The 450812-nt window shown below is 40.8% G+C and overlaps 2 protein-coding genes, 1 long non-coding RNA gene, 1 other non-coding gene and 3 pseudogenes across 16 annotated transcripts; 4 read left to right on the top strand and 3 right to left on the bottom strand.

Moving 5' to 3' along the window:
• The first annotated feature begins 3581 nt into the window (after positions 1-3581).
• Positions 3582-103700, top strand: KMT2E (lysine methyltransferase 2E (inactive)). 5 transcript variants are annotated; one of them, XM_055114796.2, is made up of 28 exons: positions 3582-5475; positions 27656-27729; positions 27916-28056; positions 30367-30551; positions 51635-51749; positions 52827-53056; positions 56207-56287; positions 63033-63091; positions 64050-64222; positions 65438-65476; positions 66333-66563; positions 66673-66803; positions 68209-68326; positions 71054-71163; positions 79422-79686; positions 80616-80714; positions 90935-91099; positions 91525-91833; positions 95062-95316; positions 95482-95626; positions 96144-96394; positions 96788-96844; positions 96985-97548; positions 98567-98853; positions 99903-99991; positions 100100-100225; positions 100394-100491; positions 101443-103700. In XM_055114796.2, the coding sequence occupies exons 4-28, from the start codon at positions 30481-30483 to the stop codon at positions 102949-102951; spliced, it is 5577 nt and encodes a 1858-aa protein (XP_054970771.1). In that variant the 5' UTR covers positions 3582-5475; positions 27656-27729; positions 27916-28056; positions 30367-30480; the 3' UTR covers positions 102952-103700. The 5 variants fall into 5 exon arrangements, with proteins under 5 accessions (XP_054970771.1, XP_003811230.1, XP_008961790.1 ...); XM_003811182.6 differs by lacking the exon at positions 27916-28056; XM_008963542.5 differs by lacking the exons at positions 27656-27729; positions 27916-28056.
• Positions 87959-91398, bottom strand: LOC129398195 (uncharacterized). The gene is made up of 2 exons (XR_008625929.1): positions 90489-91398; positions 87959-90424 (listed from the first exon to the last, which is right to left on the bottom strand). It is a non-coding gene; the product is annotated as an uncharacterized LOC129398195 (long non-coding RNA).
• A 2275-nt stretch (positions 103701-105975) lies between the features above and the next one.
• Positions 105976-392526, bottom strand: SRPK2 (SRSF protein kinase 2). 9 transcript variants are annotated; one of them, XM_034964709.2, is made up of 19 exons: positions 392306-392507; positions 382344-382584; positions 381758-381812; positions 260341-260404; positions 195300-195454; positions 160350-160458; positions 159199-159286; positions 158572-158659; positions 151714-151820; positions 136113-136278; positions 134904-134929; positions 132689-132935; positions 131613-132095; positions 122604-122704; positions 122391-122498; positions 116576-116645; positions 115831-115923; positions 115365-115457; positions 105976-107624 (listed from the first exon to the last, which is right to left on the bottom strand). In XM_034964709.2, exons 1-19 carry the CDS (start codon positions 392374-392376, stop codon positions 107440-107442), a joined length of 2550 nt encoding a protein of 849 aa, XP_034820600.2. In that variant the 5' UTR covers positions 392377-392507; the 3' UTR covers positions 105976-107439. The 9 variants fall into 9 exon arrangements, with proteins under 9 accessions (XP_034820600.2, XP_034820601.2, XP_034820603.2 ...); XM_034964710.2 differs by lacking the exon at positions 115365-115457; XM_034964712.2 differs by lacking the exons at positions 115365-115457; positions 260341-260404 and having other exon boundaries at positions 382344-382531.
• LOC106634990 (large ribosomal subunit protein eL36-like) lies at positions 230527-247512 on the top strand (annotated as a pseudogene).
• Positions 287340-307328, top strand: LOC134730813 (RWD domain-containing protein 4-like; annotated as a pseudogene).
• Positions 326055-326161, top strand: LOC112440656 (U6 spliceosomal RNA). The gene has a single exon (XR_003028665.2). It is a non-coding gene; the product is annotated as a U6 spliceosomal RNA (small nuclear RNA).
• On the bottom strand, positions 347360-358610 carry LOC129398205 (small integral membrane protein 12-like; annotated as a pseudogene).
• Positions 392527-450812: the final 58286 nt, after the last annotated feature.

The raw sequence follows: 450812 nt of genomic DNA on the forward strand, positions 1-450812 counted from the left end.
CCTGATGTGGCATTACCTTGCTAATTAAAAAAACAAAAATCCCAAACTCTTGTTATTCCTAAATCCTTACTTCCAACTGTTATTCTTACATCAAACTATACATAAAGAAATGGAAGTAGCATTAAAACTGAGCTAAGTTTAGGCTGGGCACGGTGGCTCACGCCTGTAATCCCAGCACTTTCGGAGGCTGAGGCAGGCAGATCACCTGAGGTCAGGAGTTCAAGACCAGCCCGGCCAACATGGTGAAACCCTGTCTCTACTAAAAATACAAAAATTAGCTGGGCGTGGTGGTGTGCGCCTGTAGTTCCAGCTACTCACGGACTGAAGCAGGAGAATCGCTTGAACCCAGGAGCCGGAGGCTGCAGTGAGCTGAGAACGCACCACTGCACTCCAGCCTGAGTGACAGAGCAAAGCTCCTTCTCAAAACCAAAAAACAAAACTGAGCTAAGCTTAAACTGGTAGAATGAAGTCTGGGAGAAAATAAATTAGTAAGTAAACATTTACTTGCTAAACAACTGTAAGGGAAAAACCAGGATACAGTTTTAAATTTGAGACAAATATTAATCGATATACTTTGAGAGGGGCACTTAAGAAATACTCTTTTCAGGATAAGAAATATTAAGGCGATATATTCTCTAAGAATAAGTTTCTACATAATCTAATCTAGTTTAGGCTTAAGTTGTATGAAATACCGTTTGTATTAGGTTGATAACCAATTTAGTTTATTAGGAATGGTACTATATACAAGATATTTGCTGATTGAAAGCACGTTTGATACCTCAAAAGACAACGCTGACAACGCCACTTTTGCAGTGTGCTTACAAAGGAACAAAAAACAAAACAAACCCCAAAGGCCATTTCTTTTTCAAATAAGAAATACAAATGCAGGATAAACTTCAGTGCTTGCAGCAAAACTAGGCATTAAAGAAAAATGCTATAAAATATATTTCCTTAAAAATATCCAGCTCAGTTTTTTTCTTCTTCCCACCTTTTTGGGGCAGAACTATCTCTGGGCCATCAGCAGTCTTCTGCCTTGCCTGGAGCCTCCCTAACCTTTCATCTCTTATCCAAATTGTTTATCAAAAGAGCTCCTTTAAAAGAGTTTAAAAGCCAGTATTTACAGTTTATAGACTGCACAGTTAATCTTATCAATCTCTAGAAAACCATGTATACCTGAATGCCCATCAAGTGTCAAGCACTAGGCTGGGTTATCAACATAAAGAATGACACATTTACTTGCGAGTAGGGATTTTGCAGTTTCAAGAGGCAAAGAAAAGGTTCAAATTGTATTATCCAGAAGTGAGAAAGACGCACTCCAGGTAGCAGGACAAAAGCACAAAGGTATGAAATGGCATAGCACTTTTGAGATGGTGTGCATTTTAATTTTAACACACCAGAAGATATGCTATGTGAACCTAGTAAGCTTACCGCAATTGCAATGTTCCAAAGTTAAGAGACAATAATTTCAACAAAAACAAGGAAAAGAAGGTTGGGGTGTAATTTACTCAAATAATCTTTGTGAGGGGATGGGGGAAGAAAATTCTTAAAAAACAAGTACCAAGCTTAGTATTTTTATTGAGCTCAGAAAGCCTGTGGTCCCCAGTAAACTTTTACATTGCCTACCTGTGGCACTGAAGCTGGCAGAGCTAAGATGGAGGTGAAAATTGGAGAGATATTGGAACATAATAGGCCCAAATGAAATTGCCCAGGCAGAATATATGAATGTGTGAAGGCAGTCAAAGAAAAGTAATTCCAAGTATGAACAGTATTTAAAATGCCATAGGAAAGTCAAGAAAAATTGAGAGCTCAAGAAGTTCGTGGATTTGGCAATCAGGAACAATGAAGGTACACGCTGATTAAAGGCACAAAACAAGTAAAGGGTGTTTCCATTCGCTTGGAAAATGGCCTTTTTTCCTTATTAAGGCACGGTGAAAGTAGAAACATTCTGAAAATTACCTTAAAATCTACTGACTTCATATTTAGTTCCCTTTTTAAGCAGGAATAAAAACTGCTATGAAGGAAGGGGAGACATCTTACACGTAACAAAGTAACCCCTGAAGACATTCAAGAGTTCTTAATGCTTACTTTCTATTCAGAGTGGACAAATTACATTCTTTGTACTAAATATTTATAGCTCATCCACATTCAGTTGCTTATAACTGAAAAAAGAAATCCACAAAAACTAGTGAGGATTTAAGGATACACAAATGAATTAAAAACCCAATCTTGTTTTCAAACTACCAAGAGCCTACAACTAAGACTTAAAGAAATAGCACAACCTTGACCTCAGGTTCTTCTCAGGTCCAGCAATCATTTTCTCGTAGCACCAAGTATAAGCGCTCTGCCAAGAAGTAGGCCAGATTTTGGCTGCAAATGTGTTTGTTGAATAACTCCCCACCCTCTACACCACCCAAAAGGAGAAGCCCTTTAAAAATTATTTGCTAGTTTTGACTACTTTAACTAGTTTGGCTAAGTGGGAAAAACGAAAAACAAACTTAGTCTACCTTACTGAATATGCCAAAATAGCCCTTAAAACTGCTGGATATTTTCTCCTATCGAGGTTTCAAAAGCTAAAAGTATAGTTTGTACTACTATAAAAGTGCTTCAAATTTCATGATGATGCAGGAACCTTAAGGAATAATATTCACCGGAAGTGCTTATAATTGCATCTTTTATTTTTAAAAACTACAAAAGGGCAACAGAAAGAAAGCAGACTTGAAAGTACTGAAAAGTCTTACAACTTAATACAGTTTAAAACACGGCTTTTATTCCGTATTACTAATGCCCAGTGCCAAAAAAAAAAAAAAAAAAAAAAGCAGGCCCAGCGCGGTGGCTCATGCCTATAATCCCAGCACTTTGGGAAGCTGAGACGGGCGGATCTCGAGAGTTCGAGACCAGCCTGGCCAATGGGGTGAAACCCCGTCTCTACTAAAAATAGAAAAAATTAGCAGGGTGTGGTTGTGGGCGCCTGTAATCCCAGCTACTTGGGAGGCTGAGGCAGGAGACTCGCCTGAACCCGGGGACGCGGAGGTTGCAGTGGGCCGAGATCTCGCCTCTGCACTCCAGCCGGGGCACAAAAGAGCGAATCCCACCGACAAAACTATATTCTTAAGGGATGTACAGACAGAAAACTGGAATAAAGAACAGGAATCACAGGAGGAAGGAAGAGTCTGAAAAGGGCCCTTAAATTCAGATGGCTGCTTGTGCCTTTTCAAAGCAATTAAAAGTGTTCCTGGGTGTTACTTACACCTTTAAATTTGTTTCCAAACTTTGTAAATACTTTTCTATTTCAATCTGAGAAACTGTTTCCTCAGAAAGTAATCGATCCTCCTTGACGTTGTACCCCCAGAAGCTAGTCTACCCCTCGCTAGGCCTCCCAGAGGCCCTCAAGGACTCCTAGTTGATTCCGAGTCCCACGTCAGGGAACTACCACCTTACATAAGTATACTTTGCGGGGAGAAAGGCAGATAAGAAAATAGGGCGCCAAACCTTCTCCACCAACAGCCGTCACACCCCACGAGGAGTGTCCTGCGGGGGCTTTCCCCTGGGAGCCGCAGCTGTTCTGCCGTATGGGGGAGGGGAACGCTTTCCAACAGTCATCTCTTCCTCTTCGGGCCGCCAACGCCGACCGCACCACAGTCTCCTCCGCCCAAGCCCTGTCCCCTCCCCCGCCCCGGCCTGGGTCGGAGCCAAACCCCACAAGAATGCAGCCCGGTCACATGCGCTGCGGCGGTGGACGTGCCTCTCCCCCCGCGCCCCAAGGAGACCCAGCGCCATCTTGCCCTGACGCAGTTACAAAAGTCACGGGAGAAATCCTGTCTCCTCCTCCGCGCCAGCGCCCCAAAGTTTCGCAGAGGCCGAGCCGGGGCCCTCACCTCGCGCAGGGACAGTAGAAAATGGTCAGGGAAGAGCCTTGCGATTCCCTTCGCCACTGCTTGGGTTCCATATCGGCCGCGGCAGCAACGATCACCATCGTCACTTCTCCCTCTCTACCTTTGCAACAGCCTCCCCCTACGGCTTTGGCCCCACCCGCTGCTGCAGGATGAGGTCATCGCCAGCCAACTACGACGCGCCCGACAGGACACATCAGGCGCTGATTGGCTGCCGAGACCGCCTCTGCCTCTCCCCACTCCGCTCCCCCCAGCGCTCTGGGTCGCTGCGGGGCAAGGGGAAGACGGAAACCATTTCGGGGAAAGACCCCCAAAACAAGAGCCGGAATCGCCATGTCATTTTAGTGGGGAAACCCTTCTTTTATTCTTTGGTCTTCCCCTTTTTTCTTCGAGATCACTGTCTGTCCCTCCCTCGTCTAATCACCGCCATATAAAGGAATTCCCACTCCCCTCCCCGCACATTGTCCCACCGGTGGGGAAATCCTTCCCCGAGGCCAAGAGAAGTATAGGAGGCAGCGACGGCAACTGCACCGACGGCAACGGCAGCTTTTTACCCCGAAGCACGGTGGCAGGAAGGCGGCGTTGATGGTGGCTGCATTTTTCCGGCTGCTTCTCCCCCCGACCTCTTCCGTTTCTTGCTCCTCCATCGAGACAACACTAGACTCGCCAGCTCCGCTTTTATCCGGTGCCCGGAGCCTGCGCACTGGAGCCTCCTCAGCCCCTAGTGGGCGTCGAGTGACACCCCAACCGGGTTCACCCAGCGCTGGAGGCCAGACTGGGCTGGGGGAGGAGGGGGAGAGGAACGGGGAGACGGGACTGGGGTTGTTTGGGAGGGGGAGAAGGTGTATCGCTTTCGGACGGTGACGGGAGTTCGTTCCCAAGCCCTGCTGTCCTTGTCCGTGCACCCAATACTGGCATGCCCAAGCTCACCTATATCCAGACTTGAGGGCCACTGGGGGAAAGGGGGAAAGAACCAGTCCCACCGAATACCGACACTTCCTCAAACCTTCGGTGGCTTGTTGAATGCATCTGTTGTCAGAAAGACAGAGATTCCGTCCCCCTCACCGCCTCCAGTTTGCTATCTTCGAGCCTCCGCGGAGAGGCAACGGCGGGCGGCAGCCCACAAGCAAAATGGCGCCGGGCAGCTTCATCCCCTCCCCCTCTGCCCCTGCGGAGCGGGACGGGCGTACCCCGTGCACTTGCCGCCGCCGCCGCCGCCGCCGCGGCCGCCGCCGCCGCCGCCGCCATTTTCCCAGAGCGAGAGGCAGTGACACTGAGCGGGCGCAGGGGGCCGAGTCGGAGACCGTGCCGGAGTTCGGGAGCGGCAACAGAGTGGGCATAGACACTCCGAGCAGCCTCGCCGTCGTCTCTGCGTTCCTGTTGACTGCCTGGCTGCCCCCTCCCCTACTCCTCGGTTCTTGGTGAAGAGGCTGTGCGCTGCTGTTTGGGGAGGGGGTGTGTGGAGCCGGGTCCTGTGTCCGCAGTGGCTGCTGTCGAGGGGTCGCCTGTTCGCGGAGGTGCGGAGAGACTCCTTGGGGGTCGAGCACATAACGGGGTTCGGGTGTCTCGTGTGTGAACATCACAGGTTAGTGCCTGTCGTCTCCATGGGAGTTCCTGGGGCTTGCGGGGTTGGGGGACTTGTGTTTCAAGGGGGAGGGAGGTCTCTCATCTTTATCCTTAAGCTGGGGGAGCCGACGTTGACTCTCAGGTGTCTTTGCCGGCGCAAGACGTTGCTTGCTTAAATCGAATTTATTCTTTCTTCTCCCTGACCCTAGAAATGGAGCATTATGGCGGGTTTTAGGGTTGGGAAAGGGGTAACTGGCAGTTAAACCCCCTTGAGAGTGGGAGTTAGGGAGGGGGCGCACTCCTCATTGGCAGCGGGTTAAGGCCGCTTGAGTGAAGACGGAGGCTTGTGACTGTTAGTAGGGTTTGTGTCGAAGTGGTCCCAGGAGCTGCCAGCGCTCCCTTTTCTCAACCGCGTCTTGTTCAGGTGCTGAAAAGCCATATAGGCCCCATTTTCTTCTTCCATTTCTTGACGGGCAGTCTCTGGTATAATGTGCACATGAATACGAAGGGGGTAAGAAGAACGCCCTGGGCATCTCTCTTTGTGGGAGAGCGAGACAGCTAGCTCCTCATCCTCTCCTGGAGAGGGTAAACCCGCCCCTGAGGTGGTCACCCCAGTACCCAGCCTTCTCAGTCTCCTCCCCCACTCCTTTTGCATTACCGCCGTCCTTTACTGTGCCGGAGCCTTAGGATCTACAATATGGCTCATTTCAGAAAAGCTTATTTTGACCAAGGGATTGGCACAAATTCTATGGCAGCAGACACAGATGAGAAACAAACGGTTCACTGTGCTAAACGGGGTGGGGGTGAGAAAAAACAATCCAGAGTGCTCTCTTCTACTGGCCTTAGTTCCGTATAGATCCGTGCTTGCTGGGCTCTGTCTTAAGAACGATACAATTTAAAGTCAAAGAGGAATCGCTAGAGTCAGCTCTAGAGTAAACCTCGTTTTGCCTATTTTGTTCCCTTTTTAGAGATGTGAATAAGGTAAGGTGTTTGGAGTTCTGGAGACCTTGGAGAGAATTAAGTGAGGTGCATTCAACTCGAGGCTGGAGACATGAACACCTATTTGGAAAATAGTCTGTTTTTTCCTTCAGTTTCTGAGATGGGGAGTAAAAACTGAAATTTCCCTCTTTTGTCCTTTACAGATTCTAAAAATGGCGGCCCCAGGCTGATGTTGTGGTAATCTAATCAGCTCGGGTCCTCCACACCCCATGCAGTGCGTTTGTCTGCAGCATATTACAGGCTTATTATGTTTACATGAAAAGACTGGGCTGTTTTTCCTTCCCCGGGCCAGTTACAAAAATGTGTTGATTTTTTACTGCAAATTACAGTGCTGTGTTTTAGTTGATTAATTTGATTCGTTTTTCCTGAAAGGCAAATAAAATGTCTCCACTTTTGAAAAAAAAAAACAGCCTTGCAAATTTCAGTGGTGATGATGGGTGCGCTTCAACATTAAAAAAAAATTATTTGGGTACCAATAATAGTTTTTGTTTGGTTTAATCCAACCATCTTTTATTCAATATGCCAAAGTAGATTAAAATGTTTAGTAAGTGTATAAGTATCATCTATTTTATATGATTAAATGTTTCAATCTAGAGTAAGACATTTCCCAACCACCTCTTGACCCATTTTGTGGATTTTGGTTTTTGTATTGTGTTTTAGCTTAAATTTTAGGGAGCTGTACAAACAAGCCTAAACCTGTTACTTCATTGGGTGTAGAGATGCCATTATATTTTGCCATCCATTTTTCCCATGTATTTAAGCTTTCCTTAAGAATTTTCAAAGTTTATTGTGTATTTGGTAAAGTGAAGCTTCATGCTGCCTTTAACAATCTTCTTACAGCATACTATCATCATTATGTAAGTTAAAAGTAAGGCTCCGATTCTGGATTTTTTCCCTCTTCAAATATGCCCATTTACCTATTATAGGATTGTGGAATTTAGTCTGTTTTAATAGACCTTAAATAAAAACATTATCATAATAGGGTCTTGAATCCATTTTATGCTATTTTCAGAAACTTATAGACTGAGACTGAAAATTAAATGGTGTCAGGTGTCATTTAACTGAATTTTTTAAAGTGTGAAAGATTAGAATTCACTTTCGTAGTGGGAGTTCTTTTTGGGTTGAACTAAGCAGTGAGATTATGAGTGGGCCATTAATGACATTTAATGACCATTCTGATTGTGGAGCAACGGAAAGATGAGTGCTTTTCAATCCAGTAGTACTTTAAAAGGTTGAAGAGTATACACTGTTTCATGATTCTTTTATTCCATTGTAAATATTTTAGAGCAGCATTTACTTCATATGGTGACTGTATCAACTAGGTTGATAAGGTTCTAGCCTACGAAATAATTAGAGAAATAACTGGCTCAAGGATTTTCTACATACCAGTGAGCTTCATCATGGAAGACTGAGCACACAACCTTACTTAGAATATTTGAAATATTTTATTATAAAGTGAAATGTTGGTGGGTAGTGGGCGAAATTTGTGTAGGGTTTTGGGGTCAGTACTCATTTGTATTTTGATCTGAGCAAGTATTTAAGTCCAGATCATTCACTGCTGTGTAAAGATTGTGCATTTATTTTAAAGGCTGGGTGATTAAGGTCTGTGGTTCAGAAGCTTGGTACTTTAAACTTACTATTCAATATACAAAATCAGTGTATTCTTAAAATTTTGATTTATGTGGCCATAGGAGGGAACACTGCCTGTGCCCGATGGTTTTCTTCATAGAGACCTTGGTCAGGTCTAGACAGACAAAGCAATTGAACTTACTTGGCTTCAAATGAAAAATACCAAGTTAGAAATTATAGGAAAAGCTGTCTTCAGTTTACTAGCTTTCTTCATATTGGCTTGCTTTATTGCTTTAGGTTTTGTTTCTTTTTGGTGGTGGTGGTGGGTGTTTTTTGTTGTTGTTGTTTTTTGTTTTTTGGTGTTTTTTTGGATGTTTTAGTTCCTGTAAAATGAGACTGGCTTTTTTTTTTTTTTAAGTATTGTACCTTATTTTGAATGGTTACTTTATAAATCACGAGGCTATAATTGTTTGTTTTTTGTTAATTTACTATGTGTGTTTTAAGTTAGGATTGTCTAGGCAAATTTATTAGAAGGTTAGGCATGATTTTTGTTCCCAGAGAGTTTTGAAAGAATTTGGTTCCTTGGGGGAAACTAGTCAAATGGTCTTTGTTCTAGGATAGCTGAGTTTGAAGGATTAGTTGTTTATCTGTTTAAGTGGATTTGTAGAGAACTATAATGTAATTGGAGAGTTAATTTTATTTTTAGAGCCTACATTTTGATCATACATCCTTTCGTTGTCAGTGTAAATGAAAGGATCTCTCTGATTTCAGTTTAAGTGTAGAGCCTTGACAGGTCTCCATTTCCCGTCAACTCTGTAAGACTGATAACTGCCCTACAATTTTGGCTTGTCTGACTTCCTCACAGCTTCCAGCGAGAAATCATTGCCATATATGCCCCCAGTAAGCTCTAGGACTTCTTGAGTCTATTGAGGCAGTAGGGAGAAAAGCTAATTAATAGGAGAAAAATTTCCCCTCAGTACATATCTTAGTGGTCTTAGGGAAATTATAATTTCTTAAATTGACTTCTTAATTTCCAAGAATAATGTACTCGTTTTCATTCATCAATCTTCTAAAGAAACCTGTGGTTTAATTTTTAAAGGTGTGTTTTATGTAAACCCTAACAGCTCTGCATTTCTGGAAGCTACTACTACTGGGACTTAAATGTGTACAACCATAGTGTGTTTAAAATGTGTAAAACTAACAGAACTTTGAAGAGCTATCAAAACTGGTTAGGAAATACTAGTATGCAGTTTTCTCAACAGATGCTATTTTATGTTTACTATTTTAAAAATATTTTAATAATGTGTAAAAGCTTTTATCTCCAAAGGATTTGTTTTTAGCAGATGGTAGGTGCTTAATTATTTCTTGGATGTGAATCTTTTGTTGAAGCAAACACATTTACATCTCAAATATGTAGGGTGATCAGGGACTGTTCCCTGTTGTGTGTTAGAATAAATGTTAAATACTTGTATTCTGTGAGACTTGTTTTCCCCAATTTCATGATAGATTATCTATGAGACTTTTTAATATTGAAAATGTAATTATTTTATGGTAAAATTAATTTTTGTGTTGACTGGCAAATTAACGAGTGGAATACTATTTGAAATATTACTCTGTGAATGTTACTGGCTTTTAGGCTGGGTTTAAAATTGAAGTGGCTCGTATTTACTACCTGTTCTGTAATGTGCAGATGTTGGGAGGAGCCTTATTTTTTTCTAGACATTGAAAGAATAATTTTTTGTATTACCTACAAATTTACTTAACATGGAGGAACAGTATTTGTTGTTGAAATTGTTTTCTACACTAAACTGGAAGTGGATGGTATTTAACTAAAAATCTTGCAATTGCTATTAAACAATGAGTATTTTGCATTATATAAAACAAACAGTATTTTACTTTGTATAATATGAGTATTTTACTTTATATAAAATACTCATTGTTTAATAGCAATTGCAATATTTTTAATAGCAATTGCAAGAGATAAGAATTAACCATATTATGATGCAAACAAATTGTTTTTTTGTTATTGTGAACTTCCATGCTAAGTGCTACATTAAAAATCAAATGAAGGTGACCCAGAGTAAGTTAATTAGATTTTAATTCATATCTTTAAGGATAAAAGAAGTTTTTATTAACCATTGGTAACTAGGATGCTTTTTACTTAAATCAGAGTCAGGAAAAGCAGTTGGTCTTATATTTCACGAGATAACATGTTTTCACTTGATATGAAATCAGTTCTTTTTTTCCCTCATGAACAGCTCATAATTGGATTTTATTTTTGGACAGAAAAACTTTTTTTATTGTTAGGTGAATTTTACAGTTTTATTGGAAATCTCGTTTGGTTATTTACCAAAACTATTTAAGCTTTTTGGGATGTTGGACATTTTCAATGCAACAGGTCAACAAAGAATTCTTTTTTGATGTGTTGCATTAAGATGCCATCAAAACAGACACTATGTCTTTTAATGAGTAAATAATTAACCTATAATATAATGTGTAAACTACTTGTTCATCATTTTTAATTAAAATATTTTGTATTTCAAAACTGTTTCAAATATGAAATCTGGGTTTAGAAAGGATCTGCATGCAGGTCAACGTGATAAGCAATGATCTATGTAGCTTTATTTTTACAACAATTGGACAGAGGTAATTTCTTAGCAACTCTTAGGCTGCTTAATTTAGAGTTAATCCAAAGGAAGAAACATTCCTTCAGAAGACTAGGACATATCAGATATTAATTATTAAAAATAGGCTGGGCACGGTGGCTCATACCTGTAATTTCACTATTTTGGGAGGCCGAGGCAGGCGGATCATTTGAGGTCAGGAGTTTGAGACCAGTCTGGCCAACATGGTGAAACCCCATTTCTACTAAAAATTACAAAAATTAGCCGGGCGTGGTGGCAGGTGCCTGCAATCCTACCTACTCAGGAGGGCGAGGCAGGAGAATTGCTTGAACCCAGGAGGCGGAGGTTGCAGTGAGCCGAGATTGTGCCACTGTACTTCAGCCTTGGCGATAGAGTGAGACTCTGTCTCAAAAAAAAAAAAAAAAAAAAGTAAATAAGTAAATTAAAAAAAAAATTCTTGGTCCTGAATTTTAATATTGAGAAAGATGATATTGTGTAATCACACCTGTGTAATAGCCAACTTGGTTGCAGCATTTAAGGTCATGCCTGTCTAGCATACGATAGTGGATTGAGTTAGTTTTGGTTTGTGGTACTTACAACTTTAAAGTTCACTTGGCCTGGCATGGTGGCTCACGCTTGTAATCCCAGCACTTTGGGAGGCTGAGGCAGGTGGATCACCTGAGCTCAGGAGTTCAAGACCAGCCTGGCCAACATGGTGAAACCCCATCTCTGCTACAAAAATTAGCTGGGCTTGGTGGCGGGTGCCTGTAATCCCAGCTACTTGGGAGGCTGAGGCAGGAGAATTGCTTGGACCTGGGAGGCGGAGGTTGCAGTGAGCCGAGATCGTGCCAGTGCACTTCAGCCTGGGCAACGAGCGAAACTGCATCTCTAAAAAAATAAATAAAGTTTATGTAATTATGCTGTCTCATGTTTTATCTGAGACCTAAAATGTTTAAATTTTTTTCATTTCTGTTGACTTTTGTTTTCATAGGGTATTTAAAATAATTTCCATTTAAAGTCTTAAAAATTTACACTTATAAATTATTTTAAACTTATTTGAGTTAAATAAGCTTAAAGATTAAATATCTTTTCCTTACCGTTTGGCCTAAGATGAAGCCTAGTGTCATTGGTTTTTAGTAAAAAGTGAGGAATATGGTGAAAAGAAAAGAATTAACCATTACCACTTAGGATATTGTCAGGGAAACATAGTTTGGGTCTTTCAGAGAATGTGTATGAGAAACATACACTCTTCTAATATTTTTGTTTTCTTATTTCAGAGACTAATATATGTAATCGTTTCTATTTTTGAGTTTACAGAGAGATATCTCCAGTTCCTCTTACCATCTTGCTTTATGTAACATTTAAAGAAAGACAGCGTTCAGGAATTTGAAAACCCCATTTCCTCTTTAATGAAGTGGCTGAGATGGGAAGATTCATGATGTGACTAATTTGAATGATTAGGACTGTGGTCCAGTAGCCATAAATAGGGGTGTCAGATTGGTCTGATACATAGTAACTCTTACCCAGAAAATAAGTCTCTGCTTCTTCTCTTTAAATGAAGTTGCTTAATTGGTTGCCTTGACACAGGCTTATTACATCTTACATCATTAAGCCTTCACTGTAACAATATTTTTGAAGCACAGACAAAAGATGAATTTGAGTAGCTATTATTTTCCTGGCACCACAAATGCAGAGAGAGATGAGACTGTCCCTGCTTTGAGAGAACCCGTAGTTTATTTCACCTTCTTAAAAGCCTGCTGTTTTAGAGTTTTTTGGATGCAAGGAACAGAAATCAGTTCTAGCTAGCTTAAATAAAGGATTTGTTATAAGGCTATAGGGAAATCTCACATAATTTATTTGAAGAAAGTACAGATGGGCCTCACAGGAATTGGCAAGGTGTCAGAGAGCCACTATTCACCATCTTGATCCCCTCTAATTATCTGAGACTAGTTAGAGAGATGGTGGTGGGGTGGGTGTTCATGGTTTGTAGAGTGGCGTTTCTCAGATGTAAAGCAAGAGAAAGACACCTTTAATTCTCCTGAAAACAATTACCTTTTTCCAGGAATGTTCAAAGGTACTTGGGAGGGCTTCCAAAACTAAATAATTGATATATCACACTGATGATTCAATTTTTAATTAAAAAATTGCCACACACACACGATGAGGAATGCTAAAAAACCAAGATATTTTTGGTTTTAACTTAATGTAAAATTTACTGAAAATTTACTTGAATAGTACAAATAACTCTCTTATACTGTGTACCAAGATCACCTGACTTGTGACATTTTGCTGTTTGCTTTATTATTCTCTTTATATATACACCTGATATTTTTCCTGAACCATTTGAGAGTGGGTTTCATTGCCAGTAGTACTAGCCCCCTTACAGCCCTTATTACTGAAGTATGCATTTCCTAAGAACACGCATGTTTTCCTAAGTAACAGAGTAGTTGTCAAATTCAGGAAATTTAACATTGATGTAATACTAAATAGTCCATATTCTAGTTTTATCAGTTGTCCCTATTATGTCCTTTATTAGCATTTTTTTCAGTACCATTAGCCGATCCAAGATCACAGATTGCATTTAGTTTTGTTGTCCCTTAAGTCTCTTTTAATCTGGAACAGTTCCTCCGTCTTTGTCTTTCATGACATTGGAAGGCTTATTATTTATATATTGCTCCTCAGTTTGGCTTGGTCTTAAGGTTTCTTCATTATTCAGATTATACATTTTTGGCTAGAATACTAGATTAGAAATATGTGTTTTTCTATCGTCTGGAGGCATATGATGTTTGTTTGCCCTTTACTATTATGTTCATTTTGATAGCTTAGTTAAGGTGTTGAGTAGTTTCTCTATTGTATAGTTGATGTTTTTTTTTGACATTACTAATTAATTTTTGGGGAAATACTTTGAGATTGTATAAATATCCACTTCCTCATTAAACTTTCCTCTTCAAGATGTAGCGTCTGTTGATGATTCTTGCCTAAATAAAGTTTTTACTGTGTTGGTTGTAAATACACGAAGGTTTTTCTTTTCTTTTGCTTAATTAAAAAAACTAATTTTCTTCTTTTCTTTACTTGGGTACATACATACACATATACACCAGGGTTTTTAACTGATTTGTTTCTGGATAGTTGGGATTGTGGGAGTTTCGTTTTCTTGTTTTTTCTTTTCCAGTTTTTCTGTAAGGCATATGGGCTGCTTTTTAAATCACAACAAATAAAATAAATTTTAAGGAAGAAAAGTATAGATAAGATAGACAGTAGTATATGTATAATATTCCTGTACAGTTTTCCACCGAAATGGGATTTAAATAGTTTCCTGGATGCTGATCTAATTTGAAATCCAGAACACACACACAAAAGATGTGCTTCTAGTTCCTTATTTAGTCTTTAAAACTATTGCTAAATGAGTCTTGAGTTACAGTTGTATTGTTTAGGCTTATGATTTGCTAATGCCAGCAGCTTAATTTCTAAGGGCCAAAAACATCTTCCAATTTTGATACTCCCCTTTCTCCAATAAAAAAATCCATTACCCCGTCTCTACTAAAAATACAAAAAATTAGCTGGGCGTGGTGGCGGGCCCCTGTAATCCCAGCTACTTGGGAGGCTGGGGCAGGACAATCGCTTGAACCTGGGAGGCAGAGGTTGCAGTGAGCTGAGATTGCACCATTGTACTCCAGCCTGGGTGACAAGAGTGAGACTCTGTCTCAAAAAAGAAAAGAAAAGAAAAGAAAAAGACAAAAATTCATTAAGCAGTTTTTTTTTTTTTTGAGATAGAGTGTCGCTCTGTCGCCCAGGCTGGAGTGCAGTGGTGTGATCTCCACCCACTGCAAGCTCCGCCTTCCGGGTTCATCCCATTCTCCTGCCTCAGCCTCCCTAGTAGCAGGGACTACAGGTGCCCACCACCAGGCCTGGCTAATTTTTTTGTATTTTTAGTAGAGATGGGGTTTTACTGTGTTAGGCAAGATGGTCTGGATCTCCTGACCTTGTGATCCACCCACCTTGGCCTTCCACAGTGCTGGGATTACAGGCTTGAGCCACTGTGCCCGGCTCCGTTAAGCAATTTTTAAAAAGTAAAATATTTTTTGGAAAACATTAAGATAGGTTATTTTTCACATACATGCAAATTAATGCTTTTTAAAAGGGGGTTGGTGAGATGGTGTATACACAGATGGTAATACAGCAGAGCATGAAACATCTGTAACTCTAGGGCAAAGCGGTATATGGTTTCTAGAACTTTGTAGTTAAAGAAATATATACTCAGAAAGGTTAAGAAGGACAAGAAAAGGAAAAGAAACAGAAAAACACTTAGACTTTCATTACATTATGATAATACTCATCAGTTTTATGTATTTTCAGTTATAGCAAAATGTTGGTAGTGAATTTGGATGATAATTTAATTTCTTTGGAAATTTTCAGACAGGAGAAGAAAATTTTGAGACTTACAGAGTGCATATTATATTCTCTAAAACTTAAAATTTTCTTCTGAGAAAATTAAGATAATCATATTTCACAACAATGAAGATTAATGAAATACAGTGGATACTTAGCATTTGGTAGGTGCTTTAAAAAATAATTTGAATTGACTGTGTGCCAATATGTCTTAACAGATTGATGGAAGTTCAGTTTGTAGTACTACTAAGTCTTAATTCGGTGTTTAAACAAAAGGTATGGTGGAAGGTACAAAAACAAGCCCCATGATGAACGAAAGGATTTTCTTTCAGGCCAGAACTCCCATCCTGGACTTGTAAAGGAGTACCTTAATTGACTGAAGTTAAGAATCTACATTTAGAATTGACTTAAGAGAACTCTGTTATTTTTTTCTCACTGTGGCTCAAGGACCTCATGTATCAATTATATTAAAATGAACATTCTCAGACCAATCAAGTTTTTAGAGTAGGGCCTTGAATTTGCATTTTAATACTGGCTCCAGCTCATTTTTATATTCCAGTTCTCTGCTTTTATTTTATAAGGAGATTGAGCTCCAGAGAGTTTAAATGATTTTCCCAAGGTTGTAAAGTTACATAGTGGTTAATCAAGGTTTAAAATTTAGGTCCTGATTCTTGGTGCTTTATACTTTTCCAAGAAATCATGCTGGACATTTCTTTTTAAAAGGCAGGCCACTATTTTCAGAGTCTGAAATAAGCAAATACTGGTCTTTGTACAGTGTCAAATGACAGACTCTCTGTCTACTGCTTGTGTATATTCCAGTTCAAGATGATTCATTGGTTTCCAGAACCTATAGGCTATTTGGATAAGGAGCTTGAATTGAAATCACAGCAGTACAAATTGGGATCAAGTTGTGGTTGAGCCTTGAATGCCAGATTAAAATCATATGTACTTAAGAGGAGTGCTACTGAAAAATTTGCACTGGAGAATGACATATGGAACGTGGCTTATTTACCTCCAATTCTTAAGATGTAAAAGTAACATATGTTTATTAAAAGGACTCAAAACAGTACTTCTTTAGAAGCTGTATTGTATAGAGTAGAGATTCCAGAACCATACCACTTTGGTTTGATTGCACTCAAACCAGGTTGTACTTCTTTGGGCAATGTTTTCTACCTCTTTGTGCTTTTGTTTCTTGGTCTGCAAAATGGAGATAATAATAGAGCCTATTTCATAGCGTGGTTTTGATAATTCAGTAAGTTAATTTGGGTAAAATTCTTAGAAGCTCTGTAGCCTTTTCTGTAATAGTTGTTTCTGGAAAAAAGTAAATCTCTGACTTCTGTGTGTAAGGTCTATCATATGCTAAGGTGATCACTATTTATAGTTTATGTATTTTTTTCTAAAATGTTTTATGTAGGTACTATAGATGTTTCCTTAATCTTCATTTAACCAATGTGCAGGATTAATAATTCTTCTTTTAAAAATACTAATGTCCATGTATGTTGAATGAATGTAAACTACTTTCTGCTGCTTCCACCAGTTGAGATGAATGCTCATGGAAGTTATAGGTTTCTTCCCAAATTGGCTAATTCTATTGTACTTGTAATGTGTTTATATTATTCTATTAAGTATTACGTAAACCAATGATAAATGAATGTGAAAAGAGAACTGTTTAAACGCAAACTAAGTTAAATGCTTTGGAAAACTTGATAAAGGCAAATTAATTGCTGAAGAAAATTGTAGTCAGTTTAGGTGTGGGCAAGATGACTAAAAGATTACAGGGAAAAAATAGAAATCTAGAAGGAAGTCTACATTCAGATTGCCCCACAAAGATCTAGGTAACTTATTTTGAAATATGTTGAACCAAAAACTGTGGACAATGCATTATTGATCTGGTTTATGTAGGAACAAGAAACCAGAATTCTAGTCAGGGGAGCTATACTCAAAGAATACATTTTGGCTTGAAACTAAAAAATTGATAAGGATATTTTAAATTACAAGTACAGTATTTAAGATACATGTATTATAATTCTCCATGTTAACTTTGATGAACTCGCAAACATCTAGTCTCCTGTATATATGTAAATTTAGATTTCTGTAATTCAAAAGGGGATGGATCCAATTACATACTGTAACTCTTTTGATCATTTAGTGTCTTGGAAATCTAAAAATGGGACTTCAGGATCTGACTCTGGTTTATCCAGTGGGGTTTATAGGACTCTGCTAGATGAAATAAGAGATTTCAAGTAGTTCTGGAACATATCAAGATCCAAAGACCTTTGTTGTCATGTGAGATTTAAATTCTTTTTTAGGGACCTTTTGAACTCTGATAATACTATAGATTAATTTAGTGGCAGATAGTTGAGTGCCTTCCTATGTAAAAGCATCATAGTAGCTATTAATTTTGTCTTGTTCATCTTGCACATACTGCTTCCTAAGGGAAATAACTGATGATTGTGTTGGTTAACATCGCTGGAGTCAGATTGTGTGGTTTTTTCAAATGTAAGCCTGTAATTGGTGTACAGTAACCTAGTTGCTGTATATTAGTATTAATCGTTAGCTATACAGTAATCTGTCAACCATTTGATCTTTGAATTGTATGTTTAAACTGGCAAATCTCATGGATGTTATATGGTTGTACCAAAAGACAAATGCTGTTTTATTGTGTGATTACTTTGAGAATAATTGTGAGAAACTGGTAATTATCATTTAAATTGATCTACAGTGATAGTGGAAGTTATATGTCAAAGGAGATTTTGTCGACATAGCTTAAAATTTCACTTACAGAAGTTTAAGATTGATACCTCTTACCTCCTAAAGTAAATAGTTCATTAAGGATTTTGGGAAAAGCAATTCTAGTTCAATCCCCAGCTACACACAGCAATTTCCTCATGCTTAAATGGTTTTTATGAGTGGCTGATGAGCTCACTATATGTGGGTTATTTTTCATTTATATATAAAATCCCTTTGCAGAAAGGCCCCGCCCTCTTTTTTTTTTTTTTTTTTTTTTGGAGACAGGGTCTTGCTCTGTCACCCAGACTGGAGGGCAGTGGCATGATTATGGCTCGCTACAGCCTTAATCTCCCAGGCTCAAGTGATCCTCCCACCTCAGCCTCCCAAGTAACTGGGACTACAGGTGCCATGTCACCATGTCTGGCTAATTTAAAACAAATTTTTTTTTGTAGAGATAGGGTCTCACTAAACAGCCCATGCTGGTCTTTAACTCCTGGGATCAAACAGTCCTCCCACCTCAGCCTTACAATGAAGCTGGAAGGTGAAAGTGAGTGTAGTCTGTCTCATAGCAAAGGTACTGGTCCCTTATAGGACTCATTGTATCCACCAACCTCATTCTTGACATTTCATTTTTGCCTGTATTCTAAATTTTTTCAGAGATTGTGTGCTTTTTTTGAAGTTCAAGGCAGGCTACTCTAAAAGCTCATGTGTGTTTGCATAGTGAGTATTTTTCTTATTGGATATGTGGATCTATTAATTCCATAATTCATTTTTGTGTGTAAAGTGCACAGACATTTTCTTTCCTTAAGCTTCAACTCTCTAGTTGTATTATACTAGTCTTCCCATTTCTGGGTTTTTTTTTCTATTTACATTACCGTATGAAGAGGAGGAAGCTGATCTTGGGATATCGTAAGTCTTGGAATTAAAAGACAGGAAAATGCTGTAGAAGTAAAACTGTTTAAACTTGAAAGTATTTACATATATATTTATAATTAATTTTGGTCCCTTACTGATTTTATGGGTTTGGTAAGTACTTAGGAATTAAGCCTACTCTTAGTTTAGTCTTAAGATTTTTATAGTAAATATTTTAAATACATCTGAAATATTAAGATAACTATTCAAATATACTAATAGAGTTGCTGTTCTTTCACCATTTGCTTAGTGGCCAACAGTATTCTGATTGGAATTGATTATTATCATTGGACTGAATAATACAATTTTTCTATATTCTAAGACACAACTAACATTAATAAATAAATATCTACACTGTGTCTACATATCGTACTCTGAGCAAAAAGATAGATATTTTGCTCATTTTTTCCTGAGTGGCATAGAGGAACTGAGACTTTTTTTTTTTTTTGCGAGACAGAGTCTGGCTCTGTCGCCCAGGCTGGAGTGCAGTGGTGTGATCTCAGCTCACTGCAACCTCCGCCTCCTGTGTTCAAGCCATCCTCTCACCTCAGGCTCCCGAGTAGGTGGGACCACAGGCATGGGCCACCATGCCTGACTAATCTTTGAATTTCTTTGGAGACCGGGTTTCCCACATTGGCCTTGCTGGTCTTGAACTCCTGGGCTCAAGTGATCCGCCTGCCTCAGCCTCCCAAAGTGCTGGGATTACAGGCATGAGCCATCAGCCCAGTCGAGACTGAGACATTTCTGTTTTCTTTTTCCTCTTTCTTGCTTTTTTTTGAGGGATGGTCTCATTCACCCAGGCTGGAGTGGATGAGGCATGATTTTAGCTCACTGTAACCTCCACCTCCCAGGCTCAAGCAATTCTCGCACCTCAGCTTCCCTAGCTTACCTCAGGTGTTCAGCTTCATCTGCAGCACCACACCTGGCTAATTTTCATTTTTTGTTTTTTGTAGAGATGGGATTTCACCATGTTGTCCAGGGTGGTCTCTAATTCTTGAGCTCAAGTGATCCCTCCACCTTGGCCTCCCAAAGTGCTGAGATTACAAGTGTGAGCCACCGTGCACGGCCTGAGACTGAGTCATTTCCTAGGGTCACATAGCTAAAGAGTGGCTGTTCAATAATTTGAATTAAAGTCATTTGAAAATTTTTGTAGCTTTCTGTTGATCCTTATAAAGGACTAATTCTTGACAAGGTATTGAGAATAAACAAATCATTAATCAAAGGCAGCTGCTTAAGAAAACTACTCTAAGGCCGGGCACGGTGGCTCATGTCTATAATCCCAGCACTTTGGGAGGCCGAGGTAGGTGGATCACTTGAAGTCAGGAGTTCGAGACTAGCCTGGCCAACATAGGGAAACCCCGTCTCTACTAAAATACAAAAATTAGCCAGTTGTGGTGGTGCACGCCTGTAATCTAGCTACGTGGGAGGCTGAGTCAGAGGAATTGCTTGAACCTGGGAGGCAGAGGTTGCAGTGAGCTGAGATCGTGCCACTGCACTCCAGGAAAAAAAAACACTACTTGAAGGTACCCTTGATTATATTGGATTGCCATAGGTCATTTCAGGTGTCATAAGAGCAATATAATTTTGTTCATTGCCCATTCCCAAGCACCTAGAGCAGTATCTAGAACATAGTATATGTTCAATAAATATGTTAAATGAATGAATTTGATTTGATTTGGTTTTAAAATAGAATAGTTGTACTCTGAGGGAGGAGGGAAATGCTTAAACAATACTAAGAATTCCATTCTTTAGAGACAAATTACTTAGAAGTTGATAGTGACATATTGAAAGGGTTGTTGATTGTTGGATTATTCAGATGATGAAGATGATGGTAGGGGCCATGGCGGCTGAGGGAGAATGAGTCTTAAACACTGAGGAGGCACAAAAGATTGGGTGGCTGGATATAATAGGAAACTGGAACGAAAGAAGGAGAAGAGAATGGCGATACTGATAAAAAATAGAATGAAAGAAGATGTGTGGAAAAGAAAGTTTCACTTTGAAGGCTTGATTTTTGAAGTGATGGCAGATATAGATATACATCCAATAGATGAGTGGGAAAAGTAAATCAAACAGAAATGAAAAATTGAGTCCAAGATTGATGGAAGACTAATAATGGGGAGGACTGAGCCTGGGGGCAACTACATTAGTAACAGTGGCAGGTTTTGTTTTTTCATGTTCATTTAAAGGAAGGAGGAGAGATTTATGTGTTAGAAAAAGGGAAATTGTGGTTTAATCAATAATAATTTAGGTGGGTATCCTAGCCACTGAATTACAGGCTTTGAGGTAATATGGAAATACCTCAGTTCTTGCTATGGAGTCAAATAGATGATCTAATTGTGGAAGCTATACATTTAGCAGCTGTTCTAGAACAATGTCTGTCAAAATATAAACCAGTAGTTAATGTAAGTAGTGCATTCTTTAGGAGGTTAAGACGGGAAGACATTAGTGTAGAACAAGTTTTATAGCTGGAGAAGTCTTTTGAGATAAAGTCTAGTCAAATTGTTATTTACAGATGAGGAAACAGCCCTTAGGAGGTTGATTTGCCAGATATCTTAAAACTATCTAAAAAAATTGGGAAGACTTCAAGGAAGCATTGGTTCTTGAAGGTCTAATATGATTTTTATTGGGTGGAAAAGAAAAGGAAAAGAAAATTAGTGAATTTGAAGAGGAATGAGCAAGGATATGCCAACAATAGCAAAAAAGACTTGTATAATCAAAGGAGTTATAGATTGGATTATTGGTATGGAACAAGATAACCTGATAAAATGTCAACATTAGGAACTTGACTGGAATTACTGTGAACTACACTTTTTTTGAATAGGTCAAAGTTATGAGGAAACTAGTGGCTTTTGAAGTATAATATTCTGTCCAATGTTGTAACCAGTACTAAAATAGAGCACTGGTGTGAATGCCCTTTTAGTTTTTTGATAAGGCATTCAGGCCACATCTCAGACCTACTACATGAGAATCTCTAGGGTAAGGCCTAGGAACCTATCATTTTCTACTCCTATCCCCAGGTATATGAAAAGTAACAGTTGTGGATCTATGTTTGGGAACCAGTGGTTTAAAAGCCACATTAGTATAGGGAAAGAAACTACTTAGGGAAGTATTCATTGCCCAGGTCTGAGATAATAAAATGTAGACAGTATCATCAGAAAGATTTGTTTAAATTCTATTAATTAGATTTTATGCACGTTGTTTTTAGAGAGGGAAAGAAGAAGAATCGCAAGTTTTCTAGTATGAAAGAAATGGATTCAAAATAGTGATAGAAAGCATACTTAGAAGGAGATAGAAGGAGAGTGAGGACACTGTTTTACTTGCGATTAAAGAATGACAGAATAGGCTGGGCACGGTGGCTCATGCCTGTAATCCTAACACCTTGGGAGGCCAAGGTGGGTGGATCGCTTGAGGTCAGGAGATCGAAAACAGCCTGGCCAACATGGTGAAACCCTGTCTCTACTAAAAACATAAAAAATTAGCCAGGCGTGGTGGCAGATGCCTGTGATCGAGGTACTTGGGAGACTGAGGCAGGACAATCGCTTGATCCTGGGAGGTGGAGGTTGCAGTGAGCCAAGATGGCGCCATTGCATTCCAGCCTGGGCAACAAGAGCAAACTCCGTCTTGAGGATTGGGGGGGTGGTGGGAGGGTGGGGAAGAAAGAATGACAGAATAAAATAATTGCCAACTTCGTTTTAATAAAAAACCTGCTCTTATTTGGTTATTTAATGGCTGAAAAAGGTGGGGCACGGTGGCTCATGCCTGTAATCCCATCACTTTGGGAGGCCAAGGTGGGCGGATCACTTGAGGTCAGGAGTTCGAAACCAGCCTGGCCAATATGATGAAGCCATAGGTGAGAGGGTGTACAGGCGTGGACATTCCCCTGGTATTTTTTTAAACCACAGATGTAGCAAACATGAAGTACAAATGCCTACTCTACCCATTGGCAGACATCACTGTGGCATTCTCCCATTATATTTGGCTTTCTTAGTACAGCACTTCAAGTGGACACTAACAATTATTGGTAAAGCACAGGAGATTAAAACTATTTTTTCATGTCACAATCAAAAAGGATGCCTAGATTTCTGTGTTAATATTTCATGTGTAGGAAAATTGCTACCAGTGCTTAAAAAGAGTTTGAAGCCCACAATTTTAATGTCATTTTAAAACATTAAACTTTTAATTTTGTGATAATTATAGAGTTGCATATGGTTGTAAGAAATAATAGAGAAATTCTATGTATTTTTACCCAGTGTCTTAGTCCATTTAGTGTTGCTATAACAGAATATCTGAGACTAGGTAATTAATAGAAGGTTTTTTGTATTTTTGTTTGTTTTGCTTTTTTTTGTTGTTTTTTGTTTTTGCTTTTTTGAGATGGAGTCTTGCTGTGTCGCCCAGGCTGGAGTGCAGTGGCATGATCTCGGCCCACTGCAAGCTCCACCTCCTGGGTTCATGCCATTCTTCGGCCTCAGCCTCCTGCGTAGCTGGGACTACAGACGCCCGCCACCATGCCTGGCTAATTGTTTTGTATTTTTAGTAAAGATGGGGTTTCGCCGTGTTAGCCAGGGTGGTCTCGATCTCCTGACCTCGTGATCCGCCCGCCTCGGCCTCCCAAAGTGCTGGGATTACAGGTGTGAGCTACTGCGCCCGGCCCAAAGGGTTTTTTAGTTCACTGCTCTGCAGGCTGGGAAGTTCAAGAAGCATGGTGGCATCACAACATGGAGGAAAATCAAAAGGGAAATGGGCACGTGTGAAAAAGCAGAACTCAAAGGGTGTTCTGGCTAAAATTTTTAACAACCCACTATCTCAGGAACGAATCTATTCCTCAGAGAACTAATCCAGTCTTGCCAGAGATAATGCTCTCACTACCACAAGAGCCACCCACAGAGTCGGGGCCCTCATGATCCAGACACCTCCTGTTCAAGGCCCTACCTCTTAAAGGCTCCACATCATAACCTTGCTTCTCTAGAAATTAAGGTTTCAACATGAGTTTTGGCAGGGACAAATCTTGTTCAAACCATAGTACGCAGTTTCCCTCAATGGTAAAGTCTTGTAAAATTGTGGTACAAAGTCCTGACTAGTGTGTGTGTGTTTGTTTGTTTGTTTTAAGAGACAGGGTCTCCCTTTGTTGCCCAGGTTGGAGAGTAGTATGATCACAGCTTGCTGTAATCTCAAACTCCTAGGCTCAGACGATCCTCCTACCTCAATCTCCTGAATAGTTAGGACTACAGGCTTGCACCACCATGCCCAGCTAATTTTTTTATTTTTGTGGAGTTTGGGTTACACTCTGTAGCCCAGGCTGTTCTGAAACTCCTGGCCTCACGTGATCCTTCTGCCTCAGCCTCCCAAAGTGCTGAAATTACAGACGTGAGCCAACACACCTGGCCAAGACCAGAATATTGACATTGATACAATCTTCTCCTTTTATTCAGGCTTCCCAGTTGTATTTGCACTCATTTGTTTGTCTAGATTTAGTTCTGTGCATTATGATCACATGTGTGGGTACCTGTACCCACCACCACAGTTAAGGTATAGAACAATTTTATCACCACAAGGATCCTTAATATTGTTCTCCTATGTAACCATACCTATCTTTCTCTACCCCTTCCCTTCTGAATAACCTATCCTCCATTTCTGTAATTTATTACTTTAAGAATGTTATATAAATGGAGTTAAATAGTATGTAACTTTTTGAGGTTGGCTTTTTTTTGGGGGGTGGGGGGGTGGGGGGATGGAGTTTTCGCTTTGTCACCCAGTCTGGAGTGCAGTGGTGCAATCCTGGCTCACTGCAACCTCTTCCTCCCAGGTTCAAGCAATTCTTGTGCCTCAGTCTCCTGATTAGCTGAGATTATAGGTGCCCACCACCACACCTGGCTAATTTTTTTTTTTTTTTTTTTGAGACTGAGTCTTGCTGTGTTGCCCAGGCTGGGGTGCAGTGGCATGATCTCGGCTCACTGCACGCTCCGCCTCCCAGGTTCACGCCATTCTCCTGCCTCAGCCTCCCAAGTAGCTGGGACTACAGGTGCCCACCACCAAGCCTGGCTAATTTTTTTTTTTTTTTTTTTGTATTTTTAGTAGAGACGGGGTTTCACCGTGTTAGCCAGGATGGTCTCGATCTCCTGACCGCGTGATCTGCCTGCCTTGGCCTCCCAAAGTGCTGGGATTACAGGCGTGAGCCACTGCGCCTGGCCTAATTTTTTTTATTGTTAGTAGAGATGGGGTTTCATCATCTTGGCCAGACTGGTCTCGAACTCCTGACCTCAAATTATCCACCTGCCTCAGCCTCCCAAAGTGCTGGGATTACAAGTGTGAGCCACTGTGCCCAGCCAAGATCGGCTTTTTTTTTTTCCACTCAGCATAATTACCTTGGATTCACCCAAGTTGTTGCCTGTATTGACAGTTTGTTCCTTTATATTGCTGAGTAGTGTTCCATTTAATTTTATTTTCTTGCTTTATTTATTTATTTTGAGACAGAGAGTTTTGCTCTTGTCGCCCAGGCTGTGCAGTTCAGGTGATTCTCCTGCCTCAGCCTCCTGAGTAGCCAGGACTACAGGCATGTGCCACCGTGCCCGGCTAATTTTGTATTTCTCGTAGAGGTGGGGTTTCACCATGTTGGCCAGGCTGGTCTCGAACTTCTGACTTCAGGTGATCCACCCACCTTGGCCTCCCAAAGTGCTGGGATTACAGATGTGAGCCACCACACCCGGCCATAAACACAAATTTTAGTCTTTGAGACTGTATTTGCCCACGTTTGTGGTGTTTTAATGCATTGTTACAGATTAAATGTAAGTTTGTTAACTGGATCAGGTTTGAGGGAGGAGCAAGGTCGGTTTTGTTAGTGCAGTTTCATTTAATAATCAGAGGAAATGCAATTCAGATGTTCTGGAGTGAGATACTTAAGTATTTAATTTCCCTTTTTGAGAGAGGCAGCTGTCAATTTTTTCTTCCTTAATTATAAATTCTAGATTATTTATTTTACCTATCATCTGGCAGGGTTTTTTGTTGTTGTTGTTCTTTTGGTTTTTTTTTTTTTTTTTTTTTTGGCAGAGTCTGTCACCCAGGCTGGAGTGCAGTGGAGCAATCTTGGCTCACTGCAACCTCTGTCTCCTGGGTTCAAGCGATTCTCGTGCCTCAGCCTCCCAAGTAGATGGGATTACAGGTGTATCCACACCCAGCTAATTTTTGTATTTTTAGTAGGGACACGGTTACACCATGTTGGCCAGGCTGGTCTTGAATTCCTTACCTCAGGTGACCCACCCGCCTAGGCCTCCCAAAGTGCTGGGATTACAAGTGTGAGCCACAGCTCTCAGCCATCTGGCAGTTTTTAATTTCAGGCATACTGATGTGTAGGCTCTGGAATCAGACCACAAGGGTTCAGATCTTGATTTGGCTATTTATTAGTTATGAACTTTGGACAAGTTTAACCTCTCTACCTCATTGTAAAATGGGGATAATAAATGCACCTATACCATAGGCTTATTGTGGAGATTAAGCATTGTAAGCACTCAGAATTTGCTATCATTATTATTATAACCACTAGTTGGGGAAGTTTGAGTATCAGATAAGTGCTTCTAGAGCACTATCTGGTAGTAATGCTAGCTCAGTTGTAGAAATGCATATTCATTTTGTTATCAAATTTATATTTTATAGTTTTTTAGAATCTAAAATTCTGTCGTTTTGATTATTTGGAATAATCTGTTAATGTAATTGTAAGATCAGCCTAATCAACTTCCATTTATAGTTGAAAGTCAGAGCAGTGAAATGACTTGCCCAAGCATTCATAGGTAGTAACTTGGAATGGATCTGATTGACTAGTATTCTTTTCATTTTTACCTTAGTCAGCTGCTGTAAATTAAATGTTAAATGACTAATAAGGGCTGTTTAATTTCCAGTCTCAGTTACATGTCTCCTCAAAATTTCTTTCAAGTTTCTTTAATTATTTCCATTAGTAATTAAGCCAAAAATTTACCTACTTAGTCTCTTAGTGATACACATCCAAAATATATACATTAATTTAAAATATTTATTGAGCACTGTGCCAGGTGCTTATAAAGGACAGAAATATAATAAATGGCTCTTTCCTCAAAGAGATTGTTATATTGGGCTCTTTTATTTGTAATTTTAGAAAATTATTTTTCCTCATATTTTTTATTCTTTCTGCCTTTTGGGTATCATATTAATCTTTAAAGTGTTACTTTTTGTTTTCTTTTTTTTTTGTTTTTTTTAAGACAGGGTCTCCCTCTGTCAGCCAGGCTGGAGTGCAGTTGTGCAGTCATGGCTCACTGCAGCCTTGACCTCCTGGGCTCAAACAATCCTCCCATCTCAGCCTCCCAAGTAACTGGGACTACAGGTGTGCATCACCACATCCAGCTAGTTTTTGTATTTTTCGTAGGGATAATGTCTCACTATGTTGCCCAGGCTGTTCCTGAACTCCTGGGCTCAAGTAGTCTGCCTGCCTCAGCTGCTCAAAGTGCTGGGATTACAGGTGTGAGCCACTGTGCCCAGCTGTTTTCTGTTTATTTTAACATGGTCTTAAAGGCAGCTTCAGTCTTCCAGTTTTTCTGATAAACTGTTTTCTACTTTAATTGCTTTTTTTGCCTTTTACTTCATTTTTCCTACTTGAGAGTCTTGTTTGTTTTTATTGTTTTTGTTTTGGTATTGTTGCCTTTGCTAAATCTGTTTTTAATATTGTATTAAAATTTAATATTTTTCAGTTATTTTTAAAAATTTTTAAATATTAAATTTAATATTGTATCTCAGTGTTTCTTTTTCCAGTTTGATTTAGTATTTAGCTTTGATTGTTGCCTTTACTTGTGTTTACATTCATTTGTGTAAAAAGGGAAGAGTAAATTTATCCTTTTAAGAATTGGCTGCTTTGTGTGAGTCACTTTGGTTTTAGGTACCATGTTAGTTAGAAGTAATTGTAATTTTATGCCATTTAAAAATAGCTCAAAACTCCTATGTTCACTTGGTTTCTAGGTCTATTCTGGATAAGCAGGTTTTGTGAAGACATTTATTCTTTCTTGGACCTCAGATTTACCAGACATCTCATGGTATTTCCTTTTCTATTATTTCTTTAATGGCTGCCATTTATTCTCAATGTATTTTGTACATATTTTACTTGTCAGCTGGATGACCAGTTTTTTGATTCACACATAAGATGTGAAACATTGTGTTAATTGTTAAGGTTGTGTTAAAAACCTTTTCCCTTTATTTATAACTTTTTTTTTTTTTTTGAGACGGAGTCTCGCTCTGTCACCAGGCTGGAGTGCAGTGGCGCGATCTCAGCTCACTGCAGCCTCTGACTCCCTAGTTCAAGCGATTCTCCTGCCTCAGCGTCCTGAGTAGCTGGGATTACAGGCACATGCCACCAAGCCCAGGTAATTTTTGTATTTTTAATAGAGACAGAGTTTCACCATGTTGGCCAGGATGGTCTCAATCTCCTAACCTCATGATCCACCCGCCTCGGCCTCCCAAAGTGCTGGGATTACAGGCTTGAGCCACCATGCCCGGCCAATTTTTGAATGTTTTTTAAACTCACTGTGTTAAAGGTCACATCTTTTCTGCTTACTACATTGGCTTTCCCTTTTTAAAAAAACTATGATTTGACCCTAACGAATTCATCATTTTATTAAATATCAACAACATTTTTAAGCAATGCGAATTTTCTCATTATAAGATTTTTTATATTAATGAAAATAGTGAAATACTTGCCGTAATGTCTTAATACATATGACCTCTTGTCTTCTGACCTCTTGTGAGTAAATTACTGAGATCTGCTTTTCCTGTTGAATCAAATTCAGAGTCTGCAGTTCTGTTTCAGATGTGATGATGTATCTTTGTCCTGAGGATAAGCTTCAGTGTTTTTAGGGAAAGGCAGTTATGGGGATGTCATGTAGTCGTTTTTAATGACACTTGATTATACAGGGTGATAGTTCATTTAGTTAATTAAGCCAGAGCTGCAGTTTCATCTCAAGTTCTCTAATGCATTCACCAATTCTTTGTAGAATGCTGTTATGTCCCAGGCACTGTGCAGTTTGGAAGACAAGCAGCAATAGCACAAATAGAAGTCATTGTCTGAAGGAGGTTTGTGGCAAGCTCTTTACTGAAGCATCTCAAGTGTGGTGTGTACTGAGGATGGCATATTTATATAAAAAGGGACATACTAGTAAATAAATACCTAAGTAGTTTATTTTAGATTGGAAATATCACTCAGTACTTAAAAGACTTTAATAATGACTTGATTTCCTTTCAATGTTTGCCTCTGGTAAATAAGTATACCACTAAATATAGTATATACCTAAAATACAAGACTTTTGTGAGTCTAACATAAAAAACAGTGTTTCTTCAAGTAGCAATTCTTATATCTGCCTGTAATATTTAGTTACATTTGAAAATATCTATTTAGGTTAATTCCTGTTTCACAGATTATACAGATTGTGAGTTCATACATTATGGGGGAAGATTACCAAAGCGGGTTAATAACATGTTAATAGTGGTTTGAATTCTCCAAGAAAACTAGCCTTGAACTTTTAAACTATGTGTAACTGGGAGAGAGCTACCAGATTACTAATTATTATAAGATAAAAATATACAGTAATAGACAATTGCACACTGCTTTTCAATATTTCAGGTATTACATTACAGAGACAAGGATAATGACTGTTGCTGTTTTCTAATTTATAGGATTATCTATATTGGTTTTGTTCCTGAGTTGCACCTGTATAATTTTTGAAAAGACTTTGAGTAGATATTTTATAAACATACCTGTAGCCACTGTTATGTAGTGAATTTAAATTAGAAAAATTGATGTTGAAGCTAAGTATCTTTTAGTTGCTATTGTAAATTTGTTTAAAAAAAACTTCATTAGTTTTTTCTACTAATTGAATTAGGGAGTATTAACTCTTTAATAACTGAACAGTATTAATGGAAGAAAAAGAGAACTCCTTCAACAGTATACCTAGATTTACCTGTTATAGAAAATGACAACTACTGTACAGTAATCAAATTTTTACAAATAACATAGTTTCCCTTACATACAGATGCAAACAGTAGAGTAGAATTGGTTCAGATCCTGGTTTCATCTCTTAAGTGGAGTAGCCTTGATTAAATTATTTTTAAACCATGTGTTGCTGGAGGAGAGCTACCAGATTACTAATTATTATAATATGAAAATATACAATAATAGACAATTACACAGTGCTTTTCGGTATTAGCCTGTTTTGGTTTTCTTTTCCTCAGTGGTAAAATGGAGATACCTACCTTAGAATTAGGAGGATTAAATAGACCATCCATGTAGAAAGCTGATTATGGTGCTTAGTCCATAGTAAGTACTCAGTATTTGGTAGTATATTGTTAGATCACTCACTGAACAAAGAAGACTTATTTTTGCATACTGGCACTATAAGAAATTACATTTTATCTTTTAAAATGAATAATTTTTGGTTCTTCACTAAATATGCCGTAGTAATCTTCTTGTGGCATTCTAAATTCATTCCCTCAGAAAGATTGTGATTTAGAAACTTTTCTTTTGATCATGATCACATAACTCAATTCCAGAAAAATTAATGAGAGACTCTAAGCAAATTTCAATTTATATTGAGATTTTAATAAAGAATGTTTTCTTCATGTTATTTTACTTACTGTTATAGTGTGACTGTTGCTTTTTTGTCTCCTTTTCTTTTAAACAGGGTTTGTGGATGCACTTAGATGTTTGCAATGAGCACTGTGGCTGGCATGCCCCAGTGTTTTGGATACCAATGCATAGGACTCCATAGTAATCGAATTTACCAGAGGCGAACGTCATGAGCATAGTGATCCCATTGGGGGTTGATACAGCAGAGACGTCATACTTGGAAATGGCTGCAGGTTCAGAGTAAGTATTTAAATTGGTTACATAAGCAAAAAAAAAAAAAAAAACCCTTCTGGAGCTAGAAAGTAGGAAGAAGTATAAGTGGAAAATATTAAATTTCTTCTTTCCTAGCCATTTTTTAAAGTAAAAAAAAAAAAGCGAAGTTACCTTTCTTTCTCAAACACTGAGAACGTGATTGCTAACTTTGTTTTCCTTTTAAATAGCATTACCACTAATATTCATTATTGGATTGAAGTATTGACATGACTTTTTTTGACTCCAAATTTCTGAGAAGCGATACATTTTTTACCAACTGTATTTTCCTATAGTATTTGATATTGTTATTCCAGTGTCACTAGAGCCACCTGCTGACAGGAGTCATTAATTTGTTGGTGCTTGGGTTCCCCCCACCCCCAGCAACAGATGGAGTTTTGCTGTGTCTCCCAGGCTGGAATGCAGTGGCTCTATCTCAGCTCATTGCAACCTCTGCCTCCCGGGTTCAAGCAATTCTCCTGCCTCAGCCTCCCGAGTAGCTGTATTACAGGCGTGTGTCACCACGCCCAGCTAATTTTTGTGCTTTTAGTAGAGATGGGGTTTCATCATTTTGGCTAGGCTGGTCTCGAACTCCTGACCTCGTGTTCCACTCTCCTCGGACTCCCAAAGTGTTAGGATTACAGGCATGAACCACTGCGCTCAGCCGGTGCTCGGGTATTTTTAGTTTGAATTTGTATAATTGAAGATTCTAAAATATTTTGTATATAATGAAACATTTTCAGAAACTTTTTACTTGTTCTTTTTTCACCCAGTGCTTAACATTTTTGCTTGTGATTTCTTGACACTTAATCAACTATGAAGAAACTATTTTTTTTTCTGCTGCTTTTAAAGTGAGTGTTGATTTGTTTGTACTAATTGGAGGTGCTTTCATTTAAGCGTGGCTTTGTTTTTGTATTCAAAAGCCTGCTTTAAAGTACTGTCCTTGCATTGTTTACAACTGTTCTTTTTTTTTTTTTTTTTTTTTTTTTTTTGAGACGGAGTCTCGCTCTGTTGCCCAGGCTGGACTGCAGTGGCGCGATCTCGGCTCACTGCAAGCTCCGCCTCCCGGGTTCACGCCATTCTCCTGCCTCAGCCTCCCGAGTAGCTGGGACTACAGGCGCCCGCTACCACGCCCGGCTAATTTTTTGTATTTTTAGTAGAGACGGGGTTTCACCGTGTTAGCCAGGATGGTCTCGATCTCCTGACCTCGTGATCCGCCCGCCTCGGCCTCCCAAAGTGCTGGGATTACAGGCGTGAGCCACCGCGCCCGGCTACAACTGTTCTTTTTTTGTTGTTTGTTTTGTGGCAGAGTCTCGCTCTGTCATCCAGGCTGGAGTGCAGTAGGGCAGTCTCAGCTCACTGCAACCTCCAGGCTCAAGGGATTCTCATGTCTTAGCCTCCTGAGTAGCTGGGATTACAGGTGCATGCCACCACACCCAGCTAATTTTTGTATTTTTAGTAGAGACAGGGTTTCACCACATTGACCAGGCTGGCCTCGAACTCCTGGGCTCAAACGATCTGCCCACCTTGGCCCCCCAAAGTGCTGGGATTACAGGCATGAACCACCATGCCCAGCCATGTTTACAGCTGTTCTTAGGGTGATGCTGAATTTTTCATTTGTTTCGTACTTAATCATAAACAATTTTTTCTTATAATTTTTTTCACTTGTAATACATACAGAGCTCATTGTATTCATATAATGTTCTGTAAGTGTTAAGCAGCTCCCCTACTTTGAGCAATGTGTTTTATGTAAAATATCTTAATCATCCCAGCAAAAAGGCAGGTATTATTTTCATTTTATAAGAAATGCAGCTCAAGGAGATTAACACATTTGCCTATGGCCACATAATTAATAAAAGGTAGAGTTAGGTTTGAACCCAGAGTTGCTTGGCTCCAGATTCATGCTGCCACATAGGTCAGAAGAGTCACATTTAGTTAATAGAGGAGTAAAATGAAGTGAAATGCCACATGTGATGAACTGAGGACAATTGTCATACCAAACCTCATTTGCTCTTTATTTTTAAATTTCTTACGTATTTTCATACAAATATTTAAAAATAATAGATTGTAAGAGAGAGAAAAGAAATGGACAGATTTTGATCGCAAATCTGAAGGAGTATATTGAGAAGTCATGGAGATTTTTTTACACCTATTAATATAACAATTAGTATAACCTATTCATGTTATGCCTTCAATAACATACACTGGCTATGGTTATATTATTGAAATGTATGTTATCGGAGGTCTTAACACTCAAAGGGAAAATTAGAGGTTTTACCTAAGATCTAAGATGCTGGTATGAGCTTCTCATCAAAACCCACTTGCAGTTTGAGAGTTTTTACAGAGAAGAAATTAAATTTTTAATTGGGAAGAAGAACATCCTTTAAGTCCAGTTTCTGAGGAATTAGAGCTTATTTATTCCATCATTCTAAACTGTTCTTTTTCTCTAAATGCCTCCTCAATTTAATGATTGGCATTTTTCCCTTTTTAGATTTTCAGTTCTAACTTACTTAAATTTCTGCATTAATAATATATGATGTGGCTTAGGTGATAATTTGTGATGGTTTTTTAATGAATAAGGACATTTTGGTATAAAACAAATAAGATTTTAAATTTGTAAAGTGGTTCCAGAAAAATGTGGCAATATCAAATAGATTATTGCAAACAGAGTAGTGGTTGTTCTTCCTTTAAAGTTTTTGATGTTAATTTAGAATTACAACACATTTGGAAATAGCCTTTTTTCATTTTTAAGAATAGAAATATTACATAAATAATTCAGCTCAGTGTGGTGGCTTATACCTGTAATTGCAGTGCTTTGGGAGGCTGAGGCAGGCAGATCGCTTGAGCCCAGCAGTTTGAAACCAGCCTGGGTAATACAATGAGACCCTATCTCTACAAAATAAAAATTTTTTAAAAATTAGCTGGGCATGGCAGCGCATGCCTGTAGTCCCAGCTACTTGGGAGGCTGAGGTGGGAGGATCACTTGAGCCCAGGAGTTCCAGGCTGCAGTGAGCCATGATCACACCACTGCGTTCCAGCCTGGGTGACAGAGCAAGACCCTGTCTCAAAAAAGTAAAACAAAATAATTCTACTTCTGATGACCAAAAATGTTCTCTATATTTGTAAAGTTAGTGAAGCAATGAAAATTAAAGTGGTATAAATTTAGGACTACCAGAATTTAGGCTTTGGGTAACTCTAGTCTAAAATAATATCTAGTACCATTTTGTAATATAGGCTGTTTGCTTCATTAAGTAAATAATCAACAGTCATAAATAGTACTCTGGTAAATTTCACAGGGATAGTAGGGACAATGCAGTTTGATGGGAAAAATGCTAGACCAATTTAAGGACTTTAAGGTAGTTTTTCTTTGCTATTATAATACCATGTTGACTTAGAATTAAGAGTTAGTTTATTTTACAGATATGGGCACTGAGACCCCAGAGTAGTTATGTGGCATGTCCCAAGGATATATAGTGACTTTAGTGGTAGAGGTAGGACTTGGATGTAGGGTTTGTGACACTTAGATCAGTCATCTCCTGGTCTGTAAAACTGGAGATTGGATTATCTGCTCTATAAAATACCTCCTAGGATAGTGCCTGATTATCAGTTTGGAGCAGCAGTGACCCTATTTCCAAGAATAATTCCAGTCCCACGGCACTCAATCCCATACCAGGCATGACACAGTAGCTGATCTACCAGTAGTTTTGTGACAGTGTTGTTGGGGGAGTCAATAAATTGCCCTCTGAAGATCCACTATCACCGATTCTAGGCCAGGAGTATGCTACTTTCAGTCTTTGATATCTCTGAGGGAAAGGAAACCACACCCTGATACTCCGTGGAGCCAGATGCAAACCAGCCTTACCACACTATTTGTTCTACCTGCTTTACTTACCAAGGCTTAGGAGCAGCATTTCACCTTCTCCAGGCTCCCAGTATCACCTGAAGGGGTCAAAGGTAGGGCCTGGGTGACTCATTTGGATTAAGTCTTGACCCTTTGTCAGTTTTATCTGTTCCTCTAATTCCTGTAATTGGGCACGGTCTAAAATGTAGGTCCATTCAGATGTCCAAATCCTTATGGTGTTCTTCCTTTTATTAATTCTTCCACCTGCTATGTATAATTTAGTTATTACAGTGACCATGCTACCATCACATTAAGGCCCATGCCTAGTTCTCAGATCTTCTTACATTGCCCGATCTTGCAGCAGAATTTGATACTATTGACTCTCTTTACCTTTGGCTTTAGTGAAAATATATATTTTTAAGTTGTGGTAAAATAGATACAACATTTATTGTGTTAACCATTTTTAAGTGAACAATTCGGTGGCAGTAAGTACATTCACAGTGTTGTGCAGCCATCACTACTGTTTTCAAACTTTATCATCCCAAATAGAAACTCCGCATTCACTAAATAACTCCTTCTTTCCCCTTCTAGTACCTCATAACCTCTATTGTAGTTTCTATCTTTATTTGCCTATTCTAGATAACCTCATATAAGTGGAATTATAAAATACTTATTCTCTTATGTCTGGCTTATTTTACTTAGCATAATGTTTTCAGGATTCAACCATGTTATAGCATATACCAGAATTCCATTCCTTTTTATGGCTGAATAATAGTCCATTGTATAGATGTACTATATTTTGCTTATCCATTCATCTCTTGACGTACACTTGGGTTGTTCCTACCTTTTGGCTATTGGAAATAGTACTGCTATGAACATTGGTATACAGGTATCTGTTTGACTCCCTGTTTTAAATTCTTTTGGTTTTATAGCTAGGAGTGGAATTGCTAGGTCATAACATAATTCCACATTTAACATTTTGAGGAATCGTCGAACTCTTTTTCCATCTGGTTTTCTTTTTATGGCATGATCTCCTTTTTAAATGTTTCTTCTTTTTCTTAAATATTTGTTTTCTAGGGATCTGTACTTCCTTACTTTTTAAACTGTCCTGGAGATGTCATCTACTTCTATAGCTTTCACTGTTTTTGCATGCTCATGACTTCCAAATCATCCTTACCTAATTCTCTCGTGGGCTCTACTCACATAGCCCTCTGCATTACTAGACCACTTAGATGTTCTGTGAGTAGTTCAAACTTAATAAAATTAGTACTATACTAATTCTCTCTTCTTTCCCTCATCCTCTCTAATAAATTCACACCAAAAAAAGCCGTCTTATTCATATATTCTATTTTTCACTCAAAGACAGCAATACACATAAGCCATAAGTTTTCTAAAAACACATAAGTCATTTAATTTTCCCAGGTTTTTACATCACTGCTTCTTTGTTGCCTTTAAGTCTAAATTCAGACTCCTTCTAATAGTATGCAAAGGCTTTCTTTTTTTCTTCCTTTCTTTCTTCAAACTCCTGTTTGAATGGTTTCATGGTATTCCAGTCTAGAGGTATACCAAAATTAAGTTTTAATCAGTCTCATTGAATATGTACGTTGTTTGAGCCAAATATTGCATTGAAATTAGCATTTTGGCATAATTTTTGTACATGTCTTTAATGATTTACTTAGAATAAATGTGATCTAGAATTACTAGGTCAAATGGAATGCAAGATCTTTTTAAAGGCTACTGATATATGTTGCCAGATTGCATTCCTGAAAGTTTGTGTCTACTCAGAAGAAGTCAGTACCCTGGCAATTTGGGACATTTAGTATAGGAGAAAGTAGGTTTATAGAATTTAACCCTTGAGAGTATCACATTATGATAGCATGTAAATACATCAAAATTTACCTTGCCATCTAATTTTATGTAATATATTCTGAGAAGTTAGGACTATGTACAATACAGTTTAACAAAATTTCCATTAAAATAGTTGTATTTTTAAAGTTGATGTGTCAAATGTGATCCCAAGACCGTCCACAGGCTCAAAGATTTGCTGGAAGGACTCACAGGATCCAGAATGTAGTTGTACTTACGGCTAAGATTTATTACAGCAAAAGAATCCAAAGCGAAATCAGCAAAGGGAAAAGGTACATGGGGTGAAACCTGGAGGAAAGCAGGTGCAAAATTCTATGAGGCTTCTCCCCATTGAGGCACATAGGATGCACTTAATTTCTTCAGCAATTAATTGTGACAACACATGTGAAATGTTGTCTACCAAGGAAGCTCATTAGAGACTCAGTGCCCAAAGTTTTTCTTGAGGGATGGCACGTAGGCATCTGCCTAGAATGTACCAAAATTCCAGATTCCCAGAAAGAAAATAAGTATACAACATAAACCATATTGTTTGTATAAACAGTGTAGGCAGAGTAAGCTGCCCTTATCATTTGAGGAAAGTTTCTTATCAATGTAGGGAACTGTTTACCAGCTAAATTCCCAAATGCCAGCCAAGGGCCACCCTTGTAAGGCGGCCTTTCTGCCCTCTGGTAACTCTTGTCTGCACAGTTGATTTTTGCAGGATTAAGTTGAACTATATGAATGCCATTTTTATAGGTCAGAATTGGTCTGGTATCAGTAATTCTGTATTGTTCAACTTAATAGTAAGAGAAGAAGGAGTGAATTACAATTTGTTGAGCGCTGCTGTGCCAGGTAAATGTTTTACATGTGTTACTGCATTATTTTTATACTGTGAGTCCAATGTTAACTTCTTCTCAAAGATGTGAAAACAAAGGTTCAGAAGGGTTAACTAACTTCCCTGAAGTCACGGATTGTAAGTTATCAGAACTAGGGTGATATTCCTGGTCTATTTTAGATCCATGTCTTGCTTTTTCTCACTAAACCAGTGCTGTTAGCTATTGGCTGAATTTATGACTACCTGTGCTTTTCAAATACTTCTGCAAAAACAAAATATATAAAACAGATAAAAGGAAAACAACTCTGGTTGAAATGGAAGTGAAGGGCTTAGAACACTTTTAACCCTTCTCCTACCATAAACATTCCCAAGGATTCTAAGAGCTAGCACAAGACAATAACTGCTCTTAGGAAAAAGAAAAGGAAATGGAAATACCGTTTGTTTCAGCAGCTATGGTAGACAATTGTGTGAAATCCTTTTTTTGGGGGGGTGGATAGGGACTCAAAAAAGGACCTCAAGGTCGCACAGACTGGAGTACAGTAGTGTGATCATGGGTCACTGAAGCCTCCACCTCCCAGGCCCAAGCAGTCCTCCTACCACAGCACCCCGAGTAGCTGGAACTACAGGTACACACCACCACACTTGGCTAATTTTGTATTTTTTTGCAGAGATAGGGTTTCATCATGTTGTCCAGGCTAGTCTTGAACTCTTGGGCTCAAGTGATCTGTCTGCCTTGACCTCCCAACGTGCTGAGATTATAGGCATGAGCCCCCGTGCCTGGCCAAAATCCTCATTTTTTAATACCAGGAAATCTCATGATAATTTTATTCAGCCAAATGAAGGATTAAATACTGAGTTTTTAAAAAACCCCACTGTGACTTTAAAATTTGATTATTTAAGGGGATAGAGTTTTAAAAACCTGGGTCAACATGTGACATTTAATACTAGATTTTATAGCTAGCTCAGTTTCTCCATACATTTTCTCATTTTTAAATTTAATTTGGTTCCTGATTGTTAAAAAATACGTGTGTGTTATTGAAAATCCTCTTTTACTTGCCTAATTATTTTGGAATTTAGAATTAAATTTAGAGCAAGGATCAGCAGAACTTTCCTGTAAAGGGCTAAAGAATAAATATTTAAGACTTGCAATGATATGGTTTCTGTTGTAACTACTCAGCTCTGGTCTTGCAGCTGTAAAGCAGACTGTATGTGTAAATGAATGGACATGACAGTGTTCCGATAACACTTTGTCTACAGAATCAGGAAACAGGCTGGATTTGACCCAGGGTTCTAGTTTGCCTACCACTTATTTAGAGCAAAGGAATCTTGATAATGTACTGTTTCCAACGAAGAGTACTATTTTTTCTCTGATTTTATTGGCTTAAGCAAGTACTATTTCAATGGTATGACTTTCTTTAAATATAATTAGGTAGAGGGAACAGCAAGTACACAAGCTCCAAGGCAGGAACAAATTTAGATTGTCCTAAAGAACAGGGAAAAAATATCAAACATGGGAGTAATAGACCAAGGGAAGAATATTAAGAAGAGATGAGAGGAGTAGGGCCTAGGGGCCATAAGAAGTTAAGATTTTAAGTGAAATAAGTGCTGGCCAGGCGTGGTGGCTCACACCTGTATTCCTAGCACTTTGGGAGGCTGAGGCTGGCCAGTTGCTTGAGCCCAAGAATTCAAGACTGGCCTTGGCAACATGATGAAACCCCATCTGTACAAAAAAAAAATACCACAGTTAGCCAAGTGTGGTTGCTTGTGCCCGTAGTCCCAGCTACTTGAGCTGAGGCGGGATGATCGCTTGAGCCTGGGAGGTCTAGGCTGCAGTGAGCCGAGATCACACCACTACATTCTAGCCTGGGTGACAAAGTGAGACCCTGTCTCAAAAAAAAAAAAAAAAAAGTTCTAATTCAGTGCTCTAAATTAGTAAATATTTATTGAGGGCTTGTTATATGCCAGCTACTGTTTTGGGTCCTGGGGACACAACTTCAAATCTAAAATTTTGTATTTATATTCAAATTCTGTTTTTTCTCTTACAAAACAGAAAAATGGCCAGGCGCGGTGGCTCACGCCTGTAATCCCAGCACTTTGGGAGGCTGAGGTGGGCAGATCACCTGAGATCAGGAATTCGAGACCAGCCTGCTGAACATGGCAAAACCCCGTGTCTACTAAAAATACAAAAAATTAGCTGGGTGTGGTGGCGGGCGCCTGTAATCCCAGCTACTCGGAGGCAGACGCAGGAGAATTGCTTGAACTCGGGAGGCAGAGGTTGCAGTGAGCTGAGATCATGCCACTGCACTCCAGCCTGGGCGACAAGAGCAAAACTCCGTCTCAAAAAAGATAAAGAAAAAAGAAAAATGTCACTTTAAAAAAAATTAGAGTCCTGTTCCTCCACTTGCCCTCTGGATCTTACCCCTTCTCACCTTTTCAGAATCTTCATTCTTCTCTCTTGCCTGCAGTCATCCCATGTCTCTTGCATCTTCAGTTTCTCTATTAGATCATTCCTATCACATGTAAATATAACAGAATTATTTCCCTTTTTTATTATTTCATTTCTCTAATCCTCTTAAGAGCAAAACTCCTTGAGAAAGCTGTTTGTATTCATTATCAGGTTGCACAACACTACTATAACCTCCTGTGTTGTCAGACTAATTGGTAGTCTTCTATAATTTATATACAATTTTTTCAGATTTGATGTAAATAATCATCCCTTCTCTTTCTTCCTACTAGGAAGGTTCAACTTTGGATTTCTAGGTACCACACTTAACTAACCACTATTGGTCATTTTTTCCTGGCTTATTCTGTTATGCCCAGGTGCTTTAAATGTCTAAGACTCAACTTCAGTCCCCTCTCCTTTTAAAAAACTTGGTTTTTAGGTTATTACCTGGCTTTAAATATAATCTCTATGTGTGGTTACCCTCAATTTTTTATGTCCAGTCATAATCTTCCTAAGCTCCAGACTTGTATACCCAAGTTGACAGCTTCACTTGGAATTCTTGATGTTCTTCTGCCCCCAACTATCTACTTTTGGTTATTGTTTTTTAGGCTCATCTATTTTTTTTCCTTTTCTTTTCTTTTCTCTTTTCTTTTTTCTTTCTTTCTTTCTTCTTTCTTTCTCTTTCTTTCTTTCTTTCTTTCTCTTTCTCTCTCTCTCTTTCTCTCTCTTTCTGTCTGTCTGTCTTTCTGTCTTTCTTTCTTTCGACAGACTCTTGCTCTGTCACCCAGGCTGGAGTGCAATGGCATGATCTCAGCTCACTGCAGTCTCCACCTTCAGGATTCAAGTGAGCCTTGTGCCTCAGCCTCCCGAGTAGCTGAGATTACAGGTGGCCACCAAGCCTGGCTAATTTTTTTATTTTTATTCGAGATGGGATTTCACCATGTTGGCCAGGCTGGTCTCAAACTCCTGGCCTCAAGTGATCCACCTGCCTTGGCCTCCCAAAGTGCTGGATTTACAGGCATGAGTCACAGCACCAGGCCTCATCTATTTCTTTCTTTCCTTCTTTCTTTCTTTTTCTTTCTTTCTTTCTTCTTTTCTTTCTTTTTTCTCTCTCTCTCTTTCTTTCTTCCTTTCCTCCTTTCCTCTCTTCCTCCCTCCCTTCCTTCCTCCCTTCCTTCCTTCCTTCCTTTTTTCCTTCCTTCCTTCCTTTTTTAGATGGAGTTTCGCTCTTGTTGCCCAGGCTGGAGTGCAATGGCACGATCTTGGCTCACTGCAACCTCCGCTTTCGAGGTTCAAGCGATTCTCCTGCCTCAGCTTCCCAAGTAGCTGGGATTACAGGCATGCGCCATCATGCCCAGCTAATTTTGTATGTTTACTAGAGGCGGGGATTCTCCATGTTGGTCAGGCTGGTCTCAAACTCCCGACCTCAGGTGATACGCCCGCCTCGGCCTACCAAAGTGCTGGGATTACAGGTGTGAGCCACTGCCCCCGCATCATCTATTTCTTTAAATGGCTACATCGCTATCCAGTTGCTTAAAACTCTAAGCTGTCAGTCTTGATTGGTCCTTTCCCCTTAACCCCTATGTCTAATTTATTGGTCTGTACTGGGTCCTCCTTCAAAGTATATTTTTGTTTTGTTTTGTTTTGAAATGGAGTCTTGCTCTGTCACCCAGGCTGGAGTGCAGTGGCACGATATTGGTTCACTGCAACCTCTGCCTCCTGGGTTCAAGCAGTTCTCCTGCCTCAGCCTCCAGAGTAGATGGGACTACAGGTGCGTGCCACCACGCCCAGCTAATTTTTATATTTTTAACAGGATTTCATCGTGTTGGCCAGGCTGGTCTCGAACTCCTGACCTCACAAAGTGCTGGGATTATAGGCATGAACCGCCGCGCCTGGCCAAAAGTATATTTTGAATCAGTACACTTTTATCCATTTCTACTGTTGTCCTCATCCAGGCCCTTGTAATCTCTTGACTAGACACTGGAGTGGAATACTCTCCATGTTTCTCTTTTGCCTTCTATCATTTATTCTCTGTAGAAGCTACTATGCTTCTTCTGAAGCATAAACCAGATCATACAGTTCTCCCACTTAAAAAGCTTCCAGTGACTTTCTGTTTTACTTAAAATATTAACTTTTTATGACCATAAAGCCCTCCTTCCCTAATCTCTTCTCACTATTCTCTTATCTCACTATTACTTCCATATTGATTTTTTGTTGTTGTTCTTTTGAATATTTTACATTTGTTTCTGCCTTAGGGACTTTGTACTCGTGAATTCCTCTGCCTGGATCATTCTTATGTTCTTGGCATAATCTTAGCTAAACTCAAATATCACATACTAGTGAGGCCTCCCCTCTTGCATTATCTAAAATAGTATCTGAAATACTTGTTTTATTTCATTGCTGCCATGCTTTATATTTTTACTAAAACATAAGCTTTATGACTATAAACATCTTGTCTGTTTTATCACTAATATCACTGTATCTACAATGGCTAGCACAGGGTTTGGCATATAGTAAGCATTGAGTCATGAATCATATTGCTTGAAGGTCATTTTTTATTTTTATTTATTTTTTATTTTTATTTCTGAGAAGGAGTCTCACTCTGTCGCCCAGGCTAGAGTGCAGTGGCGCAGTTTTGGCTCACTGCAACTTCTGCATCCTGGGTTCAAGCGATTCTCCTGCCTCAGCCTCCCAAGTAAATGGGATTACAACTATGCACCACCACACCCAGCTAATTTTTTTTTTTTTTTGTATTTTTAGTAGAGATGGGGTTTCACTATGTTTGCCAGACTGGTCTCGAACACCCGACCTCAGGTGATCTGCCCACCTTGGCTTCCCAAAGTGCTGAGATTACAGGCATGAGCCACTGCACCCAGCCTGTATTGCTTGAAGATCTAATAGTTAACCCTGAAGTTTATTATATTAAGAAGGATTATTGAATGCCCATATCCTAACTATACTTCAGTTGTTAAGAAGAGATAGAACTACAGCTAAACGTATTTTATAGCCTCTTCATTGTAGAAAGATGTACGAAAATACAGCACCTGACGGTGCTGTATAATTGAATGAAAAGTCCCTCATATATAAATAGTCTTTAAAAATTGGCATGATTTCAGTACATTGAATGCTAAGTTTTTTTAAGTAGCGGTTTTGGTTAATACCTGTTTTGGGAAGCTGGAAATTTTTTTAAAGGCATTAGGAAACTGGCAGAATTAAAATAGTGATGAGAGGGAGATTGAAATTTACTATTAATATCTATGTTATCTAAGTGATTGTTTACTGACCATGATATAATAAATTGAGACATAACGTAGGAAGAGAAGGGATGTAAAGTTATTCAGTATAAAGAATTTTAACAAGTACTGGTATTTTTTGAGTGATAGTATTTTTACTATGAAATTTTTTGCATACTGTTTAATTGATGAAGGATTAAAGATCTATTTTGCAGATCATATAGTTATAAGAATTTACGGACTTAAAATATATAATAATTTTATTCTCTCAACTCTAAAGTCTATATAAAGATTGCTTTTCAGAATTTATAGTAGTGTGCTATAGATCAAAGATAGGCACTTGAAGCTGATTCTTGCTGGGCACACAGTGGCTCATGCCTGTAATCCCAGCACTTTGAGAGATCAAGGTGAGGGGATCTCTTGAGCCCAGGATTTTTGAAACTAGCCTGGGCAACATAGTGAGACCCCTGCTGTCTACAAAAATTTTTTTAAAAATTAGCCAGGCATAGTGGCTCATGACTGTAATCTACTCAGGAGGCTGACATGGGAGGATCACTCAAGCCCCGGAGTTTGATGCTATAGTTAGCTATGCTCACACCACTGCACTCCAGCTTGGGTGACAGAGTAATGCCTTCTCTCTTAAAAAAAAAGAAACAGGCGAGGCATGGTGGCACATGCCTGTAATCTCAGCACTTTGCGAGCCAAGGTGGGCAGATCACCTGCAGTCGGGAGCTTGAGACCAGCCTGGCCAACATGGCAATACCTGGTCTCTACTAAAAATACAAAAACTTACCGGGCATGGTGGCACATGCCTGTAATCCCGGCTACTACGTGGCTGAGACACGAGAATCACTTGAACCCGGGAGGTGGAGCTTGTAGTGAGCTGAGATACATCACTGCACTCCAGCCTGGGTGACAGAGCAAGACTCTGTCTCAAAAAAAAAAAAGGCTGCGAAAAAAAATTTTTTTTTTTTAAAGAAAGGCTGCAGAGAATTAAGAATTACTTTTGTTGATAGTGTAATTGATAGATTCATCAAAGTCTTTTATTTTCACAGGTCATTGTATCAGATGAACCTAATGATGGTTGATGTACCCTGTGTTCTGTACCTCATAAAAAATGAAGGCAAATCATTAAGACACTTGGCTCTGTAGTTGAAGGAACTCAAGGAAAAAAAAAAGGAAAAAATTGGGGAATTATTTGTTGTAAAAGCAAGTTGCTCTGTCTGTCTGTCTGTCTGTCTGTCTGTCTGTCTGTCTATCTATCTATCTATTTGAGATGGAGTTTTGCTCTTGTTGCCCAGGCTGGAGTGCAATGGTGCAGTCGGCTCACTGCAACCTCTGCTTCCTGGGTTCAAGCGATTCTCTTCCCTCAGCCTCCCGACTAGCTGGGATTATAGGCATGCGCCACCATGCCTGGCTAATTTTGTATTTTTAGTAGAGTCAGGGTTTCACCATGTTGGTCAGGCTTGATCTTGAACTCCTGACCTCAGGTGATCCACCTGCCTTGGTCTCCCAAAGTGCTAGGGTTACAGGCGTGAGCTACCACGCCCAGCCCGCAAGTTGCACATTTTAATATCTCTTTGTTAAATAAAAAAGTTACCACTTTGGACTCTGGATGCCATGCAGTCATGAGGATCACTTTGAAACTAGACATAGTGCCAAGTGCTTTTCAGAAAAGTGAAGAATTAGATTGAGCAGAGGAAATTTACCTATTTGTGAGTGAGGATGATGGAAGGAGTCTTGGAGAGGTAGTACTTTTTACCTGCTCTGATCAGTTTCAGGGCTTCTCCTGAGCCTACTGAATCTAGGAGAATTATTTACAGATTACCCAACCTCACATTTGAAGCTCTTAGTTTTATTTTGTCATACTACTACGCCACTTACATCATTAACTTGCTTGGGAGAGAGACAACCCATTAGTGGCTCTGTGTGGTTTTTGTTTTTCTTTTTAGGTTTTTTTTTTTTTTTTTGAGATGGGGTCTCACTATATTGCCCAGGCTAGACTCAAACTCTTGAGCTTAAGTGATCCTCCTGCCTCAGCCTCCCAAAGTGCTGGGATTATAGGCGTGAGCTGTTGTGCCTGGCCCTCTGTATAGTTTTTCAGGATAAGAGATCATATTCATTTCTTAGCTGGATACGCAGGGTTCTTCTTGAACTAGTCCTTGTCTATTCTCATCTCTGGCACATCCTCCACTCCTTTAACTGTTCTGAATTTTAGTAATTCTTTTTCAGTCTGTTCTTCGTAAACTTCAGTGAACATAAAATTGAAGGTGTTTATTAAAATGTAGATTTCTAAGCTCAATCTTTAAACATTCTGGTTCATTACATTTAAGTAGAGCTGTGAAAAGTAACATCTTGCACTACAGGTAATTGTGCTGCTGGTTGTCTGTAGATCATGCTTAGAGAAACGTGCTTAAATGTGTCATGTTGTTGTTATCTCTGACTGCATGTGTGCTTTGTGTCTGGAATACTTTCTCCATCTCTTTGCCTTCTCTATTTCATGGACTTGTTAAATTGCCATTCTTTAAAACTTGCTTAAATGTGACTACTATTATGAAGGCTCCTGTGCATACCTCTGATGGCACTACTGTAATTATTGTTACACTTGTTTGTTTGCCTGTTAGTTTCTTAAGAAGAGGGATCACTTTTTTTTTTTTTATTTCCAGCATTTGGTACAGTATCTCACTGCCTGGTGCTTACTGTGTGCTCAAATGTTTATTGATTGAAAGAAAACTATATTATTGTAAGTTCCTTGAAGGCAGAGACAATGTCTTATCTTTGTATCTCTGATGGTTGCTAGTGAACATTAAGCCCTCAATATTTGTTTAATCAGTGCTATCAAAGTGGTTTAAATGGATGTAGTCTCCAGGGGTCTCTGAGCTTTTTGATGTTTTAAAAATTTGCTATTTAATTTGGAGCTAGGAAAAAAAATTAAGTATATTTAGAATCATTCCGGATGACTACCATTTTATACCAAATGTTGCCATGAGATTTCAGTGCAAGTACTTGAATTTGTGTCAGATGTTTATGTTATAAACACACAGAGAGATACAGTTTATTGTGAAGTTTTTCTAAATCCAAACCTCCAAAGGAAAATCTGGCTCTATCTATTACAGGGGTTTAGACATTACTTGCTTTTGAGAGACTGCTTACATGAATAAACACTATTCCTGAAGTCTGACCTTTACATGCTACTTGAAGATTCCACCTGCCATGTTTTCCTGTCTTTTTGCATATGCATGGGGTATTTGTCTTCCTCCAGCATTACTGGGTTTTTCCTATATATTATTTGTAGTAAATTTCTTTTACTAGGGTAATAGGTTCTGTCTCCTCTAGCAAAATTAGTGATTTATTTAAAACAGGTGTCATTGGGCTTGTACATAGAACCACTCTATTGGAAGTTTGAATTATTGTGAACTAAAGTTATAAAACAATTTTTAAGGAGCTTCAGACAGAGTATTTGTAGTTGTACTTGAGAGCAAATTCTGAACAAGTAAGTAGTGTAATGTATCTGTGTAAGGCATTATAGTTGAGAAAATGCATTTTCACATCCTTTATAACATTTGAACTTCATATTGCTGGGAAGAAGGTAAAGCAAATATCCTTATTCCCACTTTACATATAAAAAACCTCAAGTTCAGAGAGGTCAATATGGCATTCTTTCTACTGGAGAAAATGCCTCGTTATAAAAGAGTTTGGAAGAAAAAATAATAGATGCATGACAGAAGATTGTTAGCAGAGCACAAAAATAATTGTGTGAAAAGTAATAACAATACAGTAAATAAGTGCTTCATGAATCCTAAAATTATGGAGTTGAAGCAGTCAAGAAAGGACTCTTTTAAGAATACTTGAAATAAACCTTGAAAAATGTGTTGAAATTAAGGAGTAAGGGTTAAGAGTTATTCTACAAATAGGGGTTTAGAAATGCCCAGGACATCTTTGTGAGTGGGAGGAAAAGCGATAGACTACTATTCTTGCTGGCACCCAGTGTATAGAGATTCTAAATGTAAGATAAAAATGCTTGGACAACTTTTTTATTTCCACTTTTTAGTATGGAAATGCAGATATATACATGACAGTATGTAAAACAGAATAGTAATCCCAGTTGGCCGTTACTTAGCTTCAACAGTATTCAAAGTTTTGCCAATCTTGTTTCATCTGTCTTTGAGTTGTTTTTTTTGTTTGTTTTTGTTTTGATACAGAGTCTCACTCTGTCAACCCAGGCTGGAGTACAGTGACATGATCATAGCTCACTGCATCTTCAACTTGCCTGTCTCAGGTGATCCTTTTGCTTCAGCCTCCTGAGTAGCTGAAGCCTAGGACTATAGGTGTGAGCCACCATGCCCAGCTAATTTTTTCATTTTTTGATAGAGGTGGGATCTTGCTGTGTTGCCCAGACTGGTCATGAACTTCTGGCCTCAAGTAATCCTCCCTTTTGGCCCCCAAAAGTGCTGTGATCGTAAGCGTGAGCCACTGCGCCCAGCCTCTTAAGTATTTTAAAACAAATTCCCATTTCTCTCATGTATTATTTCACCCATGTATTATTCAGTATCTATCACTAACAGTTGAGGACTTTTTTGTTCTGCTACAGTACTATTATATAACAAAATTAACATAAAATATCCAGTTCATCTTCAAATTTTCTCACTCGTCTCAAAAATCTTTTTGTGATGTGTTCAAATTGGGATCCGATCAAAATTCACACATTGCATTTGCTTGAAATGTCTCTTGAATCTCTCTTCATCTATAACAACCCCCTCTTTTAAAATTTGTTTTCCTTTGTGCTGTAGACCTGGTGAAGAAACTGGAAAATTCAGCCTATGGAAGTTTTAACATTCTGGAGTTGGCTGATTGCCTCCTTCTGGTGTCATGTAATATTCTACTTCCCCCATATTTCTGATAAACTGGTATTTGGATTTAGAGATATAATTAGCTTCGAGTTCTGTTCTTTTCCTTTTTTCTTTTTCTATTTTTCTTTTCAGTATGATATTTTATAGGTGGGACTGTGTGCTTCCTATCACATAGCATTAGGAGAGGCAAATAAAGCTTGGTTGTCTAACTCCTAATGATGATATTAATGATCAACAGATTCAGGTGTTGTCATCTTATCTACCTATCAACCTTTTACCTAAGAGTCTTAGCATCCATGGTTATTTGTTGCCTAGATATATAACCTCTTAAGGGTTGCAGTTTAGTTATTTTTCTAATTTATTTATTCCTTCTGCATTTTTTAGCTGTTGGGGAATTTCTAAAAGAAGCAGTCAGCACCTAAGTATTGGCTTATGTATTAACAACAGAATATACTTACATTTTAGTTTTAGAGCTGAGTTGCATGTTAGAATCCCCTTTTACGCATTTCGGTTGTTCTACTTGTTGGAAACAGAATTCAGAGTTTTGAAAAGGTGACTTCATCTACAAATTTTGGTGGTTTTGACCATACCTTATTGCTTATATATTGGGAATAATTTCATTACCTGCTACTAGGTTGGTGCAAAAGTAATTGCAGTTTATTTTTGACCATTTTGAAAATTTTGAACATTTTGAATTCTTGGAGTATGCAATGAATATCTTTTGGGAAATTTCCCATGGATAAAGAGAAAATCTTTTTTGGATTCAGTGATTTTAGAACATATACATACTTCCTGCTGACAGGCTAAAAGAAAAAAAGAACATACAAAGCAGTATATGAATGAGTATAAACCACTATATAAGCTCTTCACTCTCTAACTGAAGAGTAAGATATCAAAATTATGTATGTGAAATCTCATTTTTCTATAGAATGAACACTGCATCATGGATTATGTTTTGATACATAATTATATAAACACTTCTGTAAATAATTATGAAGTATAACACTTAGAAATGTAACACTTCTGTCCTTACATTTGGGAAGAAGGAAAAAGAAATTCATGCTAGTTTTGCTGTTGGACCTCAAACTGCAAAAGTTATGGCCGCTACTCCAAAATATCCAAGTTTTGCCCACACCTTTTAGTAACATGTTTTGCAGAGTTTGATCTAAATTTTTAAGAGTGAATCTTTGTGCTCTGGCCACAGTTCCTGCATGTTGCTTTAATAATAGTACTGTAAATCGTTGCTAAAACTTCACTTCTTCCTTCTGTGTAATTTTTAAAGAATTTAAAAAGTGTCACTGTTGTAATCAAAGGCAGTTTGGTAGTATCAGTTTTATGTACATTTACCCTTTTGTTCAGCAATTGTACCTACAGGAACTCATGTTATAGAAATACTACCATTTATGCAGAAAAGATAAATGGATGTACATTTGCAGTAATACTTTTAATAGTGACAAATAGAAATAATGTCAATATTTACCCATAGGGGAAATTGTTAAATAAATTTATATTCATATAATGAAATAAGCAATTATTACCAAGAATAAAGTATATATGTTGACATTTAAAGATGGAAAAAGTAAATCATGAATACATATATTTTCAGATTTTAAAAAGCAAAAATTGTGTAGATATAATGATGCATAGAAAAGTTTAGAGAAAGATACATGGCAATATTAACATGAGAATGTTTGGGAGTTGGGTGGAGACATGGTCTTTCATTTTCTTATTACTGCTATATTTAGATTTTCTACAATTAGCATGTATTAATTTTGAAATTAAGAAACATTTCTTTTAAAATAATGAATAAGTGAATTCTTAATGTAACAGCATAGACATTAGCTGAATATTGATTTTCTTGTTTTTTTTTTTTTTTGGAGACAGAGTCTTAACTTTGTTGCCCAGGCTGGAGTGCAGTAGCGCAGTCTGGGCTCACTGCAACCTCTGCCACCTGGGTTCAAGCGATTCTCCTGCCTCAGCCCCCAAGTAGCTGGGATTACAGGTGCCTGCCATCACCCCTGGCTACTTATTGTATTTTTAGTAGAGATGGGGTTTCACCATCTTGGCCAGGCTGGTCTTGAACTCCTGACCTTGTGATCCACCCGCCTCGGCCTCCCAAAGTGCTGGGATTACAGGTGAATATTGGTTTTCAAAGTACAGTCATGCACACATAACAACGTTTCAGTCAACACCAGACCACATAATACAATGGTGGTCCCATAAGATTATATTGGAGGTGCCGTCTACACGTGTACCATTTTTTATCTTTTTTATTGTTTTTTTACTGTACATGTTTTTTTCTCTTTTTAGAGACAGAGTCTCATTCTGTTGCCCAGGCTAGAGTGCAGTGACATGATCATAGCTCACTGTAACCTCAAACTTCTAGGCCCAAACAGTTCTCCCACCTCAACCTCCCAAGTAGCTAGGACTACAGACGTGTGCCAACACGCTTGGCTAGTTTTTTTTTTTAATTTTTAATGTCTGTATAGAAAGTCTTGCTATCTTACCCAAGCTACTCCTGAACTCCAGGCTTCAAGTGACCTTCCTGTCTCAGACTCCCAAAGTGTTGAGATCATAGGCATGAGCCACCACACCCAGCCCTTATTTTCTATGTTTAGATGTGTTTAGATACAGAATACTTAGCATTGTGTTACCTACAATATTCAGTGCATTGTGTTACCTACGATATTCAGCGCATAACATGCTGTATAGGTTTGTAGCCTAGGAGCAATAGTTATGCCATTTAGCCTAGGTGTATAGTAGGCTATACCATCTAGGTTTGTGTAAAGTACACTCTGTCATGTTCACACAACGGTGAAATCACCTAATGATGTATTTCTCAGAATGTATCTCCAATTTTAAGCAAAGCATGACTGTATTCAGAACATAATGGAGACTCTTCACAATCTCCTTTAGAACCATTAGATAACCTCAGTTTATATCTCCTCTTTTTGCTGATTCTGGCACACAGCGCTTACAACAGCAGCCACTGAGAGCTAAATTGAGACTTCGTGAAGGGATGACAGTATATTAAGAAGCAGTTGACTGTAAAAAATGCTTTTTATGCTGCTAGTCTCATGACTAATCAGAATATAACCACTAAATATCCTTAAACTAAATAATAGTGCAAATAGTACTAAGTTCTAATGTAAAGTTTTAATAGGAGGTAGGATAAAGATTGTCATGAAAAATTTTTCAAGTGATGTTATAGTTTTGTAAAATAAAGGCACAGAAACAAATCATGTTATTGAGTATTTGCAAGGGAGAGATTAATTTTAGTGTGAACTGACCTCAGATGTAGGTTCACAACCTTGTTGATCAGTAGGAATTAACCAAGTAGAGCTCAGGAGGATTGGTAAGAGTAAAGAAGTTGGGAAAGTGATGTATGTAAAATGCTAGGCCAGGGAGCTTGTAAGTCAACAACAGTGGGCAAATTGTATCAGTAGTTGATCAGTCTCCATCATCTAAGACCAGAATTGCTCATCTTACAGATAGCTGTTCATGTTTTTTTTCAGGTATAAATCCTGGTTTATTTTGAAACTTCCTATTCCTTAAGTTTACTGACATTTCCAAGGCTTTATTATATTAATATCTGGTCACACTCAACACATGCATATATTTTTGAACACTGAAATGCATACTTCAGTTCCATTTGAGGTCCATATAGATTCTGTGTGTTTTAGTCTTGCTTAAATTATTTCTACTACTTCTTTGCACCCCTTTGCTAGTTTTCTCAGTGCCGTAGGGTTTATTAAATAATAATTGGCCTCTAGTAATTTTTTTTAATGAGAGAGAGGGAAACTATATTTGAACTTGGATTGGGACATTTATTTTACTTAAACATAAGTTTGCTTATGACACATAATCTAGATGGGATATATCTTATCTATAGTGTATCCACCTGCTGTAAGTAGATACTGTATTTGTATAGCCAATATTTTGCTGTAAGTACTTTATCATTTTAATTAAATTGATTAAGAGGAAAAAAAAGAATGGAATTCTCTTTGATGCAACTTTTTCCCCCCAGACCAGAATCCGTAGAAGCTAGCCCTGTGGTAGTTGAGAAATCCAACAGTTATCCCCACCAGTTATATACCAGCAGCTCACATCATTCACACAGTTACATTGGTTTGCCCTATGCGGTAAGTGTTAAACACTTCTTTGAAAAAACATTTTTAAATTTAGAGATTGAAAGTAGATGCATGTGATACTGTGCTTGAAACGGCATGTTTGAAAAGCATGGTTGTTTCATACTATCAAAATAATTAGGCGTTTAATTTTTCATTAACCATTAAGCGATTAAAGTTCTATAAAAGTGAACTGTTTCTCTTATTATTTTGCAATTTATGCTGTTAATAGTTTGATATTATATTTCTTTACTTCCTAAAAGAATGCAGATAAGGTTGTATTGTACTACCTACTATTAATTTTGAATTATATAGTAATTAATTTTGTTTTAATTTTTTGATTTTTAGTTTTTGAATTATATAGTAATTTATATAGTAAATTTTATAGTTACCATTTATTGAGCCCTTGTTATGTGTCAGACATATATTATTTAATCATTAAAAACAACTTCATGAGATGTAGTTTTCATCTTTTATTTCATAGGTGAGAAAATGAAAGCCTATCTAACTTATTAAATATTGCATATCTAGTAAGAGGCAGCATTTAGATTCAAATGTAATTACATAACAACACATTTATGATACTATGAGGTAGAATTATGAGATATTTACTACTTGGACCAGAATAAAAATTACTAAATTTAAAAAACTATACTATATGTTTTATAGTGATAAATATGTCTTGTTTTATTATTCTTTAGGCTCCATATTTCTGAGATGTGTGTTTTTCTTTTTCTTTTTTTTTTTTTTTAACACTTCTATTCTCACATCTTAATACCTTCTTTCATCTTGGAGGTGGAGCTATGTATGTGACCATAGGAATGTGAAGATATCTTATGATTTGGTAGGGAGGGAATGAAATTTGGATGTGAATGTGACCACTCCCACTTTGTAGATAGATATATTCACTTACTGCTGTGGTTTAATAACTGGCTTCACCAAGTCATTTTTTTAATGGTATTAAGGAAGGAATGAGCCAGTCTCATATCTCTTGAGTATTGAAATTAAGGGTTGAATTTTATTTAAGTTGCTTGGTTTATATCATTGTTGAAATTAAATAATATTGTGCTATATTTGTGTTTAATTATTCAGGACCATAATTATGGTGCTCGTCCTCCTCCGACACCTCCGGCTTCCCCTCCTCCATCAGTCCTTATTAGCAAAAATGAAGTAGGCATATTTACCACTCCTAATTTTGATGAAACTTCCAGTGCTACTACAATCAGCACATCTGAGGATGGAAGTTATGGTACTGATGTAACCAGGTGCATATGTGGTTTTACACATGATGATGGATACATGATCTGTTGTGACAAATGCAGGTAAAATATTTTACACCATTATTTTATTTTTCTTGAATGCTGATAACCTTTGGTAATGTTGGAAAAGATAACTAAAGTCACTTTCAAGGCAATTAATGGATACATATTTTAAGTGGGACTTCTACTATTGATGCAGTCCTAGAAAAAGCCTCCTATGTGAAAAAAGAGTTTACTAGAAATCCCTGTTGTTAACTGAGTAATAGACAGTCAGTTCTGAACTTTTTTCATGTAGGATCACATTTTTCTGCTCACTTAGTTCGGTAGTAGTACAAGTACATAAACATAGCAGTAGACAAGATAGAAATGAGAGAATTTAGTCTTTTGTATTTCCTTTGGAATAATTTGTGCTTAGTCAACTGTGATTTTCCAGTTTGCGGAAATTAAACATTTTGATTGATGTTTGTTTGACCTGACTCTCTCACCTCCTTTTGACTTGAACCTTGCAGCACTCTGGAGTCTCCTTGAACCAGAACCACAGTCTCCCCTCCCCCAACCCTGGTTCAGCCACCAAGAAAGGCCTCCTCCCCTAGAGAAGGTGTGATTGGGACAGAAAGTGGGGTTTTGTATCATTTTTTTTTCCTGTTTTTTTTTTTTTTTTTTTTTGACTGGGGGGAAGGATTTGGGGAGGATGAAGAGGGAACAGTAGGATTTCAGCCTGAAAGTTACTGAGTTTATCCCCTGCATAGGGTGGGAAGCGGAGAGTACTTACGCAGTGCATTGTAGAGAGCAAGAAAGTTGGGGAGCTTTACAGAATTTCCTGGGTCTGGTCATTATGGTGTTGCTTAATTATTTGATGTGATGCAGTATGGCATATACCCATATTTGAATGTAAGTATAAAAATGGACCCTAAAGCCAAGTATTACTTTGAATTACTTGTAATATTATCCCCATCTATTAGATTAGGTGATTAGGAGTTGAATATTATTGATACAAACATGCAGTTAGCATTATGTTTCAAAAAGTTTGTTTACTCTTGCCAAAAAATGAGAAATTCAAATATTAAATGGAATGTAAAATTTGATATTTTTATGGAAAGTTGTAATATTAACACTTTGAGTTTATCTTAATAATAAAAACATATTGTAGTACCTTTCGAAATGTAAAAATAAACTTTCATTACCTGTAATACATTCTACCATGAATAATGACTTCAGTAAATTTATTTAGGAGGTAAATTAAAAAACTAAAAATAACTTCAGTGACACTTTGCTTTCCTCATAGTAGAAAATGTCAAATCATATTGTAGCCAGTCATATAGAAAAGCTTTCTCTTGGCTGATTTTGTCTAATGTGATAAATTACATACTTTGGTATGTAATTTTTATTTTAATACATAATCTTAGCAGTGTTCTTCTTTTGATATAATGGCGATGGTCTATATATAAGATACAGTTATCTCTATTAGAGAATAGTAAAATTGTCCTTAGGAGTTTTTATATCCATCTACAAATTATTGAAGGACCAGTTCACAGTTTTTGGATTATTCAAGTTATTTGCTTCTCAGAGAGTACTTTTTGTTATGACTCTAATATTTGTTACTCTGTTTTTCTGTTGCTTAGCCTGTAGTCTCCTGGAAGGCTCTATTCTAACTTTACGTTGGCTCATTATTTTTACATGTTCCTACTACTTATACTCATCTCTTTGAAGTCTGACATCCACAGCTCTGATTATTTATTCATATTCTAGCTTTGTTTCTTCTGTTGTCTGCATGACATCATTACTTGCCCCACAAATTTAATTTAATTTGTTATTCTAACCCTTGTCATTTGTGCTACTTTTCTTTTTCACATCTTTTTTCCACTTTGATGTATATTTCACATTCTGTCAGTTCTTGCCCCAACATTCTCAGTTGAAAAGTAAAGAACAACACAGTAGCAGTTAGTTTGGAACAGTAGTCCCTCCTTTCCCTGGGGTATATGTTCCAAGACGCCCAGTAGATGCCTGAAACTGCAGAGAGTACTGAACCCTACAGTACTTTGTTTTTTCCTATACATAAATACCTATGATAAAGTTTAATTTATAAAGTAGATGCAGTAAGAGCTTAACAACAATTGTAACAGCATACTGTAATAGAAGTAAATGTGGTCTTTGTCTCTCTCCTTCTCTCTCTTTCCTTCTGCCCCCCTCTCTCCCTCTTCCTGAAAATGTCTTAATATTTTCAGACTGTGGTTGAACACAGGTAAATGAAACCACGAAAAGCAAACCATGGATAAGGGGGAAGCTACTGTAGTTATATATTAGAAGTAGTTTATTCTTATGTAAGGAATAACTAAGACTTTTTGGAGTCAGGCATATATATCAACTTTAGACAAATTAGTCTTGGCAATAAAATACAATAGTAACAAATTGAGAAATTTGCCTCAAACTGGTCCATGTATTCTATTAAAAGTAATTAGGTTTAATCTCTGTCCTCATAGAATGCCTCTTACATTCTTTAACTTATTTTTCTCTGGCGTTAATTCTGGTTCTGCCCTCCTTTAACTCAAGTGTGGAATGTTGGAAATGCCTCTTTAGTTGGTCTTTCTGCTTGCAGTTTCTTCTTTGAATTAATAATACCTGCCACCAAAGCACCTGTAAAAAATTGTTACCTGTTGACAGAGGAAATTTACACATGTCTGCACATTCCAAGTCCTAAGTAATCTGACTGTACTTCATTAATCCAATTTTAACCTCCTCCTATTTCTCAAAATGAATATTTCTCTTCATATATGTTGAGTGCCTTGTGGCCACTTTCTCTTCATATCTGATAAATGATATTTGATAAATGTTGCTACACTGATAGCTTACTATTTCCCAAACGAGGTTCGAGTCAAGTTCATTATTCTCCAAGGTGCTTTTCTCATTAATTACAAATAGTGTGGCCATCTTTACATTGTGATTTCTAATAATATTTGTAGAATAAATTATACATTTTATATTTTAAAATTGTATCTGCTTTAAAAATTTATGTATCCTATATTTGTCCTCTTGCTTTTGCATCTCAAAATTTTATCGCCTTGAAGACACGTTTCTATGAATTTCTCAGAGTACCATTTAGGAGTACTAAGCTCAAAGTAGGTGCTTATTAAATGATAGTTAAATGGAATATCAAATCTTAATTTAAGGATGACTTAAATAATATTACATATGTTCTGCTTTTTTTTTTTTAAGCGTTTGGCAACATATTGACTGCATGGGGATTGATAGGCAGCATATTCCTGATACATATCTATGTGAACGTTGTCAGCCTAGGTAAGTTGCACATATCTGATAACATTGCCAGTAATTTTACTGAGGTAATACTAGTTAACAGAAATTCCTTTATGAATTCGAGTTAAAAAATTAATGAATCACAGCCGGGCATGGTGGCTCATGCCTGTAGTGCCAACTACTTGGGAGGCTGAAGCAGGAAGATTGCTTGAGCACAGGAGTTTGAGGCTGCAGTGAGCTTTGATTGTGCCACTGCACTCCAGCCTGGGTGACAGAGTAAAACCCAGTCTCTTTTGAAAAAAAAAAAAAAAAAGAGAAAAAGAAAAAAGGAGAATTAATGGATCACTGTGTTTCATCGATTCTAACATACGCTTTTCCATTATTATGTGTATTCTTACTATTATTTTTGTATTCTGACAACTCTAAAATCAGGAAAATATCTATCAATAGTGTGTCATAGTTTATAGGGTTTTTACTTTATTAATGATGCATAAAATAATAGTGCATCTTCTACCTGATGGCATCTTTTTTAACTGGAATGCGCTATATTAAAGAGTTACTAGATGAATACTCCCTTAGTTAAAGAATTTAGTAGATCTATCATTCTTCCTGTTTGTAATTTTTTTCCCCACATTTCTTTTTTGTTTTTTAAAATCTTTTTATTATGGACATTTCAAACTTACGTAAAAATAAAATAATACATAATAAACTCACATTTCCACCACCCTACCTCAGTAATTATCGACATTCTTGTCCCATCTATACTGCCATGTGTTTCTTCTCCCTTTACATGTTGTTTTAAGGCAACTCCCAGATATCATATTATTTCATCCATGTATATTTCAGTATATATGTATTTGTGTGTATATATATTTCAGAATATGTCTGTCAATTCTTTTTACAAAAATAATTACAAACCGTCTGGGCAAGGTGGCTCAGGCCTGTAATCCCAGCACTTTGGGAGGCCGAGGTAGGTAGATCATGAGAGCCCAGGAGTTCGAGACCAGCTTGGGAAACATGGTGAAACCCTGTCTCTCCTAAAAATACAGAAGATGAGCCAGGCGTGGTGTCACACATCTGTAGTCCTAGCTGCTTGGGAGGCTGAGGTGGGAGGATAGCCTGAGCCTGTGAGCTCGAGGCTGCAGTGAGGCATGATCATGCCACTGTGCCCCGGCTTAGATGACAGAATGAGAGCCTGTTTCAAAAAAACAAAAAACCGCAAAGCCATTATTGTACATGGAACAAAATCTCTGGCTCACCCAGCCATTGTTATGATATTGATTGGTTGATATTCATCTCTCAAGTTTCTAAACCTACTCCTCCCTCCCTACCATCCCTGGTTACCATTACAGTGTGCATGTTTAGGGAACTCAGCTGTTTGTCCTGATGAGTTTTGCCAGTTGTATTCCCATGATTTCACAAGTTTCCCTGTTCTATTTCTGTAAGAAGGTGTTTATGTCTATAGGCTTGATCAGATTTAGGTTCAATTTCTTTTTTTTTTTTTATAAGACTATTTTCATAGTTAGACTGTGTTGTCTTATCAGGTGGCACATGATTTCTGGTTGTCTTATGATGGAAGCCAGTGATAGTCCTTAGATCCACTAATTTATTAGGGGTTGCAAATTAGTGATATGTTAATTCTGTTGTTCATTACTTATCAGCTGGAATATTTTTATTGGAACAAACTTCTCTTTTTTTTTTTAAGACAGGATCTCACATTGTCGAACAGGCTACGTGTGACCACAGCTCACTGCAGCCTCAGCCTCCTGGGTTCAGGTGATTCTCCCATCCTTCCACCTCAGCTTGCCAAGTAGCTGGGACTACAGGCATCGCCACCATGACTGACTAGTTGTGTTTTTTTTTTTTTTTTTTTTTGTAGGCACAGGGTTTCACCATGTTGTCCAGGCTGGTCTAGAACTCTTGGGCTCAAGCAATCTTCCCACCTCGGCCTCCCAAAGTGTTGGGATTACAGGCGAGAGCCACCTTGCCCGGCCATGTCTCTATGTTAACTATTCGGTTCTCTTAAGATATATTTCATTGAGGAAAGGCTGGATAAATGCTTGTTGAGTCTTAGCCTTTATTTACTGGTTTTCAGAATAATGAAAAATTAAGTATCATTATGACCTCATGGATTTAAACCATAGTGGATGTCAGTCTATTGCAGTTATTACCCTTATTGATGCTTAAATTTCATTCCATTTCTGGTCAGTAGGAACCTCTTCAAGCTGGTTATCAAGTCCTTTAAACAATACCCTAGTGGTACTTCATGGCAAAGAAGATATCTGGTGTGACAAGATGTCTCAGGCTTATCCTGCACTTCTGTGCCCCAAATTCAGAGTTGGCTTTCAAGACCAGAATTGGAGAGCTAGTCATGCCCTTTCCTACTAGATTGGTCGCTGTTCCTAGTCTTTTTAGTAGACAAAGCTAGGAAGTATGTTTCATCTGTTTCTTTAAGATAAAATACATGAGTTTATACTGATAATTGTAATTGAAATTTAGGAATACAAGTTTTTATGTAGCTGTTTCATGTTTATCTCCTTTTATTCTAGTTGTCAACAATACAGAGAATAATGTAATTAGAATATCTCACAATTGGTTAACTGTTTAATCCTACACAAGAATATAATAGTCTTGGAGTAACAGCACCAGCAACACTAGCACCAACAATATGATTGTGTAAAACAATTTAGAACTTTCCCCCCATAGGGCATAGTGTACGAGGGTTTTATAGTCAATATTGTGTTTTAAGTCTCTTGAAATAATTGTGTGTTTATAACACCAACTGGATACACACTTATGTTGTTTAGGTCATTAATTTTATTGATTTTTAAAAAATTAAATGTTCTGAGTTGTAGATTCACATGCAGTTGTGAAATAATGTAGAGTGAGCCTAGATATCTTTTACCTATTTTCCCCCAGTGTTAACATCTTGCATAACTATTAATACAATATCACAACTAGGATATTGGCATTAACACAGTCACTTTATAGAACATTTCTGTCACTGCCAGGAGTCATGCTACCCTTTATAGTCATACCCACCTTCTACCCCTGAACTTTGCCAACTGTTATTCTGTAATCGATTTCTGTAATTTTGTCATTTCAAGAATGTTACATAAATGAAGTCATACATTTATGACTTCATTTGACCCAGTATGTCACCTTTTGGCATTGACTTTTTTATCCAGCGTGATTCCCTAGAGAGCCCTCCAATTTGTTGGATGTATCATGATTTTGTTTTTTATTGCTGATAGTATTTCATGGTATATATGTACCATAGTTTCTTTAACCTATTCACCCATTGAAGACCATTTGGGTTGTTTCCACTTTTTTGGCTATTACAAATAAAGTTTCTGTGAACATTTGTTTACAGGTTTTTGTGTGAACCTAAGTTGTTTTTCCCCCTCTGTGGGTTAAATGCCCAAGAGAACAGCAGCTTGATTATATGGTAGTTGCATGTTTAGATATTTATGATATTGTCAGACTATTTTCCGGAATGGCTATTCGATTTTATATTCCTACCAGAAATGTAGAAGTAATCAGTAATTTTTGTTTTTTAAGAATTGTTGGTTGGGCGCAGTGGCTCACAGCTATAATCCTAGCACTTTTGGAGGCTGAGGCGGGTGGATCACTTGAGGTCAGGAGTTTGAGACCAGCCTAGGCAACATGGCAAGGCACCATTGCTACCAAAAAAAATACAAAAATTAGCCAGGCATGGTGGCAGGTGCTTGTAATCCCAGCTACTCAGGAGGCTGAGGCATGAGAATTGCTTGAACCTGGGAGGCAGAGGTTGCAGTGAGCTGAGATCACACAGCTGCACTCCGCCTGTGTGAGAGAGCGGGCCTGTGTCTCAAAAAAAAAAAGCAAAGATTAGCTGGATAAGATGGTATGTGTCTGTGGTCCCAGCTCTTTGGGAGGCTGAGGCAGGAGGATTGCTTGAGCCCGGGAGGTTGAGGCTGCAGTGAGTTATGATTGTGCCACTGCACTCCAGCCTGGGCAACAGAGGGAGACCCTGTCTCAAAAACAGAATTGTTTTTTGTATTTTATTTACCTTTATAATTATATTCTTTATAATTATGTAAGAAGTATTCTATCATTCTAAACTCAAATATAAAGCAAGTTAGACTTGAAGTCAAATATATAAAGGAAAGTATTCTGTCACTCTAAAGTCAAATATGTAAAGCAAGGTAGACAAATATATAAAGCAAGTTAAGTCTAACTCATCCCTGCTTGCTTATTATATGTAGATATGTATCTATATATTTGTATTTCCCTCCTTATTTAGGTAAGCAGTAGCATATTATACAGTCTTCACCACATTTCTTTTCTCTTAAAAATATATGCTGAAGATCACAGTAGTATGTAGACATTGACTGATAGAGCTTCAATGTACTGTATCTTTTTTTGTACTCTATTCAACTAGTTGCCTTTGTATGGACATTAGAGTTGTTTTGGTTCTTTTGTTATTATAGATAGAAGTGAGATTGTTCAGTATAGTGATAAATGTATATATAAAATTTTGTTAGATTGTCAAATTTCCTTCCAGCAGGAGCTGTGCTGTTTTTTTGTTGTTGTTTTTTGTTTTTTGTTTTTTTTGAAATGGAGTGTTGCTGTGTCACCAGGCTGCAGTGCAGTGGTACGATCTCGGCTCACTGCAACCTCCGCCTCCTGAGTTCAAGCCATTGTCATGCCTCAGCCTGCCGAGTAGCTGGACCACAGGCATGAGCCACCACACCCTGCTAATTTGTGTGTGTGTGTGTGTGTGTGTGTATGTGTGTATATATATATAATTTTTTTTTTTTTTTTTTTTAAGTAGAGAACAGGGTTTCACCATCTTGGCCAGGATGTTCTCAATCTCCTGACCTCGTGATCTGCCTGCCTCGGCCTCCCAGAGTGCTGAGATTACAGGCGTGGGCCACCACGCCCGGCCTGCAGTTTTGAATTCCAAACAGTAATGGATAAGCATACCCACTTTCCCAAGCCTCACAACAGAGTGTTTGACAGACTTGCATTTTTGCCAGTTTAATTAGGTGAGAAATGGTAATCTCAGCATAGTTATGGTGTGCATTTCTCTTACGTTGAGTGAGGTGTCTCTATGTGGTTTTGTTTCCCTTTGATAGTAGTCTTTTGCCAGATAATTTTTGATGGGGTAAATATCTGATGATGAATTCAGTAAAAGTTGGTTAAAAAGTTACCATTAGGAGGCCGGGCGCGGTGGCTCACACCTGTAATCCCAGCACTTTGGGGGAGGCCCAGGCGGGTGGATCATGAGGTCAGAAGATTGAGACCATCCTGGCTAACATGGTGAAACCCTGTCTCTACTAAAAATACAAAAACAAGAGTTAGCCAGGTGTGGTGGCGGGCGCCTGTCGTCCCAGCTACTTGGGAGGCTTAGGCGGCAGAATGGCATGAACCTGGGAGTTGGAGCTTGCAGTGAGCCAAGGTCGCACCACTGAACTCCAGCTTGGCAGCCTGGGCAACAGAGCGAGACTCCGTCTCAAAAAACAAAACAAAAAACAAAAAAACTTACCATTAGGAGGGCAGTTAGTTGAGAGAGAGATGTTTATTATTCTGTGATAGCTAGGATAATTATCTGTGATGCTAGAATAAATATATTTCCTGGTAGACATTAAGGCAAGTCTGTAGAAATTCTAATAATCTAGAGCTCTTATTTTCCCACCTGAGAATAATATGTTATCTGACCTCTAAACTATATACAGTGAAAAAGTTGGGGGGGAATGTAAAAGAATTACTATGGATGATGTAGTTCATGGGTAGAGGTAGGGAGTGGGTAATGAAGTATTTCACTTAACTTAAATGCTCATGCCTATAATCCCAGCACTTTGGGAGGCCGAGGTGGGCAGATCACCTTAGGCCAGGAGTTTGAGACCAGCCTGACCAACATGGAGAAACCCCGTCTCTACTATAAATACAAAATTAGCCAGGTGTGGTAGCACATGCCCGGAACCCCAGCTACTTGGGAGGCTGAGGCAGGGAATCGCTTGAACCCAGGAGGCAGAGGTTGCAGTGAGCTGAGATTGCGCCATTGCACTCCAGCCTGGGCAATAAGAGCGAAACTCCATCTCAAAAAAAAAGCAGTATTTATTTCAAAAGTGAAAATAATTAAAGGCAATGGTAATAATGGAATAGATTCAATTCAGTGTCATACATTTGCTTTAAGAAATTTAATTTGTGATTTTAATTACATTGTTAACATGGGTTTGTTTTTTTTTTCAGACTTTTTGCTTTAAATATTCTGTTTGAAAAAAATACTGGTTTCCTAAGTAAATTATTTTCTTGGCCATTCACTGTGGCTCACATCTGTGATCCCAGCTCTTTGGGAGGCAGGGGTGGGAGGATCACTTGATCCAGGAGTTCAAGACCAGCCTGGGTAACCCATCTCTACAAAAAATTAAAAAATTAGCCCAGCATGATGGTGCAGGCCTGTAGTCTCAGCTACTCAGGAGGCTGAGGCAGGAGGATCCCTTGAACCTGGAAGGTTGAGGCTGCAGCAAACTGTGATTGCATCACTGCACTCCAGCCTGGGTGACAGGGTGAGACCCTGTCTGGGGAAAAAAAAAAAAAAAATTAGAGTGAAATGGAGTCATCTATCTGGCATCTACTGCTACTATTAGCTTGTATGTAAACTGTATTGCAAGGGATTTTGTATATATTTTATACTGTTGGTTTTTCACTGAGAACATTAAATAAATTAAAAAGTTTATCACATTTAAGACAGATCTGCTTCATGTATTTGATAAATAATTATGCTAATTTTTAAATGTAGGAATTTGGATAAAGAGAGGGCAGTGCTACTACAACGCCGGAAAAGGGAAAATATGTCAGGTAGGTAAAAAGGACCTACACTAAATTAAAATTCGTGTGATTGAGAGAATAAACGGTTCTCTCAACTTTTAGTTAAATGTAAATATTTTTAGTTAAATGTAAATACTTTGTTGATGAATGTTGATTGTACAGAGAGTATGCAATCTCTGGTATAGATTTCAAGTATTTTTTTTTCATGTATTATAGAATAAATATGTACTTTGGGAAATAAAATGGAAATGAGAGGAAAATAAATAAATCAGCCATAATTTTCCTACACATAGCTAACCTGTTGGTTTAAAAAAGTAAAATATGTTTGTTCTTCAGAAAGATATGATCCATTAGTTTATCATGTAGAATAGTACATCTTTTATTTATAGGAACAGAATTTTCTAACTTCTGTGTAACATATGCCACAATTTTTATTTTATCTTAATCATGTTGATACCAGTACTCCTGGTTTTAAATAATCATAATTTATTCAACTATTCCTCTTTGATGGAGATTTGGATTGTTTTCATTATTTCTGCTTTGTTTTATTTTTGTTATTAAAAACAGTATCCTCAGCAAGACCCTCTTGCATTAAGTCTTTTTGTACTTTTGCTGTTTTATCTTTGGCTAGATCTCTAATAATGAGATGGCTGGGTCAAAAGGTATGTACATGTATAATTTTGCTAGATATGGCTGAATTGCCCTTTGTAGGGAATTTCAAATTTCCACTCGTAGTGTATGAGTGCTGTTTCCCACAGGCACACCACCAGAGTGTGTTATCAGGCTTTTGGATCCTTTCTAGTTTAATGTGTGAGAAATCATATTTGTGCTTTGCATGTAAATGTGTAAGTGAGGTGAGTGAACAAGTTAAAAAATGTGCTTATTTAGAAAGATGGAGATGACAATACTTTGTCATGTGGAATGCTGTTTTATTTCATTGTTTAAAATAGAAGTATTAAATGTGCAATAATTTTTATTTTGTCTGAAGATGGTGATACCAGTGCAACTGAGAGTGGTGATGAGGTTCCTGTGGAATTATATACTGCATTTCAGCATACTCCAACATCAATTACTTTAACTGCTTCAAGAGTTTCCAAAGTTAATGATAAAAGAAGGAAAAAAAGCGGGGAGAAAGAACAACACATTTCAAAATGTAAAAAGGTACGTTTTTGCTTGTTTTTAGGTGAGTGGATAGGATAGCGGATAGGGAACTGAATTTTATAGGAGAGGCAGGAGAGTGAGAATAATCGATGATAGCTAAAAAGGATCTAGCAGAAGTTTTTTATTTTTAAACAATTAAACTTACTTGAACATTTTAACTGTTTTAAAGATTGAAGCAGATTAGAGAAGAAACTTTGCAAACTGCTTTGAAATCATTTAATGAGATTAGTCACTGAAATGCAGAAGCAAAAATAAAATAGAAAGCCTTCATAGTTTTCTGTACTACCAGGATTGTATTCCTTTCACTTGTCTGTCTGACATAATCCACTTAGCTTTTCTTCCCCATGTTTTACATAACGGTTCTTTGCCTCCCTTTTTTTTTTTTTTTTTAAAACCTTGCTCTCTTGTAACGTATTGTCTACACACAAATTTATTTATTTGGATCTATATTGCTAGCTGTAGGTTTATATTTGTTACTCACTCTAAATGGAGTTCACACTTTTTAGGGGGTTGAGGGGGATAGGAATTAAGTCTTAAATACATCCTTCAGATCTGGCAGATGAGTGGGCTCTCGATACATGTTTATTGAGTAAATACAGCTCTGTTTACCACAGTGCATATTACTTAAGGCCCATTATGGGCTCAAATATTACTTGCTAGTTGCTTAGAGAATTAAAGTAATATCATTATTTTACTCCCTCCCAAAACATGTCTTATCACTTCAACAAAATTATGTCTAACACCCTCCCAATTTTTATCAGAAATATTTTTCCACTGTTGTAATATTGAACACAGAGAATATTTGGAAATTTTTGTCTTTGTATTATATACAGATTTTTATATTCTATATAGTCTATATACTTTTTTTTTTAAAGACAGGATCTTGCTATGTTGCCCAGGCTGGAGTGCAGTGGGTATTCGTAGACTGTCATGGTGCACTATGGCCTCCAACTCCTGGGCTCCAGTGATCCTCCTGCCTCAGTCTCCTGAGTAGCTGGGACGACAGGTGCCCGCCACCACTCTCAACCACATTCTGTTTTTATTAGAAAAGTATTTTAATAGATGCCTTTATTAAACATTCTCCTAGTGTCAGCTTTCTTGGTTACCAAATTTTTTGTTATGACACTTCAGTTAAAAGTTTCAATGAACCAATTCTTAAATATTAATTATGTCCAGTTTTTTAGAAAACTAACTAGAATTCCATGTTTATTTTAGGCATTTCGTGAAGGATCTAGGAAGTCATCAAGAGTTAAGGTAAATACATTAATTTTAAGGTGTTGTTATCAACTGTCATTTATTCAGGAGCTACATGCTTGCTTGACCATATCTTTACTTAATGCTCTCTTTATTGTGTGTCATGTCTTTGCCTATTATCTTTACCAGGAGTGGGACCTTAGTTCCAATTGGAGTAATATACTACTCTTGTAGTTAACACTGTTAAAATATTAATCAAAAGGGGGAGGTATATAAGCAATTTCTAATTTTATAATTTTGGGCAATTTGAATTTCCTTTATTACTATAATCCATGTCTCTGATGCCAGTTAGTATTACTATACTGTACTTAGGAATGCAGAATCACATTTGGAACTTGAAAATTTGCTCTTTTGCATAGTTGGGATTCTAGAGAGTTAGTCAAGTCGGTTGTCATACTATAAATTCACCATAGAACAACCATATCAATACAAACCAGTCAGAATGATCGATGGTAGCTAAAAAGTATCTTGAATTAATTAATGTATGTCCTCACTTTTTTAGATGCTAAAATTGCTGAGAGAAGTGAGGCTCCTCGCCTCTGTCTGACCCCAAAACATAAGTTTGTCTGGGGTCACAGAGGTCAGCTGTATGCTGTTACTATAGCTTTCTGGCTTAGGTAGAAAAGGATAACAAATTTCTAAAATTGTCACATTAAATAGGATGTGGGGAGCATGTTACAGTGTATCTTTTGTCCCTGTGGTATTTATTATTCCACATTTCTGGAAAAGAAACCGTTAAACAGCAGTTTCTAGTTTATATTATGTTCTTTTATATAGATTGCCGTTAATTGTGTGTGTGTGTGTGTGTGTGTAAGTCCGTTAAGTCCAGATACTAAAGCTCAGTTTATGATTTTAGGGTTCAGCTCCAGAGATTGATCCTTCATCTGATGGTTCAAGTTTTGGATGGGAGACAAAGATCAAAGCATGGATGGATCGATATGAAGAAGCAAATAACAACCAGTATAGTGAGGGTGTTCAGCGGGAGGCACAAAGAATAGCTCTGAGATTAGGCAATGGAAATGACAAAAAAGAGATGAATAAATCCGATTTGAATACCAACAATTTGCTCTTCAAACCTCCTGTAGAGGTAAATACATCATTTGTCCAAAAATTGTAAAGCAGTTTTATATTGTGAATTTTTAGTTAAACTGAAAACAAGCAAGTTTATTTAATCTCAACATTTACTCTGATTTTAGAGCCATATACAAAAGAATAAGAAAATTCTTAAATCTGCAAAAGATTTGCCTCCTGATGCACTTATCATTGAATACAGAGGGAAGTTTATGCTGAGAGAACAGTTTGAAGCAAATGGGTATTTCTTTAAAAGGTATATTCATTTATTTTCCCATGTTCATTTTCTGTAGGTAAATATTGAACTTTTGGCTGTTTTACCCTAGATGTTGTGATTATATGTACTTTTTTTCCTACATGATCATTTCAGTATTTAAAGCTGTAGTGTGGTTGAACAGTGACTGATGATAATTTTTGAACTACGATAAACTAAAACAACATAAAAAAATGCAAAGATATATTCCGGTCTCTTGCTCATGTCTGTCTTGCTGAAAATCCTAAAACAATCTACTTCAAAGATTAACCAACAGCAATATAGGTTGGATATAGAAGGATATCAGTCAGGAATTCTGATTGATTGAGATTACAAGGAACCCTTTCTATCTGGGACTCATGATAATTCCTCATAACGTAATAGCCGGAACGGAGAAAGACCATGGTAACCATAGGAGAAACCCCTTCCTCTTTATTAGACAGTGTTAGATTGGGTCCTACATTATTGCCACCACTTTCAACACCCACTTTGTTGGTATTGGAATGGTATTGGAGGTCTCTTCTTTGGTTTGAGATTTGTATGCAGAATTAATATGACCCTTTAATAGGCGTTGCTTCCCTGTAGTCTAGAAGTATGTTCATATCTGTAGGAGAACATTCCTAGTCTGTGTCCTACAATTATCAAAAACATTTATTGTTTATAACTTGAATATTTACTTAAGATATGAAAGATACACAGCAATTTCTCCCTATTATGTAGCAGATTTGATCTGAAACGGTATAAGACAGATACTTTTAAATGCACCAGGAAATGTGAACTCTAAAGACATCAAATTAATCTTGTGAATGCAGTAGTCACTCTCTTTTTATCTTTCTTTGTAAATTGGAATTTCTACCTTCCATTAATTGCCTTTGATTTAGGTGAGGTTATGGGGCAGGTAAAAATCTCATTAGCATAAACTAGCATAAGATAAGAGTGAATTGTGGAGTCAGACTGCCTATATTCAAATCTTGGCTTCACTATGTCTTTTAGAAGTTTCTTAGACTCTGTGTTCTTAAGTTTCTTCATCACTTTGCCTCTGAAGAGTAACAGATTATTGTCCTAAAATGTTGACTTTTGTTTGTTTGTTTGTTTTTGAGACAGTCTCGCTCTATCAGTGAGGCATGATCATGGCTCACTGCAGCCTTGATGTCCTGGGCTCAGGTGATCCTCCCACCTCAGCTTCCCAGGTAGCTGGGACTACAGGCACATGCTACCATGCCTGGCCTTTTTTTTTTTTTTTTTTTTTTTGTAAATACGGAGTGTCGCCATGTTGCCCAGGTTGGTCTTGATCTCCTGGACTCAAGCAATCCACCTGCCTTGGCCTCCCAAAGTGCTGGAATTACAGGTGTGAACCAGCATGCCCGGCCTAAAATGTTAATAGCTTATAATGTTTCTTTCTTTGTAGACCATACCCTTTTGTGTTATTCTACTCTAAATTTCATGGGCTAGAAATGTGTGTTGATGCAAGGACTTTTGGGAATGAGGCTCGATTCATCAGGCGGTCTTGTACACCCAATGCAGAGGTAAGCTTATAGAAATTTTTGGGGGAGATGTGGGTGCTGGGGGTGTGTTGGAATCTGAGCAATAAGCACGAAACTCAGGTCACTGACCTAAGACACTTTCCACCTGTTGGTGCATTTTATACTGCCCAGCCTGATTTTTTGTGAAAATTTATGTGATAACTGGCTATGAAGTCTTTTTTTTTTTTTTTTGAGACGGAGTTTCACTCTTGTTGCCCAGGCTGGAATACAATGGCATGATCTCAGCTCATGTAACCTCCGTCTTCCGGGCTCAAGTGATTCTCATGCCTCAGCCTCCCGAATAGGTGGGATTACAGGCACGCACCACCATACCCGGCTATTTTTTTGCATTTTTAGTAGGGACGGGGTTTCACCATTTTGACCAGGCTGGTCTCGAACTCTGGACCTCAGGTGATTTGCCCATCTCAGCCTCCCAAAATGCTGGGATTACGAGTGTAAGCCACCATGCCTGGCCGCTATGAAGTCTTAAAAATTACTTTGCACCTTGAAGAAATGATGATGCTCCTTATAAGAGGAAATATTGGACTTCCTTTTTTTTTTTTTTTTTTTTTTTTGAGGCAGTGTCTCACTGTCTCCCAGGCTGGAGTGTGGTGTCATGAGCACAGCTCACTACAGCCTCCGTGACCTCTCATGCTCAAGTGATCCTCCTGTCTCAGCTTTCTGAGTAGGTGGGACTGCAGGCGTGTGCAACCATGCCCAGCTAATTTTTTAAATTTTTGCAGAGATGGAGTCTCATTTTGCTGCCCAGGCTGGTCTCCAACTCCTGGGCCAAGTGATCCTTCTGCCTTAGCCTCCCAAAGGGCTGGGATTACAGGCATGAGCCTGCCCGGACTTTTAAAATCATTATTATTATTATTATTATTATTATTATTATTATTATTATTGAGGCAGGGTCTTGCCTAGGCTGGAGTGCAGAGGTGCAATCATGGCTCACTGGAGCCTCAACTTCCTGGGCCTTTAGGAGGTAAAGTTATCTTCTCACCTCAGACTTCTGAGTAGCTGGGACCACAGGTGCGTGCCACCATGCCCAACTAATGATTCTTTAATTTTTTGTAGAGTTGGGTTCTCCCTATGTTGTCCAGGCTGGTCTGGAGCTCCTGTGTTCAAGCAATCCTCCTGCCTCGGCCTCCCTAAATGCTAGGATTACAGGCATGAGCCACCAGGTCCAGCCTAATACTGGACGACTTTTCTTCTATCTTGGAAGCTCTATTTATGGCTCAATACATGCGATGATTTAAGTTAGATGACAAAGCTAAAATCTAAAGTAGATTTTGTATGTTCTACTGTAAAATTTTTAATAATGTTATATTTTAGTGTGGAGTAGAAAATCGTGTTGGTTTTGTTTTTTACATGTCAAAATGAAGCTTTTTAGTTTTGTAATTATATAATGTTGCAGCCAAGAATGTAGGTGGTTTTTTTTTTTCCTCTCTTTTCTTTTTTTAAAAGATAGGATCTTGCCATGTTGCCCAGGCTGGCCTGGAACTCCTGGGCTCAAGTGTTTGTTCTGCTTCAGCTGCCAGAGTAGCTGGGATTATAGGCATGCGCTGCTGCACCCAGCTAAGAGTACAGATTTTGGAACCAGACTTAAATTTATTTCTTCTCTGTGACTTACTAGCTTTGTAACCTCAGTTTTATCTGTAAAAAGGTGATATGAAGACTGAAGGAGTTAATACATATAAAGTATATAGAATAGTGTCTTGTCATAGAAAAGTAGCATTTGCTCAACCATTATTGCACTCATCAAACCTAAGAAGGCCAGGCACAGTGGCTCACACCTGTAATCCCAGCACTTTGGGAGGCCAAAGTGGGTGGATCACCTGAGGTCAGGAGTTCAAGACCAGCCTGACCAACATGGTGAAACCCCATCCCTACTAAAAATTAGCCAGGTGTGGTGGCACGCACCTGTAGTCCCAGCTACTCGGGAGGCTGAGACAGGAGAATCACTTGAATCCGAGAGGTTGGGGTTGCAGTGAGCCAAGATTGCATCATTGCACTCCAGCCTGGATGGCAGAGTGAGACTCTGTCTCAAAACAACAACAACAGCAACAACAAAAAACCCTAAGATGCCACCAGTTATAAGACTCCTGATTTCAGAGATGCTAAAAGGTGAAAAAAAAGAATTGATGAGGCTGGGTGCGGTGGCTCACGCCTGTAATCCCAGCACTTGGGGAGGCCGAGGCCGGCATATCATGAGGTCAGGAGATTGAGACCATCCTGGCTAACACGGTGAAAACTCGTCTCTACTAAAAATACAAAAAAAAAATTAGCCGGGCATGGTGGCAGGTGCCTGTAGTCCCAGCTACTCGGGAGGCTGAGGCGGGAGAATGGTGTGAACCTGGGAGGCGGAGCTTGCAGTGAGCCGAGATCGCACCACTGCACTCCAGCCTGGGCGAAAGTGCGAGACTCGTCTCAAAAAAATAAAAATAAGAAGAATTGATGAAATATAGTATTTTATTATTATTATTATTATTATTTTGATGCCACATTGTGGGCTCTAGGGGTTGGGGTGGCAGTGGATAGCAGTATATGATTGAAAAACCTTCCCAGTTGATAACCACCGATAGATAGTTATAAGCCTTGTCATTAATGACATATTTTCCAGGTTGTGTTTGTGAAATAATTTGAAAAGAATAATTTTCAAAATTGTAAGCTGTTGCTTCTGAAGGCAGAAAGTAATTTATGGTAATGTACAATTATTTTAACTTTTAGGTGAGGCATGAAATTCAAGATGGAACCATACATCTTTATATTTATTCTATACACAGTATTCCAAAGGGAACTGAAATTACTATTGCCTTTGATTTTGACTATGGAAATTGGTGAGTTCAAGTCTATAAATGTCATCTGTTGTTTGAAAATAGTTCCATAATGTCCCTGTAATAATTTAGGTATTGTCATTACTTTTATAGCTTTTTATTTTTATCTATCATGAATCAGTTAAAAGTACTTGAAAACCAGAAGTTTAGTATCAGCCTCTATTACAGCATTGCTACTTTTCATTTCTACATTTTCCTTAATTATTATTGTAATGTAAATGTTCACAGTAATTATAACAAGTAACCCTAATTCAGCCATACAACACTGACCTTGTTTATGTGAGAATTTTTTTCTTCTTCTAGGGGATATAATTTTAGTCATACAGTTTATTTGGTTAATCAGTATGAATGAATAATTTGTCTTTTGCCCCTCAAAACAAAAGAAAATTTTCTTTGCAGTATAAATTAAAAGGGTTTGTTGGAGATCCTACAAAGAAACTCTAAGAACTATTTTTCTGAAATACTAGTAAAAAACTAATGATAAATCTCAGTACAGTTGGCCCTTGCACAATGCGGGGTTGGAGCACCAACTGCCTGCACAGTCCACAATCTGCGTATACATTTTGACTCCCCAGAAACTTTACTAATAGCCTACGGTTGACTGGTAGTGTTACCAATGACAATTAACACATATTCTGTATGTCATATACTGTATTCTTACAATAAAGTAAGCTGGAGAAAAAATGTTTTTAAGAAAATCATAAGGAAGATACAATATATTTACTGTTCATTAAGTGGAAGTGGATTATCGTAAAGGTCTTCATCCTCATCTTCATGTTGAGTAGGCTGAGGAGGAAGGGTGGGGGTTGCTCTTGCTGTCTCAGGGGTGACAGAGGGAGAAGGGGTAGTAGAAGGGGAGGCAGGAGAGGGAAGCACATATGGTGTAACTTTGTGAAAACGTATTAGTAATTTCTGCCTGGCTTTTTTGCTTTCTCATTTCTCTAAAAATGTTTCTATATGGTGCCAGTCTTCCGTCATTTGCTTTAGCTTCAGTGCCCATATCATAGAAGAGTCCATATCATAAAAAAGTAAAAATCAGTCTTGAAAACAATGGAGCCCTTCTGCCAGATTGTCTAATGTAAATTTGTTTTTTGGCACTGCTTTTTCTACATCTTCTTTCCCATCATCTGGCACTGGTTTGGAAGCAATCATCTCCATTAGGCATCTTCTGTTAATTTCTCTGGTGTGGTGTCTATTAGCTCTTGAATTTCTCTGAGATCCATATCTGTATTCTTCCTTCATCCCCACCTTTTTTTGTTATATCCACGATCTCTTTCATGATTTTTCTGATTGGCTCTGATGTAAATCCTGTGAAGTCATGCACAACATCTGGACACAGTTCACTCCAGCAGGAATTTATTGTTTTGGGCATGATGGCTTTCACAGCTTTTTCTATAATGATGGCATCTTCGATGGTATAATCCTTCCAGACTTTCATGATGTTCTCTTTCAGGGTTCTGTTCCATAGTGTTGACATTCTTTTCCATAGAGTACTGTGTGTAATGAGCCTTAAAGGCCATTATCACTCCTTGATTTAGAGGCTGAATTAGAGACACTTTGATGCCCTCAGTGTTGAACTCATAGGGTTCTGGGTGGCCAGGGGCATTGCCCAATATCAAAAGACATTTAAAAGGCAATCCCTTCCTAGCTACCTGTTGTCTGACTTGAGGGACAAAGCATCAATGGTACCAATCCAGAAAAAGGGTTCTCCTCCAGGTTTTCTTGTTGTACAACCAAAAGACTGGCAGCTTCCGTTTGTTTTCCCTTCAAGGCTTGGGTTTAGCAGCTTTATAGATAAGGGCAGTCCTGATCATAAACCCAAATGCATTTGCACAAAACAGTAGAGTTAATCTGTCCCTTCCTGCCTTAAATCCTGGTGCTTCCTTCTCTTCCTTACTAATAAATGTCTTTTTATGACTTTTTCCCCCCAGAATAGGACACTTGTGTCTGCATTAAAAGACTTTTCAGGCAGATACTCTTTCTCCTCAGTGATTTTCTTAATGGTGTCTGAGAACTCATCTGCTGTCTCTTATTCAGCAGAAGTGGCTTTACCTGTTAAGCTAGACCTCTTTTTAAAATCATCAAACCATACATTACTGGCATTAAATGCTCCAATTTTAGGTCTTTCATATTCCTTTTGTTTTATGTTATCATTTAATGACTTCACTTTTTCTAGAAACATATTAGGATCTATAGCTATGTCTTTCTTATATAGCACGCATGCACCCACATAAAAGCTTCATTTGCAATACAAGATAAAAAGGTATATTGCAAAAAGTGCATGGTTTTCACATTCTGCGGCCCAGCTGCGGTGATGGCTCCACAAATTTCCTTTTATTATTATTTTTTACAATGGTACTTATGCTGGATTCATTTATCTTGAGATGGTGGAGAACTACAACTGCACACCTCAATCTACCATACATCTTTAGCAATTCAACTTCTTCTTGCAATATGATAACTTCTTTGCTTCTTGGGAGCACTTCCAGCATCACTAGTGGCACTTTGTATAGGTCACATAGGTGTTACTCAAAATTTACTGTATTGGCCAGGTGCGGTGGCTCACACCTGTAATCCCAGCACTTGGGAGGCCAAGGCGGGCGGATTACTTGAGGCCAGGAGTTCAAGACCAGCCTGCAAACATGGTGAAACCCCATCTCTACTAAAAATTTAAAAAATTATCCGGGCGTGGTGGCGGGCCCCTGTAATCCCAGCTACTCGGGAGGCTGAGGCAGAAGAATTGCTTGAACCTGGGAAGTGGAGGTTGCAGTGAGCCAAGATCGGACCACTGCACTCCAGCCTGAGTGACAGAGCAAGACTCTGTCTCAAGAAAAAAAAAAAATTACTGTATTGCACTAAAGACTATGAAGAATTCGTGAGAACCACAAGAGATCACTTTTTATTGCCATACACAATTTACTGAGAGATGAACTGCTCCTGGGCATGTGTCACATGGCATTTTACACAGACACTTCCAACACTTGAGGCACCACAATAGCAACAGGAGGTGGCTACAAAGTTATTATAGTAGTACAGAATGTACTACAGTTAGTTTTAAATAGTTATGATTTAATAATATGTCTTTACATGACTGGAGTGTGAATGGCACCATGTAAGGTCTGTATGTGTGTGCATAGGTTTTGATAAATTTTAACTTTTTATAATTTGTGTATATTTTATGGTAATAAATGATAGAATAGACTACTATCTACATGCATATGCATTCTTGACATACCTTTTTCTTTTTCTTTTTTTAATATTTCTAGGCTATATAGTTCGTCTGTTTTTTCAAATTGTTGGCAATTGTTGCAAATTTCCAAACATTTTTCCAATATATGTATTGAAAAAAATCCATGTATAACTATATGTGCACAGTTCAAACTTGTGTTGTTCAAGGGTCAGCAGTATGGAAACTTGTTTCAGTTTTTAAAAATTTAATAGAAAAATGTAAACAATAATACAAACACCCAGCCAGGTGCAGTGGCTCATGCCTGTAATCCAGGCACACTGGGAGGCTGAGGCGGGTGGATCACCTGAGGTCAGGGGTTCAAAACCAGCCTGGCCAACATGGCGAAACCCCGTCTCTACTAAAAATACAAAATTAGCCGGGCATGGTGGCACATGCCTGTAATCCCAGCTACTTGGGAGGCTGAGTCAGGAGAATCGCTTGAACCTGGGAGATGGAGGTTGCAGTGAGCCGAGATTGTGCCACTACACTCCAGCCTGGGCAACAAGAGCAAAACATCTCGAAAATAAAATAAAATAATAATACAAACACCCATGTACTTCTCAAATTAAGAAATTAAAACATTATCCATTGAAGCCCCTTAATGTTTAGCAGCCACATTGCATCTGTCTTCCTTCCTTCACTAACTGCTATCTTTAATTTGATTTTTTTTTTTTTTTTGGAGACGGAGTCTCGCTCTGTCGCCCAGGATGGAGTGTAGTGGCACGATTTCAGCTCACTGCAAGCTCCGCTTCCCAGGTTCATGCCATTCTCCCGCCTCGGCCTGCCGAGTAGCTGGGAGTATAGGCACCCGCCACCATGCCTGACTAATTTTGTTTTTGTATTTTTAGTAGAGATGGGGTTTCACCGTGTTAGCCAGGATGGTCTCCATCCCCTGACCTCATGGTCCGCCTGCCTCGGCCTCCCAAAGTGTTGAGATTACAGGCATGAGCCACCACCACCGGCCCTTTAATTTGATTTCTTTAACATTTTACTATGTCTGTATTTGTTGGCAAATATTATCTAGAATTTTGTATATTTTTAAACTTTTATGTAAATTGTGACTTGCTGTATTCTTTAGCATTTTTTTCACATTTATTACGTGAGATTAACCTGCATTGTGTGTACCTATACTTCATTTATTTTCACTGCCTATGGTATTTATCCATTTCACTATTGACCTTTATATTGACAAAAGAATGCTCCTAGGGCTTTCTGAACATGTCTGCATGTGTGTACATGTCCTCTCCATGGTAGGAACATAGTATGTACATGTTCTCTCCATGGTAGGGACATAGGAGTGGAATTGCTGGGTTGTAGAATGCGCACAGCATGAGTTTTTGCCAGATGTGAGTGAATGTCTAAGAAGCTCGTACCAGTTTCCTAAGTAATTTATTGCCTTGCTGTACTTCTTTACTCTTAAGACTTTAAAAATATATGGTGGTTGCTGTGACTCACGGCTGTAATCCCAGCACTATGGGAGGCCATGGTGGGCGGATCACTTGAGGTCAGGAGATCGAGACCAGCCTGGCCAACATGATGAAACTCCATCTCTACTAAAAATACAAAAATTAGCCAGGTGTGGTGGCGCACATCTGTAATCCCAGCTACTCAGGAGGCTGAGACAGGAGAATCACTTGAACCTGGGAGGTGGAGGTTGCAGTGAGCCAATATTGCGCCACTGCACTCCAACCTGGGTGACAGAGCGAGACTCCATCTCAAAAAATAAAAAAAAATAAATAAAATAAATTAAAAATATAAATATATATAAAATAAAATAAATATAATATATAAAAATATGAACATTATATATAAAATATATATACCACTCCACATGAGCTAGCATATATAGTATATATAATATATATTAGCATATATATTATAGCATATATATTATATATTATAGATAGCATATATATGCTACATATAAGTATATATAGTATGCTATATGTAATATTAGCATATATATGCTATAATACGCTGTATATGCTATTTGTTGGCAAATATATAGCATATAATATATATTATATATGGCATGTATAATATAGCATATATAATATATAATACATAATATATAGCGTACGTAATATACATTATAGCGTATGTGCTATGTATGTGCTAATGTATATTATATATGCTAGGTCATGCGGAGTGGTATATAATAAAATATATATTAGCATATACATGCTATATATATGCTTATATAATATATATTATATAAGCATATATATAAAGAGATACCATTCAACATGAGCATATATATAATATAATATATAAATATAATATAATATATATAATATATAAAATATATAAATATAATATAAATATAGCATATATAATATATATTAGCATATATTATATATATGCTAGCTCATGTTGAATGGCATCTCTTTATATTAATATTTTTATTTACCATTTTCCTTGATTATTCATGAATGCAGAGGTCTTTTTCTTTTTTTTTTTTTTCTTTTTGAGATGGAGTCTCGCTCTGTCACCCAGGCTGGAGTGCAGTGGCGCGATCTCGGCTCACTGCAACCTCCGCCTCCTGTGTTCAAGCAATTCTCCTGCTTCAGCCTCCTGAGTAGCTGGGACTGCAGGCGCACACTGCCACGCCTAGCTAATTTTTTGTGTTTTAGTAGAGACGGGGTTTCACCGTGTTCCCCAGGCTGGTCTCCAACTCCTGAGCTCAGGCAATCCACCTGCCTCGGCCTCCCAAAGTGCTGGGATTACAAGCGTGAATTACCACGCCCAGCCTCCCAGAGGTCTTTTTCTGTGTTGTCATTTGGATTTCTCTCTTGTGAATTGCCTGATCATATCATCTGTCCATCTTTCTTTTGGGTAGCTGTTTTCTTGCTTTTTTTTTTTTTTTTTTTCCCAGAAGTTCTTTATATATTCTGTAGTCTTTTGGGTTATAAGCAATTCGATTCAGTTCCTCTTATTCTATATATTTTTAAACTTTGTGTGATACTCTTTTTAAATGAAGTTTTTAAAATGTTCATTATGTTTTCTCTTGGTGAAATCCCTTTTCCTTTAGTATCCCTTTCTACTGATTATTGCAGTCAGATTTATCATATCATTTTAGTCCTTTCTCCTCTCGAAGGCAGGAGATTTAGCATAGTTCTTTGCTCAGTGCTTTGTGGGATTACATATCCCATAGAGGTTAAGAATGTAATCTGTCTGGTTTCAAATCCTGGCTTGGTCACTGACTACGTAACCTTGGACCAATTTCTTCATCACTTTGTGCTGCATTACCTCACGTATATGAGAAGAATAATAATACTCACCTAAAGTGCTTAATAAACAAAAGCTGTTGCCATCATAATTGTTTGTAGTTCTCTTGTCCTAAAATCAAACATCTAGAACGAGTTTCAAGCTAGTATCTGTTAATACCTGATTTGGGAGGCAGGAGGTAGGACCATAAATGTTTGAATTCTCTCCCTGGTTCACAGAATTAGGAAGTTGGATTTGAATCTTTCTAGCAGTTTTAAAAGTAAATGAGTTAGGAATATTAGACACTTAATAAGTAAATTGTTCTTATTGTGAACAAACATTCAACTACTTAAAACATGCAAAGTGGGAGATTTGTATTATTGTTTAACTGAGGTTTGGGCATTTGGCCTGTATCATAGAGATGAACTACATCTTAGCAGCTGTGGTAAAGATAAAGTGGTCAGAGTTGAGAAATATTGAAATGAAAAGTACATGCGCCTGAGAGTCATACAGACCTGGATCTAAATGCCGTCCTTTCCACTTATTAACTGTGTAACATTGGACAAGATGCTAATCCTCAGTGAGTTTTAATCTCACTTGTAAAATGGGGGCAATATCCTTACTGTGAAGATGAGACAGAGTGCAGTTATTTCTCAGGCTTCCATTTGAAAGAGGGAACACTTAGTATGGTGAAAAGGAAACATTAAATTTTATCAAGGTAGCTTTTTAAAGAAACCTGGTTGTTGCTATCATTCTTTAAAGGGTAAGACAAATTAGTTGAGGTTTAGTATTTGTTATACCTAATGTTTTTTATGTAGGTCACATTTCAGTTCAGTATTTTATAAAGCACTCTGGGATACTGAAGTAATTATCGTTTCTGCCTTAATGTTTTGTGTAAACCACAGTATCATTTTGCTTTAAAAGACTCAAAGTTTTAATGTGTTTTTTTCTTCTTCTGTAATATATTACATGTTGAGCATCCCTCATGCAAAAATCTGAAATCCAAAATCCTAAACTTTTTTTTTTTTTTTTCTGGATGCAGTCTCACTCTGTCACCCAGGCTGGAATGCAGTGGCACAATCTTGGCTCACTGCAATTTCTGCCTCCTGGGTTCAGGCAATTCTCCTGCCTTAGCCTATCGCGTAGCCAGGATTACAGGTGCCTGCCACCATGGCCAGGTAATTTTTGTATTTTTAGTAGAGACGGGGTTTCACCATGTTGGCCAGGCTGGTCTCAAGTGATCTGCCTGCCTTGGCCTCCCAAAGTTCTGGGATTACAGGCAAGAGCCACTGTGCCTGGCCATCCTAAACTTTTTGAGCACTGACATGATGCCACAAGTAGAAAATTCTACACCTGACCTCATATGACAGGTCACAGTCAAAGTGCAGTCAGAACTTTGTTTCAGGCACAGAATTAGTAAATATATTATATAAAATTACTTTTAGCCTATATGAAACATGAGTGAATTTTGTGTTTAGACCTGAATCCCATTCCCCAAGATATCTCATTATATATATGCAAACATTCCAAAATCCACAACCCTTCTGGTCCTAAGCATTCCAGGTAAGGCATGCTCAACCTGTACCAGTTATACTTATGATTGAAGGCCTAATATCTGGTCAGAAATCAACATCTAATTATTATATTATTTTAATGAAAAAAATTTTTTGTGGTAGTTAACTAGGAATGTAAATTACTAAAAAGGATTGCTTATGATTAATAGTAATTGCATACAATTTTGTGGAGTTGCAGCTTAAAATGGATTAGAAAATTTCCAGTTTTGTTTTATATTTTGAAATAAATATTTAACTGGTTATCTTTCCAGTAAGTACAAGGTGGACTGTGCATGCCTCAAAGAAAACCCAGAGTGCCCTGTTCTAAAACGTAGTTCTGAATCCATGGAAAATATCAATAGTGGTTATGAGACCAGACGGAAAAAAGGAAAAAAAGACAAAGATATTTCAAAAGAAAAAGATACACAAAATCAGAATATTACTTTGGATTGTGAAGGAACGACCAACAAAATGAAGAGCCCAGAAACTAAACAAAGAAAGCTTTCTCCACTGAGACTGTCAGTATCAAATAATCAGGTAATGAACTCTGCTCTCAATGAAATTGAATAAACAAAGGAAAATAATCTGTCATATTTTATCCTCTTCTTTGTTCTTTGTATAATTGTTTAAAGTATTTTTAAGTCCATTCTGTCATTTAATGAAGTATTCATAAGTGTAAAATACAGGTTCTGCTAGAATTTGTACAGTATTTGTTGAATTATTAAGAAACAGCTCAGCAAGCAAATCCTTGCAGAATTGCAGACAAGATTTTCCTAAGACTAGATAACTTTTAAATCTTCTAGATGGCACTTATGTTCATAATAAATGTTCTTATTTAAAGTCTTAAGCTGCAAAATTTTCTTTCTTTAAACATGTGGATGCTGGTAATCTTATAAATTCTATAAGCATGTCACAGTAACAGCAAATAAAATTTTTGAGAGAAAATTCACTAAGAACATATAAGGTAATTTTGGGGGTAAAGTTTGGCCAAAGTCTACCTGCCCCACCAGTAAATATGTCCTCTATAAACAAAAAACAGGAGGGATCATTAAAATGTGAAAATTAAGTAAGGTTTTGCTCATTTCCAGGGGCCTATCTTCTAGAAATGATTTCCCTTAAACTTTCAACTGAACAAACACTTATTGAGCACTGGGTATTTGTGGGTTTTTCTGAAATAATTTATATGTTTATGTTTTGGGAACTCTATATATATAAGGCCATGCTACCATATTTGACCTATATTGATAAAAACTTGATTGGCTAAAATTTAAAAAGCGAAAGTATTTGATTGCATAATTTTGAAAAGTATCTTGAATTAGGAAACCAGTTTTAAATTTCTTAAATAATTTAAATAGGCTGTGTACATGTTGAATTTGTTGTGGTTGAAAGACATTAAAATAGTTTAATGTCACTAGTTGTATAGATGGAATAATAGTTTGTATAAAGAAGTCATTTCCATTTTTCAGGAACCAGATTTTATTGATGATATAGAAGAAAAAACTCCTATTAGTAATGAAGTAGAAATGGAATCAGAGGAGCAGATTGCAGAAAGGAAAAGGAAGATGGTAAGTTGGGAAGCCAGTAGTTTGGGCTTAGTGACAGCTGCTCTGCATATGGTAATTGTTGCTGCCTTTACATGGGCTTTTACATTATTCTTTGAAGTTAGCGAATGATGTGCCATTGAGCATTTTTATTTGGTTTGGTCATTACCATTTAAATAAATTCCACTAATCTTGTATTTTTATTGGTTGTTCATTAGAGATTTAAGAATGTATGACATTTAAGAAATATGAACATTTTGGAAGTAATAACTATTAATATTTTAATAATGCCACACTGAACTATTAATAAATTTTAATGCCACAATTACTGTTCAGAATGTCTTTTATTAGCTAAATGTATCCTCTCATGATTTGAAATATAATAAAAGTACAAATTTAAACCTTACTATAGCACCAAATAAATTGCTTATGCAAAAAAAAAAAAACCTACCACTGGTAGCTATTTCTACAGTCTCACACTGCTATCGTACAATAAGGTTCTCATTAAAATAAATTTAGGATATATATTCCTTGTACTATTTACAAATCTTTTATCTGTATAAAAATTAGGACAGGATATTTTCTTACAAATTATGGTAATTTAGCATTTGATCTGTCAGTGAAGGTAATTTAGCATGTGATATATCAGCCAGTTAAGAAAATATGGTATACTTTCCATGCCCTAAAATTTGAAAATGACTTTACAAACTGACTGATGGCCTTATGATAGGTGCTCCCCATTCCCCTTTACTTTGTATGGTCCTTTGTGTCCTGTTTTCAGGGTTTCTATGTTGTATTCCATGGACTCTCATGTCACATATTTAAGGGTGGGATGTTTGAAAGTTTGGTCATTGTTGGCTGGGAGCGGTGGCTCACACCACTCACTTTGGGAGGCCAAGGTGGGTGGATTACCTGAGGCCAGAAGTTCAAGACCAGCCTGGTCAACATGGCAAAACCACGTCTCTACTAAAAATACAAAAATTAGCCAGGCTTATATTCCCAGCTATTCAAGAGGCTGAGGTGGGAGAATTGCTTGAACCTGGGAGGTGGAGGTTGCAGTGAGCTGAGATCATGCCACTGCACTCCAACCTGGGTGACAGAGCAAGACTCCATCTCCAAAAAAAAAAGTTTGGTCATTGTTGACCTACTTAATATGTGCCTGTTTGTATCACCTTGATAGTTTTCTAATATTGATGAATTATTGATACTCAAAATTCTGAAAACTATAAAGAACTGTTTCAGAGCCTTAGGATTTTAGGAACACTGGTCTGTTGAGACAAGGTAGTATTAGAAGAAAAGCAAATAGAAAATATTAGAGGAGTTTATAAAGGAAGAATTCTTGTACCTAAAGGGATTATCTTGAACCTTTTTTGAGATTCAATTATATATAAGTTATGTGTGCCTTTTCAAGTTACCTATGGCTCTTTATTGAGTATTGATTTTTAGTATTGTTCTGTTTATTCTTCAACTGACACAGCCTTGTGCTGGGAATTTTTAGGAAACCAATTTAGAGTATTACTTATTTCTGTGTGTGGCATGTGTCTGGTGGGAGGAACCTCTTCTGTAACTGGCTTTAAGGGCTGTAGCAACCACTTTGGAGAAAAAATGAAATTAAAAAAAATCATAGGCCAGGCGTGGTAGCTCACACCTGTAATCCCAGCACTTTGGGAGGCTTAGGTGGGAAGATCACTTCAGCCCAGGAGTTAGAGACCCACTATGGGCAATATAGCGAGACCTCATCTGTACAAAAAAATTAGCCAGGTGTGACAGTGCATGCCTGTAGTCCCAGCTATTCAGGATGCTGAAGCGGGAGGATCACTTGAGTCTAGGAGGTCAAGGCTGCACTGAGCTGTGATCCTACCACTGCACTCCAGCCTAGGTGATGACAGAGTGAGATCCTTGTCACAAAACAAACAAACAAAAACAGAAAACCAGTGGGGGTTTGTTCTTTGCCCATAAATACAGTAATTTTATTCAGATTGAATTCTCTTTAAAAACATTTGTATGGGGCTACTTTAAATATATATTCTTCTGTAAATGCTGACAATGTTAGTGGATCTTAGAACATCCTCATTTCCAGATGCCAGAAGAAAATTGGATATTTGCTGGGCGCGGTGGCTCACGCCTGTAATCCCAGCACTTTGGGAGGCCGAGACGGGTGGATCATCTGAGGTCAGGAGTTCGAGACCAGCCTGACCAATATGATGAAACCCCATCTCTACTAAAAATACAAAAAAGTTAGCCAGGCATGGTGACATGTGACTGTAATCCCAGCCACTTGGGAGGCTGAGGCAGGAGAATCACTTGAACCTGGGAGGCGGAGGTTGCAGTGAACTGAGATCACGCCATTGCACTCCAGCCTGGGCAACAAGAGCGAAACTCCATCTCCAAAAAAAAAGAGAATTGTATACTCAATGTTAAACTTGGTGGAACTTAGAAAATATATATGTATATTGGCTTACTTACTTGGAATCCATTTTTGGTCCTGATTTTGCTTATTAGTATGCTATAGTAAGATGAAGAATACTTCAAAGTTTTTATATCCATTTTAATATATTCTGCCATCTGCCACTAAGGTGGATATGAAACTGAGTATTTTTCATGGGAATAAAATGTGGAAAACTTGCAAAGTATAAATGTCTTTAATTTGGTATTTCGAAAGGATATGAAATTAAAATCTAAAAATCCTTGGCTCCTGACCCATAGCTCTCCAAGTTATCGCAATTGTTACTTCTAATTAGTTCATTTGCTTTGATGTTTGCATTACAGAATTTTTTGATGTAGTCAAATAAGCAGAATGAAAAATCATGCATCCTAGGATTCCTAAGCAATTAGTAGAGTTCCCCACCCCCAAGTATTAGTATTATATTTGGTTTTGAAAAGTTTAAAATGAATCACCTTTTATTTTCCTGGTCTTGATTTTTATATTGGTTAGATTAACATCAGTAGTCAGAAAGATAATGTCAAGTCAAAAAGTGACAAAGAGGGACAACTAAAACTAGGTAGAATAAAGATGGTAGCATACTACTCTTGAGAAACTTACGTCAAACTGATTTAAATTTCCACCTGTGACAAAATAGACTTCCAAACCATTATGGAGATACAGGTTGAGTATTACTTTTCCAGGACCAGAAATTTTCCAGGATTAATATTTTGGAATATTTGCATTGCACTTACCAGTTGAACATCCCAAATCCAAAAATCTGAAATGCTCCAATAAGCGTTTCCTTTGAGCACCATGTTGGCCATCAAAAAGTTCTGGATTTCAGAGCATTTCAGATTTAAGATGTTCACCTAGACTCGGTATCATGTATTTATCAGATTGGAATACGACGAGTCAGTAATAACATCCTCCCAGATAAACTCCATGTAATCACCAAATTTAAATGTACAGTAGTCCCTCCTTATCTGCAAGTTTGCTTTCCCAGGTTTCAGTTACCCACTGAGGTTCACAATATTAAGATATTTTGAGAGAGATATCACATTCACATAACTGTCATTACAGTATATGGTTATAATTGTTCCATTTTGTTATAGTTACATATGTATAGCAAAAAACAGCACTGTATATATAGGGTTCAGTACTATCTGCAGTTTCAGGCATGCTTTGGTGGTCTTGAAATGTATCCCTTGTGAATAAGTGGGATCTACTGTACTTCACCCTATCCTTTTGTAGTACAGCTTGAAAAATACAAAATTGGCAATTTTAACCTGTATAATTTCATATGCCACTGATTAAAATCATGCTGAATTTCCAAAAAGTGCACCAGGGTATTTATGTATTTTGGTTGTTGGCTTCATTTTTTTAAATGAGAATGGAAGATAAGGCAGTATCTCTGCTTTTAGAAGTATTCACAAAAATAAATACAACTCAGCAATAAGTGAAGGAAATATAAATATGATACATAGCTTATAGCTGGGGAGAGATCAGATTGTTTCATGAACTCTAGGTAATACATGTTTATATTTATGTATATTTAATATATTTTTGTATTTATATTTATGATGGACCTTTTGAGTAGGGTTTAACCAAATACAGGTTAGCTTATGACAAAGTTTCATGGAATGTATTTTTCCAGGGGGAAATCCTGGAGAGAGCTGTAAATATATTTGGTTGGGATTATAGGCTGTTTTTGGAGGAGGAGAGGGCTACTAGGGAGATAAAGTTGGCTATAGGTCACACAAAATACTCAGGGATGAAGATTTCATGAAAGAATATTTATGTGGCCAAGATGGAAGGCCTTTTCATTTCCAGTTCCATTACCTCTACCCCTTTTGGCCTTTTGGATTTTTCTTTTATGAACATTTTCTTTTTCCATCCATGGTATTTTGTCTTTTTTATCCTTAAGAAGTCGTTACCTGCTTTTACAAAAGCAAATTTGTGGCTAAGTTATATGGAACTGCATGGTTATTGTACGTTAGGAAAATCTTACCATAAGCCCAGTAGACTGAAATACAGTAGACTGTTTATACTCACTAGATTCCAAAAACCAGGGCACTACTGAGTGTCCTCCTAGTATATTTGTGGAGGTGGGGCTAGGTGGCTGTAATCTTCTCATATAAACAGTACATGTGGAAGGGGATTAGATACTGGGGGGTATACCTGTAGCTTAAAGTGATCATTTTAAAAGCAGCAAACTTCTGAAAGATTTAAATACTAAAAGAGACTTGTTGCTGGGCTTGGTGGCTCACGCCTGCAACCCCAGCACTTTGGGAGGCCAAAGTGGGTGGATCATTTGAGTCCACGAGTTCGAGACCAGACTGGGTGACATGGCAAAACTCCATCTCTACTAAAAATAAAAAAATTAGCCAGGCATGGTGGCACATGCCTATAATCCCAGCTACTTGGGAGGCTGAGGCACGAGAACCACTTGAACCCAGAAGAGGAGGCTGCAGTGAGCCAAGATGGCATCACTGCACTCCAGCCTGGGTGACAGTGAAAGGCTCAAAAAAAAAAAAAAAAAAAGACACTTCCTCCCCCATTTATAATGGCATGAAAACTCTCTCCTTTGTAGTTTTAAAATATTTCCAAAATAATTTTTCATAACCCTCATAATGTACTTTGGGAATACAATCTTGGTAATATTTGATGGCCTATATTATCAGATTGCTTAAAATTGAGTCCACAGAAGATGATTCAGTGTGGTCTTCATATTTAAAAGGATGGACATTTGAGAAACGGTGAAAGGGTATGACAAGGAAGTCACGTAGGCAAGAGATTCCTGGACTTGTCAAGCAGGTATTATATTCTAGTCTGGAATTTTTATACCACTACAACATAAACTTCATGAGGGAAAAAACTTTCAGTTTTATTCATTGTTGTAGCCCTAGCTCCTAGGGGAATAAAAAATGGTGGGCAAAAAAGTAGACCATCAATGAATGAGCTAACTGAATGTTTATAACAACCACTTGAGGAAAGATAGACAGACAGATATAGGCCCATGAATGTGAACTGAATGAAGCTTCCCTGTAGTTCAGGTAATGGATGATCTGGAGTCCTTGCCCTGAATTGTGCAGGATTCCCCACAATTTTCTCAGCTTTCATCCTTCACATCAAGTATTCCACGCAAGTATAATTTGAGATGCTTTGTGAAAAAGAGCCGTGACCAGTTTACTGTGATGAGCACTATACTATATTCTTCCTTTTCAGATTCCCAGTGTACATGTGTTTAAAAACTTGACACAATTGTCAGATTTTCCTAAACTTGTATACCCTTGCAGTTTCTTGTGGATAACACCTTTGACCCCCACAGAGTGTTATTCAGTGGAACAGACTCTGTGGGAACACACTACAGAATCCATGCTGTTACTAAATGTCTCTAGGAAAACTTGACTGACTTCATTTAGAAAATCACTTTAGAAGAAGATGCAATGCTTTAATAATAAAATAGGATAAGTTTGTTGCCAGAAAAGTCATCTGGTGACAGGATTTGAGATGTTATCCAACTCCCTGTTCTGTCCTCCGTTGATGCTGATTTTTTTGGTAAGGTCCTGTTTTCTCTAATTGTAGAGACTGGGAATTTTATTTCTAAAGAAAGATAAGTAATTAATGACATTGTGGTGTTAGTGAAAGGGAACCTGTTTATTATTTTTTTCATTTTTTTTGAGACGGAGTCACATTCTTTTGCCAGGCCTGGAGTGCAGTGGCACAATCTTGGCTCACCGCAACCTCTGCCCCCTGGGTTCAAGTGATTCTCCTGCCTCAGCCTCCCAAGTAGCTGGGATTACAGGTGCCCACCACCACGCCTGGCTAATTTTTTGTATCTTTAGTAGAGATGGGGTTTCACCATGTTGGCCAGGCTGGTCTTGAACTCCTGACCTTGTGATGATCCACCCACCTCTGCCTCCCAAAGTGCTGGGATTACACGCGTGAGCCACTGCGCCCAGCCACCTATTTTTATTAGGTACTCAGTTCAAACAAAATGAGGTTAATCAGCTTTAACTGCCTTCTAATAAATTCAAGATTTCCAAAATTGTTGAAATGCTTCCAGTTAGTTACATGTCTTTAAGTAACGTGATACGTGCTTGACATAATGTACACATGGTTCTTACTCATTTAAAAACAATGTGAGTGCTTGCCATTTGAGATATCGGATGAGCAAAGAAGGAAAGGTCACTGCTCTGGAAAAGCTTTCGTAGAGAATGGGGTAGAGGAAATAACAAACAAGTATCAAAATAATAAAGAGTGCCATGAGTATAAATTCCATTATCACATGATAGAGGAAATGGAGACACCACACAAGCCATACGTGTTATTTTGGAATGATTTTTATTAGTAACAAATAATCTTACCCATCTTTTTAGATTTATAAGTTTATCTTTGTTATATAAAAGGGTAACAAGTTTTTTTGAGCAAGGAATCATTTAATTTCTCTATTTCAATACCAAAGAAGAATAGGGTGATTTTGTAGGTGGGCTCTGGCTTTCCTTTTCCTATTTTTTTTTTTTTTTTTTTAGATAAAGACAGGGCCTCACTCTGTTGCCCAAGCTGGAGCGCAGTGGTATGACCAATAGCTTACTGCAGCCTCCAACTCCTGGACTCCTGCCTCAGTGTCTGGAGTAGCCTGAACTACAGGTGCATGCTACCATGTTCCACTAATTTAATTTTTTTTTTTTTTTTCCTGAGACAGAGTCTTGCTTTGTCACCTGGCTGGAGTGCAGTGGCGCAATCTCAGCTCACTGCAACCTCCACCTCCCTGGTTTAAGTGATTCTCCTGCCTCAACCTCCTGAGTAGCTGGGACTACAGGCGCGTGCCACACCTGGCTAATTTTTGTTTTTTTAGTAAAGACAGGGTTTCACCATGTTGGCCAGGATGGTTTTGATCTCTTGACCTCATGATCCACCCTCCTCGGCCTCCCAAAGTGCTGGGATTACAGGCATAATAAACCACTGCGCCCAGCCTAAATTTTTTTGTGGAGATGGGAGTCTTGCTTTGTGATGGGGATATTATTAAGCAGACTGCTTATAGGAAATTACAATGCTCGGTATTTACTCTTGGAAAACCATAAACTAAGACATATGTCATAAAAACAATGTATAGATTTCATGGGAAATCTATCGAGTTTAGATTATATAGCACAGGTGTTAGGGGCTATGGAAAGTCTGCAGGGGTTAATTAGGAATCCTAATTTCTCTATCTCCAGAGTCAGCTCTAACTACCTCAAAGAATAAAACTTATTTTTCAGTTAGAGCTATAAAATGGGAGGCAAATTTTGTCTTTAAATAGGTACCATATACATGGCTGTGTCAAAGAATGTACTGTATGTAATGGTGACTAGAAAAGCTGAATGACCTATGACCTTTAAGAAATTAAAAATAAATGTAGAAAATAAGGCATGTTCCAAAATATTTGTGTATTTTAAGATAAAGCTAGGTTTAAAGCTGTTAGGAAATGTTTAGTGCTTAAGCTTTATTCTTACCCAGCTGTAGTAATGTAGGAAGAGTTTTGCTTTATGTAGCGGCAGTAATTGGAAAGAAGAGTAATACAGAAACCAGGAAACCTGCATAACCTGCATAGTAATTATGGCTCTGCTTTTGAATGAGTCACTTAATACACATGGGCTTTGGTTTCTTCAGCAGTATTGGACCACATTATTTTTTAAGATCCTGATCAACTCTAGAAGATTATGAACCATCTCTAAATACAGGATTTTGCTCTGACTATAAATTAGCTGTAGTGTTTACAGGGGAGTTTGATTTTTTAATTGAATGTTTATATCATATAGTTTTATCTCTGACCAAAACAAGAAAATATTTCTTGTATCCCAAACAAGAAAATATTGGACTGTGTCAGACTCTTCTGGCATAAATTCATATTTACCTTAGAACACCCAGGATAATCATACTACAAAAAATATCTTCCTTGGGTGTCCACCTGTGGGTAGTTTTTTATTTTACACATACAATGATTTTTGCCAAGACAAGTTTGTTTCTTCTGGAAAAATGTACTTTCCCCAAATTTTTTATTTTAAATTTTTTGAAAAGAAATAACCATAGTAATTAATCCCTCCTCTCCAACCAGGTTCATCAGGTAAAGCGCAGTTTGGGAAAATGATCTTTTTAGTTACTCCAAATTTCTCCTCTTCTACATTCAGGGTTTTAGAGAAGCCCTGATAAAAACAGTTTTACAGAGAACCACATGACAAAAAGGGGTAAAGGTAATTTAAAAGCCCCAAAATAAGGAATTTTGTAAGGAAAGAACTCAGCTGTAAAACTTTCAGTGCCAGTGAACAAGTAGAACCATCTTTTGCATGTGCTATTGTAGTGTTTGCCCATCCCAGACTAGGAGAAGTGAGATACAGATACGTAATCCATGAACAAAGAACCTTACCTCTTTGGACCTCAGTTTCCTCAGAGTCATGTTTGCAATATGGAAATTTGCTGTAACAAATTAGAAACTTAGAAGTATTATTAGAGTACTTTTGTTGACATAGTATTTTGTTCCCTTGCTGAGTGTAACAACAACAACAAAAATACAGGAACAGGTAAACAGTAGTTTCCAAAGTGTAGGTATCTTGAGGTTTGAATCTCTGCTGGTAATTACTGGAACTAAAGCTCCAATATTGAGAAGACTGTGGCATCCAGACCTTGAGTTTCTGATCTTTCTTCCTCACATCGATGTGTAATAAAGGAGGAAAGACAAATGGATCTGAGCCTCAGGACCTGGTTCTTTTCATTTTAAGAACTGGACAGTTGATGGATGTGGTTCCTGGTTCTGGTTTAGAGCTGAAGCATCTGTCAAGGCTCTGGGTCTTACTCTTAATGTTCTCTTTGGATGGAGAACTGATGCTCAAAGGAACACTTGGCTGTTTCTCAGTCCCTGTCTTGAATTGTCAGTGAAGACAGGAAGAGCAGAAGGTAGAGGAATACTTTATAAGAATTACAATGGAGGGCAAGAGGGCTAAAGTAGAAATAATAATTAACATACAGAACGCCCACCATTTTCCAACTACTGTTTGAAAACCTCGTATTTTCTGTTGGAACCAAATAACAACTCAGAGAAGTTCATCATAAATGAACTTCTTGCCAGACTTGAAAAGAGAGAAAAGAAGAGAACAAGCTTTGGAAAGGATTTTATTACCCACATCTTACTGTCTCAGAAAGGTTAACTTGCCTGGAGTCACAGAGATATTTACCAAATGAGAATCATAATTTTTAAATGCAAGACTTTACCTCACAACATCCTGCTGCAGTATGCCAATAATATACTCACTCAAGTGCATAGGAATTTTACCTTTTCAACATATCATTACCTTAGGGATTTTGGATCTTTTTTCAAAGGTGCATATGAATTTTACCTTTTCAACATATCATTACCTTAGGGATTTTGGATCTTTTTTCAAAAGTGCATATGAATTTTACTTTTTCAACATATCATTACCTTAGGGATTTTGGATCTTTTTTTAAAAGGCTGATTTCTGTATTATTAAGAGAAAAGATTTTCGGTTTGGTAAAACAAGGTAATTTTTGAGGCTTGTTTTGTTTTACCCTTATCATTAACACTCAGTCATCCAAGTGTTTCCTTCATGAAATATTTGCAATAACAGGGCTTACCAAGATGATGGGAATTCTGAAAGGTCTTCAATGAACAGAAATGTTTTTTCTCCCCATATCCACCAATAATAGAAGTAGTTTGCTAATAGTATCATAGCAATTATTTTTTACATTTATCACAAACATTTGGACTTAATTTTACTTTTGGGCAATGATATTTATGATGTCACTTAAAATTTAAATTTCATAGACAAGAGAAGAAAGAAAAATGGAAGCAATTTTGCAAGCTTTTGCCAGACTTGAAAAGAGAGAGAAAAGAAGAGAACAAGCTTTGGAAAGGATCAGCACAGCCAAAACTGAAGTTAAAACTGAATGTAAAGATACACAGATTGTCAGTGATGCTGAAGTTATTCAGGTATTAGCTTTTTAATAGCATTTTTCAGATCCTATGGGAGTTTCAGCTTGAGATAAAAGACTATATATTATCTCTGTTCTTATATATCAGAATTCAAAAATTCTGCTGGCTAACACAGTGAAACCCCGTCTCTACTAAAAATACAAAAAATTAGCCGGGCGTGGTAGCGGGCGCCTGTAGTCCCAGCTACTCGGGAGGCTGAGGCAGGAGAATGGCGTGAACCCGGGAGGCGGAGCTTGCAGTGAGCCGAGATCGCGCCACTGCACTCCAGCCTGGGTGACAGAGCGAGACTCCGTCTCAAAAAAAAAAAAAAAAAAAAAAAAAAAATTCTGGAAAGTTGGCTTCTGAAGTAGAATAATGCTATTATATTTAAACTTTATATATATGTAGTATAAAAACTTCCATTCGCTTGTATTTTGAATTAGGAACAAGCAAAAGAAGAAAATGCTAGCAAGCCAACCCCTGCCAAAGTAAATAGAACTAAACAGAGAAAAAGTTTTTCTCGGAGTAGGACTCACATTGGACAGCAGCGTCGGAGACACAGAACTGTCAGCATGTGTTCAGATATCCAGCCATCTTCTCCTGATATAGAAGTTACTTCACAACAAAATGATATTGAAAATACTGTACTTACAATAGAACCAGAAACTGAAACTGCACTAGCAGAAATAATTACTGAAACTGAAGTTCCAGCACTTAATAAATGTCCTACAAAGTACCCCAAAACAAAGAAGGTATGATTCTAACGAATGTAAGAACTGTTTTCCTAACAGTTTCTTATATTAATTATATTGGTGTTTTAAAAATTGGATTTTTAAGACCTCATAATAATAAGAGGCAGTTTTTATACTTGCAGATTTTTAAACTAAGAATGAGAATTCCAAAACTGTAAAATTAATATAAGTGTTTGCATTACTGTGAAGATAAAGTTACATTCAGTTTATCAGGACTTTTATGGTATTGCAATTCATGATTTCTTTAAATAAGTTTGTCTACTTTATGTACAAAATATATACTTCTCTGAAACTGGTTTTAGATGTGTTATCCTTTATATTTTTATAAATTTCATTGTATAGGTAGATTATAAGAATTAAATGTGAAGAAATTGATTTCCACAGAATGTACTATGAAAATTTGTAAGAAAGAGTAGTTTTAGGTGTAATTATTAATAAAAATCTCTGAAACACTACTGTCAGACTTAAGCAATTACGGTAAACAACCTGAGCTTTTTCAGATCAGAAATAACAGAACATCCTAATGAAGCTGCTCTTTGTCTCCCACTCTGACTAGAGTACAGCAGATTGGGGCAGAGATACTAAAGTGTGGTAATCCTTATGCTGTTTAGGGGTAGATCATGAATGTATACTTCTCACACACTTTACTTTGAAATTTCATTTATTCTGTCTTTGTTCTTACCTAATTCAGTACAGTTTGTAGGCATGCTGCTAAACCATGACATGTACGTTTAGTAAAATTCTAGTATGAACCCAGGATTATATTTTAATAGCACAAGTTAAATAATTTACTTGCCAAAGTCGCAGGTTTCATTAGAGACAATCTAAACACAGTTGTTTCTAATTAAAAGTCTGTACTCTCCTTACTGCACCGCCATAGCTTAAGCAACCCAATATTTGCCTGTAACAATGGACAAAAAAATTCTAACTTTGTAAAGTGAAAAGAAAAAACCTCAGGCTTAAAAGAAGTGAAACTACTTTCTCAATTACAAATATGACATAATCCCTACCTTTTATTAAACTTTTAACAAAGTTGTGGTACTATAAATTTATTTAAATCCCTGGTCTGAGATGTAGGCTTCTACATCCTATCTGATTCTCTTAAAAAGCCTCTTTTGCCTGCAGATTTTGTTATTTTAAACAACATACTGTTTGACAGAGTACCAAATTATCATGATTTCCCCTAAAGGCCTCATTCAGTTTAATAATACATGTCACTTTTTCTGTGCCAGATACTGTTCTAAGAGTATGTTATTGAACTTTTAATCTTCATAACAATCCTATTTATAGAACTAGGTTCTATCACAACCCTTCTTTTACAGATAAAAATTGAGATATAAAAAAGTTACTTAACTTGCTCATGGTCATAGTGTAAATGGCAAAGCCAGGATTCACCCTCCTGGCAGTCTGGCTCCAGACTCCATGTGTTTCACTACTGCAGTCCTAGGAATGGAGTTCTATATACAGAGAGGGACAGAAAAGATGCTAAAATGTTTACAGTGGTTACCTTTGGAAAAAAGGATGGGTAGATTTTTAAAATGTGTGTGTTTCTGTGTGTGTGTGTGTGTATACATATACATATGCACATTTATATATACTAAGTTCTGTACATTTTCTTTTTCTTTTTTTTTTTTTGAGATGGAGTTTCGCTCTGTTGCCCACGCTGGAGTGCAGTGGTGTGATCTCGGCTCACTGCAAGCTCCGCCTCCCGGGTTCAAGTGCTTCTCCTGCCTCAGCCTCCTGAGTAGCTGGACTACAAGCGCGCACCACCACAACCAGCTAATTTTTTTGTATTTTAGTAGAAACAGGTTTCACCATGTTGGCCAGGATGGTCTCCATCTCCTGACCTTGTGATCCACCTGCCTCAGCCTCCCAAAGTGCTGTGATTACAGGAGTGAGCCACCACACCCGGCCATATTTTCTATAAGTTACATTTACGCTTGGAAATTAAAATATCATTTGCTAACTAGATAACAATATGAATGGTTACTCGTTTTTTTTTAAAGTAGTAATTTATACTTCAGGGTCAGGTATATTCATATAGCCAATAGAGACTGTATTATGTATGTTGTAGATCAGAGAATCAGCAGAATTAATGACTATGAAAAATTTCAAAGCACAAGAACCTTAAGAGATATTCCAAACCCCTTAAATCAGGGATTGTCAATGGTGACTTTTAAATACATATGTATCGTGAGCCAGGTGTGGTGGCTTATGCCTGCAATCCCAACATTTGGAGAGGTTAAGGTGGGAGGATCACTTGAGCCCAGGAGTTCAAAACCAGCCTGGGCAGCATAACGAGACCCTGTCTCAACAGAAAATTAAAAACAAAAAAATTAGCTGGGCATGGTGGTGCACACCTGTAGTCCCAGCTAGTTCGGAGGCTAAGGTGGTAGGATGACTTGAGCCCAGGAGGTCGAGGCTACAGTGAGCCATGATCACGCCACTGCACTCCAGGCTGGGCAACTCACTCTTTCTCAAAAAAAGTACTGTGCACTGTCCTCATCTCCAGGAGATTCTGATGGGCAGCTATTGTAGGAAAACACTGCCTAAAATCAGATTTTTCTAACAGATGGAACATCTTATACCTATAATAGAAGCGGTAGTAAACCTAAATTTAGTGTGTTTAATAAAATGGTACTGACGTGTCTCTAGTTGTAACTATATTAAAAAGCTTGGCTGGGCACGGTGGCTCACACCTGTAAACTCAGCACTTTGCAAGGCTGAGGCGGGAGGACTGCTTGAGCCCAGGGGTTGAGACCAGCCTGGGCAATATAGCGGACCTTGTCTCTACAAAATACTTTAAAAATTAGCCAGGTGTGGTGGTGAGCGCCTTGTCCCAGCTACTCAGGAGGCTGAAGTGGAGGGATCACACCTGGGCCCAGGGGGTGGAGGCTTCAGTAAGCCGAGACTGCACCACTGCACTCCAGCCTGATGACAGAGATATCTTGTCTCAAAAAAAAAGTAATATAAATTTCATGTAATATAAATATTTAAAAAGCAACCATATGTTTTGTTCTACAAAATAATTGGGTAAAAAGTTTCAGAATAACAGTAGATAACTAAGAAATGTGAAAGGACATACTGATATTTTGATCACATATGAATGATTTAAATTACCCAATTTATCATTTTAGATAATACACCAATTTCAAATCTGATATTAGAATATTCAAAGGAGAATTTGGAATTACATATATAATGATCCAATTTTTTTCTTTTCTCTAGCACTTGGTTAATGAATGGTTAAGTGAGAAGAATGAGAAGACAGGAAAACCTTCAGATGGCCTTTCAGAAAGGCCTCTACGCATAACTACAGATCCTGAAGTGTTAGCTACACAACTCAATTCTTTACCAGGTCTCACTTACAGCCCCCATGTATACTCCACTCCTAAGCATTATATTAGATTTACTTCACCATTCCTTTCAGAAAAAAGGAGAAGAAAAGAACCTACTGAAAACATTTCTGGTTCATGCAAGAAGGTAAACTTTTCTTTGGAAGTAAAAATGTAGAATGAGCCAAATGCCAACTCATTCCTTACTACCATCCATGGTAGTGAAATGCTTTTGGAATCGGCTCTGTATTTACAGGCTATATAAACAGCTACAAACTGATTCCTGTTCATTCATGTATTCTGTTTTATTCAGCGATGGTTGAAACAAGCTCTGGAAGAAGAAAATTCAGCAATTTTACATAGATTTAATTCACCCTGTCAAGAAAGATCCAGAAGTCCTGCAGTCAATGGTGAAAATAAAAGTCCACTACTATTAAATGACAGCTGTTCCCTTCCAGGTAGAATTTTTTTTTCAGAGTTTTGGTTTGAGAAATGTGGCAGGGCATACATACAGCTTTATAACAGGCATATTCTAGTTACTGGTATGCACTTTAGAAGAGAAGCACATTGTTGTATAGATTTTCTCTTTTCTGTCCTCTGTATTTTTTGGCTGAAGATACCAGTTCACAATACCACGTATGCTGGGGTTTATGAATATTTAAAGGCTTCTGGACTGGCTGCTTTTCAGACAGACAAGGACTCTTACAAATCAGTTAAAGTAACATCGGTACTTGTAAGATACTTTGAGACCCCTAGGCCTATAATCCCTCCAGGCAAGGTAATGCTTGCTAATTGGGGAGGGAAGGGGGGCACTGCTTCATGTTAGTACCATTTTTTTAAAACCTTGAAATTCAGTTTTGGGGTAAAAGTCATAACTGCCATTGTTTATATTTTATCTTTCCCAGAATGTGACACAAACAGATTTTAACAAATAGCAACAGTGTAATTTCTTACAGATTATTATTTCACCAACAGATTTAACTACACCACTAAAAAAACGAAGATTTTATCAGTTGCTAGATTCGGTTTACTCAGAAACCTCCACACCTACTCCTTCCCCGTATGCTACACCAACTCACACCGATATTACTCCTATGGACCCATCTTTTGCCACGCCTCCACGGATAAAATCAGATGATGAAACTTGTAGAAATGGTTATAAACCCATATATTCACCAGTTACCCCAGTAACTCCTGGTACACCAGGAAATACCATGCACTTTGAGGTGAGAAATTTTAATGGAGAAAAAAAAATTCAACACTTGGGGGGATGGAATTTCTTTTAAGAGCTCTTTCCCCTCCTTTAACAACTAGTGTGCTGAGAATACAAAAAAAAGGTTGTAAGAAACTAAAAATCAGAAAAATTCATTTATATGAATTTAGATGTTTTTATTTTTACTAAAATGAGCATAACTTTCATCTTGTTGATATACACAGTAGACTAAATGTGTGTATCAAATTGATCTTAAAGCAGTCTTATTTGGGGAATGGAAATAAACAGGAAACAAGATCTAAAACTAAAGTCTGTATATTTTTCATTTTGTTTTCATTTCTATAATTATTATGGATATACTTACGTATTTTTAAATTTTCAATTCTAATTCTTTCTTTATATACAGAATATTTCTTCCCCAGAAAGTTCTCCAGAAATAAAGAGACGCACTTATAGTCAAGAGGTAAGAAGTTAACTTAAAAAGGGTGAATTGGTAGTTTTTTTCCTATTACATTGTTTTCCTTAAATTACTGGTAAATTTTGAAATAAACAGTCCCAAGATGTGATTATTTGTGTAATTTTTTTTTTTTAATTTGTAAACAGGGATATGACAGATCTTCAACCATGTTAACATTGGGGCCTTTTAGAAATTCTAATTTAACTGAACTGGGTCTGCAAGAAATAAAGACTATTGGTTATACGAGCCCTAGGAGTAGGACTGAAGTCAACAGGCAGTGTCCTGGAGAAAAGGAACCTGTGTCAGACCTTCAGCTAGGACTCGATGCAGTTGAGCCAACTGCCCTACATAAAACCCTGGAAACGCCTGCACATGACAGGGCTGAGCCCAACAGCCAACTGGACTCGACTCACTCTGGACGGGGCACAATGTATTCTTCCTGGGTAAAGAGCCCTGACAGAACAGGAGTTAACTTCTCAGTGAACTCCAACTTGAGGGACCTGACACCCTCGCATCAGTTGGAGGTTGGAGGAGGCTTCCGAATAAGTGAGTCAAAGTGCCTGATGCAGGATGATACTAGAGGCATGTTTATGGAAACAACTGTGTTTTGTACTTCCGAAGATGGGCTTGTATCTGGTTTCGGACGGACTGTTAATGACAATTTGATCGACGGGAATTGCACACCCCAGAATCCACCACAAAAGAAAAAGGTTACAAATTTAACAATTTATAGTCCTTTTAATAGTTTTTTTTTTTTTCATAATACTACTGAGGGGAATTGTTAGTTAGATGTATTATGTAAGGCATTCTTAATTTAGTTATTAAAGTTACATTTTTAATATTTTTAAACCTTTTGTAAATGCTGGCTTAATTAGAAAATGTTTACAGAAAAGTAAAAAAATTCTAGTAATATGGGAAATCCTTGTAAGCAGCATGGTTTCAGAAAAATCTCAAGATGATTTATTTCACCAAATGAGTATTTTTTAAAACTAGGAACTCCCCAACCAAAAACACAGACTTGAATAATATTTGTGTTATTACCTTTATTGTACATTGAGCAAGCACCCTTGTATAGAGGAAATGCCTCTTTCCTCATCTATAATATCTATAGTATTTAGGCCATGGATGTAAGAGTGTTTTTATTTTACTAATAGTTAATGTATTAAATATTAAGTTAGTTCCCTGATTTCCCATTATTTGGTTGGCAGACATACTGAGATAATTAGAATGCCTTATTTCAAAAGAAACTATAGCACTTATTTTGTTAGTAGGCTTATTGCTTTGCAAGTCCAAGAATTTTCGTGATGTGTGCTTTTAATTTTTATAACAGAGTCCAGTTGGCAACTTTGTGGGAAGCAATGTAGTATAGTGGAAAGAGCACGGGCTTTCAAGTAAGACCTAGGTTCGAATCCCGGCTCCAACACTCACCAGCTGTGTGACCTTGAGTGAGTGAGTTACTCAATTTCCTCATCTATAAAATGGGGATGATAATATACCTATTTCATAGGGTTGTTGTGAGGATAAATGAGATAATGTATGTAAATCATCTAAGTACAATGCCTGGAATATAGTAGGCATTTGGTAATTGTTAATTATTTGTTCAGAATCAATTAAAATAATTTTCCTAATGTAAATATAGTAATTCTCTTTAGACAAAAAAGAATGCATTGGTTCTGACATAAAAAACAAGAATAAAAGATTTGCTTTTTCTCATCTTTCTTGCTTAAGGTTTCTCTATTAGAATACCGTAAGAGACAACGTGAAGCTAGGAAAAGTGGCTCTAAGACAGAGAACTTTCCACTCATTAGTGTATCACCCCATGCAAGTGGAAGCTTGAGCAACAATGGTGATGGCTGTGCCAGCAGTAATGACAATGGGGAGCAGGTGGACCACACTGCTAGCCTACCTTTACCAACACCAGCTACAGTTTATAATGCCACTTCTGAAGAAACTAGCAATAACTGCCCTGTTAAGGATGCTACTGCTAGTGAGAAGAATGAACCAGAAGTTCAATGGTAAGCCCATTCTGAAGTATGCTACTCTGGAAAAAACAAGCTTTTGTTCAAGTATTCTTCCTATTTGTTGTTCTCCCAAGGCTAAGCTGATAGTGCTTTGTGGTCACAATTTTAAAAGATTCTCTCTGCTAATAGGATTTTAAGCCAGCTGTGTATGGCCTGTGTTCTTAAATGTCGATTGTATTTATTCCTTGGTAATTTATTCATACTTTACACACACATATCCTCTCCAAAGAATTTTTATCAGATTCAACAATTCTGCAGACTTCCTTTATAACCCCTACCAGTTACCTTGAAAGAACAACCAGGGTTAGTGCTTCTTCAGAAGGAATAGGAGCAGCTGCATATAGGATGGATCTTGGCAAATGGCAGGCAGCCACACTCACTTTGCTCCTTGGTCCCCTTTCCACCTGAAAGCATGCAATCCTGATAGCAGTTTGTTAGGGGCATGTTTTGGTACCTTTGGTAACCTGAAGTGATATTCTCAATGTCAATATATTATCTTCAACTCCTTGCCTTCTTTTCACCAATAAATTGCTGGAGACAAAGGAATTGAGTCCTTCAAATAAGGATAATAATCTCAGTTCTGGGAGCAGTCAGCAAAATAAGATTAACTTTTTTTTTTTTTTTTGAGCTGGAGTCTTGCTCTGTCGCCCAGTCTGGAGTGCAGTGGCGCAATCTCGGCTCAATGCAAGCTCCACTTCCCAAGTTCAAGCGATTCTCCTGCCTCAGCTTCCCGAGTAGCGCCCGCCACCATGCCTGGCTAATTTTTTTTTGTATTTTTAGTAGAGATGGGGTTTCACCATGCTGGCCAGGCTGGTCTCAGACTCCTGACCTTGTAATCTGCCCACCTTGGCCTCCCAAAGTGCTGGGATTACAGGCGTGAGCCACTGTGCCCTGCCAAGATTAACTATTTTCAAAGGGTAACACCAAAGTATTTTCCCAGTAGATCAAAAGCCTTGGTCTGACAGTACATGTTGACTATGAAGCAACAATGTAACTAGCAGTAGTTTCTTTCAATAGAGGATAATGTGATTTTTCTTTGAAAGGACTGCCTCAACTTCAGTGGAACAAGTCAGAGAAAGGAGTTATCAGAGAGCTTTACTTCTCAGTGATCACCGAAAAGATAAAGATAGTGGTAAGTGAGCTTGTTCCTTCACCAGAAAGTGGAATCAGTTAATCACTCTGCATCCTCGTTCTTTGCAGCTCTAATGTTCTCTTTGGGTCTGCTCTGCTTCATCTCTAGGGGGAGAATCACCATGTGTCTCATGTTCACCGAGTCATGTTCAGTCTTCACCTTCATCTCATTCAAATCACATACCCCAGTTGCAAGCTAAGGGCCCAGTCCCTTCTTTCAGTGAACTTATGGAAGGTCAGTAAGCAGATGACCGATAATGTTATTCTTAACACATTTTAAAATCAGACAAGAGAGCCTTTATAAAAAGTTGGTTTGGATAGTAGAATGTATGTTGCTTTGTGGTGTTAAAACAGTGTTTATTGTGTAATTTTATACTTACTATAGGTTTCTTCTGCTTTATAGACCCTGATCCTGAAAATCCAGAACCCACAACTACGAATGAATGTCCATCCCCAGATACTTCTCAAAATACTTGTAAAAGTCCTCCAAAAATGAGCAAGGTAATATTGACCTTTCGATGGGTTCCAAAGGACTTTAGGTTGAGTGCAGAAAAGCTGATGGTTATAATATGCAGTGTTTTTCTGCTGTATCAAGTATCAATTTGTGACTTCTGGACACTTTTCCTGTCAGAAATACTCAATTGTGTTTACTACTGTTTGTTCTTCTTACTGAACATGTGATGGATAACTCTGACCAAACATTCAAGTTTTCTAAGCACACTTCAACAGCTTACATTTTCTTCAAATGTTCCACCTCTATTCTAGTGGTGTCTAGGAAATTCATAGCCTTGTCATGAAATTCTTAACCGTCCAATTATCTAAAAACAAAAGGTCATTTTATCATTTAAAAGGAATGACATCTTCATCCTGGTTCATGAAGATGTAATAATCTAGGATGGCATGTAAATCATTGGAAACTAAAGACAAGGAATGTGAGATTTATCTTTTTTTGATGATTGACATTTAAAGTCTTATACTTGGTTTATTTATATCTGAACAGTGTACAAGGAAAATGAAAAGGTATTAAAAATCAAAATGGTTTGAGGGAGCAAGTTCATTTACCCAAATCAATTTATCCTTAGGTTGGGTATAGAAATTTCAATTATAAAATTGAAACTTGCTATTGGAGTTCTTCAGAGTGAGGCTCAAAAACAGATTTCATTGCTTAGGGGTAAAAAGGCAGAGTAAAGTTAAAGAAAATTATTTCCTCAACTTGTCTTCAATAAAAATTAACCCAGAGAATTCACTTTAAGCTCACGCTTAGAACTTTTTGGAACAACTGAAAAATATTGGCCTTTTAACATCCCAAGCCTCCATAATTGACGTATCCAGGATGTTATTTCCTGCCCCCCATTAAAATTAATATTTAGGTAGTATTAAATACCAACAAGAATAAACCTCAAGGTACACAAAATGTTCCTTGAATGTATATAATTTGTTTTCTCTTCATAGCCTGGTTCACCTGGATCTGTAATTCCTGCTCAAGCACACGGGAAAATATTCACAAAACCAGATCCCCAATGGGACTCCACAGTTAGTGCATCCGAAGCTGAAAATGGTGTTCACCTAAAAACAGAGCTCCAACAAAAACAGCTATCAAATAACAACCAAGCACTTTCAAAGAATCATCCTCCTCAGACACACGTTCGTAATTCATCTGAGCAACTTTCACAAAAGCTGCCTTCTGCGCCAACAAAGTTGCACTGTCCTCCATCACCTCACCTAGAAAATCCTCCAAAGTCATCCACACCTCACACACCTGTACAGCATGGTTATCTTTCACCAAAGCCTCCTTCACAGCAGTTAGGATCTCCCTACAGGCCTCATCATTCACAGTCACCTCAAGTTGGAACACCTCAGCGAGAGCCTCAAAGAAACTTTTATCCAGCAGCACAGAACCTTCAAGCCAATACTCAGCAGGCAACTTCCGGAACATTATTTACACAGACACCCTCAGGACAATCTTCAGCAACATACAGTCAGTTTAACCAACAGAGTCTGAACAGCACGGCACCACCCCCTCCACCTCCTCCACCTCCTTCTTCGTCTTACTATCAAAACCAGCAGCCCTCTGCAAACTTTCAGAATTATAATCAGCTCAAAGGTAGTCTTTCTCAACAAACTGTGTTTACATCAGGACCAAATCAAGCACTTCCTGGCACCACAAGCCAGCAAACGGTTCCAGGACACCACGTGACTCCAGGGCATTTTTTGCCCTCTCAGAACCCTACCATTCACCATCAAACTGCTGCTGCCGTAATCCCCCCTCCTCCTCCACCACCACCTGCTCCAGGACCGCACCTTGTACAACAGCCGAATTCCCATCAGCAACACTCTGTAGCACATGTAGTAGGGCCTGTTCATGCGGTCACCCCTGGGTCGCATATTCATTCTCAAACTGCTGGACACCACTTACCCCCACCCCCACCCCCTCCTGGTCCTGCCCCTCATCACCATCCACCACCCCATCCATCCACAGGACTCCAAGGTCTACAAGCACAACACCAGCATGTTGTAAATTCAGCACCCCCACCACCCCCTCCGCCGCCACCTTCCAGTGTTTTGGCTTCTGGGCATCATACCACATCAGCTCAAGCCTTACACCACCCACCTCATCAAGGACCTCCACTTTTTCCTTCGAGTGCTCATCCAACTGTACCACCGTATCCCTCACAAGCTACACATCATACCACTTTGGGACCGGGACCCCAGCACCAGCCTTCTGGAACAGGGCCACATTGTCCATTACCTGTCACAGGTCCTCATCTCCAGCCCCAAGGACCAAACAGTATTCCAACACCTACTGCTTCAGGGTTCTGTCCTCATCCTGGCTCTGTGGCCCTGCCACATGGGGTTCAAGGACCTCAGCAGGCATCTCCAGTGCCTGGACAGATTCCAATTCACAGAGCACAGGTGCCACCAACATTTCAAAACAATTACCATGGGTCAGGGTGGCATTAAAATGGACTCCAAAAACATTTTTTTAAATGTTCTGTAAGATAAACTGTATATTTCATATGTACCTGTTAAGGTACTTTTTAAAGCTTGTACATGAACCTTTGTATAAAAAACACCAGTGCTCTTTCGTTGTATTTTTCTCATTTTTGCTTTTTAAAATTCCTTTAAAAAATGTGCTGTTAAGCCAGTATTAGGTATCTTTATTTTGTAAGTGAACATTCCAGCTGTTTTTTTCTGGCAGATCTGATGCTGATTTGATGCTGTATGATCTTATTTTTTTTAGTTAAATTCATTTAGTGAATGTTCTATTATTTTATACATACACATTAAGTACTCAGCTAAGTAATGGCACTATGAGGATTTTTTTTTTCTTTCCTGTCAGCAGCAGTTCTGTGAATGCATCTTAGGTATAAAAATGCAATACAGATTTTTATATTTTGGTGTGGACATGGCTCATTTTGTTTTACCAGTTATTTGCAAGCAAAATGTAATTTAATGTATAGATGATTTCTGATGTCTCCTGACAAACTGTAAATACTGCATTTCTTTTGCGTATATAATTGCTTACAGCTTTTCTCATTTGATATATAGCATTGTACATATGACCAGTCTTTTGCAAAACTGTGTGATCTTTGTGAAAGTAGTACAGTATATGACCTTTAATTTCTTTTTTATTTTAAATATACTGTCACACTGAAGCACTGGTTGGGCATTTTAATTCATGTTAATAAATCACAATTATGTCAGTTTTACCAAACTGTCCTGTACAACTTCTAAGATCGGGATCTGTGTGTTTCTACAGAAGTTCTAGTTTTCAAATATAGATTGTAAGGAGCCTTCAATTTTCTTTAGCGACTACTACCTCAGCAACAGGAGGCAGCAAGGGGCTGTTCCTGTGGTGGTTTCTGTTTGCATTTTTGCAGGAGCCACAGGAAACTACTGAAATGATTGTGCTGGGTAAATTAAGGATCTGGCATCATACAAAATGAAGCCAGACCACTAATGCATTACAGTAGTTCTTGAATACAAGGTACAACAACTGTTTGAAAATATGGGTAGTTTGCCCAAAACAGGAAAATTTGTCTTGGGTGTAAAAACTAAAGAAAAAAGGCATTATTCCTAGATCTCTCAGTGAAATGAAAACGGCCTAAGTGAACGTTTTTATTGCTAAAATATAAAATGCTAGTTATTATTAATCTTCAAAAAATCAAAAATTTCCCAGCCTTTGTCTTCTACCTCTGAGGATTCAGTAAGTACATCCAATAATAATGATACTGTTTATCAATCAATCAACATATTTTTCATCATCCAATTACCTGACATAATTTGGCACAGGATACAAATTCTGTGCATTAGAGAAAGTAAACACTAAAATGACTGCGTGACCTCATTCAGTCATGTTTTTACACTTTGAACTTCTATTTATTTCCTTTTGAAAATTAGCTAATGATGGTACATTAACGCAGCTCACTTAGGGCTCAATCCTAATCACAGCTTCAAATTTTAGAAGAACATATAGGCCAAGTTTGCCATCCTCAATTTGTCCAACAAAATTCTATTTATGGTATTTAGTAAAGAAACATTTGTCTGAGAAGAAATGGTTTTACATCATCTATCCTGATAGTTTCAAACAGAATAAAGGTAACTAGCATGTGAAATAAAAATATTCTTCTTAAAAGGTTTGTCCTTCTAAGCATTTTAAATTCTTCACTGGCTTGAAATGTGCCTACTACAGAAATATGCATACAGAAGCTTTTGTGTGAACTGCAGAATCTTATACATTTTGATTCCTTGATGAAGTATATACTCTAAAATACAGTCTTCTACCAAAATTTCATTCAAGTTATTTAAAAGGGGGAGAAAAAAGGAGAATTTAGGAAATAACCTGAACTACGGATAGAAACTGAAGAAGTTCTCTACTCCAATGGAAAGTTTCCTTACTTTATCCTGGTAACTAGTTATGTATGGTCCAGGTATGAGAAGAAGCAAGTTAGTAAATCGGTTTTCACCTAAGAAGTTTATGACTCTGAAGATCTTATATCCACCTTTTTCTGCCTTTGGGCAGTTCTGTCTGCCAACTTCTAGATAGCCAGCTCCTGTATCTGCTATAAACACATATGTGATCCACTGCTTGTCATTTTCCATGAAGATTTCACATGGACTACAGAAAGGAAAAGATAGGACATTCAATTGAAGTCAGAGAGCTAGTTATAATGTTTAGCATAACCAGTGGTTCTCATTTAGTTTTTGTGCATTCTTTATCAACAAGCCGCCAAGAATCTGATAAAGCCATATTATGCCTAATACAAATGTATATTCCTTCTAGAACAACTGTTTCTGTATTATAAACTAGTTAGGCTGTTTTATCATAAGGGACACACCTGTAAAAATTCATAATCTAGTTTATTTTCCAACATAAGCAAAAACTGCATTAGACAAATTTCATTCAAGTATACTATCACCCTGATAAAAATCCTTTTACACTTAGGGAAGATATAAATTATGCCCTATGGTTCTTGTAAGGATGTTTCTTATAGAAATCACGGATAGTATCACCAGTCTACAGCCACTATCTATCACAGACTTTACATGGAAACCTACAGCCTCATTAGAAAAACTTAGCATGCAAATTTCATAAAGAAATTAATGAATGATCCATTCTACCTCACAGTGGTAATGTGATATAATGGTAATTCCTAAGAGGATTATGTGTCTTGTTTCCTAACAGCAAATGCTGTTTTGTTTTAAATTTGCAATGATCAAACAAATGCAGTTAGTATGTTTTTGATGAACCATGGATGAAAAGGGATCATTGATATTCTAGAGAATCAATCTATACTGTAGCTTTTCTCCTAAATCCCTTCTGCCCTTAAAAAACAATAAATGATTTCCTTATAATACGCCTCAATGCATGTTCTACAACTACATCTGCTGCAACAGGAATGCTGGTATTTAGTTTTAGTGACACTACTCTGATAGCAAATGTTCATTGATTCTATCATTTATAGGGCAATGACCAAGGCAATGTCTGGAAAAAAAAAAACCAAAACACTTTAATTTTTAAGACAACTGCAAGCACCTCAAACAATGGATTATTGTTACAACACTTGTTAGCTTTTCACAATCTAGTTATTGCAAAGGCATATGGATAAATGTTAATGGACAAAGTCAAAAACGAGGCACCTTAATGAATGTAAAATTTAAAATAAAAAGACATTCAATCCACTGACTTCTAAAAGAGGCTAAATATACCTCTATATATTACATTCTAAAATTGTATTGCCTACTATGGTTTGTATCCTGGAGTCTACAATTAATTTTAAGGAAATGCATAAACAAAACTGTGTGCAACCTGCAAAGGGAAAACCATTTTCTCAACTTCGTTTCATGGAAAGACAATGAAAAAGCTAGTAAAATTTGTTGTAGCCACACGTAAAGCTACCTATGGAATGAATGTGATCACTGTTATCTTTGAGCTGTGAGAAGTATTCTGCCCACTGCACTGCAAATTGTATATACCATACCTTGTGTTCTAGACAAGCATGATCATGCTTTTCCAAAAATATATGTATTTTTTCATTCCACACAATTAACACGTTTCTCCAATTTAATCTATGTAGAGCTTAACTTACAGCGCCCAGAGGAGGCAACATGACATGGTACTGAGCCATCACATTTTTAAAGGGAAATTGCTCTTCTTTAAAAGTACTTTTAAAAATATGCAAAATCACAAATGGGAATGCTAAATTATAATGCATATTTTAGAATGAGAAGCATATCTTTTCTTCCTTTAAAGTGCCATATAGAGAATGACATCTTATAACCCAGAGCCACTTTGTTTAAAATCCAATGTGAAAAGACTGTTATGGAATGAAAAGTTTGCACAACTCCTTGGAGCAGTTAAAGTCCGCTACATGCAACATAGGCTACAAAGCACTCAAGACTTGGTAGCTTTTCTGAAATTTGAGTCCCCCTCCCATATTTAATGGAAAGTAACATTTACAGGGTGCATTTACATACACTATAATACAGGAATGATGTCCCTTTGCCAGAAGATAAAATTGTACATTTCCTTGCTATTTCTTGGTTCCAACTTGATAATTTCTTAAGATTGTAAATTATATAGTACTCAGCTAAAATATTTCTTCATAAATAGTTACAAAACCTGCCAAAACACAAAGGGGAAAGTATTTTTCATTCAAAAAAATGACATTTGAATGTCACACAACACAAGAAACAATGCTTAGAGACATGTTATTGTTTCCAGAAGAAAATGGTCAGTAAACTACTTAGCTGAAGACAAAAGACTACCCTTCCCCAGGATCACAGTGCACAAAAAGCAAAATGTCAAACAACAGTACCTCAAAGCAAAATAAAGGTCTGAGGATGAAGCCAGCTCACTTGTAATCCTGTTAAAGAATGAGAGTCACCGTTTAGGTCCAATGTACTGGGAACATTTGCTAGCTCAGAATGCAATATTGGTAGAATTTGCTAAGAATTCAACCAAGGATGCCGAAGGCATTCGCCAGCTGAGGCTCGTTTTTCTGGAACCATTTCTAACATCGGGATCAGGAAATCTGTAAACTGTGCAGCATCTTCATGGGGCCAGCCATACTTTTCCACAAGTACATCAAAGAGGCTCCAGGGCTTCAGCTTGGTGATGTGTCGCAGTTCTCCTACAGGGGAAAAAACAGGCCAATGTCAAGAAAGCTCCAAATCTGCATTCCCCATTGTTGGTCCAGTCAGGTTCTTTTCAATGAAGCGGACAACCACCTGCTCAACACTTGTACAGCAACAACAAAGAACACCAGCTTTTCCCCACTAAGCAATAATCATTACATGTACATATGACCAAGGCATATTTCAAGTAAGCCTGGTGGATCTAAATAGAGGTTAATTAATAGTTCATTCACATTAGTTCTAAGTTTCCTTAAGTAAGTGGAGTGGGCTCAGTTTGCCCAGAGTGTTTTCTTTTCCAAAGGTTGAAGCAAGCCACTCTCATTTCAACCTGGGATCTTTCGTAAAATTTGCAAACTTGAGGCCAACCCAAATCAAACACCATTCATGTCTACGCATTTGTTGTAAGATCTAAGATCCTAGGACATTAATTTGTAAACCTTGAAGTTATACTTCACAAACTGTGCTAGCTGCAGTATGAAAAGTGTGGGTTACAGGCAGCTTTGGTTGACATAACAGAATGACTAACAAGCTAGTAAATGGCCTACGAGCTGTAATGGTCATTTCATAAGAGAAAAAAAAGGTTATTTTTAAGTCAAAACTGCAAAAAAGGGCTGAGGGCAGTGGCTCACACCTGCAATCCTAGCCGTTTGGGAGGCTGAGGCAGGAGGATCCCTTGAGCCCATGAGTTTCAGACCAGCCTGGGTAACATAGACCAGACCCTGTCTCTACTTAAAAAGAAAAAAAGTAGCTGGGCACGGTGGTACATCCCAGCTACTCAGGAGGCTGAGGCAGGAGCATTGCTTGAGTCCAGGAGGTCAAGGCTGCAGTGAGTCAACGTCATGCCACTGCACTCCATCCTGGGACAGAGCAAGCGAAACCCTGTCTCCCCATAACCTTTTCAAAAAGGCAATAAACTGTCAAAAGCTCCAGATAATTTCACTGTGAATTACTCGTTTTCTCTGCCTGTTTGAAGTTTTCATAGGACATCCCACCCCTGCCCATAGACCTCCTTAGGTGCCCCTCAGTGCATCCTGAGCAGCTTCTGCAGAGGAAACACCCCCCTGTGCCCACACCTCAGAGCAGCCAGGTCTCGGTGGGGAGAGAGAGGCATTCAAGCACCTGCAGGGCACACTTCATGCAAGGACTGACTTCTCTCCCCTTTCAACTGTTTTAATTTAAACAAGGTAAATTTTTTTCATGAGATGCACCAATAGATAATCAGTGCTCTGCTCACAAAGGTGCTCTCAGGAGGCTTGTTCTGTTTCACCCATTTATTCAAGTCAATTTGGAAAAGCCCTCCCGTTTAAAAACACAATGAAAAGGAAAGAGCATTACAGAAAAGTATAAGAACAAAAGGGGAAGTAGCCTACAATCCTACCCGCAACTGCTCTTTTGTGTCTATTGTGAAGAGTGTTCTTACACACTAGTATGTCTACAAAGTTGCAATCATGCTGTGCACAGGGTTCCGTATAAAGAATCTTTTAAGAGGGCTGCTTGCTAAAGGGGCTGAGATGTAAAATAAGCTTCTGTTTCCAATATGAGGACTGGAGCTAGAGTAAAGCATCGCATCCAGACTAGACATCAGGTCTGTGTTGATGAAGAAATGAACCTGTAATATTAGAGGCGGGAAAGGGTCTCCTGTTGAAGGAAACACAGTCTCCATAAAAACAAAGTCTGAACAGAGACTGCAGGTTTATCCCTCTAAGCCTGAAATTCCGGCTCTAGGAATCCAGCCCAAGGAGATAAACCCTGGTTGCACCACCCCAAATTCATGCCTAATATATGCTGGCACAAAATTATATGTACTCGCAAAATTACGAAGAGCCAGTAATAGTAAAATGGTGGTTAAAAGAAAACCAAGGTAGATTCACTTAATAGTATTTAATATTACTTAACAACATGGGAGAAGATCATGGTACAACATTAGGCAGTAAAAGAACAGTCAAACTATGTCCTACAGATAATCACAAGATTATTAAAATGCTCATTAAGATGGAAATCAACTGAATCAAAACATCAGCTTTTGTTAGTAGGTTATTTCAATTTCCACATTTTCTGTAATATGACTATATTGATTTAGACTGTTGATCTCACCACAGCAACAGTTAAAGCAAACTAAGAAAGCTCACACGTGACTAAACCAAGTTCTCTGGGAAGGGGAGCGAACTTTTATGACATTAATCTATTCTATCTCAGAAAAAATACTCTCCAGGTTTGCAAATAAAGGTAACTACAGAGAAGCACTGTGTGCTGAGAATAGTAAAGGAACCTATTTCTGAGGCGCCAGGTGTTAAACTAAGATCCATCAACAAGACATCTTTTAAGTACAATCTTCCATGAAAAGAGAAGTTTTACCACTATAAATGCTTAACAGCTGCATAGTAACAGTGAGCAAAACAATATAATAGTGAAAGGCCATGAGAAACTATTCATCCATAACTAGGCATACTATAAACTGGTAAAAATATTCACAAGGAGCAGTAAAATATCTAACTACTTTTAACAAGGTAAAGACTGTGCAAAGAAGCAGTCTATAAACAACAGTATATGCAGGAGAGTCCTAAACACCTATGGTCCTGAGCACAGAGCAGCACTGCAATATAACAAAACACTGAACCGCCTCTAAAAAAAAAAAAATGTGTGGACTTTTTTTGTGGAAAAAGTTTATAATGCAAAGGAAAATCAACTCATCCAGATGCTATAATGATTATGTGTGCAAACCCTTAAGCTCAGCATAAGAAGTAACCCTGCCCTGAAAATAGTTGATAAGGTTACTTAAACACAAAGCCGAAGCCCCCAACTCTGTATCTATTGCTAGGAGACACAAGAGTGGGCTCACTGAATGAGTGAGGGTCTCGAGTCCATGAGCCAGCTCCAGCCCTGCAGATGATGCCCAAGAAATGTAGCCACCTCCATCACTTAGAATGATAATTAAGAATAAGAGGGGAAAGCATATTTTAAAAACACATTTTCACCATTTGCTCTTACTATAAAAGTAGCACCCTAACAAGTTAAAGAAATGTCATCGGCCGGGCGCGGTGGCTCATGACTGTAATTCCAGCACTCTGGGAGGCCAAGGCAGGAAGATCACCTGAGGTCAGGAGTTCGAGACCAACCTGGCCAACATGGTGAAACCCGATCTCTAATAAATACAAAATTGGCCAGGCATGGTGGTGCACACCTGTAATCCCAGCTACTCGGGAGGCTGAGGCACAAGAATCATTTGAACCCAGGAGGCAGAGGTTGCAATGAGCCGAGATAGCATCACTACACTCCAGCCTAGGCAACAGAGTGAGACTCTGTCTCAAAAAAAGGAAAAAAGAAAATATATGAAGATGTAAAAAAAAAAAAAAAAAGAGAGGAAAATACATGAAGATGTGTTTCACTGAAACAAGTTTTGCAAATAACTAGACAACTGTGACAATTTTAGTTTCTTAAAGCTCCATTTCTAGCCTGTCCTCCTTAAAGAATGTGGAATATCACACTTCACCCTTCCTGTGACTATCAGCTGTCAATCTCAGTATCAACTCACACACACACAGACAAACATGAGCCTGGCAGCCAATTGTGTGGTCCCCAAGAGCCCCTTAGGCTTCTGAATTTGCTCTGAGAAACAGCTTGAAAGAGCCAAGGAAAACCAACAGGAAGCAGGCTCTGAGGAAGGGTTCCTCCTGCAGAGTAAAGGCTTTGTGACAGCAACTGTACTGGCCAGTCCTGGACTTGCAGAGTCCTTCTAAGGAAACAGGGAAGTTCTATTATACTTCTCTTGAATCTTAAAGTGGTTTGTGAAGGAAAATACATTATTTTATCCATGAAATTGTCATATTCCAGAATTAAATAAAGAAGCCCATGAGGTTCCACACTACATGTGGGAGGACTCTAAAGGCAAATCCTGGACTATATTTACATGAACACTGGTAGTTACAAAGTGAACCATGATATAAAACTGATGAGCATCAATTGTGTACACGTAGAAAGTAAACCTACCAAGAAATACCAATACAAAGCAAGAGACAATGAAGAGATCTGAATGAATTCTTACACAAGTAGACAACCAAATGTAGGTAAATATTGGAGTTTAAAATGTGTATAAACCCTACCTCACATCCCATACAAAAATCAACTCAAAATAGGTCATATGCCTCAGAGCTAAAACTAAACAATTCCTAGAAAAGTAAATCTTCATGACCTTGAAGTAGGCAATGATTTATTAGATGTGACATCAAAAGCACAAATTATAAAATGTATATAAATTGGACTTCATCAAAATTTAAAAATTTATACTTAAACTTTCACATGTGTATTCAAGAGAAACGGAAACATCTGCCCACACAAACTTGTACATTAATGATCATAGTGGCATCATTCATAATAGCCAAAAAGTGGGGGAAAACCAAACGCCCATCATCTGATGGAGGGATAAACAAGAGGAGTGGCAGTGACAACGCCCAGCCTGTGTAGTTGTCAAATGCCCACGAAAGAGCTTTCTTTGCTCTTTACAGCATCAAAAGAATCTGTTGCTTTTTAGGTATTCAGGAGATAATTTTAAAACACTGTGACAAGTTCAGCTCAGACACTAAATATTAAAAATACAGAATACAGTATCTCTTTTTAAAACTCAGCTCCTGGGTTTTAGCCCTCGGTTCTCACATTTCTCTTGATGTTGTTCCTGACTCGGGGAAACGTGGATTTTATGCTGCTGCACGGAAGCTTCTTGCTTTTGAAATTTTCAATTGTATTTAAGGTCTGTAGTCTGACACACACACATACACACACGTGCGCGCACACATGCACACAATCACTCTCTTTTATCCCAACACACTCGATGCTCTCATCTAGAGACAAGTTTTTTTTTTTTAAGTAAACTGTCTCATTTGATAATCCCATTATCCACGCAGCAATTTTTACTAAAATATGCCTGCTGAATGGTCAGAAAAATTCCTGGTGACCAGCCCAGTGAGGTCTGCTCCTGGCTGCACTGTTTTTCCTACCATGATCTGAGGGCTGGAAAGCTTCTGGGGACCACCCACTTCTTGAAGACAGGACAGGGAAAAAATTCATGGACGTGCTGATTTCTATTGGACCACCTATCAACACACTAGTTTCTTAATGCTTTTTGGTGGCTCATGTCCAGCAAATTAACCTTAAGAGGGTGAGAGCTGTAATTACATTCCCTGACCAAAAATACAGCTCAATTTTTAACTTTCTGGCCAAGGAATGATTCAAACTAGTAATGATCATGACTTCTTAAATTATACGCAAGGAGAGGAGACAAATGAGCTGCATTTGATGTTCAACCTTAACACACAGACCCCACTCTTCTCTGGCTGCGTGGCAAGGATGAAAATCTGCCTCTGACCCAGAGGAGAAAGAGCGGGAAAACCTCCTGGGAAGGCACTCTCCATCAGTAACTGCTTTCAAAAGTGATACGGCATATCAACAGCTGTTTTAAATTTTGTTATCAGTTCTAGCACAAAGTATTTTAGCTATTTTAGGAAAAAAATTTAAATGGATACTTTTAAGATTCCATTATTTCCAAAATTATGGAAATTATGGAATTTCCCCTATATTACTTATGGGAACATGTTTCACGCAGCAAGCCATTCCCCTCATCCTAAGAGACACGGTGAAATCTATTTCCATGACCGGCCCTCATTCCTCATAATGTTATCCTGTGACTTCTGTAAAAACCCTAAATCCCTTCTGATCTCTACTGCCATTAGAAATAATAATCAGGAAAGAACTGAAGTCCCAATTCCCAGTCATTTCAGGGGATTTCTCACCTAGTCACAAACGGTCTCTCATATCCAAAAAAAGGAAAAAAGAACTCGAGGTACCACAGTAACACCAAGTGAAAATATTTTTGGTCTCTCATTAAGAAGGATGCCAAATGCATTTTAACTCTGCAGCTTACCTTCAAATAAGCTGCTCAAAAAGAACTCGATCACGTAAGTCCTAAGTATACGTGGTGATGATGGCAGTAACCTGGAGATACACATCCACAAGCTGTCTCAGGGAGCAAGGTTGCTGACAGGCCCACGTGGAAGCTGCCTTCCAGCCATTTATGGCCACACGCAGGCCGCTCTCACTGAAAGGAACCATCACAGGAGTGACAGCCCAAGAGCAGATGCCTGCACCAGCTCCACGCCTGCAGGCCGCTGACAGGCCCTGCCTTCCAACAACTCAGTGACTTCACTTGATCATTCAAGGCCTCTCTTTCTGTCCCTCTTTCCTTCCTTCCCGCTGTGCACAGTATGGAGTCCTCGATCCCCTCAACAGACGGACGATTAACAAAGACAAATAAATGCACAGCCAGGCGCAGTGGCTCACACCTGTAATCCCAGCAATTGGGAGGCCGAGGTGGGTGGATCACCTTAGGTCAGGAGTTCGAGACCAGCCTGGCCAACATGGTGAAAACCTCTCTCTACTAAAAATACAAAAATTAGCCAGGCGTGGTGGCAGGTGCCTGTAATCCCGGCTACTTGTGAAGTTGAGGCAGGAGAATCACTTGAAACCTCGAGGCGGAAGTTGCAGTGAGCCAAGATTGCACCACTGCACTCCAGCCTGGACAACAAGAGCAAAACTCCATCTTAAAAAAAAAAAAAAAAAAAAAAAAAATCAATATGGTTCTCCAAATTTAGCTAAGTAAGGTAGACAGAGCATCTGGGACTTTCAGAAATTTCTAAAAGTCCATGTCCTACTCACATCAACTTTAAAAGTTCTTTATTAAGGGCTGTCACATCCAAAAAAAAATCTAACCTGAAAAATATGAAGGACCAACTACACTGATCACAAAAAAGTACAGCAGGCTGGGCGCAGTGGCTCATGCCTGTAATCCCAGCACTTTGGAAGGCTAAGGCGGGTGGATCACTTGAGGTCAGGAGTTTGAGACCAGCCTGGCCAACACGGTGAAACCCTGTCTCTACTAAAAATACAAAAATTAGCTGGGCATGGTGGTGTGCCTGTAATCCCAGCTACATGGGAAGCTGCGGCAGGAGAATTGCTTGAACCTGGGAGGCACAGGTTGCAGTGAGCTAAGATTGCGCCACTCCACTCCAGCCTGGGCAACAGAGCAAGACTCCATCTCAAAAAAAAAAAAAAAAAGAATATAGCACTTAGGAGGAGTTCTTTTAAAAATACTCCTAGGGCTCTTGGGTGTTTTTATAAATTACTAACTGGGGACTATACTGGGCAAATAAACAGTTGGAAGATCAGTAAGAACTACAACATGAAAATAATCACCTTAATACAGTGTGACATAACACAATGGGAATGTAGGATGTCATTTTTAAGAATGTGAGGTACGCAGCATTTCACAGGCCTACACCCACTACAGAAATAACCCAGGCAGACCAAAAGCAATGTCCCTGGACGTTCCCTAAGTCCAGTCTCTAGGCCACCTCTGTTCTACTACAGAGAGTCCATGAAATGGAAAGATAAGTCTAGCTGGCTTTTAACAATCACCTAAACTCCTTTTTATAAATAATATACAGATTGGTAACTTGGAGTAAAAGAGAGAAGCAGAGGAGGAAAGAATGCTGTTAGGAAGGCTGTTCTCTTACAGAATTCTTACTCCAGGTATCAGATGGGTCAGGTTTATTTCTTGAGAGCTTTCTTCGGAAGAATTCCCCAGTTGTGAAACTCCAGATCTTTCTCCACTGCCCAATCACGAATGTACAATTTCTCCTTTTGGGAGAAGACTATGCTGAAAATTAGTGTTGCATAAATACCGTTACCTTTTCTGGTGAAAAACTCCTTGGAGTATTTCCCCAACATAGCGTATTTTCGAGGGACTTTCCCCAGCAGTTCAATGATCAATGCTATGTGATCTGCATTGGGAAACATTGCCAGCAAAACAGAAACACACGACAGTTTAATCAGTACACTGCATGCAGACACTACCACCGCCCGCGCAGACAGAAACAGAGCGCAACTTGAATGACCAAAAGTACAGGCCTTCCTCGCGTTGCTGGATTCAGGATCCAGAGCTGGAGGGCACAGGAGAGGGGCTGGTGAACAGGGTGACCGCAGCACAGGGCTAAATGTGGTCTTCCCTGACAATTTTTCTATCAGCATAGGAATTCTGCTGGGTTGCGTTTCGAATTTAGGAGAAATGCCTTTGTCACCATTAATCCTAAAATCAGCAGCTGCTCTTCAGTTTCTGTCTGCATCGTGGCGCTTTTCAAAAAGAAGAGGTACTACCTCTGCGATTGAAGAATTCCCGAGAATATTTTCCAGATAGAGCAAAGTGCCTTGGAATACTGCCTAGCAGCTCTATGATGTGGGCTATGTGGTCTATGGAGGAGAGAAAAAAAGGATATGGGAATGGGAGGGGCAAAGGGAAGGATGGGATAAAAGAAGAGGGAAAAATTGAAATTAGTAAAAAATCAGAAATAGATTCAAATCAACAGTGTCTGCAGCACATCCATGCAGAGGCTTGTGGGAATGGCAGGCCTCAGGCACCACCTGGAGCAGTAACAGTGACTGAGGCCAGCTCACCCCAGGCCACCCCAGCATCGCAAGCAAATAAGCATGGAGATGGTCAGGTTTACAGATGGAATTCAAGCCAGAATTCCTGGGTTTTCAACTCAGCTCCCAAACAGGACAGAGAAATGGGCAGCACATCAATGGTCGAAAGGACCACATAGAGGCTTCAGGTCTGTATCATCTGTCTTCTCTCAGCCAGCTGGGTTCCTGCCCTGTGCAAGGCCAGGAAGAGCCGCTGGTGTAGGGCCCCTGAGGGCTCGCTGGAGTGCTGCCTGTGCTAGGCAGGCTCTGCCCATTCACTGAGACTGAGGGGGCGTCAAACTCAAAGGAAAAGCATCTGAATTTGGTGTCTGAAAACCAAAAACATGGCTCTATTTCAGTACAAAAATACAGTACTCTACAGAAGTTCAGGGCTGGCAGAAGACCTAGACCGAGGTATTCAGCAGGCACCAATACTCACCTTCGTCTCTGGAATAGTCTTCCCCAGAATGTGGTTCAAACAAATAATCTCCCGTTGCCAGCTCAAATGCCTAGGATACAACAGACGACATGCTAAGCACTTCAGAGACTGGCCCCCAAGTCAACAGCTTTTTCTCCTTATAGAAGAGACCGCCACTTTATGAAGATCTGAATCAAACAAAATAGCCTCCTGAAAGTGCTCAATACTAATTTTTTTTCTTCCACATTCAAAGAAGTTTCAGAAGTATTTTTACATTTCTAAGGAAAGATATAAGAGCTATGTATTCTCTTCATTTTGCAGGCAGCAAAACCAAAACGTCAGTGAGTCAGCCGCACCTGCGTGCAGGCCTGGCCAGAGCGCGGTATGCACTCTATAAATGGTAGAACGAGAGTTCAACCCAGGACTCAACAAGGCCCGTCTGACTCCAGCACCTGCCTCAACCACTATAATAGCCTTGGCCTCTGTATAGCAGACACTGCTGCGTCCTTTAGGCAAAGACCTTCATGTTTTAGTAACCAAGGACTATTTTCAGTATCTCATCAACCATTTTCATCATCATTTCATTCATTTCTGATTCAACCAAAGGAAAACCTGGAAACAAAAAAGACCCTCTTTGTTCCCAGGGCCAGAGGAAGCAGATGGTCTTGCAGACCCTTTTGTGGATGTCACGGAGCACTGGCTTCCCAGGTGGCCACTGGCTGTCCCTCAGCATGCCAGCATGTAGGGAAGGCCATTTGTTCCCATTTCCCTTGCTCACAAAAAAATCCTCAAAAACATGAGTTTAAGCTAGTAACAATATACAAAAATGGCAACTGCTACTGCTCTGCTGATCAAAGAGAATGTTTTAAAAGAGAAAAAAGAAATAAGCTAAATCCCATTTCTGGTTTTTCTCATAGCTGCTTCTATTCTGAACGGATCTTGCTGTCCCAAAAGGTGCTCAGAGGCCCAATCACTGATGCCTGTGGATCTGTGACTGCCCTCCCCATTCCCGCCCCAAGGAGCCAATACTGGGGAAACTTCACTGCATCAACCTACCTTCTTTTTCTTTCAATGACCACACAGTGCTGGAAAGGCACCTTTAAGGGAAGGCTCACCTGCCTGGGTGAGGGGCCACCTCTCCTAGCACTGTCTTTAACAAACCAAGAGTGGGTACAGTCAGCCCAGGACCACATCTTTTCACCTTTTTTTAAAAAAAAGACTGCCTGTGAATCAGTTGAAGGAAGGAAGGATGGTGACAAGATGGCTTCCAGCTGCCTGAGCAATAAGCATTAATTTATGAACTCAGGATCGCTGCCCTGAACCTGGCATAGGTCTGAGCAGGACACGGACATGTCACATCTCAGCATGGTGAGCTGGTGGTCCCAGCACTGTGGATGCACGAAGGCACCAGCAGAAAACCCAGGAAAGCCCTCATGTAGGGCCTCTCCTTTCCACCCAATAAACAAAAAAGACAGTTGGGCCAATCCCAGATGAGGGCAGGAAAACCTCATAACTGGCCCCAAATCCAAGTGGAACAACTAGATTACACACTCAATGGCCAGGAGAGTCCTTCTAGCCTGGGAAACAATCAATTCAGTATCTTACAAGCTAAGAGAAAAATCTGAAAACTCTAATGGGACAACGAGGACTTGAAAAGCCTGGATCAAGTTCCAAGCTGCTTTTCAACCCCTGCCTTGAGCCCTATGCTAACTAACTCTTTTAATTAATTTTCAAAACGACTTCAATCTGGTTGCATATATTTCTTTTTCTTTCATATTTTTTAGAGATGGGACCTCGCTATGTTGTCCAGGCTGGACTCAACCTCTTGGGCTCCAGTGATCCTCTCTCAGCCTCCAGAGAAGCTGGGACTACAGGCGCACTACACTGCACCCAGCTTTGTACATATTTCTTACTGCCAAAATATGTCAGGTATGTATTCTTTAAAAAAAATGATCATTTTGATTAGCACCCACATATTCCCAAGAAAACATGTATAGAAGCCAATCAATGAAATAATTTCTTTTTGAGACGGAGTCTCGCTCTGTCGCCCAGGCTGGAGTGCAGTGGCACAATCAATCTCAGCTCACTGCAAGCTCACACCATTCTCCTTGCCTCAGCCTCCTGAGTAGCTGGGACTACACGCGCCCGCCACCACACCCGGCTAATTTTTTGTATTTTTAGTAGAGACGGGATTTCACCATGTTAGCCTGACCTCGTGATCCGCCTGCCTTGGCCTCCCAAAGTGCTGGGATTACAGGCGTGAGCCACCAAGCCCGGCCAAATAATTTTCTTTTTTTTTAAAGGAACAAGGAAGATGAAGGCTGTAATGCTACCCATTTTTGATTATTTGGAGAATGGCAAGATTCTCTTAACAATACAACATGTACAACAGGGCAAATGCACATTACAATGAAAAAACTCTGCCTTCAACTCAGTTACTCCCAGTATAACCTTCTATTGCCCAGGCTGAGTGCAGCGGCACAATTTTGGCTCACTACAACCTCTGCCTCCTGGGTTCAAGCGATTCTCCTGCCTCAGCCACCTGAGTAGCTAGGACTATAGGCACGTGCCACCACGCCCAGCTAATTTTTGTATTTTCAGTAGAGATGGGGTTTTGCCATGTTGGCCAGGCTGGTCTCAAACTCCTGGTGTCAAGTGATCTGCCTGCCTTGGCCTCCCAAAGTGCTGGGATTACAGGTGTGCATCACCTCGCTGGGCCTAAGTATAATCTTTATTATTATTTTTAATACCTGGGAACTCCGGATTCTTCTCTACTTGGTTCAATCCCCTCAAAAGGCTTTTCCCTGGACCTACTTGTTTCCAGATTCTTGGGAGACCAACTACCTCTCTCCTAAAACATTCTCCTATGCTGAAGTATCCCGATTCTGAACAAATAAGATCACCTATTTGTTCTGTAATGTGACCAGTGCCAAAGAAGTCTGGTGAAGTTTGTTGGAATGGCTTTTCTTGTTTCTATGGCACTGACCAGGACTCACCATGGAGTTCATAAAAAGTCCTATCAGAGACTCTAATACATAAATGCAGAGAAAACAATGCTTCAGCCACAAAGAAGTTTCAGATTATATGTACTTACACTGGAAGGTGTAAAGCTCAAAAAAAGGTAAAACTCAAGAAAAGTAAAACAGATCCAAACCCAACATACCCTTGCTGTGGTCCCTCATTCTGTTGTACTTCTCCAGCTGCAGAGCCTAAAGCTGTCCTCGCTGACAATAGCCAATGGCTACCACCCATCAGCTCTCATTCCCAACAGAGTGTCTGTGAGATTTGATGCTATTTATAAAACTCAAAGACAGCCGGGCACAGTGTCACATCCCTGTAATCCCAGCACTATGGGAGACCAGGGTGGGTGGATCACTTGAGCTCAGGAGATCAAGACCAGCCTAGACAACATGACAAACTCCATCTCTACAAAAAATACAAAAATTAGCCAGGCGTGGTGGCATGTGCCTGTAGTCCCAGCTACACCAGAGGCTGAGGTGGGAGGATCACTTGAGCTTGGGAAGTGGAGTCTGCAGTGAACCATAGTCCTGCCACTGCACTTCAGCTTGGGGAACAGAGCAAGACCTTGTCTCCAAACAAACAAACAAACAAAACCCTCAAAGACTATAGGCTTTACCACCAAGAACCATCTGTGGCCTTATGACAGCTTGGTATTATGAGGTCAAATTTAATATATTAAATGTCCTATTTTTACACTACAACAGAACGATGAGGTAAGAAACACTGCCTCATTGCTCCTAGGTTCTCTAGGAGGAACAAAAGAAACCTCTAAAGCCATGACTTTTGTGGGGTGGGGCAAGCAGTGAATGAGGGCCTGCCCCTTTCCAAAAAAAAAAAAAAAACTCCCTTATGACAACCAACTGAAAAAGCAAACCTCATAAGCCGTCCTGACAGCACTGAGGGAGCTTATGCTTAATTCTTGGGAAGGGGGCAGGTGAGAAGACAGAAAGGCTTTTCCTTGGGAATCTGTTATTGATATTTATGCCACTGTTCACAGCAATAGCATTTCAAGAAGTAAGCAGGACAGGGAAATTGTATGGAGGGACAAACGTTCATCTAATGGAAGGCAGGTCAGATAACCTGGTATAAAATTGTGCTGAAAGCTCCATTATCCCACTACATCCGTGACTGCGTCCTATTTTTCTGGTTATATCACCAAACTTAATACCCCAAATTAGAAGCACAGCATTTCAGAGTTCAAAGAGTACTTAGCGCCTAATTCAGGGCAGCCCTGCTGCTAGTGGCCATTGTGGCCTAACCTCCCCACATCCTGAAATGGCCCCTGCTCCCCGACTCCCACTCAGTGTCTCCGCAGCTCCCGTTACACTAACTCCCACGTCTCAGTCTGCCTGCTGGGGTCACACAGAGAGGGTCAAATGCCTCTCCACACAGCACTCTCTAAATTCAAAGTGACCATCATTGGCCACCGGTTCTTTTAACCGTTCTTTTCTATACCTAGCTAAGGCAGGGACTTGGTTTTTGATATGGAAGAACTTTAATACCTTTAATAATTTAAATGTTATTATCTGGTATTATCCTTAAGAGCAACGAGGGAATAGAAAGGCCTGGTGTTTCAGGACCTATCTGGCCATGTGTTGACTCAGATCATGCTGAGTCAAAGTTGAAAGACAGAAAGCACCCTCTTTTTCTCCTATCAGCTGGCACTATCTGCTCAACAATGCTTTTACTTGAGCATTAGAGGAGGTAAAACACAGTAAATTCAAGAGAACTGTTAAATTAACCTCTGAATAACAGAAAATTAATATATTTATTCTGCATTCCTTTTTTCAGTGAGAAGAAAAATGCTAAGCCTTGCACACAATCTTTTCTTTTAAATATTGGAAGAATATGGATAAAAAGCAGTATGGAATAGGAAAAGCATGAAACCCAACAGCAAGCAACCCACCTTTCCCAACACAGAACGCCTAAGTAAATACCACTGAGAAAAAGCTGCTGAATGGGCCAGGAAACAGGGCAGAGGAAGAGAACCAGGAACTGGCTCGCAAACGCAGGGCCCTTTGTGTTCACCAACTCACAGGTTCAGGGTCAATGACCAAACGATGCCAGGCAGGGCCAGGGGAGTTTACAGACAATGCAACTGTGCAGCACAAAACCAGCAGCAAAACAGGCCTGACAGATAGAAGAAGAGGCTTCTGCCACCCTGTGGAAGCCGTCATCTCAACCACTCTGGGAACAGACTCTGTCAGAGGGAGTGGGCGTTGCTGCCACTGTTTCAGAAGGGGCTAGACATCCTAGAATAAGCCAGAATATCTGCTAGCTCTTGCTTTATAAGGGAAGAGAGATTATGCATTGGCATCTGGGGAAATCCCTTCCAGTCTGGAAAGGTGAGGAACCCTGCATGTCTGGTTGACCAGGCAGAGGCTTACCTGTAGGGGCTCCCACCTGCCCGCCTCAGGCAGTCTTCCCCTGGAGATGCTACCTCATCTTCCTCCACAGTGTGAGTGAAGGGAAAAGCTCCCTATACCCTGCACATTTTCAGGGACCACAAGTGAAGTCACTGTGTCACAACAACTGGGTCTGATTCATGGGGCTGTGGGCTGTGCAGGGCCTTAAGAAGAGACCATGTCTCTCTCACAAGCCCACAACCACACCAAACACCCAGGGCCCGCCTGAGGAGGATCCTTCCACTTCTTAAGATGCCCGCGGCAGCAACCTTCCCCTCACCCAGCCCACGGTGGATGACCCTTACAGTCAGAAAAACTGAGGTCGCATGCCTCAGAGAGACTCAGCCCCATCCAGAGTGTGAAAGGAACGAGCCAATTCCCATGGCAGCAAAGGGCAGAGCCGTCCTTACCATACACGCCGTGCTCCAGATGTCCGCAGGGGTGCTGTACCCCGCTCCTATTAAAACCTCTATGGAGCGGTACTGACGCGTCTGGATGTCTTCCGTGAAGTGTTTATGCTGGAAGGGAACAGGCTGCATTACCACGGAGCAACACAGACATTCAAAAAGTGTCTTCGCACACAGAATCAAGACCAAAGGTTTTAGAAAGAAAACTCTACTTACCACCCAACAAGCATTTCCCAGGTCAGCAATTTTTACTCTAATTTTATCTGCATTCCGCGGATCCAGGGGATTCACCAACAAGTCAGCTGCCCGGGTTTTTGCTGGCATGAGCAAACAGCAGGACAGTTAGTGATTGGGATAGGTGGTTTGCATGTGTGAACACAGTGTTTGCCAGGGTCAGTCTCCTTTCCTAAAGAGTAGTGGAATGATCACTTAGGCCTGGAATACTGTAAATTAAACTTGACAGAACTAAAATTGCTTGTTCTCCACCTCTGGAAAATACTCCAGAAAAGAGCAAACTGGGCTGCCCACAGGACGCCAAGGGCACTGCCTTGCCCTTTCTCTTTTTATCCCCAGTTTCTTCGGGTCCAGGTCAGCCCTAGAACAAGCCAGCCTTGCTGTCCCCCTGTCTGCAGCTTTGTGGCGGCTCTTCATGGTGTCAATCCATCCCTTCACGGCCCAGATCGAGCTTGCTGATGCATTATTACAAGGAACATGAAGGTAGAAAGAACACTGCTGTGGGGGCCAATCACTCCCAGTGACACACACTTCCTTGGACGCCACAAGACATCAGGGTCCCTGGCACCGACACCTCACACCCACATCATCCCCTACAGTTCCCACTGCTTGGGCTGAGCACACACAGATCTCAAGGGGTAGATGACTGTTGATTAACAAACACAGATTAAAGGCAGGGACTAAACTATTCTGGTTTTGTTTTAGACAAGGAAGGTCCCAGACAGAGGTCTCCTGAGATGGCCTGGGCCATAAAGGCAACCTCTGAGGTCAGTCAGGAACTTGTCACATACATGAGCAGTCATTCTAAATTCCAGGATGACTCCAGAGAATCTCAAAGGCAGGTATAGGGCCAGCTTCCCAGAGATTCTGGGGCCAGATCTTCTCAAACAAGTTCAGATCATGCCTGTATCAAGCAGAGTTAACCAAGGGGCAAGTGACAAACAAAAATAATCTGGTGAGGCCCAGAAAAATAGTCCTTAAAGTCAGCATCTTCATCACCAAACCTCAGACTGACCTACAAGATCAGATTTCTGGTAAAGATGAAATAAAACCAGGACTTTTATTTACTGTATAAGTAATTTTGAAATGGTATTTAAAAACCAAGCAGAAAAGCCTGTTCAATGTAGAACATTAAACACTGATATGATTCGGGTTTGTGTCCCTGCCCATAACTCATGTCGAATTGTAATCCCTAGTGTTAGAAGAGGGGCCTGGTGAGAGGTGACTGGATCATGGGGGCAGATTTCCACGTTGCTGTTCTCGTGATACTGAGTGAGTTCTCACGAGATCTGGTCGTTTAAAAGTGTGTAGCACGTCCCCCTTCTCTCCTCCTCCTGCTCCAGCCATGTAAGATGCCTGCTTCCCCTTCTACCATATTTGAAAGTTTCCTAAGGCCTCCCCAGCCATGCTTCCTGTACAGCCTGTGGAACCGTGAGCCAATTAAACCTGTTTTCTTTATAAACTACCGGGTTTCCAGTATTTTTTACAGCAATGTGAGAACGGACTAATATAAACACCTACCTAGGAGAGCCCCTTTGTTTCCTTGAAGCTGGGCACTGCTGAAATGAACTAAACCTCTGTTGGGGTACATACGAGCTGTGAAACCAGGGTGCTTGGGGAGGCTCTGATTCTTCAGCAAGCCCCGTAAGAGGAAGGAGGGCCAGCCTTGCAACTTGCCGTAAGGCAGTGAACAGGCAAGGGCCTCAGGACCTAGGGTGCCCACACAGCTCCCTAGGGGGGCTCCAGAGGATGCCAAGAGAATTCTGACCAGTATCTTAACCCTCAAGACCTGTTCCTCTAGCATGTTAATCAAATGAGCCAGCCAGGTACAGATATTCCCTGCTTGCTACCTTCCATATGCCTGTTTCCTTCTTTATAAGGATTCTGATCCACTGCACAGCCTCACCAAAGGCCAGGTATGAGCTCAGGAAAAGAAACACCAGAACTCAGCAAAAATTCAGAAAGAAAGCAGCACAAAGACCAAAAAAGAAGGCAAAATGTATATACACTGATTCACCTGGGGCTGAGAACAGAGGTCCAGGATAAATATAAAAATGCTGACCCAATGGGTAGATGAACAACACTAGACATGACTAGATGAATGCCCCGTATGTCATTTAATCAAGAAGAATCAGCAAGAAGGAAAATGGAATTTGAGGTTTGAAAAATTGGATTCAAATCTAAGTTTCAATATCTACAAGTTGTAAGACTGGCAAATGACTTAAACTCTATGAGGCTTGGTGTTCAGGAAAAGAAGAATCGGAAGGGACCACCCCTTCCCCACCGAAGACACTAAAAACCCAAACACAGGAGAGTCAGGACAGCATCTGGGCGCCTGGCCAGATGCAGGGGCTTCCCTCTGCTGTGACCAGCTAAACCATCGTCTGGGGCAGAAGGCTCCCAACTGGTCAGTGAGGGACCAGAGAGCAGCAGCAGAGGGAAGGGGAGGCCCAAGAGCAAGTTCCGCCCCCACAAACAACTCAAATCATAGGTCTAATGAGAAGAGGGCGAAGCCCTGTTAGACATATTGTGGTCCTCCTGAGCCACAGGACGATGTGATTTCTTTTTCTCCATGAGAACAGTAGCCGAGTTGGCTGTTATCTGAGGGCACTCAAGTGGAAGGAGATGATCTGTAATCTGCCACCACTCTGAGATGTTGTTTTTAAAAACATTTCTCAGGAGCTGCTTAATTCAATCACGCTAGAAGAAATATACTTTCAAAGACCCATCACCTCACATTTAAATGCAGGGAATTTTTTTTTTTTTTTTTTTGAGACAGAGTCTCACTCTGTCGCCTAGGCTGGAGTGCAGTGGCGCGATCTCGGCTCACTGCAGCCTCCACCTCCTAGATTCAAGCAATTCTCCTGCCTCAGCCTCCCGAGTAGCTGGGATTACAGGCACCTGAAACCATGCCCGATTAATTTTTGTATTTTTAGTAGAGACGGGGTTTCACCATGTTGGCCAGGCTGGTCTCGAACTCCTGACATCAAGTGATCTGCCCACCTTGGCCTCCCAAAGTGCCGGGATTATAGGCATAAGCCACCGCACCCGGCCTAAATTCAGGGGTGTTTCTTGTACTTAATATCCCTCATTAAGGTTCACTGAACAGAATCTCTTTGGTGACATGCTGTTATCCTCCTGGTTCGGGTTTGTAAACAGTTACTTAGCTTCTGATGCGTTCCAAATGATGCTAGGTAATGTATCTCAATAACTTAATTGTATAAAAACACAACAGGAGGTAAAAGAGATTTTGCTTTTCTTTCTTTTCTCACTATGATAGTTCCTGAACTAAGGTACCAGACTGCTACATTCCCAAGAAGTCCACTGAAACCCAACTGGAATGCTTTTGTCACACCTCCTCTGACTGAGTCACCACAGTAGTGACCTGTCACACGGTTTCCTTCTTACAGATAATGGTGACACAAAGGACAAACTGGAGCTGTCTTCCTTCCAAAATGAAAAGCTTGCAACTGCACTCTGCTTCCACTAAGAGGGGAATGAGTGGAAAGCTTTCACTTCGGGAAGAACTGGGCCCCTTAAGTCACCTTCTGATACACTAGTCTTTGGGTGACACTGTGGTCACTCATTCCACAAGAAGCTATCCTAGAAACTATTAGATGGTAGCCAACAGTGCCTCAGCATGATGAGACAGCTGCTGTCACACGCACATAACACATGGTGCTAGGCACACACTGACTCTTTACATCGTAAGGGGTCCTTATAAGGACGGCAAGAATATCCCCTCTATATGGAGGAGGTTCACTATGAGGCCCAAGGAAGTAGCGGAACTAAGAGATTTAATGTTGCCACCTCAACCATTCGTGCAACAAATATTTACTGAGTACCTTCTGTGTGCTAAGCATGGTCTTGGTACTGGGAACACTGTAAGAAGAAAACACAAGCTAAATTAGGAAACTCGTGTACTGGTTGAAAATATGGGCAATAAGGCAAATAAACGAGGAATCCACACATCCGGTCAGGTAGCTAAACAGGCTATGAAGAAAAACAAAGCAGAGAAAGGAGATGGATAATGCCAAGGCTGTTCAGGGGAGATCTTTTCTGAGAAGGTGACATTCAGGAGAGGTCTGAACAAAGGCAGGCATGAAAGTAAGAGAAGTTTGAGGCAAAGGACACGGGAAGTACAAAAATCCTAAGGCAGAAACAGGCTTGCAACTTTGAGAAACTTTAGAAAGAAGCCAGTGTGAACGGTGTAGAATGAATTAGGGAAACAGAGAATGGGTCTGGAGCAGGCACCAACAGAGACCTGCCAGGGAACACACTGGAGAGTTTGTCAGCTTCAGTGAAGGACAACTCAGGGCATCACTACTCTACATGGGAAACACAATGGAGATCATTTTGGTGAGGCGGGGGTGGGTAAGGGGGAAGAAGTTAAGCCTTAAACAGTTCTCTCTGGACTGCCAGACAGAGACAGACTGGGGAGCAAAAGCTCAAGTGATAGGAGCACGGAGGCTGCGTTACAGTAGCCTAGCAAGGACTGACAGTGGTGTGGGTCCCCATCGAGTGACACAGAAAGGATTCCAGAAATAGCCCACAGGTAAGACCAAGAAAACCACCCTGTTCCAGGGCCTTTGTCCTTCAGATGTGTTGAGCCAAGATACACACTAAGGCTCTGGCAGCTGATCATCTAAGAGGGACCATCCTCTTCTCAACCTTCAATGGCTGCCAAATTACTCTAGGAAAAAAGTGTACCTTCTTTAGCCTGGCATTTAGGTTTCTTCAAGTTCCTCAGACCGGCCCCAGTCTTTCTTCTACTATGCCCTAACATGTACATTCTGCCCTAAAGTCAGGATCTACACAAACTCTTCATTGTTTCTCTTGCCTCAAATTCACGAAGTACCGTGTGGTCAAGTGCAAGACTCTAGGCTTATACCCCTTCCCATGCAGAAAACAAAACACACCTCCCATGGGGGAGGCTGCTCTTGCTTATCAAATGGCCAAGCTGCGGGCGAAAACTGAGTGCTTCCAAACAAAGGAGATCCTGTCCCTGGTACATCCCTAGAATTTGCCAATATTAAAATGCTCTTCAAGACCTCCAGTTTCTACCTGATGCAACAGGTATTGGGGATGGTATGTGTGTTGGACACAGTAAAATTGTGACTATAAATAGAAAAAAGCGGGAGAAAGGAAAGAGAAGAAGAATGTAAAAAGGTATCACTCATTTGTTTGTTCGTTATTCAATAAATATTTATCTTAGCACTGAATCAGATGCTGAGGATGCAAAGATAAAAACACACTGCACTCTGCAAGAGTTCACATTCTAATGAGAAAACAGACAGTGACAATGAGCACTGCCCATACAACTAAGACAAGCATGGCCAGCAGGAGCAGAGGGGAAAGAGAAGTAAGCCTGCTGGGGATACAGGAAGCCCTCACCCAGGAGGCAGGCTACTGTGTTGGATCATATCCTAGATCAGGAAAATTTAAAAAGAAAATTTTAGAATTATTGAGGAAATTTGAATATGGAATAAATAATAGATGATATTAGGCCAGGTGTGATGGCTCATGCCTTTAATCCCAGCATTTTGGGAAGCCAAGGTAGGCAGATCACTCGAGCCCATGAGTTCAGGACTGGCATGGGCAACATGGTAAAACCCTACTTTCTCTACCAAAAATATAAAAGTTGACCAGACATGGTAGTGCCAACTGTAGTCCCAGCTACTTGGGGGCTGAGGTGGGAGGATCACTTGAGCCAGAAAGCAGAGGTTGCAGTGAACCGAGATCACGCCACTGCACTCCAGCCTGGGCGATAGAGCAAGATCCTGTCTCAAAATAATAATAATATAAAATTAGTGCTATTCTTACACGTTGTAATAGTATTATTGTTACAATGGAGGACGTTCTAATTCATCTCTCAGAAGATGAATGCTTAAGTATTTAGGAGTGAAGTATCCTAATATGTGTAGCATGCAGTGTCTGTGTACACAAAGTATATGCAATGCGTCAAAATGTGAATTGCTCAATCTATGTGGAGGATATACAGTTGTTTATTGTACTATTCTTTCAAAATAAAAAAATACACAGATGCTCTAATAATTCCTTCCTGCACCTTCCTGGATGGTGCTGGTTATGCAGGGATGTACACTCTCCACTGTGGAGACCACTGCTGTAGATGATGGGAAGCTGTGGAAACTGTGAGCAGGGGAATACACTGATCGGGTGAGCATACTGCAAAGACACTCTAGCAGCACCATGGAAGGGCATGCTGAAAGGCAGGTGGGGAGAAAAGCTGGAGAGAACACAAAGCCAAGACACCAGTAAGGAACCTCCGTAATAGGAGAGGCAAGCAATGACACTGCCCACTTTAGGGACAAGGCAAGGGGGACCCCTACTTAGGAGGTACGACTGGCAAAACGAGATGATTTACTGGACATGAGAGAAAAAAAGAAGACATCCTGATGATCAAGTTTCTCACTGGAGCAATAAGAAATGGTGGTAACAAGTGTGGGAAATACAGTATGTGTAGCAGGTTGGCAGGGAAAGTTGTATTCTGGTTTTGGACATGTAAGGTTTGAAGTTTCCTGTGACACAGAGATGGAGCTGTCATGTAAACAATAGGATAAGTCTTATGACTTGCCTGGGCCTCCAATGATGACCATGTGGTAACAAGCAGCAATTCTGCTCCTTTACATGGATTGTGATGACCAAGGCAACTTACATTCCATGGGAAATTTTTCAATATACTATTATTATATGTTATTTATGTACCTTTGCCATTGACCTGTTTTATTTAATTCAGTGCTACTAACAACCTTAGAGGTAGCCATTTCTTTCCTTTGATAGAGGAATGAACCAAGGCTCAGACAGGGTAAGAAACCAAAGTTCCACAGTTATTAAGTTTTGAGCTGGGGTTTAATGTGATATGCAGGTGCCTCTCGGTGTCTGCAGGGGAACTGGTTCCAGGACATCCTGAGGATACCAAAATCCACAGATGCTCAAGTCTCTGATATAAAACGGTGTAGTGTTTGCATATAACCTACATATATCTTCCTATACACTTTAGTTGATCTCTAGTTATTTATAATACCTGCTACAATGTAAATGGTATGTAAATAGTTGTTATACCGTATTGTTTATGGAGTAATGACAAGGGGGGAAAAATCTGTACATGTTCAATAAAGACACAGTTTTTTTTCCCCTCCAACTATTTCCCATCTGAAGTTAGCTGAACACATGGATGGGAAATCCAAAGATGTAAAACCCATGGATACGGAGGGCTGACTGTACCTGAAGCCACTGCAGCCCAAGCTAATACTTGCAAAATAAGTATGAATAAAAAAGGTACTTTGAGCTGGTCATGGTGGCTCACGCTCGTAATCCCAGCACTTTGGGAGGCTGGGGAGGGCAGATCACCTGAGGTCAGGCATTGGAGACCCAGCCTGGCCAACATGGTGAAGCTCTGTCTATACTAAAAATATAAAAATTAGCCGGGCATGGTGACGGGCGCCTGTAATCCCAGCTACTCGGGAGACTGAGGCAGGAGAATTGCTTGAGTTCAGGAGGTGGAGGTTGCAGTGAGCTGAGATTGCACCACTGCACTCCAGCCTGGGCAACTAGAGTGAGACTGTCTCAAAAAATAAATAAATAAATAAATGAATAAAATAGAAATAATTAAAAAGGTACTTTGTAAATTACTTTCTATATGAAACTTCAGCCGGGCGCGGTGGCTCACGCCTGTAATCCCAGCACTTTGGGAAGCTGAGGCGGGTGGATCACGAGGTCAGGAATTTGAGACCAGCCTGACCAACATGGTGAAACCCTGTCTCTACTAAAAATACAAAAATTAGCCGGGCATGGTGGCACGCGCCTATAATCCCAGCTACTCAGGAGGCTGGGGCGGGAGAATCGCTTGAACCCGGGAGGCAGAGGTTGCAGTGAGCCGAGATCACGCCACTGCACTCCAGCCTGGGTGACAGAGCAAGACTCAATCTCATAAAAAAAAAAGAAACTTCAAGTAAGAGAAAAATTGAACTGCAACAGCAACAATAAGTCTGGATAAGTTACCTCTCACTACTGCCCTTTCCCAGAAATTAACCTACATTCTATGTAAGCACCTTCAAACACTCCCTGGAAAGGGGAACAGGAGCTGACCACGTCCAGCCAAGTAAAGAAAGCAAATCCTTAGGAGGATTCATCATAGCCAGTGCGTAACAAAGCCAGCTTACTCGGCGTGCAATTCCAGACTGCTGGAACCAAAGGGGCTGCAGAATGTCGGGCTGTTTGCAGGGCTGGCTCATCAATTTTACTCGCTGTGTGTTAAACAGTCTTGTCAGTAGAGGGAGCAGAGGGAGGTTTCAGAGCTTTTCCCCCATAAGCCAGAATGGAAACCAACTGTGTTACCCAGTTTTCACTTACTAGAGTCACTTGGCATTCACTCCCAAAATAAGGCTTTGAATAAGTCAAGCCTTCTTAGGTAGACAAGAACACAAGAGCCAATCTATAATCTGTCATCACATTTAAATCCATGCCAATTCCTTGAAAATTACAATCCTGGGCCAGTTACCAATAGTAGGGTCCTATAATCAGGAACAACTATCAAAAGACAATATGACACTTCTTTCTCAATAGAGTCAAAGAGGAGGCATAATTTTCTTGAATAGAAACAAAACTAAACTAAACTAAATATAATGACATTAGATGGAAGAAGATACGAATTTTAAACTAAACTACACATTCTAGAAAGGTGTAAGTTGCTAAAACTGGAAGGTTTTTGCAAATGATGCTGCTGACTAAATATATTAAAAATGAAAACTGGTCAGAAATAAGATTTGGTATGCAGAGAGCAAGAGATAGCCTAATGGCATAGAAAATTTATTTAAATCACATTACTTCTTCATGAGTATAAAAGTAATAAAACTGATTAGTGCACACACACAGGGCTTGGCCACTTCCAGCCAATTCCTTCACAGCATGTGTTAAAGGCACGTCCCTGGAGTCAGCGATGGCAGACAGTTGATGGGAAGAAACACTTACCTTTTGGCAAATCCCCAGTACTGGAGGCTGAAACCGTTCTGCTTCTGTCATGGGATGGACTGCTCTCCTCTTGCTCAGTAAGTGGTGATCCCTCAGAAAGCACAGAGCCGCAGGCCACAGGTTCTAAGGATCCAGAGAACAACGAGGTGGAAAACTCTGGGAACTGTGACTCGGGAATTTTATGTCGTCCATTTGGCAATTCACCATTGAATTGTTCATAGGAGCTGCTATATGTGTAATCACTTTCTGCATTTGGCTCATCAAGATTATATTCCTCAGGATTTGGGCAGTCTTCTTCATCATCATCTTCATCGTCCAGTTGCTGCTCCAGTGAGAATGGGCCATTCTCAATATGGCCATTGGTTTTAGGTGATTCTATCCACGTAGGGTCTATGTTCGCAAGTTCCTGATCTACATCATCTTCATCTTTTTCAATGTTTTCTTTCTCAGCATCTTCTTTCTCTTCCTGGTCCTCAGCTTCACCTTAAGAATTTGATGGGTCAAGAATTAGAACTTGTTACTCTCCTTAATACAGCCTCATTAAGTACTTATCTCCATCAATAAAATACATTTTGAATGTGCTTATGTACCACCTGGTAAACACCTCTTGGCTTTTGGGGTAAAACCTTCAGGTTTTCTAAATCTCATTTTTCATTCATTTAGTAATTGGCCTGCTCTTATAAGAAAAAGTTAGCTTTAAGGGAAAATAACTCTTTCTAAATAAAGTTGCACTTCCATTTCTACCCTCTATAATCTTCAGAAACAGACTTGTGGTGCATTACAGTTAGGTAAAAAGTTAATGACAAAATAAAGCACCATCATTAGCATGATAGAAACATGGAATTTCTCAAGTATTTTACATTTTTAAAAACTATTTTGAAATGTTAACATATTTCTGGCATACAGTTCACAAATGGAGTACGAGGCTATTTCCCATATTTCCCAATAGGCAGTTGGAGAGAATCATCCTTGTCATCTGCAGCAGCAGCACAAATCAGCCCCCATGTTGACCTGGCAGAACCCTACTAATGGAACTCTGAGAACCCCATGCAGCCCAGGTTCCAGGCCCCACTGACCATTGTCCTTTGCAGTCTCTGCCTCAGCTGCCTCCTCTAATCCTGTTGTTTTTAGTTTCACCTCTGGGCAGTATTCGCCATCCTGGTCATTGGAAGGTGCAGCTGAGGTGATGTTTTCTTCTATTATTTTCCTTTCAGCTTCTCGCTCCAATTCTTCTATCTCCTGCAGGCGCTTCTCCAATAACTCAGCCTGCCTCTTCTGTTTCTTTTTCAGTTTTTTCTTTTTGTTTTTAGATATTTTTCCTATCTATAACATGTTAAGAAAAGACCACAGGTCAGTTTTCTTCTTTTTAAAGCACCACGATAGTATAACGACTAGCAGCATGGCAAAGAGCAATAAACTCTGCTTTCTCATGCCATATTCTATTAAAATCCCAAACCCAGACAGATCCACTTTGTGGTAAGGCTTACGATAAAATCAAAGGGAAAGCAGTGCTGACTGATATCACGTACTAGGTCTACTACCAGGTGCTGCCCTCAGAGAGATATAGCTTAAATCCAGTAAGTCTTCACCATTCAAACTCTAAGAGAACTGAAGTTCGAAATTCTCTTGGCCTTAAAGGAGAAGCTCCTCTTGCAAGTTTTATTTGCTGCTGTCTATATACAAAGTAACAACATCCCAGCTCCTCAATGCCAAAAATGAAACAGGTGCCCGAGCAGGTGTACGTCACTGTGTGTTTGGGTCTCACATATGAAGCTCTTAGCAGCCAAGACAACATGAACTGTAAGAGATAAGCCTATGCTGCAAAGGGAAAAAAGAAAAAGCTACAGCTTTTGTCTGCCTCCCGTCATGGCTACCTGACTTGCAAAGCACTGGCAATGACAGCCTCCAACCTTTCAATCAATCAGTAAACTCAAGCAGCTCAAGCCAGGGAAGAACTATGGGAAATAACTTGAGCTTCTCAGCAGGCCAGGAAGCTTAATTATTAAAGCTCCCTCTTGTTCCAGAACTTACATTCCAAATCAAGAGTTGTCTCAGTAAAAATAGTGTTTTGTTGTTGTTGTTGTTGTTTTTCTTTGAGACAGAGTCTCTGTTGCCCAGGCTGGAGTGCAGTGGTGTGATCTCAGCTCACTGCAACCTCCACTTCTTGAGTTCAAGTGATTCTCATGCCTCAGCCTCCCATGTAGCTAGGACTACAGGTGCACACCATCATACCCGGCTAATTTTTTTTTTTTTTTTTTTTTGAGATGGAGTCTCACTCTGTCGCCCAGGCTGGAGTGCAGTGGCGTGATCTCAGCTCACTGCAACCTCTACCTCCTGGGCTCAAGTGATTCTACTGCCTTAGCCTCCTGAGTAGCCGGGATTACAGACGTCCACCAGCACACTCAGCTAGTTTTTGCATTTTTGGTAGAGATGGGATTTCACCATGTTGGCCAGGCTGGTCTTGAATTCCTGACTTCAAGTGATCTAGTGGCCTCGGCCTACTAAAGTGCAGGGATTACAGGCGTGAGTCACCACACCCAGTATCTAATAAGGACATAGTGTTTTGACAGGACCACAAAATAGATCAGTCTCTTTCTTATTTAACATCTGGATGGAAAAAATTAGAACAACAGCTTCAGAAAAACAGGTAACTTAGCAGCCAATCAGAAATAATGTAAAGTGGTTTTGAAATAAAAATACTTCAACTCCATCACCTCACATTTCACTAAACTTGGCCACCATAGTCCAGAAAATGCATAAAGAAGACAATCTTTGAAAGGCTCTAACTATCCCAACTCTGCACAGATCATTAAAACTTAACAAGACAGGCTGGGCGTGGTGGCTCACACCTGTAATCCCAGAAATTTGGGAGGCCGAGGTAGGCAGATAACTTGAGGTTAAGAGTTCGAGACCAGTCTGGCCAACATGGTGAAACCCCTCTCTACTAAAAATACAAAAATTAGCTGGGTGTGGTGGCAGGTGCCTGTAATCCCAGCAGTATACTCGGGAGGCTGAGGCACAAGAATCGTTTGAACCAGGGAGGGGGAGGTTGCAGTGAGCCGAGATCGCACCACTTGCACTCCAGCCTGAGCAACAGAGTGAAACTCAGTATTCAAAAAAAAAAAAAAAAAAAAAATTAACAAGACATTAAGTCTTACCTATTTGAGGATACACAGCTTTTATAAATGTGTCTACCCTTTAAATACACAACTTTTTAATAATTTGAACAACTCAATAATAAATGGTCTCTTTTAACATGGTGCATATAAAGTAATATGCATAAGTACTTACAGGTTTCTGCTGTGGAGCCGTACTCACTAAAATAAAATCAAACAAAATCGGTATTTAGCAGAAAACAGACACATGCCTTCATGTAGGTCATTCGAATTGCAAAGTGAAATAATTATTGTCTTTTAATGGCTATCCAACTTCAAAAACTATTAATCAGAGCTTCTTAATCACAAGGATCTAGAGTAAGTTTATGCCACTGAAACAAATGAGTGACTCCTGAAGTCACAGCAGAAGTTACTCATACTGAGCCATTTCTCTTATTTATCTAAAATGAAATACTAATACATCTCAAAAACAGTCAAGCCCAAGCACCAACAGATCACTTAAGAAAATGGAAAAGAATACATATCACAGTCATTAAACCAAATTTGTTTAAAATATAATGAAATGAACAATGTAGATGTACATCGATATTTGAAATCTATTTTGCAAGCTTTCTATAATTTAAATCAAATACTGCAGTTGGTATGCAGCAAATAGTCTAGGAATCACATGATTAAACCCCTACACCGGGTCAAAAGCTTAACAGGCTGGGTCCATGATCTAAACAACACCCTGATGGCAGTAAAGGAGATGTGAAGAGAGCCCCAGGCAGTCCCAGGAGCCTCAGCCCTTTAGTATCCATGCTTGCCTGACAACACACAAAGGCACAGATCATGGTGTCGAAGAGTGAGAAGCACAGTCCACACTTCACTGCACCACCCCGCCGACCCCGCCCCAGAAATAAAGATATCCCAATACTCAGGTCACTTGATCTTCTTCCCCCACCATCAGGCCTTTTCTAACTAACTCCAAATCTGTTGATACAACTCAGATTGACATAGCTATGCTAAATGGACAACAAGAATTTATGTACACAAAATTGAAGCCAGAAAAATATTCTCATGACTAAAGGTCAGCTACAGGAAAGCTGTTTCTATGTTCTCCTCTGCAGAGAAGCTGGCAACAGAAAAAACTGTTCAAATATAGATGAAGCAGCAACTACAAATTTAAATGGCCTTTTAAAGGGGGACAAAAGTAAATACTTCGAATATTAAAATATAATGTAGCTGGGGCATTTTCCATTTCAAGGATGCAGTTATTTCCAGCAATTTAACTTTTCCAAAATCTTCCTTATGTGTAACGTTTGATTCAGATACCTTCAACAACTGCAACTTTGCAAGCTCCCAATGCCCCCAAACTGAAATGAAGCTGGCTCAGCTCCCTCACCTGCAGACCCTGAAGGAGGAGGAGCACCTGCTTTCTGCCACTCAGTGGCCTCAGCTGCCATTCTTCTCACATATGCATCATCCACACACATCAAGATATTTTCCGGCTTTATGTCAGTATGAATGATCTTGCACTTACTGTGTAAGTAATCTAACCCTTGAAGAACCTGGATATAGTAAAATCAAGAGAGAAGATAAGCTATTAATATCTCATTATATAACTTTTATTTATTTGAAAAACATGTAATACAATGCCAGGGTACAAAGTTTGATAAACACAAAAGGATATTTAGTAACAATCTCCCTCCCATGCCTACCCACATTGGAATCCAGCTCTCCTTTCCATAAGCAACCAGTGTGTATAATTTCAGAGATTATTTATGCTCGTGGAAGCAAATGCATCTACATACAGTTGAACCTTGAACAACACAGGTTTGAACTCCATGGGTTCCCTTATACACAGATTGTCTTCCACCTCTGCCACTCCTGAGACAGCAAGACCAACCCCTCAGCCTACTCAATGCGAAGATAATGAGGATGAAGACCTTTATGATCATCTACTTCATATGATCTATCCACTTAATGAATAGTAAGTATATTTTCTCTTCCTTATGATTGTCTTAACATTTTCTTTTCTCTAGCTTACTTTGTTGTAAAAATATGCTATATAACACACATACAAAATACATGTTAATTGGTCAAGTGATCATTAAGGATTCTCATCAACAGCAGGCTAGTAATTCATGTATCATACAATTGACCCCTTTAGGTATACAATTCAATGGATTTTAGATGTGCGACTATCATTACTATTTATTTTTTAAATTATTTATTTATTTATTTTTTGAGACAGAGTCTCGCTCTGTCACCCAGGCTGGAGTGCAGTGGCGCAATCTTGGCTCACTGCAACCTCCGCCTCCCGGGTTCAAGCAATTCTCCTGCCTCAGCCTCCCAAGCAGCTGGGATTACAGGCATATGCCACCACGCCTGGCTAATTTTTTTTGTATTTTTAGTAGAAACGGGGTTTCACCATATTGGCCAGTGGTCTCGAACTCCTGACCTTGTGATCCACCTGTCTCGACCTCCCAAAGTACTGGGATTACAGGCGTGAGCCACCACACACGGCAACTACCACCACTATTTAAATGACAACATTTTCATTGCTCCAAAAAGAAACAACATATTCATCAGCATTCACTTCCCATCTCTCTCCTACCCCTTCTAACCCTTAGCAACCACTAATCTACTTGCTGATTCTGGACATTTCCTATAAATGGAATCATATAAAGTATTTTTTTGTAACTGGCATAATGTTTTCAAGTTTGACTCTTGTGCAGCATGTATTAGTACTTCGCTTATTCTTATTGGCAAACAGTATTCCACTGTATGGAGATACAACATTGTGTTTATCCCTTCACCTCATGAACATTTGGGTTATTTTCACTTTAGGGGCTATAAAAATAATACTGCTATTCACACTCGTGTATACATTTTTGTGTGAACATACTTTTTTTGAGGGGAGGTATATACCTAGGAGTTACCGTACTTAGGTCATATGGTGCCTCTATATTTAGCTTTTTGATGAACTGCCAAAGTGTCTTCCACAGTGGCTGCACCATTTTACATTCCTATCACCAATGTATGAGGGTTCCAATTCTTCGCCCTGAACAACACTTACTATCGTTTTTTACTTTATCCACCCAAGTGGATATGAAGTATCTCGTTGTAGTTTTGATCTACATTTCTCTGATGGCTAATGATGTCCATACATTTTTAACACTGCAAGAGAAGGGGGGCTTGATTTAAATAGAAAATAGCCTTGGTATCTAGACAACCCTACAGCATTATACTAAAAGAAAGTGATGAACCAAGATATTCATATTTATCATATTAAAACAATCAAAAATTTACAGTGTCAGTGACCTAAATACAAGGTCAGTGTTTTTCTATAATTATTTCCACTGGAGAATAATTTTTTCAATTATTTCCATAAACAAAATTTATTTTTACAAAACAGATCATGTTCTCATATAAGCATTAGAAATTCCAAATGTTAAGCAAATATTACATCAATGACCATTCAAACAATGAATTGAATAGGCATTTTGTTCACAAGAGACAGGAAGTGTTATATGTTTCACATCATCCAATGTAGGGAAAAGAAAGAGAGATCCGACTGTTACTGTGTCTATGTAGAAAGGAAAGACATAAGAGACTCCATTTTGAAAAAGACCTGTACTTTAAACAACTGCTTTGCTGAGATGTTGTTAATTTGTAGCTTTGCCTCAGCCACTTTGCTCCAGCCACTTTGACCCAACCTGGAGCTCACAAAAACATGTGTTGTATGAAATCAAGGTTTAAGGGATCCAGGGCTGTGCAGGACGTGCCTTGTTAACAAAATGTTTACAAGCAGTATACTTGGTAAAAGTCATCGCCATTCTCTAGTCTCAATAAACCAGGGGCACAATGCACTGTGGAAAGCTGCAGGGACCTCTGCCCTTGAAAGCTGGGTATTGTCCAAGGTTTCTCCCCATGTAATAGTCTGAAATATGGCCTCGTGGGATGAGAAAGACCTGACCGTCCCCCAGCCCAACACCCATAAAGGGTCTGTGCTGAGATGGATTAGTAAAAGAGGAAAGCCTCTTGCAGTTGAGATAGAGGAAGGCCACTGTCTCCTGCCTGCCCCTGGGAACTGAATGTCTCGGTATAAAACCCGATTATACATTTGTTCAATTCTCAGATGAGAGAAAAACCGCCCTATGGTGGGAGGTGAGACATGTTTGCAGTAATGCTGCCTTGTTCTTCTTTACTCCACTGAGATGTTTGGGTGGAGAGAAACATAAATCTGGTGTACGTGCACGTCCAGTCATAGTACCTTCCCTTGAACTTAATTATGACATAGATTCTATTGCTCACGTGTTTGTTGCTGACCTTCTCCTTATTATCACCCTGCCCTCCTACTACATTCCTTTTTGCTGAAATAATGAAGATAATAATCAATAAAAACTGAGGGAACTCAGAGACTGGTGCCGGTGCAGGTCCTTGGTATGCTGAGCGCCAGTCCCCTGGGCCCACTGTTGTTTCTCTATACTTTGTCTCTGTGTCTTATTTCTTTTCTCAGTCTCTCGTCCCACCCGACTAGAAATACCCACAGGTGTGGAGGGGCAGGCCACCCCTTCAATCCAACACTGAAATATTCCCAGTTTAATCGACAGTGGAAGGCATCTGATCAACAGTAAGCTATTAGTAGTTAGCCTACTGTTAGTAGAAGTTTAAAGTAGCCTTATGAAGTGAGAGGGAACAAAGATTTTACAAGGAAAATGAAAACAGGAATACCTCTTAAAAACGATCAAAATCCCTCCAAACATTTAAAACAACTTTACCTTACAGAGTATTTTTACATAAATTCACTGAATGTGCATCGCCTGAGCTCCTATCACATGCCATTATTCCAGGTGTTTGATATATAAAAGCTCCCAGGCTTCATGTTGCTTACAGTCCTCATATCCTCACAGAGCTTACCAATTCAGGACAGGAAATGAGTATGACAGGTAGGGTAATTGGCCAAAAAAAAAAAACCAAGATGAATCATGGGCATGGCAAATATGATTTAATAAGATACTGACAAGTTCCTAGTAAGTACCAGTAAAGTAGATAAAACTAGGATAAGATTTTAAGACATTTTTTGCCTTAGAATATTTACTATTTTGGATAATACTGCAATTAGGATATGTTTAAATTACATTTAAAATGTCAAGGCCGGGCTCAGCCTTGCCTTGTAATCCCAGCCCTTCGGGAAGCCGAGGCAGGCAGATCACTTGAGGCCAGGAGTGCGAGACCAGCCTGGCCAACATGGCGAAACCCTGTCTCTACTAAAAACACAAAAAAACTGCACAGGCATAGTGGCACAGGCAAGGTAGCACACGCCTGTAATCCCAGCTACTCAAGAGGCTGAGGCACAAGGCGGAGGTCACAGTGAGCTGAGATCATGGCACTGCACTCCAACCTAGGCGACAGAATAAAACTCTGTCTAAAAGGAAAAAAGAAAAAAAGCAAATAAAATGTCAAAGCACCAACAGTAAGAAAGATAACATGATGTAAAATATTTCCATGGAGAACATGGTTATACTTCTGAAGGAAACACAATCCAATGGGCTCATGTTATTCAACGACATTCATGCATCTTCCTGGTGCAAACTGAATAATATGTGGAGTTCTATATCTGAACAACAAAAGAGATTCTGAAAAGTACAAGAAATTAATGGATAGGCACATTGATGATGTCCAGCCCATAGAGGTCAAAGGAATACGATTTTTGAAAAATCGTTTTCCAACTAAAATTGTATTTCGGTATCAAATACTATCTCAAGGTAAAAATGTCAGTATCTTTCTTTCCTAAAATATCTTTGACCATTTTCTCATGCACGAGAGTTGTCCTATCTTTCCACCTTGGCTTCTTTCACAGTTCAAAGGTTGATTCACTGTGCGGGAGGCTGCACAGTTAAGAGTTAATGTGCCTCAGTGTGCAAATGTGTTCACATGAGGTCCCAATGACAATGATGCACCTCATGACAAGCAAGAAGTGATCTCAGTAAAAACTTAAAGTTCCAGATTTTTTTTTTTTTAATTGGCTATTGCACTCAACTGGGCTAACTTTCCTAAAACAGCAATGGGCAATAAACACAAGAAAAATACTTTGCCACTGGGACAAATAAAGTTAGTTAAGATAATTGAAACCATTAAAGGAAATGGCAACAGGGCAGCGTTAAAAACATGACCTTGGACTCAGACTGCTCTTAAATTACTGCTCAACCATTTACTCATTGTGTTACCCCTGGGCAAGCTGTTTAAGCTGTTTGAGCTTTCATTCTCATCTATGGGAGGGGGAAACACCTGTTACACACAAATGTAGCAATAAGTATTAGAAATAATCTATGGAAAACTCACAAAAACAAAGTCTAGCACACAAGAAACTTAAATGGTAAAACGTATCTAAGCCAGAAGACTTGTACTGATATTGACTTATTGAATTATGATTTTTCATCACTTTTTAAAAATTAATTTCTTTTTAGAGATGGGATCCTGCTATGTTCCCAGGCTGGAGTGCAGTGGCTATTCAGAGGAGTAAGGAAAGCACACTGAAGCCTCAAGCTTCTGGCCTCAAGTGATCCTCTTGCTTCGGCCTCCCAAGTGGCTGGGATTACAGGTGTGAGCCACCACATCCAGCTTCCTAAGTCACTTATTAAAGTTCTCTGGGTTGGCTGGCACGATGGCTCACACCTGTAATCCCAGCACTTTGGGAGGTCAAGGCAGGTGGATCACCTGAGGTCTGGAGTTCAAGACCAGCCTGGCCAACACGGTGAAACCCCCTCTCTACTAAAAATACAAAAATAAGCCAGGCATGGTGGCGCATGCCTGTAATCGCTGCTACTCAGGAGGTTGAGGCAGGAGAATCACTTGAACCCAGAAAGCAGTGGTTGCAGTGAGCTGAGATCGTGTCACCACACTCCAGTATGGGCAACAGAGTGAGGTTCTGTCTCAAAAAAAAAAAAAAAAATTATCTGGGTCTCAGTTGTTTCCATTTCTAATATAAAAGGGCTATACTTGATAACCCGTATGGTATATCCCAGCAACAAAACTTTGATTCCATAATCTAATTTTGAACTACTTTTTTCTTTTTTTGAGATGGAGTCTCACTCTATCACCCAGGCTGGAGTGCAGTGGCACGATCTTGGCTCACTGCAACCTCCACCTACTGGGTTCAAGCAATTCTCCTGCCTCAGCCTCCCTAGTAGCTGGGATTACAGGCACATGTCACCATGCCCAGCTACTTTTTGTATTTTAGTAGAGACAGGGTTTTCACCATGTTGGCCAGGCTGGTCTCAAACTCCTGACCTCAGGTGATCCACCCATTTTGGCCTCCCAAAGTGCTAGGATTACAGGCGTGAGCCACCATGCCTGGCCAGAACTACTATTTTTAAATGGTTTTATTTTCAAAAATAACATTTGTCTTTCCAGTGAAGTTTTAAGTAATAATGCACCCCAGAATCAACCAACATTGATGGGCACTCCTACAATTATTTATACAGGATAACTGTGACAATGGGAAAAACAAAAACACAAACCAAAAGGAATCATGTTTCATCCCCATGAATAGATCTCCCCTTGCAAAATCTGACAGAGTTAAGTCTTTACTAATTCTTTCCTCTGTTGCTTTTACTTGTCAAATCACAGTATGTTCATCTTTCTTGCCTAAAAACCTTAATACGGCTGGGGGCAGTGACTCATGCCTGTAATCCCAGCACTTTGGGAGGCCGAAATGGGCGGATCACAAGGTCAGGAGATCCAGACCATCCTGGCCAACATGGTGAAACCCCATCTCTACTAAAAATACAAAAATTAGCTGGGTGTGGTGGTGCATGCCTGTAATCCCAGCTATTCAGGAGTCTGAGGCACAAGAATTGCTTGAACTCAGGAGGCGGAGGTTGCAGTGAGCCGAGATCGCGCCACTGCACTCCAGCCTGGTGACAGAGCAAGATTCCGTCTCAAAAACAAACAAAAAACCTTAATACTTGGTGCTAGCAGCAGGAGGCAGCAGAGATCCTTTGGCTGCCAGGGAAGCTGAGATCAACCTAAGCCCAGAGGAGCCAGGGACGTGACTCTCAATCATCCCACTCAGGAAGCCATTTCACACACATGAGGAACAAGTGCCAGGTTTCTCTGGGTAAAGTCAGACTTTGAGTTCAGGAGCAGTGCGGAAAAGAAGGCTAAGTCTAGGGCTGGGAGCTAGAAGCCCCGAGTCCCATTCCAAATTAACTAGCTACAGGTTCAGAGAAAGTTCCTTCTATTCCTTGAACCTCAAATTCATCTTCAAAATAAGGGGCTTGGTTAAAATGGTCTCAAAGCTTTCTTTCTGTACATCAACATTTGTGTCAGATACCATCTATTACTGGTCTTCACAACACAAATCTGCTCCTCTCCACCACAACTTGATTGAAATAGGTCCTGTAATCTTGTAGATAAGTCGGGGAACAGTCAAGCATAATGTGGAGACTCCTCTAAAGACTGTCTCCCTGGCCTTGCTCACAGCCCAGAGTGCAAAGCTTCCCCCAAAATTCTGAACTGTAAAAAGAAATAGAATGAGAGCAACTTTCTGAATTATGCTCTGCTACTGGTGATAAGCGGGGGACTTTCTTCCTCCCACACCTGAATAAAGGACACAGGGCAGGGAGACTCTGTCTCCTCCTACTCTGTGGGTAACAGAACCTAATGAAGCACCCAGAGAAACCCACGTGGGCAGCCAGATGGGCTGGCAGAGGAAGGAGGCGACCCCAAGCAGGAGTTCTTCATTGAGAATATTAATTACTTGTGGGCGTGCGGGACACCAGAGGGGTTCTCCGCAAGGCTAGAAGTTTCCTGCTGGAAACACTGAGGGTTCCACTAGATTTCCCTTCCACAGTAAAACAGACAAGGCAGGTCCCACCAACTGCCTGTGAAAACCAAGATGTTAAACTCAATGGAGGAGCTTGGAAATACCTGCTAACAATAAAAGAGGACAAGAGCCAGAGACATGCTCAAACCAAAAATCCAGGGGACGGCGTCCTTACCCACATCGTCCTGAAATAGCCTCTGCTCCTTTTTCTTTCATCTCTAACTGGTGAGAATTAATGAGAAAAGCCAGCAGCTATACTTCTGAATGTCATCAGGAAGAAAGTTAAAGCTGCTGTGCCCAGCACTGGGACTGCACAAAGCAATGGGTCAGGAAAGCAGCTTAGTCCCTTGAAACGGAGCCACCTCACCACATTTCCTGAGTCAAGGGCTCAACATCCTGAGGAGAATTCCAAGTCAATACAGCATCGTGTGCACTACCATGCTGAACAAACCCAGTAATATCAAAATGTTTACCAAATTGACATGAAAGCTTCTGGTCTGAACTTGAACAATACTGGTTCAGTCATAACAAAATTTACTGATAAACAGGGCCACTGAAAGAATTACAATGGTAAATAAATACTAAGTGTAGAGAGACAAAATCAGCCAATGATACAGGTGAGAGGACCTGCGAGGCACCACCGTGGCTCTCGGCATACTAGAGGGTTGCACCCCAAAGGGAGAAGTCTGGAAAAACATTGGGTTTTAAAGGTCTCATCTGGTTACATACTATAATATCTACTTCATAAAATCTAATGGCTATACTTTTTTTGTTTGTTTGGAGACAGAGTCTGTCACCCAGGCTGAAGAGCAGCAGTGACACAATCTCGGCTCACTGCAACCTCCGTATCCTGGGTTCAAGCAATTCCTGCCTCAGCCTCCCGAGTAGCTAGGACTATGGGCACGTGCCGCCACGCCCAGCTAAGTTTTTGTATTTTAGTAGAGACAAGGTTTCACTGTGTTGCCCCAGCTGGTCTCGAACTCTAGAGCTCAGGCAATCCGCCCGCCTTGGCCTCCCAAAGTGCTGGGATTACAGGCACGAGCCACCACGCCTGGCCTAATGGCTGTACTTTTAAACAATCTGATTACTAGCTCTACTATTAAGGCACAAGGAAACCATTTACCACGGAGACAAAAATGCACACTTTTTACCGACATATTACAATTTAAAATCATCTCAATCTTTCTATGTAGAACATTTTACACTCCCTGCAGTTAAGAGCATGGATTCTGGAACTACACCATCTGGATTCAAATCCTGGATCCACCACAATGACTATGGGACTCTGAGGAAGATTCGTATCCCCACTGTGCAACGCCTTAGGTAGAGTGAAAATAGTAACACCACTGGCCTCATAAGGTCGTGGTGAGGACTAAATAGCATGATACAAATAAAGAACTTAAAACAATCAGTGCCTGAAAGAACACAGTAAGTGCTAGTTACAATCATGATAACAGAAAGAGTAACAATATAATTTTAAAATCCAGGGCTACAGCTATAATTGCTAGTTTTTTCACCAATGTAGCAAAATCATCAAAATGTGAGCCTGGCCCTTGGCAAGCTTCATTTAACTAATGGTAACCAGCCATGTTCTTACAAGGTTTCTGTAAAGAGCAATGAACTAAACCACAAACTCTTTAAGTAAAACGCCAGCTGCCTTTTCAATTACACAAGAAAGTCAAAGCCACTTTGAAGAGTGCCAAATAATTTTAAAGAAACCCTCACCTGAGGTCCATCTTTTAATGTACTACAAATAATGACAAAACAAACATTTCTTTTTTCAGTGTTAGAAAAAAATAAGAGGAAGACATAAAATAGACCTCAATAAAGTGACTTAAAAAAAATACTAAGGTGCACAAACAGTCACAGGACTCTATGGGTAAGGCCAGAGAAGTAGCCACTAGGCAGGCCTGGGAGTGGGCTGCACACGGCACTCTAGGGCCATCACCAGAAACCACCAGGATGGCCTCCTTCTGCCACGGCACAGTCACCACAGCTACATGGGGACAGCTAAGAACTGATCAGTGGATTGACAATAACGTATAGAAAACCCAGAAAAAGCAATGGATCCAATTCTATCATTACTTTCGAAAAATAAACAAGTGGTAGTGTTTATGTCAGCCCTTTAAATCACAGAAAGATCAGCCATTTTCTAAAGAATAAGGGAAACATGCTTTTTCCTTCATTTAAGGAAAGACAATTAACCAAGATACTTCTTGGCCACCTAATATATGAAGGAAGATACAAAGAGATGTGAAACTCACGATAGGTGATCCTGGAGTTTAGGAGACATGATGGCTACTTTGTGTTACTATGATGTCCACACTTTTTTTTTTTTTTTGGAGACAGAGTCTCACTGTGTCACCTAGGCTGGAGTGCAGTGGTGTGATTGTGATCTTAGGTCACTGCAACCTCCGCCTCCTGGGTTCAAGTAATTCTCCTGCCACAGCCTCCCAAGTAGCTGGGACTACAAGCACGTGCCACCACACCCAGCTAATTTTTGTATTTTTAGTAGAGATGCGTTTCACCATATTGGTCAGGCTGGTCTAGAACTCCTGACCTCATGATCTGCCCACCTTGGCCTCCCAAAGTGCTGGGATTACAGGTGTGAGCCACCGCACCTGGCCCACCCTTATTCTTGTTTGTCTGTTTGAGTCAGAATTTCACTATTGTCACCCAGGCTGGAGTGCAATGGCACGATCTCGGCTCACTGCAGCCTCCGCCTCCCAGGTCCAAGTGATTCTCTTGCCGCAGCCTCCCAAGTAGCTGGAACTATATGTACGTGCCACCACTCCCAGCTAATTTTTTATATTTTTAGTAGAGACAAGGTTTCACTATGTTGGCCAGGCTGGTCTTGAACTCCTGACTTCAGGTGATACACCCACCTCAACCTCCCAAAGTGCAGGGATTACAGGCGTGAGCGACTGCACCCAGCCCCCTTATTCTTAATCTCCACAATCAAACTACAAATTATGCATTACTATTTCGAGTTTACAAATGAGGAAACAGACTCACAGAGGCTAAGTAACTTGATCAGGAGTACAAGATAGAAGTGCCAAAGCTATGATGTTAAATCAAGTCTGTCACCAAAGCACAATACACCTTACACTTTCTCTTATCCCAGTGGTTCTCAATGAGAGGAAAACTGGCAAAGTTCAGAGATATTTTTAATTGCCACAATCAGGGATGGTGATAGCTGATACTGGCATCTGAGGGGTAGATGCCAGGGACACTGCTAAACATCCTATCTGGTCTGAAGTGTCAGCAGCCCTAGGGTTGAGATGGGGCCTACACGTAGTTATGGGACCAAATGTGAGCTGAAGGCATTTCAAGAAGGGAAGGCATATCCCCCTCTTAATTGGGTACTGTGAGAAGCCTTTGTCACAATGGTGGGATTTTGGTTGAGTCTTAAAAATGTGGGTAGACAAGGATGGCATTTCTGGCAGCCTAGAACAAAAGAGATGATCAAAGATGTGGAGATAAAAAACAGAAAGGTGCCCTTAGGGGTCAAGATGATTACCAATGAGTACTTTCTCTAAACTACCTACAAAATAAAACCAGTAAACATTCATGAATGAAAATTCTGGTAAATCTGCACATTATAAATGTTTGGGACATCTTTGAACATTCATAAAAAACGTAAGCTGGTAGATTCGAGAGGGAAATAGGGTACCTGAGGGACATCACTTTTTGTCTGCAAGGGGAAATACAGGCTGACACCAGATGACAGAAAATCTTAAACAGGTTCCCAGAAAGTGACTTAACTTCTACTGGACATAGGCCCAGTACAATTCCAAACTTATTACAGGCTCATAATAAGTTTATTATATAAAACCCATTATATAACGGCCAAAATGGTAAACCCATGAGCTCTGAAGCCAGACTATCTGGGTTTGAATTCCTGCTTCACCACTTAGCACTTTTTAAGCGACTTCTTAACTAGGGGCAAGTTACTTAACCTCTCTGGGCTTCTGTTTCCTCTTGATGAAATCAGGAAAGTAATAATACCCATTTCACAGGGTTATTGTGAGGAACTCAACTATGCAAAGTACTCAAATTATACCTGGCACATAGTAAGCACTGAATTAACTATTTGCTACTATTAGCATTACTATCTCTCATTACATCTTTACAATAAACTAATGAGGAAGGTATCATTTTTGTTTGTTTTTTGTTTTTAAAGAGACAGTCTTGTTCTGTCACACAGGCTAGAGTGCAGTGGCACCATCATGGCTCACTGCAGCCTTGACCCCTTGGGCTCAAGTGATCCTCCGACCTCAGCCTCCCAGGTAGCTGGGACCACAGGTGCATGCCATCATACCTGGCTAATTTTTAAATTTTGTTTGGTAGAGACACGGTCTTGCGATGTTGCCCAGGTTGGTCTTGAACTCCTGGTCTCAAGAAATCCTCCCACCTCAACCTTCCAAAGTGCTGGGATTACAGGCATGAGCCACCACGCCTGGCTGGTATCATTATTTTCCCCACTTTTATTGATGATGAAATTGTGGTTTGCAGAAGTTAGGTAACTTGGCCAAAGCCCTTTGGTGAAAGTAGGGTATATCTGATGCCAAACCCAAGCTCTTAATAACTCCATATATTGCTTCATGAAGGCCAAGAACATAAAGCTTTAGCAAACAGGCAATGGGAAGCCACTAAAGAATTCTAAATGGGAATATGAGTCATTAAAGCAAGGTTTTACTTGCAATAGAAAGGAGAATAAACTGGAAAAGGGACCGGGAATTGGATGGGCTGTATGCACAGAGAGCCAAGAGAAGCCTGTGAAAAGGTACTAGCTGGAGGTGATAAGGGCCTGAACTAAAGAGGACAGCAACAGAAATACAAAGAACATCAAGAGTAAAAGACATGGCAAAGGAGAGTTCAACAGGCGGGTTCCTGGGGAAGCACAGCAAGTGATAGAGTAAGGAGAATGACTGGAACATGGTCGGTTATCCATGACTCTTAAGAAGAAGGTCTACAGTGAAAGGATACTAAGAAAATACTAAGAAAATTGGTCTGCTCTGGCTTGTTCTGGGAAATGATATAACTGTGTCAGTCTGCAATAAAAAATCTTCCTAGTATTACCCGGGAGAAAGAAATACTGAAAACATAGGCTGAATCAAAGGGGTTGAAGGGAAATCTCAGGTAAGTAGATTATTAACTGGAATACGTAATTTCTTGAACAACTTACTACACTGAAAGTTCTGTGTAAGCTTAGGGGGAAAAAATCCAGATTCCATGATAATATTTTTCTTAAAGAAAGATGGGTTCACACACACAAAACCAAAACCAAACCAAAATTCCATTAACACTGCATATAAGAACAAAGTGCAGACCACATGACACAATCAAATTTTCAGCATGAATTTCTCTGAACTAAAGAAATAATATAAGAGCTCTTTCTAAGTTTCCACCAAAAACAGGGTACATGAATTACAGTGAGGATAACACATGCATTGGCCAGGTGTGGTATAATCCTAGCAACTTTGGGAGGCTGAGGTGGGAAGACTGCTTGAGTCCAGGAGACCAAGAGACCAGCCTGAGCAACACAGTGAGACCCCGTCTCTACAAAAAAATAAAAATTAGCTAGCATGGTGGTGTATGCCTGCAGTCCCAGCTACTAGGGAGGCTGAGGTGGGAGGATCACTAGAGCCCAGGAGGCCAAGGCTGCAGTGAGCTGTGACTGACCAGTGCACTCCAGCCTGGGTAACAGAGGAAGACCCTGTCTCAAAAAACAAAAACAAAATGAAGAACACAGGTTAACTTATTTAATCTTCGGTTCATTCAACAAGGATGCACTGAGGTTCCACTGAACCTCAGATTTTTGTCTTTCAACTTACAGACTCCTTCAACTTGCTAAGGCTATATTTTCTTCTCTAGAAGATAAAATAAATGTCAATGGCTCATCTGTGAATTCACCTTTTTTTTTTTCCCTGAGATGGAGTCTTGTTCTGTTGCCCAGGCTGGAGTGCAGTGGCATGATCTCGGCTCACTGCAACCTCCACCTCCCGGGTTCAAGTAATTCTCCTGCCTCAGCTGGCAGAGTAGCTGGGATTACAGGCGTGTGCCACCACGCCTGGCTAATTTTTGTGTTTTTAGTAGAGATGGGGTTTCACCATGCTGGCCAGGCTGGTCTCAATCTCCTGACCTCGTGATCCACCCGCCTTGGCTGCTCAAAGTGCTGGGATTACAAGCGTGAGCCACTGCGCCTGGCCAAATTCACCTTCTTACACACTAAGCCTAAAGGGTGGTGGTGTGGTCAGTCACTTAAGGCAACAGCAGGCCCCTCTGAAAGCATGAGGTTCTGGGAAATGATGGAGCCTGCGGGAAATACATGCAGGCAGCTATTTCTGAAATTATTCAGTATTTGTTAGAATGTGTAATTCCTTTAATATTTTCAAGATTTATCAAAAATAATTAGGAGATTCTTCCCAAGTTTTAACAATATGGTTTTGTTTTTTGGTGTTTTTTTGTGTTTTTTTTTTTTTTTTAAGACTTTAGAGTTGCTGCTAAATGTTACAAATAATACACTAGTCTTATTTGGGGATCAAATAATTCCACTTAACATACTAATTTCTGCCCTCACCACATAACCTCTTCTACATTAAAGTTGTTCATTTGAGATATCAGCCTGTCGAAATAATGAATAAAAATGCTACTATTTGAAAGCTAAGGGCAAACAGATACAGTACTGAACAAAAGTTAGCCATAAATCTAGGCCCACATGTATACCTAGCATAATACTACATAGAAACAACTCAATTCAACTGATATAGAAGACAATGTAGTGAACTTTTCCCTCTCCAGCCCCTCTTCTCAAGTAACATCTGTCATGTTACAGAATAAGCTGCCAATTTTCCATACAAGGCTGGGTGCGGTGGTTCATACCTGTAATCCCAGCACTTTGGAAGGCAGAGGCAGGCAGACTGCCTGAGCTTAGGAGTTTGAGACCACCCTGGGCAACATGGTGAAACCCTGTCTCTACTAAAAATACAAAAATTAGCTGGGTGTGGTACCAAGCACCTATAGTCCCAGCTACTCAGGAGGCTGCAATGAGCTGAGATTGCACCACTTCACTCCAGCCTGGGTGACAGAGCGAGACTCCGTCTCCAAAAAAAAAAAAAAAAAAACCGTACAAAAGGAAGAAGTAAAGAGATGAACACACAGGCAGGCTAAACAAAGTTATCTGCACACAAATTCAACAGAAATATCAAAGATGCTTTTACTACACAAATTTAAACTTCAAACTTTTTACGGGCAATGAGTAGAATACATACTGATTCCATGAAGAACACTGGAATGGGCAAACACTGCTAATTAGGAGGAGTTCTTCCATCTACGCATACTTTCATTCTACAGATGTTTACTAGAGCATCATCTCTAAGCCTGACCCTAGCTGAGGGTTTTCTTCTGGCAGGGAAACTGAACAAAACACACATCTAATACAGTAATTTCTATATGAGTTAAACATTTCCATTTTTTCCCCAGCTTTACTGAGGTACAACTGACAATAAAAACGGAATATATTAGTAGTGTACATGTCTTGAAATATGTGTACACTGTGAAATGATTAGCACGAAACAGCTAATTAACCTAACCCAGTATGACATATAGACTCTGTGTGTGTGTACATGATGAGAACATTCAAGTCTACTCTGTTAACAAATTCCAAGTATACAATACAGTAATGTTAACTATAGTCATCATGCTGTCTATTAGATCTGCAGAATTTAACCACGTTATAACTGAAACTTTGTACACAACTCTTCAATTATCTATTATTTAATCTCCATCCAAGGATACTTAGTAAATAAACCCAGTAAGTTATTTCTTCTAAATTACTTCCTAATGAACTAAGTGGGATGTTTTATAGTAGATACTGAACAAAAACAATGTAATTGTACCATGTCACATACCTTAAAAAAAAAAATGACAGGCAAAAAACGTATGCCTGACAATTACATGTTGTTCCCTTCACAACACAAAATATCATTAAATACTGACTTAATAAGAGTTCAAAATGTTATGCACTGATACATATGTAACATACATAACATATATATATTATGCACTGATACATATGTAATACATATACATATTTGTAAACAGCATTCATGTTGAAAGCCTAACCAATTAGGTACTAGGGCCTAGGGGCTGCCGTCAAAAGTCTCACCTGTCGAATGATACTCTTCACACAACGTACTGGGAGGCCTTGATAGTTGGATTTGATGATCCACTTGAGGAGATGGTGGCCAAGCACTTCGAAGACCATGCAGACATCTGGGACACAGTTAAGGATCATTTGTGGATGCACTGCCTGGAGTGAGGCAGTTATTGAAAGCAGCACCATTGTGTCACTTGCAAAGCACTTATTACTTTATAAAATACAACATCAACCCTATCAGTAATACCAAAAGTGAGAAAATGTTGTATCTCACTTAAATAACAAGAACTGACATTACTAAATACAGGTGTTTCCCAGTATCTCAGGGGATTGGTTCCAGGACCGCTCTCAGATACCAAAATGTACATATGCTCACCTCTTCAGTAAACTGGTGTAGTATATACATAACCTATTCACATCCTTCCATATACTTTATTTTTATTTTTTTTTTGAGACGGAGTCTTGCTCTGTTGCCCAGGAGTGCAGTGGTGTGATCTCGGCTCACTGCAAGCTCTGCTTTCTGGGTTCACAGCATTCTCCTGCCTCAGCCTCCCGAGCAGCTGAAACTACAGGTGCCCGCCACCACGCTCGGCTAATTTTTTGTAATTTTAGTAGAGACAGGGTTTCACCATGTTAGCCAGGATGGTCTCGTTCTCCTGACCTCATGATCCACCCGCCTCGGGCTCACAAAGTGCTGGGATTACAGGCGTGAGCCACCGTGCCCAGCCCATATACTTTATTTAAATCATGTCTAGATTACTTATAATACCTAATACAATGTATATGCTCTGTACATAGTTGTTATACTCTATTTCTTAATTTCTATTACTTTTTACTGGTGTTTCCCAAATATTTTTCATCCAACGTTTATTAAATCTATGAATGGGGAACCAGCAGATACAAAGGGCTAAGTGTACTTACTCTGTGCCATATATTATTTCACGTGTACTCCAAACAACCTTAGGCAATAATGTAATTAACCCCACTGTAGGCATGAGGACATGGCACTTTCTAGGTGTAGAGTGCACTTAGAAAGTGCCAGGTGGCTGAGCCACTACTCAAGCCTACACTGAGCTGAACTCTCACCCATCTCAGCACACTCCCTGAAAATCAGCCTGATGAAACAGGCAAGACTGAAACCTCCTAGGAACTGACATGAAACAAATACAGAGCTCCAGTATCTTAAGTGTCCTAACTGCCTGCCTAAATTTCTACTTGATAAGCTACATAAAACACATTATAAAATAAAAATTTAGTAAACACAGTTAAGACCTGTTTAATCTTTCCTTGAATAATATCTTACATTATACGACTAGATCAATTTTAATACTATAGGCAGGTGTTAAGAATGTATGATCACCATTTAAGACATGGTATTAAGACTTAATCTATAATAACAACATCTCAGGAATCTGGATTTTCTTTTCTTAAAAAGACAGGGTCTCACTACGCTGTGCCAGGTGGACTAGAACTCCTGGGCTAAAGATACTCTCTTGCCTTAGATTCCCAAGTAGTCAGTACTACAGGTGAAAACCACCATGCCCAGCTTAATTTTTTTTTGAGACACAGTCTTGTTCTGTCACCCAGGCTGGAGTGCAGTGGCACGATCTCAGCTCACTGCAACCTCCACCTCCTGGGTTCAAGCGATTCTCCTACTCGGCTTCCCAAATAGCTGGGATTACAGGCGTGTGCCACTATGCCCAGTTGATTTTTCCAGTTTTAGTAGAGACAGGGTTTCACCATGTTGGCCAGGCTGGTCTCAAACTCCTAATCTCAAGTGATCCACACACCTTGGTCTCCCAAAGTGCTGGGATTAAGGCATGAGCCACCACACCTGGCCCCAACTTAATTTTTTTTAAAAATAGGTATTTCAGCCTTCACAACTATGATACCTCCAATTTCATTATATATTCATGTCATTCATACAGGAAGATTACAAATGGCTCTGAAACCCTTTGAGAACATTTTATTCATCCCTGGAGGCTTACACTTGACTTTAGAATAAAAAAAAGTAGTTGATTTAATCAACTATAATAACTGAATATGCTATATTAAAACAATATTATTTTAAATATTTTTAGTGAAAAAAAGAAAAATCTTTCTATACTGTTTAAGAATGTAAGCACTACAGATTTATGCGCAGATAATCTAAAGCCAGAAGTTTCTTACTATTTCCCAGGCTCATTACAAAAACGGCAGATTATTTAAGGACTGCATTTAGCAGCAGGCATAGGGCGAGGCCCAGGATATCCAAAACATAACCTAAGTCTTCTCAAAGCACTGGCATATCTGGATATGATAATTACTTCGCATTTTGCTTAACAGTAAAAATACCCACTAGAACGTATATTTCAAAAACCTCTATTTACCCACGGATTAAGTAGTTTCTCCAAAGAAATGTTCTATTAGCTGTCCCAAGAAGGACCTTGCAAGTCGGACACAGAAGAAGTGAGTGCTCTGCCGCTATCTGCTTACTGATTTATCTATCTAAAGGGAAAAATATACTCAGCAGTTAGCAGAAATTAACTGGAGAAAAAGGACGAGGTAACATTAGCAGCCACTGGTACTTCCTAGTACACTCAAGATGAATTTCTAAAAGAAATATGAGGGATTTTCAAAAAGTTTATGGAAAATGTGTATTTTGAAAACACTATGCATAGATTTCAAAAATTTTTTTGCACCAAAATAAACTCATACTAGTTTGTTAAAGTATCTGAACAGGATCTAGTTTGAGGCACTCGCAAGATAAGACATCGGTTTGAAAAAAGCCTCTATCAGAGCAACATGAATTCTAAAATCAAAGCAATAACAAACATCAAATTTATGATGAAGCTTGGGTGAAAAAATGGTGAAATCACTGATGCTTTATGGTAAGTTTAAGGGGACAATACCCCAAATAAATCGGCAGTTTACAAATGAATAACCGGTTTTAAGAAGGGATGAGATAATGTTGAAGATGAAGCCTGCAGCGGCAGACCATTTGCATCAATTTGTGTGGAAAAAAAGTTTGCGGCCGGGCGTGGTGGCTCACACCTGTAATCCCAGTACTTTGGGAAGCTGAGGCGGGCAGATCACCTGAGGTCGGGAATTCGAGACCAGCCTGACCCACATGGAGAAATCCCGTCTCTAAAAAAATAAAAAATAAAAAATAAATACAAAATTAGCTGGGCGTGGTGGCACATGCCTGTAATCCCAGCTACTCGGGAGGCTGAGGCAGGAGAATCTCTTGAACCCGGGAGGCGGAGGTTGTGCTGAGCCGTGACTGCATCATTGCGCTCCAGCCTGAGCAACAAGAGCAAAATTCCATCTCAAAGAAAAAAAAAGTTTGCACCCTAATTGAAGAGGACAGATGACAGCACAAACAACAGCCAACACCACAGACTTCACGACTGGTTCAACTTATGCAATTCCAATTGAAAACTGAAGTTGAGCAAACTTTCCACTCAATGGGTGCCAAAACCACTGTTCCCAGATCAAGACAAGAGCAGAGCTTTCAACGGAAATTTTAAACAGGTACGATCGAGATCCTGAAGCATTTCTTCAAAGGACTGTGACAGGACATAAAACATGGTTCTACAGTATGATCCTGAAGACAAAGCACAATCAAAGCAATGACTACCAAGAGGTGGCAGTGGTCCAGTCAAAGCACTAGTGAACTAGTGAAGAGGAAAGGTCACTGCAACCGTTTTTTGGGATGCTGAGGCATTTTGCTTGTTGACTTTATGGAGAACCAAAGAATGATAATACCTGATTATCAGAGCTAATTTTGAGAAAGTCAGTGAATGCTTTAGCAGGAAAATACCTCAGAAAACTTCACCAAGGAGTCCTTCTCCACCATGTAAATGTTCCTGTTCATTCCTCTCATCAAACGAGGGCAATTTTGTGAAGAGTTTCAGTGGAAACTCATTAGACATCCACCTTATTATCCTTATTTGGCTACTCCTAATTTTTGTTTCCTAATCTTAAAAAGGGCACCCATTTTTCTTCAGTTAATAATGTAAAAAAGATTTCACTGACATGGTTAAATTCCTAAGACCCCTGGTTCTTTGGGGAGCAACTAAATGGCTGATATGATTGTTTACAAAAGTGTCTTGAACTTGATGAAACTTATGTGAGAAATAAAGTTTATATTCTTTATTTTTGTCTTTTAATCTAGTTTTTCTATGAACATGGTGACATTCCCTTGTATAAAAACCTTCTCAAATATATAGAGTGAAGGAAATGCTTCCCTAGTTGATCATGACTTAGTAGATGCATAAACTGGATGTCATTTTGGAGTTTAAATCTGGGAAAAAGCCTTATCCTTAGGCTTCTGACATTTGTGAAAGTAAAATATCAAAATGGTGGATCTGTTCCAAACATGATATAAAGAGCAAAAAATCTGAGAGAAGCCAGAAGACCACAGCTACTGACACAACCTAGCATCCATCAGTCATGTGCCTCTGAGTAAAGTGGTCCAATTTTCTTGAACCTTGGAAAATGAAAGTACTGCCTACTCCAGGCACACAAAGGGCTATCTCAGAGGATCCAACACCCACATAAAGAAAAAGTATTCATGACACTGAAGGCATCATCTCTTCTCTTCATTTTTGCTTTCTTCTCTGAGCTACAGGTTTTGGGATACTTTGCTCTCTGTCACTTCTCCCTGGAGCTACCCTTTGCCAACTCCTCAGGTAGAGGAAGGATAAGGATAACATGCCAACCCTTTCTACAATCCTAATTCACTTCCTCCTGAGTCCCCATCAAAACCAAAAAGCATCCACATAACTTAGTAGCATGGTCAAAACTGATATTCTCAAAAAAGAAAGGAAAGTCAAGAGACACCTTTGCTTGTCTTCTTCCTAGACACACTTCCAAAGATAACTAGTATTAGTGAGAGGTGAAGCCAGCTGGACTTCCTGGGTCGAGTGGGGACTTTGAAAACTTTTCTGTCTAGCTAGAGGACTGTAAATGCACCAATGTGCTCTGTGTCTATCTAAAGATTGTAAATGCACCAATCAGTGCTCTGTGTCTAGCTAAAGGATTGTAAATGCACCAATCAGCACTCTGTAAAAATGCACTGACCAGTGGTCTGTGTCTAAAGGATTGTAAATGCACCAATCAGCAATCTGTAAAAACACACTAATCAGCACTGTGTCTACCTAAAGGATTGTAAATGCACCAATCAGCACTCTGTAAAGTGGACCAATCGGCAGGTCCATTTCTCCAACGTGGGCACGGACAAATGAGGGAATAAAAGCTGGCCACCCGAACCAGCAGCAGCAACCTGCTTGAGTCCCCTTCCATGCTGTGGAAGCTTTGTTCTTTCACTCTTCAAAATAAATCTTGTTGCTGCTCACTCTTTGGGTCCACACCAACTTTAAGAGCTGTTAACACTCACCATGAGGGTCTGTGGCTTCATTCCTGAAGTCAGCGAGACCACGAACCCACCGGGAGGAACAAACAACTCTGGATGTGCCACTTTTAAGAGCTGTAACACTCACTGCAAGGTCTGCAGCTTCATTCTTGAAGTCAGTGAGACCAAGAACCCACCAGAAGGAAACGGAAAAATTACGACTAAGGCCATCCTTTTAAAAAACATGAGAAACACCTACACTTATAGCTGACCAAGAAACACTTTCCTCTGTTAAGAATCACTAACTTCTGTCAGGATAATTTAAATACTCTGTGGATCATATTCTAACAAGAAACAGAAAAATGTAAATTGAGCAAATTAATCTTAAACTGAACAACTAAAGTAAGTGAATACAGACTTAGGAGTAAACAATATTGTTAAAAATGATTCAAATATGTCTTTAAAAGTTCATTTTTGCAATACCAAGGAAATCTGTATTAAGAAGTCTCCAATACCAACGATATCTGATGAGATATCAAGAACCCGTTAATGTCTTTGGTGAGTTTTAAGGTTATGTTTAAAAGTTCATATTTTTTTCAAAGATTCACAATGACACAGAAGTAAAAGGACATGACTTCTAGGATTTGCTCTATAATAATTCAGCAAGAAAAGATAGATGGATCAATTATGGCCAGACCATGACAATTATTAAACTTGAGTGACGAATTTACAACAATTTACTGTAGTATGATCTCTTTCTTATAAGTTTGAAATTTCTCCCAATAAGTTTGTAAAGAAAAACAATAAAGGTATTTTCGATCAAGCACTGGCTTATGTCAGATTTATCAAGGAGTATAGAAAATGCAGAGTATAGAAAATGCATCATTTTACTTTTCCTTAACTTTTGCAATATAGATAACCAGGAATAAAATCAAGAAAACCAAAATGTTTCCATATTCACCTGACAGAAAGATGAGCCTCTGCAGGACAATTATTTGAAAGGCTCAGTTGTATCATTTTGGAAACAGAATTTGGCAATTATTAGTACTATTCAGAACTAAGAGCAGTCAAGCGCCACCTTGGGATGTGGACATTTACAGAGCATTTTTCCTTTTATCTTAACCAATGCTCCATTTTCACATGGTGCTTTGCAGCCACTGGGGCACACACAGATTGTCCTTATGCACTGGTTTTAGAAAGTTTAAAACACAAAGAAGTGGTGCTGATGTATGCTTTTATCTACTACCACAAAAAAAACTTTACCACTATTAATGGGAAGAGATCAATAATTAATTCCACACCAAAATTAAGTCAAGTTGTTGTGTTAAAAATAAGTTTCTAAGATGCTACTATACCAAACACCCCAAAAAGCCATGAAAACTATTCTAGGTGGACCACTTCATAATACTTGACAATGTTCCTGGAGTGTTTATGTTGAAGGTGATACAGCAGTAAACAGAGATTATAGGAGCTTGAAATATTTTCATTTTTTAAAAGGTAAAAATACAAATAAATCAGGAAGTAAAGGATACGTATCCCATTCATGCCTGAAATCTTGAAGTCGTCAATGAGCTGGACCACCATGTCTTTGTTTGGGTCACTGGGATCACTTTCTCGAACCTATGCCAAGAAAAATGAATGCAAGAACACAGGAGTTTAAGACAAAGCATGTTTTCCCATTATAACACCAATACTGTTTAAATAAAAGTATATTTTAAAATAAAAAATTCATCACAAAGTTATAAAAAATAAACTTTATTTATTTATTTATTTATTTTTTGAGACAGAGTCTTGCTCTATCGCCCAGTCTGGAGTGCAGTGGTACGATCTCGGCTCACTGCAACCTCTGCCTCCCAGGTTCAAGTGATACTCATGCCTCAGCCTCCCAAGGAGCTGAGATTACAGGTGCCCACCACCATGCCTGGCTATTTTTTGTATTTTTAGCAGAGATGGGGTTTCACCGTGTTTGCCAGGCTGGTCTCGAACTCTTGACCTCAAGTGATCTGCTCGCTTTGGCCTCCCAAAGTGCTGAGATTATAGGTATGAGCCACCGTGCCCAGCCAAACTTGACTTTAATTTAGTATTACCCAGAAAAATCTTTCTGTAAAATTTTAAGTCATTAAGTTTTCTTATATCATTCACATTTTTAAAGTACTTACACATTTGAGCAATTTTATTTCATCCAAGGCTGTCTCCGTATAATGCTGGGCACTTTTTACAACTTTCATTGCAACAAATCTTTTCCCCCTAAAAGAAAAAACAAAAAAAAGAGTCTATTTATCTATATTATCAGTAGAAAGAATCACTGGTATCCAGGTTGAGCATCCCTAATTGGAAAATGTAAAATCCAAAATGCGCCAAAACCTAAAACATTATGAGTGTGTCGACACGATGCCACAGTGTAAAATTCCACCTCTGACTGCAATCAAAACTCAGTAAAAGATTTGCATGTTGCACAAGATTATTTAAAATATTGTATAAAATTGCCTTCAGGGTATGTGTATACGGTGTATATGAAATATAATGAATTTTGTGTTTAGATCTGGGTCACATCTCCAAGATAGGTCATTGTGTATATACACAAATATTCCAAAATCCAAAACACTTCTGGTCTCAAAGCATTTCAGATAAGGGATATTCAACTTGTAATGAGATCTATCCAATACACAGAAACATAAGCTTTCCTTTAAAATAGTACTTTTCAAATGGTGGGGCCACATTAAATAGTAGTATGGGTCAAGACAATCTCTTTTATGCTTTGTTGTTTTGTTTTTTCCCTAATTAAAATAAGACTAGATAAACATCAGAGTTATCACGAATATTACACACCAACCTAATAGTGAAAACCATTCTCTTTTAACACTTTTGTTTCAGTACACACACACACACGCACCAAATACGTGTGTGTGTGTGTGTGTGTGTGTGTGTGTGTGTGTATGGAGTAGCAATGAAGTTTCTTAGTATGGGTCATGGCTTTGAAAAGTTAAAAATGACTGATTTGAAACGCCTATACTATACATTATGTTTGTCTGATATGGATGAATTACTAGAAAAATAATATAATCCCAGTGTAAAACAATTTCAATGAATTAACTTTGAAATAAAGCTGGAAGCAAGTAATATTTTAAGATTTCAAATGAACTTCAAACTAAGGCAGGGGGCAGGAAGGAATCTAGCCAGCTGAGGCAGGCCTGTGCTAAGCACTTCACATACCTCAACAAAGCAGTGGTGACCCTCAGCCATACCTTCTTAGAACACAGATGTTGAACTACTCCAAGAAACAAATGCACAAATGACAAAGAACACTTACTGCATATCCCAGCACAGCCAGACAGTAGAGAAGTGCCCCCATCCAAGCTTTCTAATAACATGATACCGGCCATTGAAGAGGTCTCCAATTTTCACTGGATGATATCCACCTTAAAAAACAAGAAAGAAAGAAAAAAATTCAAAATATTCGAAAAGTAGTAATAAACATTTCATCTCTTTTGTCATTCTTGATGTCATTAAAGAAAGCTCTACATAATACATGCAGACTAAAACATGTTTAATAATACAACATTTTTTTCAGGAATATCTTTCAACAAGAAAAAGTGTTGGCTGGATGTGGTGGCTTACACCTGTAATCTCAGCACTTTGGGAGGCCAAGGCAGGTGGATCACTTCAGATCAGGAGTACGAGACCAGCCTGGCCAACATGGTGAAACCCAGTCTCTACGAAAAATACAAAAATCAGCAGGGCATGGTGGTGAGTACCTGTAATCCCAGCTACTTAGGAGGCTGAGGGGAGAGAATCACTTGAAACTGGGAGGTGGAGGCTGCAATGAGCCTGAGTGAAAAGTGTGCGACTGCAATCCAGCCAGCCTGAGCAAAAAGTGTTCTATGAATTCCTATTAGACTTCTTGTTTTAATTTAATTTAAAGAGGCAATGAACCATCTAGCACACCGTAATGATAACTTGAGGTTCTCTATTTACTTACTTTACTTATTTATTTTTAAGACAGGGTCTCACTCTGTTGTCTAGACTGGAGTGCAATGGCACGATCTCAGCTCAATGCAACCTCTGATTCCCAGGCTCAAGAGGTCCTCCCACCTCAGCCTCCCAGGTAGCTGGAACTACAGGCACACACCACCATGCCCAGCTAATTTTTGTATTTTTTATAGGGACAGGGTTTCACCACATTACCCAGGTTGGTCTTGAACTCCTAGGCTCAAACAATCCGCACATCTCCCCTCCCAAAGTGCTGGGATTATAGGCATGAGCCACCACGCCTGGCCAAGGTTCTGTATTTCAATCTAGGTGTGTACGTTATGCACATACCAGCTCTTGGTATTTAAAGACTTTTTTTCTCCTAAACAAGTTAAATTCAAATCTTTTTGGATATGTACAAGAAAACTGAACAAAATAAACAATGCTTACTCTGTATAATTCTGCATACATTAATGGTTTATTAATAACTAGAAACTGTACAATGATGTCTTAATTTACCCTCTAACAGGGCTTGTTCCTCTCATCACTCTTCTGCCAACTCCTAACTCCTGCCTGGAAACATTCCTCACAAATGAAGAAATGAGGCCGGGCACGGTGGCTCAACACCTGTAATCCCAGCACTTTGGGAGGCCAACGCAGGCAGATCACCTGAGGTCTGGAGTTCGAGACCAGCCTGGCCAACACGGTGAAACCCCATCTCTACTAAAAATACAAAAAATTAGTCAGGTGTGCTGGCGAACTCCTGTAATCCCAGCTACTCGGGAGGCTAATGAAGAAGAATTGCTTCAACCCAGGAAGCAGAGGTTACAGTGAGCCAAGATCACGCCACTGCACTCCAGCCTGGGTTACAGAGTGAGACTCCACCAAGAAAGACAAGAAAGACAAGAAAGAAAGAAAAGGAAAGAAAGGGAAGAAAGGGAGGAAGGAAGGAAGGAAGGGAGGGAGGGAGGGAGGGAGGGAGGGAGAGAGAGAGGGAGAGAAAGAGAAAGAAAGAGAAAGAAAGAAAGAAAGAAAGAGAAAGAAAGAAAAGAAAGAAAAGAAAGAAAGAAAGAAAAGAAAGAAAGGAAAGGCAGGCAAGGAAAAGAAAAAAGAAAAGAAAGAAAGGGGAGGGGAGGGGAGGGGAGAGGAAGAAATCAGTTATAGAGGGCACCCAATTAAGGTAGATTCTTGAGGGGAAGTAGGGTGCCTCACTGATATCTGGCATGAGAAGTTCTTCACTTCGCATTTTTAAGCAAAATAAGCAAGCTACAAACTAGCATGGATAATATGGCACACTTTTTGTGAAATACGGAGGATAAGATGTTAGGAATGGACATTCCTGGGTATAAAATTACTCTTAATTAAGTCTCTTTATCTACATTTTATTCTTCTTATCTATGCTTTTTTAATTTCTTCAAATTTTCTAAAACAATATTTTACTACTTTTTTACTTTGGAAACAGATTTTTCATTATTTTAGCATTTGCTTTTTTATTGTAAAGATGTTATTTCTTTTTTAATCTGCAGAATTCTTACAAATTACTCAATAAAGATGTGGATGGCTTGTGCCTAGTCTTAAGAGCTCTAGAGCAGTTATAGAAAGTATCTAACCAGATCCTTCAATATATTCCCAGAGGGCTCTCAATAATACTTCAAGAATATATTTATGAACATTTAAATTGTGTTGGATTAGTGAAGCAGGAATCTGACCAGATACTGAGTTCGTGAGATTCTTACCCTTCTACTGCCTCTGCACTTGCTTGTCCTGGATTTGAATCTCAAGGTGTATGACAACATTTTGGGCTACATATATGAACTAAATGATAGTGAATTAGGAATAAAATGTAGCAAATTATTAAATGGCTTACTACTTAGAAGATTAAACTAAAATTAATTAAAAGAAATGAGCTCTGAGTTTATAATATAGTTATTTATTTATTTATTTATATTTTTTGAGACCGAGTTTCGCTGTTACCCAGGCTAGAGTGCACTGGCCATCTCGGCTCACTGCAACCTCCACCTCCTGGGTTCAAGCCATTCTCCTGCCTCAGCCTCCCATGTAGCTGGGATTACAGGCTTGCACCACCACACCTGGCTAATTTTTGCGTTTTTACTAGAGACAGGGTTTTGCCATGTTGGCCAGGCTGGTCTCTAACTCTTGACCTCAGGTGATCTGCCCACCTTGGCCTCCCAAAATGCTGGGATTACAGGCATGAGCCACTGCGCCCAACCTACGATACAGTTTTGAAACCATTAAAATTAACATTCAAAGCAGGAAATGCAACAGTTTATCCAGTATAATTAGGAACACTGTGCGAGGCACTTTATTTTCAAAACTATGTTCCATGAAACAAAAATAAACTATAATATACTGCAGGTGTTCAATAGAGAAGCAGGGGAGTAGGAAGGAAGAAGGGAGAAGTTCTGTTTGAGAAACGCAGTGTTGAACAAAGAAAAGCAGATTTCCTGACCATAGGCCTAATGTTTTAATACAGAGTGAGAACCTTTAAGAGAACAGAAAATGCTGCATATTCCTGACATACGTGTTCATGGAATTGTTTCTTCAGAGACCTAGTTACATTTTATAACACAAGTATTTAGGAAAGACTGATCTACCATAATTCTTGAAACCACCATACAAAGTAGATGGTATTATTTTTACAATGCTACAGAGAACACCAAGTATCACAGATTATGAAGTACTAGGTTCACGGCTGGAAACTAGGTCTGACTCCAAAACCCATGTTTTATCAACTAGTAAGAAATACACTCCAATTTTAATAACTAGAGGACTGCTTCCTGGTCTTAGTACATAGAAAACATGAGATGTCTTAATTAAAATCTATATACTACTTAAACGTACATTATTGCCAATATTTGTCACTAAATTTAAAAATAATTTATGCATAAAAAGAAACCTGTATCACTAGTATATGTTTCAGATTCAAATTCTCAATTAGCCGAACTGTATACATGTGAGCAAACACAGAAGAGCACTATTTCCAACGTAATCACAGTGTAAGCATAGCAGCTCCTTTTCTCAAGGGCTTTGAAAGCTAACAACAACAAAATTACTACTGGAGTAAAGTATCCCTGAAGCCCTCAGTCTAGCTAAAAATATTATCTCTATAAAAAGGCAAATTACACAAGAGGGGCATTTTTTTTTTAAAGAGATGTGGGCTAGCTCTGTCACCCAGGCTGGAGTGCAGTAGAGCAGCACAAACAGGGCTTACTACATCCTTGAACTCCTGGGTTCAAGCAATCTTCTCAACTCAGCCTCCAAGAAGTACATGCCACCATGCCTGGCTAGTAATAGTATTTTTAAAACAACTGAAAGTATAACGCACTTAACTTACTTCTATTTTGAAAACGTGATATACACAATTTCAAGTCTATGTATATTCTCATATTGTAACTCCTGGTTTCCTACACAATCAAGTATCTTCTGACCATTCATTTTTCATTCCCTTCTCACAGAATGGCAGCCTTGCTCACAGGGCATCTCCTCTAACACCCATGCTGCCAGAAGAGTGGTCTCTGTCCCCGTGCACCAGACCACACTAACCTAATACCCAGGGAATCTGAAAAAATGAACACTCCAGTAACTCCACCAGAAATGACCCCAATTCCCTGGGCTTAGTTAACTATGTGCACCATAATGGCTATTAGCAATGGAACCCCATGGTCTACCACATTGCCCAGCACACAAGAAAACAAGTACAGTCACTAGACAAAGACTCAAACTTTATTCAGTTTGCTGCTTCACCAGAGAACAGAAAAGGAGTATGGGACAATAACACTGCTATGGACCCTGCTAATAGCATTAGGCAGGGTGCCAGAAAGCCTCAGGCACTTGAAGATCACCATGACTTAAGAGTTTGGTTGATAACACCTGTACACTTCACTATTTGTACTATTTAATATTTAATATAAAAAGCATTTATCAAATAGTTGTGTGTTGGTTTTTTTTTTTTTTTTTTTGGCTGCTTAAAAAAACAAATCTTAGCCGGGTGCAGTGGCTCACACCTGTAATCCTAGTACTTTGGAAGGCTGAGGCAGGAGGATTGTTTGAGCCCAAGAGTTCGACACCAGCCTGGGCAGTACAGTGAGACCCTGTCTCTAATAAAAAAAAAAAACTCTTATCGGATTACAAACACAAAGAGAACAAGAACAAACTGTTAAGTAACCATTAAATTCATTGCTCTGGTTTCTTCTACTTCCATGCCTCTAGCACAGCCAAGATTTCTGTAACTAAAACTCTACCTATGCTAATAAGAAGGCTCCAAAGAAGAAAATTTTAAAACTCTCCTTTTTACCTATTTGGGAGACTTACTGGCCAAAGATAAAGATTCCCTTTTCCTTGCCTAGCAAAAATAGATTCTATTTATGGAGTTAACCAGAAGTTCAGATCTCCATGACAATGTTCTGGAAGTATTTTCAACAAAGTCTCTTTATTTTCTTAATAAAGATAATATTAAGTATTACCTGAGTTCCGCTGAGAATGCTTTCTCAGCCCTCTGATTGTGGGGTTTCTCTACATAACCACTGAAAACTTTCAAAGGACTAGGGAAAGCTGAGAATCACCCCCAACACACACAATGATTAAAAAAAGGAAGGGGTGGAAAAAAGAAATTTGCTCACAGTAACATAACATAAAGACACGTTCTGTGTCACTGAAGATTTTAATATTTCCTTCCCCCAAAACTGATAAAAGCAAGCAGACATAAAATCAGTAAGGATATGGAAGATTTGAATACACTATCAACCAGCTTGACCTAATTACCATTTATAGTTCACTACACTCAACAACAAATACTCTTTTCAAGGGCACACAAAACATTTACCAAGATATATAATGTACTAGACCATAAAACAAGTCTCAATAGAAATAAGAGGATTCGGCTGGGCATGGTGGCTCATGCCTGTAATCACAACAATTTGGGGGGCCGAGGCAGGTGGATCACCTGAAGTCAGGAATTCAAGACCAGCCTGGCTAATGTGACAAAAACGCCTCTCTTACTAAAAATACAAAAATTAGCTGGGCGTGGTGGTGCACGCCTGTAGTCCCAGCTATTTGGGATGATGAGGCAGAATCTCTTGAACCCAGGAGGCAGAGGTTGCGGAGTCGAGATCACACCACTGCACTGCAGCCTGGGCCACAGAGTTAAACTCCGTTTCAAAAAAAAAAAAAAAGAGGATTCAAATCACACAAAGTATGTCCTCAGACCATAACAGAATTAAATTACAAACCAAGAAGAGAAAATACTCAGAAATTTGGAAACTAAGTAACACAATTCAAAAATAACCCATGGGATAAAGAAGAAATCAAAAAGAAAATAGCAAGTATTTCTTACATTAAGTGAAAATGAAAACTTAATATATCAGAATCTATGAAATGCTGTTAAAGCAAACTCAGAGGGAAATTTATAGCACTAAATGCCTATACCAGAAAAGATCTCAAAAAAGTAATCTTAGTTTCCACCTTAGAAAACTAAAAAAATAGCAAACTTAACCCAAAGCAAACGGAAGAATGAAAATATAATAATAATATGAACTATAAGTAAAATAAAAAAGCATAAGAACAGTCGAGAAAATCAGTGAAAACAAAAGCTGGTTCTTTAAGAAAATAAAAGCAATTAACAAATTTCTGGCCAGGCAGATTGGGCAGTGAGAGAAAACACAAATTACCATCATGAGCAATGAGTGAGGTAATGTCACTATGTATTTTTGAGGTATTAAAAAGATAGAAGGGAATATTATCATGTTATACCTATACATGTGAAAACTTAGATAAAATGGACAAATACCTGAAAAGTCACAAACCACTCAAGGTCCAAACAGAAAAAAAATCTGAAAAACCATGTATCTATTTTAAAAAATGAATTTATTGTTCAAAATCTTCCCATAAAAAATGCATTGGTATATTTTATCTTGATATTATGAAAAAAATACTACAAATTCCTCCTAAAAAGTAAAAAAAGAGGAAATACTTCCAGTTTTGATCCTATGAAGCCAGCATTTTTTATTCCAAAGCCAGGCAAAGACATTATAAGAAAACTGCAGACCAATTTTCCTCATAATGTGGATACAAACGTTCCAGACAAATGTTCAACAAATCAAATCAAATAATATATCAAAAGGATAAAACATCATGATCAAATGGGGTTTATTCCAGGAACACAAACTTGGGTCAGTATTCAAAATCCAACTGATGTAATTCATCATAATTAATATGCTAAAAAAGAAAATCTATATAATGAGCACATCAGACACAGAAAATCATCTGACAATATGAAACATTCATTCTTGATCACAATTCTCAATGAAGCAGGAATAGAGGAACATCAATGAAAAGCCCACAGATAACATCAGATTTAACTATTAAAGACCAAATGCTTTCCCCCTAATATCAGAAACAAGATAAGGATGTCTGCTCTCCCGATTTCTAGTCTGCTGTTTTGGAAGCTCTAACTAGTACAATCATGCAAAATAAATAAAAAGGCATCACTGCTGGAAAAAAAAGAAATAAAATTTATCTTTATTCACAGACAAGCCACAGAGATGTATGTGGTTTTGCATATATATGTGTGTGTGTGTGTGTGTGTATGTATATGTGTGTGTGTGTATATACGTGTGTATATATATATGCACAGTGGCATATGGTTTTACATATATATATATAGATGTATGCATGTGTGTGTGTATATATATATGTATGTGTATGTGTGTGTGTATATATATATATATATACCACGCCTGGCTAATTTTTGTATTTTTAGTAGAGACAGGGTTTCACCATGTTGGCCAGGCTGTTCTTGAACTCTTGACCTCAGGTGATCCGCCTGCCCCGGCCTCCCAAAGTGCTGGGATTACAGGCGCAAGCCATCATGCCCGGCCTAGTCATATATTTTCTTGAGTGAAGTAAGAATCTGTTCAATGATTTTGATCACTTTTCTAATGGAATGTCATTTTCTTATCACTGTAGATATTCCGTATACATGTTAATACCTTCTTGGTTATACATGCTGCAATTCCACTAATATTAACCACTTCCAAAAAGTACCTGGTAATTGTCAGGTAAGTGATTAAATCAGGAAAAAAAAACACATAAAAAAGAGCTGGTAAAGTGAAAATAAAAACATGATATGCAGAGATATCAATGAAACCTTTTGATGACTTGCTTTTTTTAAAAGCACTGAGAATAGACGGCATGACTTGCTATTATGTATGCACTAACCACTTTACTGAAAAAAAAAATTATTTAGAACATATGCAGCCAATTTTTTTACTTCAATGAAAGGATATCTTTAGATTATTAAGATGTGTGATACAATGTAAGGACACAAAGGACTGCAAGAAAATCTTAAAACCTTAGCATATTTGTTGTCAATGATGTTCTTATGAATATTATTGAAATATCTCATTTACAAGATAAAACAAATAGGTAAATGTCATTTAAAAACCAAGATTTTCAACATAAAAGAGTTAAAATGTAAGTTTTTAAAAACAGTACAAATGATGTGTCAATGGAGGTTTATCAATTCTAACAAATGTACTACTCTGAAGGAGGATGCTCATCCTGGGGGCGGCTATGCATGCATCAGGGCAGGGAGTTCATAGGTTATCACTGTGCTTTCAATTTTGCAGTGAACCTAAAACTGCTCTTAAAAAAACAAAAACAAAAACAGAAAAAACAGGCTAGGCACGGTGGCTCACGCCTGTAATCCCAGCACTTTGGGAGGTCGAGGTGGGCGGATCACAAGGTCAGGAGATCGAGACCATCCTGGCTAACACGGTGAAACCCCGTCTCTACTAAAAATACAAAAAATTAGCCGGGCGTGGTGGCGGGCGCCTGTAGTCCCAGCTACTCGGGAAGCTGAGGCAGGAAAATCGCTTGAATCTGGGAGGCGGAGGTTGCAGTGAGTTGAGATCGCGCCACTGCACTCCAGCCTGGGCGACTGAGCGAGCCTCCATTTCAAAAAAAAATTTTAAAAATGCAGTCTTTAAGAAGAAGATTTATTTCTTTGTGGTCAGGTTGAAAGGGCCTAGAAAGAATGTTTCTGTAAAGACAAGACTACCTACTGCGTGGGGACACACAAAAGTACAGAAGAAGGTGACAACATGAAGAATCCATCAGACAAATTCAAAAGGTGAAAGTCTAAACAGACAACTAACTAGGATTCTAATATGAATTAAGTGCATGATGTTGTGAACAAAGCATAATTCTGAAATAAAATTAAAACCACCATTTCAGATAACAACTACCTTCTCAATGTAAGATAGCAAAAATATTGCCCAAGTTGGAAATGGATTGTCAATGATTAGTAAGAATCTCTTGTAATTGGCCTTCATCAATAAAATTTTACAATCATTCTTTAGCTAATTTAGGTTATAAAAGAAATAAGAAAATAAATTATCGCTTTAAAAATTCACAACAGCCGGGCGCGGTGGCTCACGCCTGTAATCCTAGCACTTTGGGAGGCCGAGACGGGCGGATCACAAGATCAGGAGATCGAGACCACCCTGGCTAACATGGTGAAACCTCATCTCTACTAAAAATACAAAAAAAAAATTAGCCAGGTGGGCATAGTGGCGGGCACCTGTAGTCCCAGCTACTCGGGAGGCTGAGGCAGGAGAACGGCGTGAACCCGGAAGGTGGAGCTTGCAGTGAGCTGAGATCGCACCACTGCACTCCAGCCTGGGCGACTGAGCGAGACTCCGTCTCAAAAAAAAAAAAAAAAAAATTCACAACACATTCTTCCTAAGATTTGACAGTCACATCCCTGAGCTGTGAAGAAAATGCCTGTAGGTGATATCAATAAAAATGTTTCAATCTAAGAAAACACTACTTTCCTCATCAGTAATTTAAAGCACAATTTAAATTACATTCACCACAGCAAAAACACTAATAATAATACTACTAAATATAAAAAAAGCATCAAGACTAAGGACATTTTTAAGAGCACTTAGTAGCAACCAAAAATATAAACAATAATGAAGCCTCTGGCACAACCATTAAACTCCCTTGAAACTGGAAGAAATTCAAAAGCAGTCAATCAGAGAAGCCATTGTTATTTAAGAACTCTTGAATACAAGTCAATCTCTGTTATTACAGTCAAATATTTCCTATAACAGTAATGAATGGGAGACTGCTCTAGAGGAAAAACCAGAGCAAAGGCTAATATTCCAAAAGACACGGGAGGATTCCTATTTATCTACGACCTAAAAAAGTAACAACAGGCTGGGCATGGTGGCTCACGCCGCTGATAACCACACATGAGGCAGGAGGATCACTTGAAGCCAGAAGTTCGAGACTAGCCTGGGCAAAAAAGTGAAAGTCCCCCATCATTCCAAAATTTAAAAAATTTTGCTGGGCATGGTGGCGCATGCGTATGATCCCAGCTACTCCGAAGGATCACTTGGGTCCAGGAGGTCGAAGCTGCAATGAGTAGTGATGACACCACTGCACTCCAACCTGGGAGACAAAGTAAGGCCCTGTCTCAAAACAAAACAAAAAAAACAAGTAACGACAAAAATTACTTAAGGGTAAGATAAATATAAATGAAAACACTATTTTCCTCATTAGTAATTTAAACCACAATTTAAATTACATTCACCACAGAAGAAACACTAATAATAATAATACTATCAAAAATTATGCTGTGGTGAATGTAAATTGTGCTTTAAATTACTAATAAGGAAAACTGTTTTCTTTTTATAAAATATAAAAATATAAATGGATTCAGAAACCATTTTTGCAGTGAGATCACACAGATTAAAGGTCAGTCCATTGATTGAGCAACCCTGAATACCTAAAATGTTCATGTCAAGGCCAACACATAATTCTAAACCCCTGCCTACTACCAATTACTTAACAGATATTTATGCTTGAATTCAGGGATGTCGATTTGAATATCAGCATTGGCATTTACTACTATAACATTAACCTGTGTCAGCACTTGCCCCAGCTACCTCACTCAAAACTATATCTGGGTACATATTATGTGCCACGTTAGTGTTTACTGTTCTGCCAGTACTCTAACCCACTGTGACTAATGACAGATTAACAAATGAGCAGGTCAGAGTTAAGAGTATTGTCTATGGCTATTTAAAACTGTAAAACTAACTGGCCCAAAGCATAATCCGATTCACTACAGTAGCCCAAATAGCAATCCAGGTATGATAATTTATAGCTGGTAAATGTCACTTAAAAAATTAAAAGACCAGGGATGGTGGCTAATGCCTGTAATCCGAGCACTTTGGGAGGCTGAGGCAGGCGGATCCCTTGAGGTCAGGAGTTTGAGACCAGCCTGGCCACCATGGTGAAACCGCATCTCCACTAAAAATACAAAGATTAGCCGGGTGTGGTGGCGCGTGCCTTTAATCCTAGCTACTGGGGAGGCTGAGGCAGGAGAATCACTTGAACCCAGGAGGCAGAGGTTGCAGTGAGCCGAGATTGCGCCACTGCACTCCAGCCTGGGCAACACAGTAAGACTCCATCTCAAAAAAAAAAAAAAAAAAAAAAAAAGAATAAAATATCTTGGAGTACAGCTAACCAGGGAAGTGAAAGATCTCTACAATAAGAATTACAAAACACTCTCAAAGAAATCAGAGATGATACAAATGGAAAAACAGTCCATGCCCATGGACAGGAAAAATCAATATTGTTAAAACAGCTATACTGCCTGAAACAATTTACAGATTCAATGCTATTCCTATCAAACTATAAATGGCATTCTTCACAGAATTAGAAAGATCTTAAAGTCCATAAGGAACCAAAAAAGCCCAAATAGCCAAGGCAATCCTAAGCAAAAAGAACAAAGCAGGAAGAATCACGTTACCTGATGTCAAAGTATACTAAAAGGTGACAGTAACCAAAACAGCATGGCACTGATGCAAAAACAAACACAAAGACCAATGGAACAGAGTAGAGAGCCCAAAAATAATGCCACACACCTACAACCAGCTGATCTTTGACAAAGCTGACAGAAACAAGCAATGGGGAATGGACTTCCTAGTCCATAAGTGGTGCTAGAATTACTTGCTAGCCATATGCAGAAGACTGAAACTGGACCCCTTCCTTACACCATATACAAAAATCAAGATGGATTAAGAGTTAAATGTACAACCTAAAACTATAAAAACCCTGGAAAGGCCGGGTGCAGTGGCTCACGTCTCTAATCCTAACACTTTGGGGGACCAAGGCAGGCAGATCACTTGAGGTTGGGAGTTCGAGACCAGTCTGGCCAACATGGTGAAACCCTGTCTCTACTAAAAAAATACAAAAATTAGCCAGGTGTGGTGGCGCATGCCTTTAATCCCAGCTACTGGGGAGGCTGAGGCAGGAGAATCACTTTAACCTGGGAGATGAAGGTTGCAGTGAGCCGAGATCGTGCCACTGCACTCCAGCCTGGGTGACACAGCAAGACTTTGTCTCAACAACAACAAGAAAAAATAAAAGCCTGGAAGATAATCTAGGAAATACCATTCTGGACATAGGACCTGGCAAAGATTTCATGATGAAAATGTCAAAAGCAATTGCAACAAAACCAAAAACTGACAAAGGGAACCTAAGAACTTCCTGAACAGCAAAATAAACTATCAACAGAGTAAACAACCTACAAGATGGCAGAAATATTTACAAACAAAGCATCTGACCAAGGTATAATATCCAGAATCTACACAGAACTTAAACACATATACAAGCAAAAAACCACCCCATTAAAGAGTGTGCAAAGGACATGAATAGACATTTTCAAAAGAAGACGTACATGCGGCCAATAAGCATATAAAAACCTGCTCAACATCACTAATCATTAGAGAAATGCAAATTGAAACCACGATGAAACACCATCTCACACCAGTCAGAATGGCTACTAAAAAGTCACAAAATTAACAGATGTTGTCAAGGTTGTGGAGAAAAGGCAATGCTTATACCTGCAGGTGGGAGTGTAAATTAGTTCAGCCATTGTGGAAATCAGTGTGGCAATTCCTCAAGGAAATTTAAACAGAGTTATCATTCGACCCAGCAATTCCTTATTGTGTATACACCGAAAGGAATATAAACTGTTCTACTGTAAAGACACACGCACGCACGTGTATGTTCACTGCGACACTATTCCCAATGACAAAGGCATGGAAGCAACGCTCATCAACAGTAGACTGGATAAAGAAACCGTGGTACACATATACCATGGAATACTATGTAGCTATAAAAAAAGAACAAGATCATGTCCGCTGTAGGAACATGGATGGAGCTGGAGGCCATTCATTACCCTTGGCAAACTGACACAGGAGCAGAAACCAAATACGTCATGTTCCCATGTATAAGTGGGAAGTAAACAATGAGAACACAAAGACACAAAGAGGGGAACAACAGACACTGGGGCATACTTGAGGATGGAGGGTGGAAGAACAGAGAGAATTAGAAAAAACATCTATAGGGCACTATGCTTATTACCTGGGTGATGAAATAATCTATACACCAAATCCCCGTGACACACAGTTTACCTACATAACACATGTGCGCATACATGTACCCCTGAACCTAAGATAAAAGTAAAAAAAAAAAACACACAAAAACCAAATGTAGGCTAAAATTCAACTGAGATGGCCAGGCGCGGGGGCTCACGCCTGTAATCCCAACACTTTCGGGGGCCAAGGCGGGTGGATCACTTGAGGTCAGGAGTTCAAGACCAGCCTGGCCAGCATGATGAAACCCCATCTCTACTAAAAATACAAAAAAATTAGCCAAGCGTGGTGGGAGGCACCTGTAATCCCAGCTATTCAGGAGGCTGAGGCAGGAGAATCGCTTGAACCCAGGAGGTGGAGGTTGCAGTGAGCCAAGATCACACCACTGCACTCCAGCCTGGGCAACAAGTGCAAGACTCTGTCTCAAAAAAAAAAAAAAAAAAAAAAAAAAATTCAACCGTATACTCTAACAGCAAAAAAGAGGAAAGCCCTGACGTAAAAAAGGATAGCATGACGACAAGCACAGCAGTTTAAGGTGAAATAAATTAACTATGTTTGAGGCTGAGAAAGAAAACAAGAATGGTACATTGAATCAGACTTTGAAGAGCCTTGAGATTTGTACAAAACTTGTGACTTTGTTTCCCCCCTCCCCCTTTTTTTTTTTTTTTTTTTTTTGAGATGGAGTCTCACCCTGCTGCCCAGACTGGAGTGCAGCGGCACAATCTCAGCTCACTGCAACCTCCACCTCCTGGGTTCAAGCAACTCTTGTGTCTCAGTCTCCCAAGTAGCTGGAATTACAGATGTGCACCAACATGCCCGGCTAATTTTTGTGTTTTTTATTTATTTATTTTTAAGTAGAGATGGGATTTGGCCATGTTGGCCAGGCTGGTCTCAAACTCCTAGCCTCAAGCTATCCACCTGCCTTGGCTTCCCAGAGTGCTGGGATTACAGGCGTGAGCCACCGTGCCTGGCAAGTTTTGACTTTGTTACTTGCAAGGAAAAAATTAACAAAGTATTTATTAGAAGATTTCCCCTTATCTCTTATGACCAGAAGGAGGGAAAGTAAACTACTAATCTAAATATATCCCAAGTAGTATCATATAAAACACTACGAAGACAATTGTATAGGGGAAAAAAAATCATATTTCTATTACAATGTAAAATTAAGATGTGTAGTACTCAAGGCAAACTAGTAAGAAAGACTGAGCTGTGATAGTATTTACAAGATCCTGAGCCAAGTTATCACGGGATCCACAAACATTTATGAAGTTAAAGTTCACTAACAGCTCCATACATTTACAAAGCAGGAATCAAATTCTAGACAAAGAAAATTATATAAAATAAGGATCTCATGTTTTTATGACTAATCATCTTTTTTTGTCATTTTAGTGCTATAAGTTTGTAGCTGTATAAAAAATTTTCTTCAATATACTGATACTGATTTTTCAGAAAAAACCCTAGAGAATAAGAGCTCACAATGGAAAGTCACATTACTGTACAAGCCAATAACTAAAATCCTAACCTACATTCTAGTCTAGAACACTCCAGAACCATGTCTCAATACCAACAGTACTTCAGAACACAATTTTAAATGCACTTGGGGATCAGCAGGAATCCTACAACTGCACAATGGTTAACATATCAGATCATAAATGGCTAGCGGGTTTTTTTTGTTTGTCTATTTTTGTTTTTTTGAGACAGAGTCTCACTCTGTTGCCCAGGCTGGAGTGCAGTGGCATGATCCCAGATCACTGCAATCTCCACCTCCTAGGTTCAAGCCATTATCCTGCCTCAGCCTCCAGAGTAGCTAGGAGTACAGGCATGTGCCACCACACCTGGCTAATTTTTTTTGTATTTTTAGTAAAGACGGGGTTTTCACCATGTTAGTCAGGCTGGTCTACAATTCCTGACCTCAAATGATCTGCCAACCTTGGCCTCCCAAACTGCTAGGGTTACAGGTGTGAGCCACCACACCCTGCATGGCTGTTTTTAAGAGGCCATGTCTAGAGATTTACTTAACTCTGTAATTTGGGTAACAAGCTGTTTTTTCTCATACACACAAATACAACTAAGTGTTCAACTTCGCTGAATGTATTTTAAGTATACTGATACCCTGTAAATCTCAGATTCCATAACTAAAAAGAGTTAACGTACACTATTACCAAATTTTTTTTTTTTTTTTTTTTTTGAGATGGAGTCTCTCTGTTGTGCAGGCTGGAGTGTAGTGGCATGATCCCAGCTCACTGCAACCTCCGCCTCCCAGGTTCAAGCCATTCTCCTGCCTCAGCCTCCGGAGTAGCTGGGAGTACAGGCATGTGCCACCACACCTGGCTAATTTTTTTTGTATTTTTAGTAGAGACGGGGTTTTACTATGTTGGTCAGGCTGGTCTCGAACTCCTGACCTCAAATGATCTGCCCACCTTGGCCTCTCAAAGTGCTGGGATTATAGGAGTGAGCCACCACACCTGGTCTATTACTAATATTTTTCCTTTATTTCTTACATACATAATGCCAGACACAGCTATTTCTCTCTTTAGGATATCTTGACAGAATAATCCAAACCACTGTTACAAAATATATGTTGTTATAAAATTTACCCTTAAATTTCTATGGAAACCAAATACACGATCTTTCAAGTCCATTTAACTGTCTAGTTAAGACGCTTCTATAGTATTCTATAAGCTAAGTGTCCCAGAGGAATGCTACAGATTTGATTTTTCAGGTATACTTTGTATTTTAATGAAAGCAGTCTGTATGTCTATACAGGCCTCTTCCTTGATTTAGGTTGCTAGAAGCTTTTAACTTCAGTGTTCAAAAGAACAATATTCCCTCAGTGCTTAAATGTATATAACAGTTTGTATGAGATTTGTATAATGAAGGTCAGTTTGGCTGGATGTAAAATATTTGACTGACATTTTCTTTCCTTGAGTATGTTAAATGTACTTCTCTAGTGTCTTCTGGCCTAACATTTTGCTGCAAAAATACTTAACAACAATCTGGTTTTCCCCTAATAAGTCATGTGGTCTTTCCATCTAAGAATTTTACCACTTTATCTAGGCTGCAATGTTTATTGGGACTTTATGATAGTTTTTATATATTATTTCTAATTCCTTCTTATTCTTAACCTTCTCCTTGTTTCATGGGCAAAGGAGGAGTAGACATTCTATGAGATCATTAAAAGGGCTTTCCTCCAGAATAAAGAACATGAGCTTGAGTACATGAACTTTAGTACATGAACTTGGACGTCGTTTGTATCTGTTCAAAAACTTTGGGCTCATTTCTCGGTTCTTAATTATGTTTCGGATAAATAAATGTATAATATATTGAATTATGAACTGAAGAAACATAACTGATCTTAGAATGAGAAAGTCTTAGCTGAGTCAAAGTAGAATTCAGAAATCAGAATCCACTTAAGACATGAGATTTCTTTTAAAAGAAAAAATTAAAAAAAGAGAAAAAGAAATAAGATTTATATCTAAAAGAAAAAATTCTTAGTAACTAAAAAAATTTAACAATTAAAATAACTCAGAAAACAGCTCTCTGGCTGTTTAAAACTAAAAGCCCTAATTATCCACATTCCAACCTCAAAATATAACTAAAAAATTAAGTTCCTTCCAAAGGTTAGGACCTATTTCAGGTTCCTGCTGTTCATGGAGTGCAAGGGTATATATTATAGCACATATCCATGTCTGACTCATATAACTGAAGACATGTTCCCAGGTGTATGTTACGTTCTCTTGTCAAAAAATAATAATAATAATACGCTGTAAATAATCTAAATTCTAAACTACTCTAATGAAATTCTTAATTATTCTAAAAAATGAGAAAGAGAAAAAAGGTCTTAGAGACAAATTGACTACAAAAAGAATAAGTAAAAGGTCTCTATGTGGAAAACAAAACTGATTTTTGAGCCTCACTCGAAAGCCCCACCTAGTTTTATAATCCAAGAATAATTCATGCTTTCCAGTTTAATCACCATCAAAAAGTCTAACTCATGCACCAACTTGTACATACTCCTTTGTTAGGCACCCAACATAGCAATTTAGACATACTTAGTAGACTCTAGGCTTAGAAGGCTTATAATCCATGCCAGACAAAAAGAGAATTAGATAAATACATGTCCTAAAAAAAGGGGTTAGTTTACTGTACCTACATAACTATAACTACATATATTTGGAAGTCTGCATCTTTTTATAGATTTTATTCCCCTAGAATGTTCCGGGCTATGGGACGAATATGTCTTTAACAGTCAACTTTAGGTTTAATGTCTGCAAAATAAAGGTTTCATCTTGATTTATATAACGTATTTTCAAACTACACAAATCTCTATTGCTATGAATGTTGTATCATTTGACAGTAGGAAGAATGCCCTTGCTTATAGGGTTTTTACTTTTTTAATTTTATTTTAGATTCAGGGAGTACATGTGCAGGTTTGTTATGTGTATATATTACACAATGGTGGAGTTTGGGCTTCCGGTATACCCATCAACCAAATAGTGACCATTATACCCAATAGGTAATTATCAAGCCACACCACCCTCCCAACTTTGCCCCTTTTGGAGTCCTCAGTGTCTATTGTTTCCATCTTTAAGTCCATGTGTGCCCACTGTTTAGTTCCCACTTACAAGAAAGAACATGCAGTAGCTGATTTTCAGTTTCTAAGTTTTTTCACTTAAAATAATGGCCTCCAGCTTCATCCATGTTGCTGCAAAGGAAATCATTTCATTCTCTATGGCTGCTTTATTGATTTCTTGTTGCTGTATTCTGACGGACTGTGTTCTTCAACAAAGGCCAAAACAGTATCTCCCCAACTACCTGCTCTTCTACTATCCCTTCTACTCTGATGTTCTACTATCAAGAAATGGACTCTAAATCATGAAACTGAATGAGCGTCTGATGTGCTTCTAACCAAAAAGAATATAGTGGATGAGACTGTGTGACTTTTGAGGCTAGGTCATAAAAGGAACACAGCTTCCACTCTGGAAGGTGTGTGTTACCTTTGGGAACTCTAAGTTGCCAGGTAGGAAGTATGACTGCTCTGAGGCCACCATGCTCTGAGAAAGCCAAGCCATATGCAAAGGGCATGGATAGGTGCTCCATAAGGCTGTCCTAGTTGTTTATCTTTCTAGCCCAGGGGCCAGATGTAAGCTTTCAGTTAATTGTAGTCCCCAGCCATGAAGCCACATCAAGCCCTTGAGATGTCTCAGTTGAGGCCCCAGATACCGTGAAGCAATGGGCAAGCCATCCCAGCTTTGTCTTTTCTAAATTCTTGATACATAAAATCATGAACAAAATTAAAAAGGGGTTTAAGGCTAAGTTTGAGGATAATTTATTATACAACAATAATCACAACGGTCTTTATTCTGCTCACCACAACAGCTATGCAAAACCTCCTCCTCGGTTCTGCAGGTAAGATGTGCCTTCAATCTTTAAAAGACTGATCAACTAGCTCCAAAAATCACTCATTTAATTCCTTTGTTGCTGGCCTTTCAACTCTACTCAAACCTTATCTCTTCTGCCTAGAAATATGCCCAGATATGTCACACTAAAATAAATGCTTTTTCTTGCACAAATCTGACCCCACTCCCTAGAAGCTACAATCATTTCATTGCTAAATTTCACCGAATAATCTGCTATGCTTTGCTAATATATCCTCACCTTGACATCTGCCTGACTCATCACTGGCCCCACACATGAGTCTCTAGAGAATTCCCCACAGGTAGTTCACTGTTCCTGTCAGCTTTTACCTTCCTGAAACTGAAATTTAGCTTAAACTAAATGCTATTATTAAATCCTTCCGTCTTGAAAACTCTTTTTTTATACCTCAGACCATATAGCCTTGGAAAGACCACCACCATCTCAGTGTGTTACCAACACAGGCAAAATTACTATTGTCCAAGGGAAGGATTTTGGTGTGGGTGTCTGACCAGACATTCAGGTTTAAATTCTCATGGTGAATATGCATGGTGTAGTAAGCAGAGCTGAAGAGGCCATTGACAGGATCAATCAAAGGTTTTTTTAAAAAATAGGTAAAACTCATTCATTATAATAGAATTACAGAAGCAAGTAAGTCACAAGAAAAATAAACATAAAAGGGACAAAGGTGAGTAAATTATAACCAAGATAGGATTGCTGGTGGGAATATACAGTGACACAGCCATCTGGGGAAATAATCTGACAGCTCCTCAAGTGATTACCATATGACCCAGCACTTCCACTCCTAGATACATACCAAAGAAATGAAAACAAATGTACACTTTAACTCATATACAAATGTTCACAGCAGCATATTCACAATAGCCAAAAGTGAAAACAACCCAAATGTATATGAACTGCTGTGATACATCCAGAAAATGAAATATTAATCATGAAATGAATGAATAAAATACATGGTATAACAAGAATGAATCTTTAAAACATTATAAGTAAAAGAAGCCAAACACAAAAAGTGATGTATTGTGTTTGTTTATATGAAAATGTCCAGAATAGAGACAAAAAGTAGCTTAGTGATTGCTAAGGGTTGTAGGGGGGAGGAGAATAGGGACTGGCTGTCAATGGACAGTCATTTCTTCTGGAGAATGATGAAAATGTTCTGGAATTTTAAAGTGGTGAGTTGCAAAATTATGTGAATATACTGAAAACCACACAATTGTACCCTTTAAAGCAGAGAATGTTATGTTTGCAAATTATATCTCAATTTTTTAAAATGTATGAGGGAAAAAAATAGCATGTTTTCAATTACTGCTTCCTAGTCAACATAAACCAGACAAAAAATCCCCAACAAAATCTGGAACTCCGTTACTTCATTTCACTCTTTTCAATTCCAGGTTAAAACAGGATCCAAAACAAAGAGGAAAAAACTTTAACAATTCTACTGAATCCAGAACATCAATGCTAAGGAGTGAAATCTGAATAAAGAACTCTAAGAATACAGTCCATTTTTAAATTAGCACCAAATGGGAAATAAAAGAGAAAAGATATTACTTATAACAGGTTCTGTTTGTAAATGTTTTTAGAATACTACCTTAGATCCCAAATAAGAATCAAACATGCCTGGGCCCTTAAAGAGAATTGGTGGATAGCCCCAACTAACAAAACGACTTGCAAGAGTGTTCCAGCTTTTAGCTGGGAGCATAAAAGGAAAAAAAACCCTTATGCTACAGTGAGCCTAAAGGGGGTGGAGGGAGGAAGGGACAGAGAATGAGCTAAGAAGAAGCCACCATGTTAATTGTCGACACTTTCTAAACCCAGACTCCAGCCCTTTCCTCAGCTGCTGCCAAGGGGCTCAGTACTTCTGGGAAAGCTACAGTCACACTGGGGAGAGGCCCTCACTTCATCCAGCAACTTGCACTGCATCCAACAGCAGCACCAGCCCCGCCACTCGCCCACACCACAGCCCCTGAATTCGCCCGCATCTACTCCACCCTCATTCTTCACTATGAATGAGGTGACCGTCACAGAGGATAAACCAAGGCCCTAATTAAAGTAGGTGGTGTAAATGTTGAACCTTTTCGGCCTGGTTTGTTGGCAAAGGCCCTGGCCTATGTTGACATCGAGAGACTCATCCTAATGTAGGGGTTGGTGGACCTGCTCCAGCAGCTGCTGCTGCATCAACAATAGGTCCTGCCCTGTCCAGAGCAGCTGCTCCAGCTGAGGAGAAGAAAGTGTAAGCAAAGAAGAAAGAATCTCGGCCGGATGCAGTGGCTCACACCTGTAATCCCAGCACTTTGGGAGGCTGAGGTGGGCAGATCACTTGAAGCCAGGAGTTCTAGACCAGCCTGGCCAAAATGGCAAAGCACAGTCTCCACCAAAAATACAAAAATTAGATGGGTGTGCTGGTGGATGCCTGTAATCCCAGCTGCTCAGGAGGCTGAGGCACGAGAATCACTTGAACCTGGGAGGCGGAGGTTGCAGTGACTGGGTGACAGAGCCAGACTCGGTCTCTGAAAAGAAAAAGATAAAGAAAAGGAAAAACAAAGAAGAATCTGAGGAGTGTGATGATGGCATGGGCTTTGGTCTTTTTGACTAGAAGTTCTTTTATAACTCTTTTTACAAATTTTTAAAAAATTAAACTGGACTCCAGGGACGAGTGGGTGAGGCCACTGGCTATAGGGGTGGTGGGCACGCTGTGGCGTGATGGCATGGGGCTGTTGCAGGCATATGAACTGGTCTCTCACCACTCCCATGCCACACAACTGTGCTCTGGCACTGAGTACAGTGGGGACAGCCTTGTGGCAGAACGCCACAGCATTCTCTTAGTGGGTAATGGCAGCACCAGCAGGAGCAGGCCAGGAGCAGGAAGGAGGATCACAACAGATCACACATGGGGACTCCGGTCCGGATCCTGCGCCCCCTCTGGCGACTTCCAGATCCAAAAGGGCAGATTATGCAGGGGCTGACAAGTGAGGACAAGAGCCACTGACATCTGGAATGACTGCAAGTATGACCGCCCATCTATATTCAAACAATATAAACTTTGGGTTACACAACTGAATGTGTTCAGGAATGTGTCATTCAGAATAACACCACGGCTGCCATCTCAGTCCACTCCAGGTCAAAATGAACACATATCTTGGTTGCTCTCCTACCTCCTTGACTGCTATGTCTGTTTCTTGTACATGTTCCTTTTCCTCTTGCATTCCATTAAATTTCTCAAAGGCTTGTCATTGAACAGCCTCTCTGCATCCTTTTTTTGTTTGTTTTTTTAAACCACTTACCATTATATGATCTGTTTTACCTATCAAATCTATAATATCTGTGTAAGGTTTGGGAACAGTCCACCAACTGCCTTCCCTTCTGACATGAACCACAGAGTTTGGGGGTCCCAAAGGCCATCCTCAGGTTCAATAATGTGCCACACTGTTAGACTATCAGGTGTGGCCCAAGGCACCCAGATCTCTATGCCCTTGGAAGGCTCCAAGGACAAAGGCTAGATATCTCTTTAGGCAAGGTTAAATTCTTTACTAAACCACCGGCTTGCTGATACTTCTGATTCTCCGATTCATATTTCTAACCACCTTCTTGATATTTCCATCAACAGTCAAACTCATCAACATCTTCCCCAATCCAACTGTGACTTCACTGTTTCTACTAATAATGCCAACATTATTTCACCTTGTTTAAAAAGCTATTTTTAATTAGTAAGCCATAATTGTATGTATGGGGTATGATGTGATGTTTTAATATATGTTACACTATTTTTTTCTATAAGGAATTGAGGCAGCTTATAAAACCACAATATAAGATACAAAATTAGAAAGAAATTGGGGCACAGAAAAAATAGCCCAGAAAAAGTAAAACAGAATAATGCTACAGTGATGTTAGGATACAGAATGCATGCTATAAATTACTGTTCACTTGTTAGAGGTGGGCTGCACATTTGGCTCAGAGCTTTTTCATAGCCAAACCATATCCAATGCAAAAAAGAAATGACAACCACCCTGAGACACATAGGGAGACCCCGTCTCTATCAACATTTTTAAAATCTGCCAGGCATGGTGACTCATGCCCACAATCCTAGCACTTTGGGAGGCAGAAACAGGAGGAGATTCCTTGAGCTCAGGAGTTCAAGAACAGCCTGGGTAACATAGCGAGATCCCGTCTCTACAAAAAAATTTAAACATCAGCCAGGCATGGTGATGCAGACCTGTAGTCCCAGCTACTCAGGAGGATAGCTTGAGACTGGGAGGTTGTAGTAGTAGTGAGCTGTGATCACACCACTGCCTTCCAGCCTACGCAATAGAATGAGACACTCTATCTCTATGGGGAAGGGGAAGAAAAGCAGTTTCATAATTCAGAGTACACTAAAATAAATGATGCCCAGAAGGTACTATTCTTCTGATTATTCCAGGACTTAGAAGTGTGTGGGGTTTTCTGGTCACTGCCCTCCATACTCAACAGATTGTTGAATAATAAAGACGGTACCTCCATAACATTGTTTGCTTTTGTCTTCTCCTTGTATCTTCTCTCTCTTTAATGTCAATCAACTAAGATTTCAAATTAAGCTTCCTTAAATATAGCACTTCCCTCTTTAAAACCTACACTGGTTCTTTTTATCCTTTTATAAAAAAAAAAAAAAAAAAAAAACAACTTTTTTTTTTTTTTTAATAGAGACAAAGTCTTAATATGTTGCCCAGGCTGTCTTGAACTCCTGAGCTCAAATGATCTTCTGCCTTGGCCTCCCAGAGTGCTAGGATTACAGGTGTAAGCCACCATGCCTGGTCCACTTATTCCTTTTAAAAGCTCCACTTCTGCTTCTGCTTTTTTTTTTTTAATTTCCATAAGTTTTGGGGGAACAGGTGGTGTTTGGTTACAAGAGTAAGTTCTTTAGCGGTGATTTGTGAGATTTTGGTGCACCCATCACCGATAGAGTATACACTGAACCCAGGCTGTAGTCTTTTGTCCCTCATCCCTTTCCTACCCTTTCCCCCTGAGTCCCCAAAGTCTACAGTGTCATTCTTATGCCTTTGCATCCTCATAGCTTAGCTCCCACTTATGAGTGAGAGAACATAGGATGTCTGGTCTTCCATTCCTGAGTTACTTCAATTAGAATAATAGAGTCTCCAATCCTATCCAGGTTGCTGCAAAATTCATTACTTTTTATGGTTGAGAAGTACTCCACACACACCACAGTTTCTTTATCCACTCATTTATTGATGGACATTTGGGTTGGTTCCACATTTTTGCAATTGTGAATTGTGCTGCTATAAACATGCATGAGCAAGTAACTTTTTTGTATAACGACTTATTTTCCTCTAGGTAGATACTCAGTAGTGGGATTGCTGGATCAATGGTAGTTCTACTTTTAGTTCTTTACGGAATCTCCACACTGGTTTCCATAGTGGCTGTACTACTGTACATTCCCACCAGCAGTGTAGAAGTGTTCCCTTTTCACTGCATCCATGCTAACATCTATTATTTTTTGATTTTTTGATTATGGACATTCTTGCAGGAGTAAAGTGGTATTGCACTGTGATTTTGATTTGCATTTCCCTGATCATTAGTGATGTTGAGCATTTTTCCATAGTCTATTGGCCATCTGTATATCTTCTTTGGAGAAATGTCTATTCATGTCCTTAGCCCACTTTTTCATGGGATTTTTTTTCCTTGCTAATTTGAGTTCATTGTAGTTTCTGGATATTAGTCCTTTGTCAGATGTATAGATTGTGAAGATTTTCTCCTACGCTTTCGGTTGTCTGTTTACTCTGCTGACTCTTCCTTTTGCTGTGTAAAAGCTCTTTAGTTTAATTAAGTTCCAGGTATTTAATTTTGTTTTTATCACATTTGCATTTAGGTTCTTGATCATGAAATTCTTGCCTAAGCCAATGTCTAGAAGGATTTTTCCGATGTTACCTTCTAATAATGTTTATAGTTTCAGGTCTTAGATTTAAGTCCTTGATCCATCTTGAGTTGATTTTTGTTTAAGGTATGAAATGAGGATCCAGTTTCATTCTCTTACAGATGGCTTGCCAGTTTTCCCAGCACCATGTATTGAATAGGGTGTCTGTTCCCTTTTTTGTTTGCTTTGTCAAAGATCAGTTGGCTGTAAGTATTTGGGTTTATTTCTCAGTACTCTATTCTGTTCCACTGGTCTATGTGCCTATTTTTATACCAGTACCACGCTGTTTTGGTGACTATGCTCTTACAGTACAGTCTGAAATCAGGTAATGTGATGCCTTCAGATTTTCTCTTTTTGCTTAGTCTTGCTTTGACTATGCAGACTCTTTTTCGGTTCCGTATGAATTTTAGGATGGTTTTTTCTAGTTCTGTGAAGAATGACGGTAGTACTTTGATGGGAATTGCACCGAATTTGTAGACTGCTTTCGGCAGTATGGTCATTTTCGCAATACTGATTCTACCCACCTATGAGCATGGGATGTGTTTCCATTTGTTTGTGTCGTCTATGATTTCTTTCAGCAGTGAAAGCACATATTCTTCTATATTTACAAAGAAATAGATGCTCAATGCAGAAAACAAAACCAATACAAAGAGGTAAAGAAGACAAAAACCAAAACCCTACAATCCAGATGTAACTAGCTACTATCAATGTTTTTTAAAATTCAGATATTTACATGCAATGAAAGTCAAAGGTTTTATGTGTACAATTCCCTGCTTTTTGACAAATATATATACTCTAATCAATATACAGAACATTTTTCCAAAACCTCACTCTTGAAGTTCCCTCCCAGTCACATTCTTTGTCAGGTAAATGTATTGCAAAGAGCTTCTCCCAGTCTGAAGCTGGTCTTTTCATTTTTAAAAATGTCTTTTAATCAGGAACAGTTTTTAATTTTGATTAAGTCTAATTAATTTTTTATTTTATAGTTAATGTTTCTTATATGCTCTCTAATAAATCCTTCCCTACTCCCAAGGTTGTGAAGATATTCTCTTACTTTTTGCTAGAAACTTTAGAGTTTTAACTTTATATTTAAATATATGATCCATCTCAACCTGATAAAGGTATCTAAAAAAAACTACACATTCACTGTAAGATTAGAAACAAGACAAGGGGTGTCTATTCTTACCACTTCTATTCAACCTCATGCATAAAAGAATGAGGCAAAAAAGAATAATAATTTATAAAGAATCATAAGGAAGAAGAAAAACCTCCATTTGCCCTGAAATGATGAAATGATTGTGTGTAGAGAAAACCTAGAGAAATTTACACATGCACAAACACTAATAAATAAGCAAACAGCATAGTTACAGGCCATGTGGTTGGTGCATAAGAATCAGTTACATTTCTATAACCCATCAAAACCACACCAAAAACTACAAAACATTTCTGAGAACAATAAAGACCTAAATAAATGGACACAATACCATGTTAATGGATTGGAAGATTCAATATTATTAAGGCGTATTTAAAATTTATATGTATAAGCTGACTCTGAATTTATACAAAATGCAAAGGATCGAGACAGGTCAAAACAATCCTGGAAGAGAAGCACAAAGCTGGAGGACTGACACTACCCATTCGAGGCATGCTATACAAAGCCATAGTAACCAGACCTTTAGAGCAAGCATTGACCAACAGAGGGATGGAGCAGATGGAGTCCACAAACAAACCCCCATACATTCTGTCTACTGATGGACAAAGGCAAGCAACTGAATAGGTAGGGGAACAAGTCTTCTCAATAAATGGTGCTGCAGCAACAAGATAAAAGTATATTTCAAAAAAACACCTCAGGCCTACCCCATACTGCTGACATTTTGGCACTGCTCTTTTGCTAAATATATTTTTATTTTTTGTTTTTATTTTTTTGAGACAGAGTCTCACTCTATCGCCCAGGCTGGAGTGCAGTGGTGCAATCTCAACTCATTGCAACCTCTGCCTCCCACGTTGAAGTGATTCTCCTGCCTCCGCCTCCCGAGGAGCTGGGACTACAGGCGCGTGCCACCGTGCCCGGCTAATTTTTTGTATCTTTAGTAGAGACAGGGCTTCGATATGTTGGCCAGGATGGCCTCAATCTCCTGACCTCGTGATCTGCCCACCTCGGCCTCCCAAAGTGCTGGGATTACAGGCGTGGGCCACCATGCCCGGCCTGCTAAATATGTTTTGTAAAAAGAGGAGAGATTATAACACCAGGATTCTGTTTCTACTCTGCTTTCTTTCGGTTTTCTGTGGGGATTTTTGGTAATATTTTGAAGTGATGCTTTAAAGTTACTTCACCACAAATTTCTCACACTCATCTCTATCCTCTACATGATGCTCCCAAACTGCTTTTAAACCTAATCTTCTACCATCAATTTTTAGTTTCCCCATTTGTTAGGAAAACACAAGCAGTTAGGGCTTCTTACACCTTGTTCTGCCTCCAGGATTTAGTCTGAGTAGTGCCCCATACTCTCAACATCATCCAAATATTCTTTACTGACAAAGTCCCTTTCAATTTTTTATAACATCTTTTCTGAGTCCTCTATTCAAATATAACATTCTTCCTTTTAGCCCTCACATAACTTCCCTTTTCTCACTTATTATTAACGAACCACACTTAGAAAGATGAAAAAAAGATATTTGAGCAGTCTATTCATTCAGTCACTATTCAGCAGGCCACAGATTGTTCTACTGGGGTGCCAGGGAAGCTAGACAGGTCAAGGCTCTGCCCTTAAGTAGCTGGCATTCTAGTGGCAAAGTCTAAGAGGCCATAATCTAGAAAGTAGGGCTGTTTCTCATTTACCTCTATGTGCCCTGTAGTAAAGTACAACGTTTTGCACATCATCAAGCCTCAATGAATAAACCATGAATTCACCTGTCATGCTATTTAAAGCTCGTATCATAAATATCCTTGTCAATTTAAAGCACCAACAGATCAGGAGTCAGAATCTCCTTGGTCTCCATAAAAGAAATGTAATGAGGCCTTATGTAATAGGTTCAAGAGCATCTATTGCTTTGTTCACATAGATAGGAAGGGTTTCTTTTTAAGGCTTGAATTAAGCCAAATTAAGCCAACTAATAAATGAAAAGCATAGTGAATTAAGTATCTGTGCAGCATTAATGATTTTAAGTAAAAGAACTGTGAATAAAGAAAAGTTATCTTTCTATCAAAAGGAACAGAAAGTAAAGACCACACATCTATAAAATACTTCAGCCACACAACACCATTTTAATAGACAAAAACAGGCATTTCTATGGCAGAGATTTTCCATCTGGGCACTGCTGACATTAGGAGCTGAATAATTTTTGTTATGGGTAACTGTCCTGTGCATTGTGGAATGTTTAGCAGCATCCCTGACTCTGCCCAACAGATGCCAGTAGCAGCCTGTTACAGCAACCAAATGTCTCCAAACATTCAAAAATGGACTCCCAGGGGTCAAAACCGCACCCAGTGAAGAACCTCTGATGTAACACAGGAACATTACTTGGCTGTACAAATATTTCTTTTGTTTGTTATTCTTTTTACTGTACAAATATCAATTCTAAAGCAGCTTTAAGGTTCTTTGCTTTTTTTTCCTTAAAAAACAACACAGATTGGGCACAGTGGCTCACACCTGTAATCCCTGCACTTTGGGAGGCTGAGACAGGCAGATCACTTGAGGTCAGGAGTTCGAGACCAGCATGGCCAACATGGTGAAACCTCATCTCTACTAAAAATACAAAAATCAGCTGGGCATGGTGGTGCATGCTTGTAATCCAAGCTACTCGGGAGGCTGAGGCAGAAGAATTGTTTGTACCCGGGAGGTAGAGGTTGCAGTGAGTGGAGATTGCAGCATTGCACTCCAGCCTGGGTGACAAGAGTGAAACTCCATCTCATAAAAAATAAAATAAAATAAATCAAAGTCATAGACTCGGAGGGTTGCGGGGCAGGGAGGGAAGGAGAAAGGGAGGAGAGATGCCAATGACAGCGAATAGCCACCAACAGTAAATTTTGTGAGTTATTAAAATTCAACCAGTCTACCGTTTTCACAGATGGAAAATAGACACACATGGGTAAAGGCAATTTGTGTATAGGAAGAAACTCATCTGACATGCTTCTAGTGTGTATAATATTTTATGCTCTATTTTGAAGAAAATAATGTCCCTAAGTTTTTACATGTATGAAATATATGTCACTCAAATGTGTGTGACAGGTTAAGTATTCTGGAGCACTATGGATGATTTTAAGAAAACGTGAGGCAGAAACAAAGGCCCTATATTCTGATCTGCCAGTCAGCATGCCAGCCTGCTCATGCCGACATGCCTTCCCAGATCCACCTGAACATCAGCACTCTGCCTATCCCGTACTTGCAACCCAACACTAGAGAAAATGCCTTTATCCAAACAAAATACGTACTGCATTATGGATGGTTCAAATGCAGTGGAGTTAACAAACTACAGGGCCTTGACCAAAGGGAATCTTTCAGACTAGAGAGGGGGAGATACATGAACACAGAAATAAATGTACAATTCCACACTATGATAAGTTGGGGACGGGGGGGACAATACCGTGGGTAATAAAGGAAAGGGTCTGATTAGAGGTTGAATAAATGCATTTCTAAGGAAATGACATGCTTTCATACCAAGTCAGACCACAGCTGTTGATGTCTCCAGAAATAATTCAAGAGATGAAAACTGTACAAAGGTGCCAACTTATCTAAGAATGATTTAAGAGAGCAACAAAACTCATGTCTGAGGACAGCGAGTACAGGCAGCCTGATATTGCAAGGCAATGTTCCTACAGTCACCATTTAGTATGTCCTTGTAGCAGGTATACGCCGAGGGTTCTGGAAAAAGTTAGGAACATAAGGTAGTTCAAAGCAATGATTCCGCTTATATTGCACGTATAGTATGAAGGGTGCCTTCATGTGGTTATATCCTTGGAGTTTTAGAAGGATGATACATGCAGACCTTAGAATGGAGCAGATTTTAGTGTTCAATGTGCAGAAAAATCACTGATGAATTTGTTAAATATTTGGATTCCTAAGTCCCACTCTCAAGGATTCCAATTCAGGGGTTTACAGTGCAGCCTAGGAATGTTTACCAGGCACCCCCTACTGCCTCTGAAAACCCCACATGAAACACAAATCTTCCCACAAGAGGAGGTTTGGCTGTGACACAGGTTTTTTTTGCTCAAACTCATGAAACAAGCATGTATTACACAAGGCCTCCCGACAGTGTTTGTTTACAGGCTGACCCTGCCCCTGATCCTGGTAATCCCCAGGGCTTGGAAGCAGAATCTGAATAAACTGCACAGCCTGCTGCTACAGCTTGTGCCCAGACAACAGACCAGAGGTGATATGTAAAAAAGATAGGCAGTGCTGACAGCTCCCTCTCCAGAGGTTAAGGAAACACACCCAACATGAGACACGGTCAGGGAGTTAAGGGAGCCAGCACTGATGGGTATAGATAGCATGAAGTACAGATGAGAACACAATGAAAGAAGAATGATAGAACAGACAGAAGAAGAGTGAAACTCATATTTCTTAAGAGCCTCGTATCAGATACTGTGTCATGAACTTCATATATTTTATTTAAATCCTCATAAAAATCTTAGGTATTAACATTAATATAATACAAATTATCATATCACAGATGAAAAACCAAAGTGTAAAGAGAAAGGAATTTGTCCAAGAAGACGGAGCTACAAAGCAACACAGCCAGGTTTTGAACCAAGGCTCAGGAATCAGTCAATAATGCCATAATCCTCTTGGAGATCTAAGATAACGCTAGTAGGAACATGGCTGTCAGGAAATGAAGAGTCCTACTCCAGAGAGAATACCAAGGCAAGTAAGTACGCAAGAGCAACGAACAATGCTTTTGCAATATCAGAACTTTAAATATGGACCCTTTTATTAAAACAGCTGAGGGTTCATACATTTTAAATAAGGGAAACATGTAAAGATGAGGTAAAAAGTTAAGATGTAATCTAGCTGATCATAAATGATGAAGGCTTGCTGCAGCTCTTGCTGAGTAGTGGGATCACAGGTGACTTCTGCCCTCCAACCCAAGTGTCTACATTTCCTGTGATGAACAAATTTTATTTTTAAAAAGAAATACATGTGATGTCTTTTGTTGTTAATTTTTTTTTAATTGTATTTTGAGGAAACTGAGAAGTAATTGAGGGCAGAGACTCTCCAGGAATGAAGTCAATAAAAGCAAGAGAAAGAGGTGAAGTATCAGAAGACAAATGATACCTCAGATTACATAACACACACTACCAGCCTGGGAAAGCTCTCTCCCCTTCCCATCCTGGGCCATTAAATCCCAAGCCATGACGCAGGGCCAATCAACAAAGGATGTCAGAGCATGAGTTAGGTGAGAAGGGAAGGGAGAAACATAGTGATGGTGATGGGTGATTCATACCATACAGAGAAATCAATCAACTAAGTCAATGCAATGAGGATGGGAAGAGCCCAGACTCTTACTATCAGAGAAAGAAACCACAAAGATGGAAAGGGAGAACACCAGGCTGAATCTTCTGGTATTAGAGGTATCAGATTAATAAACTCATGGATTTCAAAACATATGTAAATATATAAATAAATATAAACATAAAGGAAGCAGGTGCATATGTGTGTGTTCCTAGCTCTGTACTGAGATCTGAAAGTGACAAGCCAAAAGTAATAAGCACATCTAATGCCCAGGTCTAGCTTTCTAAATATTATTGTTTAATTTAAAAAAAAAAAAAAAAAGCAGGATTCTCTGTGAAAAGAGTAGACTCCAGGGCTGGGATAGGAAAAACACAAGATGAACCTGGCATATCCTACTGTACTTGAAGGTAAAGAAATGATCAAAGGACCGGGCACGGTGGTTCACACCGGTAATCCCAATACTTTGGGAGGCTGAGGCAGGAGAATTACTTGAGGTCAGGAGTTCAAGACCAGCCTGGCCAACATGGTGAAACCCCATCTCTACTAAAAATACAAAGGTTAACCAGGCGTGGTGGCATGAGCCTGTAGTCTCAGCTACTCAGGAGGCTGGCACGAGAATTGCTTGAACCCAGGAGGTGGAGGTTGCAGTGAAACAGAGATCGCACCACTGCACTACAGCCTGGGTGACAGAGCGAGACTCCATCTCAAAACAAAACAAAAAAATAAACGATCAAAGAACGATTGAGGCATTTCAAAAGGACACAGAACCAATCTGAAGGGGCTCCTAAGAACCAAATTTGGGATAATCTAAGCATCAAAACATATAAGGAGAGTAAGTGATCATAACCCACTGAATAAAACAGAGATCCATGAATTTATCAGTCCATCCGAGACAGAAAGTCAGCCCGGGGTGGCGGCGGGGGTAGGGATAAATATTTGAATGGGTTATATATGTAGTCTCAAAGTAACTCTCAACAAAATACTTATTACTAGGGGAAAAGAATAGCTGTCAGGGATATCTGGCAGACACAATCTTGATCAAGTGAAGGCATCAACTCCAATGGAATAAATCAAACCTGTGTACCATCTGAAAGGATTTAATGCAAAAAGACAACATCACTACTGTGGCATCCCAAATTGAGAAACATTATATAAAATAACCGGTTTACAATCTTCAAAAATGTCAAGGACATGAAAGCCAGGAAAACACTGAGAACTGTTCCAAATTAAAAGAAATTACAAAAACAAGAAAACAAAATATGCGCTTCTGCCACAGATTCATTACATGTAATGGACAACACTGGGCAACTGGCAGTACCTGATAAGCCCGAGGTCTGAATAGTAGTGAAGTATCAGTGTTAAATTTCTGATCTTGATGGTTGTATTTTGATATATAGGAGAATGTACTTGATTGTAGGTAAAATGTACTAAAGTATTCAGGGATGATAAAACACCATATTAGTAATTTTAGCTCAACCAGTCCTGGCAGAGGGTGAGGGGATTTATCTCTTTATCTGAGAACAAAAAATGAGAAGGCCACAGGTCTTATTCCAGACATTCCAAATCAATTCCTTGGACTCCCTGAATATGTATATGTCAGTAATCTTATACAAACTGTTGTGGAATATACCACAAAATTCAAAGTAGGGCATCTGTCACATGTAATGCTAACTAAAGGTACACGTTACTTACCAAATTTGGGGGGGCTGGCACGGGTATAAGGAGGGAACCTTACTATCTCTAATGACCTTACTGATGCTGACTTTAATACTCTGTGAAGGTTAGAGTTCAGTGAATGTTACCTAGAATCAGCCCTGGCTGTGGAATACTTTATTCTTAGCCCTATATTTGGGGTTTGGATGTCCACTGTGCTGGTTCCCAGAGATAGTAAGGGGATGAGAGTATTGTTTACATCTCCTGACCCACATACTTAAGATCCAGATGAACAAGACAGTTTTCACTCCTGCTTGGTAGAACCTATTTGCTGAAGGAAACAGCTCCTAAAGAATGGTTCTAGCCAGACCCTGTCGCTACCAGAAGGAAAAAAAAAAAAAAACTTTTCATTAACCAGGGGTGGTGACACATGCCTGCAGTTCCAACTGCTCAGGAGGCTGAGGTGGGAGGATTGCTCAAGCCCAAGACTCAGGAGGCTGAGATGGGAGGATTGCTCAAGCCCAGGACTCAGGAGGCTGAGATGGGAGGATTGCTCAGGCCCAGGAGGTTGAGGCTGCAGTGAGCTGTGATCACGCCATTGCACTCCAGCCTGGGCAACAGAACAAGACTGTCTCAGAAAAAGAAAAAACAAGAAAAGAAAAAAGAATGGCACCTACAGATGAACCTAATGCTGGGCCTCAGCAGAAAAATCGAAGACAGTATAAGAAATGAAGAGTAAGAGGGAGGATGGAAAACACCTTCTTGTCACCTTTCAAACTGGCTCTATCTTTTCTTTTACTAGACTGCATAGATCTTTGGGGTTGTAACCACTATTCAGACAAATGCCAAGTAAGATCTACACTCTTTTCTAAGGAACACACTGATTCTATGTGGAAGTACGTGCACCTGTGAAAGAATCAGGTTAGAGTAGATTAGTTCCTACACTTTTGTAGTACAGTAACTTTCTCTTCCTCTTAGCAGGTAATTAAATGTACACTGTTTCTGAACCAACATACAAATGACCTATATCTACTAGATAAATGATGAATTATTAAGACATATGGAACCCAAAATTCATTAATGCTTTATGTTCTGAACATGTCTGCATTTTCTGCCATTTATTCTAATGCTATATAGAATCTGATTTACAATTTTTAAAATCTGTAGCAAATAAATTCATCTCACCAACTTTGGCTCAGGAGCTCCAAATTCCAGAAAATTAATGTCCAAATCAGTAAGTTAAGTGACAAAGAAGCAGCTGAATAGTCATTTCTCTTTCTCCTAGATTCTCAGTTGGGTCCACACAAAGCATGGTGTCTAGATCATATTGTTCTTAATATTCATCACACAACACGCTTGCCCTTTAGGAGTTTAACTCTTGGTCTTTACAAAGCATCAATACAAGAACACTCCACTTGAATAGTTTCTGTGTCTTCCGTGAAATCATAGCTGAAAACATAACCCACTATGTCACACAATGGCAGAACCCCACAGAATGTCTTTTTCGTTAAGTACAATGCCAGGAAAGAATCTTTCTCTGTAAACAAATGTGCATGCTTGCTTCCCACAGACAATAAACGCTATGTAATTCAATGCTACACAGAGAAAGGAATGGTTTTCTTTTAGCCTTAGCAGTCAGAAAACAGAAAGTCAAATACAGTGCACAAGAGTTATAATTAGCTCCCCTCAGGAGCCTGGTACACTTTCTCCTCTCTATGTTCTTTTATTATTTTAATTTTTTTATTGTACTTTATTTTTTTGAGGCAGGATCTGGTTCTGCCGCCCAGGCTGGACTGCAGTAGCACGATCTCAGCTCACTGAAACCTCTGCCTCCTGGGCTCAAGTGTTCCTCCCACCTTAGCGTCCCAAGTGCCTGGAACTACAGGCACTTACCACCATGCCCAGCTAATTTTTTGCACTTTTTGTAGAGACAGTGTCTCACCACATTGCCCAGGCTGGTCTTGAACTCCTGAACTCAAGCGATCTGCCCACCTCGACCTCCTAAAGTGCTGGGATTACAGGCTTGAGCCACCGCACTGGCCCAGTGCTCCTTTTAGATGGTTTATTATTTCCTCTAACTGTCCTGCTGTATACTACCTTTAATTCTAACAGATTTAAGTCCTTCTGAAAGTACCTAGAATATGTATGTACAAATACATGTATTTTCTCTTACAATTCTCTCTCATATCACTTAATATTTTCTGATATCAGTCTCTATACAATGACCTAAGAATTTAAAATGATAATGACACAAGGAGGCTAATTTAATGAAGACCAAGCAATTTGCATCACTACCTCCTCCCCTTGTCCATTCCCCCAACAAATTACTACACAGCCCAATGGGGAAGGCAAGCCCCACACCACCATGCTTGGCACATCACCTTTGCAGTAGTCCGCAGGGTCCTCTTGCTCCTCATCATCTGATCCCAGGATCTCCTCCTCTGGCTCCGGGGGTGTGGGGTCTGGCAAAGGTGGCGGTGGTGGTGGTGGCGGTGGAGGAGGAGGAACTAAAGGAGCTTTCTGTTGAGGCTCCGGCCTGAAAGAGCAGAGAGAAAATTGCTATTTACTTAGAAGTACATCTTGCATTATGGATGCATTTGAGCACTTCTTAATATGGGGGAAAAAATAAAACTTGTCACATACTAAGAAGAAATGTCATTTAATGTCACTTCACCCATTTTAGTTGAATTCAAGTAGTGTTTCAACATATAAGTCAGGCCAAAAAAAAAAAAAAATCTGCCCTTATTAGCTAAGGAATTTTTTTCTGTAGGTATCTTTTCACTTAGCGCTTCAAGAACTACCAATGTTAGGAAATTTCAGTGCGCTCCACTCAACTCCTACCAATCTTGGGAAATTTAAGTGAAATGAAAGCGTATTCCATGGTATATAGCCTTATTGGTTAGAAAACATCACAACGATTATAAAAAGACAGGCGCAAGCAGCACTCAACTTTTGAAAGCACTTATTTCCTGTTATCTGAAAATGAGAATTCTTTTCCCATAGAAATAGGTGGCAATGAAGTTAGGTTTCAATAACTCATAAAAGCTGATTAACATACACTGTAGCTAAAATATACAAGATTGCCAGAAAGATTCTTGTACTTCTATAAGGCCTGTTCGAAGTTTTGAATGTATTCTGGAAGCGGTGTGTGTGTGTGTGTTTGATTGATTGAGATCATTCCCTTTCAGGGCTCTATGAGGAGAATGGTTCATAATGGGATTCACTTACTATTTCTAACCATGCCCCAGTGCGGGGAAATAGGACCCTACAGTCTCAATCTGGATGCCAGAAGCACATCTCTCCCTTAAGCTATCCCACTAATAAAACTACCACTGAATGCGTGCGCTGAAGATGACGGCTGCTGTGGAAAGGTTGCTCTGAGGGTCGGTTGCCCGACATGTGAGTGCCATTCCTTGGGGCATTTCTGCCACGGCAGCCCTCAGGCCTGCTGCGTCTAGAAGAACAAGCTTGACAAACATATTGTGGTCTGGTTCTGGTCAAGCAAAATTCTTTAGCACCAGTTCCTCACACCATGCACCTGCTGTCACCCAGCATGCGCCCTATTTTAAGGGTATAGCCGTTGTCAATGAAGAGTTCAAAGACCTAAGCCCTAGTTGTTGAGAGCAGGTGGAATCTTGGTGTTATTGCTAGATTTCCTTTTGGAACACTGTTGCTCTCTGCCCAGTGGAAGGCCGATTCTGGATCTTTTCTCTCCTCACTGCAGCAGAGCCTGCGGCATACAGTCAAAGCTCACTCTTCAGCCCTGGAATCTTGAGAAGGTCAGGGTCATAGCAATGCAAGCTCATCTGTAGCTGCCACTAAGAGACAGGCCAAAGGAGCTGCCTCAACTACTGCCTCTTCTAAACTGGGCCTCTAAATCCTTGCCCAATCTGAGAGCCTCCAACACCACCACTAATGCGTGTGGCTTGCCAACAAAAAAACCCATATGGCCACAACTGAAGGAAGGAGTAGGAATAGAAGGCAGCAGAAACACCTGACATCATGAGGAAGGGGTGGGGATCACACACAATAGGTCAACTTAAAGGCAAATAATCAAAGGTATGAATATCTTTAGCAGGACAACTAAAGAATATTTATAAGCTGAAAATGTACTGATTGCTGCTTTCTGGAATTTATGAAGACTCAACAGTTACAGCTCCCTGGGTAACAGACATCAGGATTGTAGTGATGATAACACTCCAAGTTAACCATTCTCTTCACAGAGCCCTGAAAGAGAATAATATTCATTCTCTCTCTCTCTCTCTCTCTCCCTCACACACACACACACACACACACACACACACACACACACACACACCACTTCCAGAATACATTCAAAACTTCCAACAGGCCTCACAGAAGTACAAGAATCTTTCCGGAAGCCATGTAAATGCTCGCTTCTTTTTAACATATGTGCCCTTACTGAAAGTGGAATGGTCCCAGGCAAAAGAGAGTTCTGAAGGAGAGGCAGGCAAGGAACTTCAGTAGTTTGCCACTTCCCCAGCGGGAGGGAAAGGTTTGAGATGACGTCCAAAAGAAGCACAACCCACTCTTCAGGGGTGTGGGCAGAATCAATTTGTCTGACACATTTCCTCAATGAGAAATACTTTGAAAGCTAGCTGTTTCTTCCTAACTCAGAAACTTTATATAAAAAATGAGTACATTCTCTGAAAACACACACACACACACACACACAGAGTTTGCTGTAGAAACTACTTGAAGAAAAGACAAGAAATGATGGCTCTTGTGCTGCCAGTGCACGGCACTACCGTACTTGGCACAATGGATTCTTGGACTGGATAATTCATTGCTGTGGGGCTGTCGTGTGCACTGTGGGATGCTTTTCACCATCGCTGCCCTCCAGCCACTATATGTCAGTAGCACACAGCCCCCCACCCCCACCCCACCACCCAGCTGTGGCCATCAAAAATGCGTGTAGACACTGACAAATGTGTGTGTGCTGGGGGAGGAGGGGAGTCATGCCCATTGAGAACCGGTGCACTGGTAGCATTTTCTATATATGGCTTTACCTCAATGGAGTAGACTGCAGTATGGAGAAGAGATTCTAATTTTCACCACCATTTTCTCTCACTTGAGAGATTCCCGCACCTTCATTATAATGTCTCTCTCACTTACTCTTTACCTACCTGCTGAGCTGCCTACATGGATGACCCTCAAAATTCTCAGACCCTGCAGTCTAAGTGTGTAGGCACTTCTCATTCCTCCAGTGAGGGCCACACTGAACAGGCAGACAGAAAGCTTCTTAAAAGCCAGCTCTACCAAATGAAAAGTGGTAAGTCAGGATACCCCAAGTATAGAGGAGGTTTAGTAATGCTGATTAATAGTTCAACTGGCTGTCATATCAAAACATCTAGAACTATGCTGCCCAATATAGTAGCCACCAGCCACATGGGGTTATCGGGCACATCAAGTAGCTAGTTCAAACTGAGATGTGCCAGAAGTATAAAATACATATTAGATTGCCAAGACTCAGTACCCAAAAAAGTAAAAATATTATATTAATAATTTTCTACTTGCTAAATATTAAAATGTTTTATACACGAGTATTTCTAGTGGATGGTAGAACTCTGGCCCTTTCAGATCCAACCGGTACTGAGGGGCATTTCAGCCTCACGTTGAGAGATTCCTGGCCATAAGTGATGATTATCTTTCCTAGGACTTCTAATGACCTATTCCATACTAATTATCACCAATACTCAAATCACTCAGTTCATCACAGAAAGTCTCAGTTCAATGTAACCGCCAATTCTTTTTCATCCCTCCATCCTTGTTACTGTCTACCACATAGGAAAATCGAGGTAAATTTCTCCTAGGGCAGAAATAGAGAAGAGAAAGCCAAGCCATACTGTCTTAGGGCTGGATTATTTTATTTTCATTTTGAGACAGGGTCTCGCTCTGTTGCCCAGGGTGGAGTGCAGTGGTGCATTCACAGCTCACTGCAATCTTGAACTCCTGGGTTCAAAGAATCCTCCTGCCTCAGCCTGGTGGGTAGCTAGGACTACAGGTGTGTGCCACTGGGCCTGGCCAAGGCTGGCTTCTTTAAAGTGGTTTCTGATGGCTTCTAGAGTACTGCAAAGCCTGGTTAAATTACAACACTGTAGACGACCAAGACATGACAGGTTATCTCACCAAATACATACTCATTAAGTCTATCAACAGATTAAAAAAAACAACTTTCATCAATCCTAATGAAAGCCGTAAGGAAGCTATTTCATATAAAAATTATCAGAAGTATATAAGGAGCAATGGCAGTGGAAATGACCCATAAATATTTTCAACAAGAATACCAAAATAATTAAATGGTAAAAGAATAGTCTTTTCAACAGTGGTACTACAACAAATACATACTCATATGCAAAATAAATAAAGTTGGACCTCTCTCTCACACACAGGCTTTATATGAAAGAGCTAAAACTATAAAACTCTCAGGAAAAAAACATAGGAGTAAATCTTCACGACCTTAGGTTAGGCAATGCTTCTTAAATGTGACATTAAAAGCATAAGCAATACAAGAAAAACTAAATTGGACTTCAAAATTTTTAACTTTTGTACTTCAAAGGGCACCATCAAGAAAATTTAAAGGCCACAGAATGGGGGGAAGTACTTGTAAATCATAAGTGATAAGTGACTTGTATCTAGAATATATAAAGAACTCTTCCAACTCAACAATAAAAAGACACACTAATTTAACAATGGATAAAAAGGATTGGAAAGACATTTCTCCAAAGAGGATATACACATGACCAATAAATATATGAAAAGATGCTCAACATCATTAGTAATCAGAGAAATGGAAATCAAAACTACAGTCTGATACCACTTCATACCCACTAGAATGGCTATTTTAAAAAGTCAGATAATAAGTTTAAGGAAGGATGAAGAAATAAGGATCTTCAAACATTGTTGGTGGGAAGGGTAATATAGCATAGCCATCTTGGAAAACGGTCTGGCAGTTCCTCAAAAGTTTAAATATAAAATTACCAAATAACCCAACAATTCCACTCCCAAGTATATATCCAAGAGAAATGAAAGCATATATCCAGCAAAATCTCATCCACAGTGTTTAGAGAAGTATTACTATTTTTAACGAAAAGCAGAAACAACCCAAACATCCCCTAACTGATAAATAAAATGGGGTATATCATTACAAGGGAATGTTATTCACTAACAAAGAGAAATGAAGTACTGATATATGCTACAACATGGATGGATCCTCCAAAACCTTATGCTGGGTGACAGATGCCAGTCAGAAAAGACCGCAGGTTGTATGATCTTCCATTTTCCATCAAATGTCTAGAACAGATAAATTTATAGAGATGGGGTAAATCAGTGGATGCTCATATCGGGGGTTAGGGGAAATGGAGAAAACAGGAGGAAAATGGGGACTGACTGCTAGTAGATATGGGATATCTGTTAGGAGGGATGAAAATGTCCTAATGTGGTGATGGTTGTACAATTCTGTGAACATAATAAAAAACACTAAAATATATATGTTACATGAGCAAACTGTATGCTATGTGAATTATACTTCAAAAAGCTATTGTTAAAAAATAAAAGAAGCCAGGTGTGGTGGTGCACACCTGTAGTCCCAGCCATTTGGGACACTGAGGCAGGAGGATCGCTTGAGCCCAGGAGTTTGAGGCCAGCCTGGGCAACACAGCAAGACCTCATCTCTACAAAAACAACAATACATTTTTAAAAAAATAAAAGAAAACCCCAATACAGCTATAGATATTTTAAATATCCAACACTACACCGTTATAAAATGTATGACTTCAAGAAAGAAATATCTATGTAGAGATTTAAGCAATCAATATGCATAGTCTCTTTTACAATAAGCTCAGCTACATTCAGAGTGAAAATTAATCTGTAATTCTTTTAAAAGGAGACTGAAATTTTATCTAAGGGTCCAAAGTTTAAACAAGGTGCTAATTTAAGAACATGTTTTCATGTACTATAAGAAATATAAAGAAATATACCACTTCAGGACGGGTGCAGTGGCCCCCACGGGTGATCCCAGCACTTTGGGGAGGCCACAGTGGGTATATCAGTTGAGCCCAGGAGTCTGAGACCAGCCTGGGCAACCTGGCAATACCCACAAAAACTACAAAAATTAGCTGGGCATGGTGGCACACATCTACAGTCCCAGCTACTAAGGAGGCTGATGTGAGAGGACTGCTTGAGCATGCAAGTCTGCAATGAGCTGAGATCATAGCACTGCACTCCAGCCTGCATGACAGAGTGAGACCCTGTCTCAGGAAAAAAAGAAAGAAGAAAATAGAAAAGGAAAAAGGAAAGGGGAAAGGGAAGGGAAGGGGAAAGGAAAAAGGAAAGGGGAAAGAAAAGGGGAAGGGGAAAGGACAATGGAGAAAGGGGAAAGCAAAGGAAAAGGAAAGGAGAAAGAAAAAAGAAAAAGGAAAGAGAAAGGAAAACAAAAGAGCAAAGCAATGCAAAAGAGAAAAAGAGGGGAGGAGAGAAAAAAGAAAAACACAGCACTTCAGTGATGGGAATGAAATTAATTTAAAAAGCAAAATTCCACTAGCTATTTATATTTTTCACAAAGAACTGTATTTATTTTTACACTACAAAGAAAATTCTAATCATTACTCTAAATTTAAAATGTGGTTTAAAGAAACTTAAAAATATTTTTCTTTCAATATCATACTATAATACTAAAATTATCATCATGCTATGTACTTCATACTATATTCTGCATGTACGCTTGCTCTGTCAGAAAAGGGAGGAAAAACTCAACAACCGAGGAAACTACAAGTCTCATCTGCTCTAAATTGCCATGGCAACCAGATGAGAGTTCTGATTTCCTCTCAGCTGCTACTGCGTATTTCTTTTCAGCAGAGAAAAGAAAAAATAAACTCTACATTTAGTAGGAAAAATGTCCTCTCCTTTGCTATCAGCTTAGATGGCAACTGACACAATTTAAGAAATACAGTTCAGTTAATTTTTAATCAAACATAAAGAAAAGGAGCTCCAGATGAATTTCTTCAGTTAGTATTTGGGGGACATTCACATAAAGTCAAATTTCATTTTCTTTCCTCCCTATGTCCACCCTATATCTAAAACTTTTCTCTCTCCCTTCCTCCCTCCCTCCTTCTTCCTCTCTTGGTAATTACTGTCAGCTTGAGAAATACCCAATTTCTAATTAATAGTAGAATCGGTCAATATAGGTTGAGTATCCCTCATTCAAAATACTTGCGACCAGATAATGTTTCGAACTTCAGATAATTTCATGCATTCCTCTTTAATGAAAGGTTAAGTTCAAAAACTTTGTGTAAATCAAACCTAAATGTGCAATGATCCTCAATGACCCTCATCCATGTTAAATCTCCTGCTTCTCTTGAGTATGGGTAGATCTGTGAGTGTGAGATATTACACCTGTTATCCAATTATCTACACTACATGCCAAAGGGAGATCACACTGGGTGGCCTGACCTAATCACACCAGTCCCTAAAAGCAGAGGGTTTTCTTTGGCTGGTCAAAGAAGTGGAAGCGGAGCGGCGGGCTCCAGCTGCCTGGAAAAAAAGCAGACATCATTTGTGAACTAGGGCCACAGAGAGCAAAGAACTGCCAGTGGCCTCTAGGAGTGACGGTGCTCCCTGCCAACAGCTAGAAGAATAGTAAGATAACAAAGACCTCAGTCCTACGAACTCAAGGAAATGAGTTCTGCCAACAACCAGTGAGCTGGAAAAGAACTCTGAAGCTCAGATGAGAGCTGCAGATCTGGCCAACACCTTGGTTTCAGTCTAGTAAGAATCCAGCCACACTGTGCTGCCCTGATTTCTGTCCTACAAAACTGTGAGTTAATAAACAGGTGTTGTTTTAAGCTGCTAAGGGTGCAGTAATTTGTTACACAGCAAGTGAAAGTGAATACACTGCCAAGTTCCTCAAACTGTACGAGAGTAGATCATGGAGAATTATCAGACTTTGGCCTCAAAAAGATCTGATTTTTTTTTTTTTTAAATAATTGAAATGGCCAGGGGACTTAAGCTGGGTAATCCAGAATGGGAAACAGTTCTCTTTTGGGAATAGGAGTATCTTATTCCCTGAATGAGTCCATTCTTGCATTGCTATAAGGAAATACCTGAGACTGGGTAATTTATAAAGAAAAGAGATTTAATTGGCTCACAGTTCTGCAGGCTATACAGGAAGAATGATGCTGGCATCTGCTAAGCTTCCGGGAAGGCCTCAGGAAACTTACAATCATGGTGGAAGGCAAAGGGGGTGCAGGCGCAACACAGTGTGGGAGCAGTAACAGGAGTGAGAGTGAGGGAGGAGGTGCTACACACTTTTAGAACAACCAGATCTCAGGAGAACTCACTGACTACCATGAGAACAGCATCAAAGGGGAAATCTACCCCCATGATCCAATCACCTCCCACCAGGTACCACCTCCAACATTGGGGATTACAATTCAACATTAGATTTGGGCAGGGACATAGATCCAAACTATATCACTCCCCAAGTCCTAATAGCAAACAATCGTAATTCCAAGCCAAATACTACTTACTTATTTCCTAAGACCATACTGTTTTCTAGAACGTAGTACACAGCCAACTCAAAGTTAGTAAGGATGTAAGTAAATCAGACCTGCTTCCCAACTAATCTACATTTTAGAAAACAAAGGAGTTGGTGTTCTAAAGGTATTGCTGCCTGATCACCTCATTGAGTTCTGAGTTCAGGTTTTTATCATCTATTTCCTGGACTAACTTTTCCTCATTAATTTCCTTGTTTCTTGCTTTTATCCTTCCCATTTTACACATTAATTCCATATATTCTTTGCAGAAAGCAAACCTCTGGTTCTAAAATTGCATTTCAGCACTACATATGTCTTATGCCACTAGTACTATTAATATTTTATAAAACACTTGTGGGATCTGGCAGAAAATATTACTACTGAAATGGAGAAAGACTGACAGAAAAGTTAAACCAGTGAGTCCAAATGCATGTAAAATGACATCCACTGATTCTACAACTACCCAGAAGCACACAGATGCCCAGCACTGAGGGGTGTACAGTCTAGTGAGGAGGGGAAAGTGCATGTAAACACACAAATGTAAGCAACTGCTCCTGGTATCGTTATGAAAACAGAGATGGTAGTGGGCCAAGTCAGAGACATCTAGAGGTGATCTTACAGACTGGCCAGAATGAGGCTGACTGCAGGAGGTCCAAGTCTCAGGGAACCACATCTTCAAAAGCACAGAGGCCCAAACTAATCTGGTATGACTGGAGAGAGGAAAGAGGTTAGGCATAGGAATAATCCACAATTTAAAAGAATAATCCACAATGCTAAGAAGCTTGGGCTCTCTCCCTGACCCAAGTAGTAGCCACTGAAATGCAACCATAGAAACAAGGATTAGCTTTCTGCAAAAAACATATGAAATTAGAGTGTAGAACAGGTAGAAAGGATAAAAGCAAGAAGAAAGAAAATTCATGGGAAAACGCTGCAATTGTTAGTCCAGGACAGAGATGATTAAAAACTGGAACTCAGAACTCAGTACAGTTGTTGCTCTGTATCCATGCATTCCGCATCCATGGATTCAAACAACTATGGATCCTAAACATGGGGTGATGGCTACATGTGTACTGAACATGTACAGACTCTTTTTTTGGTCATTATTCCATAAACAATTAGGTATTACAACTATTTACATAGTATATACACCATACTAGGTGATGGAATCTAGACATAACTGAAAGTATATAGGAGCATGTGCACAGGTGACATGCAAATACTAAACCATTTTATATCAAGGACTTGAGCATCCATGGATTTTGGTATCCGAATGGGATCCTGGAACCAATCCCCCACAAATACCTAAGGACAACTCTAATTCATTTGCTAGAAGTGGATGTTTGACTCTTCATTTCTGGTCTGAAATACTGTACCATTCATTTCGACAGAGAATAGAGCAGGTGGATGAAGAAGGGAAGGGGTTTTAGAGAAAAGTAACCGGCTCTAGCTCCTCTGAGTTTCACAGGCAAGTGGGATACCAAGCAGCATAGAATACGGTAGGGATTGCTTGATATATAAAATCTATAGCTGAAAAGCAAAGGTTTGAGCTGCAAATTGAAGCAAAGGTGATTGAAACTGAAGCATACTGAAGCATGACCATGCAGCTGGAAGCCAAAGCCTTTCCAAGCATGTAAGAGTGCTGGGGAGAAACTGGGGAATAAAAGAGCCAAGGGCAGAGCCCAGTTCAAAGCCGAAGAACAAAGTTAAACAAGCCACCAACATTATAATCTATAGTCAAGGACCCCTACTATAATTGCCAATATAAGTTTTAAGTGTCAAATACAGATTTTAGAGCACATACATGTACAAAAGTAAGCCTACCTTTTACATTAGGATAAGATATACATATAAGAAGAACAAGCAAACTAAAGACCCATATGCTCTTCTATCTAAAAGCTATGTTTGTAGACAATCTGAAGCCAGCTAGGTGCAGAGTGAATAAACTTTCACAAAAAAGGAACTGTTTACTAAGACTTATATTGGTGAAAGTTGCTATAACAACTAACGATTGCCTCATGCTATTTAGGAAATAATGTAAGATGTACCACTTTACACAAGCCTTCTGCAAACTTCCACAAGCTTTAGATCTAAAGGCATACACAATTACTAATATATAATGGATCAACAAAATTCAAATGCAGTCAACTTTCTACCTTCTAAAGTAATTTAGAACACAGGAAATAAGTGAAATCCTAAACCTGTGTTACACAATATGGTAGCAACAAGACAAATTAATTAAAATGGAATAAAATTTAAAATTCAGTCATCCTACTTCAAGCACTCAGTAGTCACATATGGCTGGTGGCTATGGCACAGTATGGGCAGTGCAGATATAGAACATTTCTATCACCACAGAAAGTTATATTGGACAGTAATGCTGTAGGCTCTAGATGCTGTAGCACTGCTCTAGGCATTTTTTTAAGCAGCATGAGCCTCTTCCAGCATATCACGATTTTTAATAAGTAGTAAGGTTAGCTGAAAAAAGAGTTTAGAACATTTTTTATACAGCTTATTTTAAATACCTTACTGTAAGTTTTAAAATAAGCAGTAAAATGATAAACAGTCAGTATATAGCCATTTTAAATTTCACAGATGATTCCAATATCTGATACCCTGCAGCTCAGTAGTTCTCTTTAGTAGAATTCACCTTAGTGATACACACACTCTGTGGCAATGTCTGCAAACAGCAATATATTGGGATCTAAATGTCTATCAAAAGGAAACTTGTTAATAACATTATGATAAAATTATGGCACAACCATACAAAACTCTCAAAAAGGATGAGGCAGAAGAAACAATTCTAGTCACAATAATGAAGTACATAGAAATAAATTAAACAAAAGAAGTTTAAAACATACTATGAAAACTGCAATATCTTGTTGAAATTAAAGACCTAAATAAACAGAAGACATCCCATATTCATGGATTGGAGACTTAATACTGTTTGTCAATATGGGAAAATGCCCCCTACAGATTCAACAAAATCCCTATCAAAATCCCAGCCAGCTTCTTTGCTGAATTTGACAAGCCATTCCTAAAACTCATATGGAAATGCAAGGTCCCAGAATAGTCAAACAATCATGAAAAAGAAAAACACAAAACTGGGGGATTCGCACTTTCCAATTTCAAAATTTACTACAAAGCTATAGTAATCAAGATAATGTCGTACTGGCATAAGGATGAAGACCAATGGAACAGAATTGAGGGTCCAGAGATAAAGCCTTGCATTTATAGTCAACTGATTTCCAACTGATTGCCAAGACAATTCAATTGGGAAAGAATAGTCTGTCAACAAATGGGGATGGAATAACCGAATATTCACATGCGAAAGAATAAAGCTAAATTCTTACCTCCCACCATACACAGAAACTAACTCATAATGGATCAAAGTCCTAAATATAAGAGCTAAAATTATAAAACTCCTAGGAAAGAGACACAACAACACTAGCCATCAGAAACATGAAAAAATCAAAACCACAATGAGATACCACTTCACACCTACTAGGATGGCAATAATCAAAAAGACAGATAACAAGAGACGTCAGTGACGTACAAAACAAGAGAACCCACAAGTATTGATGATGAAAATGGAAAATGGTGCAGCCAGTTTGGAAAACAGTCTAGCAGTATCTCAGAAAGTAAAAAAGAGTTATGATGCAGCAATTCCACTCCTGGCATATACTCTGCAGAAATGAAAACATGTCCACACAAAAACGTGTACATGAACACTCACAGCCACACTTTCTTATAGCCTAAAGTGGAAACCACCCAAACATCCACTAACTGATGAATGGATAAATTAAAATGTGATATATCCAATACAACAGACTATTACTCAACAATAAAAAGAAATGAAGTACTCATAGATGCTACCACATGGATGACCCCTGACAGCATTAAAGTATTATAAATCAAAGCCAGCCACCAAAGACCACATGTATGATTCAATTTGTATAAAATGATTACAATAGACAAATCTATAGAAACAGAAGGTAGATCAGTAACAGCGTAAGGCTGGAGGGGTACAGAAAATAGGGGTGACTACTCAAGTGTATGAAGCTTTTTGGGGGGGTGATAAAATAGTTATAAAATTAAGAGGGCTGGGTGCAGCTGCACAAGCTGATTGTCCCAGCTACTGTGCAGGCTGAGATGGGATAATCACTTGAGCTCAGGAGTTCAAGGCTATAATATGCCACGATCACACCTGTAAATAGCCACTGCACTCCAGCCTGGGCAATAGAGCATGACCCCATCTCTACAAAAAAAAAAAAAAAAAGTTAAATTATGTGGTTGATGGTTGCACAACTCTGAGTATACTGAAAAACCACTGAATGGTATACTTTAAATGGGTAATTACATGGTGTGCAATTAATCTTTTAATAAAGTTGTTATGCAAAAATAATGAAACAGTTCTACATGTATTAATATGAAAGATATACACACTGATGAATAAAAAGATGCAGAGCACTGTGTATGCTATGTATCATTTGTTTTACACAGACATCCTAAGCACTGGATGGAGCAACAAGCCAATAATGGTTGTCTCCAGGAAAAGGAACTCAGTGACTGGTGAGATGAAGGAAAGGAGGTAATTTTTTCAAGATTCTTATCACCCCCCAAAAACTCCTTTCAGGAGTTCAAGACCAGTCTGGCCAATATGGTGAAAACTCATCTCTATCAAAAAAATACAAGTATTAGCAGGGCATGGTGGCACACGCCTGTGGTCCCAACTACTCAGGAGGCTGAAGCAGGAGAATCACTTTAACTCGGGAGGCAGAGGTTGGCAGTGAGCCGAGATCGCACCACTATACTCCAGCCTGGGCAACAGAATGAGACCCTGTCTCCAAAAAAAAAAAAAAGAGAAAGAGAGAGACACCACCACAACAACAAAATAACTGTTACAGTCATGGTAAAGTTGCAACTAATTATCCTAGGGCTGGAGAGTCAAGATACAAGCCACAGTCCAAATGTACAGCTTTCTGGTAACAAGGCTCTAAGTTAGGCTGAATACCTGTTCCATCACTTACCAATCCATGAGAACTCAAGCCAGTGACCATTTCTCTAGGCTTCTGATGCACATTAGAGTGTTGTAAATATTAAAAGAGATGACACATAAATCCCCTGCCATGGTAACTGTGTACATGGTAGGCATTCAATAAAGGTTAATCCTCACCTCCCCACCCTTCTGGTATGTGGTGACAATAAAACTGTTTATTCAGGGTTCCAGCTGTGACCAATAAATACACCTCGATACATTATGCACGATACTGCTACAGGCCTTTTGGCATATCTGGAGTTCCTCCCATTCCTCTCTGTTCATCTCTGACTATCCTAACTGCAAAGGTCAACATCGATCCCACCACCTAACAACCCTCTGCTTCTAAATCCATGTATTTTATAATCATGATTAGTTAAGAGATTTCTTGAGAAGGTTACAAACAGTTAATTATCACATACTTCTACAAGGCAATATGACAAAGGCAGTATTTGGTGAGAAAAAAAAAGATTTAAAGTTGAACATAAAAAGTGACTTACCTAATTAAGCGGAATAGAAATTCAAAACATACAGTGGTGCTGAGACTAGCACCCATGAAACCAAATACTACAAATTATTCTCTCTTGCATTCACAGAAGACACAGAAGACACTGTGCCATACAGCACAACTGTATCTGACAAATGAAGACTGTCCTGAAATGTATCAAATCCATATACCTGACAGAGCAGGACTAAAGCCCCACCAGTGGAAGCATCCCACCAATGCAGACTGATACTCTCAGAACTGATTTTCTCCTTCCCTTGTGTCATGAATCTTGTGATTCTAACCCACAGTTCCAAATTCTGCAGGATTATCCCAAGTATAGAGAATATTCCTTATTTACTTGTTCAAGAAATATTTACAAAGCTCAAACTATTTTACTGCTAAAATGAGGAAAAAATGAGTCCTTTCTCATGGTACCAGGAATCTAACAGATAGATCAGATAGAAATACAAATTAGAGCATAAAACAAGGCAGAACGTAGCTTGATAACATTACTTCTTTAATTAACTCAAGGCATATTCAATGTATCCAATTTCCAGTCTCCTGTATAATTCCCAGGGGATACAATAGCAAAAACAAAACATGTGGAAAGGTATACATGTTCTCTCCAGCTGGCTGAGTGCCTAAAAATTCTCAAAGAAAAGAGAGAAAATTGAAGAGGCCTATGACGAAGAAAAAGGTGTCAATAGATCTAGCTAGGAAAGGGCGTTCTAGGCAGGAGGACATGATGGCCTGAGCAGGAGAAGGTATGGCAGCAAGAAAGGGCTCATCCACTTCTGCCGGCACACAAGGTACCCAAAGGAGAATATTGGCAGAAGTGCTAGAGAAAGGTTGAGACCAGATTTTGACACCCTGGGGTGAAGAATTTGAAGTTAATTTGCTAGGAAATAAAATGCTACACAGAGTTAAATCTATTTCTTTCGGAAGCTATAACACAATAGTTCTCAAATAGAACTATACAGCACAAACAAGTGGAAGTTTTTCAAAATGCAAAAGTGAGAATCAAGAGATTCTTCTGACTCAGTAGGTCAGGAATGTAGCCTGGGAGCATGTCACCAGGTGACTGATACACACCCATGGTTAAGAATCAATGCTCCAAGGAATCATTACCATCTCTAACGGGTGTCAACTGGCAATGCACTAACGTGAGTTTATGGTCCAAACACAAGTAAGGAAAGTAGATACAAATAGACGTAGGTAAAGAAAGGCAGATAGAAATAAGAATTTGTAATGGTCCAAAAGGTTTAATGAAAAGGACCTCCACTTATAATAAATGATGTTTCCTAAGAAGTTACTGCATGAATCAGTTTTCAATCACCTACTACAAGTGAAGTAAAACTAATTTTTAGTGAATTCTATTAAAATATAAATAATCATACCACAATGTATTTAGAGTTCCAACTCAGAAAAGCACGCCTAAGGGAGTTATAATTTAAGCATGACTGGGGACTGAGTGACACCTTAAATATGACTGATAAATCCTATTCATTTTTCTTTTCTCCTTTGTAGTTGAAAAGAAAAAGAAGAAAACCCCAAAGAACAAATAAAAGAAAAAAAATCAAGGAACAAGAAATTCAACAATTTTTTTAAAAAAATAATGAGAATGGAGAAGAGATGACAACTAGAAAGAACATAAGCAGCTATAAGCAAAAGTGGCCGCAGAAATAGATACTGACCAGAAAACAGTCCACCCTGGGACCACGAGAGCTTCAGCACTACAACCAGGGGCGGGGGAGACATTCTGGGGGATGATGCTGGAGACACATAGCTTCGTTGGATGGAGTGGTCGGCGCATACTTCCCACACTCCCACACCTCCAGTGTAACCAGATCACAATCTTTTCCAAGGCAGAAGATGGAACATTTTGGAGACACTAGACACAAGGATACAAAGTACTGGGCTAAGAAACAGTCTTCATGATGAACAGTTAGAATCAGACCAGGATCTTAGTCTCCTTACTCCACTGTGCTCCCAGAACATATCCCCGGCTCGTGTCTACGCCCTGGACAGGAATACGGAGACTTCTTCACTGGAGAAACTAAATAGCCCCACTCAGGCCAGGCCTATGTATCATTATAACAGAATTACTTTTTTCACCCTTCCCTTTAAAACTAATGATCTTCAAGAAGACTTATGTTTTACTCACTAGGTTCTGCTCCTATATGCAAGATCCTTTCAGGCTTTTAAGTGCTAGAAGCCAATCCCTATTTACTAAGTATGACATTAGCTATGTGCCTGAGAACAGACTGAGCCTTAGTCCCTATGTACTTAGTAGAGCTCCTTACTTAGACATTAAATAACAGATGTTGAATGAAAAATCGCAAGTGAAAAAGTATATGCCTAATACTTGGTAAACTATTTAAGCCTACAATCTAATACTCTGATTTCATAATCTGACAGTGATCATAAACTTTTAAAATGTTACTCAAATTTGCAGTATTTAAGAGTAATATTTCCTACTCATTTATTTTCCCAAAATATGTAGGTACCATGTGAAAGCACACAAAATTCTGTTTATTTAGTGGAGATAATGTTTCTATGTATTAGGAGTTCATGAGTAAAGAATCTTGCTAATGATTCAGCCACAAACTGGTGGCAAGAACAGGCAAAAATTCCTAACCAGTGTACACCTGACTTAGAGCCATGTAAGCCAAATAGCCTATTCATCACTACTTAGTAGGGAGAAGTTTAAGAACTCAAATAGTATCTGACTTAATCATAAAAAATGAAATACGGTTTAATCAAGTGATTAATGTTTTTAAAATAAGCAGGCAAAAAACTAAACATAGGGAAAAATAATGCAGTTTAAACGTGGCTATAAAATTAATACTTTATATACAGAATAAGTAGTTTTGTTTTTCCTAATTCTTAGATCCACTTACGATTTTAACAGTCTAGCTTGTGCCGGGTGTGGTGGCTCACACCTGTAACTGGGAGGCGGAGGCGGGCAGATCACAGGGTCAAGAGATCGATACCAGCCTGGCCAACATGGTAAAATCCCATCTCTACTAAAAATACAAAAATTAGCTGGGCGTGGTGGCGCACGCCTGTATCCCAGTTACTTAGGAAGCTGAGGCAGGAGAATCGCTTGAACCTGGGAGGCAGAGGTTGCAGTGAGCTGAGATCGCACCACTGCACTCCAGCCTGGCAACGGAGCGAGACTCCATCTCAAAAAAGAAAAAAAGAGTTAATACAAGTGTTCAAAAACTCAAATTTAAATTGTAAAAGAACTAACATTAAGAAAAAAAGTCTAGCTTGTCATACTTAGCTAAAACAAAGTCTTTCAATCATTTATTAGTATATGAAACAAACCACCAAAAGAATCTAAAACTAGCATACCATTTACCACTCCAGTTGAATATCATTATATTGTTTTCACTACGACTCACTTTAACCATTTTTTTTTTCCATCAAGACATCCAGACCCCCAGCCCTGATTTGATGTCATCCCAGGATGTGTCTCATTTGTTTCAGAAGCCATCTTGAATTGTTTAAAATGTTTTAAAGGGAAAGTACAATAGTCTAATCCTTTCAAAAAGTGGGGTGGGGGCAGGAAGAGCTATACAATAATTTTTTGGTACTGGAGGTAAATAAGAGTAGAAAATGAAAAAATAAATTATAAATCATTACTTCAAAAAATATTAGCAGTATTTATTTGGCAGAATCAGAAAATAAAGTTCATGTGAGCTAACTAGTCTAATAAAAAGGTTTACTAAACCCACACACCAGTTTGACAAAAATCTCTAAAACATATTACGGATATTCCTCAACTCATGATGAGGTTACATCCCAAAACACCCTTCATAAAGTTGAAAAATCCTAAGTCAAGTCATTATGAGGGACTTGTATCTGCTGTTGCCATTATACGCTTGTCTTTACTAACTAAATAATATTTCACTCCTGTCACTAGAATTTGAAAAGTACAGAGTAGTAGTTAAAGGCATAGTCTTAAAAGTTGAGAGCTTGGTTTAAGTTCCAGCTCCATCAGTTATGAACCCTGTGGCTTTGAGCGAGTGATACCCACTTTTCTCACCAATCTTATTCTTTCTCCAGCTACAACAGTCCTCATGCCCTTCTTGAATCCAGACAAGAATCTACACTGCCTGATGATCTGGTTTACGAAAGCCTGTACATTTTTTCTGGGATTTCAAACCAATATCACACCAACGCCAAATGCTACTTTGGCCCCAACCATACCTATTTGCCAAGGTCAGCATCACGGAGCATTCTGTCACTACTGCCTCAATTTCCATCCCTGAAACAAGATGCTGCTTTTTTCTGTGGTGTCTCCCTTATATAACCCCCTGTCCACAACAGTCCAAACCATATCCTTTGCAATCTATCTGTGGCGCCACATCCCTCTCCCAACTCAACCCATCTTCCTTTTTAACAGAGCCAACTTTCCAAAATTAACATACAACTGGTGATTTTTCTGCTTGAAAAGTAGTATTTATTTTTCTTCGGATTACCAAAATAATATTTGTTCATTATCTGTAAATCACAGGGCTATAAACAAACTAATTCTTTACAGCTCTAGTATCCACAGATAAACCAAAATAACTCCATTTATTTCCTCTCAATTTTTACCCAGATATAATTTGAGATCCCTCTTTTCATAAACATCTTCTCCTATCATTAAAAACACTGTAAAATATCACTTTAGCAGGCACTTCATCATACACGTCTACCAAAACTATTGAACCATTCCTTTGTTTCCAGTCTTGGGAAGATTGTATATACTGTGAAAAACATCTTTAATCACGCATCTTTGTCTATACCTTACCAATTAAATTGTTAGGGCACAGTACCAGAAGTAAAACTGCCAGATCAAAGATTATACACATTTTAAAACCAAACATAATGCCAAACTGCTTTGCACAATTCTGTGCACCACTCTAAACACCAGGAAGAATCTTTATTGGCAGTTAAACTGCTTCTGATGCCCTTGCACAGACTTTAATACAGAGACATCGTACCAACAAAAGAATTGTTCCTCACAATAACTTGTAACTTAATATTAACAAGTAACATTCCTTTTTAGGAAAATATTAAAAGCACTAAAATCAAAGGCTTAAAACTTAAAATCTGAAGTAAAATTTAACCAAACAATAACTGAAGACAATAGTCTAACAATTTAAGCATTTTAAGCAGAAAATAGTTTTTTAACCATAAAATCATTAGTAAGTTTTAAACTTCTATTTTTGCCTACTTTAGTATCTACTCTGAGCAGTGCTAACTCTTTAAATACTATAATGCCAAAGCATTCCTTAAAAGTTTTCCATCATTAGTTACATTTTTGAGAAAGATCAATCTGGTGTAAATATAGAAATTCAATCCATAATAACATTAGTTTTAAAACATAATTCAGAAAGATTTACACTTATGGCAAATATTACCACACCAGCCATTTACTATAAAGTTCTGTGTTTGTTTCATCATGAAGAAGAATGATATGGCCTCTGACCTCATGGAGTAGTCTGTGGAACGACAGTGGAATTAGCAGAGAAATTTATAATTTTACTAATAAAAAAAAAACAGCTAAACTCTAGTATGTGATATGAATCAGGCATTATCTATTTGCTTTCACATTTATTCAAATACATTCTTTTAAGTTTTAATTTTCTTGAAGGCACAAATGACACAGAAGAAACTTTCCTACTGAGGCAATTACTCTTTGTGAAAAATAAGAGGTAGGCTGAAGTGGCCCAGCTGACCACTGAGCGCATACAGTCCAGGGCCTCAGCCCAGGGCCCCCAGTCGAGGAACGGCATGTTGGGACCACAAGATCTCACAACCTCCATTTGTCCAGACCGGGCTCAAGCGCAATAAATCCAAAAAACGTCTGTCATCTCTTCAGCTGAAAAAAAGCTCAACTGCAACTATTCTTTGTCACTGCCTTCCAGATCCTTTTCCTAATGTGAGCAAACCTGAAAAGGCCTCCAAAGAGGTTCCTAATAGGCTGACCAGAAAGTCACAGAATCTGTTTCCACATTTTAATAACCCAGACAGAACACGGAGTTGAAGGCTGTTTCTTTGCACTTTGTCCCTGACATACATACCTCCCTGCCCAAGTGTCAAAAAATTAAATGTCTCCCATCTCAGCTCAACGTTGTGTCTTCTACCTTATAAAAAGCCATTCTTCCTTATTTTAGCCAGATTCTACTCTTCTTTCAACAATCATCTCAAACCTTATTGACTCCCTGTGAATTGTCTATGTCCCCCCACAGATCTCAACTATAGCACCTCCCGGGGTTCCTCTTGTATTTTAATTAACCACATACATGTTTTCCTCTGCCACTAGAGATGAAGCACTTGCAGGGTTTAGCTAAAATTTCCACATACATCTCTCTCCTTGCACACACATACAAGAGTTTCTTGAAGCTAATTTTTGTCAAGCTATACTCAGAAAGCAATGAAATCAATACACAGCTTTTTTAAAAAATGAAATAAAAGTATAAAATACCTAAGTGTGCTTCATGCGGTAAAAGTATTGTTTCTTGAGACATATTTCAGTTGTGTGTGAACAGATCTGTATATGCCTCGAGTTACACAAAATAACATGTAAAAAATATTGCTCAAGGGTCTTAAGGAGCAGGCTATGCATATCTTCAAATATGCAAATTTAGATATATATTCCCCACCTGGAATTTTTTATTAAATTCTGAAACAGAGCTCTAGTTTTAGTTTATTTCATATGGATAACCAATTGTTCCAGCAATTATTTATTTTAGATTGAGTTACACACATATGCTGAATTTACAGATTTTTAAACGACATCTGTACCATATTAAGCAGCCCCATTCTATATTTTTAAATATTTATATTTTATGAGTCTATATATTCATTCAAAAGTGATTTTATGCCCTTTAATAGTATTTTGTAATTTTTTCCATAAAGGTCATACAGTAAGACTTTTGTTAGAGTTACTGTTAGGAATTCAGAATCTGTAACCTTTACTCAAAAATAATTTTAAGTTGGGTGCGGTGGCTCACACCTGTAATCCTAGGACTTTGGGAGGCTGAGGCGGGCAGATCACCTGAGGTCAGAAATTCAAGACTAGCCTGGCTAACATGGTGAAACTCCGTCTCTACTAAAAATGCAAAATTATCCAGGCATGGTGGTGCACGCCAGTAATCCCAGCTACTCGGGAGGCTGAGGCAGGAGAATCACTTGAACTCAGGAGGTGGAGGTGGCAATGAGCTGAGATCCCACGACTGCACTCCAGCCTGGGCAACAAGAGCAAAACTCTGTCTAAAAATAATAATAATAATAATAATAACTTTAAGATATTTTAATTATCCAGTAAATACATCTCTTATTTATCATTTGGTTAATGTTGGCTCAAGTTTCAGTTTCCCCTCATCTTCCATTTTAAAATACTTAGAATTCTAAACTAAACTCCAAACTGTCAGTTAAAATACATCATGAAATTCATTCCTATTTTCTTTCATGAATTTAGTACATTCAGTTAGTATTCAAAGTGAACAAAACATTCCCCTTGACCCCAAAATGAATTTGTTTGCTGAAGTTAAACTTCTCATGATAAAAAGCCCCAATCTTAAAACACACGAGCTAAAACATAAAAAAGACGTTAAAATATTAAATCGAAAACTTCCCTTTCCTTACTGAGCTTTCATTAATCAGGTTAATAATAGTTAAATTTACCTAGAAGACTGCCACCATCAAAAAACTGTAAGCCAGGCGCAGTGGCACATGACTGCAGTCACAGCTACTTGGAAGGCTGAGGTGGGAGGATCACTTGAGCCCAGGAGGTTTAGATCACTTGAGTCTAGCCTAGGCTTTTTTTAGAGACCCCCATCTCTCTCTTTAAAACAAACAAACAAACAAACAAAAACAAAAAACAAAACACCACTGTCAATAAAATCTGACTTGCTTTTCTGCCTATAAAGGCTGTAGCTTCTTAAGATCTATTTTATTTAAGGCTAGCAACTATCCTCTTTCAATATGTATTGGGAGAATCATTATGGTTATTAACGCTAGAGCAAGCTGCAGTGAGCTGCCAACCAGCAGATCGTCTGTCTTAGTAACTTCCTATTTATGACTCGTACATGAAACCAGTAGTTTCTCCCTCCATGTCCTGAATGAAGTATGGCAGAGCTCCCAAATCATTAGCCAGCCTCTCCAACAGAGGATGGCCACCATACTCCCAACAAAGCCACTTTTAAGTATGACACATATCCTATATTTTTAGTCAGATCATCCAAAACCTTCTAAATTTGGTGAAAATCTACCTAGTCATTTTTCACATTGCAATTACAGACACAGAGATACAATTTTAATTGTATTTATAAAGTTTAATAGGCTGTTTCTAAAAAACAAGCATTCTTAAGACTGTAGAGAAAATAGTAAATAAATTCAGTATTTTTTTCCCCAAAATATCTTGTGCTTTTCCTTATAAATGTCTTACAACTAAACTTACACTTAAAAAAAAAAGTAAAAGTGGGTTATTGGGGTTCTAGACTTCTGCTGTCCTATAAGGTAGCCAGACACATGTGGCTACTTAAAGTAAAAATAAGCAAACAAAGATTCAGCACATCAGTCTTACTAGCCACATTTCAACTGCTCAACAGCCACATGCGGGGGTTACCAGACTGGACAGAAAAATCACAGAAAGTTCTACTGAACAATGCTGCTTAGAGTTTAAAAGCTGTAAACTGTGCTAATAAAATTATCTTTAAAATGTAGCTTGTTACTACCAAGTAAGAAGTTCTGTTAAGTCTAGGAACCTAAAGACTTCCAAAATATATTAATAATCATGTCAAAATATTAGATCTATTTTTTCAATAAAAGAAACATAAAATAATATTTGTCTATGAAACATTTAGGGATCATATTCTTCCCAATAAATAAAATGGAAGATATATTTTGCTTGATTTTTTTTTTTTTAAAACGCACTGTATATGTGCTCAAGAAAGAATTTTTTTTTTTTAACAGAGTCTCACTCACTCTATCACCTAGGTTGGAGTGCAGTGGCACAAACTCAGCTCACCGAAACCTCCACCTCCAGGGTTCAAGTGAATTCTCCTGCCTCGGCCTCTCGAGTAGCTGGGATTACAGGTGCGCGCCACCATACCTGGCTAACTTTAGTATTTTTAGTAGAGTTGGGGTTTCACCACGTTGGCCAGGCTGGTCTTAGAACTCCTGACCTCAGGTGATCTGCCCACCTCAGCTTCCCAAAGTGCTGGAAAGGTATGAGCCACCATGCCGGGCCAAAATTCATGTTTTAAGAAGATATCCAAGCCACGCATACCAAAGACCTCCCCTTTAAAAGAAGACCTTTTTTCAAGTGCAGGATTAAAACAAAAGAATATACTTTCAGACTTAAGGATAAGACAGTGTAGATTTCTGGCCAGGCATGATGGCTCACACCTGTAATCCTGGGAGGCCAAGGTGGGTGGATCACTTGAGGCCAGGGTTAAAGACCAGCCATGGCCAATATGGAGAAACCCCATCTCTACTAAAAATAGAAAAATTAGCCAGGCTTGAACCTCGGAGGCAGAGGTTGCGGTAAGCCGAGATCACACAACTGCACTCCAGCCTGGGTGACAGAGCAAGACTCTGTCTCCAAAAATTCCAAATAAAGAGAGAGCGAGCAGTGATTTCTGTCATCTGCTCAGCAGCAAATCGTTTCTCATTGCTGGCACCCTCTAGTGCTTGTGTGTCACCAGATTACTGGAAACATTTTAGCAGAGAGAATGGGGACCATAAACCACTGCTTGGTCCTTCTCTCCCTAAAAGTTAATTCTCAAACCAAGTAACAAAGCAAAGAACTCTTAACTCAGTAATAAAAAAAGACAAAAGACACAATTTTTAAAAAACTTCTTCCATAAGTTATTGGGGTACAGGTAGTATACGGTTACATGAGTAAGTTCGTTAGTGGTGATCTGTAAGATCCTAATGCATCCATCACCCAAGCAGTATATGTTGCACCATATATGTTATCTTTTATCCCTTGCCCTCTTTCCACTCTTCCCCTAAGTCCCCAAAGTCCGTTGCATCATGCTTATGTCTTTGTGAAAAGACACAATTTAAAAAAGCAAAGGACCTGAATAGATGTTCCTCCAAAAAAGACATACAAGTAGCCAAAAAGCACATGACAAGATGGCTCAACATCATTAGCCATCAGAGAAATGCAAATCCAAACTACAATGAAATACCACTTCATGTCCAGTAGGATAACTACAAGTAAAAGGATGCTAACAAGTGTTGGTGAGGATCCTGGGAAATTAAAAATCTCTTACACTGCAGGTAGGAATGTAAAACGACTCTGCTGTTTTGTAAAACATTCTGGCAGTTCTACAAAATTTCAAACATATAAGTTATCATACGACCCAGCAATCTCACTTCCAGGTATTTATCCAGTAGATATAAAAACATATATTCACTCAAAAACATGTACATGAATGTTCAGTCACAATATTCAGAACATCCAAAAAGTAAAAACAATCCAAATGTTTATCAACTGATGAACAGATAAACCAAATGTAGTGTATCCACAAAACAGAGTATCATTCAGCAAAAAAAAAAAAAAAAAAACAGTAACTGACAACGATAAGACTCCAAATAATGGATCAGTAATCCAATTTTTATTACTTTACTATTTCTAGCCTACTATTTAGAAAAGGAAGATTTTAATAACAAATATAAATGGTGACAACCAATATCCTAATTTCCTTTTCTCTGAGACGAGGTCTCACTCTGTTGCCCAGACTGGATTGCAGTGATGCAATCTTGGCTCACTGCAACCTCCATCTCTTGGGCTCAGCCTCCCAAAGTGCTGGGATTAGAGATGTGGGCCATGGCACCCAGCCCAATCTCCTAATTTCATATGAAAAAAAGTGATACAAAGACTGGAAAAATCTCAGTATACCCGGGAAATTAACGGGCTGTCACTAGAATAGTACAGCGGCTGAATTTAGATCCTTCAAATACCGTTTAGAAAATTTTCATTGGAAGCTTTATAAAGAAAGCACATCAACTCAACTTTCTGAAATTACATTTCATAAAAGATGTTGTTTTAAAGAGAAATTGCTGAAATTCCGATTTCTGGATACTAACACAAACTTGAAAGATGAAATAAAAAGTTCTTTAGATGTATCGTAATGGGCCTAATGTAAGAATGTAGAAAGATTATGTCAAAACACCTTTAAAAAAAGTTTTTGGAGACGGGCGCAGTGGCTCACGCCTGCAAGGGGCCGTCTGAGCTGCTAACACACCACCGTCCGCAGACAGCGGAACTAAGAGAGCAGTGTAACACCCTCTCTCAGGCCTCGGGGTCACGGGCACCCTCACCTAGGCAGCGCCACAAGCGGCAAGATAAGCTGCTAACACACTGCTGTCTGCAGACAGGGGAACTAAGAGAATACCGTAACACTCACTCTGGGGCTTCAGAGTCCCAGGCACCCTCACCTGGGCGCTGCGAGAGCTTGTTCCCGTGTTGGCGCCTGGAGCAGCCAGCCGGATCCCGCACTCGCTCGCTCACATGCTGCCTCCTACAAGCGCTGGAGAATGGCAGGCTGAGTAAACAGGGCGCCCCTGTTACAAGTCCAGTGAAGAGGCCGAGAAAAGCCCTGCATCATAACTACTGCTCACAATAGTAGCGGTCTCTCTGCTACTTTTTCACTGTGAAATTGAGGCTGGAATGAAAACGGTACAAACACCAACAGCTAGCTGTTTTAAAAAGGCTGGCCCAAGAGAGCCAGCACCGAGTTCAGGGAACTGCAGTGAGTTCAACTCAACAGACAAAGCACATAAAACCACCCAAAATTTTGAAGGTACACTTGTTGCTTTAAAACGACCATCCTTTGGCCGAGCAAGGTGGCTCACGCCCGTAATACCAGCACTTTGGGAGGCCGTGGCGGGCAGATCACGAGGTCAGGAGATCGAGACCATCCTTGCTAACACGGTGAAACCCCATCTCTAATAAAAATACAAAAAAATTAGCCAGGCATAGTGGCGGGCGCCTGTAGTCCCAGCTACTCAGGAGGCTGAGGCAGGAGAATGGCGTGAACCCGGGAGGCGGAGCTTGCAGTGAGCCGAGATTGCGCCACTGCACTCCAGCCTGGGCGACAGAGCAAGACTCCGTCTCAAAAAAAAAAAAGGCCATCCTTTTTGTGCTAACATAAAAAATCCAGACATCTAAATATGTCATCTTTATTATATCAAATACGTAGCTTTGATCTTAGCTATGGAGGAGGTATCTCTCCCTCTCCTTCCGCAGTGCCCACAACAGATGAAGGGGGAGCGCAGGAATAAAATTCTAGAGTCAGGTTACAGGACTATCATAGAGTAGGAATAAGTCTTGGTTAGACTATTCCTCAGAGAACTGAGGTTAAGAGCTGAGAAATATCAAACAATCATATACAGAGCAAAAAGATCTCAATATTCTTTCAAGTAAGAACTTGCACTGCTGTGTTCAGCCAGAGGCAGTGGGTGGGGGGGAATGGGGGTGGGATAAAATCAACAGCGAAGCTGAGTCGCTGTCCCAGGGATCTAGTCCAGGAATCAAGGCAAAAACTGCACGACAGTTTTTATTTTAAGTACTAAGTGGTTTTGATGGAAATGAGGAGGACTTAATCACACCGGAAGGTTTCAAGAAGACGTGGGATTGAACTGGATCTGACATATAGGTAGATTTTAGCCAGCAGTGGGGAAGACGTTTTGTAAAAGGAGAATCAGTGCCTCTTCTATCCTTAAAATGCTAAGGCAGGAATTACCAAGGTCTGTCAGCTGAACACTGTAATGCTCATCCTGAGCAAAGCAAGAATGCCTGACGATAAGAGGGCCCAAAACCACAGAGTCCTTTAATAAAACAGAAAGGTACAAATGAGAATGATACCTAAGATGGATATGGAAGGTGTGGAAGACTTTGACAGAGATGGAGGCTGGAACATTTCAGGTAGAGCGAGCAGTAACAAGAACAAAGGGCGGACAAACAGCTGCATTCCACCAGCTGGGCAGCAGCAGGGCATACGTTGAATATAATGAATGTAGCTGCAAAGGTGGTGGACACCGACACTGGAGACCATAACCACCAGGCTCTCACATTGGCAAAAAAGCAAGTAAGCAGTAGATAGAGAACAGGGAGATGGCAAAACCATCCATGTGCTTTAGAAAGATTACTCCAGCACACTTAAGCATGATGAAGAAAGAAAGACAGGAAGCTAAAAAGATTTACCCAGAGACCAGATTTCTTTTCCTATAAAGGACATGTATACCAACGAGGTGCCCTTGCTTCACCACTCACATTTGTCCCGGTTTTTAAAGACAATCATATACACAGATAAAGGAATGCTGAAATGGACACTCACATGTTGACAAACGTCAACTGTTAAAATAGCTGGGCAATATGCATGAAAAATCTTGTTGATTCTTGTCTTAGGAATGTATATGATCTCTGTCATATGTTGTGATTCTATCTTAGGAATTTATTTCTAGAAAATAAACCAACCATTTTTCAGTTAAAAAAAAGTATACAACTATTATCAAAAATCATTGTTTATGACAGCCAACATATTGTTAATACTATAAATGCAATATTCTTGAATTTATTACAAGCAAAATGTGTTTTTTACTTTAACTTTTAGGTTCAGGGGTACATGTGCATGTTTGTTATATAGGTAAGCTTGTGTCACTAAGGTTTGTTGTACAGATTATTGTAGTAAGCCTAGTACCAATAGTTAATTCGTCTGCCCCTCTCCCTATTTTCACCCTCCCTCGTCAAGTAGACCCCAGTGTCTGTTGTTTCCTTCTTTGTGCTGATTTGATGAGTTCTTATCATTCAGCGCCCCCTTATAAATGAGAACATGTGGTATTTGGTTTTCTGCTCCTGCATTCTTTTCCTAAGGGTAATAGCCTCCAGGTCTATCCATGTTCCCACAAAATACATTATCTCTTCTTTTTTATGGCTGCATAGTGTTACATTTTCTTTATCCAGTCGGTCACTGATCGGCATTTACATTGATTCCATGTCTTTGCTATTGTGAACAGTGCTGCACTGAACATCCACATGCATGCGTCTTCATGGTAGAATGACTTATATTCCTCTAGGTACACACCCAGTAATAAGATTGCTGAGTCGAATGGTAGTTCTGTTTTTAGCTCTTTGAGGGATCACCATACTGCTTTCCACAGTGGTTGAACAAATTTATGCTCCCACCAACAGTGTATAAATGTTCCCTTTTCTCCGCAATCTCGCCAGCATCTGTTATTTTTTGGCTTTTTAACCATAGTCATTATAACTGATGTGAGATAATACTTCACTGTGGTTTTGATTTACATTTCTCTAATGATCTGAGATACTGAACTTTTTTTCATATGCTTATTGGCCCCATGTATGTCTTCTTTTGAAAAGTGTCTATGTCCTTTGCCCACTTTTTAATGGTATTGTTTTTCTCTTACAAATTTGTTTAAGTTCTTTATAGATGCTGGATACTAAACTTTGGTCAGATACATCATTTGCAAATATTTTCTCCCATTCTGTAGATTGTCCATTTACTCTTTTGGTAACAGGGTCTCACTCTGTCACCTAGTCTGGAGTCTAGTGGTGTGATCATAACTCACTGTAACCTTGAACTCCTGGGCTCTAGCAATCCTCCCACCTCAGCCTCTTGAGTAGCTGGAACTATAAGCACTTGCCAACACACCCAGGAAATTTTACCTTTTGTAGAGATGGGGTCTTGCTATGTTGCCTAGACTGGTCTCAAACTCCTGGGCTTAAGCAACCCTCTTGCCTGTATAATCTGCCTGCTTTAAGAATTCAAGGCATGAGCCACCACACCCAGACTAAAATTTATTTTTAAGATCAAGTTTGCAGGCCGGGCGCAGTGGCTCACGTCTGTAAGCCCGGCACTTTGGGAGGCGGACAGATCACCTGAAGTCAGGAGTTCGAGACCAGCCTCACCAACATGGAGAAATCCGTCTCTACTAAAAATACAAAATTAGCCAGGCATGGTGGCACATGCCTGTAATCTCAGCTACTCAGGAGGCTGAGACAGGAGAATCGCTTGAACACGGGAGGCAAAGGTTGCGGTGAGCCAAGATCGCGCCATTGCACTCCAGCCTGGGCAACAAGAGCGAAACTCTATCTAAAAAAAAAAAAAAAAAAAAATCAAGTTTGCAAAGAGTTTTTAAGTACAAAAGTAAAACAAAAACGGCAATAAAAATTTGTACTTAGGATATTATCATTATTCAAACACTTGTAATCTAAGTCTCTAAAGTGAAAAGGCTGCAAAACAAAACAAAAAAAACAGTAACAGAAATATTCACATGTGAAATAACCATTAATAAAATCAGACCCTTTTCAAATAGCTCTCCCCATTAAAAAAAAAAACAACATTTAAAAAAAAAAAAAGATAACCAGGCTCAGCGGCTCACGCCTGTAATCCCAGCACTTTGGGAGGCTGAGGCAGGTGGATCACGAGGTCAAGAGATCGAGACCATCCTGGCCAACATGGTGAAACCTCGTCTCTACTAAAAATACAAAAATTAGGTGGGTGTGGTGACAGGTGCCTGTAATCCCAGCTATTCAGGAGCCTGAGGCAGGAGAATCACTTGATCACTGAACCTGGGAGGCGGAGGTTTCGGTGAGCTGAGATAACGCCACTGCACTCCAGCCTAGGCAAAGGAAAGGGGGAGGGAAAGAAAGGAAAAGAGAAGAGAGAAGAGAGGGAGGGAGGGAGGGAGGGAGGGAGGGAGGAAGGAAGGAAGGAAGGAAGGAAGGAAGGAAGGAAGGAAGGAAGGAAGGAAAAAGGGAAGGAAGGAGTTTAATGAAGGCACAGGTCAATTAATAGTCTGATAGAAACTGAGCGGCTGTCTATAGTCACGCCACCCTGAAAACACCTAATCACATCTGAAACTAAGCAGTTGACAAGAGAATGCAGATACAATTCAATAAACCTGAAAACCTTACAAAATATGCAAGACTTCATGGTAGCAATAAAAGCCTTGTTGACCTTAGTAACAGCCAAGGGTACTGGCAAATAAGAACCCAGCAGACCAACTAACAACTGTAGAAGACAATATCAACAAAGATAATGGACTGACAGGCTCTTTAATGGAGAACTTGCATATGAGAGAATTAGAGATCAGTGGAAAAGAGGTGAAGCTCTCAACTACTTTTACAAAATAGTTCCTTTATAATTCCTGTAAAAATAAAATATGGGCTGGGCACAGTGGCTCACACCTGTTATCCCCAGCACTTTGGTAGGCCAAAGCCGGTGGATCACTTAAGGTCAGGAGTTCAAAACCAGCCTGGCCAAATGATGAAATCCCGTCTCTACTAAAAATGCAAAGAAAAAAAATTAGCCAGGCATGGTGGTGTGCACCTGTAATCCTAGCTACTCGGGAGACTGAAGCAGGAGAATCGCTTGAACCTGGGAGTCAGAGATTGCAGTGAGCCAATGCACTCCAGCAGCCTCTGCGACACAGCAAGACTCCGTCTCAAAACAAATGAAAAATGAAAATAAAAATAAAATAAGTAAAAAATCATATTTTTTTGGAAACTATTACAAGAGAAACAATATTTGGGTCAATTCTTTGTTCATTCTATAAACTAACAGATCCAAGAGTGATAAATTTTGTTAAATATTAAAATAAAACTAATTTCATTTTAATAATTAGTATCTATTATTATTAAAATAAGGCCCAATTAAATTTTTTTATGACTTACGTAAAATTTAGATCCCTGTTTTAAACAGATTCACATTAAGAACACCTTTGCTGCACCAGTTATAATAAGGTAAATGAGACTGATTATTTTAGTAATTTCAGTTATGTAAAAAGAAAAAGACTACAAAGATTTATACTAGTAGTTGCCACTGGAAAATGCGGTTGTGGGTGTTTTTTGTTTGTTTTAGACAAAGGGACAGAATTAAATACTGTTTAAAACAATGCAAATATATTAACCAGTAAATAAGATTTTTGAAATGTATACTAATATTTCATCAATGGATTGCTATTGCTTTTCAATCTACCAAAAGATCATTAGAGAAACTTCTACTATCTCATTTAAGAAATATTTCCTGGATCTCTACGATGTGCTAAACACCATGAAGACAAAATTTAATAATAGGCTATACTGATGCTTACTATGTGCCACTTCAACCCGTAAAATAATGCAGCCAACAAACTAATTATTATCAACGTCCAGAGACTGAGAAACATTAAGTAACTTACCCCATGGTATATAACTAAATAGTAACTAAACCATCCTTCAAAACAAAGACTGTCTACAAAGCCCAGGATCTTAAGCACTTAGCTATGTATTGCGTTGGAGAGGCAGCCTTAAAATAACTTACACATTAGAAGAAGAAAAGCAGCAAGCAGAAAAGCACCAAAGCAATGAAGATAGGTGTGCTGATATAAGATTCACCACATGCTATATGAGGCAGGAAAAAAAAAGGTTCAGTTTGGGTAAGAAAAGAGGGCATCACAGACATGGAGAAGATGGTAACAGAATTTCAAAGAACACATGAATTCCACAAGAAGAAAGAGGTGTTAGACCAAGCCTGTCCAATAGGCCACATGCAGCCCAGGACGGCTTTGAATGAGGCCCAACACAAATTCACAAACTTTCCTAAAACATGAGTTATTTCTGCAATTTTTTAAGCTCATCAGCTATCGTTAGTGTTAGCGTATCTTATGTGTGGCCCAAGCCAATTCTTCTTCGTCCAATGTGGCCCAGAGAAGCCAAAAGATTAGATACCTCTGTGGGAGACCATCTGAGGCAGACAGGGTAATGTAATTTTTTGGAAACTACAAGTATTATTTGGCAACGGCTCCCACCAAAATTTTGTAAACTTGTAGGAATAGAGATAAAATAGTCAAATGTTTGCTTATAATATTTAATGTTTAATTCAAGTACATATGTATTTAAATTCATGTTATAGATTATTTGGAAAGACTGTATTTCCCATTGTCACAAAGCAAGTTTATTTCAAATGCTTTATCACATGCACCTTTATCATCATTGTACTCATCAGTAAAGCCATCTCTTTAGTCTAAAGTCAGTTTTCTGAAATGCAGCATTTTCACTTCTACGTTGTCTGGGATTGTGTGTGTGTGTGTGTGCATGTGCATGCATTTTAAATATGTATGGTATTGCCAAAGGAAGTGTTCCCCAAGTCAAAAATAACTACTCATTCTCGTTCATGTCAGTTAGCTTTTCCATTTGGTTTTATACACAAACAAATATATCCTCTCTATATCACAATCACTTATTGTTTTGCTTTTTCATATGATCTATACAAGGCATGAGAAACATTCAACATTTGAAACTATGAGAAATAATTAACAAAACAGGTGTTAAAATATCTTTAAAAAAAAAACTATTTCTACTAGTGAACTCTAAATTACCTAAAACTAACAAAAGATTGAAACCATTTCCATTTATGTCATCACAAAGAATTCTTGGCTATTCAAAATAAAGTCATTGAGATAGTTCCCTCTAATATGAGAGATGTTGCACAGCACTATTCTCTGGGGGATAATCTCTTGGGGAAAGGGGAATTCATTTATATTCTAGCAGTACTTCTATACTAACATCTATAGGTACATTAGAGGAAAAGCAAAAGGAAAGAAACTTGAAATAGGCCTGACTTAGATCTGTGGTTCTCAAACTTAGGTATATGTCAGAGTCTCCTCAAGACCTTGTTACAGTACAGTTGCTGGGTTCCATCCCTGTGTTTCTGATTCCATAGGAATGGGGTAGGGTCTGAGAAGGTGCATTCCTAACAAGTACTCAGGTGCTGCAGATGCCACACTCTGATCTAGATTATGCTAGACACTGTTCATCATACGAAGGTTGATTTTATCTTTCAGGAGTTTAGGACAGGGAAATGACATTATAGGATTTGTGGTTTTTAAAATATCACTGACAGCATTATGGACAGTAGTGTTTTCACATAACATATTTCATTTATTCTAATATGTATTTTTTCACAATTTCTGATAACAGAGTGCATCTTCCCATCAACAGTATATCACAGTTTAATTAGCAGTGATTTTTCTTTCTTGGTGGTGCATAAAATAATGGTGTAAATTATCACTTACAGGCAGCAGATTCACTAACATACAGTATTATCACCTCTGATATAATGGCACTGTGAAGGGGGAAAATAGGTTTTATTCCCGTTTTACAGATGAGGAAATAGATTTCAGGACAATACAGGAAATAACATGCCTAGTAAATGACAGGTCCAAGATGAGAAATTCAGAAATTTTTGACACACAAAACAAACACCATTCCCCTCAATGATACCACTTATAACAACCTGTAGTTCACTTGCCAGAGAGAAGACAAGACAAGAGCATACCAGTGTACCCTAACCAACAACAGGAGCAAAGAGAAGAGTCCATGGGTACCAGGTGTGAAATGCCAAATTTAAGTAATCAAGAAAAAGTGTCTCAAGATTTTCATTAAAAAACTAAATAAATGAAAAGACACAATGAACCACCTCCACAAATATAGAGATAGAATCAAAAGACTAGTTTGGGAACACTGTTTCATGCAGTGCTGAGAGATGCAGAATGTGACATAACATCTCCAAAGCAACAGACATCAGCTTAAGGATTTAAATTATAGTTGGTGATACTAGGAAGTCAAGTTTGTGTACAGACAGGCACTGGGCCTGGAGAGTGGCCAGAGGCCAGAATGCCATACATGACCAGCTTTCTGAAAGATGACTAGAAACCCAAGATACTGCAGCAGCATCAAATGCAACACCTCTCAAAAGCCCACAAACTTAGCTTCTGACCAAACCCTGTCTGGAAAGGTGTGATGTTCTAAATACCATTCTGTAGGCTGCCAGATGATTTTTTAATTTGAAAAATTAAAGGAAAAATCAGAATAGAAAATCTAACCATTATTATTTGTCATAACATCCTGCATATTCCTACTCCCCACTGCAAGTCTACTAATAAAAGATACACTAAATTATGCAATCTTCTCAGTACATTCTGAAAAGCACATTACACCTTTACTTGGCTCAATGACATGTTCTAATTCCTAGGAGAAGAATGTGCAGATATTCTAGTTCATCAAACAAATTTTCCTCACTAAAACAACTCAAAGCTCAGAGGAGCGAACAGTCTAAACTGATCATTATTCTGGAGCCCAGATAGTTTTCATCTCTAAAAGGAACTCTAAATACTACTTAAATCTCAAATTCAACTTCTAACTAGAAAAATGAAAAAACAAACTTAGAAGAGGGCACAAAGCTTTTGCTGTGACCATGATACATACTTTAAAACTTGAATACCTTGACAGATAAGCAGAGTTATCACAAAGACCGAATGGGGATAGGGTCTACAACCAGACATGAGACATCTGAGTGCTGTGGTAAAGCTGCAAGCCAAACATGAAGAACGCAAGGAAGCACCATCCAGGGCAATTAACTCAAGATATTTCTATTTTTCCTGCTTGGTTATAGGTGCATTATAAACATTTAAGTCTTAAGACTGATTTAGGGGAAAACACTTAAATGTTTATAAACAGGCAATAAAAGCAGCAGTAGAGTCTGACAATTAGAGCACTAAAAAAGCCACATTATTATTAAGTTTGACACAACTCATGAGCAAAATAACCTAGAGTTAAAGGCAAGGCATATATCTAAATCAGCTCCTCTGTCAAAATAACTATTCCATACTCCCCCAACCAGACAAATGACAAAAGCTTCTAAGTAAAGGCTGAATTGTGCAGGGTAAACAACAGCAAAGCAGCATCACTTGGATAAACAACTAGCAACAAAATTAACAATCATTTTCACTTCAAGGCAGATGGCCCCTGAAAGGTGATACTTGCCTCAAAGTCCTAACTGATCAATAGTCAAGGTAACAAAATCATCATCGTCATCATCATCCTCATCATCATCATCCCTTGGGTGAGAAAAGATGCTGAGAAAAGTCTGGACAGGAGTCAGCATAAAGCACTGCTTCCCACTCCAGGAGCCTCAGGAGGTACAGTCTGTCCTTACTCCCAGGCAGCCAAGGCAGAGGCCCACGGCCTAGGCTCAGTTTGTAACATGCCCACTGGTGGTGACTCTCCAAAGAAGTCTCGAGGTCACAAGCGGCAAAACTACAGGGGAAAATCACTGGAAGGACTCAGCTTCAGTGGCAAGACACATCTAGCACCATGGCCTCAAGGCTGATCCAGTGGTTTGCCCACAGCTGCTGCCTCTCCCATTGCCCACTCTTATTACACAACCTACTTCAATCACTGTAACTAGAAATAAAATAGCCAGTCAGTTTGTATTATTTGGAACCCAGAAGCCTGAATGACAAGCTTCACCATTACACAGTCATTATTTCATTTTTGTTAAAATTAAATAATTTCTGAAAATTTGTTGTTCTGTGTTTTGATTTTAATATGAAAATCATTTTCAGTAGGAAATTAGAAATGAACACAATGAAGAAAGTAACATCATTTATAACCCCACCACCTAGACCGAAATACCCACGACCACTTTGGAGCACACTCTTCTAAGCTTTCTTCCAAAATGGACATCTTGACAAGAGAACAAAGCACGAAGGCAGTAAGCAAACTTGTGGTCTACGGAGTCATTAGGCCGGGGCAGCCAGGTAAAGTTATCATCCAATACACTTCTAAGAATGAAGGGGCTTCATTCCACTTCTCCTAATAAGCAAGCCAAAAAACACATATAAATCACAGCCATCCCTGGCAAACCAGAGTGTACAATTGCCCTACATATCTGAATAGTCCAGCCTCCTGATTAGGAAACCCTACTCTAGAAATAGTCCCATTCATCAGAAGAGGCAATGAATTATAAATTCTTCCTATATAGCACAATTTAATCAGTTGTTAAAAAGGGCAACAATAAAATAAACCTTCCTATGTTATAAGCGACCTAAAATTTTTATGAAAAACTTCTCAAACAAAAGCTACAATTTAACATCAGAAAGCACAAAGTATAGATAGCATTCCTTCCTTCCTATTAAGTCAGAAAAAAATGTCATTACAATTTATCTTTGCATAGGTCACTCAAATAAAAATAGAGAGAACAAAGGACATTTTTCCTAAATTATCAAGGTATCACTGAGGCAGTTACATCTAGTCCTTCTCAACCAAAATAATACATCTTTGTTTTCTCCTCCTGTAAGTGGGTCAGAGCCCTTACAAATGCTGGAAGCAGGGAAACAGCCTGAACATCAAAATATATTGTTTCAAACATACTCCTAGGAGCTGACAAGATGTTCTGGGATGAGAGCAAAAAAATGGAGCCATAATTAACAAAATCTGGTTAGACGGAGTCTGACTTAAAAATAATACTCCACAATATAAAGCAACAACAGAAACCCCACTAAAGTATGGAAAATCCAAGTCTAGATTCAAATACAGTGATACATGGTTGATAAGAATAAGAAAGCCAATTCTCTGAGCTTAACATTGATCCTTTTAAACTAGGATCTTCGCAGCAGTGTCAGATTTGGCTTCCTGCCTTTCTCAGAAACTACTTACCTACAGGCTATTTTCTTACCTCTTTTCTCAAAATACTCTATTTTAAAGATGAATCCTGATGAAATTCCCTATCTCCACTGATCAAATTCTACTTACAGAAGAATAACCTCTGGATCAAATACACTGGGCACAACATAAAAGGTCTTACTCTGTTTAGGTTGCTATAACAAAATACCACCGAGTGACTTATAAAAAAGAGAAATTTATTTCTCACAGTTCTGGTGGCTGGAAGTCCAAGAACAATGTGCCGACAGACTGATTCTGGTGAGGGCTGGTTTCCTAGCTCACAGGTGGGGCCTTCCAGCTGTGTCCTCATGGTGGAAGATGCAAGGGGCCTTTCTCAGTCCTCTTTATAAGGGTACTCATCCCACTCATGAGAGCTATGTGTTGGTGATCTAATTGTCTCTCCCAAAAGCCTCACCTCCTAATACCAACACATTGGGGGTTAGGAATTCAATATATGAATTTTAGGGGAACATATTCAGACCATAGCATGGTCAAAAGTAAAACTTATTTTTATCCTTTCATGGAGCAATGGTGAAATAATCGTTCTATCTGGAGGAAGTATGGAATGAAGATACATTAAAACAATTCTTTAAACTGAGTCCTAAGAATACAGAAGAGGTATAGAAATCATGTGATTTATTATGTTTTCTACATATAAACCCTTCCTGGACAGAAATTAGGGGGCAGTGGAGGAGGAGAAGAAAAGGAAAAAAAAAAGTTTTTTTTAATTTTAAAGCCTAACCATAGATTGTAGTTTCAGAAAGTACAAGGAGAAGTGACACCAAACTTTGAACCTCACTTGACTCTAAAAATGGGAAGATCTACAGGTGATGAGAAAGAATTGGACTTTGAAATGGCAACTTTTACCATCAATTTTTTTCTGTTATGTTGCATATTAAATATGCTCAATTTATTATGGGCCTTCAATTTCCACAAATAAAATACCCGTCCAGTATGTACTGAAATACCTATCTGCTAAATATTTATAAAGTAACCTTTGTCAGTACTATGCCAGTTCACAGCCTGCAATGTTTTATTGTTATTATTCTGACTTCATTTGCCTGTTTTTTAAAGAATGTTCCAGTATCATTTTTACAAAATTGGAGGAAGGGATTGAAAGCAAAAAGATGTAAGAACTCTTAAGTGAAAGCACAGAAATGGTGTCAGAAAATAAAATAAATTAGCTTTAAAAGGGGCTGCATGGTAAGAAAAGGATGTAAACTTTTTAAATGTTGTTTCTAAGGAACTCTAATTTTGATGCCAAAATTAGATGGTGACATATTGAGGTATATAACAGGACTGTAAAGCTAAATTTAGATGTTCCTTCTTTAAAGCATCCGCCAGCTCCTAGACCACTTATTGAATAGGTATCTTGTGCTAAACAGTTATGTACATTATTTCAGTTAAAGCTCAAAATGTGTATGCATTATAGAGAAACTGGACTCCAGAGAAGGACACCTATTTGCCCTAGGTAAACATCAGTGACCAAGTTCATATGAAAATCCTGCCTGACTCCAAAGCATGTGATCATTCCTCTAAATCAAGTTGTCCCTCATACCATCCACCCCTCTTCAGCATCTACTTTACATGCACTGTCCCCTTAAATCCTCACAACCCTATGTGACGTGAGCATTATCATCTTTATTATAAGGATAAGGAAAACTAGCACGATGAGGTTAGGCAACTTTCCAGAATTTAGCTTCTGGTCTCTGGCTCCAAAGCCCATATATTCTATCCAATATATTTTGCTGCTTTCAGCTCTAACAATTTACAAATTTATCATCACGCAACAATCTATTCCTTTACAGGAAACCATGATTCTGTGCAGGAAGATCGAGTCAGACGTGATATTTCATTACCAGCCCAACTCTCATCTTTCTCCCTTCACACGTTCCACATCACCTCTCCTCCCAGCAAAATGACCAGACATCTTCTCATAGATTGGCATTACTATCAGCTACTCCCCCTACCACACCTATAGATGACCATAAACGATGAAGAAAAGTAGGAGGAAATGTTCCTACCAAGAAAAGGTCATTGGGGCCACTTTTACAGTCTGCCATATTCTACCTGATAATCTTACTCCAACAAGCCCAAGAATCAGGTCAAATTCAATACATATTTAAAATAAAAATTTAAATATTCCCATTGTCATTTTGATCTTATGTCATTATCAGCTGGTTGACGGCAGGCAACATTTCTAAGTCTGTGACTTCATCTATAAAATGAATATGATATCAAATGACCCTTCAACCTTAGAGCTCTAAGTTAATCTAACATACATCCCCTCTTCCTTTGCGAGAAAGCAGCTGAAAATTTGGCAGGGTGCAGTGGCTCATGCCAGTAATCCCAGAACTTTGGGAGGCTGAGGCGGGTGGAATGCTTGAGGTCAAGAGCTCAAGGCCAGCCTCGCCAACATGGTGAAACCCCATCTCTACTAAAAATACAAAAGTTATCCGGGGGTGGTGGTGCACACCTGTATTCCCAGCTACTCGGGAGGCTGAGGCAGGAGAATCGCTTGAACCTGGGAGGCAGAGGTAGGAGAATCGCTTGAACCTGGGAGGCAGAGGTTGCAGTGAGCCAAGATCACCCCACTGCACTCCAGTCTGGCAAAAGGGTGAGGTTCCATCTCAATAAATAAATAAATAAATAAAAAGCAGCTGGAAATGTATAAGCAAAGGCAGATAAAACTCGACAGTAAGTAAAGCAAGTGATCATTATTAGGTTCTGCAATATACACAAGGACCTACTCAGAGGCAGGTGTGCATGCACACATGTCTAATCTGAAACAAGTGACAAAAACAATCTAGAGTTTATTCTTGCCAACCTGAAATGAATCACCTATTTTTACCTCATCTGCATTCAAGGGGGCCCAGACTGATCCAAAAGAGCCAATGAACCATGCTCACCATTGAGTCTCGAGGCAAGCCAGATCTCCAATCCTTAAAGTGACCTCTGGCTTGACTGCAGCTATCAACTGAACATGAGGAATGGAAAGCTACAAAAGCCTAAAGCTTACCACAGAAGTAGCATTTCAAATATAAATCTACTTCTGTATTTTATTAATTCTGGTAGAAGGTGAGGCCAGGGCTCAAAAAGCCTGGATATCTTAACATTCTAATCGTTTTTTATTCTTCTTCCTTTTTAGAGACACGGTCTCACTCTGTCACCCAGGCTGGGGTACACTAACTCACCGTAGACTCCAACTCCTGGGCTCAAGTGATCCTCTCACCTCAGCCTCCACAGTAGCTGGGACTCCAGGCCCGCTACCATCCCAGCTACTTTTTCTTTTATTATCTGGGTAGATAAGGGGAATCCCTATGTTCCCCAGGCTTGTCTTAAACTCCTGGCTTCAAGCAATCCTTCCCCATCGGCCTCCCAAAGTGCAGGGATTACTTCCATGTGAGCCAATGCACCCCGCCTACATTCTAATCTTAATTCTGTAAATCTAGATGATGACACTTCACAGTTGAGGAGTCTGAGATAGGATCAAAGGTGGCAAGATTACAATTAAAATCCTAAAGTCATTTGTAATCCCAACACTTTGGGAGGACAATGCAGACAGATCACCTGAGGTCAGGAGTTCAAGACTAGTCTGGCCGACATGGTGAAACCCTAGCTCTACTAAAAATACACAAATTAGCCGGGCGTGGTAGTGCATGCCTTGAACCCAGGAGGTGGAGGTTGCAGTGAGCCAAGACCGCACCATTGCACTCCAGTCTGGGTAACAGAGAGAGACTCCACCTCAAAAAAAAAAAAACAAAAAAAACACATGCCAAGCAATCTCAAATAACGAACGGTAAATTTAGGGCTGTGAAGAAAGTTGAGAATTACAATAGACTGAATTTGCAGCAAGACAAAAAAAATTTTAATTTCAGTTACAAAGATGTTATTATCTCTAAACCATAACACAATAAGAATCTGCAGCTCAGCAGATTACCTAAATTCACACGTGAGAAGTGGAATGAACAAAATTTACCAGTCCAATCCAGAGACCTTTGTCGGGAATTCTGGCTGCTGCCATCAATAAAATGGAAGAGAAACAGCCAAGGTAACTGAGTTGGAGTCCCAACTCTGCCATTAATAAGATGAGTGTGCCTCCAAGGTTCAGAACTTGTGGGTATTTCAAACATTGAGTGGGAACTTCTAGAAGGAAAGAGTTGCCATAAAGAAGCCCCACGAGGGCTGAAGAGCTGGCAGGGGTAGAGGGCCCAAGTCCCATCCGCTGGTCAGGAGGCTTTTCCAGGCCAACCAAAACCACTGTAGTAGGTGGAGACCCCAATGAGTCCATGAGAACACAGAGAAGTTGGGGTAAAACCGCTATAAAAAGAAACATTTGCAAGGCTGTTCAGAAGGCAGTAAAACAAGAAGATATTGTCCAATATTTCCTATTAAAAAATACAGGGCCGGGCGCGGTGGCTCACGCCTGTAATCCCAGCACTTTGGGAGGCCGAGGCTGGTGGATCATCTGAGGTCAGGAATTCAATACCAGCCTGGCCAACATGGTGAAACCCTGTGTCTACTAAAAATACAAAAATTAGCTGCACATGGTACAAGGCGCGCACCTGTAATCCCAGCTACTCGGGAAGCTGAGGCGGGAGAATCGCTTGAACCCGGGAGGCGGAGCTTGCAGTGAGCTAAGATCGCGCCACTGCACTCCCGCCTAGGCGACAGAACGAGACTCCGTCTCAACAACAATAAAAAAATCCCAGAGTTCCACGAGGCGCCAGCCCCAGCGCGCCAGGACCGCCTTTGGAGAGCAGCAGCCCTGGCTCTGCGCTACCCTATGGCCGTGGGCCTCAACAAGGACCAAAAGGTGACCAAGAACGTGAGCGAGCCCAGGCACAGCCGCCGCCGCGGGCGTCTGACCAAACACACCAAGTTTGTGCGGGACATGATCCCGGAGGCATGTGGCTTCGCCCCGTACAAGCAGCACGCCAAGGAGTTACTGAAAGGTCTCCAAAGACAAACGGGTCCTCAAGTTCATCAAGAAAAGGGTGTGGGCGCACATCCGCGCCAAGAGGAAGCGGGAGGAGCAGAGCAACGTCCTGGCCGCCATGAGGAAAGCCGCTGCCAAGAAAGACTGAGCCCCCTTCCCTGCCCTCTCCCTGAAATAAAGAACAGCTTGAGAGGAAAAACAAAACAAAACAAACACACACACACACACCTTTTTTTCTTAGTATTTCCTAACCAATTGGGAAAGAAATAAAAATCTTTATTCAAATAAAATTTGTGTCTATAGGCCAAAGAACGTGCTAGGCACCAGAAACGTGAACATGAGACAGTTAAAGCTCCTTGCGTCTAGAGCTAGTGGAGTGAAAAGCACTGAGTCTCAGTACAGAGGTCTAGATGGTGCTCTAGGAGGCAGCAGGACCCTCTGCAGTGGGATGGTAAGGGCAGCGTGCAGGGGACATGGCATCTTCTAGGGGTCCACCAGGCAGAGGGAAGTACACATTATGAAGATAAGAAGGGTAAAAGAGCCAGAAATGGCAGGATCGGTGAGGACTTTAGATAAAGAGGACCACCAGACTGTGAACGACCTGTTTTAAGCTACATTAATGAGTCTCTTTTAGGAATATAATTCTGGGGATGATGCAAAGGGCGGAGGAACAGGAAGAGAGGCTAGTGAACAATATTTGAGGGCAAATGAGGAATGACAGATGAAAGCAGTACAGCGAGTTTTGACGGAAGCATTTGGAGAGGACTTCTGCAAAGAAACCAGTAGGATCTAGTGACCAACTAGATACAGACTACGGGGGAAAATGAGGAGATAAAGTAACTCGGGCTTCTGCATTTAGAAAACACTTTTTTCCCCCTCAAGAGACAAGTTCTCTCTGTTGCCCAGGCTAGAGTGCGGTGGTTATTCACAGGCACAATCTTCGTGCACTATGGCCTTGAACTCCTGGGCTCAAGTGATCCTCCCACCTCAGCTGCCAGAGTAGCCACAACTACAGGCACACATCATCGCACCCAGCTGGAGACACTTTTAAAAATTAAATAGCAGAGTGACAAAATGTTAGAGACAGAAGGGTCATCCCCAGGTCACCGCGAGGCAGGATAAAGCCTGTGGGCCCCACTGTTGTAGACCCTGGCAATTAACAACTAGCATGAGTAGGAAGCCTGGCAGAGAGAGGATAATGGCTCTAGCAGCTGCTGCAAAAAGAAAAGCTGGAAGGTTACATCAGCAAAAATCCTTACTATTTGCTAGAGTAAGATTAGGGAACTTAATTCTATTCTTACATAGACCTTACAAAATTTCTTGTTGCCTTCTACTTTCTTTCAAAGATATTTATGATGTTCATTTAAACACAGACAGAAAGTTACACACAGAGTAATTTCTGTCACCGACCCCAGAACCCCTAAGGACAGCCATAAACCAAAAGGAATATTTATTCCCTCCCCCTCACCCTGCAACATTTTACAAGAAAGAAAACTGAATGAAGCACAGGCCATATGATCTATCTTTCATTATAGATCAGACAAGATAATGAGTTTGGTTTAGGGCCAGTTATATTTGAGATGTCGACAGACATTTAGGTAGTGATGTAAAGTAGACAGCTGGACATATAGATCTGTGGCTCAGAATACAGAGCTACAGATATAAATGTGGTAGTCACCAGCCCACAAATGGTATTAACACCATGGAAACAGATGCAATCATCTTCAAAGAGAATGCAGATGAGAAGAGCAACAGACCTACAACAGTGACACTGAGGAAGGGCCAACATTTAGATAAAACCAACAAAGAAACTGAGAGGTACTGCTTTGGGTTCAACTTCTATCTACTTCTTCACTAATCAAAGACAGAAACCTTTTCTATTAAAGCATATATATGTTTTTTCAGTGCCAAATACTGAAGTATTGGAGTACTGAAGACAATCAACTATAAATTTTAACAATTTCAGTAAGTTGCCAGCAGTTAGTGACAGCAATCTTTCACTTTCCCTGAACTGTCAGAGAGAAATGGATTCCACTTAAGTGACATTTCCCAATAAAGGAAGCTTTTCCCTTTTTGTGAACAGCTCATAGCTCAAATTCTTCCATAGAGCCAGGCAGGTGAGTGAGAAGCACTAAGATTCAGACAGTAAATGCTGGGTCCTAGTTTTACTGGAGTGGGCCTGTGCCTCCTAAGGGCATTCACATTCAGTCTTCTGTAGAGAAAACTTGAGGGCCCTGGTACTTGCGGTACCATGTGACCTAGAAATCCAAACCATGCTTCCATGGGCTTTTTAACGACTGCACAAGGCCACATAGTAACAAACTTTCTTACATTTATCATCTCCAAGGTCTTTTCTCCAGCTATTAACCATTTTTCTCTATATACTAACTAAGTCCTCATAAACTCTGTGTTGTAAAAGAGACAATTCAAAAAATGATCGGTTCTGTGGCTTGGGTAAGTTATCTCACAGCCTCACTTTTTTGTCTGTAAAATAGAGATGATTAATAATATTGTTATGAGGACTAACTGAAAGCGTGCTTGAAGTGAGGTCGTTAATGGTGAGGAAGAGGGGAAGAGAAGGTGAGTAAATGATGATGTCCTTTAAGTACATCACTGATGATCAAAGTGCCAATAATGCCTACACAACTACAAATAACACCGGAGTGCCATACATACCAAAAAACACACACACACATAAACACACACACACACACACACACAGAAGTTATACCTTTTCTTGGTTTTTAATTGTTCAAAGTTTTTAACTATTAACTGAACAAAATATGACAATTAAATGGTACCTAACAAAATGCACCATTAAAAAGAAGAAGTTTAATTCTTGGTATTTTAATTGACTGTATTAACCACCTATTTTTTTTTAAAAAAGTTTTTTATTTTTATAGAGATGGTACCTCACTATGTTGCCCAGGCTGGTTTTGAACTCCTGGGCTTAAGTGATCCTCTTGCCTTGTGACTCCCAAAGTACTGGGATTATAGGGCATGAGCTGTCATGCTCGGCCTTAACAATCTTTTTTTTTTTTTTTTGAGACAGAGTTTCACTCTTGTTGCCCAGGCTGGAGTGCAATGGTGCAACCTCCACCTCCTGGGTTCAAGCGAATCTCCTGCCTCAGCCTCTCGAGTAGCTGGGATTACAGGCATGCACCACTACACCCGATTAATTCTGTATTTTTAGTAGAGAGGGGTTTCTCCATGCTGGTCAGGCTGGTCTCGAACTGCCAACCTCAGGTGATCTGCCCGCCTCGGCCTCCCAAACTGCTGGGATTACAGGTGTGAGCCACTGCGCCCAGTCGGCCTTAACAATCTTTTAAATCATCTCCGGAAAAGGTTGCTACTACTTAAAGGAAGCAAATTTTATAGTCCTAAAAAGTCAGAATCACATTTATATTTAAACACCAGTATCCTAGCCTAAGAAATCACACAGTTCTCTTCAGATAGAAAAGAACTGGATTAGGGGTGGTGGCACAGGTACTTAATTCCAATACTTTCAGAGGATGAGGAAACAAGATTGTTTAAGTCCAGGAATCTGAGAGTAGACTGAGCAACACAGCGAGATGCCATCTTTACAAAAAATTTTTAAAAAAAAAAGTCAGGCATGGTGGTGTGCACCTATAGTCTCAGCTACTTGGGAGGCTGTTGTGGGAGAATCATTTGAGCTCCAGGGTTGAGGCTGCAGTGAGCTATGATCATACCACTACACTCCAGCCTGGTAACAGAGCAAGACCCTACCTCTTAACAAAAAACAAACAAACAAACAAAAAAGATTTGAAACTAAAAATTCAAAGGTTAGGCCGGGCGCAATGGCTCACGCCTGTAATCCCAGCACTTTAGGAGGCCCGAGGCAGGCAGATCACGAGGTCAGGAGATTGAGACCATCCTAGCTAACACGGTGAAACCCCGTCTCTACTAAAAAATACAAAAAAAAATTAGCCGGGCGTGGTGGTGGGCGCCTGGGCTGAGGCAGGAGAACGGCGTGAACCCGGGAGGCAGAGCTTGCAATGAGCCGAGATCGTGCCACTGCACTCCAGCCTGGGTGACAGACCGAGGCTCCATCTCAAAAAAAAAAAAAAAAAAATTCAAAGGTTAAACCAAGCTGGTGTAGGAGAGGGTGGAAAATAACAAAACTGTCAATTCTGTCCACGTGTGCTAGTTGTGTCTGTTCTATTTGATGACCAAGGACATCACACCTCGTCTCTCAGCCTTCTTGAGGCATATAAATGGAAGTGACTGGAGAAAAGACATGAAGAGCACATCCTGTTCCACACATCTGCAGCCTGATGCGGGCCACCTTGTACATATAAACAATGGACATCTTTGTTGTTCAGATATTATACTCTGAGGCATAGGGGTTTGGAGCTCCAAAACATAGCTTTTAGAGCATCTCTAATATTAACTGGTATGTGACATTCTTAAGTCATACACTTACTGGTTTTTTTAATCTACAAAGTGAGAATAAAGCCATCTACATTACTTATCAACAAGGATTTTTTTAAAGAACTAAATAGTGAACAGGAAAATGCTCTGTAAAATGAAAGGCATTTAAGTTATTTCTTCCCTGGCTAGGACACAGCTAGAAGAACAGTACTAGTATAATTTAAAATAATCATTCTTGGTTTTCTTAAAGAACAGAAAAAAAAAACTGGTCAAATTCCTTTGTACTAAGTTCCCAGACTCTAAATGCCTGAATTTCAAATACTGGAAGTTATCAGTTTATAAGAATCCCATCTAGAACCTGAGTTGTATCAATTCACCATTTTGGGCATCAGTTTTTCTATCTAATGTATAAAACAAGGGTGTAAGATGACCCAGACTTCCATGTTCTTTTCTTGCTATCATGCTTTTTCATTCCATTCATCATCCTATATATGCCTGGTCAAAATCAAGCAATAATAGTTAAATGCTTTTGAATAGCAAATAAAAAATATTAAAACGCTGCATCATTCATAAATGAACTTTTAACTTCCAAAACCTCAACTATACTAAAGTTAAAAAAAATAGTAATTCTCAAATGTGGAGATTCCTCCTAATAATCTATTCTTACGCATATGACCTAGAATAAGGATGACATATGATATGTAAATATTTTTCTCATATGAGCTCTTGTTGCCCATGTGCCTCTCAAAGCATGACCATTTCACTGAGCTAAGCGTTATTCTACTGTTAAAAAGTCGTGGCTACTTTGGCCAGGCACAGTGGCTCACGCCTATAATCTCAGCCCTATGGGAGTCCGAGGGAGGTGGATCACCTAAGGTCAGCAGTCAAGACCAGCCTGGCCAACATGGTGAAACCCTGACTCTACTAAAAATACAAAAAATTAGCCAGACATGGTGGCGGGCACCTGTAATCCCAGCTACTCAGGAGGCTGAGGCAGGAGAATCACTTGAACCCAGGAGGCGGAGGGGAGGTTGCAGTGAGCCGAGATGGTGCCATTACACTCCAGCCTGGGCAATGGGAGCAAAACTCTGTCTAAACAAACAAACAAAGAAACAAACAAACATACTTTGTACCACATGCCCTTACATGCAAACAATGCAAGAAAAAATAAAACAAAAACCTGATGTGTTGCATCACTGGACAAAAGTTGGCTGTGTTGGATTTACAGAAGTATGTCATCAGTCACTGTAATTTCACATTTGGAGATATACAGGTTTTCCCTTACATGCATGCAAAACACTAGGCCACTGACTCCTAATAGGGATTTTTAAGTTCGAAATTACAAAATGTACCAAATCACACCAAGGAACTAAATGGAGCCTTGTTCTTAGAAAAAGTTAACTTCAGTAGATCTACTTTAAAAACATTTAAATTGGAAGAATATTTTTTGGAAAATGCTTGACTTGTACTGATCTAAAAGCTCTTCTCCAAATTCATCATGAATATCTGGTCCAAAGAATCGGAAAACCTTTAGTGGTCCCCATAAAACCTGTAATTCCATTAAACAAGTAGATGAACCGCTTTACTACTATGATAATCAGCTCCATTTTTTTCACCAGCTGTTAAATCTTTTCTAGCAACTCTGGGGAGGCAAGGGATAATAACTTTGTTTTTCTTCAGGAGCTAGAGGTACTGCCAAGCAGAGCCTAAACTGCCACTAGGAACATGGCTGATATTAGGGCAGCAAAAGCAACGGAAGCTACTCAGGGGTACATGGCAGTGGAGGAATGAAATGAGGATGAAATGGACACTGCACAACTCATTACACCCAAACACAATTTCTTCATTTGTGTACTTTGAAATAAATACTTACATCTATGTTGAAATGAAGTAACTATAACAGGACAACGCCATAGCAATAAATACATAAATACACCTTTTCCTTCAACAAAAGGCACCCCAAAAAACTGACAGCCCTAAACTGAGGCAAAGGTCACATGTAAAAGATCTGGTGTTTCTTATATCACAGGCACCCAAGGGTTCCTCTAGAGAAGTCTTTCATTTATTCAAACACAGACTGTCAAATTATAACTGATGAATACTCAGTAAGAAAGGAGGCAAGCTTTTTTCTTTTCTTTTTTTAGAGACAGGGTCTCACTATGTTACCCAGGCTGGTCTTGAACTCCTGGGGTCAAGCTATGCTCCTGCCTTGGCCTCCCAAAGTGCTGGGATTACTGGTGTGAGCCACTGTACCCTGCCACAAGCATTTTTTATGAAAAAGACTGGGCTGAACAGCAACAACAAAAATTCTTTCCTCTAAGCTTAATCCCACAAGGCTTCCTTTTCAATAAATGAATATAATAACACCTACCATCATTTAATTGTAAACCTTCCACAGCTCTGCATTAAACAGAGGCTTCTCCTACAGGCTAAAGATTGTCCTGGTCCCAGGAAAAAGATGTCCTTTTTGCATACTGGGCCCAAAGAGTATTTTAATAATCATTAGTAATCACCATGTGGGGGTGTGTCTGGTGAAGGGTACAAGAATTGAAATTTAAATCCAAATTTGGGGGTTTTGTATTTTTTGTAAGCTCTAGCTAGACTGAATGGTAACAACAAACTGAGGCTAAATTCAGTGTCGTGGCTTGAGGGGGAAGAAGGAGCTGACTACCATCATAAACCATAATTTCTCTACTGACCTTTATCTCTTTTATCAGACAACACAGAGTTCATCTATATTAATTTATCTTTCCCTTTAAAACTGAACATTTAAGAAACTACACTCCTTTTACTTTACGACTGTTTTATGTTAGTAGAACATTAAAAAGAGGATATAACACCAGGCAAGTAATATGATGGCAGATAACTGAATATTTTTCTCCTTAAATGATGACAGAAAATTAAGCAGCTCCTTAAAATAAAAAATGCTCAAAATAACTTTATACAAGGACAAATAACTGAGTGCAGTTTCCTTTAAATTACTAATTTGAGTTACAATGAAGGAAATAAACTCTTACCTGTAAAATATAATACTGTCAGCACAGAAAGGGCAAAAGAATTTTAAAAAAACAAAAACAGAGTAGGGTGGAGCTTAGGAAACAAAGGGCAAAAGGAAGCAATATTCGTTTAGGAACTAAAGAACAATAAAGGAAACAATCTTCATTTCTAAATTTAAAAAGAAAGGTTAAAATAACAGTTCACTGGCATTCTCATCTGAAAAGAAAAAGTTGAGTGGTTTTTGAATTTTAAAATTAGGTAAAATTAAAAATTTAATCCTTCAATCATATTAGCCACATTTAAAATGCTCATAGGTTTTACCGATATTATACTATCTTCCATCAGTGGAAGATAGACTGCCCAGAAATTCCACTTAGGCAGCACTGGCCTAAGTATTTTAAACAATTTATAGAAATGATACTTTATATATCCATTGAGTAAGAATTTCTGCAACAAAATGATTAGTGAAACATTCCAATTATCATCTTTTTTTTTTTCTTTTTTTTCTTTTTTTGAGACAGAGTCTCCCTCTGTTGCCCAGGCTGGAGCCCAGTAGTGTGATCTCAGCTCACTGCAACCTCCTGTCTCCCGGGTTCAAGAAATTCTCATGCCTCAGCCTCCCGAGAAACTGGGACTACAGGCACGCACCACCACGTCTGGCTAATTCTTGCATTTTTAGTAGAGACAAGGTTTCATCATGTTGGCCAGGCTGGTCTCAAACTCCTGACCTCAGGGGATCTGCCCGCCTCAGCCTCCCAAAGTCCTGGGATTACAGGCGTGAGCCACCGCGCCCGACCCAAGTTAGTATCTTTAAGTTAGGATTTCTTTAATCATAATTAACTGCGTAAAACCTAGGAAAAAAATACGTAAGATTTAACAGGTCAATCACCTGTCTTTAGAAAGAAGCACCTCTAACTATGGTACTCCATTTCGATGTTTAATACCACCAGTGTCAAGGAATTCATCCACTCTCTGTCACTCATTGTAAATGCTGCCATAATATTCCCACCAATTTCCAGAACAGATGAATAATATCTTGCTGCAAAGTCTACAGCATATCTTACAGCCTTCCATGCTAGGGGGAAAAATATATTTCTTTAGACTTTCTTTAAAAGACCTTACTTCATGCCCACAGGAAAATGTGCATGTATTATCTACAAACATCCTTGCTAAAACCTTTCAATGGCTCTTGGTAAACGTCAGCATAAAATTCAAAGACCTTTCTTTGCCACCTGGTCACTATATACCCCTCTCATCTATTTTCCCATCCTCTCCTCCATCTCTTTTCCCGCTTATGCAAGTATTTAGAGTTTCAAGATGGTGCCACAATGTTTCATTTCACCCTGATTTCTCAGATGCTGTTTCCTGGAATACTATTTAGACTAGATCCAAGCCATCCTGAGACTACACAGAGAGCACGCCCCTGTCCCCCACAAAAGTAATTCAAACTCCAGAAAGAAAAATGAAAAGGTCTTGACCAAAAAGGTGATTACATTTTAGAACTGTCTTAGAAGGGGAACAAAATTAAGTAGTAATTTTATTGTAGTGCAACAAAATTAAGTCATTGAAAATATATTGAGCAACCAATCACGAGGCCATGGTTGAAAAGGTAAGGTTAGAGAATCTTAATTCCTGTACATCCTTATTTAAAAAACAAACAAACAAAAAAAACAAGCCAGCCATCTGTGTTGAATGTTTTGTCACCTGTTTAGAGAGGCTTGAATCACGTAACTTCTTGAAATCCTTACAAAATTTAGATTCATTAGCATAAATAGAATACCCAAATTTTCTCAGTGACTATGTCACTTAACTGCTAACATCTTATCAATGGCTCATTTAGCTGTTTCGTAAATGCTTGACTGAATATAAGAATCTATTGATGAATCTTTTACCTCGTTACAGCTGATTTTACTGATCTTTGACTTACCCACACCCAATTAACACAGAAAGTACCACAATAATACTTAACTTTTACTAGAGTAAAGACCTAAAGAACAGAGACTAGTAGGTCAACACTATCTGGAATATTCTTCAATGTCATCTATACGACATTCAAAAAGAGGCTGTTTTGAGAATTTCAAGTGAGGGTGTAAGTTAAAAGGTTCTCTTATACACTGCCAATGACAACGTAAAGGTGTATCTTTCTGAAAAACAAACACTCCTTTATCAAGAGCCTTACAAATTGGCTTCACAAGTGATTCCATTTCTAAGACTCAATCAATAAAATTATGTACATCCATCCATATCATGAACTCAGTTCTATGCAACCTTTATAAATGATACTATAGATGATTATTTAATAACATAAGAAAATTTGCATATGTTAAGTATAAAATGCCAGTTTGAAAATCATTTCTCAGTATGATACTGGATTATACGGTTGGTGATGATGTTATCGTTAAAGTACATCTGCTTGTTTTTTTGTTGTTGTTGTTGTTATTGTTGTTGTTGTTTTGAGACAGAGTCTCGCCCCGTCACCCAGGCTGGAGTGCAGTGGTGTGGTCTTGGCTCGCTGTAGCCTTTGCCTACTGGGTTCAAACAATTCTCCTGCCTCAGCCTCCTGAGGAGGTGGGATTACAGGTGTACACCACCACACCCAGCTAATTTTTGTATTTTTAGTAGAGATGGGGTTTCACCATGTTGGCCAGGCTGGTCTTGAACTCCCGACCTCAGATGATCCACCCGCCTCGGCCTCCCAAAGTGCTGGGATTACAGGCATGAGCCACTGCATCTGGCCCATCTGCTTTTTATAGATCTTAGACGAAAACAAAAAATTGGCCAGAAAAAATTAATCATGGTGACTGAACTTTAATGATTAACAGCTCAGTGCCTTATCATCATTTTATCTGAAATTTCTAAAATAAATAAGCATTTAAGATATGTAGGAAAAAAGTTATGCTAAAATGATAATTAAGTTAGAGGAAAATGTTTGGTTCTACTGGGGAAACTAATATTGTTTCTTCTTATAGATGAAAAGAGCAATGTTAATCATTTCCTTAGTATGGCTGTCAAGAAGCTTAAAGCCAATTTTGTTAGTCACCTTTACTAGTTGCACAGCAAATACCCGTATCTGCGTGTGCATCTGACTATCCTCCATCATAACCTTCTACTGTGACCTGCATTTTCTCTGACCCCCTTTTTTCTACTGCATTATAGGTAGTTATCAAACTAGTCTCAATATATTTCCTGGGGGGAGGGTAGGTGAAGGGAGGAAAAGACAGATGGAAAAGAAGGAAAAGGGAAAGGCGGGGAATAATGAGGTGGCAGTTTTGAAAACAGAACATTTTTCTACCTCCACCATTTTCAGATTATTTATAAAGCTTAAGTTCTACCATAGTGGGTACATAAATATTTACAGAACAAATCAATGATATCCAAGTTGAGAAACGCACATCTAGGCCAGGCACAGTGACTCTTGCCTGTAATCCCAGCACTTTGGGAGGCTGAGGCGGGCAGATCACCTGAGGTCAGGAGTTCAAGACCAGCCTGGCCAACATGGTGAAACCCTTTCTCTACTAAAAATACAAAAATTAGCTGGACGTGCTGGTGGGCACCTGTAATCCCAGCTACTCAGGAGGTTGAGGCAGGAGACTTGCTTGAACCTGGGAGGCAGAGGTTGCAATGAGTCAAGATTGCACTCCAGCCTGGGCGATAGTGTGAGTCCATCTCAAATTGAAAAAAAAAAAAAGAGAGAGAGAGAACAAGAAAAATGCACATCTGTCAGGGCTCTTCCTATTCCATACAGTTAATACCTTATTGAATTTTGTAATGTTATTTTAGTATGGCTATTAGAGCAGTGATCTGCAGTGTTTGGCATGCCTCAAATGTCAGAAAAATCCAGAGACACACCTGTGAGCATCAAGATAATTTTACCTCCATTATTTCAATCTACAGCTAATGCTTAGTAATCACAGTATTTAAAAATCCCCTACAATAAGTCTGCACAAGTCTGTGGCTCACAAATTGAGAATCAATGTGCTATAGCACAGAAGAAAAATATTTACCATAGGCTGAATCTGAAGAGTAGATACTCTTATTGTTAAGGCTGTTTTGAGTTACTGTTTTGTTTCTAACTTGCACCATTATGTATGTATGTACGTACGTATGTATGTATTTTTAGAGACAGAGTCTCACTCTGTCACCCAGGCTGGAGTGCGATGGTGCGATCACAGCTCACTGTAACCTCAAACTCCCAGGCTCAAGACATCCTCTCACCGCAGCCTCCTGAATTGTTGGGACTACAGGTACACATCACCATGCCCAACTTATTTTTAAATTGTTTTGTAGAGACGGGGGTCTTGGTATGTTGCATGGGTTGGTTTTGAACTCCTGGCCTCAAGCAATCCTCCCACTCTGGCCTCCCAAAGCACTTGGATTACAGGAATGAGCCATTGTGCTCAGCCACACAAGCATTTAAAATGAAGGGATTTGACATAAAAATCCAAATGTTCAACTTGTAAAAAAAATCACAAGAGCAGGCAAAACTTGCCCGGTATTTCTACATGGCAGCAATCAGCAAGAGAGCCGATCAGCACCCACATCTAGATGGTGTCATCATCTCCAGTTTCTGTGCTCCCCACCTGGCTGTAGCCACTCATTGGACATACTCTTGGTAAGCAACTGTGTTTGTAACCTCTTTACCATACCACTCATCTTTTAAAGTAAGTTTCCCAGAAGTGCAATTATTAGTTATGTGCAATTCTTTCTAAGGAGTGCCAAAAGCTACTCACTGTAGTGTTGTCCATTAGAGTACTTAGCACTGCATGTCCAAGAAACAGAACAAATTATGCCAGGGGCCAGCCACCCACGAGTGTGTCTTCCATGCAAGGTTTGTACACTGATATTCTGTACAAAACCTACATTTCTGTGCTGGCTTTGTGGCTCCCTGATTTCCAAATTACTAAGTGGCTAGTGCATAGCAGCTGCTGAAAAAAATGCTGGGTGGATGGATAACAAATAAAATCTACTAAAATTAGTCTTAATTTCTTCCAGCCCCAGTACATAAAAGATTGTTACAAAAGGAATCTGCACTATGACTGTTGAAAGTAGAGTTTTTATTGTTGCTATTGTTATTATAATAGCTGCTCACATTTGTTCAGAACCTCCCTGATAAATTCATCATAATCTACATTGCTGGAACAGAAGAGGATCCCAAAGAGAAGAGGAAGTGCCACTGCTGACATGCAAAATTATCTTAGGTGATACTTGAAACCTGGTATTGAATTACACTGAATCAAATACTGAGGAAGTTATTCCTTTTCCAAGGTTCTTTCAATCTGTCTGGGTGTATGAGAACAACTCTCACTTTGGTGCTAACACATATTTATGTCCCTTTATGACACTTGCAAATTTAACTTCCCTTGTAAACACAGAGAGCATATGGCTCAGGCTTGGAGCCTTTATCAGACAACAGAATCTAGACAGGGTTTAACAGTCATTTTTTTTTTTTAAGGCAAACGATACAGGTTCTCTATTGCTGGTGGAGATACAAAGATTCCTTTTTAAAGAAAATTAAGCTTTAAAAAGCATTAAAAGGTTTTACATTTATTTTAAGAAATTTAAAAATAAAAAAGAATGGCCGGGTGCGTGGCTCACACCTGTAAACCCAGCACATTGGGAGTCCGAGGCAGGCAGATCAAGAGGTCAGGAGACTGAGACCATCCTAACACAGTGAAACCCCGTCTCTACTAAAAATACAAAAAGTTAGCCAGGCGTGGTGGCACGCGCCTGTAGTCCCAGCTACTCTGGAGGGGGAGGCAGGATAATTGCTTGAACCCAGGAGACAGTTGCAGTGAGCTGAGATCGTGCCACTGCGCTCCATCGTGGGTGACAGAGCAAGACTCCATCTCCAAAAACAAAAAAAAAAAGGAAAGCATGATATGAGGCCAGGTGCGGTGGATCACGCCTGTAATCCCAGCACTTCGGGAGGCCGAGGCAGGCGGATCACGAGGTCCAGAGTTCTACACCAGCCTGACCAATATGATGAAGCCCCATCTCTACTAAAAATACAAAAATTAGCCAGGCGTGGTGGCATGCACCTGTAATCTCAGCTACTCGGGAGGCTGAGACAGGAGAATTGCTTGAACCCGGGAGGCAGAGGTAATAGTGAGCCGACATCATGCCATTGCACTCCAACCTGGGTAACAAGAGCAAAACTCGGTCTCAAAAAAAAAAAAAGAAAGAAAGAAAGAAAGCACAGTGTGGAGTGCAAATGTGACAAAAAAACACCAAGGTGATACACAAAATACTAATATTTGGGATGTAAATGACCATGTTTTATGTTTATCAGTCCAGCATCATCATGATACCAAAGCCTCGTAGAGACACAACAAAAAAAGAGTATTTTAGGCCAATATCCACGATGAACACTGATGCGAAAATCCTCAGTAAAATACTGGCAAACTGAATCCAGCAGCACATCAAAAAGCTTATCCACCACAATCAACTTGGCTTCACCCCTGGGATGCAAGGCTGGTTCAACATACACAAATCAACAAACGTAATCCATCACATAAAAACAGAACCAACAACAAAAACCAAATGATTATCTCGATAGATGTAGAAAAGGCCTTCAACAAAATTCAACAGCCCTTCATGCTAAAAACGCTCAGTAAACTAGGTATTGATGGAACCTATCTCAAAGTAATAGGAGTTATTTATGACAAACCCACAGCCAATATCATACTGAATGGACAAAAACTGGAAGCATTCCCTTTGAAAACTGGCACAAGACAGGGATGCCCTCTCTCACCACTCCTATTCAACATAGTGTTGGAAGTTCTGGCCAGGGCAATCAGGCAGGAAAAGGAAATAAAGGGTATTCAATTAGGAAAAGAGGAAGTCAAATTGTCTCTGTTTGCAGATGACAGGATTGTATATTTACAAAACCCTATCATCTCAGCCCAAAATCTCCTTAAGCTGATAAGCAACTTCAGCAAAGTCTCAGGATACAAAATCAATGTGCAAAAATCACAAGCATTCCTATACACCAATAACAAACAGAGAGCCAAATCATGAGTGAACTCCCATTCACAATTGCTTCAGAGAGAATAAAATACCTAGGAATCCAACTTACAAGGGATGTGAAGGACCTCTTCAAGGAGACTACAAACATTCCATATTCATGGATAGGAAGAATCAATATCGTGAAAATGGCCACACGGCCTAAGGTAATTTACAGATTCAATGCCATCCCCATCAAGCTACCAATGACTTTCTTCACAGTATTGGGAAAAAAACTACTTTAAAGTTCATATGGAACCAAAAAAGAGCCCGCATTGCCAAGAAAATCCTAAGCAAAAAGAACAAAGCTGGAGGCATCACACTACCTGACTTCAAACTATACTACAAGGCTACAGTAACCAAAACAGCATGGTACTGGTACCAAAACTGAGATATAGACCAATGGAACAGAACAGAGGCCTCAGAAATACCACCACACATCTACAACCATCTAATCTTTGACAAACCTGACAAAAACAAGCAATGGGGAAAGCATTCCCTATTTAATAAATGGTGCTGGGAAAACTGGCTAGCCATATGTAGAAAGCTGAAACTGGATCCCTTCCCTACACCATATACAAAAATTAACTCAAGATGGATGAAAGACTTAAATGTAGGACCTAACACCATAAAAACCCTAGAAGAAAACCTAGGCAATACCATTCAGGACACAGGCATGGGCAAAGACTTCACGACTAAAACACCAAAAGCAATGGCAACAAAAGTCAAAATAGACAAATGGGATCTAATTAAACTAAAGAGCTTCTGCACAGCAAAAGAAACTATCATCAGAGTGAAAAGGCAACCTACAGAATGGGAGAAAAGTTTTACAATCTACCCATCTGACAAAGGGCTAATATCCAGAATCTACCAAGAACTTAAACCAATTTACAAGAAAAAAACAACCCCATCAAAAAGTGGGCAAAGGATATGAACAGACACTTCTCAAAAGAAGACATTTATGCAGCCAAAAGACACATGAAAAAATGCTCATCATCACTGGTCATCAGAGAAATGCAAATCAAAACCACAATGAGATACCATCTCACACCAGTTAGAATGGCGATCATTAAAAAGTCAGGAAACAACAGGTGCTGGAGAGGATGTGGAGAAATAGGAATGCTTTTACACTGTTAGGGGGAGTGTAAATTAGTTCAACCATTGTGGAAGACAGTGTGGCAATTCCTCAAGGATCTAGAACTAGAAATACCATTTGACCCAGCAATCCCATTACTGGGTACATACCCAAAGGACTATAAATCATGCTGCTATAAAGACACATGCACACCTATGTTTATTGTGGCACTATTCACAATAGCAAAGACTTGGAACCAACCCAAATGTCCATCAATGATAGACTGGATTAAGAAAATGTGGCACATGTACATCATGGAATACTATGCAGCCATAAAAAAGGATGAGTTCATGTCCTTTGCAGGGACATGGATGAAACTGGAAACCATCATTCTAAGCAAACTATCACAAGGACAGAAAACCAAACACTGCATGTTCTCACTCATAGGTGGGAGTTTAATAATGAGAACACATGGACACAGGGCGGGGAACATCACACACTGGAGCCTATTGGGGGGTGGGGGACTGGGGGAGGGACAGCATTAGCAGAAATACCTAATGTAAATAACGAGTTGATGGGTGCAGGAAACCAATATGGCACATGTATACCTATGTAACAAACCTGCACATTGTGCATATGTACCCTAGAAATTAAAAAAAAAAAAAACAGTATGGAGTGCAAATGTGACCAAAAAACACCAAGGTGATACACAAAATACTAATATTTGGGATGTAAATGACTATGCTTTGATGTTGCCATTTTGGCACAGAGATGGAAAGTGTCCAAATTTAATTTCCATTGTATATTAAATGAAAAATAAATGTAACAATAAGCTGTGCGCTTTTATGGTGACAGAAAAATCTGGCCGGGTGTGGTGGCTCAAGCCTGTAATCCCAGCACTTTGGGAGGCCGAGGTGGGTGGATCACGAGGTCAGGAAATCGAGACCATCCTGGCTGACACTGTGAAACCCCGTCTCTACTAAAAATACAAAAAATTAGCCAGGCATTGTGGCGGGCGCCTGTAGTCCCAGCTACTCAGGAGGCTGAGGCAGGAGAACGGCGTGAACCTGGGAGGCGGAGCTTGCAGTGAGCCGAGATCGCGCCACTGCACTCCAGCCTGGGCGACAGAGCAAGACTCGAGACTCCATCTCAAAAAAAAAAGAAAGAAAAAAGAAAAATCTAAGACCTGTAACCTTGACAGTTTGTAACAAAATTATCTTATGATTATTTATTAATCTATGCCAATACCACAGAAAGAGATAACTCCCCATACCAAGAAAGTCTTCCTATAAAGCTCATAATTTGTAAAATGCAAATGAACATTATTTGTTTTGTTGACATTTTGTGATGAAAGCCCTTCTATATATAAGATCATAAGGTGGGGTTAACAGTGAGTAAGCCAGTAAGTAGACCAAATGTCACTGATACGCCCCACTGTCAAACAGCAGCTGTGACAAATGCTACAAAGGAGAAGTACATGGTACTGTAATTTGATACAGGCAGAGCTTCCTTGAGACAGGAGGGATGGGAACAGCAAAACAGCCAGGACATGACCAAAGGAAGAGATACATGAGACAAGGCTGGAGAGGGAGATGAGGACAGAGAAAAGAGGTACTCACTGACCCAGGTATGGAGTTTACCTAACTCCCAAGCACAAGGGGAAGACAGCTGAAAGGTTTTAAACGTGGAATGACCTACCTGATCAGATTTGTGTTCTGAAAGGTTTGCTCTGGCTGTAATGTAAGCAACCTTCCAGAGAAGCATCAGTAAACAGACAGAATCAAAATTGATTACAAAATAATGTAGAAACTACTACATCTAGACCAAATAAATAATGGCCAACAGAAAACCTGATCAGAACATTGTCCAGTCTTTCATTGGAAACTAACACTACACTTTTATTTAGGTATATGATACATAAATTTTAGAGACTAGGAACAGCTTAAAACTTAACACTTCAGAAGCTGTCAAAATGTCATGATTTCTTGGACAGACCTAAGGTGGCCTACCTACCTCAAGGGCTTTAAGTAAAGAGGACTGGAGCTCGAGGAAGTGGCTCCAAGGCGGACGGCTAAGCATCAAAAACTGCGGCTCTGACTTACATTCCCCAGCTCCCAAACCAAGCATCTTCTTTATATATTTTACATGATAACTTCCTATTAAGGTTTGATGAAAGAAAGGTTTTGCTACTGAAACCAAGTCTGAAAACTAATGTTAATACCCACGGCCTCTAGTACCCAGTTACAAGACTATAATCAGTGGGAAAGCAGTGCCTCCAACAACACCCTAGGGTCACTTACTGGTCTATGCTTCTAATTCTGTTCCCCCTCAGGAACGCTCATGTTCAGAAATAGTCCAGTTTCTACTTCTAATCCTCCTCAAAATGGTGCAAACTCTGGGTAACACTGGTAGAGCCACCAGAATGCTAACAAGGAAAAAGGAAGGGAGAAATGGAGGGAAAGGTAAGAGAAGGAAAAATATATATACAATACCAAATTGAAAAGAACCCGGAGCATACACAGTTGGTGGAAGTATAGAGTGGTACATTCACTTCGGAAAACTGACAATACCCACTAAAACTCAGCAACTGCACTCCTAGGAATATACTAAACAAATGCATGCAAGCTTCATTAACCAAAAGACATGTATGGAAATGCTCACGGCAGACTGGGCAAGGTGGCTCACACCTGTAATCCTAGCACTTTGGGAGGCTGAGGTGGGTGGACTGAGGTCAGGAGTTTGAGACCAGCCTGGCCAACGAGGCAAAACCCCGTGTCTACTAAAAATACAAAAATTAGCCGGGCGTGGTGGCGCGGGCCTGTAATCCCAGCTACTCTGGAGGCTGAGGCAGGAAAATTGCTTGAACCTGGGAGGCAGAGGTTGCAGTGAGCTGAGATCGCTCCACTTTACTCCAGGCTGGGCAAAAGAGCAAAACTCCATTTCAAAAAAAAAAAAAAGAAAAAGAAATGCTCATAGCAGCACTATTCCTAATAACCACAAACTGTAAGCCTCCCAAATGCTCATTAATAGAATGAATAAACTGAGGTATATTCATGAATACTGTACAGATATGAGACTGAATTAATTACAACTACACACAACAATACGGATGAACCTCACATAGGTAACCTCACATAGGTAACAGACCAAAAGCTTATCCAGAGGGTTTCTAGTTATATAATGTTCAAAACAGATACAACTGAACTGTCATATGCAAAAAATTGAATCTCAATCTTTACCTTAATACTAAAACCCCAAATGAATCACAGACTTAAATGTTAAGATCCTAAAACTCCTAAAAGTCAATCTAGCAGAAAATATTAGTGACCCTAGGCTTGGCAAATATTTCTTAGGCACAACACACACACACACAAAACAAACAAACAAAAACACTGAAAAAAAATTTCAATAAATTGTATTTCATAAAGATCTATGATCTGGGTACTATTCCATATACGTATCTTCAATGAAAATACTAACAAAAATTAAATAAAGAATTGAGTGATGAGAAGACAACACAATCAACCACTATGTCATCTCATTCAGGAACAAGTACACCTCTACAAGGAGAGAAAGAAAGCCAACAATGGCAGAGCAGGAGTTGGAAAAGGGAAAAATAGTTATCAACAAATGTTTTTCCTAGTCTTTGCATTGCAACGGGGGGAGAAAGGGAAAACAATGAAGAAAGACCCTTTGGTTCTCCTCCTATAACTGCTCTTAGTCCACCACACATCATAAAAGAAAATATATCAACTTAAGAGCAAATCAAAGACATCTTGGTCCAGGATCCTTTTCCACTGAATGCCCTTTACTTCTTTCTCTCTTCATCTGGTACCTTCCTCACTTTTGAATTTTTTCCCTTCCTTTCTCCTTATTTTTCCAGGTATAGCTTTTTGCTCTCCGCATCCACACATCACTATGTATCACTTTCACCTTTGCATACGAGGCACCAAAATAAGAAGAGAACAATTAAAATACACACACAAAAACAGCCTGGGTTCCTTATGGATTTGAAATACCCTTATATTGGAGAAGGGACAACACACAATCTCTATCAATTCTCACCAATCCTTTTTATTCGGCATTGGTAGAATATAGGCCACAGCATAAATATTACTATGACACTTTTTCCCTCTCCGCTTCTCTCCTCTCCTGAACAAGACAGCTACAATTTGTGAATTCAGTATTGGCTAGCTAACTGAAATGTTAAGGATCTAGGCTAGGAGTTCTTATCTATTGAGCTACAAGTATAAAGACTCCCTTTTAAACACTAAAATACATCAAAAACCCACAAACATGCAAAAAGAAATTATCCTTTCCGTATCTGTTCCCTGAGAAAATGCAAACCTACATAGCACTGTTGTGAGTTGTTAATTTTTAGTTCATTGTGAACTTTATCAATTAAAACAACATCCACTCACACTGAACAGCAGATGTGGGCAATGCTATGTGTGAATGCAGTCTCAGCTTCTCAGATCTCCTCATCTCACAAACTCCTCAGCCCTCCTTGGGTTTACCTAGGCAGACTGGGAATCAGCTCTGACCACTCTGGGCTCAACTTTCTTTACTGATTAAGAATTGTACAAATTTTGTTACCTGAGTTCCCTGAAGAAATAGCAATAAAGTTTGACAAAAATGATAGTACGGTAAAGTACCTTCTGTTCACACAGGATTCTTCTGGGATGATTTATTAAACAGTTCTCCCAATAACCATTCCTTCTACACACAACACACACACCCCTTCCCTCTTTCTCTTCACCTATAAAGCACTCAGAACTGGTATCTAGACTGTTTAATAAATGATTAGAGTCAGCCCTCCACATCCACAGATTCGACCCACTACAGATCAAAAATATTTAGGATATAAAACAATAAAAAATAAAATACAACAATAATACAAAATTTTAAACTATAATATAACAACTATTTACAGAGTGTTTTCATTGTATTAGGTATTGTAAGTAATCTAGAGATGTTTTAAAACATATGGGACGAAGTACACAGGTTATGTGCAAATACTATATCATTTTACATGAAGGACTTGAGCATCTGTGGATTTTGATACCTATGGGGGGTCATGGAACCAATCCCCCTTGGACACCAAGGGACAACTGTACTATACCTTTTTAGCTATTATGGTTATTACTACTACTACTCTCCCCCACGCACATTACCCCATAAATCCCAGAAGTGCTCTAGCTAAGAAAGGGCAAAATGAAGAAACGAGAACTTGAAAACCTAGTTTTTTTAATCCGATATTCACATTTATTACTGTAAACAGGAGTAAACAAGGGAGTAAAAATGTGTCTAGCACCGACTCTACTATATTCAAGATGAATTCATTCATTCAACAGGCACTCAAAAAAAAGGAAAATACTTGTAGTAGGATTTAGCCCTAAAATCTCCAGAGGGTACTGTCTTGCAGCAAATATCTTCCTCGTAACTATTATATACATCATTTTTCATTCATCATTAGGCATTTTTTTTTAAAAAAATTCATTCAATAGCATTCTCTGCTCTTAATTTTTTAAATGGTTATGTTGAGTTTTTTTCTCTCTCTTCAAAACACAAAACCAAAAAATAAACTAACGTTTTGTAACCCTGATAGTTTTGATCTTAGGAGTCAGCCATTCAGAACAGAAGTACTCCATAACTCCCCTACAAAATGGCACTCTTCAGACTTCCACTGTTCCTTTAAAGGTAAAAACATAATTTTAGATTTCAAGGTGTTATTGAGATCTATTAGGATAACGTATTTCCCAATTTAGCCCCCCAAACAACCTTCAAATTCCATTATAATTTTACTTCAAATCGTATGTATATTTTTCAGTGAAGGACTCTTAAGATTCTACAAAAATAAATTAGGTTGTTTTGCTTTTCCCATTTTATAAAATTGAACAAAAACAATTCAACCAATACTAAGCTCTTGCAAGACTAGCAATTCTTTTAAAAGGATAAAAATGAGATGAAAAATTACTAGAAATAATCACATCAGGGTTTTTGTATTTATATTTTGTATTTAGAGGTACTTTTCTCTACCCAGTTTTCTGAATTATCAAAAGATAATTCTATACTGCAGGAACAAAATCAGTTGTGGTGAATGATAACTTTTGGTTTGCTTACAATCAAGCAGTTTCTCCCCTGCTAAAGAAAGAAGTCAGATTTCTTCATCCTTTCTACCAGTCGATAGATGGGAACACTGACTATATGCAAATTCCAAATATCTCTAAGATTTAGAGCACCATGCCTCAAACCATTAACTTATTTTTTTTTTAAGTGAAAGCAAAAACTCTTAAAATGTAGCTGGACTGGTGAACAAGGAATTTAAGAATGTAATGATAATGCTACATGATATTGTAAGGTGTTAAATTCCTGGACAGGATATAGTGTTACAAGCCATAAATTCTTTTTAAACTTCAGATTCTTATTTTTCAAGTTCCTCCAAACAAATTAAAAAGACAAATGATTTGACTGTTCATTACCATATGACTTTTAATAAAAAGTAGGGGCGAGGGAGAGTACCTTCTTGTTGTAATATATCTACATTAATGAAACAAATTCTATGTTTGCAAAGTGTTGTCTGATTTATAAGCTACATTTATCAACCATTAAGTCAGGACAGCATAATGGCCATGAAATAATAATACATAAATTAAGTAATCTCTGGTAAAACTGTGTATGAAGTTATCAGAAGCAATAGTGGCTGATTTCTAAACTTTAAAATCATGACCACATGAGTCCTCCCTTTCCTTCAAATAACCACCAGAGTGTAGGTAAGTAAATAAATAAAATCACTAAAATATCTTAGAATATCTTTCCTTACAGAATGTATTTTAACCAGAAAACCTCATCCACTCCTAATTTGTTTCTCAATAATATTCATCCACTCTGTCCAACCCTCAATTTATCAGTAAAGAATTCATGATATTCCAAAAAGCTAATGTAATTATTACTGTCATCTCATTAAGAGTGCTCTTCCTAGTACCAAACTCTAACATTACAGCTGATACCCAGGTCGTTCACTATGCACACCACCCTCTTCTACCCTTCCCATCACCACCATTTTACTGGCAGAATATTCACAAGGCTGAAGACTGTTTCTCATCTCAGCAAACAGAATGCTTAAGATCAGATGGCTAGCCACAAACCAGAAGTTAGAAGCCACACAAAAATAAACACTAGCAGTCCTAAAATTTTCTACTTTCAGTCTCTAACAAAAGCAGTAACATCATTTTTATTTGTGATGCCCTAAGTTAGAGCCATAAGCTTTTTCCCCTGATTATACTAATAAATCAATTTAAAATGATAATTTCACATCAGATTATGTCCTTCATATACTAGCATACTTTAAATAAATCCATTTTACCATGGTAGGTTCTTCAACTCATTTTTTTTGTATTTTTTCTGTATCATTCCTTAACTACCACATTATTTCTCCATTATTTTTCTAAATATTACATCTATGAACAAAAAAGATAACCCTGCAAACCCTAGAAAAGATAAATCAACATATACCTTAAGTATAAAATATCAATATTAAGTATAACCTATTAGGTAACCAAGAGAAAGGTAAGCATCAACTGTATGCCCAAGAATCTCAATTTAAGACATCATGTAGTATACACTATTTTGGTAAACAGAACTGAATACAATATTTGCATATCAAAATAGGCAACTATAGCCTTATTTCTGACTTCAGATAAAAACATCTTAATTCTTTTTATAAGGCAAAACAGTCATTTTAATGAAATATCTCTTTTCAGATATAATCATATGATTGACAGATAAAATAATTGCTTTAAAAATACTTCTGAGTCATTTTGTCCTTACCTGCAGGCATGAACCATTACTGCATGCAGTGACTGTTCCATTTCCTAGCACAGACTTGAAGAAGCATCATATCTCTCTTTCAGAATGTGACTAATCTGTGGGTTTGCAATTCCTAAGCTATTTACAAATGGCACTCCCTTACCATATAAGAATAAATATTTATTACAACCCAAAATCAAGTATTTTTAACCTACATTTTACAAATAACCTTCGTAATTCTGTAGAGCAGCAACCTCAACATATAGGAAGAAAACCTCACAGCATTTCCCTTTAAAAAAGCAAGATTTTTCTTTTCTGCTTTTTAGCTAAATTATTTTTAAAGCCTTCAACAGCTGTCACACATGAACCAGCGGTCTGCTGTGTTATGGTGTGCATGCTGCAGCTGATCAGGCTCCACTATTTTTCTTAAAAAAATCAATCACCCTTTGCAAAAGCAGAACAGCTTGCCCAAATACACATCTTCAATACAGCACAATACCAGCATGCAGGACAATACGTTATATAGCAAACTTGACAAGAAAAAAAAATATGTCCTGGTTTGTTTCTTAGCAATGCTACACCATTAATTGTTCATGCAAGAGATGTAGCTGTACCTTTCTGAAGAGGACGACTTCTCAGAGTTAACTGACATCAGCAGCTCAATCTTCTGCTTGATTTCTGGAAAAATCAGAAAATATTCACAACCAAGATTGCCTGCCCTTGCTTTCAAGCCTTATATCAAGAGATTTTTCTTCTCTAATCCCTTTTGTTCAGAATGAGGCCACAAGATTCGCAGTACTTCTGTTAGGACTGGGATTCAATGGTGCTATAAAGGGAAAAAGCTCCAGAGGCATCAGGCCTTGCTAAACTATGCACATGACTGTTTATGAAAGCAGGAAGTACCATTTCTTTAAAGCAGAGGGGTGTTTTCTTTTTTAAGGTAGAACTAGCATGGTTCTACAAGATGATTTTCAATTTAGCAAAATAAAATACAAACAAGAAATCTTGAACATCTGAATTAAATATACTAGATAATTTGAGAAGCCTGGGTAATCACGTCACAGGCTGTAATAAACAGATATGCAACCCTTGGCTGTTTCTATTTCACTAGCCCTAAAAAATATGGCTCAGTGAATCATTTTTGTCACTTAAGAATGAAATATTAAACCAGAACCCCGATGTATAGATTTCAAAATGTTTAACCTGTTTTAATTTCTTGATTGTGTTTAATTAAAGACACATTTAATATCTAGTGTTCCTAACTCCTCTAGAAAGAGACTTCTGATTTTATACCTTAATTTTCCCCTCCTCCTTAGCAGTACAGTACAAGTGAACAGCAACACCCATTTACCGAGCAGAGATAATATACTTGTCCTTTTAGGAAAGGATTGACAATAGACATCTACAACAGGAATGTAAGCACCAGTTCAACTTAATTAAAAGATAATTGCTGATACTGATTTGGAAGGGAGATAACAGACTAAAAGGGAAGGAAGGGTGAAAATAAGAGAGGGAAAAGATAAGGAGACAATCTAATACGTTTCCTTTAAAACATCAACGACTGACTAAAGCACATAATTTTAAGTTAATAAAACTGACATGGTCCTATTACCCAGACTATTTCATGTGTAAAGCTGTTTTCCTATCCCTAATAAGTATTTCCAACTGGATTTTTAAAACTCAAGTGTGCTTTCATAATAAAAAGTTCACATACTAAAAAATAAATTAGTGCCAATAAAATGCTATCAACAGTACCAGGATTTCAAAATAGACCTCAACAGTTTTTTAAGCAGTAAAGCAAATTTTTTAAAAAATGTTGACTATATAAATCAAAGTTGAATATGAGAAGATGCAAAGGAAAAAGGAATAAAAATTAGTTCCATAAAATACAATGGACCTGTACAGAAATATCCTCTCAGCGTTGTTAAAATAAAGATTTTCCCCAAATTTTTAAGCTTATAACTTCAATGAGCATTATAAAAGCGGCATGAATACCTGATGAGAGAGCAGAATCTACCACAGGGTGTAGCCAAGCTGCCTAGCCACTGGGAGAGCAGAGCACAGCGCCTATAGCTGGGGTGATGCTGAGACTCGCCTTGAGGATCAGGCACATGGCGCCACAGTGAGCCCTCAGCAGGGCCCCTCCCCTCATTTTGGAAGGAGCAGGGTGTCAGAGCTCAGACTCTGCCTTGGATTTAGGAACAGCCTCCTCTGCCCCTTTTTTTTTTTTGAGATGGAATTTCACTCGTTGCCCAGGCTAGAGTGCAATGGCACAATCTCGGCTCACTGCAACCTCCGCCTCCCGGGTTCAAGCAATTCTCCTGTCTCAGCCTCCCGGGTAGCTGGGATTACAGGCACCCGCCACCATACCCAGCTAATTTTTTGTCTTTTTAGTAGAGACAGGGTTTCACCATGTTAGTCAGGCTGGTCTTGAACTCCTGACCTCAGATGATGCGCCCACCTCAGCCTCCCAAAGTGCTGGGATTACAGGTGTGAGCCACAGCACCAGGCCTCCTCTGCCATTTTTAATAGCTGTATGACCTTGGAGAAATTACTTAAACTCTCTAAAGCCTCTATCTCCTCTCCTGTAAAATGGGGACAATAACATATATCTGAAAGGCTGTGGCAAGGATTTAATGAAATAACCCATGAAAATAAAGTAGTATTGTGCCTGGGATGCCGTGAGCCCTCCCTGCTTCATCTCTCAATAAATATTTACTGAATTAGTTAATGAAGGATACCAGGCCTGTCCAATGTTAAATGGTTTTTCCATAGTTTAAATCCACCTTCTCCTTCTTATCATCAACCTCAACATCCCCATTTTTATCACTGTAGTGTTATTGTAGGTAGGAACTTAACTTTAATCTGTATCTCAGCCTCCCTTCCTAGAGAATTGTGCTCCATGTATCAACTTGCTGCTTCAGAAAAGAGATTACACTTGAATCCATCTTCATCATGGCAATTTTGTATTCCAAAACAACAAAAAGTTCACACTTCAGTATACCTACGTATATCAATGCACTTAAGATGAAAAAGCCCAAGATTAAATTACACAGCTCTAATGAAGTTAATGCCTATCTTGTAAACACTGGAAAGAAAAGTTCAAGCTATAAACCATATTCTGACTGGTGACACTGGAAGCCCCAAACCAAAGAGGATTCTAATAATACATGAAAAGGTTTCTAACTTCATTTTCACCTTATCTCTAAACCTTCAGATTTGTTCATTGCTCCAGAAGGACTCAGAAATCAAGGAACGTTAACACTATGATACTGTATCCTTTGAGGCCCACGTACTCCGTCTATGCTACCATCAACTCCTCCCTGTCCTTATCATCCATAGGTCTGGTAATTCCCCACATTCATGAAGAATTCCACTGATTTCCATTCCACCACAACACCTGCCATAATCGGGGGGACCTGGATGTCCATACTGATATGACTTATTAGAAAAGGCTTGGCTATCGACTCCAGGCTCCTCAGTCCACAGACTCTTGAACCTCTACCTCTTGAGCCAACCGTTCCCTTGACCATGCTCAGGACACTTTCTTACACACACTGCAAACACTTTCCCCCTCAATTAGTCAGTTGTTTTGGAATTTTATTCAATTACTTCCAGGGTAGTATCTGGGACCCTATACACTTTATTTTTCTGCAATAAAGTCAACCAATCTTTTCCTTGTTAAATTCTGGCCTTCCTGATAAACTTAGAAACAAACTTAGAAACACCTTCCTCACACCAAAGTTTTTAAATTTTTCATCCAATTTTCCTCTAATATGCTTTATAATAGTATTTGCATGTAAATCTTAGAACCTTCTAGATTTTGTTACATGAATTGATATAGAGATCCAGTCTGCTTTTACAAGTCAGATTCTAAAATGACTCTCTTGCCCACCACTTCATGGTTCTTCCAAAGCAGCACCCACTGTCTCCATGTATACATTTAGACCAATGAGTGCAAAAAAAAGTCCATCAACCTGATTATTTAACAGTTGTATTCCCTATGGATGTAATCTGAAAATGCTTGACAGTACACTCAACAGCTCCTTCTACATCTCAGCCTTTAATCAATCCTTTACCATCTGCCCTACTCCCACCTCAAGACCACACTTGCTTATTTCACACAGAAAACAGGCAAGCCGTTCCTGTGTAGTTTGAATAAATATATTTTAAATTATGGTTGCTTTTATTTTTAGTCATAATTTTGTTTCTTAACTGCTAAATAACATTATAGGAGGACATAAGTTTTTGTGGCTTTTTTTAAATGCTTTTACATTTGCTTTCTCCTTCTAACTCTGGGTACTTTGCAAGACCGTTATCTTCCATGCAGCCCTTAAATGCTGGTGATACCTGTAAGGACCCTCTTTTCACTCACTGATCCTTCTATCTACATACACCCTTGCCATCAAGAACTACAGGGCATTGATGATAACGGTAACTTAGTTTCCAGCCCAATATTCTCTCCTACAACCCAGAACCACATATCCTCCATTTTCACCTAGACAGTCTCTGCATGGCTTGAATGCAATGTCTAAAATTGAACCCATAAACTTATAAGCCTAATGTCTTCTTATATACTCCTGATCTCAGTGAACAGCAACACCATTGCCCTACCAAACCTGAAATGTTTGAGGGATCCCAGGCTAGTTCCCCCAATCTCATTTGAAATATCTTTCCCGGTCGGGCGCGGTGGCTCACGCCTGTAATCCCAGCACCTCGAGAGGCTGAGGTAGGCAAATCACGAAGGTCAGGAGATAGAGACCATCCTGGCTAACATGGTGAAACTCCGTCTCTACTAAAAATACAAAAAATTAGCCAGGCGTGGTGGCGGGCACCTGTAGTCCCAGCTACTCAGGAGGCTGAGGCAGGAGAATGGCATGAACCCGGGAGGCGGAGGTTGCAGTGAGCAGAGATCGCGCCACTGCACTCCAACCTGGGTGACAGAGAGAGACTCCGTCTCAAAAAGAAAAAAGAATTATCTTTCCCTCCATTCTCTCTTTTTTATATCATACGCTCTGGAAATACTGAGCTCTAGTCTACATGGCTCCCCAAGCATGCCATGCTTTTTCACGCCACTAAATCTTTTCGTATACAGTTTCCTCTCCCTGGAATACCACCGTTCAGTCGTCTCCCTTGTACACCCAACTCGTTTTTTCTTTTTCTTTTTTTCTTTTTTTTTTGAGACAGAGTCTCGTTCTGCCACCCAGGGTGGAGTGCAGTGGTGGAATCTCAGCTCACTGCAACCTCTGCCTCCCAAATTCAAGCGATTCTCCTGCCTCAGCCCCCCGAGTAGCTGGGATTACAGGTGGGCACCACCACGCCTAGCTACCCAACTCACTTTTCTAATCTCAGTCCCAAATGTTACCTCCACACAAACACATTCCCAGAATTAAGTTCACCTCCTCTACGTCTCTGTATTTGCATTACCAAATTACTAAAATATATAAATTACTTGTTTCAGTCCCCATGAGACCATTGCTTCCCTAACAACAGGCACCTGAATGTTCAATTCAGACAGCCTGGCATATCAGACATTGGTTGCTGACACCTTCATAGTCTTCTCAGCCTGTTACAGTCAATCTAATGTTAGTTACAATTGAGCTACATTAATTTATTCTTAAATATACATTTCCAGATACATTTAATCAAAGATCCAAGCAATTTTAGAACTTGACTGATCCTCAGATCATCTCATAGCTGAACCACATGAATTTATAAAGGAGAAATCTAAGGGGCAAAAAGATACTGGAGGCAATCACATTCTTCATCTTCTCCAGAAGATTACTGTTGCTGAGACCTACAGTAAAATTTCCAAGAACCTCAACAACCCAAATAGTAAAACCCACCCAATAGTCCCATAGGCTGTTCTTTTGGATAAACACAGAAACTGACCTTTCTGGTCTTAAAGCATAATACAAATATGTTTTATCTAAGTTCCTTCCTCAGCAAAGGACCCTCAAGCCTCCAAAAAAAAATTAACAATAAATTCCGTCTCTCTCTCTCTCAAAGAACTGAAGGACAGGCACGGTGGCTCATGCCTGTAATCCCAGCACTTCGGGAGGCCCACGCGGGCGGATCATTTGAGGTCAGGAGTTCAAGACCGGCCTGGCCAAGATGGTGAAATACCGACTCTACTAAAAATACAAAAATTAGCCTGGCGTGGTGGCAGATGCCTGTAATCCCAGCTACTCGGGAGGCTGAGGCAGGAGAATCGCTTCAACCCAGGAGCTGCAGGTTGCAGTGAGCCGAGATCACATCACTGCACTCCAAGCTGGGAGACAGAGCAAGACTCCGTCTCAAAAAAAAAAAGTATAAGCAGACGGATGAATAGGGAGACCACAGAGAGCCATCTATGTGCGTGGGGCTCCATCTCAAAGAAAAAAAAAAAAAACTGAAACTCACCAAATCACCACATCCAGACAATGACACTTTGGATCCCTCATTCATCATGATTGCTTCCTTGCCCCTCCCTAGTTCCTATTTTCTTACATACTGTTACATTTCTTCCCTGCTATATCAAGCTCTGGTTTTAGTCTGGGAGATGGATTTGAGACTGAGCTCCCATCTCCTTGCTGCAGCATCCAATTAAAGCCTTCTTCCTCGGTAATACTTGTTCTTTCAGTGATTGGCTTTTTTTTTTTCCTTGAAGACAAAGTCTCACTCTGTCGCCCAAGCTGGATGGCGCAATCTCGGCTCACTATAACCTCCGCCTCCCAGGTTCAAGCATTTCTCCTGCCTCAGCCTCCGGGATAGCTGGGATTACAAGCACCCGCCACCACGCCTGACAAATTTTTGTATTTTTAGTAGAGACGGGGGTTTCACCATGTTGGCTAGGCTGGTCTCAAACTGACCTCAAGTGATCCACCCGCCTCAGCCTCCCAAAGTGCTGGGAGTACAAGCATGAGCCACAGTGCCCAGCCAGTGATTGGCTTTCCTTGTGGAGAGCAGCAGGACCTAGACCAAACCCCTGGCATTTTGGTAACAGTAGGACATTTCAATCTTATTTTAAATCAGCTTTTAAAATGCTATTTTCTTTTATCTCCAATCAATTCAAATTATCCTTATTAATCAACTTACTTGATTGAAACAACTAATCATCTGGGGCATGATACTCTTCTTATTCATCCCCTTTATACATCCCTCAAAGCCAACAATTCACTGTGATTTCCCCATTCATTCTCTTGCATCCAACCTACAGATCTTCCTCATAACTCTTTTATTCTTGTTTTTACTCACACCGTAAAAGATACTCAAACTCCTTATGAAGATGAACAGTTTTTAACTCTTCAGTTAATGGCCTAGGAGCTCTAATGCTTCACCTGTCTACGTTGTAACACACTGTAAGTTTAAGGCTCCCAGACCACTAACTAAGGGCTATCAGTACAGCACTAAGCCAAGCCCCTGGAACCCTGATGAGGAGTAGCAGATTACCAGTAACTCTACTCAAAATGACGTCCCATGGGGTGGTGCTTCAAAGATACAGACATCCTAGGAGAAAAACGGAGCCGCCCTGAATCAACCTAGAATCCTAGGAGTGAGGGGAACATAAGAACACACAGAAGCTGTGGGCATGATATGCTCCTTTGTCATTCAGATCACTAAACCTGGGCATGAGGACCCTGACTTTTGTCAAGTGGAAATTTAAAAAGACATAATAACTGGGCAGATTATTCTACCTAAATAATTAGAGCTACATACTTTTTCAATGGGAATCATTCTGGCAAATTTAATAAACTTCCTTTTACTTGCCAAATTCTTTACATAATCATCCACAAACTTAATTTTGTTTGGGGTGTACATGAGGAGGATATATATATATATATTTTTTTTTTAGAGGGACAGAGTCTTGCTCTGTCACCGAAGCTGGAGTGCAGTGGTGCAACGATAGCTCACTGGGATCTCAAACTCCTGGGCTCAAGCAATCCTCTACCTCAGCCTCCTGAGTAGTTACAACTACAGATGCACATCACTATGCTTGGCTAATTTTTTTTTTTTTTTTTTTTTTTTTGGTAGAGACAGGGTCTCGCTATGTTGCCGAGGCTGGTCTTGAATTCCTGGGCTCAACCGATCCTCCCACCTTGGCCCCCTCAAAGTGCCAGGATTGAAGGCATGAGCCACCACTTCTGGCCCATAAGGAAGATTTTTAAAAATTAATTCGTGCCTTACATTTATCTGGAGCCACTTTAGACTATGACAAACAAATGCAGCTGGTCAAGGTGGCTCACACATGTAATCCCAACAATTAAGGAGCCCAAGGCAGAAGGACCGCTTAAGCCCAGGAGTTCAAGACCAGCCTGGGCAACATAGTGAGACTTCATCTCTTAAAAAAAAAAAAAAAATTAGGTAAGCATGGTGACATGCACGTGTGGTTCAGCTACTTAGGAGGCTGAGATGGCAGGATCACTTGGGCCCAAGAGGTTGAAGCTGCAGTTTACCAAGACTGCACCACTGCACTCCACTCTGGGCAACAGAGCAAGAATCTGTCTGAAAAGAAAAGAAACAAATACGTGTTAAGGTTGCCTGAAATGACAGGGAATACTGCAAGAATATACCTAGAAGTTAAGAGGAAAATGCCTCAGCAGGCTTCAAAACCACATGCTTCTTCAGAAGTCAGAGCAGCTCCCAAATCAATATTTCCAGGTGTTCAGTGGGATGGTTCTCCACCTTAATGCTCCACTATTCTAGGGTTTCAACACCTCTCCCATCCTAACTCTACTTCTCCTGCCACTACCAATTAACTGCTTCTTCTATTTCACATGTTTACACATTCTACTGCCTCAGGATACATGCTTATGGAGCCCTTCTTGGTGTCTCCAACTTATTATTATTATTATTATTTTGAGACAGAGTCTCACTCTGTCGCCCAGGCTGGAGTGCAGTGGCATGATCTCCGCTCACTGCAAGCTCCGCCTCCCGGGTTCACACCAGTCTCCTGTCTCAGCCTCCCGAGTAGCTGGGACTACAGGCGCCCACCACCACGCCCAGCTAATTTTTTGTATTTTTAGGAGAGATGGTGTTTCACTGTGTTAGCCGGGATGGTCTTGGTCTCCTGACCTCATGATCTACCCAGCTCAGCCTCCCAAAGTGCTGGGATTACAGGCGTGAGCCACTGCACCCGGCCCAACTTAGTATTTTTAAGAGACTTCTCGCTGAAAGGCAAAAGGCCCGCAAAGGCTTTTCTGGCTTAGGTGCCAATTTCTAATACTGCTATCTGAAGCCAAGTATTGAGGTCCTGATTCAAAACTGACTGACTCATAAGTGAATGTTCACAAAGGTGCAAGAATAAAGCAATTCCTCTGCGTAATCTAGGAGGGTGGATGATTAACTGACCAACATCTGCTAAGGCCAGTCTAGCCTTAAAAGGGAGTCCCTGTTATCCCAGTGTTCATTACTGAAGTCCTCTGTTATGAGAATTCACAGAAAAGCAGAAATTCTGCAAAACATAAAAATCATCATTGGTAAACTGAGCATTCAAAAAACTATCCCCAATTATCACTAACTTTTATCCCCACCCATCAAAATCCTTTGTCACTCTCTCATTAATAATCACACAGTCTAACAATTCAATAAAATACAAATCTAGAGCCAAGTGAAAACTTAAAAAATCTGCAAAAGATGAAAAAAGTGACAAAGTTGACAGAAAATACTAAAGAAATTCTAGAAAGCCAGGCAAAATCAATGATAAATGAGGACAGAGGAGCAGTTTATGAGGTTTGTAAATGAAGAGAAAAATCAACAAGGACAATAACATGCTAAGTGGCTCAAGAATAATTATTTGAGGCCAGGCGCGGTGGGGCTCATGCCTGCAATCCCAGCACTTTGGGAGGCTGAGGCAGGCAGATCACTTGAGATCAGGAATTCGAAACCAGCCTGGCCAACAAGGTGAAACCCCGTCTCTATTAAAAATACAAAAATTAACCAGGTGTGGTGGAGCATGCCTATAATCCCAGCTACTCAGGAGGCTGAGGCAGGAGAATAGCTTGAACCCAGCAGGAGAATAGCTTGAACCCAGAGGCAGAGGTTGCAGTGAGCTGAGATCACGCTACTGCACTCCAGCCTGGGCGACACAGCGAGATTCTGTCTCAAAAAAAAAAAAAAAAAAAAAAAAGATAATTATTTGATTATTAGAGAATACATAACAAAGCCCTTAAACAATTTGCAAAAATGAGGCTGGGCGCAGTGGCTCACAACTGTAATCCCAGCACTTTGGGAGGCCAAGGCTGGTGGATGACCTGAGGTCCGCAGTTCGAGACCAGCCTGGCCAACACGGTGAAACCCCATCTCTAATAAAAATACAAAAAAAAAAAAAAAAAAAAAAATAGCCGGGAGTGGTGGCATGTGCCTGTAGTCCGAGCTACTTGGGAAGCTGAGGCAGGAGAATCGTTTGGACCTGGGAGGCAGAGGTTGTGGTGAGCTGAGACTGTACCACTGCACTCGAGCCTGGGCGACAGAGCCAGACTCCGTGAAGAAGGAAAGAAAAAGAAGAAAGGAAAGAGGAAAGGGGAAAGGGGGAAAAGGAAAGGGGAAAAGGGGAAGGCAGAAGGCAGAAGGGGAAAGGACAAAGGGGAAGGCGAAGGAAAGGAGAGAGAGAAAGAAAAAGAAGAAAAAAATAACTTGTAAAAATGCTCTTCATTATGGCTGCATTATAACCTAAAAGATGTCCAATCATGTTATTATACAACTTAGTATGGAAATGTACACCAAAAACAATCAACACTTGGTAATAATCTTTGTTCATTCTAAAAATAACTACATATTTTCTATTACAATTTAAGATTTTTAAATAAAATAGGCTTACTTTCAGATTGTGATTTCATTTTTCAAGATGAAGTCCCAGTTCCACCCCCTTCCTTAAACGTAGCCTTTGCCAGTACCAGCTTTCCCCTGCTGCAATTCCAAAGCAAGATCATTTGTGCTCCTGAACACAGTGCCCACAGACTATGTCATGTTCGCTCTAAACTTTACAGTGGGTGCCAGAGGGCGGGGGGGGGGGGCGGGGGAGGAGGGAGCAGTGTTGGCACAGGCAGAAGAGAATGAAGAAGGAAAAGGAGGTAGTCTCAGGCTGGTTAGGTTTCTGATTTAGAACTTCCAAGGTAGCTGCTGCTACTACTTATGAGAAACTCTGTTTGAGAGAAAATGTTTTTCTGTCACTTTTAAAATTATTATTCCAAGTAAAATTTATAACCCAAGAGAAATACTAGTTCAAAAGGAAAGGGGTTTGCTGCTGATTTCTAAGTTCTGGCAAGAAAAGTGAGTCATTCTCTCCAAAAGTGGGATCCCTATTCCCCCTACCCCCAGGAGGGTGTGAACAAAAGCCAACAAGCAAGAAGACAGAGAGGAAGCTCAGACCACCCAGCCTAAAGGCTGCATGGATACACTAAAACTTCACAGTTCACCAGAACTGTTTGTTACCAGTGTTTCGGTATAAAATTTGAGAACTAAATACAACAATGTATTAAATAAATTTCTAATTTTATTAGCCTCACAATTACTCCCGTTAGCAATGAAATGTGGTGAAACCAATCTCTGAAAACTATCTAAAGGTTTCTCACTATGACAAAGTATCATTAATAGTTAATCCAGCCCCTCAACAGAACAAAGCCTCTTTTACCCTGACTCTGTCAAGTAGACAGAAGAAGTAACACAAGTTCTTAGATAACTGTGAGCTGTTACCAAACTCAAGGTGAAACCCAATGCTGTGTTCAGCAGGAGGCCAAGTTTTAAAGCTTTTCCTGCATTATTCTTAATATATGAATATCATTTATTTTACTGATAAAATACATAAATTTTACAGATTATATCATAGAGTAATATTCAGAAAAAATAAGTATTTTTATAATCTTAAGAGACAGTTTTTTCATACCAGATATTAACAGACAACTGAAACTACTTGGTTCACTGATATTGGGATGTACAAAGTCAAAAATTAAGCTGAGCACAGTGGCTCACGCCTGTACCCCAGTACTTTGGGAGGCTGAAGTGGGCAGATTGCTTGAGGTCAGAAGTTCGAAACCAGCCTGGATAATATGGTGAAACTCCATCTCTACTAAAAATACAAAAATTAGCCGGGTGTGGTGGTGCACACCTATAATCCCAGCTACTGGAGAGGCTGAGGCACAAGAATCGCTTGAACCTGGGAGGCAGAGGTTGCAGTGAGAGCGAAGACTGAGATCACACCACTGCATGCCATCCTGGGTGACAGAGTGAGACTGTCTTCAAAAAAAAAAAGTCAAAAATTAAGATGTTATTGTTCATTTTATTATTATTTGCAATTTTTGCATACAAACAACTGTGAATTCACCAAGGCAATGAATGCCTGATTTCTAACTTCTTTGGTAAGCCAACACCCACTCAATCATCTCAAAAACAAACTTCATTATGTTAAGAGGTGGTAAAATGATTGTGGGAGGCTATTTACATGTATCAGAAAACAAGTCATTAAAAAAAAGGGGGGGGGGGGCCGGGCACAGTGGCTCACCCCTGTAATCCTAGCACTTTGGGAGGCCGAGGCGGGTGGATCACGAGGTCAGGAGATCAAGACCATCCAGGCTAACACAGTGAAACCCCGTCTCTACTAAAAATACAAAAAATTAGCCGGGCGTGGTGGCGAGCGCCTGTAGTCCCAGCTAGTCAGGAGGCTGAGGCAGGAGAATGGCGTGAACCCGGGAGGCAGAGTTTGCAGTGAGCCGAGATAGCGCCACTGCACTCCAGCCTGGGCGACAGAGCGACAGAGCGAAGACTCCATCTCAAAAAAAAAAAAAAAAAGCTTGTTTATAAGGCATAAGAGTTAGTGCCCCTAACTCTCAACTTACATTAACTTTCAACCCATTTCTTCCTTCTTTTTTTTCTTTTTGTTGTTGTATTTGTTGTTTGGTTTTTCCCCCGCTTTTTCTGAGACAGGAGTCTCTCTAGGTCGCCCAGGCTGGAGTATAGTAGCGCGATCTCAGCTCACTGCAACCTCCGCCTCCCAGGTTCAAGTGATTCTCCTGTCTCAGCCTCCCAAGTAGCTGGGATTACAGGCACTGACCATCGCGCCCAGCTAATTTTTGTATTTTTAGTAGAGATGGGTTTCACCATGTTAGCTGGGCTGGTCTCAAACTCCTGACCTCAAGTGATCTATCCACCTCGGCCGCCCAAAGTGCTGGGATTACAAGCATGAGCAACCACGCCTGGCCTCCTAACTTTCAACTGCAAAAACCGCAATTACATTTGCACCAACCTGATAATTTCCATTTAACATGCATAGAAACTAAAAGTTAAATTTGCTCAAGACTCCAGCGCTACCCACCAGTTGCAGTGGCACATGCCTGCAGTCCTAGCTACGTGGAGACTGAGGCAGGAGGATCACTTGAGCCTTGAAGTTTAAGGATATAATGCACTATCCTCACACCTGTGGATAGTCACTGCACTCCACCCTCAGCAACACACTGAGACCCTGTTGCTAAGGAAAAAAAAAAAAAAAGATCCCAAAGCTAAACAGTTTCACTTACAAAAGCAGCAAAAAGAATAAAATATTTACAAATAAATTCAACCAAGGAAGTACAAGGCTTGTACACTGAAAACTATAGAACACTGTTGAAAGAAATGAAAGACCTGAATAAATGGAAAGATATCCTGTGTTCGTGGATGGGAAGATTTAATATTGTTAAGATGGCAATATTCCCCAAATTAATCCACAAATTCAACATAATCCCCCGATAAAAATTCCAACTGCCTTTTTTGCAGACACAAACAAGCTGATCATCAAATTCATGTAGAAATGCAAGGTACGATGAATAGCCAAAACAATCTTGAAAAAAGAAAAAGTTGGAGGACTCACACTTCGTAGTCAGTTTTGGCTTCAAAACTGACTACACAAAGCTATAGGAATGAAAAGTGTGAGGAAAGAGGCCTAAGGGTGGACATTTAAATCAATGAAAGATAACTGAAAGTCCAGAAATAAACCCTCACATTACAATCAAGTGATTTTTCAACAGGGTGCCAAGACCATCTAATGGGAAAAGAATACTCTCTTCAACAAATGGTGATAGACAACTGGATATTCACATGCAGGAGAATGAAGCCAGAGTTCCCCTTCACACCATATACAAAAATCAGTTCAAAATGGATCAAACAGCTAAATATAAAGGCTAAAACTATTAAACTCTTAGAAGAAGACATAGAAATAAATCTTCATAACCTTAGAAGAGGCTACAGTTTCTTAGGTATGACATGAAAAGCACAAGGAATAAAAGAATAGATAAATAAACTTAACATCATAAAAATTAAAAACATTTGTGCATTAAAAGACATTATGAAAGGGCCAGGGGCAGAGGCTCATACCTGTAATCTCTGCGCTTTGGGAGGCCAAGGTGGGCGGATCACTTGAGGCCAGGAGTTCAGGACCAGCCTGCCCAACATGGCAAAACCCTGTCTCTATTAAAAATACAAAAATTAGCCAGGTGTAGTGGTAAACATCTGTAATCCCAGCTACTCGGGGGGCTGAGGCATGAGAATCACTTGAACCTGGGAAGCGGAGGTTGCAGTGAGCCGAGATTGTGCCACTGCATTCCAGCCTGGGCAACAGAGTGAGACTCTGTCTCAAAAAATAAAATACATTAAATTATAAAATAAAATAAAATGCATTATCAAGAAAGTAAAAAGAAAACCCACAAGATGGGAGAAAATATTTGTAAATCACGTAACTGATAAAAAAAATACTAGCATCCAGAATATATAAAGAACTCTTAACAATCAATTTAAAAACCCAACAACCCGATGATAAAGTGGGCAAGGGATTTAAATATACATGTGCCAAAAGAAGAAAAACAAGTAGCTAATAAGCACACAAAAAGATGCTCCACATCATTTGTCATCACACAGAAATGCAAATCAAAGTAACAGTGAAATACCACTTCACAACCAAGAGGGCTATAATCGAAAAGACAGATAATACCTATTATTGGTGAGGAGACAGAGAATTTCGAGACTTCAGGCATGGCTGGTGGGAAAGTTAAATGGTGCAGCTTTGGAAACACGCTGGCAATTCTTACAACAGTTACAGAGTTACCATATGACCCAACAATTCTCCTCCTACGTATATACCCAAGGGAAATAAAACATATATTCTTACTCTTCACACAAAAACTTGTACACAAATGTTCACAGCAGCATTACTCGTAATAATCAAAAAGTGGGAACTCATATGTCCATCAATTGAGGAATGTTAAATAAAATGTGGTATATACATACGTAAAAGAAAGAGTACTAATACATGCTACCGTATGGCTGAACGTTGAAAACATTATGCTAAGTGAAAGAAGCCAGGCACATAACATATATTATATGATTTCATGTGTGTAAATTGTCCAGAATAGAGAAATCCATCAACACAGAAAGTAGATTAGTGATTGCGGGTAGGGCAGGGTGGGAATGAGGAGTGTTTGCTAACACAAAGAGGTTCTCTTTGAGGTGATGAAAATGTTCTAGAATTATGTAATAGTGGTAGTTTCAAAATATTGTGAATATGCTAAAAGCTATTAAATTGTACACTTTAAAATGATTAAAACCGAGGCAGGCAGGTCGTTTGAGCCCAGGAGTTCGAGACCAGCCTAGGTAACATGGTGAGACACCGTTTCTACAAAAAATACAAAAAAAAACTAGCCAGGAGTGGTGGTGTACGCCTGTGGTCCCAGCTACTCAAGAGACTGAAGTGGAGGCTGAGCCCAGAAAGTCAACGCTATAGTGAGCCGTGATGGTGCCACTGCACTTCAACCTGGGAGACAGGCTGGGAGACAGGGACCCTGTCTCAAAACAAACAAACAAACAAAAAATGATTACAATGCTGACAAGTTACTTGGGCGTTTTTTGTTTGTTTGTTTTTGTTGTTGTTTGTTTTTTAAAGAAAAACTGCAGAGCTAGTATGTAACTAAGCCAGGATAAGAAACCGGGATGGTCTAACACCAAAGCCTAAATCCACAGCTGTGCTGCCGAGCATGAAAGGAGATAGTTATCAATCTGACCAGGGAAAGGGAGTGGTCATCAAGGTCATTTGGGCTTGGTTATAAAGGTCAGAATGACTTTGCCAAGTGAAGAAACGAACACTGGGCCCACTCCAAACAGAAAAAAATGGTACATGCAAAGCTACAGAGAACCTCTCGTGTACGCCATCTTAGTGGTTTTGGTGGCTGGCAGGACTTAAGCAGGTACTGGTAAGAAATGAAGCCAGAGATAATGGCAGAGCTGTTCCCAGATCACCTTCTGTGCCATACAAAGAAATCCTACTTTTAAGTACGGCAGAAACATAACCAACTATACAGTCAAATTTAAAGATTCAACAGGTGATTGAGATTTAAAAGCAAAATTAAAAAATCTTATATCATGCTGGGGGAAAAATATTAAACTTCATGGAGCTATTTATAAGGCTTGTCAATTCACCACAATTCATTTTGTGTCTGTACTCCCACACAGTACCCCTCAGGAGCTTTGCCAATTATCACTTCTCTCATTTGTAAATCCTAAAATTCTCACCTCGAGCATCAGTAGTCCCTTATTTCTATAAAAATATCTTTCACAGCAGCAAGTAATAGTAAAATCTACTTTCAAAACTTTGGTGCTTTATACAATATTATGAAGTACCACAAACACTTTAGCCAAATGGGCTGGGTCTACTTTATTCCTGTCTTGCTGTTTGTGAGGTTTCCCACATAGGCACCAACTAAAAATCTAAACTCGTTCTTCAATTTAATAAGCAAGAATCAACATACAGGGTCTTAAGCACAGCAAGGACATACAAGAGTCTTAGCTTTGTTATAATAAAGTTACCCTGAGTCAATATTCCAGGATCCAAGTTCTTCATTTTTATCAGCTTTGGCCATGTACTGAGTTGCTGGTTTCCAATCACACTGAAACAGTATTTTGGCCAGGTGCGGTGGCTCCAGCCTGTAATCCCAGCACTTTGGAAGCCCAAGGCAGGAGGATTGCTTGAGCCCAGGAGTTCCAGACCAGCCTGGGCAACATAGCGAAACCCTATCTCTACAAAAAAATCAAAAATTAGCTGGGTGTGGTGATGCACGCCTATAATCCCAGCTACTCGGGAGGCTGAGGTGGGAGGATTGCGTGAGCTGGAAGGCAGAGGTTACAGCAAGCCAACATCGTACCACTGCACTCCAAACTGGGCAACAGAGTGAGACCCCGTCTCCAAAAAAAAAAAAAAAAGGAAAAGGAAAAGAAAAAAGAAACAGCATTTTAAGCATGAAACAGTGCTTGACATTAAAATATCAGAATAATAATTGTATTTCAAATAAATTATATGTGGTTTAGATATTTGTCCCCTTCAAATCTCCTGCTGAAATGTTATCCCCAGTTTTGGAGGTGGGGCCTGGTGGGAGGTGTTTGGATCACGGGGACTGGGATGGATCCCGCATGAATGGCTTAGCATTGTTCCCTTGGTGACAAGTGAGTTCACATGAGATCTGATTGTTTAAAAGTATCTGGCACTTCCTCCCGCTCTCTCTTGCTCCAGCTCTTACCACGCAACCCATCTGACCACCTGCTCTCCCTTTGCCTTCACCATGATTGTAAGGTTCCTGTGGCCTCACCAGAAGCAGATGCTGGACCCATGCTTGTAAAGCCTGCAGAACCGCGAGCCAATTAAACCTCTTTTCTTTAAAAATTACCCAGCCTCAGGTATTCCGTTATAGCAATGCAAGAACTGCCTAATACAAAGTAGAAACAGAAACAACAAGCATTTTACACCAGTTACAATGTATCAGACATGCGTCTATTTGCTTTACATATAATAATTCTGTTGATACTCCCATATCCCTGTAAGATAAATACTATCGCATTATCTTCATTTTACAGGAAAACTGAGGTACAAAAAGGCTAAGCAATTTGTCAAAGATCACAGAGCCACTGTGGTAGAGGGAAAATCTGTACCAAGACAGTCTGTACATAGGGTTTGGGTTCTAAGCCACTATGTTCTATGCATCTCCACTTTAAAATGTCCTCAAATTTTTCAATGACATTCCTTTACATTCATATTTGTAAAAGCTATGATGCAATCCTACAAATCCAGTCGTATTCAGACTTCAAGTTTATAATCTTGCTGCTCCATCCCTCTACAAATAATTTCTTTTGTCCTCTCTGCTAATCTTAAAACAATTATTTATTAGATTTACTATGCTAAGTGTTTGGAGGGTAAAAGTCATTAACATATTAACTGTCCATAAAGAAGATCAAAATTTTTTGCTATATTTGACCGTAGTTTATGAGGTAAACTACATTTAAGTTAAGCGCTGGGTAATTTGGGCATTCTAAGACAGTCTCAGAATGCATCCTCTGTATTTAATTTTACTCTTCATGCTAAAGGACAGCTGTACTGATTTACAGACCAACGAAATCACTCTCTGGGGGTGGTAACACCTAAAAACTTCCATAAGCAATTCTGATGCACAGCCAGTATTGAGATCACTGGTTTTACTTACACTGGCACTCCCTAACTAAAATGACAATATTGCAAATGCATAATTCATTTCACAAACAATTAATTAGTCAGTCATGCCAAACACTATTCTACTTATTGATTTAAATATGAAGAATGCTGGCTATGTATGCTCCAGCAATTCCTCTCCCAAATCTACCCTAGAAAGACATTTACACGTGGCCTAGGAGAATCACACAAAGATGTTTGTCACATTGCTGTATGCAACAGCAAGTAATGAATAGCCGTGCAACTGTCAGATGAACTATGGTACATTCATAATATACAGCATTTGAAAAGGATGCAGAAGATCCACATGTACTGATAAAGATATCTAAAACATAACTCTCACAAAGTGGCTTGTAGAATACCCAGAATATACTATCATTGTTATAGATATTTCACAGGTACATATACATGTGTATATACATGTAAAATATATTCTTAAATAACTAGGAAATGGCTGGGTGCAGTGGCTCACGCCTGTAATCCCCACACTTTGGGAGGCTGAGGAGGGGAGATCGCTTGAGGTCAGGAGTTCAAGACCAGCTTGGCCAAATGACAAAATCCCGTCTCTGTTAAAAATATAAAAATTTGCCAGGTGTGGTGGCACACGCCTGCAATCCCAGCTACTTGGGAGGCTGAGGTAGGAGAATCGCTTGAACCCAGGAGGTGGAGGTTGTGGTGAGCTGAGATCACACCGCTGCACTCTAGCCTGGATGACACAGTGAGACTCCATCTCAAAAAATAAAAATAAAAAATAACTATAAAATGATATTCCTTATTCTGGGGATGGGGTGTAGAAAGAGGAAACACAGGCAGGAAGACCTACCTTTATTTGCACTTTAATTTTTTACAGATATTATTTGTGTAACTAAAATGTATATTTTAAATAATCTTGTCTTACCAAAGGATGCCCCATTTAAAATACATGCCTTTTGTGGTTATATGGCTTTCAAATGGGCACTACACAAAAACGCTGCCATCACACCATTATAAATAGCCTCCAAAATGCCAATTTTCACTTTTAAATAAAATTCACACTTTAATCAAGGTCAAAGCAATGCTCTGTTGGGATTCTGACAGTGTTATATTAAAGGAAAAAAATAACAACTAAATTCTTCTCACTCTATTCTATCATTTAAAAAGGAAGTCTTATGGAAGTTGTACAACTGGCATTCTAAAGAGACTAGCGTTAAAAATTTAAATTCAGTCTGTCCCTTCTATTTCCACCCATAGTAGGATCTTACAACATAACAAAATTGCTAAAATAAATCACTGAACTTAAAATAAATAAGTAAGTAAACAAACAAACAAGGCCAGGTGGGGTGGCTCATGCCTGTAATCCCAGCACTTTGGGAGGTAGGGCGGGTGGATCACGAAATCAGGAGTTTGAGATCAGCCTGGCCAACACAGTGAACCCTTCTCTACTAAAAATATAAAAAATTAGCTGGGCGTGGTGGCGGGCACCTGTAATCTCAGCTACTTGGGAGGCTGAGCCAGGACAATCACTTGAACCCGGGAGGCAGAGGTTGCAGTGAGCCAAGAATGTGCCATTGCACCCCAGCCCGAGCGACAGTGCAAAGTGCAAGACTCCATCTCAAATAAACAACAACAACAAAAATATATAAAAACATATTAATTAAGCAGCCCAAAAAATAACAAGTTTCTACTGCGAAATGGGTGGAGTATGCTTACAGAAGATACTGCTGTTAGAAACAGAGAATCACATGATAAAAATATAGGATAAAAACTCCAAGTCTATAAGTAGAGCCATCCTCCCAGATGCTCTTCTCCTGGACCATGCAGGGGAGGAAGACACGTGCTAAAGAAACTGGAGCCAAATGTCTAGACACTGACTTAGGAAGCTGCTGCGTACCACAAAAGGGCTACCACAATAAAGAGGTAAGTATAAAATCTCTCAATAACGAAGCTTTCAGAAATTCTAGTTTTCCTTTTTTTAAAAAATAACTTCCAGCCAGGTGCGGAGGCTCACGCCTGTAATCCCAGCACTTTGGGAAGCCGAGGCAGGCAGATCACAAGGTCAGGAGATCGAGACCGTCTTGGCTAACATGGCGAAACCCCGTCTCTACTTAAAGCACAAAAAAAAAAAAAAAAAAAAAAAAATTAGCCGGGCATGGTGGCAGGCGACTGTAGTCCCAGCTACTTGGGAGGCTGAGGCAGGAGAATGGCGTGAACCCAGGAGGTGGAGCTTGCAGTGAGCCGAGATGGCGCCACTGCACTCCAGCCTGGGCGACAGAACAAGACTCTGTCTCAAAAAAAATAAATAAATAAAAATAAAAAATAACTTCCTTCCAGTCACATCATTATGTAATAACAAAATCACTCTCACTGTATACTTAAATATAAAGACATACCTCCAGGATATCACAGGTTCAATTCCAGACTACCTCAATAAAGAAAGTCACACAAATTTTTTGGTTTCCCAGTGCATATACAAGTTCTGTTTATATGATACCATAGACTATTAAGTGTGCGGCAGCACTCTGGGAAGCTGCGGCAGGAGGATCTCTTGAGCCCAGGAATTCAAAGCCAGTCTGAGCAATATAGCAAGACCTATCATTAAAGTGATCATAAAAATATAAATTATTCACACTAATTATTCACTGGTTGATATTCTATCCATACCCAACATTCAGACTTTCTCCATATCAGCAATAAGGGTGTTTTGCTTTCTTATCATTTGTGTTCACTGAAGTAACACTTTAAATTTCCTTCAAAAATTTTTCCTTTGCATTCATACTTGTCTAATTGTTTGTCATAAGAGGTCTAGCTTTCCTCCTTCTCAGCTTCTGACATGCCTTCCTCACTAAGCTTAATCATTTCTTACTTTTGATTTAAAGTGTGAGATGTGTAACTCTTCCTTTCACTTAAATACTCACAGAACATTGTAGGATTATGAATTAGCTTAATTTCAATACTGTTGTGTCGCAGGAAGCAGGAAGGCCAAAGAGGAGGGAGAGAGACAGAGTACAGGTCAGTGGAGCAGTCAGAACACACACAGCATGTATCAACTAAACTCACTGTCTTATATGAGCACAGTTCTTAGAACCCCAAAACAATTACCATATTAACAGCAACGATCACTCATCACAGATCACTATAATCACAAATATACAATGAAAACTTCTGAAATACTGCAAGAATTACCAAACTAACACAGAGACACAGGCTCTTCAAAAAAAAAAAAAAAAATGGCACAAACAGATTTGCAAGATGTAGTTGTCACAAAATTTCCATTTGTATTAAAAAAAAAAAACAGCCTGGACAACATGGTGCAAGCCTGTTTCTATTAAAAAAACAAACAAACAAAAAATATACGTAAAAAATTAGCCAGTCATGGTGGCACACACCTGTGGTCCCAGCTACTACCCAGAAGGCTGAGGTAAGAGGATCACTTGAGCCCAGGAGGCGGAGTTCGCAGTGAGCGGAGATTGCGCCACTGCACTCAGGTGTGGATGACAGAGCAAGACCTTGTCTCAAAAAAACAAACAAAAACAAAAACCACAATATTAGCAAAGTGCAACAAAATGAAGTATAGGTCGGGCCACATCTGTAAGTCCACCATTTTGGGAGGCTGAGGTGGAAGGATCATTTGAGGCCAGGAGATCCAGACCAGCTTGGGTAACACACGCAGACTCTGTCTCAACAAAAAATACAAAATGTAGCCAAATGTGGTGGCACACGTCTATACTACCAGCTATGAAATTTAGAATGACTTTGCCAAATGAAGAAATGAAGACTGGGACCATTCTAAACAGAAAAATGGCACATCCAAAGCTACAGAGAACCTATCATGTGCACCATCTGAGTGGTTTTGGTGGCTGGCAGGACTTAAGTCGGTACTGGTAAGAAATGAAGCCAGAGATGATGGCAGGGGCCTGTTCCCAGAGCACTTTCTGGGCCATACAAAGATATGTCACTTTTAAGTAGGGCAGAAATAAAATGAGGTATGCCTGTACTTGCCAAAGTATTTTCACTCATCTAAAGTGCCCAACTTTTTCCTTATTCTAAAGCCTAACTCTGTCTGACATTTGGACTGAGACTACTTTCTTTAAAGACAGAGGGAAGGCCGGACACAGTGGCTCACACCTGTAATCCCAGCACTTTGTGAGGCTGGGCACAGTGGCTCACACCTGTAATCCCAGCACTTTGTGAGGCCGAGGCAGGTGGATCACTTGAGTTCAGGAGTTTGAGACCAGCCTGGCCAATATGGTGAAACCCCATCTCTACTAAAAACACAAAAAATTAGCCGGGCATGGTGGCGCACGCCTGTAGTCCCAGCTACTCGGGAAGCTGAGGCACAAGAATTGCTTGAACCCAGGGGGCAGAGGTTGCACTGAGCCAAGATGGCACCACTGCACTCCAGCCTGGGCAACAGAACGAGATTTTTTTTCAGGGGGAGGGGGTCTCAAATAAATAAAATAAAGGCAGAGAAAATAAAAAACATACAGAAAGTAAAGTGAGAGGAAAAATTAACAGCATGGAATATAAAGAAAAAATATCTCTACTTGTGGTAGCATTCCATTTCTCAAGTTAGGGATTGACTATTTTATTATTCTTTATGCTTATAATTTCCTGTATTAAATACATTTAAAAATTCACAATTTTCAAATATTTTAAACAGAAGAATAACTGAAAGATGTGCCAAAGCAAAATGGAATGCTGTTTATCCCAAAATGATGGCCTAGTCACCTCCTAGTTTTCCCGTTGCTCTCACATGTTCCCTTCCATATTTCCTTCTCTGAAATACACATGAGCCTCAGCTACCAACACTTCAAGGAATCAATGATTCTTGACAGTCATATGTTCATGAGTTGAAAGGTTACCTATCTTAACTTTATTTAAGCCATCCTAAATTGAACTATTCATGTCTGGTTAAAAAGTAAATTAGGCTGGGTGTGGTGGCTCACACCTGTAATTCCCAGCACTTTGGGAGGCCGAGGCGGGCCAATCATCTGAGGTCAGGAGTTCGAGACCAGCCTGGCCAGCATGGCAAAACCCCATCTCTACAAAATATACAAAAATTATCTGGGTGTGGCGGCATATGCCTGTAATCCCAGCTACTCAGGAAGGTGAGGCAAGAGAATCGCTTAAACCTGGGAGGCAGAAGTTGCAGTGAGCCGTGCCACTACACTCTAGCCTGGGGGATAGAGTGAGACTCTCAAAAAAAAAAAAAAAAAAAAAAAAAGGAGCATAATATAAAGTTTCTTGGCTAACTCCAGGCTTTTCCTTATTGGCACTACTCAGATATTCTCAGGGCCTCTGAAACGCACCTGAAGATCTGCTACTTCTGCATCAATGGTGCCATATTGGGACAGCACTTTTTGCTTCCTATTGTTTTTCTGTTTTATTCCTTACAGACAGACTATTGCCTTATGTTGCCATCTGTGTACCCTTCTAATTGGCTGATTTGATCCTGTTGAGAAAACTATAAATGGTAGTTTCCCACACTGTTCATAAAGTTTTCCTTAAACCATCTATGGCACTTGAATGTTTATGAGTTCTACATCAGGTTCTTATAAAGACAGTTCTACTCCTGCTCTCTCTCGAGGGTTCCATTGCCATAGTACATCTGCTTCTGTTTGAGCATCTCCCTGATTCTTTCCCAAGTGATTAGCTCTACAACTGTAGCTTCCAAGTGGAACATAACAGTATGCCAGGCTTGGCCAGGCATGGTGGCTCACGCCTGTAATCCCAACACTTTGGGAGGCCAAGGGGGAGGAGGGAGGGGGGCACAGATCACCTGAGGTCAGGAGTTCGAGACCAGCTTGGCAAACATGGCGAAACCCCATCTCTACTAAAAACACAAAAATTGGCCGGGCATGGTGGTGGATGCCTGTAATCCCAGCTACTCAAGAGGCTGAGGCAAGATAACTGCTTGAACCAGGGAGGTGGAGGTTGTAGTGATCGCACCACTGCATGAGTGAAACTCCATCTCAAAAAAAAAAAAAAGTATGCCAAGTATGCCAGGCTCCTTTATATGATGGTTACAACACTAACTGTTGCTTTGTATTATGGTGACAACCACCACTCTAGAATTTGGCAAGATGTTACATATCTTCATCCTCATAAAATCAGTATTAGGTAGATACAAATATCATTTCCTTTTTTGTGGGGGGGTGGGAGACAGAGTCTTTGCAACCTTCCCCCTCCGCCCCCCGCCCCGCCCCGGGTTTCAAGTGATTTTCATACTTCAGCCTCCTGAGTAGCTGGGACTACAGGAACCCACCATCACACTCAGCTGATTTTTGTATTTTTAGTAGAGACGGGTTTCCACCATGTTGGCCAGGCTGGTCTCAAACTCCTGACCTCAGGTGATCTACCCACCTCAGCCTCCCAAAGGGTTGGGATTACAGGCGTGAGCCACCATGCCTGGCCTCATTTCCATTTTAGAGGTAAGAAAAGGAGGTGAAACCCTACAAGATAAGATATGTCCAATGTTACCTAGCTAAGTAAGTAACAAACCCAGAACTTGGCCCCAGGTCTTTCACTATAAGTCAATGCTTTTGGTATCTACAATGCTATCCCCATTGAACTGACCTAATCTCTTAGAAATTCAAATTCCTGAGGCAAGGAAAGCATTATCCCAGTTTATCTTTTCCAGCCAGGCTACACCATCCACAAGGATGCTGGACTATCTGTGAACTGCCTGCACCAGGGTCAGGGGGCACACCTAATCCAATCCCTCGGAGTGATACAACATACAACATAGCCAAATCCCAAAGGGCTGCCAGTGGGCATCTCTAGTCCATACCTGTACCCATGTGCCCCTAGTTCCTGACAACCAGAAGGGTTAAGAGAATGCCTGGCATAATCAGGCCCAATCCCCAAAGTTCAATGAATGGAACTGGGAAAAAGAAGTTCCGCAGTTTGGACAAAAGTTTTTTTATCCAGTTTCACAGCACCCCCTGCAAATTTCTCTTCGAGCTCTACTCAGTATTCAACATTTTGTATTCAAATGTTAGGTACCTATTGTTTACCAGCACTGTATTTAGCAAGGTATGAATCCAATAAAATTTTGTCGATCCAGTTCCCTAAACCGTCTCTTCAGAGGTTTTGGTGAAAAAAAATTCACAGTAACTGTTTGTTCCTTTAAAGGCTACCATCCCTTGTGAGGTTTGAAACGAAGGGAAAGCTATGCCTGGATCTTTCTTTTTTGTTGTTGTTGTTTTTTTTTTTTTTTTTTTTTGAAATGGAGTCTCTGTGTTCAGGCTAGAGTGCTGTGGCACAATCTCAGCTCATTGCAACCTCCGCATCCCAGGTTCCAGCAATTCTCCTGCTCAGCTTCTCAAGCAGCTGGGATTATAGACGCGCACCACCATGCCTGGCTAATTTTTCTATTTTTAGTAGAGACAGGATTTCATCATGTTGGCCAGACTGGTCACGAACTCCTGACCTCAACTGATCTGCCCACCTTGGCCTCCCAAAGAGCTGGAATTATAGGTGTGAGCCACCGCACCCAACCCTTAGTCATTTTCTAATCCTGTTTTTCTATGGCTGATGCCCAGAATCTTCTCTAATAATATGTCTTTTGGCAAATATTAGTTTTCTTTAAAAAATATAAAATAGGCCGGGAGTGGTGGCTCACACTTCTAATCCCAGCACTTTGGGAAACCGAGGCAGGTGGATCACCTGAGGTCAGGAGTTCGAGACCAACTTGTCCAACATGGCGAAACCCTGTCTCTACTAAAAACAAAAAAAAATCAGCCGGGTGTGGTGGCATGCGCCTGTAGTCCCAGCTACTCGGGAGGCTGAGGCACGAGAATCGCTTGAACCCAGGAGGCAGAGGTTGCGGTGAGCCAAACTGTGCCACTGTGCCCCAGCCTGGGTGACAGAGCGAGAACCCGTCTCAAAAAAAAAAAAAAAATTGAATGAAAATATTTTATTAATATTTAATATTTAATCTATCTTTACATATTTATATATCGTTTTAATATATTTTAATGTTTTATGTTACAAATTCATATAAATTTACATATTATATAAATATTTTTATGTAAATTAATATTTCATACTAATTACATGAATAAGACTATCTTGGATGTGTTAAACTAAATGCATTATAAAATTATATAAACATACAATGGAGTATTATTCAGCCACTAAAAGGAATGAAGTATGACACATGCTACAAGATGGATAAACCTTGAAAACATTATGCTAAGTAAAGTATTGTTTAACTCTGCTTATATGTGGTAGCGAGAATAAGCAAATTTCATTGACAAAAGGTAGAACAGTAGTTACCAGGGGCCAGGAAGGGAAAATGGGGAGTTGCTGTTTAATGGGTACAAAGTTTCTGTTTGAAATGAAAAATTTCTAAAAACAGTGGTCACGGTTACAAAACAATATGAATGTACTTAATGCAACTGAACTGCACACTTCAAAAATGTGGTTAAGATGGTTTTATGGGATATACATTTTACCACAATTTGAAAGTACACTAGTGGCTCACACAATATTTCTCTTGGATAACATTAGACACACAGGGTTCAGGTTCCACAATGACAGATACTGAGGATTAAGAATGGCTATAAAAGTCACCTCAAATTCTCAGTATACAGGACATAAACACTGCTAGCAAATTAGTTCATGGTTTCTTGAAGTACTTCTAATGAATACTACCCAATTTAACCCCAAAAGGAGAAAAGTGTGGGGTTAAATTGGGTTGCTAATAAATGGCTTGCTATCATCAAGCTTAAAATATGGACCTTATTTTTTCCTACTAAAGAATGGCTCTGAAGAGTACAAGAATACTTTGTGCAATCTCACAGCTGTTTCCATAAACTATTCCACAAGTGCTTTTCAACAGGCATCTTCAAAATACTCTTCACAAAAACAATCAGCTTTGTGCTAAGAGTACTTTTCTCTATAAAAGACACACAATTTTACAAAAGTAATATCATACACAGAGAAGCAAGAAAGTGGATGTTCTTTTGATTTCTAGTATTCGGTCCTCTTAATTTACCAACTTTTCTGAATCTTGGCCTTCCTAGCCTCCTAACTTAGGAGATAAATAGTTTTGACTCATATTTCTTAAGGCAAATGAAATAGTTTTGAGCCTCTGAACACAAAAGGAAAAAAATGTAACAAATTATTTCCAGTTAGTGTATATGATTTTTTAAAAAAGTCTTTAGAAAAAAGATTCCAAATGCATCAAGCATATTTCCTAAAATTCAAATGTATAATAAAGTATAACTTAGAGGAATTACAGTGAAACAGGAGAGGAAAGAAAATACAATGGAAGTCCACTGGCTTTACGAGAACTAAGGAAATCTGATTTCAGGAAGCCAAAGGAGAGATGGCATCATAGGCATCCATGTATTTAAATATCTGAGGAAGGCCTATGAGGCTATTAACTGACACAGAAGAAAAACACTAATAGAGCTTACTATGTGCCAGGTACTGTTGTGGGGGCTTACTACTTATTAGCTCATTTAATCCACACAAACCCTCCATGGAGTAGACACTGTCATTATCAACCCTCTTTTACAGAAGAGAAAACTAAAGCAGAGAGGTTAAATAGCTTGGCCCAAGGTCATACAGCTAGCAAATGGTAAAGCTGGAAAACAAATCCAGGCACTCCAGCTCCAGAGGCAACTATACATACTGCCTCTCATAATATTTACAGCAGGTTCAGAATAATGTGTGGTGGGGTTTTAAGTCTCATAAACTAATTACAAACTAGACACTAAGAATACTTAGTGAACTCCCCTCACCCACCTACTGGACAATACTCCAGGGAATTGTCAATAACAGTAACTCACAGGTATGATAAAATTCTCAAACTGAAATAAACATGGGTCAATTTTATTAGGTTGGTGCAAAAGAAACTGCATTTTTTGCGATTACTTTTGGAATATAAAGTAAAAACAAGCTGTTAGAAACAGCAAACCAATTGCCAATCAAAGACCTTTAGTTTTACATGGTGTTCAATAAATACACTGAATGAAGTGACACAGACACAGATCTGTGGTCCATAAATCACAGTGATCACAAGTGCTGGAAACACAGGTAGAATACAGCTATCACGTTTTCACTATAAATTGTACTTAATGTTACCTTATTGAACATTTGCATATTTTTCAAAACACATTGGCTTTCCCTGATATGGTGGCCATCTGGCCCCTCAGATGTATCAACATCCTATAGCCCATCACCTTGGTTGTTCACTCCTATAAAAGATAAGGCACACCGTTTACCATTTTAGACATACAGAAGGTCCACGCTACAATTACCTAAAAGGTCTTCCGAGATTATCACAATCTGGCAAGTTCTCTTCCCCAAACCTACAAAGCTCTATAAAGCTTTAACAATTAACAAAATCTTTGTTACATTAATTACTTTTGTTTTATTTTCATCTTTAATTAAGCTGTAAATTTTTTTTTTTTTTTCCTGAGACGGAGTCTTACTCTGTCACCCAGGCTGGAGTGCAGTGGCACCATCTCAGCTCACTGCAACCTCCACCTCCTGGGTTCAAGCAATTCTCCTGCCTCAGCCTCCCAAGTAGCTGGAATTACAGGCATGCGCCACTATGCCCAGCTAATTTTTGTGTTTTTAGTAGAGACGGGTTTTCACCATGTTGGCCAAGCTGGTCTCGAACTCCTGACCTCGTGACCCGCCCACCTCAGCCTCCCAAAATGCTGGGATGACAGGCGTGAGCCACCACGCCTGGCCTGTAATTTTTATATACAGTAATATTCACCTTTTTCATGTTCAGCTGGGTAAGTTTTGACACAGTTGTGTAACCACTACCACAACCAAAATATAGAAGAGTTCCAACACCCAAAAAATTCCCCATTGCCACACTACAGCCACTCCTCTCCCACCTCTACCTCTTGGCAACTACTGATGTGTTTCCCAGAGTCTGTATGCTTTTGAGTCTAGCTTCTTTCACTTAACATAATGCCTTTAAAGATGCATCCACTTGCTGCATGTATTAGTAGTAGTATATTTTTTAACTGATGAGTAGTATTCCATTGTTATGGATGTATCAGAGTTTGTTTATCCATTCACCAATTAGGGAAATTTGAAAAGCCCACATTTTTCTTAACTGTTAAAAAAAAAAATGCTGCTAACAAGCAGTTACATATAGGTTTTTTTTCTGAACCTAAGTTTCTGTTTCACTTAGGTAAATACCCAGGAGTAGGTCATATAGTGTCTGCCTCTAAGAAACTGCTAAATTGTGAGATGACTGCTTGAGACCAGGAGTCTGAGGCCAGCCTTGGCAACACAGCAAGATGGTATCTCTTACAAAAAGGAAAAGCAAACAAAAGTATCAAATAAAAAGGCCCCATAGGATAGCATGGCTCAGATTATACTGCAACCCCCTGTCTAAAATAGTTCATCCCCATCCCTCCTCAGCTGATGCCTCACGTTAGCAGTAGGAGACAGCAGAGGCACAGGGCCCACGCCAACAGAGCCCACCTCCCGCTGTAAGGAGGACTTCACGCAGCCCTGCATCACAATGCCAGCAAGAGAACCTGTGACAGCAGTCTTTCCAGGGAGACAATGGAGGCCAACGCCTCATACTCTGTTCAGCTCAGTTAGCACACAGTGAACCCAGTTATCCATCATCACCCAAACCCTCTCCTACATCCCACTTTCACCACCATGAATGCCCTCTACGTTCCACCAGCCCCAGAACACTCTCCCCCATCCATACCCACTGAAACGTTAAGATCTGCCATGTCTCTAGAAGGGCTGCTCCTTGCCCTAACAGGACTGGCTGCCCAGTGGGCACTCTTCCTCCTGTTGGAACTGAGAATGAGCCTCTGTTTCTCTACAGTCCTGTGTTCTGCATGGCCTGCATGGAGGTGGGGCCACACAGTCTCACCATCCCAATCTGAAGACTGGGAAGTTATCTTCCTAAACCTGCAAAGCTCTATCAAGCTTTAAAAGTTAAAATCTTTGCTACGTCAACCACTTTTGTTTTCATTTTTTATTATGAGTGGAGTCAGGTGGAAGAGCCTGATACTTCCAAGTAAAGGATCTACCTTAAGGCTTCTTTCGGATATCCTTTATCTTCTCATTTTTTAAGGCCTACCAAAAATAATCTGAACCTAAAAAGACACTAAAGCTAACACATATATTGCTAGCTATGGAAAATTAGCAAAAGAAACATTAAGAAATTAAATATATTCATCTTTTAGTCTGTTGTACCACAGACACTGGAGAGATATAACGGTCCCATCACCTCACAAGAAGCATAACTCATTTTGACACAATCTTTAGAATGTAATGGGATGAGGCCTGGTGCCGTGGCTCACGCCTGTAATCCCAGCACTTTGGGAGGCTATGGCAGGCAGACCATCTGAGGTCAGGAGTTCTAGATCAGCCTGGTTAACATGGTGAAATCCCATCTCTACCAAAAAATACAAAAATTAGCCAGGTGTGGTGGAGGGTGCCTGTAATCCCAGCTACCTGGGAGGCTGAGGCAGGAGAATCGCTTGAACCCAGGCGGCGTAAGTTGCAGTGAGCCGAGATCGCGCCACTGCACTCCAGCCTGGGTGACAGAGAGAGACTCCATCTCAAAAAAGAATACAAAACAAACAATACACAGATCTAAAATATTTCCAAAATAAAAATCATTCCTTCCAGTCACAAGCATATGAAGTGCCCATCAAAAATTAAATATAATATTTAACAGAGAAATTCTTTATGCTTCAACTTAATTCAAATGTACAAATTAATTTTTAAAATACAGTATTAGCAATAATTGGCCGGGCATCACCATGTACAGATACAATACATGGCGTGCATCTGTAGGCCCCGCTACTCAGGAGGGTGAGACAGGAGAATTGCTTCAGCTCGGGAGGCAGAGGCTACAGTAAGCCAAGATCACGCCACTGCACTCCAGACTGGGCAAGAGACAGCGAGACTCCATCTCAAAAAAAAAAAAAAAAAAAAAGTATATATATACATATTTAGAACACTATGTGCACACAGAAAACTTGTGTGACTTGTATAGTTATACATCTGACATCATGGCTGGGATATACTAATATTTCAACACAAACACAAATGTGACTATAAAACAAAACTGATTTTCTGCCACGACTTATGGAAACAGAAGAATAGCCACAGGAGGAATGTATTGTAATATTTTCATTTGTACTGTAACCATTTTCAAGGCCAAAATACAACTAATGGAAATTAATGCATATCTAAGCTTCATGTCAGTATAAAATTAAAAATGACCTGAGTACAACCTACAGAATGGGAGAAAATTTTTGCAATCTACCCATCTGACAAAGGGCTAATATCCAGAATCTACAAAGAACTTAAACAAATATACAAGAAAAAAATCAAACAACCACATCAAAAAGTGGGCAACGGATATGAACAGACACTTCTCAAAAGAAGACATTTATGCAGCTAGCAGACACATGAAAAAATGCTCATCATCACTAGTCATCAAAAAAATGCAAATCAAAACCACAATGAGATACCATCTCACACCAGTTAGAATGGCGATCATTAAAATATCAAGAAACAACAGGTGCTGGAGAGGATGTGGAGAAAACAGGAACACTTTTACACTGTTGGTGGGACTGTAAACTAGTTCAACCGTCGTGGAAGACAGTGTGGCGATTCCTCAAGGATCTAGAACTAGAAATACCATTTGACCCAGCAATCCCATTACTGGGTATATACCCAAAGGATTATAAATCATGCCACTATAAAGACACATGCACATGTATGTTTATTGCGGCATTATTCACAATAGCAAAGACTTGGAACCAACTCAAATGTCCATCAATGATAGACTGGATTAAGAAAATGTGCCACTTGGCTGGGCGCAGTGGCTCACGCCTGTAATCCCAGCACTTTGGGAGGCCGAGGCAGGCGGATCATGAGGTCAGGAGATCAAGACCATCCTGGCTAACACGTGAAACCCCGTCTCTACTAAAAATACAAAAAAAAAAAAGCCGCGGCTCTGGCTCCGAGCCCACAGCCCACCGCTGGCGGCTGGGCGCTGCCGAGGCCAGGAGCACGCACGATTGGCACCTGCCAGTGCCAAGACTGTGCCGCCCCCACAACCAAGGCGCCAAAGGGGGTCGCCGGGCCTCTGGGCCGCTGCCCTCGCTTTGTCTTCGTTGTTGCAAGCACCGTCCGCTCAGGAGGCGCCCCGCAACCGGTGTGATGAGTGCCAACGAGGACCAGGAGATGGAACTAGAAGCATTACGCTCTATTTATGAAGGAGATGAAAGTTTCCGGGAATTAAGTTCAGTTTCTTTTCAATATAGGATAGGTGAAAATGGTGATCCCAAAGCCTTCTTAATAGAGATTTCCTGGACAGAAACATATCCCCAAACACCTCCAATTCTATCTATGAATGCTTTTTTTTAACAACACCGTATCATCAGCTGTAAAGCAGAGTATATTAGCCAAGTTACAGGAAGCAGTAGAAGCTAATCTTGGAACCGCTATGACCTGTACATTGTTTGAATATGCCAAAGACAATAAAGAGCAGTTCATGGAGAATCACAATCCCATTAATTCCACAACATCGATAAGCAATATCATCTCAATTGAAACTCCTAATACAGCCCCATCAAGTAAGAAAAAAGACAAAAAAGAATAACTTTCAAAAGCCCAGAAGCGTAAGCTGGCAGACAAAACAGATCACAAAGGAGAACTTCCTCGAGGCTGGAATTGGGTTGATGTTGTGAAGCATTTAAGCAAAACTGGCTCTAAGGATGATGAGTAGCACTTGGAATTTGAGACAAGGAAAGAGCATTCTTTAAAAAGTAAAACTGGGTTCAAAATCTTTCATTACCATTTTCTGGTATTGAGGTGGCTCTTTATAAAATAATTTTTGTATGTTTCTTACATTAAAAAGGTTGTAAGTTGAAAGTTCATGAAGAGATCCAGTTGTATTAAATTATTTTCACAAACTTGCCTTAATAAAAGGTGAAAATGTTACAGTTTAGTATATTTTATGAAGCCTCTTGAGCTTTGTAAATGGACAGGCATGTGGAATAAGAATCAGTGTTAATTTATATGATCTTATCCTGGTGGATGTGCTGTCTTTTAAAGGAGTATGAAGCCCTTTTCAAACTATCATCCTGGTGGAGCCGAGTACTCAGTGAACAGTTAGTTACTCCATAGTGCAATCCATATTAATAGGCTTCTTATCTTAAATAAAGTCTTCATCTCTTCTTTTGCTTAATTACTGAACCGTAAATTGCTCCAGAGAAATTTAAATGCTGGTATTTGAACTTTATACATGATACTTTTTCTAGTTTCTTTTAATTTTTGAAAGGTGAACTGCTTCCCTTTAATAAATTAATATCTATTTATATTTTTCTCTTGATTTGGGTCAAGATGTGTGATCATGAGTGCTTTGAGTGATAGGTGGAACAGGAGAATATAAAAACAAATCTGCTAAATACACTAGAAAGCATTTTAGTAACAAATGCTGGCCCTTCCTTAAAACATTTCTCTTGCATATACCAGGATGGGAGTAAAAGATGCCTTAATATTTAATTTTTGTATTGTTGAAGACACTGATTTTAATGAAATCCTACTTTTCTGAAAGAAAAAAAAAAAAATTAGCCAGGCATGGTGGCGGGCGCCTGTAGTCCCAGCTACTTGGGAGGCTGAGGCAGGAGAATGGCATGAACCCAGGAGGCGGAGCTTGCAGCAAGCCTAGTTTGCGCCGCTGCACTCCAGCCTGGGCGACAGAACAAGACTCCGTCTCAAAAAAAAAAAGGTGGGGTGGGGGGGAGAAAATGTGGCACATATACACCATGGAATACTATGCAGCCATAAAAAAGGATGAGTTCATGTCCCTTGTAGGGACATGGATGAAGCTGGAAACCACCATTCTGAGCAAACTATTGCAAGGACAGAAAACCAAACACCGCATGTTCTCACTCATAGGTGGGAATTGAACAATGAGAACACTTGGACACAGGAAGGGGAACATCACACACCAGGGCCTGTCGTGGGGTGGGGAGCTGGGGGAGGGATAGCATTAGGAGAAACACCTAATGTAAATGATGAGTTAATGGGTGCAGCAAACCAACATGGCACATACATACATATGTAACAAACCTGCACGTTGTGCACATGTACCCTAGAACTTAATGTATAATTTTAAAAAATGACCTGAGTAAAAAGTAATTAACACTTAATTAGGGGTGGCATTAAATCCGCAAGTGAGATTTATGGAAATAAAAGGGAAGAGCTCTTAATTTTCATATTCTTATATGAAAATTAATTCATATTACTAAAAGAAAATTAAGGAGGTTATGGCTGATGTCCATCCTGGCAGCATTATACACTGAAGAAAAACCCAGAAAACTGGGATTTGAATCTTGACTCTTTAGTATCTCTGATCCCTTAAATCAAGTCTCATCTTTCATAAACCTGTTTCTTCATCTATAAAATGATGTCAAAGTAATAACTCAATTCGTACAGTTTAATGGTTACATAGTAAAAAAACAAAACACGCGAATATGTGGCAGAGGGTCAAACTATGTGAAAAGCTAGTGAAAACGTTTGGAAGAAATTTTCACCAAGTGATAAAGAGCAGTTACAACCTGTTCACTGTTTTGGATCTTTTGTTAACAGCTGAAAAAAACAGAAATATTTTGAGAAAATCGGTAGAGTTGACTTCAAAAGTTTTCATTACGACCTGAAAACATGAAATTTGCAATGGTATACTTTGCTGTACTACAAACCCAAGAAAACATCCATCTCAAAATCACAAGTGAGGACAATGTTAACTTGTTTATTTGATCTCAATGGCACTGCTAATGTAGCACAAGACCAAGAGTCAATTGGACCCATTGTTCAAGACTGCTGAATGTTAACAAGGAGTTAACTGTGGCTTAGAAACTAGTTTCATCATCCTATTTTGGCTCACAGTCCATGAGTCAAAAACAATAAACCAAAAGCTCTAACAACCCAGATTGCCTATCCAGGTTATTCACCAAACTCGGCACTTAATGACTTTTAGCTGGTTCCAAAAATTGATTCTAACATCAAAGGATAAAGATTTATGACCAATGAACATATTCAAATCCTAAAGCAGACCCTGGGGTACAATGGCAGCATTGTTAGGGTAAGTACACTACATACCATTTGGAAGCCAGATTCATTTCAATTTGAAACTAGTAACTGTATTTATAAATAAGTCTCAGACCATAAACCACAGAAAGTGCACAGCAGTGCCACCTTAAATCCTTTTTGGAACAAGGCAGGCTATGCATGTATGCATACTAAAGTAAACAGAGTTGTCTTGCCCAAAGACTTGCCCTGATTTTGTCTTAACTGTTCATTTCCCATTAGACAGTATCCCGAGTCTTACTTAGATGACTCAAAGAAAAACTGATAAACTGAAAAACAAAATATTTGGTCCACCTTTCCGTTTTAGTATCATGACTACAGGAATCTTGAGACAGATGATATATAGACAATCCACTGTGAACACCGCAGGGCTGCCCTGGCCCCGGGCTACAATCACTGATTGATATATGCTGCCTACAGATGCCCTCAGACTAGGGACACCCTCTTCACTAAAAGAAAGACTAAAAGCCTTCTTAGCCTAAATAGAAGTCAAAAAGCATACAGCTTTAAAACCAAACTATTACACAGCTAAATATCCTGACCTAACAAAGATAAAAACTATCCTCTAGTCTAAACTTTAGAAGCATCTAGAACCACAGCAATAAATATTATTCAAAATACTTTAGGTCAAGTTCATATTTTCATAGGTTTCCATGTTTTCTGAGATTTCTAAAATCTTGGAGACAACAGAGGATGATTACTTAACAAAAATCCTGTGGCCAGCCAGGCACTGTCGCTCATGCCTGTAATCCCAGCACTTTGGGAGACTGAGGCAGGCAGATCACCTGAAGTCAAGAGTTCAAGGCCAGCCTGACCCACATAGTGAAACCCTATCTCTACTAAAAATACAAAATTAGCCGGGTATTTTTACAGGTGGTGGGCACCTGTAATCCCAGCTACTGGGGAGGCTGAGGCAGGAGAATCTCTTGAACCCGAGAGGCAGAGGTTGCAGTGAGCCGAGACTGTGCCACTGCACAATAGAGCGAGACTCTGTCACAAAAAAAAAATTTCTGCTGCCTACTAGTTTATTATAACAGTATACAAAAGACCAAGGAAATTGTAGAGAAATAACTTTATTTAAATGCATCTGACAGATAAATCTATGTTCGCTTCTTCATTCCTGTGTTACTTTAATTCTTCTGTGTAATTTTGGGGAGAGTCAGTGCTGAATTACCCAACAGGAAAAAAATGAAGCACATTGTTGGAGAGGAAAACACTCTTTCCCTACCCTCTTAGATTCAGTGGCTGGGGTCCCTGAATTTAACAGATAAAAGATTAACAGGAGGGGGAAAAAAAGCAATTTACCTATGCAAGCAATGTGCATACACAAAGGAGAACTCAGTGTTAACTCAAAAGGGTGATTAAAATTTGGGTTTACACACCATCTTAATAAAGGGTGATAAAGTACGGGGAAAAGGCTAGACTGAGGAAAACAAGTTCTGGACTTTGAGGGAGGTACAAATCATGGGAAGATAACTAGAAATGTATAATAAATAGGGGTTCTTTAGTAAGGAACACTTTCAGAAATGTAAATGGATAGCCTGCTTTTAGACAGAAAGGTGGAGGGCGGAAACTAAATGCCTTCAGCTTAAAACAACACCTACACTAAAAGTGGGATATTTTGGGGTGGCATGCTCTGGTCCCCTTCTACATGCTTAGAAAACCAGCAAAAATGAGGTACCAAAAGAAGTAAGAGGATTTTTTTTTAAGGCATCTGATGTAGTTTTTGAAGCCATGAGTAACAATGAGAATTTTTGCTGGACTTCTATTAGTTTGCATTTCAGTATTGTCATTTTCCATTTTGCTAGGAAGAGAAAAGACACACCATAATCTTTTCAGTGCACTGGGCTTCTAAGAAACTTAATCAGAACCTGACGGATCATCTCTGAATACCATAGTTTCAGAATATTAACAAAAGTCATAATAACTATGAATTATTTTTGCAAAGTACGTATCACTAGAACCAAGATGTTTAAGTAGAAATTTTGAAACCTAAGAGACCACATCACTGTCATCTTCTTGGTCAATACTTGAACCAGGCAAAAAAAAAAAAAAAACTTCCTTTGAAATCTCATGAAGGAAAGCAGTGAGGAGTCTTCTACCCTTGAAGCAGCAGGATGTACTCCGCCTGAACAAAGAAAAAACAGTCATGAAGAAAAAACATGTTGGCTAACTGCTATCCTCTCGTTGGCAAGATGCCACCTTCAGTTGGAAAAGCATTTAACCGAAACACTCATTTACAAATATCTTTATCTGCAATCCATTTTAATGCTGTATACATCTCTAACTTAAGTGGAGAATAACTTTTAAAAAGAAAATGTCATAAATTTCTCAGAATTAAAAGTGAAACACTATTACAAGAACATTTTTGTAGAAGAAAACAATACAAAGGGGGAGACATGGCTAAATATGGGGGAAAAATGTTTAAACACAAACTTACAACTTGATTATAGATATGGAGACTCACACTTATGGAAAGCTGTCAAGTTATCCACAGAACTCTAGTTCTGAATAGAGAATACAATCCTTTTCCTCTTATTTTAACTCTGGTGAAGAAAGAGACCGAATAGCAGGCAGGTGCAGCTAAACATGTCCTGGAAACACAAAGGCAGCTCAAAAAGAAGATTTAATTTAAGGGTCAGATTTTTTAACATACAAGAGCTAATGAACTACCTTGAAGGGAGACTTAATTATGACTTTTCCCAATACTGGGTGGGAGGGGAGGTAATCAAAGTAATTAATTTTTAGTGCTATTTTGGTACTCCTACTACTGAAAAATTTAGAAGTACAAATGCCATTCCATCTGCTGTGGTGGATACAAAGAGGCTTTTCTTCAAGCAAGAAAGCTTTATTATTAAAAAAGAAGAAGAAAAATTCTATGACCTTTTTAAAAGGATAAACATATGATAACCCAAAAAGAAGTATAGAGAACCAATGTGTAATAAGCAAGTGTTTTGCTCTAGAACTCAGTCTGTTAAGCTGGTGAACAGAATCACTGACCAGCAGGAGAGAAAAGCCGGCTTGCACCCTCACAGCCCTTGCTGGCAGTGCCATCCATTTGTTATCTGACATGTGCTCTCTCTTATTTTTTCCAAACATTATTAAACTCTCACCTTTAAAAACACTTCTGGAGAAAAATTAACAAAGATATACCTCTATAAAATCCTGACTACAATGCCCCACGGCTGTTAAAAAATATTAGTAAATATGACTTCCTACAGAATCCAGGTAAGTTTATGTTAAAAGTGTGTAAGTGGTAAGACTGTGGGTGGGGTTTTTTCCCCCTTATTTCCACATTTTTGAATTTCCTAAGTTTAACTTTAAGTATATATTTTATAATCAGAAGTAATATACGCTTTATCTTTTATAATCATCATAGTAACTTAACAGTGAAGTGGGATATACAATGGTGATGAACAGTATGAGCTTTGGTACATTACTTGGACTCAAAAGATAGCTCCTGAAATTCAAATTACTTTCTATCTCTAATTCTGGATTCCATCATGTATCTCCTAAGATTGTGGTGAGGTTAACACAAAATAACATATGCAAAAGTATTTTTGCAAAGTGCCTGGCAAAATGGGAGAACTTAGTAATATTAACTGATAGCTTTACTACTATAGTTATGGGTTCGTCACCCAAATATACCCCAAAATTAGCAGTTTAGTGTTAGAGTTTTTGTTGCTCTACCTGGAGGTCCTAACAGTTTACATTGTTTTCATGGAAAAGTTTGCACTAAGGGGAATTTCAGAAACATGCTGGAAACAAACTCTGACCTTATTTTGCCAACAACCAACTGTAAAACAGACTGAGTTGGCACCTGAATATTTCTTCTGCTCTCCCTTCTCTTATGCTACCTCCCAAGCATTGAAAAGATTATGTTTTCTGAGCACTCTAGAAAACCCATTCTTGAGCAGGCTGGATGTGTTTATGTGCAAAAATGTTCAGGCAGTTGTTATTTATAAAAATTGGAAAGCCTTGTATATTAGAACTCTTATTAAGGGCAACCAACAGAGGGAGGGGATTTCCTTAAAGAATGGGTCTCCCTCTCCCTCTCCCGTCTCCCTCTCCCGTCTCCCTCTCCCGTCTCCCGTCGCCCGTCTCCCGTCGCCCGTCTCCCTCTCCCGTCTCCCTCTCCCTCTCCTTTCCACGGTCTCCCTCTCATGCCGGGCCAAAGCTGGACTGTACTGCTGCCATCTTGGCTCGCTGCAGCCTCCCTGCCTGATTCTCCTGCCCCAGCCTGCCGAGTGCCTGCAATTGCAGGCGTGCGCCGCCACGCCTGACTGGTTTTCGTGTTTTTTTGGTGGGGACGGGGTTTCACTGTGTTGGCCGGACTGGTCTCCAGCTCCTAGCCGCGAGTGATCCGCCAGCCTCGGCCTCCCGAGGTGCCGGGATTGCAGACAGAGTCTCGTTAACTCAGTGCTCAATGGTGCCCAGGCTGGAGTGCAGTGGCGTGATCTCGGCTCGCTACGGCCTCCACCTCCCAGCCGCCTGCCTTGGCCCCCCCAAAGTGCGGAGATTGCAGCCTCTGCCCAGCCGCCACCCCGTCTGGGAGGTGAGGAGCGTCTCTGCCTGGCCGCCCATCGTCTGGGATGTGAGGAGCCCCTCTGCCTGGCTGCCCAGTCTGGAAAGTGAGGAGCATCTCTGCCCAGCCGGATCCCACCTGGGAAGTGAAGAGCGCCTCTTCCCGGCCGCCATCCCATCTAGGAAGTGAGGAGCGTCTCTGCCCGGCCGCCCATCGTCTGAGATATGGGGAGTGCCTCTGCCCCGCCGCCCCGTCTGGGAGGTGAGGAGCGTCTCTGCCCGGCCGCCCCGTCTGAGAAGTGAGGAGACCTTCCGCCTGGCAACCGCCCCGTCTGAGAAGTGAGGAGCCCCACCGCCCGGCTGCCACCCCATCTGGGAAATGAGGAGCGTCTCCGCCCGGCAGCCACCCCGTCCGGGAGGGAGGTGGGGGTCAGCCCCCCGCCAGGCCAGCGCCCCGTCCGGGAGGGAGGTGGGGGGTCAGCCCCCTGCCCGGCCAGCCGCCCCGTCCGGGAGGGAGGTGGGGGGGTCAGCCCCCCGCCCGGCCAGCCGCCCCGTCTGGGAGGGAGGTGGGGGGCTCAGCCCCCCGCCCGACCAGCCGCCCCATCCGGGAGGTGAGGGGCGCCTCTGCCCGGCCGCCCCTACTGGGAAGTGAGGAGCCCCTCTGCCCGGCCAGCCGCCCCATCCGGGAGGGAGGTGGGGGGGCCCAGCCCCCCGCCCGGCCAGCTGCCCCATCCGGGAGGGAGGTTGGGGGGTCAGCCCCCCGCCCGGCCAGCCGCCCCGTCCGGGAGGTGAGGGGCGCCTCTGCCCGGCCACCCCTACTGGGAAGTGAGGAGCCCCTCTGCCCAGCCAGCCGCCCCGTCCGGGAGGGAGGTGGGGGGGTCAGCCCCCCGCCCAGCCAGCTGCCCCATCCGGGAGGGAGGTGGGGGGGTCAGCCCCCCGCCCGGCCAGCCACCCCGTCCGGGAGGTGAGGGGCGCCTCTGCCCGGCCACCACCCCGTCTGGGAGGTGTACCCAACAGCTCATTGAGAACGGGCCATGATGACAATGGCGGTTTTGTGGAATAGAAAGAAGGGGGAAAGGTGGCGAAAAGATTGAGAAATCGGATGGTTGCCGTGTCTGTATAGAAAGAGGTAGACATGGGAGACTTTTCATTTTGTTCTGTACTAAGAAGGATTCTTCTGCCTTGGGATCATGTTGATCTGTGACCTTGTCCCCAACCCTGTGCTCTCTGAAACATGTGCTGTGTCCACTCAGGGTTAAATGGATTAAGGGTGGTGCAAGATGTGCTTTGTTAAACAGATGCTTGAAGGCAGCATGCTCATTAAGAGTCATCACCACTCCCTAATCTCAAGTACCCAGGGACACAAACACTGCGGAGGGCCGCAGGGTCCTCTGCCTAGGAAGACCGGAGACCTTTGTTCACTTGTTTATCTGCTGACCTTCCCTCCACTATTGTCCTGTGACCCTGCCAGTTCCCCCTCTGCGAGAAACACCCAAGAATGATCAATAAAAAAATAAAAATTAAAAAAAAAAATTAACAAGTAAAAAAAAAAAAAAAAAAAAGAATGATGGGCATGTACTCATTTTCATATAATTGTATGGACTTTAATATAACCTTCATTCTGATGACTACCAAGAAACAATAATCCAAAATTCTTATGGTAGTACTACTTTTCCAATTGGCAAGACCACTTCTGCAGTTCCTAAAGCACCCGACACCTAAAGCTTTAATGTATCACAAGGTGGAAAGTGGTTTCTGCTTATTCAACTAAAGATTCTTTTCCTACAGAGAGCTATGAGACTATTTTACCATTTTGTCTAATTCAATCTACATAGTAGCTTATTAAGAGGATATTGTCAGCCACAGTATCACAGTTTCATAATTAACATAAGCACTTAGATTACTTAAAACTCCACGAAAACTAAACAGGATTTCGCTCTCTGTAATCTTTCATCCCGGTTGGAGCCGTCATCATTTCTGGCCCCTACTAGGTCTCCTACCCCTCATACTTTCCTAATCCTCAACCCACACCACTGCAGAATCCTGCTTAGGGCCCTTCAGTGCTGCTTCATTTCCTATGGCTCCAGTCCTTTGCTTCGATGCGCTTGTGATCACTCCCCTATAAAAATACAGTGGGAGTTATGGACCATAATGTCTCCAAAAAAAGTGTACACAAACTTTGCATACACTCACAAGAATACTATTTACTTAATGCTCTTAAAATTCCAAACATAAGCAACAAAACTCAATCTTTAATTTCAAAAAGGAATTAAAAACTTCTTCAGGCAAGTCTATAAATATTTGCTGAAGGTTACAAGAAAAAAAAAAGCTCATTTTACCTAAAAGAAAAAAATACATTAAAAGTACAGACAATATGTCCATTTTTCTTTAAGGAATCTACAAACTTCAGAATGATAAACTTTCCCAGTCACTAAACATTTCATTTTATGGGAGCCTTCATCATTAAAGTATCCTAGGATAGTTATTCAGCTAAAGGCCTTGAAAATTCAATTCATCAGCATTTTGTGTATATTTTAGCATATACATGTGTATCTACACATACACGAGTATCTGCATCAAGGCTCTATCCTTAATTAGCCATTCAGAAAGCCAGAACTGCAAAAACATGCCAGAAACCAAAACCCCATCTTTTACAAAAACACCAATCTGTGGCAAACCACCAAAAATACCTAGTGAACAACTATCATGAAAGCATGCTGACCCAGAGTGGCCAAATAGTCACATTTTTTTCAGACTATGGAAACCATAGAGACTTTCATGTAAAATATCTCCAATTTTAAAGCACTGTCAACCACATGATCACATCTACAGAAGTGATCGAGCCCACATCCACCAGTTTGCCTCCTGTGACATTATAGATCTTACTTATCCATTCTGCAGACAGATACTGGTGCCAACCCTGGGCCACACACTCTGTTACACAAGCATAAACAAGAAGTCTCAGTTTATGTCCCTGAGGGGCTCATAAGCCAGTAGAGGAGAAAAAAATCACACAGACATAACGCCATAAGCACTGTGGTCTGCACAATGACAGAGGTAGGCAAAGGAACTCCTCACGCATGGGGGAGGAGGAGTCAGGGAAATCCTCCCTCTGGGGGTGAGATCTGATATAAGTCCTAGTAGGTCTGAGCCAAACAGAAAGGAAAACACAGAGGCGCCAGGCTGCAGCAGAGAAAACATGGAACGCAAAGGTGTAAGGCTAGGGAGATGAGCCTGGGAGGAATACTGCTGAGTCTAAGACCCCATGAGGTACTGGAAAGGGGAACAGCTGAACCAACTGAAGTTCAAGGAACAGGGAGAGACTGAAGACAAACATAGGTAGCAGATAAAACCATGATAATGGATCATACATCAGTGCACAGAACGCAGCAAGGCTAGTAAATGCATTCAGAATTGTAATATTTTAGTAAAATGTTCTCTTTACTAAAGAAATATTAAATGTAAAAAATATGAAAAAATAGGCTGGGCGTGGTGGCTCACCTGAGCTCAGGAGTTCAAGACCAGCCTGGGCAACATGGCAAAACTCCATGTCTACCAAAAATATAAAACTTTAGCAGGGCATGGTGGCACACTCCTGTAGTTCCAGCTACTCGAGAGACTAAGGAGAGAGGATTGTTTGAGCCTAGGAGGCAGAGGTTGTAGAAGCCGAGATCGCGCCACTGCACTCCAGCCCGGGTTAACATAGTGAGACCTTGTCTCAAAATAAATAAATAAATAAATAAAATGAAAGTCACATACAAAGAAGAAAATTTTGAATCACCCATAATCCTACACTACTGCTATATATTTCTTTTCCATCTAGAACTCTCCAATGACATTCTTTTCCCCAATCTTTATTCTACTTATTTTTCCTTTGATCCTAGTTTTTGGCACATCTATTATAAGTCTACTCAAACTTTTTGTGGAATGAAATGGAGCATTAAAAAACTAAGTTATGTCTCAATTTTAAAAGCCAAATCCACCCTTCCACAAATACACAATATTAACGTCAATTGCTTCAGACTTTTTACACCCTTTCCATCAGACAACCCACAATCTAGGAGGGGCTCGGTTGTGCACATAGTACAACCCTCCTTAACCGCCTTAGTTGACTAAAAACTGTAATAAAAGTAAAGAGCTGTTTTGGGCATCAAAGGACATTACCAAAAAAGTGAAAAGGCAACCTACAGAATGAAAAAAATATCTGCACATCATATATCTGATAAGGGTCAAGAGTATGTAAAGAACTCTTACAACCCACCAACAAAAAAATAAATAACCCAATGAAATAATAAGCAAATAATTTCTTTCTTTCTTTTTTTTTTTTTTTTTGAGACGGAGTTTCACTCTTGTCTCCCAGGCTGGAGTACAATGGCGCGATCTGGACTCACTGCAACTTCCACCTCCTGGGTTTAAGCAATTCTCCTGCCTCAGCCTTCTGAGTAACTGGGACTAGTGGCACCTGCCACCACGCCTAGCTAACTTTTTGTATTTTTAGTAGAGACAGGTTTCACCATGTTGGCTGGGCTGATCTTGAACTCCTGACCTCAGGTGATCTGCCTGCCTAGGCCTCCCAAAGTGCTGGGATTACAGGCGTGAGCCATTGCACCTGGCCAACAAGCAAAGGATTTCAAGTCATTTCTCTAAAGATATAAAAATGGCCAAAAACACATGAAAAGATGCTTAACATCAGTCATTAGGAGAATGCAAATAAAAACCATGAAATACCACCTCACACCCATCAGGACATCTACAAACAGAAATACAGACAATAAGTGTAGGCAAGGATGTAGAAAACTGGAACCCTTGTACGTTGCTGGTGATTATGTAAAATAGCTCAGATGGTCATCATGTAAAATAGTTCTGACACTGTGAAAAAGTTTGGTGGTTCCTCAAAAACTAAAGCACAAAAATTAATCTATGACCCAGCAATTACATTCCTAGGTTTATATTCAAAAGAAAGAAAACAAGAACCTAAAGCACAAAAATTAATCTATGACCCAGCAATTACATTCCTAGGTTTATATTCAAAAGAAAGAAAACAAGAACTCAAATCTTTGTGCAGGAATGTTGGTATAGTTCTATTCATAACTAAAAGGAAGAAACAATCCAAATGCCATCAATGGGTGAGTAAACAAATTGTGGTACATATATACAATGTAATATTATTCAGTCATAAAAGCAAGTGAACTTCGACAAATGCTACAACATGGATGGACGTTGAGGACAAAAATAAAAATTAAAAATAAAATGCACATGAACAAATAATTTCAAGATGAAGTACTGATATATGCTACAAAGTAGATGAAACTTGGCTGGGTGCAGTGGCTCACGCCTGTAATCCCAGAACTTTGGGAGGCCAAGGTGGGGGGATCACAAGGTCAGGAGTTCGAGACCAGCCTGGCCAATATAGTGAAACTACGTCTCTACTAAAAATACAAAAATTAGCCAGGCATGGTGGTGCACGCCTGTAGTCCCAGCTACTTGGGAGGCTGAGACTGGAGAATCGTTTGAACCCAGGAGGTGGAGCTTGCGGTGAGCCGAGATCATGCCACTGCACTCTAGCCTAAGCAACAGAGTGAGACTCTGTCAAAAAAAAAAAAAAAAAAAAAAAGAAGGGGGGGGTAGATGAACCTTGAAAACATTATACTATGTAAACAAAGTCAGACACAAATGGTCATTAAATATGTTAAATTTCCAGAATAGGTAAATTTAATCTCAGCCCTGCACCTCAGATGCAATTTTAATGGAGCGCCTGCTGGCTGCAGATAAAATCATATGTATCAACAAATATAATAAAACCCAAACATTCCTGAATCCATAAGTCACTTAATTCTTTTCATCTTTTTGGAAGCCAGTAAATCAACTATTTTCAATGTGCTAAGCAAAAGGAAAGAATCAAGCATGCATCCTGACTTTCCCTCACAAACTCAACCTGAAGTATACAAACAGTTGATATGGGAATATTTATCTTTTTTGTAGAAATGAGGTCTCACTATGTTCCCCACTCTAGGCTCAAATTCCTGGCCTCAAGTGATCCTCCCACCTTGGCCTCCCCCAAGTGCTGGGATGACAGGCATGAGATACCACACCAGGCAAGAAAGTTTCTCTTTACAAAATATTCCAGAAATGAATAAATAAGGAATAATAAAATTACACTATCACCATTTGAAACAACTAATGAATTAATGAATGTAGGCAATGGTCAGTGGGCAATAATATCACAAAAGACAAGACAATCAGGCATTACATGCATGTAAGGGGAAAAAAAAGTTAGGACTTACTTTTGTCAAAAGGTAATTTTTTTTTTTTTTAATTACCAGGTGCAGTGGCTCAAGCCTGTAATCCCAGCACTTTGGGAGGCCAACATGGGCGGATTGCCTGAGCTCAGGAATTTGAGGCCAGCCAGGGTAACATGGTAAAACCCCATCTCTACCAAAATACAAAAAAATTAGCAGGGTGTGGTGATGCGCACCTGTAATCCCAGCTACTCGGGCAGCTGAGGCAGGAGAATCGCTTGAACCCGGAAGGCAGAGGTTGCAGTGAGCCAAGATCACACCACTGCACTCCCGCCTGGGCAACAGAGTGAGACTCCATCTCAAAAAAAAAAAAAATTGGCCAGGCACAGTGGCTCACACCTGTAATCCCAGCACTTTGGGAGGCCGAGGCGGGTGGAATGCCTGAGCTCAGGAGTTTGAAACCAGCCTGGGTAACACGGTGAAACTCCATCTCTACTAAAATACAAAAAAATTAGCCAGGTGTGGCGTCGTGGAGCTGTAATCCCAGCTACTTGGGAGGCTGAGGGAGGAGAATCCCTTGAACCAGGGAGGTGGAGGTTGCAGTCAGCAAAGATTGCACCACTGCACTCCAGCCTGGACAACAGAGCGAGACTCTGTCTCAAAAAAAAAAAAAAAAAAAAAAGCAACAGACATCATGAACTGTTGGAGGGGCAGTGAGGTACATTGTCAGTGGGTGTATATATCTTGAACTCCTTTTCTTATTTAAAAAGAAAAAACATTCAAATAGAAAAACAAGCAAAGTAAAAGAACTGGCAGTATACAAACGAAAAAACAAATAACTAATTAATATAAAAGGGCAAAGTCGCACCTCATTTATATCCAAAAAAACGTAAATTAAAATGACATCTATTTGTTTTAACTGCATTGTCCAGGGCTCACAAAAATTCAATAACATGTATTATGAACATATGAACTGGCAAAACCAGTTGGGCGTGGTGGTTCACACACTTTGGGAGGCGAGGCTGGCCAGTAATTTGAGGCCAGGAGCTAGAGACCAGCCTGGCCAACATGGTGAAACCCCGTCTCTACTAAAAATATGAAAAATTAACCAGGGGTCATAGCACATGCCTGTAATCCAAGCTACTTGGGAGGTTGAGATATGAAAATCACTTGAACCCAGGAGGCGGAGGTTACACTGAGCTGAGATCGCACCACTGCACTCCAGCCTGGACGACAGAGTAAGACCCTGTCTTGAAAAATAAACTGGCAAATCCTTCCCAAAGATTACCTGGGCAACATGTTTCAAAACACATTTTTTATTTTTTCAAGACAGAGTCTTGCTCTGTCACCCAGGCTGGAATGCAGTGGCAGAATCTCAGCTCACTGCAACCTCTGCCTCCCAGGTTCAAGCAATTCTGCCTCAGCCTCCTGAGCAGCTGGGACTACAGGTGTGCACCATCACGCCCGGCCAATTTTTGTATTTTTGGTAGAGACAGGGTTTCACCATGTTGGCCAGGCTGGTCTCAAACTCCTGACCTCAGGCGATCTGCCCGCCTTAGCCTCCCAAAGTGCTGGGATTGCAGGCGTTAGCCACCATGCCCGGCCCAAAACATATTTTGTAAATGCCGGCTGACATAGTAATTGGAAATCTAGAAGTTAATGTTCTAGAAAAGGAATGCTCATAGGTGTACAGCACATTACATATTATAACAAAAGAAAAACCTGTAAACATAAATGTCGAATAATGAGAAACTGATTAAGTAAATTGCTCAAATGTAGTGAAATCTCATTAATCATTCTTACAAAGTATATGTAGGAAAACAGGAAATTGCTTAGAATATATTCTTAAGCATTTAAAAACTCACAATAAAATGGTATGGTGGGTATGTCAATTTTTCTAATAAAGAAACAATTTATGAGCTGGGTGCAGTGGCTCCTGCCTGGAACCCCAGCACTCTGGGAGGCTGAGGCAGGAAGATCACTTGAGCACAGGAGTTCGAGACCAGCCTGCACACCATAGGGGATCCCACCTCTATTTTTAAAAAATAGAAAACTTATAAAGGAGCCTAGAATGATTCACACCAAAATATTATCAAAGCCCTAGCCACTGAAAGTCAAGTATTTTTTCCATTTTATACTCTTCTGGAAATTTTTATTTTACTGCAAAAGACCTGAATTAATCTAACAACTGGAAAATAAAACATCACACACATGCCACTAGCTAAACTGACTATAAGAATTTTAATACTAACTCTATTAAAAACTAGTTTGAGATGCTGGGCAATTCATTTAAGCTCTCTAGACCTGTTTCTTAATAGAAAAAAATCAGAAGCTGAACTAGATAAGTGGTTTTCAAACTGTGAAATCATACATGTAAAGTGCTTAATACAAGACCTGGCACAGAGTGAACACTAATGCACACTAACGCTGTGTATTACTACTAACCAAGGACTTGCTGCCAGGCAAACATGAGAATTCTGGGCCCATGACTCTCATTTCAACCTTTCAACCACTTGGCTTTTATGCTTCAAATATTGGACTCTGGATACAATTTCAATTAAAGAAAAGGTTCCACTGTTTTAAAACAACTTGACTAGATAATCCCTAAAGTCACTTATAACATAATATCAAGCTAAATATTACACACATGTATTCTCATTCCTTTGGCAAGTCCAGATATACCCCCAACGAACAAATATTCATGGTGAACAAACAATAAAAATCTGGATAAGTTGAATTTGACATGATTCTAATACAATGCATAATAAATTTTTGTTAATTCTGAGATTCTATGATGGTTTTCCTCCTAACCCTCTTTCAAAGTATAGGTATTGGTCATTAAAAATTTTCTGTAGTTACTACCTGTTTAGTATTATGAAACTCCCAGCCTTTTTATAGAAAGCAAAAAGGTGTACACTAAACGAAAAGACATCTTTAGGTAATTTTTATTTTTTATTTTTTTTGAGACTGAGTTTCGCTCTTGTCGCCCAGCCTGGAGTGCAATGGCGCGATCTTGGCTCACTGCAACCTCCGCCTCCTAGGTTCAAGTGATTCTCCTGCCTCAGCCTCCCAAGTAGCTGGGATTACAGGCACCCGCCATGATGCCCAGATAATTTTTGTATTTTTAGTAGAGACTCAGCCTCCCAAAATGCTGGGATTACAGGCGAGAGCCACCATGCCTGGCCATCTTGAGGTAATCTTAAAACTGTGCCTTTTAACTTGAAGAAAATACCTCTCAAATTACTGTGCATTAAGGCCTAGGATATTGCATTAACTTCGGTAGTATATTCACCACTCAATCAAGACACTCTCAAGGCCGCTTATAAAGCCTGGTATCTACTCACTTACACTACTTTACCTCCAAGCTAAGTAAGCACTTCAACAGCAAACTAGCACCCTAACAATTCTAAAAACCAGGAAGCCCACCAGATAAACTACGTTCCTGACTTGTAACTCTGACAATATTTTTTCCATGACTTTAATTTTACAAATTAGATCAAAGATAAACAGTTTATCTGCTGTTTCCATGACCATCTTTCTAATGAGGAATTCCTACTGTTCTAATTAGAAAAGGTTAATGATAAGATTAAAGATAAGAAACTAATGCAAGGACACAAGAGATACAAGGATAGGACAAAGTTACTCTGACCTTTGGATTAGCCTCTTCTCACTCCAGGATCAGTTACATCCATGTGGAGGCAAGCATGGCCTAGGGAAGACTAGTTCCCGCCCACTGGCCATACTTACTAGGTTCTATGACCTTAGGCAAGCTATTCTAACCCTCAAGACCTGTTTATCTCGTTTGCAAAAAGGGGACAACAATATCTAGCATACATGACAGTTATGAGGCTTAAGTGAGAATGAATAGGAATGTCATAAACATTTGTTCCCTCTCCCACTCCTTTATACCTGAAAATCAGACTCTCATTTGATTCTCTTTTTTCCTGAGGGGAAGAAGAGCAGCCAAAGCAACTCCCAGTGTTAATGTTTATCCCTTCCAGCAGTTCTCAAAGTGTGGTTCACAAACCTTCAGAAGTCTCCAAGATCACACCTATTTCCATAATGATTCAAGACATTATTTGCCTCTTTCTGTGTCAACATTTGCACTGACGACATAAAAAGAATGGTGGATTAAGCTGCTGGCATCTTAGCACAAATCAATGTGGTGGCCCCAAGCTGTACTAGCAGTCCTTGCATTTAACTTTCAGTTAAAAAGTTGCCAGGTTCATGTAAGGATATTCTTGATGAAGCAATGAAAAAATTAATTTCATTAAATCTCAATGTTGAGTTGACAGCGTTTTCATATTCTATGTGCTAAAATGGGAAGTATTCCTGCTACCAACCAAAGTAAAATGCATGTCTCCAGGAAAAACACCTGTGCAATCATTTTATTTGCTTTTTCCAGCAAGGCTTATTAACAGACAAGCCTTGGTTATTCAAATTTGGGGAACTGACAGACATTTTTCTCAAAAGCGTATGAAATGAGCTTGTTGCTTTAAAGAAAATATACAAGAACACAGGATGGGGTTGAATATTTTCTTCATATATTTCAACAAAAATAACATATCACAACAGACTGAAGGCAGACACATATATGATAATCTGGCTTCAATTAAGCCAGACATTAAAGAAATTTTCAAAAATGTCCAATGATGTCATTCTTCTCATTAGTTTTAAAAAGTACCCCTTTTTGTTGCTGTTGTTGTTGAGACAGGATCTCATTGTCATCCAGGCTGGAGTGCAGTCACTGTAGCCTCAACCTCCCAGATTCAGGTGATCCTCCCACCTCAGCCTCACAAGTAGCTGGGACTATAGGTGTGCACCACCACTCCTGGCTAATTTTTGTATTTTTTTAGTAGAGATGGGGTTTCACCATGTTGCCCAGGCTGCTCTCGAACTCCTAAACTCAAGCAATCCATCCGACTCAGCCTCAGCCTCATAAAGTGCTGGGATTACGGGCATGAGCCACCATGCCGAGCCAAAAGCATACATTCTTATTTTAAAATATGCTATTCATTTTTGTGGTTTTGTTTTTTGATACAGAGTCTCGCTCTGTCGCCCAGGCTTGAATGCAGTGGTGTGATGTCAGCTCACTGCAACCGCCGCCTCCTGGGTACAAGCGATTCTCCTACCTCAGTCTCCAAAGTAGCTGGGATTACAGGCGCACGCCAGGTCGCCCAGCTAATTTTTGTATTTTTAGTAGAGGCAGGGTTTCAGCATGTTGGCCAGGCTGGTCTCGAACTCCTGACCTCAGGTGATCCGCCCACCTCAGCCTCCCAAAGTGCTGGGATGACAGGCGTGAGCCACTGCACCCAGCCTAAAAATATGCTATTTGTTAACATACAGTAAGTGTATTGACAACTACACGTTTTTAATTTCTGACAAAGCAAGTACCAATTGATATAAACTGCATTAAAAGGCTCTTTGGGCTCCTAAATAATTTTTTAGAGTCTGTCCTAAGAGCAAAATGTTTAAGAATCAGTGTTTATACCATTACCAAATTCCTTAATACAGGCTATTTGGGTAAACAGAAATGTCACTCAGTACTCATTTTATGTTCTTTCCGTCACACACTTAAGAGCAAATAACTTCACTGTCAATATTCTAGCTTAACCTTTTTTGAAACACGCTTCTCACCATCCCCTTTGAGAATATGAGTAAGGTACCAATTCTCCAGAAAACTCTTGCACACTGCAGAATTCATGCAAGTTCTGAGTCCAAGGACTCTGTCCTTTGGTCTATTCCACTAGACACTGGTATAAAATCCTGGTAATAGCAGTGAGGTATCGGTATTTTACATATCCAGTTTTTAACCACTGTATTCCAAAGAATAGAGAGTCACAAATCAAATGATGACAAGCCGACCTATAAAACATAATTTACATGAATGAGTAAAATTCATGTTTTAAAACAAAACCCAAGCAATATTTTCAAGTAAAACAAGAATCACATCTCAGCTAAAATAAAAACAAATCCAAAAGGGTGAAAATTAAATCTGTTGCATCTTTTAAAACTGCTTAATTCACTCAATATTTCAAAACTAATTTGGAAATCACAGCTAAGAAAAACATATGTTCACAGATCTAATTTCTGTGAAAATGTAACACACTATTTTTAAATTCTACACGTTAATCAAGGAATCACAATTTTTCATCACTGCAAACGTCCTTTTCAATATGGCCTGGGTTATAATCAAAATGGAATAATCTACTACTATAGGTTCGTTTCTAAGAATAGAAGAGTTTAAGTATACAGCCCTCCATTTATGGTTTTGTGAATTTTTTTTAACATTATCAAGGCTAAAAATTACCTTCCTCTTTGTTCCTTCTACATTCTTGAAAGCTTACTTAAGAAACATACTGGTGATTAACAATTTTTAGTTTTTATTTTCAACATCCACTCTTAAATTTAATGCACTTGCCGGGGGGGGGGGGGTGGATGGCAGGGGGAGAATATAAGCCCCTTTAAACATTTTTTTTCTAGTTATTTTTCCGGTTAAAGGAAACTAAATATGGCCTGAGAAGGACTCCGTACTTCAATATTTAAGTCCTTGTGGAGGATCCATAAGCTAACAGGTAGACAAGATTGAAAAACCTAACTATGGGTATGCGCCTGTAAATACAGCTGAGTCCTGGCAAATTCCAGCAGCCGTACTTTAACCATTCATACACTGCTGAGTGTTCAAACTGTGTTCAGCTAAGGCAAATGCTGACCTGTAACCAACCTGACTGTTTCTGTACCTCACTTCCGAGTTCTTGACATCACTTCCCCCCCCTTTTTTTTTTTTTGTCTATAAATCTTCTTCCACCACATAGCTGCACTGCAGTCTCTGAATCTCCCGTGATTCTTGGGGCTGCCCGATTCGCGAATTGTTCACTGCTCAATTAAACTCCTTTAAATTTAATTCAGCTGAAGTTTTTCTGTTAACATTCCAAATAATAACATTCCAAATAATAAAATGGTCTTTCCACCAATCCACTTTATTAAATCTTCACACAGTTACATTTTCTCTTCAGGTGCATTGTCTATAGGTTGATTTTGCTATATATTTAAGGCAAATAATAAAGCAACATCTATACTTTTAAAAAATCAGTGACACATACACACATTCTGTTTCTCTCACAATCACACAAACACCCACGCATATCCCTAACAAGGTACAAGAATAAACCTTGGAAGATTCATATTTTGCTCAGCACCTCTCACCTTAATTCCTCTAATACAAAAATTTTACCAGTTTAATCATTTGGAAGAGGAAAAGAGGAACTACATCTTCAAAATGGACACAATTTATGTGAAACAAAATATGGAGAAAACTTATCTATAAAATTTCTTCAGTGTTTTTCAGTTTAAAAACACATCAATAATTATCTTGAGAATAAGTTAAAGTACACATTTTCAGAAACAGCAACCAGTAAGCTCATTTCCACAGTACTCAAAATCAAGAGGCAAACTAAATACATCTTGTAAGATGACCCATAAAAATAAAAATAAAATCAGTATTAATTTAGCCATTTAGTTTCAAAGTTATAGTTATAAAGCTAATTTTGCATTCAAGTGACAAAACCCTATCTACCATCAAAAACCAAACTGTGGCCAAAGATCTTCATATACAGCTTTTCCTTTTTTTAACCCATTTATGCCGAAGGTTGCAAACTTTTTTTGTGAAAAATCAGACCTTGGCAATGACCTGGAACAGGATATAAATAACTCCCACAAGCTTAGTGTTCCAATAATGGAACACTAGGCACAACTGGGTTAATGAGACAAGGTCTTGCTCTGTTGCCCAGGCTGGAATGGCGGTGTGATCATAGCTCACTGTTGCCCTAAACTTCCAGGCCCATGCAATCCCTCTGCCTCAGCCTCCTGAGTAGGTAGGACTACAGGCAGGTACTACCACACTCAGCTAGTTTTTAAAATTTTTTTGAAGAGACAAGGTCTTGCTATGTTGTACAGGCTCATCTCAAACTCCTGACCCCAAGTGATCTTCCCACCTCAGCCTCCCAAAGCGCTGGGATTACAGATGTGAGTCACTGCACCTGGCCCATATACAGTTCTTAAAAGTGAATTCCAGATAAACAGATATACACATGCACAGCAATAACAGTCTGCACATGAAGACCACTCAATGCGGAAAGAACAGACTCTTCAACAAATGGTGCTAAGACAACTGGGTAACCACATGCAGAAAAATAAGGCTGGACCCCTTCCTCCTCATACCTTATACAAAAATAAACTTAAAATCGACAACCTACATAAGAGCTGAAATCATAAAACTCTTAGAAGATAACATACAGGTAAATCTTCATGACCTTGGGTATGACAACAGATTCTTAGATATAACACCAAAAAAGCACATACAACAAAAGAAAAAACTGTAAAATGAACTTCAAAATTAAAAACTTTTCTGCATCAAATGACATTATCAGGAAAATGAAAAGACAACCTGCAGAATGGAAGAAAATATTAACAAATCTGATAGGGATCTAGTACCTGGAATATATACAACAACAAAAATAAACTACTTGATTATAAAATGAGCGAAAGATTTTAATAGAATCTCTCAAATAAAATATACAAAAGGTCAACAAGAATATGAAAAGACGCTCAACATCATTCATAAGGAGAATGCAAATAAAAACGAGGCACAACTTCACACCCACAAGGATGGCTAATGATAAAAAGTTAAAAACAACAACAACTAACAAGTACTGGAAAATATGTGGAGAAATTGAAATCCTTGTACACTGCTGGTGGGAATATAAAATGGTATCTTTTCTATGAAAACTGTTTGGAGATTTCTCAAAAAGTTAAACATAGAATTACCATACAACTCAGCAATTCCACTCATAGGTAGAAACCAAAAAGAAGTGAAAACTAGTACTTCAAATAATATGTACACCCATGATCACAGCAGCATTATCCACAATAGCCAAAAAGTGAAAACAACCCAAATGTCTACCAACAAATGAATGGATGAACAAATCCTGGTGTATAGATACAATGAAATATTATGCAGCCATAAAAAGGAATGGAATGTTGGGCCAGGCACAGTGGCTCACAGCTGTAATCCCAGGACTCTGGGAGGCCGAGGCGGACAGATCACTTGAGGTCAGGAGTTGGAGACCAGCCTGGCCAACATGTTGTGGAATCCCACCTCTACTAAAAATCCAAAAATTAGCCGGGCATAGGGGCATGTGCCTGGGGTCCTAGTGACTCAGGAGGCTGAAGCAGGAGAATCGTTTGAAGCCAAGAGGTGGAGGCTGCAGTGCACCGAGATCGTGACACGGCACTTCAGCCTGGGCGACAGAGTGAGACTTGAATGTTGATCCATGCCGCAATATGGACGAACCTCAGAAACGTCATGCAAAGTGAAAGAAGCCAGACACAAAAGGTCATGTGTTATATAATTGCATTTACATGACATATCTAGAATAGGTAAATCAACAGAGACAAAAATGCATATTGGCTCCCAGGAGTTGGGGGAGGGGGAAATAGGGAGCAGCTGCTTAATGGGTAGAGTTTCCTACTGGGGTGACAAAACATCTTGGAACTAGACAGAAGTGGTGGCTGCACAGCATTGCAAATGTATTAAATGCCACTGAACTGTTCACTTGTAAAATGGTGAATTTCATATTATGTGAATATAACCTCAATTAAAAAAAAAAAACAGTTTGCACAGATGTCTTATTAGCTAGTCTATACATCTCCACTTCGGCCAAGGAATGCTCTCCACAGCTCCATGGTCCCCACTAAAACTCTAAAGCCTCCCTGGCTCACAGCCTGGGTGCAGCTGGAGACAAAACACAGGATCAAAAATGTCCAGCCAGACACGGTGGCTCATGCTTGTAATCCCAGTACTTTGGGAGGCCGAGGTGTGTGGATCACTTGAGGCCAGCAGTTGGAGACCAGCCTGGCCAACATGGTGAAATCCTGTCTCTACTAAAAATACAAAAGTCAGCTGGGCATGGTGGCGCATGCCTGTAATCCCAGCTACTCGGGTGGCTCAGGCATGTGAACTCAGGAGGTGGAGGCTACAATGAGCCAAGATGGCGCCACCACGCTCCAGCCTGGGCGACAGAGTGAGACTCCATCCAAAAAGAAAAAAAAAGTCCTACAAAAAGAAACAGTAAGAATATACATTTACATAAATATTGAAATTTTATGCTAGAGACAAAAACGCTAGAGAAAAGTATACACTAAAACTTCCTTAACAAAATTCAAAAACAAATGAAGGTAAAGCCTTCTGCAAACCCAAGCAGTGGCAAATATTCAAGTCTGCATTACCTTCACCAATGTTAGAAAATAGCAGGCAACATATGACTTCCTCCTAAATTTCAAATTTCCAACTACAAAGGAGAACCACATAGAATCTTTCTAAAAACACCTACCCATATTCCGTGTTTGAGACACTGTAGGCAGTCTATTACTTTTGCAAGGGCTGACTCTTAATGCAAATAAAATTATAATACTGGCACTGTTAAGAATGTTAAAAACAAAAAAGTCTTTATTCTCAGCTACTTGCTACATACTTTACTCAGCACCAAAGTGTACTAGATGCTACATGCTAACACAAAACATAAAGGAATAGTGTTTCTTGCCTTTTAGAGTGAATATTCTAAGAAGAACAAAGTGGAAATAACACAGTAATTTCCAAAAAGATATGGTACTACATATTCAACACTATAAGAATAATTTGAGGACATGACGCTCACATCTTTCCTGTAGTGGACCCAAGCTAACTGGGTGAACAAATTCAGCTAAGGAGGCATGCTTCCAGATATGAAAGACCAACTCAAGTATGCTCAAGAAAAATAAATTTTTGGAAGGATTCAAACTATCTTTCCTTAAAAAGACTTTGGTCAGACTATTCTTTGTGTGTGTGTGTGTGGTGGAGTCTCACATTGTCGCCCGGGCTGGAGTGCAATGGCGCTATCTTGGCTCACTGCAACCTCCACCTCCCGGGTTCAAGCAATTCTCCTGCTTTAGCTTCCCAAGTAGCTGGGATTACAGGCCCCCACCACCATGCCCGGGTAATTATTATTTTTTTTTTGTATTTTTAGTAGAGATGGGGTTTCACTATGGTGGCCAGGCTGGTCTCGAACTCCTGACCTCATGATCTGCCCATCTCGGCCTCCCAAAGTGCTGGGATTACAGGCATGAGCCACTGCACTGGGCCAACTATTCCCTCCCTCCCTTCTTTCTTTTTTTTTGAGATGGAGTCTCGCCCTGTCGCCCAGGCTGGAGTGCAATGGCGCGATCTCAGCTCACTGCAACCTCTGCCTCCCAGGTTCAAACAATTCTCGGCCTCCCTAAGTGCTAGGATTACAGGCGTGAGCCACCACGCCCAACCAGGCCAGACTATTCTTAACAGAAAATCTAGCTAATGAATGTGCAATACAAATAAGCAAAGTTGGTAGGCCCATAGAATGCTGAGGACTGTTGCTGTTTTAGTGAGAGTGTCCATGAGGCACTATGCCTGGCACTGTCAATATCTGCTACCATCCCCAGCACTTTGGGAGTCCGAGGCGGGTGGATCACTTGAGGTCAGGAGTTTCAGACCAGCCTGATCAACATGGCAAAACCCCGTCTCTACTAAAAATACAAAAATTAGCCGAATGTGGTGGTGCACGCCTGCAATCCCAGCTTCTTGGGAAGCTGAGGCAGGAGAATTGCTTGAGCCACGGAGGCGGAGGTTGCAGTGAGTCAAGATTGCGCCACTGCACTCCAGCCTGGGTGGCAGGGCGAGACTGTCTCAAAAAATAAAAATTAAAATCAAAAAAATCTGTTACCATTAATACTCAATAGTCCTATTTTTCCTATTGTAAAATCCACCATGCTAATTGCAGAAGGTATATTAGAAGTCAACTGGAGCCATTCATTATTAACAATCACTTAAGAGGCAGTTTCATTCAAGCAAGCTTTTATAAATCCCAACTGTATTCTACCCCAGAAAGGCAGCAGTCAACATCCTTAAACATACTAACTTAATAATCAAGTGATCTAAGTCTTCACACAAGTCAATGAAGAAAACATTTAACAAAATAGAATCAAAGAAAGTATTTTACCTCACCACTAAAGAGCACCTTTGAAACTAGTGGCTATGCTTTTAGAGAAGGGCTGTTAAAATAGCTAGGCTTACAGTTATATAAAACACATTTCTCTAGCTCTTTAACAAGGTGTCACAAGCGATTATTACATGCCTTTGTGAAATTAAGAGCTGGTATGTATGGCTAAGGAACCCTGTTGATCCCTCTGTAAATGTCATGCAGTCCACATAAAGGAACCAAGAGACAGAAATGTCAAGACAAGTTCACGTGCCATCCTAATGAGGAACTAAGACTAGAAACCAAGTCTTTAAAAAAAAAAAAAAAGATGTCCATTATTTAATGGCATCATTTTCCCCTAGTTTCTCAAGGCAAAAAAAAAAAAAAAAAAAAAAGGTTAACTGGATACAGTGGCTCACACCTGTAATCTAAGTACTTTAGGAGGCTGAGGCAGGAGGATCGCTCCAGCCCAGGAGTTCAAGACAACATAGCGAGACCTCATGCCTACAAAAAGTTAAAAAATTAGTCAGGCACAGTAGCAGTAGCGCCTACCTGTAGTCACAGCTACCTGGGATACTGATGCAGGGGGATCACCTGAGCCCAGGAGGTCAAGGGTGCAGTGAGCCTAGATCGCACAACTGCACTCCAGCCTAAACAAGAGAAGACCCTGTCTCTTTGGTGTATGTGCTTGGCTGAGAAGCCAACAGGGCGAAGCTACCATCTGTGGGACTACGACTGAAGGCTTCTTAAGTCAGAATCCTGCCCAGGCGGAAAAACAGGGCAATGCTGAGGGGCCTCGGATAGCCTTGGCTACTGGTCCCCTGCCGGCGGGACACTCTGCCCTACCGCACACGGGGACACGGGTCTGGTGCGGAGAGCCATCATCCTGGAAAACAAGGTGTGGCAGTAAAGGTGGCCACCCCCTCTCCTGTCACGCAACACACGTTCATGGGGAACCTGGCACTAAACCTTTCATAGATGACCTGCTTTGGGGTCAAGGTTTCATAGGCAGCAGAGTAGCTCCCTCGGTGCAATCTACTGAAATCATCAGCCCTTGACACAAGGGTTTGTTAACAAGCAAAAAACAAAAATAAATAAAACAAGTTTTTTAAAAAACAAATTAAAAAAAAAACGAAAAAATGATGTTTAAAAAGTCATCCTTGACTTTCCTCTTAATTCATACCCTATCATTAAATCCAATCAACTCTACATTCAAAATAAGTCCTTAATCTGACCACCTCATCTCCTCTACTAAGACCACCTGGCCAAGCCACGTTACAACCCACCAACTAGACTATTGCAACAGCATGCTCTCTAGTCTCCTAGCTTTCACTCTTACCACTCTATAATCCATTCCCCATATGGTGGCCAGAGTGACTTTTTAAAATTTGAAAGAAAGCTGCGGAAAGGCATAGTACAAAGAACTTTTTCATACTGCTTTGAAGTACATTATCTTCTCCATTATTTATAGTAATCCTGAGAAATAACTATAGTAAGTTTACTTTCTTTTTCATGGATAGACAACGCTCAGAGAAGTGCACTGATTTGCCCAATATTACACAGCGAATAATTGGCAAGATCATGACTGGCCTTCTAAATACTATCAATTATGCCATTCAAGTCCCTCTGCATGTATGCCACTTATTAATCACCCTCATAAATCCTAACAGCCTTTCAATGCCCAGAATTACAGGAATGTTTCAAAAGAACAGCTAGAGGTACAGAAACACTATGATTTTCAACCCGACCTACAAATTTCTTTCCTGCTAAAAGCATAATGCATGCTCTGACTACAGGTCTACCACATGGCAAACGTTTTTGTAAAGAATTAAAGGTGGCCGGGCGCGGTGGCTCACGCCTGTAATCCCAGCACTTTGGCAGGTGGAGGCAGGTGGATCACCTGAGGTCAGGAGTTCAAGACCAGCCTGACCAACATGGTGAAATCCGGTCTCTACTAAAAATACAAAAAATTACCCAGGAGTGGTGGTGGGAGCCTGTAATCCCAGCTACTCAGGAGGCTGAGGCAGGAGAAGCACTTGAACCCAGGAGGTGGAGGCTGCAATAAGCTGAGATCGTGCCATTGCACTCCAACCAACCTGGGCGACAAGAGCAAAACTCCGTATCAAAAAAAAAATTCAAGGTATAAGCAAAAGAGCCCCGATAATGAGCAAGTTAGCAGCATATTCCATGAGGCTGCAAGCTACAGCATGCCAGTTGTATTTGTTAGAACATATGGAGCTACAAATGGCCTTTACATTTTTGTTTTAATGGTTGGGGAAAAAAATCAACGGAATATTTCATGACACCTAAAAATTCTTAGTTAATTCAAAGTTCTGTGTCCATAAACGAACTTTGATTGGAACACAATCATGCTCATTTGTTTATCTATGGTCCATGGCTGCTTCCACACTACAATGGCAGAGTTAAGCAGTTGCAACAGAGGTCACTTGGCCTGAAAGGTCTAAATTATTTATCTGGTCCTTTACAGAAGTTTGCTAACCACTGCCAATCTCTTGGTTTTGTACCTCTGGCCAGCATCCTGACCTCTCTCCTCCCTGCCAAGTGCAGGTGAAGCTTTCCCCTAGCACCTGATACTTCTCCCACCACTTTACACCGCATTTTGAGATTAATTAATTGTTACGCATCTGACTCCACAGCCAGATAACAAGATAACAAGATGCTGAAGGGTGAGGCCCACATGTCCTGGTTTATTACTACATCCCCAGGGCCTAGCAATGCCCATTTATAGTAGGTGCCCAATATTAGCTGAATGAATGAAAGAACACAAGATACTTAATACAGATTAGCTTATCTAAACAACTCTAAAATTTATAGGAGTTTTTTTGTTTTTGTTTTTGTTTTTTGAGACGGAGTCTCGCTCTGTCACCCAGGCTGGAGTGCAGTGGCATGATCCCGGCTCACTGCAAGCTCCACCTCGCAGGTTCACGCCATTCTCCTGCCTCAGCCTCCCGAGTAGCCGGGACTACAGGAAGCCACCACCATAGCAGGCTAATTTTTATATCTGTAGTAAAAACGGGGTTTCAATTCTGACCTCAAGTGATCAGCCCACCTTGGCCTCCCAAAGTGCTGGGATTACAGGCGTGAGCCACAATGCCCAGTCTATAGGAGTTTATTCTAGAAGATACCAAAAATACAGATTATCAGACTTCCAGGGGAGACATACAAATGACTCTATCCCTGGGCTCACTCCAATCAAAATCCCCAACTGCATCCAAAATGGATCAGGGCAGGAGGGTAGATTGCAGAGTGGAAGGAGTAATAAATCAATATGCAGCCCAATGTATTTTTTAAAACACTTTTTAAAGGCCGGGGGCAGTGGCTCACACCTGTAATCTCAGCATTTTGGGAAGCCGAGGCGGGTGGGTCACTTGAAGTCAAGAGTTTGAGACCAGCCTGGCAAACATGGTGAAACCTCGTGTCTACTAAAAATACAAAAAATTAGCCAGGTGTGGTGGCAGGCGACTGTAATCCCAGCTATTCAGGAGGCTGAGGCAGGAGAATCATTTGCACCTGGGAGGTAGAGGTTGCAGTGAGCTGCGATCAGGCCACTGACTTCAGCCTCAGTGACAGAGCCAGGCTCTGTCTCAAAAAAAAAAAAAAAAAAAAAGGCCAGGCGCAGTGGCTCACGCCTGTAATCCCAGCACTTTGGGAGGCCGAGACGGGTGGATCACAAAGTCAGGAGATCGAGACCATCCTTGCTAACACGGTGAAACCCCATCTCTACTAAAAATACAAAAAAATTAGCCAGGCACAGCGGCGGGCACCTGTAGTCCCAGCTACTCAGGAGGCTGAGGCAGGAGAATGGTGTGAACCCGGGAGGCAGAGCTTGCAGTGAGCCGAGATTGTGCCACTGCACTCCAGCCTGGGCGACTGAGCAAGACTCTGTCTCCAAAAAAAAAAAAAAAAAATTTAATAGAAACTCAGCCGGATGCAGTGACATGTACCTGTAATCTCAGACACTCAGGAGGCTGACGTGGGAGGATCACCTGAGGCCAGGTGTTCAAGGCCAGCCTGGGCAACATAGCGAAACCCTATCCCTTAAAAAATAAAATAAATATTTTTAAATAAGTAAATAGAATAAGAACTGCAAGTTCCAGTCTCAGATGTGAGATAAGAGTTTACATATTACTGATCTATAGGGCCAGTTTTAACCACCTCCCCCAAATTTTTTTCTCCCACATTGCCTGAATCTTTATATATTTCACCATGTCACACTGCCTATTAGTCATCTAATTTATTCTCTCACCCTAAAAGAAAGCTCTTTTCTAAAATACAAATAGATCTGAAAAATCAAAGAAGATAACAAAATATCATGTACTAATGTGGATGGATAAGGTAGTTTTGAGAGGAAGAGAAGAGTGGGTATTAAAAGAAGATGAAGACCTCAAGGACTGAGACAGACCTAGTTAAGATTCTGAAACAGAGCAGGGAAAACTAAGAATGCTGGGAAACAAACACAAAAGTTAGCCCGGCATGGTGGTGAACGCATGGAATCTCAGCTACTCGGGAGGCTGAGGTGGGGAGAATCACTTGAACCTGGGAGGTGGAGGCTGCAGTGAGCCGAGATCGCACCACCGCACTCCAGCCTGGGCGACAGAGTGAGACTCCGTCTCAAAAAAAAAAAAAAAATAGAAGGCTAGGAAACAGAACAAAGAGCAGCAGAAGATGGGAAAGGGTACAGAAAATGAAGTGACACCCAATTCAGCATTTTTCCCCATTTTCTCCTGTAGAAAAACAGAAGAAAGGGCTCATCTCCGTGGCTTAAGAACGCCCGGCATGGTGGCTCATGCCTATAATCCCAGGACTTTAGGAGGCCGAGATGGGCAAATTATTTGAGGCCAGGAGTTCGAGACCAGCCTGGCCAACATGGTGAAACCCCATCTCTACTAAAAAAAAAATACAAAAATTAGCCGTGTGTGGTAGCACACACCTCTAATCCCAGCTACTCGGGAGACCGAGGCAGGAGAATCGCTTGAACACAGGAGGCAGAGGTTGCAGTGAACCGAGATCACGTCCCGGCACTCCAACCTGGGCAACAGAGCGAGACTCTGTCTCAAAAAAATTAAAAATTAAAATAAAATAGCCAGGCGCGATGGCTCACACCTGTAATCTCAGCACTTTGGGAGGCCACGGGAGGATCACAAGGTCAAGAGATTGAGACCATCCTGGCTAACACGGTGAAACCCCATCTCTACTAAAAATACAAAAAAATTAGCCAGGCGTGGTGGCGGGTGCCCGTAGTCCCGGCTACTCAGGAGGCTGAGGCAGAATGGCGTCAACCCAGGAGGCGGAGTTTGCAGTGAGCCGAGATCGCGCCACTGCACTCCAGCCTGGGTGACAGAGCGAGACTGTCTCAAAAATAAATAAATTAATTAAAATAAAATATAAAAAATAAAATAAAATAAAACCAGTAACAACATGAGAATTGACTCCTGTCTCCATTTCTATTCATTCCATAGCTAGAAATCTTTATAATGGTTGGGAAAAAAGGAGAGCAGGAGTAGCAAACATTAACAACAGGGGAAATAAACATTCGCCTTAATACTGACATGACTCTTCCTAGAAAACCCAAGGAAATTAATTTGAAACTACCAGAATTAATGAATTCGATAATTTGTTAGATTAAAAGGGCATCCATACTTTACAGTAAGAAGGATTCTAAAACTGCACCGATGCCAGCAACACTAAGATTAAAAAGTGGTGGCAAGAGGGTCACGTGCAGTGGCTCCTGCCTGTAATCTAGGTGCTTTCCGAGGCCAAGGCAGGAGGACTGCTTGAGGCCAGAAGTTTGAAACCAGCCTAGGCAATACAGTGAGACACCTGTCTCTATTAAAAAAAAAAAAAAAAGAAAAAGAAAATAAATTAGCCAGCATGGCTGTGTATGCCTATAGTTCCAGCTACTCAAGAGGCTGAGAAAAGGAGGGTCCCTTGAATCCAGAAATTTGAAGCTACAGTGAGCTGTGATTCTGCCACTGCATTCCAACCCAAGTGACAAAGCGAGACTCTGTGTCTTAATTAAAAGAAAAAAAAAAGAAGGCCGGGCACGATGGCTCACGCCTATAATCCCAGCACTTTGGGAGGCCGAGGTGGGTGGTTCACTTGAGGTCAGGAGTTTGACAACAGCCTGACCATCATGGTGAAACCCCATCTCTACCGAAAATATTTTTTTAAAAGATTAGCTGGGTGTGGTGGTGCATGACTGTAATCCCAGCTACGTGGGAGGCTGAGGCAGGAGAATCACTTGAACCTGGGAGGCAGAGGTTGCAGTGAGCCAAGATTGTGCCATTGCACTCCAGCCTGGGCGACAGAGCGAGACTCCATTTCAAAAAAAAAGAGGTGATGACAAACAAAATACAAATTGAGTACTAATAAATAGACTAAAATAGTATTTCTCTAGTCAGATTTAAATGTTAAATCCTTAACCACAAACGATAAAATGATACGTAATAAATGTACTTAAAACAAATAGTTATTACACAATTAATCGGATCATATTTCATACTATATTCAACAAAAAAGTTCAGATATATCAAAGAGTTACAAATAAAAAATAATCCATAACATAAACTATTGATCCTAAAACCATATCCTGGCTTTGGGAGAGAGAAGGAGAAAAAATAATTTCTGAGTAAAGAGACAAGAGAGATGAATAGTAAACTTAAATGAGTTCTGACATACAAAACTTAAACCTTTGCAAAGTTCACTCCTTCAATAACTACTTTTTAAATACATACGACATTTCACACACTGTGCTTAGGCCCTGATTTTTCAGAGTTTGAATAAAGCACATATGAGCCCTCACCTCACAGAACTGAAATCTACCGGAAAACACAGTAAATAGCACAAAAAGCGTACGGAAAGTTGCAATAAATAAGTACTAGAGGAAAAGACACATATCTCCAAGGGAACACGAACTTAGGAGGGACCACAGATGGAACGGTCATGAAAGTCTCCAAGGCATGACATCAAAGCTGACGACAGAAGGAAGAACTCGTACCTTGGCCAGGCACAGTGGCTCAGACCTATAATCTCAGCACTTTGGGAGGCCAAGGCAGGTGAATCACATGAGACCAGGAGTTTGAGACCAGCCTGGACAACAGGGTGAAGCCCCATTTCTAAAAGAAAAAAAGAAAAAGAAAAAAAGAACACATGCCAACCAGATGAAGACTGGGGAAAGCCAGCAGCACAAAGGCCCAAAGCAGGTAAAAGAGGACCAACCTTAGTGACACCAACAAAACAAGGGCGAATAATAAAAGGCAATATTCTAAAGCACCAAGAAAAACACAGCTTCCCACACAACAAATCATCAACAAAGGGAAATGTACATTCCTCACTGCCACCTGAAAAAACTAAACAAAACATGAAGCCAAAAGCTGAAGGGGATGAAGCAAAAAAAAGTACATATATACAATCAACAGAACTGTAAATTTGGTTGCTCTTTCTAAAAGACAATCTGAAAATAATGATAGAAACTAGCATTGCTCATAACTTTGGACTCAGATTCCAAATACCTTCTATTTCCAAAAAAAAATTACTCTTCCTAACCTTAAAACTAACTGCACAAAAGATATCCACAGGAGGAGAAAACAGTGATATTTAAAAAATAAGTGCTCGCTTTGTAGGCCAGGCGCAGTGTCTCATGCCTGTAATCTCAGCACTTTGTGAGGTCAAGGTGGTTGGATCACCTGAGGTCAGGAGTTCAAGACCAGACTGGCCAACATGGTGAAACCCTATCTGTACTAAAAATACAAAACTTAGCAAGGTGTGGTGGTGGGTACCTGTTAAGACCAGCTACTAGGACGGCTGAGGCAGGAAGATAGCTTGAACCTGAGAGGTGGAGGTTGCAGTGAGCACATATCATGCCACCACACTCCAGCCCGGGTGACAGAGTGAGACTCTATCTCAAAAAAAAAAAAAAAAAAAAAAAAAAGTAAGTGCTTGCTTCAGCAGCATATATACTAAAATTGGAACAATACAGAAAAGATTAGCATGGCCCCTGCCCAAGGATGACTCACAAATTCATGAAGTGTTCTAGTAATTTTTTACATAAAAAAATAAGGCCGGGCGTGTTGGCTCACACCTGTAATTCCAGCCCTTTGGGAGGCCAAGGTGGGTAGGTCACGAGGTCAGGACTTGGAGACCAGCCTGGCCAACATGGTAAAACCCTCTCTCTACTAAAAATACAAAAATTAGCTGGGCGTGGTGGCACTCGCCTGTAATCCCAGCTACTTGGGAAGCTGAGGCAGAAGAATAGCTTGAACCCGGGAGGTGGAGGTTGCAGTGAGCCCAGATCGTGCCACTGCACTCCAGCCTGAGCGAGAGAGTGAGACTCCGTCAAACAAACAAACAAATAAATAAATAGAAACAACCAAAAAGCCTAAAACTATGGATGTAAATTGTGATGTATGAAATGTTACATTGGAAATTATAACAATATAGGTTGGATAATACCCAGAAATGTTTATTGTAACAAATATTAATAACATTTAGCAGTTTGTGTATACAGATAATATACAAAACAAAGACCTTCAAAAATTTCTAATCTGAAGTGACAAATTTAATTAATGTTTAGTAATCATGGATTGCTCTGCTCAGGATTATGTTCAACTGTATACAGTATTTTTAATTCAAACAATACATGAGAGAACAAAGAGTATTTTAACATTTATCCCTCATAAATGAAAACTGCTAATATTACAAAAAATAGCTCCATATTCCCTGAAAAGTATGTCCTGAGAGCCAATCTCTTTCCTACTTTCCAGTAGTAGTTACTTTCTGCTCCCTGCTAGTTCATTTTGTACAGTTTTATGAGGGAGAGAGAGACAGAAGAGAATACACATATACATTTATTAACAATATTTGGTAATGAGCTTTTGGAAAATGTTTATAAACAGTATCATGCTTTATGTACCATTTACCATTCTAGCCTAATGCTGTAATAACTGATCTAAATACCAACTAATATACTATATTTATACCATTATAACATATAAATATACACAGATTTCTTCCAGTCATTTATATCAGAAAATGCTATATTTCTGAGTTTGTTTTTGTTTTGTTTTGTTTTGTTTTGTTTGAGACAGAGTTTCGCTCTTGTTGCCCAGGCTGGAGTGCAGTGGCGCGATCTCAGCTCACTGCAACCTCCGCCTTCCGGTTTCAAGTCATTCTCCTGCCTCAGCCTCCCAAGTAGCTGGAATTAAAGGCGCCCACCTAATTTTATTTTATTTTTTATTTTTTGAGACAGAGTCTCACTCTGTTGCCAGGCTGGAGTGCAGTGGCGCAATCTCGGCTCACCATAACCTCCATCTACTGGGTTCAAGCAATTCTTCTGCCTCAGCCTCCCAAGTAGCTGGGACTATAGGCACACGCCACCATGCCTGGCTAATGTTTGTATTTTTAGTAGAGATGGGGTTTCACCACACTGGCCAGATGGTCTCATCTCTTGACCTCGTGATCCACCCACCTTGGCCTCCCAAAGTGCTGGGATTACAGGCGTGAGCCACCACGCCCGGCCAACGCCTGGCTAATTTTTGTATTTTTAGTAGAGTCGGGGTTTCACCATGTTGGCCAGGCTGGTCTCGAACTCCGACCTCATGATCCACCCGCCTTAGCCTCCCAAAGTGCTGGGATTACAGGCATGAGCCACTGCGCCTAGCCCTGATGTTTCTGGTATTAAAATACGTATACAGTTTGGCTGGGCATGGTGGCTCACATCTGTAATCCCAGTACTTTGGGAAGCTGAGGCAGGAGGATCACTTGAGGTCAGGAGTCCGAGACCAGCCTGGCCAACATGGTGAAACCCAGTCTCTACTAAAAATGCAAAAAAATTAGCCAGGTATGGTGGCACATGCCTGTAATCCCAGCTACTCAGGAGGCTGAGGCGGGAGAATCACTTAAACTCGGGAGGCAGAGGTTGCAGTGAGCCAAGATCATGCCACTGCACTCCAGCCTTCCAGCCTGGGAAACAGACCAAAAAAAAAAAAAACAAAAAAAAAAATTAATTAACTTAAAGAACACTACTTATTGGCTGGGCGCAGTAGCTTATGCCTGTAATCCCAGCACTTTGGGAGGCCAAGGCGGGCAGATCACTTGAGGTCAGGAGTTCGATATCACTCTGGCCAACACGGTGAAACCCCGTCTCTACTACAAATACAAAAAAATTAGCCAGGTGTGGTGGCACATGCCTGTAATCCCAGCTAATCAGGAGGCTGAGGAAGGAGAATCGCTTGAACCCAGGAGGCAGAGGCTACAGTGAGCCAAGATCGCACCAATGCACTCCAGCCTGAGCAACAAGACCAAGACTCCGTCTCAAAAAATAAATAAATAACACTTATTATCAAATAATTATTAAACTTCTAATAAAGGAAGACAAAAAATTCCCAATTCCATGACTGATTATTTATAGCCACAAGATAATAAAGCAAACAATTGCATTATCATTCAGTTTTTAAAAGAACTATGAGCAAATAATTCAATTATCAAAAATCAACTCATAGCTTTAAAATGAACCTTGGGCTGGATGTCGTGGCTCACATCTGTAATCCCAGCACTTTGGGAGACAGAAGCAGGAGAATTGGATGAGCCCAGGAGTTCCAGACCAGCCTGGGAAATACAGTGAGACCTCATTTCTACAAAACATTTTGAAAATTGGTCATGGTGTTGTCTGTCTCTAGTTCCAACTACTGGAGAGGCTGAGGTGGGAGTCTCGACTGAGCCCAGGAGGTGGAGGTTGCAGTGAGATGGTGCCACTGCACTCCAGCCCGGGTGACAGAACAAGACCATCTTTTAAAAAAAAAAAAAAAAGCAGCCGGGCGCGGTGGCTCACATTTGTAATCCCAGCACTTTGGGAGGCTGAGGCAGGCAAATCACCTGAGGTCGGGAGTTCAAGACCAGGCTGACCAACATGGAGAAACCCCGACTCTACTAAAAAAAACAAAAAATTAGCCAAGCATGGTGGCGGGCACCTGTAATCCCAGCTACTCAGGAGGCTGAGGCAGGAGAATTGCTTGAAGCCGGGAGGCAGAGGTTGCGGTGAGCCGAGGTCACGCCATTGCATTCCAGCCTGGGCAACTAGAGCAAAACTCCATCTAAAAAAAAAAAAAACTTTGCTTATCGTATAAAAATAAAATATATACCAAATTTTCAAATTAAATAACATTTACTAAAGCCAAAAGCACAAAATGTTTATTTATGAAAAAAATCAAATGTTATTTACGATTTATAGTATTTTTCTTGAACTTTTCTTAAAAATAAATTTGGATATTGATTTGTTGCCACCTACTGGTTAAATTCATATTTGAATGGCATTTCACATCAAATATTCACTACAGCTAATAGAAAACACAGAGAAAAAAAGTAATGTTCTTTTCTTTACAACGTTTTACTAAACTACTATGATAAATTCTGCTTTGGAAAAGTCTGTAAAGTTACCTCACAAAATGGTGGCTTGACTTTTGACAGTATCTTCACTCAAATTTTTCTTTAGTGTGTTGGGACTGTTTTAAAATACCATTATAATTTATTAGAAATATAAAACCTTTAATGAAAATACTTTCAAGATGTTATTTTTAAATTTACAACTCAAACATGTATATGTACCAGTTTTTCAGAATATTGGAGTTATATAGAATTTAGGGTATTACCATCTTTTTACAGTTGATTTCTTAGGACTGAAAACCAAAAAAAAAGTTCTCATTACATTTGTTGTTATACGTCTTAAGTAAATTTTACTCTATAGCAATCTCTCCTCTAAATTCCTTTTTCATACTACACATTGAGGAAAGAGTCTGTTGTCTTACTGAACTACTTTTAAAACTACTTCCAGATTTTAAAAGCATAACAAATTTAACACTCTGAGTTCCCAATTCTAATAAATCAACTGTAAAAAGGCATTCCCTACAGTGACTGTGGAAATGTGAACATGGATTGAGTTTCTGTTTTTTGTTTTTTTGAGACAGGGTCTCGCTCTGTTGCCCAGGCTGGAGTGCAATGGTGCCATTTTGGCTCACTGCAACCTCTGACTCCAGGTTCAAGCGATTCTCCTGCCTCAGCCTCCCAAGTAGCTGGGATTACAGGCACCCGCCACCACACCTAGCTAATATTTGTAATTTTAGTAGAGGTGGGGTTTCACTATGTTGGCCAGGCTAGTCTCGAACTCCTGACCTCAAGTGAGCCACCCACCTCGGCCTCCCAAAGAGCTGGGATTACAGGCATGAGCCACCCATGCCTTGATTTTTAGATGACACCAGAAAAATTATGTTAATTTTGTTGATTGTGATAATGCATTATGATTATGTAATAAATGCATGATTGCTGTGGGCTGAATTGTGTCCTCCCAAAATTCGTATGTTGAAGCCTTAACCCCCAGTGTGATATCTGAAGGTGGGGCCTTTGGCAGGTAATTAGGGTTAGAGGAAGGCATCAATGATAGTGAAGCTCATGAAGGGATTTTTTTGTTTTTTTGAGATGGAGTCTTGCTCTGTTGCCCAGGCTGGAGTGCAATGGCACAATCTTAGCTCACTGCAACCTCTGCCTCCCCAGTTCAAGTGATTCTCCTGCCTCAGCTTCCCAAGTAGCCAGGATTACAGGCGCCTGCCACCAAGCCCAGCTAATTTTTTTATTTTTAGTAGAGACAGGATTTCACCATGTTGGCCAGGCTGGTCTCAAACTCCTGACCTCAGGTGATCCACCCGCCTCAGCCTCCCAAAGTGCTAGGATTACAGGCATGAGCCACCACAACTGGCCTCATGATAGGATTATATAAAGAGAGACACCAGACAGCTTGCTCCCTAACTCTCCTAAGCGTGATGGCACAGTGAGACAGAAGCCATCTGCAAGCCAAGAACAGGGGCCTCCTGGAACCTGACCATGCTGGCAGCCTGATCTCAGACTTTCGGCCTCCAGCACTGTGAGAAAGAAATGTCTGTTGTTTTAAGCCACCCAGTCTATGGTAATTTGTTATGGCAGCCCGAGTCAACTAAGACAGTGATGTATATAGAAATATGTAAGGGAGAAATAATATGCAAGAGATATAACAATAATATGCCAACTGCTTTTAAATACAGTTGCAAAAAAGAAAAAAATGGAACAAAATCTTAATGATTGTTAAATTTAGGTGCCAAGTACTTAGGGGTTTCATATGCTATCAGCTCAGTTTCTAAGTCTGAAGTTTCTTATAATTAAAAAAAACTTTAAAAAAGAAAGAATATTAAAAAAAAAAAACTTTTTCAATGTAACTCCTAGAACCAAAACCCTGAAAATAAAATGTTTTAAGATAAAGTACTAATTTGAAATTATACAAGGCAAAAATAAAAGGTGAGTAGAAACTTTACCATCTTTAAATAAATTTAGTAAAAATTGTTACAAGTTTTTTTGTTTTGTTTTGTTTTTTGTTTTTGAGACAGTCTCCCAGGCTGCAGTAGGATGATCTCCGCTCACTGCAACCTCCACATCCCCAGCTCAAGCGATTCTCCTGCCTCAGCCTTCCGAGCAGCTGGGATTACAGGCGCAGGCCACCAGCACCACCACGGCTGACTGATTTTTTTGTAATTTTAGTGGAGTCGGGGTTTCACTATCTTGGCCACACTGATTTCAAACTCCTGACCTCAGGTGGATCCACCTCAGGTGATCCACTCAGCCTCCTAAAGTCCTGGGATTACAGGCATAAGCCACTGTACCCCGCAGATTTTTAAGATAATATGAAAGTCCAATCTAAGGGTCTCAAGCTAAAAGCGCTGACCTTAAAGGCTAGTATTCTGTTGTAATTAAGTGGCCTGTTCAAATCACTTTTATCAGGGGTTAAATTTTCTTAATTATGAAAGAGAAATAATTTTTGAATCCTGTTGTAAATAGGATGATTTTCATTGTATATATCCAATAAATTATTGTTGAAGTATTTCACTTTTTTCCTGTAGTTTGGAACTGTTTATTTTGACCCTTTTTGGTTATAATAGTTCTCAAATTAGAATCTTGGATTTTTCAAAAAGATAATATCCCTGAAAATAATAAGTTTTGCTTCTTTCTAACCTGTTTGGGGTGTTTTTGTCTGATTGCACTAACACTACTAAATACCATAATACTACACAACAAAAAGGGAGAGCAGTCAACTCAATATTGTCCCTGATTTTGAAAGGAATAATAATAGTTATGACATTAACTATTAAAACTAATTTTTTCAATAATTTTGAGAAAGTGTCTATTTGTATTTTACAAAGAGTTTTGAAAGGACAGATATTCAAGTACGCGCCTTTGATCCATTCTTGCGTTAATTAAGTCACAGAAATTTGTTCTAAAGCAAAGATGAATAATTTCATATTTTATGTATAATTCTGCAACATCATTGTAAACTATTCAAAGTTCTATGCCCAAAATACATGCCCTCAGGAATTTTGAATAGAGGTACAAAAAGCCATTCCTCCTCTAGTTAAAGATTCCAAACTAGTTTTGGGGTTCTTAAATCTGTTTATTTCAATCACCTCATTCATTCCATAAGCACTTATTAATTATCTGTGATCCAGGGACTATGAACCAAACATAGAAGAATATAATGATTAAGAGACAACTTCTCATCTTCAAGGAGCTCACCTAATTGTCTTAAATATTGTTAACATAATAATGAAGGAAGAAACATCCACCTGAGATATCCAGAAGAATTCAGAGGAAGGAACAGCAGTCCTGAACACTGAGTGACAATGGTCAATGGCATCTCTCCAAGTATGGGCCATGAACTCCTGTGACCCCTGAGAATACTACTAAAACACTGTTTGCTTTTTTCATTGATAGTGCAATAGCAAAGGTATGTGCCTGGCCAGGATCCTGGTCCTAATTCATGCTAAGGCACTAGTATTTCTAGTGCCTTGATTGATGCTAATACTAGTGCCTTGGCATGAATCAAGGACAGGATCCTGGCCAGGAGCGGTGGCTCACGCCTGTAATCCTAGCACTCTGGAAGGCCAAGGCAGGCAGATCACTTGGCAGCTGTTTGAAACCAGCCTAGCCAACATGGTGAAACCCCATCTCTACTGAAAACACAAAAATTGTCCTGGCGCAGTGGCACACACCTGTAGTCAAAGCTACTCGGGGGGCTGAGGTGGGAGGACCACTTGAGTCCAGGAGGCGGAAACTGCAGTGTGCCAAGATCATGCCACTGCACTCCAGCCTAGCAGACAGTGAAACACTGTCACAAAAAAAAGGAAAAAAAAAAAAAAAGGCCAGGATCCGTAACTATACCGATAGTCATTATATTCTTCATCATCATTTTTTAAGTGTCTGTAACAAAGAAGTAAAAAATTATTTTTATTAATCTCTAACCTTTAAGATGTATCTGTTTAAAATTCTGTGCGAGAAAATAGGAAGTACGCATTATGCCGTACAACAAAATACAATGACTATTTCAAGAAAAAGCAAGTGGGCAGTTGAGTTGTGAGCTAAAGCAGTCAATTTTTTCATGGAGCACCACGAAAGAAGAAAAGACATATAAATTATGGTTATGCAAAGTAAAATATACAACATTTTCTTTTCTTTCCTTTTTTTTTTGAGACAGGTCTTGCTCTGTCACCCAGGCTGCAGTGCAGTGGTGGTGCCATCACAGCTCAACACAGCTTCTATCTCCCAGGCTCAAGGGATCCTCCCAACTCAGTCGCCCAAGCTCCCAAGTAGGTGGGAACACTAGCACACACCACCACGCCCAGCTAAGTTTTTTGGTTTTTGTTTTTTGGTTTTGAGGTGGGTTTGTCTTTTTGTAGAGACTAGGTTTCACTATATTTTCCATGCTTATCTCAAACTCCTGGGCTCAAACGATCCTCCTGCCTCAGCTTCCCAAAATGCTGTGATTACATGAGTGAGCCACTGTACAAGGCCACAGCAGATTTTCTTAAAAAATGAAGCAAGACTGTCAATTAAAAGATATGGCAGTATTTGTTGTTAATAACATTCAAGCTTTCAAGAGAATCAGAATTTCTTAAAATTTGTATCTGCCACTAAGAAGCATAAAAGGCTGCAATAAAGACTTTTCTAATGAGATATTAATGTTTTTTTAGATATTGTATAATGATATGTGTCAACATTTAAAAGATCTGCATACCTCAGTCAGCCAGTATTTTCCAAGTGATTAACGGATGATGTCACAAAAGCATGCATTGGGGAAAAGGCAATAGATTTATCTCACGCAGGATATGGCCAGAAAAAAAAGAAAACCATAGGCCCGGTGCAGTGGCTCATGCCTGTAATCCCAGCACTTTGGGAGGCCAAGGCAGGCAGACCACAAGGTCAGGAGTTCGAGACCAGCCTGACCAACATGGTGAAACCCCATCTCTACTAAAAATACAAAAATTAACCAGGCGTGATGGCGCAGGCCTATAATCCCAGCTACTCAGGAGGCTGAGGCAAGAGAATCACTGGAACCTGGGAGGCAGATGTGAGCCAAGATCGTGCCATTGCACTCCAGCCTGGGCGAAAGGGCGAGACTCCATCTCAAAAAAAAAAAAAAAAAAAAAAGGGAATGTGGCAGAACACATACCTCATGCCTGTAATCCCAGCACTTCGAGAGGCCAAGGCAGCTGGATCGCTTGAGGCCAGGAGTTTGGGATCAGCCTGGTCAGCATAGCACAACCCCATCTCTACTAAAAATACAAAAATTAGTCAGGCATGGTGGTGCATACCTGTAGTCCCAGCTACTTGGGAAGCTGAGGCACAAGAATCCTTAAGCTCAGGAGGCAGAGGTTGCAGTGAGCCAAGATGGCATCACTGCATGCCAGTCTAGGCAACAAAGCAATTCTGTCTCAAAAATAAAAAAACAGGTGACGGGAGTGGTGGCTCACGCCTGTAATCCAGCACTTTGGGAGGCTGAGGTGGGTGATCACCTGATATCAGGAGTTCGAAACCAGCCTGGCCAACATGGTAAAACCCATCTCTACTAAAAATACAAAAAGTTAGCCAGGTGTGGTGGCCCGCGCCTGTAATCCCAGCTACTCAGAAGGCTGAGATAGGAGAATCGCTGGAACCTGGTAGGCAGAGGTTGTAGTGAGCTGAGATCGTGCCACTGCACTCCAGCCTGGCTGCCAGAGCAAGACTCTGTCTCAAATAAATAAATAAGGTCTGGGCAGGGTGACTCATGCCTGTAATCCCAGCACTTGGGGAGGCCAAGGCGGGCGGATCAGCTGAGGTCGGGAGATCGAGACCATCCTGGCTAACACAGTGAAACCCCATCTCTACTAAAAATACAAAAAATTAGCTGGGCATGGTGGCACATGCCTGTGAAACCCCGTCTCCACTAAAAATACAAAAAATGAGCCAGGCATGGTGGCACATGCCTGTAATCCCAGCTACTCGAAAGGCCGAGGCAGGAGAATCTCTTGAACGCGGGAAGCAGAGGTTGCGGTGAGCCGAGATCGCACCATTGCACTCCAGCCTGGGCGACAAGAGCAAAACTCCGTCTCAAATTAATAATAATAATAATATTAATAATAATAATTAAATAAAATAGAAATATAAATGGGAAATGTGATTTTTGTAGAATCTGAAACATTCCTAGGACTGTCCAGCTTATTAGCGTTAAAATTACTGCTATGTCAGAGAAGCCTACAACATCAAATATAGCCATATAAAAATTTCCTCAAAAAGAGTTGCCTAGGCCAGGCACAGTGGCTCACACCTGACACAAGAAAAGGATCTTTCCTAACATGCTGTTTGCCTAGCTCCCTGGTCTCACCTCCCAACACTCTCCACAAAGACATTAAACTCAACACATACCAAATTACTTCCAGAATCCACCTTGTTCTCGCTCTCCTCCATGCCCCCGTATATACGCTGCTTTTCTCTCACTGAAAGTTACATGCTCTCCCTAACTTTGTCATTCTCCTCCCACACAGCCCCACATACCCAAACTATGGATTTGACCTGGATAGGGAAAAACAGATAAGCTTCAAATAAACAAGAAAGGGAAAGGAGGGACAATAAAATGGAATATATAAAAGTCTAGAATGGGAAAAGGTGAAACAGAGCCAAAAAGAGGCAAAGGAATAAACTGCTGAGCTAGTACCCAAATACAAATGACATAAAAAATGTGCTAAGGGCCTGAAAATTTATTTCTAAACCCAAACCTGCTCCCAAGAGGCCCTGCAGGTAGGATGTGTTCACAAGTTAAATAAAAGTTTGCAGATAAGTGGTAAGAGATGGTAAAGAAGGTGGACAGAAGGCTTCAAGGAGGACTTGAAAGTCCTGAATGTCTGAATGGCAAACATTTGTAAAATGTGTCACTATTGGCAGGAGCAGTGGTTTGCACCTGAAAACCCAGCACTTAGGGAGGCAAAGGTGGGGTGATTGCTTCAGCCCAAGAATTTAAGACCAGCCTGGGCAACCTAATGAAACCCCATCTTTACAAAAAATACAAAAACTAGCCAGGTATGATGGCACGTGCCTGTAGTCCCAGCTATACAGGAAGCTGAGGTGGGAGGATCACTTGAGCCCAGGAGGTTGAGGCTACAGTAAGCCAAGGTCTCACCAATGTACTCCAGCCTGGGCAATAGAGCGAGACCCTGACTCAAAAAAAACAACAACAAAAGTCACCATTATTAAGATAAACAGTACTTTAGCAGTAATGGAGTCTTTGACATAGGACAAGGTGAAGGCCAGAAAATCTGCAGACATCTGTGTGTTCAGGTGTCCAATCCTCCACCAGAACATAGGCTCCATTAGCAAAGAACCCTTGTTCATACATCCTTTAATTTCCTACATACGTTTTCTAACTAACAGTGCATTTCCATTTTAGCACTTTGTGTTTCAATATTCTGTTCAATTATGATTACAAATGAATTATAAGTCCCCATTTTTCATAAATCTTTATCTCTTAGTTTACATTGTCATATCTTTTTTATTTTTTATTTTTTTGGAGATGGAGTTTTGCTCTTGTCGCCCAGGCTGGAGTGCAATGGTGCCATCTTGGCTCACCGAAACCTCTGATGGGTTCAAGCGATTCTCCTGCCTCAGCCTCCCAAGCAGCTGGGATTACAGGCATGCGCCACCACACCCGGCTAATTTTTGTATTATTAATAGAGACGGGGGTTTCATCATGTTGGCCAGGCTGGTCTCGAACTCCTGACCTCAGGTGATCCACCCGACTCAGCCTCCCAAAGTGCTGGGATTATAGGTGTGAGCGACCACGCCTGGCCTACAATGTCATATCATTCTATTTTTTCAAAAGCATTCTCACCAGAGGTTAGCAAATGCTTTCTGCAAAAAGGAAAATGGTGAACCTTACAAAACCATAAGGCTTTGTAAGCAATATGGTCTCTCTCAAAAACACTCCAACTCTGCCACTGTGGCACAAAGGCACACAGACAATATGTAAACAAAATGAATACGATTGTGTTTCAAAAAAACTTTATTTATGGACATAAAATTTTTTTTTTCTTTTAAGATTATAGCTCAGTGCAGCCTTGAACTCCTGGGCTCAAGTGATCCTCCCACCTCAGCCTCCCAAGTAGCTAGGACCCCAGGTGTATGCTGCCACACCTTTTTTTTTTTTTTTTTTTTTGGTAGAGATAGGATATCACTATATTGACCAGGGTGTTCTCAAATTCCTGGTTGCAAGTGATCCTCTTGCCTCAGTCTCCAAAAGAGTACCTAGGCTATGCACTGAAATCTGAATTTCCTGTAATGTCACAAAATCTTCTGAATTTTTTCAATCATTTAAAAACATAAAAGCTATCTTACAAGCCATACAAACACACATGACAGGCTATATCTGGCCAGCAATCCACAGTTTGCAGACAGGGCCCTGCTCTACACTCTAACTTAAAGATTTGACTATACAACCCTTCCACTATTCCATATTTCCAAAGTACCACAATTAACTTTATTTGCAAGTCTTTCTGGCCTCTGGGAAATGAACAATTAGGCATTCTTCTGATTTAAAGCCATTCAGGTTCACCCACACTCACACTTTAAAAAAAAAAAAAAAAAAAAAAAAAAGGCCAGGAGTAGTCACTAACACCTGTAATCCCAACACTTTGGAGGCCGAAGTGGGTGGATCACCAGAGGTCAGGAGTTCAAGACCAGCCTGGCCAACATGGTGAAACCCTGTCTCTACTAAAAACACAAAAATTAGCTGGGTGTGATGGCAGCAGCCTGTAATCCCAGCCACTCAGGAGGCTGAGGCAGAAGAATCACTTGAACCCAGGAGGCGGAGGTTACAGTGAGCCAAGATCGCACCATTGCACTCCAGCCTAGGCAACAAGAGGGACACTCCATCAAGGACAGGAGAGGAGGGGAGAGGGCAGGGGAAGGCAAGGGAGGAGAGGGGAGGGGAGGGGAGGGGAAGGGAGGAAAGGAAACTTGCTTATCTAGTTTCTGATTTAAAACACTGAAGGAAGGAAAGGGGGATTTTAAGTAGCAGTGTAAATGACACAAAGAACAGTAACAACTGTTCTATTGATGTCAAATGTCAAGAGTCCATTATGATGAATCTCAATTCTCAGTCTCAACTTCTCTCCCGTAGACTGAAAAACTAAAATCTAAACAGTAGCTTTTGAGTTTGATGAGATATCCTAAAGTCATTCTCACATTTTAAAGAAATGCCAAAAACTAAACAAATGAATAATATGACCCAGCATATCGCAAGAAACGGAAAAAAAATTCATTATAAGGAAAACACATTATATGTGCTATGTAACAATTGTAAGTTATTACAGGGAATAACATGAAAGACAACTGAAACAGCTTATCTTTCAAAGGATGAAAACTTCTCAAACTCGTTCATCTATATATTCATTCATATTTATTTTACACATGAACATGTCAATGTGTTTGGAATACAAGTAGGGCAAGAAATTGGTGTCCAAAACAGACATGGTCTGTGAGCTCTTGGGCCTATGTTGTTCTACATCTGCTCTTTCCATTATCATAGCCATCGGCCCCATGTAGCTATTTAAATTTAAATTAGAGTTAAATAAAATTAAAAACCGGTTCCTTAGTCACACTAGTCACACTTCACATGGCCAAGGGCCAGCTTTCAGCTATGATACTGGACATCACAGATACAGAATGTTTCCATAATCACAGAAAGTTCTGTTCGGTAGCAAAGGTTTAAAACGTTACATACTTCCCTCTCTCTGCTGACTAGACATTAAGATGAAACTTAACTTCTTTCTTTTAAAAAAGAGTGCAAAATTTTACTGCTGTCTTTTAGGGAAGTACCAGATGACAGTCTTTCTACAGGTGTACTTTATATCAAAGCTGTAAAAACTTCTAAGGTTTTCTAATCCAGCAAAATAATCACCAAATGCCTTTACCAAGGTTTTAAAGTTTTTTAAAAAATTCCTGGAGGTAAGTATTTCATCATCAATAACTATTCCAATTTACTAATTGGCTTCAAACCATTCTCAACTGCATTCACAACTGCAGTATTTCCTTTCCTAGAAAGTGAAGGATTCTGCACTTAACTGATTATCACATAACTCTCTATGATGCAGAAAACAGCTCCTGCTTGTCACCTCTGCATGGTGACTGGAACACAGAGGGTACTCAAACAACTGTTATATGAAGGTCAATAAACTGTAAGTCTCCAGCACTGTCAAAAGCAACACAAGGCCAGGTGCAGTGGCTCATGCCTATAATCCCAGCACTTTAGGAGGGCAAGGTGGGCGGATCACGAGGTCAGGAGTTCAAGACCAGCCTGGCCAATACGGTGAAACCCTGTCTCTACTAAAAACACAAAAATTAGCCAGGCATGGTGGTGTGCGCCTGTAGTCCCAGCTACTCGGAAGGCTGAGGCAGAAGAACTGATTGAACCCCAGCAGGCAGAGGAGGTTGCAGTGAGCCAAGATCGTACCACTGCACTCTAGCCTGGGTGACAGCGCAAGACTCCATCTCAAAAAAACAAACAACAACAACAAACCCACAAAAGCCACATTCCATTTCACAACTCTAGTTACTGATGGAGCTTCCAGTCTTTGCTGCTTCTCATTTGTTAAAAAAAAAAAAAAAAAACTTTATTCACTGCATGATTTAAGCAGCACCAAACTGCTTGGGTATCGGTTTTCTGGGTCCCTGAAAATCAAGGACTTACTAAACAGTAAAAATTCTACATGAAGAAATAAAATATTGCACACTGCCCGGGAACCGTAAAATTAATATAAATTATCTTTTACTTGGCTATGAGATAGACTGGCTTTTTTTTTTTTTTAAGATTAAGGTTTCATTCTGTCACCCAGGCTGAAGTGCAGTGGGCATGATCATGGCTCACTGAAACCTCCACCTCTGGGCTCAAGCAATCCTCCCACCTCTACTCAGCCTTCTAAGTAGCTGAGACTACAGACATGTGCCACCGCGCCCGGCTAATTATTTAATTTAGTAGAGACAGGGTCTTGCTATGTTGCCCAGGCTGGTCTTAAACTCCTGGACTCAAGCAATCCTCCGGCTTCAGTCTCCCAAAGTGCTGGGATTACAGGCCACCATGCCTGGCTAATTTTTTCTTTAATTTTTGCAGAGACAGGTCTCACTAGCCCAAGCTGGTCTCAAATTCCTGGACTCAAGTGATCCTCCCACCTCACCCTCTCAAAGTGCTGGGATCACAGGAGTGAGCCACCATATTGACCACAGACTGGCTTATAAATATGTGTAACTACAGTGAGATATTCAGCCGAAGAATGAGGGGGAGGGGGAGGAAGAGGAAAAATTATGGCTGGGCATGACAGCCCATGCCTATACTCCCAGCACTTTGGGAGACTGAGGCGGGAGGATCGCTTGAGTCCAGGAGTTTGAGACTTGCCTGGGCAGCCTGGCAAGACCCCCATCTCTGCAAAAAAATTTTAAAAATTAGCCAGGCATGGTGGCACAAACTTGTGGTCCCAGCTACTTGGAAAGCTGAAGCAGGAGAATTGCTTGAACCCAGGAGGCAGAGGTTGCAGTGAGCTGAGATGGCACCACTGCACTCCAGCCTGGGTGACAGGGCGAGACTCCGTCTCAAAAAAAAAAAAAAAAAAGAAAGAAAAACGGTAGCTTGCACAATTAATTCTAAATTACATTAACAAAGACATCTCAAATGTCTCAACTACTCATGAAAGACAGCTGTATCAAAATTGCACATTTCCTTGAAAACAGAAATCAAAATGTTTTCAAATTAGTCCATACCAGTGACATATACCATTAATATTAATGAGAATATGGCTGCTTGGCAAACTTTTTTTTTTTTGAGATGGAGTTTCGCTCTTGTTCCCCAGGCTGGAGTGCAATGGCGCGATCTCACTGCAACCTCCGCCTCCCGGGTTCAAGCGATTCTCATGCCTCAGCCTCCTCAGTAGCTGGGATTACAGGCATGGGCCACCACGCCCGGCCAATTCTGTATTGTTAATAGAAACGGGGTTTCTCCATGTTGGTCAGACTGGTCTGGAACTCCTGACATCAGGTGATCCACCCACCTCGGCTTCCCAAAGTGCTGGGATTACAGGTGTGAGTCACCACGCACAGCAGTCAAACTTAATAAGCCACTATTTGGTATAGAATGCCTTTGAACTTTTTTCTTTTTCTTTTCTTTTTTTTTTTTTTTTGAGATGGAGTCTCGCTCTGTTGCCCAGGCTGGAGTGCAATGGCATGATCACGGCTCACTGCAACCTCCACCTCCCGGTTCAAGCGATTCTCCCGCCTCAGCTTCCTGAGTAGCTGGGATTACAGGCACCCGCCATCATGCCCGACTAATTTTTCTATTTTAGTAGAGATGAGATTTCACCATGTTGGCCAGGCTGGTGTTCAACTACTGACCTCAGGTGATCCAACTGCCTCGGCCTCCCAAAGTGCTGGAATTACAGGCGTGAGCCACCATGCCCAGCTGCATTTGAACTATTTTCTAACCAAACTAGTTCTGCCCAATCAGATGATACACTTTAAAAAAAAAAATTTATCTAAAGAAAGTTATCATTCATGCCAGCACTGAAAACAGAAAATAAAAATTAAAAATGAATATATCAGAGCAGCCGGGCGCAGTGGCTCACGCCGTAATCCCAGCACTTTGAGAGGCCAAGGCGGGCAGATCACCTGAGGTTAGGGGTTCGAGACCAGCCTGGCCAACATGGTGAAACCGCATCTCTACTAAAAATACAAAAATTAGCCGGGCGTGGTGGCGCTTTCCTGTAATCCTAGCTACTTGGAAGGCTGAGGCAGGAGAATCACTTGAACTCGGAGGCAGAGGTTGCAGTGAGCCTAGATTGCATCACTGCACTCCAGCCTGGGCAACAGAGTGAGATTTTTGTAGAAAGAGAGAAAGAAAGAGAAGGAGGGGAGGGGAGGGGAGGGGAGGGGAGGATCAGAGCTTGTCAAGAACCTAGGAAAGAATTAAGGGGGCCAAGCATGGTGGCTCACGCCTGTAATCCCAGCACTTTGGGAGGCCAAGGTAGGCGGATCACTGGAGGTTGGGAGTTCAAGACCAGCCCGACCAACATGGAGAAGCCCCATCTCTACTAAAAATACAAAATTAACTGGGCATGGTGGCGCATGCCTGTAATCCCAGCTACTCAGGAGGCTGAGGCAGGAAAATCGCTGGAACCTGGGAGGTGGAGGTTGCAGTGAGCCGAGATCACACCATTGCACTCCAGCCTGGGCAACAAGAGTGAAACTCCATCTCAAAAAAAAAAAAAAAAAAAGAATTAGGAAAAGAGAGTAATAACATATAGTAGCATTAAAGTACAACCACACCTTAACATCCTATGTAATCAGAGATTCTTCACAAATATCCATGTGAAAGTCCTAGGGTCAAGGACTGGCTAAGCCCAAAAAACCAGAGATAACTGAACAGACACAGCAGGAAGAAAAGAGTAAATAGCAAAGTTACTATTTATTGAACGGTGCCTGTCTTTTTTTTTGAGCTGGAGTCTCGCTCTGTCGCCAGGCTGGTGTGCAGTGCCGTGATCTCAGCTCACCGCAACCTCCACCTCCCAGGTTCAAGTGATTCTCCTGCCTCAGCCTCCTGCATAGCTGGGATTACAGGCACATGCCACCACACCTGGCTAATTTTTGTATTTTTAGTAGAGATGGGGTTTCGCCATGTTGGCCAGGATGATCTCAATCTCCTGAACTTGTGATCCACCTGCCTCAGCCTCCCAAAGTGCTGGGATTACAGGCGTGAGCCACTGTGCCTGGCCAAACAGTGCCTGTCTTAATACAGCAGGCATTATGCTAAATATATCCCCTGAATTTTTACTTAATCCTCACAATAACCCTGTAGTTGCTATAATTTTTTTTTTTTTTTTTTTTTTTTTTTTTTTTTTTTGAGACAGAGTCTCTCTCTGTCACCCAGACTGGAGTACAGTGGCTCAATCTCAGCTCACTGCAACCTCCGCCTCCCCTGTTTTAGGTAATTCTCCAGCCTCAGCCACCCGAGTAGCTGGGATTATAGGCACATGCCACCACGCCTGGCTAATTTTTGTATTTTTAGTAGAGACAGGGTTTCACCATGTTGGCCAGGATGTTCTCGATCTCCTGAACTCGCGATCCACCCACCTTGGCCTCCCAAAGTGCTAGGATTACAGGCATGAGCCACCGCGCCTGGCCGAACAGTGCCTATCTTGATACAGCTGGCATTATGCTAAATATATCAGCTGAATTTTTACTTGATCCTCACAATAACCCTGTGGTTGCTACAATTTTTTTTCTTTTTTTTTTTTTTTTTGAGACGGAATCTCTGTCACCCAGGCTGGAGTGCAGTGGCTCAATCTGAGCTCACCGCAACCTCCGCCTCCCCCGTTTCAAGTAATTCTCCTGCCTCAGCCTCCCAGGTAGCTAGAACTACAGGCATACGCCAACACACCCAGCTAATTTTTGTATTAGTAGAGATGGGGTTTCTCCATATTGGCCAGGCTGGTCTCCAACTCCTGACCTCCCCACCTTGGCCTCCCAAAGTGCTATAGTTGCTATAATTAATCCCATTTTACAAATGAGAAAACTGAGGCACACAGATAGCTTAAACATGTTCAGATTACATGGCTATTAAGCCATTACACAGCAGGATTAGGGTAAGAAGCCACGTCTGCCAGCCAACCCTATACTACATTAAAGTTTACAGAGCCTATCTTACACGCTTTATCTATTTGCTACCACCCTGTGATATGATTTGAATGTTTATCCCATCTGAAACTCACGTTAAAACTTAATCCCCAATGTGGGTATTACGAGGCAGGTCTTTAAGAGGTGACTGTGTCATGACGGTTCTGCCCTCATGAATGGAACCTATTCATGGATTAATGAGTTAACGAATTTTCACAGGTTATCCTGGGAGTGCGACTGGTGGCTTTATAAGAGGAAGAGACCTGAGCTAGCACACTCAGCCCCCTAACCATGTGATACTCTAGGCCGCCTTGGGACTCTGCAGAGTCCCCACCAGCAAGAAGGTCCTCATTAGATGCACCCCTTGACCTTGGCCTTCCCAGCATGCAGAACTGAAAGAAATAAATTCCTTTTCTTTATAAATTACCCAGTCTTAACCAGGCCCACCCCTGGTTAAGGATGGGCAACAGGCTCACCCCTGTAATCCCAGCACTCTGGGAGGGTGAGGCGGGCGAATCACCTGAGGTCAGGAGTTTGAGACCACCCTAGGTGAGAGAGTTACACTCCGTCTCAAAAATAATAATAATAATAATAATAATAAATCACCGGACGGCGTGGTAGCTCACACCTGTAATCCCAGCACTTTGGGTGGCCCAGGCAGGAGGATCACCTGAGGTCAGGAGTTTAAGACCAGCCTTGCCAAAATGGTGAAACCCCATCTCCACTAAAAATACAAAAAATTAGCTGGGTATGGTGGCCAGCACCTATAATCCCAGCTACTCGGGAGGCTGACGCAGCAGAATCACTTGAACCCGGGCGGCGGAGGCTGCAGTGAGCCAAGATTGTGCCATTGCACTCCAGCCTGGGAGACAAGAACAAGACTCCATCTCAAAAAAAAATAAATAAGAAGAAGAATAAATAAATAACCCAGTCTCAGAAATTCAGTTACTGCAACAGTAAACAGACTAAGACACCTTTATAATCCACTGTAAAGTAGGCTGTGCAGTTTGATGATCCTATTTTCCTAGAGAAAATAAGAGATTCAGGAAGGATGAACCATTCCCTCCCTATGGAGCAAGCAGCAGAGCTGGGTCTAGAATCCCCGTCTTTTAACTCTTCACCACTGTTTCTCCTCCTCAATATGCTTAGCCAGTGTGGTGGTTTCAAAAATACGTTCACAAATTACTTAATTTGCATCTCTTCAAAGGGCAGAACCTGAACTCTCCCTTGAGTGTGGGCTGTACCCAGTAACTCCCTTCTAACAAACGCGGCAGAAGTGGCAGTGTGAGGTCTTCTAAGGGTGTGTTATAAAAATGTAACCGCAGCTTCCTCCTTGCTCCCTCTTGATGAAGCCAGCTGACATGTTGTGAGAACATTCAAGAAGAGGTCCACAGAGCAACAGGCAAGGCCTCCTGCCAACAGCCTGGAAGCAGATCCTCCAGCCTCAGCCAAGCCTTCAAAATGACTGCAACCCTAAGCCAGAACCACCCCACTAAACTGCTTCCAAATTCTTAACCCACAGAAACTAAGATGATAAATGTTGCATTAAACCATTATGCTTCACAGTAACTTGTTATGTGGTAATAAATAGCTAATACAACTAGGGGCTGGGCGTGGTGGCTCACACCAGTAATCCCAGCACTTTGGGAGGCCAAGGTGGGCAGATTACTTGAGGTCAGGGTATCGAGACCAGCCTGGCCAACACAGTGAAACCCAGTCTCTTACTAAAAATACAAAAATTAGCTGGGTGTGGTGGCGCACGCCTGTAATCCCAGCTACTCAGGAGGCTGAGGCAGGAGAATTGCTTGAACCCAGGAGATGGAGGTTGCATGAGCCAAGATCGCACCAGTGCACTCCAGCCTGGGTGACAGAGCGAGACTCTATCTCAAAAGAAAAAAAAAAAAAAACTCTTGGCTAGTCATCAGAATTACATGATCCCTCCCTCAATTTCACACAGTAAATGCCAGTACCTCTATTGGTTAACATTCTATTCCACCTTGTGTCACTGCTAGTTGTTTACCTGCCTGTCTTTGAGACTAAGTCATAAATCCCTTATTATCTAAGGTTCAATTTTCTCATCAGTAAAATGAAAGGGTTAGATTAAGTAATTGCTAAGGAACTCCCAACTCCAAAGTTCCATAAGGATGACTCTTAATTGAAAAAAGTAAGATAGCACAGTTGTAAGCTTCGACTTGGTAGTTTTAAATCTCAGCTCTACAACCTATCAGCTCTAAACAATGGGCCTGCTGCTGAACATTTCTGTGCTTCAGTTCCTCATCTGTAAAATGAGAATAATAGTGCTGTTAGAATTCTTCCAGGTAATGGTTTTGTTTTTTTGTGTTTTTCTTTGAAACAGTCTCCCTCTGTCACCCAGGCTGGAATGCAGTGGTGCAATCATGACTCACTGCAGCCTTGACCTCCTGGGCTCAAGCAATCCTCCCATCTCAGCCTCCCAAGTAGCTGGGATTACAGGAGCGTGCCATCCAGCCCAGTTTGTTGTTGTTGTTGTTGTTGTTGTTGTTTGGTGGAGACAGGGTTTTGTCACGTTGCTCAGGCTGGTCTCAAACTCCTGAGCTCAAATGATCCGCCTTCCTTGGCCTCCCGAAGTGATGGGATTACAGACTGCCTTCAAGCAAATTCATCAGGCCCATGTTCCTGAATGCCCCAAGGTGAGCAGTAAGGAACAGAAAAACACTTTCCTTCTCCAGAAAATCCCACTCCTGAGCTGATAGGAGGGGATCTCAGAAAGAATCATCACAAAAGACAGGACAAACTAAAGAAGCTGGCAGACTTTTTTAATTCTTCCCAGTACAAACTGGAACTAGACATGCAGAGAGCCTTCCTAAAGGCAACGCCCAAATCCCACTTGAGGCCAAACTTCTCCCCAGGGAGACTGAGAGCCAATGTTCTTATCATAACACTCCTCCCCACAGTGCACCCACAGACAAGGAAGCCTGAGCAGTTGTGGCTGTCACACAACAGATGCAGCCTTCAGGCCAGAACCTTCCAGGACCTTCCTCTTTGCTGGCCCAACAGCTGCTGCATCTGCCTGGCCTTCGAGGAGCAGCCAGTATGTATGTGGCTGTGGGGAGCAAGAATGTGCCAAAATAAGCAACCAAGTCAATCAGAGATGGGTTTGGGGCTAAGTTGACATGGTAACAGGACCAGTCACAGGTCTCCCCATGTATGGTGGGACCACAGAGCCCTATGTCCTCCATTCATTCTTCTCTGGGCAGTTTCTGTCCAGGACAGCTATGGGGCAAATTCCACCTTATCCTTAAGACTCACCACCTGGGTGTGCGGGGCTCTTGCCTGGCAGCTCATCCAGCTCATCCACCCTGTACTCAGAGATGCTTTTTTCCTCCTGCACAGGCTGTGGGTCCTTTCCCCTAACGAATCACTCCAGGTAGTAGCCCACAGTCCTGGCCACAAAGGCCACAGGGTATGTAAATTAAGTAGCATAGGTAAGCACTACGATCCAAAGCACAAGCCACACATCATCAGGCAGCCTGGCACAATTTACTGGGAATCCACTCATGCATAGCAATGCAAGAGATCACACCCTGTTTTATGCAACAGTTGGGTACCACAAATAATCTGCAGCACAGCCCATACTCCTCTGTCCAGCCCTGGTCTCTACCTGCTGGCTGGGAACAGACATTGCTACTCCTAGCAGCCCACATGGCCTCCTGTTGTTTTTTAATAACAACTACAGTCAGATATATAACTCACATGTACAATTCACCCAATTAAAGTGCACAACTTAATGACTTCAGTATATTCACAGAGCTGTACAACCATTACCAAAATCAATTTTACAGTATTTTTATCACCCCAAAAAGAAACACATACCCATCAACAGGCACGCCCCATATTTCCCCCTCCCCACCAGCTCTAGGTAACCATAAATCTACTTTCTGTCTCTATGAGTTTGCTTATTCCAGATATTTGATATAAATTAAATCATATTAATACGTGGTCTTTCATGACTGACTTCTTTGATCCAGTATAATGTTTTCAAGATATATCCATGTTGTAGCATGTAACAGTACTTCATTATTTTTACTGCTGAATAATATTCCATTGTAAGGATATGCTACATTTTGTTTATTCATCAACTGACATCTGAGTTGTTTCCATCTGGCTATGATCAACAATGTTGCTCTTTCAGTTCTAAGTAACAGAAAATACAGCAGGGCACAGTGGCTAACGCCTATAATCCTAGCACTTTGGGAGGCCACAGCAGGAGGAGTGCTAGAGACCAGGAGTTCAAGACTAGCCTGCGCAACACAGCAAGACCTCATCTCTACGAAAAAAAAAAATTTTTTTTTCATTAGCAAGCAAGGCACAGTGGCTCACACCTGTAATCCCAACACTTTGGCAAACAGAGAGGCAGAAGGATCATTTAAGCTCAGGAGTTTGAAACCAGCCTGGGCAACATTACAAGACCACATCTCAACTGAAAATAAAAATTTTAAAAAAATTAGCCAGGCATGGTGGAGCACACCTGTGGTCCCAGCTACTCAGGAGGCTGTGGTGGGAGGACTGCTTAAGCCTGGGAGGTCAAGGCTGCAGTAAGCCATGATAATGTCACTGTGTTCTAACCTGGGTGAGAGAACTTGTCTCCAAGAAAAAAAAGTGATAGAAAATCCAACTCAACCCTGCTTAAACAAATAACTAAACGTCAAGCAGGCAGCCTTTGCATAAGACACAGCCTGAGTTAAGGTTTAAATATCACCATCAGGGCCAAGCACGGTGCCTCACGCCTGTTACCTCAGCACTTTGGGAGGCTGAGGCAAGCAGATCCCTTGAGGTCAGGAGTTTTGAGACCAGCCTGGCCCACATGGTGAAACCCCGTCTCTACAAAAAATACAAAAATTAGCCAGGCGTGGTGGCATCTGCCAGTAGTCCAGCTACTTGGGAGGCTGAGGCAGGAGAATCACCTGAAACTGGAAGGCAGAAGTTTCAGTGAGCTGAGACCATGCCACCGCACTCCAGCCTGGGTGACATAGTGAGACTCTAAAATAAATAAATTAAATTAAATAAATAAATATCACCATCAGGATTGAGTTTCTAACTCTTGGCAAGGCTCAGTTCTCTGTTCATTTTCAGGATCTGCATGGTGACAAAATGGCTTCAATACCTCTATTTCACATCCTCTCCATTGAAGCTTATAGGAGAAAGCAAGAGCCTCTCCCAAATCCTCATGCAAAGGCCCTAAGATTAGCTCTGGGTGGGCTCTCCAACTGAAAAGTGGAAGGCACTAAGTAAAATAGGCCGTGCTCCATCCTGGAGCATGAAGGAAACTAGAGAGAAACCCAAACAATGTGAACCAAAAATGGACAAGAGATAATCCCTATACAAAAACTGAGGCCCATTTCGACTAGGATAAATGGAATCTGGGCAGCTGAAAAAATTTTTAAGCCCAGTTTAGAGTGTTGTGACAATTAAACCTGATAAATGCATACTAAAGTATGTAGCAGAATGCCCAATACACAATAAATACGTAATAAATGTTACTCACTATATTAGCTATTTTTTGTAGCTAATATAGTGAGTAATTTAGATAAACCCATGAAATTTGATAGTTTGGGGCAAAAAAAGACAATTTCACACAGTTCAACATCATACATACTCAGCTTAAAATTAAGGCAAGTACAACCTGTATTTGCTTTTTCATAGTGAAATGTAAGTCTGCATCTCTATTAGATATATTAAATACCCAAAAGAAGGAAGAGTTATTTCCAAAATTTTCAAAACCTTGGGTTAAAAATGCAAGTATCTCTTCTTTAACAGAGATTTCTCTGGTCCTGTGGAAGATACATGATAGAGGCAAAATATGAGAAATGAAAGACCCTGAGACAGCTAGTACTCCCAAAGCATCTGCTACCCTAACAACACTATGGTAAAGGCCTTATGTGTATCCACCTTCTCCTTTATCAGCTAAAGCTCCCAACTAAGACTATTAAATCTTTTCATAGTAAACCATCACTTGATTTTTTTAGGTAAACACTAATTTTTTTTTTTTTTTTTTTTTTGAGACGGAGTCTCGCTCTGTCGCCCAGGCTGGAGTGCAGTGGTGCGATCTCGGCCTCACTGCAAGCTCCGCCTCCCAGGTTCATGCCATTCTCCTGCCTCAGCCTCCCGGGTAGCTGGGACTACAGGCGCCCACCACCACGCCTGGCTAATTTTTTGTATTTTGTTTAGTAGAGATGGGGTTTCACTGTGTTAGCCAGGATGGTCTCGATCTCCTGACCTTGTGATCCGCCTGCCTCGGCCTCCCAAAGTGCTGCGATTACAGGCGTGAGCCACTGCGCCCGGCCAAATAACACTAATTTTTTAAAAAACTGCTGGAGTCCTCCATTCCTTTCATCATGTCTTAGTCTCCTCCCTGTCCCTTTATTTTAGTTTGAAATTACAAACCTAAATAGAGATGACCTGCTATAAACAATAAATATCTCTTCACTATTTCTAGATCTGATGTAATACCAGCCGAGATTGGTGGATCACCTGAGGTCAGGAGTTCAGGACCAGCCTAGCCAACATGGTGAAACCCCATCTCTACTAAAAATACAAAAAATAGCCGGGTGTGGTGGTGTGCGCTTGTTATCCCAGCTACTCGGGAGGCTGCGGCAAGAGAATTGCTTGAACCCAGGAGGCGGAGGTTACAGTGAGCCGAGATCACACCATTGCACTCCAGCCTGGGCAACAAGAGCAAGACTCCGTCTCAAAAAACAAAAAAACAATAACAAAACAAAACAAAAAAAAGATTCAAAGATAAATGAGGCTTTGGAGAAATGGGAACTATCAAATCTCTGGTAAATAAGATAGCCTTTGCCCATACAGGGGAAGCACAACTGATCCTTGAACAACGCAGGGATTAGGGACGCCACCCCCATCTCTGCACAGTCAAAAATCCACATACAGGCCGGGCACAGTGGCTCACGCCTATAATCCCAGCACTTTGGGAGGCTGAGGTGGGTGGATCACAAAGGTCAAGAGATCAAGACCATCCTGACCAACATGGTAAAACCCTGTCTCTAGTAAAAATACAAAAATTAGCTGGGCGTGCTGGCATGTGCCTGGAGTCCCAGCTACTCAAGAGGCTGAGGCAGGAGAATCGCTTGAACCCGGGAGGCGAAGGTTGCAGTGAGACGAGATCACGCCACTGCACTCCAGCCTGGGCAACAGAGCGAGACTCCGTCTCAAAAAAAAAAAAAAAAAAAAAACCCCACGTACAACTTCTGACTCCCCAAAAACCAGAAGCCTTATCAATAACATAAACAGTAGATAACACACATTTTGTATGTTATATGTATTATATACAATATTCCTACAATAAAACAAGATAAAAGAAAACTTTATTAAGAAAATCATAAGGGGCCATGCATGGTGGCTCACACCTATAATCCCAGCACTTTGGAAGGCTGAAGCAAGTGGATCACTTGAGCTCAGGAGTTCAAAACCAGCCTGGACAACATGACGAAACTCAGTCTCTATTAAAAACACAAAAATTAGCCGGGCATGGTGGTTCATGCCTGCCATCTCAGTTACTTAGGGATCTGAGGTGGGAGGATCACCTGAGCCCGGGAGGCAAAGGTTGCAGTCGGACGAGGTCATGCCACTGCACTCTAGCCTGGGCAATAGAACAAGAGACTCTGTCTCAAAAAAGAAAAGAAAGAAAAAATCATAAGGAAGAGAAAATATATTTACTATTTGTCTTAGTCTATTTTTGCTGCTAAAGAAGGAATATCTACGCCTGGGTAATTTATTAATATAAAGAAAAGAGATCTATGTGGCTCATGGTTTTGCAGGCTGTACAACAAGCATGGCACCAGCACCTAATTTCAGTGAGGGTCTCAGGCTGCTTCCACCCATGCTGGAAGAAAGGGGTGCTAAGAACACAGACAGAGAGAGAGAAAGCAAGAGTGGAGGTGGAGGTGCCTCTTTTCAACAACCAGTTCTCTGGAAACTAAGAGTGAGAAGCAAGAATGACACCTCAAGCCATTCAAGAGGGATCCACCCCCTACAATCCAAACACCAGGCCCCACCACCAACACTGGGGTATCAAATTTCAACATGAGGCTTGGAGAGGTCAAACAACCCATATCCAAACCATAGCTTTTTTTTTTTTTTTTTTTTTTTTGGAGACAAAGGCTCGCTCTGTCGCCCAGGCTGGAGTGCAATGGCGCGATCTTGGCTCACTGCAACCTCTGCCTCCCGGGTTCAAGCAATTCACCTGCCTCAGCCTCCCAAGTAGCTGGGATTGCAAGCGCATGCCACCATGTCCAGCTAATTTTTTTTTATTTTTAGTAGAGATGGGGTTTCACTGTGTTAGTGAGGATGGCCTCGAAGTCCTGACTTTGTGATCTGCCCTCCTCGGCCTCCCAAAGTGACAAGATTACAGGCATGAGCCACTGCGCCAGGCCCACAGCACTATTTATTAAGTGGATCATCATAAAGGTCTCCATGCTTATCAACTTCACAGTAAAAAAGACGTCAAAAGCAGTCTTCAATAATCAGAACGCCTCTGCTTAATTGTCTAACGTCAATTTGTTTTATGGCACTGCTGCTGCTATGTCATCTTCCTCATCGTCTGGCAGTGGTATGGAAGCACTCATTTCCATCAAGTCATCTGATAATTCCTGTGGTGTGATGTCTACTAGCTCTTGAATTTCTCACAATCCACATCTGGAAACCGTTCATCCTTCCAACCCCCACCTTTTTTGCCGTATCTACAATCTGTTTCATGATTTCCTTGACTATAAATCTTGTGATCAATTTTAGAATAAGTGCGATGTGGTGCTAAGAAGAATGTATATTCCGTTGATTTGGGGTGGAGAGTTTTGTAGATATCTATTAGGTCCGCTTGGTGCAGAGCTGAGTTCAAGTCCTGGATATCCTCATTAACCTTCTGTCTCGTTGATCTGTCTAATATTGACAGTGGGGTGTTAAAGTCTCCCATTATTATTGTGTGGGAATCTAAGTCTCTTTGTAGGTCTCTAAGGACTTGCTTTATGAATCTGGATGTTCCTGTATTGGGTGCATACAGATTTAGGATAGTCAGCTCTTCTTGTTGAATTGATCCCTTTACCATTATGTAATAGCCTTCTTTGTCTCTCTTTTGTTCTTTGTTGGTTTAAAGTCTGTTTTATCAGAGACTAGGATCTCGACCCCTGCTTTTCTCTGCTTTCCATTTGTTTGGTACATCTTCCTACATCTCTTTATTTTGAGACTATGTGTGTCTCTGAAGGTAAGATGGGTCTCCTGAATACAGCACACTGATAGGTCTTGACTCTCTATCCAATTTGCCAGTCTGTGTCTTTTAATTGGGGCATTTAGCCCATTTACATTTAAGGTTAATACTGTGTGAATTTGATCCTGTCATTATGATGTTAGCTGGTTATTTTGCCCATTAGCTGATGCAGTTTCCTCATAGCATCGATGGTCTTTACAATTTTTTTTGCAGTGGCTAGTACCAGCTTTTCCTTTCCATATTTAGTGCTTCCTTCAGGAGCTCTTGTAAGGCAGGCCTGGTGGTGACAAAATCTCTCAACATTTGCTTGTCAGTAAAGGATTTTATTTCTCCTTCACTTATGAAGCTTAGTTTGGCTGGATATGAAATTCTGGGTTAAAAATTATTTTAAGAATGTTGAATACTGGCCCCCACTGTCTTCTGACTTGTAGGGTTTCTGCCGAGAGATCCGCTGTTAGTCTGATGGGCTTCCCTTTGTGGGTAACCCGACAGGCCTTCATGCTAAAAACTCTCAATAAACTTGGTATTGACAGAACGTATCTCAAAATAGTAAGAGCTATTTATGACAAACCCACAGCCAATATCATACTGAATGGGCAAAAACTGGAAGCATTCCCTTTGAAAACTGGCACAAGACAAGGATGTCCTCTCTCACCACTCCTATTCAACACGTTGCTGGAAGTTCTGGCCAGGGCAATCAGGCAAGAGAAAGAAATAAAGGGTATTCAATTAGGAAAAGAGGAAGTCAAATTGTCCCTGTTTGCAGATGACATGATTGTCTATTTAGAAAACCCCATCATCTCAGCCCAAAATCTCCTTAAGCTGATAAGCAACTTCAGCAAAGTCTCAGTCAATGTACAAAAATCACAAGCATTCTTATACACCTATATACCAATAACACACAGAGAGCCAAATCATGAGTGAACTCCCATTCACAATTGCTACAAAGAGAATACAATACCGAGGAATCCAACTTACAAGGGATGTGAAGGACCTCTTCAAGGAGAACTACAAACCACTGCTCAATGAAATAAAAGAGGACACAAACAAATGGAAGAACATTCCATGCTCATGGATAGGAAGAATCAATATCGTGAAAATGGCCATACTGCCCAAGGTAATTTATAGATTCAATGCCATCCCCATCAAGCTACCAATTACTTTCTTCACAGAATTGGAAAAAACTACTTTAAAGTTCATACGGAACCAAAAAAGAGCACGCACTGCCAAGACAATCCTAAGCAAAAAGAATAAAACTGGAAGCATCACGCTACCTGACTTCAAACTATACTACAAGGCTACAGTAACCAAAACAGCATGGTACTGGTACCAAAACAGATATATAGATCAATGGAACAGAACAGAGGCCTCAGAAATACCACCACACATCTACAACCATCTGATCTTTGACAAACCTGACAAAAACAAGCAATGGGGAAAGCATTCCCTATTTAATAAATGGTGCTGGGAAAACTGGCTAGCTGTATGTAGAAAACTGAAACTGGATCTCTTCCTTACACCTTATACAAAAATTAATTCAAGATGGATTTAAGACTTAAATGTTAGACCTAAAACCATAAAAACCCTAGGAAGAAAACCTAGGCAATACCATTCAGGACATAGGCATGGGCAAGGACTTCATGACTAAAACACCGAAAGCGCCTGGCAACAAAAGCCAAAATTGAAAAACGCGATCTAATTAAACTAAAGAGCTTCTGCACAGCAAAAGAAACTACCATCAGAGTGAACATGCAGTACAGAATGGGAGAAAATTTTTACAATCTACCTATCTGACAAAGGGCTAATATCCAGAATCTACAAAGAACTTAAACAAATTTACCAGAAAAAAAATCAAACAACCCCATCAAAAAGTGGGCGAAGGATATGAACAGACACTTCTCAAAAGAAGACATTTATGCAGCCAACAGACACATGAAAAAATGTTCATCATCACTGGCCATCAGAGAAATGCAAATCAAAACCACAATGAGATACCATCTCACGACAGTTAGAATGGCGATCATTAAAAAGTCAGGAAAAGGCCGGGCGCGGTGGCTCACGCCTGTAGTCCCAGCACTTTGAGAGGCCAAGGCGGGTGGATCACAAGGTTGGGAGATGGAGACCATCCTGGCTAACTTGGTGAATGGCCTGAACCCAGGAGGCAGAGCTTGTAGTGAGCTGAGATCACGCCACTGCACTCCAGCCTGGGCGACAGAGCAAGACTCCGTCTCAAAAAAAAAAAAAAAAAGTCAGGAAACAACAGGTGCTGGAGAGGATGTGGAGAAATAGGAACACTTTTAAACTGTTGGTGGGACTGTAAACTAGTTCAACCATGTGGAAGACAGTGTGGTGATTTCTCAAGGATCTAGAAATAGAAATACCATTTCACCCAGCCATCCCATTAATGGGTATATACCCAAAGGATTATAAATCATGCTGCTATAAAGACACATGTACATGTATGTTTACTGTGGCACTATTCACAATAGCAAAGACTTGGAACCAACCCAAATGTCCATCAATGATAGACTGGATTAAGAAAATGTGGCACATATACACCACGGAATACTATGCAGCCATAAAAAAGAATGAGTTCCTTTGTAGGGACATGGATGAAGCTGGAAACCATCATTCTGAGCAAACTATCGCAAGGACAGAAAACCAAACACTGCATGTTCTCACTCATAGGAATTGAACAATGAGAACACTTGGACACAGGATGGGGAACGTCACACACCGGGGCCTGTCGTGGGGTGGGGGGAGAGGGGAGGGATAGCATTAGGAGATATACCTAATGTAAATGATGAGTTAACGGGTGCAGCACACCAACATGGCACATGTATACATATGTAATAAAGCTGCACATTGTGCACATGTACCCTAGAACTTAAAGTATAATAAAAAATAAATAAAAATAAATAAAAAATAAAAGAAACTACCATCAGAGTAAACAACCTACAGAATGGGAGAAAATTTCTGCAATCTACCCATCTGACAAAGGGCTAATATCCAGAATCTACAAAGAACTTAAACCAATTTACAAGAAAAAATCAAACAACCCCATCAAAAAGAGGGCAAAAGATATGAACAGACACTTCTCAAAAGAAGACATTTATGCAACCAACAGACACATGAAAAAATGCTCATCATCACTGGCCATCAGAGAAATGCAAATCAAAACCACCATGAGATACCATCTCACACTAGTTAGAATGGCAATCATTAAAAAGTCAGGAAACAACAGGTGCTGGAGAGAATGTGAAGAAATAGGAATGCTTTTACACTGTTGGTGGGAGTGTAAATTAGTTCAACCATTGTGGAAGGCAGTGTGGTGAATCCTCAAGGATCTAGAACTAGAAATACCATTTGACCCAGCCATCTCATTACTGGGTATATACCCAAAGGATTATAAATCATGCTACTATGCTTACTACACATGCACATGTATGTTTATTATTGCAGCACTATTCACAATAGCAAAGACTTGGAACCAACCCAAATGTCCATCAATGATAGAGTGGATTAAGAAAATGTGGCACATATACACCATGGAATACTATGCAGCCATAAAAAAGGATAAGTTCATGTGCTTTGCAGGGACATGAATGAATCTGGAAACCATCATTCTCAGCAAACTATCACAAGGACAGAAAACCAAACACCGCATGTTCTCACTCGTAGGTGGGAGCTGAACAATGAGAACACATGGACACAGGGCGGGGAACATCACACACTGGGGCCTGTCGTGGGGTGGGGGGCTGGGAGAGGGATAGCATTAGGAGAAATACCTAATGTAAATGACAAGTTGATGGGTGCAGCAAACCAACATGGCACGTGTATACATATGTAACAAACCTGCATGCTGTGCACATGTACCCTAGAACTTAAAGTATAATTAAAAAATAATAAAATAATTTTTAATAAAAATCCTTTGAAGTCATGCACATCTGGACAGTCTTCTCCAGCAGGAATTTGTTTCAAGCCTGATGGTTTTCATTGCTTTTTCTGTAACAACAATGGTATCTTCAGTGGTACAACCCAGACATTCATGATGGTCTCTCTATTGAGTTCTCTTCTGCTGCACTGAAAAGCCTTTCCATAGCATACCGTGTGTAACGAGTTTTTTTTTTTTTTTTTGAGAAGGAGTCTCGCACTGTCACCCTGGCTGGAGTGCAGTGCCATGATCTTGGCTCACTGCAACCGCCACCTCCCAGGTTCAAGCGCTTCTCCTGCCTCAGCCTCCCAAGTAGCTGGGATTACAGGTACCCGCCATCATGCCCAGCTAATTTTTTTTGTATTTTTAGTAGAGACGGGGTTTCACTATGTTGGCCAGGCTGGTCTCAAACTCCTGATCTCGTGATCCGCCTGCCTCGGCCTCCCAAAGTGCTGGGGTTACAGGGGAGAGCCACCGCGCCTGGCCGAGTCTTAAAGGTCCTTAAGGCTCCCTGATGTAGAAGCTAAATTAGAGACATTGTGTTTGGGGGCAAGTAAACTACTTCCACACCTTCTGTGCTGAACCCCTGGGGTTCTGGATGGCCAGTGGCATTGTCCAAAATCAAAAGAACTTTAAAAGGCAATCTCTCACTGGCTAGGTATTTCCTGACTCCAGGGACAAAGCATCAATGGAATCAATCCAAAAAAGGGTTCTCATTGTCCAGGACTTCTTGTACAACCAAAGGACTGGCAGCCAGTATTTCTCTTATCCCTTCAAGGTTCAAGGTTAGCAGCTTTACAGACAAGGGCAGTCCTGATCATAAACCTGACTACATTTGCACAAAAGAGTAGAGTTAGCCCATCCCTTCCTGCCTTAAATCCTGGTGCTTACTTCTTTTCCTTACAAATTGGATTAATGTCCTCTATGGCAATTTTTTTCCAGAATGGGGCACTTCCATCTAATGGGGCACTTCCATCTGGCATTTAGGGCCAGGCACAGTGGCTCACGCCTGTAATCCCAACAGTTTGGAAGGCTGAGGCGGGTGGATCACCTGAGATCAGGAGCTGGAGACCAGCCCGGCCAATATTGTGAAACCCGATCTCTACTAAAAATACAAAAAATTAGCCAGGTGTGGTGGCGGGTGCCTGTAATCCAAGTTACTCAGGAGGCTGAGGCAGGAGAATCGCTTGAACCCGGGAGGCGGAGATTGCAGTGAGCCGAGATTGCACCATTGCATTTCCAGCCTGGGCAACAAGAGCGAAACTCTGTCTCAAAAAAAAAAAAAAAAAAAAAAAAATATATATATATATATATATATATATATATATATTTAGGCCAGGTGCAATGGCTCTCACATCTGTAATCCCAACACTCTGGGAGGTCAAGGCAGGAGAATCGAAGACCAGCCTGGGCAACACAGGGAGACTGAGTCTCCACAAAATGATTTAAAAATTAGCTGGGCGTGGTGGCGTGTACCTGCAGTCTCAGCTACTCGGGGGACTGAGATGGGAGGATCATGTGAGCTTAGTAGGTCAGGGCTGGAGTGAGTCATCATGCCACTTCACTCCGGCCTGGGAGAACAAAACTCTATCTTTTAATTAAAAAAAACAAAAAACAGAAACTATTCAGGCAGATAGCCTTTCTCCTCAATGATTTTATTTCTTCCTTTTTTTTTTTTAGACGGAGTCTCGCTTTGTTGACAGGCTGGAGTGCATGGCGCGATCTCGGCTCACTGCAACCGCTGCCTCCAGGGTTCAAGTGATTCTCCTGCCTCAGCCTCCCAAGTAGCTGCGACTACAGGCGCACGCTACCATGCCCAGCTAATCTTTGTATTTTTAGTAGAGACAGGGTTTCATGATGTTGGACAGGATAGTCTTGATCTCTTGACCTTGTGATCCGCCCACCTCGGCCTCCCAAAGTGCTGGGATTTCAGGTGTTAGCCACCGCACCTGGCCTAATGATTTTCTTAATGGTGTCTGGGAATTCATACGCTGCCACTTGGTGGCTTCTCCTGCTATCTCCTCATTTCTTAAGGCAAACCTCTAAAATTATCAAACCATCTTTTGCTGGAATTAAATTATATAGCTTTAGATCCTTCCTCTTTTGCTTTACAGTTGTCATACAGTGACTTTGCTTTTTCTCTAATTGTATTAGCATCTACAGGTATGCCTTTTTTTTTCTTTTTTTCTTTTTGAGACGGAGTCTCACCCTGTCGCACAGGCTGGAATGCAGTGGCGTGATCTTGACTCACTGCAACCTCTGCCTCCCGGCCTCAAGCAATTCTTCTACCTCAGCCTCCCAAGCAGATGGGACTACAGGCATGCACCACCACAACCAGCTAATTTTTGTATTTTTAGTAGAGGCAGGGTTTCACCATATTGGGCCAGGCTGATCTCGAACTCCTGACCTCGTGATCCGCCCGCCTCGGCCTCCCAAAGTGCTGGGATTACAGGCGTGAGCCACCAGGCCCAGCCAGGTATGCCTTTCTTATTGCAATCCTGCACCCACATAAAAGCTGCATTTTCAATACAAGATAAAAGAATATTTCACAAGAAGTGTGAGATTTTCATGCCTGCTGGTATAGCTGCAACAATGGCTTCATGAATTTCCTTTCCTTTTTTTCACTATAGTCATGTATGCTGAATTCATTTATCTTTAAATGGCAGGCAAACATAGAATGCACTCATTCTAACATGCATATCAAGCAATTTGACTTTTTCTTGTAACATCATGACATTTCTCTCCTTCCTGGGAGCACTTCCAGCATCACTAGTGTCACTCCGTGAGTCCCATCGTGTTATTCAAAGTTTACAGACTTGCACTAAACATAGTGAAATATATGTAAGAAAAATATGAGATCACCTTTTTTTTTTTTTTTTTTTTTTTTTAGGATAGTCTCGAACTCCTGAGCTCAAATGCTCCTCCCACCTGGGTGTCCCAAAGTGCTGGTATTACAGGTATGAGCCACCACACCTGGCGGAGATCACTTTTTACCAAGATACGCAATTTACTGGAGACAAGCTACCCACATGGAGATAACTGGCATCACAGGGCTTTGTTTTGTTTTGTTTTTGAGACAGGTTCCAGCTCTGTCACCCAGGCTGGAGTGCACTGGCATGATACTGGCTCACCGCAACCTCGGCCTCCTGGGGTCAAGCAATCCTCCCGCCTCAGCCTCCTGAGTAGCTGGGACTATAGGCACGCACCACTACACCCAGTTAATTTTTGTATTTTTTATAGAGACGGGGTCTCACCGTGTTGCCCAGGCTGGTCTCCAACTCCTTGGCTCAAGCAATCCACCCACCTCAGCCTCCCAAAGAGCTGGGATTACTGGCATGAGTGACCACACCTGGCCAGTTACAGGGCATCACAGGGATACTTCCAACACTTGAGCTCACTGCAAAAGCAACAGGAGGTAGCTACAAAGTTATTACAGCAGTATGGCATATACTACAGTTAATTCCATGCAGTTATGATTTAACACTGCACCTTTATGTTTGCACTTCTCTTGACTGCAAATAGTGCGTGTACAGTCTGTACACACACATTTTGTGTACATTTCATGTTGGTAAATAATAAAACAGGCTAGCATCTACAAATATTTTAAGCATTCATGACATACCTTTTTAATGTTTTTTAATATTTCTAGGGTACATAGTTCAACTTCAAGTTTTTTCAAACTGCAGAAAATCTCCAAAAAATTTACCAATATATTTATTGAAAAAAATTTCCACAGGACAAACACATGTTGTTGATAGCCAAACTGTATACGCTTTTCAGTAATGGGATTTAAAACTTAAGGAGAGTACAGTTACAAAGCTTAGAATCATCTAAAGTGTACATTTAACTGATCACAAAGAAGAGGCAGTGGGCATCAGTGGAGCCAAGGAAAAGAGGAAATTATTTCTATTACTGGTCATGCCTACAGGGTGTTAGTTACTATAAAGAATATTTAAAGACAGCCTTGTAGCTACTGAAAAATAAAATAAAAAAAGTTTTTAAAGCTAAAGTAAAAAACATGGCCTTATTGCTTTTTTAGAAAAACTGTTTTCCTGTATTCTAAGATTTTCTATATAAAGCATCTTCCATCCCACTCTCATAGATGCACATGATAAAACCGTGCAGGTCCATGTGACCTGTTAAGGGTCTCTTCAGAGAAAAAAAATTTTTACTTTTTACTTTTCCTCCCAGCAAAGGAAGGAGTTAAAAGTAAGGTTCTTACAATAATCTCTCTTTGAGGACTAGAAACTATTTTCTGTATCAGTCCCAGAAGGGCTTGTCATCCTGCAGCTTAATGGTAGTACAAAAGACCACTGAATCAGCATCCAGGGCTCTAATCCAGCATTCTAAACTGGCTAAGGCACTAAAAAGATAAGTGACTTTCATCAAGAGCCACGCTCTGCTGGCCACGGCGGCTCAAGCCTGTAATCCCAGCACTTAAGGAGGCCAGGGTTGGCGGATCACTTGAGGTAAGGAGTTCAAGACCAGCCTGCCAACATGATGAAACCCCGTCTCTACTAAAAATACAAAAAATTAGCCAGGCATGGTGGCGCATGCCTGTAATCCCATCTATTCAGGAGGCTGAAGCATGAGAATCACTTGAACCCGGGAGGCAGAGGTAGGAGTGAGCTGAGATCGTGCCACCGCACTCCAACCTAGGTGACAAAGCGAAACTCTATCTCAAAAAAAAAAAAAAAAAAAAAAAAAGACTCAGGCTCCTTCAGTCCTTCATTTTTCCCTCAGTGAAAACATGGAAAGGTTTAAGGCAATGGACTTCAAACTGTGTTCTTCAAAGCTGCCTTGGGGAGCACCCCAATGGACAAGGGGAAGGCCAGGCGGCAAGGACCAAGCTCTCACCTGCCAGTTCTCTCAGAGTAGAGCCACCTTTTCCGCTTTATACATAATAGAGTTCTACACAAGATTTATTTTATTTTAATTATTATTATTATTATTATTATTATTATTATTCGAGATAGAGTCTCGCTCTGTTGCCCAGGCTGCAGTGAAATGGCACAATCTCAGCTCACTGCCACCTCCACCTGCTGGGTTCAAGCAATTCTCCTGCCTCAGCCTCCCGAGTAGCTGAGATTACAGGAGCATGCAACCAGGCCCAGCTAATTTTTTGTATTTTTACTACAGACAGGGCTTCATCACGCTGGCCAGGCTGGTATCAAACTCCTGACCTCAAGCGATTCACCCACCTTGGCCTCTCAAAGTGTTGAGAATACAGGCATGAGCCACTGTGCCCGGCCTACACAAGATTTTATTTCACAAAGCATTCTGCTACTACAAAGTAAGGCTGAAAAACATTGATCCAGGTGCTCTGTAAAGTCCAGGCCACTCCACACATTTTCAGACCCACAGCTATACACGATGTATTTCATCTGTGAAAGATGTAGTCAATTTTACATTAATTCTGCAATTAACATTCAGTAACATCTTATTTTAGGATAAAATACATCATGCCCAATCCCCCCAAAAAACTATCAATAGGATATTCTAGAAATAAAAATAATCAACAGGATAAGATTCCCCATAAAAGTGACTGAAGGCCGGGCACAGTGGCTCACCCCTGTAATCCCAGTACTTTGGGAGGATGAAGCAGGCGGATCGCCTGAGGTCAGGAGTTCGAGACCAGCCTGACCAACACGGAGAAACCCCGTCTCTACTAAAAATACAAAATTAGCCAGGCGTGGTGGCGCATGCCTGTAATCCCAGCTACTCAGGAGGCTGAGGCAGGAGAATCACTTGAACCCGGGAAGCAGAGGTTGCAGTGAGCCAAGATCACGTCATTGCACTCCAGCCTGGGCAACAAGAGCAAGATTCCGTCTCAAACAACAACAACAACAACAACAAAAGTGACCAAAGTAGCTAGCTGGCATCAAACACAGTGGCAACCTTTGTACCCTGGATGTTAGAAGTAATGACAGCACCTGGTGACCAAATGAAGCACCCAGCCACAGAAGTAGGACTGCCAAGTGCCAGGAATTTCTTTTAAGTAAATTATCCATCTTATCTCTACTACATCTCAATGAAACTTCGGCTTCCTGGGGATGTTATTCCTAGCTTACAGTCTTTCCTTACCCTTTCTCCCACCCTATCTACTAAACCTGCCCAACACACACAGTCCATCCAGAGACACATCTAAATTTCAGGAGTTTGGGGGATACAGGTACCCACGCTATATGTTCACAAAGTTGAATGGCAGTTGTATGTTACAACATACCCAAGTTTAATGCATTCAATCATGTCATCTAGATGCTCCTTCTTATTCCTATCCTTTTAGGCTCCATATTCTAAGACTGATTTGAAAATTATAATGCCTAAAAATATTTACATTAATAATGTTTCAAAGAGATGCCTGAAACAATGCACTCTGGAACTGACAAGCCAATTTTTTTAATTAATTTTTTTTCTTTTTTCTTTTTCTTTTTTTTTTTTTTTTGAGACAGACTCTCGCTCTGCACCCCAGGCTGGAGTGCAGTGGCACCATCTCGGCTCACTGCAACCTCTGCCTCCCAGGTTCAAATGATTCTCATGCCTTACCCTCCCAAGTAGCTGGGACTATAGGCGTGCACCATCAAGCCTGACTAATTTTTTGTATTTTAGTAGAGACAGGGTTTTACCATGTTGCCCAGGCTGGTCTTAAACTCCTGACCTCAGGCAATCCACCCGCTTAGGCCTCTGAAAGTGCTAGGATTACAGGCATGATCTACCGCGCCCGGCCGGATTATTAATTTTAAACTTACTAGCAAAGCTTTAACTAGAAAGATGTCTATGTGGAGCGTAATTCAAACATCAGTAACAAAACATGGACATATACATTTTGTAGGATTTATCTAGTGAGGCTAAGAATTCAACATAAAGTATTATATATGCCCAAATGTAAGTCAAAGTATTTTCTCAAACAGTATCCCTCAAAAAAGTAGTTTCGATCAGGCATAGTGGCTCACGTCTGTAATCCCAGCACTCTGGGAGCCCAAGGTGAATGGATCACTTGAGGCCAGGAGTTCAAGACCAGCCTGGCCAACATGGCAAAACCCCATCTCTACGAAAAATACAAAAATCAACCAGGCATGGTGGCATGTGCCTGTAATCCCAGCTACTCGGGAACATGGTGAAAAAAAAAAATCAAGTTAGTCATTAAATTCTGACAGTAACAAATGTAATTTGCATAAAATAAATTTTTAAAACTGTCCCACTGTTTTGCAAACAGGTAGTTTACAAAAATAAAAAATATCCAGTGTCAGTATCATATATGAATTCAAGAAATACTGTATCAGTTGGGCATGGTGGCTCACGTCTGTAATCCCAGCACTCTGGGAGGTTAGGGTGGGAGGATCACATGAGACCAGGAGTTTGAGACCAGCCTGGGCAACAGTGAGACCCCATCTCTACAAAAAAAAAAAAAACACTAGTCAGGTATGGTAGGTAGTGCATGCCTGTAGTCCCAGCCACTTGGGGGCCTGAGGTGGGAGGATCACTAGAGTCCAGGAGGTCAAGGCTGCAGAGTGAGACCCTGTCTCAAAAAAAGAAAAAGAAATGCTATAATGCTAACTGTTTAGACTGTGGGAAATATGATGTTCTCTCTCTCTACCATCTCCACAGCTTTGCTGTAAATTTACAGTTCTAAAAACATAATTAAAAAATATGTTCCCTGGGCCGGGCACAGTGGCTCACACTTATAATTCCAGCACTTTGGGAGGCCCAGGCAGGCAGATCACGAGGTCAGGAGATCGAGACCATTCTGGCTATCACGGTGAAACCCCACCTCTACTAAAAATACAAAAAAATCAGCTGGGCGTGGTGGCGGGCGCCTGTAGTCCCAGTTACTCAGAAGGCTGAGGCAGGAGAATGGCATGAACCCGGAAGGCAGAGGCCGCAGTGAGCCAAGATAGCGCCACTGCACTCCAGCCTGGGTGACAGAGCAAGACTCCATCTCATAAAAAAAAAAAAAAAAAGTTCTCTAGAAAACCATTTAACTGATTCAAAAAGCACTTATAATGATAATAGTCATTGCTGTTGCAAATCTGAAATGTCTACATAAAACAGCTTCATAAAACAAGAGTGGAAAAGCAGTATTTCTAAATTAATGTAAAATTTTATTTGTGAATTGAAAAATATTTGTAACTAACTTAAGAAATTAAATATCATAAGTAGACATTTCACTATTTCATGTATATCCATAAAGTTTACATGCTCAAATTGTCACAAAATTTAATCTTCTCACTGGGGAATGAGGAAACTTAGAATTAGGGCTGCCTTATACTGAGCTATATAAAGCATAATACAAACTATGAAAGGTTCCTTTGGAGACATATACAACAACCAAATAAAGCACCCCAACCCAAACAAAGGAAAGAAAAAACTCTGAGCACTAACTATTCACATAAGTTGTACTATAGCACCAGAAGATTCCATCAAGTTGCTCTACCTTCACCTTTGGTTGGTGGTCACGCGCCTAGAATTTAAAAAGCCTATAAGCTTAAGAATCTGGCAACTCCAGGTAATGATTTTTTTTAATATTGCCTTATTTGAATATATGTAATAATTTTTCCTCTTTGCAAACAGAATACAAGACAATATTAAAAATCTGTGAGTACGACTGGGCATGGTGGCTCACACCTATAATCCCAGCACCTTGAGAGGCCCAGGCGGGTGGATCACCTGAGGTCAGGAGTTCGAGACCAGCCTGGCAAACGTGGTGAAACCCTGTCTCTACTAAAAATACAAAAATTAGCTGGGCATGGTGTCAGGTGCCTGTAATCCCAGCTACTTGGGCCACTGAGGCAGGAGAATCACTTGAACCCAGGAGGCGGAGGTTGCAGTGAGCCAAGAAAGCGCCATTGCTCTCTAGCCTCAGCGACAAGAGTGGAACTCCATCTCAAAAAAAATCTGTGGGTCCTATTGGACCTGTAATACAAACAGAGCAAGACAAAACTCTCTCTAATCCTTAGTTCCAACATAGATAATACTACCCACCTATACCAACTAATGAAATAATGATAAATTATTTATAAACTGTCAAGATCAGAAAAAAGATACTAATGCTAATGATATCTGAAGGCCATCAATGATAAACAAACGTAATAAATTTTTCTCAAATCTCATTCTCCTTAGACTTCTCTCCCTCAACCCGTTTATCCTTTAACTTTCCTTCCTTTACTCTGCCACAAAAAAAAAAAAAACATTTTTTCTTTTTCTTTTTTTTTTTTTTTTTTGAGACAAAGTCTCACTCTGTTGCCCAGGATGGAGTGCAGCGGCATGATCTTGGCTCACTTCAACCTCCACCTCCCAGATTCAAGTGATTCTCGTGCCTCAGCCTATGAACTGGGATTACAGGCGTGCACCACCACATCCAGCTAATTTTTGTATTTTTAATAGACATGGGGTTTCGTCATGTTGGCCAGGCTGGTCTCGAACTCCTGGCCTCAAGTGATCCGCTTACTTCGGCCTCCCAAAGTGCTGGGATTACAGGTGTGGGCCACCGCGCCTGGCTCACAAAAGACATTTTCTAAATTTCAGACCAAGCCCTCTTCTCTCCACCATCCTCTTTCCTGCAGTAAGCTGACCTTACTGTCGTAAGTGCTTTAAATGTCTCCTTGAAGTCCCAGCTTCCCACCTGCCCATCAGCTCCCTGTACCATACTTCCTTTTCGGTTCTAGTCACTTTCAACTTGGTTATGCCTAAAACAAAGTCTCCCTCATCTCCAAACAATTTCTCCCGACTTTCTTTCTTTTTTGAGATGGAGTCTTGCTCTGTCGCCCACGCTGGAGTGCAGTGGCATGATCTTGGCTCCCTGCAACGTCTACCTCTTGTGTTCAATTGATTCTCCTGTCTCAGCCTCCCAAGTAGCTGGGATTATGGCACATGCCACCACACCCAGCTAATTTTTATATTTTTAGTAGAGACGGGGTTTCACCATGTTGGCCAGGCTGGTCTCAAACTCCTCACCTCAAGTGATCCACCCACCTTGGCCTCCCAAAGTGCTGGGATTACAGGCATGAGCCACCGCGCCCAGCCAGTTTCTGCCAACTTTCTTATTCTTCATTAAGTATAACAGTCTAAGTCAAAAAAACCTTTAATTTTGTCATTTTGTATTGCTTTTCTCTTCATGTCCCATAGTTAATTAGTCCTACTCCTGCTGATTCTTCTTTAAAAGAGCTTTTCCAAAATTTAAGAGCCTTAAAAAGGTTCAATGTCTTTGACCTAATATTTCCATTTGCAGGATTCCACCTAGTCTAAGAAAATCTGAAATGCATACAAAGATATTCACTGAAGTAATACCATGCCAGAAAACTGGAAACATCTGTCTAGCAATAGGGAAATATTTAAGCAAATTAAACAAATTAGAATGTTAGTCATTAATAATTAGTTATGAAGTTTTTAAAGACATGAAAAATATACATATATTTTTTTGAGTCAGAGTCTCATTCGGTCGCCCAGGTTGGAGTGCAATGGCGCCATCTCTGGCTTAATACAACCTCCACCTCCCAGGTTCAAGCAATTCTCCTGCCTCGCCTCCGGAGGAGCTGGGAAGGGATTACAGGCGCCCGCCACCACGCCCAGCTATTTTTGTGTTTTTAGTAGAGACAGGATTGCACCATATTGGCTAGGCTGGTCTCAAACTCCTGACCTCGTGATCCACCCGCCTCGGCCTCCCAAACTGCTGGAATTACAGGCTTGAGCCACTGCACCCAGCCAGCCCATGAAAAATATTTATAACAAAATGTAAAATAAGGAAAGCAGGATACAAAATCATATATAAGAGATGATAATGTAAGTAACAAAAACACAGGAAGAGAAAAAGGCCAGAAGGAAATATAACAAAATATTAGCAACATCCTATCTGTGCATATCATGCTGGCTGGTGAGAATATGAGTCATTTTTGTTTTTTGTCTTTTTATACTCCTATAATTTCTAGATATGGCATATAATATTTTTAAAACCTGGAAAAAATTTATGTTTAAAAAAATGTGTTGCTAATTCAAGACTCTTCAAGGTCTCCCTAAGTAAACTACAAATTCAATATTAACCCAACCCAATAGCAAAACAATACTGAGATAGGGACTTAAAAATATCATCTTAATGAAAAAATATGCAAGAATGGCCCCCAAAAGTATAAAATCAAGTGTAACAAGTGGGTATGGGGGTATAAGAGAGCCCTTGCATTTCCAAAAACTGAAATGTAGTCAGGCCAAGCACACTGGCTCACACCTGTAATCCCAACACTTTGGGGAGCCAAGGTGGGAAGACAGCTTGAAGCCAGGAGTTCAAGACTAACCTGGGCAGCAAAGCAATACCCATCTCTATTTTAAAAAGAAAAGAAAATGTATTCAAAATCACAGCGATCAAGGTAACCTGGAACTAGAGCAAGGACAGAGAAGTCAACACACTCAAGTACAGGTGGAAATACAATTGAGTTAGCACAACTAGATAAGCTATTTAGAAATAAATAAGCAAGCAACAAAAGCCTAACAACCACAAAACGGCCAACCTTTACTGAATATTTACCACAGGTCCACAATCCTTGGGACCAGATGTTTCCCTATTCAAGTTTTTTGGGTTTTCCAAAGGTAATATGGCACCCATATCATGTATTATGCAATATTCCAGAACGGTATGGAGAAGCTCACCATAGGTATTTTAAAACATGCAACTTATAGCTGGGCACAGTAGGGCAAACACCTGTAGTCCCAGCTACTCAGAAGGCTAAAGCAGGATCACTTGAGCCCAGGAGTTTGAGTCCAGCTTGGGCAATGTAATGAGAATTCATTTCTTTTTTTTTTTTTTTTTTGAGACAGAGTCTCTGTCTGTCACCCAGGCTGGAGTGCAGTGTCATGATCTCAGCTCAATGCAAGCTCCGCCTCCCAGGTTCACACTATTCTCCTGCCTCAGCCTCCCGTGCAGCTGGGACTACAGGCGCCCGCCACCACGCCCAGCAAATTTTTTGTATTTTGTTTAGTAGAGACAGGGTTTCACCATGTTAGCCAGGATGGTCTCTATCTCCTGACCTTGTGATCCGCCCGCCTTGGCCTCCCAAAGTGCTGGGATTACAGGCACAAGCCACCACGCCCGGCCAAGAATTCATTTCTTAAAACACACACACACAAACACACACCCCTACGGCATTCTTCATCTCAGAGCAAAGAGTTGTAGTCCGTCTACCCTCACCCCATCCCATCCCTATCCATTGAAAACCTGTGCTATAATCCCACTACTTCCTGACAACTCAGGATTTTTGCTCCAAATACCCCTTTTCTTGCCCATATTTTCAACCTCTAACTTTCTACTAGCTCCTTGCCATCCTTTTTTTCTTTTTTTTTTTTTTTTGGTGAGGGGAAGGTATAGAGTCTCACTCTGTTGCCCAGGCTTGAGTGCAGTGGCACGATCTGGCTCTCTGCAACCTCCACCTCTCAGGTTCAAGCAATTCTCCTTCCTCAGCTTCCGTAATAGCTGGGATTACAGGCGTGCACCACCACTCCCGGCTAATTTTTGTATTTTTAGTAGAGATGGGGTTTCGCCATGTTGGCCAGGCTGGTCTCGAACTCCTGACCTCAGGAGATCCACCCACCTCGGCCTCCCAAAGTGCTAGGATTACAGTAGTGAGCCACCACGCCCGCCCCCCACCCCCCTTTTTTAATAAAAAGCACCTTTTCTCCTTTACACACACACGCGCACACACACACACACACACACAAAGCTTATTCAATAACTAATCTTAAGAAAAACAAACAAAACAAAAAGGACCCTGCTCTGTCTTCCTATTCACTTTTACAGCTGCAAGGTTGCTTTTATTTTAAAACACTGTGCTAAGATAGTTCCAGCTATAGTCTCTAATGATTTTCTAACTGCCAAAAGCAAAGGCCAAGATTAAGGCTCATCTCACTTGAATTTTATCTGCAGACTAACACTGCTGACCACGCCCTTCTTGAAATGCTGTATTCCCTTGGTTTCTGTAAGACAACTTTCTCCTGGGTCTCCCATCTCTCTGGCTCCTCCTTTACCAACCCTACCTGTAGCCTTCTCTTCAAGTGTTAATGTACCTTCATTCAGCCAGTTCCCTACCATCAGCTATACCTGACAACTCCCAATATATATCACCCTCAACAGAGCTCTTCCCAGTGCTCTAGCTATAAACACTGACCGAACAGCTCTTAAAGGAATTTATATAGAGACCTCAAAAAGCCTGGCCAGGCTGGGCGCGGTGGCTCATGCCTATAATCCCAGCACTTTGGGGGGCGGAGGAGGGTGGATCACCTGAGGCCAGGAATTCAGGACCAGCCTGGCCAACATGGTGAAACCCCATCTCAACTGAAAAAAAAAAAATACAAAAATTAGCCAGCCGTGGTAGTGGCACTGTAATCCCAGCTACTCAGGAGGCTGAGGTGGGAGAATTGCTTGAACTTGGGAGGCAGATGCTGCAGTGAGAACTGAGATCGCGCCACTGCACTCCAGCCTGAGCAACAGAGCAAGACCCCGTATCAAAAAAAAGAAGAAAAAAAGAGAAAAGCCTGGCCAAAGTCACCATTAATTTTTCCGAAACACATTCTGCATTCCCTATTGCAAAGAATGGCAACACCACCCATAAATTTAGCTAATTCAGAAACATGGAATTAATCCTAGAACCCTCCCACTCTCCTCACATTAAACTGGACACTAAGTCTAGTGGATTCTGGCCCCTTAATATACATCAGTCTCCTGAAGCCTCATGCAACAGCCTCCCAATGGAGCCCCTGGCCTCTAAGCAACTCCCCACACAATAGCTAAAGGAATCTTTCTAAAAACCTGAGTGTGTACCCCTTAACAGCTCCCCAGTCCTTTGTTTGACTTCCTCAGAGCCCTATCTATTGCTTACCACACCCTGCACTCCAGCCTTACTAACCTGCTTGACATTCCAAGACTACACGCCATTTTAAACCACTGCATGTTGACACCAACTGCAGTGTTTCTTCGGCATGGAAGGTCCTTGCCCTGCCCCCTTATTTTACTTGGAGAACTACTGGTTCTTCCAGAACCAGTTTAGAATGCCCTCCTGATTTCCAGTTTGCTTTTAGATTACAAAATGATATCCATAATGATTAGAAAGATACACAACTTATACATACATCCGAAAAAGAAGTCATCTGAAAATCTACAAATTTTTATAAATCAGTAAGAAAAACTTACGACACAATATTTTTTTTAAAGGGTAGGGGGCAAAAGACTTAAAAAGGCGCTTCACAAAACAGGAAACTCAAATGACCAAGAAACATATGAAAAGATGTTGGCTGGGCCTGGTGGCTCACGCCTGTAATCCCAGCACTTTGGGAGGCAAAGGTGGGCAGATCACGAAGTCAAGAGATCAAGACCATCCTGGCCAACACGGTGAAACCCCGTCTCTACTAAAAATACAAAAATTAGCTGGGCACGGTGGCACACACCTGTAGTCCCAGCTACTCAGGAGGCTGAGGCAGGAGAATTGCTTGTACTCAGGTGGTGGAGGTTGTAGTGAGCCGAGATCATGCCACTGCAATCCAGTCTGGCAACAGAGAAAGACTCCGTCTCAAAAAAAAAAAAAAAAATGATGTTTAACATCATTACTCAGGAAAATGCAATTGAAAACCATAATGAAATATCAATACACACCCATAATAGGTAAAATTTATTACAATGACACTGCCAAGTGTGGGCAAAAATGTGAAGCAACCTTAAGTGTCTTTACACTTGTGGGAGAGTAAAGTAGTTCAATCAAAACTACATCTTTGAGCCTGGGCAACATAGGGAGATCCCATCGCTACAAAAAATTTTAAAATCAGCTGGGCATGGTGGTGCTCACATGTAGTCCCAGCTACTCAGCAGCCTGAGGCAGGAAGATCATTTGAGGCCAGGAATTTGAGGTGGCAGTGAGCTATGATTGTGCCACTGTCAGCCAACAAAGCAAGACCCAGTCTCTAAAAAAAAAAAATATATATATATATATATATATAAAGTCAGCCCTCTGAAACTGTGGACTCTGCATCCATAGGTTCAACCAATCATGAATCAAAAACAATCAAAAGTAAATAAATAATAACAAAATAAAAACTACAAATTAAAAAAACACCATGTAACAACCATTGACATGGTATTTACATTGTATATATATATATTATTAGTAATCTAGAAATAATTTAAAATATACAGGAGGATGTGTGAAGGTTACAAGGGACTTGAGTATCCTCAGACTTTGTTATTTGAGGGTGTCCCAGAACCAATCCTCCAAGCATACTGAGGAATGACTGTATATTCTATATGATTTCATTTATATGAAACTCAAGAACAGACAAAACTAATCAATAATGATAGATATCAAAAAAGTTGTTGCTTCTAGGTGGTAGAGTATAGACTCGGGAGAGGCATGAGAAAACTTATGGAGCATTGAAGGGGTTTTATATACTGATCTACATGGTCGTTACAGGGGTATAAATAAATGTAAAAAAAATCATCAAACTGTACAATTAAGACGAATGCACTGGGCCAGGCGTGGTGGCTCACGCCTGTAATCCCAGCACTTTGGGAGGCCGAGGCGGGCGGATCACAAGGTCAGGAGATCGAGACCAGCCCGGCCAACATGGTGAAACCTAGTCTCTACTAAAAATACAAAAATTAGCTGGGGAGTGGTGGCGCGAGCCTGTACTCCCAGCTACTCAGGAGGCTGAGGCAGGAGAATGGCTTGAATCGGGGAAGCGGAGGTTGCAGTGAGCTGAGATAGCGCCACTGCACACCAGCCTAGCGAAAGAGCAAGACTCCGTCTCAAAAAAAAATGAGTGCACTGCCAGGCATGGTGGTAGGCACCTGCAGTCCCAGCTACTTGGGAGGCTTAGGTGGGGTATCACCCAAACCCAAGAGGGTGAAAGCGGCCTAGGCAACAAAGCAAGATCCTATCTCTAAAAAAGAAAATTAAAATTAAAAATGATGTTTTATCCTTAAGAGGGAGTTTCACTGCGTCGCCCAGGCTGGCACTAAGTGGCGCAATCTCAGCTCAAAGCAACCTCTATCTCCCGTGTTCAAGCAATTCTCCCACCTCGGACTCTGGAATAGCTGGGACTACAGGCATGTGCCACCACTCCCAGCTAATTTCTGTATTTTTAGTAGAGACGGGGTTTCATCATGTTGGCCAGGCTGGTCTCAAACTCCTGACCTCAAGTGATCCTCACTGATCTTTAAAAGATCAATGCACTTTACATACATGCATATACATGTATGCTAGGACTCAATTTTTAAAAAATGAACAAAACCATGCACAAGTAAAAGAATAACACACCAAAACAATTAGATACCCTAAATTAACATGCTAAATTTTTTTTTTTTTTTTTTTTGAGATGGAGTCTCGCTCTGTCGCCCAGGCTGGAGTGCAGTGGCGCCATCTCAGCTCACTGCAAGCTCTGCCTCCCGGGTTCAAGCAATTCTCCCGCCTCACCCTCCTGCATAGCTGGGATTATAGGCACATGCCACCACGCCTGGCTAATTTTTGTATTTTTAGAAGAGACGGGGTTTCGCCATGTTGGTCAGGATGGTCTTGATCTCCTGACCTTGTGATCTGCCCGCCTCGGCCTCCCAAAGCGCTGGGATTACAGGCGTAAGCTACCATGCCCAGCCGCTAAAAAATTTTTAAATTAAAAATAATTAGTGGAGCCACAGCTGACGCTTGCTTCTTAAATCTTCTGTATTATACTGAATTCTGTACTGAATTTTTTACCATGACCATATTACTTTTATTACTAAAAAAAAAAAAAAAAAAAAAAAAAAAAGCTGGGCCAGGGGCAGTAGCTCATGACTGTAATCCCAGCATTTTGGAAGGCTGAGGCAGGCAGATCACTTGAGGCTTAGGCCAGGAGTTCCTGACCAGGCTCTACTAAAAATACAAAGAAAATAAGCTGGGCATGGTGGCGCATGCCTGTAATCCCAGCTACTTGGGAGGCTGAGGCATGAGGAGCGCCTGAACCCAGGAGGCAGAGGTTACACTGAGCCAAGATCATGCCACTGCATTCCTGCCTGGGTGACAGAGCAAGACTGTCTCAAGAAAAAAAAAAAAAGTTATTTCATTAAAATGACAATATTAAAATGAAATCTGGCCAGGCGCAGTGGCTCAAGCCTGTAATCCCAACGCTTTGTGAGGCCAAGGCAGGTAGATCATGACGTCAGGAGCTTGAGACCAGCCTGGCCAATATGGCGAAACCCTGTCTCAGTGAGCCAAGACCGGGCCACTGCAGTCCAGCCTGGGCAACAGAGCAAGACTCCATCTCGAAAAACAAAACAAAACAAAAACAAAAAAACTAAGCACTACTGTACCTAAATCTTACAGTTCTCATCACACTGTCCTGCAATGGTCTTTTCACAAAGCAATCTCTTCTACTTTAATTATCTTACTCTTCTAGCATCCAACACACACCCTGGCACTAGCTATCTGCAGCACTAGGTATTTGCTTCATGTCCATTTACTGTATTCTACTGTAGAGGTAGTAAGCAAAAATGTTTGTTGAATAAACAAATGTGTAAAAAAATAAGAAATGAAAATTAGGTAATCCATGAGAAGTATTCCAAAGTCATGGGCTTATGAGCTTGAATTTATACTACAGGGAAGTATAAATTCAAGGGTTGAGGCTTACTGAATAAGGATATAAACTTGTATCATTACATTCCAAAATTCTCACCAAGCTGGGCGCGGTGGCTCACGCCTGTAATCCCAACACTTTGGGAGGCTAAGGCAAGCAGATCATTTGAGGCCAGGAGTTCGTAACCAGCCTGACCAACATGGTGAAACCCCATCTCTACTAAAAATACAAAAATTAGCCAGGCGTGGTGGCACATGCCTGTAGTCCCAGCTACTTGGGAGGCTGAGCCAGGAGAATCGCTTGAACCTGGGAGGTGGCAGGTGCAGTGAGCCATGATTGCGCCAGTGCACTCCAGCCTGGGCGACAGAGCAAGATGCCATCTCAAAAAAAAAATAGAAGCAAAGTATACCCAGATATCCTTTAGCCTGTGAATAAACTGTTAATCCACACAATGGAATACTTGTTACCAATAAAAAGGAAAGCACAACCAGGCACGGTGGCTCATGCCTATAATCCCAGCACTTTAGGATGCCAAGGCGGGTGGATCACCTGAGGTCAGGAGCTCGAGACCAGCCTGACCAACGTGGAGAAACCCCGTCTCTACTTAAAATACAAAATTAGCCTGGCATGGTGGCACATGCCTGTAATCCCAGCTACTCAGGAGGCTAAGGCAGGAGAATCACTTAAATCCAGGAAGCGGAGGTTACGGTGAGCCAAGATCGTGCCACTGCACTCCAGCCTGGGCAACAAGAGCAAAACTCCATCTCAAAAAAAAAAAAAAAAAGGAATGCTCTGCTCACACAGGCAACAACATGGATGAATCTCAAGGGCATTACGCTGCATGAAAAAAGGCGAATCACAAAAGGTGACATACTGTATAATTCCATTTATATAACATTCTCGAAGTGGCAACATTAAGTGATAGAGAACAGATCAGTGTTTCCCAAGCTTAGATTTGAAGAGAGAGTGACTGTTCTTTGTGGTAATGAAATAGTTTGGCATCCTGACTGTGGTGATTATTCTAATCTGCACAAGTGACACAATTTGTTAGAACTACACACAGAGTGCATGTAAAACTGATAAAATCCAAGTAAAATCTTTCTTGAATTAATAACATTGTCTCAATGTCAATTTATTGGTTTCAACAATGTTCTATGGTTAAGATATCAACGTCAGGGAAGTTGAATAAAGAGTACACAAAGAACTCTGTACCACTTTTGCAAGGTCTTTTGAGTCTGAAATTATTTCAAAAGTAAAATTTTTTTTTTTTGGAGACAGAGTCTCGCTCTATCGCCCAGGCTGGAGTGCAGTGGCACAATCTCGGTTCACTGCAAGCTCCGCCTCCTGGGTTCACGCCATTCTCCCGCCTCAGCCTCCCGACTAGCTGGGACTATAGGTGCCCGCCACCATGCCTGGCTAATTTTTTGTATTTTTTTTTTTTTTTTTTTAGTAGAGATGGGGTTTCACCATAGCCAGGATGGTCTCGATCTCCTGACCTCGTGATCTGCCCACCTCAGCCTCCCAAAGTGCTGGGATTATAGGCATGAGCCACCGCACCCGGCCTCAAAATCAAATGTTTTAATAAAAATTTTACAAGAACAAAAAACAGAATTTTTTTTTTTTTTTAATTGAGACAGAGTGTCGCTCTGTCACCCAGGCTGGAGTGCAGCGGCATGATCTCAGCTCACCACAACCTCCGTCTCCCAGGTTCAAGCAATTCTTCTGCCTCAGCCTCCCGAGTAGCTGGAACTGCAGGAGCACACTACCATGCCAGGCAATTTTTGTATTTTTAGTAGAGACGGCGTTTCACCCTATTGGCCAGGCTGGTCTCGAACTACTGACCTCGTGATCCGCCCACCTCGTCCTCCCAAAGTGCTGGGATTACAGGTATGAGCCACCACGCCTGGCCAGAAATAGAAAAATTTTAAGGAACAATGGATAAATGGATAAAATGTGGCATATTGACACAACTATTCAACAATATAAAGGAATTAAGTACTAATATGTGCCATAACATGGATGAACCTTGAAAACATTGTTCTAAGGAAACCAGACAAAGCCACATACTGTATATTCCATTTACATGAATGTTCAGAATAAGCAGATTCATAGAGACTTAGAATGTAAATTAGTTGTTGCCAACGCAGGGGGAAGGGGAATGGAGAATAACTGGGAAATAAATATGGAGTTTCCTTCTGGGGAAGTGAAAATGTTATAGAATTAGATAACGGCTGCACAATTTAATGAATAGACTAAAAATCTGTAAATGGCCTACTTTAAAAGGTAAATTTTATGGTATGTGAACTATATCCCAATAAAAGTTATGAAAAAAATAAATGAAAGAGATCTTTTAAAAATTGTACCTCCATATAAACATACTATAAGGCAAAAATTTATCCCAAGCTATGTGATGTAGCTAATTCCTAAGATTTGTGACTAAACAGCACTACAGTCCTTCCGTTCTGCCTGTTACTCACAAAGCAGCACAATTAATAATAAGCAAACTAAACTCACAGGACAATCTAACAGGATTAAAATTTTGACCCACTAAATAATCTTAATCTTATTCCTGACAACTACAATTTCCAGTGTACCATAAAAGTAGCCTCTAGGAACTGGCTCAATTCATAAAAGCTCACAGATTTGAAATGAACTAAAATTAATTAAAAGCCTGCTTGTATATACAAAAGTAGAAAATGACAAAAGTAAATCATATTATACCAAGCCAGACCCACAGTCACATAATTCAAGTTTGCCAGTCATCATATTAATAGTTTAAAATTATACCTATTACTCCTTTTCCTCCTCTGGAAAATTAATCAAAAAGCAAAAACCGTGCTTCAAGAGACCTGAATTCTGATCCAAACGAAGCTATTGTGGGCTTAACCTGTCAGAGCTGTCTGTAAAATTCGGGGTACCCTGAAAATACTAGTCTCCTGGAGATTCTTTTACCACTTCTCAGGTGCCACTCCTCACACACTCAACGTCACCTGGTTTCCCATGCACTACTGCAGGCCACTTCTGTTTCCACTACTACCCCCTTCCCCACAATCTATTCTCCACATAGCAACCTTTTTTTTTTTTTTTTTTGAGACGGAGTCTCACTCTGTCGCCCAGGCTGGAGTGCAGTGGCACGATCTCGGCTCACTGCAAGCTCCGCCTCCCGGGTTCACGCCATTCTCCTGCCTCAGCCTCCCGAGTAGCTGGGACTACAGGCGCCCACACGCCCAGCTAATTTTTTATATTTTTAGTAGAGACGGGGTTTCACCGTGTTAGCCAGGATGGTCTCGATCTCCTGACCTCGTGATCCGCCCGCCTCGGCCTCCCAAAGTGCTGGGATTACAGGCGTGAGCCACCGCGCCCGGCTTTTTTTTTTTTTTTGGGATGGAGTCTCGCTCTGTCGCCCAAGCTGGAGTGCAGTGGCACAATCTCGGCTCACTGCAAGCTCCGCCTTCCAGGTTCACGCCATTCTCTCGCCTCAGCCTCCCGAGTAGCTGAGACTACAAGCGCCCGCCACCATGCCGGGCTAATTTTGTTTTTGTATTTTTAGGAGAGACGGGGTGTTAGCCAGGATGGTCTTGATCTCCTGACCTCGTGATCCGCCCGCCTCGGCCTCCCAAAGTGCTGGGATTACAGGCGTGAGCCACCGCGCCCGGACAGCAGCCCTCTTTTTAAACAGGAATCAGAACCTGTCCCTTCCACATGTAAGCCTCCAATGGCCTACGAGGGTAGACACGCTCTGACTCCTGCCTCCCATCAACCTCTCTGGGCCACTCAGGCCACCCTTACTTTTGGGTTTCTCGAATACTTCCAGCCCATTCCTCCCCAGGGCCTCTGCCACACTGGATCTCCTCCTCATTCTCGATCCTGCCCAAATGCCATTTCTCAGAGAGTGGACTCTGGTCCCGGGCTGCCTTGATTCAACAGCTGGGCATGTTACTTACTCTTCCTGTGTCCCTGTTTCACCTGTAAAATGTCCGTAATAACGGTGCCTACCTCTTAGGGTTGTCACAAGGTATATGTAAAACAATCGACAGAGTAACTGGCACAGTGTTCAAATGTCATCTATTATTATTACTTAAGATGTCCCATCTTAATTTTCTTCCTCTCCCTTAGCCCTTTCTGAAATTATCTTGTCACCCTCTTTGTGGTTTTCCCCAAACCTCCCAAGGTTAGCTTTGCAAGGAGCTTTGTCTTGTTCAAAACTCTATCACCGGCCGGGCTTGGTGGCTCACGCCTGTAATCCCAGCACTTTAGGAGGCCGAGGCGGGCGAATCACGAGGTCAGGAGATCGAGACCATCCTGGCTAACACGGTGAAACCCCACCTCTACTAAAAATACAAAATATTAGCCAGGCGTGGTGGCGGGCGCCTGTGGTCCCAGCTACTCAGGAGACTGAGGCAGGAGAATGGCGTGAACTCGGGAGGCGGAGCTTGCAGTGAGCCGCGATCGCGCCACTGCCCTCCAGCCTGGGCAACAGAGCAAGACTCCGTCTCAAAAAAAAAAAAAAAAAACCTCTAACACCATCTCCGAAGACAGACATGTGAATACCTATTGAAGACATGAATAAATAAATAACATCAAACAGTTCTTTTAAATAATATCTTGATTCAGGTCGGGCACGGTGGCTCACGCCTGTAATCCCAGCTGTGTGGGAGGCCGAGGCCGGTGAATCACCTGAAGTCAGGAGTTGTAGACCAGCCCGGCTAACATGGTGAAACCCCGTCTCTACTAAAAAATACAAAAAAATTAGCTAGGCTTGGTGGCGGGTGCCTGTAATCCCAGCTACTCAGGAGGCTGAGGCAGGAGAATCCCTTGAACCTGGGAGGCGGAGGTTGCAGTGAGCCAAGATCGGGCCATTGCACTCCAGCCTGAGTGACAAGAGCGAAACTCTGCCTCAAAAAAACTATTAAATAAAATTATGACTTGATTCAAAGAGTTAAGTGAAAAATGGCAATGCCTCAATCAGTTATATAATTGGGCTGGTCCCGTTACCTTACAGACTAGAGCCAGTTCGTTTCATCATTAGCTGGTGTGTTATTTTCCCCCTCAAATTCTATCACATATACACAATACACAGTGGGAGAAACTGGCAGATTAATCTGTGAGAGGAAAAGCTGAGTACTGTGGCTATTCACTAAGTCTTCATAAACATACCACATAAATCCAAACTGCGGCCCACCAAAAAGGCCCTCGACCATTAGGAAAATCATACTCTAATATATGCAAATACAAGACACATATTGACTTAATTAGAACTGTTTTTCCACATGTACGTAAAGGTAACATGCACATATACGTGTCTATTTGTATATACATGCACACATAGCCATCTCCGACACTGGGGTCATACTTGTTCCACTTCTTTTTATGTTTCTGAATATAACAGACTACGTGGAATTAAATCAATGCTTTGAATTAAGAGCTGTGATTAAAACCCAGTACTTATTCAGAATCCTAAACATTACAGTTCTCCTTACCACTGGGTAAACTTCCATGGTTCACCAAAGGAAATCTCAAATTTAAGGTTGTAATTCACTTGAAAGCTAGCACTAATTTTTTTAAAAGCACCCAAAACTACCAAAAATCCAGTCCATTTTAACATCTTATGAATTCAATATCCAATTTTTACCGACCAATTAGTTCTTCAAGTCTTTAGGAAGTGCTTTCCCCTTACTCTAATGGTTTTTTCTTTTTCTTTTTTTTTTTAAGGTATTTTTAAGTCACTATCCACATTTTGTGAAACTGAAGGACCAAGGCCAACGAGAAGGGGAAAAAAGTGAGCGTGCTGCGAGGTACCCCTCAAAGGAAACAACCAAAAATGTTTCTGGATTTTATTAAAGATGATGCTGGATTCTCGTTCCCCATAGTACCAAAGATGCCACACAGAGTATTCTTGCTCAAAAGAGCGAAGCAATTAATCTAGAGGAAGAGATAACGACGTCGAACGCTGGTAAATCAAAAAAATTAGGAGAGAGGAGTGGAAAAGGAGAAGACGCGGCGGCGCTGTGCGGTCTCGGAGCTGCTCTCCAGGAAAGGGTTCTTGGGCAGCGGCCCCCCTGCTCGGGTGAGCGGCCAGGCTGGAGGTGGCCGCCACGGGCGCGTTTTCCACTCCGACCGGCTCCCGCGCACACGCCCACCGCCCTGCGCACCACCGCACCGCGACCCCGGCGCCCGCAGCGCACCCAAGTCACGCTCAACCCGAGCGGAAAGTTTCGAATCCAAACCCGAGAGCCGAAACGCACAGGTCTCGGGGCTGAACTCGCGCCAGGAACACGCCCGAGGCAAACCACTTGACAACCAGCTTAGGTTCTCAGCAGAAAGGCCGACAGGCGGGGGCCGGGGAGGAAGGGGAGGCGAGACACACGCCCTCCCGCACACTCGGCCCCTCCGCCTCCTCGGCCCGCGGCTCAGGTGGGAGCAACGCAGCCGCTACACTCCCGCAGCGGGCGGGCCGGAGCCCAGCGGCGGACGCCGGGGCCCCTCCCAGAAAGGGCCGCGACCCCCGGGCCAGCTCGCGGGCAAGGGACGGGTGCGCACGCCCTGCCCGGCGCCTTCCCGCCGGCCTCCCGCCCGCCGGCCGGTGGCGACCCCGGGCGGGAGGGCGCGGGGTCGAGGCTCCGTGATGCTAGGGAACCGGCCGCGGCCCGCGCGCCCCTCCCCCGCCGCCGCCCCTCCCCCCGGGCCGCCCGCCGGGCGCAGGAGCCGAGCGCCAGCGTCCCGGGGGACCAGCCCGCCCGCCGGCCCGGGGACCCGGACAACTTTCCCCTGCGCGGCCGCGGGCGCCCCCGACGGGGCGGGTGTGGGGAACGGGGACAGGCGCAGTGTGGACTCACTTTTTCGGATGTTTCTCTCTTTTCGGCCTCCGCTTTCGGGCCTGAATGGCCAGCACTGGGGAAGAGAAGGCACACATTAACGGTCGGGCCGCCCGCCCGGGCTGGCCGCGTGGCGGGGAGAGGGCGCGCCGCGGGCCACTCACCTTTCCGGGAGCTCATTCCGACGCGGCGGAAGCGGGGCGGGGGGCTTCGCGGCGGCGACGCGGGCGCCGAGACGAGCTGGGCTGCAGCCTCCACTCGCTCCGCCGGCCGGGAGGAGACGGGAACCGCGCCTGCGCCGCCGCCGCCGCCGCTCCAGCAGGGACCCAGCAAGACCCGCCCCCGTCCGGCCCCGCCCCCGCCCCGCCCCCACCCGCCGGCCCCGGGGGTCGGGACCCCAGCGCCCAGCGCCCCGCGCCCCCGCCCCACCCACCTGTGCAGAAGTGGCCGCCGCCCATGGCCGCGCTGGCCCTCGGCCTCCCCCACCCCAGCCCGCGGCCCGGGCCTCCGCCTCCTGCGCTCCTGCGGCTGGCCCAGGCCGCCCGCCTCTCCCGGGCACCGGACCCGCGGGACCCTCCCTTCCCGCCGCGGCCTCTCCCCTCCGCACCCCGGCCGGTCGCGCCGCCCGCTGCTCCATGCGCTCTTCCTTGGCCGGCGCCTCCGCGGGTCTCGCACCACCTCTCTTCCCGCGGCCTCTTCTCTCCCTTTGCTCCTCTACATCCTTGCATCCCCATGAGCGCCGCTTCCTCCTCTCCGGCAGGCGTGGAAAGGGCACACGACCAAAAGCTGGGAAACCTGGGTCCGCGATTAGCGGTGTGACCTTGGAGAAGTCATTTTCTCTCCCACCTCTAAGTGCCCTCCAGGATTGCATGAGTTTAATGAAGGAAAAGATACAGATAGCATTCAAAGTAGGACAAAGGTTTTGCACATGAATTGAAACTCGCTTCCGTAAACACCAGGTGTATAACAATTCAAAACAACAATCACACCAAGTAGTTATTTTCTGCATCCTACAATGAGGAAACTGAGTCCCAACGAGGTTAAAAAGTTTAACCAGCCAGGATCGAAATTCAGGCCTGGCCGTCGACAAACCACCTTATCAGGCTGCCTACACAAGATGTGAATCAAGTTGATAGTGGCACAAAAAGATAACTGCAATGTTCTCTTATTTATGTAAATAATTACAATAGTTTTTGAAAGATACGCATTCTGACTATTAACTCCCTCATTGGTCACACAACTGTATCTTTGACAAGGTGGCTTACACTAAGGATGATAAATCAGAACGGGAAACTCTGCTTGGATTTTGAAGAGTCCTTAACTTTTTATATTCAAAAAAAATCAAACCCTATAGAAAAGTTACAAGGAAAATACAATTAACAGCCAAATTAACCCATATTCACCAATTTTTAACATTCTGCTACATTTGCTATCTATGTGTCTGTGTGTATGGTTTATTTTGCTGAATCATTTGAGTTTTTGTAGACACTGTTACCCTTTATCCCTAAATGTTTCAGTACATATCTACTAAGCATAAAGATAATCTCCCACATAATCAGAATTCCATGATCACTCCAAGAAACTTTCATACTAATACAATGTAATCATCTGTAACATACAGGCCATATATATTCAATTTTGCAAAATATCCCAGTAATATCCGTTGTAGCTGATTTTCTTTTTTTCCCAATCAGTCTACCATTAAGGATCATCCGTTGCATTTAATTGTCATGTCTTTTTAAACACCTTTAGTCTAGAATCATTCTTGGTTTTGTGTTTTGGTTTTCTTTCTTTCTTTCTATTTATTTATTTATTTATTTTGAAATGGAGTCTCACTCTATCACCCAGGCTGGAGTGCAGTGGCGCAATCTCAGCTCACTGCAACCTCAGCCTCCCGAGTCCAAGTCATTCTCCTGCCTCAGTCTCCCGAGTAGCTGGGATTACAGGCATACACCACCACATCTAGTTAATTTTTGTATTTTTGTTGTTGTTGTTGTTTAGTAGAGACAGGGTTTCACCCTATTGGCCAGGCTGGTCTCGAACTCCTGACCTCGGGTCATCCACCCACCTCAACCTCCCAAAGTGCTAGGATTACAGGCCTGAGCCTCGGCACCCAGCCTTTTTTTGTTTTGTTTTGTTTTGTTGTTTATAACATTGACTTTTTTGAAGAATCCAGTTCCACCATTTTGCAGAATGTTCCCTGTTTTGGATTTGTCTGTTTCCCTATGATTAGATTCAAGTTAAACAATTTTTTTGGGTGTACTATAGATGATGTTGTATTCATCTTAGTGCATCAAAATATGATGTCAGTTTGTTCCATTACTGGTGATGTTACAGTTAATTATTTCTCCAAGATACAGGTACCTTTTCCCTCTGTATTTAAGAAGTCTGTATGAAAAATGAGCAAAGGATTTGAATGGACATTTCTCCAAAGACATAGAAATGACCAAACTAGCATGTGACAAGAGAATTAACATCATTAGCTGTTAGGAAAATACAAAGCAAAACTATAATGAGCTACTACTTCACACCTACTAGGATGACTATAAAATTTATTTATTTATTTATTTATTTATTTATTTATTTATTGAGATGGAATTTCGCTCTTGTTGCCCAGCCTGGAGTGCAATGGCACGATCTCAGCTCATCGCAACCTCTGCCTCCCAAGTTCAAGTGATTCTCCTGCCTCAACCCTCCGAGTAGCTGGGATTACAGGCATGCGCTACCACGCCTGGCTAATTTTGTATTTTTAGTAGAGCTGGGGTTTCTCCATGTTGGTCAGGATGGTATCGAACTCCCGACCTCAGGTGATCCACCTTCCTTGGCTTCCCAAAGTGCTGGGATTACAGGCATGAGCCACTGCACCCAGCTAAAAATTTTTGTAATGGAAAATAAGGCCAAACGTGATGTCTCACAAGTGTAATCTCAGCATTTTGGAGGCTGAGGCTGGAGGATCATCTGAGTCCAGGAGTTGGCGGCTGCAGTGAACTATGATCGCACCACTGCACTCCAGCCTGGGCAACAGAGTGAGACCCCATCTCAAAAAAAAATGTTAATGGAAAAAAAGTGTTGGTGGGGATTTTGGAACCCTCATATGTTGGAAACATTGAAACCCTCCTACATTTCTGGTGGGAATGTAAAATGGTGCAGTTATTATGGAAACAGTCTGTTGGCTTCTCAGAAAGCTAATTATAGAATTAACAGCAATTCCACTCCTAGGTATATATGCACAAGGACTGAAAACAGATACTCAAACAAATCTTTGTACATGAGTGTTCATAGCAGCGCTATCACAGCCAAAAGGTGGAAAAAACCTAAATGGTCATCCATAAATGAATGGATAAACAAATTGTGGCATAGACATACACTGGAATATTTTTTTGGCCATAAAAAGAATTTAGTACTGACACATGCTACAATGTGGATGAACATCAAAAACATTATGCTAAATAAAAGCAGCCAGACACAAAATGTCACATATTGTATGATTCCATTTATATGAGATATCCAGAATAGGCAAATCTACAGAAAGCAGATTGGTGGTTGCCAGGAGTTGGGGGGTGGGAGAAGGAGGGAGCAACTGCTTAATGGGTACCAAGTTTTATTTTGGTGTCATGAAGATGTTTTGGTGCTAGATAGAGGTGGTGGTGGCACAACATTGCTAATAGACTAAAAGCCACTGAATTGTTCTCTTTAAAGTGGTTTCTTTCATTTAATGTGAATTTCACTTCAAAACAAAACAACGAAGTTACTTGTGTGGGGTGATACTTTGAAACTGTGTGAATATCTCTTCCCTGACAATATCTCAATGGGTTGGCATCCATTGATGATTCTTGCCTAAATCAACTATTACCACACTGGTTGTAGAACAGTGATTTTATAATCCTATCATTCCATCTATGTTAAGTGACACATTCTTTTTTCTTTTCTTTTTTTTTTTTTTTGAGATGGGCGTCTTGCTCTGTTGCCGAGGCTGGAGTGCAGTGGTGTGATCTCAGCTCACTGTAACCTCCACTTCCCAGGTTCGAGTGATTTTCCCACCTCAGCCTCCCAAGTAGCTGGGACTACAGACGCACACCATTTGTATTTTTAGTAGACATGGGTTTTCACCATTTTGGCCAGTCTGGTCTGAAACTCTTGGCCTCAAGTGATCCACCTGCCTCTGCCTCCCTAAGTGCTGGGATTACAGGTGTAAACCACTATACCCAGACTTAAGTGATATTCTTTTTTTCTTTTTTTTTTTTTGAGAGAGGGTCTTGCTCCGTCGCCCAGGCTGGAGTGCAGTGGTGTGATCTCCGCTCATTGCAACCTCCGCCTCCCAGGTTCAAACAATTCTCCTCCCTCAGCCTCCCAAGTAGCTGGGACTACAGGCATGTACCACCACACCCAGCTAATTTTTGTTTTGGTTTTTTTTTTTTTTTTTGGCGAAGAGGGGAAGGGAAGTCTCGCTCTGTCGCCCAGGTGGGAGTGCAGTGGCGCGATCTTGGCCTAATGCAACCTCTGCCTTCCAGGTTTAAGTGATTCTCCTGCCTCAGCCTCCCAAGTAGCTGGGATTACAGGCACCCGCCACCACTCCCGGCTAATTTTTTTGTATTTTTAGTAGAGACTAGGTTTCACCATGTTGGCTAGGCTGGTCTCAAACTCCTGACCTCAAGTGATCTACCTGCCTCGGCCTCCCAAAGTGTTGGGATTGCAGGCTTGAGCCACCGCGTCCAGCCTAATTTTTGTATTTTTAGTGGAGATGGGGTTTCACCATGTTGGCCAGGCTGGTCTCAAACTCCTGACCTCAGGTGATCCGCCCACCTTGGCCTCCCAAACTGCTGGGATTAAAGGCGTGCACCACCGCATAAGGAGGAGCTTTTATTTCTCCCTTTGGTTTTTCTTTTTTTTTTTTTTTTTGCCTCTCCTGCTCCTCTGCCTTTTTTCTTTCTTTCTTTGTTTCTGGCTTGTTTTTTGTTTTTGGTATCAATATTGACAAAAATTACTGTCACTATTTTTTTGTTGTTTTCAGAGGACAGGGTCTCACTCTATGGACATGAGCCACCACATTCAGCCTTTTTATTATTTTTAAAAAGGCTTTATTGAGATATAACTCACATATATACAATTCAGCCACTTTAAAATATAGAATTCAATGGTTTTTAGCATGTTCACAGCGTTGTGCAACCACTACCACAATCTAATTTTAAAACATTTCTGCGCCAGATGTGGTGGCTCTCATTTATAATTCCAGCATTTTGGGAGGCTAAAGTAGGAGGATCACTTGAGCCCAGGAGTTCAAGGTTAGGGAGGTTATAGTGAACTATGATCACGCTGCTGCATTTCAACCTCAGCAATAGAGCAAGACACTGTCTCAAAAAAAAAAAAATTGTTCCCCCCAAAAAGAACTCCATACAGATTAGCAGCCACTCCCCATTTCCTCCAATTTTCCCCTGCACTAGGCCTAGGCAGCCACTAATATACTTCCTGTCTCTATAGGCTTGCCTGTTCTGGACAGTTCATGTAAATGGAATCATACAATATATGGCCTTTTGTGGCCAGAGTCTTTCTTTCTTTCTTTCTTTCTTTCTTTCTTTCTTTCTTTCTTTCTTTTTTTTGAGACGGAGCCTCGTTCTGTCGCCCAGGCTGGAGTGCAGTGGCATGATTTCGGCTTACCGCAACCTCTGCCTCCCGGGTTCAGGCGATTCTCCTGCCTCAGCCTCCGAAGTAGCTGGGACTACAGGTGCACACCACCATGCCCAGCTAATTTTTGTATTTTTAGTGGAGATGGGGTTTCACCATATTGGCCAGGCTGGTCTCAAACTCCTGACCTCATGATCCACCCGCCTCGGCCTCTCAAAGTGTTGGGATTACAGGCGTGAGCCACGCGCCCAGCCAATTTGTGGCCAGAGTCTTTCACTTAGCCTAACATTAAAACCCATTTCTGCTACTTAATTTCTGCATGACCTTTGGCAAGTTACTTAATTACAACATCTGGAAAGTGATAACAACATGTACTAATACTAGTCCTCATAGGTCAGTTCGATAATCAAATAAGATAAATATCCAATAATAGTAATTCTTAACAACAGTTGGAAGATACATCGCCAATCTGTTGGATTTTTGCATTCAATTTTCAACAAATACTTATCAAATACCTATTATGTAGCAAGCATTATTCTAGACACTGATTCTATAGCAGTGAACAAAGCACACAAAAATGTCCCTGCCTTCATGGAGCTTACATTCTACTGCCAGAAAACAGAAAATAAACAACATAAATATGTGAAATATATATTATGTTTACTAGATGGTGATCATTTTTATTTAAAAACAAAACAAAACAGCCGAGCGCGGTGGCTTACGCCTATAATCCCAGCACTTTGGGAGGCCAAGGTGGGCGGGACATGAGATTGGGAGATCGAGACCGACCATCCTGGCCAACAAGGTGAAACCCCATCTCTACAAAAAATACAAGAATTAGCTAGGCGTGGCGGCACATGCCTATAATCCCAGCTACTCAGTAGGCTGAGGGAGGAGAATCACTTGAACCTAGGAGGTGGAGGTTGTGGTGAGCCAAGATCTTGCCACTGCCCTCCAGCCTGGGCAACAGAGTGAGACTCCATCTCAAAAACAAAACAAAACAAAACAAAAAACAGAAAGTGACTGGATGGAGTGGTTCACACCTGTAACTCTAGCACTTTGAAAGTTCAAAGCAAGAGGATTGCTTGAGCCCAGGAGTTCAAGACTAGACTGGGGAACATAGTGAGACCCCACCTCTATCAACTAAAAAATAAATTTAAAAAAAAAAACTGAAAGCAAAAAAAATCAACAATCTGTTGGGAGTATGGTTCAAGAAGGCCTCACCGAGAAGGTAACACTGAATTAAAGAACTTAAAGCTGGCTGGGCACAGTGGCTCATGCCTGTAATCCCAGCACTTTGGGAGGCCAAGGCGGGCGAATCACCTGAGGTCAGCAGTTCCAGATCAGCCTGGACAACATGGTGAAACCCCGTCTCTACTAAAAATACAAAAATTAGCGGGGTATGGTTGTGCACCCCTGTAATCCCAGCCACTCAGGAGGCTGAGGTGGGAGAATTGCTTGAACCTGGGAGACAGAAGTTGCAGTGAGCCGAGATTGCACCACTGCACATTCCAGCCTGGGCAACAGAGCAAGACTCTGTCTCCCAAAAAAAAAAAAAAGAACTTAAAGCTATCTTGCCAGTCCTTTTTACTTCTATAAATTAGAAGAAAACTATCTTTGCAAACCAGATATTTATGAATTGCTTTGAATTTATTGAATTAAAGTATACCAAATTAATTATCAATTAGCTTTACACATACTATAGTGATTTTTTAAAAATTCTTTTTATTTATTTATTTTTTTGAGACACAGTTTCATTCTTGTTGCTCGGGCTGGAGTGCAATAACATGATGTCGGCTCACCGCAACCTCTGCCTCCCAGGTTCAAGCGATTCTCCTGCCTCAGCATTCCAAGTAGCTGGGATTACAGGCATGCGCCACCACACCTGGCTAATTTTGTATTTTAGTAGAGATGGGGTTTCTCCGTGTTGGACAGTCTGGTCTCGAACTCCCGACCTCAGGTGATCTGCCTGCCTCGACCTCTCAAAGTGCTGGGATTACAGGCATGAGCCACCGCGCACGGCTAGTAGCTTTTAGAAAGAATGGTAAGTGGGGCACAGAGGTGCTCACCTGTCCTGTCAGCTTCAGTCCAGTAGTTTGACTCCAGTAGTTGAGTCCAGCCTGAACAATGAGACCATACATCTTAAAAAGATAAATTAAATGATAAATGATAGCCAGGCGTGGTGGCTCATGCCTGTAATCCCAGCACTTTGGGAGGCTGAGGCAGGCAGATCACGAGGTCAGGAGATAGAGAATATCCTGGCTAACACGGCGAAATCTCATCTCTACTAAAAATACGAAGCTGGGCGTGGTGGCAGGTGCCTGTAGTCCCAGCTACTTGGAAGGCTGAGGCAGGAGAATGGTGTGAACCTGGGAGGCAGAGCTTGCAGTGAGCTGAGATTGCGCCACTGCACTCCAGCCTGGGCAACAGAGCGACACTCCGTCTTGAAAGAAAGAAAGGGAGAGAGAGAGAGAAAAGAAGAAGAAGAAGAAGAAGAGTAGTAGTAAGAGGAGGAGGAGGAAGGGGAGGGGGAGGGGGAGAAGGAAGAGGAGGAGGAGGAGAGGAGAGGAAAGAGAGAGAAAGAAAGAAAGAGAAAGAGAGAAAGAAAGAAAGAGAGAGAGAGAAAGAAATGGAGGGAGGGAGGAAGGGAGGAAGGAAGGAAGGAAGGAAAGGAAGGAAGAGAATTATAAACCTAGTCTCTGTTGACTTTGAAATTAAGTATTTCTTCAGAAATGCATCACAATATAGAGTGACATTTTATTTTTTTATTTTTATTTTTAGTGGATGCTTTTTTTTATTATTGTTTTTACTTATTTTGTTTTTTTGAGATAGAGTTTCCTTCTTGTTGCCCAGGCTGGAGTGCAATGGCGTGATCTCGGCTCACTACAACTTCCGCCTCACGGGTACAAGCAATTCTCCTGCCTCAGCTTCCCGAGTAGCTGAGACTACAGGTGCACACCAGCACACCCAGCTAATTTTTGTATTTTTAGTAGAGACGTGGTTTCACCATGTTGTCCAGGATGGTCCCGATCTTTTGACGTCGTGATCCACCCGCCTCGGCCTACCAAAGTGCTGGGATTAAAGGCATGAGCCACCATGCCCGACCCCCTTGAGTGACTTTCTTTTTTTTTTTTTTTTTTTGAGATGAAGTCTCATTCTGTTGCCCAGGCTGGAGCACAGTGGCATCTCGCCTCACTGCAACCTCCGCCTCCCAGGTTCAAACAATTCTCCTGCCTCAGCCTCCTGAGTAGCGGGGACTATAGGCACACGCCACCATGCCCGGGTAATTTTTGTATTTTTTTTAGAGACGGGGTTTCACCATATTGGCGAGGCTGGTCTCGAACTCCTCACCTTGTTATCCACCTGCCTCAGCCTCCCAAAGTGCTGGGATTACAGGCATGAGCCACCACACCTGGCCTAGAGTGACATTTTAAAGTAATTTTTTTTTTTTTTGGAGACTGAGTCTCACTCTATCACCCAGGCTGGAGTACAGTGGCACCATCTGAGCTCACTACAACCTCCGCCTCATGGGTTCAAGAGATTCTCCTGCCTCAGCCTTCCGAGTAGCTGGGATTACAGGCACCTACCACCATGCCCTGCTAATTTTTTTTTGTATTTTTAGTAGAGACGGGGTTTCACCATGTTGGCCAGGCTGGTCTTGAACTCCTGACCTCAAGTGACCCACTCACCTTGGCCTCCTGAAGTGCTGGGATTACAGGTGTGAACCACCGCACCCAACCGGTTTTAAAGGAATTTTTAAGATAAATAATGTAATGAGGATGATTTAAACTTTTTTATTCGACCATATTTATTATTGCATAAATGAAATTAGTTATGCAAATATTATAATTAATAAGGGGAAGTATTAAATATTTATAAAACTGGATGTATTTTGGTCTCCATAGCAGTCCAAAATAAGTGAAAAAGGCAGTACATATGTATTTTTCCCCAATCTGTTACAATGAAACTCAAAATGTCCACATAGTATTAATTTTTCCCAAATGTAATAGAAAATGAAAAGAATGTTGTAAAACCAATTGGATTATGATATCTCCCAGTGGAGTCACTAAATCATGTTGCATCTTAGAAGGTATATTTAATATGTCATAGAATTGGAAAAAGATGGGAAGTCATATCACCCATCTTGGGGCCTTTAATGGATGAAAACCCAGCCTCCTTTTTTTTTTTTTTTGAGATGGAGTTTTGCTCTTGAAGCTCAGGCTGGAGTGCAGTGGCGCAATCTCAGCTCACTGGAACCTCTGCCTCCCAGGTTCAAGCGATTCTCCTGCCTCAGCCTCCCTAGGAGCTGGGATTACAGGCATATGCCACCACGCCTAGCTAATTTTTGTATTTTTAGTAGAGACTAAAATTTTAGGGTTTCACCATGTTGGCCAGGCTGGCCCAAGCCTCCTTTTAAAAGCAACTCCAAGGCTTTTAAATTCTTTAAAGTTTATTTATATCTAATCTGCCCATTCAATTATGAAGCTTAAACCTGTCTTTTGTTGTTTCACTATAGTGTACTTCTCAGTGGCAATAGCACCATCATAATAGTGTAACATAGAAGAGAGTGGCAGAGCCAGACTGCCAGAGTTCAAGGGCTAGTTCTGCCATTATTTACCTGGGCCAGCTTGAGCAAATTAGTCTCTCTGTGCCTTAATTGCCTGATCTGCAAAATGTAGATAGTAATATTACCTACCCTATAAATTTGTTGTGAGGATTTAATGAGTTAATTCCCATAAAATACTTGGAGGAGTACCTAAGCATGTCTGTTTGGAGGATTAAATGACTTAGTTCACATGAAACACTTAGAGAAGTATCTAAGCATTCAATAAATATTAGCTGATCATATATATGTGCCATGTTAAGCAATGTGTTATTTATCTATTGCTGTATAACAAATTTCTCCCAAATTTAGTAGCTTAAAAAAATAAGCATTTCATAACTCACAGTTTTTGTGGTCCAGCAATTTGGGAGCAGTTTAGCTGCTGAGTCAAGATGTCACTTGAGGCTGCAGTCATCTGAAGGCTTGACGGAGGCTGAAAGACCGGTTACCAAGATAATTCACTTGCATGGCTGTTGCAGAGGCCTCATTTCCTCACCGCATGGACCCCTTCATAGGACTGCTTGAGTAGCTGGCTTCCCCCAGAGTGAATGATCCAAGAGATAACAAGGGAGAAACTTCAATGCCTTTTATGACCTACCCTCAGAAGTCACAATCCATCATTTCTGCCACATTCTAATCATCAGAAATAAGTACAGCACATGCTTAAAGAAGGGGAATTAAGTCCCTTTCTGGAAGGGAGGATTATCAAAGAATGCTGGACATATTTTAAAATCACCACAAGGGGTCATTCCTTCTTTCCTTTAAATGCCTCTGATTTCAAGTGAGAATGCTTAGAGGCTCTTACTGTGCTACTTATTTAAGCAGTAGATATCAAAGGGAATTTTCAGTTCAACATTCAGACAAAACAAAAAGGAATAGGGACTGGATTGTCTAGAGAAAATCACCAATAGTGACAAGTTTGTTATAAATAAAATAGTATAGGAGACTCTTACATAAGCCAGTTCAAAAATGATGCCCAAAGATTTACCTGGGGCTGTATTAAAATTTAGAATATTGTCTAATATGCCAGGACATAATCAAATAGATTAGAAGATCTGGCCATAATCTGTGCCAAGTTTAACACCCTGGGCTCCATTTCTTCCGAGTCTTAGAACATGGATATAGTTCTGATATAATACTCATTTCTCAAATGCTTGAGCTCTCTGAGTATAAGAATTTGCTTTCCGACCAGGCGCGGTGGCTCACGCCTGTAATCCCAGCACTTTGGGAGGCCGAGACGGGCGGATCACGAGGTCAGGAGATCGAGACCATCCTGGCTAACACGGTGAAACCCCGTCTCTACTAAAAATACAAATAATTAGCCGGGCGTGGTGGCAGGCGCCTGTAGTCCCAGCTACTAGGGAGGCTGAGGCAGGAGAATGGCGTGAACCCTGGAGGCAGAGCTTGCAGTGAGCCGAGATCGTGCCACTGCTCTCCAGCCTAGGAGACAGAGTGAGACTCCGTCTTAAAAAAAAAAAAAAAAAAAAAGAATTTGCTGTCCATTTTATTGTAACTAATGAAAGAGATTCAATGTAAAAAAATTTTTTTTATTTTTTTTTATTTTGAGACCCTCTGTTGCCTAGGCTGGAGTGTAGTGGCACCATCTCGGCTCACTGCAAACTCGCCTCCCCCAGCACTTTGGTGAGGCCCAGGCAGGCAGATGACTTGAGGTCAGAAGTTCGAGACCAGCCTGGCCAACATGGCAAAACCCCATCTCTACTAAAAATACAAAAATTAGCCAGGCGTGGTGGCAGGCACCTGTAATCCCAACTACTCAGGAGGCTGAGACAGGAGAATCACTTGAACCAGGAGGCAGAGGTTGTGGTGAGCCGAGATGGTGCCACTGCACTCCAGCCTGAGCAACAGGTTAAGACTCCATCTCAAAAAATTAAGAATAAAAAAAATAGTTTGGGCACGGTGGCTCACATCTGTAATCCCAGCACTTTGGGAGGCCGAGGCAGGCAGATCACCTGAGGTCAGGAGTTTGAGACCAGCCTGACCAACATGACGAAACCCCATCTCTACTAAAAATACAAAAATTAGCTGAGCATAGTGGCGCGCGTCTGTAATCCTAGCTACCAGGAGGCTGAGGCAGGAGAATTGCTTGAATCTGGGAGGTGGAGGTTGCGGTGAGTGGAGATGGCACCACTGCACTCCGGCTTGGGCAACAAGAGCGACACTCCGTCTAAAAAAAAAAAAAAAAAGACAATTGCATATTACCAGTATCCCAAAAGTCCCCCTCCTCTCTCCTCAGTCACTGCCCCTACCAAGATAGCCTCTATTCTAATTCCTAACCCCACAGATTCATGCTGCCTGCTTTTAAATTTTATGGAAATGGAACCCTACACTAATTACTCTTGTATCTGGCTGGTTTTTTTCAACGTTTTGTTTGTGAGCCTCACCCATGTGTTGTCTGTACAATCTTTTCATTGTTTTATAGTATTTCATTGTATGAATATGCCACATTTTAAAAATGTCTTCACATTATTTATTAAACTACTATCTCAGCCGCAAACCCACCATTCTATTATCAGCTTTGTGAGGGGGAGTTGTGGCCACATTTGTTTATTTGCTGTTTTGTTTTGTTTTGTTTTTGAGACAGAGTTTCGCTCTTGTCGCCCAGGCTGGAGTGTAGTGGCCACATCTTGGCTCACTGCAACTTCTGCCTCCCGGTTTCAAGCGATTCTCCTGCCTCAGCCTCTTGAGTAGCTGGAATTACAGGCATGCACAACCACGCCAAGCTAATTTTTGTATTTTTAGTGGAGACGGGGTTTCACCATGTTGGCCAGGCTTGTCTCAAACTCCTGACCTCAAGTAATCTGTCCACCTAGGCCTCCCAAAGTGCTGGGATGAGCCACGCCAAGCCACATTTATAATAGAGGAAATGTGATCTTATTTCTCCTTTGCCAATGTGCTCCGCCATTAATTCTGCCAGTTGGGGTCACTAGAGGGAGACTGGAAGCCTGGAGAAGAGGGACAGGAGCAGGGAAATGTTACTTCCTGTTTGCTGGCCTTTTGGTCAACGTCGTCTCAGCACTGGCTCTTTATCACAGGGACAGCAATGGTTCCAGTCCCAGGTTTCATGGAGCTCCTCAAATCAGCCTCATTATATTCCCCTAGAAATAATAGCAACTCATGGGAGTACTCCCTCTTTACACATCTGGGTCCCAGCTCCCTCCTCTAAGCTTCTGAGGTCTGATAACCCTCACTGCTAACTGTATTTCCCAGCCCCAGAGATGGGTGCTGATTCCTGATTTATTACTGGGTTAGTTCAGTATCCCCTTTACTTAGTTCTCTAATACCTGTTCAAACAAACAACTCCTTAATTTTTTTATTATAAAATAATTGGTCCAGCTGGGCGCGGTGGCTCATGCCTGTAATCTCAGCACTTTGGGAAGCCGAGGTGGGCGGATTGAGACCACCCTGGCTAACACGGTCTCTGCTAAAAATACAAAAACTTAGCTGGGCATGGTGGCACGCGCCTGTAGTCCCAGCTACTCAGAAGGCTGAGGCAGGAGAATCTCTTGAACCCGGGAGGCAGAGGTTGCACTGAGCTGAGATCGTGCCATTGCATTCCAACCTGGGCGACAGAGCAAGACTCCATCTCAAAAAAATAAAAAATAAAATAAAATAAAATAATTGGTCCAACTTCAATAAAAAGTAAATAATTTCTGTGTCCCCCCTAGATTCGGATGGATAGGTGATTCTACCAGTCATCGGTGATTGGGTTGTCTCCAACTTAAGCTATTATGAATAATGTTGCTGTGAACACCCTTATATGAGGTTTTTGGTGAATATGTGTATATATTTAGAAATGGAATTGCTGAGTCATAGGTTATATCTATGTGCATTTTTAGCACATACAGCCAAAAGTTTTCTAAAATGGTTATACTAGTGATTGCATTGATTTTAAAGCATTCCCAGTATTTCACATCTAATCCTCAAAACTTTTTAAATTTAGAAAAAAGTCAATACACTTCATACTTTTTTTTTCTTTTTCTTTTTTTTTTTTTGAGACAGGATCTCATTTTGTCACCAGGCTTGGACTGCAATAGCACAGTCTTGACTCACGGCAGCCTCGACCTCCTGGGCTCAAGTGATGCTTCCACTTCAGTCCCCCAAGTAGCTGGGACTACAGGTGCTACCCACCACGCCCGCTAGGCTTTTTGTTTTTTGATTTTTGAAATGGAGTCTCACTCTGTCGCCCAGGCTGGAGTGCAGTGATGCCATCGCAGCTCACTGCAACCTCCGCCTCCCGGGTTCAAGCAATTCTCCTGCCTCAGCCTCCCTAGTAGCTGGGATTACAGGTACATGCCACCATGCCTAGCTAATTTTTTTGTGTTTTTAGTAGAGGCAGGTTTCACTATGTTGGCCAGGCTGGTCTTGGAGCTCCTGACCTCAGGTGACCTCCCCTCCTCGGCCTCTCAAAGTGCTGGGATTACAGGCATGAGCCACCACGACCTGCCTTTTTTTTTTTTTTTTTAAGACAGGGTCTTGCTGTGTCGCCCAGGCTGAAGAGCAGTAGCACAATCTCAGCCTCCCAAGCAGCTGGGATTACAGGTGCCCACCACCAGACGCGGCATATTTTTAGTAGAGGTGGGGTTTCTGCATGTTGTCCAGGCTGATCTCAATCTCCTGACCTCAGGTGATCATCCTGCCTCGGTGTCCCAAAGTGCCATGATGACAGGGCGTGAGCCCTGGCTTCCACTAAATTTTATTGTTTGTTTTTTATTGTTTGTTTTTTGTAGAGACGGGGTTTCCCCATGTTGCCCAGGCTGGTCTCAAACTCCTGAGTTTAAGCAATTCTCCCACCTCAGCTTCCCAAAGTGTTGGGATTACAGGTGTGAGCCACAGCACTCAGCCTGTAATTTAATTTCTACTCCAGAATCAATCTTTCTTTTCCTTCCTTCCTTCCTCCGTCCTTCCTTCCTTTCTTCCTTCCTTCCTTCCTTCCTCCCTCCCTCCCTCCCTTCCTTTCTTTTGACACCGTCTCACTTTGTCACATAAGCTGGAGTGCAGTGGTGAGATCTCGGCTCACTGCAGCCTCGACTTCCCGGGCTCAAGCAATCCTCCCACTTCAGCCCCAAAAATAGCTGGGATTACAGGCGTGAGCCACCACGACCAGCTAATTTTTTGTAGAGATGGGGTTTCACCATGTTGCCCAGGCTGGTCTCGACCTCCTGAGTTCAAGTGATCTGCCTGCCTTGGCTTCTCAAAGTGCTAGGATTACAGGCGCGAGCCACTGGCCTTCTATTCCAGAATTTTTATATTGCAATGTTAAGAAAACTAAACTCTGGGCCAGGCACGGTGGCTCATGCCTATATATGGTGGGGCACAGTGGCTCACACTTGTAATCCCAGCACTTTGGGACGCCGAGGTGGGCAGATCACCTGAGGTCAGGAGTTCAAGACCAGCCTGACCAATATCGTGAAATCCCATCTCTACTAAAAATACAAAAATTAGTCAGGCGTGGTGGCATGCACCTGTAGTCCCAGCTACTCGGGAGGCTGAGGCAGAAGAATCACTTGAACCCGGGAGGTGGAGGTTGTGGTGAGCTGAGATTGCACCACTGCACTCCAGCCTGGGCAACAAGAGTGAGACACCATCTCAAAAAAAAAAAAAAAAAAATAGGCCACACGTGGTGGTGCGTGCCTGTAGTCCCAGCTACTTGAGAGGCTGAGGTGGGAGGATCACTTGAGCCTGGGATATCAAGGCTGCACTGAGCCAAGATTGCACCACTGCACTCCAGCTTGGGTGACACAGCAAGATCCTGTCTCAAAAAAAAAAGAAAGTTTAAACCTATTTTTTTGTACAGTTGAACCAATGTGAAATAGTAATGTAAATTGAGGCCAATCTTGCCTACAGACTGCTCAGTAACCCCATCACATATACCACTGGGCTGTTGTAGATAGGCAGGCCTCAGTTTCTACAGGTTGCTTCTATTGACCTCCGAGACACATTCCTCTCCTCACAGTCTGCCTAAATGAATTGATCAGAAGCAGATGCAACACAACTGTGACAGGGATCTGCTTATAGACTGGGCAGCCTTGTATCTGGCTTATCAACCTCATAGTTCAAACCCTCATTGAAGAATCTTTAGAACCGGATCCCTTTAAGATTTATTCTTACAGGGTCTCAGACTTCAAGGTGCCCCCCTAAACCTCTGTGATACTGTAAGAATTATCTGTGTAAGCCCCAAGGCAAACTTCTTTGCTACATCTGCAGGCCCCACATGAAGCAGTCACAAGCCAAACTCTCAAGCCCCAATGGGTTTCTAGTACCAGCTGGGAGTTGAGGGTTCCTGACCTGAGCTCACATGGAGAAAAAGTAGCAGCTTGGTGGAAGTTATTAATATAGAAGCCTGACCAGCATCTATAACTCTTAAATCCACTCAAGAATAATCAGGGCAGGGGAGAAGGAGGAGGGGGAGTAAGGCAATATATACATTTGTTTATAAAATAACAGTTATGCTTTCTAAATAACACAGTTACCAATTGCATGAACTTATTTTTATGCGTAAAACACAGGCAATCGCCCTGGCACAGTGGCTCATACCTGTGATCCCAACACTTTAGGAGGCCAAGGCGGGCGGATTACTTGAGTTCAGGAGTTCAAGACCAGCCTGGCCAACATGGTGAAACCCCATCTCTACTAAAAATACAAAAAAAAAAAAATTATCCAGGAGTGGTGGCAGTGCATGCCTGTAATCCCAGCTATTTGAGAGGCTGAGGCAGGAGAATCGCTTGAACCCAGGAGGCAGGAGGTTGCAGTGAATCAAGATGGCGCCACTGCACTCCAGCCTGGACATCAGAGTGAGACTCCATCTCAATAAATAATAATGATAATGATAATAGGGTCGGGGGCGGTGGCTCACGCCTGTAATCCCAGCACTTTGGGAGGCCGAGGCCGGCAGATCACGAGGTCAGGAGATCGAGACCATCCTGGCTAACATGATGAAACCCCATCTCTGCTAAAAATACAAAAAATTAGCTGGGCATGATGGCGGGTGCCTGTAGTCCTAGCTACTCGGGAGGCTGAGGCAGGAGAATCGCGTGAACCCAGAAGGCAGAGCTTGCAGTGAGCCGAGATGGCACCACTGCACTCCAGCCTGGACAACAGAGCGAGACTCCATCTCAAAACAAAACGAAACAAAAATAATAATGATAATAAAACACAGGCAACCAAAGTAAAAATTGACAAATAGGATCACATCAAGTTAAAATGCTTCTGCACAACAAAGGAAACACAGACAACGAAGTGAAGAGACAACCCAGAGAATGGGAGAAAATATTTGCAAACTATCCCATCTGACAAGGGATTAATAACAAGAGTATATGAGGAATTCAAACGACTCAACAGGGAAAAATCTAATAAGCTGATTAAAAAATGGGCAAAAGATCTGAAAAGACATTTCTCACAAGAAAACATACAAATGGCCAACAGGTATTTGAAAAGATGCTTAACATAATTGATCATCAGAGAAATGCAAATCAAAACTACAATGAGATATTATCTCACCTCAGTTAAAATGACTTTTGACCAAAAGGCAGGCAATACAAATGCTATTGAGGATGTCGAGAAAGGGGAACCGTTATACACTGCTGGTGGGAAAGTAAATTAGTAAAGCCACCATGAAGAACAATATGGAGATTCTTCAAAAAACTAAAAATAGAACTACCATATGATCCAGCAATCCCACTGCTGGGTATACACCCAAAAGAAAGGAAGTCAGTACATTGAAGAGATATAAAGTCCCATGTTTATTGCAGCATTGTTCACAATAGCCATGATTTGGAGGCAACCTAAGTGTCCAACAACACATGAATGGATAAAGAAAACGTGGTACAACTGGGCGCAGTGGCTCATGCCTGTAATCCAGGCACTTTGGGAGGCCGAGGCAAGTGGATCACCTGAGGTCCGGAGTTCGAGACCATCCTGGCCAACATGGCGAAACCCCCGTCTCTGCTAAAAATACAAAAATTAGCCTGGCCTCATGGCAGGCGCCTGTAATCCCAGCTACTCAGGGAGGCTGAGGCACGAGAATCACTTGAACTTGGGAGGCAGAGGTTGCAGTGAGCCGAGATCGCACCATGCACTCCAGCCTGGGTGACAGAGCAAGACTCTGTCTCTAAATAAATAAATAAATAAATAAGATCTTGTCATTTGCAGCAACATGGATAGAACCGAAGTTCATCATGTTTTATGTATTTACTTATTTATTTATTTACTTATTTATGAGACAGAGTCTTGCTCTGTCGCCAGGCTGGAGATCTCGGCTCACTGCAACCTCCGCCTCCCAGGTTCAAGCGATTCTCCTGCCTCAGCCTCCCTGAGTAGCTGGGGCTACAGGCGTGTGCCAACACATCCAGCTAATTTTTGTATTTTTAGTAGAGACGGTGTTTCACCATGTTGGTCAGGCTGGTCTTGAACTCGTAACCTCAGGTGATCCACCTGCCTCGGCCTCCCAGTGTGCTGGGATTACAGGCGTAAGCCACTATGCCTGGCCAGGTCATCATGTTAAGTAAAGTAAGCCAGGCAAGGCTGGGCGTGGTGGCTTGTGCCAGTAATCCCAGCACTTTGGGAGGCCGAGGTGGGTGGATCACCTGAGGTCAGGAGTTTGAGACCAGTCTGGTCAACATGGGGGAACCCCGTCTCTCCTAAAAATATGAAAAAATTAGCCGGGCCTGGTGGTGGATGCCTGTAATCCCAGCTACTGGGGAGGGTGAGGCAGAAGAATTGTTTGAACCCAGTAAGCAGAAGTTGCAGTGAGCTGAGGTCACTCCATTGCACTCCAGCCTGAGCAACAAGAGCAAAACTCCACCTCAGAAAAAAGAAGAAATAAGCCAGGCACAGAAAGGCAAACTTTGCATGTTCTCACTCATTTGTGGAAGCTAAAAGTTAAAACAATGAAACTCATGGAGATAGAGAATAGAAAGATGGCTACCAGTGGCTGCAAAGGTTAGTGGGGAGAGGGGAGTAAGGATGGTTAATGGGTACAAAAATATAGTTAAAGACCTAGTACTTGATAGCACCACAGGGTGATTACAGTTAACAATAATTTGTTGTACATTTTAGAATAACTGAGAGAGTACAATTGGAATGCTCATAACACAAAGAAATGATGAATGTTTGATGTGATGGATACCACATTTATCTTGATGTGACTACTACACATTGAATGTCTGTATCAAAATATCTCATGTACACCATAAATATATACATCCAACATATACCCATAAAAATTAAAAATTAAAAAAATTTAAACTTATTTTTATATACTACAGTACTTGTATGTTAGGTGTGCCTTTCTTCTGATTTTAAAAGTAATACAACTTATTGAGATTCCATTTACAGAGTAGTTAAAACAATCCATAAAATACAGACTTTTTCATTGACAAAATGTTGAGGAAGCAGATATACTTGGCTATGAAATACAAATAAATTTATTTATTTATTTATTTATTTATTTTGAGACAGAGTCTCACTCTGTCGCCCAGGTTGGAGCAACCTCCACCTCCTGGGTTCAAGTGATTCTCCTGCCTCAGCCTACCTAGCAGCTGGGATTACAGGCGTGTGCCAACACATCCGGCTAAAAATAAATTTATTTTTGAATCTCTGGTGTGTAAGGCATATTTTTTGACTCATCACTCATGGACTTATAGCAAATGGATGTCTCTTTTCATGCAGTATTTATTACCGGAGAGGAAGTAAACATGCTGTGAAGTCTTCATGCAAAGTGATACAGGTTCTTTCTATGTCTGACTTCTCAGACATTTCTTCAGTTCTCATGCTCTCCCTCTCTTTTCTCTTTACTGTATAATGCTAAATGTATAGTCCCCCAATACCTAAGGAATCTGGTTCTTGCAAGTTGGGTATTGCCTCCGTTGCCTTTTGGTGCAAAAACAAACAAACAAACAAAATTAATAGCTTAAGACAACAGTGGTTTATTGTTTCTCACAATTCTGTGTTACGTTGGTTCTCTGGGAGGTTTTTCTTCTGGTCTTATGAGCTCAGTCATCTTGCTGCATCCATCGGATGGGTCAGCTGAGGCTGGTGGTCCAAGAAAGCCTCATCCATATATCTGGAGGTTTGGCAGGACTGACTGGAAAGGTGGGCCCTCTCTGGCCATGTGGTCTTTCATCATTAAATCGTCTGTCTGAGCTTCTTTAAATTTCAGGTCCCAAGAGAGTGGAGGCACAAGCTTTTGCAGGGTCTAGAACTCACAAAATGTTACTTCAACAATATTCTTCTTCTTCTTTTTTTTTTTTTTTAGAAGGGTAATGCTCTGTTGCCCAGGCTGGAGTGCAGTGGTGCAATCTTGGTGCACTGCAGCCTTGACCTCCTAGACTCAAGTGATCCTCCCACTTCATCCTCCCAAGTAGCTGGGACCACAACCAAGCACTGCCACATCATGCTAATTTTTCATTTTTTTTGAAAAACAGGGTCTTGCCATGTTGCCCAGGCTGGTCTTGAACTCCTGGCCTCAAGTAATCCTCCCACTTCAGCCTCTCAAAGTGCTGGAATTACAGGCATGAGCCACTGTGCCCAACCCTACAATATTCTGTTGGTTTAAGCAAATCCTAAAGCCAGATTCCCTTCAAGAAGCAACCACACAAAGATGTGAATTCAGGGAGGTGTGATTCATTGGGATCATTTTACTACAATCCACCACGTGTGCGTATATATATACATATGTATATATATGTGTATATACATATATATACACGTGTGTGTATACATACATATACATATATACATATACACACATGTGTGTATGTATATGTGTATATGTATGTGTGTGGATATACGTGTGTGTGTATATATATATAGGAATATATATATTCCTGCTGGACCTCATCTGGAGCTTGCTTCCCAATGCATCTATGTCTATATGAGGTCAGCGAGTCAACAGCTTTTTTTGAACAATCACAAGAAACTAAGTAATATAATACAAATACATATTACATTTATTTATTTTTAAAATTTATTTTGATGATCGTTAGTTTGAGACGGAATCTCTCTCTGTCACGCAGGCTGGAGTGTAGTGGCACGATCTCAGCTCACTGCAGCCTCAAAGTGATCCTCCCACCTCAGTGTCCTGAGTAGCTGGGACCACAAGTGTGCACCACCACACCCAGCTAATTTTTTTTTGGTAGGGACAGGATCTCCCTGTGTTGCCCAGGCTAGTCTCAAATTCCTGGGCTCAAGCAATCCTGCTTTGGCCTCCCAAAGTGTTGAGACTACAGGAATGAGCCTCCTCGCTCAGCCAAGAATATTTTCAAATCCATTTTTTCATATTGTCTCAAAATCAACCTGTGGAATAGGTAAGGGTGTCTGTTCCCATTTGCAGTAGGCAGGAGAGCTAGGACATATACAATCCTTTTGTTCAACATACACTTCTTTTTGCACATAGATCCCTCTGAAAAAAAATATTTAATGAATAATAAGTATAAAGTGTGAGTTATTTAAATGAGTTGTGCAATCTAAAGAAGCTCAAATAAACTACCTAATTGATGAAAGACAATTAAATCTGTGACTAAAAGAAAACAATTGAAGAGTGAGAGTTCTTGTGATAGCCATATCAGCAGGCAGATTCTCCAGCTGCAGTAGACATTTCTGGAGAGAATCAAAGCTCTTATACCCCAGTCCAAAGTTCCAAAGAGAAATTTGAGTTGATAGTGATATGTTTACATATATGCACATATAGCACCACTAAAAATGAGGTATTTAGGCTATCTGAAAACAAACTGAACATCATGACGGCAAACTTAGCTGCTAATAGTTCCTGGCAAACATTAAAATCAATTCAGAGGTCGGGTGCAGTGGCTCACACCTATAATCCCACCACTTTGGGAGGCTGAGGCGGGCGGATCGCCTGAGTTCAGGAGTTTGAGAACAACCTGGCCAACATGGTGGAACCCCTTCTCTAGTAAAAATACAGGAAAATTAGCCAGGCGTGATGGTAGGCACCTGTAATCTCAGCTACTTGGGAGACTGAGGCAGAAAAATTGCTTGAACCCAGGAGGCGGAGGTTGCCGTGAGCTGTGATTGTGCCACTGTGCTCTAGCCTGGGCGACAGAGCAAGATTCCTTATTAAAAAATTAAAATAGGCCGGGCGCGGTGGCTCACGCCTGTAATCCCAGCACTTTGGGAGGCCGAGACGGGCGGATCATGAGGTCAGGAGATCAAGACCATCCTGGCTAACACGGTGAAACCCTGTCTCTACTAAAAATACAAAAAAAATTAGCCGGGCATGGTGGCGGGCGCCTGTAGTCCCAGCTACTCGGGAGGCTGAGGCGGGAGAATGGCGTGAACCCAGGAGGCGGAGCTTGCAGTGAGCCGAGATTGCGCCACTGCACTCCAGCCTGGGCAACAGAGCCAGACTCCGTCTCAAAATAAATAAATAAATAAATAAATAAATATAAATAAATAAATAAATAAATAATAAAATTAGCCGGCTGTGGTGGTGTGCGCCTTTAGTCCCAACTACTCGGGAGGCTGAGGCAGTAGAATCGCTTGAACATGGGAGGTGGAGCTTGAAGTGAGCTGACATCACGCTACTGCACTCTAGCCTGAGCGACAGAGCGAGACTCTGTCTAAAATAAATAAATAAAATAGATTTACAGACTATGGAAGTGTCCAGAAAATGAGTTAGCTGAGAAATGTAAAAGAAACAAAAAAAGCTTACCAAGCACATTTTTAGTGGCATAAAGTCTGAAAATAGACCGATGTCTTCTAAAAGAACAAATAGGACTCCTTCATTGACCAGTGACAATTACAGAGTAACATCCTGAACTTTAACTTTTATAGTACTTCCGGAGCCCCCTCACTTGCAGCACCTTGGACAGAGATGCGACTGGATCATTTGCCTCAGCAGCTCTTAATTAAGATTCTATCATAGACCCTTTGTGTCTGTGAACATGCTCCTCCACTTCCTCATCAAACTGTCCTCTTCATAGTTTTTCCTCTGGATCACTTTGTTTGACAACTTAAAATTGTTGTTTTTTGAAATGCAAACATATAATCCAAGAAAAAAAAAGGTAGAAATATTTCCACATTTGAGGCACAGGATTAGTATAATCACTTTCACTGGTTAACTAACCTCCTGATATCCAGCCTCTCCTTACTACAGATTTCCTACGCTACTCTTAATAACGCTATAGACAGACACTTTCCTCATTCCCTGCTTCAGACTTCTCACTGCTAGTCACAGCCTTCTAGACACTTCCCATAATCCTTACAGGAAGAAAAGTTGATTTGCTTTTATTTATCCCGAGCCAGCCTTACATTTACTTCCTTTCTTCCTTTGTCATGTACCAGTTCCAAACCAACTCCTTCCAGTAGCAGATGTCGTTGGATATCTACCCAGAAACCATTTTCCTGTTGCTCCATGCTGGCAGAGCTCTAGTTTTGGCTACATTTTGAATGGTCTAAGCCAGTGGTTCTCAAACTTTTGGTCTCAGGGCCTCTTGACACTCTTAAAAATGGATAAGAACCTCAAAGAATTTTTGTGGGCTATGCACAGTGGCTTATGCCTGTAATCCCAGCAATTTAGGAGGTCAACATGGATCACTTGATTCCAGGAGTTTTAGACCAGTCTGAACAACATAGTGAGACCCTGTCTCTACAAAAAATAAAAAAATTAGCCAGAGGTGGTGGCACATACCTGTAGACCCAGCTATTCAGGAAGCTGAGGTGTGAGGATCACCTGAGCCCAGGAAGTCAAGGCTGCAGTGAGCCATGATTGTACCACTGCACCCCAGCCTGGATGACAGAGTGAGACCGTTTCTCAAAAATAACAACAACAAAAAAAAAAAAAAAAAAAAAAAATCCAGTGGTGGAGCTGAGGGGAAATAAATGAAACAAAATTGGTCATAAGTGGATCAGATTGTTGAAGCTAAGTAAGGGGTACATAGGGGTTTAGTTTTTGTTTTTGTATTTGTTTTACAGACAGAGTCTCGCTCTGTCACCTAGGTTGATGTGCAGTGGTGTGATCATAGCTCACTGCAACCTCAAACTCTTGAGCTCAAGCAACCCTCCCTCCTCAGCCTCCTGAGTAGTTAAGACTACAGATGTGCACCACTGGGCTAATTTATTTAAAACTTTTTTGGGGGAGGGGGCTGGCTGCGGTGGCTCATACCTGTAATCGAAACACTCTGGGAGGCCGAGATGGGCAGATTGTTGGAGCTTAGGAGTTCCAGATCAGCCTGGATAACATGGCAAAACTCTGTCTCTACAAAAAGTACAAAAATTAGCTGGCCATGGTGGTGCGCTCCTGTAGTCCCAGCTACTCAGGAGGATCATGAGCCTGGGAGGCAGATGTTGCAGTGAGCCAAGAGTCTGCCACTGCACTCCAGCTTGGGTGACAGAGTGATACTCTGTTTAAAAAAAAAAACAAAAAACACAAAATTTGTATATATATTTTTCTGTAGAGACGGGGTCTGGCTATGTTGATCAGGCTGGTCTGGAACTTCTTGGCTCAAGCAATCTTCCTGCCTTGGCCTCCCAAGGTGCTGGGATTACAGGCATGAACCACTGCACACAGATTTCAGGATTTTAAAAAAATTATTCTTTTGGCTGGGCATGGTGGCTCACACCTGTAATCCCAGCACTTTTGGAAGGCCGAGGCAGGCGGATCACCTGAGGTTGGGAGTTCGAGACCAGCCTGACCAACATGGAGAAACCCGTCTCTATTAAAAAAACAAAATTAGCTGGGCTTGGTGGTGGGTGCCTGTATCCCAGCTACTTGAGAGGCTGAGGCAGGAGAATCGCTTGAACCTGGGAGGCGGAGTTTGGGGTGAGTCAAGATCACGACATCACTCTCCAGCATGGGCAACAAGAGTGAAACTTCGTCTCAAAAATAAAATAATTCTTTTGCATATGTTTGAGATTTCTCATATGAAACTGTTAAAAAATTATCTTAAAAACTGGCCAGGATTGGTGGCTCACACCTGTAATCCCAACATTTTAGAAGGCTGAGGCAGGTGGATTGCTTGAGGCCAGGGGTTCCTGACCAGATTGGCGAACATGGCAAAACCCCATCTCTACTAAAAATTCAAAAAACTAGCTGGGTGTGGTGGCTCATACCTATAATCCCAGCATTTTGGGAGGCCGAGGTGGGTGGATCACGAGGTCAGGGGTTCGAGACCAGCCTGACCAACATGGTGAAACCCTGTATCTACTAAAAATACAAAAAAATTAGCTGGGTGTGGTGGCGGGCGCCTGTAATCTCAGCTACTCAGGAGGCTGACGCAGGAGAATTGCTTGAACCCAGGAGGCGGAGGTTGCAGTGAGCCGAGATTGCACCACTGCACTCCAGCCTGGGCGACAGAGCAAGACTCTGTCTCAAAAAAAACAAAACAAAACAAAAAAAACTCTTGAACCCGGGAGGTAGAGGTTGCAATGAGCCAAGATTGGGCCACTGCACTCCAGCCTGGGCAACAGAGCAAAACTCCATCTCAAAACAACAATAAAAAAATAAAAATGGTATATGTAAAGAAAATTCTGGCCGGGCATGGTGGCTCACACCTGTAATCCCAGCACTTCAGGAGGCCAAGGCAGGCGGATCACTTGAGGTCAGGAGTTGGAGACCAGCCTGGCCAACATGCGAAACCCTGTCTCTACTGAAAATACAAAAATTAGTCGGGCGTGGTGGCGGATGCCTGTAGTCCCAGCTACTAGGAAGGCTAAGGGAGGAGAATCTCTTGAGCTTGGGAGGTGGAGATGGAGGTTGCAGTGAGCTGAGATCATGCCACTGTACTCCAGCCTGGTTGACAGAGTGAGACTCCATCTCCAAAAAATAAATAAATAAATAAATAAATAAAAGAAAACTCAAGCTGGGCGTGGTGGCTCACACTTGTAGTCTCAGCACTTTAGGAGGCTGAGGTGGGAGGATCACTTTAGGCCAGGAGTTCAAGACCAGCCTGTGCAACATAGGGAGACCCCCCCCATCCCTACAAAAAGTAAATAAAAATAATTAGCTGGACATGGTAGTATGTGCCTGTAGTCCCAGCTACTTAGCAGGCTGAGACAGGAGGATTACTAGAGTTCAGGAATTCAAGGCTGCAGTATGCTAAGATTGTGCCACCACACTTGTCTCAAAAAATAAAACAATAAAATCGACATGTATTAGTCCACTTTCATACTGCTATAAAGAATACGGGGTGTGGTGGCTCACGCCTGTAATCCCAGCACTTTGGGAGCCCGAGGCAGGCGGATCACGAGGTCAGGAGATCGAGATCATCCTGGCTAACACAGTGAAACCCCGTCTCTACTAAAAATACAAAAAATTAGCCAGGCGTGGTGGTGGGTCCCTGTAGTCCCAGCTGCTTGGGAGGCTGAGGCAGGAGAATGGCCCGAACCCGGGAGACAGAGCTTGTAGTGAGCCGAGATTGCACCACTGCACTCCAGCCTGGGTGATGGAGTGAGACTCCGTCTCAAAAAAAAAAAGAATACCTGAGACTGAATAATTTATAAATGAAAGAGGTTTTATTGACTCAGAGTTCCACGTGGCTGGGGAGGCCTCAGGAAACTTACAATCAAGGCAGAAGGAGAAGGGAAAGCAAGGTGTGTCTTACATGGCAGCAAGAGAAAGAGAGTGCAGAGGAAACAGCCACTTTCAAAACCATCAGATCTCATGAGAACTCCCTCACTATCAGGAGAACAGCATGGGGGAAACTGCCCGATGATCCAGTCACCTCCCACCAGGTCCTTCCCTCCACATGTGGGGATTACAATTCAAGATGAGATTTGGGTGGGGACCCTGAGCCAAACCATATCAAGACGTTTTTACAATTCTGAGAGGCATATACATTTTCCTTCCCTTCCTACCTTCCTTCCTTCCTTCCTTTTTCTTTCTTTCTCTCGGTCATCTTTCCTTCCTTCCTTCTTTCCTTCCTTCCTTTCCTTCCTTCTTTCCTTCTTTCTTTTTCTTTCCCCTTCCTTCCTTCCTTCCTTCCTTCCTTCCTTCCTTCCTTCCTTCCTTCCTTCCTTCATTCCTTCCTCCCCTCCTCCCCTCCTCCCCTCCGCCCCTCCTCCCCTCTCCTCCCTTCCTTCCTTCTTTTTTTGTCAGGGTCTCCCTCTGCAGGCTGGAGTGCTGCAGTGGCACAATCACAACTCACTACAGGCTCTACCTTCCCGGGCTCAGGCGATCCTCCCACCTCAGTCTCACCACCCCCAGCTAATTTTTGTACTTTTCGTAGAGATGATGTCTCCCTGTGTTGCTCAGGCTGGTCTCAAATTTCTGGGCTAAAGCAATCTGCCTGCCTCAGCCTCCCAAAGTGCTGGGATTACAAGTATAAGCCACTACACCTGGCTCTCAGGATATACATATTATGATATGTAATAACATATATACATCTGTACTTTTATAATATATAATACATATCTACATATATAATTCTTTTTTAAAAAATTTATTCATTTATTTTTTTTGAGACGGAGTCTCACTCTGCTGCCCAGGCTGGAGTGCAGTGGCATGATCTTAGCTCACTACAAGCTCTACCTCCCATGTTCACGCCATTCTCCTGCCTCAGCCTCCCGAGTAGCTGGGACCACATGCGCCCACGACCACGTCCAGCTAATTTTTTGTATTCTTAGTAGAGACAGGGTTTCACCGTGTTAGCCAGATGGTATCGATCTCCTGATCTGATCCACCTGCCTCGGCCTCCCAAAGTGCTGGGATTACAGGCGTGAGCCACCGCGCCTGGCCTACATATATAATTCTTAGAGGGATAAAGCATTTTAACCAGAGTTGAGGTAGGAATCTTTGTTATTTACAGTCATGGAAAAAACTATAAATTGGGAATATTTGAATGAATGCTAATATTATATAAGACATCTAAAAATACCTGCCCTTCTTTAACCAAAGAAACATACAGGCCGGGCATGGTAGCTCACGCTCGTGATCCCAGCACTTTGGGAGGCCAAGGCGGGCGGACCACAAGGTCAGGAGTTCGAGACCAGCCTGGCCAACATGATGAAACCCTGTCTCTACTAAAAATACAAAACATTAGCCAGGCATGGTGGCACGTGCCTGTAATCCCAGCTACTCGGGAGGCTGAGGCAGGAGAATCGCTTGCACCTGGGAGGTGGAGGTTGCAGTGAGCTGAGATCACACCATTGCACTTCAGCCTTGGGGACAGGGAGAGACTTCGTCTCAAAAAAAAAAAAAAAAAAAGAAACATAATGTAAGATTTTAGATGGAAAAAATTGTATTTTCTTCTAACACCTGGAGTTGATATTCCTAGTAATCCTTGAGCATGAATAAAACAGTAAAAATGGGTTTAGTAGGTCTTTACTATTAGCTGATAGTTTTGGGAAATGTTGTGAACATTTTGAACTTATTACGTCTCTAACAAATTACAGCTACAAAAATATTACATCATGAATGATTGGTTATCCTTAAATTTTGGCAAGCAATGAGGTAATAAGACCATATCTACACTGGGTTCTGAATTGAGAAGCTACCTGAAGACCAACGTTATTCACAGATGATGAAATTCATGAAGAATTACTTAAAGAATATGTTATGGGGCTGTGAAAAATATTGTCCAGGCCAGGAGCAGGGCTCATTTCTGTAATCCAGAACTGTGGGAGGCTGACGCGGGAGGATTGCTTGAGGCAAGAGTTCAAGACCAGCCTGGGCAACATAGGGAGACCCATCTTTACAAAAAGGAAAAAAAAATTAGCCAGACATGGTGGTGCGTACCTGTGGTCCTAGTTACATGGGAGGCTGAGGCAGGAGAATTGCTCGAACCCAGGAGTTCAAGGCTGCAGTGAGCTATGACCTTGCCACTCCAGCTTGGGTACCAGAGCAAGAGCGAGACTCTTGTCTGTTAAAAAAAATATATATATATATATTTTTTGAGACCGAGTCTCACTATGTTGCCCAGGCTGGAGTGCAGTGGTGCCATCTCAGCTCACTGTAAACTCTGCCTCCCAGGTTCAAGTGATTCTCCCACCTCAACCTCCCGAGTAGCTGGGAGTACAGGCGCCTGCCACCACGCCCCAGTAATTTTTGTATTATTAGTAGAGACAGGGTTTCACCATGTTACCCAGGCTGTTCTTGAACTCCTGGCCTCAAGTGATCCACCTGCCTCAGCCTTACGAAGTGCTGGGATTACAGGTGTGAGACACCTCACCTAGCCAAAAAAAAAAAAACTTTTTTTTGATGTCCATATCCAGGATCTATGAATCAGCAGACTCTTTTTTGTAAAGAGGCAGGTTTGTTTGTGTTGTTCACAATCCTGAAAAATGTAAAAACCATTTTTTTTTTTTTGAGACGGAGTCTTGCTCCATCACCCAGGCTGGAGTGCTGTGGCATGATCTCAGCTCACTGCAAGCTCCGTCTCCTGGGTTCACGCCATTCTCCTGCTTCAGCCTCCCAAGTAACTGGGACTACAGGTGCCCGCCACCATGCCCGGCTAATTTTTTATATTTTTAGTAGAGACGGGGTTTCACCGTGTTAGCCAGGATGGTCTCAATCTCCTGACCTTGTGATCTGCCCGCCTCAGCCTCCCAAAGTGCTGGGATTACAGGCGTGAGCCACAGTGCCCGGCCAAAAGCATTCTTAACTTAAGCTATGCCAAAACAGGCCAGTGACTGAAGTTGGCCTTTGGTCTACAGTTTGCTCACCCCATCCGAGGGAAAGTCACTTTCTTTGACTCATCATTATTGATTAAAGACCTAAATTTTGAAGTACATGTAAAATTGTAGATTTTTGTCCAATAGAGGTAAAAATAATTTTTGTCTCGAAGAAGTATAATACCAAAGTTTATTGTCACATATTAACCAGTTTTGTCTGTAACTGAACAATCTGGTTTTTTGTTGTTGTTGTTTTGTTTTTGTTTTTGTTTTTGAGATGGAGTTTCACTCTTGTTGCCCAGGCTGGATTGCAATGGTGCGATCTCAGCTCACTGCAACCTCCACCTCCCAGGTGCAAGCGATTCTCCTGCCTCAGCCTCCCGAGTAGCTGGGATTACAGGTGCCTGCCACAAAGCCTGGCTAATGTTTTGTATTTTTAGTAGAGACAGAGTTTCACCATGTTGGCCAGGCTGGTCTTGAACTCCTGACCTCGGGTGATCTGTCAGCCTCGGCCTCCCAAAGTGCTGGGATTACAGGCGTGAGCCACCAGGCCCGGCCAACAATCTGTTTTTTTAAATTAAACCTTTAGGCCAGGTGTGGTGGCTGATGCCTATAATCCAAGCACTTTGGGAGACGAGGCAGGAGGATCACCTGAGGTCAGGAGTTCAAGACCAGCCTGGCCAACATGGCAAAACCTTATCTCTACTAAATATTCAAAAATTAGCTGGACATGGTGGCAGGCACCTGTAGTCCCAGCTACACAGGAAGCTGAGGCAAGAGAATCGCTTGAACCTGGGAGGCACAGGTTGCAGTGAGCTGAGATTGCATCATTGCACTCCAGCCTGGGTGACAGAGCAAGACTCCATTTCAAAAAAAAAAAAAAAAAAATTAATTGGCCAGATGCTGTGGCTCACGCCTGTAATCGCAGCACTTTAGGAGGCCGAGGTGGGCAGATCACGAGGTCAGGAGTTCGAGACCAGCCTGGCCAAAATGGTGAAACCCCATCTCTACTAAAAATACAAAAATTAACTGGGTGTGGTGGCATGCGCCTGTAATCCCAGCTACTTGGGAGGCTGAGGCAGGAGAATTGCTTGAACCTGGGAGGTGGAGTTTGCAGTGAGCCAAGATTGTGTCACTGCACTTCAGCCTGGGCAACAGAGCAAGACTCTGTCTCAAAAAATAATAATACTTAAACTTTTAATTTTGAGATTTTTATAGTTTTACATTCAGCTGCAAGAAATAATAATGAGGCTGGGTGCAGTGGCTCAAGCCTGTAATCCCAACACTTTCAGAGGCCGAGGCAGGTGGATTACTTGAGCCCAGGAATTTGAGACCAGACTGGCCAACATAGTGAAACCCCTTCTCTACATAAAATACAAAAAATAGCCAGGTGCGGTGGTGCACGCCTGTAGTCCCAGCTACTCAGGAGACTGAGGTGGGAGGATCACTTGAGCCTGAGATGTCAAGGCTGCAGTGAGCCGAGATTGCACCACAGCACACCAGCCTGGGCAAAAGGATGAGACCCTATCTCATAAGAAGAAGAAAAATAAGAAAAAAAAGAAAGATAAAGAATCTTACTTAAATTTCTCTTTTTTTTTTTGAGACGAAGTCTCACTCTGTTGCCAGGCTGGAGTGCAGTGGCAGGATCTCGGCTCACTGCAACCCCCACCCCTCAGGTTCAAGCAATTCTCCTGCGTCAGCCTCCCAAGTAGCTGGGACTACAGGCACGTGCCACCACACTCAGCTAATTTTTGTATTTTTAGTAGAGACAGGGTTTCACCATGTTGGTCAGAATGGTCTCGATCTCTTGACCTCGTGATCTGCCCACCTTGGTCTCTCTAAGTGCTGGGGGATTACAGGTGTGAGCCACCAAGCCCAGTCTAAAATTTCCCTTTTTCAGGAAAATACTCATTTTGTCAAATACATTTGAACTGGCTTTATTATCTTGTTGTTTCTTCATTAATAAGTTGAGAAAACATCTTTGACATGTGTTCATTTTCATTTGAGAGCCATATTTTTAACTCTTTGAAAACAATATTGTCATAATTATTTAGCCCACAGATAATTTGTTCCTACAGTTAGTTTCCAGTTTGGCTCAGTTTTTTATTTAGAAAATTGTATCTGGTTAGGAAAGATCAGACCAACTTTTCTCTTCCCCAATCAAAAGATATGTAATTCACTTTGAGTTTCACAGTGATGATAACATGTTCTGTCTTCAGTGGCAGGTTATTTCTGTGAAATATTTTCAGTGAGATAAGAAGAAAGAAGTTTTAAAATAGCAGATACCACTGGCTCTTTTTTCTTTTTCCTTTTTTAAATGTGAGATGGGGGCTGGGTGTGGTGGCTCATGCCTACAATCCCAGCAATTTGGGAGGCCAAGGTGGGAGGATGGTTTGAGCCTAGGAGTTCAAGACCAGCCTACATAACATAGTGAGACCCTGTCTCTACAAAAAATGAAAAAATTGGCCAGGCGCAGTGGCTCACGCCTGTAATCCCAGCACTTTGGGAGGCCGAGGCGGGTGGATCATGAGGTCAGGAGATTGAGACCATCCTGGCTAACACGGTGAAACCCCGTCTCTACTAAAAACACAAAAAAATTAGCCAGGCATGGTGGCAGGCGCCTGTAGTCCCAGCTACTTGGGAGGCTGAGGCAGGAGAATGGCATGAACCCAGGAGGCAGAGCTTGCAGTGAGCCGAGATCACGCCACGGCACTCTAGCCTGGGTGACAGAGCGAGACTCTGTCTCAAAAACAAACAAACAGAAAAAAGTTAGCTGGGTGTGTGCTGTGGGCCTGTAGTTCCAGCTACTGGGGAGGAGGAAGTGGGAGAATCGGTTGAGCCGGGGATGTCAAGGTTACAGTGAGCTGTAATCACACCACTGCACTCCAGCCTGGGTGACAGAGCAAGACCTTCTCAAAAAAAAAAAAAAAAAAAGATGGAGCGTTGCTATGTTGCCCAGGCTGGAGCGCAGCATCTATTCACAGGTGAAATCCCACCACTGATCAGCATGGGAGTTTTGACCTGCTCCATTTACAACCTGAGCCGGGTCACCCCTCCATAGGCAAGGCTCTTTTTCATTTTTAAAGTAATTATTCTGTCTGGGTGAGATGGCTCATGCCTGTAATCTCAGCACTTTGGGAGGCCGAGGCGGGAGGATTCCTTGAGCCCAGGAGTTCAAGACCAGCCAGGGCAACAAAGCAAGACCCCATCTCTACAAAAAAATAAAAAAAGTTAGCCAGGTGAGATGGTGTGCACCTGTAATCCCAGCTACTCAGGAGGATGAGGTAGGAGGATTGCTTGAACCTGGGAGGTCAAGGCTGCAGTGAGCTGTGATTGCATCGCTGTGCTACAGCCTAAGTAACAGAGTGAGACACTGGCTTAAAAAATAAACAAACAAATAAATAATGATTCCAACAGTATATCAGCATAAATGTTTATGAGTAACTGGAAAAAAAACCTATGTGTCCTTCAGACTTCAATTTTTTGCTTCTAGTGAGAAGCAGGTGGTTAATAATAGAAATCATCACCTAACAGAAAAGGTATGTTTTCTCAGATGGAAAGGTTAGAAGTCATTTAGTCTAGTACACTGTTTCTGAGCATGACTAGAATAAACCTCCTTTTAAAAAAAAAACGATAAGACTGCGGGGCACGGTGGCTCACACCTGTAATCCCAGCAGTTTGGGAGCTGAGGCGGGTGGATCACTTGAGGTCAGGAGTTTGAGACCAGCCTGGCCAACATGGTGAAACCCCATCCCTACTAAAAATAAAAAAATTAGCCAGGCATGGTGGTGGGTGCCTGTAATCCCAGCTACTCAGGAGGCTGAGGCCAGAGAATCACTTGCACCTGGGAAGTGGAGGTTGCAGTGAGCCGAGATCACGTCACTGCACTCCAGCCTGGGCAAAAAGAGCAGATCTCTGTCTCAAAAACCAAACAAAACAAAAAAACCATAAAACAAAATTTTATTATGTGAATCTCAACATACACATAAATAAAGACAATACTATAACAAACCCCATGTAACCACCATTTAAATCCTGTATTAGCAATATTTGGCAAATCTCGTTTCATCCATATTCATCATTTCCCCTAACTTGGCAAATCCCAGATATCTTAGAATTTCATCATTAAATACTTCAGTCTGTATGTGTAAGAGATACTGCTATGGTCTGAATGTTTGTGTCCCCCCAAAAATTCGTATCTTGAAACCTAATCAGCTGAGCGCAATGGTGTGCACCTGTAATCCCAGCACTTTGGGAGGCTGAGGCTGGGGGATCGCTTGACTCCGGGAGTTTGAGGTTGCAGCGAGTAGTAATCATGCCACTGCACTCTAGCTTAAGTGCAGAGCAAGACCCTCTCTTAAAAAAAAAAAAGAAAAAAGAAATCTAATCACCAATGTGATGGTATATGATGGTATATATTAGGGTTCTCTAGAGGGAAATAGGATAGATGTACATATGAAAGGGAGTTTATTTTACTTTATTTTTATTTATTTATTTATTTATTATTTTTTTGAGACAGGGTCTCCCTCTGTCGCCCAGGCTGGAGTGCACTGGTGCGATCTTGGCTCACTGCAAGCTCCACCTCCCGGGTTCACGCCAATCTCCCGTCTCAGCCTCCCGAGTACCTGGGACTACAGGTGCCCACCACCACGCCTGGCTAATTTTTTTTGTATTTTTAGTAGAGACGGGGTTTCAACGTGTTAGCCAGGATGGTCTTGATCTCCTGACCTCGTGATCCACCCGCCTCCGCCTAACAAAGTGCTGGGATTACAGGCGTGAACCACTGTGCCCGGTCATGAAAGGGAGTTTTTAAAGGAGTATTGACTCACACGATCACCAGGTGAAGTCCCACAACAGGTCGTCTGCAAGATGAGCGAGGAAACCAGCAGTGGTTCAGTCCAAATCCCCAAATCTCGAAAGTACAGAAGGCCACAGTGCAGTCTTCATCTGTGGCCAAAGGTCCGAGAGCCCTTGGCAAACCACTGGTGTAAGTCCAAGAGTCCAAAAGCCAAAGAACTTGGAGTCAAATGTTCAAGGGAAGAAGGCATCCAGCATGGAAGAAAGATGAAGGCCGGAAGACTCAGCAAGTCAGCTCATTCCACCTTCTTCTGCCTGCTTTTTCTAGCAGTGCTGGCAGCTGATTGGATGGTGCCCACCCAGATTGAGGATGGGTCTGCCTCTCTCTGTCCACTAATTCAAATGTTAAGCTCCTCTGGCAACACCCTTGAAGACACACCCAGAAACAATACTTTGCATCCCACAATCCAATCAAGTTAACACTTAATATTAACCATTACATATTATTAGAAGATAGAGCCTATGGGAGGTGATTAGTACCTGACGACTTCACCCTCATGAGTGGGGCTAGCGTCCTTATTAAAAAAAGTTCCCAGAGGCTGGGTAAAATGGGTTACACCTGTAATCCCAGCACTTTGGGAGGCTGAGGCAGGAGGATCACTTGACCCAGGAGTTTGAGACCAGCCTGGGCAACAAAAATTAGCCGGCATGGTGTACATGCCTATAGTCCCAGCTACTACTCAGGAGGCTGAGGTGGGAGGATCACTTGAGCCCAGGAGGTCAAGACTGTAGTGATCATGCCACTGCATGCCAGCCTGGGTGACAGAGTGAAACTGTCTCAAAAACAAAACAAAACAAAACAAATCAAAACCCAAAAACCCAGAGAGCTACTTTCCCTCTTTCCCTCTTCCCCTCTTCAACAACATGAGGATACAGGGAGAAGGTGTCATTTTTTTTTTTTAATACGGAGTCTTGCTCTGTTGCCCAGGCTGGAGTGCAGTGGCGGGATCTCAGCTCACTGCAAGCTCCACCTCCTGGGTTCACGCCATTCTCCTGCCTCAGCCTCCCAAGTAGCTGGGACTACAGGCTCTTGCCACCACGCCAGGCTACTTTTTTGTATTTTTAGTAGAGACGGGTTTTCACTGTGTTAGCCAGGATGATCTCAATATCCTGACCTCGTGATCCGCCCATCTTGGCCTCTCAAAGTGCTGGGATTACAGGCGTGAGCCACTGCACCCAGCCAAGAAGGTACCTTTTATGAACAGGGAAATGGACCCAGACTCTCACGAGACACTGAATCTGTCAATGCCTTTGCTTTTGGCTTTCGGTATCCGGAACTGTGAAAAACAAATTTCTGTTGTTTATACTCAGTCTATGGTATTGAGTTATAGCAGCCCAAATGGACTAAGACAGACACTTTTTAACATTACAATACCATTCTCACACCAAAAAATAGTAATAATTTCTTAACAGAATCTATTATATAGTCAGTATTTAAATATGCCCCAGGTGTCCAGTATCTTTTTATAAATGACTCAAAACAGTATCTAAACAAAGACTGTGTATTTGGTTGAATTTTTTTTTTTTTAAATGGAGTCTTGCTCTCTCACCCAGGCTGGAGTGCCAGTGGCGTGATCTTGGTTCACTGCAACCTCTGCCTCCCGAGTTCAAGCAATTCTCCTGCCTCAGCTTCTGGAGTAGCTGGGACTACAGGCACCCGCCACCACGCCCAGCTAATTTTTGTACTTTTAGTAGAGACAGGGTTTCGCCATGTTGGCCAGGCTGGTCTCGAACTCCTGGCCTTAAGTGATTCTCCCACCTTGGCCTCCCAAAGTGCTGGGATTACAAGCATGAGCCACCACTCCCGAACTGATTTTTTTCTTTTTAAAACATTACTTAAAAAAAAAACAGATTTAAGGTATAATTGACATACAATAAGTGGTACATCTTAAGGGTGTACAATTTGAGAACTTTTGACGTACTATTCACTTGAGAAATTGTTAACACAACCAAGATGATGAACGTATCCATCACCTCCAAAGTTTTCTCATACCCTGTGGTAATCTCTCCTAATCTCACCATACGATCCCATCCCTGAACACATACTGATCTACATTTTACCCTTTTTTGATTGCTTTATGGTAGAATTTGCTTTATTGTGGTGGCCTGGAACTGGACCTGCAATATCTCTGAGGAATGCCTGTATGCCGGGCAAAAAAAGCCAGACAAAAAAGGGTATATATTCTACTATTCTATGTTTAGAAAATTTTAGAAAAGTAAACTAATCTATAGTGACAAAAAGTAGTCAGTAGATCCTATCTCAAGACACCACTTTCTTTGCTCATCCATAAGAAGGAACTCCTCATCTATTCAAGTTTGATCATGAGATTGCAGAAATTCAGTTACATCTTCAGGCTCACTTTCTTTCTTCCTTCCTTCCTCCCTCCCTCCTTCCCTCCCTCTCTTCCTTCCTTCCTTCCTTTCTTTCTGTCTTTCTTTCTCTCTCTCTCTGTCTCTCCCCCCTACCCCCCAACTTTCTTTTTTTCTTTCTTTCTTTTTTTTTTTTTGACAGAGTCTCACTCTGTTGCCCAGGCTGGAGTGCAATGGCGCGATCTTGGCTCACTGCAACCTCTGCCTCTTGCGTTTAAGCAATTCTCCTGCCTCAGCATCTGAAGTAGCTGGGAATAACAGGCGAGCACCACTATGCCTGGCTCATTTTTTAATTCTTTTTTAGTAGAGATGGGGTTCACCATGTTGGCCAGGCTGGTCTCGAACTCCAGACCTCAGGTGATCTGCCCGCCTTGGCCTCCCAAAGTGCTGGGATTATAGGTGTGAGCCACCGCACCCGGCCCAGGCTCTACTTCTAATCCTTGTTCTCTCACAATCTGTACCACATCTGCATTTACTTCCCCCACTGAAGTCTTGAACCTACACTCAACCACGAGAGTTGGAGTCAACCTCCAAACTTCCATTAATGGTGATATTTTGACATCCTCCCATGAATCATGAATGTTCTTCATGGCATTTAGAATGAGTGAATCCCTCCCAGAAGGTTTTCAATTTACTTTACTCAGATTCATCAGAGGAATCACTAACTATGGCAGCTATAGCCTTACAAAAGATAGTTCTTTTTTTTTTTTTTGAGATGGAGTCTTGCTCTGTTGCCCAGGCTGGAGTGCAGTGGCACAATCTCGGCTTACTGCAAGCTCCACCTCCCAGGTTCACGCCATTCTCCTGCCTCAGCCTCCTGAGTAGCTGGGACTACAGGCGCCCGCCACCATGCCCGGCTAATTTTTTGTATTTTTAGTAGAGACAGGGTTTCACCGTGTTAGCCAGAATGGTCTCAATCTCCTGACCTTGTGATCTGCCTGCCTCGGCCTCCCAAAGTGCTGGGATTACAGGTGTGAACCACTGCACCCGGCCCAAAAGATATTTCTTAAATAATGAGACTTGAGGCCAGCATGGTGGCTCACGCCTATAATCCCAGCACTTTGGGAGGCCAGGCCAGGCAGATCACCTAAGGTCAGGAGTTCGAGACCAACCTGGCCAACATGGTGAAACACTGTCTCTACTAAAAATAGAAAAATTAGCCAGGCATGGTGGCAGGTACCCATAATCCCAGCTACTTGGGAGGCTGAGGCAGGAGAATTACTTGAACCTGGGAGGCAGAGATTGCAGTGAGCCGAGATCACGCCATTATACTCTAGTGTGGGAGACAGGGCGAGACTCCATCTCAAAATAAATAAATAAAATAATAGTAAGAATAATGAAACTTGAAAGTCAAAATTACTCCTTGATCCATGGGCCACAGAATGTATGTTATATTAGCAGGCATGAAAATGGGTTTACATGTAAATTTCCATAGAGTTCCTGGGTGACCAGGTGCGTTGTCAATGAGTGATAATACTTTGAAAGGAATCTTTTTTTTCTGAATAGTAGGTCTCAAGCAGTTGGCATAAAATATTCAGTAAATCATGCTGCAAACAGATGTGCTGTCATCCAGGCTTTGTTGTTCTACTTATAGAGCACACGCAGATCAGATTTAGCATAATGCTTAGGATTAAAAGCCCTAGGATTTTCAGAATGGTGAGTGAGCATTGGCTTCAACTTAAGGTCACCAGCTGCGTTAGGCCCTATTGAGAAAGTCAGCCTGCCCTTTGACGCCTTGAAGCCAGGCACTGATTTCTCCTCTCTAGCTAGGAAAGTCCTAGATGGCATCTTCTTCCAAAAGAAAGCTGTTTGTCTACATTGAAATTCTGCTTAATGTAGTCATCTTCAGCCGGGTGCAGTGGCTCACGCCTGTAATCCCAGCAAATTGGGAGGCCAAGGTGGGTGAATCATGAGGTCAGGAGTTCGAGACCAGCCTGGCCAACATGGTGAAACCCCGTCTGTACTAAAAATACAAAAAATTATCTGAGTGTGGTGGCGGACCTGTAATCCCAGCTACTCAGGAGGCTGAGGCAGGAGAATCACTTGAACCCGGGAGGCAGAGGTTGCAGTGAGCTGAGATCACGCCACTGCACTCCAGCCCAGGTGACAGTGTGAGATTCCATTTCAAAAAAAAAAATGTAGTCATCTTCATCAATGATCTTCATTAGGTCTTCTGGATAACTTGCTGCAGCTTGTACTTGTTTCACCTTGTATTTTCACTATGTAGATAGATGCCTTCTTTCCATAAACCTCATGAATCATCCTCTGCCAGCTTCAAACTTTTCTAGCTTCCTTACCTCTCACAGTCTTCATAGAATTGGAGAGAGTGGCTGGGTGTGGTGGCTCGTGCCTGTAATCCCAACACTTTGGGGCAGTGATGTGGGCAGATCTCTTGAGCCCAGGAGTTTGAGACCAGCCTGAGCAGCATAGTAAAACCCTGTCTCTAATCTAAATTATTGAAAAAAAAAAGTATTGGCCTTGCTCTGGATTAGGTTTTGGCTTATGAGAACATTGTGGCTGGTTTGGTCTTCTGTTTGGACCACTCAGGCTTTCTCCATTTCAGCAATAAGGCTGTTTTGCTTTATGATTCATGTGCTTACTGGAGTAGCAATTTTAACTTCTTTCAAAAACTTTTCCTTTGCATTTGGCTGTGTAATGCAAGGGGCCTAGCTTTTGGCCTATCTCAGCTTTCAACATGCCTTTCTCACTAAGATTAATCATTTCTAGCTTTTGATTTAAAGTGAGAGGCATGTGACTCTTTCCACTTGAACACTTAGGGGCCACTGTGGTGTTATTGACTGGCCTAATTTCAATATCTTTGTGTCTTAGGGAATAGGGAAGTCCAAGTAGAGAAAGAGAGGTGGGGGAATGGCCAGTTGGTGGAACAGTCAGACCACATACAATGTTTATTGATTAAGTTCAATGGCTTATGTGGTGCAGTTCATTGTGCCTCAAAACAATTACAATAGTAACATGAAAGATCACTGGTAACAGATTACCATGCAGTTATAATAATACTGAAAAGCTTAACATATTATGAGAATTACCAAAATGTGACATAGAGACATGAAGTGAGCACATGCTGTTGGAAAAATGGCACTGATCAACTTCCTTAATGGAGGGTTGCCACAAACCTTCAATTTGCAAAAAATACAATATGTCTGCTGCCTGAGGAACATAGTGAGACCCCATCCCTAAAAAGCAAAACAAAACAAGTCATATAATGTCTGCAAAGTACAATAAAGCAAAGTGCAATAAAATTAGGTATGCCTATATCATAAAACAGAAATAAAGGAAATATAGTAGTTACCAGAGGCTTGGAAGAGTAAGGGAAGGGGGAATAGGAAGAGAATGGTTAATGGATGCAAAATTACAGTTAGAAGGGGGGAATAGGCCAGGTGCGGTGGCTCACACCTGTATTCCTAGTACTTTGGGAGGCCAAGGTCGGTGGATCACCTGAGGTCAGGAGTTCAAGACCAGCCTGGCCAACATGGCGAAAACCCATCTCTACTGAAAAATACAAAAATTAGCTCAGTGTGGTGGTGCACACCTGTATTTCCAGCTACTCAGGAGGCTGAGGCAGGAGAATTGCTTGAACTCAGGAGGTGGAGGTTGCAGTGAGCTGAGATCACCCCATTGCACTCCCAGCCTGGGCAACAGAGTGAGACTCCATCTCAAAAAAAAGAAAAGGAGGAATAAACTCTAGCATCCTATAGCACAGCTGGGTGACTATAATTAACAACATTGTTTTTGTGTATATATATATTATTTATTTATTTTTGAGACTGAGTCTCACTCTGTTGCCCAGGTGCAACCTCTGCCTCCCAGGCTCAAGCGGTTCTCCTGCCTCAGCCTTTTGAGTAGCTGGGATTATGGGTGTGCACCACAACGCCCAGCTAATTTTTGTATTTTGAGTAGAGACAGGGTTTCACCATGTTGGTCAGGCTGGTCTTGAACTCCTGACTTTGTGATCCACCTGTCTCAGCCTCCCAAAGTGCTGGGATTATAGGCATGAGCCACCACGCCAGGCCGTATATTTTTAAATAGCTACAAGAGAGAAATTTGAATGTTTCCAACACAGCAATATGATCAATGTTGAACGTGACGGATATCCCAGTTACCTCAATTTGACCTCTAAACATACGCATATATTGAAATATCACATGTACCCCCGTAAGTTTGTACAATTATGTATCAATTAAATTTTTTTAATCGTTAAAAAAGGAAATAAGCATTTCAATATGTACATATCAAGATATGACTATGCAAGAAGGCTTAATGAAATAATCAGATACTTGCGTCTTCACATAGCATCATAGTAAATGTGCCAGCTACAAGCACAGAGTAATACAGGTGTGTTGTATAGTAATGAGTCAATTATCTCACATGGTAGTGATATAGATGTTATGATTGTCTGCAATGGTAGAAAACCCTTGGTAAAGTTCAAGACATCATAAAGTCAAATCCTCCTTTCATATATATAATTGTATTCTTGGAAAAATCAGAATATGTTAACAATCTGCCAAAGGTACTTGTGTCCCTGTATTACAGATTTTTTTTTTTTTTTTTTTTTTTTTTGAGTCATGGTCTCGCTCTGTCACCCAGGCTGTAGTGCTATGGTGTGATCACAGTTCCCTGTAACCTTGACCTCCCAGACTCAAGTGATCCTCCTCACTCAGCTTTCTGAGTAGCTAGGACTACAGGTGCATGCCACCACGCCCAACTAATTTTTTATATTTATTTTTATTTGTAGAGATGAGGTCTCCCTATGTTGCCCAGGCTGGTCTTCAACTTCTGGGCTCAAGCAATTCTCCCACCTCAGCCTCCCAAAGTGCTGGTATTACAAGTGTGAGCCACCATGCCCTGCCTGCAGATGTCTTATACATTTGATTTCCACTCATTAAAATGACAGTAGTGCTGACCAATCATTGTGACAATCAATAATACTCTCTCCCACCACATTTTCTTCTTCTTCTTTTTTTTTTTTTTTAGACGGAGTCTCACTCTGTCACCCAGGCTGGAGTGCAGTGGCATGATCTCAGCTCACTGCAACCTCTGCTTCCTGGGTTCAAGCGATTCCCCTGCCTCAGCCTCCTGAGTAGCTGGAATTACAGGCGTGCTCAACTATGCTCAACTAATTTTTGTATTTTTAGTAGAGACGGGGTTTCACCATGTTGGTCAGGCTGGTCTCGAACTCCTGACCTCGTGATCTGCCTTCCTTGGCCTCACAAAGTGCTGGGATTACAGGCGTGAGCCACCGCGTTCAGCCCCCAACCACATTTTCAAAATGCCGAGAGTGCAGTTAGAACTTAGGTAGAGAGGAAAGAGCACTGACATAGGAGTCAGACAGGAGACAGCTGTTCACTCTAGCCCAATCACTTTACTGTTCTGGGTTTCATTTCGCTCATCTGAAAAATGTAGAACTTGGTCTGTGTAATCACTAAGATCTATTTGATGCTTAGGTAGACCATAGATATATATATTTGTTTGTTTGTTTGTTGGTTTTTTGAGAAATAGAGATGATGTCTCACTATGTTGCCCAGGCTGGTGTTGAGCTTCTGGGCTCAAGCAATCCTCCTGCCTTGGCCTCACACAGTGCTGGGATTACAGGTGTAAGCCACCGCGCCTGGCCCTATATCTTTATTATTGCTAGTTGATGAAACAATAACTGTTAAAAGGTATACAGCCATGTCTCCCTCTGCTGGCTGAGTGACATGTCATAAATGCAAACAGAAGATTTTTAATGTTTTCAGTGCAAGAGCTGTCATCTTTTAGGATTTATTGACCAACACAACATGTTGCCAAGTGATAAATGTAGACAGCATTTGTTTCAAAGCTTGGATACCATCTTCATTTTCACAAATAGATATATATCTATCACAACAAAGTCTCTATATTCAGGTACTCACTATCTAAATTAAATTTGGAAAAGCAGATCAGACTGCACATGAAACGACATACTGTGTTGATCAAAGGCTTTTGGCTGGAATTATTTGGCTCATTCCCTCAGCCATCTCCAGGGGATAATTATCTCCAAAGAGGGAATTTCCCGTTGGAGTTAACAGACTTTCAAGAAGTATTCGGCAGATCATTAATCTTTTAATGGCTAAACCGTGAAAAAAATTAGTTACATATTAAATAGTTTTAAAATACTGTTACCCCCAGCTTCAGACTTCCTACAGTGTGCTATGGACTGAATGCTTGTGTCCTCCCAAATTCATATGTTGCAATCCCAATCCCCAATGTAATGGTGTTTGGAGATGGCGCCTTTGGGAGGTAATTAGGTCATGAGGATGCAGCCCACATGATGGGGCTAGTGCCCTTATAAGAAGAGCCATGAGAGAGCTTGCTTTCTCTCTCTCTGCCATCTGAGCACACAGTAAGAAGATGGCCACCTGGGCCAGGCACAGTGGCTCACGTCTGTAATCCCGGCACTTTGGGTGGCTGAGGCGGGTGGATCAACTGAGGCCAGGAGTTCGAGACCAGCCTGGCCAACATGGAGAAACCCTGTATGTATTAAAAATACAAAAATTAGTCGGGCGTGGTGGCGTGCGCCTGTAATTCCAGCTACTCTGGAGGCTGAGGCAGGAGAATCACTCGAACCCGGGGAGTGGAGGTTGCAGTGAGCCAAGATCGTGCCACTGCACTCCAGCCTGGGCGACAGAGTGACACTCTGTCTCAAAAACAAACAAAACTAAACTAAACAAAAAAACAAACAAAGAGATAGCCATCTCCAAACCAGAAGGAGGGCCTTTACCAGGACGGGACCATGCTGGCACTCGGATTTTGAACGTTCTCCGGACTGTGAGATATAAAATTCTGTTGTTTAAGCCACCCAGTCTATGGTATTGTTATAGCAGCCCAAACTGATGAAGACAAATGAGTTTCCCTCTTTCCTGAATTAGTCTAATTATTACTACTATTATTATGGTTTGTATTTTTGTAAGGTACTTTAATTGTTTTGGGAAAAAAATAAGTTATGTGTGTATATATATATTTTTATTTTATTTTTTTTTTTGAGATGGAGTCTTGCTCCATTGCCCAGGCTGGAGTGCAGTGGCGTGATCTTGGCTCACTGAAAGCTCCGCCTCCCAGGTTCACGCCATTCTCTCGCCTCAGCCTCCCAAGTAGCTGGGACTACAGGTGCCCGCCACCACACCCGGCTAATTTTTTGTATTTTTAGTAGAGACAGGGTTTCACCATGTTAGCCAGGATGGTTTTGATCTCCTGACCTTGTGATCCGCCTGTCTTGGCCTCCCAAAGTTCTGGGATTACAGGCGTGAGCCACCGCACCCGGCCTTATTTTTATTTTTTGAGACAGAATCTTGCTCTGTCACCCAGGCTGGAGTGCAGTGGTGCAATCTCAGTTTACTGCAAACTCTGCCTCCTGGCTTCAAGTGATTCTCCTGCCTCAGCCTCCTGAGTAGCTGGGACTACAGGTGTGCGCCACCATGCCCAGCTAATTTTTGTATTTTGAGTAGAGACAAGGTTTCATCATGTTGGCTAGGCTGGTCTTGAACTCCTGACCGCAAGTGGTCCAACCGCCTCGGCCTCTCAAAGTGCTAGGATTACAGGCATGAGCCACCGTGCCCGGCCAAGTTCTATATTATTTTAGAGCTATTTTTAAATTACAGTTATCCATGCAAGGTTAAGAATAAAAGGGGGGGTGGGTAGAAAGAACTCAAGTCACACTGAGGTGCAGAAATGAAAAATGAAAGTCTCTCCTCCCCCCACACATTACCAGTCCACATCCAGAATCAATCACCATTCATAGTTTCTGGTTTCAATTCATAATCATCGTAATAGTAAATATTATCCTTTCTTGGCATTACTTTTGTATGCTAATTTATCAAGTTTGGGATCTCACTGTATTTTTTACAAATTATTATTATTAAAGAATCCACTTGTACGACAGTAATGAAGCCCAGGCTGAGTTTGGGCATACGTACATCCCACTCAGGATTTTCTAGTTATAATCCCTGTCTTCTCTCTAGACCTCAACTGAAAACCCAGACTCATGAGGCCTCAGTCCCTCATGAGCCTAGGTTTTCAGTTGAGGCCGTCCTATACTTGGTACATGCCAAAGGCAACCATGCAGGAGGCTTTTTCAGAGAAAACAACTTGGTCTTCCCAAAAGACAAATGCTCCCCTTTGCTTTATGAGGCAGAGAGCAACCCCAAATCACAGACAGGTTGGGGCCTACACAGCCCTCAATTAATTTATCAACTTTGGACTGTATTTTTCACTTACTGCCATATAAGATAAACGATTTATTACACTTGTAATATATCCCCTTAATTCTTTCCATAGACCTCCCAGTGAGTCTAGTTGGCTCCTATTTTACTTCTAATGGTTGTCTTTTTTTGCCTTTAAATATTATATGATGTTATCTATTTCTTTTCTTTTCTTTTTTCTTTCTTTTTTTTTTTTATTTTTGAGATGGAGTTTCGCTCTTGTGGCTCAGGCTGGAGTGCAGTGGCGCCATCTCAGCACACTGCAATATCTCCCTCCTGGGTTCAAGTGATTCTCCTGCCTCAACCTCCCAAGTACCTGGGATTACAGGCGCCCACCACCATGCCTGGCTAATTTTTTGTATTTTAGTAGAGATGAGATCTCACCATCTTGGGCAGGCTGGTCTCAAATTCCTGACCTCAGGTGATCCACCCACCTCGGCCTCCCAAAGTGCTGGGATTACAGGCATGAGCCACTGCGCCCGGCTAAGTTAATGCATTTATTCTTGTCTTGTCTTGTCTTGTCCTTTCTAGACAGGGTCTTATACTGTTACCCAGGCTGGAGTGCAGTGGCATGATTGCAGCTCACTGCAGCCTCAACCACCTGGGCTCAAGCCATCCTCCCATCTCAAACTCTGGAGTAGCTGGGACTACAGGCATGTGCCACCATGCTTGGCTTATTTTTTATCTTTTGTAGAGATGGGGTCTCACTATGTTTCCAGGTTGGTCTCGAATTCTTGGGCTCAAGCAATCTACCTACCTCTGCCTCCTGAAGTGTTGGGATTACAGGCATGAGCCACTGCATCTGGCCTGTCTTTATTATTTTTGCCTCCTCCACATTTTTGCTAGTTAAAATATTATCTTACTTTGTCAAGACATCATATTTACATGCTGTATTTATAGTTCTGTCTAAAGTTACATTTTCTCTTTGCTACTGCAGGCCATGCATGTTTCTGCCTCAGGACCTTTCCATTTGCTCTTCATGGCTTACTCTTAATTTAGATCTCAGCTCAGACGCCATCTTCCTGAGAAAGTTATCTAAAAAGGCAACTCTTCCTCTCCACCCCATTCATTCCCTTACTGTTTAATTTTCTTTATAGCATTTATCAAGATTTAATATTATATATTCATGATACAATTAATTATAATTTAAAAAAATTCGGCCAGGCATGGTGGCTCATGCCTGCAATCCCAGCACTTTGGCAGACCAAGGCGGGCAGATCACTTGAGGCCAGGAATTCGAGACCAGCCTGGCCAACATGGCCAAATCCCGTCTCTACAAAAAATACAAAAATTACCTGGGTGCAGTGGCTCAGGCCTGTAATCCCAACACTTTTGGGAGGCCAAGGCGGGCAGATCACAAGGTCAGGAGTTCGAGACCAGTCTGGCCAACATAGTGAAACCCTGTCTCTACTAAAAATACGAAAAATTAGCCGGGTGTGGTGGTGTGTGCCTGTAATCCCAGTTACTCAGGAGGCTGAAGCAGGAGAATCATATGAACATGGAAGGCGGAGGTTGCAGTGAGCCGAGATCGCACCATTGCACTCCAGCCAGGGCTATGGTGCGAGACTCCATCTCAAAAAAAAAAAAAAGGCTGGGAGCGGTGGCTTATGCCTGTAATCCCAGCACTTTGGGAGCCTGAGGCAGGCGGATCACGAGGTCAGGAGTTTGAGACCAGCCTGGCCAATATGGTGACACTCGTCTCTACTAAAAATACAAAAACTAGCCTGGCGTGGTGGCGCCCATGCCCATAGTCCCAGCTACTCGGGAGGCCAAGACAGAAGAATCGCTCGAACCTGGGAGGTAGAGGTTGCAGTGAGCCGAGATTGAGCCACCGCACTCCAGCTTGGGCAACAGAGTGAGACTCTGTCTCAAAAAAAAAAAAAAAAAAATTAGCTGGGCATGGTGTCCCTCACCTGTAGTCCCAGCTACTTGGGAGGCTGAGGCAGGAGAATTGCTTGAACCCGGGAGGCAGAGGTTGCAGTGAACCAAGATCGTGCCACTGCACTCCAGCCTGGGCGACTGCGCCTGGGCGACTGAGAAAGACTCCACCACACACACAAAAAAAACCACACCAAAAATAATAATAATAATAATAAATATATATATTTTTGAGACGGAGTCTTGCTCTGTCGCCCAGGCTGGAGTCTTGCTCTGTCGCCCAGGCTGGAGTGCAGTGGCACGATCTCAGCTCACTGCGAGCTCTGTCTCCCCGTTTCACGCCATTCTCCTGCCTCAGCCTCCCAAGTAGCTGGGACTACGGGTGCCCGCCACCTTGACCGGCTAACTTTTTTGTATTTTTAGTAGAGACGGGGTTTCAACATGTTAGCCAGGATGGTCTTGATCTCCTGACCTCGTGATCTGCCCACCTCGGCCTCCCAAAGTGCTGGGATTACAGGCGTGAGCCACCGCGCCCGGCCCAATAATAATAATTTTTTAAAATTGGTCTTCATCACACATTCCTGGCACAGCACTCCTAAAACCTATAAAATTTCCTTGGTGGGCCAGGTGCAGTGGCTCACGCCTGTAATCCCAGCACTTTGGGAGGCCAAAGCTTGTGAATCACAAGGTCAGGAGATCGAGACCATACTGGCTAACACTTTGAAACCCCGTCTCTACTAAAAATATAAACAAAAAAAAATGAGCCGGGCGTGGTGGTGGGCGCCTGTAGTCCCAGCTACTTGGGAGGCTGAGGCAGGAGAATGGCATGAACCCGGGAGTCAGAGCTTGCAGTGAGCCGAGATAGCGCCACTGCACTCCAGCCTGGGTGACAGAGCGAGACTCAGTCTCAAAAAAAAAAAAAAAAAAAAAATTCCTTAGTGAAAAGAGGTAAAAAGAGTGTCTTTGGTAATTCATAAGAAGCCCCTTTCAACTACACCTGAATTTAAGTGAATGAAGTGACTTTGGACAGCCCCTAAATAATCCCAGGATGTGGGCTGGCTGCCAGGGGAACCAGTTATGTGACTTAAAGGCTGAAACTTTCAGCATGACCCACCCCATGCCCAAAGGAGAGGAGCCAATGATTTAATCAATCATGCTCCATGAAACCCCAAAAGTATTGAATTCTAAAAGCTTCTGAGCTGGTGAACATATTGAGGTGCTGGGAAGGTGTTCTGCCTGGAGGGGCCATGGAACACCTTCCCCTCGAGTCTTGCCCTATGCATTTCTATAGTCAGCTGTTTCTGAGCTGCACCTTTTATAATAAACTGGTAAATGTAAGTAAAGTGTTTCCCTGAGTTCTGCAAGCCATTCTAGCAAATTGTCAAACCCATGGATGTCATAGGAAGCTGTGATGTGTAGCAAGTTGGTCAGAAGTGTGGGAGGTCTGGACTTGCCATTAGCATCTGAAATCGGGGCAGTTTTGTGAGACTGAACTCTTTAATTTGTGGGTTCTGACATTAACTACAGGTGAATAGGCCAGGTGCGGTGGCTCACGCCTGTAATCCCAGCACTTTGGGAGGCCGAGGTGGGTGGATCACGAGGTCAAGAGATTGAGACCATCCTGGCCAACATAGTGAAACCCTGTCTCTACTAAAAATACAAAAATTAGCTGGGTGTGGTGGTGGGCACCTGTAGTCCCACCTACTCAGGAGGCTGAGGTAGGAGAATCACTTAAACCCAGGAGGTGGAGGTTGCAGCGAGCAGAGATTGTGCTACTGCACTCCAGCCTGGCAACAGAGTGAGACTCTGTCTCAAAAAACAACAACAACAACAACAACAACAAACTACAGGTGGATAGAGTCAGAATTGCATTACATTGGAGGACAGCCAGCTGGTCAGAGATTGGTCGGTGCAGGAAAAAACCCACACATTTGATGTCAGGAGTGTTGTGTACATTTAGGGAAACAGTGTTTCCCCAGAATATTTAAATGTTATCATAGTTTCCTCACTAGAAAGTAAGTCCATGAGGGAGGTTTTGCTGTGTTCATTGAGTATTCCCATTCCCAGGAACAGTTCCTAGCATGCAATAGGTGCTGAGCAAACATTTGTTGAATGAATGAATAAATCCTAAAAGAGGAAAACCAAAGAAATATCATAAAAACTGTGAATATGCAAACATTATTATTATAGAACTAGTGTACTGGAACCAATTAAAATATACATATATAACCCTAGTTTACATTTTTTTGACATCCTGATTCACAAAACCTTAGTTCATGAATAGTTGGCCAATCAAAGGAGAACCTTCCTAATACCAATATCTAACATATTTTTTATTTCCATCATTAATCATATTTTACTGTACTTTAATTACTCTTTTCTTTCCTTTTTTTTTGAGACAGAATTTCACTCTGTCACCCAGGCTGGAGCGCAGTGCGTGATCTCAGCCCACTGCAATCTCTGCCTCCTGGGTTGAAGTGATTCTCCTGCCTCATCCTCCCGAGTAGCTGAGATTACAGGTGCGTGCCACCACGCCTGGCTAATTTTTGTATTTTTAGTAGAGATGGCATTGGCCAGGCTGGTCTCAAACTCCTGACCTCAGGTGATCTGCCCATCTCAGCCTCCCAAAGAGCTGGGATTACAGGTGTGAGCGACCGAACCCAGCCTTTTCTTTTTTTTTTTCCCTGAGACAAGGTTGATAGGGTTTGGCTGTGTCCCCACCCAAATCTAATTTTAAATTGTAGTTCCTATAATCCCCATGTGTCGCGGGAGGGAACCGGTAGGAGGTAATTGAATAATGGTTGTGGTTACCCCCATGCTGCAGTTCTCATGACAGCGAGTGAGTTTTCACAAGAGCTGATTTTTTTTTTTTTTTTTGAGACAGAGTCTAGCTCTGTTGCCCAGGCTGGAGTGCAGTGGCGTGATCTCAGCTCACTGCAACCTCTGCCTCCTGGGTTCAAGCAATTCTCCTGCCTCAGCCTCCCAAGTAGCTGGGATTACAGGCATACGCCACCATGTCCGGCTAATTTTTTTTGTATTTTTAGTAGAGATGAGGTTTCACCATGTTGGTCAGTCTGGTCTCAAACTCCTGACCTCAAATGATCCACTCACCTCGGCCTCCCAAAGTGGCGGGACCATAGGTGTGAGCCACCAAGCCCGGCTGATCTGATGGTTTTATAAGGGGCTTTTCCCTCTTTTGCTTGGCACTTCTCCTTCCTGCCATCATGTGAAGAAAGACGTGTTTGCTTCCCCTTCTGCCATGACTGTAAGTTTCCTGGGCCTCCCCAGCCATGTGGAACTGTGAGTCAATTAAACTTCTTTCCTCTATCAATTACCCAGTCTTGGGCAGTTCTTCATAGCAGCGTAAGAACAGACTAACACAAGGGTCTGGCTCTGTTACTCAGGCTGGAGGATTGCAGTGGCATGATCTCGGCCCACTGCAGCCTTGACCTCCTGGGCTCAAGGATCCTCCCACCTCAGCCTCCAAAGTAACTGGGACTACAGACATGTGCCACTGTGCCTATGTTGTCCAGGTTGGTCTCAAACTCCTGGGCTCAAGCGATACTCCCGCCTCAGCCTCCCAAAATGTTGGGATTACAGATGTGAACCACTTTGCCCGGCCCTATACTTCAATTTCTAGTTGATACTCCCATGTCATCTTCCTTTCTGGGATTTGTTTAGATTTTTTTTTTTTTCCAGAAAATCCCCTCAAAAAATTTCTCATGAAGAATTAGGCTTTTTTGAATATCTTTATGTCTGAAAATATCTTTATTTTATCTTCACATTTGATGGATGCCTTAGTTAAGTATAGCATTTTAGGTCTAACGCTTTTCTCCTCCATCTTTGAAGATGTTTTTCCAATTCCTTCCAGCACTTGGTGATGAGAAATCTGAAAGCAGTCTGAATTTGGATACTTTGCAAGTGACATGGTTTTTCAACTCCCACTACTGAAGACTTTTGGATTTCTGAAATCTCACTAGAATATGTAGATGTTTTTAATTAGCCCTGTTTGATACTTGGTGGGTTATTTTTGCCTGAGTTAGGGGAAATTTTCTTTTGTTATTTATTTTCCCACTCTCTTGTCTCTGTTCTCTCCTTCTTTACCTTAAGATATCTTCCATCTGCTGTCTTTATGATTTATGTTCTGAGAGACTTCCTCTACTGTGTCCTCCCAATTACTTGGTTCACAGCTAATCCCCTTGATCATTTTCCCAATCCTTTACAGTATTTTGGCAATCACTCATTCAGTTATCTGATTAATGTCCTTTCACTGAAGACTTTTTGCACTATGCCATGTATCTTAACACTAATACATGGCATAGCTCATTTGCATTCTGCCGTAGTATACCGTATACACTGATTAGGACAATTTGAAATTCTCTTGTTTTCAGAAGTATTGCTATTTCTGATGGGGGTCTGTTATTCAGTTAGTTCATCTTGGTCCTTTATTATTGTTTTTGTTTTGTTTTGTGGTTGTTTTTTTTTTGAGACAGGGTCTCACTTCTGTTGCTCAGGCTGAAGTGCAGTGGTGTGAACACAGCTCACAGCAGCCTGGACTTCCGAGGCTCAGATGATTCTCCCACCTCAGCCTCCCGAGTAGCTGGGACCACAGACATGCGCCACCATACTTGCCTAATTTTTTTTTTTTTTTTTTTTTGTATTTTTAGTAGAGACAAGGTTTCACCCTGTTGGCCAGGCTGGTCTTGAACTCCTGGGCTCAAGAGCTCCACCTGCCTCAGCCTCCCAAAGTGAGCCACCAGGCCTACCCGGTCCTTTTCCTCCATGCTTCTGTGGCCTTTCCTCCCGTTTAGCGAGCTCTGACATTCACTCATAGGTAGGAGCAAAGCCCTCCATTGGTTAGTCTGGGCTGAGGTGGGCGTGTGTGTTTCTGTATCAGTGATCTGTCTTCCGGCAGGCCTCTCCCTGAGGGGAGAGCTGGCAGCTTCCATGTAAGTGGCAGGGCATACTTCACTAAATAAAAGATGTGTGGGTGAGCAGTCTGGGGAACCCCACGATTGCTAAATTCAGGAGGGTTGTATTTCCAATGGAACAGGTTTCGTGTGTTTCTTTCCTAGGCAGAGCTGCCTGTCCTGCTCCCCACCCACTTCTTCTATGGAGTTCTAAAGGCAGCGCAAGCTCTGCTCTCCTTCACCTGGGCATGAAGCACTTCACTGGGTGCCCTCCTTGGGCTGCCTGTCCACTTGCTTTAGAAAACTGTTCATGCGCTTTATCCTGAGGGCAAAACACTCAAAACAGTGCCTAGTGCTTTGCAACGTGCTCAACAAATATTCATTGAATGAATCATGGTGGAAGAGGAGAATAGGAGGGAGGTGATAGTCCCTGTAATTCCAAGCATGCTTCCTTAATGAATTACCCTAAAGATGGCTTCCTGGCACAGCCCTGCTCTTTTTGTTGACCGTGGGTTTGCCAGTTGCCAGGATTTCGTTTATTACATACCATGTGTTGGGCTAAGTGCAACTTCCTCTTCTTTTTCTCCATGGATAGGATTCCACCTGCTGGCTCTTTCCTATAATTCCGTAATTCATTGAGACCTTGGGAAGGAAAGAAGATGGAGGTGTGTGTTTAGTCTGCCAACTTTTTCTTTTTCTTTTTGAGATGGAGTCTCGCTCTGTCTCCAGGCTGGAGTGCAGTGGCGTGATCTCAGCTCACTGCAACCTCTGCCTCCCGGGTTCAAGCAATTCTCCTGCCTCAGCCTCCAATATAGCTGGGGTTACAGGAACACACCACTGCGCCCAGCTAATTTTTGCACTTTTAGTAGAGACAGGGTTTCGCCATGCTGGCCAGGCTGGTCTTGAAGTCCTGACCTCTGGTGATCTACCTGCCTTGGCCTCCCAAAGTGCTGAGATTGCAGGTGTGAGCCACCGCGCGTGGCCTAGTCTGCCATCTTGAATCAGAAATATATCTGAAAGTGTAGCTACCAAAAAAATGAATTTTTTTTTTTTTTGAGACGGAGTTTCGCTCTTGTTGCCCAGGCTAGAGTGCAATGGTGCGATCTCGGTTCACTGCAACCTCCGCCTCCGGGGTTCCAGTGATTCTCCTGCCTCAGCCTCCCAAGTAGCTGGGTTTACAGGCATGCACCACCACGCCTGGCTAATTTTGCATTTTTAGCAGAGACAGGGTTTCTTCATGTTGGTCAGGCTGGTCTCGAACTCCTGACCTCAGGTGATCCGCCAGCCTTGGTCTCCCAAAGTGCTGGGATTACAGGCATGAGCCACCGTGCCCAGCCCCCAGAAAATGCATTTTAAAACATCTGTTAGCTAGGTGCAGTGGCTCCCACCTGTAATCCCAGCACTTCAGGAGCCTGAGGCGGTGGATCACCTGAGATCAGGAGTTCGAGACCAGTCTGGCCAACATGTTGAAACCCTGTCACTGCTAAAAATACAAAAATTAGCTGGGCATGGCTAATTTTTAGCATGGTGGCAGGGGCCTGTACTCCCAGCTACTCGAGAGGCTGAGGCACGAGAATCACTTAAATATGGGAGGCGGAGGTTGCAGTGAGCCAAGATCATGCCACTGCACTCCAACCTGGGAGACAGAGAGAGACTCTGTCTCAAAAACAAAAACAAAAACAAAAACATCTCTTGAACCTTCAAAAGATTTTTTATTATATGTTAATATTTTATATAGGAATTAGAAAAATAATGACATAAGTTAATCGAATACTTGTTCAGGCAATTAGTGGGAAATGAGTTAAAGATTTGTTTGCCTGTGTTTTAAATAGAATCACAAATTTTCTCTTTTTTTCAAGGACAGGGTCTCACTCTGTTGCCAAGGCTGGAATGCAGTGGCACAATCATAGCTTACTGCAGCCTTACACTCCTGGGCTCAAGTGATCCTCCAGACTCAGCCTCCTGAATAGGTGAGACTACAGGCATGTGCCACCATGCCTGGCTGACCGGCTTATTTATGTATTTTTGTATTTATTTGTTTATTTATTAGAGACAGGGTCTTGCCATGTTGCCCAAGCAGGTCTTGAACTCCTGGCCTTACGTGATCCTCCCACCTCGGCCTCTCAAAGTGCTAAGATTACAGGTGTACACCACCATGCCTGTCCTAGAATCCGTTTTTTTTTTTTTTTTTTTTTCTTTTGAGACAGAGTCTCGCTCTGTCGCCCAGGCTGGAGTGCAGTGGTGGCAACCATGGCTCACTGCAGCCTCCGCCTCCCAGGTTCCAGCGATTCTCCTGCCTCAGCCTCCCAAGTAGCTGGGATTACAGGCGTGTGCCACCGGGCCCAGCTAATTTTTGTATTTTTAGTGAAGACGGAGTTTCACCATGTTGGCCAGGCTGGTCTCAAACTCCTGACTTCAAGTGATCCTCCTGCCTCGGCCTTCCAAAGTGCTGGGATTACAGGCATGAGCCACCACACCCGGCCATACAAAATTTTATTTATAGATTCAAAGAGACATCAATATTTATTGAAGAAAATGAGTAATTACGAATAGATGAAATTTCAAGATTGCTGAGGAAAAAGATTTTTGTCACTTGAATGTAAACTTCATTTGAAATAAATCTAGCTTTTATTTAATTAATTAATTTTTTTTGGAGACGGAGTCTTTCTCTGTCACCCAGGCCGGAGTGCAGTGGTGCAATCTCGGCTCACTGCAACCTTCACCTCTCAGGGTTCAAGCAATTCTCCTGCCTCAGCCTCCTGACTAGCTGGGACTACAGGCGCCCACCACCACGCTCAGCTAATTTTTTTGTATTTTAGTAGAGACGGGGCTTTCACCATGTTGCCCAGGCTGGTCACGATCTCCTGAACTCAGGCAATCTGGCCGTCTCAGCCTCCCAAAGCCAAAGTGCTGGAGTTATAGGCATGAGCCACCATGCCGGCCTTTATTTTATTTTATTTTATTTTTTTTTTTTTTTGAGACGGAGTCTCGCTTTGGCACCCAGGCTGGAGTGCAGTGGTGTGATCTCGGCTCACTGCAACTTCCACCAATTCTTCTGCCTCAGCCTCCTGAGTAGCTGGGATGACAGGTGCACACCATACCGTGCTAATTTTCTTACTTTTTTTTTTTTTTTAAATCTTTTTTTGGAGGAAGTCTTGCTCTGTAGCGCAGGCTGGAGTGCAGTGGCGCAATCTCGGCTCACCGCAACCTGCATTTCCTGGGTTCAAGTGAGTCTCCAGCCTCAGCCTCATGAGTAGCTGGGATTACAGGCACGCACCACTGCACCTGGCTAATTTTTTTTTTGAATTTCTAGTACAGACGGGGTTTCACAATGTTGGCCAGGTTGGTCTCAAACTTCTGGCCCCAGTGATCCACCTGCCTTGGCCTCCCAAAGTGCTGGGATTACGGGCAAGAGCCACTGCACCCACCCTAAATTTAGCTTTTAAAGGAAAAGACAGTATAGAGAATATTAAATGGAAAAAGAAGTTACAGCATAGCATTATACACACATCACACCCATGTAAAAAATGTATATGTGGATTTATACACACACACAGATATGTATATATGTGCACACATAGATCTATAGATATATATACACATATCTATATATGTGTGTATGTATATATATTAATATATATAGATACAGAAACACATAAACATAGAGAAAAAATTAGAAATCATATCAAACTCTTGACAAGGTATTTTAGGTTTAGGATTACTATAATGGTGACCGAAAAGCATTAGCATTATGACATTTATTCCAATTAGAAGAGACTAATTATATATAATTACATATATATTTGAAAAAAATACATTCCAGTTTCATTTCTGACATGCAAAGAGCTTAGAATTTGTCACTCATGTCCTTTCAGTAAGAAAGCTGAAAAACTGAAAATCAATGACTTTAATAATTTTTCTTGGACCCATGAGAGAGTTGAGGTTGCAGGGCAAAGCATCACCTCAAAATCCAGAGAGACAGGAGAATAAGGAGAATCACAGATGAGGTCAGTTTACCTGGAGCAATCATACACTGGCAGGAATACTTACATGGTAACTGATGAATGGCTAAAGGCTGGGTGTGGACCAGCATAAGAGTGAGAAACTCCTGCGGTGGCTCACGCCTGTAATCCCAGCACTTTCGGAGGCCGAGGTGGCAGATCACTTGAGGTCAGGAGTTCGAGACCAGCCTGGCCAACATGGTGAAACCCCATCTCTACTAAAAAATTTTTTAAAAAGTAGCCGGGCGTGGTGGTGGGCGCCTGTAATCCCAGCTACTCTGGAGGCTGAGGCAGGAGAATCGCTTGAACCTAGGAGGCAGAGGTTGCACTGAGTCGAGATCATGCCACTGTACTCCAGCCTGGGCAACAGAGTGAGACTCCATCTCAAAAAAAAAAAAAAAAAAAAAAGAATGAGAAACTCCTGGGGGTTGGAGTCTTAGTGGGTTTTACTTCTAGGAACCCAACCAGATTCTTACTATAAAGAATCAGAAAGGAACACTTGTTTCTGGTAGTGTAAGAGGAAAATTAACCATTCGAAAATATGTCACAGTATTCTCTATAACAAAGGCCTAGTCAGCAGGGCAAAAACGTCATCAGAGCCTTATCTGACCTGGGGAAGTTACCCAAATTCAGCCCCACTAGCCTTTCTGTCTCACCTAAGGATGAAAAAAGTCACAGTCCAGAGATACAAGCCTGAGCTTTATTTATTTTTTAAATTATTATTATTATTATTATCATTATTATTTTTGAGACAGAGTCTCACTCTGTTGCCAGGCTGGAGTGCAGTGGCGTGATCTTGGCTCACTGCAACCTCTGCCTCCTGGGTTCAAGCGATTCTCCTGCCTCAGCCCCGCTAGTAGCTGGGACTATAGGCGCCTGCCACCATGTCCGGCTAATTTTTGTATTTTTAGTAGAGACGGGGTTTCACCATGTTGGCCAGGATGGTCTCGATCTCTTGACCTCGTGATCTGCCCGCTTCAGCCTCCCACAGTGCTGGAATTACAGGCATGAGCCACTGCACCCGGCCATGCCTGAACTTTAATAACAGAATTATAGAATGATTTGTATTTCCCTTGTGTACCTTACCACCACATCAACATGGCTCCAGTATAATAACAATGAATTACAGCTGAAGGAGCTGTGATTGCCGTATAATAACAATGGATTACAGCTGAAGGAGTTGCAAGGTAATGATTCCATTTAAGGAGTTTTTAGAGAAACACAAAGACAACAGGGGAGACAAAAACTAGGACACTAGAATAAATTAAAGCCTCCAACACCTATAGCAACAAGTTTAAACGCAGTCCAACTCCTAGCCAGATTAACACAAAACCTCTGCCTACTTATCTCAGTTCCTCTTACCTGATAAATAATGCACATATTTCTACACAAAAATCACATGGCATACTATGTTTTAAGGCAAGAAAAAAAACAAAGCAAGCATCAGACCAGACTCAGCTAGGTGTCACAGATTTTGGAACTGAGAATAACTATGATTAATATGTTAAGGGCTCTCAAGGAAAAAGTAGATTCCATGCAAGAACAGATGCATAATGTATGCAGAGAGATGGAAACTCTAAGAAGCAATAAAGGGAAATGCTAGAAATTTTAAAAATAACAGCGTAACAGAAATGAGGAATGTCAGTGGACTGGACAAAATCAGTGAGCCTGCAGATATGTTAACTGAAACTTCCAAATTGAAATACAAAGAGAAAAAATAATGAAAAAATAAAACAAGAAAACCTGAATGGAATGTCCAAGAACTGTGGGACAATATGAAAAAGTATAACATACATGTTTTGGAAAACCAGAAGAATAGAGAACAGAAGAAATATTTGAATAATGACTACAAATTTTCCCAAAATTAATGACAGACATCAAATCACATCCAGTGTCTTAGTCATTTTTGTGCAGCTATAAAAGAATATCTGAGATTGTTTAATTTATACTGGATATACATTTATTTCTCACAGTTTTAGAGGCTGGGACATTCAAGATCAAAGAGCTGGCAACTGGCAAGGGCCTTCTTGTTATGTTATCCCATGGCAGAAGGTGGGAGGACAGGAGAGGATGAGAGACAGACAGAATGCAAGAGAAACCCAGACTCCTCTTTTTATAAGGAATTCACTCTGGTGGTAACAAACCCATTCCCCAGATAATGGCCCTGCCCTCGTGACCTAACCACCTCTTAAAAGTTAAAGTCCCACCTCCCAACACTGCCACATTGGGGATCAAGTTTCCAATACATGAATTTTGGGGGACCCATTCAAACCATTGTATCCAGAATCCTCAGAGAGTACTAAGCAGGATAAATATTATAAAACTATATTTTAGCATATCATATTCAAATTGCAGAAAATTAAAGATAAAATCTTTTTTTTTTTTTTTTTGAGACGGAGTCTTGCTCTGTCGCCCAGGCTGGAGTGCAGTGGCACGATCTCGGCTCACTGCAAGCTCCGCCTCCTGGGTTCACGCCATTCTCCTCCCTCAGCCTCCCGAGTAGCTGGGACTACAGGCGCCCGCTACCACGCCCGGCTACTTTTTTTGCATTTTTAGTAGAGACGGGGTTTCAGCGTGTTAGCCAGGATGGTCTCGATTTCGTGACCTTGTGATCCGCCCGCCTCAGCCTCCCAAAGTGCTGGGATTACAGGCGTGAGCCACCGCGCCCGGCCCAAAGATAAAATCTTGAAAGAAGCCAGGAAAAAACACCTTGCCCATAGAGGAACAAGCATAAGAATTACATTGGTCTTCTCATCAGAAACCATGAAAATATAAAGAGAGTGGAATGAAATATTTAAAGTGTTGACAGAAAAAACCCACCAACTTAGAATTATCTACATCCAGTGAAATTATCTTGCAAAAGTGAAGGAGAAAGAGACTTTTTCAAAAAACAAAAACGAGGGAATTTATTGCCAGCAGACCTGCCTTGCAAAAACTGTTAAAAGAAGTTCCTCAGTGAAAAGGAAAATGATATAGGTCAGAAACTCTCATGCATATCAAGAAAGGAAGAGAATCAGAGAAGGAATAAAAATAACCTTTTACTTTTCTTATTAACTGATCTAATATATGACCATTCAAAATAATAATAGCAAGAAGGAATTGCATGATTATAGCATGGAAATGTGAAATCAATGAAAGCCGTTTCTTTGCTTTAGAAAGCAGTAGAAAGGAGTTGCAAATACTGTTTTTTTGTTTGTTTGTTTTTGTTTTTTGTTTTTTAGACAGAGTCTCACTCTGTCATCCAGGCTGGAGTACAACGGTGCAATCCCAACTTGGGATGCCTCCTGAGTAGCAGGGATTACAGGTGCCTGGCACCGTGCCCGGCTAATTTTTGTATTTTAGTAGAGACGAGGTTTCACTATGTCAGCCAGGCTGGTCTTGAACTCCTGACCTCACGTGATCCGCTCACCTTGACCTCCCAAAGTGCTGGGATTATAAGCATGGGCCACCGTGCCTGGCCAGCAAATACTGTTATAAAGTATCTGTACTATCCATGAAGGACCTGTACTACTCATGAAGCAGTATGGTGTTATTTGAAAGTGGACTTGGTTATGAATGTATACTGCAATTTTTTTTTTTTTTTTCCTGAGATGGAGTCTCGCTCTGTTGCCCAGGCTGGAGTGTAGTGGCACAATCTCGGCTCATTGCAACCTCCGCCTCCCAGGTTCAAGCAATTCTTCTGCCTCAGCCTCTTAAGTAGCTGGGACTACAGGCACCCGCCACCATGCCTGGCTAATTTTTGTATTTTTAGTAGAGACGGGGTTTCACCATGTTGGCCAGGCTGGTCTCAAATTCCTGACCTCAGGTGATCCACCTGCTTTGGCCTCCCAAAGTGGTGGGATTACAGGCGTGAGCCACCGTGCCTAGCCAGCAATTTTTTTTTTTTTTTTTTCAGATGGAGTCTCGGTCTGTCGCCCAGTCTGGAGTGCAGTGGCGCTATGTCAGCTCACTGCAAGCTCTGCCTCCCAGGTTCCCGCCATTCTCCTGCCTCAGCCTCCCAAGTAGCTGGGACCACAGGCACCTGCCACCACGCCCGGCTAATTTTTTGTATTTTTAGTAGAGACAAGTTTTCACCATGTTAGCCAGGATGGTCTTGATCTCCTGACCTCATGATCCACCCGCCTCGGCCTCCCAAAGTGCTGGGATTACAGGCGTGAGCCACCATGCCCAGCCAGCAATTTTTTAAAGTAGTGAAAAATTCACATGGTAAGAGAGGAGAGAAAATGAGTTATTGCTCCAAGCATAGATGATAACTCCTGGAAGACTGGGCCCAAGTTCTGGAGGGAAGATGATCCTACTTGGCATCACTTCGTCTTCCTACCTCTGTGGACAGCCAATCCCACCCAGATGGGACTGTGTACAGGCTTCTTCCTTAGCCTGCAACAGTGGGAACTGATGGTGCTGTGATGGGTCCACAAGGAGACACATGCAATGGAGTTGATGACAATGTTGTTTAGGGTGATGAGGAGTTAGAGGCAATCTGATGTCCATCCCTGGAGCTCCGTGTAGTCCACGTGTGATGGGTGCACTCCATGGAGTACTCTGCAACAGTTAGCATTGAGGGATTCTCTGGAGAAAGCTGAGGTCCGGAGGAGGGATGTGGATCTCTGAAGGTCTCTGAGCAACAGTCAGTGGCAGGGCCAGGACTTCAGCCTGTGCATTTTGACTCCTGGTTTGACGTGCTTTCCTCTTTATCACAGCAGCCTCCAGTGCTTTATTTACTTTTGGATTTTCACTTTTTGGAGTTATCCACATCATGACTTCCTCCTAATTAATGTGCAGGGGTCCTAAGAAACCAGGATGGCACAGGAAAGAAACAGACTTTAGCTCCACTTTATTAGACAGATATTATTATTAGAAAAAAGGATCAACTAAGACTCTATCATCTTTCCAAAGGGATAAGCTAATGGAAGGTGGCTAACTCGTTAAGTGGAATGACTCTGTGTCAGCTTGACGAGCAAGTTTTTTGGTAGTGAAACATTTGTCTAGGCCAAAACAGGTAGTAAGATCTTCTATGTTGAAAATTAATTTTGTAAACAGGAAGAGAGAAATGTAGAAAACAGGATGAATGTGGCTAGTAAAGAACAGACGTGGGTGCTGGGCTAAGGAGAGTTATGTTCCCCATTTGCAGCTCTCAGAGGGTGCAGGTGGAGTTGAACTGAGCTGAAACAAAAGCGCTCCCAAGCGCGCCTAAGTGGTTTTTGTTGTTGTTGTTGTTGTTGTTTGTTTGTCTTGAGATGGAGTCTCACTCTGTCACCTAGGCTGGAGTGCAGTGGCGAGATCTTGGCTTACTGCAACCTCTGCCTCCCGGATTCAAGAAATTCTCGTGCCTCAGCCCAGCAAGTAGCTGGGATTACAGGCGCCCACGACCACGCCCGGCTAATTTTTGTATTTTTAGTAGAGACAGGGTTTCACCATGTTGGCCAGACTGGTCTTCAACTCCTGATCTCAAGTGATCTGCCTGCCTAGGCCTCCCAAAGTGCTGGGATTACAAGTGTGAGCCACCGCTCCTGGCAGTGTCTGACTATTTTCATCCTGTAAAGTTATGGTTGTGAATTCTTGAGCTTAACCCTGAGCCCTCCCAGTCATGAAAATCCATTTTCAGATGGATACTGTGGACACTGCAGCAATCTAGTTATTATGGACACCATAGGAACTTAGTTTAGAAACAAAATCTCAATAAAGAATAACTCCTACAGCCTTTAAAACCCAACCCTCAGCTGGGCGCAGTGGCTCACGCTTGTAATCCCAGCACTTTGGGAGGCCGAGGCAGGCAGATCACGAGGTCAAGAGATCGAGACCATCCTGGCCAACATGGTGAAATCCCGTCTCTACTAAAAATACAAAAATTAGGTGGGCGTGGTGGCATGTGCCTGTGGTCTCAGCTACTCGGGAGGCTGAGGCAGGAGAATCGCTTGAACCCGGGAGGGGGAGGTTGCAGTGAGCCAAAATCACGCCACTGTACTCCAGCCTGGTGACAGAGCAAGACTTTGTCTCAAAAAACAAAACAAAACAAAAACCCAACCCTCAAGAAAGTAAAGATAGGCCAGGCTCAGTGGCTCAAGCCTGTAATCCCAGCACTCTAGGAGGCCGAGGCAGGCAGATGGCTTGAGCTCAGGAGTACAAGACCAGCCTGGACAACATGGTGAAACCCCATCTCTACCAAAAATACAAAAATTAGCCTGTAGTGGTGTGTGCCTGTAGTCCCAGCTACTTTTAAGCTTGGGAGGTTGAGGCCTCAGTGATCCGTGATCGTGTTACTACAGACAGCCTGAGCAACAATGAGATCTTGTCTCAAAAGAAAAAAAAAAAAAAAGAAAGTAGACAACCCATGGAATGGGAGAAAATATTTGCCAATCGTATACCTGGTAAAGGATTTGTACCTAGAACATACAAAGAACTCTAGATCTCAACAACATAAAGAAAAATAACACCCCCCAAATGGGCAAAAGATCTCAATAGACATTTCTCCAAAGAATAGACAAATGGCCAATAAGCATACAAAAATATTCCACATAGTCATCAGGGAAATGCAAATCAAAACCATAGTGAGAAACCACTTTATTTTCATTTGTTTAAATTTATTTTTATTTTTGTTTTTGAGATGGAGTCTTGCTCCCTCGCCCAGGCTGGAGTGCAGTGACGCAATCTTGGCTCACTGCAACCTCTGCCTCCTAGGTTCAGCAGTTCTCCTGTCTCAGCCTCCCAAGTAGATGGGACTACAGGCGCCTGCCACCATGTCTGGCTAATTTTTGTATTTTTAGTAGAGATGGGGTTTCACCATGTTGGCCAGGCTGGTCTTAAACTCCTGACCTCAAGTGATCTGCCCGACTTGACTTCCTAAAGTGCTGGGATTACAGGCGTGAGCCACCACGTCCAGCAGAGAAACCTCTTTATACCCAAAAGGATGGCTACAATCACAAAGACAGATAACAACAAGTGTTGACGAGGATGTGGAGAAAATAGAACTGTCATACACTCCTAGTGGGAATGTAACATGGTGCAGCTACTTAGGAAAACAGTCTGAGAGTTCTTCAAAGATTAAACACAGTTATATGACACAGAAATTCCACTCCTAGCTTTATACTCAAGAGAAATGGAGACATATGACTGTACAAAAACTCATACCAAAATGTTTATAACAGCATTATTCATAAAAGCCAGAAGGTGGAAACAACCCAAATGTCTATCAATTGATGAACATGAATAAAATGTGGTATATTCGTAGATGGAGTATTGTTTGCCTAAATAAGGAATAAAGTACTTTTACGTCACAAACTGGATAAACCTTGAAAACATTATGCTAAGTGAAAGTCAGTCCCGCATATTGTATAATTTCATTTATATCAAATGACTAGAAGAGACCAATCAACAGAGATTGAAAGTAGCAGTTGCCAGGGGCTGGGGCTGAGGTGATAATAGGAAGTCAACGCTAATGCATTTGAAGTTTCTTTTTGAGATTATAAAAAAATGGGCCGGGCACAGTGGCTCACGCCTGTAATCCCAGCGCTTTGGGACATTGAGGCAGGCGGATCACGAGGTCAGGAGTTCAAGACCAGCCTGGCCAATATGGTGAAACCCCTGTCTCTACTAAAAATACAAAAATTAGCTGGCCATGGTGGCACGCACCTGTAGTCCCAGCTACTTGGGAGGCTAAGGCAGGAGAGCCACTTGAACCTGGGAGGCAGAGGTTGTGGTGAGCTGAGATCACGCCACTCCAGCCCGGGCAACAGAGCGAGACTCTGTCTCAAAAAAAAAGTAAAAATGATTGTGATAATGGTTGCGCAACTCCAAATATACCAAAATCCTTTGTACACTTAAATGAGTGAATTGTATGGTATGTAAATTATACCTCAATAAAGCTATCATTAATAAAAGCCAAAACAAAACCTCAGCCCTGCCTAATCACCTTGCCATCCTGTACAACCTGAGTTCTTAGCTTCATGTGCTGTTTTCACAATTTTTTTTTTACTTCTGACTCTATCCTTATTCTCATCTCCCAAACCTCAATTTATATTCCATGAACATGGAATTTAAAATCTAAATAGAAGGCTGGGCACGGTGGCTCATGCCTGTAATCCTAGCTACTTGGGAGGCTGAGGCACGAGAATCGCTTGAACCTGGGAGGCGGAGGTTGCAGTGAGCCGAGATCACACCACTGCACTCCAGCCTGGGCAACAGAGCGAGAACCTGTCTCAAAAATAAATAAATAAAAAATAAAATAAAATCTAAATAGAGGCTACACTGAGGATTAGCTTTTCATTATTTATAGGTGAAAGAAAATTGTAGGGTGTTATCTGAATTGCTTGGAAAATTTCAAACACTCTGATAATATTTTAGAACCTAATAACAACCATGTTTGTTATGTGCTCCCATAGCAAAAGTATTTACTCCCAATCAGTATAAAACTTAACAATCCAGTAAACATTTCAAAATCATATTTAACTAGCTGTGCTTCCAACCTACATATTCCAAATTTAAAAAATCAAACCTTAATACTCAAATTTACCATTATACTGGTGACATGCAACAAACAACAAATGATCTTTCTGAAGACTCAACGTCCAATGTGGTAGCCATTGGCCACAAGTGGCTATTGAGCACGAAATATACAGCTAGTCCAAATTGATATATATTTTAAGTGTAAAATACACACTGGTTTTTTAAGACAGTACAAAAAAGAGAATGTAAAATATTTTTTATATTACTTATAAGTTGAAACGATATTTTGGATATGTTACTTTATAGAAACTACGTCATTAATTTTACTTTCTTTTCATTTTCTTAATAAGGCTACCAGAAAATTTCAATCACATACGTGGCTCACATTATATTTGTATTGGACAAAGCTGCTCTAAAGATCCATGTAGGGCTTTTGAGGGGACTGTAAATATGCATTAGGAGACAGGGGCTTTGAATAACTTCTCCCACCATGGTTTCCTGTTGTCATCTCTTTTTACATACTGGGTACTTTCCAGGAGTCTAGCACAGCTGGATAAGCCGTAACAGAAAATCAACACAGTATACCCGAAGGACAACACAATAATATGGGCTCTCTGGCCATTCCTGCTTTTTGCAGCTGCTGCTTTCATAAGAAGCTACAGCCAAGGAGTTTTTAATTACAACAATTATGACTTTTTTAGGGGGTGGAGGGTAAATTTTCTGTATGGAGTAACAAGGCCACAGTGCCTTAAGAATGGTTTGACGAAACCTTTGGACAAGGGTAGCAAAGAAAGAAAAGGCGGGGAGCAGTGACCCACGCCTGTAATCCCAGCACTTTGGGAGGCTGAGACGCGTGGATCACTTGAGCCCTGGAGTTCGAGACCCACCTGGCCAATATGGCGAAACTTCTCTACCAAAAATACAAAAACACTAGTCAGGTATGGTGACACGTGCTTGTGGTCCCAGCTACTCGGGAGGCTGAGGTGGGAGGATTGTTTGAACCCAGGAGGCAGGGGTTGCAGTGAGCTGAGATCCCGCCACTGCACTCCAGCCTGGGTGACAGAGTGAGACTCCGTCTCAAACAAACAAACAAGGAAAAAAGAATTATTAGTGATCCTGGAGGAAGCCAAAAAATAAGAAGCATGGAAGTGAGTTTAAGGAAGGCTCTTAGCGATCTCAAGTGTGAAATCTTAGATCATCAATATGAGCCTTGGATCTAATTACAATGTAATCCCTTTTGCACATATATTCATTGTTTGCCTGTAATCATCAGCATCACCAGGTGCTGATAGATGCGAGAGGAAAATACAGGGGAGGGTCCCAGGAGAATCTTGGACCGGCCTGAGCACTGGGAGAACAGGATGGAGTCAAAGAAGTTCATGCTACTTGCAGGGGGAAGGAGCCTGAGTTCTTCAGTTCCTGTGTATGGCCTGGAATCAATCTGTGAGGTGGGGCCTGTTAGCAGAAACCCCTCTTGCTTTGCTGAGAGTTTTTTTTCTTTTGCCCATTTTGCCCAATAAATTCTGTTCTGCTCACACTTCAATGTGTCTGTGCCTAACTTTTTCCTGGTCATGACACAAGAACTTGGATTTAGCTGAACTAAGGAGCAGAAATTCTGCAACATTTGCAACTGTATTACTTTTTTTTTTTTTTTTTTTCAGATGGAGTTTCCCTCTGTTGCCTAGGCTGGAGTTCAATGGTGTGATCTTGGCTCACTGCAACCTCTGCCTCCTGGGTTCAAGCAGTTCTGCCTCAGCCTCCCGAGTAGCTGGGATTACAGGCATTTGCCACTATGCCTGGCTGATTTTTGTATTTTTAGTAGAGACGGGGTTTCACCATGTTGGCCAGGCTGGTCTTGAACTCCTGACCTCAAGTGATCCGCCTGCCTCGGCCTCCCAAAGTGCTGGGATTACAGGCATGAGCTGCAGCGCCCAGCCTGCAACAGTATCACATCTGATCAATGTAGACTCTCCTTTGTATCTCAGGTGATTGATTTATTAACTGGGTCAGTGCTGTACACCACAGAGCCACTAGCCATATATTTGGCTATGGAGCAGTTGAAACTGTGACTGAGAAGCTTAAGTCAAGTTTAAGTAGCCACATGGCTAGTGGCCGCTGTGTTGGCCAGTACAGGTCTGGAGCCTGGCTGCTTCGTGTGTAACAGCAGCACATGTAGGGAACTGGCTAGAAATGCAGTATTTCATATTCTACCTGGACTTCCTGAAATACATCCTGCAGTTTAAGAAGATCACCAGGTGACTGTTAAGTACATTAAAGGTTGGAAAGCACTTACCTAGAGTAGGGGGTCTTATTGAATACATTGAAGCCCCTAAAATTGTATAAAAAGTTTGCATGAATTTGTAACACACACACATATGGATACACTTTCCCGCTTTCCTTCTCCTGGAAGCAATGTCTATACTTCTCCCTCAGATTTTCCAAGGTGTTCATGATCCAAAACTAAGTTCTACCCTACACTAAGTGGAAAAGCAGATTTCACTGAACAAAGAAAGCCTTAAAGTTATCCTTTGCTGAGCAAGCAAATGCTTTTGAATTTACAAAGATGAGAAGCTGGCCATATTCAGCTTTGTCATTCTTCCAGTGTGGTTTCATTTCTTCATATATCTGAAATAAAAAACTACATGGTACACTCCAGGTCTGCTTTGGTTTCAAAAAGGCACATGCACATCAGTGCACATTGGTAGCTATAAAACATTTATATGTATTCTATTTTGTATTACACACACACATCCTTATTTTTTTAAGTGCAAATTGACCACAAAATGCATTCCAGTGCAAATACCAGTCGATGTTAATTCATACAGCCTGGAGCAACTGGTGAAGTTTTAAGTACTGATGTAGTATTGCAGCTGTTACCAATTTTTTGGTTGATTCAGGAATCAACCAGAAATTTTTAAAACTGGTATAATGGCTGTCTAGTTATTACCTACAACATGAAACCATGAAGATTCAGGAAGCAATCAGGATTTTTTTTTATTAGTATAATAGCAGTCTGGTTATTATCTACAACATGAAACCATGAATAAAAACATTGGAAAGAACAATTTTGATTATTTAGCTTCCTTTCCTGTTACGGAATAGTGTTGGTTTTACATTATAATAAAAAGAATGATCCTTTATTATTTCTTTTAGGCAAAAATTTAGGAAGCAATGATACTTTTATGTTGAGGATGAGGTTGCTTTCAGGCTTTGTAAATTTGTCTAAGAGAAACTTCCTCCCTTTCCGAACAACAAAAAATGTTCTGAATTCTATGCTAAGGCAATGATTTATTTCAGGTTGACTAAGTCCCTAGAGTTAGGTGGTGTGCCCCGAGTCTCAAAACAGCTTGAAGAATCCGCCTTGAATCATTATTTATCCACTGGTGTTTACGAAGGGACATGTACAAACTGGTACTAGCTAACACAGCCAGGAAAGTTAACGATAGAGCCTTAAGTATTTCCCAAATGAAGAAAACACAAGTTTAGCTTCACTTTTGTTTTGGAATGCAAATTTATACGGGTTGAGCATCCCAAATCTGAAAATCCAAAATCCAAAACTTGCTCATTGGAGCATTTTGGATTTTTGGATTCCAACCAGTAAGTTGAAGTACAAATCTAAAAAAAAAATGAAAATCCAAAACACTTCTAGTCCCAGGCATTTTGTGTAAGGGATACTCAACCTGTAAATGCAGAACTGCTGAATGCAATTGCAACAGAAAGACTTAGATCCCTTCATAAATAATTTTCTGTCAGATGAAGGAGAACTCCAGCTATTACTGGAAGGTACAGACAGGACTACTATACATTTAATATATGTTTAGCTTTTGCAAGACAAAATATATATATATATATTTCAGACAGGGTCTCACTATGTTGCCCAGGCTGGTCTCAAGCTCCTGGGCTCAGGCAATCCTCCCACCTTGGTCTCCCAAAGTGTACAGGTGTGAGCCACCGTGCCTGACCTAGGACAAAATATTCTTTCAAAACTAGCTAGCAAAAAGGATAATTTACTGGGCTGGGCATGGTGGCTCACGTCTGTAATCCCAGCACTTTGGGAGGTAGCAGTGGGCAGATCACTTTAGGCCAGGAGTTTGAGACCAGCCTAGCTAACATGGCGAAACTCCGCATCTACTAAAAATACAAAATTAGCCAGGCCTGGCAGCGGTGCCTGTAATCCCAGCTACTTACGAGGCTGAGGCACAAGAGTCACTTGAACCTGGTAGTGGGAGGTTGCAGAGAGCCAGGATCACGCCACTGCACTCCAGCCTGGGTGACAGAACAACACTGTCTCAAAAAAAATAATTTATATATAATATATAAATATATTTATATATAATATATAAATATATTTATATATTTATATATAAATATATTTATATATTTATATATAAATATAAAATTTACCATGCTATTTCCAATCTTTTTTAAGCCTCAGCAGTGTGGTGGTGGTGGATGTCATTAAAACAAAAGGGTTGAAAAACAGTTCCGAATCTCATTTCTACTACCAGATACGAGACAAATGTCATTCACATTCCCATGGTGCAATGCTCCTGGTATGGTAGCTCTTTTCCATTC

The sequence above is a fragment of the Pan paniscus genome, chromosome 6 (genome assembly GCF_029289425.2).
Source record: "Pan paniscus chromosome 6, NHGRI_mPanPan1-v2.0_pri, whole genome shotgun sequence".
Lineage (NCBI taxonomy): Eukaryota > Metazoa > Chordata > Mammalia > Primates > Hominidae > Pan > Pan paniscus.

Excerpts from the sequence above, each read along its gene's own strand:
- KMT2E (XM_055114796.2), top strand. The coding sequence starts at position 30,481 with ATGAGCATAGTGATCCCATTGGGGGTTGATACAGCAGAGACGTCATAC. Across the intron at positions 68,327-71,053 it reads CTTGTACACCCAATGCAGAG|GTGAGGCATGAAATTCAAGA; the intron begins GTAAGCTTATAG and ends TTTAACTTTTAG. Across the intron at positions 91,834-95,061 it reads AGTACCCCAAAACAAAGAAG|CACTTGGTTAATGAATGGTT; the intron begins GTATGATTCTAA and ends TCTTTTCTCTAG.
- SRPK2 (XM_034964709.2), bottom strand. The coding sequence starts at position 392,376 with ATGACTGCAGCCTCAAGTGACATCTTGACTCAGCAGCTAAACTGCTCC. Across the intron at positions 160,459-195,299 it reads CCCTGCGGACTACTGCAAAG|GTGGATATCATCCAGTGAAA; the intron begins GTGATGTGCCAA and ends TTGTTTTTTAAG. Across the intron at positions 115,924-116,575 it reads AGACTATTCCAGAGACGAAG|ACCACATAGCCCACATCATA; the intron begins GTGAGTATTGGT and ends TCTCCTCCATAG.